General features: G+C 46.5%; 5 protein-coding genes and 6 long non-coding RNA genes across 31 annotated transcripts; 7 read left to right on the top strand and 4 right to left on the bottom strand.

Moving 5' to 3' along the window:
- Window positions 1-3,487: 3,487 nt before the first annotated feature.
- Window positions 3,488-16,685, bottom strand: EPCAM (epithelial cell adhesion molecule). 2 transcript variants are annotated; one of them, XM_077915306.1, is made up of 9 exons: window positions 16,536-16,685; window positions 14,087-14,194; window positions 13,561-13,801; window positions 12,406-12,471; window positions 10,884-10,947; window positions 9,268-9,369; window positions 8,273-8,473; window positions 5,654-5,698; window positions 3,488-3,926 (listed from the first exon to the last, which is right to left on the bottom strand). In XM_077915306.1, the coding sequence occupies exons 1-9, from the start codon at window positions 16,609-16,611 to the stop codon at window positions 3,885-3,887; spliced, it is 945 nt and encodes a 314-aa protein (XP_077771432.1). In that variant the 5' UTR covers window positions 16,612-16,685; the 3' UTR covers window positions 3,488-3,884. The 2 variants fall into 2 exon arrangements, with proteins under 2 accessions (XP_077771432.1, XP_077771433.1); XM_077915307.1 differs by lacking the exon at window positions 16,536-16,685 and adding an exon at window positions 15,433-15,538.
- A 47,416-nt stretch (window positions 16,686-64,101) lies between these two features.
- On the bottom strand, window positions 64,102-191,018 carry LOC144324097 (uncharacterized). Of its 7 annotated transcripts, XR_013389492.1 has the most exons (8): window positions 190,177-190,500; window positions 189,379-189,604; window positions 188,817-188,915; window positions 179,145-179,274; window positions 151,160-151,628; window positions 114,689-114,804; window positions 66,817-67,381; window positions 64,113-64,480 (listed from the first exon to the last, which is right to left on the bottom strand). It is a non-coding gene; the product is annotated as an uncharacterized LOC144324097 (long non-coding RNA). The 7 variants fall into 7 exon arrangements; XR_013389494.1 differs by having other exon boundaries at window positions 64,102-67,381; window positions 151,160-151,644; window positions 190,177-190,499; XR_013389491.1 differs by having other exon boundaries at window positions 64,103-67,381; window positions 190,177-190,498.
- Window positions 64,600-110,087, top strand: LOC144324098 (uncharacterized). 3 transcript variants are annotated; one of them, XR_013389499.1, is made up of 3 exons: window positions 64,600-64,805; window positions 91,141-91,258; window positions 109,673-110,087. It is a non-coding gene; the product is annotated as an uncharacterized LOC144324098 (long non-coding RNA). The 3 variants fall into 3 exon arrangements; XR_013389498.1 differs by lacking the exon at window positions 109,673-110,087 and adding an exon at window positions 103,935-105,486 and having other exon boundaries at window positions 64,608-64,805; XR_013389497.1 differs by lacking the exon at window positions 109,673-110,087 and adding an exon at window positions 91,480-92,642 and having other exon boundaries at window positions 64,612-64,805.
- LOC144324094 (uncharacterized) lies at window positions 116,882-133,627 on the top strand. 2 transcript variants are annotated; one of them, XR_013389488.1, is made up of 3 exons: window positions 116,882-117,060; window positions 132,016-132,087; window positions 132,232-133,627. It is a non-coding gene; the product is annotated as an uncharacterized LOC144324094 (long non-coding RNA). The 2 variants fall into 2 exon arrangements; XR_013389489.1 differs by having other exon boundaries at window positions 132,195-133,627.
- On the top strand, window positions 142,980-148,443 carry LOC144324099 (uncharacterized). The gene is made up of 3 exons (XR_013389500.1): window positions 142,980-143,115; window positions 144,194-144,284; window positions 147,447-148,443. It is a non-coding gene; the product is annotated as an uncharacterized LOC144324099 (long non-coding RNA).
- Window positions 190,780-205,677, top strand: CALM2 (calmodulin 2). Of its 2 annotated transcripts, none has more exons than XM_077915304.1 (6): window positions 190,780-190,929; window positions 197,200-197,230; window positions 203,507-203,650; window positions 203,740-203,846; window positions 204,125-204,260; window positions 205,033-205,677. In XM_077915304.1, the coding sequence occupies exons 1-6, from the start codon at window positions 190,927-190,929 to the stop codon at window positions 205,059-205,061; spliced, it is 450 nt and encodes a 149-aa protein (XP_077771430.1). In that variant the 5' UTR covers window positions 190,780-190,926; the 3' UTR covers window positions 205,062-205,677. The 2 variants fall into 2 exon arrangements, with proteins under 2 accessions (XP_077771430.1, XP_077771429.1); XM_077915303.1 differs by lacking the exon at window positions 190,780-190,929 and adding an exon at window positions 191,203-191,305.
- Window positions 198,330-199,300, bottom strand: LOC144324100 (uncharacterized). The gene is made up of 2 exons (XR_013389501.1): window positions 198,986-199,300; window positions 198,330-198,681 (listed from the first exon to the last, which is right to left on the bottom strand). It is a non-coding gene; the product is annotated as an uncharacterized LOC144324100 (long non-coding RNA).
- A 4,545-nt stretch (window positions 205,678-210,222) lies between the features above and the next one.
- On the top strand, window positions 210,223-249,189 carry STPG4 (sperm-tail PG-rich repeat containing 4). Of its 2 annotated transcripts, none has more exons than XM_077915301.1 (7): window positions 210,223-210,370; window positions 212,282-212,341; window positions 213,443-213,700; window positions 225,399-225,463; window positions 225,850-225,904; window positions 245,986-246,090; window positions 249,047-249,189. In XM_077915301.1, exons 1-7 carry the CDS (start codon window positions 210,293-210,295, stop codon window positions 249,161-249,163), a joined length of 738 nt encoding a protein of 245 aa, XP_077771427.1. In that variant the 5' UTR covers window positions 210,223-210,292; the 3' UTR covers window positions 249,164-249,189. The 2 variants fall into 2 exon arrangements, with proteins under 2 accessions (XP_077771427.1, XP_077771426.1); XM_077915300.1 differs by lacking the exon at window positions 249,047-249,189 and adding an exon at window positions 248,171-248,311.
- Window positions 249,190-258,240: 9,051 nt separating this feature from the next.
- Window positions 258,241-402,309, bottom strand: TTC7A (tetratricopeptide repeat domain 7A). Of its 7 annotated transcripts, none has more exons than XM_077915291.1 (21): window positions 401,990-402,309; window positions 364,761-364,924; window positions 360,509-360,677; window positions 344,313-344,443; window positions 341,638-341,753; window positions 330,593-330,671; window positions 329,655-329,812; window positions 328,986-329,049; window positions 319,265-319,402; window positions 317,584-317,667; window positions 313,416-313,520; window positions 303,331-303,448; window positions 302,051-302,108; window positions 300,952-301,024; window positions 298,975-299,135; window positions 283,708-283,824; window positions 280,235-280,332; window positions 278,711-278,845; window positions 271,045-271,247; window positions 261,332-261,436; window positions 258,241-260,362 (listed from the first exon to the last, which is right to left on the bottom strand). In XM_077915291.1, exons 1-21 carry the CDS (start codon window positions 402,192-402,194, stop codon window positions 260,141-260,143), a joined length of 2,703 nt encoding a protein of 900 aa, XP_077771417.1. In that variant the 5' UTR covers window positions 402,195-402,309; the 3' UTR covers window positions 258,241-260,140. The 7 variants fall into 7 exon arrangements, with proteins under 7 accessions (XP_077771417.1, XP_077771418.1, XP_077771421.1 ...); XM_077915292.1 differs by lacking the exon at window positions 401,990-402,309 and adding an exon at window positions 373,508-373,763; XM_077915295.1 differs by lacking the exon at window positions 401,990-402,309 and adding an exon at window positions 372,033-372,119.
- LOC144324092 (uncharacterized) lies at window positions 374,463-379,621 on the top strand. 2 transcript variants are annotated; one of them, XR_013389486.1, is made up of 4 exons: window positions 374,463-374,650; window positions 375,398-375,509; window positions 378,848-379,353; window positions 379,544-379,621. It is a non-coding gene; the product is annotated as an uncharacterized LOC144324092 (long non-coding RNA). The 2 variants fall into 2 exon arrangements; XR_013389487.1 differs by lacking the exon at window positions 375,398-375,509 and having other exon boundaries at window positions 374,468-374,650.
- A 148-nt stretch (window positions 402,310-402,457) lies between the features above and the next one.
- MCFD2 (multiple coagulation factor deficiency 2, ER cargo receptor complex subunit) lies at window positions 402,458-412,626 on the top strand. Of its 2 annotated transcripts, none has more exons than XM_077915298.1 (4): window positions 402,458-402,604; window positions 408,309-408,469; window positions 409,251-409,410; window positions 410,873-412,626. In XM_077915298.1, the coding sequence occupies exons 2-4, from the start codon at window positions 408,321-408,323 to the stop codon at window positions 410,999-411,001; spliced, it is 438 nt and encodes a 145-aa protein (XP_077771424.1). In that variant the 5' UTR covers window positions 402,458-402,604; window positions 408,309-408,320; the 3' UTR covers window positions 411,002-412,626. The 2 variants fall into 2 exon arrangements, with proteins under 2 accessions (XP_077771424.1, XP_077771425.1); XM_077915299.1 differs by lacking the exon at window positions 402,458-402,604 and adding an exon at window positions 402,655-402,944.
- Window positions 412,627-432,739: the final 20,113 nt, after the last annotated feature.

The raw sequence follows: 432,739 nt of genomic DNA, 5'->3' as shown, positions 1-432,739 counted from the left end.
ACCAAACAATCCGATTTTAAAATGGGCAGAACACACAAACACACATTTGTCCAAAGACATAGTTGGCCAACAAACACAGGAAATGATGCTCAGTGTCACTCAACAGAGAAATGCAAATCAAAACGACGAGATATATCCTCACACCTGTCAGAATGGCTAAAATAAAAAACCCAAGAAATGGGGCACCTGGCCTGCTCAGTCAGAAGAGTGTGTGACTCTTGATCTCAGAGCTGCATGTTTGAGCCTCACGTTCGGTGTGGAGATTACATAAAAATAAAGAGTTTGCTTATCATGATGAGCTCTGAGTAATGTATTGAATTTTAGTACATCTGAAACTAATATAACACTGCATTTCAACTACACTGGAATTAATTTTTTTTAAATTAAGTTTGATAAAAAGGAAGAAAGGAATGGTAGCCTGTTAGGGAGGTCAGTGGGAGTTTTTAGAGGTGTTGGGGGGTGTTTTAGGTTGACAGACAAGAGTTGTGAAATTATGTTGTATCTAACAGAAGAATATTTGTTGAGTAGAAACTAGTCTTAGGTTCAGTTCCTGAGAGTATGTGAATTAAACTGACAGAATGCAGATTAACAGGAGAAAAGGCACAGTTTTTAATAATATTGTTATATCCAAAGGAGTGGAAAATACTAATAAGGCTAAAAATCTTGGGAACATTGGTATTTCAGAGTCAGTAGAAGAGGAAAACAACCAGGGGAGACTAATGCCAGTTATGCCAAAGAAGAAAATCTGTCAGCAACATACTGGGGTAGGAAACGGGAAAGTCATGGTGGTAAGCTGTGGACAGATCACATGATTATACACTGGGGACAAAGGGCCATTGGCAATTAGTAGATCAGTGTTGTCTTTTGAACAAGTAGCTTCAAAAAAAAAAATAAGAGTAGCTTCAGAAGAGCTAGAACAGAAACTTGAGGGCATGGGGTTGAAGACGAGCCATTATCGTTTTATTGCCTGTTAGCTGCAAATTCACCCTTTTCACCTGTTCTGTCAAAGTGCACCTGAAGCTGTGTCAGTAGAGGGCGCAGGAGACCGTGCAAGAGGAAAAGGTAGTTCGTTCTTGCAACATCTCCTATTTCCCCAGTGCTACATACCCAGGGCTGCTCCAGCACGCTGCTGCTCTGCCGTGGACAGCAGCCAGCAGCTTCCCTGAGCACCTGCTCCCACACCCAAATTACAAAAGGCAGCTTTATGGAATGCCTTTGGTGTCTGGCACGCCACCTCCTTATGAATAGCTTTTCCCCAGCACCCTAGAGCAAAGGTCATTAAATGTTTTCCTATAAAGCACCAGAAAGAATATTTTAGGTTGTACCAGCCATTGGGTCCAACACTATTCAATTCTTTTTGCTGTAGTGCAAAATAGCCACATACAATAAATGGACAAAGCTGTGCTCCAACAGAACTTTATAGATACTGACATTTTTATTTCATGTGACTTTCACATACCAGGGAATATTATTTTCAAACATTTAAAAACGCCAAAAACCATTCTTACCTCCCAGACTATGTAAAAACAGGCAGTGGCCCAGGCTGTAGGCTGTAGTTTGAGGGCTTCTGTCCTAGAGGGCAGGTTTTCACCTGGAAAGCCTCACAGCAACTTCTCAGCTCTTCGGGGAGCCACACTGCCCTCTCCCACAAGGTCTGGGATCTCAGCCCAGTGAATGGGGCTTAGCAGAAAATAGAGCTCTTCTTTGTGTGCCCTCCCAGCCCTGGGGGTAATGGCTGCTCCATATTATCTGCTATTTCCATTTTTTTTTTTTGAGATTTTATTTATTTATTCATGAGAGAGAGAGAGAGAGAATTAAGAGGCAGAGACACAGGCAGAGGGAGAAGCAGGCTCCATGCAGGGAGCCTGACATGGGACTGGATCCCAGGACTCCAGGATCACACCCTGGGCCAAAGCGCTTAACCGCTGAGCCACCCAGGGATCCCCCTATTCCCATTCTCTTTAACGTTCTCATTACTTTCTGCTGGCTCTATCAATTTCTTTTGCTGCATAACAAATTACCAGAAATTTAGCATCTGAAGACAAACATTTATTTTTTTTAATTTTATTTATTTTTTTAAGTGTTTTTTTTTTTTTAAGATTTTATTTATTTATTCATAGAGACAGAGAGAGAGAGGCAGAGACACAGGCAGAGGGAGAAGCAGGCATCATACAGAGAGCCTGAGGTGGGACTCGATCCAGGGTCTCCAGGATCACGCCCTGGGCTGCAGGCGGCACTAAACCGCTGCGCCACCAGGGCTGCCCGACAAACATTTATTATCTCAGTTTCCATGAGTCAGGAGTATAGGCATCACCTAAGTGGATCCTTTTCTCAGGGTCTCAGGACTGCAGTGATGACGGGCAGGATTGTGATCTCCTCGAGCTGGGTCCTCTTCCAAGCTTACTGGTCAGCAGAATTCAGTTCTTGAGGTTATGGGACTGAGGTCCTTCCACCCCACCCCACCCCCAACCACCTGGCCTCCTGCTGTTTCCTGATAGGTAACCGTCTCTACAACATGGCAGTTTGCTTTAAGGCTAAAGGGAGAGCAAATCTATAGTTTGTATTTCTTGTCTCCTCTCTCCAGGGGCTGTTAAAATTTCTCTCTTAATTCAGTCAAATTGGGATCCCTGGGTGGCGCAGCGGTTTGGCGCCTGCCTTTGGCCCAGGGCGTGATCCTGGAGACCCGGGATCGAATCCCACGTCGGGCTCCCGGTGCATGGAGCCTGCTTCTCCCTCTGCCTGTGTCTCTGCCTCTCTCTCTCTCTGTGTGACTATCATAAATAATAAATAAAATTAAAAAAAAAAATTCAGTCAAATTATTAGGGATCTTAATCACATCAATACCTAAAATCCCCTGGCCTTTGCCATAAAATGGAACAACTTTGGAGTGGCAGTCCATCATCTTCACAGGCCCTATCCACAGTCTTGGGGAAAGGAATATATAAAGCATATACACCAGAGATAAGAAATCTTGGGGCCATCCTAGAGTTCGGCCTGCTACAGAAGGGACAAAAATCTTCAGTAAATGTTCAATCTAGCTTTTATATTTTAATGTTGTTCTTTTCATAGCGTTTGAAGAAATTTCCTATTGAAAGCAAAATACTTCAGGATAGTTTAATTTCATATAAAATGTATTTGCACTATGATTACTCATTATGTAAGATGTTGAATAACTGGTGCTTTAACTCAACCAACCACAGCACTCATGGTTCACAACGTTCTCCATCAATTCTGCCCCAGGACATGAGTGTTTGCCAAAATGCCAATTTGTTTAAAACAAACGTAGATTCATTCAGAATAAAACTGTTTGATTTTCCTGTCAGAAGTTACACATTCTAGGTTATACATTTTATATTAAATACACAGGACTGTAAGTACTCATACAAAACTGTAATTTGTAGTTGGATTCAGAGCATTTCTCAACCTGTTACCTTATGTATATACTACGAAATTTGATTCAATAGGAGTCAAATGAAGAGTTAGGAAATTCAGTTTTAAAATGTTTTATTTCACAGGTTGTAAAAAAATGTTTATATGTACAAGACTCAAAGTAAATAGAAAGGCAGCTCTCAATCACAAATGGATGAGACAGGAGTCATTCAAACTCTACTGTGGAAGCCTATTTAAGGCACACACCTCATAAATAATTTTAACTATGCCAAGTTCTGGTTTTTATATCAGATCTGCAAAATAGGACACTGTGGTCAAATTTTAAGATTGGTAAAGTCAATTTGAAGCTGCTCATATACAGAGTACAGGTTTCACTACTACAAAGAGAAGATGTTAACTAACAAAATAATAGTCCTCAAAGATCTCTTTGTCCCCATGCTCATACATTTGTAATCTAATTTTCCTTCTTGTAGTTACTCCTCAAATTATAGTCATTATGCATTGAGTTCCCTATGCATCTCACCCATCTCCTTTATCTGAAATAGAAAAAGAGAAAAAAATTAAAATAATTTTCCAACCTTTTGTTCATCCTGAAAATAGTTTAAAAAAAAAAAAGGTGGGGGGAATCAAGACAATTCTCTCCCACATTTATGAACCTTATTTGGAACAGGTAAAATGTACTACAAGGAAGCACACACTGAATGCATGACCCACCCTGCTATTTGGAGGTAAGCTAGCCAAAGTGATGGGGGTGGAGGGGAGTAGTAGGTGAGCTGTATCTTTAACAATGGATAAGGATTTTATTAAATGTATGCCACTTTTACATCTAGTAAGAATCAATATATTTTCTATTATCAATCTTTTAACTTTACAGATGAGGAAATTAAAGTTCAGGGGTATGTGATTTGTCCCAGATCACACAATTAGTTATAGGCAGAGCTGAGACCAGATAATGGAAACTACTACTGCTGGCAAACATTGTGCTATGTGGCATGTATGAGACCAACTGCCTTCTACAGACTACTTTGTTTAATTCTTGCAACAAGTCTGTAATATTATATCCCAATTATAGATAAGGAAACATGGAAGCTTGAAGTTAAATAACTTGCCTACTCAGCTAATAAGTAGTCAAACCCACGTCTACATTGCTCTTAATCAAAACACTACATTGTTATTCCAACTTTCTGTTATGTTTCAGTTCAGGGAGAGTCTGTCCATCCCCTAGATCTGTAGTCACCAAACTTGGTAAGCCAGATGATCAACTATGATATGGGGGGAAAAGAAAATCTTACAACTTTCTACTTCTATTAGATTGTTTTCAATACTTTTTTACATTTCTATGTTTCTTGGTAAAACATTACTAAGAAGCACATATACAATTACAGATAAACGCACAAAAATGTAAAAATTGGTTGGTATACTGAAAATGGTATTGAGAGGGTTCAGGAACAAGTGTGTTTCACATCTGATTCCAAGTGACTGACATGCTAATCATCTGTTTCCACACTAATGTACATGACTAGTTAGCATGTAACAAATTCACTAGAATATAAATTAAGGTCTTTTTCAAAATGATTACTTCACTGGGACAGAGACAGTAAACAGGTCATCAGTCACACTGAGTTTCTCTAATGTGAATCCAGAGTATGCCTCTAAAAGATTCCACAAAGTTGACACTTTGTCAAACAAAAATTGTAGGCTTCCTATCCCACTATTCTTTGAGACAGAATTCAATATTAGCTAGTCTACCATGGAACTCATGCAAGAGAAAGGAAGGGGCACATGGATGGCTCATTTGGTCCAGTGTCTGACTTCAGCCCAGGTCATGATCCCAGGGGCCTGGGATTGAACCCTGCATCCTATCATCCCCTCAGCGGGGAGTCTTCTTGTGTACACACACATGTACTCTTTCTAATAAATAAAATCTTAAAAAGGGGCGGGGGGTGCACCTGGGTGGCTGGCTCAGGTCATGATCTCAAGGTCCTGGGTTTAAAGCCCTCACTGGGCTCCCTGCTCAGCAGGGAGTCTGCTTCTCCCTCTCCCTCCGACTTATGCTCGTTCCCTGTCTCAAATAAATAAAATCTTAAAAAAAAAAAAAGGGAATGTAAGTTAAGAGCAATGAAAGGCAATCCCTAAGACTCTAAGGACTATACACTATAAAGGGGCTCCAGTATAATTGAGTCCTATCAGTATCTAGGAAGGTACAGTGATTATCAGGAGTAAAGATTAAAAACGGATTTTTAAAATAAAGTAATTCATTTACCTCAGCCTTCTCATACTTTGCCATTCTGTTCTTTCTGGAAATAACCTGAATGGAAGAAAAATGATTATTATTTTAGGACTGGTATCCAAAGAAAAAGTTGATCTAAACTGACACACAAATGCTTTTAATGGACATAATTCCTATCTGAATTTAAAAATCTATTCACAGACGTTATTTCTTAAATTAAAATTTTCCTAGTAGGGCAGCCTGGGTGGCTCAGCGGTTTAGCGCTGCCTTAAGCCCAGGGTGTGACCCTAGAGACCCAGGATCGAGTCCCATGTCAGACTCCCTACATGGAGCCTGCTTCTCCCTCTGCCTGTGTCTCTGCCTTTCTGTGTGTCTCTCATGAATAAATAAACAAAATCTTAAAAAAATAAAAATAAAATTTTCCTACTATAAAGAAAAAAAAAAGCCTATACTTATCATGATGCCCACTGAGTCATGTATAGAATTGTATATCATTGCATCGTATACTTGAAAGTAATATAACACTGCATATTTCAAAAAAAGAGAAGAAGGGTGGGGGTACAGGATAACTGGGGTGATGATCATTAAGGAGGGCATGTGATGTAATGGGCACTGGGTGTTATATCCACATGATGAATCATGGAACTCTACCTCTGAAACCAGTAATATACTATATGCTAATAGAATTTAAATAAAATACCATTTAAAAAAATTAAGAACACTTTTGAGACCCTTTCCCCCCCAACCCAAAATCTTTTGGAACAACAAAAAGCCTACTACAAAAAAAAAAAAAAAAAAAAAAAAAAAACCTACTACAACCAGTGAAACAAACAACAACAACAAATTGTACTAAGAAATCCACGAACAATCTTTAATAAAATCTAACAGCTTGGTATGCCATTTTGTTCTATCCTAACAAAAATATACACACACACAAAAAATACACAGAAACTTATGTGTATGAGTTTTGGGGAAGGGGGGGCAGTCTAAAAAAGTGGGATCATACAATATCATTTCTCTCCTTGCACAGCCTGTATTAACAGCACAGGAACCTTTCCAGATTAAAAGATACAGATTGTACTCATTCTTTTTAATAACTTTACTCCATATCACGTATATTCCACAATCTACTCCTCTGTTCTCCCACAGATGTACACTCAGGTTATTTCCAGATTCATCCTTACTAGCAACAACACAATACATAACCTTGACCATGCTTCCTATGTACCTGTGCTTTTTTTTTTTTTAATAATAAATTTATTTTTTATTGGCGTTCAATTTGCCAACATACAGAATAACACCCAGGGCTCATCCCGTCAAGTGCTCCCCTCAGTGCCCGTCACCCATTCACCCCCACCCCCCGCCCTCCTCCCCTTCCACCTGTGCTTTCATTTCTATAGGACAGTTTGTTTTCTATCATTCTCTCATGTGTTTATTTTCCATCTGGATTTCTTCTGTAAATCATATATCCATGACTTCTGCTATGCTTTATTTAATGTTCTCATCAATTTGTAAGAACTTGTTTTATATTATGTATAACAGTCTTTCTGGCTTTATGCATTACATTTTCTCCTAACCGACTGTTGATATTTTTACTTTATAGTATCTTTGCCATACAAAATGTTTAATTTCAATTTACTGAAATATGTGTATTTTCATTCATGGATTCTAGATTTCTTGCTTTATTTGGTTACCACAAGATTGTACAAACATTTCCTAAATTAATTTTAAGACTGGTTCTAATTTTTTAAACATTTTAACCATAATCCAATTGGAATATGTGTTTGAATATGGTGTGCTATGCATAATGTGCCATTCATACTGTTGAGCAATATAGCTCGCCCTGATGAGGTGAAATGGGAATTCAACTTTTGTTTTCTTCCAGTAGACAGCTGAGTATAATTCCATTGAGCTGAAAACATAAGTTCCCACATACTCTCACTTCTATTTCTGAATTCTGCTATATTGTTAAGATTTTCTAATGCTGGAGCACCTTTACATTTCTAGAATAAACCCTGTCTGTTCAGGTGGTACCTTCTCCATCTGAAGCACTGCTACATTCGATTTGCTAATCTTTTGTTTACAACTGCTTTTCATAGTTACCACTTTTAATCCTTTCCAAACTAACTTTAGTTGGTGTTCTGTTGTTTCATTAAATGGTTTGGGAGTTCGGGTATTTTGCACCAACGCTAGCAGGACTGTCAGGACTATCTGCAGTGAGAGCTAAAGGACATCTGCTGCTTGATAGCAACATAAGTGACCTATGAGGTGCTCGGCTACAAGCTTTTCTCCGGCTAGTATCCTTTCTTGCTTCATAAAGTGACTGTTTTATAAAAAAGGACCAGATGTTGGGCAGCCCGGGTGGCTCAGCAGTTTAGCGCCACCTTCAGTCCAGGGCATGATCCTGGAGACCAGGATCGAGTCCCATGTCTGGCTCCCTGCATGGAGCCTGCTTCTCCCTCTGCATGTGTCTCTGCCTCTCTCTCTCTGGGTCTCTCATGAATAAAGAAATAAAATCTTAAAAAAAAAAAAAAAAAAAAAGACCAGATGCAAGAGATTCATTCACTACACAGAATTATAAAAAATGAAGATGTTTCATTAATATGTTCTGGAAAATGCCCTTAAGTGAAAGTTGACTTGTTCTATACTCACCAGCACAACGATTCCAGCAATAACTGCTAGTGTCACAACCACAATGACAGCGATAATACCAGCTTGTAGACCCTGCATTGAAAATTCAGGTGGTTTTTCATCAACATAGTAAATTGCAGTTCGACCAGGATCCAGATCCAATTGTTCCCCGTTTACTCTTAGGTCCATTTTACTGGAATGGAACAAGGATTCGTCTTTAACCTGTATGGAGAAGGAGAAAAGCAATTTAAAATACTTAAGGAAACCGACCATGGCCACATAGAATTACTTGCCAATTATACACAGAAAGAACTGCTACCAAGGATCTTTGTGGTTTCAGTGGTAACAATCTCATATGCTGAAACTCTAAAAAAAGCCTTTTTACCGCGGGAAATTGCCAAACATATACGAAAGTAAAAAGAATAGTATAACGAATTTCTGTTATCCCTATCATCCTGGATTCAACAATAGCAACATTCGGCCAACTTGTTCAATCCATTCTTCTATCCTTCTGCTTCTCCTCCTCCCCCCTGGGCCAGTTAGTTATTTGAGGTAAATCTCAGGTTTCATCAGACGATGGCTCACTAGAATATATTAAAGTATATTCATTTTTTTGTAATATATTAAAGTAGAAACAAACTATTTTCATCACACTGGTTGATTAATCACATACAGCATTTCTAACATAACTTCTTGTTCATGGACATTATAATGGAAGGCTACACACACACAAACGAAGTAACTATCAAGGACGTGATAGGTAAGAATTATGAGAAAATAATGTAGGTAAAAGAATTTGAAAAAAAGCCATAAATATATAACAAACAGGTCAGAAAGGTGAGGAATGTACATGGGAGGGATGAGGACTAAGTTAACTGCAGCACAAGAACCACTAGGAGAACAGAGGTGTGGCTGATGTGGAGAAAAAGATGATGAAAGATCTTGAATCCACGAAGCATGCCAGACATTATAGTCATTTCTAAACACAGGAATAAAATAAAGGAGATTATACTCACATCTTTTTCAAAATAATAAGCCACATCAGCTATGTCCACATCATTCTGAGCTTTCTGAGATGAATTTTGCATCAGATCAATAGTGATAAGATCATTCTCATACTGGGGGGAAAAATGAAAAATACTAAATTAATATTGGTACAACCAAAATCATGTAAAAATATGGTTCAATTATCAGAATATTCAGTTTTTGATGTTCTGTAATCTACATATGTCAGTGTTCCTTTCCATTAGTGGGTAACTCTTATTTAAAAATCTTTGGGAAAAAAAAAAAAAAATCTTTGGGAAGGGGTGCCTGGGTGACTCAGTGATTGAGCATCTGTCTTTGGCTCACAGCGGCGTGATCCTGGGGGTGATCCTGGGGTCGTGGGATCAAGTCCCACATCGAGCTCCCTGCAGGGAGCTTGCTTCTTCCTCTGCCTGTGTCTATGTCTCTCTCTCATGATTAAATAAATAAAATCTTTAAAAAAAATAAATAAAAAATCCGTGGGAAGTTTTAAAATCTATCCAAGAGAAACAAGACAGCAATGCAACTAAAGGTTAGGATGATGCAAATTTTCTTTTCAAAAGATAATTTTCTCCCCTTGAAAAAAATTTTTTTTTCCCTTGAAAAAAATTTAAAACAAGATATTAAAATATCTTATTTGAAAAACAAAAGAGGGATCCCTGGGTGGCGCAGTGGTTTAGCGCCTGCCTTTGGCCCAGGGCGCGATCCTGGAGACCCGGGATCGAATCCCACATCGGGCTCCCGGTGCATGGAGCCTGCTTCTCCCTCTGCCTATGTCTCTGCTTCTCTCTCTCTCTCTCTCTCTGTGTGACTATCATAAATAAAAAAAAAAAAAAAAAAAAAAGAAAAACAAAAGAATCTTATTTAGAGGGTGCCTGGCTGGCTCAGTCTGTATAGCATGTGACTCTTTTTTTTTTTTTTTTAAAGATTTTATTTATTTATTCATAGAGTCAGAGAGAGAAAGAGGCAGAGACACAGGCAGAGGGAGAAGCAGGCATCATACAGAGAGCCTGATGTAGGACTCGATCCAGGGTCTCTAGGATCACGCTCTGGGCTGCAGGTGGCGCTAAACCGCTGTGCCACTGGGGCTGCCCAGCATGTGACTCTGGATCTCAAGGTCCTGAGTTCAAGCCTTACATTGGTTATAGACCTTATTTTAAAAAAAACAAAACATTCAAAAAATAAAAAAATAAAACAAAAAAAAACAAAACAAAACAAACAAAAAATAAACCATCTTATTTGGTTAGAAGTACTTTAAAAATAAAATGCTAAAGAAATGCAGTCCAAAATGCACTATACATTTACCATGTTCTGCTTTAAATAGGCAAAAAGGCATATTCCTTCCTATCCTTAAAAATGACATCAATTTTCTGCCTTGAAGAAATTTCATCACATTATTCAAGTATTTTTCAACCAGGATATTTTCCTTAAGGGTAAAACTGAGGTTTTTAAAGGTTAGGGAAGGAAAACAACAATAGGAAATTGAGTTAAGTGTCCAGGGTTTAAAGTGTTAGTCAAATGCAGTTTGACCACTACCAGAAGTCATACCCAAACCATACTATCACCCACCAACTTTCTGAAGCTCATTTACTAAAAACAAAAATCTTACCAGAATATTTGTGATGTATTTTGGATCCAGTTGATAACGGTTTTTGAGTGTCTCCTTAAGTGCACTGTAAATAATTAAAAATCTTTGTCTTAGAAAAAAGCATACTACACAACATTAAGCAGCACTATTTTTTTTAAGAAGCACTACTTTTTATTTTTATTTATTTTTTAAAGATTTTACTTATTTATTCATGAGAGACACAGAGAAAGGCAGAGACATAGGCAGAGGGAGAAGGAGACTCCCTGTGGGGAGCCCAATGTGGGACTCCATCCCAGGACCCCAGGATCATGCCTTGAGCCCAAGGCAGACCCTCAACCACTGAGCCACCCAGGCATCCAAGCACTAGTTTTTATCTAAGCAGGTAGTTCAAGCTCTAGAATTATCATTAACCAACCTTGTTTTAAAATAGTTATGCCAGTACTCCTGGGTGGCTCAGTGGTTGTGCGTCTGCCTTTGGCTCAGGGTATGATCCCGGAATTCTGGGATCTAGTCCCACATCAGGCTCCCTGCAAGGAGCCTGCTTCTCCCTCTCTCTTTGTCTCTGCCTTCTGTGTCCCTCTGTGTCTGCATTTATTTATTTATTTATTTATTTATTTATTTATTTATTTATTTATTTATATTCATTCAAATAAATAAATATTTATTCAAATAAAATCTTAAAAAAAAGTTATGCCATTCTGCAACTATCATAATAATAACTGATTCAGGCTAGAATCATTTACTGATGCTTGATTAGAAACAGGGTATTTATACAGGATCCTAGTATCTGTCCACATATTATATTTATTAATTACAAAAAGGTGGGGTGCCTACGTGGCTCAGTATGCTAAGCATTGGCCTTCAGCTCAGGTCAGGATCCTAGGGTCCTGAGATCAAGCCCCACAACAGGCTCCCTGCTCAGTGCAGAAACTTTCTCCCTCTGCCTCTGCCGCTACCCCCCTCTGCTTGTGCTCTCTCTCTCAAATAAATGAATAAAATCTTTAAAAAAATTTTTTTAATTAAAAAAATTACAGAGGTAAACAGTAACTGTATATTACAAACCTGATATCCCCTTAACCACAGTTATCACTAATAAAGGACAAGAATACATCATGTACTTCCTGACATGAAGTACTAAGAAGGACACAAAATCACTTAAGTAGTTTTTCTGTCAAAAATGCTTAACTTGGATTTAAGGAAATTTCATATAAATCCAAATCTGAGAGACATTCTATGAAATAATTTGCCTATATTCTTCAAAAATATCTATACGTGTTTAGGTAGATATAGAAAGTACACATACATGTACCTATATAAAAAGAAAATGGGGTAAAACATTCATTGGTGAATCTGAGTGAAGAGTACTATAGGAATCTGTACTATTCTTGCAACTCTATTTCAAAATAAGATTAAAATATTACTGATGGTATTTTATGTTTCATAAATATAAAAAAGCATTAAGACTTGTACAAGTTTTTCTAATGGTGTAGAAGGAAGATCTGAGTATCAACTGTGCAAATATAATGCACTTAACAATACGTACTTTTGCAAACTTTGTGTATCATAAGGTGTTTCTCTTGTTTTGTGTTTTAATTCAATGATGATCCAGCTGTAAAGCAAAAAAACAGTATTTATTTATTAACTGACCATACCAACTCAACCTTTTATAGTATTTTCCTGATAAGCTAATAGCAAAATTCCCAAGTGGAACCACAGTATAATCAACAGGAAAAAATTTATGCAATAGGTTTGCCCTTAATTTCTTCCTTGGCCCCCACACACATTGCTTATAAAGCACTCATCCAGGAGAAAACATCTCTCTATCTCTCTCTCTTCCTTCCTTCCCTTCCTTTTTCCTTTTCTTTCTTTTTCTTTTCTTTCTTAAGAAAACACCTTTCAAACAAGTCAACCTCTGGCTTTGGGTCACAATACCCAAGGTCATGTAAAGCCAAGGCTTAGCTGGTCATGCCAGGCCATGTTCAAGGGAAGAGACCTAAAGGCACTGAGAGAAACAGAGAAAAGTGACCTTGAGGCTCCAGAACACCAAAGGAGAGAGTGTCTGCCTTGGTCTGGATAACTTTCCAGCTCTAGTCACCTTTAATAAAATCTTTTTTGCTTAAGCTACCTCGAGTGTTTCTATTCCTTTTCAATGCATAAATCCGAGACAAACATACCTCGTTTTTTTTTTTTTATTTTTATTTAAATTCTAGTTAGTTAACATGTAGTCCAATACTAGTTTCAGCACTAACCGTATCTGGTTTTAAAACACAATAAATGAACAAATATATAAACAGGTTACAGTTTTCACTACATTTAACCGCAATCCAACTTTAAGATCTGAACTTTAAGAACTTTAAATCTGAACACTAATCCAACTTTAAGATCTGAAGTGTTAAATAAAAATAGAAGAGGGGAAAAAACATAGAAGAGGAAAATCATGTTTAGTATGCTGCCACAAGAAAAAATTGTTAAAATAAGAACAACATATTGCTAGTGAATTCATAAAATATCTCTGGAGGGTTATATAACAAACTGGGTAGCTGGGGGGTAGAGATAAAATGGAAGCTTTCACTGTATATATATTCTTTCCTCTCCTTTTGAATTCTAAACCACCAAATCATATTACATATTCAAAAATAACTTTACTTAAATGAATCTGAAAAGCATGAAAACAAGGAATATGAGCAGCCAAACTCACTAGGTCCTCACTCGTTCAGTGCAGGATATTTCAGTGTCCTTATCAGTTCTTCGGACCCCAGCAGTGTTCACACACCAGCACGTGGTGGTGCCATTGCACTGCTTGGCTTTAAAGAGCCCCTTCTCATCACAGTCGGGATCATAGAGCCCGTCGTTATTCTGGAAAGCTCCCTCAGGTCTCGCTCTTCTCCCAGACTTTGTGCGGGTCATTTCTGCCTTCATAACCAAACATTTGGTTGCCACTGAAAGGTAAGCTTAATGTTACACTGCAAAGTAACTACAGTTTTATGCTTAAGGAAAAAAAATTTTTAATTTAACTCCAAACTCCCAGAGCCAAAGATCACAGCAGACTGACATGCTCCCATGTTCACTTTATAAATTTTAAGAAGATTCAGCAAGGAGATAATTTTGACAAAATAACACGATTCAAATTTGAGCCAAAAAAATGCTTCTGATTCCAGACACATCAATTAAAGAAGGCTAAGTCAAAATACAATTTTTAAGGGCAATGAGAATATTCTACTCACGTTTTGAGCAAATGACAGAATTTTGTGCACCAATTGAAGTACATTCGCACTGATTATTTATGTTCAAAGAGCAGTTTGTGGTCAGTTTGTAGTTTTCACAGATACATGCTAGATAAATGAAAAAAACAAAATCCCACTTTAAAATGTGAGTTTTTTTAAAAAATAAATAAAATAAAATGTGAGTCCAACTATGAGCTCTGGTGTCTCAGCTAAATTATACTCTAACAACAATGCCTAAGTTACAGGGCCACAAAGTCTTTAAAAATGGTCCCAAGTGCACCCCTGGTGGCGCAGCGGTTTAGCGCCGCCTGCAGCCTGGGGTGTGATCCTGGAGACCCAGGATCTAGTCCCACATCAGGCTCCCTGCATGGAGCCTGCTTCTCCCTCTGCCTGTGTCTCTGCCTCTCTCTCTCTCCCTCTGAATAAATAAATTAAAAAAAAAAAATGGTCCCAAGTGTTTTCTTTTTCAGCTCTAATTTGAATGGCTCATAGTATGGTGAATAGTTTGTATATATTTTACAGACACATAGTCTAATTTGCATGTATTCCCAATTTGATTTTGTTAAGCCAATAACAGCCATGCAAACATCGTATTCAGCTTTGCCTCCATGATTCTCCCAGTCTCAGATCCTTTTCTCCCCAGGTACTGCTGAACAAACCCTTGCTTGTTAGCTACGGACTCTTTTCCGGAGAAACTCAACAATTCCAATCCTAGGATCTGTGAATAACTCACATTTCCGCCCTCCTCCCAAGGCCATTTTCTTAAAAAGAGATGCTTGCTTTTAAGCTTAATGGTAACATAACCCTTGGAAAAAATTATACTTTCAAATGAACTTGGGGTACTTTTGTTTGTGGCCTTCCTAACCAAATGAAATCCTAGTACCCAACTTTTAAAGTGATATGGCAAAGCTTATCCTGGATATCAATGCCAGTTTAACAGTTATATCTTTGACTATCTCAAAAGTTCGTTGTAACTTCAAATTGGCAAGCCCCTCTAGTTCCTTTTAATTGTCCAGCTAAGAAAATGCGATCATTAACAACAAAAACCACTGTGACAAACCAAATTTTTATATAGCTCCTTCATATCTCAAGTTGGCTTTAACCATTCCCTGTTTAAATTATGATTAGGGCACATGGGTGGCTCAAGGGCTGAGCAGCTGCCTTCGGCTCAGGTCATGATCCCGGGTCTGGGATTGAGTCCCGCACTGGGCCCCCTGCATGGAGTTGGCTTCTCCCTCTGCCTGTGTCTGCCTCTGTGGGTCTCTCATGAATGAATGAATGAATGAATGAATGAATGAATGAATAAATAAAATCTTTTTAGAAAAATTATGATTAATATGAACCACCTGAATAATCCATCCAGCACTAAACTGTGTTGGGATCACAAAAGGAGACAGTGGCTGCCCTCAAGGAGCTAAAGCCTTATGCAGCACTCTTGCTCTTTTCGGCTCAAAAGCACCTTTGCGTGGCCAGGGGATGTGAAATTTAAAAGAGAACCAATCAGGTACAGACTTTCTGACCATACAACTAGAGCAACTAGCATCACTTTAAAGCAATTTAAGTACTTAGCCTTATCCTGAGCTAGAAAAACTGCCATTCTTGTGAAAGTATAACGCATCAGGCCCATGCCCCGTTGACGCATAGAGACGGTTCGGGGCAGCTCTGGCCAACTGCCGCTTCACTCCCGGCCTCCATCTTACAGACTAGCAGGAGGCGGCAGACAAGTTGTTTATTCCGAACGAAGAAAACGAAAACTGTAATCAAATCACACGTCCAATACGTGGACAATGGCGCTACCTTCCTCCCCGAGATTGTTTCGTCACCCCTTTGAAACCGCGGTTTCCAGGCCCGAAAGAAATGGACAACTCTGCACGTTCTGCGGGAGTAAAAACACTTTCGCTCACAAGATGTGAAACCGGGTTTCGGTTTAGGGCAAGGTTCACAGCAAACGTCTAGGAGACAGACGTCCTGGTCATCGACCGAGGGATTCTCTCGGGGGGCGGGCGGGATCGCGGGGGTTTGTTTCCACCCTGTACAGTCATCGGGGCTTCTGGGGTCGCCGCAGCGCACTCGGCCTTACCCCCACGAGCCTTACACGAGGGGGCAACGCGCCAGGCGCTGCGGCCCAGGACCTGCTCCCGCGCAGGTGCGCGCGGCCCGGCCTCCCCGCAGCCACCTGTGCCCGCGCGAGGCGCACATCCGGGGCCAGCGGCCCGCGCCCGGGGGGGGGAGGGGGGCGGCCGCCAACTCCGCGCGGAGGCCCCTCGGCCCCGGCCCCGCTCCCCCCCCTCCCCGGCCGCGGGCCAGCTTCCCGGGGAGCCGCGCAGAGCGGCGGGGAGGGGCGGGGTGGGGCGTCTCCCCGGCGGCCGCCTCCCGCGCCCTCCCCACCGGGTCGGCCTCGGACGCGGGGCCCGGCCGCGCCGCCCGAGCCCGCGACTCCGCTCCTTACCTCTCTGAGCCACCGCCACCGCCGCGGTGGCCGCCGCGAGCAGCAGCCCGCACGCGAGGACCTGGGGCCGCGCCATGCCGCGCGCGTCGTCGTCGAGGGGCCGCGGGGCGCGGGGGGCGCGGGGGGCGCGGGGCGGCGGGAGCCCGGGGCCGGCCGGGGCGGGGGCCTGGGAGGCGCGGGGCGGCGGGAGCTCGGCGGCGGGGCGCGGGCGGGCGGGCGGGCGGGCGGTGCGAGCTCGCCGAGGGACTGCGCGCTCTGCGGCCGCGGCGGGGCGGAGCGGACCTGCCGGACCTGCCGGCCCCGCCCCCGGCCCCGCCCCGGGCCGCTCACCTCTGCCCGCGGGGCCCCGCGTGAGTCACCGCCTGCGGGGGGCGGGGGGGGGCAGGTGCTCGCGGGCGGCGCCGCGGCAGGTGCTCCGCCCTGGGCCCGCGGGAGCTGGAGGGCGGTGGGCTGCGGCCGCGACAGCCGGCGGGACTCTTGGTGGCCACCGAGAAAGTCGGGAAAAAACGGAGTCTTCCTTCTGCCGGAGGCAGCACGACTCCGAACCTGGGACCTGGGAGAGATGGGGCCTGAAACAAAGAGGGAGAAGTTGGGAACAGGAAGCTGGAAGCTAAAATGGAATACAAGGGAAGCCGGAGTACGGTCGGAACCACAATAAAAAAAAAAAAAAAGAAAAAAGAAAAAAAAAAAAAAGTCGACCTTTGAGCCGCACCTGGCAGTCACACTCCTTTGAAACTAGAAAAGAAAAGAAAGAAAGAAAGAAAGAAAGAAAGAAAGAAAGAAAGAAAGAAAGAAAGAAAAGAAAGAAACTAGAAAAGAGAACTCTCCCTGGTTCTGTGGTTGAGAAATTCTTGTTCTTTACAGTTTCATTCTTTTCCCTTTGTTATAAGCATTTTTAGTACTTGAAGGTGTAACAAAAGATGTCCTCAGAGAGCCAAACGCTGAGAATTGAGGTGATTCCAGCTTTAATATTGCAGAACGTTGTTGAGTCCTTTGAAAATACAGAGAAGTAGAAACAAAGAATAAGTGCAAATGAATTCAATCAAATACTTGTTTAAGTTCAAGTTCTTGAACGTTAAGTAAGATGATTGACTTCATAAGAAAATCTTATCAGTTTTTTTTCTTTTTAAGATTTTATTTATTTATTCGTGAGAGACAGAGAAAGAGAGAGGCAGAGACACAGGCAGAGGGAGAAGCAGGCTCCATGCAGGGAGCCCGACGTAGGACTCGATCCGGGGACTCCAGGATCATGCCCTGGGCCGAAGGCAAGGGGTTCAACCACTGAACCAACCAGGCGTCCCTCAAGCAAATAAATCTTTTTAAAAAATGACAAGATTAAAAATGAAACTTTTCTGACCAAACTCCTGCAGTCTATCAAATAAGAACTAAATTGAAAAACCAATATCAAAAAAGAAAAGAAAAGAAAAACCAGTATCAAAAACAAAGAATGGATAGAAATGAAGAGAAACGAGTTAATAAAAATATAATGGGAGGGGCACCTGGGTGGCTCAGTGGGTTAAGCCTCTTAGTCTCAAATCATAATCCCAGGGTCCTGGGATTGAGCTCCATGTTGGGCTCCCTGCTCTTTGAGGAACCTGCTTCTCTCTCTGCTCCTTCTTCCTCCTCTGTTCTCTCACTCTTTCTCTCTCAAAATCTTTTAAAAAAAATAAGAAAATAATGGGTAGTATAGGGGCACCTGGTTGGCTCAGTTGGTTAAGCATCTGACTCTTGATAGCAGCTCAGGTCTTGATCTCAGGGTCATGTGGGGCACACCTGTTGAGTCCCCTCAAAAAATATATATATATATAAATATATTATGGGTAGTACAAAATATTGATTGAATAGGGATTTTGGTTATGACTTCCTTTTCCCTTCCTATGTAAGGGATAGTTTTTTTTTCCTTTTAAGTAGACACCACACTTAGCATGAAGCCCAACTCTGGGCTTGAACTCACAAGACCTGAACTGAGATCAAGAGTCTGACTTTTTTTTTTTTTTTTAAGATTTATTTATTTATTTATTTATTTATTTATTTATTTATTTATTTATTCATGAGAGAAGAGTCTGACCCTTAACCAACTGAGCCACCCAGGCACCTCAAGGATACTTTTATTTATTTATTTATTTATTTTTTAATGAATTTATTTTTTATTGGTGTTCAATTTACCAACATACAGAATAACACCCAGTGCTCATCCCGTCAAGTGCCCCCCTCAGTGCCTGTCACCCATTCACCCCACCCCCCGCCCTCCTCCCCTTCCACCACCCCTAGTTCATTTTATTTACTTATTTATTTTAAGGTTTTATTTATTCATGAGAGAGAGAGGCAGAGACACAGGCAGAGGGAGAAGCAGGCTCCATGCAAGGAGCCCGACGTGGGACTCGATCCCGGGACTCCAGGATCATGCCCTGGGCAGAAGGCAGGTGCTAAACCGCTAAGCCACCCAGGGATCCCCTCAAGGATACTTTTAAAGTAAAACTATGTCAGGCAGCCTGGGTGGCTTAGCAGTTTAGCGCTGCCTTCAACCCAGGGCCTGATCCTGGAGACCTGGGATGGAGTCCCACAGCAGGCTCCCTGCATGGAGCCTGCGTCTCCCTCTGCTTGTGTCTCTGTGTCTCTCATGAATAAATAAAATATTTTTTAAAAAATAAAGTAAAACTATATCATATTAAATATAATCAGCATTGGAGAAAATAAAATAATCATGTTCCTTAAAAAAACAACTCGAAATTTTTAAAAAATTGCCTAGTTGCCTACCTACTACCTATTTTTCTTTGAGAAAATTACCTAGTTCATATCCTACAGTAGTTTCTTCACATAGATTTTAGAATGTGTGTATGTGCACATATTTATGTGAATTTAATGAAACCTTAAATGGGATAAATGTTATTCTTGCAGATGGCTAAGGGAAAGTATAATGTGTAAACATTTAATATAAAGGATTGCTAGTTCTTAAAATTTTTGTTATTTTGGAGTTCTTGGGTGGCTCAGTTGGTTAGGTGTCAGACTCTTGATTTCAGATCAGGTCATGATCTTAAGGTTGTGAGACTGAGTCTGGCTTCTGGCTTGCATTAGATGTGGAAGCTGCTTAAGATTCTCTCTCTCTCTCCCTCTCCCTCTGCCCCTCACCTGCCTCTCTTAATTTTTTTGTTATTTCATGAGTAATATATTAGTAAAAAACAAAAGTAAATAGAATGAAGAATGAGGGGCACCTGCCTGGCTCAATTGGTAGAACATGCAACTCTTGATCTGGGAATTATAAATTCCAGCCCCAGGTTGGGTGTAGAGACTAAAAAAATAAAATATTTAAGGAAAGATAAAAAGAATGAAGAATGAAAGTTCTTCTTGACCACTACCCAGCAAATCCTTTTTTCTCCTAGATAATCATTGTTAATGGTTTGATATTTATGCTACTATTCGTTAATTCTACTCACATATCCTAAAGAATCAGGTTTCATAGGATTTACTATTTGTTAAATGAGGGATATTACCATTATTCTGGTTTAGCTTTATAAAACAAGCTTGCATTTGTATATTTAGAGCCCACCTTAATATATTGTATGATTTTTATCGTCATTTTATCTGTCATTAAAAAAATGAACTTTATCTCCAAAGCAAAACTTCTAACTCCTAACCATGAAAAAAACCCTTTTTCATATCTTTGGACCCTTGAAATTCTTTTATAAAATATAAAGCGCTATATAATAAGTACTTAGTACACTGTTCAGTACATTAATATAGAGATGCTTGTTAGGTGATATCTATTATAATTAAAAATAATACAGTGGATTTTTACTTTTATCAAAGAAATGCATGTACATAGTGTAAGAGTCAAATAGGGATGCCTGGGTGGCTCAGTGGTTGACCATCTGCCTTTGGCTCAGGGCATGATCATAAGATGAATAAAATCATTAAAAAAATTAAAAAAATCAAATAGTACTACAAAAATTTTTTTAAGATTTTATTTATTTATTCATAAGAGACACAGAGAGAGAGAATGAGAGAGGGGGGCAGAGACACAGGCAGAGGGAAAAGCAGGCTCCATGCAGGGAGCCCGATGTGGGACTCAATCCCGGGACTCTAGGATCACGCCCTGGGCTGAAGGCGGCGCTAAACCACTGAGCCACCTGGGCTGCCCAGTACTACAAAATTTAAAACAAAAAAATAGACACTCCCTTTCCCATCCTGATTCTTGTTCCACTAGACACAACCACTTTGTTTAGCTGCTTTTTCTCCCCTTTCACACGGTATCAGCTCATATCCCACTGTAGAAGATAATTATTTCTCTCTTCTGAAGGTCCCTTACCCACATCTTCCCATATTATTTATGTGGAAATCATCCCACTCTGTTGTCTTATCATCATTTTCTTGTAGAACTTTCATAGTTTTAGCTTTTAATTTTTTAAGATTTTAGTTATTTATTTATTTATTCTTGCCTTATTCCTGATCCTAGAGAGAAAGCATTCAATTGTTTACTATGAAGTACTATATTGGGGTGCCTGGGTGGTACAGTCGGTTGAGCATCCAACTCTTGGTTTTGGCTCAGGTTGTGATCTCAGTGTCATGAGATTGGGCTCTGCACTCAGTGAAGAGTCTGCTTGAGATTCTCTCTCCCTCTCCTGCCTCCAGCTCCTGTGCACCTGCTCGTGAGCTTGTGCTCTCTCTCAAATAAATAAATAAATAAATAAATAAATAAATAAATAAATAAATCTTTAAAAATATAAGTATTATATTAGCTGCAGGTTCTTTGTTATGGATACCCTTTTTAAGGTTGAAAAACATTTTTAAAACATTCTAGTTTCCTGGGAGTATCATAAATAGGTGTTAAAATTTTTAAAAGATTTTATTTTTAAGTAATCCTTATGCCCAATAGGGACCCTGAACTCATGACCCTGAGATCAAAAATTGCACATTCCACCAACTGAGCCAGCCAGGCATCCCATATTTTTGTGTGTGGGGGTTAAATTTTGTCAAATGGTTTTTCTACCTCTGTTGACATAATCCTTTGATTTTTCTTCTGTTTTCTATTATTTGGCAAATTACGTTGCTTTAAACAATTTTTTCTTCCAAATTTTTATTTAAATTCTAGTTAGTTAACATTATACTTAATAGTGGTTTCAGGAGTAGAATTTGGTGATTCATCACTTACATGTAATACCCAGTGCTCATCACAAGTGCCCTCCTTAATACCCACCACCCATTTAGCCCATCCTCTGCCCACCCACCTCCCTCCATTAACTCTGTTCTCTATCGTTGAGTCTCTTATGGTTTGTGTCCCTGTCTCTCCTCGTTTTTACCCCTTTCCACATGTTCTTCTGTTTTGTTTCCTAAATTCTACATATGAGTGAAATCATATGGTATTTGTGTTTCTCTGACTAGCTTATTTAACTGTAGCTACACTGTAGCTCCATCCAACATTTATTTTTTTTAATTACATTGATTTTTGAATGTTAATCTAACCCGGCATTCCTGGGATAAACCTCACCTGATCATAATGTACTATTTTTGTTATAAATTAGAATTCTATTTGCTAATATTTTGTTAAAGAGTTTTGTAGGGCAGCCCTGGTGGTGCAGCAGTTTGGTGCTGCCTGCAGCCCAGGGTGTGATCCTGGAGACCCGGGATCGAGTCCCACATCGGGCTCCTTGTATGGAGCCTGCTTCTCCCTCTGCCTCTCTCTCTCTCTCTCTCTCTCTGTGTCTCTCATGAATAAATAAGTAAAATCTTTAAAAAAAAAAAAAAAAGAGGGATCCCTGGGTGGCGCAGCGGTTTGGCGCCTGCCTTTGGCCCAGGGCGCGATCCTGGAGACCCGGGATCGAATCCCACGTCGGGCCCCCGGTGCATGGAGCCTGCTTCTCCCTCTGCCTGTGTCTCTGCCTCTCTCTCTCTCTCTGTGACTATCATGAATAAATAAATAAAAATCTTTAAAAAAAAAGAAAGGGGGTTTTGTAATAATGTTCATCAAGGATGAAGTTTTCCTGTCACTTTGGTTAATGCTGGCTTCTTTTTTAAAAAATATTTTTTTTATTTTTTACTTTTTTAAAATATTTCTTTATTTGAGACAGAGAGTCTGCACACAAGTGGGAGGAGGGGCAGAGGGAGAGAGAATCTCAAGCAGAATCCCTGCTGAGTGCAGATCCTGATGCAGGGCTTATATGATCTCATAACCCTGAGATCATGGCTGGATCCTAAATCAAGAATGGGATGCATAACTGACTAAGCTACCCAGGTGCCCTTTAAATACTTTATTTTTAAGTAATCTCCACATCCAATGTGCGTCTCAAACTCACAATTCCGAAATCAAGAGTTACAGGCTCTACCAACTGAGCCACCCAGGTATCCCAACGCTGACCTCTTAAAATGAGTTGGAAAGTATTCTTTCCTCCTCTAATTTCTGAAAGCGTTTTTATAGATTTTACATATTTCTTTCTTGAATGTTTGTTAGTATTCACCAGTAAAGCCATCTGGGCCTGGAGGTTCTTTTTTTTTTTTTTTTTTTTTTTTTCTCAAAGAGTCTATTTATTCATGAGAGACACAGAGAGAAAGAGAGAGAGAGAGAGAGAGAGAGAGAGAGAGAAAGAGGCAGAGACACAGGCAGAGGGAGAAACAGGCTCCATGCAGGGAGCCTGATGTGGGACTCAATCCCGGGACTCCAGGATCATGCCCTGGGCCAAAGGCAGGCATTAAATCACTGAGCCACCCAGGGATCCCCCTGGAGATTCTTTGTAGCAAAAATTTTAATGACAAAAAAAAATTAATGACAAATTCAGTGTTTTAATAAATGGAAGGCAATTCAGATTTTCTAATTTTTGTGTGTCTGTTTTAATACTTGTGTCTTTTCAGAAATTTTTATCCTTTTCATCTAAGTTATCCCATTTATTGGCATAAAATTATTTATAATATTTCCTTATATCTTTTTTAAATAAAAGACTTTATTTATTCATGAGAGACAGGGAGAGAGGCAGAGACCTAGGCAGAAGGAGAAGCAGGCTCCCTGTGGAGAGCCCAATGTGGGACTTGATTCCAGAACCCTGGGATCACAACCTGAGTCAAAGGCAGATGCTCAACCACTGAACCATCCAGGTGCCCTCTCCTTATATCTTTTTAATATTTGTAGAATATGTAGAGACGTCTTTCATTTATCCCTGTTATGGGTAATTTGTCTCTCTTTAAAATTACAATCTAGGGGCGCCTGGGTGGCTCAGTCAGTTGAATGTCTGCCTTTAGCTGGGTCATGATCCTGGCATCCTGAGATCAAGCCCTGCATGGGCTTCCCTGCTCAGAGGGGAACTTGCTTCTTCCTCTCCCTCTGCCACTTCACCTGCTTGTGCTCTCTCTCTTTCTCTGTCAAATAAATAAAATCTTGTTTAAAAGTTAAGAAAAATAAAATTACCAATTTAGCTAGAGATTTATTAATTGTATTGCTTTTTTCAAAAAGCCAAATTTTGTTTTTATTGATGTTGCTTTATTGCTGTCTGTTTTGTTTCATTGGAATTCTCTCTTCTTTTTATAATTTCCTTTCTTCTACTTATTTTGGATTTAATTTGCTCTCCTTTTTCTAACTTCCTAATATTAAAGCTTAGATCAGTGATTTTAGACTTTTCTTCTCTTATAACATAAGCATTTAAACCTATAATATCCCTTCTAAGCATAGCTTTAGCTGCAGCTCACACATTTTGTTGTGTTATAATCCCACACATTATGTTCTGTTATAATTATCATTCAATTAAAAATATTTTCTAGTTTCCCTCAAGATTTTTTATCAGCTTATAGATTATTTAGCAGTGTGTTGTTTAATTTCCAAATATTTAAAGATTTCCTAGATACCTTTTTGTTATTGATTTCTAATTTAATTTCAGTGGGTTCAAAGAATAAATTCTGGGTTATTTCAATCCTAAATTTATCAAGACTTGTTTCAAAACCCAGCATATGGTCTATTTTGGTGAATGTTCTATGTGCTCTTAAAAAGAACTTTGTGGGGGAAAAAAAAAAAGAACTTTGTGGGTAGCCCTGGTGGCTCAGAGGTTTAGTGCCACCTTCAGCCCAGGGCGTGATCCTGGAGCCTCAGGATCGGGTCCCGCGTGGGGCTCCCTGCATGGAGCCTGCTTTTCCCCCCTGCCTGTGTCTCTGCCTTTCTCACTCTGTGTCTCTCATGAATAAATAAAATCTTAAAAAAAAAAAAAAAAGAACTTTGTTAGAAGGAGTGTTCAAGTTCATTGACGGTATTTTTCAGTTGTTGTCTATTCCTTCTGACTTTGTGTCTACTTCTCTCAATTTTTAAAAAAGATTTTATTTATTTATTCATGAGAGACACACACACACAGAGAGAGAGAGAGAGAGAGGCAGAGACACAGGCAGAGGGAGAAGCAGGCTTCACGCAGGGAGCCCGATGTGGGACTGGATTCTAGAACCCCAGGATCATGCCTTGGGCCAAAGGCAGGCGCTAAGTCGCTGAGCCACCCAGGGATCCCCAACTTCTCTCAATAATTGAGAGAAGAGTATTGAAATAGCCAAACTAAAATTATACCATTAATGTTTTACCATACTTGATTTATCACATACATATCCATCTATCTTCCCATCATTATTTTGATGCATTTCCAAGTTAACTGAAGACTTCATACACATTTTTCTCTAACTACTTCAGTATGTGTACCGTTAATTGAAGATCAATGTTAGCTTGGAAATTTTTTTTTCAGTAAAACAATAAGAAGAAAAAAAATTTAAGTGCAAAGTTAAATGAGTTTGACAAATATATACACTTGTGATACAGACTTTTGTCAAGACAACTGTAACTGGGGCGCCTGGGGCGCTCAGTCAGTTAAGCACCCAACTCTTGATCTTACTCAGCTCAGGTCATGATCTCAGAGTTGTGAGTTCAAGCCCTCCACTGGGCTCCACACTGGGTGTGTACCTACTTAAAAAAAAAAAAAAAAAGATAAATATAACCATCATTTCCAAAAAGTTTTATTTTTTCTTTTCTAGTCAGTCCCTACTCCCTCAAGATGCAATTCCAATTTTCATTTGTTTTCCAGCATACATAAATTTGCCTACTCCAGCACTTGACAAACTTCATGGGCATGCAACCCATACATTCACACAGGACCCCATGCTTTGAAGGATACACACTTGGTATAATACAAGCTGTAACAGTCTTGAAATTCTCAGTATTCTAACAAGAAATCTACATTTTCATTTTGTACTAGAACCTGGAACTTATGTAGTTGGTCCCACTAGAATTGTCATATAAATGGAATCAACCCATATGTAGTTTTTTGTATAAAGCTTCTTTTGCTCGGCATAACATTTTTAAAAAAGATTTTATTTATTTATTCATGAGAAACACAGAATGGGAAAGAGGCAGAGACACAGGCAGAGGGAGAAGCAAGCTCCCTGCCAGGAGCCCATGTGGGACTGGATCCTGGATCCCGGGATCGGGACCCGAGCCAAAGGCAGAAGCTCAACCACTGAGCCATCCAGGTGTCCCTCAGCATAACATTTTTGAAATTCATCATGTTGCATGTGTTGACAATTCTCTTTAATTGCTGAGAAGTTTAGAACTGTATGGATATGCCACAATTTATTTAATCTATTCTACTATGGATGGAGAGGTGGGATGTTTCAGTTTGGTGCTATTATGAATAAAGTTGCTATAAACATTATTGTTATAAGTCTTTTATGGACACAAGAATGCGTCAGACTAGGTGTCTTATCATGGGGCACTACATTGGAATTTTGGATAGGATATTCCTCGAAATATTTCAAGGAGATTAGCCTCCACTCAATCTACTCAGTCATTTAAACAACTCAAAAGAGGTGTCTATACATTTCCAGAACTTTGGGCAAGGCAGTATCACTTCTGATTAAAAGTTATGGCCTTGGGGCAGCCTGGGTGGCTCAGTGGTTTAACGCTGCCTTCAGCCCAGAGTGTGATCCTGGGGGCCCAGGATCAAGTCCCGTGTCGGGCTCCCTGCATGGAGCCTGCTTCTCTCTCTGTCTGTGTCTGTGCCTCTCTCAATCTGTGTCTCTCATGAATAAATAAATAAAATCTTTAAAAAAAAAAAAAGAGGGATCCCTGGGTGGCGCAGCGGTTTAGCGCCTGCCTTTGGCCCAGGGCGCGATCCTGGAGACCCGGGATCGAATCCCACATCAGGCTCCCGGTGCATGGAGCCTGCTTCTCCCTCTGCCTGTGTCTCTGCCTCTCTCTCTCTCTCTCTGTGACTATCATAAATAAATTTTAAAAAAAAATTAAAAATAAAAAAATAAAAAATAAAAATAAAAAGAGCTATGGCCTTAAATAATAGCATACCTTGATTTCAGCAACATATTTTATCTAACTCAGTATTGCTATAAGATAGAAAAAGTGGACTACACAAAAGGTATGCTGGAAGAACAGAAACGAGGTCAATGGGACTAGAATTTTGTGAATGAGAAAGGAAGGGATTGAGGCCAGGAGTCAGCTCATGCAAAGCCTTGAGGAATGGTAAAGATTTTATTGTAAGGATAGAAGCAGGGGACAGACATGAGTTATACTGTAGAAAGTCACTTCTGAATGCTTTTTAGAGAATGCATTGTAAGTGTGCAGAGTGTAAGAAGGAAGATGAACTTAGAAGCCATTGTATTAATCTTGGTGAGAAATGATGTTAACCTAGACAAGAGTAGTGGCAGTGAAGATGGAGAGAAGTACCAATACATAAGAGATGCAGTTTTGGAGTTAGAGCAGATAGGATTTACTAATTCCAATCCAGGATATGAGGGTAAGTGAGGAATCAAAGATCACTCTGAGATTCTTAGCTTCAGCAGCTGAGGGGATAATGGTGCCATTTGCTGATAAGGCAAAAACTGGGGGAGAAAGGGAGTGGGGGGCATATGTCTGAGTGGTCCATTAGTCATCCAAGCAGAGATGTCAAGTGGAATGTGGCATATGTGAGTCTAAATTCATACAGAGTCATCTGTATAAAGATAGTATCTAAAGCTAAGGGAGTATATGAAGTAAGTAGGCAGAGAATGTGGATAGAAAAAAAAGGAGTTCAGAAAGGAACCCTAAGGTATCCCATATTTAGAAGTTGAGCTGAAGAGTAGGAGTCAGGAAAGAATATTGAGGGGCAGTGGTCAATGAAGTAGGAATAAACTAGAAGGAGTGTCACAGAAGCCAAGAGAAAAGGGTTTTCAAAATACAGTTAATGACTAACTGTACTGAGTGCCACTGAGAAGTTGATAAGATGACAGAACAGTCCACTGGATTTTGATAATTTTGGTGGAATCACAGTGCTCATGGAGAGAAACTCACAGGAAGTAGAGATCAAGAAGAGAACACATGCAGATAAGTCTTGCAAAATGTTTTCCAAGGGGACAAAGAAAATGAGGTAGCACAGTGGGAGGCAAAGACGCAAGGAAGGGTCTTCTTAATCTGAGATAGCACAGCACGTGTACACGGGAGATGGGGAGTGACCCAGGAGGGAGTGGGTCGCTGACAGAAAAGGAGTAGCTGAGGAGGGGCATCCTTAAGAAAGGGGGAAAGAGGAGAGAGAATGGGATCTGGTAAAGAGCAGAGACAGCTTTGCTCTTCTACCAGAAGGATGGAGGCAGATGCAGGTACACCAGCTAATGTAGTCATGGGAGAAGGAAAGTTCCAGTCCCACACTTCTAATTTATCACGGATGCATGAGGCAAGGTCACTAGATGAAAGAAGGGTTTAGGGACGCCTGGGTGGCTCAGTGGTTGAGCGTCTGCCTTTGGCTCAGGGCATGATCCTGGAGTCCTGGGATAGAGTTCCACATTGGGCTCCCTGCATGGAGCCTGCTTCTCTCTCTGCCTGTGTCTCTGCCTTTCTCTCTGTGTCTCTCATGAATAAATAAATAAAATCTTAAAAAAAAAAAGAAAAGAAAGAAAGAAAGAAGGGTTTGAAGATGAGATGTGAGAGTTATTAGTTTAAATTTTTATTTTATTTTAAAGATATTTATTTATTTATTTATTTATTTATTTATTTATTTATTTATTTATTCATGAGACACACACACATACAGAGAGAGGCAGAGACACAGGCAGAGGGAGAAGCAGGCTCCATGCAGGGAGCCTGACGTGGGACTCGATCCTGGGTCTCCAAGATCACACCCCGGGCAGCAGGCTGCACTAAACCACTGCGCCACCAGGGCTGCCCTAGTTTAAATTTTTATTTTGTGGGGATCCCTGGGTGGCGCAGCGGTTTGGCGCCTGCCTTTGGCCCAGGGCGCGATCCTGGAGACCCAGGATCGAATCCCACATCGGGCTCCCGGTGCATGGAGCCTGCTTCTCCCTCTGCCTGTGTCTCTGCCTCTCTCTCTCTCACTGTGTGCCTATCATAAATAAATTTAAAAAAAAAAAATAGAAATAAATTTTTATTTTGATATAATTTTAGATTTACAGAAGAGTTGAAGATATGGTACAGAGTCCCCAGTGCCCCGTACCTAGTTTCCCTAGGGTCAACATCTTACAGGTCCATAAGAACTAAATGTTGGTATAATATTATTAGCTAAGCTATAGACTTTATTCAGGATTTCCCAGTTTTTCCACTAATATTCTTTTACCATTCCAGGTTCTGATCTAAGATCCCATATTGCATTTAATCATCATATGTCCTTAGTCTCTGTGACCACTTCTCAGTCTTTCCTTTTCTCTCAGGACCTTGACACTTTTTAAAAAGTACTACTAGTCAGGGGCACCTGGGTGGCTCACTCACCAAGCTTCTGACTCTTGGTTTCAGCTCAGGTCATGATCTCAGAGTCATGATCCCAAGGTGGTGAGATCAAACCCCACATCGAGCTCCGCATGGAGCCCTGCGTCGGCCCCAGTCTCAGTGAGGAGCCTGCCCAAGATTCTCTTTCTGCCTCTTCTCTTACCCCCATTCTCTCTCTCAAAATAAATACATAAAATCATTTTTAAAAAGTCTATTGTCAGTACTCTTGGGTATAGTAGAATTTTGTGCAATATCCCTCAGTTGGGGTTTGTCTGATATTTTCTCATGAGAAGAAGGAGGTCATGGGTTTGGGGAAGCATGTTACAGAGGTGTAAAGCCCCCCTCATTAAATCATCTCCAGGATAGACAATATTAACCTGGTTTGTTACTTCTATGCTTTATTACTTGCATCACTTGAATCACTTGTATAAGGTAGTGTCTGCTGGGTTTCCCCACTGTAGAAATGACATGTTTCCCCTTCCACTCCATTCATTTGGAGCCAGTCACTGTGTCTAGCCCACATTCAAGGGGAGGGAAATTAAGCACCACCTTCCACATGGAGGAATATAAAAGAATTTGTGGACATGTTAAAACCATTAGAGTTATGAAAAAAAAACCCATCAGAGTTATGACAAACATTCTGGGGGGAGATGCTTTGCAGCTATGTTAACATTCTATCTTTCAAAACAAAAAAACATTCTATCTTTCTTTAAAGCTTTGTAATGTGGAGGATATTGAGGGGGAAAAAGTGAGGATGTCATTTTATTTTTAAAAAAATTTTTAGGGTGCCTGACTGGCTCAGTCAGAGGAGGATTCACATCCTCTTGATCTCAGAGTTGTGAGTTTGAGCCCCATGTTGGTTGTAGAGATTACTTGAGTAAATAAAACTTAAAAAAAAAAGATGGTTAAAATAATTTCTTAAAGCACAATATCTCTGACAAATTTATTTATTTATTTATTTTACTAATCTCTACACCAATGTGGGGCTTGAACCCGCAGATTCAAGATTAAGAGTCACAAATTCTCCAGACTGAGCCATTCAAGCACCCCTGAGAATGCCATTTTAGAGTGGGACAGTGAACTTTCCTAGAAAATGTGATAGTATTTGCTTGGCAGTGCAAGAGTTCCTTTGAGGTTTAAAGTCACAATTCAAAGTGAAATCCATCAGTTGTGTTGTGCAATTTCCTCTAGCAATAACCAGGTGCTTGAGTACAAGCTCTGAGAACCAGGGAGTTGGGGTAAACAGAATGGAATATTCCAGGATGGACAAGAGAAAGATGAGATTAGTGTGGAGGGTGTTTGCAGAAGTGTGATGATGATGCTGGGTCATGGCACCTAAGCAGGGCTTTACTTCTTTACTCAGAAGTAAAGAAGATGAGACAGGAATATCTGTCAGATAGGGTAAAGAACAGCGACAACGCAGCTCATAAGTGAGAAGCTGAAAGGACCGGGGTGACGGCAGGGGATTTGAAGGAGCTGGATGTTTAGAAGGACGAAAGTAAAGAAATAGTTTGGAAATGACAAGTAGAACACCTAGGACACCCCCTGGCCCTGAGGCCTTTTCCCTGAGGGGAAAAGTAAAAGCAATTTCTTTCATCTGAGAGGGAAGCCAAGGTCACTCACTGCTGGGAGGTGGAAGGGATGTTCAAAGAAGAGGAGGCTACCAGGATGTTTGATGGTGACGGAGAAAGAGTCAGTGAGAGTGCAGTGGGAGAGTTTGTGGGAGGACGGAGAGGAACTGGATAAGACTAGGTGATGAGCTCACAGGTACTGGGATGAATGGCCAATGTGATGTTGGGTGACCTAGAAGGCTTGTTCTTCTGGCGGTGACCCAGGCAAATAGGATATAAAGCATGGTCTGACTAGCCTGACAGGCTCTTGGAGGGAGATGGGAAATCAGCCTGATGTGCAGATTTTGAATATTAATACAAAGGTCGAGGGACTTCAGGATGACTGTCTTGCCCTGCAGAATGTAGTGGTGGGTGGTGGCAATCTTTGTAGGGAGGGGTGGAAATGCTCTCTCAGGGAGGATATGGTGAGGTAGGGGTGGTGGGATGACCGGTGTTAGCTTAATAACCACCTGAATGATTGAGTCATGATCATTAATAAGTATCGAACATTTACTTTATGGATGACTTAACCATTCAACACTGACACTGCTCTTGGAGCTGGTTGGTTCCGGAAATTGTGTTGTGGCCTAGACAGAAGGAACTAGAGTGTGGCAAACAGAGATGGACCTTTACCCTTGCCTTATGCCTTATCAGGATCAGAGAGGGGTGGGATCTTTATGATGGGTCATTTACAGTGTATGCGACAGCCCTGATGAACCTGAGAGCTTATTTCAAGTTTAATAACATCTCCGAAGCAACCAAATACACACTCGCAATTCTGAGGAAGTTCCCTTTCCTGGTAACTGGACAGGATCAAACAGGACTGTCACCTGGGTTCTCATATTGCTGGTTGAGAAGGAACACATTGGCAGCTTGCAAGGCACGAGAAAAAAACAACAAAGGAAAAATACACACTTATGTGGCTTTCCTTTCTGGAATTTTCTGTATGTCCCCATAGGGCTTCCTAAGATGTCCCTAGAAAATGAAGGTGTATGATAAGAATGAACTAAATACCATAAACATAATTTTATTGGCACTCCTACTCAGGATGAGTGAGTTATCAAGTGTCATGGCCCAGCTGAACCATATATAACACACATCACTGTGTACAGTACTGACTCAGAATGTACCCAGTTTGATAATGATCCTGGGAGTTCTAGGCTGTCCCCCATCGTAGTGCTAAGGATTAGCAGTCATTGAGGACTGAGCGCATTAGAGGGAGAATTATGGCCATGAATTGTAGAAGGGAAGTGAAAGAAGAAATAAAGGAATGTGAGCAGGGGAGGGAGGAAGGAGGATATGTCATATCTTTGTTGGTTCCCTATTTGTAAAAAAAAAAAAAAAAAAAAAAAGGCACTTCTAGAAGCCTGTAGTGAAGTCTGTGAACCAATGACCACATTTCCATTTCCATGCAGGGTTTATTAGGTCAAAAAGATAGCCAGGAAAAAGAGAGGGGGTGGGGGGAGAGGGAGAGAGAGAAAAGAAAAAGAAAAAGCCCAGGAAAAATAGCACGTGGATCTAAATGCTACAAATAGCTCATAAAGGGGGATCCCTGGGTGGCTCAGTGGTTTGGCACCTGCCTTCGGATCCCGGAGACTCAGGATCAAGTCCCACATCAGGTTTCCCGCATGGGGCCTGCTTCTCCTGTGCCTCTGCCTCTCTCTCTCTCTCTCTGTGTGTGTCTCTCATGAAGAAATAAATAAAACCTTAAAAAAAAAAACCACACAAATAGCTCATAGAATATCTCAGACCAGGAATGCCTGGGTGGCTTAGCGGTTGAGTGTCTGCCTTTGGCTCAAGGCATGATCCTGGGGTCCTGGGATGGAGTCCCACATCAGGCTCCCTGCAGGGAGTCTGCTTCTCCCTCTGCCTGGGTCTCTGCCTCTCTCTCTCTCTCTCTCTTTCTGTGTGTCTCTCATGAATAAATAAATAAATAAATAAATAAATGTTTTTTAAAAATACAGATTTTATTTATTTATTCATGAGAGACAGAGAGAGAGAGAGAGAGGCAGAGACCCAGGCAGAGGGAGAAGCAGGCTCCAAGCAGGAAGCCCACTGCAGGACTCGATCCCAGAACTCTGAGATCATGCTCTGAGCCAAAGGTAGATGCTCAACCACTGAGCCACCCAGGTGTCCCAATAAATAAAATCTTAAAAAAAAAAAAAAAAAAAAGAATATCTCAGACCAGTGAAGAGTTACTAAGCCATCTCAACATGGGGGACATCACACTTTGCTTCTATCCTTGGGTGCAAAAGCCTTTGTAGGACAAAGCAGTGGACCCATTGAATGGTAATAACTAACCAGTGGGATTATAGGAGTATAGAGAACACAGGCATAGCTTGGCTTCTACATGGCCCAAGCTGACTCACTCCTATAGAAATCACCTGTTGAAAAGCATAGGTAAATTTATTTGATGCATGTTATCGGGCATCAAATGAGGGAAAAAATTTGAAAGCTGGCCTGTAAGTAAGCCTTAAGGGATTCCAATATTATCCAAGGAGAATTGTATTTCGGAACCAACTGGGAGAGAGGGGAGATAAAATGAGTCAGCTTTAATCAGCAATCAAACTAGGAGGCTCCTCACTAGTTTGTGGAGATTCAGGTTTAACAAGACAGAGCTTTTAGGGTTCTAGGTCCTCATGCATTCCCTCAGGAGTTTGTAGCTTCGGAAGTGAGACAGACACCCATACAGAGAACTCAGGGCTCAGGATTGGTCTGGCTACTCTCTGGTTCTAAATTATTATAAGTGTTAATGAAACAGATCGCTTTCTTTCTTACAGCTTATTTTTTAGATTCTTCTTACCCTTGAGGGTTTTCAGAACCTTATTTGGCTACTGATTAGAGATCTTCCTCACCAGTTATTTCATTCAGCCAACCATTTAGAAAGGAAAAGAAGGGAAAACAAGTATTTGGTAAGCACTCACAATGTGCTTTTTTCACATTATCTTATTTAATCTTTACAGAGACTCTATCTCCTATTTCCGTTTTACAGATGGGAGTACTGGTTAAGCACAGCGAGGTAACACCCAAGATGGGCTGAAAGATGGATTAGTGAACCGGTGGTGCTAAGGCTTAACCCCAAGGCTGTACAACTCCAAAAACTATTCTCTTTCTCCACACCACAGTTTCAGTGCTATCAACCCTAAGGGTTATGTCTTTCTTAAGAGTCATAAACCTAGAGAAATATTTATTTGTGTAGCAGATAAACTCTAGTACTTAATCATGTCTGATTGATTCCCAAAGAAGCTTGTAGTTAGGTGCTCACCTTTATAGGGGCCTTCATTTTTTGAAATGGAATATCTTATTTTCTAGCCAAAGGGTTATAAAATATTTGTACTTTGCTTTCTTCTTATAAAAGCGCCCAGAAGAATGAGAGCAATAAAGGAGCCAAGCCCTTGTAACCATAGGAACCTTCCCTGTCTGCTTCCTCCTGGGGGTTGGTAGAGGAGAGGGGACCCTGCCCTGTATCCATGATCCCTTGCTCACTTTGGGATGCTGCCTAGTTCTAACTCCTAGTAAACAATTCATAGGAAAAAAAAAAAAAAAAACCAACCTGGATTTATATACGTGGAAGCACTGAAGTGTAGGTATGTCGTGTTTGGGTGTAGGTATGCTTACGTAAAGATTGCTCAGAATTTAGAAGCCATATTGGTTGTAGGTCAAGAGCCATACCACATTGACCCATCCTCCTATCATTCATTCATTCATTCATTCATTTGAGAGAGAGAGAGAAAGAGAGGGATGGGGGGAGAGAAACCCACGCAGTCTCTGTCCTGAGCACAGAGCCTGACACGGAACTCCATTTCCCAACCCTGAGATCAGAATCTCAGCTGAGGGGTCCCTGGGTGGCACAGCGGTTTAGCGCCTGCCTTTGGCCCAGGGCGTGATCCTGGAGACCCGGGATCGAATCCCACGTCGGGCTCCCGGTGCATGGAGCCTGCTTCTCCCTCTGCCTATGTCTCTGCCTCTCTCTCTCTCTTTCTCTCTATGACTCATAAATAAATAAAAATTAAAAAAAAAAGAAACTCTTTCAAAAAAAAAAAAAAAAGAATCTCAGCTGAAACAGAGAAACAGAGGCGTGACTGACTGCACCATCCAGGCACCCCTCCTCCCATCATTTTTGAGGGTAATTTCAGATGGAAACTTGAGTAAATAAAACCTTCTGGTTTTGCCAGAAATTCTTTCTCCTCTGTTGCCCCACTTTGGTTTTCATTGAAGGCTTTCTACTACAGATCAGTTCTGGTTGTGTGGAGACACACTACAGCCCAGTTGGGCATTCCCTGCCTCACCCCACAGAGTCCCAGCCCAGTGGACCTCTGCTCTATGCTCCCTCCCTCATCTCTCACTGGTGTCCTTGAGCTGCTCCACCTAATTCACACCCCAAAATGTTACCTTAGGTTCTCAGGCCTCTTCCCTGGACTCAATCCTAGGCCCAAGCTCCCTGCTGGGAAACTATACAGACAATATACTAGTGATGGATACCATCCAGGTTAGATATTTTCATTTTAATACAGGGCTCTCGGAGACAGTGTTTTATCCAAAAAAGGCAAGTGATGGTGGGATTCTTAGGCACTGAAGCTGGTTTTGAGGGAGGTGTTTTGGGCAGCAGGGGCCTTTGGTACCTGTTAGATCACTCCACTGAAGCACAGGGCTGACTAGGGATTAATTTGTGACTTGTTTACTTAATACATATTTACCAAGCACTTAATTTAGGTTATGAAACTCCATGGTAAGCATTATTTCTGTCTAGGAAGTAAAAGATATAGGTCCTGTTCTCAAGAACCTCCAGCTCAGTTGGGAGAGATTAGAAACATATATGAAATTAAAAAATAAGCAGCTACATATTAACAACAGACAATAAAACTAGGGCACAGCACTGAGCTTTCCAGAAGAAAGATACATCATGGTGCCCAAATCCATCATGACACTGGGGTCTAAAGAGTCCATAAACTAATCTCCAAAAGAATCTTTCAGGGATGTTAATTGCTTTTCTTTAGGCTCCAAAATAAGGTCTGAATATTGATCTGAACACCAAGGAAAATGATTATTTTTTTTTAATTATTTATTTATTTATGATAGTCACAGAGAGAGAGAGAGAGAGGCAGAGACACAGGCAGAGGGAGAAGCAGGCTCCATGCACCGGGAGCCCGATGTGGGATTTGATCCTGGGTCTCCAGAATTGCGCCCTGGGCCAAAGGCAGGCGCCAAACCGCTGCGCCACCCAGGGATCCCGGAAAATGATTATTATTTGAACCCATTTATGGCAGACCAACAAGAAAGTATTTATTTATTTATTTTTAAATTTTTATTTATTTATTCATGGGAGACAGAGAGAGAGAGAGAGAGAGGCAGGGACACAGGCAGAGGGAGAAGCAGGCTCTGTTGCAGGGAACCTGATGTAGGGCTCGATTCTGGGACTCTGGGATCACACCATTAGCCAAAGGCAAATGTTCAACCACTGAGCCACCCAGGCATCCCACAAGAAAGTATTTAGCTAAGAGAGCACTCTGGCTAAAAATTAAGCATCGTTATTATTATATTTAATTTCTTTTTAAAAATATTTTATTTATTTAGGGGATCCCTGGGTGGATCAGCGGTTTAGTGCCTGCCATTGGCTCAAGGCATGATCCTGGAGTCCCGGGATCGAGTCCTACATGGGGCTCCCTGCATAGAGCCTGCTTCTCCCTCTGCCTGTGTCTCTGCTCCAATCTGTCTCTCTCTCTCTGTGTATGTCTTTCATGAATAAATAAATAAATAAATAAATAAATAAATAAATAAATAAATAAAATCTTTTTTAAAAATATCTTATTTATTCATAAGATACGCAAAGAGAAAGGCAGAGACAGGCAGAGGCAGGGGCAGGCTCCCCGCAGGGAGCCCCATGCGGGACGATCTCAGGACCCCTAGATCCCGACCTGAGCCAAGTGTTTGCTTCGGCAGCACACATACCACCTGAGCTAGAGGCAGATGCTCAACGGCTGAGCCACCCAAGTGTCCCTATATTTTAATTTCTCATGCAAGTCCAGTTTTAACAAATGGTAACAAATTGGACCTTAAGCTACAGTAAATTTCAATAATTTGTGAAATCAGGGCAGCCGGAGTGGCTGAGCGGTTTAGCACCGCCTTCAGCCCAGGGTATGATACTGGAGACCCAGGATCAAGTCCCAGGTCGGGCTCCCCGCATGGAGCCTGCTTCTCCTTCTGCCTGTGTCTCTGCCTCTCTCTCTCCCTCCCTCTCTGTGTCTCTCATGAATAAATTAAAAATTAATTAATTAATTAAAATGTTTTAAAAATTTGTGAAATCATAACTAGCATATATGCATGAACTCATCAAATGCTGTTGTCAGCCCTAAAGTGTATGTCTTAGTCACGAAAACAGAGAGAAATGTTTGTGTATCAGATAAACTCCGGCACTTAATAACTTCCAATTGATTCCAAAAGGAGCTTGTAATTGGGTGCTCATCTTTACAGAGGACCTTTGTTCTTTGAAATGAGTGTAAGCATTATTGCCTCTATTTTATAAATACCTGGAGGGTAGTCAGGTAGTTTCCCAAAAGTGGAGGCAGTGGGTGGAAAGCTACCACTTCCCCAAAAGCTAGCTCTGCCCAAGATCCTGGTTGGTGGAAGCACAGTTTCCTTTTCTTTCTTTCTTTCTTTCTTTCTTTCTTTCTTTCTTTCTTTCTGTGTGTAAGACAGAGAGAATGTGCTGGAGCAGGGGGTGGGGCAGAAGGAGAGCGGGAAGTAGATTCGCTATGAAGTGACGCTGGGAGCCCGGCTCCATCCCAGGACCTAGGACCTGAGCAAGAGCAGATGGCTAACTGACGGAGCCACCCAGGTGTCCCGGAAGCACAGTTTTCTGAGGCTGGTTAAGTTATAAATCTCCACTGGATAGGAAGGCTAGAGGTGAACATAGCATCATCTGCAAACACCTGCAGGGCGGTCAGCTTTACTTGATGGATCTCATCTCTACATGGACTTCAGGTTCCCCTCAAACCTACATGTGTCCAAAAAACCCTAACGTTGATTTGTAATTATAAAAATTATACCTGCTTGGAAGAATAACTAGAAGCATAAAGAAGAAAACCATAATCGGGGCACCTGGGTGGCTCAGCTGGTTAAGCGTCTGCCTTTGGCTCAGGTCACAGTCTCAGGGTCCTGGAATCGAACCCTGCATTGGGCTCCCGGCTCAACAAGGAGTCTGCTTCTTCCTCTCCCTCTGCCTGCTGCTCCCCTTCTTGTGCTTATGCTCTCTCTCTGTCATATTAATAAATAAAATCTTTGGGACGCCTGGGTGGCTCAGCGGTTAAGCATCTGCCTTCGGCTTGGGTCATGATCCCGGATCCCCGGATCGAGTCCCACATCGGGCTCCCTGCATGGAGTCTGCTTCTCCCTCTGCCTGTGTCTCCGCCTCTCTCTCTCTGTCTCTTATGAATAAATAAATAAAATCTTAAAAACATTTTAAAAAATAAAAAAATAAATAAATAAAATCTTTTTAAAAATTAAGATTTCAATAGAAAGTAAAGCAAAGGACACCTATACATAATTTAAAGAAAAGAATGTGTAATGGTTAATAAAAAAATTAAGGGGATCCCTGAGTGGCGCAGCGGTTTGGCGCCTGCCTTTGGCCCAGGGAGCGATCCTGGAGACCCGGGATCGAATCCCACGTCGGGCTCCCGGTGCATGGAGCCTGCTTCTCCCTCTGCCTGTGTCTCTGCCTCTCTCTCTCTCTCTCTCTCTCTCTATGTGTGTGTGACTATCATAAAAAAAAAATTATCATTAATTATTAAGGACATACAAATTATTACTATTATTATTTTAAAGATTTTATTTATTTATTCATGAGAGACACACACACACACACACACACACACACACACACAGGCAGAGGAGAAGCAGGCTCTGTGCAGGGAGCCCAGTGTGGGACTTGATTCTGGGACTCCGGGATCACACTCTGAGCTGAAGGCAGCGCTCAACTGAGCCACCCAGGCATCCCTCAAGGACATACAAGTTAAAACAATGGTCAGATTTTTTTTTTTCCTATCACATTGACAAAGATTTACAAAATGATGATAGTCAATGGAAACATGGGTCCAAGAGCCACACACTCATGACAAGCAAGGGGAGGCTTAAACAAAATCACTTTCAGAAGAGCAAAAAGCATAACTAACAAACAAAAAGCTAAAAATGCTCACATCCTGGGGTGCCTGGCTGTGAGCACGTAACTCTTGATCTCGGGGTCATGAGTTTGAATCCCATGATGGATATAGAGATTACTGAAAAAAAGTAAATAAACTTAAAAAAAAAATGCTCACATCCTTTTACCTATTAATTTCCTTTCAAGAATCCATCCCCTAAAGAAAAAAGAAATATAAGTAAAGGCTTTTTTTTTTTTTTTAAGATTTTATTTATCTATTTGAGAGGGAAAGAAAGAGAGAGAGCATGAGCGGGGCCTAGAGAGGCAGAGGCAGAGGCAGAGAGAGCAGCAGACTCTCCACTGACCAGGGAGCCCAATGTGGGACTTGATCTTAGGACCATGAGATCATGACCTGAGCCAAAGTCAGATGCTTAACCGACTGAGCCATCCTGACACCCCCAAGTAAAGGTTTATATGCAAATACATTTACCTAGACATCTCATATAATAGAACATAGAAGAAACTAAATGTTCAAGGATAAGGAAATTATTGCTTAATTATAAGATATCCATATAATGAAATGCTATGTGATAATTTTTAAAAATTGAGTTTTTAAAGAATAATTAATAACATAAAAATATTTATGTTAACTACGTAATCAACATATTAAACTATATAGCGTGTAATCCAAATTTTCTTAAAAATAAATATTCTATAACATTCTAAATTTGAATATAAACAAATACCCTACAAAAATAAATACATGTGGGTTACAGGTGATTATGGAGTTCTTCTTTTTTTAAAGATTTTATTTATTTATTTATTTATCTGAGAGCGAGGGAGAGGTGAGAGTGGGAGTGGGAGAAGGTGCAGAAGGAGAGAGAGAAGCAGAGTCCCCACGGAGCAGGGAGATTGATGGAGGCTTGATCCCAGGACCCAGGCATCACGACCCTAGCCAAGGAAGACGCTTAACTGACTGAGACACTAGGTGCCCCGAAGTCTTACTGGTTTTTAAAAAATTAATTTTTATAAGTAGTTATGTGATTATATTTTGTCATATTATAGATAAGTATTTTTCCCAGTTTGTTGTTTGACTTGTAATTTTATTTTTGGATTTATAGAAAATTTACATTTTCCTATGGTCACATCTTTTTTTTTTTAAGATTTTATTTTTTTATTCATGAGAGACACAGAAACAAAGACAGAGGAGGAGCAGGCTTCATGCAGGAAGCCCGATGCGGGACTTGATCTGGGACTCCAGAATCACGCCCTGGGCAGAAGGCAGGCACCAAACCACTGAGCCACCCAGGAATCCCCATGGTCACATCTTTTGTAGGTTTTTTTGAGGTTTTTTTTTTTTTTTTTTTTTTCTTTCATGACCATTATGCTTTGGAAGAGATTTCTCATCCAAAAAGCACATAACTATTTGATAAAATTTTCTTCTAGTTCTTAAAAATGATATTCTATTTGCAGTAACTCTTTAATTCATATGGGCTTAATTCTGGGACATGGCATGAAGTCAGGATTTAAAGTAATACACTAAAAAAGTAACCCATTTTCCCAATATCATTTAATGAGTTATCCATCTCTTGGCAATAGACTCATGAATCTTGTCTTGTCAGTAAGTTCTGGTCTTAGTCTAATGGCCTTTTATTAATTTCCATTTACCTGTACATAGCTATATATTCTTTTCCCTTTTTTATTTATGCTTTAGTTTTATTTACACAACAGTGAATTTCTTGACGAAGGAGGGTTTCTTTTTCCTCAATCATTGGCTTTTCTAATCACTGTTTACCTGATTATCTGCAGTGCTGGGCACTGGGGATCTTCAGATGGACAAGACAGGGTCAATCTGCTCAGGGAACTCACAGCCCAGAACTCGGGCAGGTTGAGCTGACTGCAGTAAAGATAAGGGGTGTGGTGTAGAAATGTCAGGGTGCTAGCAGAGCAGAGAGGGCTTTGCAGAGAAGGGGCTGCTCCAATGGTGCTGGAGGCCCCTGGGAATTTGCTAGGCCAGCAAGTGGGGAAAGGACATGTGGAACAGAGGGAACAGTTTACACAAAGGGTGAAAGATGGGAAAGCTGTGTGACAAGTCTGGGAACCTGGAAGTAGTTGCAGAGAGCTTATCACGGGGTACAGCCAGGAAGATGGGGGGATGGGCTGAAGATAAAGGCCAGGTGATTGGGGAGTTTGGATTTTACCAAGTGATGACTCATCCAGGGAGTGATGCAGTCAGAGGCTTAGAGAAATTCCTTTGGTAGCGATACAGAAGACTGATTGGAGGGGCAGAGGCCTGAGCCGGGAGAGATCATGTAGGAGGAGAGAGCAAACAGGCGCCTGAACTGACGTTGGCAGGGAGGAGGTACTGGAGAAGAGGGTGCAAACCTGTGATTCGACAGGATGTAGGAGATAAAGAAAGGAGGAATGATTTAGGATGACTCTTTACAGAGCCATGGAGTGAAGGGGAGGGATCAGGCATGTCAGTAGATTCCAAAGAGAGAATGAGTACATATTTGAGTCTGAGGTACTCATTGTACATTCAGGTACCGATATCTAGTATATTGGAAAACACATGTCTGGGGCTAAGAAGAAAGTTTGGGGGGTAGGTATGTGGATAGATATTAGATACCTATAGATAGATACTTTCAGCATCTGAGGTCAAAATTGGAATCGTAAGTGTGTATGAATTAATCAGTCAGGAAGAGAAGAAAAGAAAGCTGACGGTGGATCTCTGGGCACACTGATATGTGAGGGCGAGATGGAGGCACTAGAGCCCTTAAGGAATCTTGAGAAGAAACAATGTGAGGGCTAACCTAGCAGAAGACAGTGGGGCTATGGAAACTAGGGTGGAGAAAGTTTCACAAGGAAGGGAACTGTTAAAAGAAACTGATGGGCAGAGGTCAAGCTAAGGAAAGAACAAAAGTCCATTTTTAACAGAGAGCCAGTGAACACAAGCAAGGGGAGCACAAGCAGAGGGAGAGGGGCCAGCAGACTCCCTGCTGAGCAGGGAGCCTGATGCAGGGCTCCATCCCAGGACCTTGGGATCATGACCTGAGCAGACGCTTACCCAGCTGAGCCACCCAGACGTCCCAAGTTGTCCATTGTGTTTGGCCACCAAGAGGTTGTGGTGATCTTAGCAAGAGAAGTTTCAGTGGGGTGTTGGGGGCAGAATATGGAGTAGGTGGGAATGAATGGGGCATGGAGAGGCGGAGGCAGAGAGTACAGCCTCTCCCCGACCCTGGAGTGAAAACTGGGGGAAGATACTCTTCAGGTCTACATTTATTTGATAAACTACTATGCGTCAATCATCAAGCTGAAGACACTGGAGGGTGAGGAAAGGAGAAGAATGAAGGAGACTGCCATTGAGAAGTGTTCAAAAAAATAAAATAAAATAAAAATAAAAGAGAAGTGTTCACACTAATGAAACACAGCAATAGTACACTAAAATAAGCGCTGGGGTAGGGGTGAGACCACTAAGTAGGAACAGAGGAAGGACGAAAGTGTATAGGAATGAATGGTGTGAGATGAAGATGCATTTATTTTTTTAATTTTTAAAAAATAGTTTATTTATTTATTCATGAGAGACACAGAGAGAAAGGCAGAGACATAGACAGCGGGAGAAGCAGGCTGCATGCAGGGAGCCAGAGGAGGAACTCGATCCCAGGACCCTGGGATCACACCCTGAGCCAAAGGCAGATCCTCAACCAATGAGCCATCCAGGTACCCTTGAAGATGCATTTAACCAGGGCACCCAGCAATACCTGCATCTTGGTCCCAACGAGTGACCCCTTTCTACATCCACTCATGTACCCCTCCAACTCATTCTTTACACAACCACCCAAGGAATTTTCCAAACCCAAATCTGATGACCCCATTCCCATTCCAGCAGCTTCCTGCTGTTCTAAGGACAAAACTCTGATTCCTAATATCACCAAGGCCCTTGTAGTGTGGACCCTGTCTCCCTGTCCAGCCTCCCTGGGCCCTTGCTGCTCTAGTCCTATTCTTCCTTCTACTCCTCCAGCACGCCAGTTATATCTAATTTAGCAAATGTATTCCAACATTCCTTTTTTTGCCTATAAATGCCTAATTTCCCAATGTTCTTGGAACATTGTAAGATAGTAAAGCTTACTGGTTCACTCATTAATTAATGAATCTTTAACACATGTTCATTTCATATTTGTATCAGAATCACATTTTTTTTAAAGATTTTATTTATAGGGATCCCTGGATGGCGCAGTGGTTTGGCGCCTGCCTTTGGCCCAGGGCGCGATCCTGGAGACCCGGGATCGAATCCCACATCGGGCTCCCGGTGCATGGAGCCTGCTTCTCCCTCTGTCTGTGTCTCTGCCTCTCTCTCTCTCTCTGTGACTATCATAAATAAATAAAAATTTAAAAAAATGCTTGGATTTAAAAAAATAAATAAATAAAGATTTTATTTATATATGGGACGCCTGTGTGGCTCAGTGGTTGAGCATCTGCCTTTGGCTCAGGGTGTGATCCTGGAGTCCTGGGATCCAGTCCCGTGTCAGGCTCCCTGCGTGGAGCCTGCTTCTCCCTCTGCCTGTGTCTCTGTCTCTGTCTCTCTCTCTTTCTCTGTTTCTCATGTTTTTTAAAAACAAGATTTTATTTATTTATTTGACAGAGAGAGTATAAGCAGAGGGAGTGGCAGACAGAGGGAGAGGGAGAAGCAGGCTCCCTGCTATGGGGTAGAATCACAATTTCAGACTTTTGAAAATTCTACTTTTTAAAAAGATTTTATTTATTTTGGTGGAGGGGCAGAGGGAGAGGGAGAGAGAATCTCAAGCAGACTCCACGCTGGGTGTGGAGAGCAACGTGGGGCTCAATCTCACAATGCTGAGACCATGACCTGAGCTAAAATCAAGAGTCGGTGGCTCAACTGACTGAGCCATCCAGGCACCCCCAAAATTTTACTTTGACAGTACGTGCACCCCTGTCCCTTTGGAGCTCTATGAACCACCAACCCTATGTGCATGCAGCCATTTGTACCAGGCTATTCTGTGATGTCATTTTCCTCCAACAGGGTCCAGCACAGCCAGGTATGGGCGAGGCTAATGATGGTTGCTCTGCAGGAGCTTCATCAACTAGGCCTCATTCCTAGATCTTCACCTTTTTACTGACTCCAGCTTCCCCTCAGCTGACAAATGGGCTCAAATTTTGGCCACCTTGAAAAAAATACCACTCTAGGGACACCTGGGTGGCTCAGCTGGTTAAGCATCTGCCTTCAGCTCAGGTCATGATCCCAGCGTCCTGGGATGGAGCCCCTGCATCCAGCTCCCTGCTCAGTCCTCCCCTGACACTTATGCATGTGTGTGTGTGTGTGTGTGTGTGTGTGTGTGCACGCGCTCTCTCTCTCTCTTTCTCTCAAATAAGTAAATAAAATATTTAATTTATATTTTAAAAAGATTTTATTTATTTACTCATGAGGGACAGAGAGAGAGAGAGAAACATAGGTAGAGGGAGAAGCAGGCTCCATGCAGGGAGCCCGATGTGAGACTTGATCCTGGGACTCCAGGATAATGCCCTGACCCAAAGGCAGATATTCAACCACTGAGCCACCCAGGGATCCCGATAACTAAATAATCTTAAGTGAGCCTGTTAAACGGTGCTAAACACTGAAAGGACAGGCAGTCATTGTCTTGCTTTATATGTTTGGATAATTTTTCTTAATAGCACTGAAGCTGCTGGCAAGAAAGTGGTTCAGGTGGTTCTTTGTGGTGTAGAATGGAGCAGTGAGAGATGCCTGGGTGGCTCAGTAGGTTAAGCACCCGCCTTAGGCTCAGGTCATAATCCCAGGGTCCTGGGATGGAGCCCTGCTTTGGGCTCCCTGCTCGGTGGGGACTCTGCTTCTCCCTCTCCCTCCTTATGCTCTCTCTCTGTCACTCACTCTCTCTAGAATGGATAAATAAAATCTTAAAAACATAAAAAAAAAAAAAAAAGAATGGAAGCAGTGAAAAGGGGAAACCAGAAGGAAGCCGAGGGACTGAGATAAAAGAAAGAGAGCAGTCGAGAGCTGATTGACTAGATGAGGTCCAGGAGCAGGTGCAGAGAGGGAAAGGGAGTAAGAAGACACGAAGAACAGGAATGTGCGCCAGGAGCTGTAGAGGTGGAGCATTCCAGGGGCTCTCAGAACCCAGGGTCTGTGGCAGAAGACTGTTGAAGGGGACCATGGGGTTCCAAATCCGAGGAGCTGGGAGCTGCGGTTTCATGGTGGATGGATTGTCCACACAGATCCTGACTTCTAGTCCTTCCTGAATCGGTTGGGCTTTGACCAGAGAAGCAGAAACGTCATGAATGGTATAGAATAAAGGATCTAGGGATCCCTGGGTGGCGCAGCGGTTTAGCGCCTGCCTTTGGCCCAGGGTGTGATCCTGGAGACCTGGGATCGAATCCCATGTCGGGCTCCTGGAGCATGGAGCCTGCTTCTCCCTCTGCCTATGTCTCTGCCTCTCTCTCTCTCTGTGTGACTATCATAAATAAATAAAAATTAAAAAAAAAAGAAACAGTTAAAAAAAAAAGGATCTATTACGGATTATTTAGAATGACACAATCATGGAAACTGGTAGAAGACAGCAAGGCTGCTGCTTCTGGATCTGAGGTTTGGCTTGAAGTCACTATAGGTCAGTCACTGTACTGGCCGTCAGAAAAGAAAGCTGGGTTTGATTGAGAGTGAGGACAGATGGGAACTCAGGAGGACAAATTGAAACCCAGGTCTGATTTTTAGCCTAGATGCTATGGGTGCCCTCCAGGAGGGGCTGGCACCTTTCCTTGTAGCCACACTTGACCCAGCCGGTGGAGAAGCTAAAGGGGTCCTGGTAGGAGTGGGAAGTGCTGTGGGTCCTGGTGCTGCTTCTTGCCCATGAACTTGCTGAGCACATAAGCTACCTCAGTGCCTGGTGCCCTGCACTTGCCTTTAGACCCATAAAATCATGACTGATGTGCATCTTCCAAAGATCACACACATTTCTCTTGTAGCCAATACTTTCCTGGAATAAACAGGGAGAGGAATTCTGAAAAATGTAGTTTCTGCTTGGCTAAAAGAACACAGAACAAAGCCACCACACTGAGCCACCCAGGTGCCCAAGACTAGGCTCTGTAGAGAGGGGGCCTCATAAATCGTGGGGGCTTGCTATCAAAAATATCTTGAACATAAATTACAGGTACCTGCAACAACATGGATGCATCTCAAGAACATTATGCCACACAATAAAGGCCAGATAAAAAGAGTACATATTGTATGATTCCACTTATGTGGAATTCCAGAACAAGCAAAGCTAACCTAAGGTGATAGAAATCAGAACAAAGTTGCCTGGGACTGGGGTGATGTAGGGAGAGACTGATAAAGGGCATAAGGAAATTTTTTTGAGGGGGGCATTTAGGAAGTAATGGAAATGTTTGCATTTTGTTAGAGGTGTGAGTTACACAAACGTATGCACTTGTCAAAACTCTCTGAACTACAACCCAACATCTGTGCATTTTATGACACGTAAGTTATGTCTCAATTTTTTACAAAATGAAAGTAAAGAAACATGGTGCCCTTAGAGCTAATGACAGACTGATAAACAACAAAGGAAAACATATATGCTGTTTCCTTATATCTGTGCCCGGGGCCACTTTCAAGAGACTACTCCCAGCAAAACACATCCTCGCCCTATGATCAGAAAAGGGTCAGCAGAGCCTGAGATCTCAGGATTCCTCACCTTCAGCCAGGAGAGAAACAAGCAGGAGCCCAAAGGCAAAACTCCCGATAAAGAGACCAGGCAGATACACTCAAAACTCAGATTCATAGTCCGTTCAACAGGGATCTGATTTCCAAACTCCAATCTAGCTCTCGGTGTGGGTGACTCACACAATCCCAAGTAACGGAGATTATGGTGAACAGTGAAGCTGGAAGGAACCCAGAGGACGTGGATGGCACAGCCACGCAGGCACCCGCATCGGATCTGGCCTGCTTTCCCCGGGTCTTTTTTTTTTTTTTTTTTTTTTAAGATTTTATTATTTATTTATGAGAGACACACACAGACAGGGGGGCAGAGACACGGGCAGAGGGAGAAGCAGGCTGCACGCAGGGAGCCCCGGGGAGAACTGGAACCCGGGAGTCCGGGATCACGCCCTGGGCCAGGCGTCCCTCCCCCCTTCCCCGGGTCCTCTAGACCCGCCTCCCTGCCGTGCTGTTCGCGTTTCTCGGGACATCATCAAGTGGCACCAACAAAAGTCCCTATCACACACCTGGCTGTGCGGTGCTGCTCGCTCACTGGGGAGCAGTGTCCCCTCCCGCGGGGAAGGCGGCTCAGGCACCGGCCCCAGGGGCACAGCTGCGGAGATGGAGGCAGAGCCAGGAGGCTCGCTCGGGGAACCCGGCAGGGGTGGGGGTGGGGTGGGAGGGGAGGACCTGATGAGAGGAGTTGGGGGCTGGGATGGGGCGGGGGGGGGGGGTCTGTCCCAAAAGCCCTCCCCTCCCGCGCTCTGGCCTCAGCCCAGCAGCCCGGACTTGCAGGTATCCTTAGAGGTCCCCACGGGCACCTTTACTTAGAGAGTCCTTTTACAAGCTCAGGTGAATTTTTAACTTCCCTTGGGTGAGATAAAAAAAAGGAAAAAAAAAAAAAAAACAAAGGCAGAAACTCCGACCCATAGCATCCTCACCCCAGGCCTGGTTTCTACAGCTCTGCTCTTTGTCCCCGAGTCTCCTCCCATCCTGTGTCCCCAGGCCCCAGGGGCCAGCAAAGACAGTGATCACGTGGCTCCGATGGGGCCGAGTTCCTGGCCCGCCCCTGGGCTCCCTGCCGGGACCAGGTCGCCTAGTATTTCAGGCGGCTGCCCCATTTTTCACTTTTCTCTTTTGCTTTTGTTGTTGAATGTGATTGTGTGCCCACCACCCTGGGATTCCCCCAACCTCAAGTTGCAGTTTCTTAGATTTCAATGCTTTTAACGTCAGTGAAAACTTAAGAAAAAGAAAGAAGAAAGAAAGAAAGAGAAAGAAAGAAAGAGAGAAAGAGAGAAAGAGAGAAAGAAAGAAGAAAGAGAGAAAGAAAGAAAGAAAGAAAGAAAGAAAAGAAAGAAAGAAAAGAAAGAAAGAAAAAGAAAGAAAGAAAGAAAGAAAGAAAGAAAGAAAGAAAGAAAGAAAGAAAGAAAGAAAGAAAGAAGAAAAGCAACATTAGGCTAATATATTCTTACTGCACAGAGGAAGCTCGGTTGTTTTATTTCTCCCTAAAACTGATGCTCACCAGTACTTCTTAGATCTTGAAAGATATGCATGCTATTTATTTGTAGGAAAAGTACCAGACCAAGTGAAGGTGCTTTTAAAAACTACCAGTCTCTCAGAAAGTTCTCTCCCTTGTCTCTCTCCGATACCACCTCTTTTAAAGCCTCCTTTATGGCTTTAAAATAACTCACTCAAATAACTGAAGTATCACTCAGTTATTTCACTCAAATAACTGAAGTATCAGGAATGATTTCAGGATTAATTAAGTAATAATACGTATCGGGAATTTATTCTGGTGAAATTGCATGGCAAATACATCATTAAGCACTTTTCTTTCTTTCCAGGCTGCGATGGCAAACTGGGGAGTCAGCCTGTGTGATATTATACAGGAAAATGGCTCTTCACCACCGCACACAAGCATGCCAAGGGGCGGGCTATCTAGGAGATGCCCCCTAAAGATGACCAAAGGGATGAGTGAAGAACAGTCTGGGAGAAAAGAAGAAGCAGGGGACTTCTCACATAGCAGAATTCCTCCCAGAATCAAGAGTTGACTGAGTCAACAAAAATACACATTTGACTTTTTGCTTAGCTAATTGTTGGGGAAATTTTTCGAGAAAAACATTGTTGGAAATTACTGGAAAACGTTATTGGAAAGGTTAGGAGCCTAAAAAGCCTTTAGATACCGGAACTGCTGGGATCCCAAGGCCTTCTGAAGACAGAGGGGGTGGTCTTGGACTTGGCCCTGCCCGCTCATGGGCTCAGAATGGACATGGCTACTGATTATTTTATGTTTAGAAGAATTAATTGAGGGCAGCCCCAGTGGCCCAGAGGTTTAGCGCCACCTTCGGCGTGGGGTGTGATCCTGGAGACCTGGGATCGAGTCCCAAGTCTGGCTCCCTGCATGGGGCCTGCTTTTCCCTCTGCCTGTGTCTCTGCCTCTCTCTCTGTGTCTGTCATGAATAAATAAAAGTAAAATAAAATAAAAATATGTTTTTAAAAAAGAAGAATTAATTGATTGCAGTATGCTCGGCTTAAAAAGTTGTCATGAACCTGGGGCGGGAGTAGAAGGCGTGTTGTTGTCCATGTCCTGACCGCCCCTTCCTGCTGTGGGCTAGAGGGAGGCCAAAAACATTTGGCATCCTTCCCAGACCCCTGGCTGCTTGAGGGAAGTAGTACTGGTTGCTCAGTTGACCACACAGACTTAAGTCCAAATTCTGCCTGGGTCCTGAGTTACATAACCTGATAGAAGTAGACCCTGTGAGGCATGGTATTAAGGTGCAAAGAAAACTCAATTAGTTTAAGCATCGGAGATATAGTTGAATGGAGAGCTGCCTCTGTGAAGACCAAAGACAAGGAGACAGTGGAGGTGATGTGGGTGGTGGGTGGCAAGGTGCATAAGGAAAAGCTGGCTCAGGACTGGTTGGTGTTATGGGATCTTGGCATAGCCTGTAAGTCCATTTGTTGAGGCTAAAAGTACAGCCCTAAGTTCACCATCAAGTTATTTTTCTGTTCATATTGACTCATTTTTCTGGAAGCAGTTACTCTGGGTCCTTTCTAGGTTCATCATCTTAGAGCACGCAAGTCCACATACTCAAGATACTGAAAATTCATGTACCAAACCATGCACTATTGATATTTGGGGCTGGATCATGGCTTATTGTGGGGGGCTTATTGTAGGACACTATTGTAGGATATTTTGCAACCTCCCTGGCTTCTATCCATGAGATGTGAGTAGCACTCTCCTGTCGTGACAACTAAAAATGCCTGCAGACACGGGAAATGTCCCCGGATGGCAAAACTGCCCCCAGTTGAAAACCACTGCTTCTGACACATACCCTCCATGAAATTCTTTACATAGGCTGCTGTGATGATTGGTATTAGCTTGTCCAGCTACCAGAAAAAAAACAAGAAACTCAGTATCAGCTCATGTTGAGTTTAAGAGTGCTCCTACTCAATTCTATGTTAGACTCAGAGAAATCTAAGGGTCAGCCAGCTCAGGTTCCAGGCTTTAGAGGGTCCTGCTCCAGGCCTGTTCCAGCCATGTCTCTTCTCGTGGGTTAAGGGTCAAGAGGGCCACAAGAATATGCTGACTACATTCTAGACCACATTCTGGGTACTCAGGACACCAAAGTTCCTTGCTTGAAAAGGGTCATGTTTGCTTTCAGGGTTCACACAGCCTCTTCATGGGGTCCCTTTTCCAGACTGTGGGCCATGCTACTAGGGAGGCCCAAGTGGGGCTAAGGTGTGCCACCTCTTGGCAATGTGGATGGAGCTGGGACATGCAGGCTCTACTCTTATCCTGACTCCTGCAAATTTTAGACAAGGGTCTGCCCTCTCCTTACACCACCAGCTCTCCAACAAAATGTAGTTGATAAGAGATCATTAACAGTTCCCCATCACTCTGTACCTCCTCCAGCTTCGCCACCATCCTCAACCTCTGCAGAGTGTGGAGAAGAACACCGGCCCCATGTGGAGAATCAAAATGGAAAAGAAGAGACTCTGAGAGCCCAGAGAATTGCCCCCCGCTCAAGTCAGGGCTAGACAGCTTTAGACCTCTCCACTAAGCAGAGAGCACTACTACCTAATTATTGTGAAACATCCCCTGGAAGAACACCAGCGTTCCTGGTAATTTGTTTTCCTCCATTTGTATCTATTTGACACAGAGGATCAGCTTGTCCGTGGGACAGCAGACTCCACTGTCAGGCATCATTTGGTGCTGTGTCTCCTCTTCCTCCTGAAGCAATCTGGGTGATCCTCCTCTAGCTGGAATGAATCACTCTTGGTTTTGAGCCCCTGCAGCTGGTTACTCATTTTCCTGACTAATTCCATTGACCTGTTCCATTACACCTGTCACTGAGGTGAGTCCTCCTAGAAATAGCTTCTCAAGATCGAGGGCATCTGATTCACCCGGCTTTCCCCTGTGGGCCTAACACGGGGCCACCAGATGGACACACACACACACACACACACACACACACTCACACACACACACAGAACAAACTATGGAAGGAAGCATTACTTGTTCCTCGCTGAGGCAATTAACTTTAAAATTCAACCTGGTTGGGATTAAAGTCACCGAGTTTTATGAGAAAACCAGCCCAACCAGTTCCCTCCTTCATGGCTCTTGGCTCTTCGATCTTGAAGCTGGTTTGTTTTTTTAACTTGGAGCCTTGCTGTCCACATTCACTTCCTACATGAGCCCCCAGAGCTTTTCCACCTTGCAAACACTGGGAACATAGGGAACAGCAAGTTTTCAGGATTATATTGGTTCCTTATTTTTGTTTTAAAGATTTTATTTTGATGGGCATTAAGGAGGACACAAGATGAGATGAGCACTGAGTGTTATACTATATGTTGGCAAGTTGAATTTAAATAAAATTTTATTTTATTTTATTTTTATTTAAAAGTTAAGTTAAGGGAATTTTTTTAAAGTTAAGGGAATTTTTTTTAAGATTGTATTTATTTATTCTTGAGACAGAGAGAGAGAGAGAGAGAGAGAGAGGCAGAGACACAGGCAGAGGGAGAAGCAGGCTCCATGTAGGGAGCCTGATGTGAGACTGGATCCCTGGTCTCCAGGATCAGGCCCCAGGCTGAAGGCGGCGCTAAACCGCTAAGCTACTGGAGCTGCCCTAAATAAAATTTAAAAAAATAAAAGGTTTTATTTATTTATTTGAGAGAGATAGAGAGAGCACAAGCAGGGGGAGGGGCAGAGGGAGAAGGAGCTTCCCCGCTGAGGAGGGAGCCCAAAGTGGGGCTCGATCCCAAGACCCTGGGATCATGACCTAAGCCAAAGGCAGCCACTTAACTGACTGAGCTACCCAGGTGCCCCTGTATTAGTTTCTTAGAACTTCTGTAACAATGTACTACAAACTTGGTGACTTAAAACAATAGAAATTTATTCTCTCATGGTTCTGGAGGCCAGAAGTCCAATATTAAGGTGTTGACAGGACCATGCTTCCTCTGAGGACCCTAGGGAAGGATCCTTCCTTGTCTCTTCCAGTTTCTAGTGGCTGTGTCAATCCCGAGTGCTCCTAGACTGGTAGAAGTATCATTCTAGTCTATGCCTCTCCATTGCCACATGGCACTTTCCCTGTGTCTCTTTCTTCTCTGTGTCCAAATTTCTCTCTTTTCAAAAGGACACCAGTCTTTCCATTAGGGCTGACCCTAATCCAGTAGGACCTCCTATTTTTTTTTTTTTTAAGATTTTATTTATTTGAGAGAGAGAGAGAGAGCACAAGCAGAGGAAAGAGTGAGGAGAGGGAGAAACAGGCTGCCCTCTGAGCAGGGAGCCCAATGTGGGACTTGATCCCAGGGTCCTGGGATCATGACCTGAGCTGAAGGCAGACATTAAACTGACTAAGACACCCAGGTGCCCCTAACCTCCTCTTAACTTGACATCTGCAAACCCTCTATTTCCATAGAAGGCCACATTCACAAGTACAGAGGCTCAGGACTTGGACATGTCTTTTTAGAAGACACAATTCTACTCACTACAGGGATGAAAGGGCTTAATTCCTATAGCTTTTGTACAACTCTGTCTTGGAGCAATCTAAGATTCGACAGCTGTGCAAGCCTGTATTCCCATCATCCCTTCTATATAAGGCTTTGCAATTGGCAATATTTGATTTGCTCCTAGCTCCACCGTATGTGTAACCTTGGATAAAATACATAACCCAGAATACCTTTAACTGTTATTATACCCCTTCACATAAAATATAACAACCTTACAACAATATACTTCTAATTCTTCTCTCTCATCCACATTTTGGAATATTGTGATCATGTTTTACTTTTTTTTTTAAGATTTATTTATTTTAGAGAGAGAATGAGAGAGCGAGTAGGAGGAGGGGCAGAGGGAGAGAGAGAGTGCTCAAGCAGACTTCCTGCTAAGTGCAGAGCCAGATGCAGAGCTTGATCCTTGGACCTCACAATCATGACCTGAGCAGAAATCCAGAGTTGGCTGCCTAACTGACTGAGCCACCCAGGTGCCCCTGTTCATTTTTTTAGTGTTTTTTCCTCCTGCTTCATTTTGGTTGATTTCTATTGTTATGTCACAAGTTCAGTAATTTTTTCTCTTGCTGGATGTTCTCTTGCTAATTCCATCTCTAGAAATTCCATTTGTTCCCCAGACCTTCCATTTCTCTTTTCACCTGTATTCATGTTTTCATGGAGTTTCACTCTTTTTACTATTGAGCAAAGATTCAAGGAGACCTTCAAGCTCTTTGTCTCTTGTAACTCCATCCTCTCTGGAATTCTGTCCTACAAATTCCAGCTCCTATCCACCCTCTACCCCGGCACTGTGATCTCTCTCTCAACTCAGCAAGTCCCCTGGGCAATCCCTGTGCCACGGTCTAGAACATGTCTCCAGGCAGAAAACCAGGGGAATCACTTCATGTGTTTCCCTTCTCTTAGGGATCACAGACTTGTGCTGCCTGTTGTCCAACATCTAATCACATTTATTTTATGCATTTTTGTCTAGTTTTCTGGTTGTTTATGACGAGAAGGTAAATTTGATTCCTGTTACTCCATTATGACCAGAGGTAAACATGGTGAGTAAATTACTTAACCTCTCCCCACTTTACCCATTCTGCCCATTCCCCCTACCCTGAATGAAAACCCATATAACTCCATTATATAGATGAAAAAGTTTATGTAAATTGTCCAATGTTAAATAGCTGATAAATGCAGAGCTGGAATCCTTATTCCAAAGCCCTTATTATCCTATAGATTATAAGAGCTTAAGGCAGTGCCTGGCACATAGTAGGAGTTTGAGAATTCAAGTATTAGACTCTCCTTTTATTCTACTACCCTCCCTTATACCCGGCAGTACAAAGGATATAAAATTATATTAGATACCAGAGTTTGCACTGGGAAATCCAATTTCTGCTATTGGGTCCTTTCTCTACACATCCTCCTTGGGATTTCTCTCTTAAATAGCTCTCAGATCCACTGACTTTCTTTGCCTTCACTGCCACCCTTCTAGTCTAGATGACTGGCACTGCCTGACTCCCATGGGAGACTCCAGCTCGATTCCCTGCACCTACTCTGGCCTCTCTAACTTCTCTTCATCACAGCCCTGGCAATTCTTTCAAAATGCAAATCTGATCAGGCCACTGTCTTGTTTAAGCTGGTCAGAGAACCATCAGAATAAAGTCTACAAATCTTGTTAGAGTCTACAGGATCTGCCTGGCTTGGCCACTAGCCTGGCTCTCTAGCTGCTTCTCACACTATACTTGTACTCACTTTCCCACCCACACTCATTACCCTGTTGTCATTTCCCCAAATATGCTGTCACACGTCTGCATTTTCACCTTTTCTCATGTTTCTATACAATAATGAATCGCCATTTGAATGAAAGTGTCTAGGTTCTTCTAACATCTCATTTTACCTGAGACCCTATGCTTATCCTCTGGGACTTGCCAAGGCCTGGCTCTGGTTGGCCATCCAGGCAGGCTCTTAAGCCTCAGTCCCTATGCTGATCTTTGTCACAGAATCTGCAATGTTTCAGTTTGCCTTATAAACTCAATAGGAAAATACTGGCCCTTAAATGATTATCATCCTGCAAGATGCAAGTTTCACAAGATGGCCCTAGGATTATCAACTCAAAATGTTGATAAAGGACAGATTGGTGACCATGACTAACCTTGGAGGAGTCTTTTCGAATATCGGAAAAGGCGTGGAAGTTTCTTCCGCTCTCTTTATTCCCAGATAGGATGAGCCCCTCTAACTTCAGGACTCCTGTGGGAGCAAATGAGACAGGATCCATAAGTGGCTTTGAGTTCCTTGGTGAGAGCCAGTGTGTATGTAAATATTACATGCCGAAGTTTGTAATGGGAGTGTGCAATAAAGCCTGACATCATCTTTCTAAGCATGTAATATTGCTCAATGGAGTGAGACTATTGAAACAACCTATTAAGAGTCCATGAGAAAAATATGGAGAGGGAAGGTAGCTTCTGGGAGGAGGTGGGTGTCAGGCTTCAGAGCTCAGCCCCATATGGAATATATAGGAGTTGCTCAGGCTAGACTACCACCTGCAGAGGTTATCAGAGGTGATTCTGTGCTTGGGACGGGTAATAGAGAACCCAGCTGCTGTGATGAGATCACCTCTGGCACTGTGAAATCAACAGTGTTTGGCAAAAGTGCTTGCTTACCAGACCTGGCTGTGTGTGTTTGGCCCTGTATCAGCTGGTTAGGTTCATGGATGGCTTCAGTGATAGGTGAAGAGGCAGCTCCTTACATGTTGGCTAAGTCTTCTAACATTTACATATCTCTCTCCCCAAACCAGGAATCTCACCTCTGGAATTCAATTCTGTTGGCTTATTGTCCCCCTGTTAAAACATAAATACCTTGTGAGGGCACCTGGCTGGCTCAGTCAGTAAGGCATGTGACTTTTCATCTTGGAGTTTTTTTAAAAAATATTCTCTACAGGGGATCCCTGGGTGGCACAGCAGTTTGGCGCCTGCCTTTGGCCCAGGGCGCGATCCTGGAGACCCAGGATCGAATCCCACATCGGGCTCCCGGTGCATGGAGCCTGCTTCTCCCTCTGCCTGTGTCTCTGCCTCTCTCTCTCTGTGACTATCATAAATTAAAAAATTAAAAAAAAAATCTCTATAGCCAACATGAGGCTTGAACTTAAAAAAAAAAGTTTTTAAGAAAATGTGAAGGGTGAATGCTTTCTTTTTCCCCAGTAGGACTTCTAATGGAGAACCACACACCACCAGACAAAAGATGCAGAGGTAAAACTCGAGAACAGCATGGGCGGAAATCCTCCTCTAGATTCCCTCGGAGCTGAGAAAGGGTACTGGCTCCCAGAAGGAGCCCAGAAGGCAGAGGAAAAGGCAAGGAGGGGTCTCACAAGCAAACACCAGCCTGCAGCTTGGGCCAAGATTTGGCTCATTGTGGATTGAGACAGGGTAAAGGAAAACATGTCTCACAAAGGAAATTCTCTGGCGCTCAGAAGGCACATTTACACAGGCTCAGTCCTGACGAGCACTGCCAAGGAGAGCTGGGTCCAGAGCTCAGAAGCAGGACCTCACGTTAGGGGCGTTTCTGGGTGTTTCTGGGGCCAGAGATTCAGACTCCCACACTACTGGTTCAACCTGTTTTACCTCCTCAAATGTTTTCCTCGCCTGTTCACTGAGGCTTGATATTTATATTAATGGGCAGCAAATTCTGTATTTAGGGGGAGAGTGTGAGAGAGGGTGGGGGGAAGGAGAGAGAAAGAAAGAAAGAAAAAAGAAAGAAAGAAAGAAAGAAAGAAAGAAAGAAAGAAAGAAAGAAAGAAAAAAGAAAATGAGAGTTCATTCATGGCATTGAAGGAGGCAAAGAAAGTCCAGCTGGGCTTGCCTGGGTTGGGGGTCTGGGGTCTACTCTGGTCTAATTTTGCTCAAGTCCATCCCAAAGAGGAAATCCATTTTTTCTCCTCAAAACAGCAACGGAATAATTTCAGATGACTTTCAGGTTCCCCAGAAGAGGAAACAGGAAAAAAAAAAAAAAACAAGACCTGAACGAAAAATATGAAGGGGGTGGGCAGTGACAGGTAGAGGGCTCAAATTCTTTGTTTTTTAAAAGCTCTCGAACGACCATTCTGAAATGCCGTGCTGCCCTCTGCTGGCCGAAGTGTGGTATAGCGCCCAGAACCGAGGATGACTCCGAAGTCCTTTCCCACCTTTGGGAAAGACAGAGGGACAGACTCCTGGCCCCTCAACCCTTCCTGGCCACAAGGCCCTTGGATGGAATTTTGTGTCTACACCGCCAACCTTGGCCCTGGCCCTGGCCCTACTGGTTCTCGACTCCGCCACCATTGCCAGGCCCGCAGGTGCCAGCTTCTGTGCAGACAGAAGACAAGGGCCCAACAGAGATTTGGGATTTATTCACATAGGTTTGTAGGACCAAGTACCTCAAGTCTCATGCTCTCAGTTGCCTGGTAATGCGGCTGGGTATTAAAACAAATTAGTATGCTTAGGGGCTTTTCTTTATTCTTGTAAAGCAAGATCTCCACAAATGGATTCTGAAATCAAAATTGAAAAGTTTCCTAGTATTTCCTCTCTATTCCCTTTTTTAAGGCTTAACTCAAAGTCTCCTTTCATTTTCTTCTGAGGCTTTTGAAATCTTCCATAGTGAAGTGTGGGTGCATATTCATCCAGTCCCCCAGGATTAGAAATGGAGCCTAAAAGAGAAGGTATTCTCTGCACAGCTCCTCGGTAATCAGTGGTATTAAGTATTAGGATTAAACTGCTCCTTGGAGGGAAAAAAAGAAAGTGTTTATGGGCTTATGGACTTTTCTCAAAGGCACACTGGGAAACATGAAACATGGGCCTGATTTCAGAGGCTGGCAGATGGAAGCATAGCCAGTTTTTAAAAGCAACTATCAGGTGAGTTATTATATCTGACACAAACAAACCAGGCCCCCGAGACCCAGAGGTGCTTTTTGCATCTGGAAGAAGTTGATGAGGTAGATCTGGATCTGAGGATGCTCAGGCGATACTCCTTAGGCCTTGGTGGATGTTCTCTTGATGTAGTGGGGAGCTTCACGCCTCTGCTAATGCCAGTCTGAGGACCCACCTCAGCTCTGAGAGGAGCTACTGGGAGCAACAGACTTGGCAGAGGACCTAAACCATAACACTTGTGTGTTGAAAGTTGTTGCCTAGATGGTTTCACGGGTGTACAACCAGTGTGGTCACACGGGCTCCATGCTCAGAAGGGTTCTGTACTCGGGATTAATGCTCTGTGGCCACTGTCTTGCTACTTTGACCTTTAAACAGTTTAAGAATTTTTTTAAAAAGATTTTATTTATTCATTCATGAAAGACAGAGAGAGAGAGAGAGAGAGAGAGGCAGAGGGAGAAACAGGTTCCATGAAGGAAGCCCGATGTGGGACTCGATTCCAGGACCCTGAGATCATGACCTGAGCCAAAGACAGATGCTTAACCAACTGAGCCACCCAGACGCCCCTTACCATTCTTAATGATGTTCTCTTTGATTTTACATTTTCAAAGTAAAGCCTGATGGAACGAAGCAGCATGCACTGGGGCTTGGAGGTCTGTCTGCCTCTCACTGCCTCCTTGGGACTGGTCTTGGCTGTCTGTCTCCTGCTCCTTGGTTCCCATGCCCCCCCCCCAGATCCCCGCTTCCTGCCCTTGCCCCTTGATGCTGTCACCATCTCTGCCCCCCCCCCCCCCGCCCCCAGGGTACAGAGAGAATGACAGTTGAGCATGTGTGCCCTCTGGTGTCTGGAGGAGAGGCATGATGGCAGCTGTCCCTCGCCTGGGCTGCCAGTGTCATGGTGCATTTGGCGGGCACAGCAGGACTTAGCCTCTCACCCACTGCTGGTCCCGGGACTGAGCATGTGCTGGCATAGACGTTTCATCCTTTAAGGCTGTGCCATCCAATGTGGGTTGTGCCTGGAACGTGGCACGTCGGTCTGGTGGCTGGTCAAAGGAGGAATCCCAGAGCTGCTGCACTGTGTGCATATGCACCCAGCACACAGCCTACCTCCAGTGTCTGCAAGGGCTTGCACTCATTCTACAATCATCCCTGTGCCCAAGAAAGCTTAACATTAAAGAGCAGGTAAGAAACACCATGAGAGGGGCACCTGGATGGCTCAGTGGTTGAGCATCTGCCTTTAGCTCGGGTTGTGATCCCGGAGTCCTGGGATCTCTGTGTCTCCCTCTGAGTCTGAATAAATAAATTAAATCTTTTTTTAAAAAAAGTAACACTATGAGAGAGCAAGAGAGTCAATGGAAGAAAAAAAATCATATTTTAATGCCTTTAATGGCATGTTTTCCTTTGCAGGTTTTGTTTTAAGTAAGCTCTCTGCTTGACATGGGGCTTGAACTGAGATCCTGAGATCAAGAGTCACATGCTCTACCAACTGAGCCAGCCAGGCACCCCTTTCCTTGCCTTTGGAACAAAACAGCCTGTATTTTTTTTCTTCATGGGACTCATGCATTAGGGAGCTTGTCCTGGCTGCAGTGGAGGGCGGGGATCCTCTTCTGGTGCTGTCTACATGGCATCTTCAGTTACTGGACTCTTTTTTTTTTTTTTTTTACTGGACTCTTGTTAAAGGTGATTTGTCAAGTTTTCAGATGAGCTTATGGAGTGGGAGTAGCTAGCCACTGACAACCTCAGAGTAAGGAGGATAAAATTTGGTTGAATGAATTGGTAACTAAACAAATGAATAAAGCAGCAAACTAAGGAAAGCAGCAGGGCATAAATGTGTGATGGGCTCAAAATAGGAATCTTCCAGGGTTATTTGCCTTTGGTCAGGAGGCAAAGATGAAGCAGGAAGAATGTGTGTCATAGAAAGCCCTTGAGGGGACGCCTGGGTGGCTCCTGCCTTTGGCTCAGGGCGTGATCCCGGGATCCTGGGATTGAGTCCTGCATCAGGCTCCCCCACAGGGAGCCTGCTTCTCCCTCTGCCTGTGTCTCTGCCTGCCTCTCTCTGTGTGTCTCTCATGAATAAATAGATAAAATCTAAAAAAAAAAAAAAAAAAAAAAAAAAAGCCCTTGAGGGCTCTGGGCAGTCCAGCCTCCTTTGCTGGTCGTCTCCCCTTCCACTCCAATCCTCATTCACTGCTTTCATGCTGATGCCTAGAAGACATTCATACTGTATAGCAATAGGACTTTTGTGATGAGAAATGACAGAGGCCTTGATACAGAATGCCTCTTCCTGGGAGAAAATATGTGCACATTACCAACCTCTGTTGATCTGTCTCCCCAAATCCCAAGCTGCAATAATTCCAGAGACTCATTCACAGGGAACATGGCTGATAGTTGATCAGAATGTCCCATGGCGTGCACTGTGCCCACACCACCTTCCTCCCTACCTGTCCAATGCCCACCCAGCTGGCCTCCACTGTCCCATGAAGCGCTCTCTGCCTGCTCCAGCGCCCCGAGCTTTCTCTTCTGAACTCTCACAGTATAGACTGGGACTCGCTCTTTTCTACGTGTGCTATTATTTTAGCATTTGCTGTGTAGGCTTTAGAGGCTCTTTGCTTCTTTGAAGTCAAGGACTGTGTTGTTTCCTTACCTTGAATTGCTCTGAACACCAAGCCCAGGCCTGAACATCAAGTACTTTGACTCTGCTGTAGCTGCTCAGCCTTCCACACTTTCCCTCCATCACCCTGGACCTGTCCCCACCACAGGGCCTTTGCACTTGTTCTCCCCCTGTCTGGAAAGCCTCAGCTCTCTGCAGGGCTTGATCCCACCTCTCCTTTAGGCCTTTGCTCAAATGTCACTTCATCAATAAATCACTCTCTGATTACCCTGTTGAATATTCCAAACCTTCTCATACTCCCTTTGTCTCTTTTCTCATTCCCCGACTATTTTCCTCCAAACTACTTTCACCATCAGGCATACTAGATATTGCACTTTATTTATTTATTGCTTTATTATTTATTGATTTATTTATTGCTTACCTTTCTTCTCTAGGATATTCTTTAAAAAAAGAGATTTTATTTATTTATTCATGAGAGACACAGAGAGAGGGAGGCAGAGACACAGGCAGAGGGAGAAGCAGGCTCCATGCAGGGATCCCTATGAAGGACTTGATCTCGGGTCTCCAGGATCACGCCCTGGACTGAAGGGGGCACTAAACCACTGAGCCCCCCCCTCTCCCGGGCTGCCCTAGGAAGGACATTTTAGAAGGATGGTGATTTTGTCTGTTTGTTCGCTGACATATCCTTACTATCTAGACCAATTACAGGCACATAGGAGATGCTCTAACAAAATGTGTGGAGTTAAACAAAGAACACGTTCAACAGGTTCCTATTTATTCCAGTTGAAATCCCACTGCATGGTCTGTGGTTCTTGGAGACTACAGGCCTGCCAGGGTCAGAGACAATAAGGGAGTAGCTTGGGGATAAGGAATCATTTCTCTCTAATAATTAATTTGCTCCTTCTCTGAGCCCCTGGATAGTCATAGACTCAAAGTCAGTGTAACCAGTGCAAATTCATGCCCCGGGCCCTGTTGGCTCAGCTATTTAGGTAGGGCCTGAGCTGGGGAGGCCAGAGTCACATGTCCCCTCCCTGAGTGAGTCATAGCACCTGGTACAGTGCCATAGTCCAGCCAGGGTGTGGGGGAAACAGAATGAGAAAACAAGCTGCGAAAAGGCAGAGCTGTGTAGATGCAGACCTTCGCTGGGCTGTGCCCTCCTTCAGTGACTGATGTTCAGTTGGGGTGAAAAAGGCATCTGGAAACAAGGAGGCCTGTTCTGCTGTTGAGCAAGTTAGAGATCCTTCTGTTTTTTTTGTTTGTTTGTTTGTTTGTTTTTTTTTAAAGATTTTATTTATTTATTCATAGAGACACAGAGAGAGAGAGAAGCAGAGACAGGCTCCATGCAGGGAGCCTGACATGGGACTTGATCCTGGGTCTCCAGGATCACACCCCAGGCTGCAGGCGGCGCCAAACCGCTGCGCCTGGGGGCTGCCCAAGATCCTTCTGTTCTATGGGCCAGTTGACCACCAGAGCGCGTGTCCCACAGGAGCCACGGGGGAAGGAGCTGCTGACTTCAGATGAGGCTGAGCTTCGTGGGGTTCTCTGGGTGGGCTCAGCTTGTAGGGTAGCATTTGTTTAGGAGGAGAATGCAGGCAGAACAATCCAGGGGGGGTGAGTGGCAGGTTCAAAGGCTGCATGCAGGAAGCCTCCAGAGCAGTGGCTCTTGTTAGGGGGCGATAGAACCTGGATGGAGGGGACGTGGGCCACCACCAGTGTGTGTGTGTGTGTGGGGAGTTCAGGTAATAAGAGGGGACACCGGCAGGTTTCTGAGGGGGAGTGGGACAGAAAGGTGTGAGCTCTTCCAAGGCAGCATGTAGCAGCTGTTCAAATATGACAGTGGAGGGGTTCTTGGCCCCCCAGAGATGGATACAAACCCTCTAAATTTGTAGGCACAATTTTATGTCAGCAGTTTTCAAAGCTCAGGAATGAATGTGACATGGGCATTGTTGGTGGTCCATCCAGGCTTCGTGTCCACCTCTCTTCACACAGCCCAGATACAGCAGGGGAAAGGGGCCCCAGTCTGAGCTCCTGGGGTCCCTGGTCAGCACAGCCAGTTGTCATGTTCCATTCTTCTGAGCACCGTCACTGCTTTCATGGGGGCAGCTGCGCCCCGAGCTGTCCAATTAGGGTGACTCTCACGTTGAGCTTGACCTGTTGCCTCTTTTCCTGGGGACGTTTATGGCCTACCTGAGCCAACTGGCCACCAGGCTGGGGGTGTGGGCAGAGCAGGGAGAGAAGGGAAAGCCCAGCGAACCACAGATAAAGGGAGTCAGACCTGGATTAAAGCAACTCTAAAAGGCAAAACCCTCTGCAAGCTTGTTAGGGCACTTACGGACAAAACCAGTAGGGAGTCTAACAAAAAACCCTGCGGTGTCCATTATTTATATTATTCAAAGTATGAAAAAAATAGGGAAATGCCATTGTTTGCAAACCTCCAACTGCCAGTTACGCAGATACCACAAGCTATTAGCAAGAGCAAAAGCACGTGGCCTCTGTGGGCTCCAAGGTGGCATCAGTGGCTGACTCTCAAGAGTGTGGAGTTGGGTACGAGTTGGTGTTTTCAGCTTGTTCTAGAAGTCCCAGACCAAATGTCTTGTCTTCTTATGCTCAAATCTGGAAGGGCTGGCCCCAACCCAGGGCCGGCTGTGAGTTCTCTCTTATGGGAACAGGAGTACATGCTCCAACTCCGCACACGTTTGTATGCACAAGGAAGACACGCCCTGCACTGTCTTCTTAGCAAATGACCAATAGCACACACATCTGCCACGAGCAGAAGGGATTGTGAGTCTGTGTCCTCAGAAAAGGAAACTGAAGTAGAAGAGGATGCCCTTAAAACAAACAAACCAAAACACCTGGCTTCTGCCAAGCAGGTGTTCCTCTCGGGTCTTCAGCTTCCAAGTTCCCTTCCTGGCTTAACTGTGGCAAAAGGTAGCTGAAAACCCAAAAGCAGTTCCTCCTTTGCAAGTCAATGGGCAGAGTCTCAGAAGTAAAGGGGGAAAGAAAAAGGACAGTTAAAACTCTTCTTCTGGGATCCCTGGGTGGCGCAGCGGTTTGGTGCCTGCCTTTGGCCCAGGGCGCGATCCTGGAGACCCGGGATCAAATCCCACGTCGGGCTCCCAGTGCATGGAGCCTGCTTCTCCCTCTGTCTATGTCTCTGCCTCTCTCTTCCTCTCTGTGACTATCATAAATAAATAAAAATTAAAAAAAAAAGATTTAATAAAAAAAAACTCTTCTTCTTTCTGCTTATTGGAAACAGTCCTGATTGCCACATTTTCCTTCCCAGAACTTTCCAGGGGAAGCCAGTGGCTTCTTAGCCCCTAAAGGCAGATCTGGAAAGGCTTTGGAGATGGAGACAGAGAGCAGAGGGCATAATGGTTTAAGGCTTGGCACAGGCAGCTGTGACCTGGGGAGCTGGGGAGCTGGGAGGAAAAATCATTATATAATCACCTCTCACATAGACTGAGTGCCCATATGTGCCACGCGCTATTTTATGTGCCTTACTTTTATCTCTGCTATAGATATGGAAACTCTGGCATAAGCAGCGTGTCCATGATCATGCACAGCTAGAAAGTGCATAAGTGCGTAACTAGTGTTGAAGCCCTCATGGCCAGATTCCAGAATCTTTGCTTTGAATGCCAGGAAGAGAAGGCAACCACCAAGGACACAGGCTGTGGCCAGGAGTCCTGGAGGTGGGGCAGCAAGAGCAGTACCTGTGGTTTGCAGAGGGCTTTCTGGTTCACTTACTTGGGTGGGTTTGCGGTTTCACGGAGCAGTAAGTTTTCCCAAAATTGAATACTTACCCTTTTATTTTGTTGAGTGAAAACATTAAAAAAAGTTCTAACTTCATTTCAGAAAATAAAGTTCTAACATAAATTCTTTTTTTTTTAAATGTATTTATTTGAGGGCGGGAGGGGCAGAGGGAGGGGGAACTCCAGCAGACTCTATGCTGAGCATGCAGGGCTCCATCTCAGGACCCTGAGATCATAACCTGAGCCTGAGCTGAAGCCAAAAGTCTGACGCTTAACTGCTTAACCAACTGTGCTCCCAAGTGCCCAAATAAATGCAGTTTCAATGCAAAGAAGGACACAGTCTGGGAATAAAGGCCAGTTCTTCCAGTTGAATGAACCTGCCTTTGTGAATGCCTCCCTCTGCTGTCCTCATTTTCCTCAGCTCACTGTAGGGTGCTGAAAATGTCCTCAGGGGTCGCACCCGTCTCAGGAGCCTCATCCGGGGACCACTGCCGTGCCTCATCCGATCCTCATGAACCCTCTGCAAGGCAGGCAGAGAAAGCCTTGTTATTCCCCACTTCATTAATGAAGAAACCAGAGCCCAGAGAAGTCGAAAAGTCTAAGGACACAATTTTAAAAAAAATAGCAGGGCTGAGACTCCAGATGCTCACTCTTTCCTCGTGTACCTCAAGCCACTCGCCAGATGAGCTGACTGGCCACCAGGCTGACTCCTGTGGGTGGATCTGAATGTTCAGAAAGAGAGGGAGCATGTATACGTGTTGTTTCCTCAGCAGGGCTCAGAATGAAATAGTACGTAGCTGAGAGGCTGTCTCTGGACTCGGGACATGATGAGAAGCCACAGACGGGTAAGGAAGGACCGTATTTTCTGTTTCATCTTTGGCCCTGCCTAGTACAGGGCTGGGCACATGGGGTGGGCAAGAAATCGTTGCAGCTTAGGCATGGGAGTGTGGTTTTGAGGGCCAGTTTTTACTTAGGATTTTCTGTGGAAAGAAAGGAGAAAGGGGAAACATTCTCTGACACAGTTGATAGGATGCTATAAAGAAAAGGGGAAAAAAGGCTGGAGTCCAGAAAAGACTTGATAGAAGTACCCTGGGCAGCGAAGGGAGGTGGGTGGGTGGATGGCAGGGAGGCAGAAGCACTAGAGGTGGCCTCTACATTCCTGGTCACCACCCCCTGCCTGATGCTCTAGCGATACTGTCCCTGTCCTTGGTTTCTGTGCACCAAGATGCCCCGTGGTATCCCACCCCAGCACCTTTGAACTGCTTCTGGGAATGTTCTTTTTAAAACCCAGTGCTTAGTAATGCCTATTCATCCTCTGGTGACTTCCCTGACTGTGTGTACCAGCTGGAGGGGTGGACAGCCCAGAGCGCCATCAGCCCACCTCCAAAGAGTAATGAACATGTAAATGTATGCTCAGTGCACCCAGCCTGGGGGCAGCACCATAACCAGTGTGCTCAGGAGGCCAATGGGAGCAGTAAAGAGTACACCTTATCTGGTCCTGGATGAACCTTTCCTTCATAACCTTATTATGGTCTGCAATTATGTATCCAGGTGATTATTCGGCCCATGTCCTTATCTCACTAAATAGTCAGCTACCTGAGGGCAGGGCTTTGTGTGTGCTGGCTGTGGTATCTGCAGCCTAGTGGGAACCAGGGGCCGGGGTGGGTGTCCAGTGTTTGCTGAATGGCTTCCCTCCTTGTTCTGCTGGGGAACGCCTGGCTGTGCAGCTGGCATTTTGCTTTCCACTCACACTATTCTCGGGGGTAGGGTAGGAGGGGTTGGAGGTCATGGCCATCCCTAGAAAGCTGTTCCCTGACTACTACAGATTGTGTTTTCTTCTTAGCCCAAGGCTCAGAACCCACTGGGTGTGAGGTCCTTCAGTACGGGGACAGTGGAGCCTGTCACCTGCTGACCGCAGTGGGGTTCGGGCTCTTCTGAGAGGTGCATGCTGGCTGGGGTCTGAGAGGTTGTCAGCTCTGACTGTGGAGGACAAAGGAGACTTCTAACCTATGGGTGGTGGGGTGGTGGGGCAGGAGCGGGGCCGGGAGCCTGGAAGACCTGTCACTCCCTGTTCGGCCACTAAAGGGCGCTGTTGCTCTACAGGGCAGAGCCAGGCTGGTGACAGCCATCACTGTGAGCAACCAGGCCCAGGGGTGACACGCTCTAGCTACGTTCACCGAGTGCCAACCGTGTGCTAGGCACTTTGAATACTCTTAATTCCATAATCACGCAAGAGAAGAACGATGAAACCTATTTTACAGGTGAGGGAAAGGGGATCAGAGAGATTAAATGACATTTTCAAGGTCTTATGGCTAGTAAATGGCTGCCGAGTCAGATTTCAAACTCAAGTCTGCCTAAATCCACAATTGGCACCTTCCCCCTGGGCACCCCCTCAGCATTAGTGCCAAATCTTCTCACTCTTGTCCTCATAGCAGCCTCCTACCAAGGCGGTTGCCCACGGCACAAGCTCCCCTCATGGACTTTAGCTAATTTTGATTATCCAAATTAATACAGAGGCTACTGACTTCGGTATAAAATTTAAAACTGGGTTATTAAGATGATTCATTTGAGTCCAGAGACCATTCTTCTGTGTGTGGGGAGGAGGGGAGGGACAAGAGATTTGCCCTTCCAGAGCCCTCTTTTCTGGTCGTTGGCAATCCCACCCCCTCGCCCTGCCAGCCCTCATGCAGATGCTACTGTGCTTCCCTGCAGACTTGATCAGATCAGTCCTGCCCTTGAGCAGCTCCTGCAGCTCCCAGGAAAGTCCCCCTCCTTAGCCAGCACCCAAGGCCCTTCATGAGCTGGAACCTGCTGTGCCACATTATCGCCCACGCCTACAACACATAGCTCACAAACCCGCACTCGCAGCTCCAGCCCCGTGAGCACTGCACTCCCACCCCTCAGAGCTGCCGGCTCCCTCTGCACCGCAGAATCCTGAAGCTTCCCACCGGGTGATGTAAGAATGAATAACCCCAGCGAGGCTGCTGGGACCGTGCTGACCCACAGGGGGAGCCCAGGAATCTTCCTTGCGGCCCCTTTCTCTGCCCGTGGAAATGTACAAGGACAATAACAACCACAAAAGCAGCTGCATGCGGTGTAAGGCTCCATACAGTGCAATCCCCGGTAAACATTTCCGGAATAGGCAAATGTCCTCAGGCTGACACCAAGGAAGGCATTTACTGTACTGTTTTTTTTTTTTCCTGTGCCCATGGTGAGCTCCAAGGTGACTCAAACACCATCTGGAGGCTAACCTCCTCGAGGCCAGCGGCAGGATTGTGAACCTCTGGGTAACCTCCCCGGTGTGACACAAGCACTGGGCCTTTAGCAATGTCCTTTCTAAGAGTGTTAGTTGGTCAATTAATTATTGACTGGGTGCGTGAGCAGCAGTCTGGATGGGCAGGTCATTTCAGGGTAGCATTATCTGAAACAGAAACAGCATTGTTTTAAGAGCCTGTTGAAGCCCTGAAGAAATACGGTAGTTTCTCCTTCCTGTTGCAGGAGAGGGCTATTTAAAACCACAGGGCATTAGATCCAGAAGGCCATGAGGCCGCAAGTGAGCAGCTTGATCTGAGCACTCTCGGCTGGGGGGGCTGACATGCTTAGGTGTGGAAATCAGAAGGACTCACCCTCTGGTTTGGACAGCCACTCCTTGGCCCACTCTCTTCTCTTATTTCTGTTTAGTCTTTTTTTTTTTTTTTTTTTTAAGATTTTACTTATTTATTTATTTAACAGAAAGAGAGAAAGAGCACAAGCAAGGGGTAGTAGCAGAGGGAGAGGGAGAAGTAGATTTCTTGTTGAGCAGGGAGCCCGACGATGTGGGGCTCCATCCCAGGACCTGAGCTGAAGGCAGATGCTTAGCCACCCAAGCATCCCTCAGTTTAGTCTTCTTATTCTGAGATTCAAAGAGACAAAGTCCATAGGGTGTTTCTCCAGGTTCCAAAAAGTCCAAAATAGACAGGCTGGAATTATGGGACTCAGGCTCTTCCAGGAAGGGTTGCCTCAGAGCAGATGAGAGATCAGGATTCTGTTCTCAGTGCAGGCTCCCCTGACTCTAGCCCAATCTCACTCTCACCCGTAGGGTTCCAGCTTCCCCCCATCCAATGTCACGGGGAACTTACCTACTCTGGGTTGGCATGTCAGGTAAATTTTCTGTCAATATGCATTGCCTTTCCCTGTTCTGCAGCTTTAGTATCAGTTGGTCAGCCTCATAATCTCGAGTTATCAAATGCCCTTTGAACTTGTAAATATGTTATATACAACTTTCTCTTGCCTTCTTAGTAACTGTCTATTATTTTTTTATTTTATTATTTTTTTTAGTAACTGTCTATTATATGACATTTAGACTATCTGGGTGGTCTTAGGGCACCTGGGTGGCTCAGTTGGTTAAGTGTCTGACTCTTGATTTCAGCTGAGGTCATGATGATCTCAGAGTCCTGAGATGGAGCCCTGTGTCAGGCTTTGTGCTCCACAATGAGTCCGCTTGAGATTCTCTCTTTCTTCCTCTCCTTCTGCCCCCACCTGCCTTGGCCCCGCTTGTGGGCACTCTCTCCTCTCTAAAATAAATAAATCTTTAAACTATCTGGCTGGTCTCGTATACTTTATCTCCTTTAGAACCACAGGAAAAAACTGATTGCTATCATTCCCATGAGAGATAGGGACTCCCTAGGATCTTGTCCAAGGTCACCTTGCAAGGTAGTGATAAGCAGGCCCTCTGGCTCCTGTATCAGTGGCCCTACCAGCAAGAGTTCTGTCCAGGCTGTGTAGAAGCCCCAAAGATCACATGCAAATGTGTTGCTATGGCAGCTGGCAAAGACAAAGCAACTGCAGAAGCTGGCACAGGTGGGCAGGTGGGTGTGGACAGTGGTGTCCAACCAGGCAGAGGATTCTAGAGACAGAGGCTGCTAAGGGATTGGAATTTTGGGGCTGGAAAGGGCTCCCAGCTCCCAAATATCATCTCTGCTGCTTGAAGGTCCCTTAACAGAGAATAAAGTCTTATAGTCCAAGTTGAGAGGCATGGGTGCTTCTTATTGGCTATACACTTACCCTGAAACTGTTTAATCATTTGTTAGAGATTTAAATAGTACTTGTTGTATAGTGTTGTGTGGATTTAATTTAAAATTGCACATAATAGGCTTAGCACTGTGCCTAGCTTATACTGTTCAACAATTGGCTGTTAATGTAAACATGCAGACTGTGGGGGGGGAGGTTGTGGTGTTTTTTATGTTTCCTTTTTGCTTCTCTGGGTTTTCAGCAAATTAACACTTTTGTAGTAAAAAAGATTTTTGATAATTAAAGTGTTAATACCAACATATGCTTTTGATCTATTACAAAGATGACTTATTGACAGACCAGAGAAAGACATCTAAACTCTTCTTTTATTATTATTATTATTACTACTACTATTATCTTTTTTTAAATTTTATTTTTATTTATTCATGAGAGATACACAGAGAGAGGCAGAGACACAGGCAGAGGGAGAAGCAGGCTCCATGCAGGGAGCCCGATGTGGACTCCATCTTGAGACTCCAGGATCACGCCCTGAGCTGAAGGCAGAGGCTAAACCGCTGAGCCATCCAGGCGTCCCTACTATTATTCTTATCATCTTAAGTAGGCCGCATGCCCAGCATGGAGCCCATCATGGGGCTTGAGCTCACAACCCTGAGATCAAGACCTGAGCTGAGATCAAAAGTCCAATGCTTAATCAACTGAGCCACCCAGGTGCCCCTGGATTCTTTTAGGAACTGTCTTTCCCTCCCGGGGAGGGCTAGCTTTCAAATATTTTAACCACTGTCCCCAGCACAAGACCAGACACCCCCACCTCCCGCCATAGCATTGAACAGGCTCTGACCTACACACTCTGAGCTTCAAAGGCTGGACTGGTTGATTGTGAAAGGTTGCAAAAGTTGGTGAGGGAGGTGCCACAGGGACGAGGCTTCACAGTCATGGTCCGTTGTGTGATATAAAGAAGTGAGCTCTCTGTTGGTTGGGACTCCGCTCTGTTGCTTCAAAATGCACAGAGATTTCACACTTTCTTTCCAAACAAAGGCTAAGAAGTTAAGAGGTTCTGCCTCAGAGTGTGGGGTTTTAGAGGAGTAGACAACGGAGACACAGAAGAGGTTGCCCTCGGAATGGTGCAAGTGTTCACATGGACCTGGGAGCCACCCCTGCCCAAGAGGAGAGCCAGTGTCACCTGAGCGGCACTTCTTTGCCATTTCAGTGGGCGTCTGGCTGTCCAAGAGGCTGCTGTTCCCTTTAGCAAAGCGCTCACCATATTGAGGTCTGTGACAGCAGCCAGAGGGAAACGGATGACCCAAGCTTTTCAGGAAAGAACAGAATGTGGAAGAATAATGAGGAGATTCAATGTTGGGCAGGGCAGGAGACCCTGGCTCTCTAGGCTCAAGGGCAGGTGGCTGCATCCTGTTGTGTCTTTGATGTCAATGAGGCATCGATACATGTGTCCCCAGAACTCACTACCATTTGTCCCAGCAGGCTACCCATCAAACATGCATAAAGCCAGGGCACCCTGCTCTCTTTCACACAGCTTGGCCTCCCTGCTGCCTGCCCCTCCAAGACTGAGCATTTTCTAAGATCAGTGGGTTCAGGAAACAAACCCTCCTGGGGACTGCTCAAGATATAGCAATGCTCTGCAACAACAACAACAAAAGTGTTAATACTCAGACATATAGAAAAAGAAAGATATGATTCAAATGTGTACTAGGATTTAAATAAATGGAAGCAGCACTTTCCAGAGAGAAAAATGGTAGGATCTGCATCTATTGAAACCTACTAGATGCGTGATACTCTGTGCAAATTTTTGTTTAATTATTACAGCAACCCTATCAGCTAAGTGCTATTATTTCAGTTAGGTCTCATTTTTATCCCCATTTTATAGATAAAGAAGCTGAGGCTCAAATGGGTTTTGTAACTGGCCCAAGTGCACATAATTAGTTGGGAATTGAATCCAGATCTGATTGCAAAGTCTGTAGTCTTTCCAATAGCTCTTTTAAAAAAAAAGATTTGAGAGAGAGAGAGAGAGAGAGCAGGGGAAGGGGCAGAGGGAGAGATTTTTTTCAAGCAGACTCCTTGCTCAGTGCAGAGCTCAATGTGGGGGTCCATCCCATGACCACCAAGATAACAACCTGAGATCATGACCTGAGATCATGACCCAAGCCAAAATGAAGAGCTGGATGCCCAACTGATTGAACCACCCATCTGCCCCTCCAATAACTTTTCAAGTTAACTGGAAGGGTAAAATGGGAATGGAATGAGGGTGAGGGGATTAAGGAAGATAAGCAGGGAGCTGGGGACACTGGACACAAAAAGTTAAGTGGGCAGAGGCACCTGGGTGGCTCAGTCAGTTGGGCATCCAACTCTTGGTTTTGGCTCAGGTCATGATCTTAGTGTCATGAGACTGAGCCACACATTGGACTCCCCACTCAGCAGGGAGTCTGCTTGAAATTCTCTCTCTCTCTCTCTCTCTCCCTTTGCCTCTCTGCCCCTGCATGCTCTCTTTGTCTCTCCCTCTCTCAAATAAAAATAAATAAATAAATAATAAATCTTAAAAAAAATTTAAGTGGGCACATAAAAGGGAAGTGAAAAGCAGAGTGGGGAGGATGGCAGTATCTTAGAGCAAAGTTGCCCAATTTCACAAATGTTCAGATGGAAGATTAACATGTACAGCTCCAGTGATTCTGTTTAATCTTCATTTAAATTTTTTTTTTTAATTTTACAGCTTCTTTTTGCAGAGTGTGACTGTGGGCACACAAGCATGTATTACTAGGTTTGCAAACCAGCTTTCAGCCATCCAGTGGGGCTGAGAACATGCACACTGAGTGGTCTGCTGGTTGTCTGCCCCAGCCCTGCATGGGGCCATTTGATGCTGCAAAAGATTCCACAGCAGCTCTCAGAGCCTCCTCTCTCCCTCATTCTTTCCCATTTGTAGACTCTACATTTTATCTCAGGTGAGGGTACCAGTCCAGTGTTTCCTCGGCCAGTTAAATTTCCTGTAAGATGTGTTTCATTTAGCCCAGGTATAATTGTTCAGGTTATTCATTGCATAAGAGTAGGCAGCTGAGGAATTATTAAAATCCAGAATTCACTTTGATTTGTACAGTCATGGTAGGGACCAGTGGCATCTTCATAAATTTATGAATTTCCCTGAAACTCAGAACTGAGCCATCTGATTATAGGTATTGAACGGATCTGACAAGGCCAGGGTTGCGTGGGCTCCAAGAGAGGACTGAAGTCCAGGCCTTCTGATTCCCAGACCTGTGATGTTGTTCCTGAACAACTTATTAATATCCTGCCCTATTCTCCATCTAAAGGCATAGACAGAAGACCTGAGAGAACAGAACCAGAACCGTCCATGGGGCAGGAGGCCCTTGAGGATGTTGCTGCTGAAGTCAGCAAGGCAGAAATGCAGAACCTGCAGGGTTAATCCACCCTCCAGAGACTTCTGTGATCTGGCCAACCCTTGGGCCAGGAGGCAGGAAAGCGGCAAGAGAGAACAGGTGTTAGCATATGTGATGGGATCCTAGGTCCCCTACCCTGAGGTCCCAACCCTGACTGGACGCTGAAATCACCTGGAGGAGCTTTAAAAATGCTATGCCTAGGCCCACGCTCCAGGGTATTGGAAGTAGTTGGTCTGAGGTGGGGTAGCTGGCTGTATTTTTTTTTTTAATTTTTATTTATTTATGATAGTCACAGAGAGAGAGAGAGAGGCGCAGAGACACAGGCAGAGGGAAAAGCAGGCTCCATGCACCAGGAGCCCGACGTGGGATTCGATCCCGGGTCTCCAGGATCGCGCCCTGGGCCAAAGGCAGGCACCAAACCGTTGCGCCACCCAGGGATCCCTGTATTTTTTTTTAAAATAAATTTATTTATACATGAGAGACACACACAGAGAGAGGCAGAGACACAGGCAGAGGGAGAAGCAGGCTCCATGCAGGGAGCCCAACATGGGACTCGATCCCAGGACTGCAGGATCACGCCCTGAGCTGAAGGCAGACGCTCAACCGCTGAGCCACCCAGGCGTCCCACTAGCTGTATTTTAAAAGCTCCTCCTCAGGAGTGCCTGGGTGTCTCAGTTGAGCGTCCCACTCTTGATATCAGCTCAGGTCATGATCTCAAGGTCAGGAGATCGAGCCCTGCCTCAGGGTCTGCACTCAGCATGGAGTTTGCTGGAGAGTCTCTCCCTCTGCTTCTGCCCCTCCTGCTGGTGCTCTCCCTCCCACTGAAATAAATTTTTTAAATCTAAAAAAAAAAAAAAAAAAAGAGCTCCTCAGATGATTCTAGTACACAGCCAGCCTTGAGAATCAGACACTAGCCAATAAGCTCCTGAAAGAAAGAGACCTGGCTTCTTCCTCTCTCTTCCCTAACACAGAAGCAGTTTGCACATAAGAAGGCTGCATATGGGGCACCTGGGTGGCTCGGTGGGTTAAGCATCTGCTTTTGGCTCAGGTCATGATCCCAGGGTCCTGGGATCAAGCCCTGCATTGGGCTCTGTGTTCAGTGGGAGTCTGCTTCTTCCTCTGCCATTCCTCCTGCTTGTGCTCCCTCTCTCTCAAATAAATAAATAAAATCTTAAAAAAAAAAAAAAAGAAGGCTGCATACAAGTGTTCTAGACTAATGAAACAGAGTGATGGACATCCACATGATGAACAATGGCGACCAAAAACCTGGGCTGAACAGTATATAGGGAAATGGAAGCAGGATCACCCTTACTCTACAAAAATAAATATACATGTAGGAGAAGAGGACTGGACGTTTACACATCAAAGGGTTATTGTGGGTTATCTCTTGAACCACCAAGTTGTGGGGGCGGGTTTCTGGAGCAGACTGCCTGTGAGAATTCATGAAATTCCCACAGCATTCTACATCTCTGGGCTCCAGTTCCCTCATCTCTAAATCGGGGGAATAGGAGCACCTGGGTGGCCCAGTGGTTGGGCGTCTGTCTTTGGCTCAGGTTGTGATCCTGGGTCCTGGGATAGAGTCCCACATCAGGCTCCCTGCAGGGTGCCTGTTTCTCCCTCTGCCTATGTCTCTGCCTCTCTCAGCATGTCTCTTATAAACAGAAAAAGAAAAGAAAAGAAAAGAAGAAGATAAATCAGGGAGAATAACAGAGAGAACTTACATTGTAGTTTGTCAAAGGAAAACTGGGAAGCTTTAAAAACTGAAAGAAGAAAAAAAATAAAAAAATAAAAAAATAAAATAAAATAAAAACCGAACGAAGAAATTTACTTGTAGAGAGTGCAAGGGAATCAGATTTCAGAGATGGCTCTCCAAATATGAAAGCCAAACAATAGTATTTAAGTGGCAAGTGAACACACATATGCACAGAATTACCAAGGCTACTGGAGAGTGTTGGATGGCAACCTCCCAAAAGACACGTCCATGTCCTCACCCCAGACCCTGTGAATGTGATCTTATTTGGTAAAGGGGTCTTTGCAGATGTAATTATTTAAGCATCTCAAGGTAAGATCATCCTGGATTATCCTGGTAGGCCCTAAATCCAATGACAAGTGTCCTCGTAAGAGACAGAAAAGAAGACAAGGCAGAAAAAAAGGCCGTGTGAGGACCCAGGAAGAGACTGTGGGGATGCAGCCACAAGCCAGGGATGTCTGGAACCACCTGACACCAGCAGAGGCAAGGAAGAATTCTCTCCTAGTGCCTTCAGAGGGAGCATGGACGTGCTGATCCCTCAATATTGGACACCATGGAGGCTCATTATGATAGAAGAGCCACAAGTGTCTGAATCAGTTTCTCTGGGTTGGAATGCAGGAAACCTCAGTTAAAATTCCCTGCTTAGGGCAGCCTGGGTGGCTCAGCAGTTTAGTGCTGCCTTCGGCCCAGGGTATGATCCTGGGGACCCCGGATCAAGTCCCACGTCGGGCTCCCTGTATGGAGCCTGTTTCTCCCTCTGCCTGTGTCTCTGCCTCTCTCTCTGTGTGTCTCTCATGAATAAATAAATAAAGTATTAAAAAAAATTCCCTGCTTAATTTCACTTCCCTTATAGTCCTGTGACACTGTTTCATCCCTCTGGGTGGGAGATGGATCCTGGCATCTGCTACTTCCCCTCTTTTTAACGAGAAAATTTTGTTTTTAGAGAAAAGTTCAGGAGTGTGGCTGGGAGTTGAACAATCCCAGCATGAAGTAAAAGTAACCAAGGTCTAGTAGGTAGGTCCTAGTGGAAAAGGAGAGGAAAAAAAGGGACGGTGTCAAAGGACATCAAGGAGTAAGCTGTGAGCAGGGGAGGATGGGGGCCCTGGAGATTTGTGTGCCCTGTGGCCAATCCCACAGGAGCAAGGCAGGAATGAGTAATTCCACTGGACAGGAGTCTTTTTTTTTTTTTTTTAAGCTTTTATTTATTTATTCATGAGAGACACAGAGAGAGGGGCAAAGACAAAGGCAGAGGGAGAAGCAGGCTCCACACAGGGAGCCTGATGCGGGGCCGGATCCCGGGACCCCAGGATCACGCCCCAGGCCAAAGGCAGGTGCCAAACTGCTGAGCCACCCGGGGATCCCCAGGACAGAAGTCTTAATCATGGGAATCCTATGTGACCAGTGTGTGCAAGAGCAAGTGGCTGGGATCAAAGTTGCAAGAAGCCTGGAGCCTGGCATGGCTGTAAAATGGCTGTTCCTGGGCAGCCCCAGTGGCTTAGTGGTTTAGCGCTGCCTTCAGCCCAGGGCATGATCCTGGAGACCTGGGATCAAGTCCCACATCAGGCTCCCTGCACGGAGCTTGCTTATCCCTCTGCCTGTGTCTCTGCCTCTCTCTCTCTCTCTCTAATAAATAAATAAAATCTTAAAAAAAGAATGGCTGTTCCTTGGAGTCAAACATCTGGACATTTTCTGGAAGTCCATCCACCGATCCATCCATCCATTCTGTAAGCATTTCATTGATTGATTAAAGAAATATTGATTGAATAACTACTATGTCCCAGCCTAGGTGCTGAAGCTATAGCAAGGAAAAAAACAGACAAAAATCCCTGCCTTAAGGAGCTTGTTTTCTAGTGGGGAAGACAGATGACAAATAAGATAAATAATTGAAAATTCAGTAGGTTAGACAGTGATGAGTGCTAAGGAGAAAAACAAAGTGGGGAAGGAGGATACGAAGTGAAGAGGGAGCTATGATATTAGCTCCATGGAAGGCCTCATTGAAAAATTACATTTGAGTAAGCACCCCAGCCAAGGTGGCAAGGTAAAGAGTTATGCAAATGTCCGGGGGAAACGTTGAAATCCTAAGGAAGTGCAGTCTCCATGGGCAGGAGCAAGGAGGGCATGAGCCTCATGAATTTCCAACTGCATGAGGACCCAGCACTGGAGTGGGGGTGTTTATTTTTTTTTATGTTTTTAAAAAGATTTTTATTTATTTATTAATGAGAGACAGAGAGAGACACAGAGAGAGAGAGAGAAAGAGAGGCAGAGACAAAGGCAGAGGGAGAAGCAGGCTCCATGCAGGGAGCCCGATGTGGGACTCGATCTGATCCCTGGTCTCCAGGATCAGGCCCTGGGCTGAAGGTGGCGCTAAACCGCTGAGCCACCCGGGCTGCCCTGGAGTGGGGGTGTTTATTCTGCAAAGGGAAATACAAAGCGTGCCCCTCATGTGTTTATAAATGAAAACTGAGGATCATAATGAACTTTATTCAATAAATACAAAACATACAGTTTCAAAATCATCATCCTATTGCATCTTCTTTCTAAAAGATTATTTATATAAATTACAGAGCATAGTGCAGAACAAGACCTTAACAACCATCTGGTGTTAGTGTTTTTCAAACCTCCTGGAAGGTAAGAATCCACGGGGCCGTGTGGTTTTAAAGATACAGATTCCAGCCATCCATACATTCCCTCCGCCATCCAGGCAAGAGGTTTGGGGTTCTGTACGGTTAACCAGAGCCCCTGGAGATGCTGTGACAGGCAGGCTCAGACACAGACGGCTCAGTCTTGTGTTTCACAAATTAGGAAATCAAGGTCTAGAGAGAGGAGATGTCTTGCTCAAGGTAGAACCGATCAGACAAGCAGAGCCAGAAATAGTACTCAGATTTCCCAACTCTTCCAGGTTAACAAAAATTTCTGCACAGCACAAAGATTGCTTATGATGGTTAAACTTGGGATGCAACAAGACACAATTCAAAAACAAACACCAGAGCAGACACCTGCTGGGGGAAGCAGATGTACCTAGGATGAATAAGCGGCTATAACAGATCCACCAAACTCAGCACTGAGCATTCAGGCAGCCAGATCTGCCGGGGAAGTGGGCTGCATTATTCCGTTCACAGGGTGCATTGAAATGATCCACAAGAATTTCATTTGATAAGAAGTTTTTCCCTTTAACAAAAAATTTTAAAACCCTTCAAACCTTCAGTCTCCTATTATGAAAATTACGGGAGAAAAGGGCAAAAGGAGAGATCTAGCCTCCCCCAGTGAGAGGTAGTTCTTCCACGCAATGGGCCGTATGTGGGCGGTCTGGAGCTCACACCCAGAACGCAGTGTGTTTGAAGGGACCCCAGGACAGACTTCCTGTAAACAGGTCTTTCTCTGAGGCTGCCCAGTGTTCTTCACGGGAATGGGCTGTGGGCCCTGAAGCGAACGATGTGACCATGTGATCTGTGACCTTTGTGTCCCCATCAGAAAAGAAGAATAATAAAGTGATGGCTCCTAAAGGAGCGGGCCAGACAACTTCACTTCTTGAGGCCCCTTGCCCTTGTGGCATGTGACTCAGAGCCCCGCTGGGCCAGGCAGGAGCAGTTTGTTAGGGGAGGGGTGTGTGTGTGTGTGAGAGAGAGAGAGAGACAGAGAGAGACAGAGAGAGAGTATGTGTGTGTACCCTGTGTATGTTCCTGCCACACACACGGGAACTCCAACACCACACTGCTCCTACGTTGTGTGGCTGTGTGATTACATCTGTGATTGCAGCCGCTCAGGCAAACAGGCCTCTTGGGGAAAGAAGTTTCTCTTTCCAAACCTGCTATACAGGCCTACAAGGAGACACACAATTGCCTTTGTCATTTGTTCTTCCTGTTGGGGACAAAAGCCCTTTCAGCTGCTGTGGAATGTACAGAAAGTTCTGTGCCGAAGGGCTGCTGGCCCTGGCCTGGAACTCTGTAAAAGGGGATCGGTGTGGGGAGCTGGCTGCTTCTACCTGAAGCTTCTGTACCCTGCCCAGCATGCCAGCCTGCCAGGTGCCTGTGTGACAGCAAAGTGCCCCCACAGTGGCCTGCAACAACCCACCCTGACTGTGGGGCCCTGACATTCTGATGGCCTGTCAGCAGGCAGGTGTGGTGCCAGGCATGGGGCTTTGCTAGCTCTTAAGGCTGCTGTGGTGTTACCGCCACTGTGGAGCTAAAGGGACTGGTCTTCAGACAGGGAGGATAGGGGAGGACAGAGCTGAAACAGAGGAGCCAGGTCCCTACAAGGAGGGGAAGAAATAGAAAAGCAGGACAAGTAAATACCTCATGGTGTTTACACTTTCATCCAAAATTTAAACGGAACAACAACCAAAAAATGCAACTCAGGCTTTGTTGGGGGGAAAAATGAACCAGCCACTACAAAACCTAATAGTGGCACAAGTGGCCTTTTTTCATTGCTATTTACATCCCTGGGTGTTTCCTCTGTTGCGGAGCCGGGAGACTCCGCGCAGGGAGACCTGTTGCCAAAATGCTGTGGGCCTAGGCTATTTCAGGAGGGCAGTTTTCCCAGGTTGCTATTGTCTGCATTTTTCTAACCAGGGTTGGGCAATTCACTGGGTGCTGAAGCCAATGGGTGTTGAACTTTGCTCTAGTTTCAAAATGTAAACGAGCAAGTGCCAGTGGGAAGTGCCCAGGAACTGGTCTGAGCAATCTGCCCTGCGGGAGCCCCAAACACAGGCTCCTGGAGAGGGCTGGCGAACAGGCTTGAGTGTTTGAAAGCAATGGGCATTAGGTCTGTCAGAGCCTGCGTCCCTGGGGTGGATCGCACAATCCCGTAATCTTCAAGCAAGGGAGGAAGAAAGCAGAGAGGGAAGCGGAGGGGAGAAGGGTGTGGGGAGCAGACCAGCTTTTATATGAGATCTTGTTTAAACAAGACTCTTATCAAGGAGTAATCCTAAACTTTGGTCTTTCTTATTACCTTGGCTCCTTGGGGAATGGGTGTGTGACTTTTGGGTTCCAGGAGGGGGATTAAATTGCCTCTTAGTGATAAGAGCCACGAGAAGCAGATAAGGTTGACAATGGGGGAGGAATTCACTTGTGTCCCAGGGGCATGTTCTTTGCTCCCCAGTATCTGGATTCATGTTGTCTACCGCACTTGGTGTGCACCAAGTCTGAGAACCAAGCTGACATCAAGTTATAGAGCAGCATTTGATGGCCCCGTCATGCTGTAGGTGCTAGGGATGGCGTTAGTAGGGTGGAATGAGCCGCACTATGGATGTGCAAGGAATGTCCAGTCCCATGGTGACCATGTGGGTGCCATGTGGGTGCAGGGCATTAATTTTAAAATCCCTATTACATTGCTATGATGTGCCTAACACACTGTTAGATGCTCTGGGCAAAACCTCAAGTGGTTGACACATAATTAAATGTGTCTCTCTGTGTGTCTCTCATGAATAAATAAATAAAATCTTAAAAAAAAAATAAGACTCTGAGCCTTGCCTTGCCCTTCAGGTGCTTATAACCTAAAAAGTAAATAAGAGAGTTCCTAAAATATGACATCACTGGACCTGGTTATTTCTGATAAATGTGTTACAGATGTCAGAGAAGGGCAAAAACCCTTCAGGCTGAAGTCATTAAAGAAGTCTTCAGGGAAGAGGGGGAAGACCTAGGCCTTAGGGATGCACCTGGAATTTAGTAGGTGATGACTTTCTAGCTGGGAACAAATAGCAGACACAAGGACATGCAGGCAGGAAGGTGGCAGGCATGTTTGTGGGGTGCCAGGTTGCTCTGGCTTGGCTTTAGCTAAGGTTCCACTGGGGAGTCGTGAGAAAAGCGGCTGGAGAGAAGGTAAATCAGTGCTGGGTGGCAGCCTGTGGAGTCTAAACCTTACTGTGTATGCAGTGGGGAGCTAGAGAGGGGTTTAAGAAGGGAGCGGGATGTGCTCCTCTGCCTTCCAGGAAGGTGATCAGGGCTCACATATTTAATGATGTAGAAACCTACCATCACCAGAAAACCTACCATCACCAGATCGGCAGAGACTCTCCTTAGTTTCAGCTTCTTGCCATCCAGTATGCTGGAGGGCAGGGCTGTCCAGGGTGCAAAAAAGACCCTTTCTCCATTTTGCCTACTCTTGGAGCATTCAGAATTGGCTGGGGAATGACCTGAGATTGGGGATATGGCTAGGGAGGCTGCTGCAGGTCACTGAATAGAGCTAAAATGGGTCTGGAACTGCTCTGCTCCATATGGCAGCCACTGGTCACATGTGGCTATAGAGCACTTGAAATGTGGCTGCTCCAAATTGAGGTGTGCTAAAAGGGTAAAATATATACTGATATCAAAGACTTAGCACAAAAAAGATGTAAAATATCAATAATATTTTTAATATCTTGGGGTAAAAATGTTTTCAAAATTAATTTCACTTGTTCCTTTTTACTTTATGTAGTGACTAGAAATTTATTTTTTGCAACTAGAAAATTTATAATACACATGCAGCTCACATTATATTTCTATTGAACAGTCTAGAAAGATAGGGACTAGGTGATTTATGACTTGGTTAATTACTAGGGCCATAACTGTACACCCCATATTAGCCTGTGTGGAGTGTGGGGCTTCTGAAAAAGCCACACTTAGCGTGCCTGGGTGACTCAGTTGGTTAAGTATCTGCCTTCAGCTCAGGTCATGGTCTTTGGGTCCTGGGATCGAGCCCTGCATTGGGCTCCCTGCTCAGTGAGGAGTCTGCTTCTCCCTCTCTCTCTGTGCACACATGCTCTCTCTCCCTCTCCCTCTAATAAATAAATAAAATATATTTTTTTAAATAAATAAAATCTTAGAAAAATAAAATCTTAGAAAAAAAAAAAAAAAGCATCCAGGCTTGGATTTGAACCAAATCAGCATTATGCTCAGGATAAGACGTTAAGGGAGGAAATGGTGTATGATTGTGTGGTCAATTCTCCAGATTTCTCCAAAAGCTGGTTTCAAAATTCTGACTTTCTCCTGAGGTGGGAAGATTGTAGGACACTACAATTGGGGCCACTTTGAAGAGCAAGTCTTTACCCATGAGAGTAAAGGGAGAAGCTTCTAGGACATAGGGGGTGCTAGGTCATGGTTTCCTGGACCTTCTGTGGGTGTCATCTTGGATGGGCCTGCCTGTGAACACTACCAATGCTGGACGGTTAGCAACTGGTAGAGAGTCTGAGGTCAAGAGGCCTCTGAAAAACAAATTGTACGTGAAGGAAATGCATCAAGCTGTTTTAAAAGCTTGTCTCAAGATTTTGGATAATTTTTTTCCTGTTCTTTAACTTTCTACAGGGAATACATAGGCAAAAGAAACCTTTTTTTTTTTTTTTTTTTTTTTTTAAGAATGAGAGGGGAACTGTCATAGGTTTTCCAGGTGGCAGCTGGTCAAGAAGGGGACACAGACAAGACAGCTGCAAGTCCCTTGGCTTGATATAAAGCAAATCCTGATGGAGACAGGATTTTTTTGTAAAAGACAGGATCTTTTTGTAAAGGCTGGAGAGGCTCCATCAGTAGCCCACATGGGCAGGTCTGACTGTTCAAGTTAAGGGGACTCAGGAGACATACAGAACTCCATTCAACCTCTTGTGTCCAAGGTACCGTCCCTGTGTCCTTGGCAGGTTATCTGCATTTCCAAGTGTTAAATTCCTCATACCCCACTGGTAACACGTTTAAGGACAGTAAATACTAGATAAATGCTAGCTGTCATTGCAATGGAATTCAGCTTCTCAAATATTCATTCTAACAGTAACAGAATGACATTTTTAAAGTTTCCTAGGCTTCAAGGTGTATTTCACCAGCCCTTCTTCCCAGGTAACACTGGAAGGGAGCAGGTTGCAGGAAGGCAGCCTAGGAGACGAGAAGCTCCATGGTCACCTAACCGCACACAGCTCTGTTCCAATGCCCGACATTCCATTCCCCATGTCAGAAGCCCTGAGGAAAGTCTGTGGTTCTGGAATCTCTAATTAGGAAAAGCCAGAATAATGGTAAACATTTTCACAGGGTTTTTATATCAACAACCTGCCAGTCACAGAGGGCAAGAAAACAATACATCAGCCTCTAAACATCCCAGCTGTTGTTAATCAGGGGCTCGAGTTGGCTTGATGCCAGGTCTAATTGGACCGCATTTCACTGTTCAACTTTGGGACACAGTTGTCGTTTTACTGGTAATGGGTTCAATGTTCAGAAGGAAATAGGGCACTTTCCCACCATTCTTGGTGTGGTTTTTTTTTTCCCCACTTTTTTTATGGTGCTAAAATACACATAACACAGAATTTACCAACTTCATAATTTTCAAATATACAGTTCATTGGTCTTAAATTCATTCTACTTCCTGTCTCTATGGTTTTGATGACTCTAAGTATCTTAAAAAGTGGAATCATATAGCATTTGTCTTTTTAGCTTATTTCACTTGCCATAACATCCTCAGGATTCATCCACATTGTAGCATGTTGTAGAATTTCCTTCCTTTTTATTTTTATTTTTTTATTTTTATTTTTTAAAGATTTTGTTTATTTATTCATGACAGACACAGAGAGAGAGAGAGGCAGAGACACAGGCAGAGGGAGAAGCAGGCTCCATGCAGGGAGCCCGACGTGGGACTCGATCCTGGGTCTCCAGGATCAGGCCCTGGGCTGAAGGCGGTGGTAAACCGCTGAGCCACCCGGGTTGCCCCTTCCTTCCTTTTTAAAGCTGAATAATATTCCATTGTATGTATGTACCATAATTTGCTTATCTATTCACTGGTCGATGGACGCCTGGGTTGCTTCCACATTCTAGTTACTGGGAATAATGCTGCTTTGAACATGGATATACAAGTATCTCTCTGAGACCCTGTTTTCAATTTTTTGGGTAGTGGAATTTCTGGATCGTATGGTAGTTCTAGTTTTAATTTTTGGGGGAACCTCCATACTGGTTGCCATAGAGCCTGTACCATTTTACATTCCCTCTGACAGTGCACAAGGGTTCCAATTTCTCCCTATCCTCACCAACACTTGTTTTCTGTTTTGTCAATAGTAGCCATCCTAATGGGTTTGATGTTAACACTAAACTGCTTGAAATCTTCCCATGTGTTTTTGTTTAATATTTTTATTTAGGTGGTTCATCTCCATTCCAATGGCAGGCTCTTGTTAATTCTTGGCTTGATGCACTTTACCTGTTTTTTCTCCCCTAGTGTCATGTTCTAGGCATGCTGTAGTAGGGGCTGGTGAATAAAGACCCCACCCACAACTGGACCAACAGGAGTCTCATAGGAAGATGGATTCTCTATGGGCTGTGTAGGTCACTGCCACAGGGGCATGAGCATGGGAACCCTGATGGCACATGGAAGAATGAAGCGAATTCAGGACAGACCTGTTGACCCTGAGAAAAATTACACACAGATCGCACACACTATCACCATGCCTTAACCCAGTAGTTCTCAGGCCACTGAACAATTCTGATTGATCCCCAGAGACAGTTGGCAATGTCAGAAGACATTTTTTTGGTTCATAACTAAGTGAAGAAGACAACTGGCAGTAAGGATACTTTTGGCATCTAGTGAGTAGAAACCAGGGATGTTGCTAACTAACCCCAACTATAAGAAAGCCCCATCTTCCCACCTTTACTTCCAACAGAGAAAGAATGATCTAGGTCAAATGTCGATAGTGCCAGGGTCCCTGAGTTAAGCTGACTCAGTGGTCAATGCCCTCCATCATATGCCCCAAACCCACATGTCTAACCGTCACTCCCCAAATGCATTTCTGCTTCTCACAGGCAGACCCTGTCCCTATTTCTAAACTTGCCTTTCTTAGTTTTGACCTCTGTGTCTCCCTCTGCTTGGAATGCTCTCCTGTGTACCTCTCGGAACCCTGTCTTTTCTTCAAAACTCAAGCAGCTCCTTTGCTGTGAATGTGTCTTCAACCTCCCTAGTTGTGATAATCTCTCTGACCTTCCTCTGAGGCAAGAGCAGCTATTTCTCACTTGCAAGGCCCAGGAGGATAGCTGTTAGATGATATCTGGAGTGTAAGCTCCTTGAGGGCAGGAACTGGGGCTTAGTGTGTGTATATACATATATTTGTCCTCCATAGAGTTTAGGGTTCTCACTACAGACCTGTTAAATAACTACACAGCTACACTGTCCAAAGTTTTTCCTTGCTGTTCTATTGAGAGGTGTTTCTGTGCTATAAGAAATATGGAAGAATGGTAGAAAACTGGTAGGCTGAGGTTTGGAAATACTTTTGATGAAGTAGGATTTGATCTGCATACCTAGAGATGGTAATTTTATAAATTTCCAGCTCATTAAATTAGATAAACAGCTACTAATTCTTCACATAAAATCTGTGATGACATACATGAATAAATAATAATGTAACACTGCCAAACTACATGCCCAGCAGTAGAACAGCAGGGATCAAGGCTGACATTCTTCATTTCCCCAGTGTCAGGACAAGAGATTTACCAGTCTGGAGGAGTCTGGAGGAGTGGCCCAGCCCAATCTTTATGACCTTATAGCATTCTATTCCCTTTGATTGTACTGCAGATTTGAGCTGAAAAATCTGTGTGTGCGTGTGTGTGTGTGAGTGTGTGTGTGTTTGTGAGAGAGAGTGGGGTTGCAGAGTTGGAGAAAAAGAACTTCAAAAAGGAAAAGAATGAGCTGCAGTGTCAGGAGTGAGTGTGAATTGCAGTTCTATTATGTCCTAGCCATGAAACTTCAGGCAATCTCTTCAACTTGCTGAGCCTTAGTTCGGTTTCTCATCTGTAAAGTTCGGTTTCTCATCTGTAAAGTGGTGCTACTGAGGATTACTTAATGCAGACTGGCTGGCCCAGTGTGGTAAACTGGTAAATTTACAATGTTATTTTTCTCTGTATCACTTCCCTTCCCAGCCAACAATGATATATGATAATAATAACACCAGCAATAACAGCAAAAATATCAATATTATGATACTTTGAATTTATTTATTTATTTATTTATTTATTTATTTATTTATTTTTGATACTTTGAATTTAAAAGAATCTTCATATTCATTTGAGTTGCATCAGTCTCTTTTTAAGTAGCTGAAGTAAAGTAAATCCCATTTGTCAGATGAAGGGACAACTCCAAGGGCAGAGTTGCAGGTAACAGAAATAATAGTTACAATTTCACATCTGCAAATCTAGAAATGGGTTGTTTCCCTGCAAACTAGCTTTCCTTCCCTACAACTTTTTTTTTTCCTTTTTCCTTTTTCCTTTTTTCCCTTATTCTTTTCATTTTAAAAAATATTTTTCTTTAAAATTTTATTTATTTATTTATTTATTTATTTATTTATTTATTTATTTTAGAGAGAGAGTGTGCTGAGGGGAGGGCAGGGGAAGAAGGAGAGAATCTCAAGCAGACTACACAGAGCACAGAACCAGACACAGGGCTCGATCCCACAACCTGAGCTGAAATCAAGTCAGATGCTTAACTGACTGAGCCACCAGGTGCCTTCTTTTCTGTTCTTTTCTTTTCCTTTCTTCCCTTTTTTTCCTCCCACCCTCCTTCCCTCCCTTCCTTCCGTTTACAGGTGAGTGGGAAGGAGCATCATGTTCCTTCCTATACGTTCTTTCCTTAGGCAATCTCAACCACACACTGGTCTATAATTACCATCTATATGTAGATGACTCATAAAAAGATTTTTAGAGCTTCCCTCTGAGTTCCAAGCTGGTATAATCCAGCTAGCTCCCTCTCTATTCACCATCAACTCTTAGAGTTCTCAAATGCACCCCAAGTTCAAGTTTGAATCATTAGATGCAAATCTAATCCTATAGTTCTCTTACTTCAAACCCTTCGATTCTTCCCATTGTCCTAAAGAAAAGGATCAAACCAACACAGCCTAGTATAATGTTGTGTGCCATCTTGCCCGTCACCCCTCTGGCATCACCTTGCGCAAGCCACCTATGAAAATTGACATAGAACCCCAGAAATGGTATGAGATTATTTTATTTTATTTATTTTTATTTTTTTTTAATTTATTTATGATAGTCACACACAGAGAGAGAGAGAGAGAGGCAGAGACATAGTAGGCAGAGGGAGAAGCAGGCTCCACGCACCGGGAGCCCGACATGGGATTCAATCCCGGGTCTCCAGGATCGCGCCCTGGGCCAAAGGCAGGCGCTAAACCACTGCGCCACCCAGGGATCTCTGAAGATTATTTTATACTGAAGACATTTGAGATTCAAGATGCAGAAATAAGGCTTCTTAGAGCTCGCCTTATCTGACTACATGCAGAAACTTTTGGGAGATGGAGATGCCACAAATTCCCTTTTCAGGGTGGCTTTTGTTCCTAGGAAGGAGATCCAGAGTTAACCTACCATGAACTCCTTCTCTAGGGGAGTTTTACGACCATGAAGAAGTCAGAAAGCCTACTTGTAAATGCATGGATATTATCACAAACTTCCTTATTTCCCATTTGTTCTTCCAGAAATCCACTTGTTTCTTCAAAAGAAACTTATTGTTCTCTCATAGAGGCCTTCTAACTCTTTTCTCTACTAAATGAGGTTTATGAGCCTCTGACTTTAATCATTAATCAAGCTACTTCTTTTGTAAGCTCCCATATATATATGTGAATAATTTCTTCTGTTAAGCTTTCTTTTGTTAATTTAATTCACAAGCCCCTAGTACTGAACCTAAGAGGGTAGAGGAAAATATTTTCTTTTTTTTTTCTTTTTTTCTTTTTTTTTTTAAAGACTTTATTTATTTATTCATGAGAGGGGTGGGGAGGCTCCATGCAGGAAGCCCAATGTGGGACTCGATCCTGGGACTCCAGGATCACACCCTGGGCCGAAGGCAAGTGCTAAACCACTTGAGCCACCCAGGGATCCCCCCCCCCTTTTTTTTAGGAAAAGATTTTCCACCCTGACATGTCCCTTGATCTCTGTGCTCAACTGCATTGGTTTTCTTTTAGTCCCATGTTTCTTCCTTTTATAGACTTCTGTCTATACATTTTCCTCTTCTAGGAATGCTTTTCCCTTTCCTTGGCACCTATTTAATTATTCTCATCTTTCAGAACTCAGTTCAAATAGCACCTCCCTAAGGACCTTCTCTGAGATTCCAATCTTAAGTTCTCAGGGCACCTTGCAATTGTTCTTTGTAGCACTTCTTACAATCATAATGAAAATTTGTAGGCTTATTTAATTAATGTCTTCTCCCCCAGTGGAAGCTTCTTGGTGGTAGAGATCCTATTATTGCTCACATCATATTCTAAGTTCCTAGTACAGAGTGGGCTCTCCAGAAAAATTAATTACTGAATGAATGAATGCATGAGACTCTATGTATGACAGACAGAACCTCCAAGATACCCCTTTCTTTCTTTCTTTTCTTTATTTTTTTTTTTAAGATTTTATTTATTTATTCATGAGAGACACAGGCAGAGGGAGAAGCAGGCTCCATGCAGGGAGCCCGACGTAGGACTTGATCATGGGTGTCCAGGAGCAGGCCCTGGACTGAAGGCAGCACTAAACCGCTGAGCCACCCGGGCTGCCCTCTTTTTTTTTTTTTTTTTTTTTTAAGATTTTAATTTATTTATTCATGAGAGACATAGAGAGGGAGAGACGGAGAGACAGAAGCAGACTCCCTGTGGAAAGCCCTATTGGGAGGGGGGGGGAGGTGAAGGGAGAAGGGGGACTCCATCCTGACCTGAGCCAAAGGCAGACACTCAACCACTGAGCCACCCAAGATACCCCTTTCAAACAAAGACATGTGGAGCCCCCACATCACAGTTCTTTGAAGGCCATTCAGATAATTGGGGCAAAGCAATTTCAAAATAGCCAATGCTAGTGTGGGCAAAGTTGTTATTCTATAGGGACAAATGTCCTCGTCATGGATTAGATGACAGTTTATCTGAGAAAGGTTGACCCAGAAAACCATCCTGTAACATGCAACATGCATGAGGGAATCAGATCAAATCTAAAAATAGCTTTATCATTAGAATTGAAAACACTTTAGTGAGGACTCAGTCTCTTTTCTTGCAACCTCAACCCCCATGGAGCTTTTTACCCTTTTTATTGAACTACAGAATCCCAGGATGGTAGTGCTAAGACATGATCTGGTCCACTGCTCTCATTTTAAAATGAGAAAATTAGGTCCAAAGAGGCTTAGCAACTTCTCCCATATTATGCAGGTAATCATTTGCAGAACCAGGGCTCAGACAGGGACTACCTGCTTCTCCTCCACTGTGGTGTTTGGGTTCAACACCTCCTAGATTTTAGACATCTTGGGTGCTGAAGACCCTGCAGGATTTATGTTTTTGTGGGTCACCCAAATGGGAGGCAGTAAAGCTGGATTTATTTTCCATTTCTTTGGCCCACTGTCAAAATAAGCAAAAGTTTGGGTAGGGGGAATTTTAGCCAACCACTCAAAGTCCAGGGGAAGGATACCAGGGGAAGGAGTGGAGCCTGACTATAGCAGCATGGAGGGCAGGAGCTTGGATTCTAAGGTTTGGTCTTAGCTTTACCACCTGATAGCCTGGGCTGTCTCCTGGACAACACATGCATCTCTCTTAATATTTGTTAAATGGGTTAATAATACTTGGGCTTCAGACTATTGTGAGACCCAAATATAATGTGTTAAAGATGTTTAGCCCAACATCTGGCATCTGGTGGTCAATAAATGGGGTTATTGTTCATTGCCATCTTAGTTCAAACTCATAAACAGTTATGGGAGGTCTGCTTTAAAGGCCAGCAGTTGGGAGAGTAATTACTTGGGAGGGGAAAACTCAACCCTCGCTCTAAATGACATAGTCTCTTTAGATATGTTAATACATTTAATCAGGTTGCAGTCAAGCCCTGCTGGGCAGCTGAGCCTCTTTCATTGACTTTGCATATCTACTCTCTGATCCATTAGTCACAGGGTTTACAATTCACCATCTGGAGCAATCCTACTTCCTTCATTCCCAAATTCTCAAGTAGCTTATCTGTGTAACACTGAGCACTGACAAAGAGTACTCAGGGTTAGGAGAAGATTGAAAGAGTCCTCTTTTAAGTCTCTGTGACCATGGTATAAAAATTATTTCTAGTTGGAATGGAAATATTTTGAGTTCCTGAAATCCCTTATCTACGTAAATGCAGAGCCTCCCAAAAGAACTCAAATGTCATAAATCTTCTCCCCAGGAGCCACTCTAATCTTCCCAGAGAAGTCAGCACCATGCCCAAACACACTGTCACAAAACTATCCTGTCTCCCCATTCATTCCCTTAAGGTCCCATTTATTTTTCCCATACCATGCCCTTCTCCCTGTCCCCGGCTTCACCTCTTAGGATAGTATATAAGCCCCAATTTCTAATCGCCCCTTTGAATAATACTGCTCTGTGAACTCCCATACATACGTGATGAAGATCTTTTCTTTTGCTAATCTCTCCTGTCAGTTTAATTCACAGGTCTCAAGCTTTAAATTTAAGAAGATAGAGGTAAAGTTTTCTCTCCTAACAAGATCATGGTGGTACCATGCTGTTCATAAACTAAAACCCAAAACAAACAAAAAGCATAAAATAAGCATAAGAAAGTATACTTTATTCTATTTTTTTCTATCAAACATTAGATTCCTTCAAAAGCATTTTCTTTTGTAAAGATTTTATTTATTTATTCATGAGAGACACATGGGGTTGGGGGGGCGGTCAAAGACATAGGCAGAAGGTGAAGCAGGCTCAATCCCAGGCCCAGGACTCAATCCTCTGGACTCCAGGATCATGCCCTGGGCCAAAGGCAGGCGCTAAACTGCTGAGCCACCCAGGGATCCCCTCAAAAACATTTTCTTTGGTGCCCCTGATTTACTAGTTCCTAAACACATCTGCTATCGGGGAATCCAGCCCTGAGCATTGTTGTTAGTCCTAATTTTACAGACTCAGGAGGGACAGGCTAGGAGTTCCCAGCACATGACTGGTAAGGAGTGGAGTGAGGAAATTCGCAGCCTGTTGAAGGAATCAAAGCTTCTACTACATGCCATTAATGAACCTGTTGGACTGTTTCCAGGTCTCTGTGATCAAGGGCACTGAGACAAACATCTGGCATGAAGCTTTGGGCACACGCACCTCTGAATACTTCTGTACAATAGGTTTTTAGCAGCAGAATGTTGAATTCAAAGCTCATGAACACTTTCAACATCTGACTGTATTTTAAAATTATCTGGTAATTTCTCATTTCTTAGGAATCAGAAAATCTAGCACTTGAAGTTGCTTTTACTTGTGGTTGTTGCTTCTACTTTCCAGAAATGAAACTTTGTTCAGGGAAAATGATATAAAACTTGGAAACAAGGCAGAGATGTGATGTTTTAATATCATCTGAGAATGTGTCCTAATAGGTCAAACTAGCTCAGCTGATTAGCTGAGGAATATAACTTCATTTAATGGACAATTGACTATTATTGTAATTTTAACAATTTCACAGTTTCAGAGGTCCTGCCCCCTCACAAGGACTCCCTAAAACAGAGCAGTCCTTAGATCAAGAACCTCATAGAAAACATAAATTTAAGATACTTTGTATTTCCCCGACCTTCCGATTGCTTCAACCAAACAGTGAATTTTTGCCAAGATATGGCAAATTTGGATCATTTTCAGAGCTCCTATGTGTCAAAATCTGGTGATACCTACCTGTTGTGGATAAAATGTCTTTGTCTTTCAAAAATTAGAAACAGAAAATGTGGTTCTCTAAGTCATGCCTGTCTGCCTGTTAGAAACTGCTAGGACCTGGGGCTGCCTTTCAAAAGGCCTAGTCTGGGCCCCAGAAGCACTGACCAGAGAGAAGACCTGTTAGACAAAGTTGGAAGTTAAATGCTCATCTTCTAGCTTAAAGGCTGGGAGCCTGGGGAAGGCTCTGTGGTACCACTATTGTGCTGGGAAGTCTGTGAAGTTTCCAAAGGAGAAGTCCAGACCCAGACTTGCAGGCTTCTGTCAACATTTCTTTGTGTAAGGAATTCCATGGGAAGGAACCATGAAAGGGTGGATGGGGAGAAAGAAATGTCCCATATCTTCTGCTGGTCCAGTTCTTCACTGTCAGAGGTGTTTACCTACAGAGGTTTATTTTTGTTTTTTGTTTACTGTAGGCACATGTGTTGGTGTCTGTATTTTTGTCTGACCCGTGGCTACAGTTGGAGCACTGGAACTTGTGATTCTTCTCTGTGCATCTAGATGTGAGGAAAACTTTTGCCCTTCCCCACACAGGTAAAGTAACTGGCCACATATGATGATCTATCTGTGTATCTGTGATTGGCTTTGTTGAGGGAAACTGGGTTAACAGATCACATGAATCTGTCGCTTGTACTTGTTATGGGGCATCTCAGGAGAAGTAAAAGAAACACAAGTAGGCATCGAGCGAACAATTAGCAGTCTGTTCTAAAAATGAATCTGGGATTTTAATTTTTTTTTTTAATTTTATTTTTAAGGGGATCCCTGGGTAGCGCAGCGGTTTAGAGCCTGCCTTCGTCCCGAGGCGTGATCCTGGAGTCCCGGGATCGAGTCCCACATCGGGCTCCCTGCATGGAGCCTGCTTCTCCCTCTGTCTGTGTCTCTGCCTCTCTCTCTCTCTCTCTCTCTCTCTCTGTGTGTGCCTCATGAATGAATAAATAAAATCTTTTAAAAAAATTTATTTTTAAGTAATCTCTATACCCAAAGTGGGGCTTGGACTCACAACCCTGAGATCAAGAGCCACAGGCTCTACTGACAGAGCCAGCCAGGTGCCTGAAAGCCAGGATTTTTTAAAAATCAGGTATGGTAAGTCATGTAAAAATGGAAACAATTGTCATGAGAAGTTCACACTCACAGATCTCTAGAAACGAGGCTAGGCATGCTATACAGGGCTACATGAGGAAGCACTAGGACTGACCAGATTTGACCAGGACAGACAGAAGCAGGGAGTATGACCCAAAGCCTTTATCCTGGTTTTCATTGGAAGGAATGGGTAAGGCAGGGTAGATATATTGAGTAAACTTAGCATCAGGGGGTTTGAGTAATTTTGGTGAGCTTGGGGCTATAGTCAGTCCCTAGTTCTCTGATACCTAGCCCTGAGGTGGTTTTGGACTGGGTAAATACTGATATGGTATGTGAGAATTTGATAAGAGATGTCAGGCTCTGACCTGGTTGGCTTGTATATCAAAGACATTCTTATAGAGGAATGTTTGCTTTCTAGGAATTACTAGCCTGGAGAGGGCCAGTCTGTCCAGGATCAAGGCCTCAAATGCCAAAATATTTTGAATATGACTACAGAAAATAAGAAAATATAGTCAATACACAGTTGTAAAAAAGTACTAAGATGAACTGCCAGAAGCATTTTTAATATTTGACAAATGGACGCAGAATTATATTTGGATCCACATTCACCAATACTCTTAGGAGAGGTGAATCCTTGAACAAATAAGACTACTCTAATATTGGGTGCTTGGGTGGCTCAGTCAGTTAAACATCTGCCTTCAGCTCAGGTCATGCTCCCAGGGTCCTGGGATGGAGTCCAGCATTGGGACCCTGCTCAGGAGAAAGCCTGCTTCTCCCTCTCCCTCTATTGCTCCCCTTTCTTGTTCTCTTGCATGCTCTCTCTATTAAATAAATAAAATCTTTTTAAAGAAAAGACTGATTAGATAATTTTGGTTTAATAACAATGCTATGGCTTCATCTTCATTTTATCACGGTGTGGGGTATAATATAATGTACATCTCATCTTAGCAAGATTCAGGGTTTTTTTGTTTTGTTTTGTTTTGTTTGGAAAGCTTAATTAATTTAAACTCTACAATTTTTTGATACTGGTTTTATGGGTTAGACAAATTATCATTGCTTCCAGAAAATATTTAAGATTATGAGAATATAATTATTTTTAAGTTATATTTTAAAGCTAAGATTGTCATTTAACTTTATACATAACTGTATATGTTTAAATAAATATATATACATACGTATGAATATTAAAATGAATAAGCAAGATAAATTATGAGTGACAAAGAGAAGATGTGTTGTTCAAAATTGATCTGCTTTTCACCAAAGGTAGTAAGAAATTATTTACCATCTGTGTTATTTTCCTAGAAAGCACAGATCACTTATGTCAACTGAATATTCCTCCTCAGAAGCCCATTGATTTTTGGGACTACGACCCAAGCCAAAGGCAGACCCTTAACTGACTGAGCCACCCAAGTGCCCTGCAAATATATAAAATCTTAAAAAAAAGTTTCTCACTTCTGAAAGAGTATATTACACGATGATGATGATGATAATGATGATACTTTTTGCTGTTTATTTTAAAATACTACATTGTTACTTTTAGTATCCAGCTATCCAAGCTCCAACTACCTTTTTCTCAAGTACCTATGCTTCCATTTAAAATGAGGACTCAATCTCCTCTGATAATTATTCCCCTAAAATTCAAAAGAAAGCCAACAAGGTGTTTTTTGCACATGAATCTTATTTGGCACTTTTTTAGATGCTCTTTGGTAGCTACCAAAAAGTCTACTTTCCTGCTTTATAAAAGGAAAGGTGCTAGAAATAATTAGGTATGTTTGATAATCTCCATGTTTTTATTTTATTTTTTAAATATTTTATTTATTTATTCATAATAGACATAGAGACAGAGAGAGGAAGAGACACAGGTGAGGGGGAAGCAGGCTCCACGCAGGGAGCCCGACGCAGGACTCGATCCCAAGTCTCCAGGATCTGGCCCTGGGCTGAAGGCAGGCGCTAAACCACTGTGCCACTCGGGCTGCCCTGTTTTTTTTTTTTTTTTTTTTTTTAAAGATTTTATTTATTTATTCATGAGAGGCACACACACACACACACACACACACACAGACACACAGACACACAGACACACACACACACACACACAGGCAGAGGGAGAAGCAGGCTCCATGCAGGGAGCCCCAGGTGGAACTCCATCCCAGGTCTCTAGCATCAGGCCCTGGACTGAAGGTGGCGCTAAACCACTGGGCCACCCGGGTTGCCCAATCTCCATGTTTTTATGACTCAACTGATAGTGAGAGCTGTTGTGTTTATTAAGCTCATCACATGGGAAGAAGTGTCAACAAAAAGGAGAAGACTCTCTTGAGTCAGTTAGGAACAGGTAAAGTGCAACTTCAGTAATTGTTGACCTTCCAGGATGAAAAGCAACTACAGTGTTCAGGTACATAGACATACAGTAACTGTCAACAAACTAATTAAAAATTTTTTTTCCTATGTTTAAAATAGCCCTGCTAAACTAGTAGCAATTGTAACACACACTTTACCAGATGGATTAGAAAGACCTTGAGATTTGTCAATGTGTCAAAGATCACGATACATATAATATAATATAATATAATATAATATAATATAATATAATATTACTACTTCATTATATATATATTATATATATTATATAACTACTTCATTATAATATATAACTACTTCATTGAAGTAGTTATATATTATACCCAGTGGAGAAATCTACTCTTCATTCTGGGATCTTCGGTTGGTCACTGTAATAAACTAAGCAGTCATTCAGTTTTGTCATTAGCACCTGGTTTCTACTATCCCTTCACTTTGTCTAAAGACCTTTGCTATGAGCTATAGGTCAGAAATGGAGTCTTTTGAAAGAAACATTAAAAGGATATGTAAAGAACTCTACCAGGTACTCTTAACAACTGACACACACATACACACACACACACACACACACACACAAAACTTACGCTATGAGGAACAGACTTTCCAGTATGACATCTGGGAATCTGAAGTGTTATCTGGATACACATGAACAGGGTGTATATGCAAAGATGCTGTGGTAGGGGCACCTGGCTGGCACAGTTGGTGAAACATGCAACTCTTAATCTTGGAGTTGTGAATTCAAGCCCCATGTTGGGTGTTGACACTACTTAAAAATAAAACATAAAAAAATACAAAAGGACGCCTGAGTGCCTCTGCAGTTGAGCATCTGCCTTCAGCCCAGGGTGTGATCCTGGAGCCCTGGGATCGAGTCCCACATTGGGCCCCTGCGTAGAGCCTGCTTCTCCCTCTGCCTGTGTCTCTGCCTCTTTCTCTCTGTATCTCTCATGAATAAATAAATAAAATCTTTAAAAAAAAATGATGCTGTAATAGACTATACAAAGTTCACTCAGTTTCATTCAACGCTTATTCCTTCCTAAGACATATAACTAGGAAACTGGATTTATCTATTGAGTGAAAAGTCTTCCTAACTGGCTCACAAGGCATGGTTGGAGGCATCCCTAAGGCTGAGGGAAAAAGGAAAGAGTTTGGAACTGCTAAAACTTAGAACTTGGACGAGGGGTTCTGTGGAACTGAAACTTAACCTCTGAGGAGGGGCTGCTGCCTGAACACTCCTGGTGTCTCTGAGGGGGGTACGGTGAAGGTGATTCTGCTGCTCCCTGGAAGGAGCTGCCACTGTCAGGTGCAGATACATTGCTGGTGTGACATTGTCAGGAACAGGTAGCAAATAGGAAGAAGCAAGCCCTATGTCCCTATCCAGCCTTGCAGGCTCCCACAGTAAAGCTTATCAGGGAGTAGCTAGCAAAAGAGAAAAGTGTATATAGTCCCAGTCAGCAGCTAAGAGCTATTAGCTTAATAATGTGCACATCTAGCTTTTCCTATTTTCTAATTTTCTAATAAATGAACTAGAGGGTCATTTCTTTACATTTCTCCTATTTGCAGTTATTTTCCCCTTCAAGGGTTCAAGCTTTTGGTTTTGATAATATTTGATTATCTTCTCTATGCAAGGCAACCTTCCTGTCCATATTATAGAAGCTGGGGCTTTTCAATCATCGGGTTCTGTGATACATCATAGCCTCCTTATTAAGGCCCTAAGGTTGTTAAGAGGAAGTGATGTGTACCATCCCCTACAGTGCTGCTACAGGGGCTAGGACCACAGAAGGGCTGAAAACTTACAGAGTGACTGGTTGATGGATGAGTAATGTGGTTTTACTTAAAAGGATTACTTCCCAGTCATCGTCTTTGCTCTCCTGCTCACACACAACTTGGCTTCCACTCCATACTCCACATGCGGCCAGTCGAGAATGATCATCCACTTCATCTCTAGGCTGGGACAGGGTGATCATCTGCTCATATGACTAGGTAAAAGCACATCTGCTGTCATTAAGCTTGGAAACAGGAGTGCTGCAATGGGAATGGAATTCTAGCAAGTTCACTGGGGTAGGCTTGCAATAATGGTTACATTGCCTAAATACCAAGAAAAATACCCAGGGGGGAATTCCATGACCTGGGACTCCTTGTGGTCAATCCAGAGCTATGTAGCTGATTTCATCCTTACAGAACACAGTATCTACTTTTTGACTGTACTCCAACAGCAGGGTACACCACTTCCTGGGGGAATTCTATGGTGACAAGATGGGGGGACGGGAAACATCACTTACAATCACTTTGAACACAGCAAGATTAGGTTTCCTCAAAAAATTCTCAATGCAAACAACCCAAGTGTCCATCAATGATGAATTGATAAACAAAATGTAGTATAACCATATTATGGAAACTTGTTGAGCAACAAAAATAAATAAAATATTGATTCCTGCTTTACAACATGGATGAACCTTGAAAACATTATGCTATGATAAAGAAATTAGTCACAAAAGATCAGATGTTGTATGATTCCATTTATATAAAATGTCTGGAATAGACAAATCTTTTGAGATAGAAGTTATATTAGTGGTTGCCAGGGGCTGGGGGAAGGGAGGAATGGGAGAAAAAAAAACCTGCTAACAAGACTGTGGTTTTTTTTTTTTTTTAAAGATTTTTATTTATTTATTCATGAGAGACACAGAGAGAGAGAGGCAGAGACACAGGCAGAGGGAGAAGCAGACTCCATGCAGGGAGGGAGCCTGACGTGGGACTCAATCCCGGGTCTCCAGGATCACACCTCGGGGCTGCAGGCTGCACTAAACCACTGCGCCTCCAGGGTTGCCCAAGACTGGGGTTTTTTGGGGGTGATGAGAATGTTCTGGAATTTGATAGTGGTGATGGTTGCCCAACCTTGTACTAAAACTCACTGAAGTACTCTAAATGGTGAATTTTATGGTACATAAATTATGTCTCAGTATTGTTTTTTGAAGATTTTATTTATTTATTCATGAGAACACAGAAAGAGAGGCAGAGACACAGGCAGAGGGAGAAGCAGGCTCCATGCAGGGAGCCCGACGTGGGACTTGATTCCTGGTCTCCAGGATCACACCCTGGGCTGAAGGCGGCGCTAAACTGCTGAGCCACCTGGGCTGCCCTATGTCTCAGTATTTTTATTTTTATTATTATTTTTTTAAATTTATTTATTCGTGAAAGACACAGAGAGAGAGAGAGAGAGAAAGAGAGAGAGGCAGAGACACAGGCAGAGGGAGAAGCAGGCTCCATGCAGGGAGCCCGATGTGGGACTCGATCCTGGGACTCCAGGATCATGCCCTGGGCCGAAGGCAGGCGCTAAACTGCTAAGCCACCTAGGGATCCCCTGTCTCAGTACTTTTAAAGGAAAAAAATGATTCTGTAAAAAAAAAAAAAAAAAAAATCAAAGCCATTCCCTATTGCCATGAGTTTCCCAGATGACTCAGTGAGTAAATGGTATGATGGCTTTCAACATTGAGCATTTTATAAAATGTGGCAATGGCAACAGATTTAAGAAGCTGACAGCAAATATGGGTTTTGCAGTGCTCTTCCCATAGAAGTCTGCAAGCAGAGTTGATTTCATCTTCAAATTGGAAGGTCTATTCAGATGATTTCAGAAGTTGTGACAGTATGTGCCCTGTCCCCTAGCTAATTGTGATATTTCTTCCCAGTAGAGATGATCATCTATTTAGACTATAAGTTACTGAAAGACACATCGTGTTTTCTCCATCTCTCTTATATGTTACATATGTAGGAAATGTAGACAAATTTCTTTCCCTTTCCTCTAATTATATAGGAGGGAAAAAATCCGTTTATTTTTAAAGATTTTATTTGTTTGCTTGTTTATTTATTTACTTACCTACCTAGAGGGTGCATGAGCTGAGGGAGGGGCAGAGGGATGGAATCCCAAGCAAACTCTGTGCTCAGGGCAGAGCCTGATGCAGGGCTTGCTCCCATGACCCAGAGATCATGACCTGAACTGAAATCAAGAGTTGGCTGCTCAACTGAGCCACCCACATGCCCCTGATTGCTTATTTTCTTTAAAAAAATTTATTGACTCATTTGGGAGAGAGAGAGAGAGAGAGGGAGAGTGGGAGCATGCGTGTGCGCAAGAGCAAGGAGGGGCAGAGGGAGAGCATCTCAAGACTCCTTGTTGAGCATTGATCTCATGACCCATGAGATCATGATCTGAGCAGAAATCAAGAGTCAGCTGCCTAACTGACCGAGCCACCCAAGTGCCCCTCCACTTATTTTTAAATAGATGGAAGCAACTGCTGCTTCCATCTCCTTTCAAAAGAGCAGGGTACAGGAATTCATATCAAACATAGTTAGGAAATTCGCAGTCCAGCATCCAGGACCTTTTTCTTTTATATTCTTTGATTGGGCTGAAGTACAGAGCACTTGAACTTTTCCTCCTTGTCTTTCTACTTTTTGCTGCCTCTGAATTCAATTTAGACTTCTAGAAGCTCCAGTTAGAGAGGAGACGAGGAGATGGAGAGGCATATGTGCCAAACAGAGATCATGTGCCCATCACTGGGACTATGGATGCCTGGGCATTCCATCCCACAAGAATTAGAATAATCTGGCAGGGCTCCAAACAGTTCTCTATGCTCTGTCCCATTTTGCTTTGACGATTGGCTATCTAATGCTGTGTAACAAATCATCCCTAAACTTACTACCTTACAACAGCACCTATTTACTGTCTCTAGCTTAGCTGAGTGGTCTGGCTCTGTCTCTTGAAAGGTGGCAGAATCAGATGTCAATCAGGGCTGCCTTTGCATGACTTGGGTGGAGGATTGACTTCCAGGCTGGCTCCCTCACTTGGTGGCAAGTTCATGTTAGCTGTTAGCTGAAAGCCTCTATTCATCACCACAGGGACTTCTCCATAGGGTTGCTTGGGCATCTTCACATGATAGCTGGCTTCTTCTAGGGCCAGTGATCCATGACAGAGCACAGGGCAGAAACCATAATATCTTTTATGATTTTATGACTTTGCCTCAGAAGTCTCATTCCATCATTTCCATGACATCCTATTGATCAGATGGACAGGTCAGTTCATGGTAGGGTGGGGACTATCCAAGAGTATGAGTATCAAGAAGCAGAATCATGTTGCCATTGTGGAGGCTGGCTGTTACATAAGCCCTAAGATAAAGGGCAGTTTCAATTAAATTAAGTGGGAATTCCTCTCTATACCCCCAACACAAACCCCAAATCCTGACTGGGATACCTCCAAAGAGGCATATTGTACCTCTCTGCAGAGGTTCCAGGGTGATGAGGAGGGATTAGACAGAGGGAGGAAAAACCACTGAAGACAGTCGAAGAGGATTCAGATTTATTCATCAAAAACAAACAAACAAGCAAACAAACAAACAGAAAGGACTTCATTAGAGTCTATAAATCAGGAAAGGGCTGGAAGAAAGCCTATTTTTCCAAATTACAGGAGCATAGAGGTGGGCTCCCTTTTTAAAGCCAGAAAGTTGTAGGAATAGTCAAAGTTTCCTTGCAATGAATCTCACTCAGTACCCTGCAGTGATTCAGATTGAGAATGTAGACATCACCTTCTGAGAAGAGGTCAAAAAGTTTAACATGTTTCCTCCCAACTGCTCCTTGGTAGTCTCTCTAGGTTTGAAAACCTGCCCTGGAGGTGCTATACACACAGTATCTCAAGTGGCCATGAGACTTGGTCCTATTTATGCTGGGGTCCCAGGTGGCCTTGTTAGCATAGAACAACTGAAGGTAGGTTGGCAGGGCCACTCTGCAGCTGTTTTCTTTCTCTGTTGTTTTAGTTGGTAGGTTTGGTCCTGAGGTTTCCTGGGTGGGGTTATCTCCCTAGGCCAAACCAGCTCTACAGATCTGGCTCAGATTTGAGGTGGGGGCTGGATCTCCCTCTTCTACATAGTTGTGTCTTTGAGAGACCAGAGTTGTTACAGGGAGGGGGGTGTGTGTGTGTGTTGAGCCCCTAAAACTCCGGTTGTTGTTTCCAGTCTGGATATTACGGAGAAATTATTGCCAATTGAATTATACTTTGGTTGAGTATTTGTGTTTATATTTAATATAAATACAGTTGATTAAAATGACTTGTGTCATGAGTAGGAATGCAGAGTTTGGGGAGAAATTAGGGGAAAATGGAAAAACTCCTTCCTTCCCAAAGTTCTTGGGCTTTTTTATCCCTATGATTCTGAATTATGTTTTGTGATTTATGTCCACTTGTGCTTTCTTTGTTCCCAGGACCAGGATGGAGGCGCTTGTGCTCTCAGCAGCCACTTGGTGCCTCTCTAGGTGCAGAAGGATGAATCTCTTTATGCTACGCTTTGGAATGACTGTGTTTGGTCCTGAATAGGAGAACTTAAGAGTTGTGGGCTGGTCATAAGAAAGTTCTGGGCTTAGCCCTGCTCTGTCCTCAGCCAGCCTTGTAAACCAGAACAGGTCTCTCAGCTTCTCCGAGTGTCAGTTTCATCATTTAGCTCAGGGGTGATAAGACCTGTCCTGCTCATCTCACAGGCTTAAGGAAAAGGACTGACTGGGATAATGAAGGTGAAAGTGGAGTAGGTATGCATGCTATTATTCAAATGAATAATAAGTACATGTCAAGCCACCGAGCCACCACAGTACAGTTGCCTGCTGTTTGTCACTGAGCCTTGGTCATCTGATCAGAATGGGTGTTTGTGTTATCTCCCACCTGACTTAATAATGGTTCCAAATTACAGGCCATCTAGCAGGCCTAGGGCCAGGTTTTGTGGGGTTTGAACAGATAGAGTTTGGGAATATCCTCTTTAAGGAAAAAATGTGAACACAGGGCTTGAGCTCTCCAAGGTCTTGGAAGGGACTCATGCAAGTAGGGAACCCTGAACCTTCTTTAGCTTCAAGATAATTCTCCCCTCTGGCTTTCTGGTCTTTTTTTTTTTTTTTTTTTTTTTTTAAGAACTATGTTCTTGGCACTACCATGCCAAGTTTAGTTCTTTTTTTTTTCTTTTTAAGATTTTATTTATTTATTCATGAGAGAGACAGAGAGAGAGAGGCAGAGACACAGGCAGAGGGAGAAGCAGGCTCCATGCAGGGAGCCCAACGTGGGACTCCATCCTGGGTCTCCAGGATCAGGCCCTGGGCTGAAGGCAGCGTTAAACCACTGAGCCACCAGGGCTGCCCGCCTCTGGCTTTCTGGTCTTGATGCAAGTTTGACATCTGAGCATCTTTGCAAGAAGACCACCTCTCCTCCATTGCATTTTCTGGGCTGGGAAGTTCAGGAGTCTTCCCAGATGCTGAAGCTAAATTCTACTGTGATACACTCTGAGCAGCCTCTGCCTGGCTGTTCCCTGGTTCATTCAGGAATGGCTCTTCCTCTGGTCATGATCTCTACCTCAGAGATTCTTGCCAGGTCTCCAGCCCTCATTTCACAGGTGGATAAAATGTGGCCTAGAGATGGGCAGTGACTCATCTGAGGTCATATAGCCTTTTAACAGCAGAGCTTAGAGAGGAAACTGGAGCTCCTAAGTCCCACTTAGATCCTCTTTCCACCATGTCCCCCTGAATACTAGCCTTCCTGAAGCTACTCTTGACTGTTATCTAATTGTCCATTAGGAATCTGTTGTCAGTGAACCAGTTTGGTAGTCATTTATGCTTCTAACTGGGACAGCCTGTGTTTACTCATCAGTGACAGACAGGCTTGCCTTTGACTTGGCCAGTGTGGACTTTTTGCAGCCTCATCCTAACTGTCCCCAGGGGTCTGGCAGCACTGACAAAAGGTCCCCCCAAATCAGTTCCTCACTTAAGACCTGCCTGTAGGGTTTGCACCTGACACATCATAGGAGGTTCTCAGGCCCTGGGACCTGTCCCTTGGTATTGGTTCTGACCCACATTTCCTGTATGTGCTCTTCACCTTTTCCCTAGAAATTGACCCTTTGGGTGGATCTTGACTTTTATTTTGACCTTTGGTTGCCTCTAGCTCATTTTTCTCTGGCAAGTAACAGTTCCAAGTACACCAGCACCTGCCCCTATGCCCAAGCCAGAGCACTGATTCAGCCAAAACAGAAATTCTAAAGGTCCACTCAGGACCCCTACACTGAGGAGTCCACTGGGATGTAGGGAGAGTACGTACGTAGCTGTGTCTAAGGAGTCCACTATTCCCTCAGCAGGCTCAGCTCTGACCCAGTCTATCACAATGATTCTAGACTGTAGGAAAGTCAGGGGCCTCAAACCACATTTGTCCCCCTGGGCCTAGGGCCAACACCCAGACACTAACAAACAGCTTCAGTTGTACTAGTGGTTAGGATACTGAAGTACCTCCATATGAGTGGGTAAATGGTTGTAGCTCCATGTCCCTTAAGGACCCTCTGCTGATGCAGGCCCCTTGGCCCCTTTGCCACATTCCCCAGGATCTTCTCAGGATCCACAAAATAAAAGGTTGGCCCTTGGCCTAGTGGGAGGTCTCTAGGACCCAGCCCTAGTTCTTACGCCCGTGTCTGTCCTGATGTGGGGGGTCTGGCCATAGTGATGATTCAATATTCTGAATACTCTACCCACTTGAGCTAACCCTGAGCCCACTCTTCTGCTAGTAAATGGCAGATATGTTTTCTGATATGAAGTTCCAGCTCCTGCTTTACTCCTTTCCTGGCAGTGTGTGCCTAATGATACCTTATCACAAGGACAAGGATCTAGACAGTCTTCCCAGGAAGGACTTTTGCAATCAGAAATATTGTTCTAGAGCTGACTGCTGAGTGACACCAGGTCTCTGGAACCATGCTGAAGACCCCTACCTGGGCTTGGCTACATTTCTGACACTCTTGGTTCTATGGCGTCTCCACCCCACAAGTGGTTCCAGTTCAGATTCCAGGCCTTCCAGCCTGCCCTGTTTCATTGCAGTTAACTGGACTGTGCCTGATAGTGTGTCCAAGTAGGTTAGGGAGGAACATGGAGGGGCAGAGCATGTCTCCCACCACCTTTAAATGCCCCTACCCTCACAATGGCAGCCAACCAGCCCCCTTTCTGTACTCTCCATCTTCAATGAGGTGCACGCTCAGCCTGCCCTCTCTGGTTTGTGTGAGTCCCTTCCCTCCTGATGTCCAATCCCTGGGGGCCTGGATCCCAGCCAGCAGCTGGGCAAAAGAGCATCCAATGACTGTGGCTGAGGGTGGCTGAGTGTGTGGTTTCTAAAGTCTATCTATTCCCCTCCTACCTCATTCCTTTGGGTTGAAAATGAGGCCTAAGAGAGAAACAGAGGCTTGGAGCCCTAATGGTGTATTTGAGGCATTGGTGTGGAAGACATTTAGGAGGCAATTTTCGCCTTTGAAGTCCATATATGACATCATGCAGAGAACTGTCTGTTCCCCTAGGTATAGAAACAGGCCTATCTGAGACCAGAGAGTTTTAAAAAAATAAAAACCAAAAAAACTAGAGAGAGAGAGAGAGAATTTTTTTTTTTAAGTACACAACCTGAGCAAGGCATTTATCTAAGCACTTGGCAACCATATTCTCATTTTTTTTCTCAAAGAGACAGATTGCCACAGAGTTTCAGATGTGTAGGCACTCAAGGCAGAGCTATCTGGGCCAGCATTCCTTTTGCCCTTCCTCCTTGGTGAGAGTGTTCTGATTTCATTTGGGATGGTAATGTACCTAGGGGAAAATCTATGTTTCCCAGACTTCTTTGCACTGTGACTAAGGTCTGGCTAACAAGATTTAAGTGGAAGTGTTTAGGAGTTAGGCTGCTTCATAGGAGTGGCATTCTTTTATCCTTCCTGCTTCTTCTCTTGCTGCTTGGAATTCACAGATATTACTGGCTGGAGTTCCAACAGCCATAGTGGACCTAGAATAGAAGCCATGCGTGGCAGAGGAGAAAAACAGAAGGAGCTCAGATCCTCATGAAGCCTTCACAGCAGCTGATAATGATCTACCTTTGGACTTATTTTATGTGAAACAATACAAACTTGTGTGTTTAAGTCATTGCAGTTTCTATTTCTTGAAGATGAACAAAATTCTTAACTGACAGAAGATAATAAATCAGTGACTTAACAGATGATGCCAGGAAAACTCAATATCCACTTGCAAAAGAATGAACTGGACCCTATATAAAAGTTAACTCAAAATGAGTCAAATGAAACACAAGAGCTAAAACTATAAAAGTCTTAAAAGAAAACACAAATGAAAACTTCATGACATTGGATTTGGCAATAACTACTGGGCTATGGCAGGTATAGACAACAAAAGAAAAAGTAAACAAATTGGACATCACCAAAATTAAACTTTTGTGGATCAAAGGGAACTGTCAACAGAGGAAAAAGGCAACCTGAAGAATGGGAGAAAACACCTGCAAATCACCTATATGCTAAGAATTAACATTAAGAATATACAGAACTCCTAAAAGTCAATAGCAAACACCAAGCAACTCAATTAAAAAATGGGCAAAGGACCTGAACAGGCATTTCTCCAATGAAGATACAGAAATGGCCAATAAGCACACAGAAGGATGCTCAACATTGTTAATCACAGGGGAAATACAAATCATAATCACAACAAGATACCACTTTACACACAGTAGGATGGCTGCTTTTGGAAAAACAAACAAGTGTTGATGTGGATATGGAGAACCTGGAACTTTTGTGCATTACTGGTGGGAATGTAGCAATGGAGCAGCCACTAAGGAAAATAATATGGTGCCAGGAAAACTGGATATCCACATGCAAAAGAAACATTAACAAAACAAAAAAATTAAATATACCATTTGGTTCCATAATTCCACTTCTGGCTATCTATACAAAAGAACTGAAAGAAGGACTGGCAGAGGTATTTGTACAAGCCATGTTTGCAATAGCATTATTCACAATAGCCAAAAGATATAAACAACCCAAATTCAATCAATGGATGAAAGGATAAATAAAATGTGGCATGTCCGTACAATGGAATATCATTTAGTCTTACAAAACAATGACATTTGAACAGATGCAACAACATGGAAAAATATTGAAGGCCTCATGCTAAGTGAAATAAGCCAAATGCTGTAGAAGTTCACTTGTATGCAGTATCTAGAGTAGCAAATTTGTTGAGACAGAGGAGAGTGGTTGGGTACCAGGGAGTCGGGGGGAAGGGAGTAATGGGGAGGTATTGTTTAAATGGCTATAGAGTTTCAGTTGAGGAGGATAAAAAAATGAGATGAATAGTGGTGATGTTTGCACAACAGTGTAAAAGTACTTAAAGCCACAAACTGTATACTTAAAAATGGTTAAAATGGTAAATGTTATATTGTAGATATTTTGCCACAATAAAAAATATTAAGTTTAAATAAATCAATAAACCCTGAGTCCAAATCCCATATTGACGGATGAACTGAGAACTTGTTTGGTCTGAATCACACAGCTCCAGGAGCAGCTAGAGGAAACAAACTTGAATATCCTCTGCCTGCTCCTCAGCCCCGCCTAAAGGCTCTTTGGTGGAACAGGTTTCATCACCTGCCCTACCTCTGCATCCTAGATACCATTTTATTTTATTTTATTTTATTTTATTTTATTTTATTTTATTTTTTTAAAGATTTATTTATTTATTTATTCATGATAGAGAGAGAGAGAGAAAGGCAGAGACACATGAAGCAGGCTCCATGCCGGGAGCCTGACGCAGGACTCAACCCCGGGACTCCAAGATTGCACCCTGGGCCAAAGGCAGGTGCCAAACCACTGAGCCACCCAGGGATCCCCCTAGATACCCCTTTAATTCTACTATTACCCATCTGAAGTTTCCACCTTGGAAATGGTTCTCCCTTCTGCAGGAGTGGCAATAAAAAGGGGGGTTGGGGGCTGAGATCCAGCCTGAGGCTCTCTCCATAGGAAGATAAAGTTCAAGACACCTGCTCTATGTAGGTGATTAAGGGAGCTGCCCTTTCTTTTGAGGGGATGAGGGATTTTGTAGAGCTCCACTGGTGGTGAATGGTCACCTTGTTCTCCTCTAGAGTTGGTTACCTCGCTTTCCTGCCCCTAACACTCCTCTCTCCTCATACACTACATCTGACACCAGCTGCTGGGGCCTCTTGGGTATTTGGCCTCCCTAGCTAGATTAGAAATTCTCTGAAAGCAGGAATTACATCTTTGTAAATACCATCTTCTCTTGCCCCATCCCTATCTGTCCCTCCAGCATCTGCCAAATGTGTCACCTAAGGGCCACAGCTCAGTAGTCCCCAGGGAACTCTGGCTGCTTCATACTTCCAAACTCACATATATCATCAAAAGGTGACTTTAGAAACATGCCTGGTTGTTCTCAGTTTACTTTGGAGGTCCAGTTTACTTTGGGATAGTTGGGGAAAACTTGGGTGGAGGCTAGAGTGGGCAACATGTCAGTGCAGAGGGTCCATGCCATTGGTAATGAGTGCCTGCCACAGACTCCGGGAGATGGGCTTTAAAGCCTGGTGAGATGGTCTTGAAAGCTGTCATCTCTCATAGGGAATGAGCCAAATGTTGGGGATAGGTTAGCAGGATCAACTGTGAGGAGGCCTATGGCCAACTTCAGGCCCAGAACTGTCTCCACTGGTCTGGTCACATGTGGGGTGGATTTCCTCCAACTTTGCCCTGCCCTTCCCTGTCTCCAAGGCTGGAGGATGATGGCAGCAGGAGGAGAACAAGGGTTTATGGAGAGCTGACCAAGCCCAATCACCTACTGCTTCAAACAGAGCCAGGCAACCATTCTTTTCCTCCACTTTCTGCCCTGGGACTGAGCCTCTAGGCCAGAATCAGTTTCCACCTTTAAACAGAGACCCGTTTAGAGACTTATAAAAATTACCCGGCTCCCACCTTTCCTCCCTGTACTCTTCTAAGGTCTTATCAAGAAAAACTCAGAAAGACTGTGAGATGGGCAAAGATCCTTGGGCGTCCTTTCAACAGAATGTCAGGCATTGTCTAGACTGTTGCTGGACTACAGGACCCTTCCCGAGTCCTCTGATTCTACAAGGATCCATGCCTTTTATTGTTGATGATCCTGCATCTCTGTAGCGATACAAGTTAACTTGCACATGACTGATGCTAAGACACAGATTCCTGTTCTAGGAATGCAAAGGAAGATGCCAGTTCTGCATCTCTCAGCAAATCCCCCACCCCTGGCATCTCTGATGGCCTATATATATGTCTGCATTTTGGATTCTCCTGTGAACTGGCTGTAACATATTACTGGTTCCCTCATTAACTAATGAGTTAAATGAAGTTGAAGACTTGTGTTCATTTTACATTTGTATAGGAGTCATGATGCTACTTAAAAAAAAAAAAAAAAAAAAAAAGATCCTTTAACGGTTTCAAATATCCAGTCTTGTGCTTAAGCTGAAGGAATAGAGAGAAGGAGGGACAAAGAGGATTGTAAGGAAATGGGCAGGGTGGAAGGAGAACAGGGAAAGGAGAAAAAGCCAAGAGGGACAGGATAGAGGGCAGAGCTGGGCAGGAGGAGGAGGGGAGGGAAGAGCAACATAACAAGGAGGAGGTGAAAGAAAAGAATCTTCCTGTCCTCCAAACACATGCTCTTCTGTCTGCTAGAAGGAAAAGTCTTTATTTTGAGTCAGCTGTGACAGGCCCTCTCAGTCTCTTAGTCTGAGAGGCAAATTATTTTCTGCCTGTTGTTTCCCAGGTCACCAGTTATATTAAGCCACGGTCCCTTGGTGGCTGCTGTCTATAAATTTTCCACTCTCTACCCTTTGAGTCAGATCGCAAAATAAGGACATTTTGAAACTTGGACTCTTGGTGATCAGAATATGGAGATGTGGTCCAGGATACTCTCGGGTCTCGTGGAGCTAAGTGGGTCCTTAACTGAGGGTCCTGCTTAGATCAGCAACAGGAAGGCAAGCAGAGCTGCTAGATTGCTCCCCCGAGTGTTCAGACTCTAGCCTGGCCCACTGAGGAGACCACACAGTTCCCAGGCCTTAACAAGGCAGCAGGTCATAGCTTTGCCAGGGGGTTAGAAGCAGGCTCTTTGTCCTGAAATGCCTCCACTGGCCTGGCGTGGATCAGAAATTTAGACAGTCAACTGTCATCATTCTAATAAGCCCATTCATAATAGGTCTTTCATCTATCTTTCCAAACTTATGTCCTGCCACACCTACCACACATCCTGCATGCCAGCCAGGCCAGCCTCCTTGGTACTCCTGGAACAAGTCAAATATTTTCACGCCTCCATGTCTTTGCTCTTGCTGTTTTCCCTGCTTGGAATGCCTTTTCCCTTTCTCCTCTACCTGGTGATGTCATACCCATGCTTTCCTCTTATTTCCAGGCAGAGTGAATGATTTTTTTCCCTTGAGTCTTCATGTGTACATTATATACATCTGTACTTAGACACAACACTCATCACTCTGGTTTGTAATTATTTGCCTGTCTGCCAGTCTGTTCTTCAAGGACAAGAACCCAGGCTTATTCATGGGCTGCCCTGGTACTTGGTTCACATTCATTCAGTCACTTCACAAATTTATTGAGCACTGACTATGTGCCAGGCTAGATAGTGAACATGACTGAAAACATATCTAGGTGCTAGATAGTGAACATGACTGAAAAAGATCTCAGTTCTCATGGAACTGACATTTTTTTTTTAAGATTTTATTTATTTATTCATGAGAGACACACAGAGAGAAAGGCAGAGACACAGGCAGAGGGAGAAGCAAGCTTCATGCAGGGAGCCTGATGCGGGACTGGGTCTCCAGGATCTCCAGGATCACGCCCTGGGTCTCCAGGATCTCGCCCTGGGCTGAAGGTGGTGCTAAACCGCTGAGCCACCCAGGCTGCCCTAGAACTGACATTCTTGCTGGGGAGGCAGACAACATACAAATAAACAAATAATGTCAAGTAGTAATAGGTGCTAGGAGAAAATCAAGGGGGCTAAGGGTACAGGGAATGGTGGAGGGCATTATTTTAGCCAGGGCAGTCAGGGAAAGCCCCTCTTGATAAAGTGGCATTTAAATAGACTCTTGAAGGAAATAAGAGAGTGTGTCATGTGGGTATCTGGGAAACAGCATTCCAGGCAGAAGGAAAAGCAAGTGCAAAAGTCCTCAGATGGGCGTGTGTCTGTGTGTTCAAGGACAGCAGCAAGGGCTAGAGTACACCAGACTAGTGAGTGCTGGGAAGAGCTGTAGGAGAGTGGCTCCAAGAAATAAGAACCAGGGGACCAGAGAACTTAGAGTCTTCAGGCCAATGTAGAAACTTCAGCTTTTATTCCAGGTGAGCTGGGGAGCCATTGCATTCTTGTCCCAATCTGCATACATACAGAGCACACTCTTCTGCTTGAATCGGCTCTCCAACTACGCTAAATCTACTTAAATCTTTGTCTTTAGGGAGAGAAGAGACTATTTAACTTATATTTTAGACCATTCATGATCATATATGACCTCCTGGCTACTTTTTGGAGAACAGACTGTCCAGGGTGGGCACTCAAGAAGGTTATTGGTAATGTGGGACCAGATGCAAGTGGCCTTGGAAGGACCATGTGAGCATGTCCCTGATTGGACAGGAAATGCGAGCTAGTATCTGCTCCCTTTAATCTATGTTCTCCTCCTAGTTCCTCCTTAGGGAAGTGTCCCTGCTGATGTGGATTTTCTGCCCCTGGCACCGAATGAACCTGGAGAAACCAGGCAAAACTCATGCCCCAGCCTGCTGAACTGAGATATGAATCTTGTCTGTAAACAATTCACCAGAAAAGTCAAGGCTAATTTCTTCAAGGAAGGAGGCCCATCATAGGGATTAATAAAAGGCAAAGCATGGCAAGAGAAACTAGCCTTTCCCAACTCCAGCTTGCCAGCAGTAGGACTGTTGGCTCCGAGTCACCTTCAGGACACCCTGGCAAACAAGCACCAATAGAAGCTTCTCTGAGAGAAGGAATGAGACTTTGACCACCTACTCCTTCCAGGCCTTTTCCCAGGTACATGTGGAATATCCTTAATGCTAAAGTAGCCAATAAAAGTTGAAGTCCCCTCTCTACCCCTCCACGCTCTCTCTCCAAAGAGTGATATCTCTAATGGTGGAATTTCAGGTACCAAGGAAAGCCTTAGGGAGGGGGTTTCCAGGAGCACCTCTATTCTTATTACAACAAAGGCTTCTATTCCCTCCCTTCTCCCAGGGAGGAACGGGGGACCTCGGAGGGGCAGAAAGGAGCCCACGAGGACGAGGACGGCGGGTTCCAGGGCGCAGGGGCGGGCGCGCCGCGTGCAGTGGAGGCCGGCGCCCGGCAGAGGGCGCAGAGGGCCCGCTGGGTCTGTCCAGAGTCCCGGCCCCGGCCCCGGCCCCGGCCCCGGCCCCGGCCCCGGCGCGCTGCTCCTGCTCCCGCCCCGCCGCCTCCGCGCCGCACACCCGGATCGCTGGCCCGCCTCCGCGCAGTGTGGGCGCCGTCAGGAAGCGCCTAGCTAGGCACCCCTGCAGCCAGCGTCTGCCCCCTTCCCGGGAGGCAGGTCATTTTCCGGTCAACCTGGTCCCGGGTCTCTAGGTCGTCGGGGACGCGCCACGCCCTCCGCGGGCCAACCTTCCCCTCCCGCGGTGCTTTCCCTTCCCGGAGTGGCTGGCGGGCAGGGCGGTGGTCGCGAGGGCGCGGGCCTGGGCCCCGGACCCTGAAGGGTAGCAGTTTCGTAGGGAGAAGCTGCGGGTGCGAGGTCAGAGCCGATTCCACCCCAGGCGCGGGCCCTCGGGCCACCGGCGCTTGGGTGGGGGCCCAGAGCCCAGGGCCCCAGGAAAGGAGGGAAGGCATCTGCAGTGTTCACTTCCGCAGGGCCTGGCATGTGGCAGGGGACATCGTTATTGAATGAGTGAACGAACTGGAATGGAATGGAATGTGAAATGGAGAGTGGTCTGAGATCTGGGTCTGGCGGCCCTGTGCTGGCACAATACTGCCCAGTAGGGTTTGCCACACTCTCCTTGCTCCTCACCTGTCTCTCCCAAGACCATTCTTCCCATCTCACAGCTTTCCTTTCACTTTCTGTCAGAAAAGCACTTTCTGAGCTTCTGCTCAGAAGCTTTCACTAGCTCCCTGATCCATATCCCTCCTCCCCCTAGCTTTCAAAACTCTGGGCAGACTTACATGGCACACTCTTCTGCTTGAATCTGCTCTCCAGCTACACTAGATCTACCCAAATCTTATGAATATAACTTGAACTAGCCTTCCTCTCGGGAGCTGCCCATCTCCTTTTTCCTTATCAGCAACACCTGCTCCCTTGCCGCCAGATCTTTCTCTTCCTGCAAGGGCCAGCTTCAGATACCATTTCCTTCCTTCAGGAAGCATTCTCCAGACTTTTTCAGTCCAGAGTAAGTTTTCTCAGCTCTGAGCTCCTATAGCATACACTCCCTGACACTTTTTTGGTACCAGTTACCTATAGGTGCTTTGTTATGTAGTACACACCTATCTTTTCTCTCCCACTACACTGTAAACATTTGGAAGGCAGGGCCCAAGTCTTACTTATCTTGGTATCTCCTCTTGCAGTTTATCACATATTTATTGAGCATCTACTACACACCAGGTGTAGAGTCTAGCATATAGACTATGGTCCCAAAAGAGGACCCAAAGGAGTCTAGGACACAGTGGCCCATGATGATGCTGGGGAGAAAAGAAGACACTTGGGGCTTGAGGGAAAGTAGAGGGTGTGGCTCCAAAATGGAGCACTCACTAGGAAAGTCCCAATGACTTTCTTTGAGAGCACTCAGCATCCTGAATTAGGAAGCAGTCTCATTCTCTAAGGGAGTATCTGCCCATTTATGGAACCATTTACTCATCTATTCCCTCATTCATTCATTCATTCATTCATTTTATAAATATTTGTTGAGTCCTTACTTTATCCTGGTGACTCATACGATTGGTCATACTTCAACCCCAAAAGGGTTGGCTGGAGTGTGTGTGTGTGTGTGTGTGTGTATGTGTGCGTGCGCACGGTAGGGAGTACTACGAGCCTGGGAAGCTTTTGGTGTGAGTTGGTTCTTTGTCAGTTCCTGTACAGAAGCATAAGCCCCCCTGGAAATGGTCTTGGGAAATCCTAGGTTTTCATGGAGGGAAGCGAGGCCTCAACCCTCCCTTGAAGGTAAGGTACCCAGACTTTGCCTCATAGTTCACTTTGGAAGAGCTTACTCTGCCAGAGAATGTTCACTTCAAAGTCCTTTTCTTCTGTGATCATTCAGGGTTTTCCAAACAGCCCTCTGAGGTTAGATCCATTTGCCAGTTGAAAAAGCTGAGGCTAGGATATTTAAGGTTTTCCCAAAGTCACTGGGTTGTGGCAGGGCTGGGCCCAGAGCAGGTCATTCACATCGTGGTCACCTCAATTTCATTGTAGGGGGCTTTGTCTTAGACACCTTTGGGATCCTATATGCTAGACTTTACAACACCTGGTATGTGTAGATGCTCAACCTCCTCCATCTGTAGGTTATACCCAAGACTTTTGAGGAGGCAATCAGAGGACAGGAATCTCTGGCTCTCTGTAATGAAAGAAGCAGGTCTCTGGAATAGGACATTTTAAATTTCAAATCAAAGTGGTAGCCCCTATCCTATCTGGCCACTAGTTCTGTTTTCTCAGAAATTCAGTAGTAACTGATTACTGAATCCTAACTCCAGGTGATTTCCAAACTCCAATCTCAATGCCTCAGTTCTTTTTTTTTTTTTTAATTTTTTTTATTTATTTATGATAGTCACACAGAGAGAGAGAGAGAGAGAGAGAGAGAGGCAGAGACACAGGCAGAGGGAGAAGCAGGCTCCATGCACCAGGAGCCCGACATGGGATTCGATCCCGGGTCTCCAGGATCGTACCCTGGGCCAAAGGCAGGCGCCAAACCGCTGCGCCACCCAGGGATCCCATCAATGCCTCAGTTCTAACCACTCTTTTAAATCATTCATTCCTTAATTCTAATCATTATACACCTCTAAGGATCACTCAGTCCCTCCAAGATCCTGGTGGCTGATGCTATCATTAATACCATCTTCCATATAGTCAGTCCACAGTGTGGTGAAGCCTGCTGCCCTAGTATTCAGAAGCAAGAAGGTACAAAATGAGAATGCGAGCAGCTGAGGGCGGTGGTCCTGGTAACACCATGAATTTGTCTTCATTATGAAAGTGGCACTTTTCCTCCCCCAGCATCCAGGCCTTCATGTTTTCCCCAGGCCCTTCTAGAAGAGGAGAAAAGAAATTGGGTGTTCACCGTTTTAGAAATCCCTTTTAGGAAGACCTCCTTTAGAGAGGCCTACAACAGGCTAGGCTAACCAGAAGAGATGAAGCGTTAATGGATTCCAGCCATTCAGGCCCTCATTCATTCAACAAGTATACTAACAGCTGAATGTGCCCGAGCACCGTGGCAAGCTGTGATTCAGGTATAGTTCCTGCCTTCAGGCCGACTGCTATCTCGAGGTAGCCGATTTCCTTTGAGCACTGGCCCTGTGTTATAGGTGCCTGTGTTACACGCTTTTTCATGCCCTATTTTGTTTAATTGCTACAACCCCAATGAAAAGAAACTACTGTTTTGTAGGTAAAGGAACTGAGGCTCAGCGCTGGTAAAGGGTGAAGCCTTTAGACTCAAATGCTAAATACCTTTTCCTGCATTGCCTCTGGGTGCGGCAGGGGAGGGAAGTTTTCCAGTAACTGACATCTGTTCCCGAGTCTAGTGGCCTCCAGCACCACCTAGGCCCCGGCGGCGGAGGGGGTGCCAGGGGATTGGTGCAGATTCTCTCCCAGGCCCGCCCACCCCTGCTACGCTCAGCCTCCCCGGTCGCAGGCTCCGGGGGCGGGGCCAGAAGCTGTTAGAGCGGTAACCTGCAGTCGGCAGTGCGCCGCAGCCGGGCCTCTGATCTCTGCGCTGGTTGCTGTCTTTTCCTTCGTGTCTGGCTCTACCCGTTTCCCTGTTGACCACCTGGATTCCAAGCCACTGGAGAGTCATGGCCTACTCTCACTTCCCGTTAAAGTCACGGTCAGACCAGCTTTGTCCCCAAAGCCCTCCCTTACAGGAAGCACCTCTGCTTCCACTTTACGATCACCATAAAAATAATGCTATTTAGTTAATCGATATTTCAGGCCACTACTCGGTCTGGCCTTGTAGAGAATGACCCCTGCCCTTAAGATGTTTACAACGTGGTTATAAAAAAAAATATATGAACTAATACATAGAGTATTATAATAGATCACATTTGTAGAACACTAACTGCGTGCCAGGTGCTGTAGCTTTTAATAAAGATTAGCTCATTTAGTGTAGGGCAACATCAACACATCACAGCAACTTTTCCCCTGCAACATATAGCAGAGGTGGGAAGAGCTAGGGGAATGTCGTCAGAAGAACTTACAGTTAAATTTAAATCAGGCCCAATGCTAGCTGAACAATGCTTGGAAGTTACCTAACCAGTCTGAGCCTCGGTTTTCATATCTGTGAACTGGTAGTGTTTTATACCCTCCGGTAAAGAGCTATTTGTAAGGGCTAAGTGGAATAATGCTTATGAAGCACCTAGCACGGGACAGAGTAAGTGCTTCTGGGTATATTTGGTCATTTTACAAATATTTAATGAGTGCCAGGCACAGTTCTAGACACCAGTGATATAACAGCACAACACAAAGCCACTCACCTGTTACAGCTTATTGAATCTTGGTTTCTTCTTTTCTACTTGTGTATTCCCATACAGTTTCATGTTGATTAATTCATTTAAGTAGATACATTTATTTACTTCATGTTTTCATCATCCTGGTCAAGTAGGGATAAAAGGATTAACTCCATGTGATGGATGGAGAAACAGAGGCCTAGAGAGATTAGATGATTTACACAATACATCTGTAACAAAAGTATCACCACAGATTGGTCTCCTGTTTCCAAGCCTGGTCTCCTTTAGGAATTCTCTCTTTTAACATATATTCCCTATAAATTTGAGGTGGGTGTACTGCAAGCTTTCCAGAGAAAGTTCCTGCAGAGAGATCACTGCTGGAGGTTCTAGCCTCTCCCTCCTTCAGTCTCTGTCTACACTGGAAAAGTAGAGTGCTGAGCTTTAGGGCACAGCCCTCCAGCAGCACAGATGGATTCATCCATTGTGATGGGGAGGATAAGATAGAGAAGGAGGTAAGTGGTGATGGAGTACTCCTTACTCCCAGCCTATCTAGCACCTAGCCCACTTTGGTTCTTTGCTGCTGTGACTCCTCCCATCCCTTCTTCCAAACTCACTGAGTTGATGCAGCAGAATTCTATGCAGAGTGGGTAAAGCACTATGTCTTGTTTGGATGTACAGGGTCAGCAGGTAAGAAGACTAGTGTTTAGTAAAGCTGACCCTCACATTTATTAGTATGTAGCAAAATTTATCCTGAGCAAAAGTCAAAGGAGTGGGCAAAGATGATATACAATCCTGTTTGTTCATGGAAGAACTACTTAGGGTTGCAAAACATTGTCCATAAGTTCAACAATAGGGTGCTTATTGAGTGAAACTGTGGCTTTCTCTACTCTGGAATGTTAGGTAGCCATTAACAATTTTACTGCAAAATAATATTTCCTGACCTGGGCAAATAGCTGTGATAGATTGCTAAAAGGTAAAAAGCATGTCAGAATATCAGGGAAAGCCTCCAGGAAGAGGAGGCCAGGTCCAGCTCTCTGTTACCAAAGAAAACCCAGTCTGATTTGTATGTTTGTAGAGCCATGTCTCAACCACCTATGATAAGTCCATCTTCTACAGAGGGTTTCAGACACTGGTTTCAGATTCTCCTTCCTCCACCCTTCCTTTTTATCTTATAACTAAAATCCTTGATGTTTCCTAAAGCCCAGTAGGAGAAAATCGTGTTATTTCCCTCATCCTCAACCAGGGCCTTTGCACAAGCCAATCCAGCTGAAGGAGCCAATCATCAAGCATATATTCCACCCCTCCCTCACCAACGAACACACTCCCCCCAGCTCTGAGCTTAGTTCATTTCATCTGGGCCACCTTCCTTGCCTTGACTTCCCTAACAGTTCAAGGGTACATCCTCTCTGATGTATCCTCACAGCACCATGTACTTCCTTCTCCTTTGTTTACATTTATTTCTGTAATGATCTGGTGAGTGTCTTTTTCCATCTATGCTGTCTCCCTCCATGACAACAAGGATGGTGACTGTGGATGTTCTCTACCCTCTTTCCCACTCAGCACAATTCTTGCCAGAGAGACTCTCAATGGATGTTGGATGCATAGACAGATGAACAACCAAAGAAATGGAGGGATAGATGAGGCTGTAGGATCTAACCAGCGGGAAGGAAGGGGAGTGATTACAACAGATGCCACCAGGGTGGGGTAGGCTAGCTCTGTACTTAGAGAAGTAGGTGGCAGTCTGTAGTGCAATTTCAGGATCACTAGGAAGATGCTCCCCGACCTGTACTCCAATGCTTGATATCCTTTTTACAAAAGGAGACAAAGCCTTTTGTACCCTACAGTGTACAGAGCTCAGGCATGAATCCCACATTCCTGGAGAAGTGAGAGGTGCTCAGTGGCTTTCTTATATTCGTGCTAAGAGGTAAATGACTAATAGAGTCTTTCCTAAGAGCAAATTGTGATGGGAGGTGGTGGGAGGAGGAGGGGAGAGGAAATTAGGGAGCCGGGTTGGGACCCAAAATGGGGAGAGGACACAGAAAAAGGAGTCTTAGGGCCTGACACCAACCTTGACCCACAGAGTCATTTTGCCTTTGCTACACGCAGCCTGGTCCTACTGGGTATTAACAGCCTTTTTGGTAAATCGGGTTCTACAAATATTTGATGCCTGGAAAACTTTCAACAAAGATGGCGTTCGGAAGCCTGGCTCGGAGGCCCCAGGATGACAACCTAATTACGTTCCTTTTAATAGCTTCTTCCCAAGTGCTCAGTCAGGGACATCTGCTCTGCCGCGGTTGCACCTTCAGGGAGGAATATTTTTAACACCGTGATGCCACAAAAGGAAACTTCTGAAGGCTGGATGAAAATGGCCTCTGTGTTTGGAGTGCCTCAGGGCCCAGGTAGGTAGGGCCTAATGCTCTCCCCCTACCCCACTTCCACCCCCCCCCCCCCAAAACAAGGCCAGGCTCCTTTTCGCAAGCAGAGGAGGTGTTGGATTACTAGGAAGTGGTTGTTGTTGTTGTGTGTGTGTGTGTTTTAAATATTCCTTTTTCAGCTTTCACAGAGGTACATTTGATGTGCCAGGCCGCCTCACCCAGCTTCCATATAAGTGGGGTGTCAAAAATAACAACCAAGAACACAGCAGATCCTCTGACGCCAGCCTTCTCTGCATGGTGCTGGGCCCTGTCACTGCTTCTACCAGTTAACTGTTCTAACTCCACACCCCAGCTGAGGAACCCCCAACACAGATGCTGGTTATGTCAGAGGAAGGAAAGGGGGAGAAAAATAAGAAAGAGCAGGATTTCTGTGGTTTGTTTATCAGGAGACTAGCTTGCTGGGAAGGCCAAAGGCTGGCAGGCTAAAGATGACATGGCTCAAGGGTCCCTGGGATCAATGAGAAAAGTGCAAGGAGTCCAAGAGATGATCAAATCTGAATTCTCTCCTCCTTTTCTACAGACAAATTACCTGAGGTCCAGAAAGATAAACAGACTTGCTCAAGGAGTTAGCTTTTTTTTTTTTTCAATTTTTATTTATTTATGATAGTCACAGCGAGAGAGAGAGAGAGAGAGAGAGAGAGGCAGAGACATAGTAGGCAGAGGGAGAAGCAGGCTCCATGCACCGGGAGTCCGATGTGGGATTCAATCCCAGGTCTCCAGGATCACGCCCTGGGCCAAAGGCAGGCGCCAAACCGCTGCGCCACCCAGGAATCCCAAGGAGTTAGCTTTGATGCCTGGGTTGGCTCTCCTGTGTTTAGCCCAGAGTTTATTTTGGTGAGAGCTGCTCTATTAGTTCATCAAATCACATTGGCAGACTCTTGATTAAAGTGTGGCCTCTTTGTCTAGGAAGCTAGTTCTCTTTGACAGAGGGACTACATGGATCAAAGAGGAGAAAGGGGTTGTCCTTCTGCCAGCCAGATCACCTGATCTGTCCTGGCCCAGACACTCATAGGCGTACCAGGAAGGAGCTACTGGGCATCTGAGGGGTGTACTATGGTGTGTTTGCACTAATATGTTCATCCCACAAATTGTTTGTTTTAATGGGGACTGTTTTTCATTAGAAGTGCAAGCGCATCATAAAAGTGTTTATGGAGATTTTGTGTTTATACTTCCTTCAAGCCCCTTCTAAGCTTCTAGGGAAGACAGAGAAGCAGTATTTCCACATAAGCAGCAAGGAAAGGCAAGTGGTAAAAGGTGCTGCTCTCCTACTTCCTTAGCAAGAGATCTTCAGCTCAGGGCAATTCTTTCACTGTACACTGAAGTTTCGTTGCCTCTTCCCTTCAGCTCTCACTTGACCATCATGGGCTTCTCTGGTTCCCTCATCTTTCAATTTCAGCCTGGTATGCTAACCAGCTGCCTATTCTTTGGGTCTTCCTTTATTCAAATTCTGGAGAAGGAATCTGATGGACTCAACTTACCTGTGGCTCCAAATGGTCTCCCTTTGGGGTGCCATTGTCTGGATGCACTGGTCTTGCGTCAAGTGGAGCTTCAGGGCTAATCCTTGTGCCCTTGGCATAAGGAGGAGCCTTGCTGCTTGCCTGAGGGAGCTCTGGGGCCTGGTGGACAGCCCACTGCTTGGCCTGGCCCGTATTTACCAGGCTGGAGATGTGGTGTTGGAAAGACTGGGGGATCTCTATGATGTGGCAAAGGCAAGACAAGACCTTGGTGATGGGGCCAAGCAGTGGCTCTTAAAACCAGAGAAACAATTAAGTGCTCAACAGTCATCATGATGGAAAAAAATCTAGGGGGTATGTAAGGGGTGTGGGGGAAGAGCCAGTGCACAGTATGCAATAAGGTTGGTAAGTATGGTAAACTTGCCTTATTCAAGGCCTTGACAAATAAACACTGCTGCTCCTCCTCCTCCTCTTCCTACTAGCTAACACTTATTCCACACCAGACTCTGTTCTAAGTGCCTTCCAGCCATTAACTCATCTAATTCTTATAATGCCCTCTGAGTAAGTACCTTTCCCATATTACCTATGAAGAAACTAAGACTTAGAACAACTATGTGAAGCCAAGGTTATACAGCTAATAAGTAGAAGAGCTGGGATTCCAACCCAGGAAGCATGTGTTCTTAATGACTTGGCTATGCTGCCTCCCTGATAAAAGCAGGTAGCCACCTCTTCTATGCTGTTTGAAGGGTACCATTTGGTCCTATCTACCCCAGGATGTCTCCCTTGATTCTATCATGCTTGCCATCTCCTTTTGGGCTCAGAAATTCTTACTTTCAGTTACTAATATAGTGGAAGATATGATAACCTCGGGAGAGCCCTTTGTTCTCTCCCATTTGACCTTTGGTCCTGAGCGGATGCACAATGAGCATGGTGGTTTCACTATGAGGAGTTAGTGAGTTATCAAAGCCTGGTGGTGAAAGGAAGTGGCAAAAGTGGAAGAGATCACTTAGGCAGAGAAAGAAGCTTATACATGGTGTATTGCCTTTTGAGAAGCCTCAGGGAAGAAACCCTCTACCCTAATACCTATCATTCTACCATTATAGGCCTAGAGCAGCACTGACCCACACAACTTACTATGATGATGAAAATGTTCTATATTTGTGCTGTCCAGCTTGGTGGCCCCTAGCCACAATGTGGCTATTGAGCACTTGAAATTTGGCTAGTGTATCTGAAGAACTAAATTTTTAATTTTAAGTAATTTAGATCTAAATTTAAATGCTACATGTGGCTGGTGGCTATCATAATGGACAGGGTAGTTTTTGATGCCTCCTTGAGAATATATATATATATATCCTCCTGGGAGGCTCAGACCTTAAGCATTTCTCTGCCAAACCTTAGTTCAGGGAGTACAGGCTAGGGATAAGGGTGCGAGGCAGATGCATTTCATTTGGCCAACATGAGGCTCTGGAATCTTTAATTCAAATGTCTTCAGCCAGACAGACATCTCCAGCCTCCATTCCCCCTGGTTTTACTCCAGGGCCCAAGTCACATACTTTGCCACTTCTGAAGGAGCTTAGTTGTGACCTCAACCTTGGTAAAAGCCTTCAGTGATTCTCAACTTGATTTCATTTGCTGCTTACAGCAGCCCCGAATAGAAGTAGAGTTGAGGTTGTTATGTCCATTTTAGGGGTAAGAGAACGAAGGTTTCCAGAAAGGGCTATTCTCCAAAGCCAGCTCCACCTTTCCTGTCTCATTTGAATAGACAGACACTGGAAGTCCCGGTTTATGGCTTACATCTGGGGTTGACGTGGCCCTTGCTGAGGAACCTTGCCCCGCCCTGGCTGCTGGCACTCGCAGTCCTCAGAATGCTTCTTCCCCAGCACTCCATTCTTGTTTTCATTCAAACATCATCTTGATTCATTTTTAATGCAACCCAGCTGCTGTCCTAAGCCTTACTTAATACACTGCTTCTACTCACCCCTGTGCCTGCCTGCCTGTCTGGACTTCCAGCCTCCTGTAGTTCTTCCAGAGCTAAGCATACTTGGGATCTATCAGCAGATTCATCTGGGTAAACTGGGAGGGAAAGAATTCAACCCTCCAACTACCACCAGCCCAAGTCTGCACCCTAGGCCTTCTCTCTACATGGAACCTGATCCTAGCCCCATCCCAGTTTTCCATCAGCAGGACACTGCTTATCTACAGGATTCTGGAATTTAACACCTGCTTGACCTATGCCCTGTTCCTGAATGACCGCCTCTGCTCCTCTCAGCCACCTATCAGGGCCCCCACTCAAGTTTCCTGTCTCCCTGAGTAACCCACACTGAATTCTATCTGCCCCTCTGGCTTTCCCACCACTTACTTTCCCTTTCTGGTACTTCATGTTTACACTACTGTATGACAGTGGCCAAGGAAAGAGCCCTGCCTGCAATTAGGAGGTGCAGGTTGTGGCCTTCGGCAAGTATTTTGACCTCTTGGGATCTCAATTTCCAAAACTGGGATTTTTCAGGGATTGGACCAGATTAAAACAGATTTTTTTAAAAAAAGATTTTATTTATTTATTCATGAATGACATAGAGAGGCAGAGACACAGGCAGAGACACAGGCTGAGACACAGGCAGAGGGAGAAGGAGGCTCTCCGCGGGATCACAACCGAAGCCAAAGGCAGAAGCTCAACCACTGACCCACCCAGGTGCTCCTAAAACAGATTTTTTTGAACTGTTTTTCTTAGGAGGATTCCTCAGAGACTGCTTTGCTAGATGGGAGCAGGGAAGGGAGGGGAGTCAAGTGGATAGGAACTTCAGGATTTCTTCTATCCTCTTCAACCAGAGAACACACTTTGAAATGATTAATGGACAAATTCTAAAATGCTGCAGACAGAGAGAGAGACAGAGACAGAGAGGGACAGAGAGATTGAAAACTCCAGATTATTCATAATTAGATGATCCAAAAGCCTTTTACAGCTCTAACAAGGGGTTGAGGCAAAGTCTTCTCCCCAGTGAGTTATAGGCCCCTTGGGGGCAGTCTGTGGGTAGACCACACAACAGGAGTCTGATCAATGCCTGTGAAATGAAGGAAGCAACACCAGATCCTCTCTTGTCCTCTTCTGTGGTGTGCCACCTGTATCTCATCAGTCAGACTGAAAGGCCTTATTCCTACACTTTCTTTTTTAAAAAGACTTTATTCATTCATGAGAGACACACACAGAGAGAGGCAGAGACACAGGCAGAGGGAGAAATAGGTAGAGGGAGAAGCAGGCTCCATGCAGGGAGCCTGACGCAGGACTTGTCCCGGGTCTCCAGGATCACGCCCTGGGCTGAAGGCGGTGCCAAACCGCTGAGCCACCTGGGCTGCCCTATTCCTACACTTTTTTTTTTTTTTTTTTTTTTTATTCCTACACTTCTTGAGCCTTCTTCAGAGAGCTCTAGCATAGGGCCTGCAGTCTGGCCTCAAACCTTTTTCCTAATTGAAAAATGGGGACATGGGGTGAGGGAAGGACCAAAGCTCTGGGTGTGAGCCCCTCCTCCTTCACTGTCTCCATGGTTTATGACTGGGGACCTCAGTCCCTTTGAGCCTCAAGTTTCTTAGCAAGGTAATACTGCCTATGATTTGTTTATTATTTTGAAGTCAGACCTTATATCTAGACCCCTCCCTCCCTCTTGCCCTGAGGTGTTGTACTGTCCCCTGTGTGGGAGGGTGGAAGGATATATTAATTGCTTCTTCGGAGTCCACTGGCCCAAGGTGGAAACCACAACTGAAAGGTTCAGAGTTGAGTTGTGAGAAGCAATAGCTTGCTAATAAAACCCACACAGTAAGATGAGTCTTATAAAAACTACCACAGAGAGATAGAGGCTAGAAGAGCTGCTGGGGGGCGGGGGGAGGGAAAAGAAGGAGTTGGTTCCCAGAGAGAAGCCATGACCCTTCTCGGTCACCAGCCCTTAGCCCTTAGCACATGGAACCGAGCCATGGGACCTGCCTGGCCTCAGAGCTGTCTTCCTGTCTCCCAGAACCTGTGTCTATAGATAACGACTGGCGGAGACCAGGCATACAGCATGTACTGGGCACAAAATAATGAAGTCAGTGAGGTTTGTCCTCAATATTACTCCTCTGCTTTCTGTGCTCTTTCCCATTTTTCCATCTTCAGAAGCCTGAGCCTCTGGGACAAGAAATAAAGAGTGTGTTGGAGTAGCACTCTCCCCTGGAGATGTTAGGGACCCAATGTGAGACCTCTCTCAGAGGGAGATGCATTTCCAGGGGATCTTGGAGAGAGAAATTCCCAAGCCAGAGGCCACGTAGGACCCATAGATGCTTGTGGGTTTGGTCAACATCATGATAACCTCAAGAGTTTTATTTAAAAAAAAAAGGGGGGCGGATCCCTGGGTGGCGCAGCAGTTTAGCGCCTGCCTTTGGCCCGGGACGTGATCCTGGAGACCCGGGATCAAATCCCACGTCGGGCTCCTGGTGCATGGAGCCTGCTTCTCCCTCTGGCTATGTCTCTGCCTCTCTCTCTCTCTGTGTGTGACTATCATAAATAAAAAATAAAAAAAAAACAGAAAAATTTACATAAAAATTTAGATTTCTGGCTTCTTCTAGAAAATGGGAAGAACTGAAAGTACCGGCTGCACATTCCTACCGGGTAAGAACTGGCTGAGCTGAGCAGTTGTTGCCCTCTTTAAAGGAAACCTTTGCTCCCTGGCTTGCTGCAGTTCTTACCAGTCCCTTTCTCTCCCTATCTGGCCTCCTTCTCCCATTTATGCCACTGTCTGGCTCCTGTAACATCTGAGCTCGTGACCTTTGACTTCATCCCAAGAAATTACACAGTAATAGCAGAAGCATAGAGACCCATAAAGGCAATATTTCTGGGCAAAAGAACATCTCCTTGTTCATAACACCATTCCACTTGGGAACTGCCTCTCCAGGAAGAGGTGAATCCTGCTACACAGCCTTGTGCGGAGCATTAGGCTACCAAAGGATTTGGGAAAAAAGTTCCTATAGATCTGCCAGCGCCCTGCCCCCATGGTCTGCCCCCTCCAGCATCAATAGCTGCCTGTTTCATCCTCATCCCCAGCGAGTGTAGGCCCAGACTGCTCATTCTCCATGACCAAGGATAGAAGCAGCTTTGTGCCTGAGCCCAGCCTGAACCTGTGGCCCATCCCATCATCACAGACCTTTGGTTTGTGCCTTCTGACCACCGGTCTGGGGTCACCCTTCGCCAGAATGTCTGCCTTGTCTTCTTACCAGCCCTGAAGTGCTCTGGGAACTGAGTTCTGTCCTGTCTTCCCAGGCAAGGTCTTCACATCTGAGTCCCTAGAACACCAGCCACCAGGGTCCTTGAGCTGCAGGACTTCCTTCCTTCTTCCACCTGTGCCTATCCCCGAAGCTGACCTGCCTGGACCCCTTAGGAAGGTGGCTATGCTAACCACTATACCACCAACGCTGCAGCTGCCCTGACCCCTCAGGACAGGCCCCATCCTATTGCCTGCCCAACCCTGTGCACAATTTGCCAACACAGGCAAAGGTTTCCAGGGAGTGGGGTTCAGGTGGGATTTCCACTCCCACTGGCCCCCTCAGGCAGGCAGCTTTGTGCACAACTACACATTGATTCTGAATGGGTTCCCTGGCTCCTGAGTCCTGCCATTGCTGTTTGACTTCATCCTCTCACTGGTCCAGCTTCATTTCTGATACATATCCTTCAGTTTCTCAGCACTTCCTCTCCCTCCCTATCTGACACCTAGTCTTCCAGAAAGAAGTGATATATATATAATGTCAATATAATGACAATGTACATATTGAGATTCTGAGAATGGCAATGTGTTCTTATATTGGATTCTCACAACCACCGTGCTATCCCCATTTACTGGATGAGGAAACTGAAGCATAGAGAGATTGAGGAGTTTCCCCAAGGCCCAGCAATAATAGGTGACAAAACCAGGAGTCAAACCTTGGTCTGTCTGTTACCACAGCTTAAGCTTCTAAACCATTCAACTTGGCTCCCCAAATCAAAGAAAGCTAGAAGGGAGGCTCAGAGAAGCCAATAATTTGTCTAAGATTACACAGTTCAGTGGTGGAGCTTGAACTCACACCCACGTAGATCTTTTGTCTCCCAAGTCCAGAGTCTTCCACCTGTTGCTGGTATTCTTAGGCTGCCTCTTTCAGTGCTCAGTTTGCCTCTCAGCTCCTGGCAAACGATGGTGGGAGGTGTTCAGTAAACAACTGCAAATTGAAGGACTTGCCTCATTTCATTTGATATGCCTTATTGGAGTTGTTCTCTCATAGATTCCAAATTGCTTTGATATCAGCCAGGATGGCTTTGTCCACAGACCAGTTTGATCTTAGCTCTAACCCTATCCCCTCAAAACCAGAGGGCCTGGATTTCCACCAAGGAATATAATTTTCCTAGAAAGGGGATAGAAGGTTTTAACAGTTGGATGTAAGGTCCTGACATCTCAGAATAAATGAGGTTTTCACAAAGTTTTCTAAGAGAACCTGGGGCGTATGAGAAACTAAAGTTCTGACTGAGGGTAGGTTGGGAGAGGACTCGGGCGAATTTGGTACAGCAGCATATGAAGACAAATTCTACTTAAAGTGATTTTCCAGAGATCAAAGCCTCTTGATCCTGTTTCCTTGAACCCTGTATCTCGGTCTGACTTTGTCTTTGGGCCCCATGGAGCCCTGGTCCAGGCTCCTTTTCCTAGCTGGGAAGGTTAGCTCAGATACCCCTGGTGAGAACCTGGGCAGGCAGATCCCTAAGAGAGGGCCAGCAGAAATGCCACCTTCACAAAGCAAGGCTTCGCACCTGTCCCCTTCTAGTAGTCCTAGGCCTGGCCATCGCCCCTGGAAATAGTTTTGCCAAGCAGCTGGGCTTGTTAGCAGCTCTAATGGACAGTAAACTTTGTGCAAGGCTGTAAGAGCTTTGGATTCCCAGGCTGCCTGGTGAAAATAGGTTTCTTAGAGGCTTGTGCCAAACTTAGCTCTTGATAACCCAGTCTGGATTAAGGACTTGCCAGAGCCTTCACTCAATTCAATTTAAATGAGCAAGGATTTACTCAGCCTGTCTGAGTGCCAGCACTGATTCTGGACACCGGTGTAGGAGACCCCACTAACCCTTCTCCTATCCCAACCCCCTTTTTAAAAAAGTCTGATAGTAGCTGAATTTTCTTCGAGCCAGTGTTTTGAAGTAAGACAGACTTGGGTTCAAATTCCTCTGCCACCCACTAATTGCTTGCCACTTGCCATCATTGAACTTCAGTTCTCCACCTGTAAAGCATCAACCTCATAGGGCTGTACATAAGAATTAAATGAGACTATGCATGAGCAGGACACCTGGGTGACTGAGTCGGTTAAGCATCTGCCTTCAGCTCAGGTCATTATCTGGGGTTCTGGGAGCCAGCCCCGCATCAGGCTCTCTGCTCAGCGGGAAGCCTGCTTCTCCCTCTCCCTCTGCCGCTCCCCCTGCTTGTGCTCTCTCACTTGCTGTCTCTCTCTCTCTCAAATAAATAAATAAAAATCTTTTAAAAAAATTGTGCATGAGCTTAGAACGAGGGCCCATTATCCAGAAGGACATGATCAGTCAATGGTAGCAATCAAACCAATAAGCAAATAAAAGCATAAAGTCTTGCTGCTCTTATCAAACCTTCCTTCGCTCAGACACCTCCCATAATTCACTACTACCCATAGGACAAAGTCCTACCTTCTTTTCCTGGCACTCAAGGCCTTCCACATAGGGTCACATTTCAAGTGCTTAATAACTAACTGTATGTGGCCTGTGGCTGCCATACCGGACAGCACAGAACAGAACATCTGATGGTTGTAGAATGTCTACTGGGAAGCTCTGCTGTAGGTGATATTATAGCTGGGGGTGGGGGAAGCAAGTGCAGAGGGGCAAGGGGCAGCAGGTGACTGTTCATCCTGGATGTTTCCATCCTGGTATCTCTTTATTTTACAGGGAACCTGAGCCTGTGGCCTCTCAGGTGTCGGTTCTGATTCCTGATGAAAGGATCTGAGGTGGGGGCCCTGGTGTCCTGGCCCTGGTCAGGTTTTCCAGTTGCTTTGAGGTCTCAACCTCAGCTCGGTTGGGCTGAGAGCATCGGCCTCATGGGCTGGGGAGCCATCTAGTCCCTCCTGGGCTCTCTGTTTTCTACCTGCCCAGCCTATACCTTCTTTCCTTTCTCCTGGCTGGAGCTGCTCCTGCTCTCACCCTCCTGCAGTACCTTGATTTTCTCATCCCTCAGGGCTCTTTGGCTTCCCTAGGCCCTTCTCACCACCTGGGCCACAGGGTGACCTTCTGCTGTACTATATTTTGCTCTAGTTGTTTCAGAGGCAGTCTGGTCCCTCTGGCTACAATGCCAGTCCCAGGGAGCGAGCTGTTATCTTCTATTGATTTCCCATAGCACCAGATTAAGAATGAATGAATGAATGAATGAATAAATGAATGGGTCTGATAGGCAGTGAACCCTTCCTGTTTCTACCTGCCACCCTCTAACCCCACCAAGGACTCTGAGGCAAGGTAAGAACTGTGAGGGATGGTCTTCCATCCCAATTTAGGCCAGCCCCTCCAGGCAAGAGTCAGCCACAGTGACACTATCATTCTGTCTGTCTGTCTGCCCATGCTGGGAGAGCTTTGGAGACTGAATAATTTCTGTCTGGGAAGGGTAATGGGCATTCAGGAATTCTGGAGGTTGGGGTGGATATTGAGAGAGAACTGGAAGAGAAAGAGAGGGAAGTGGGGGCACAGTAGAAACAAGGAGGTGGGGGGTGGGGAGGCACAGAAAAGAGGGTGGGAGAGAGGGAGAGTGGGGCACAAAGAGAAGGAGAGATCCTTGCCCTGCACATCTCCTGCCCCCTGACATGGCTGTGCTGATATCCCAGCACTAATTGCTTCAATTAATAATACTGCTCTATAAAATTTCAGCAGCTGAGAGCAAGTGCAAGGAAAGATGACATAATGCATTAATAATGCAGGCAGCCAATGGAGCTGGACTCCTGGGGAGCTCCATTAAGGAGCCACTGCTGTAGTCCTCCTCCTTGTACCAGCTAACACTCCAGGAGGAGCAGTGAGTGTCCTTGGGACTCGGCAGACTGCTGGAGCTTCTGGGCTTCAGAGCTGGGGCCACAGGGGCAGCGCCAATGGACAGGAGGCTGGGGCTGCTTTAGCCTTCCCATAAACTCTGGAAAGCACTCCTCCCCCATTCTTTGATCTGGACAATTGATGCTTTCTCAATCTTATGTAAGTGCTGCACACATTTTCAAGATTGCTGCCCTAAATCACCCACAACTGCCCCTTCTCAACCTGTTCAGTTTAGCAGCCCTTCCCCACCTCCACCAATGGCTGAAGTTCCTGGGGCAGCTCTCCTGATTGTTTGTTATCTCATTCTCATCTTTCTCTCTGCATCTAGATCTCTGTCTTTTTGTCTCTTTGTCCCTGGATTCCTAAGACCTCTTAGGGAAGTAATCCTCTGTTTCAGGACAAAGAACCTGTCATCCTAAACATGTTCAGCTGGTTTCTTTATAATCAGCATCACCCAAAGCCCTTTGAAAGTGTCTGCATGTGCACACAGTCTGTGCCCAGGCCAAGGGCTGAGTGTGGAGCCGGGAACAAATGAGCCAGCAGATGACCAGATCCGAAAACTGTAGCTCAATACATGGTTTTATACCTGTGCAAAGTTAGCTCTTTTCCCACTTGCCTGCAATAACCAGTCCTGGGCCATCCCAAACAAACCCTCTATGTCAGAGCTTCTCATTCTCTGGCTTCTCTAAGAAGCTGTTTCAGAGTGTTGCAGAATCCCTGGTAATTATATGCAATAATCTTTATACATATGTGCATTTCCCTGATAAAAATGTCTACAACATTCTCCTATTCTCTAATGGGTCCTGAATCCCATGAACCTCAAGAATCCCAAAGCATAGTTCTAAACTCCTTGGGGAATCAGGCCCTTAGATGGGCCTTTAGATAAGGGAGGTATTTATTTATTTTCTCATTTATTTATTTATTTATGAAGGTTTTATTTATTTATTTGACAGAGAGATAGAGAGAGAGCAGCAGGCAGAGGGAGAAGAAACAGGTTCCCTGTGGAGCAGGAAGCCCAATGCAGGGCTCTATCCCAGGACCCTGGAATCATGATCTGAGCTGAAGGAAGACGCTTAACTGACTGAGTCACCCAGGTGCCCCAATAACAGAGGTATTTAGATGGATGGATCTTTCATTCCATCTTGCATCTATGGCTCTAGATAAGGCCTCTGGAACATCTCACTTGGATTGCTATAGTCAAAGTTGATGTCAAAAGGGCCAAGGGTTAGAAGTAAAGAAGGCAAAAAGAGGCCCAATATTCATCTAAGACTCAAGTGAGAAGGAAAACTCATGCTTCAAGTCTTGGCATGGAAGCATAGCCTGGTGCCTCTCTTTCACAGTAGGGTTGAAGTTTGTGTTGGCAACTCAAAGTGTTCTCCAGAACAGGCTTCCTTTCCAAGGAAGAAAGGTAGGAGACAAACATGTGTTGGGCACTTTTTATGTGCAAGGTTCTGTCCCAAACAGTCTGGTGTGATCCTGATCACATTCCAGGAAAGCAGATCCTCCAGTCCCACTTCAGTGAGGAAGAAACTGAGATTCCAAGAGGTTAAGAAACTTGAGTAGTGGAGTCAAGATGTAAACCCAGGCCTTTTTGCCATTTAAGTCTAGCACCTTCTATTATATATAGCTCTTAGGGGGCATTTTCTGGGAACCAGCCTGGCTAATTTTCACCTCCATGTCCCCATTTCTCACTGCCTGTTCTCCAGGTGTGTAAATCCTACCTTCTTTTTTTAAAAAAATTATTTATATATCAGAGAGAGAAAAAGAGAGAGAGTGCATGCTTGGATGGTGGTAGAGGGGCAGAGAATGAGGGAGAGAGAATCCCAAGCAGACTCCATGTCACTGAGTGTTAGCCTGAGGTGGGACTCGATCTCACAACCCTGAGAGAACAACCTGAGTCAAAACCAAGAGTTGGATGCCTAACCAACTGTGCCACCCAGGCATCCCAAGTCCTACTCTCTTAAAAGAGACTTCCACCATCAAGCTTTTTCTAGATCGTTTTGACACAGAGTGACCTCTTTGTATGGGATGAATGGTTTGAGTAGATGTTTACAAAGGGTGGGCTGCAGTGGACATGTTGATTTTTAGTCAACAACCATTTTCCCACTTATTCATGTCTAACATCCTGATTTCTATGGGATATTTACTCCTTTTTCACGCAGTGGATAGTGACCCATCTTAGCCTCAGGAGGGAGTTGCAGTTGGTTTAAGCCAGTCACAGAAATCCTACTCCCTCACCAGTGGTCAGCCTGGAAAGGGGCACGTGACCCAGTTCTGGATGGTGAGATGATGAGAGAGATTGCTGGGAAGCTCCTAGGAAAGAGACATGGGACAAGAACAGTATCTCACTCTCTGGTGGGATATTTCCATGCCTTTAACATACAGTATTTGTACTGTTTGTCTGACACATATCACATCAATTGTCTTGTCATCTCTATTGCGTTGTTGTCTTATGTTGTTATTTAATTTTTTCTGTGTCATATCTTGTCTGTGTAGACTATACCAGCTCTTCCAGCCCACATAGATGTTCTCTGAATTCTTTTTTTTTTTTTAAATTTTTATTTATTTATGATAGTCACACAGAGAGAGCGAGAGAGGCAGAGACACAGGCAGAGGGAGAAGCAGGCTCCATGCAACGGGAGCCCGATGTGGGATTCGATCCCGGGTCTCCAGGATCGTGCCCTGGGCCAAAGGCAGGCGCTAAACAGCTGCGCCACCCAGGGATCCCGATGTTCTCTGAATTCTTATAGAGCTTTCACATAGCAGCCAAATCTGTCATCCATTCACTCCAGAAATATTTATCGAGCCCCTATTATGTGCCAGATTCTGGATAAGAGCTGAGGATACAGTAGGGAACAAGGCATGGTCTCCATCCCTAGCGATCTTATAGTCTGTTATGGACTGAATGTACCCCCCCCCCCCAAAAAAATTCATATATTGAAATCCTAACCCCTAATGTGGTGGCATTTAGAGGTTGGGCCTTTGGGAGGTAATTACATCATGAGAGTGTAGCCCTCTCAAATGGAATTAGTGCCCTTATAAAAGGACCCTAGCCACCATGTGAGGACACAGTGAGAAGACTGCCACCTATGAACCAGTTAACAGGTCCTCAACAGACATTGAATCTGCTGGTACTTTGATCTTGAACCTTCTAGACTCTAGAACTATGAGAAATAAATATTTGTTGTTTTAAACTACCTCATCTATGGTATTTTTGTTCTAGCAGCCTGGATGGGCTAAGACAGTTTTATTGGTCACCTTAGATGTTAATCAGATAACCTCAGGAATAAATCTAGAATGACAGTTGGGAAGATGACTGGAGTTACCCAGAGCTATGCTGTGGTACAGTATGGGCACTCGCACTAGCCTGGAGGTAGGTAAGACAACTCAGAGAAACTGAGGTCTGAAGGATCCAGGGACCAAATTGGGTAAAAAATAAATGGGGAAATACATTCCAGGCTATGAAAACAGTAAAACCTGTCCTCTCTTCTCCATCCTGACTCCCATTGACCTAATGCAGGCCCCCATCACTTTTCACATGGACTACTGTTATTGCTTCCTAACTGGGTTCCCAGCCTGCAGCTGTGTTCCTCTCAAGTACATCTTCCTCCCAGCCATGAGAGTTAGCTGTTAAGAACCCTTTAGTGGCCTCTACCAAGACAAGGCTGATTTTCTTTTTTTTTTTTTTTTTTAATTTTTATTTATTTATGATAGTCATACAGAGAGAGAGAGAGAGAGGCAGAGACACAGGCAGAGGGAGAAGCAGGCTCCATGCACCGGGAGCCCGACGTGGGATTCGATCCCGGGTCTCCAGGATCGCGCCCTGGGCCAAAGGCAGGCGCTAAACCGCTGCGCCACCCAGGGATCCCGACAAGGCTGATTTTGTTAATTTCCTTCATAAGGCTCTGCATGATCTGACCTCTTTTAGCCTCTCTATCTTCATTTTCTGCCTTTCCCTACTTCTGAGAACTTCTTAGCTGTAGTTTTCAATCATACCAGACCACCAGAGTTTCCTATACCATTCTCTGTGCCTATAGCATTCTTCCAACCTTCCTTTGGGTGCCTGCCCTCACTTATCAGGTGTTGTATCACCTGGATTGGGCTCAGTGGCTCTCCTCTGTATTTCCACAGCACTCTCTGCATATCAAAGTTGTCTACTAACATGTGTCCCCTCAACTAGAACTGAGGGTTCTCAGTCTAGGAACCATGTCTCAGCTATCTCCATACCTCTTAGAACTTAGCGAAGCCTGGCAAAGCATTTTCTCAGGAAACATTTACTAAACTCCACTTTAGCACTTACTGTCTTACCACACAATGTAGCACTGATCATATTATATTCCACTTGACTGTATTGTAATCCATCAATTGTTTCATTTGTACTAATTTTGACTCTATATCTAGATTTCAAGGTCCTGGAGGCCAGACCTTGTCTTATATTTCTCAGAAGTACTCACAGAACCTAACCTAACCCAGGTAATCACAAAATAAGCATTCAAAAAGTGCTAAATTAATGAAGGGATGAATGTATAATTGGACAGAGTTAAATAAATAGTTAAGTATTTTTCCTTCCACTTCTCCAGTTGGGAAATTACACATGAATCCTTGTCTTATTGCCAGCATCCTTGCAGGAAGGCCTCAGGAGGAAAGGCTTCCTAGACAAGTGAATGTCCATGGGGAATTCCCTGAGTCTCTACCTTCCCAGCAGTGCCCTGACACCTTTACTGCCAAAGCTGGCTTCGCTCATCCTGGCTGAAGGGACTAAGGAGGAAGATCTCGAAGTTTCCAAGCACACATGGCTCTGAGCTTTCCTGACCGGAGCCCTACCACTCCCTCCTCCCTGACTGCACCGCTTGGTGGCCAAGTAACTCTTACGGATTAAGGCCCAGAAGGTCAACCCTTCTCTTCTCCTGGCATGGTGACTTCCTCTGGCCAGGAGACCGGATGTGCTCCTGCTAATAATGGTCTGGAAGTGCTCTCCCTTGCTGGCCCAGACTCCCAGGAAGTCTTGAGAGAGGCAATCATCTGGAGAAGTTGGGAAACACTGAGCAGGCCTATGCGTGAGGTAGTCCAGATGACAGTCAACAAGTTGTGCTGAGGATTCTCTAAGTGGGCTGTTATAGCCCAGACCCCAGGACACAAGCTGAGAAAAGGAACAAAGGAAGCAAGCACTGAGTCCCCTGTGATGTGTCTCCTTAAAAATTGATCATCCAGGCCTATTTGCCAGGTGGGAGTGAGGCTTTGCCTGCTGCTGGATACAGAGTTTACTGAAGGGCCAGCTTTGTCCCCAGACTTACATCCAGTATTTGAATGTCAGCCAACTCTGAGAGTGACTTGGACTGTTCCTATCTCTGAGCTTTCAACTGTTACAGAGAACAGGATTGGCTATGTAACTTGTGGGGCCTAGTGCAAAATGAAACTGTGGGGTTCCTTGTTTGAAAGTATTGAGAATTTCAAGATGGTGATAAGAAAGCATTAAACCCAGCATATATAGTATCCATCTATGCACTAGGATGTGTGTGACTGTATGACTGCCCCTGTGAAGCCGGCCTTGCAAATGGGTTACTTGAGAAAAGTGTGAGTGGGCTTTAGCCAGGAGGATCTGTACCAGCAACTCCTCTCGTTAACCTACTAATCTCGGGTCTTGAAGGCAGGGACTTTATATTCCTTGGGTGTCCTCCCTGGGACCCAGAGGTGCTCACCACTGACTAGGTGAGAGTTGGCCATGGGGTAGAGACTGCCTTCCTGTGTGTAGTGTGGATCTAGAATGAGGGAGGCTTCAGGACCTGGAGCCTAGGTTGGAGGTTACAAGGCCAAGAAACCTCAAGGTGGCTGTTAGTCCCAGTGCCTTTCAATTTAAATTAAGGCAGTTTAACTTATATTCTAAAGGGGCTCCCTCACTACCAAGAAAGAGGGAGCTCATTACCCCCTTAGTAAGAGTCTACAAAATCTTTGGCAAATGAGCCATCAGAGGAGGTGGTTCAGAGCCAATATAGAAATTTTAAAAGTACTTGAACATCAGGGCTTTATTTAAATGTAAAAAATAGTCTAACTTGAATAGAAGGACTCAATCTTGCAAGAATGAAAAATTTTCCCTAAATAAATCTGTTAATTTAATGTGAGCCCAATCAAATATCAACAGGATAATCTTTTTTAAACTTAGCAAAAAAAGGGATACCTGGGTGGCTCAGGGGTTGAATGTCTGGTTTCAGCTCAAGGCGTGATCCTGGGGTCCTGGGATCGAGTCCTGCATCAAGCTGTCTGGGAGGAACCTGCTTCTCCCTCTGCCTAGGTCTCTGCTCCTCTCTCTGTGTCTCTCATGAATTAAAAAAAAAAAAAAAATCTTATTAAATAAACTTGGCAAAAATTGTACTAAGATTTATTTGGAAAATAAACATGGGAGGAGAACCAGGAAAATTTTTTAAAAAATTAAAATAAGAGGACAGGACCTCAGACATTAAAATACATTTTTAAGAGCACATTAAGGGGCCCCTAGGCCCCTTTTCAGCTCAAGCAGTTCCAGTGCATGTTCCTCTCTGCTCCTGTAGCCCTGGCTGCCAAATCCTGGGCCAAGCCTTGAAGGCTGTTCCTCAGATCCCAGGCCACTCAGGGTGCTCTGCTTAGGGGCTGGTCAGGCACAACAGGAAGGTAGTGGAGTTGCCCACTGCCCATTGCCTCCGGTTGCATACACACAGGTGGCTTTAACTTCTTGAGGGGACTTGTTGCAAAACCCTCCTCCTGCAGATTAGACTCATAAAGAGTTCCCAGTGCCTGCCCTCACTTGTCACTCTTAAGAGTAGGTGAGTCATCGGGCCAAGAAAGGTCTTAAACAGGAAGGCAGCCTACTAGCTCCTCTCAGTTATCAGGGGTGGTATATGCACACAGAACTGTCCAGAACCCTAGTATGGCATTGCTTCTTTCTACTGGTTATTACCTGGGTCCTTGTGCTTTGTCTTCCTCGAGTGTTTCCACCAATATTCAAAGCATTAATTAAAGGATAAGGAAAAATTAAGATCAACACTTGGTTTAGAAGAAAGCTGAACTGACTGAAATTGGGTGTGATGTTTCTCTGGGTGTTGGGGGCTTGCCCTCCTTCATCACTCTCCCCAGCTCCCCTTCATTCCCAGGGATAACTGAGAGTGGAGGACTATTCCAGAAAGCAGGGGGATCCAGACATGTGGACATTTTTAATCCCTCCCAGAGCATTCTTGGTAGCCCTGGGCTCTGTTCCCACAGGGACACTTGCTTCTCTGTGAATTTGCTTTGGGGGCAGATGGTTTGGAGTGAGCGGAAAAAAAATCCCATGGCAGCAGTTTTTCCCCTTCCGGAAACCATTGTTTGTTTTTGCCAAACACTGGGCATTCAAAGCAAGTTACCTTTTGTCTAAGCAGGGAGCATGGATCTTATGGGGCCAGAACTGGATTTTTCTTTTCTTTTTTAAAAATATGTTATTTATTTGACAGAGAGACAGAGCTTAAGCACAAGCAGGGGGAGTGGGAGAGGGAGAAGCAGGTTCCCCACAGAGCAGGGAGTCCTGTGTGGGACTTGATCCCAGGACCCAGGGATCATGACCTGAGCCAAACGCAGACACTTAACGGACCGAGCCACCCAGGTGCTCCAGAGGTTGATTTCTAATCTTCCTCTGCATCTGACTCAGGATTAGTGGTCCTTTTCCTGATTAGAGTCATTGCAGAGGTCTGGGAGAGAAAAAGCAAATTTGTCAGGAGCCTGAATGGGGTCTAGTGTGTTGACATTCACTGGCTGAGACTTAGATCAGCTGTCACTGCAGACAGACCTGTTTCTTATTTTAATACTGCGGCATAAACTGAGAAGCTGCAAGTACAGCTTCCAGCAGGAGCTGGAGCTCAGGGCACATCGGGTTCTTAAAAGGTCCTTAGAACAGTCTTGCAGAGGCCAGCTTCCTGGGGGCAGGACAGGCTGAGGGCCTGGGGCCCAGCACCTCACCCCTCCTCCCATTCTGTCTGCTGCATTGCGCCACCGATTCAGTGAAGACATCATCCTCACCCCCTTCAGAGAGCTGCTTGCTGCTCTGCTCTGACAATTAGACTGGCTGCCGCAGAGAAGTGCTCATCCTCACCGACATATGGCTTTTTAAAGTGATAAATTGCATTAGCAAATTTCTTATTAGCTCTGCTGTCAGGAGGGAGCTCCTGCCATGTTAGGTTGCAGAGGCTGATGCATAACTTCCCGGCCATTAATTACCATGCCAAGGGCTAAAGAGACTCAGAGGCTAGTGGGTGGAGGCCCTCATTCCCTCTTCTCTCTCCTCCCTCCCATGGGAGGTCAGGGGAACTGGTCTTGGTGTTCAGCTATCTTAGGTCTGACTCAACAGTAGGCTCTGCTCTTTGGGCTCCTGATCTTGGTAGGTAGGGTACAGGATGCCCAGACACCATCTGGGTTGGTTTGGGCTGGGTTCTCCCTTAGGACCTCCAGGATCTGGCAGCTTGGAATCTGCACAGCATCTCTTTTAGAGCTGTATACACAAGGCAGAGCCTGGACTGTGTCCCAGAAAGGTGTTCTGGGGCTCTCCCTCGGGGTTCAAGGCCACTGATTTCTCCTCCTACTTCCTCCCCTCACTCCAGACAGCTGAAGAGTCTCCTCCCTAAAGGTGACATCATGTCTCCTGCTCAGATCTTCTCTTGGTGACTATCCAAGGAACTGCATATTCAGGATGTTCAACCCCTGCTTTCTATGGGCCGAGGCTTCCACTTTACATGAGGAATTGCATAAAACACATTGATTGGGGAGCGAAATGAGAGAAGGAACATTTCAATTTTTTTTTGTTTTATCTATTGGCCCACTAGTAACCATTTGAGTGGAGTCTCTAAATCTTCTGAGAATCAGACAAAACATATTCTCATCCCCAGGAAAACACACATATTTACACTTGCGCATTCAGTTTCAGGGCCTTCCCAGACCCTCAGCAGCCCATTAATAACCCATATTTTATAAGTGCCCTTCCCAAGTCCCTCAGTGCTGCTGATCCCTGGGAAGGGACCATATCAGCAGTCTCCTGCAACAGGAAGTGAATTAGCCTTCTCCTAGAACAACAGCAGAGATGGCTCCCCAGGGCAACCCTGGGCACCCTTTGGTGAAGACCACTACATGCAATTGCTTCATTTCTTGGGTTATATTAGACAGGGTGAGTCTGAGAAATGGGCTCAGGACAGCAATGATTCTGGTCAGATCTGTATTAACTCTTTCTGAGAAACCAGTTCTGCGGCTGGGAGGCTCATATAGTAACATTTTTTTGTCCTGGTGTGCTCCTGCTAAGAAAAGAGATGGGGAAAAAAAAAAAAAAAAAAAAAAAGAAAAGAGATGGGGGGGGGGAGGAGGCAGAGACTGGCAGAAAAGGGGAAGATTCTGAAATGGGTGTGGGGGAGGGTGTGTGTGTGTGTGTATGTGTATATATAGAGAGAGGCAGAGGGAAGGGAGGGGAAGAGTGCAGAATTTCCCATTATTTAGCTTTAGGATGCTTTTGAGATGGATATTGGATGGATTTGCCTTCTTCACACACATGGCCTCAAATTCTGCATTGTCTTGAGCTCTGATTGGCAATAATGCTCTGCTCTGTGAAATTTTAAAAAACACACTACTTTCTTGTTACCTCTCAAAAGGCTGGGCTTGGGATGCCTGGATGTCTCAGCGGTTAAGCTCTGCTTTTGGCTGAGGGCCTGATCCTGGAGTTCAGGGATCCAGTCCCACATCCAGCTCCCTGCATGGAGCCTGCTTCTCCCTCTGCCTATGTCTTTGTCTCTCTCATGAATAAATAAATAAAATCTTAAAAAAAAAAAAAAAAAAAAGGCTGGGCTTTAGGAAATGCCCAAAGGAGGGTAGAAAGGTGAAAAAGGTCCTCTAAGCGAGGAAGGTGGCTACCAAATCATTCTCCAGGGTCTTCAGTTGTTACCATGACTCCCTGAGGGAAGCAAGAAGGCAAAGGTGTTGTAATAAAACCGGACCCAGCCAGGGTTCCTCGGAGGGATGGAAGGCACAGATAAGCAGCCCAACAAGAATTGCTCCCTCCTCTGCACTTGGGATAGGAAGTCCAGATCCCAATATAGCCTCTGGCCTGTAGCTGGTCAAGGCCTATACTCACCTTCCCCTTCCCACTTCCTTTAGGTTGGTGCAGGCATGAGCTGGACTCTTACTCCTACCCTTCCTAGCATCTGCCTACTTTCTTAAGAATCCTTTTAGGATGGCACAGCTTGGGATCTGGCCCCACTGGTTTGACCTGCTCACAATCCTCTTTGGGTGTGCCCAGGCCCCAGCAGGTTGGCTCGTATCCAAGGAGCCACTCATTGGGCTCCAGCTCTATACCACAACTTATCCAGTTTGACCTGGTGGATCTTCATGATCCAGAAACCAGGGCATGACAAGCCATCCTACCAGCATCCCATTTGCTCCTCCCTGACTCTTAGGACGAACACCAATTTGGCCACTGAGGTGGGAAAACATATGCTGAAAGGGCCCAAGACTATGTGAACTGGGGAGACTACTCAGGGTGACTTGGTTCCTCTGAGGACTATTGGGCCTGGAATTAAATAGGTCTTCTGCATAACCAAAGGCCAAGAAAGGGTAATGAAGCAGAGGGGTCATTCCAGAGAAAGGACACTGTTGGCTGCTAAGAGGATGATATTCTGTAATGACTCATGGGTGAAGGGAAAGAAACCCATCCCTGAAAATTATCTCCAAACTGTGTGTCCTGTACGGCCGTGGCATTTTAGCCTTTCCAGCTCTGGAATACAAAGTGGGCTCTGCACTTTGGGCTCCTGATCCTGGAAGGGAGGGCACAGGATGCTTCATACCATGCCTCTCACTTAATCCCCACTGGAATCAGGTTAGGCTGAGTCCAAAGTTAGGGGTCTTTCCCTTGGTCTTGGCCAGGAGCAGCATCAGTGGCCCAAGAATGTTGGAAGCAAGGGATATGTTTTTCTAGGAAGTCAACTTACTTTCAGGAAAGGATTTGAAATGCAGGAAATTGAAAAAGCTCCTAACTCTGTGTCCTGAGACCCCTGCACCCCTACAACCCAGAGGTCCATGGAGAAGGGAGAAAACAACTAACTAAAGCAGCCTCTCCACTCCTCCCCATCTCTTTCTTTCCCATTTATGTGTTTGATTTTTGTCACAGCACCTATCACAATTTTGCATTTTTTGATGTATTTGTGTCCTAGATAGTGTCTCTTTCTACTACTCCCTCTTCCGTTACTCCATGAGAGTAGGCCTTTGTCCATGCCCACTTTCTCAGTGCCTAGGAGAGTGTGTGGCTCACAGTAAAGGTGTGCTATTTGTTTTTTTTTTTTTTTTTTTTTTTTTAAAGGTGTGCTATTTGTTAATAGGGTGGAATGGTTAGGATGTGGAGAGGAGGCCAGGACCCAAAAGGCCATCAAGGTAGGAGTAAAAGGGACATTTGCCACTATCCTTTTCATTACCCTTCAAAGGTAGGTGGCTAGGTAGGTAAAGTCCAAGTTTGTCATCCTGACAATCCATCTTCCTAGGCTCATTTCCTGCCAGCTTCCCACCTCCCACCGCAGTAAGCCTCCAATGCTTCAGCTTCTCTAAACTGCTAAGTGTCCTCGCATTCCAAAGTTCCCTCCATGTATTCTTTTGCATATGTGCCTACCTGGAATGCCTTTTGTCTATGCAGTTAGGAACTACGATACCTACTTCTTACAGTGACTATGAAGTTTAAGGGTTGTGGTATAGAACAAGTTCCTAGCTCATGTTTTGCTGAGTCCTCACTAAATATTTCTAGCATCCTTCTCCTTCCTCTCTGTCTGAGGAATGTATCAGCACAGGCAGCCCCTCTTCTGAGATGCCTCAGGCCACAGTGCTTTGTTCTTCCCAGTTAGAGGACTGTTAGGGGGTCTGTGTCTCCAAGCTGATCCACAGACTGATCCCCAGGGCTATAATAGTAGGTGCTAAATGTATGTTCCTGAATAACTGGAACTGAGGGCCTGTGAGGCAATGCATTGCTCATCTTTCCAGAGCCAGAGCATGCACACTCATTGATATTGCTGAGCAGGAAGTTTGGGATCTGTGCTCTGCTGGGCTGAGAAGCCTGGGGTGGGGCCTCAGTCACCCTCTTGCAGCCTAATCAGCCATCTAGTCCACCCAGCCCTGAAATCAGAATCCACATCCCAAGCACCAGAGCCACATCCAGTTTTCCATCAATAAAATATTCAGCTGCTCCACAGCCACTATCTGCTCTGTGTTGGGAGGGCCCTGCCCTCTCAGTGCGTGGATCCTACTCTTCCTGGCACACATTGTCCCTTAATCCCTGGATCAGCCCTTCATTATCCTAGCTCTGTGCATTTACTAATGCTCTCTACCCCCATCACCCCAAAATCAGAACTGCTCTTCCTCCTCCTCCTCCTTATCCAACTCCAATCCACCCCTCCCCAAGGCCCACCAGCTCTGTGAAGTCTTCATTGGAAGTGATTTTTGCCTGCCTTAAATCCCAGATGTGCATCTAAACAGCAAACCCACATTTCACAATCCCAGACGGATGGGATTAGTTCTTGAGTGGATTCATCCTAGTTCATATGAGATAAAGACCCTTGACTCAAAATGATGATTTACTGCTGCTGTGGATTCCCTTCCACAGATTGGGGTTGGGGTACTTAGTTGAAAGCAGGGATGGGAATTTCCAATGAAAACCCATGGGAGCTCTCAGGGACCTCCACCTGACCTGGAACCCTAAAGTTTCCCTACTTCAACCAAGGCTTATTCTCTGGTCTTGTCCTTATTCTAGGATATGTGCTGCTGAAATGAGCACATGGTCTTGTCCTTATTCTAGACCAATTACTCTGTATAGGGTGAAGGACAGAGTGCTCTCTGGCCACAATATGTTGTTTCTGGGTGCACAATGACTGCTGTTTAATGTGGTGAGTTTGGGATGTTGTGAGATTGCCAACAGAGCAGTGAGCTGAAAGCAGTGCACTAACTAGCAGATTCTGGGAAGAAAGGGCATAGGTGTGGGGACCCACAGCCAACCTTGTATAATCAGAGCAGTTGGGTCCTGCTTTATGCATCTTGAAATTAGGTGTAAATAAGATATTTGTAATCAACTCTAATTTTAATTTTAATTTTTTTATTTTTATAATTTATTTTTATTTTTTTATTTTTTTAAAATTTTATTTATGATAGTCACACACAGAGAGAGAGAGGCAGAGACACAGGCAGAGGGAGAAGCAGGCTCCGTGCACCGGGAGCCCGACGTGGGATTCGATCCTGGGTCTCCAGGATCGCACCCTGGGCCAAAGGCAGGCGCCAAACCGCTGCGCCACCCAGGGATCCCAACTCTAATTTTTATAACAATACTCAGATGATTTAGATCAAATGTTTCTTATAAGGGGATAAGGGTTGACCTATTGCCTGCAGAATGGGCATAAGATTTGGATTTGGAGTCAGGCAGATGGGGCTTGAACTGGGTTCTGTTCATTGTTTGGCCAGAACTTTACCTTCCTGGGCATGCATATATACATATATGCATTTTGAGTATATGTGTGAGTGTGAGTGTATGTATGTGTGCAATATGTTTAGCTCTATACACACACTTTTTTTTTTTTGAGAATTTTAAAAAAGATTTTATTTATTTATTTGAGAGAGAGAGCACACAAGCAGGGGGAATGGCAGGCAGAGGGAGATGGAGAAGCAGGCTCCCCAAATAGCAGGCAGCTGATGTGGGGCTCAATGCAAGGCTCTGTCCCAGGACTTGGGGATTATGACCTGAGCCAAAGGCGGATGCTCAAATTGACTGAGCCACCCAGGCACCCCTTTGGAGCATTCTTTATGTGCTAAGCACTATGTCAAGCATTTTATTTTCAATGCCCCATTTAGCCCTTATAACAGCTCTGGGAAGAGTCATGCAAGAGTCAGGGAAGAGGCAGAAGGACAGGGAGATATGTATATATATGATAGGATATCGTATATATATCTTCGTATATACAGAGATATGTATATATACATAATATGTATCTATAATATAGAAATATAGGTATACTTCTAAATCTATGTAAAAAGAGGAAAAGAAAACAAATGGCAAAATGTTAACACTTGGTAAATCTACGTGAAAGATTTATAGGTTTTTCTGTACAATCCTTTCAACTTTTTTCTGTTTGAAAATTTCCCAGTAAAAATTGAGACTTGAGCAAACAGGTTTAAAAGAGAGGGCAAGTAACTCACCATTAAGCACATTTATTAAATGGCAGATCCAGGAGTCAATGTATGTCACATTAACTAAGGAGAGATAGCTGTTTAAAGGAACCTAAAGCTGAACACTTTGTATTTAGTTTATTATTATTTATTATTTTATTTATTTAAAGAGTGTGCATGTGCGAGTAGGGGATGGGGGTAGAGGGAGAGGGAGAGAATCCTAAGCAGACTCTGTGCTGAGCATGGAACCTGATGTGGGCTCATCCTACAACCCTAAGATCATGACCAGAGCCAAAATAAAGTCAGATGCCAGGCCGACTAAGCCACCCAGGCACCCCGAACACTTTTATAATATACAAGTATCTCCAGCAAATGTATTTCTTCATTGATTCCACTTTTAATCACTGGGGTAGCTAGTTCCATATAGTCCCAGGATCTAAAGCAGCTTCTTCATTCTTGTGCAAGAAGGACTCTTGTAGTTGAGTTGTTGTTGAAAGCTGCTTTTCTTTTGGCTATAGTGAAGTCAAAACAGTTCCCTGTCCCAACCTCCAGGTTTCTAGGAGACAAGGCTCAATGTCCTTGCAGAAGCTGGGAACCCTTTTTGGCTCCATGGTTTCCATGATGCAAACAAAGCCCAGGTTTACTCATTGGAGGGACAAAGCTGGTGAGAAAAGAGCCTTTAGTAAATGTGCCAGTGGGCCACCATCAGGGTCACCTGAGGTGCTTATTTAAAATGCTCTGCCTCCTGAGGCTGGGGCCTGGGAACCTTCATTTTAACTAGTACCCCAGGTAATGCTGCAGCACACCAAGGTTTGAGAATTCACAACCTAGCTTAAAATCCAGGCCTCTATAGCTGGCATTCAAGGCTTGCAAAGCTTGGCTTCTCTTACTCCCCAGCATAACCTTCCCCTCTAGCCTGGCTAGAGGTTAGGTTAGTCCTCTAACCTGCCCTCCAGCCTGAGCCCTTTGCTGTCTCACCCTTCCCTGGAATCTTTTCTTTCTCCCCGCAATCCTTATGATGCCAACTGAGCCTCAAGAATGAATTCAAGTCTCACCTATTCCCTGGAATCTTTCTAATCACCCCAGCCCATGTCCCAGGAGTTGCTCCCTTTCTGTCTTCACTCAATGTTAAATTGGTGGCACTTGATGTAATAAGTTATGACATACTATCTATTATGATTTTTCACTTGCTTTTTTTTTTTTTTTTTTTCACTTGCTTTGGTTGAGTTCATGTCATTCTCTTGACCACCTGTGAAATTCCTGAGAGCAGAGTTCACATCTTTTTCTCTTGCATCCTTTTTAGTACCAAGGATAAAGTTAAAGTCCTGGGTAGGTCATTAGAACTAGGTTGCTAATAACCGAATTGAGGGAGAGATGAGAGAAGAACAGCATAAAGACAGGGTGGAGTGGACAAGAGGGAGAGGATTAGTTATGGCCATGGTAGTCATTGTGCAGGGCACAGGATCTTTTGATTGGATCTGGGATTCCAGGCTCTGTGGATGGGTGTTGTTAGGATGACCATCCTTCCCTCCCCCATAAGTATTTGCATTTGGGGCTGGGCTGCTTTGGGGTCTCTGCCTCCTCATGACAATTTGCATCCACAAATTTACATAGAAGTGAAGGAGCTTCCTGAGAGGGGAGACAGGGCCTTGCCATATTCCTTATTTGTTGTTCAAAGTCAGGTATGGTGAGCCTGGGGCTGTAGGTATGAGCAGTGGAGCCAGGCTATAGGGTAGTATGGCTCTCCCTGAGATAGTGTTTGGATTTCTCCCTGAGGCTTTCAGTAATAACCCTCTGATGACTTTTTGGTGGCCTGCCCTGCATTCTTCCAATGATATCTGCCCAGCTATGCTTGAGGCAGTTAGAAACCAGTAAGCAGTGTCATAGGGCGGCGGGGGGGGGGGGGACGACATCATGGATATTTTGTCATAAATGTAAATGACACCTCCCTTGTTGGCCCAGGAAGGTGAAGCCTGATACATACATGCTGTTCCCAGATCCCCTTACATTGCCCCCTCTGCCTAGAATGCCCTCTCCCCAGGTCACTGCTTGATAAATTCCTCAGGGGGACCTGGCTAGAGACCCAAGGTGGAATTAGATTCTGTTTGGAGGCCTCTGTGAACACCTCTGCCTCCCAAGTAAAATGGGACCATGACTACCTCCCAGGGTGGCAAAGAGAAAAGATCATATTCAGGCTAAACAAAGGGCTTGAAATTGCTTCTTTACTTCTCCTCACATCTCCTCACATTTCACTGAATAAAAGCTGGCAACTCTGGGTACCCCCCACCTCAGAGCACCTTGATTAGGGGGTCCCATAGATGGTGTTGAGTGGTTGCATACTGCACAGAAGGACAGCTTAGAGCCCTGTGTGATGCTTCTGAGCCATGAGTTGCCTTTCCCCACCCAGACAAAGGATGTACTCAACCACGGGACAAAAAACAAGGCAGCAGATGGAAGAAGAGCCACAAAGATAGCAGTCCTTGGAGGATCAAGGAAAGGTCAGTGACCCTGTGAAACATAAACACAGTTTGGATGAGGAGAGCCAGGAACCACAGAGCGGGCTCCTAATGGAGGGAAAATGAAAAGAGAAAAATCAGTGATGCAGGAAGCTTCTCCTCACTCACATCCTTTAAATGGCTGTGGGGGGGTGGGGGGGGAGGTGGGGAGAGGTGGGGGGGGAACAAGCTGGAGCTGGGAATATATTAGCTGCCTGATCGTGTTACCGAGGGAGTTGTGGAGTTCCAGTGCCCAGAGGCCTCTCAGGAGATGGTAGATAATTATGGATGGGTCTCTGGTTTAATACAGCTCTGCCACAGGGTAAGGGATGGAATATATGACCCCTTCAAGGTCCCCTTATCTGTACCAGAGCAGGTTACTGCAAAACAAAGACAATTCAGGAGGCTGTCACATAATCATTTGTGTTGCATGCTTCCTTCAGAGATTTTTTGAGAAATCTCCTGATGAAAGTTCTAAGTGCTCAAAACCAGAATGAATTCAGGGATTTCGTTACCCCCGCTCCAAATCCCTGCCCTGTCTTTTATTTAAAATAATAATTAAAACTCCAATCTCCTGAAATCCTTAATACAGAGGTTTTACAGTCAACTGAACAAGATCTTTAGCTTTCATTAGAAATGTCTGCATTTCTCTTTGGTTTTAAGGGAGGTGGGGTATATTGGAATATTAATGCGGAGCATTTACATGAGGCTCTTAATTTGAAAAGAATGTGAGAATTAATGCTTGAGTTTAATCGCAGAGCCTGAATCATCACAGATAGATTTTTACCCTCTTTTCCTTAATCAATTTCACCCTAATTAATTCTTCTGTGGCTAAGTCTTGTTACATTAGATAGTCTGCTGATTATTTCCACAATCAAGAGACTGTATATTCATGCATTTTTAATAAGGAACGACTGCATCCTTTTTCATAAGTGATCCTGCTGGTTGGCAGTTGCAGCCGCTAAAATAATTATAGAGCAGATTACTTACTTTTAAAGCATTGTTTGCTGTCATATTCATCCTAGGTGACAATTTGGAAGAGCTCCGAGGCTGCTGTAATCGGGCAGAGGAGCAGGGTATTTAGTGTGGCAATTTTCAATGTCAAGTGCTGTTTATGCATAGGTCAATGCCTTTAAAAAAATAATAAACACAGGAGTAATTTGGTCCTGCTGGCTGATGAAGCCATGTGCTATATACTCAAAGGCCATTCTGTGCTTAGTTTAAAACCCTGGCTTGTAGAAGAACTTACCTGAAGGCTGCCCAGCACCTTCTGCCTTCAACTATGACTGGTCCAGATATGGTCATTGGTGTCTGATTATTACTTATACGATGGGGTGCTCTCATATCAGACCCTGATACCGCTGCAACCTTCAAGAGGGCTTGAAGCAGGGGATGCAGTAATTCCAAAGCCTCAGCTGTTTTCTGGTTAGCAAAGAAAGAAGGAAAACCTACCTACAGGAAAAGACTGTTTTTGTTTTGGGAAAAATACTAGGCTTTTTGGTTATGCAGAGGAAAACTCAAGAGCTGATTCTAGAATGGACATATTGAGATAAGGGGAAATAAATGGCTGTGCATACTAATATGGAAGGCTGTCTTTTCAGTGGGCAAAGCTACTACTCACTGCAGAAGTTCTTCCAGTGTTCACTTGGTGGAGGAGTTTTCCCTTCTCTCTTAGGGAAAACAAAGAGTTGGGGCCTGGACTCCAGGTAGGGCAGTTAGGCCAAGGGCCGTCCTGTCTGTGAATTAGGTTAGCTCTACAGTCAGAGCATGTCTGAAGGCTGTGGAAGGAGAAGGCAAGCAGGGCACGCAGGCCATGGGGCAGTGGGCTCCAGGAGAGTCTATAGGCAGCTTCCAGCTTAACAGTTTTTATTCTATAATTGTAACTCTCTTTTGCCAACCCCAAGCTTTTAGCAGTTTTGTTAACCCTACAGCCTTAGGAAAATAAGCTATAGCCACACTTGCAACTTAGTAGGACAAAGGAGTGTGATCTTCCCTTAGACTCCCTCCCCTATAGTCTGTTCAAGGAAGCCTGGTGGTCTTGGAGCCCATGTGAGGTGCCACTGATTGGCCCTGGGGAAGGAAGAGACTCATGACAATCCATACGAAGAAAGAGACTCAAGTTAAGGTCTTGCTCAGGTGGACAGGTATAGAAGGAGAACGAAACAAACATCCTTCACCATATACTAGAGAGAGACACCTTCAGAAGGAGAAACTACAGTGTGCAAATTAGACGGGCCTGGGTTGTTGGCTAGCAGCCATCTGGGTTGCCCTTAATATACGCTGCAGTTGGCCAGAGTCTCAGAGGTTGTCCTGCCCTCCCTACTCTCCACACCAGCTGTTCAGGGAAACAGCCAAACTGTAGCAGCCTCCAGCTCATTTCCCAGGAACATCACTGCCAGCTGCTCTGCAGAGCCCTGAGCCAATAACTGGAGGTGGCACTAAACCTTAGGTCACTGCTCCCACCCCTGGTGCAGATGAGGAAACTGAGCAGTTCTGGGGCACTTACTGTCTATAGTGAAATGATAAAAAGAGGTGTCCTTAGACTATTGAAGTCATGGAGGAAACTGGAAGGACAAGACCTGAACAGGTATTTGACAACACAGTATATAAATGGCAAGCTGGCTGGGTGTCTTGAGGCAGCCCTCCAACCTCTGTTACACTGAGTGGGAACTTAGGCTTAGAGAAGTAATGTGACTTGTTCAAGGTCACTCTATTGATAAGGAACAGGTTCAGGGTCTCAGGTAACCCAGCTCCCAATTTAATGCTCCTTTTGGACAGCCCAATCCTCAGGTGAATTTCTTTTTAGCTAGAGACAGGGTGGGGGCTGGCTCTCATCCCTTCAGGGTATGCATGTCTAAAACACATTTAATCTTCATGGATATTTCTAAGACCTGTTTTCAGTTTTGTCTGAGATCTGTATCCCTGAAGTAAGATAAATGGTATTCACTGGAAGGTCAGCTGCTGGGGATATTGGGTTCAAGGAGCTAAGGAAGTAAATCATTTGGTGAGTGAACTTAGAAAGGCCAAGATGTTAAACTCCAAGCCAACCAGGATTTAATTTATTTGTTACTGAGGTCAATGCCATTTTTACTGCACACTAAAGAAGTCTGAGCTCTGTTGCCAAGATTCAAGAGAAATCTTAGTTGTCATTTTCCCCTCTACTAGAAAGAAAATGGAGACTGTGTCAAATCTGGGAAGCCTGGAAGAAAGAGAATAAAGGGAAAATACAAAACATTTCTCCCCTCTTCTTGTGTGCACTCTCTGTTGCCAGGACAGATAGAGCCATCTCATCTTTTTCATCAATGTCTGCTCTAGGAACAGAGATCCCTCCCTGGGGCCAACTTCCTTCCTTGGATAGCCAGTGCTTTGGGCCAGAAGGTGGGCAGCTCAGTGTTCTGGCAGATGTAGAGCTCAATACAGGAGGCTTCCCCTATGTCTAGAGCCTTGACTTCCCTATCCTCACTCATCTTAGCCATCTCTTGCCCATCCTCCTTTCATAGAAAAACCACTACCAGCTCCACATGTGCTCAGTTCACATTAGTAAGTCATTAAAAAAGCTTTTCTCCTCCTGGAATTTCCTCTCTAGTTCTCACTGTACTTGCCTGAGATTACACAGATTGTGTGCCCTAAGACCATACTTTATAGGCTATTCCTATGCTCCATTAAAGAACTGACAAAGCTCACAGACTGGTGAAAAATAGCCAAAATAATATGAATAACAGCAATAAACCTAACCATATATTGAACAGCGACTATTTTTGGGCAAGGGGCTTCACACAGCTTCATTACCTCACAGATTCCTCATCGCTACCCTGGAGCCCTGCAAGGTAACTTTTATTATCCTCATTTTGTAGATGAGGAAAGATATAGAAAGGATGAGTAGTTTGAACACCTTGCCCAAATAAGATTAACAGTAGCCAAACACATTGTGTTAGCCAACCTGGAGAAAAGACATGTGGATGGCAGAGGCAATGGGGCAGACTCTTCAGCACTACCTCTGGGGAGCAGCCTCGATTCACAAACATCCTGGACTGGCAAGCAGCCACTGTAGCCTTTTGTGGGGTCACTACTTGGGATCACTTCGTCCCTTGCTCTGGCTCCTTATTTACCATGCAGTCTTTTGACCATAGCTCACTTCCCTGTACAGTGTGCCTGCCGGGAAAAGGTGTGCAGGGCCGCACAAGCAGGAGGATCCCAATCTGTTAGGCAGTTGTTACCCAGGACTACGCCCACTTGCTGGTCTCTTGTCTTGGAATGCCTTCCTTGCCGCCTCACCTTGGCTCTGTGGAGATGGCTTCACCTTGGCTAAGTGGCCCCCTGCTCCTCATATTCCCCACATCTAACCCTAAGTTTCTTTCATGATGTCTATCATTCTCTGCTATTAATTATTTACATAGATTTTTTTAAATGCATACTTTATTTTTTTAGAGCAGCTTTGGGTTCCTAGAAAAATGGAGCAGACTGTACAGAGTTCTCCCATAAGCCCTCCTCCTCCCCCAACCTCTTCCACGCACTACCACCAACCAAGGTCCACAGTTTACGCAAGTTGTTCCTTTTTGTTGTACATTCTATGGATTTGGATAAAAGTATAATGACATGTTAGCCATCATTATGGCATCATGCAGAGTTTCACTGCCCCCCAATCCTCTGTGCTCTGTCTATTCAGCCCTCTCTCCCCACTAACTTCTGGAAACCACTGATCTTTTTGCCGTTTTCATAGCTTTGCCTTTCCTACAATGTCAGGTAGTTGGACTTACACAGTATGGAGCCCTTTCAGATTGGCTTCTTTCACTTAATAATATACATTTAAATTTCCTTCACATTTTCCATGGTTTAACAGCTCATTTCTTTTTACTGCTGAATAATATCCCACTGTATGGATGTACCACAGTTTATCTCTATCCATTTACCTGCTGAAGGACAACTTGGTTGCTTCCAAGTTTGGGCAGTTATGAATGAGGCTGCTATAAACACCTGTGTACAGGTTTTTATGTGAACATAAGTTTTCAACTCCTCTGAGTAAATATCAAAGAGCACAATTGCTGGGTTGTATGGCAAGAATATGTTTAGTTTTGTAAGAAACTGCCAAACTGTCTTCCAAAGTGGCTGCACCATTTTGCATTCCCAGCAGCAATGAATGAAAATTCCTATTGCCTCACATCCTTGCCAACATTTAGTGTTGTCATGTTTTGGATTCTGGCCATTCTAATAGGTATGCAGTATAATTTTGTTGTTTTAATTTGCAATTCCCTAATGACACACTGTGTGGGGCATTTTCTCATATGCTTACTTGCCATCTGTATTTTCTGTGGTGAGGTATCTCTCTGTTTAGATCTTATGCCCAGTTTTTAAGTTGTTTGTTTTCTTATTGTTGGGTTTTCGGAGTTCTTTGTATATTTTGCTTAACATTCCTTTTCAGATAGATCTTTTATAAATATTTTCTCCAGTCTGTGGCTTGTCTTTTGATTCTCTTGAAAGATGTTTACTTTTTATCTTCCCAATGAGAATGCATACTCTATGAGACTGGAGACTGTGTTTTATTTATAGCTATCTGGCACATGGTAGGCATTCATTAAATATTAGGAAGAAAGAGACAGAGATAGAATTAGCATTCTGGTCTATATATCAGTGTTTTATTACTTTGGTTGATGTTAGTCTGTTCCTAAAAGACAAATCCACCCTCACTCAGCCTGTTGACCATATTGAGTTTGGGAGCCTGATGGGGGAACAGCCCCAGACCTTGGAAAATTTATCAAGGTATGCTATGGCCTTGGGAATCCTCTTGGGAATTAGCTGGCACCTCTCTCTTGCTATGCATCTTCTTCCTGATTGTATTTCCTGTAAGTGATGGTGAGTTTTTGAAACTGAGACCCTCTCCCAAGTATTTTGCCTTTTACAAAGGGGTGTGAAGTCATGTCCAGCTTTGGCAGTCCTGTGTCAGAGCACCTGTGGTACTGCCCTGAGGAGACTACTAGCCACTGGCACTACTCTGTGGACCATTTGCATGCAGTTCACTTGGTGCCAGCCACTCAGCTTTCCCAGCTTCTGCCCTTTCCCCTCAGCAGCCTCTGAGCTCCAATGGCCTGTGAGAGTTGATCTGGGTCTGGAATTTGTTACTCTAACACTTTCCCAGAAGTAGGTGTCAGTTATTACTGTTAATCCCCCAGGGACCCTTATTCTCTTTGCAGCTGGGAGAAAGGGTGGTTAGATGCAACGAGATGAGTATGGTGGTAACATTCTTGATAATGGCTAATTTCTTGAGCAGTTAACATCCGCCAAGCCCCATGCTAAGCACATTACATATATGATCTCACTTAGTCCTCACAAAGTTCTGCAAGGCAGATATCTTATTACTGTTATCCCTGTCTTTCAGATGACCAAACTGACTCAGAAAGGGTAAGTACATTTGTCAGAGTCAGAAAATAAACGGCAGAGCCAGGATTCAAACTCAGGACTCCATGTCATGCTTTTGACCATCACAATAGCCCTCCCTTCTCCTGCCCTCCACAAAATATTATGTATCTCTTTTTTACAACTCTTCTTTACAAAATTGGCCCTTGGGCAGCCCGGGTGGCTCAGCGGTTTAGCACCTGCCTTCAGCCCAGGGCCTGATCCTGGAGACCAGGGATCAAGCCCCACATTGGGCTCCCTGCATGAAGCCTGTTTCTCCCTCTGCCTGTGTCTCTGCCTCTCTCTCTCTCTCTCTCTCTGTCTGTCATGAACAAATAAATTAAAAAAAAAATAAAAATAAAAATAAATAAATAAATAAATAAATAAATAAATAAAATCTTAAAAAACAAACAAACAAAATTGGCCCTTAGTATCTGTGATTCAGGCTGCCCTGCCTGCACCCTTGCATTTTCCCCAGGGCCACTCACCTCCTGGCAATCTTTCCAGGGCTGGTGCTCCCAGCCCTCTTCTTCCTCCAAAGGAAACCTGTAGCTTTGAGGCAAAGGTGCTCTAGCCTCATGCTTCAGTCCTCCAGTCCTCTGAGACTCTTATTAGCAGTATCTTCCCATAAACCATTCAAGGAGACTTTGTGGGTTCCAAAATAGAGTCATTTTAATGGTTTATTGCTTCATAAACACTGTTCTGCAAGGACGCTGTAGGCCCATGTTGATTGAAACAGTCAGTTCCTGTATTTTCGGGTTCGGATTTACCTTTCCCGGCTGCGGGTACTTCCTTATTCCGGGCAGGCTGACCTTTGGAGGAGCTTGGAGGTGGGGGTGGGGAGAAGGTTGATGTGCTAGGTTGGCTGAATGCCCCTCCTGCTTTCCCAGGCCTACGTGATGAAGAGCCAGTGAAACATTCTTCCTCTCTCCTTCAGTCTGAGCAAGCAGGGTTTATCTGAGGGGAAGAAAGTCTGAGGGAAGTGGGAGAACAGACAGGGAGACCTACAGAGTCTGCAAGTCTCCATCCTGACAGCCCTAGGGTGGAGCGTCACCCAGGATAGTAGCAATGGGAAACCGTATGCATTATCCTAATACTCACAGTTTCTAGTATCCTGTCCCTGCGATGAGGAAGTGGAGCCCAGACATGGACTACCCTGGGTTTTTATGCAGCTAACAAGTGACTATATCAGGCAGGTCCCAGTAGGGAGTAGGATCTGCTGAATATGTTTCAAATGAAGGGCTGCATTTAGAGAGGTTAGGCAGGATTCAGGGATAAGCAAAAGCTGGTGAGGAACCCAGAGAGGAGCAACAGCAGGAAGCTCTGATTACCCGCAAGCCTAAAAGATCAAGGAGTGGAAAGAGTGAGACCAGAGATGGGTGAGAGAACTGAACCCATGGGGGCGGACCTAGAGTCACAGAGGAACACCGCCACCGCCAAGCAAGAGGCAACAGGGGAGAAATACCTTGGCTTTTCTTCTTTCCTGCTTTCCCATCTTTTCCATGCCTCCCATCGGCTGAACCCAGCTAAAACCCAGGTGATGCAGTCTAAAGAGGTCAGTCATGTGGGCACAGAGCAGGAGAGAAAGAGAGGGGACAGGTTGGTAGGCAAGGGGCACAAATGAACCACAACCAGCATAGAGGTACAGCTAGATTTTGAGCCATGTTTTTTTTTTTTTTAAGATTTATTTATTTATTATTTATGAGAGAGAGAGAGAGAGAGAGAGAGAGAGAGGCAGACACACACAGAGAGAGGGAGAGGGGCAGAGACACAGGAGGAGGGGGCAGTCTCCATGCTGGGAGCCCGACACGGGACTCGATCCCAGGACTCCAGGATCGCGCCCTGGGCCAAAGGCAGGCCCCAAACCGCCAAGCCACCCAGGGATCCCCTGAGCCATGGGTTCTTAAGAGTGCTTATCCCTTGCCGAGGTTCTTTTTAGCTGAGATGACTTTCCATCATGCAGCACCCTTGACATCTGACACAAGCTCACTCAGAGACTAAGGCTTGGGCACGGCTCATCTATTTATTAATTTGAATGATCATTTCCTCACTTTTTTCCTCCTCCCTGTTCCTGTAGGAACCTCTCCCAGGGAATGAAATTGCCTGGACCCAGGCTTCTGGCCAATTGGATCCCACCACTGGTTCTGTTTCATTTCATTTTGTTTGCTTTCTTTCTCTCTTCCTTCCCTCCTTTTCCTTTTCCTTTTCCTTTTCCTTTTCCTTTCCCTTTCCCTTTCCCTTTTCCTTTCCTTTCCTTTCCTTTCCTTTCCTTTCCTTTCCTTTCCTTTCCTTTCCTTTCCTTTCCTTTCCTTTCCTTTCCTTTCCTTTCCTTTCCTTCCTCCCCCTCCTTCTCCTTCTCCTTCTTCTCCTCTCTTTCTTTTGAAGGAGGAGAGCGCTGTGATTATTTGGGCTAGTAATTGTCCCTAGAGAAATCTTCAATTTTTTACCAGGCATCTCCCCTCCCCATCCTCTACCTCTACCAGTTCAGTGTTTCTACCTAAGCCTTTTGCATTATTCTCTACAGATGGTGCTGCCCTTAGCAGCCTTTGGTAGCATTACCAACACCCTGTCACCATTTTTCTGGGCAGGGACTGATTGCTCTGATCAACCAGACCAGAAAGAAGCTCAGGCTGTATTGATTCTCTCCGATGGCACCCAGATCTAGTGTGAGCTGTGACTAAGCCACGAGGGGTGATTGACTGCAAAGTGTTGGAAGGTTGAAAGGTGGCCTCTGTGATATATCAGGGAACCACCTTGAGAGATGGAGGGATGGGGAAGAGTTTATCTTCCAATGTGTCTAAGGGGTACCAGCAAGGTATTGGATAGAAACGTGGGAACTTCTGGAAGGGTCACCATATAGCCTGTCAAACTGTGTATTTTCCATCCACATACTTTCATCCAGGTTCATCTAGTTGTTTTTCCCCTGCAGCTATGAGACTGGCTAAAGGTGGGGTCTGGGCTCAGGATGGTCAAAAGTTTCCTTCACAACACTGTTCCTTGGGGTAGTGGAACTTCTGGGCATTCCAGTCAGACTTGAATTCCTGACTTCTCACTTATGCCCCTCCATCTACCCAGAGGGATGCGGATCTCTACTATCTGTCTGCCTCAAATGATGATGATGATGATAATGATAGCTAACATTTCCCACTCTTTAGCTACTGTTCCTAATACTTTACAAACTCCAGATGATTTTGTCTTCACAACATTATTATTATCCCCATTGCACAGATGAAAAAGCAAGGCTTAGAGAGATTTTATGACTTGGCCAAAGTCACACAGCTAGTAAGTCATACTTAGAGCCTAAGTCCAAACCTGGTAAAGTCTTCAGAGCCCACATTGTACCCATGAGCCTGTATTGCCTATTGATGGGAGTGGTGGGTGTGTGTTTTTCTTCTCCTTTTTCAGGAAAGGCTTTGCTGAATTATAACTGATATACAATTAACTATATACTTAAGAATACAATTTGATGAGTTCTGACATATGTATACAACCATGAAACTGTTGCTGAAATCAAGATAATGAATAAGTCTATCACTCCCCAAAGCTTCCTTGTGCATCCCTCACTTCTCCCACTGCCACCTGTTCCTAGGCAACCAATGATCTGCTTTCTGTCCCTATAGATTAATTTGCATTTTCTAGAATTTTATATATGGAAACAGAGAGTAAGTAGCCTTTTTTTGCCTGACTTCATTTGGCATAATTATTTTGAGGTTCATCCATGTTGTTGTATGTAACAATAGTTCATTCCTTTTTACTGCTGAACAGTATTTGATTGTACAGATTCACTAAATTTATTTATCCATTCACCTCTTGATGGACATTTGACTTATTTCCAGTTTTGGGCTATTACAAATAAAATTACTCTGAACATTCAAGTACAAGTCTTTTTGTGGACATAGGCTTACATTTACTTAGGGTAAATACCTAGGTGTGGAATGACTGGATCACATAGTAGGTGTATGTTTAATATTACAAAAAATGACCGAGCCATTTCCAAAATGGTGGTGCCATTTTATATCCCTGCCAGCAATGTATGAGGAGTTCTAGTTGCTCCCCTTTCTTGCCAACATTTGGTATAATTAGTCTTTTTAATTTTAGTCATTCTAGTAGGTATATAGCTTTCTTTTTTAAAAAATATTTTAGTTATTTGAGAAAGAGAGAGAGAGCCACTGTGGGGAGGAGCAGAGGGAGAGGGAGCAGACTCTTCCCTGAGCCCAGAGCCTGACACAGGGCTCGGTATCACAACCCTGAGATCATGACCTGAGCTGAAATTGAGAGTTGGATGCTTAACTGACTGAGCCACCCAGGCCCGCTTATGGTAGTTTTTCATGGTGGTTTTAATTTGCATTGACTAATGACTAATCATGTTAAGCATCTTTTCATGTGCTCATTTGCCATCTATCGACACTGGTGAACTGTTTGCTTGAATTATTTGCCCATTTAAAAAAAAGATTGGATTGTTTATATTATTATTATTGAGTTGTAAGAGGTTTCTGTGGTTTTTTAAGATTTATTTATTTGAGAGACAGAGAGAGCATGTGGGGTGGAGGGGTGGAGGGAGACAGAGACCTAAGCAGACTCTACACTGAGCACAGAGCCTGTCGTGGGCTCAATTTCACGACTCTGAGAGCACCACATGAGTCAAAACCAAGAGTCAGACACTTAACCAACTGCACCACTCAGGCACCAAAGTTATGAGAGTTCTTTATATAACCTAGAACATGTTCTTTGTCAGATAAGGTTTTGCAACTTTTCAGATGTCTCACCTTTTCATTTTTGTAACAATGTCTTTTTAAGTACAGAAGTTTTATATTTTGAATTTTCTTTATAGTGTGGGTTTTTTTCCCCTAGCAATTGCCTGGAGGGAAAATATTTCCTTTCTATTATTGTAGTAAAATATACATAACATAAAAGTTACCATTTTGGCTATTTTTAAGTGTATAGTTTAGTCACATTAAGTATATCCACACTATTATAGTTCATACTTTTTGAATCCTTTTGAGGGATTTTTGGCAAACTCAAGGTCGCTAAGATTTTCTCCTGTATTTTCCGTTAAAGGCTTTATAGTTTTAGCCTTATGCAGACCAATTTCAAGTCAAATTTGGTGTATGGAATGATCAAGGCTCATTTTTGCATATGGTTAAAAATTTGTTTCTGCATCAGTTGTTGAAAAAAAATTATCCTTTCCATGGGATCCCTGGGTGGCTCAGCGGTTTAGCACCTGCCACTGGCCCAGGGCGTGATCCTGGAGTCCGGGGATTGAGTCCCATATCAGGCATGGAGCCTGCTGTTCTCTCTGCCTGTGTCTCTGCCTCCCTCTCTCTTTGTGTCTTTCCCATTAATAAATAAATAAAATCTTTAAAAAAAATTATCCTTTCCCATTAAGTTACACTGACAGTTTGGTAAAAAAAAAAAAAAAAAAAAAATCTATTGGTTGTTTTTTGACTATTTCCCTGGTTTGTTTTCAATTCTTAACTCTTGACAAATTACCTTCTAATGTTCATTTGCTGTCTTCGGGGATAAGATCCCCACACTCATCACTGCACTGATCTGGATCCTGACCTTTCCTGGTTGGCTGATAGATTTTTAGTGACATTTTCCAGGTCTAACCTAATCCCTTGCCAATCCCATAATCTGCAATCAGCCTTGCTTCCACCCTCCTTGTCTGGGCTCTGTGCCTGGGACCCAGGACCTGCTGCTGCCCATAGTCTTGATACTGTCAGAGTCCTGGAGGGCAAGAGCTATAGATGCATCCTTCTCTAGAACATAGGATTTCCCAGCCAGTTACTAAGGAAATCCTTGCATGGGAGACTAGAGACACAGCCTTCACAGCAATGACATGGCTACCAGACCTTCTCAAGACCTCACTGGTTATTGGCATCAACCCAGTTGTGAACCCTAGTTAGATCAGAAATAAGATTTAAAGAAAAATATTGATGGATAAAACTGAACAAGGGAAATGCAGAGCCTTGCAGATCAGTGCTCTTCCACAAGGAAAGAAAATCCTTTTAAGGATAGAACTATTGGAGTCTGTGTATCCATGTATGACCTAGAGGCAGAAGGACCACAATGCCTCATCAGTCATAATCTCTGGTTAACAAAACCTGGGAGACCCCTTGGAATGACTTTCTTACATTCTGTGGACTTCTCTACCAATATGGATGATGGGAAATGGCTCAAGTTTGCTGGGAGACATCACTCTGTACCTATCTGGGTGGACCCAGGGAACGTTAATCTCAGCAGGGGCTGTGCAGCTTGCCTCCCAGACTGGTTCATGTTAAGTAGCCTGCATGAGTGGAATATTTTTTGGAAGAATTTTATTTCTAATTCAGCTGAAAAGGGTTACTGCACAGAACATTCAAATCAAAGATGAAGCTTTATTATGTAGCAAAAACATTTTCCACAAGGACTAAAGAATCCCTTTAGTTAGCACATCCTCAGGGGAGCACCTGAGAGAAACCGTTCCTAGCACAATATCCCTCCGTTCCCAAGAGGCTGAAAGGGCAGGCACCATGAATACACATGTTGTTTTACATGGGCACTGGGCCCTGTGTTGTTTTTCCAGCCACTACATTTATGAGCCAATAGCTCTAATCTGGGAGGTGGTCAGACATGGGGGCAGAGAGTTTTATTTTAGGGTTGTTCATCTCAGTTCATTCATTCATTCATTCATTCATTCATTCATTCATACTGAGTCCTAACCAAAGTCCCTATGATCCCTGGCAGGAAGTCACACACCTACTTTCCTGGAAATGCACACAGTCTGCCTCCCTTGTGGGCTGTGTCCAATGGATAGACTGCATGGGTATAATTGTTGGGGAAATATAGGGAAGGGGGGAGGCATGGATTAGCATCATCACAGACTCATGAGACACTTAGCCACAGGATTTATCCTAGAAGAAAGTAGACTAAGACTCATCCCTTTCCCAGGTCTGCTTGGGAACAGAAGTGAATCAAAGAGGCTTATGGCTGAGGCTCGACTGTGACATTACAGGACTTTAGGGACTTTTATGGCTTCTCAGGCTGTCACTTCCCTGACATAAGGTGCTGTGAGTACCATGTGGGAAACATAACCTCTGCTGCTCTGGAAAATGATGAGGGTAAGAAAACAGGAAAGTTTCTCATAGTAAATAAAGTCTTATTTAAAATGAAGACTTTGGGACGCCTGGGTGGCTCAGCGGTTGAGCATATGCCTGTGGCTCAGGGTGTGATCCCTGTTGGGGGATCAAGACCTGGTGGGGGGAATCAAGTCCTGGTGGGGGGATCAAGTCCTGCATCAGGCTCCCTGCAAGGAGCCTGCTTCTCCCTCTACCTGTGTCTCTGCCTCTCTCTGTGTGTCTCTCATGAATAAATTAAAATCTTAAAAAAAAATGAAATAAAATGAAGACTTTTAGGACATACTTCCCTATATGCCCAAGTTTCTGGCCAAACTCAGCAGATTAAGCTGAGGCTTTTGTGTTTTGAAATACAAATCATGTTATGAGAAGAGCACATCTTTAGAGTTAGACATATCTGAATTTAAGTCCTAGCCTTGCAGGTATCATTTGAGTGAGTCTGAGAAGTCCCTTACCTTTGTTTATTCATCTATAGAATAGAATATTACCTATCTCATTGTATTGTTATGAGGGTTACTATTTTAATAATACCTACTTTAAATCAATTATTTATTATGTGCAAACTACTATGTTAAACTATTTAATCTGAACTCATTATTTAAATAGTATAATGTTTGCAAAGTACCCAGTACAGTGTAAAACACAAAGTTGATGCTCAGGAAATGGTAGTTGCTGCTACTGCATTATTTCAGTGATACTGTTGTTCCTCTTGCTTCCCTCCTTCCCAAACTATTGATGCCTAAACTTGAGAAATGTGGCTGAAAACAGAGTCATCTCTGGAAAAGAGGAAACACTGGCATTGAAATGAATCCCAAAGTATAAATGACTAATGATGGAACCTTTTCTGAGAAAGGGAAAGGATGCAAGGAACGGTAATGGGACAGGAGTGGGTAAATAAGATAAACTATGCTGGCCCTGCCTAATTCACCCACCTGCAAGGGAGCTAGGGAGATTCAAAATGAGTTTTCACAGGCCAACAGGGGACTTTCTGTACATTTGCTTTTAAGCTTGGTTGAGTGGAGATGAAAGGGCGTGTCACAGAGAGCCCAGAAGAATTCTGCATTATTGAATTTTGAGGAGCATCTGGGATGAGGGAGATGGAAGTCCCTGAATCCAAGTGAACCTCTGTAAGGGCTGTTGGGGCAATGAGCATAATCTATCTCAGAGAGGTCTCTGGCCATTTTAGTTCAGACTCACATCCTTCCACCCTGGGTGACTCCACAGTTTGGGGGACGCTGAAATGGACAGAATTATCCAGTAGTGGAGTCCTGAAGAGATTCCAGTGGGTATACAGCTGGTTGGGCTGTCCCTCAGGTGCTTGCCACAGGCCACAAAGGCTGAGCTTCTCATAAAAGTATTCCGGTAGTCTGTTTCCATAACTTATAGCAGCAGCTTCTAGGAAGCAAACATCTTTGAGGGCAATTATAGAAAGCCTGTAGAATTCTCCATTGTAAGGCAGTATTGAAGCAAAGTGAAACACTTCTGAGAAAGAGTTCTAGGAAGTTTGTGTATACATCCCCCAAAGATCTTATATTAAAATAAACTTCTTCCTGTCAGCCCATATGCCTAAGAATGCAGGCCCCACAAAGGTTCTAATGTTTGAGCTTCTATCACTTTAGGAAGATAGATCCATATGCTTATGCATTTTTATTTTGTTTTGTTTTTGATTGTAAAATTACTATTTTTTTTTTTTTTATTTATTTATGATAGTCAGAGAGAGAGAGAGAGAGGCAGAGACACAGGCAGAGGGAGAAGCAGGCTCCATGCACCGGAAGCCCGATGTGGGACTCGATCCCAGGTCTCCAGGATCGCGCCCTGGGCCAAAGGCAGGCGCCAAACCGCTGTGCCACCCAGGGATCCCTAAAATTACTATTTTTTATATAAATCTCAATACACTCTTTGTGCCACTTTCAGAAATGAATATAAAGAATCATGACCTATCAAATAGTCAAAATCCGGCACACAGACAACACCAAATACTGGCAAGGACATGGAGCAACAGGGCCCCTGATTCATTGCTCGTGGGAATATAAAATGGTACAGCCACTTTGGGAGACCATTTGGCAGTTTCTTTAAAAACTAAACATACTCTTATCATACAATTCAGCAATCATACTCCTTGATATTTATCCAAAGGAGTAAAAAATGTATATCCACAAAAACTTATATATGCATATTTACAGCAATTTTATTCCTTACTGCCAAAACTTGGAAGCAACCAAGATTTCCTTTGGTAGGTGGAGAGATAAGTAAATTGTGGTACCTCCAAACAATGGAATACGATTCAGCATTTAAATTTAACATTAAACCACAAAAGATGTGGAGGAAACTTAAGTATATATTACTAAGTGAATAAAGCTAATCTGTAAAAGCTACATACTGCACAATTCCAACTATATGACATCTGGGAAAAGATAAAACTATGATGACAAAAAGGTAAAAAGTAAAAAGATAAGTGGTTTCAGGGGTTAGAGAAAGAGAGGAATGAATGGGTGGAACACAGAGGTTGTGGCAATTAAACTACAGAGTAGGATACCCTAATGGGAGCTACATGTCATTATACATTTGTCCGAACCCATAAAATTTAAAACACCAGGAATACACCCTAATGTAAACTATGGACTTTGGGTGATTATAATATGCCAATGTAGGTTCATCAATTGTAACAAATGTACCACTCTGCTGGGAGAGACTGATAATGAGGGAAGCTATGCAGGTGTGGCGGTAGAGAGTATACAGAAAATTTTTTTTAAAGATTTTATTTATTTATTCATGAGAGAGAGAGAGAGAGAGAGAGGCAGAGACACAGGCAGAGGGAGAAGCAGGCTCCATGCAGGGAGCCCAATGTGGGACTCGATCCCGGGACTCCAGGATCAGACCCTGGGCTGAAGGCGGCGCTAAACCACTGAGCCACCCGGGCTGCCTGAAAATTTCTGTGTCTTCCTCTCCGTTTTGCTGTGAACCCGAAACTGCTCTAAAATATAAAGTCTCTTTAAAAAAAGTGATTGTGGTCTTCATGGTTACAATAGTAATAATAAAAAATAACAGACCCCTTCAGTGTTAAAACCATCTGCCCAAAGTTCCACAAGTTGCCAGAAGATCTGTAGGAAGGGGGTAGCATTGCTGAGGAAGGAGGAAAGATCACCAGGCTGCCCAGTTCATATCTGATGGTTCATTTCCTCCTTTCCTCTCTCCCTCATTCATTCCTTCATTCATCAAATCCTTAGTGAGCAGCTACTTTGTGCCATGCATTCGGCCAGGTACTAGGGATACAGTAATGAATAAAACAGAAATCCCTGCGTTCTTGTGGCTTAATTTCTTGTGAGGGAGACAGCATGGGCAGAGGGCCTAAGGTGGGAATGTGCCCTGGATGTTGCAGCAACCGTGAGGATGTCGTGTGGCTGGGCCAGAAGGGTCACTGGGAGAATTGGGGAGTGACAGGAATGAACCATGTGGGCCTGGCAGGTCACTATCAGAGCTTGGCTTTACTCTGAGTGAGGTGGGGGAGCCACTAGGAGGATGTGCATGGGGAGTGACTTGGTCCATCCTGCATGATAAAAGAGTGCCTCTGGCTGCTGTGTGGAGAATAGATTTGGGGGGGGGTGGCATGAGTGGGAGCAGTGCCTCCAGTGAGTCTGGGCCAAAAATGGCATTGGCTGGACCAGGATGAAGGGCAGTGAAGGGACTAAAAATGTTCCAGTTCAGGACATGTGTTTTGTTTTGAAGATGTATTTATTTTAGAGACAGAGACAAAGACAGAGTGGGGGGAGGGGCAGAGAGAATATTCCAGCAGACTCCCCACTGAGCATGGAGCCCGATGCAGAGCTTGATCCCACCACCCATGAGACCATGATCTGAGCTGAAACCGAGAGTTGGACACTCAACCAACTAAGCTACCCAGGGGCTCCAGTTCAGGACATGCTTTGAAGGTAGTGCTGTTAAAATTTGCTGACAGATGGAATGTATGGTGCTACCAGGACCCAACTTGGTTGAACTGAGTTTTCATTTAATGGAGAAGACTGGCCCTCTAGATTTTTGGACAGCAAGCACCAAATCCCACGTACACAAAACTACAAATTGGTATTTTTCTGGAAGTGTGTGCAGACCAGAAGGAACTGCTGTATAACTGGGTTTTGAAAGCATGGGGGCTGGGATCTCAGTATAAGAAGCTATCCTTCAGATCAGGACCTATTCATGGGTAAAGAGCTCCAGCAGTCTCAACTCAGGACTCAAATTTTAGTGACATAGCAAAGAATAGGCCTACCTTGGGCCACAAGGTCAACTGTGGACAGCGCCCCTCAGACGAATGGTGGGGGTAGATACTTCACTAGAGTCAAATTGGGTTTTGAGATCAAAGAAACAGGGGGAAATGGGTGTTCAACAGGGAAACACCTGAGTGGAATCAATCCAATGCTTACACCTGATTCTAGCATAGAGTTTATGAGGTGAAAGGAATAGAAGCTCAGGTTTTGACTGACCTAGCAGTGGGCAGGGAAGGATCAGGTGGCTTCAGAGTGCTGACCTAATCTGGGCTCTGCTGTTCCCTAGCTGTGCTGTTCAGGCCAGTGATTAACCTCCTTCGGCGCAGCCTCATGTGGACTACAACAAAGACTGTAAACCTTGTCTTTACCACTTAGGTAGTTTCTTCTACTACCTCTTCCCCCCAAAACCCACATAAATTCATAGCCTTATTCGTAAAGGTGTATAATGTGCTTTAGGTTTCTTGAAATTTTGAAACGAGCTGAGGATGGGAAATGCAGATGTGGTGTCAGAGGGGGCTGGAAGTGAGGAGTGACTGAAGCAGACAAAGTATGAGGAAGAACATAAATTGCAGGGCACAGAGAGAATGCAACAGCATTTTATAGGCAGGATTAAGAGAATCTTAACATTCTCTCCTATTGTTCACTTTCTGCCTTTATTAAGTCCAAAGAATCTGCGTCCTCTGGAAGGTTTGATCCACCTGGTATTTTTTAAGCTTCCAGATACAGTACCAGTTTCTACACTGTCACCTTGAATTCCCCATTGGGGGTGCTGCGCAGGCAGCAAATTGCATTGGATTTCTCCCGAATCCACACTGAGCACTCGGTTCCTGGAGCGCCCCCCTCCTCCCCAGCACTTATGCCCACTTACATTTCATACCATCCTATTTAGCACTTGATTACATATTGCCTTGAATTGTTCTCCAGCCCACTTTGATCAGAGCCTCCCACCTCCCAGCCCGCCTACTCCTACCTCCCAGTATGCTGGGTTTTCAACCTTCTCAAAACCTAGTCTCTCCCTTGCCATTTTCTGTCATTGCATCAAATCACCTTTCTTCATTTCCCTCTCCTTTTAGCCCAAGCTTCCTGAAGCATCTCCTGTCAGCCCAATCCTGCTGCTGCTCCTGTCTGGCTGTACCCTAGCCTGATCAGGCCGGCTCTTCCTTCTCTGACATCTGGGCTCCTGGGCTCTTGAGCTCCGCTGGAAAAAATCACAGCCCACGCAAACTGGCGCTACTACAAAGTCATCATCTGCAGCCTCAGCAGGCTGCTGAGCTGCCTGGAAACCCTTCTTAGCATCCCCAGCAGCAAACTCTTCCTTTCCTCAGAGTGGCTTTTCTAAGCATCTCCCACCCCTTGAGCTTTGCTGAGAAAATACAGGCCATCAGGTAGGAATTTCCTCATCTTCACATACCCACACTTCTGCCCCAGCAGGAAAAATATCTTTCCCTCCTTCATCGTCCTTGCTTCCCCCTGTCTTGGAGGCTTTGGGATCTCCTCATCTGGGCCAAGGGAAGCCCTCCCAAATGCTCTGTTGCCTTGGCACCACCTTGGCTTCCCCAGATCCCCCAAGCCTGCCTTCTGTCCCCATATCATCCTGTCTTTCTCCTGAGCACACAAACATGTTCCCTCTCCACCATGCTGAGATTCTTCTCCTTCCCAGCCAAAGTCCACAGAAAAGTATGCTCGTTCAGGCCATAGTCCAACATGACTGCAATCATGTGCAAAGGACATGAAGGACCTTCTCATTGTGAAGTCCATGGCCACTACTGCAGCCCATCTTACTTGACCTTGCTGAAGCTATGACACTATTGATGCTTCTACTCTTCTTATTTTTTTCCCTTCTCTGGATTATCAGCTCTGGGCTAATACTCTGTTCTCCTGCTTCACACCCCTCCCCCCATTTCAATATTGTTAGACTCTGCTTCTCCTTGCGGCTGCTCACCTGCAGATGATCCTTCAGGCACTGGCCATGAACTGTGGTATGAAATTCAGGTTCCTCTGGACAGCAGCCAAGGGCTTTCACCATTTGGCTCCTGCCTCCTCTCCTTCTCCCTATCACATGATTTATCTCCTCCTCCACTGGCCACATTCTCCAATCTCTGTACCTTTAGTGCATTTCTTTTCTCCTTTCTTTTTGCCTCACCAGCAGAACTTCTATTTATCTTTTAGGGATCAGCTCAGGTGTTGTCTCATTTCTTATGTCCTTCTTTCATGATCACACCTCATCTAAATTTCCAGAACACTCTGAGCATGTCTTAGTCTTAGCAGTTATCACATAATATGGAAATGATCTGTGTCTGCTCCACTAATCTGTCAGGGCCTTAAGGCTGGAGACTGGATCTCTTAGCCCCCATATGCTTTGGCATATCTTGGCATATAATGAATGCTCAATTCATTTATGTTTGTTGAATGAGTGAATGAGTGAATGTATTAGTTATTATTCTCAACAGGCTACTATAGGGTAGTGAATGTGATCAGTCTTCTCAGAGCAATTGACAAATATATAAGAAACACAGACATACACACATCCCATGTATAAATACAGTTGTAGTAAAACACCTATAACATAAACATTTAAAGTGTGAAATTTAGGGACATTTAGTACCTTCACAATGTTGTGCAACCATCATCACCTTCTAGTTCCAGAACATTTTTATCACCCCCAAAAAGGGTTCCTGTACTTATTAAGCATCATTTTCCATTCCTATGTCCCTCTAGCTCCTGGCAACCACTAACCTGCTTTCTGTCTCCAAGGATTTGTCTAGTCTGGATATTTCATATAAAGTAAAATCATAAAATAAGTAGAATCATTTCATATAAGTAGAGTCATATAAGTATCTTTTGTGTCTGGCTTCTTTCACTTAGTGTAATTTTTTTAAGGTTCATTCACATTGTAACATGTATCAGCACTTCATCCCTTTTTGTGACTAAATAATATTTCATTGCACGGCTTTACCACATTTTGTTTATTCACTCATCAACTGATGACATGTGGGTTGTTTCCACCTCTTGGCTATGGTGAACAGTGCCGCTATGAAGATTTATGTACATGTTTTTTGTTTGAACACCTGTTTCCAATTCTTTTGGGTATATACCCAGGAGTAGAATTGTTGGGTCATATGGTAATTCTATGTTTAAATTTATTGAGGAACCACCAAACTGTTTTCCATAGCAACTGCACCATTTTACATTTATATTTATATTACCATTTACATTACATGAGGGTTCCAATTTCTCCACATTCTAGCCAACATTTGTTACTTTCCATTTGTTTTTTTGTTTTGTTTTGTTTTGTTTTGTTTTTAGCATAGCCATCCTAGTGGGTGTGAGTGGTGGATATATTTTGAGGTATATGCTCAGCTTAAATGATTTCTATCTATAAATGCCTTATTGCCATCTGTAGAGGGTGGCTTTCAACAGCTGCTCATGACTAATGGGACCCTGACCCCTGGTCATAGTTGACTGGATCAGGGATGGATTCCTGAGCCAATTTAAGCTGAAAGAGCTCCTTCCATGGGAGTTTGTGTTTGAGAAAGAGGAATGGGGAGAGAGAGTTGGTTCATATGGCTGGAATATGAACTTGGGAGCTGTGGGTATCTGCTTTTGATCTCACATGGGGACAGAGCAGAAGAGGGAACTCTTCAGAAAAATATGGGCAAAACACTCAGGAAGGAGAGATCATGGAGAGAACGCACATCTTCTGAGTTTCTGAAGGTCTGCAAGTTCCCAGTTCTAGTTTTTCCTTAAGCCAGATGTGATTTTTACCCATAGGACCTATAAGACACCTTCCTATTGTAGATAAGCCAATGCCAGTGAATTTCTATTTCTTGCAAGCAAAGCATCCACCAGGGCAACAACCACTCACTGGCTCTTTCGCAATCTACTTGACTTAAAAGAGGCCCTCAAACTGTACGCTAAAGTAGCTGTAAGGCTACTTCTATTTTTTTAGGCCTCAAAAATCATTGCTTGTGACCTCAATGACCTTACTCCTGCCCCCCAACCCAATGGAACTTTGGAGGCAAATCCAGTGTATTAATATCATCAAATATTCATGAGGCATCCTCAAGGGCAGGGTGTCCAGCACTTTGCTACCACCTTGATGTGTCTTTTGGCATCTGTTCTAGATTTTTTTCCCCTAATGGGAGAACTCTTTTTTTCAACTCTCCAGGTGTCATGTTTTCTTGTTTTAGTTATCACTGTAAATTTTCCCACTCTTACAGAGTTTTTCAAGGGCAGAAAGGCAACATGGGTGGAGGAAAGGACATTCAACTGGGAGTTTTGAAGAATGAAATCCTAGTCCTACTCCTGCCATTAGCTTTGCTCTGTAATGCTGAGTCAGTTGTGAGACTCTCTTGATCTGTTTTCCCATCTGTGGAAGTGGGAGAGAAAAATAATACTTTCTCTGCCTACTTCACAGAGATGCAAGCTAAAATTAGGTCATGGATGTGAACATTTTATGAGGCAAAAATATATAAATCGCTATAACCATAATGGTAATGAACTCTCTTGATTTCTATCCCACTCCCAGACAACAAGTTCAAGTTCTTCACTCAATAATTACTTGAATTTAACTCTTGCTTGCTTATTTCCTTCTTAAAATGTGGCTTTGTGGGGCACGTGGGTGGCTCAGTTAAGTGCCTAACTCCTGATTTCAGCTCAGGTCACGATCACAGTGTCGAGCGATCAAATTCCAAGTCGGGCTCCATGCTGGGTGTGGAGCTTGCTTAAGATTCTCTCCCTCTAAAAAAACAAACAAATAAACAAACAAAAGATTCTCTCCCTCTGCCTGTCTCCCCCCGCCAAAAAAAGTGGCTTTGTATCTTCATTCATTTTTCTTTTCTTAAAAGATTATATTAACGGGATCCCTGGGTGGCGCAGCGGTTTGGCGCCTGCCTTTGGCCCAGGGCGCGATCCTGGGGACCTGGGATCGAATCCCACGTCGGGCTCCCGGTGCATGGAGCCTGCTTCTCCCTCCGCCTGTGTCTCTGCCTCTCTCTCTTTCTCTCTCTCTGACTATCATAAATAAATAAAAATTTAAAAAAAAGTAAATAAAAGTTTATATTAATTTAAAAAAGATTTTATTTATTTATTTATTTATTTATTTATTTATTTATTTACTTATTTATTTATGAGAGACACAGAGAGAGAGAGAGGCAGAGATACAGGCAGAGGGAGAAGCAGGCTCCATGCAGGGAGCCTGACCTGGGACTCTGGGTCTCTAGGATCAGGCTCTGGGCTGAAGGCAGCGCTAAACCACTGAGGCACCCAGGCCGCCTTCATTTTTCTTGAACACTTATGATAAATATTTTTTTTTTTAATATTTTATTTATTTACTCATGAGAGACACAGAGAGAGGCAGAAGGAGAAGCAGACTCCCTGCAGGGAGCCTGATGTGGGACTCGATCCCGGGATCCCGGGATCCTGGGACCCCGGGGTCATGCCCTGGGCTGCAGGCAGGCGCTAAACTGCTGAGCCACCCGGGCTGCCCAATAAATACTTTTTAAAATGTGGCTGGTGCAGTCAGCTAAGCGTTCAACTCTTGGTTTCAGCTCAGGTCATGGTCTCAAGGTCCTGAGATCCAGCCCTGCATGTGGCTCCACACTAAGCACAAGTCTGGAGTCTGTTTGCCCTCCCACCTCCCTCACCTCACTAGTGCACACACACACACTCTCTCTCTCTTTCTAAAATAAATAAATAAATCTTTTTAAAAAATTACAAATAAAGGAAACACAAGATGTGCATCTTATACTTTTTAAGGCAGGCTAATTTATTGCCATTTCTTAATGACTATACTTATTTTCCTTTAACTAACATGCCTAACATGTCTCCACTGTGCATCCTGCTCATTACATAGTTATTCCCAATCTTGTCTGTTCCTTGGAATCAATGAGGAACACTGGAAATTTCTAATTCCTGTGTCCCACCTTAGAGATTGTGATGTAATTGGTCTGCAGTGTGGCCTCGGGCTTTGGAAGTTTTAAAAGATCCCTAAATGATTCAAATGTGTAGCCAAGTTTGGGATCCACTGCCTTTCGGGTTCTTCTTTTTTTTCTTAAAAAAAAATCTTATTCTAATCATTTGAGGATTAATTCCAAGCTAGGCTCTCACCTGAAACATTTCCTTTATAAATTGCTATAGGAAACAACAGGGGATTAATCCTAAATCCAGCTCTTCTTCCTACTGAGACTGCCTTGAACCTCATCAGGCTTATTGAAACCCCTTCTGATAAATGCAGTGAAGCCATTAATGGAGGCTTCACTTATCCACATGCACATTTCCTGTTCTGCTGCAGTTTCCTCCAATAATTTAGTTATAATTTGCATGACACCTTCCGCCTCTCCTCACTTTCCCCCATTCAAATGGCTTTTCATTGTCCCTCAGTAGCTGGCTGGGTCTGTCTACCTGCTGTCTTCACTTCTGGATAGACAAATTTTTCCTCTTTCCAGTTACATTATCTCCATCTTCTGCATCTAGCCAGCCAACTCAGTGAGATTATTTCACGGGTTGCTTGGCTATACCTTAGACTGAGATATTTCACAATTTGTAGTCAAACTTGGTAAAGCAATTATGCACTTCTATGTTTATCTAATCCTGCCTGACTGGGGGTTAGATCGAATCTGTTGATTCTGTAATCTAAGCAAACTCTATTTGAGACCCTCTGATGATGATGACTGATACTGTATCAGCTTTTGTAAGGAGCTAGAGCAGATTCAAACCTGAACACAAATTTTCTTAGGCCTTTTGGGCCACTCCCTGACCCAAAGTAGAATATGAGTTTCATCTCAACATGGATCTGAATTCTAAAGTAAAAGCTATGATTACTTTTTTCACCATGGCATTTTCCCCACTCAGGAGTAACTGTCTTTTATCTGCCTTGGCCCTCAGGTCCATCTGATTCCAGTTTGTAGGGGTGACAGAAGAATGGACACTTTCAGTCAAACAAGCATTACTGAGTCCTGATCTGTGTTAGTCCATGTGGTGCCAAAGCTTGTGGATGGTCCTCATTTCCCTTTCTTCTTTTTGTTGTTTACTACTCCTCAACAGGATAGAGCCAGCATTCAATCCTGACCAAGGGTGAGAGTTCAAACTCACCGATGTCATCAATGGAGGGCCAAACATCACTCTCTCTCAAGTTTAAGAACTTACTTATTTTAGTTGTTTAAATTATTGTATTCTGTCTTTCAGAAGAAAATAATTTTTATATTAAAATATAATTGGAGGCATTTCAAAGAAATTTACCATTACTTTCAATGACTAAAACATAATGGCATTTCCCCTCTTTACCTTGCTTCAGGAACCCATAAGAAGTCCAGGGATCCCTGGGTGGCGCAGCGGTTTGGCGCCTGCCTTTGGCCCAGGGCGCGATCCTGGAGACCCGGGATCGAGTCCCACGTCGGGCTCCTGATGCATGGAGCCTGCTTCTCCCTCTGCCTGTGTCTCCGCCTCTCTCTCTCTCTCAATGTGTGACTATCATAAATAAATAAAAAATTAAAAAAAAAAAAAAAAGAAGTCCAGAAAGGTGTATGATGCCTAAGGCCATAGTTGCTTCTCTAGATTAGGGCAACAAGGATGACTTGACTTATGTATTATTAATAGAGTATCATTCTTAATAATAACTGACTCTATTGAGTATTTATTGTGTGCCAGATACTATGCTAAGTCCTTTCCATAATTTATTTAAATTACTCCTTGTCCCATTTTATGAAATAGGCATTATTTATTACCTCCATTTCATATCTGAGAGTACAGAAGCTTAGGGAATTTAAAGCTTATGCAGCTAGTAGGTGGTGGGACCTTCTAGAACTTGAACCTACTCTAACGAGTCAGAGTCCCTGCTCTTAACCTCTAAGTCTTCTGAGGTGGTCTCCTTTTAAGGAAATATACTTAAGTCCTATGAACACAGCTTTTTCTGATTTTAAAAGCTAAGGCCTGTATGACTGTTGGGATTGTAACTATGAAGGATCAATAGTTGAATGCACACGACAGTCACTTGAAAAATAATTATCAATAGGTTGACTGACAAATAGCATTTTATTTGCCCAGATTCTGCAGAGGAGTCTGGATGGTATTACAAAAGGATGGGAGGGGAGCTGATTTGTACAGCAAACCTGGGGGAGGTTTGTGCAGATGGCCTCTTCAACCATGCCTGTGTCCTGTCATTGCTCCTTTCATGTCTACTCTAAAAAGCTCCTTATTTCAAGACCTAATATAAAAGTGATAGAGCTGGTTGACAAGGCTGAAGACTTTGAAGGGTCTTTTGAAGGAAAAGACAGCTATTTCAGAAAATGAATTCTGTGATTCAGAAAGAAATCAGCTGAATTTAGGATCATTTTGTTCTGTTCTATTTTTTTTTTTTTTAAAGAGAAGAGAAAAAAATTTTGTTCTCATCACAAAGAAAACAATTTCCTTAAGCCTGGAGAATTACAGTTTATCCATGAAAACTTCAGCCTTCTGAGATACCTAGATTTTTTAGAGCCAAAAGGGACCTTTAAAGATAGCTTTTGCTGAGTGAAGTCAGTCGGAGAAGGACAAACATTATATGTTCTCATTCATATGGGAATATAAATAATAGTGAAAGGGAATATAAGGGAAGGGAGAAGAAATGTGTGGGAAATATCAGAAAGGGAGACATAACGTAAAGACTGCTAACTCTGGGAAATGAACTAGGGGTGGTAGAAGGGGAGGAGGGCGGGGGGTGGGAGTGATTGGGTGACGGGCACTGGGGGTTATTCTGTATGTTGGTAAATTGAACACCAATAAAAAAAAGAAATTATAAAAAAAAAAGAAACAATTGTTAATCCAAAAAAAATAAATAAATAAAAATAAAGATAGCTTTTTCATCTGAGTCCTGAATTTCACAGAAAGGAAACTGAGGCCTGAGACACTGAGGCACACAACTAGTTAGTGAAAGCTGACTCTCAGTTTTCCTCCCTTCTCTATCCCATACCTTCAGGGATCCCTGGGTGGCTCAGCGGTTTGGCGCCTGCCTTTGGCCCAGGGCGCGATCCTGGAGTCCCGGGGTTGAGTCCCATGTCGGGCTCCCGGCGTGGAGCCTGCTTCTCCCTCCTCCTGAGTCTCTGCATCTCTCTCTCTCTCTCTCTCTCTCCCTCTCTCTCTGTGTGTCTATCATAAATAAATCTTAAAAAAATTATATATATATATATATAAAAGAAGGTATGGGATATATATATATATCCCATACCTTCTTTTTTATTTTTTATTTTTGAATGACAGGATACTCAAAGACCACTGAGAGAGAAAAAAACAAGATAATTTCTGCCTCTTTAAGAAAGGTCAGAAGAGCTCCAAAACTTCTAGAAAGAAGAGAGCCAATTATTTAATCTAATTTCAGGAATAGTCTTGATCTTATTAGCTTAGGGACTGAATAAGGAGGCAGAGGCCCCACAAAGCAAGATTTATTACTGCTTTCCATGAAAGCAGAGGGAAAATGAAAATTGGCTTAATGGGGATTTGGGCCTATAATGTAATTCTTGTCTCAGTTTAGAAAAACAATCCACAGACAAAAGGTCAATAGATCCTAGTAGTGATCTCCTGAGCGAGTGAAGAAAGGGGTCACCTACTATTTCTCCTGAGGCCCCTAGGATTAGAAGTTGCCTCTGTGGTAGGGAAGCCTAGAAAGGAAGAAATCCACTGAACTCACATTGGCCTAGAACATGTGTTTATAGTGCCACTGCTTCACCAGACCAGTGAAGCAATGAATAAGATTTTCCTAGAGGGAAAATCTCTAGCTAAGATATGGCCAGTGATACTAATATTAGCTCCTAGGGGAAGAATTTTGGAGTTGAAAATGGAGAAAAGGAAGGCAGGTGAGGGCAATATCAATTCAAAAAGCATCTACTGAATGCTAACTATGTAGTAGACACCAAGAGATAAATTAAACCTTCTCTGTTCCTGGAAATGCTTGCAGATGAGTAGGAACTAGCAACCACAGAAGAACTTGTTCCCAGGATTGAGACACCAATATTCAAAACTGCCCAGCATCCCACAATTCATTTCCATTCTGAGATTCTTTTTCTGTTACAATTATTAGGCAATACAGCTCACTCCTATGGGCTACAAAACTCTCCAACTAATTAGCAGCTCACAGATGTTACCCAAGCAGTTGGGTGCTGGATGAGGCACACATATCCAGTCAAAATCTGACGGTGCTTAAAAGAAGAAACAGAAATTCAGAGTCAACTGAAGCACCCAGTTCCCTTCCTCAGATGTCATCAGTGCAGATACCCAGCAGACCCTGCCCTAGTCCAACTCAGAAATTCAGCTCTCAGGGGCCACCTTACTCCATCAAGTCCTAAGTTATTGAGGAAAGGGACTGCTTGCTTGTGCTTAAAAAAAAAAAAAGCATTATCCATCATGGGATCTGATCCAGGCCAATGCCAGTTGGATCAATCAACCTTTTAAAAATCTTTTTAGGATAAATATTCAGCTACAGTCATGAATTAAAGATGTGAGGGAGAGAAAAATAGTACACAGCTTACAGTGGTTAACACTGGGTTTAAAACCAAAGTGTGATGCTGCATTAATCTTTTTTTGAGGCCTCATACAAACTGAGTAAAATTTGTTTTAACCATTCCTATTCTGGTAAACATTAAAGATGCTTGAATTCTGTGGAAAGTAAGAACGGGAATGATTTCCATAGGAAAAGGGGAGGTAGGTCATGGCTAAACCAATCTCCAAACAATAGAATTTTCTATCAAAACTGTGTAGCTGGTAGCTAAACATTAAATAAGTGCTTTACTGGCCAATTTTATTCATCTTCTTAGAGATCTGTTTCCAAGTCATGAATCCTTATGCACATACAAAATAGTAGATGAGGTAAGTGGTAGTATCCACAGCCATTAGGGTAACTCTATGAATCTCTAAGAGATTACCCATTGTTCCTCTGTATTTTTACAAGTCAAGTTATGCCAAAGGTTTTAGGACACAGGAGGCCTGGCTTCATGTGTTACTTAGGTCCTCTTACTCATAAGGGCCCCATACTTGGGGTTTGATGCTCAGCATTTGCCATCTTGAAACTGTCAGTAATTTAATTTTCAATCTGTGTTGTGTAAATGAAGTCTAATGGAACAATGGAGCATGTGCCCAGGGGCTTAGAACCTTGACTCTCCTGCAGTCCTATCTTCCTACGTCTTCCTGCCTCCTGGCAGAGGGGGGGGATGGGGGGATGGGGATGGGATCTTGATGGTCTGTTCCCTGTCCCTCAGTGACCCATTTCCCCACCCCTGCCTCATGATTGCTGCCACCCTTCACCTGGGATGGTGACCCATTTGCATCAGTGGGGGGAGGCCTATATGCCACTGTTGCCCTCTGTTCACGGCATGGTCCTGGGCGCAGGTATGAGGAAGATCAGGTTAAATGGAATGCTCTACCGGGGCATCTCATGGTAGAGCAAGGTGGTAGCAATTCCTGTCTTGGGCTGGCAGTGCCATTGTGCATCTGGTCAGTAATTTAGAAGCATCCTCTGGTCTAGGTACTGAGTGCCACCAGCATAGAGGTTATAATCTCCCAGGGAGTCACCTATTGATCATGGGTTGGTGCAGAGGGCCTATGGGAAGGAGATTAATTTCTTCCCCACTCCCAGATGGGGTCCTATATTTTCATTTTGCAATGGATCCTGTTGGCAAATGGTCAACTTCAAAGACTGAGGGAGTAGGGAGAAGCCTACTTCTTAATTAATATAGTTTTTTATTTGGCATCTAGCTTGGTACAAAACCTGTTGGTAAATACGTTACAAGAAGAAAAAAATAAGGGGCCCCTGGGTGGCTCAATTGGTTAAGCGTCTAACTATGGCTCAGGTCATGATCCTGGAGTCCTGGGATGGAGACCCACATCAGGCTCCCTGCTCAGTGGGGAGTCTGCTTCTCTCTTTCCCTTTGCCCCTCCCTCTGGTCACATTCTCTCTCTCTCTCTCTCAAATAAATAAAATCGTTAATAAAAAAATAAAAAAAAAGAAAAGAGGGGCACCTGGGTGGCTCAGTGGTTGAGTGTCTGCCTTTGGCTCAGGTCATGATCATGGGGTCCTGGGATTGAGTCCTGCATCAAGGCTCCTTGCAGGAAACCTGCTTCTCCCTCTGCCTATGTCTCTGCCTCTCTCTGTGTCTCTCATCAATCAACACATAAAATCTTGAAGAAGAAGAAGAAGAAAGAAGAAAGAAGAAAGAAAGAAGAAGTTGTTCCTACCCTCAAGGAGCTTATTATCTAGTTGAAAATAGATGAAACTGACATAGATAAAATAACAAGGTTCCACAAAGGATGTGGAATTGGAGAGGGATCCTGAAAGTAGCATTTAAGTCTGGAGGGGAGGGAAGGGGATACTTGGTAAATGTGCTCCAAAATGTAGGGAGTCTAGTGCAATCGTACAATGGACCTTGACTTGATGATTCTTGTATGTTTCTAGTTCTAGGTCACTCACTCACAGTGTCCTAGGGGCAGCACCATCCTGGTATGAGGGGAAGATGTTGGAATAGGCATGGTTAATGTGGACGATAGAGGAGAGGATCCCAGAGGAAAGAAGAGAAAATGGGTTCAAGGCTCCCAGCTGTGTACACTGAGGTACACAAAGCGGCTGCTACTACTTAACATGCCAGGCCACGGAAAGTTCTTCCTAGACCAGCAAAGACAGAATAAAGGGAGCTGACCTTATGTTTAAGCAAATGACGGAGCGAAGTCAGGTTTCACAGTGAGCTCTGTTTTGATGGAAAAGCAAATATTCTCTGGTGAAGGTTGACTTAATTAGCTATTTTAATAATTCATGAGTCTTTAAAATGTTTGCCAGAAGATTCAGAGCTCAGATTCTGCTTCTGGTATTTAGTTCTGGGTTTTCTCTCTCACAAATTGTGCTGCCTCACAGAGCAATGGCAGGAACAAGTCTAGGAATGTGAGGTTTGGTTTGGCCAGGCTGTGTACAGTTCTTAACCTTACCCTTTTGAGACTTAGAACCTGTTTGAGAATCTGGTGAGAGTTATAGACCCTTGGCCTAGGAAAATGTATGTAAATTCAGAGTCTTACAGACTTCTTGAGGTCCTCCCTTGAACTCCAGCTTAAGAATTAGTTTAGATGATCTCTAAAGACTCTAGCATTCTTTTTAACTTACTTATAAGCTAGCTTGTCAATATGTCACCTGGAAATGTGACTCTTTGGGCTTGCAGGCAAGCAGCCTCATGTGGATATTTGCAAAGTGAGAAATGCATAATGCAACATTTGTTCATTAGGCTGCAGCAATGCTAATGCAGAAAAGAGGACCGAATGAATCAAAAGCCATGAGTCAGCTCCCTCCCCACCACCTGCCAGCAAAGCAGCCTGCTGAAGCTGAGGGGGGAGTGAGCCTGGAGTCAGACAGCCTGGGGCCCTCAAATCCTGGCCCAAGCACTTTCTGGCTACGACTTGGGGGACCAAACTAACCTCTCTTATCCTCAGTCTCTTCATTTCTAAAATGGGGCTAATAAGATGTCCATGTTCTGAGGAAGAACTGAGCCGACTTTGTTAATTAGGTAAGTTCTGGGCCACTGTAATGCTCAGTAAAGGTAGTTCATTCCTCTAATCTCACCCACGAGGAGGAGGGGTGCTGTGAATTTAATGCTGTGGGAGGGAACAGGCTGAGGAGTGCCTGGGAGCTCTGTGAACACTGTGGATATGTGGTCCTCCTCCTCGTCCTCCTTCGTTCCCCTTAGGTCTCCCCTAAAAGAATGTGGGCTGGGTTCAGCTCAGGAGGTTGGGGAGGGACCCTGTGTCACAGCACTGGTCTGGAGCAGCTCCCCGTCTTCTCCTCTCTGCTGCTGCTCAGGAGTGTGGAGGCTGCAGGAAATGATGGGGGAGATCCTGGGCTTTTTCTGGCTGCAGGCCTGACTGCAGCAGAGAAGAGAAAGAGGCGGGTGGGGGAAGTAGTCTCGCTTCTGAGCAGACAGTCTGTGTGTTATTCAGGAGCCCACAGTGAATCTGGGGCTGGTCCTGGGGAGCATTGGAGCTGGGCAAGATACAGCTCCTCCTCTCAAAGACTGTACAACTTTGACATAAAATAAGACAAGCCTCAGGAAGGAGAGTGGAAGGCCTGCATCACTGGATACAGAACATCCTATCCAATGCGGGGTCCAGAAGGGAGGGGGCATGAAGGCAGGATGGTGGCAAGAATGTTTGGGCAGTGCCCACCACCTGATGTACACTGGGTCTCACTCTCACATCACCCTCCAGGGTATGTGCTCTAATCCTCTACTGTATGATGAGGAAACTGAAGCTCATAGAGGTAGTGACTCATGGAGGCAACAGCTGTGATGCGGTGCCAGGGCATTCAAACCAGGTCTGCTGCCTCTGAAATTCTTTCTCCCCATTCCCCATCCTGGCCAACCAGGTGAAGTGAGAGGCCTCCAGAGCCCTCACTCTGAGGCTTGCAAAGCCATTACCAGTTGTGTATGATGCTATGCGCAGAATCCAGGCTCGGTAAATATTTGCCCTGTGAATGGGCAGGAGAGAATGCTCTAGGCAGCTCTAGGCCGTTCACGTGCACTGTTTACCTTTCTTCTCACATTCTCCCATGAGGAATCATCCCTTTCCTCAACTGAAAACAAACGCAGAGTGGAATGAGTGAAGTGCCTGGATTAAACAGAATCTGTCCTAGACACAGTGGATCTGCGAGAAGTAGGTCTGCAGTGGGCAGCAGTGGGGAAGCTTCAGCTCAGCCTGGGCCTCTGACGAGGAGGAACCCTGTCATCCTAGGGAATTTTCTGAGCAGAGTCTCCTAACCTGATTTGTAACTAGTGATGTGACTATTACCTAAAGCTGGGTGCCAAGGAGAGAACAAAATGAGACCACCTCTCCATTCATTTCCAGCCACTGATTCGATGATGTTGATAAACTCTGAGTTTCAAATGGAAAGGGCTTTGTCATCACGATTTTTCAATAAAATTCTAGCATAGCTCTTTATTTCCTGACCAAAGCTCTAGGGATCCGTTTTAACATGCTGGATATGACATAATCCCCGGGGTCGACTTTTCATTTCATTGCCCTTTTAAGAGTATCAGAGCATGTGGCTAGAATTTACCTTAAATAATAGATTTTTAGCTGGTAAGAGCCTATATTATTACTTACACTTAGTAAAGTCCCTTTGGACAGTAAGAACCAACATAATATTAATTTTCCTTGCTGTCATTTGACAATATGAATTGGTTTTGTGTAAGAACCAGGAGCTCATTGGATTGAATTTAGGAAATTGGAAAAACAAATTTGACTTCAGTAGGTTTGAATGATTACAATGTAATAAACATATAAAGGCTTGGAAGCTAATTTATCATTGCTTTCAGTTTTATTTATTTGAAACTCCTTCATGGTTGGTATAAACAGGCTTTATTAAAGATTATGAATTCAATTTCCAAATGAGTTGTAAATGGCTTTCTATAGAGAGATTACTTGATTTGTTATTTTCCTGAATAAAACATGTTTTTGCCCAGTGGGGTTATATAGCCCACATATTAATATTGGAACATCATTCTATTGAGCTTGGCATCTATGATATGCAATGTTTGATTTGTTGTCTTATCTATTTGTCTTCACTTTCTTTAATAAACACTGAGACCAAATACATAACCTCTTATGACCTGCACTTCTATGAATCACAAGAGAATGTCTGTCTGTGTAGCAGTTTATCATTTGAATGATAATTCTGGTTCCCTTTAAAAATGTTAAAGTGTCTGCTCTTCAAAATAGACTGCTGTGAAAGACATGAGGGATGCTGTGGGTCACTGATGGGGTTCATAATTGACCCTAGCTTTTGTTGCATGGTAACAGACTCTCTGGGTATTAGATCATTGTATACTGCAGAACTACCAACACACTGCCCTCAAAGGGGAAAAAATCTGCATTTACAATTTAGAAAACTAGACATAGCAGACTCTTGTAGAAAGGCAGCCTGTCAGTAGAGCTGGAACCTCTGTGAAGATGGCCCTCCAGGGCCTGCCATACTGTAAAAGCCTGTTCAATTTCAATACTTACACAAAAGGACTATGACTTTTATAGCCCAGTGCCCACCGAAATAATGCACCGCACAAATGAAAACAATGAGAAGGGAATTAGTATCCATGTGAAGTATCTCAGAATGCTGAGCCTGGGGAGAACCTTGGGAGGCCATTCATTTTCATTGTCTCAAGGCCAGTTGGCGTATTTTCCTATATTAAAGCTATTGTCTAAAGAGCTAGGAAAGCTAATTGCCTAAACAGAATAGATTCTACCTCTCCCCAGGAAATCCTGCTTGTTATTGTTATTTTACTACATCATAAAACTCCAGATAGAAAGATACAGAGTTCTGGTAGAGAGTAAGCCATTACCCAATGTCATTTTTTTTTTTTTTTTTTTTTTTAGAATTTTTTTATTTATTTATGATAGTCACACACAGAGAGAGAGAGAGAGAGGCAGAGACATAGGCAGAGGGAGAAGCAGGCTCCATGCACTGGGAGCCTGACGTGGGATTCAATCCCGGGTCTCCAGGATCGCGCCCTGGGCCAAAGACAGGCGCCAAACCGCTGCGCCACCCAGGGATCCCCAATGTCATTTTTGAAAGAAATGATTCCACTGTTAATGACATTAGTATGTTCACATCAGAATTCAAACTTTCAGGAGTCTCCAACTTTCAGGCTTGAGTATCTCAGATCAAACTAAGGTGTTTCACAGACCAAACTGATTTTAAATTTATTGTTTTTAAGACTTGAAGTCAACTCGATAATTCTGAAGTCTAGCAAAGATATATAAATAGTTAGACTATTCACTCATAAATGTGTAGCAACCTCAAGAGTGAGTCAGTCTAGCAAAAGCAGTACAATAAAAACAAATCAAATTCTCATCTTGAGGGAGTCTGCCCCTTGATGTGGAGGGTGGTGAGAAGGCTCGAAGACCACTGGTCTACTAAGTTCCTACTTAAACTCCAAACTTCCTCTCCTCTTTTAAACTACCCCAACATCCAAGTTTGTCATTTTCCACCTCCCATTGGAAGAGAATTCTCTTTTCCCAAGATGCTTCAAATAATCCTAAAGCCCAGCGCCTTCCAATCACATCAGCAATAAGGCACTGTATGGATCCCAAAACAGCCTTACCTCTGATGGGTCTGAATGTCCTGGTTGTCTTCCTTGTCTCTGATTCTTCCAGGTGTCCCTCACTGCACCTAGCATATAGTAAATACTCAACTCTTCTTGTTGCTGACAGTTAACATTATCTTAGTGGGACCTGCAAATTTGATATAAATTTATGACTGGGTATTATACTATATGTTGGCAAATCAAACTTCAATTAAAATTTTTTTAAAATAAATTTATGAAAAAAAAATAAAAATAAAAATAAAAAATAAATAAAATAAAATAAATTTATGACTTTAGCTTGACTCTCAGCATAAACCTACTTTCTCAACTCCAACTATCTTTTTGTCTGACAGGAGATTATTTCTATTATCTATCTGGAGTCCACTGTATTCTAGAAACCATGGATTGAACTCTGCCTTTGGAAAGTTTTTAGTCTATTGACATAAAAAATAATGATTTGGAATTCTTGTAACATACATGTTGCCTTGAATTGCACTCTAGTTGTTTCATGTTTATAGATTTTTTGCACCTCTAGTTAAGACAGGGACTTCTGTTTCTTTTTATTTCATATACTGTCTAGAATGGTGCTGGGTACAAGCAGGTACTCAGGGAGCAATAATGAATGGACGAGTGACTATATTCACAGGCAGAAATGTGCTGTGGATGTGTGGAAGTCAGATGAGTTAGAAATCTAATTCTGAGAGCTACTAGTTGTGACTGGGCAAATTATGTAAATCCTTTAAGCCTCAGCTATTCCATCTGTAAACTTGGATGATTGTAGAACAGGCTCTGTTAAGTCCGCTGTGAGGATTAAATGCGATACTAAATGTAAAATGGTTAGCACAGAAACTAGAATTGAATGTTTGAAAAGTGTTAGTTACTATTATTATAATCAGAAGTGATAAAAACACATACAAAGAGGTGAGAAGGGTGAGAGATAGGGGTTATTAGGTTACTTATTGGCTGGGTTAGGTTAGCAGAATTTTAAAGAGGGTGGGGGTGGAAGTCAGTTGTGTATAATATAGAAAGGACTGGTTTGGTAGTCAGGGAAACCTGGCTCTTCCTTCAACTACATGCAGGACTTTGGGCAATCCTCTCATCTTGAGGAACTAAATTTCCTCATTAGACAGTTATATTAAATGACCTGTAAAATCCCTTCCCACTCAAAGCAATCTATAATTTGAGGAAATAGATTCTAAGGATGTTTCTTCCCCTCTAATCCTTACTAAAAGGGGCCTTAAAATCAAGAGATCATGTGACTGACTTGCAGTCTGAGGTCCAGAGAGGTTATAAAACTTACCCCAACATCACAGAGCAGTTGGTGATCATTTGGATAAAAATTCCTACTTTGGAGTCCCTGTACAGTGATGGGTCCTCTATATAATGACAAATGACTGGGGGATAGGGGATGGTATGGCTCAAGAGACACTTGCTGGGGTTGGGAAGTATAATGCTTGTGGGAGATAATGCCACCAGATACAGAAGGATACAGCTGAAGAAGACCTCTGGTCCATGACTAAGAGTTTTAATATGATAAAAATAATTAGAAATCACTGGTAAGTAAAATTATTCCAATTTTATCTATCTCTAAAAGACATAGTAAATCCAGACAAAATATATTCAAATAAAGAAACTTAAACATGAACACAAGAGGTAAATTAACATGGGAATTTCCCTATGGGTTCATACAATATTGGAAAGGTCTTTGGGGACCTAGGGCCATAGCTACCTCCTTTTTTCTCTTCTGACCTTGAGATGAGGTCATACTGAACTCTGATTAAAGCAAAGCTCCTGCTCTGGCCCAAGTCCTCTTTGCCTTCAGGGAAGTAAGCAGGGGTGAGGATGAAAGGGTTTCTGTGGGAAGCTGTGTCCTCTCTGCAGAGGGCAGTTGCACTGCATCCTGCTGGCTGAAGGTCTTGCTTCATGGTCTTGTCCTGGCCATGCGTTTTCTAGGCCTTTTACCTGCAGCTTCTAAACAAGCTTTGTGATATTATCCATTTTCCCGTCTGATCCAGTACTCACAATTTACACCTTAGGAAATATGACACAAGTATGACCCCTTTGGAAAGGACTGAAGGAAATGCTAAGAGCTACACAGAGACAACACAAAGAACCAAGTACTGAGAGCAAGGGTCCAGAATAAAGGCACTGAGAAGAAAAACTTCTGAATATCTAGGAAAGCCACTGAAGTGCTTATGGATAGGTGGAGTACAGCAAATACAGAATGATGGAATGCCTGGGTGGCTAAGTGACTGAGCATCTGCCTTTGGCTCAGGCCATGATTCCAGGGTACTGGGATAGAGTTCCGCATCAAGTTCTCCACATGGAGCCTGCTTCTCCCTCTGCCTCTCTCTCTCTGTGTCTCATGAATAAATAAATAAAATCTTTTTAAAAACTCCACAAATACAGAATGATGACTTTTTACGTTTGGAATGAGATTTGCTGAACATCTCTTGAATAAAATGGCTGATTCCAGATCCAGGCAGAGAGAGTAAAGTAGAAGGTAAGCTGGGAATATTTTGTGTCAGAAAGCAACAAACTACTCAAAAACTAATGGAGATCGATCAAAGAAATATAAGAACTGGACTGAACAGGAAATACTGGCTAAGTTTGGGACAACCTGAGCACCTAAACCTAAAATAAATGTAATTGATTATAGTACACTGAAATTAAAAAAAAAAACAACCCACAATTAATAGTAATGCTCAGAAAAAGAGAGAAGAGGGGAGGAAGGGAGCCTTTTTTTGTTTTTGTTTTTTTTTGCAAAAAAGAGTATGGCTAATACATATGGAAGGGATCACAGAATTTGAAAAACCATTTGCAACCCTCAATGTAATTTATTATCAGACAATGATTATTGATGCATGATAAAATTGCTAGGTGAAGAGCTGCTAGAGAAAGGATACTTACATGCTAGCAGAGTATTGTTCCACAGGTTACTTACCAATTAAACATGGAAAACACACCTTAAAATGGTGAGGTCTGGTAGATGGCATCTTAACTAAGTGATCGAATTTATCATCACTAAGAATGGAATAATGGCTCTTGAGATGATACAGTATAAAATACACAACATTGGCTGTGAATTATTTTTTTAAGATTTTATTTATTTTACACAGAGAGATAGAGAGAGGGATAGAGTACAAGCAGGGGAAGTGGCAGGCAGAGGGAGAAGCAGGCTCCCCACTGAGCAGAGAGCCCAATGTGGGGCTCTATCCCAGGACCCTGGGATCATGACCCAAGCAGAAGGCAGATGCTTAACCAACTGAGTCACACAGGTGCCCCTGCCTATGCAATATTTTTGCTAAAAGTCTTCAACCAGAATCTTGTCTTTAGTCCTAAATTCTAGTTTATAGGAAATACAGGGTATAGAGCATCACGTCAAATAATACTATGAGAAAGCAATCAGACAAATCCAGAATATGGACATTGTAAAAGAAAATTGTTCTAGATCCTTCAAAATATCAATGTCATGAACAACAAAGATAGGGGAACTATCTAAATTAAAATTAGAAGTCTAAAGAGATGTAATCCTGCAAAGATTGTAATCTTGTAATCTGATAACCCCTGTCAGATCCCAGTTAGAAAAAATAAAACAACTATAAAATCATTTTGGAGACAGAAATTTAAGTATATGCTGGATCAAAGATAGTACAGAATTTTTTAAGTGTGGTAACAGTGTTGTGGGTTTTTAGGAGAATATCCTTATTCATAGGAGAGATATGCTGAAATTCAGGGCTGAAGTATGATGCCTGTAACTTTCTTTCAAATGTTTCATCCAAAAATAATTTGTATTTATGAGCCTAGGTGGCTCAGTCATTAAGCATCTGCCTTCGGCTCAGGTCATGATCCTGGGGTCCTGGAATCGAGTCCCACATTGGGCTCCCTGCTCAGTGGGTAGTCTGCTTCTCTCTCTCCCTTTGGCCCTCCCCCTACATGCTCTCTCACTCTTTCACTATCAAATAAATAAGTAAAATCTTAAAAAAAATAATTTGTAGATTAGTGTGTGTGTGTATGTGTGGAGAGGGAGAAAGAGCAAATGTGGCAAACGCTAGACATTGTTGACTCAAACTGGATAGTATATGAATAGTTTGTACCATTCTTTCAACTTTTCTGTACATTTGAAAATTTTCAAGATAGAGAACTAAATTTCTGAGGAAATGTTTGGCAGTTAAAAAAAAAAAAAGCAGTTCTTTTATGCTTAATCAGTCTTGTAATTGAAACAGGGGCACATCTAGGTCTCCCCCAGCCCCCACATGAATAGCAGGGGTTGTGACTCTTATTACTTTGGAACCAGTGAAAGTGGGAATGTAGCAGTAAAATAAAGAAGATATTTTCCCTAACGCAACTCCCATTTTCTCATGCAGAGGGGAAGCTAACCTCCTTCCTTCCAGGAAAGACCTTGGAAAGTCACAAGAGGTGACTATTTCCCCACAAAGTATACTTTCATTATTAATATGATTTCAGGGCACAACAAATAACATGAAGAATTTAGCAAATCCAGATACTAATCCATAACTTTCTAATCAAGTTCTCATAGGGTGCATCTGATCCCATAGCCACATAGAGCTGCGAATCTTCTTTACAGACCGGCCCCTGGTTTCTGATTTCTCTACAGAAGAGAGGTCAGTGAATCGCAAACAGAGAGCAAAATGGCAGATGGGCTTCCAAACTGAAGTTGTTACCAAGAATTTCATGGAAGATATAGCAGACAGTATGATTCAGAGCACACCATAAAGAAAACTGATATGTAGGAAATGAAGGAAAGAAAGAAGGCAGGTAGCTAGTTAAGTTTAGAACATTTGGAAATATTTTTTCAAAGCAGACAATGGTTTACTCCAAGTTCTATGAGCAGAACCTAGAATTATTGGCTAGATAATTAGGTGGGGAATTGGACACTGTGAAGAAGGGAAGAGAGGACCCCAATAGTGCCCACTTTAGAGTCTTGAGGCTGGGGAATCCTGATTTTATAAGCCAAAAGATAATCACAAACCAAGCCAGGATGAAGAAAATGAAATTAAAACTTGAGGTTAAAATTTTGAGGTTGCAGAGAATTCATACCCTCATGTTGCCACTACAGTACCAACCATGACATAAATCACCCATTTTCTGTGAAACCATTCACAGTTGAAAGCATAATTTTTTTTAGCTTTATTATGTGGTGGTTAATTGCTTTAATTTATATTTCATCAAGCCTAATGTAGAGTGAACAACAAATTCCTTAAATAAGATGCGAAGAAATGCAATTTAAAAATTGTATAAACAATTATTATACAATGACACAAAAAAATCTCAAGGAAGATGAAAATTACATTTGCTTAAATATATATTTAGTATTTTCAAATTGATTTAAATAATGACTTACATTAGAAGATGAGAATTGTCCTGCTGGCCACTTTCTCCCTTTTTATAATTTATAAGACAACTCACGCTTTGTAATAGTCTTGTTTAAAAATGTGTGAAGAAGGCATGTGCAAAATGATAATATCCTTGTCCATTCATCCACTTATTCATTTGACAAAATTTACTGGGCATCAACTGTGTCACCAAGTAAGGTAAGGGTGAAAACATAATTACAGTCCCTCAAGGGACTCAGTGTAGTTGGTGCCACTAACCTATAAGGATATAGTACCATAAGGTGTTATAAGGATATTTTGAGTGAGAGTGATTATTTCTCCATGGACCAAGGGGAGAGGGTAAGTGGGCTAGGAAGACATCACAGGGAATATGATGTTTGGGCCAAGGATAAGTGGATGTGCAATAGGCAGTGGGAAAGGGAAGAAGAATGTTCTAGGCAGAGGGAGCAGCAAGAGGAATGACAAGGACTGGAAAAACAGTGTAGTACACGCAGATATCTGCAAGTTGTTCAGCGTGGCTTGGGTGACATCATGAAGGGAGGTGCTTTTCAATGAAGCCAGAATAGAGAGCAGATTGGGGTGAAAATATGAGAAGTTCAGTTTTGATGTGCTTTTAGCACCTAAGGACTTCCAGAGGAGTTGCCAGTAAGCATTTTCAGGACTTCAGGACAGGGCCCTGACCTAGCCTCACTTTAGATAGGCTGGTTGTGGCCTTCTTTCAGATGTACGTCTACACAAAGGGCCATGGGGATGTCCTACCTAGAGCCCACATCCCCCCACTCTTTTAAGACTACTCTATGTCCCTTGCTCATATAGCACTGAGGCTGCTTCCAGGGCATATGTAGGCTTCTCTCTCAGATCCACTCTCCAGAGAACTCTGTCTCTAAGGGTGCATGTCTCTAGGTCCTGAGAGATGGACAACAGTGGGGCTGTTGATGGAGCCTACTCACTACTATGCTTGTGTACACACAGGTGAATGTAAGACCTCTCAACAGTGCAGATGGAGCTGGGGTTGAGAAGAGAAATGGGTGGGCTGTGGGTTTGAGGATGGCTTCCTTATACTTCCACAATTTGGTGTGTAAGTTCAAGGTTATAAAATTGGCCATGGCCATCCAGGTTGTTATGAAAGTTTGTCAAGTTATGAAAGTTTATCTGTCAAGATAACAGAAGATATTTGTTTGTTAGCTTGATTCACAACTTTTACATATATAACATATGCTATATAATTCTCAGTTTATACTCTTGACTGAACCCACAGGTGGCCTGAGTGGCTGGAAATACAGACCAGGAGTTTAGGAAGACTTTACATCTTGCCATCCATATTTAGAGGTCATTGGCACAGAGCCAATGCTATGGGAGTGGGGAGTTTGTTCAGGGCAGGTGTCAAAAGTCACAAGCAAGAGAGCCATGGCTTAATCCTGAGGCATTCCAGCAACAGGCGAAGGAGCCAGCCAAGGAGCTTGAAAGAAACTGCCAGAGAGGTAGGAGAAGTACTTGCAAGGGGTTGTTCCCAAAGCCAAGTGAGAAGAGTGTTTCAAGAGGAATGGAATGGTCAACAATATGGACAATATATGTAAAGTGATCAGCACGGTGCCTAGCCCATGGTGAGCACCCACTCACCAGTGGCTGTGAATGTGCTAATAATGATGTTGATGATAGAGGTGACAATGATATTTCTGTTCCTCTGTGCTTCTTTTCTCTGCCTCAAACACCTTTTCCTTATTCTCCAACTCTACTCAAATTGCTATGGATCACATTCTCTAGGAAGTCCTCCCTTTGCCTATTAGGTTGTCCTCCTACATGCTCCCATGGTCTCCTATGCTCATTCTTATCATTGCACATTAGCAAATAATAGGCTACTGGTATTTATTGACTGAGTGGTAACAGCTTCTTAGGTGCCCAATCGCCCTGGTTTGCCTGGGACTGTATGGTTTAGCACTGAAAGTCCTGGGTCCCAGGAAACCTTTCAGTTTTGGACAAATGTGGATGGTCACCCTAAAATGGCATCTCAATTTTTTTGAGTGAATAAATGAATAAAAGGCAGAATGTCAATATCAAAGCTAATGACCCTCAATCTTTCCCGTGTTTATATGAGTGTAAGCCCATGCAGGATGTTCTTTCCATATTCTCTTCACCCCTTATTGAGAATACTGTGGGCAAAACATTCTCATGACCTGGTTGGATTCCTGTCCCAGCTCTGTTTTGCCCCATAATAGCACTGAGGCTGAAGGGAGGTGCTAGAAAAGGAAAGCTTCACTTTCTCAACTAGGGCTCCTTACCTGATCCACAGAACAAGAAAATGATTTGAGCACTGGTTTCTCCATTCTCTCAAAATTGACACACAACAAATTGCCATCCGAGTAAGAGAGAGGTTAAGCAAATTGTTGATGCCTTAGGGTATTTAGGGCTTAATTCTTTCACCTGTCAAGAGTCACACAGGCCCTACAATCAAGAATGCCAGTCTGATCGTCCTCTGTCCTTGTTGGTTAGGACAGCTGGCTAGAGGAAAGAAGCTATGGGAAGGAAGTCTCAAAGGATAGGACTTGTGTTATCTGTATTCTGCAAAATGAGGAACTGAGGCCTGGAGAGGAAGCACATTCTCATTTTCCCAAAGTGGACAAAGGTAGAAACCTGTGAGACCTCACTAGTCAAGAGAGGGAAACAAAGACAACCAACCACCTCCTAGGCTGTGGTGTGGTGCCTGTCATCAACTTTGCTTCTCAGCTGGCAATTGCCAAAGTTCAGGCTGCACTGTATGTCATCTTGTTGAAGACAAATGCTCTATAAATAAATTGACTTGGAACAGTCTCAAATACACATAAACCACAATGGCTTTAAATGTAAGTCTTGACTTTTTTCTCATTTTTTCTCATCTTGGAGAGGTCAGCAAGGAAGTTTCTACAAGAGAGGCTTACTGAAATTCAGCCTAGAAACCAAGAACTTTCCTGTAGTCTCTTTAACAGGCATATTTCATTACCAAATATTTGTTTAAAAGCTTGATCCAATACATACAATGCTAAGCACGCACTTGTATGTTAGACTTAAGCTTGTGCTTGTTATACGTTACACATCAATCATTTTAAAAATTCATTTTCTAGAAGAGGTGATTATTCATTTTGTCATTCAATTTCCTATCATTAAAAATTTTATATGTAAAATTATGCATACTGATGGGGTACTGTGTGAAGAGAGAATATTTTTAGTGATTGAGAGAAAAGATTGTTGATGGCTCTTCCATCAGAGGAGGAATCATAGATAAATTTCTGAGAAATACCTTGGAAAGACTTGGGAGCTACCAGAACACAGAGTAGTGGAACTATGGCCTTAGGGCTCTTGTCTCCAGCTTAGATTCTGAAGCAGAGGTACCTACAATTAAGTAATATTCTAAATGGTATTTCATTTGTGAGATAAAGCTAATTACCTCCCCTGACCCTGCCTCATTACAGTATTAAGTTAGTAAGGATAATAGAAGCATGAGGGTCCTGAGTTCTTCCCCTTCCCCCCTCCCCCTCCCCCTCCTCCTCTCCTCTCCCTCTCCTCTCCTTTCCTTTCCTTCTTTCTTTCTTTCTTTTCTAAGATTTTATTTATTTATTCATGAGAGACACAGAGAGAGAGGCAGAGGGAGAAGCAGGCTCCATGCAGGGAGACCAATGCAGGACCCAATCCCAGGACCCCAGGATCATGCACTGAGTCAAAGGCAAACACCCAACCACTGAGCCACCCAGGCATCCAGGGTCCTGAGTTTTCATTAAAGAGTCATTCAACTGAAAGGAAGGTCACAGTGCTGCCAATACTAATTGAAAGAGTACTCACTTTATGTCTGGTTTGCATGACTGAAAGAAAGAGGATCCATCCCTGGCCTAGTAAATACTTTCAATGGTATGAAGAAATGTCTAAATAGGCTAAAAGAGGTTAAATTCCACTGAAGCTTTCCAAGTATGTGCAGATAGCAGTTACAGAATGTCTTGGTCTTGCTGGGCAACCTTCTCCTCAGCAGGCAAGATTTCACCTTGGCCTGCTAAAAATCCTGCTCGCTTACATTTCAAGGCTCCACAAGCCAATGCTTTTCACTGAGAAATTTTAAGGCTTACTGTAGCCTAAGATGATTCTTTCTGGACACTAGTTCTACCAACAACCTTCTTGAGGAACCGCAGTTTGAGCATTAAACCCTAGCTCCTTTCTAACTTCCCAGCAACCCTCGCCTGTGTTTGGCTGGCTCTAGTAATGCCTAAAATCACTGACAGCTCCTCCATCATGACATGCAATCGCATGTCTTTGGGCCTCTGCTCTGTTCTTCCTTCCACCTGGAATTTGCTTCTCTCTTCCTCCTTACCTTTTGCTTGTTTCCTAGGTCATTTATTGTATCAGATTCAGTTTAGGAGTGATCTTCTTTAGAAATCCTTCTGGAACTTCTGTGGCTTGTAAGCTCCCTCTATGGTAACAATTACATTATAGTCAACATCAAATTCATACAGTAGGTGTTCACAATCTGCTTGTTAAGTATTTCAAGTTATGCATACCCTTGCTTATTTGGGGTGGGACCAAAGAGCTAATTAAAAAAAAATGCATATGTGTGATAAAGTACACATAAAACTGACCATCTTAGCCATTTTGAAGTGCACAGTTCAGTGATATTAAGCACATTCAAAATGTGTAAACATCTCCACCACCCACCCTCCTAAGTCTTTTCATCTGTAGATCTGAAACTCCATACCCTCTAAACAGTAACTCCCCATTCCCCCCTGCTCCACCCTCTGGTAACCACTATCTTATCTAATAATCTACTGGAAAATCCCTGGTAAACTGCTGTCTCTGATTTTAATTACTCTAAGTACCCCACATAAATGGAATTCTACAATATCTTTATCTTTTTGTGACTAGTTTATGTCACTTACCACACGTCCTCAAGGTTCATCCATGTTGCAACACCCTGTAGAATTTCCTTTTTTGAGGCTGAATGATATTCTTAAGTATGTATATGCCACATTTTGCTCATCCATTTATCTACTGACGGACATTTGGGTTGCTTCCAAGTTTTAGCTATATCGAATAACACAGCCTTGAGAATAGGTGTATCAACATCTCTTCAAGATCTTGCTTTCAGTTCTTCTGGGTACATACCTAGAATTGGAATTATTGCATGATATGGCAATTGTCTTTTAATTTTTCACTTTCGTAGTGGTTGTACCATTTCACATTCCCACCAACAGCGCACACGGGCTCCAGTTCCAAGGAGCTGACTCTTAAACATGTCTTTTAAACGTCCACTTAAATCTGAGCGGTCAGAGACCCGAAAGGGCCAATTGATTACAGGGTCCCTCGCTTGTTGGGTACCTACCTTGAGCCAGATACTTGAACGTTTCACATTAACTCTAAAATTCCTATCATTTTAATCCTTACAAAAACCTTTTCAGAGAAGTATTATCACCTCCTCCATTTTATGAGGCTCGAGAGGACTCATCCAAGGTCACACGTCTAAGAAAGTGGACCAACCAACACTTGCACCCAGGTCTGACTCCAACCGAGGACCCTGTTATATTCCACGACACCAAAAGGCTATCGGGGCGGGAACTGATCCCACGGGATCCCTGATGCCGTGGTTTCTGAGGGACTTTTCCGGGAAAGCACCCCTCGTAAGGTAAGGAGAACCCTTTTGGATTAGGCTCGCAGCTAAGCAGCTGCATTTTCCTTACCTAGGTTTTTATAGGGTTTTGTGAGGGAGTAAAATTGAAAAATGTGTGGCCTCCACGAGGCGGGGAGGCTGGGCGCGGGGTACAGGTTTCCGGGGTCTTTCGGCGTCGTTCTCTCTCCGCCTGAGGTGTTTTCGCCTCCGCCTGTACCGGGGAGAGGCGGGAAAGCGTGTGTGTGTGAGTGTGGGAGGGCAGCATGGGTGGGGGAGAAAGGTTCTCCGGCCAGGCGCAGGGGAAGCGACTCTGCCGCCTGGCGCAGTTGCCAGGGCAGCGCGGCCCGAGCAGCAACGGCAGAAGCCGCACCGCGTCCCGGCGGCGGCTGCGAGCCCCGAGTGACGCATTGCAGGTACGAACCAGCCAATCAGAGTCCGACTCAACGATCCTCGGCCGCGAGCCGCCACCATGATGCTCCTCCGCGCCGCAAAGTAGCGCCCCGCGGGCGCGACTCCACCGGCCGGTACCCGGGCTCGCTGAGCAGTGAAACCCACTTACGTCATCCGCTCGCCCACTTCCCTTTCTCTTTTGCTTCGTCGAGTCCGTAACAGTGGAGACAGGAGTCCGAGCCGAGCTGGAGAGGAGGGGGCTTAGCCGGGACTCGTTTGCGCTGTTCCGTTATCTGGCGTGCGGCGGAGGGATCTGGCGGAGGGAGGTGTTTATGAGGCGCTGGGGGCGGAGGAGGAGAATTAGTCCGAGCGGGGCGAGCGAGCTGACTGGTTGTGTGGCCGCTTCTCGGAGACCGGTAGCGCTTGCAGCATGGTGAGTGCGCCGCTGAGCTGCCGGCGCTCGGCCTGAGGGGGGACGAGGCTGAAGGAAACTTGTCTAGGGGGGTACGTTGCTCCCCCCACCCCCTTCCGGAGTGGTCTTCGCCGGAAGGTTGGCGCGAAAGAGCCTGGGGCCGCCGCGGCGGCTGCGTCGCAGGTGCTCCCCATCGCCGTCCTCCTCCGGGAGGAGCGCTCTAGCGCTGTGGGGGCCGGGAGCGTTGCCCGCGAGGCGGCGGAGCTCCTCAGGGGCTCGGCGGGGTGAGGCGGCGGGCGGTTCCGGGCGGGGGGCGGCCCAGCACATGGTGCAGACGAGAGAGTGGAAGGGCGCGGGGAGCGGGCGGGCAGGCGCCTCGGGTCGGGCATCTCGGAAGGTCAGTGCCGGGGCCGGATTCAAAAGCCCAACGGACGGTTAGTGCTGGCGCCAGGAAGCGCCTTTGTCCGCTCGCGGCCGCCATGCGCCGAGGGGGCGGGAGGGAGCGCGAGGCCCGGGGCGAGCGCCAGCGCCGCCGTTAGCCCGCATCCCCCGCGTGCCGGGCGGGGGGCGGGGGGCGCGCGGGCGGGCGCGGCGCGCTGTGTGGGCCGAGCCCGCGCGGCGCGGGGAGCGGCCGGGGGGGGGGGGGCGGGGCGGCGTGGCCGGGGCCGCCGCCCGCTCGGCTCGCGCCCCAGCTGCTGCGCTGGCACCTGCAGGGCTGCGGAGGTCGCGGCGGCGCGGCGGGGCCGGCCGGTTGGGGATGGGTGGGGGGGGAGGGCGGCCTGGCAGGTTCCCATCCCCCTTCCCCCCCTCCCCCGCTCCGGGTGGCGAGAAGGAAGCTCGGTTGATCCTGAATCTTCCCCACTCCATCTGGGGCCTTTTCCTGCTCCCCGGGCTGGACATTGAACAACAAATTTATCTTAAGTGGCTCCGTCGTTGGTTGAAGGGAATGAGCTTTTTATACCTGAAGTCTGGCGCATCCTCTGCGCGTCTCGTTACAGCCCTCTGCTCCGGCTTGGGTCTGAAAGGCTCTCTAGTCGCTCACCGAAGGCAGGCTTCGGCGCGACTGGCTTTTATCCTCCCGTAAGCAGCGTCTGTATTCTATGGAGGACCCACGTGCACTCCTGATGTTAACCACAGCCTTGCCCCCGCTCCAGCTCCAGCTCCGTGGAAAAGGAGTCGTATTTCCGTATAGAAAATGCTAGACCACGGTTACATGCCGTCCAATGCATTTGCACAGTAGTGGCTGTCAAATACTGTGGTGAAGGAAGGGTGTACCGGGGGCAGGGGGAGCAGGGGATTTTTCAAAAGCATTTTCCTGTCATCAGTTGAGACCGGAACTCCTGGTTTTTTTTCCTGCTTAAAAAAAAAAAAAATCTAATGAGGGCGGTAATTTGCAATACCTATTTTGTGTTTCCGTCTGCCAAGTGGTTACAGCGATGGGTGTGTCTAGAAGGCAAGGTGACATCTTAAACAGGAGTTGGGAGTCCTTGCCAACTGAAACCTCCAGCTTGTATGGGTGTGGGGAGAGGAGTTCACCTTGGTTAAAACTAGTGTTCATTCAAGTTTGATGCATTCATTCTATTTTGATTTTTTAAATTATTTTTTCCTGACTTCAAACATACTGGTTGGATTTACTTTCAGATTACATTATAAGCATGGAATCAAGGTTCTAAATTGTGCAATAAGTTTTTAAAAATGTTTTTAAATGAACGGTAAAATTTTTACCTAATCAGTCTCATACTTGAATCAGGAACTCGAATAGATTTTCTGGGTGATGTATACAGTTTTTAATCTTGCTTTCATGGTCCTTGCCAGTGATAAGCTTTTCTAGTTACTGTTTACATCATTGGTGCTTTGGGGGTTTTGAGTTAGTTAGATTGACAGTCATTATTAAGTAAAATTAATTTGGAAGTTGTCTTAAAGCAACATAATAATTATAAGACCTGGAGAAGATTTAAAATTAGGGCTCTTATCAAGTTTAAAGAATAAGAATTTGTCTTGGGTTTACATGTAGTTGATACTGAAAGGGCTGGGGATTGCTTCAAGAAGACTTTGGGGCCTGCCTAATAAGTAGAAGACAGGAAGAGGTAGAAAGTTTTGTGCTTGTCTAAATAATGTTTATTGTGTCAAATTGTAAGGAGATCAGTTGGTGTTACACTCAAGTATGGCCCTGTTAAATACATAGAAAGTTCTAGATTTAGGTACAGCAATCGAATTAGGCCTTTAGTAAAGGTCCTAATTTCTCTGAAGTAATTTGTCTTAATGGTTTTTCTTGGTGTAAGATGCTATGTAGTAAGTGCTATTCTGTCAGAATTAAGGTATCTGTTAACTCTACTGAAATATTCTAAAGACTGCTTTTGATAAAGGTAAAACAATTACCCTGACTTCTGAAATTGTAGAAAAAATTTTACTTAATGAAGCCTTTGTTGTATCCAAGTAGAACTTGGAATAAAAATGAATGAATGAATGAAAGCTAAAAGTTTGTATCTGTTTTAAACCTGTGGATTCAAAAAAATAAATAAACCTGTGGATTCATACATTTATTCAGATAAGACTTTTGGATTATTTTTAAACTGCTGTTCACTAGATAAACTCCCAAGAGTATCCATATCCACTTTGAACGCTGTTTAGGAAATGTTTGATAGGTATATATAATGTATTGACTTTTCAGATCACCCATTAGTCTAGATTACTGTTTCCAGTGTTTACAAATCACCTGTGGTTCTTAAAAATGCAGATTCTGTTCTAGTTCAGTAGGTCTGGTGTGGAACCTGAGAGTGTCCTAGTGCCCGGAAGCTTTTCTCTCCAGTGATGAACCGGAGGAGGAATTCCATCAATTGTTAGAGAAATAAAGGAGTAAGAACTAGTTACCTCTCCAGTGGATTATTATTTACTTTACCGAGATAAACACACATGTTAATGAGCTTGAGTTTTCCCAAAAGTATAATTCTTATAGTTCTTCTAACTAAGAAAATGGCACTCTCCATAGACAGAAATAAGAACCAAATTTATTTGCATGTAGTTGGAAATGGCTTACAAATTAGTGTGCTAGGGAGTGGTGTGTTTTGCTTTTAGTAGGCCTTAATCTGAATGTTGCTGGTAAAGTTTATTTTAAAACCTTGGATCTTGGATTAGTAGTAAATATAAAAACTGCTTTAAGTTTTTTGAAACATTGCAAGTAAAATCAAGGAGCGCTTTTAAGGCTATATGAGTAACAGCATTCTGTTTGATAGTTCATTCCTTAAAGTACATTTGTGACTTTTTCTGTTTCTTTTCCTTTTTGGGGGGTGGGAGGCAGGGAGAAAGGAGGGAGAGGGAGAGAGAATCTAAAGAAATCTCCATGCCAAGTGGGAAACGCAAAGCAGGGCTTAATATCTCAACCTTCAGGTCAGATCTTGACCTGAGCTGAAATCAAGAGTGATTTCGCTTAACTGGGCTACGCAGGCACCCCTCATTTGTGAATTTTTCTGAGATTGTGTCTGCCTAGAGATGAATGAAGAGCTGGACAAGATGTGGGACCATTGAGTTTTGGCTTTTCCAAGCAAAATTGGATGATTTTAAAGTTTTGTTTTATAGCTAACTTCCTTTTCTTCTTTCCTTCTTTCTTAGCTTTAATATAAATGCACCTTCCCAAAATCCACCCCTTCCTCCCTGCTGAGAGAACAAACCCTGTTTACCTTTCTGCACATAGCTTTCACATATACTGTGCCTTCCATACATTTAGCTTAACTAAGTCTGTAGTCCTAAACTGATTTCATCAGCTGCATCTCTCCCCAGGCTGCACCTTGTGCTTTCAGTTTATGGAAATTTATTTTCTCAGATTAAATCAAACAAAAATAACATGGAACAATGGTAGGATTGGTGTTTTAAAAGACGGTTAACAAATATTTATTGTTTTTCATGGTCTCAATTTTATATTCTGATACCTAGAAAAGACACTAGACAATGTTATGCAATGCTTGGTTGTAAATGGATGAGAATAGTAAAATTAAATTTCTATGTTGCAGTAATACATTTTAAACTTAATAACTTCCTAGAAAGGGTAAGTTTTAAATAGGCATCTCCATAATATATGATAAAAAGCACACATGTGCATATGTGTATTTTGGTCATTTTTAAGTATATCATAAGTGATCTGGTGGACAGAATGGGGTGAAGATAACTAGGATAAAAGATAAAATATGGCAAGAAGAAAATAAACTTCAAAATGCCTGCATATAATACAGTCAATATGAGATTTATAATGGGGCCCTGCTACTCTGAAGCAAGAGGTGATAATGCTATGCATGTTTGTCTTCTGTGTGGAAGTTGAACTTGTCAGGTTCATATTTAACATTGTAGGTTCTTTAATTAGTTAATATATAAAATAATTATCACTGAACTCTTTGGGTTGGCCCTTTACACAGCTTCTCACTCTGCACAATAACTTTATAAGGTAGATACTAATATTGTATGGATGAAATTGACTGAGTGGTTGAGTAACCTGTCCAGTCACATGGCTTTTAAGTGGCAGAGCTAGGATACTAGTCCAGCAATGATTCAAAGCCCTATGCTTTTTTTTTTTTTTTTTTTTTTTTTTTTACCTCCGCCCTGCCATGTTGCCCTTTTTTTTCTGAAAAGTTAGAAGTCCTTCAAAATGGAATCAGAGTAGAAGTAAATCTTTATAGTCTCAAACAAAGTGAACATCAAGTCAGTGGATTTACTGTGTTTCAAATCTTACTCCTTAGGGAAAACAGTGTATGACTGATTTTATATCAGATACTTGGTGGAGATTTGAGATTTGAAAGGATAAAAGTAGATTTTTTTTTTTAACTCCTGCATTTGAATTTAATTATTGCCTTTTCAATTTTAAGTTACAAGGCCTTTTGCTTTCTCAGAATAGAAACAAGTTGGGTTTACATGGAGGTCAAGTCAAAATTGTTGAGCAGGGAAAGAAATTTAGGCTTTCTGGGTTCCTTCCCAAATTTTCTCATGCTGACCCCTAGAGAAATATGATGCTATTCTACATTAAGGTATTCTTTAAGAAGAATGAAACCAGGCAGTGTTACTCTTTCATACTAATAAGTGAATGGGTTAATCACAATTTGCTTGATTCCGAATAGGTAAGAATACTAGAAGCCTGTGTCTAGTTAGTACCATGTAAACGTTGATTTGTGGGTTCATGTATTTTAAGTGATGAAATATCCAAATCAAAGGCCACATGAAAAAAAAGGAGCCTTGGTATTTTGCAGATGTGTTTATTATATATTATGGTACTCTGCATTTAAAACTTAAAGGCAATAATGAATACATCTAATACCTTTGTGTTTTAATTCTGACTCCGCTAGTTACTAATTTTGTAGTTCTCCCTGAAATGTAACCTAAACCTCTTTCCCTATTTGTATGATAAGGAGGGTTATTGAGAAGATGAATAAAAGCATCTATAAAGGGCTTTAGCAATGTCTGGGCTTTTTTGGTTTTTGGTTTTTTTTTTTTTTTTTTTTTTTTTTTTTTTTTAGCAAAAACAACTTCTCTATGCTACAAACCTCACAACATTAGGCACGCTTTGGGATTTCAAAAGTCAGGAGAAAATGGATGGTTAGACTTAACATTTAGTAAATAATGTAGTTCAAATGTTGAGAATCCTGGATTCTCTGCAGTTGCCTGGCAGGTGAGAAGTAAAAACTGATAGCTTTATGTTGCCCCAACTAGGACAGCTTGGATTTTTATATATAATGGGATTTTTACTTAGTGTTATGGGGTTTTTTGTTTTGTTTTTTAGGTTTGGAAAATCATTTTCATGTCAAAATAATGTATTTAATCATTAATAGGGGTAATTTTGAATGTAGTCATTGGATATTATGTTTGGTTCAGTGGAGATTTCTGATAATCGTGTGTGTTTTATCCACCAGAGGAAGTGGACTTAAGTTTAGGTATCCTAACTTTGAGAAAGGAAACTTTTTGTTGGATTCTCCCTTGCTTTAGAAGAATAACAGCTCCATTTAAATTTTCTAGTATGTCAGATTGCTTTTTTTTCCCCCAATTTGTTTGAAATTTAACTTTTATATGTATTCTGAAATAATATTTGAGGTATAAGTATTAAACTTGGTCAGGACGGCTTAGCTTTGAAGCTAAACCTGTCTACTTAAGGAGTAAAAAAATGCATACATTTTGTTTGTTCCTCATACTAAGGAATGTTACACTAAATGTTGTTTATGGTACAAGGGGAGCCTTGAAAGTCTTTAAACTTGGTTCTTAATTTAACTGCTCATCTACATACTCTGAACTCAACTATCTCTGATCTCTTTGTAGGCTGACCAACTGACTGAGGAGCAGATTGCAGGTAAGAAATACTTAGCTAAGTGGTACACATTGGATTTTATTATAAATTGAATAGCCAACCTCAAAATAAGATACCTGTAAAAAGAATTGACTTTGATCTATGTAGTAGATAGTAACAAATGGGTGTAATGTAATCTAGTAATTGAATCTGCTTTGGCAGATGAGAAGGTACAGTTGCCTGTGAAAGATGTATGGGGCTAACTAATTAAAGGCAAGTTTTTAGGCTGTGTGAAGATATACTTTGGAAACTTGGTGGTGGTGGTGGTCTTTTGTTTTTCTTGAAGATTATCTTTAAAACATGAATTCTGGGCAATTTTTAACACTGCAACTCCAAATACTCCTCATAAAAAAAAGAGCCAGGTAGTAATTAATAGGTAACTTGAAATGTTGAATTGGAAAGGGAACATTGAATTTACCCCAGTTTATAGTAGCTAATATTTTGACCTTAGAATTGTATGTAGAATCAACCAGGGATAATCATTATCTCTAGAGAAAACTTAGATCAAGAAGTTACCATTCTATTTTATAAATGTGTAGTAAGTTGAATTTTGTCTTAAAGAACAGTAACAGCTGTTACTGAGCTTTTTAAGTCTTCTTTTGTTTGCCGTGGAAATTTGTGAAATTGTTATGTAAAACTTGATGTCATGTTGTCTTTATGTCATAACATTAAACATTGGTACTTTTGATGTTATTCTAACAACTTTGAGATGGTGGGTTAACATCAACTGTAGGGTAAACCTGCTGAAGGATTTTTTTTTTTTCCTTTCTAGTTCATTGTAATGTTGAAATGCTTTGCAGAATCTTCCTTTACTCTCCTTAGGCTTATTAACACAAGCATCAAGTAGTGTTAACTATCACAGTTTTCCTGGAAGGCAAGAAGTTTGAAGTGTTCAAAAGCACTAAAGCATTTTTTTTTTTTTTTATGCTAGAAAAAATTGAGAAAGCCCAATTGGAACTCAGCTATTTATAGCCCATTTAAAGTAAGCCCCTTGCCCGCTCCACATAAACAAATTTGGAGGACTCAGCAATCACTAGTCATCTCAGATATTCATCACAAATATTATTTAATAGGACTATATAAAGTTAGGAAGCTATTAGCATGAAGGACCAAATGTAAGCAGGTTTTATTTTTTATGTGAATTTGAGTTGAATCTGGGATTTGCTTTCAAGGGTTGATACATTGCATGTATTGAGTGTTGAAGTAGTCAACCAAAACTTTGGACCTAATTTCTTTGTTCATTTATATTATTTTAAGTTTTTCAGTGAAATGTGAATTATCCTAAAACAGTTTTTTAAAAATAACATGTCCTTTAGGAAGTGATGGGCTAATTAATATATTCAGCCTTAACTTCTTAACTTCTCTAATACATTTGCCTCCCCTCTCTCTACCTTTCATTTCTTGGTATTCCCAGTCAGGTAGTTGTCACTGCTGAACACGGCATAGCATTTTCACTGTAGGATAGAAAATGTATTATTTAAAGTATCTGTCAGAGTTCATGCTCATTATTGCCCTCCCAAACACACATACAACTATGAAAAAAAAAACAAAAAACAAAAAACCAGCTTGTGTCTTTTAAATATAAAAGGGCAAAAGAAGCCAAAGCTTTTATACTATTAAAATAAAACTCTGCAAGAACAGGGGACCTTTTTGTTGCCTCTTGTATCCCCTTTGCCTCCCACATAGTAAGGACTGAAGAATCGATAAACTTCTTTTCAGAGGTGTGTGACATGAAAAATGTTCCAGAACACTACCTACCCTATCCTAAGAATTGTGCCTCCCTCCAAAATCCCTTCCTTCTAAATAGGATTATTTCAGTGTCCACCTTTGAGGTGGAGGCAAATTTTCTTTATCCTGTTGAGCTGTAAGTGGTAGTCATCAGTGACATCTCAGAGTCCTTACCAAAAAAATAAAATGTCAACAGACTTAATATAACTCAACATTGAGTATAAAGTTCTTTTAAAGCTATTTTAGCTTCATATGATAATCATTACTACTTCAGATTTGTTTAGAAATAACAGCAAATAACTTGGTCTAGAAAGAATGTTTGTTTATATGAAGTTAGTAGAATTGTTTACCTAGTCTTAAAGAGCAATCTGGAAGAGTCCATTGTGACATCACTAGTAATTTTGTTGATGATTCTGCCAGTTGCTTGACACTGAAGGGGATTAATAGGAAAAACCTACAAGGATTTTTTTTTTTAAGTCAAGTGTAGGAGTAAAACTTTCTTGATAAAAGATCATAACCTTACTCGTTTAAATAGTGACAGCAAAAGTCTGATACATGCCCTTTAAGACATAATTTAGAATTTTCTAAATAAATGGAAGTTGGTAAACATACATTAGATTCAGGTAATTCCTGGGAATTACAGTTTAGAATGGAATGCATCTGTACATAAAGATTATACTAGTTCTAAAGTACAGGTAGTGAGATGTAAGGGCAGGGGAATTTAAATTGTACTTTGAGTTTATTTTTATTTCAAGGAGTTTTAACAGGTATTTCTGGCTCTATTTAAAAATACAAATAAGAAATTTGGAATAAATCTTGACATTTGTTCCTTTCTTATATCCATAAACTAATAGTTACAGCATAGATATGGTCTTATTTTCTGCTTTTCACTTACTCCAGCAAGCATTTTAAAAGTTGATGTATTTTAGGGGCATCTGGGTGGTTCAGTTGGTTAAGCATCTGACTCTGGATTTCAGCTCAGGTTTTGATATCAGGGTCATGAGTTCAAGCCCTGTGTTGGGCCCCATGCTGGGTGTAGAGGTTTTTTTGTTTTTTGTTTTTTTAAGTTAATGTATTTTAAAACTCCTTGAAATTAAGAATACATATATAAACTTACCATGCATCTTAATAATTAAGTCATATAGTAAAATGGTTATATAGTTACACATTGGAAGCTTTTGCACATGATGGTGGTGTTAAATAATACCTTTAGCTAAGTATTATAGCAGTGAATGTAATATAAGCAAAATCATGTTTCTAAGTGCTTTAATTTTCTCGTACCCTAAGATATTAGGTGATAGATGCCATGCGTTCATACCCTAATAGTTTATGCATTTCTAGACAGTATTTTTCCATCCTGTTGAAAAGAAAAAAAAAAAAAACCCACCTGAGTAAAATGGAAATATCTTCATCAAATTCTGTTTGTGGGATTTATTGATCTGTTTTTGTCATTGGATCAATCTAATTAATCTACTGTAGGCTAATTTCATATAAAATCCATCAGTAGTTTGCTACTAAGCTTCTGATACCAGAGGAGTTCCTCTGAAAACAAGTAATTCTAAATGAAATGGAATTATGTTAACTAATGAATGTAGTAATTAACTACCCAACCAGTTAGTGATAACCTGGTCTAAAGCTAAGCAGTTAAAAGATTTTAAACTGAAGAAAGTAATGTGGTAATCTAAAGAGGTAATATAACTCAAGTAGTTGTGTGGATAATTTTAAAGAACCCAGTTAAAACGCTATTTTAGGGACGCCTGGGTGGCTCAATGGTTGAGCATCTGCCTTTGGCTCAGGGCGTGATCCCGGAGTTCTGGGATCGAGTCCCACATTAGGCTTCCTGCATGGAGCCTGCTTCTCCCTCTGTCTCTCTCTCTCTCTCATGAATAAATAAATAATTTTTTAAAAGGTTATTGTAATAGTCTAGGTAAAAGATGATATGGTCATGAAACAAGATACTGTGTGTAGAGTTGAAGAAAGAAACAGGCAATATTGAAATGGGAGAATTCAACAGGACTTGACAGGTTTCACGGAGAAAGAATTAAATTTAGTGTCTTTTGCTTGCATTCCTAGGGTTGCTGGGGAATATAGAATTCATTTTCATAAGTCTTGCTTGGGGTCAGCCAGGGAACATGTCCTGTAGGAAGTCAGAAATAAAGGTACAGTAGCCCACCATTTATCTGTGTGAGGAGGATACATTCTAAGACCCCAGTGGATGCCTGAAACCACTGACAGTTCCAAACTCTGGTTTTTCCTATATACACACATACACAGTTTAATTGATAAGTTAAGTGCAATAAAAGATGAGCAACAATAACTATTGTTACAATTGTTTATTATACTGCAATGTAAGTTCCGTGAGTGTGATCTCTCTTACTGTACTCTTTTTGTGAGATGATAAAATGCCTGTGTGATGAGATGAAGTGAGTTGAAGGACATAGGCATTGTGATGTAGGGTTAGGCTGCTAGTGACAGGACAGTATGCCAGAAGGATCATTTGCTTCTGGACTGCAGTTGACTGGGTAACTGAAATGGCAGAAAGCAAAACTGGGTAAGAGTGGGGGGACTACTGTATTATGTTGAGAGAGACGAGTAGACTAAAGTCTTCATTATAAGTGGGGATAGATGAGATGGGCAAAAAGAGAAAAAGATAAGAAAATTGGTCACATCTACGTGGGAGAGATAAATGGGAATAAGAGAGCCTTTGGCAGTATAAGGTAGGAGGTAAACTGATGTGCTGTTGTGAAAACCAAGAGAAATTTAAGAGTTTTTTGGTGTAATTTTGGATGCTGAAGGAAAATGAGATCTTTTTCTTGACACTAAGTATGTATTTGCCAGACATAGTTCTGAGTGCTTTGTGCTTAGTAATTAAATTCGTAAACTTAGGTGGGGATCCCTGGGTGGCTCAGCTTTTAGTGCCTGCTTTTGGCCCAGGGCATGATCCTGGAGACTGGATGGAGTCCCGCTCGGGCTCCCTGCATGGGGCCTGCTTCTAACCTCTGCCTGTGTCTCTGCCTCTCTCTCTGTGTCTCTCATGAATAAATCAATCTTAAAAAAAAAAAAAATCATAAACTTAGGAAAGTAGGTATAGTTACTCCTATTGAACAAAAATGAGGAAACTGAGGTAGTAAAGGTTGAGTAACTTAACTTGCTGAAGGTTACAATACTAGTAAGTAGCAGAGCTGGGATTATTTAACCCAAGCAGTTGAATTCCAAAGTCTACTTTTAGTTTCTATGCTATATGGCCTCACATACTTAACACACACTTGTTTGAGCAACTAGGTTGTTACTGGTAAACTTGCCATTTTCAACTGATGAGTTGGAGCTGGAAGTAATTTTAATAGTAGATGGTAGAGAAAGGAGTATGAGTAATGGTGCTTCCCAGGATTTTGAGAGATAAGGGCAAGCATGTAAGAAGATCCAAGGTTTGAATTTCATTTTAAGCTAAGAGGTATGATATATGTTAATGGCAGATCAGTAGAGGAGTAGTTGAGTCCAGAGAAGAGATTATGGTGGATTGAAACTGGGATGTATATGAATTGGAACAAGGATAGAAAGGCACGAATAGCCTTGGACTATATAAGAGGAAGGAAACTATTTCTTAAACATGTCAGGTATACATTTTCAAATGTATAAATACATTGAGGGAATTTAGCCTGGGAAACTTGCTTTTGGATTTGCATGGTGACAGGGTCTGATACCTTTTAAAAAGTACCTTACCAGAAAATACTAGCTTTGTGTTACTAGCTCATTTATATGACCTTGCACTACCAAATTTAATCTCTGCATTAGTTTATGAAAAAATGGGGAAGCCAGGTATTCTAGACTGTTGCTCCAATAGCTTTCCATGTAATCTAGTGGTGAGTTAAACATAGTATCATAAGACAACTTTTAAGATGTTAGATAATACATTTCAACTCCATTAAAAGTTTGGGATTTTATGTTTTCAAGAAAGGTCTAAATTATCTTTGTTCGCAGTGGTAACAATACTTAGCTAAAACTGGCCATTCATATCTTGATCATCCCGTTGTTAATATCATTTTTGATTTTTGGTGATAGTTCCTTGTATCTCATTGTTCTAAAGTTTAAGGTTTTTGTTGTTCTTAAGTTTTAGTAAGTTTTTAAAGAGACTTAGTTTTAATTTTCAAGGATTACTTTGGACATAATGCATATAGTCCTATAGAAACACGTCTTGGGTTTTTCTACTCTGAGCTTCAGTAGTAAATAGAGAAGCCAGTCGTTTAGGGCTTTGATTCTTTGCCTTTTCATTGCAGAATAATTTCGACTTTTACCTGGTCTAGATATTGGAGTTCTTTGTAAGATTTTAGGTGAAAAAACTTTGCTGATAGGTCAATATGAGCAGATATTAGTATGATTAAAGATGTTTGAAATGTAAGGTTTTCCCACCTAATTCTTCAGGAATCAAAAACTGATTTCAGGTGTTATCTCCATGTATATCTTTGCTTTAAGAGTTGATTAGTACATTTCATTTAGGAGGTTATTTTTTATTGTTAATCTGTATGTTTGGATTGTGGTCTCTCTTTAAAACAGAATTCAAAGAAGCCTTTTCACTATTTGACAAGGATGGTGATGGAACTATAACAACAAAGGAATTGGGAACTGTAATGAGGTCTCTTGGGCAGAATCCCACAGAAGCAGAGTTACAGGACATGATTAATGAAGTAGATGCTGATGGTAAGTGTTTTTTAATTGGGGGTTTGGAAAAGGGGAGTTGAAGAGGGGCATTTAAATTCTCTTATAATATTTCAACTATACCATTTCAGGAAATGGCACAATTGACTTCCCGGAATTTCTGACAATGATGGCAAGAAAAATGAAAGACACAGACAGTGAAGAAGAAATTAGAGAAGCATTCCGTGTGTTTGATAAGGTAGGTATCAGGGATTGTATTAAATTTTGAGAATAAATCTTGGCAAAGGAGATGTCACTGACTTTGGGACTAGAAACAGTGATTTTTAATTAACGTATGATGTCCTGCCTTGTTCTCAATGGCAATTTATTGGCCAACTATAGATTGTTCTTGGTTGGTATGTATTTTTAAAAGTATATTTTTCTCCCTCTGTGAAGCTTGGTGTAAACTTCCTAAACTTTCATTTCAACTCTTGAGTCTATAATTTTACTTAAATATTTTACTAAATTTTCTTCTAGGATGGCAATGGCTATATTAGTGCAGCAGAGCTTCGCCATGTGATGACAAACCTGGGAGAGAAGTTAACAGATGAAGAGGTTGATGAAATGATCAGGGAAGCAGATATTGATGGTGATGGTCAAGTAAACTATGAAGGTAAGTCTTTCACTACCTCATTCTGTGCTTTGGTTTTTAAGTTAACACAGGTATTTGTTACATATTTCAAAAGTAGTGACACCACCCCACCCCCACCCCCACAAGATGAAGATGCTAATTCAGTTTTTATGTTTACAAAATTTCTGCTCTTCTGAGGGGTTTTTCTACACTAGGCCAAAATCACAATCATCTGAGGACTTTTTAGAGCTGTTTATTTTAAGGTCCTACCTGTATACCTAGAATTCTTTGCATTTTAACAAGATTGCTGGACAATTTCATGTGCATGTTAAAAGTTTGAGAAGCACTGTACTCCAAACTGCGCTAAAATGATCTTTGATCATTTGATCAACTGAAACAGTTTTAAAAGCTTTATAAACTTTTCAGGATCCTCAAAATGAAATTAAGGCGACTTACCCTCCTTCATTGGATTTATTTTCCCTCTAATTAGCTTTAATCTGAAATTATTTACTTAATGCTTCAACTAAAAATTATTCCTGTTATACTAAACTTAAGAGCAAGAATGCTTCTATTTGTAATAACTTGTCTAAAGAATTAATTTGGTTTATTGATTAATAATCCTAAATAATTTTGGTTTATGAAGATCTAGGCTTGACAAAGCTTGATAGAGCTAGCCTAAACCAGTTCTCCTGTGTACTGTATATTTTTGAGGAAAGAAAGGGGAATTGGAAACTACTCCGAGATTGAGTAATATGATTGGTTTTGTCAGTCTTTTGTCATTGACGCAACTTTTTGTGTACTTCTTCTTTTTCAGAGTTTGTACAAATGATGACAGCAAAGTGAAGACATTGTACAGAATGTGTTAAATTTCTTGTACAAAATTGTTTATTTGCCTTTTCTTTGTTTGTAACTTATCTGTAAAAGGTTTCCCCCTGCTGTCAAAAAATATGCATGTATAGTAATTAGGACTTCATTCCTCCATGTTTTCTTCCCTTATCTTACTGTCATTGTCCTGAAACCTTATTTTAGAAAATTGATCAAGTAACATGTTGCATGTGGCTTACTCTGGATATATCTAAGCCCTTCTGCACATCTAAACTTAGATGGAGTTGGTCAAATGAGGGAACATCTGGGTTATGCCTTTTTTTTAAGTAGTTTTCTTTAGGAACTGTCAGCATGTTGTTGTTGAAGTGTGGAGTTGTAACTCTGCGTGGACTATGGACAGTCAACAATATGTACTTAAAAGTTGCACTATTGCAAAACGGGTGTATTATCCAGGTACTCGTACACTATTTTTTTGTACTGCTGGTCCTGTACCAGAAACATTTTCTTTTATTGTTACTTGCTTTTTAAACTTTGTTTTAGCCACTTAAAGAAAATCTGCTTATGGCACAATTTGCCTCAAATCCATTCCAAGTTGTATATTTGTTTTCCAATAAAAAAATTACAATTTACCCAACTGTTGCTCTGAATCTGAGTCCTTTAATTAACTTGAGGTTGAACAATTTTGAGAATCCGTTATGGGGGTGATTTTTACTTGATGGATTTTGGATACATTTTTGTTGTTTTACTATCTAGATTGTGTGTGTGTGTGTGTGTGTGTGTTTTAAGATTTTTATTTATTCATGATAGACCTAGAGAGAGAGAGAGAGAAGCAGAGGCACAGGCAGAGGGAGAAGTGGGCTCCATGCTGGGAGCCCAACGGGGGACTTGATCCAGGGACTCCGGAGTCCCGACTCGGGCCGAAGGCAGGTGCCAAACTGCTGAGCCACCCAGGGATCCCCATGTGTTTAGTTTTTAAATTATACTTCAGAAGGCTTAAATGAAAGATTAGAAAACCTTGTTTTTACTTCTATTTGCTAATGTTTTTCATAGTGATTTTTCTTTTTCATAAGGCAAGGGAGAATTTTCAGTTGTCCTGTCTATTCAGGACATGTTTTACCAAAAAAAGGTATCTTTAGGAGTGGATTGGCAGTAACTATACCTTGTTTTAGTTCTTCTAAACCATTGCTTTCTCTATAATTTTAAGCTACTCAAAAAGTAGTTATTAGGGTTTGTTTTGTTAGCTACCTTTTAAAAACTTAGATTCCATAGCAAACCAGAGCCAAGATTAAAACATTAAGTATAATTGTTACCTGATTATTGTAGCCACAAGATATATCTTCCTAGAGAGCAGTCCATTTTAATACCATTGTTACTAGTTTCACCAGAAAATAAAAAACTGATTAGTGAAGGACGAGAGAGAGAAATGGGTTTTACAGGGAAGTTACAGGCGTTGATAATCCTGATATGATGGGGTATTATTACATATTAGGCAGGCAATCATTAAATAGAAAAACCTTCATTAGTTGTAACCTTTCAGTCAAAAGGAAGGCCAGCAAGGTATCTGGTGGGAGATTAATGTGTCTGGCTGTTGAGACACAATAGTTATCAGAGTATTAAACCTGGGCTTTGGAGTTTTATTTACTTCAACAGTGTTAATTAAGATCACTGCTCTGTGTAAACTTTAAGTGGTTAATATTATCTAAACTCCAGTTGTTTTACTTGCAAGATGGATATAATTTACCCAATTGTTTATGTTTTTGTTTTTTACTTGGCTTTTACAATATGAAGGTAAAGCACTTAGCATAGTCTGTGGCATTTTTGCAGTAAGTGCTCAGTCGATAATACTATGCTGTAAAACCCCCCAGTTCCGACTGTAAAATGAGGGGATTGGTCAAAGTCCATCTTTCCCAGTTCCGTAGTTCTTCCAGTTCCTACATTTTCAAGTTTAAGTTAACAAGGTAGAAGGGGGCACACTATTTTGGGGTATATCATTAATTGCTGATTTTTATATTCACAAAAGTCACAAAGTCAGTATTGATTTTTATAGGAAATTCAAAGTATACAGCAGGTTTTGGGGTGTTTTTAAAGGTTTGTTTTTGGGAGGGGGGTGGTGTTGGGAGAAGAGGGGCAGAGGGGAGATTGAGAAACTAAAATCTTGCTGAGTGCACACCAGACTTGGGCCTTAATTTCATGACCTGTATCACAATAGCTGAAACCAAGAGTCAGATGCTTAACCAACTGCACCGCTCAGGAGCCCCCTTGAAGTATAGAACAGTTTATGTAATTTAACTGGTCATATTGGGCACATAATGAGCTGGATTCAAATCTCAGTTCTGCCTTCTACAACGATCTTTTTTTTTTTTTTTTTTAAGATTTATTTATTCATGAGAGACCTAGGCAGAGGGAAAAGCAGGCTCCTCACAGGGAGCCTGATGTAGGACTCGATCTCAGATTCTGGGGTCACACTCTGAGTCAAAAGCAGATGCTCAACCTCTGAGCCACCCAGGCGTCCCTTCTACAACAATCTTAATGGAACTCTGGACTAATTTTAAAACCTATCTTTAAATCTTAACCATACTGCCTGTTTTATTTTAGCAGGATCACGGTAATTGGTAATTATTACCTCAACTGCTATCTGTAGCACATTTGCTCTCAGGTTATTCTAACAAAAATTGTTAGAATGCTGCAGTTAGAAATGATCCATGCTTTAGGATGTATTTTACAGAATTTTTATTAAAGATCTGATGCATAGCATAGATACTGTTGACCTCTACTTAGTGTAGTCTTAGAAATACTTTTCCCCCCTTTTAAAACTGCTGTTATAACCTGAAAATTCTAAATTTTTCTCAGTGATACTGTACAAGACTATGTTTTCTTAGGACATTTTGTTTATCCTACATGCTTAATCTGTCTTATTGGTGAAGTCCTTGAAGTCTTTGACCTATGCTGTTTCTATTTTTGAGATTCTCAAAACTATTTTCTCATCTAGATGTTCTTTTCTATTTCACACCTTGTATGGGTTTCTAGACTTCTCTGTACCTTTCATCATATTCCTTTAGTCTCTAGAGTACCAGTCCCTAGTCTGCTGAGCCAGTTTTACAGGCTCAGCCAAAATAAGAAAGTGAAATTAGGAACAGTGATGGACTTGATTTAAATCTCTTATATTTATGAAAACTCTGGCTATTAGCCTCTTTGTCAGTTGTGATTTCAAACTTGGTGCCTGCTTGGCCTCCCCTCCCCCACATTTTTTTAAAGGTTATGTTGAATTTAGAATCCCATTAAGAGAAATTTAAATGGAGTCTCACTACTCAAAAAGTCACCTACAGAATTTTAGGCCCTTGCCTCAGAATTGAATCGAATCTGTTTTCATAAGATCCCAAGTGTTTTGTATGCACACTTTTGAAAAGCACTGTGCTAGTTTATCCTCTAAAGTGGTCATTTGTTGAAATATTTTAATCCTTCTGGTTGTTCAGAAGACTCAGAATTAAGACAAAAACTTGTGTTTGGAATGTGTTTAAAAATTAGGGGAGAAACAGTTTGTCAAAATGAATCCTCCAGCAGATAGGCACAGGGTCCTTTGAGGTACAAGGATTAGGCCAAGGAGGACTTCTCAAGGCAACTCGAGGTTTGCCAGGCTGTTGAGGAAGGGGAGCATTGTAGCATGTACAATAGCATTGTAGCATAAAGGGAGACCAAAGTGTGAAGATGCATGGGGTTTCCATGAATTACATCAGTGTGAGGTTCTAATGAGGAAAAAGGAAAGGAAATTGGATTGTGAATTTTGCTTTTGTCCCAAAGGCAATGATTTGTCGGTATTTACTGAATACACTGTGCCAGACATGGTTCCAAACATTTCACTCAAGTTAGTCTTAATCACTCTGTGTGGGTAGGTACCAATTTATTATCACCTTTATAGAAGACAAGTCACAGAAGAGAGTGGTCAAATCCTAATAATCACGGGAGGAAAGATAATTCAAGAATGACGGAGTGGGGTAATAAAAATGCAGCAGTGACCAACGGGATCAGGTTTGATAGTTGAAAAGTCCCCATTGGATTTGGTGATTGGATCACTGGCTAGTTGAACAAGTGCAGTTTTGGTGGGGTTTTTTTGTTTTGTTTTTTAAGATTTTATTTATCCATGAGAGAGAGAGGCAGAGACACAGGCAGAGGGAGAAGCAGGCTCTAAACAGGGAGCCCGATGCGGGATCCCGAGCAAGTGCAGTTTTAAAAGAAAGGTGTGTACACGTGTCAGATTAAGATGGCTTTAGGGAAGTAGGAGAGGTGAAAGACCGGAGTCTCCTCTAGAAATTTGTGAAAGGGAGGAGAGACTTCATGGTATAGTGGACAGTGGGGTGCTGGAACAAGATCTGGATTTGAACTCTGCCTCTGCCACTTGTGATGCCCAGTCAACTATGTATGCTAAACTGTCCAAGTAAGCCTGTTTGCTTACTCCTAAAATGGAATTAGTATTTACCTCACAGGGTTGTTGTGAGGATTGAATTAGATTAATGTGTATGAAGTTTTTAGAACCCCGCGGGTGCTCCATAAAACGGAATTACTAAAGTTGGGGGGAGGGTTTGTTTCTGAAGATGAGAATGTTTGTAAGGCTGAGAAGCTACAGCGAAGAGAGACTGGAAGGGAAAAGGGTCTATCAGAAGGAAGGGTGGTCCGTGGTTTCACAGCTAGGGAAGCCTGCTTTGGCGAGTGCGCACTCCTAAAATCAGGCAAGAGAAGAAAACACCCCCAGAATTTCCATCCAGAGGAGCTTAGAAGCCACGTTAGAAAGTGGGTGCTAAGGCTGATTTTTGCGCTGAAGTGAAGCATGCCTACGAAGCCTACTGTCTCCCTGCTTTGGGATGTGGGGCGGGGTTCTTCTCTGTGAAAAGGCCGGTGGGGATTACGGTGCGCTCAGGCTCGCCCAAACCGTCTTCGGAAGCCTCCCTCGGCGCAGCTCCCCGCCCCAGGTTCTGCAGCGCCTCCAGGGCCCTCTAGCCTTTCCCTGCGAGGGAGCGGCCGCGCCTTGAGCCATTTCCTGTGCGCACCGGGTGGCGCGGGCCTCAGTGCGCCCGCCTCCCTCCCCCACCCCACCCCACCCCACCCCTACCTCCACCCCCCAGCTGGACACGACGCCCGGCGGTCCCCTGCGGTCCCCTGCGGTCCCCTGCGCGCGCTCCCGAGCTCGCGGGCCCCAGGCGCCTCCTGGCAACCGGACGCCAGGCTTGGCGGAGGGAGGGAGCGAGGAGGCCGCCATGGACCAGCCAGTCGCCATCACCTCCAACAGCCTCAGGGATGACCTGGGGCCTGGCAGTTCGATGGTCACCGCCTCGGTACAGACGTCCTCCCCGTCCCCCCACCCGGCCCCCCTGCCCGCAGCCATCCCCCGCCCGGCGGGCTCCTGCCCGAACTCCCACGTCTCTAATGCTGGGCCCTTGTGCTCCCCGGTTTGCCCTTCCTCCCTAACCCTGCCCTCCTACCTATCCTGCAGTCCAGTCCTGATCTTTATCTGAGGTCTACTTGGTCTTATTTCCTCTTCCCTTGCTCTCCCTCATCCTTCCATTTGCCCTTTGTCCTCCGTTTTTTCTTTCCTCCTCCTGTACTACCAGCTGCGCCGCACAGCTGCTTTGACGTCTCCCTCTGCCGAGAGGATGGGTTTTCCCTTAGTCCGAAGTGCAGGGTTTTGTGCCTGCCTCTTGCTTTCGTATTTATAAACTATTTTAAACTACCTTAGTTTACTTTTTAAATATATTTGGGCGAGGGATGTTTAGCCTATCTTTTGTAAAAAGTGATTCACCCCCTAATATGAATTTGAAGTGATAGGTGGGTGGAGTTTAGATCCCTGGCCTTGGGCAAAACAAAACAGCAGCTGCCAATTACCTTCCTTTAGAAGCAGGGTGTTTACTTCTCTCTTCTTTCCACTTCATTTGCCTGGTCCTAGGGAGAGGTGGGAGACTTGTCTTGACCTGCCTGAGAAAGTTTGATTTCTGTGACTATAAATGTGCAACAGAGAAGATCCAACGTGAATCTAATAAAGGGAACGTATAGGAAGAAATACAGACTTTGCAGTGTGTATGAAACTGTTTTGTTTTGTTTTGTTTTGTTAGATGCACATTTCATAGTGAAATTAAAGCCCAGGGGCACTCTAAGTAGAGTGGATATAAGTTGCTAAAAAGGAAGAATGAATTATATCAGTTTTACTCTAAGATTATTATTTCTAATGCATTGTTGCTTGAAATAACCTATATTTTATAGTAGTAACAAAATCATTATAAATGGAAGTACCATTCAGTGTTTTAATGACTTCATGTAGTGAAAATAGCACAAAAGGAAAAAGCTAAACAACCATGCTCTGTTGGTGGTGAGGCTGAAACAAATGTGGAATAATAATAAATGGGTATAGAGTACCTACTGTGGAAGCCAAGAGCATCCTTGGAAACTAGGGAATACCAAAATCATCTCCTTTTTAACTTGGCAGATGAGATGTTAAAAAATAAAAGCTATCATTTATTGACCACTGGTTGTGTGTTTAAGTCTTTAAATGTAGAATGCCTTATTTTTATACTCCCAAGAGGGAGTTGAGACTCATAAGGGTTCAGTGACTGGCCTAGTGCTCCTAACTGGTAAGCGGCAGAGGTGGAGTTCAAGCCCTCCTGTATCATTCTGCCTCTGTAGTGTCACAGCTGGCTGGACAAGCTGAGAAAAGTAGCTGTATCATATTTGTATGATACATATTTGATAGTATATATAAATCCAGGGAATGGTAGTTTTAAGCATTTGCCAAGTCACTGAGAATTTGTATCCCAATATCACATTAATTTGATGACTATCTTCCACCTTGAACTCCCAGCGCAATCACCTGAACCATAAACCTATTATAATAATACAATTTTGGATTTACACAACTCTTTGCTTCCTAAGAACACCAAATTTTGCCACATCTAATTTTCCTTATGACATCTCCCTGAGATGAGGATGTTTATTACTCTCATTTTTCCAAAGGGAATTTAAATGGCTAAAAAGCACATCAAGTCATAAAATAGTAATTTAAGGAAATATGACAGGCAAAATTGATCGTTACGTAGCTTTTATTTTGATTCAGGGTGACCAATTGGATACAGGTATTAATCTTTTCAAGCCAATGTTTTAGAAAATACATTAAAAAAAAAGAAAGAAAAGAAAATACATTTGACTTCTACAGATCACCTCTCAAATGAATAAGCACATTTTATGTTTGTTAATAGAAACCAACCCGGAAGACATCATCTTTTGAAAGAGAAGGATGGTGGAGAATAGCATTAACAGTATGTGTTTTCATTCTTTCTATTCAAGTAATTTGTATTCTTATTGATATTTTAATCAGCCTTACATTTTAAGTCACTAACAATTGTAAGAAAACAGTGGACCTCATTTCCTATTTATAATTTTAGTCTCAGCATCAGACTGAGAACTAAATTTTGGATGCAGTAAAAAGTGAAACAACTCTAGGAGTCTAAGTGCTTTACAGGATAGCTAGATAAGGTCAATCTAGTTTGTGATCTGGGTGAGATTAGACAAGAACAAGCCCCCAGTCTAAAAAAGGGGGTTGGGTTTCAGTTTTTATCTTGGTTAGATGGGATTTAGGGCCTGTGATAGTTCAGTTAACATGGGCAATGTAGGAAAGCAAGGTGGTAATATATGAAAGAACAATGACCAGAAGATCCCCCTTTCAAAAGACATCATTTCTATATTGTAGAAATATTTTCTATCCACATTCTTCAATAATAGAGGGGCCATGGGCCAAAGCCTTCTTGAAACTGAACTAATTTTAATGGTGGCACCAGGCTGCGTGCTCAGTAGTAAGTCAGCCATAAAAGCAACATTGACTAAACTTACAGGTCGAGCCATTCAGCCACACTGTGGTGATTTGAAAGTACCAAAGCTCTTATGGACTGATTAGACCACATGCTTTCTCAGTTCATCCCCAGCCTCATGTTCTTATTTTTTTAGCTTCTCACTTGAGGGCTAGAAAGAAATGTGTAGTGTCTGCCAAGCAGAAGTAGGCTAACTTTTTTTTTTTTTTTTTTAAGTCAGGAAACTAACCTGAGTGGTCTCAAGGGAGACCTGACATTTATAGTTCACCTGCATTTCAAGTGTTAGTATCTCTGAAGTCACTTTTTAAAAAGTTAAAACTTCAACAATGGCCACAACCCATTTGCTATAATTCAGCAATTGTCTCAGAAAGGAAATAATCATGATTCTCTTGAAATATTGTCAAGAGCATTTACTTTATTCGATAAAATTTTATTAAACTTTAAAACAGAAAGAAATGTTCCTTAAGAGTGACTGACCCTTCTACAAATGATGCTTTAGGGGATGTTACCAGTTTACACACTGATCTGAAAAATGGTATCAACTTTCCACAGAATACTCCTATCCCTGGCACTTACCACTTGAAAACTTTCATTGAAGAATCCTTATTAAATCCAGTAATAGCAACCTACAATTTTAAAAACGAAGGAAGGAAAAAACCACCTCTTGTGCAAAGAAATGATCCAGTCCTAAATGACCTTCCCCTGTACACACCTCCTGACTTCTTGGACTTGTTAAAGAAGCAAGTGGCCACTTACTCATTTAAAGACAAACCTCGGTCGAGCCCCAGCAGGCTGGTTTACAAAGATCAGGTAAAGTGCTACTAAGTCTCTGGGTTTTTGTGGGAAAGCTACCAAGAGCCTTTGAGGAAAATATTCTATGTACTTTGAATGCATCTTCCCCAGGAGAAATTGAAATCCTTTAGGATGCCTTATTGCCTATAGAAGTCAAACAAGGGCTGCCTGATTTGCAAGTGAGGCCTTTTCCCTGTGAGGCCTCCTTTTATATATATATATATATATATATATATATATATTTTTTTTTTTTTTTTTTAATTTATGATAGTCACACACACAGAGAGAGAGAGAGAGAGAGAGAGGCAGAGACACAGGCAGAGGGAGAAGCAGGCTCCATGCACCGGGAGCCCGATGTGGGATTCGATCCTGGGTCTCCAGGATCGCGCCCCGGGCCAAAGGCAGGTGCCAAACCGCTGCGCCACCCAGGGATCCCCCTGTGAGGCCTCCTTAACCTTAGGAGAGTAACGTGGGGAAAAATTATTCCCTCTCCAGGCACTCTTGGCAGGATTCCTCTGACTTGGGGAGCTTCTGGGATCTTACCTGTGATTGGGCCATACTTCTGTTCCCTCAAGCAGTTTAGACCCAGTACCCTCATCTTTTAAAGAGAACATTTTTCCAGTGAATAGTGCCCTTTAATGAGAATATGACTATAACTGAATATCCTAGGGAAAGTCTTTAAAAAATTTTGTTGTAGAGGGGCACCTGGGTGGCTTAGGGGTTGAGTGTCTGCCTTTGGCTCAGGTCATGATCCTGGGGTCCTGGGATCAAATCCTGCATTGGGCTCCCGGTAGGGAGCCTGCTTTTCCCTCTGCCTATGTCTCTGCCTCTCTCTTTGTGTCTCTCATGAATGAATAAATAAAATCTTAAAAAAAAAAATCTTTAAAAAAAATTTCTTGTAAAAAAAAAAATTTCTTGTAGAAATGAGCACTGTGGTACCAAGAAGGTCAAATTCTACTCTCTGTTTCCTCCAGTTCATTCATGACACTAAGGATAGAGAGAGCACTGCTGTGCTTATGATCCTGTGCTAGGTTCCGCGTAGGGAGATGTGCCTGACTGAGGGAATCTTTGAGTAACAATGCAAGAGCAAATATATCAAGTGCTAAGATAAATAGCATGGCAGGAAATGCCAGGGGGAATTCAGTGTAGGCTAGATTGAAAAGCTGGAAGGCTCCCTGGATTAAGAAGGACCCAAGCTGGACCTTGTATAATACATGACATTTATGTGGCTCTTAATAGCTTACTGTGAGTTTCCACACGTATTCTCTTAGTTGTTCTTCCCTAAAATAGGCGGAACAGTTGTTATCCCCTTTTTATACATGAAAACCAAGGTGAGTAGATACTAAGTCACTTGTTCACAGGCACATAGCTGATAAATAGATGAGGCAGTACTTTTAACTGAGGGTTTCTGAGTTCAAATTCAGTGCTTTTTCCAGTGTGCCTCTGGCTGTGAACCCGACTTTGGATGTGTGGATCCAGAGTAGATAAAGGAAGGGCATAACATTGTCCAAGGCCTGTTCCAGGCTGGCAAATACAGAATTGGGACTTGGCCTTTAGCACTTGGGACTTTGGGCCTCCTACTTATTAAAGATTTTTTTTCTTTTTTTTAATTCATGGGAGAGAGAGAGCAAGAGCACAAGCAGCAGGAAGGATCAGAGAGAGAAGGAGAAGCAAACTCCTGACTGAGTAAGGCACCCAACTCGGGGCTCGATCTCAGTACCCCAGGGTTATGACCTGAGCCAAAGGCAGATGCTTAACTGAGCCACCCAGGTGCCCCTGAGCTTCTCATTTTTAAAGAAGCCAGTAATAGTATTAACCCCTACAACTTTATTAGAATATCGTTGTGATAACCTGAGAAGAAACGCATTGCAACTGGAAGCTGAATTAAGTACAGGGGCTGTGGTTATAAAGATGGGCAAGAAATTTTCAGCAGGGTGAGCACGTCATAGCCAGCATGTAAACCCTTCCTACTGCTTTGCAAATTATAGCTTTGAAACAGGACAGAATGATAAATGCTCATTGGGTAAATCTTACCCTGTTTGCTTCAGTGGATGAATACAAACACTAAATTATACTTAGACATTTATGGCTTGGTATCGGGTAACCATGCTACATGTGAAATCATTCTGGCCACCTCAAGTGCAAAACCATTCTTCCTCATTCTGCACCACCACTTACTGCCCTTCTACTTCCTCTCTTCTTGCTTTTAGGGGTTTTTGAGGGTAGGCCAAGGCCCACTGCTGAAAGGAGAAAACAGAGAGGGTTAGTATTAGGCAAAATTTAAAGCTTTAAAGGGTCATAAGAATTTGGCTTACCCAGAGGGGTGGATAAAACCTGAAAACATACTCTGTTGCTTTCTTTTTCTTCTCTCTCCCCACCTCCCCAAAAGGATAATGCTGTAAAAACTGGAAGAATTAAATGTTTTCCTAATTTTCTGTTTCAAAAATATATGATAATCTTCTCAGGAAGAGAGAGATTCAGGTGTAACTTTGTTTACTCACAAATAAAATTCATGATTCTGGTTTTTTAAAAGCAGAACCCGGCATCTGGGTGGCTCAGTGGTTGAGTGTCTGCCTTCAGCTCAGGGCATGATCCTGAAGTTTCAGGATCGAGTCTGCATGGGGCAAAGGGAGCCTGCTTTTCTCCCTCTGCCTGTCTCTCGTGAATAAATAAATAAAATCTTTTTTTAAAAAAAGCAGAACTCAGTAAAATAATAATTTGAATCTGAGGTAGATAGAGTATACATTGCTGTTATTTACTAACACAGAACAGCATTCTCCAGCTTCACAATTTTTAATAGAATATTCACTTTGTACTGCTGCTTTTTGTGTGTAAGAGTTTTTCCTATTTTCAACGCCTTTAATCTGAAGCATGCAACTCGTAGAATCTAAATCAAAGACTCCTATCAGGTATATAGATGTGTCTGTGTGTTTGTGTGTGTTTGCACATGCATACATGAGTGTGTACGTGTACTCACCTGTCTGGCTCTTTCCAAAGACTGTTTGAGATGGTCCTACGATTTTATAATACTTTTTGGAATTATTTTTTGAGAAGTAATAGGTTTTTATTATAGAACATGTGAACTGAAGTGAGGCTATGTTTCTCCCCTATCTGCAGTGTTATAACCTGCTCTGCCTGGCTGCCATTCTCCACTAGCGCCTGGGTTCCAACCCCGTCCCTTCTGGATGATTTTAACTCCCTTTTGCTCCGACTCTCTCCACCGCTCATGTGATTTCAGTGTGCCCCATACATGATCTTCCAACAATCTTGCTTTTCAGTTTCTTGAATTCTCCTCTGCCTTAGCCATTCACTCTTTAGAGTTGTTTGTGGCTTTTTGTTTTTTTGTTTGTTTTACTCCTTAGAGGTTTTCAAGACCAAACATTTCAATCCTCCACAATCTCAACTGCATACAACCCACTCTTATCACCCTCTCCTAATCTCACCCTAGGGCACTAACCCCAACAATTTTTCCATCCTCCCGATCTAGAATCCATGCATCTTACCTCCTTTTCACTGCCTCTGACTTTTTGATGTTTTCCTTCCTTGCAGAGCCTCAGTTCCTAGTTACTCATTAGAGCTTCTCCCCCCTTACACTCTCAGTCCCTTGCCCTGGTGGCTCATCTTACTCGTCTGGCAAGGCAACCACACTGTTTAAGTCCAAGTCTCTGGGAACTCTGTACCTGCATCCACGTAGCTGAATGACTGATCTTATTTTAAGTTCTTAACCATGGGACAATTGGGTGGCTCCATGGTTAAGCATCTGCCTTTGGCTCAGGTGTAATCCCGGTCCTGGGATGGAGTCTCACATCAGGCTCCCCATAGGGAGCCTTTTCTCCCTCTGCCTATGTCTCTGCCTCTCTCTGTGTCTCTCATGAATAAATAAATAAAATCTTAAAAAAAAAAAAAAGAAATCCTTCACCTTGCCTGACACTGAATGGACTTCCCTGGTTGTTTTCTCTGCCCCTCTTGTAGGCGGCTTTATCTCACATCTCCCCTCTTTCCAGAGCTCCACCTCCTCCTCCTCAGTCCTTCCTGTTCTCTCTTCTCACCTTCTTCAGCACCCCCCCCCTTTTTTTTAAGATTTTATTTATTCATGAGAGATACAAAGAGAGAGGAGGCAGAGACATAGGCAGAGGGAGAAGCAGGCTCCCAGCAAGGAACCCGATGCAGGACTCAATCCTAGGACCCCAGGACCACACGCTGAGCCGAGGGCAGATGCTCAACTACGGAGCCACTCAGGCGTCCCTCCCGCCCGTTCTCCCTGACCTCTTCATGTTGGAGTGCCCCTGGCACTCATACCTCTTCCTCTTCTACACTCACTCCATCAGTGATCTCATTCAGTTCCAAGGCTTTGGACACCATCTATTTGTTTGAGAGTTCCAAATTTATACCTCCTTTGGACTTCTCTCTTGAATTCCAGACTTGTATATCCATCTATATTTTGACTTCTGCACTTATATGTCTAATTCAGGGTTTCTTAACCTTGGCACTATTGACATTTTGGACAGGATAATTCTTTGTTGTGGAGGCTGTTCTGAGCTTTGTAGGATGTTCAGCAGCATTCCTGGAAAATTAGATGCCATTAACTAATTAAATGCCATTAGCAGTCCCCCTCCCAGTTACAGCACCAAAACTATCTCCAGACATTGCCAAATGTTCCCTGAGGGTGAGGAGAGGGGGCTAATAAAACCAACCAACCAACCAACCAACCAACCAACCAACAAACCCACCTCCTTGCTTGAGAACTTTAGTGACAACGGGTGTGATCTCTGAGTGGTTCTTCTCAGGGTCAACAGGTTTATTGTGAACTGGCTTCATCTTACTATCCCACTCACCCCCTTCCTGCCCCTGGCCTCCTGGCTACTTCTTGAGCTCACCACTGCACCACAGTGTCTTTGCATTGGATTCTCCTTCTTCTTGAGTGCTCTCATTCCAGATATCTGCATGACTCACTCCGTTTCCTTCAGTTCTTCAAGTGTCACCTTCTCAATGAGCCCCATTTAAATTGGCCACCTGACACTTCAGACCTTCCCTACACTGCCCTTATTTTTTTCTTTAGCACCTGTAGCCATCAATATACTCTGTAATTTACTTTTACTTTACACTTACTATTTGTTTTCTGTTTTCCCCCATGAGCATGAAGCTACATGAGGACATGAATATTTAACTATTTTGCTCACTGTTACATCTTTGCCCCTAGAACAGTGTCTGTTGATTCATATGTGTTGAATGTGGAACAAATGAATGATTACCCAACTATCTGATATCTGACTGGGCCTTATTCTATTTGTTTCCTTTGATGTGTCTTTGTGTGTGTATTGTTCACTGTTCCTCAAAACTTATTTTCATGAACCCTAAGACCTAAGAGAAAAGTGTTCTCCTTCAGAGAAGGTTTGCTTTTGGTTCTCCTGATACTTGGGGGAGCTACTAATCTGATGCCACTTGAAATGCATTGTCTATGTATTCTTAGATTGCTCCAGTGTTGGGAATTTGGACTGGAATCCATGAAAGGGACTAGCCCATGGTTATACTCTCTTAAAGATGGATTTCTGCCCCCCTTTCCAATTCTGCTCAGCACCAAGGCAACTCTGTCTATAGACGTTTAGCACTGAGTGATAAGGGTGGGTTTACTTTCCAAAAGTGTTCTTTTAGGGTCTCTAATTCCTGTGGGTAGGACTCCCATTAGATCACCTTCATTGATGGGCCTAGGCTTTGACCTCTGGATCCTCATAAGACTCTGAAGTTGCCTCAAATGCAGCCCTGTTCTTCTGCTGAGCTTAGTCTGGACCAGCAAACATCCTCTGGGCAAACGCTGGCCACATACCTCTTTGGCTTCTTGCTATGTCTCACTATAGTGTTCTTATGATTCCTTGTTATCCAGTTAGCAATTTCAAATCATTTTAAAAACTCTTGTTTGTTAGCTTTTAATATTTTATTCCTCATTTGTAGTAATTGTCTGTGGTAGGAAAGTTCATCAACCAGATAACATAGCTTGCCATTAATAGGAACCAGAACTTTTTTTCCCTTAGAAATATACTGTGAATCTTTTCCTCACCATTATATATTCTCTATATCATTTTAGATAGCTGCATAATATTCTACTATATGCACATATCCTAATGTAGTCACCATTTTCTGCTGTTAAGTCATAGAGTGGAATTGTTGGGGAAAGCTATGTAGATGTCTAAGTCTTTGGAGATGCATTGCCAAAATACTCTTACAAAGTGTGCTATCCTGCAACTCTATCTTGCAGAGTGGAATAAATCCAGTACCATTTTACATCCACTGTTTATGTTTTCAACTAAAAACACGGATCAAAGGACTTACATAGGAAATTTTAAAGTATAAACTTGAAATCAGTATGCCAGGGGAACTTCGAACAACCCCAAGTCAGCTAAGCAGAGTTTCCCTACAATGAACAGGAAAGGGAGAAGATAGTGACTCTGCTCCAGTCTAAAGCCAGTGAGTCAGTCACTGTGTGGCTTCAACACTTTTGCATCAAAGGGTAAAAATGAGTTATGTTCTCTCTCTTTTTTTAATTTAAATTTTAGATAGTTAACATACAGTGCAACATTGGTTTCTGGAATAGTCATGTTCTCTTATAATCCAATTGAAATAGATAATCTAAGAATGAACAAAAGATATGAATTAGCAGTTCAGTTTACCAGAGACATACTAGTTACTAAAAAAAAAAAAAAAAAAAAAAACACAAAGTGATGCTTGGCTTCAACTAATAATTAAACAATGAGAAAGGAACAAAAGTGACTAGACATAATTTTTTTTGCTTGTCAGATGATCAACAATTTAAGTTTGATGATACCCATTATTGGAAAAGCGAGTACAGAAACAGATATTCTCACATAATGTTTGTATAATACACATTGTTGCAAATATTGTGGAAGGTAATTTGGTAATTCCTAGCAGTTTTGTTTTTATTTTTTAAAAGATTTTGTTTATTTATTCATGAGAGACCCAGAAAGAGAGGCAGAGACACAGGCAGAGGGAGAAGCAGGCTCCATCCGGGAAGCCCAATGTGGGACTCCATCCTGGGACCCCAGGATCACACCCTGAACCGAAGGCAGATCCTGAACTGCTGAGCCACCCAGGTGTCCCTATTTTTATTTTAAAGAGAGGGAGAGCTAGTGGGGCGGAGATGGCAGAGGGAGAAGGAGAGAGAGAATCCCGGGCAGACTCCCTGCTGAACGTGGAGCCCAATGTAGGACTTAGTCTCACAACCCTAAGATCATGACCTGAGCTGAAATCAAGAGTTGGATGCTCAAGCCACTGAACCACCTAGCACCCCAAAGGATCCATTTTAATGTATTCAAAAGACGTCCTTGAGAGTCTAAGATTGAGAAAATCTGGCCAATCCATTGATCATTGTCAACTGTGTTGAAAAATGAATTCAGAGAATTTGTCTCAGGGACTGGGACCCACTTATAGTTCTTAGTTCGTTTGGAGCTGATGAAAAGTACAGGGTACTTGCAATTTTAGTATACATGCTGTCAAAGTGAGCACTATAGGGTACTTGCAAAATTAAGGACAATGTCATTGCTAGCATGAGGAAGGCTTCTTTTTGAAAAAGTTCTATGTCATCTGTTCCTCAGACCCAAGTCTGAGCAGTGAATCAATGATACTTTCATATGACATAAGAGACTTTACTTCTCAGAGAGAAGGTGTATTTGATGACATTTCTACTAGTAGGGCCTAAAAATATTACACCTACCAGCCCATTGGTTGAATTCACCTTATGATTATTCTGCTAGGGCTTCTAAACGGATGAACAATCTATTCTCTTCCATCCCACCTACTTATGGATCCAGATTTTCAAAATATTGTCATACCAAGGACCTAAGAAGTTTTTTTTTTTTTTTTTTTTTTACTTTTTCCAGTTTTCTGACATTGATGGTGCTGGTACAACACAACTGAATTAAGTATCCACACTAATATCATCTTGCCATATTTGATGACTCTAAGGTATTGTAAGATTTCTGAGTGCCTAATCAACATGGATTGAAACAATTAGCTAGAGTCGGGTATTATCGTGGGCACATTGTCCAGATTCTCTGAGCCTTACATTACAAATGAAGAACTGAGAAGCATATATAGGAATTAGGAAAGTGCGTGTGTATGTGTGTGCACCCGTGTGCACATGTGCATGCACATATGCATATACATACATACACATGCACATACACATCCTTTTTTAAAAAGATTTTATTTATTTATGCATGAGAGACACAGAGAGAGAGGCAGAGACATAGGCAAGAGGGAGAAGCAGGCTCTACGCAGGGAGCGTGATGGGGGACTCTATCCCAGGACCCTCGGATCACAACCTGAGCCAAAGGCAGATGCTCAACCGCTGAGCCACCCAGGTGCCCTACATTCTTTTTTTTTCATATACATTCTTTTTGGTGTATATGTATATTCCGTTAGACCCAAGGATAATGGAACCACCCAGATAGCTTGCAACAAGGTCAGCAATGCGCGGAGTAATACTTTCTTATAAGAGGCAGCTGGATATTTAAGACTTTATGGAAAAAAATAGCCCTCTCTCAGCTATATTAAATAGCAAAGAATGGCCAATGCCAAGAAAGTAGGACAAGTATAGAAGCAATAGGTTACCAGTATTCCTTTCTAGATTAATGCTGTTTAAGACTTTTTCTATGAGTACTTTTATTACGTAACTCTTTTGTGGTTGCTGAGTATAGAGCAAACAGCAGCTTAAGGGTCGTTTTTTTCCCCCCACTTTTCACTTCTTTCTTATTTCTTCTCCTGTATATGTGGGTATATGTGCATGAGAGAGAGAGAGAGAGAGAGAGAGCACAAAAACAGTGAGCATAAAGCATATATGGACAGTTTAAACAGAAAGCAAATATCCATGTAACCATCATCAATATCAAGAAATAAAATGCTGTGGCCCCTAAGAAAGCATCTGTTTAAAATTCATTCCTGTGCTCCCATGGCATGATTAAACAAACAAACTCATGTCTCTTTGGTGTTTACTATGTCGAATAAGCAATTAACAAGGCACAGGTGCATCAGGACAATGTATGTATTTCATCATAAAATCTATATTTACTGTTCTTATCACTGTATCCACAAAAAGCTGCCTCTGCAATCAAAAGTGTATTAATATGCGAAAGAGGGCAGCCCGGGTGGCTCAGCGGTTTAGCACCGCCTTCAGCCCAGGGCATGATCCTGGAGACCTGGGATCGAGTCTCACGTTGGGCTTCCTGCATGGAGCCTGCTTCTCCCTCTGCCTGTGTCTCTGCCTCTCTCATGAATAAATAAATAAAATCTTTGAAAAAAAAATGTGAAAGACAGCTGTGGGGTTAAATACGATAGCTGAACTTCCTTGTGGCAGATAATGCCAGGACATGGATGCCTCATTTTCAGCAAAGGCAGTATTGTATTTTTAAACCTGATTTTAAAATAAAAGGGGTGGGGGAGATTGTTCCCTTGAAAGAAGGAATCTTCCCAGGATTTTGTAATACAACTCCTCCCTGCCAGCTCCTTCAGCATAAGAAGTTCTAGAGGTCTAGAGGTCCAGTGAGTCTTCGTTCCTCTGGCTTCCAGTTCTCTTCCTTCTTTTTCTCCCCTCTCACATATCCCACTCTCTGTCTGTTTAGGTTCCTCATGCTCCTTATGTCATGAACTTCTGGACTACTATCTATAGATAGAGAGACAGTGGAGTCCCCCAGGTAGTTTGCAACAAGCTTGGCAATGGGCAAAGAGACGGTCTCTTCTGCAACATTCTTCTCCATAAAATGACCTTCCTTGGCCCCCTTGAGGAAGTCCTGCTTTCCCTAAAGCCCCACTCAAATCTCACTGTCTTTGCCATCTTTAGACCACTCAGGTGGATTTATTTAATTATTTCCCCCTGGCTTTACTGAGGTATAATTGAAAAAATTGTGTATATTTAAGGTGTATATGATGATTTTATATTGTTATGCATTATGTGGGAGCACCTGGGTGGCTCAGTTGGTTAAGCATCCAACTCTTGATTTCGGCTCAGGTCATGATCTCAGGGTCATGAGATCGAGCCCTGCATTGGGCTCTCCTTCTCTCTCTCTTTGTCCCTTGTGCCCCTCAAAAGAAAAAGAATCTATATTTTGTATGTATCATGAAATGATTATGACATCAGGTTAATTAACACATCCATCACTTCACATAGTTACTATTTTGTGTGTGTGTGTGATGAGAACACATAAGATCTACTCTCTTAGCAGTTTTCAAGCATACAATACAGTCTTAACTAGAGTCACCATGCTGTACATGATAGCCCTAGAACTTATAATAACTGAAAGTTTGTACCCTTTGACAATCATCTCCCCATTTCCCCACCCCCAGCCTCTGGCAACCACCATTTATTCTGTTTCTATGAGTACCCTTTTCTTTTTTAAGATTTTATTTTTAAGCAATCTCAATAGCTAACGTGGGGCTCGAATTCACAACCAGGAGATCAAGAGTCACATGCTCCACCAGCTGAGCCAGTCAGGTGTCCTTATGAGTACTCTTTTAGATTTTACATATGACAGATACAAAACAGTATTTGTCTTTCTCTGGCTTATTTCACTTAGCATAATGTGCTCCAGATTCATCCATGTTGTTGCAAATGGCAGGATTTCTTTTCACATTGGAATTATATTCCTGTGAGATATGTATATGTACACACATACATATGATTCATGTACATATATATAGCATTTATATCATATACTCATATATCATATATATATAGATTTATTCATTATCATATATATACTCATTATCCACTCATCCATCAGTGGACACTTAGGTTTTTTCCAGAGGTTGGCTATTTGTAAATAATGCTACAGTGAACATGGGAATGTGTAGATATCTCTTTTAGATATGGATTTTGTTTCCTTTGGATATATACCCAGAAATAGGATTACTAGATCTTATAGTAGTTCTATTTTTTACTTTTTGAGGAACCTCCATCTTATTTTCCATGATAGTTGCACCACTTTACATTCCTACCAACAGTGCTCAAGGGTTTCCTTTTTCCCATATCCTGACCAACGTTTATCTCTTATCTTTTTTTTAAAAAAGATTTTATTTATTTATTTATTTGAGAGAGAGAGACAGAGGTAGCAACAGAGAGCATGAGCGGTGAGGAGAGAGAAAGTGGGCACTCTTGTCCTCTTCCTGACCTTAGAGGAAAAGCTTTTAGCTTTTCACCATTGAGTATGTGAGGTTACCTATAGGTCACTTAGTTGGATTTAATTCATCTCTCCCAACCCCCAAGTCTCCAACTTATAATTTTTTAAAATAGTATTTTATATTAGAATTGTTTGTGTATGTGCTTCTCACTCCTGCTGGTCAGGGACCGTATCTCTCTTACCATGTGTTTCTCCCCATCACACCTAGCAGTGCTTTACCCACAGAGAAGCCTCACTAAATGGTACTTAAATGGATTTGTTGAATCTAGCACTTTAAAATACGGTCAATTGTTCAGCACTTTTCTATGCATCAGCATCACCTCAGGCACATTATCATAAAATTTACCATGAAAAGTGGTGTTTTGAAGCTCCATCTTTGAAAATGTACTTTTTCCACTGTTAAGATAGAGAATAAATTATATAATGCTGTATAGTCATAAAATAAAGGATTATGAATGACAGGTAATAAAATAAAGTGAGCTTAAGACCTGTATTAATCTATTTTTGGTGTCCTTGTCCATTCTATGTAGTCAGTTAAGCTTTCACCAGGGCAATACGATCTACTTCCTGCACCAGTTCCCAAGCACGCTTCCAGGTAATTATATACTTATCAAGTTGCTTTTACTAATTTCACTCATGCCTTTTTATTTACATTCTTAACCAATACTAATGGCTTTTAAAACTTATTTATGTTCATCATATCTAGATTAGCATTTTTATTTTATATTTTTAAGATTTTATTTATTTATTTGACAGAGAGTACAAGCAAGGGGAGCAGGATAGGGAGAAGCAGGCTCCCCACTGGGCAGGGAGCCTGACTTGGGGCTTGATCCCAGAACCTTGGAATCATGACCTGAGCCACCCAGGCACCCCTAGATTAGCATTTTTAAGTGCTTAGTGAGAGACAGGAAATAAGTTAACAAAGTTCTCACGTTAAAAAATAGATTTAGAAAATCATCTTTTTTTTTTTTTTAAATATAGAAGCTTCGTATTTCGTTCTACAGTTCAAAGATTTCCAACAAGCTACTTCACTCCTGTAAGTATATTATAGACAATTAACTCATGATGAATTTGATGTTTAAGATATGCAGTGGTTCTTTCTGATATATCAAGATTAATATTTTGTTATCTGTAGTAGATAAGCAGAGAATGATTAATGTAATTGACTTGAGATATACTTCAAGTGTATCTGAAGCTATACTAGGGATTTCAATATAAGTAACCCATTTGTGTCAAGTTACAGAGGAAAAGTAAAATCTCCTTTCCTTTCTGTAGGTCTTGACTCATATCACAGGCTCAGTGAGGTCATCCCTAGTCACCTGTTCAGAATTTCCTGTGCTCTCTTTCTTGCTTTATTTTCCTCCATACTGCTCATCACTGTCTGATACACTACACTCAGACATTAATCTGTCCTATTTTTTTTTTTTTTTTTTTTTTTTTATTTATGATAGTCACAGAGAGAGAGAGAGAGGCAGAGACACAGGCAGAGGGAGAAGCAGGCTCCATGCACTGGGAGCCTGATGTGGGATTCGATCCCGGGTCTCCAGGATCACGCCCTGGGCCAAAGGCAGGCGCCAAACCGCTGCGCCACCCAGGGATCCCAATCTGTCCTATTTTATCTGTCTTCCCCACTGGAATGTAAGCTTCATGAAGGTGGGGATTTTTGTCTGTTTTTGTCCTGCATACATAACACCTGGAAAAATGCCTGGCACATGGTATTATTGACTTAATGAATTAATAAAATCATCAGAGATATTTGATAGATCATTGTATTAACAAAAAGGAAAAGTATCTCTGGGTTCTTTAAAAAATGTGAAAATGCCTTCCTGCATCCACAGATTTCCAAATATATGTTCATGTGTCATGATAAAAATGAACTTTAGATAATTAACTATTAGGATGCCAAAAAACAATTATATAAACATTTTGAAGGATTAAAGCAATATGAAATTATTCTGGGGTGGTTTCATGGACTTGAGTTACCTATTTGTAACTAGAAACCCAAGGGGAGAAAGATATACAGTGAACATCTGAAAGAGGAATTTAGATAACAGAGTTCAGAAACAGACCCTGGACTTATATAAGATTTTTATATTTGATAAAGATGGTATGACAAATCAGTAGACAAAGGAAGAGATATTTTATGCTGGGCAGTTGATTAAATAACTTAGAAATTAAGTTAGAGCCTTCCTACCACATATTGAAATAAATTCCATGTTGATAAAAGAATTAAATAAACCATAAAACCAGATGAAAATATATTAGCCCATATCTAATTTTAGAATAAGGTAGATTTTTCTGAGATAAGAGCAGTGGTTGAACTGCAAAGAAGTATTTGGTTTGGTCACATAACACTTAACATTTTTTGTATATCAGAAGACAAACTGTAAACAAAGTTAACAGGCAAATGCAAATTAGGAAAAATATTTTCAACAGATGTGGTAGATAAAGGGCTAATGGCCTTATCTAACAATCTCAAGGGAAAACATCAATAGAAAAGTAAAATAGATGAAGACCATGAGTGGACCCTTCATAAAACAAGAAGTTCAGATATCCACTAAAGGTAAAAAAAATTGTGATCCCACGAACAAATGTGAGAAGTGAAAAGGCTGATTGAAAACTTTCTGTATGTGGGTGGTGTGCTGGGCTGACTAATGGTCCCACAGATGTGTTCATGTCCTAATTCTTAGAACCTGTGAATGTTACCTTGTGTGACAGAAACTGCCCTGCCCATATGATTATGTGAAGGATTTTGAGATTAGGATTGTCCTGGATTCTCCAGTGGGCCCTAAATGCGGTCACATTATTAGAGAGAGGCAGGAAGAGATTTGAGAAGGAGCAGAAGACAATGTGGCCACAAAGGCAGAAGTTGGATTGATGTGACCACAAGCCAAGGAAGGTGACCATCACCAGAAGCTGGAAGAGGCAAAGACAGACTCTCCCCTAGAGTCTCCAGAGGGAGCAGCACCCTGCCAACACCTTGAGTTTAGCCCAGTGACCCTGATTTCACACTCTGGCCTCTAGAATTATGAATCAAATTCTGCTTTTTTTTTTTTTTTAAGATTTTATTTATTTATTTATTTACGAGACACACACACACACACACACACACACAGGCCGGGGGCAGAGGGAGAAGCAGGCTCCATGCAGGGAGCCGATGTGGGACTTGATCCCAGGACTTCAGGATCACACCCTAGGCCGAAGGCAGGTGCTAAACCGCTGAGCCACCCAGTCCCCAAAATCTGTTGTTTTAAGCTACCAAATTTATAGTAATTTGTCACACCAGGCACAGGACAGCAAGATAGATGGGGAGTATGTCCCTTGGATTTCACAACGGATTGATGGGAGGAGGACATGGGAAATTCTTCCTTTGGGTAGTCCTAGACCTTTTTTCTCTTGGACATGACAGTAGCTTCAAAATGACTCCTCAGCCTCCAGCTTAGAGTATAGGCCAGTTGCCAGTGTTCTGGGGGCTAAGTCTGGGAAGAGGCTGGGGGGGTCTCACCGCTTGATGTGTGGAGAATTTCATTTAATTCCTGTTTTGGGTAAAAGCTCCTGTCCTCAGAGTGCCTGGGGCTCCTGTGTCCAGTTCCCTGGTGCAGTCTCCCAGAAATGAACCGCGTGCCCTGCCTGCAATGTAGGAAGGGAGTGAGGAGGAGATACCTGGAGAGAAGAGGTCTACCAGTTTCTTCTACTTTCAACCACCACCTGCCCATTCCCACCTGACAGGGGCCTCATTGCCTAAAATTCCTGACCTTCTCCTGGGGTCTGTGAAGCAAATCAGCCTGTCCCCCTGGAAGGCCCTCTCCAGGCATGTGGGCCTTGGCTCTCTCTCCGCTCTACTACATAAGGTACCATTCCTCCAGGGTGCTTCATGTTTTCCCCCAGTATGTACTCTCTGTTGGCTATTCTCTCTCTCTCTCTCTCTCTCTCTCTCTCACTCTCTCTTTCTCCCCCCCCTTCTATGTGTGTGTGTGTGTGTGTGTGTGTGTGTGTGGAATGGGAGGCGGATAGTTACACCTTTCTTATTTGATGGGAGGAAAGGAAATAGATGCATATGTACAGATGGCTTTGGCAGCAAGCAGTCAAGACACCTGGATTTTTTTTTGCTGGGTAATGACTCTGTTCCCCTTGAAATATATGCTTTAAATGAATGCTGTGAGCTAATAATGATTTGCTTACTATTAGTGAGAAGAGACTCAATAGTTCTCAATAGACTCAATAGTCCTGTCCAGGTTAGGCGTCCTGGACAAGCAGCTGGGGATGTGAAATGGCTCAAGCCAGTTGATTCTGATAGTTTTTGCCTTTGTTCTCATTGCTTTTACGGAGAGATTTTTCGAGCTCCTTATTCTGCCATTTTCATTGATGTCACCTCATCCATTCTATTTCATAAATAAAAGTGATTCACTGATTTGGAACATCCTGTCCTTCAACAAAGTGAAAAGAATACTTTCATGGAAAATGTTTTAAGACAAAGAAATAGCCCAGGGCTGTGATTCATGTCTGTCCTAAACATGCATTCCCAGAGCAGAATGTGGGTTTGGTTTAGATCCACAAACTTGTAAACTGCAGAAAGCAAACTCCTTTGATCCCAACAGTGGGAGATGACGGTGTGCTCTGTGAGTATGGTATAGAAATGCTGCTTACCATTCTTAAACCTTTTTGAGATAAATGCAGTAATCTTCAGGCCATTATAGAATGCTACTTAACCTTTATCCAAAAAACTCATTTGATTGATTTTGTCATTCAGTTTAATTGTTCTAGAAATTGACAATACAATCATAGAATTGTTAAAGACCCTTATTTTTTTTTAAGATTTTATTTATTCATGAGAGTCAGAGAGAGAGAGGCAGAGACACAGGCAGAGGGAGAAGCAGGCTCCATGCAGGGAGCCCGATGCGGGACTCGATCCTGGAGCCCCAGGATCATGCCCTGAGATGAAGGTAGATGCTCAACCACTGAGCCACTTAGGTGTTCCCTATTAAAGACTCTTAGAACTGGAAGGAACTTTATAAATAAGCTACTGTTGACCCTTGAAGAACATGGATTTGAACTGTGCGGGCCCACTCATGTAGGTTTTTTTCAGTAAACTCAGTATATTCGGTAAATACATTATAGTCCTATAAATGTATTTTATTTTCTTTATGATCTTAATATTTTTTCTTTAGCTTACTTTATTGTAAGAATACAGTATATAATCCATACAACATACAAAATATGTGCTGACAGTATATTACTGGTAAGGCTTTTAGCCAACAGTAAGCTATTAGTAGTTAAGTTTTGGGGGAGCGTGAAGTTATACATACATGGATTTTCCATGTGTAACCGGTGCCCCAGCCCCCACGCTGTGCAAGGGTCAACTGTATTTCATTAGCATTGATGATGATAGCCACCATCACTCATTGAAGTGTTTTCTGGTGCAGATGCATTTAATCCTTGCAGCAACTCGGTGGGTTAAGTATTGTGTGTGTGTGTGTTTTTTTTTTAAGATTTTATTTATTTATTCATGAGAGACAGAGACACAGGCAGAGGGAGAAGCAGGCTCCATGCAGGGATCCTGACCTGGGACTCGATCCCAGGTCTCCAGGATCATGCCAAAGGCAGGCACTAAACCGCTGAGCCACCCAGGGATCCCAACTCGGTGGGTTAATATTTCACCTCTACTTCACAGGTCAGGAAATGGAAGTTAGTTAACAGAGGTCACACGGTTATTTAGAAAGTAGAGCTGTGACTTAGACCCTGTCTATGGTGACCTCAAAACCTGGGCTCTAAGCTGTGCTGCCTAGTGCGTGAGCATGATCAAGTGACTTGCTTAGTGCCTTTGGACATTTAGAGCTGGTCTGGGGTCAAATCCAAGTGGCAGACGTTGTGTTGTCTCTGGCGTCACCATTCCTCACTGATGACTAAGGCTTGTTCATGGGCCCAGGTTGGCCTGCTTGACCCTTTTTGCAGTAGGATGAGTTCACAGGCAGAAGGCTTCTCTCTCCTAAGAGGTCCATCTGCCAGCCTGCCTGCTCGGCCCTGAGTATCTAAGATCCTTAAAATGAATGGATGCAGCTTAGATGCCAGCTGGGAGCCTTGCTACATTGCCTTTTCTTCATTTGCCATATTTTTTTCCCAGAGACACCTTTAGGATGTTAGAACTTCCAGTCTTTTCTCAGCAAAGTTTCTTTGGACTCACCTGAGTCTAGCTAACTCCAACAGAGGTTCTTTCATCTATTCTACACATCTCTTTTCGGTGGCTGTGTATGGGAGGCCCTATGCTAGGTAAGTATTGCTGAGTATTCAATGGCAAATGACACGTTTTACCAGGGCTCTCCTTCTCTCTTGAAGGGCAAGGACATCGTTAAGTCAATAACCAAACCAAGGTGTACCCATACAAGCACACAGAAACCTACGCAGATTAAATGAAAGTCCAGGGTTCACAATGCGTGTGTCTGACTGGTGTAGGACCAAATAGCTTGGCATGCACCACTTGAAACGTGGAACCCAAAATTAGACACTTGTGACTCAAGTTTAATATTATCTGTTGATAGAAGCACACATGTACCTCCTTCCTCCCAAGAGCCATCTCCAGAACTTTCTGATACACTCAGCAGGTGCTGACTCCAGGCTGAGGAAGGAAATAAGGGCAGGAGTGAAGAAAAGGCTTGAAGGAGGAAAGAGACACCCATACTTATCCCTTCAGAGCCTGTATCCTAAGCCAAATTCAAAAGAACCAAAGTGCTAGTTGTCCTCTTAGGCTTTGGATCTAAAGGCTTTTCCACAAGCCATTTATTAGTTGACAGGCCCAGAAGGGAAATTTGTGTTTTTATGTCCCCACCCACTGCAGCAATGCCTGAAACTCCATAGGTAGAGATTTTTAAAAATTTAATTTCTAGGGATCCCTGGGTGACGCAGCGGTTTGGTGCCTGCCTTTGGCCCAGGGCGCGATCCTGGAGACCCAGGATCGAATCCCACGTCGGGCTCCCTGCATGGAGCCTGCTTCTCCCTCTGCCTGTGTCTCTGCCCGTCTCTCTCTCTCTCTCTGTGACTATCATAAATAAATAAAAATTAAAAAAAAATTAATTTCTAAGTAATCTCTACATGCAGTGTGGGGTTCGAACTCATAACCCCTGAATTCAAGTGTCGAATGCTCCACCAACTAAGCCAGTCAGGTCCGCCCCCCCCACCCCATAGTAAGGATTTTGATATGGCAGCCTAAGATCTGAAATGAGACATGTGCCACTCTCGATTTAACTGTAGAAAAATCTTTTGGGGGGATTTCTCCTTTTCACATGTCCTCTTTTAAATGCAAAAGCTCTTAGAAGGAGAAATATATTGATCCAATTCATACTGAGGAATTAGTGACTTATTAGATCCCCCACCTCCACCCCCATCCTCCAGGAATATAGATGAGATGACAAGAATTAGGATACTGGGATATCCCCATATCCTGGGTGAATTAGGATATGGGGATATCCCAGTATCCTGGGTGGCCCAGTGGTTCAGTGTCTGCTTTTGGCTCAGGTCATGATCCCGGGGTCCGGGGTCCTGGGATCGAGTCCCTCATCGGGCTCCCCTCGAGTCTGCTTCTTCTTTTGCCTATGTCTCTCTCTCTCTGTGTCTCTCATGAATATATAAATAAAATCCTCAAAAAAAAAAAAAAAAGAAAAGAAAAGATATCTGGGATAAAGGAAAGGCAGTGAAAAGAGGAAGAATTATAAGAAGGGGATTCCAGTTTTTAGATTTTTATATCATTAGCTGTTTGTTCTGTGCACAAAACATATGTTACAGTTTCTGACATTAACCTAAAGATAATTCCATAACAGACTCTACAAAATGAAGAAAAATAAAATTCACAAAGACTTGCTCTGTTGGGAATTTTAGTATATGTGCTGCTGAAGCAAGCACTCTGTTGGGAATTTTTACGGATATTTTCCTTATCAAATAGAAAAGTCTGTTGATTCTTATGGGAGAATCCAATTTTGACATAATTGAAGATGCAGAGTCAGAAAAAAATCTACAAGAATGAATGTTAAATAAATGGATTTCCTGCATATGTAGAATATTTGAGTATCAATTTGAGTATCCTTGCTTCATTATAATCATGGTCATAATAGCTACTTGAATTTAAAGTTTATATTTTCTATTCTAAAAGTAATAGATGATTTCCTTCTCAGGATTGCCAATTGGCCATACGATCCCTTCTCACTCTCAAATCCCAATAAAAATGGTAGAAAAAGAATAAATAAATCCACGTGGACAAAGAGAAAAAAAGGGAAACGTTGGCAGACAAAAGATTTCAACAATTTTTGGACAAAGTAGAGGAAGCCACCAGCTAAAAAGCAGGCAGGGGGTGGTCCAGAAGAGATGGCAGCCTGTTTGTCTCTTAGAACTGCAGAGAGGCTCAGGACTTGGGGTGGGGAAGATAAGGTGAGGCATAGGGAATTAGTTGAACCCCAGGGAATTAATTGAAATGGTACATACAGAGTAATCTAAGCCTGGTGCTCCCTTTCTTCTCCTAATGTAAAATGCTGGACTTTGGACATTTGACCCCAAGCAAAAAATTAGTAGAATTTATCCTCTAGAAAAACTCAGTGTGGGGCACCTGGGTGGCTAAGTCGTTGAATGTCTGTCTTTGGCTCAGGTTGTGATCCCTGGGTCCTGGGATTGAGTCCCCATCAGGCTCCCCGCAGGGAGCCTGCTTCTCTCTCTGCCTATATCTCTGCCTCTCTGTGTGTGTGTCTCTCATGAATAAATAAATAAAATCTTGAAAAGAAAAGAAAAGAAAGAAAAGAAAAGAAAGAAAAGAAAAGAAAAGAGAAAAGAAAAGAAAAGAAAAGAAAAGAAAAGAAAAGAAAAGAAAAAAGAAAAGAAAAACTCAGTGAGCTTAGAGGAAAGAGAACCACATCCTGATATTTAGGGAACCCCAGGAAAAAGACTGGCTCACCGTTCAGTTGCCTGATCTTCACATATCCCAGCCACATAACCAAGCCTCCACCAGGCAACTGTGAAAAGCCTGTAACATGAATGAGAGATGGAAGTATAAGACAGACAGAACAATGGAAATCTGGCTGAAAACAGAATGCATTAAATAGAGGGAAGATTTTTTTTTAAAATCCACTTAGTATCCACAAAGAGAGGAAGAAGGGAAAATTATTTTCAACTCAGAAGTCTGTGTTCAATCAATCGTGAAGACAAAAATAAAGGCATTTTCCAACATGCAAAAATTAATAAAAATTGCCTTTCTAATACCCTTTTCAAAGAAGCCGCTGATGGTAAAATACAGCAAAACAAAGGAGTAAATCCAGAAAGAGGGAGGCATGGGATCCAGGATAAAGTGGGTCCACACTGGGAGAACAGTTAAAGATGTCCCAGGTGGACCACTGTGCAACAGGTTGAGAGGAAAACTAATCCACTTTGAGAAAGAAATTAAAGATTTCAACTTCATGAAATCTTGCATTTTGGGGTAAAATTTGCAATTTCACTTTGAATTGGATTTGCATTTTATGTGCAATGTACTATTAAACATCATTTAATAATGACAGAAAAACTGACTTACAAAGACACTGTCTGTCTGCAATGGTGGATGCCAGTATTAAGTAGGGAGAAATGTTTGAATAGGATATGATTTTGTAAGAGGTCAGTTTATTGGAGAAGTCTGACAACTTTGTTTACATTCACAACTTAGTTATACAAGCACAAAGTGCTGTATACTTTGCTGGTGCTGAATACTCAGATCAAGAGACTAATGCTAACATAAGACTCAATGCATAAAATCTTTTCTAAATTTGGGCATCATTTTTTATGGATTATCACAAATCGTATTTATTAGTGTAGAGGTGATATACAGCTTCTTCATCTAGATTGCCAACCCTTTTTATTTTTTATTTTTTTATTTTATTTTTTTTTTATTTATTTATGATAGTCACAGAGAGAGAGAGAGAGAAAGAGAGAGGCGCAGAGACACAGGCAGAGGGAGAAGCAGGCTCCATGCACCAGGAGCCCGATATGGGATTCGATCCCGGGTCTCCAGGATCGCGCCCTGGGCCAAAGGCAGGCGCTAAACCACTGCGCCACCCAGGGATCCCGCCAACCCTTTTTAAAACGTATTACATTCATTTACATCTTTGCCAGCAATCAAGGGAGTGCCCATCTCATAAGATTTGTATAAATTTTATCATTAATTTTTAAAATACGTTAATTTGATAGTAAAAGAATGGTATCTCATTATTTTAATTTAATCTGTAGGATCTGAAACTACACATTCTAATTTTTTGTTAATCAGTTATTTGTGGTCCTTCCTGAATACTTTCTAGTCATGGGTGGAGTTTTAACATTCTTTTCTGTCAATTTGTATAAACACTATAGTGAAAAGATATTAGCACTTGTATTTGCTGAAGCTTTTCAGGGATTTTGCCTTTTACTTTCGTGTTTTTATAGAGAGAGACATTTAAAGTGTAAAATGTTGATGTCGTCAAATTAGAGTTTGTCATCATCTTCTGGAATGTAAGTTCCATGAAAGGGGGGCCATCTTATTCATCAATGCCCAGAGCCTAGTACAGTGCTTGAAAAATGTGTTGAATGAATGAAAGAAATTTATGTATATTTTCTTATTTTTTCCACCACTTAAAAAATTCCCTTCAAAGACACGTTCACTTTACTTTTCTTTCATGTATTTGGTGTTTTGATTTTTTAAAAAACAATTCTTTGATTCTCCCAAAATGTGTTTGTGTACAATTGCATGGTAAGGTTGTGCTGTCATTTGAGCCCTACTGACTTAGGACAGGTTGCCTTATTGTTGGTATACCTGAAGCCTACAATCACCAGAATTCACCAGAAATCTGACCTGTATGACCCATAGACATCTACGGAGTCACTCTAAACCCTTTTGAGAATGAGGCAAGTTAAAAAAGATGGATACATATAGGTGTGGATCTCCTCTTCCTTTCTTTCCATAATCTGTGAAAAGTGGCCCATTGAAATTTGTTGATCATTCATGCATAAAATCTTCAGGAGCAGTCAGTTAAAAGATGAGTAAATCACCATATGAATGCAGAGCAGATTCATGAGAGACACACAGAGAGGGAGTTAGAGACACAGGCAGAGAGAGAAGCAGGCTCTCTGCAAGGAGCCCGATGCGGGACTCGATCCCGGATCCCAGGATCACGCCCTGAGCTGAAGGCAGACCCTCAACCGCTGAGCCACCCAGGCATCCCTGCATGATTTTTTAGTTCTAAAAAGTACATTAACTTTGGATTTGAAGATCCTCTAGGATCATAAGTGTCTGAAGGCCTCTCAGTGTGGAGAAGCTGTTCTCACTTGTTAAAAAACACAGTCTTCTTGGGAGCTCAGTGGGTGGCTCAGTGGGTTAAGTGTCTGGCTTTTGATTTCAGCTCAGACCATGATCTCCAGGTCATGAGATGGAGCCCTGTGTCAGGCTCCACGGCTCAGCAGGGAGTCTGCTTGGGATTTTGCTCTCTCTCCCTCTCCCTCCACTGTGTGCACTCTTTCTCTCTCTCAAATAAATCTTGCAAAAATAAATAAAAAGCCAAACCAAAACAACAACAACAAAAATCCCCAGTCTTGTTTGTGCCAGGGATTCAGTTGGTGAATTACATTTTGCCCCAAAGTATAGGTAGCTCTTAAGAGAAGCCATTGGAAAGGGATTTGTTGGGTTGAAAAATGGTTTTTAATCTTCAGATTACCAAGGTGAGGTTGTATACTCATTGGCTATTTCAGTTATTATTGAAGTAATAATAATTGGTTATGGATCAGTACAACTGTTTTTTCCATAGTAAAGACTGTGAGGAGGATATTTATGTGAACATTTTGGGATAGAAGCCGGGAGACATGGTCTCCCTTAAATAAAAAGGGCCTTTTTGCATGCATAAAAAAAATTGTATTGGCAACTGCTGCCACCTTTTAGCACCTTGATAATAATGGCCAAGCCTTGTAAATCCCAAGACCTAAAGGTATAGTTGCTTCATAGCAGGATTTTTCTAAAGAGGAGAATACTGCAACAAATCCTGGGCATTCTTATCCAAGGGAGTTGAACAAAGTAAAACTTGTCATTTGTGGGTTTTCCTCCCCTTGCCCTTCCCTTTAATTGATTCTATTGCTTTCATAAATGACCCACATAAATCTCTCGACCTGCCAAAAAATTGCGTGGATTTTGTTTCCTCTTGGATGTGTTTCCAAGGGTGGGCATTAAAGATATCAGAGATTCTGCACAACCTCTTTGAACATACTGGGGCCACTGATAACTCTTTTTTATGCCCATTAGGGTAAAGAGGACTAAGGAAGATTCTATTTTTCCAAGTCTTTTTCCCCTGCATCTACTTGGCATGTGGACCATACAGACCCAGTGCTTCTCTTGTCTGTTGCTGGTGGTAACTGATACAACACCTTGAAAAGCAGTTGGGCATTATGTTATCTTGTGCTGATTCCATTTTGAGAAAATCCTCCTAAAGTAATAATTTATAGACAGAAATATTCATCTATACAAAGATGTCATGAAGGGATTACTTATAATAGCAAGATGACAACAGCAGCAATGTAAGAAAAATTATGAAAATGCAGGAAATGCATCAAATCCATTTAGTGACTATGTGGAGGTGCTGTGATTAAGGGTGATTATTTACCTCCTTTCTTTTCCATTACTTTTATAGTTTTTCAAAATACGATTTTTAGAATTCAGAAAAGAGGCGGGGTGTGCCTGTTTGGATCAGGTGGTTGAATGACTCTTGATTTCAGCTCTGGTCTCAATCTTAGGGTGGCATTGGGCTGGCACTCACCTCCTTGGGATTCTCTCTCTCCCTCTCCCTCTGCCCTTCCTCCCACTCTTATGTGCACCCTTTCTCTCTAAAAAAATAAAAATAAAAAAGATATAAAAAGTCAGAAAAGAGGTAGTGTTTAAAAAAAAGAAAAAATAAAAAAAAGGAAAGAGCCATTTGAAGTGTTTGAAGAAAAGAGCCGTCAAAATAGTGTTTGAAGAAAAGAGCCATCAAAATGGTCAACATAAAAATATTTTGTTACTTAAAAAAATAGCGCCACTTACTACTATTTAATTAGGACTCAGTCATCCACATGATTTGGGGCTTCCAGTGATTTGCTGAGCAGATTCTTTACAGTTATTAATTCTCACAGCTGTATATAAAGTGAAAAACAAGACATGCACATCTTTCCTGACAATAGGAATAAAATCTTACAATGTCAAATGAAATTGAGTTTCTTTTATTTGATGACAGAAATATTTCAAGATGTTTCTGTATTTCTTAAAACCTGACAAGCCTATAAAGAATAAGGAAAGGATTAGATAAACAGGAAAGAGTCTGTACAGATAGGAATGAGCGTTATATGATTTGTCTGTTTTAGTCACATTTAACAGCAGTTTGAAAAGGGGATAGCAGATCTGTGCCATACTCTCTGCATTAAAACTAGCACTATGAAAGAATGCTGAATCATTCCAGCTGTTTTTTGCTTTTATGAAATTAGTTCAATTAAGAACTAAGTTGATAGTTGGAAATTCCACAAGGAACAGAAAAATAATTAGTAAACATGGTCAGATTGAGTCAAGCCAAACAGATTGATTTCTGCATGAATGAAATCTGAAAAATGATTAAAGCAGGTCCCAGTCTCAAATCTCCTCAAAGGTGAGTTCACTTGTAGGTAACATTTTTGGAAAAATACAACCTTTTAAATACAGCGACAGATGTACTAGGATTTTTTATTAAAAGATATCCTGGCAGTTTTTCTTTTTAAAAAGTTTGTGCAACTTTTCCAGTGATATTAACACCAGCAGAGTCACATATCCCTGTTTGGCTGTGGGTGTAAAGAATTTCCTGCTCTCTTTTCTTATAACAATATCTTGAGTGGGAACAGGAAAAAGAATCTAATCGGTAGGATTTTTTTCAGTTGCATGTGATAGAGAAGCCCATCCTGACTTGGCGTAAGCAAAAACATAAAACATAAAAGTGGGATGGAATTTATTGGTGCACACAGCGTCTGGGACTTTTGCCACTAATTGACCTTTACAACCTTTCGGGCATGCTGTTTATGGGCTGGGATGACGGCCCACCAGCAGCCCCAGGTGCAGCACCTGCCTGCCCAGCGAGGAGAGTGTGAACATGCAGGCTCTTTTTTTGTTTTGTTTTGTTTTGTTTTTTTAAAGATTATTTATTTGTTTGTTCATGAGAGACAGAGAGGCAGAGACACAGGCAGAGGGAGAAGCAGGCTCCATGCAGGGAGCCTGAGGCAAGACTCGATCCCAGGTCTCCAGGATCCGGCCGTGGGCTGAAGGCGGCGCTAAACCGCTGAGCCACCCGGGCTGCCCATATGCAGGCTCTTTGGATTGGCCAGGTGGCAGTCATGTGCCTGCCCTGGGCCTGTCGCTGTGATGGGGAGCTGCCTAAGGTCCTGCGTCCAAGTGCGGCCTTGGATCTCTAACCCCGGTGCAGCTCTGCGGTCCTCTAGAAAAGCGAGGGTGGGCCGGTGAGCGCTTGCAGCAATGCTGAACTGCCTGGGGGTCCCCGGCAGGTGCATTCCTGTAAAAGCTGCATTTCTAGGGTGGGCAGGTTTGCGATCGCTCAGTGTTGCCAGCCCCCTCGGCCCCTACCAGGAACCCCGACTGCCCTGGTTTCCCTCTCTAGGCAGAAATAAACGGTATGGAGCTACACCTAAGAGGTATGATCAGTTCACCATTTCGCAAATGTGAATAACTTTTGGTCTGATAGTTTTGCTTCTACCCTAGGCGACAGCACTCATGGCTCCCTGAACTTGTAGACCAATGGTTAACAGAATTTTAGAGTTTTGTGAGTTGAGTATCCTCAGCCACAGGCCTCCTCTTGAATTCCCAGAGAAGCAGTTGCAGGTTCTCCTGGCACTCACCGCCCTACAGCCCTTGCAGGGACCCCTGTTTCCTTTTCTGGGGCCACATATTCCAGCTATTACAGGCATGCGGCCACATTTTGGGGGAGATCCTTTTTACCACCCCATCTAATAATTTCAGTTATTGCTGCTCACTACTTGTGTTTTACATGTGTCTGGATAGATCTTTGAGGCCACAAATTTTATTTCTGACCTTTTCTCCAGGTATGATTCATTGAAAGTTGTGCCTAGAATCAATGGGGACAGATCGTGTGCTTTTTCTTAGGTTCCCTCTAGCTTTGTGATTTTAAAGAAAAAGAGCTTAGAACTAAGCAGTGATACCTCTCAGCAATAGGAAGCAAGGACAGAAACTGGCTCTGATTCCCACAAGTGAGGGGCTAAAGCATTTGTTGGTAGCCCACCCAGCCTCACTTCTCATGGGCCGCATGGAGGTGATGGCGTTTCCCACCTGAGGCTGCAGTGAGCACTGGGTGAGAGTGGGTTCTGAGCTAGAGATGGCACAGGATTGGGCAGCTGCCCGGGCAGTGGCGAGGGTCCCGAGGAGGTCGCGGTGGGCAGCTGAGCCTGCTCCAGACAAGGCAGGAGAGGCCAGGGGCCCTGAAACCTGCAAACCAAAGGGGGCGACTTGCAGAGATTGGAAATACAAAGGTGACACTTAACATTTTACACCATTTAAAACCATTCTTAGTGTTAAGACACATGTAAAACATAACGAGGTGGTAACTGTCTTGAGAAAGTTGAATTTCAGGTCCCTTTTTTTTTTTTTTTTTTTGGACTGGAGCCTAGGCACATTTTATTTCTGTGATGCAGTGAATTTGTCTGAATGGTTAACATGAATGGCATGTTCCTCCCTGGGTGGCTTTCCTAGTAATGCTTCTGTACAAACCCTTCGTCCAGCTTCTTTGTCTGCAAACTCCACCCTCTCCTTACTCTTTAGGTCTTAGATCCTTTGTAATTCCTCAGTGGCGTCTCAGGCCCCTCAGACCAGACAGTTTACCCTCCTACATGCTCTCCTATAGCATCCTATCTGCCCCTTTGTGTCATATGCCACACATTTGTCATAGTTTTTATATGGCTAAATGTAAGCCTGCTAGAATGTAAGCTCCGTGAGGGTAGCAACATGTCTATCTTGTCAATTTATGACTCTGCCAGAAGCTGAGACCTCAAATAACAATATCATAAGTGAGAGGACATATATCTGCCTTGTATAAATGTCCTGCAGTAGGCAGTTTAGAGCTGGTGAGATAATTCAGCAGCATCACGTTTCTGCGTGCTGCTCTGCTGAGCGTGGCTTCCATTCGCATGGCCCCAGAGAGCTAAGCACATAATGTGGGATCAACCAAACGGGGTGGGGGAGTTGGGGGGAGATGGAGAAGCTGCCCTCTCCATAAGGATGCTCTGGGGTTTGTACACACCTCTTCACCTCTGGCCTATTGGCCAAGAAATTAGTCATGTGGTCACACCTAGCTTCAGGGGAAGCTGGGAAATGTTGCCTTTATGCTGTGTAGACATGTGCCCGTTTAAAAATTGCTCTTGTACTAAGGGATAGAATGGATATCAGGAGACAATCACATACCACTGTATTCCCACTTCCAACGCACTGTGTACTGGCTGAATGAAGAAATGGGCTGAGCACCTACGAATTCATTTGCTAGGGCCTCCCTAACAGAGTACTACCAACTGAGTGGCTTATACAACAGAGACTTATGGTCTCACAGTTCTAGAGGAAGTCCAAGATCAAGGAGCCAGCCAGCAGTGTTGGTTCTTTCTGAGGGCTGTGAAGAAAAATCTGTTCCGTTCCTCTCTCCTAGCTTCTGGTGGTACGCTGACAATCTTTGGCCTCCTCTGGTTTGTAGACTTCTGCCTTCATCTTTGTGTGGTGTTTTCCTTGTGTGCGTGTCTGGGTGTCCAGAATCCTCCTTTTTATAAAGGATAACATTCATCTAGGATTAGGGCCCATCTTAATAACCTCATCTTAACTAATTATAGCTGCAAGAACTCTAGATCCATAGAGGCTCACATTCTGAGGTACTAGTAATTCAAAACTCACAGGAGCTATGAATTGCGGGGGACACTATTTGACACAATTCAACACAATAAAAATTTGTAGAGTTTGTGAATTTTAAGGGGATCGCAATTGAACACATAGTAATTTGGGATAATCTCATCTACCCTCACACAGTCTTTCAGAGGTACCTGGCATTTTGCTGCTCTGGGATGCCCCAGAGTGATACATCTTTTAGTTCCAGAGCAGAGGGGCAGAGATTAGCTAGTCCCACTCTCCCAGCCCTGGAGGAGAAGTGTGTTCGGTGGCGGCATGGCAGGGCTTTCCAAAGGCCTATAATGGTACTGAGAGTTATTGCCCACTGGGAAGCTCTTTCATGGTATGACATGGTCCCAGGAGCACTCCAGAAAAGTCAGTGGGGTCTGTGTACTCTGAGCCCTTGGTAGTAAGTGGAAAGTGGCTTCCCTTGGTACCATCCTGTGGCCCACTGCAGTCACAGTTAGCACAGGCTGGTCACAGCAGGGCCTAGTGTAGAGTCTTGAAGCCAGGCAGTTAGCTCAGCCCTCACTCAGCACCATCCTAGCTCCTCACATGTTTTGGGATAAAAAGAATCCCTCCCTGGACTGTAAACTCCTCTGAGGTTGAAGATAGTATTTTATTCATTTGTGCTATCCTGTTAGTTAAAGTTGCTCTTGAGTAGAAACTCAATTACTTTTTCAAAGGGAAAGAAAGATAATATCACCTTGTCAGGAGTAATCATGCCCCAAAGCAGAAGAATGGGTAACGATGAAAGATTTCCTGTAGTTACTTTTGGCAGCAGGTCCTGGGACCCTAGGAAGGTGACAGTTCTCTCCGCTTTTGGCACCAAATGTCAGTGGCCTTTGAAAGGTGTACTTTTGGGAAACCCAGGGTTGCCAAATTGTGATGCTAATTAAAACAAGGGTTAAGAGATGGCTCATCTGATTTGTGAGAGAGGTGCTTGGTACTGTCTGATGAACCTGGGTGCCACCCTCCACCCATGCACCCTACATAAGGTAAATCCAAGCTCTGGGTCATGCTCAGTCCCCAGTCAATGAGGGAGCAGCCTTCCTAACCATTCAAATGTTCTTCATCTTTGAAACATCCTCCCGTTGAACTGGATCCAGTTGCTCAAGCCACATTCTAAGCCACCCTGGACTGTGTTCCCTTCCCTCTACTCCTGCTCTGCTCTCTCACATTGTCCTCAGAATCAGGGACTCTGCTGGAGCTGCCGCCCACCCATTGCAGGATCTTGGCCCAATCAGTACTTCTCACATAGAACAACATGCCTGTGGCCTCTGAAATATGAATTTGGGCCTGTATCCACTTCCCTAATGTTGTCTCTTAAAAGATTCCATCTGACGCAAGTGGGGCAAAGAGTATGCAGTCATTTCTTTTCTGCCCCAAGTCTTGGGTTCTTTGATTTAGATGATCAAGCCCATATAGGGAGGCTACTGGGTGGCACTGGCACACATCAGCACTTTGCCAGGCCTGGCACCTGGACTCCCAAGAAGCTCATGATATGGAAACTTAGGAAGGGAAGCCATGTCAGGCTTGAGGGGAAGGGGACACGTGGCAGCATTTCTTAGCCATCCTGCAAGTGGTTGCTGTAGGCGTTTAGTCAACAGTAGCGCACTTAGCTGGATCTTTTGTCCCAGTACCATTCTGACTTGAAAATACTGCATATATTATGGCCAAACCAATTGGGGGGAGGTGTTGGTTGCATAGACTATTCCTGACAGATCCCCCTGAATTTCTGTGCCTTGGTTTTTATGGCAGCTCACATTTCTCCAGTGGGAGTGCAGAGGTCACTCCACTCACGCTTGTAGCAATCTCTGTCCCACGTATGTATCAGTTTCAAAGTGTTACTGTGTTCATCTCTCTAACATGAGTTGTAAAATTATGAGAGGCATCCATCTCTTGATTATCAGACTTGTGTTTGACCTTTAATAACTCCATTCATGGAAGAGTAATTGAGATGGCAGCCCAAACTACACGGCTTTGCCACCCACAGGAATGAAAGGGAAAGCTTTGCTCTTAAATCCCTTGGAAGGTCTGCAGTCGAACACTTGTTCTGCTGAATCTGATGGGCTAATTTGCAGCCCAGCCTTAGTGATGATAAAGATCTTACAGGACACATTTCTCTGTTCTAACCCTATTGTTACTTTTATCTTTTTCTCCTTTGCTCATTTTTCATGTTCGTTTATCTGTAAAGTAGATATATATATATATATATATATATATATATATATATATATATATTTTCATGTCTCAAGAGCACTCAAGTCTATTGTAGAAAATTTAGAAAATGCAGGTAAGAAAAACAAAATTCTTTTTACACTACATGCTGCCACCTGGGGAAAACAGCCGGTGAACATTCCATTCCTGGTTTTTATGCACATTTTTTTAAAGCTTGCATTTTCACTGAAAAGTATTTGGAAGTAGCTTTATGTCTGTAAAAATCCATCACTCGACAGCTGAATGGAAGTATCACAGTGTACTTAGCCAGCCACGCATTATCAGTCATTTAGTTTGTTCCAACTTTCTTTTTTTTTTAAAGATTTTATTTATTCATAAGAGACACAGAGAGAGGCAGAGATACAGGCTGAGGGAGAAGTAGGCCCCCCATGGGGAGCCTGATGTGGGACTCGAGCCCAGGACCCCAGGATCACCACCTGAGCCAAAGGCAGATGCTCAACCACTGAGCCACCAGGTGCCCCTCAATTTTCAATTTTTAGAAAAAACATTTGTGGCCAAATACTTGCACACGTTGTCAATTGTTTTCTTAGGATGAATTTCTAAAAGTGGAATTGCTGGGTCAGTATAATAAACATACATCATTTCTAACTTTGTATTGTAAAAACTTCGGAAATACATACTACATAGACACAATACTCTATCAAACACCCATGCATCCATTCAACAATTGTAGCTCCTGATCAGTGTGTATCCCACCCACTTCCACTAGTCCCTGCATTATTTAGGAACAGATCCTAGACATCATGTCAGAAAGATTCATTTCTACCAAATAGCACAAGTAATTAAAAATGGGAGAGAAAAAGTGAACTGCCAGAAAAAAAATAAGAGGTTAACGTCTTGTCCACATCATCCACTGCGATGTTTGGGCTCTTTCCATTTCCCCTGCTGTATCTGGCCTAGGACTCTTCATGTGTCTTCAGATTTCTGCAACAGTCTGGTAACCAGACTCCTTTCTCCCCCTCTGGATAGGTATAGATGTTTACAGGCCCTTTTGTATCTTGCCAAATTGCCCTCCAGAAGGACTAATCAAATTTATACTTGCACCAGAGTCATAGAGGAGTGTCCATGCTGGTGGTTAAAATTTGGGGTCTTCCTTCTTTAATTTTTCCCCTCTTTCCATCTCCCTTCTTCCTTTCTTCTTTTTTCATGAATTTTGAAGACCCTGAAACAAGAATCATATCCTTGGTTTTTGTTTTTTTTTTTTTAAGATTTTGTTTATTTATGAGAGATGGAGAGAGAGAGAGAGAGGGGCAGAGACACAGGCAAAAGGAGAAGCAGGCTCCATGCAGGGAGCGCAATGCAGGACTCGATCCCGGGACTTCAGGATCATGCCCTGGGATTGCTGGGTGCACCGCTGAGCCACCCAGGATCCTCCATATACTTGTTTTAATGAGAACTTATTCAGTTATTCATAGAGGTTAAAATTACTCCCAGCCACCTGCCATTTCCTCAGTGAACAATTGTATTTCCTCCTTGTGAATTGCCTTTTAGTAATTTTTCCATTAGGATGATCGTTTTATGTTAATGTCACAGCATTGTGCTGATGTCAGTGAATTGCTGTGAAGACTTGTTTGGACTAAGATAACACATACTACACTCAGGAAAGAATATGTATGTTTTATAAAGCTTAACAGCTCAAAGCAGCAAGTCGTTAACAGTCCGAAGGGCAGGTATGGAGTGAGGCGTGCCAGTGTGGGGCAAGACGGAGGGGGACTTTTACAGGTCACTTAATCTTCAGTCTCAGACACCCACAAGGCAGGTAAAGCAGGTAAAGCAGGTATTATTCCCACTTCCCAATGGCTTGAGCCAGGGCACACCTTAATAAGATCCTCCAAACCCCAGTCTAGAGATTTTTCTACCATATTACAGTGATCCATATGTTTATTTGTGGAAGGCAAATAAAGCATTATAATATAACAAATATTAATAATTATAAAACACTCTTTTTCCCCCCCTTCCTATAGCATGAAGGCCCAGGACCAGGTCATTATGACTTGAAAATACCTCCAGCAAATTCTGTTACTTCTTGTTTTCAGTCCAGAGTACCTCGATTTCTGCCCTCTTGTTCTGTAAGTACTCTGAAAGATGATTGTAGGTTCTGCAACTGGGGTTGGCGGGGGGGTGGGGGAAGCAGTGGGGGTTGGGCTAGAGTTCTCTAAAATCTAGTGTGTATATGGTATCTGATTGCTTGTCCAGGTGGGAAAGAGCACAGAGCTCAAAAATCTGGCAAGTTCCCAGTCTGTCTCGGGCTCAGAGTGGCTCCAGATCCAAAGACCATGGTGGAATTTCGGGTCCAGTTGACAACCTGCAGCATAGTAATTAGCTGTCAGCGTGTTCTGATCTGGATGCTCTGTGGGAAAACATGTTTAATGAACTGAGGCAAGCAGTGGGCAGCGGCTGGCCCCATCCACCCAGAACCGTTTTGTGTGTCTTCTGGGAGCAGGAACATTATTATTGAACCAAAGGGACCATTAAGGCACAAGCAGTCATCCTGCCCCCAAGAACTCAGGATAGAGAGTGAAGAGGGTCAAGTCCATGGAGAGACACAGATACGTTGGAGGGGGAGGTGTTTTGAGCCTCAGAGGCCTAGAGAAGACCAAGAGAAATTGCAAAACATAACATGGAGCTGATGAACAATGGCTATTTTTATTAAAAAAAAAAAAAAAAAAGCTGATAGTTTTAATTCCCCTGGGCTTGTTCCCAGTCTTCTCCCCAGTTTAAAAGTCCCCAGAACTCACTGGTATGTTGCCTTATTTGAGGTGGTTTGAGGAGACAGAAATACAAATTCTGCCAGTAAGATAATGGGCCCATCCCAGGGGTTTAAGGAAGGGTGGGTGTCCCAAGGTGGCGTCTTTAGGATCTTGCTCCAGAGCTACCAACTCTGGCACAGGGTAGTGTGTGGTCTTTACCTGGAGGACTACTGGGGAGTCCCTGTTGGTAAAATTAAAAATGGACCAAAGCAGGAAGTGGTGGATCCCTTCCACAGATCCTCATACCCTAGTGGCATTAGCATGATCCAGACACAGATTTTTGTCCCAGCTCACAGGGCTGAGCATCCTCAGGAAGCTGGAGTTTTGTGAACCAAACTCCCAGGAAGCTGATAGAGAAGTCAGAAGGTGTAGCGTTCATTTACAAGGGTCCACCAAGGGGGCTGGGGCCCAGAGGCACTGCTTTGTGGGATGTCTCCCTTTATAAGAAACTCTTCATCGAAGCCAAGGACAATCAGAAGTTTGCTCAGTGACAGGGCTGGGATGTGGAGCCGGATGTTCTCAAGGTCTGAGAACCATAACCGGTAGCCTCCTGAGGGGTAGCCTTTGAGACCGAGGCCCACAGGCCTCCTGTTCTGTGGGCTGGCTTTCCAGAACTTCACATGCATGTTGCTTCCTCATTAATAGCACTAATGAAGGCTTCAGCTTCCTTTGACGTCTGGCCAGGGCTTGATTAGATTTCCAGGCTGCTCCTCTGCTTTTGGCAGGGGAAACATCCTGTCATTTACAGCAGCTTCTGCATGCAGCTGACTTCATCCACTCTAGGCTGACCATTCTGTCCCACTCTCAGGGTAATCCTATTTCCACCCTCTCTGTCTCCTGGAGAGATAATAAACTGCAAAGAAGGATGGGAATGACTAGCACATGATAATAGGGAATAATAATAGTGCTGGTAGCTAATGTGCAGCACTCTCACTGCCAGCCTGGCATGGTGCTCTCTGTCCTGGAGGGCCTCCAGCCAGCCTCATTACCTCATCTGATGGGTGAGTCTGGGGAAGCACATGGCCCAGGGTCACAACGAGCCATTGGTGGTGGAACTAGGACTCAAACTCAAGCCTGCCCGATGTTGAGACCCTTCCCTTAGCCACACACAGAGACACAGATGCTTCTTCAACAGACCCAAGAGAAAATTCCCTGGGACTTCAAGAATATGTACATGCACCCCGACATGGGAAATGCTGACCCCAAAAATCAAAGTCTTTCTGTCAATGAAGATGACATTCATTTACATTTTATCACCATAGAAGAGAAGCTTCATGTAAATCATTGGCAAAATAATTTTTTCAAGAATTTCATCCAAACGAAAACATGATTATTTATTTATTTATTTACTTATTTATTTATTTATTTATTAAAGATTTTATTTATTTATTCATGACAGAGAGAGAGAGAAAGGCAGAGACACAGACAGAGGAGAAGCAGGCTGCATCCAGGAAGCCCGATGTGGGACTCGATCCCGGGACTCCAGGATCACACCCTGGGCCGAAGGCAGGCGCCAAACCGCTGAGCCACCCAGGGATCCCCTTTTTATTTTATCTAAAAAATTTTTTAAAAAGATGTTATATATTTATTCATGAGAGACACACAGAGAGAGGCAGAAATACAGGCAGAGGGAGAAGCAGGCTCCCCGAAGGGAGCTTGATGGGGGACTTGATCCCAGGACTCTGGAATCATGACCTGAGCCAAAGGCAGACGCTCAACCACTGAGCCACCCAGGCGTCCCCAAAAACATGACTTTTAAAAATTAGAACTCACAGATCTCTTGAAAGTACTCTGGACCCTGGGATCCACAGAGCTTGAGCTACAGAAAGCTGAGTTTGGGCTTTTGCGGTCAATCACCCAGGTTCAGAATCCATTTTCTCCAACTGCTTACCATTAGGCTAAGGTAGAGGGGAGGACAGTGGCATTCCTGGGGACAGGAGCAGTCTGGGCAGAGTGCCCTCTGGGAGGAAGTGTGCCTTGGGGTGCAGGAGGGATATGAGCCAAACCTGCCCCGCAGGTCTAGGCCGGCACTTGCGTGTCCTCCCTCTTCTCGGCATCTCTGGAGCCCTGGGGAAAGCCACTGATGGGAGCGGTCCTCAGCTCTAAGGACACGCTCCAACTAAAGGGTGCCCCAGGCCACAGCACAGTCAGAAATGGCCCTCATCTTCCCCAGTGGGGATTTGCCAGTCACGTCTGAGCCCACAGCCCGGCTCAGGGGGCTCCAGGGTATTGGTGTCACTGTCTCATCAGTCCCTGTTTTCTTTTCTGTTTTCAGAAAACCCCAGGCCCAGGAGCATACAAGTCTTCAGTGCAATACCCCAAGCAGCCCCCAACCATAGCCAAAATGGGCCGAGAACATAGCCTTTTCTTCAACAACACAATTGGCTTTTAAAATAAAGCCATGTTGGCCCTAAGCTACTTTGAGTTTAGCAAGTTTTATGTTTAAAAAACTCTATTTTATCTGTTCTTTAGGAGTCTTTTGGAGTCTTTTAGTCAAAAGACTGGAACATAACCGATTGCCCAGGTGACCATCCTGGCCACTTATCTGGAATACTCCTAGCATAATTTCTAGTTCACTCTCAAAAGTGTCCTGGCTTGAATCATAAAATGTGCTCTCTCCGATTTTTATCGAAGGGTATATTCCAAGACACTGCCCCTGGGTGGCTCCTTTGGCAGCTTGGACAAGCCCTGATATGTCCAGGCCGTGCTCTGCATGGCCTCAGGCTCTCCAGCTGGGTCCAACTGCATCAGGGCTGGATACCTCACAGCCTCACGGAGGCTTCCTTGGGGGTCAGCATTCAGCCAAGGCCACGCTGAGTGTGCCGGGATCCCAGCAGGTGGTTCTTTCTCTCTCTCAATTCCCTGAAAAGAACAATATTGATTCAACACAATGAGTGTTTGTGGTTTTAAGTCAACAAAAATATTTGAGTATCTGCTCTGCACCAGGTGTGTGCTGCGGTTGGAGAACAGGGGCTTCACAGAAAGGTGAACCAGGCATGTGAGTTTGGGGAGATAAGGTCAGCAAGGCAATTTGGGGCAGTCAGTCCCTGGCTCAAGGGAGGCTTTGAAAGCTGTGCCACGGGGCTCCTTCTGGTCACCGTGTGTCTGAAGCTCACATGATGGCAGTTCCACTGGGAAGGCAGGCCCAAGAGTCAGGGCATCATAGGGTCACTGCATCTGGTACACAGAGGAGCGATTTGGACAATGAAGGCCATGGGCACACAGAGCAGGGACCGGGCAGCGTGGCCACAAGTGGTGAAGGGCAGCCGGGCAAGGGACCTGGAGCCTAAGGCAGAAAGGAGAATGAAGGTTGGGTCCAAGGACCCGGTTTGGATGAAAGGCGGGAATAAACATTTGCTGGATGGGGACAGGGGGAGTCTGGCCCAACTAGAGGGGGTTTGGGGGGTCGCCAAGAGGGTGGGGCTCAGTCAGAAGCTCGGGGCACCTGCAGCCCTAGATGCCAGAAGACCTGCTCAGGGAGCCCCAGCTAGACAGACCCCCATGAACGACAGTGGATATCTGGTTGGACAGATTCCAGAGTCATTAATAAATGGAGAGGATCTTTTTTTTTTAATAATAAAAAAAACTAACTTAAAAAAACAAATATAAATGCATATATATATTTTTTAATTTTATTTTTACTTTTTTAAAAAAGATTTTATTTATTTATTCATGAGAGACACAGAGAGATAGAGAGAGTCAGAGACACAGGCAGAGGGAGAAGCAGGCTCCGTGCAGGGAGCCCAATGCAGGACTCGATCCCAGGACTCCAGGATCAGACCCTGGGCTGAAGGCGGCACTAAGCCACTGAGCCTATAAACCGCTGCCCTATATATATATTTGAAAGGTTTTATTTATTTATTTATGAGAGACCCAGAGAGATAGAGAGGCAGAAACACAGAAACACAGGGAGAAGCAGGCTCCCTGCAGGGAGTGTGATGTGGGACTCCATGCGGATCCCGGGCTCACCCCTGAGCCAAAGGCGGTTGCTCAACCGCTAAGCTACCCAGGTGCCCCATAAATACGAGGAAAGCAAGGGGGTCCTGTCTGGCTGGGCCTCGTGGATGGAAAGCTAGAGGAGCCTCTCGTACCAGCAAGGGGAGAGGGAGATTGTGTCGTGAGTGTGTAGGGGCGCCTCCCTGACGGGAGTGGGGGCCAGCGGCAGGACGGCCTCCCCTCAGGCCTGCGTCTCCCGCTCAGGAGGCCGCCTTCACGGCCTCTTCACCGCACCCGATCTGCCAGCTACCGGGGCCACTCAGCCTCTCCTCAGTCATTGCCCCCGCCAACACCCGGAAAGGATGGAAGCAGCCCCTCTTGTCTCCAGCATCAGATTCCCAGGGCAGAGGCTCCAGTTGGCCAGCTTGGACCAGGTGTCCATCCCGGGCCCCCCTGCTGTGGCCAAGAGGGTCGGGGACCCCCGGTCCCCAGCTGTGTGGTGTGGGTGTCATTGGGGTGGAGCGCAGTTCCTTGGATTCTATTTTTTTTTATTTATTTTATTTTATTTTATGATAGTCACAGAGAGAGAGAGAGAGAGAGGGAGGCAGAGACACAGGCAGAGGGAGAAGCAGGCTCCATGCAGGGAGCCCTACGTGGGACTCGATCCCGGGTCTCCAGGATCACGCCCTGGGCCAAAGGCAGGCGCTAAACCGCTGCGCCACCCAGGGATCCCTCCTTGGATTCTAGAAAGGAGTGAAGACCCTTTGGGAATAAGGAGGGAAGGATGTCTTCACCTGCCTGCAGGAAGGGACTGGAGAGGCTTACAGAGACTTCCCCTGGAGGTAAAACCAGTGGAGAACATACTGCAGGGCCATCCCGACACCCTTGTGTTTCGTTTCTATTTGCCAAGCTTTGCCTTTGGCTCCCATGACTCTGTCTGTCTGTCTGGAGCTGGAGCTACCTCAGCCCGGCCTTCCTTACAGCTCTTGCCCTCCGGGGTGATTTGGGGGGGATGGCACAGTGACTCTGCCCGTGGATATTAGCTGAGGGCCCGGCGGGAACGAGGCGGTGAGAAGAGCAATGATTGACTTCTTTGGCGTGTTCCAGTATTTTTTTTTTTTTTTGTATTTCCTACAAATAGGGACAGGCTTTCCCAAAGAGACCAGAGAAATTCTGGTTGGCTTTCTCCTGCCACAAGCTCAAAACTGAGACAGTATTTGGAGAACAGGGCTGCCTCCTGTCCTTTGCAAGAGAGAGAGACTGGACAGACCTGGGTTGACTTTGGGCTTGAGCTCTGAGATTGGGATATTAACACCTAGCAGTGAGGGCTGTTATGTGCATCAAATGACATGTCCAGAAGCACTTAGAAAAGCCATAGAGCGCTGCAGTTGGAAGGGATCATGGTGTTTATCCTGAGTCCCCCCTTCCTCCGTCCCCCATGGACTGCTGTGACACTGCTTCTCGAGGCCCCTGTCCTGGCTTGCCCGACCCTCCTCCGTCCCTCTCCCATCCCACCCAGCCACCCCCAACTGCCCTCTGAATCTGGCGTCAACCAGAGGGCATGGCTCTTCTTGGCTGCAAATATCTTCTGCTGTTTTCATGTGAGATTCTCTCTCCATTAAGTCAGAGCATGTCAGAAGTCACAGCACTGGTGGGGACAGCTTGTCCTCCTCCTCCCTCTGCTCTCTTTCCCTTCTTCCTCACCCCCTCCCACCCTGGCTCGCTGGACCTATGGGGGACATCTTACAGACCTGGAAGCCAAGGGCCACAGGTTGCTTGGGAGCCAGGCCCTGCCTCCAGCATCATCTCCCACCTGCTGGATGCCACTGACCTCCCTGCAGCAGAGCTGCCCGGACTCAGGTCCCCAGGCCTGAGTTTTGAAAGCCCTACTTTCTTGAAAACAGAGTTCAAAATTTCCAAGTTCAGAATCAGTGGTTCTAAGCTGCATTTTAGAATCCCCTGGGGAACCTTTAAAAAATCTCGGTGCCGGGCAGCTCCCAGACAGATCACATTAAACTCTCTGGGGGTAGGGCTCAGACCCAGTAATTTTTTTTTTTTTTTTTTAAACACTGCCCTCACCCACCTCAGGTGACTCTGATGAGCGGCCAAGGTTGAGGGCTACTGCTAAGATGGTATGAAGGCACCAATCACCAATAATTCTGTGTGGGACAAGGCAGTTTGCCTAGCCCTAGAGGTTAAAGAGGAAGGCAGGGCCCGTGTGCTAGGGTCACTTTCCAGCTACAAAGAAGAGATCGACCTATGCTAGCATCTGGCTGAGGCTGGAAGGAAGAGAACGGCACAGGGCTGGTTTGTCCGGGTGAAGCTAGAACCTGGAGTGTCATTAGGTAGAGGTTATTCTGGGTAGAAAGGATCATAGGAGCCTTGAACCCGGGCACCTGTCACCAGGCTGACTCTTTACCAGGCTTCTCACAGACCTTTGGTTTTGCTCCAGGACACAGCTGCAGGCATGCAGACCCAGCAGGGCCCAAAGGCCAGGGTTTGGGCTCTAGGTTCAGGGCTGCAGGGATGGGGTGGGCTTGCGGGGACCAGCACCAGAGACGCAGAGCCTGGTTGGCCTTATCTGCAGCCTCCCCAGAGAAGAGACAACCCTGGATGGCAGGAGGAGCCAAGTCTGCACCCGCAGAGGCTGGGAGATTAGGGAAGCAAGGGCGGGAGAGAGATGGGACACTGAGATAGGGGAGGCCCGGGGGTAGACACAAGGAGAATCATCTCCCAGGGGGCACTCCTCGTGGCACTATTGGCCCAATCAGGACCCAGAAAAAGGTGTTACCCAGGCAGGGTCATGTCTGTTTAGGCTTCTAATCCCCACCCCCTCCCAGGGTGGACATGGGAGCCTGCTGCAGAGCACCCCTGAGCCCATGTGCCCATCCCTGTGCCTGGGGTGGCTTTAACCAAACTGTCTGCATTAGTTTCCTGGGACTTTTCCTACAGACTTTGTTGCTTCCAACAACACAGACTTACTGTCTTAGAGTTCTCACTGGGCTCAAGTCAGGGTGTGTGCAGGGTTGGTTCCAGAAGAAGCCTCCTTTGAGAGGCTCTGGGCGAGGGGGGGGGTAGGACTGTCTCCTTGTCTTTTTCAGCTTCTAGAAACCACCCACCTTCCTCTGCTCATGGCTTCTTCCTTCAAATCACTCCTGTTCCCAGCACACCTACTCCTGACTCTGACCCTCCTGCTTTCCTCTTGTGAGGATCCTTGTGATTATATTGGGTTCACCCAATCCAGAAATTCTCCCCTTCTCAGGAGTCTTAATAATCATGTTTGCAAACTCCCTTTACCACATAGGCCAACAGGGTGCCTGGCTGGCTCAGTCAATAGAACATGCAGCTCTTGATCTTAGGGCCATGAGTTCAAGCCCCATGTTTGGTGTAGAGGTCACTTAAATAAATAAACTTTAAAAAGAAAATCTTTAAAAACCATGTAGGAGAATGTATTCACAGGTCCTGGGGATTAGGACATGGACACCTTTGGTGGTGGGGGCATTATTCATACCTTCACTCTATCTAACCTGTAGCTGCGTAGCGAGTGAGGCATCCTTCTGCCGGAAATACTTTCCCCACCCTACCCTTGGCGTGCTAACGCCAAGCACCCTCCCCTCATCTTCCTGAGGCGGGTTGGGTGCTTCTCATAAATGCCCCGGCAGTCCCCAATGCTGGCCTGAGGCCAAAGTTGTACTGTGGGCTCCAGGATCATAGAGTTGGGGCCTACTGGGGCATCAGTGAATTTCCCAGTGCCTGGCACAGTGTTAGCACATAGTAGATGCTCACTGAATACTGTATGTGCTCCAAGGTACACAATTATCCTTTAGGGAATGGATAAGCCTTGTATAAAATATGTTATGGAAGCTCCGTGGATTATTTTGGACCATGAAGAATTATTTAGGGAATGGCTATTAGCCTGAATAGCCTGAGTCGTTGCTGGCATTGTGTGCGGACAGAAATCATCTGAAGAAATAAGTTTTGAAAAAGAGGAGGTAAACTGAGTACTGATTTAGAAATCATTCCTGGAGGGTTGATCTTAAGGTTGCAGGTGTTACACATTATAAACCAGCTCTCTCTAGATCACTTAAGAGGCAACTGTGTTAAAAATTGCATAATGAGAAGTGGGGTTGGGCAGAGGGGGATCTCCCCTAATGTTTTACAAATGGTACTTATAGCCACAGATAAAATCTCCAGTGGCCACATTATTCTAGGATTTTAAAAGTGCCCTCTTTTTTATTATTATTGTTCTAAATATTTTATTTATTTATTCATGAGAGACACACATAGAGAGAGGCAGAGACATGGGCAAGCAATGTGGAACTCGATCCCAGGACCCCGGATCATGACCTGAGCCAAAGGCAGGTGCTCAACCTCTGAGCCACCCAAGTGCCCGCCCCCCTTAGACTTTAATTCACCCGAAATCAGAGCCATGGCGGCTTCTCACTCTACAATTTTTGGTCAAATATCAGAAAGGTATCTGATCAAGAGCGCTGCCCATGCCAGTGGCTTCATGCTGTGCTGGGCCCCATGGGGCCGGAGGAGGAGGACACGTACCTCCTGTCCAGGAGAGGAGAGAGGACAGAAGGTTACATAGAAGCCATCAAAGGCCAACAGATGGGGTGAGGGGCAGTTCTCTCATCCCTGTGGCTTCGGTCTTTTCAGCTACTGCCACCCCACCATCTGCTTCTCCCTTCCTCGACCCCCCAGTCGTAGGGCAGCGGCCAGACCCTCTGCAGGCATTCACAGCGGCAGTGCCACGAAGGGCAAAGAGAGGCAAAAGGAAGCTAAGGAGACGTGACAACCAAGTGTAGTATATGGTTCGGGGCTGGACAAAAACAACGCTACACAGGACACGAGTGACAAACTGGCATATGGCCGGGATGGGGGTAAAAGAGCGTGTCAGTGTTAAATCTCATTTGTCCACCGTGCTGTGCTTATGTAGGACAGTGGCCTTCTTCCTTCACAAGCACACTGAAGTATTAAGGGGTAAAGGTGCATGATGTAGGCAACCGATGCTCAGATGGTTCAGAAAAAAGTAAGTGACAGTACATGGTTTTGAGAGAAGTCCACAGTGACAGGGGAGGAAGAGAATAAGAGTGGGAGAGAGTGAGTGAGAACAGGAGAACTGTGACAGCCAGCACCAGTCTGGGACCCCCTGCCATGTCACAGGCTGTGGGCCAGTCCACGGAGGAGGAGCCCACCCGTGGTCCAGGCAGCTGGCAGGAGGGCAGTGGCATCACGTGGCCCAGCACGCAGCTCCTGTGGTGAGCCTGTCACGTTTCCGGGCTGCCTGGCATCTTCTGAACCCCCTTGCTAGTTGGGGACCTTCCAACCTTTTGAGTGACCTCCGCTTAAGGAGTGTCCTCCCCGGCCTCAGAAGGGGCGAGAGCAGCAGGCAGCACTGGGCATCACTCGTCCCTCCTCCCCGAAGCCGGCCTCCAGCCCCTGGGGCCTGTGCGTGGTCCCCCGTGACCCTGCGGTGGAGGACCCCCAGCGATGCACGTTTCCATGGATCCCAGAGGGGCCATCCCTCTGCTGCGGTGGTGGCACTTCTGTGGCTCTCTCTCAAGGTCCAGTGAGCTGGTGCCGTGCCGAGTCCTCGGAGGGGAGGCGGTGGGAGGAAGGCGGGGTCTGAAGGCCAGGGCCTAGGTTCCCAGGCACCATAACCTCTCCCCCTTTCATGCGGACAAAAGCCACCTCCCTGGGTGGTTGACCATCAAGGGAGCGACGTGACAGGTGTATATACATTGAATAGTCCTAGTGGCTGCCACCTTCATTGCCAGAGATGGGCAGTTAGTGGAGCTGTGCCTCTGGACCCGGGCTGGGTGCCGCCTCCGTCCTAGACCCCGGATTGTGGCCTCAGGTCTGTGCAGGCAGTTCCCGCACTAGGGCCCGGAGACGGCCCCCTGGTCTCTCTCCTGCTGCTACCTCCAGGGCTCTCTGTCCCTCGCGACTGGAAGAGTCTGATAAAAATTCCAAGGACCTGCTGGCAGGGGACAGGGAGCAGGATGCTGTCCCCATGGCGGTCTTCCTGGCCTCCGCAGTCCTAGGATCAGCAGCACGGGGGTGGCCCCACACGCCGCTTGTGTGTGAGGCTCCCTGATGATGGGCTGCCATCAAGGCTGGCAGCACGGGCTGGGGGAGGTTTGTTTCCTTGGAAGCTTCCCAAGGCCGAGAAATATTTGCATGGTGATGACATCCGAGCGCCCAGTGGGGGGAGCGAACGCAACAATGAGGACTTTGCTATCGGAAAGGAGTCTGGGTGTTGGTGGCTGAAATTCCATTCATATTTATGCCTGTAGATAAACACTATTAATACTGAGGGGCTGTGTCCCAGAGTGTGCCGGGGGTGCCGGAGGTCCCGACTCCAGCCCTTGTTCTGGCACCGCGGATGGGACACGGGGTGTGTGTACGAACAAGGGGTCTGCAGATGGGAACTGGGGGTCAGGAAGCAGCCTGGGTCTCCCCTACTGCCCGGCTCTCCTTCATCTGACCAACTGAGGTCAGCTGGCATCAGGAGTAGGAAGGCCTCCCCTCCCTCCTTGCTCTTCTTTGTAGGATGAGCTTTCTAGACCTTTCTCCAGGGCTGGCAGACAAGGCGACACCACCTCTGACCTCAGGCAGTCTTTAATTGTCACTGCAAGCTTGGGTCCTGGTGCTGGGGGTGAGGGTGTGAAAGTCGTCATTTGATACTGATGGTTAAATCACTGTGAAAGAAGCTGGGCACCCAGCAGCTCCCCCAAAGGCCCTTCCTCTCAGGAGCAGCAGGACCATCCCCCCAAGAATAGGGCTGAGGGTGGGGGTGGAGGAGGCCAGACTTCTGTGAGGCCACCGGAGTGGGGCGTTCTCGTGTAGGCCAGGCCAAGCTCTGGGGGAGCCTCTAGGGCAGCTCTCCTCCACGGGGGTGGCTGCAGTCCTGGGGGCGCACCCCACGATCCTGTGGGGCACACGAAGAAAGCCGAGCTTCTACGCAAACTTCAGTCATCCTTCAAAACTTTGTCGCACGTTTGTGTTCCATGTAGTGTGCCGAACGGGTGTGACCTGCTTAGGAGCGTGTTGGTGTGGAGGGCACAGCGCAGGCAGCTGCTGAGGACGCGTGTGGCCGGGAGCCTCACCACGCGGCTGTCTCCTGGTGCTTCTCCCCACGGGCTGAAGATGCTCCACCAGCAGCGCCCGCAGGACATGCTCTGTTCAGGTCATGGGTCTGGCCCTGGCCTCCCCCCGCGGGGCACTAGAGGCAGCAGGCGGCTCAGGCCCACCTGAGCTACAGGTGCCAGGCCGGGAGGCTTGCTCCAGCAGCCTGCCTGGCCCCCTGCCTCCGTCCACCCCCACCCAAGCTTCGGCGCCTGCCTGGCCCTCTCGGCTCTCCCCTGCTCCAAGCAGTCTCTTGCTGGACCCCGGCCCCGTTTGTGTGACCTGCTGGGGTGACTGCTCAGGCCTCTCCTCCTGCAACACTCCCTCCTCACTAGGCGCTCAGGGCCTGTTCGGGGGTCCCCGTTGGATGGAATGAACACGCTGTATCCCTCTCAAGCGTCTCTTTATTCCAGACCTTTATTTCAAACCGCCAGCAAGGTGGCCCAGCCCCCCGAGGCTTCCTCCGGAGGAACGCTGCAAGCCGAAATGCACTTGGGGCCCTTCCTATTACCAACCACCAGTCTTGGGCACCCCGAGGCAAATCAGTACCATTTGCTCTTCTCATTCAGTTTTTATTTTTTTCTCACAGAATTTCAGAATAAAAATAGATCTCTATCATATATATATCTCTATACCTATATTTATACACACACATGGAGACAGAGATCCTTCAGCAGAGCGAGGGATCTGGTGTCCTCTGCAGTGCCGGTCGCCGTGCAGGAGGGCCAGGAGGGGGCAGGCCCTCTCGGGGGAGGCACCCAGGGGTGTGCAGTGCTGAGCCAGTGTGGCGGGGGGGGGGGGGGATCTCCAGAGGCCACCCCCCCCCCACCGAGGAGCAGACTGGGCAATGAGGAGCTAGGGCAGCCCTCGCCCAGCCTTTCCACACACCCTAAGAGGAGACAGCCGTACCAGATGGAGCTTTAAAACTAAAACCCAAAGTGCAGATAGAAAAGGAATTCCCTGATGAGCATCCCCCCCAACCCCCAGGGACGGGGAATAACTTCTTGGGGAGTATCCCAGCAGGGCTGGGGGAGCCAGCAGGGTTCCACCACCCACCAGCCCCCCCCCCGCCCCCTGCTGACGCTCTGTCCCCTCCTCTGGTGTTCAGTCCCCACTGGACCTCAGGCAGGGGAAACTGAATGGCCTGATGCAGAGACGGGCTGTGGGTGGTGAGAGGTGCTGGGGTCAGCCCTGGAGACACCCATCTCCATATTATTATCCCCAGAGGGTTCTGCGTGGTACCCATTGCCCAGAAACATGAGGCCTGAAGGGGTACGTTGATGCACGGTGTGAGGAAGAACGGGTCCAGCTGCCATGTTCGTATCCTGGGGTCTACGGCCTAGGCCTAAGGAGACCACTTGGGCAGGGGCAGGTTTCCAGAAAGGTGAGCATGGCAGAGATGGGAGAGGAGTTAGGGCTGGTGCTCAGTGCCCCTGGCCAGGCACCAGAGGCCCAAAAGGCACTTGGCAGCAGAGGGGAAGAGCAGTGGAGCTCCATGGGCAAAGAGGGGCATCCCCCAATAGCCCAAACCTGGTGGGGGGGAACCCGGAGATCTCACCCTCTTCCCATTTGCCAGCAGAATCTTCCAGCCCTGATGGCCCTGGGCAAGACCTGAGAGTTATCTGAAACCCTGTCCTGAGGCTGGGGCTGAGACCAGGGCCCTGGGGCTCACCCGCTACAGAGGCGCAGGTGGAGGTGAAGTGTGCTGGGACGCTCCCCCACCCATACCTCCAGGGAGCGAGTCTGGTCACCATGACTCGAGGTCACTTGGGGTTCAAGCAGACCGTCTCCCGAGGCACTGGGTTAGGAAGTGGGGAAAACCCTCTTGACCTAGTCAGAGGGCAGTTGGTGGCGTTCATCTTTGGTGTGGGAGAACAGGGAGCTGAAGTTCTAGGCTAGCACCTGTGCAGTCGCCGGGATCCCAGGGTGGGGGATGTGGAGAGTGGCAGGTGTCGAATGGGGGGGTTCTAGACGCTGGGGGGTGGTACCGAGGAGGCACAGACCCTCCGGGGCAGATGCTCCCAGGCTGCTGTGGCTTCCCAGCCCCTTCCTTACTCATAAATGCCACCATGTCTGTCTGAATCCCAGGGAGCAAGGCATTTGCTTTTGATGCAAATCTGCTCCCCCCCCCCCCCCCCCCCGCCCCCCAGCCCCAGATGAGCAGCTCCCAGACCCAGCTGGCCCTGGAGGGAAAGCAGGGCTGGAGCGGGGGAGGCGAGGAGACCCGGCCCAGAAGTGTTCCCTAGGCGTGTATTTCCCTGAGCCCCGCCCTGGGGGGCAGCCCTGTCCCCGCCGGCCGTCACAGCTCTCTGGGGATGATGGAGAAGGGCAGCACGGGGCTGCTGGCCTCCAGCTCCAGGGCGGTGAGGAAGCAGTCGACGGCGGCCTCGCTCTGGCCCTGGGCCTGCAGCACCTCGCCCAGGCCCCGCCACGCCTCGTGGCACGTGCTCTGCCTCTCCACGGCGTCCCGCAGCACCTTCTGGGCCAGACTCTTGTGGCCCAGCCGGCTCAGCATCAGACCCTGCGGGGAGAGCACGGGAGAGGTCAGTGCGGGTGTCCTGGCACCCCCCTTCCCGCCCGGCCTCCCCGTCCCGGCTCCCCCGTGGGGAGAGCTCTGTCCCTCCTGGCCCCAAGGACAGGCTGGCAAGTCAGCAGATCCCATTACAGCTGGGGCGGGGTGGGGGGGGGGAGGCTCCTGGCAAGTCCCCTCTCTCCGGCCTTCACTTTCCTCAGCTGTAAGTGGGAAGGGCCCAGTGCCCACCCGCAGGGCTGTCAGGGTTACAGGAGTTAGCATTGGGGCAAGCACTGGAATAATGCCTGGCATGCCCGAGCTCTCAGCGGGACAGTCTGTTACCCAGAGGCCTGGCCACCCTGCCGTGGAGCGGCCCTTGTCCCCAGGGAGGTGGGGGCGGCTTCCTGGCCTGCCTCAGCCGCGCTCTTCCTGGGGACATCGGGGTCCTGGCACCCACCGCCCATCCCAGCCTGGCCTGGCTGGCGAAGGTCCCAGGAGGGTGGGTGCTGGGCAGAAGGACGGGCTCTGGTAAGAGGGGTCAGGGGTGGCTGGGAAGCTTGGCGCTGCTGTTGGTCTCTAACAGCCCTGCTGGCAGGGAGAGGTGACAGGAATCATCACAAAATCCTGGGAAGTGAAATTGGGACTGTGTCCCTTCTACATCCTCTTCCACTCGTATTGAGGAGAGTGCAGGGAGGTGGGAGGACAGGGTGGTGAGTGAGGCGGGGGACCAGGACACCCCCTTCGGCCTCCCGTCCCAGAAAGGCTGCTTGGCTCCATCCCACTGATCTGTGTTGCGGCCCTGAAAGGAGGCATGGGGTGGCTGCATGGGGGAGGGGGGCCCCTCTCATTCAAAGATTCGAGGTAGAGCCTAACACCACCTTCCTGGACGGGCAGGGGCTGGGGTGCGGGAGAAGAGCCTCCCGGTGCCCGCCCACTGACGGCCCTGAACATTTTTAGCTGGAACATTTTCCTCCTCACCACGCTCCTGGGACTTGGCCCCTCTGTTGCTATGGCGACCCACTGGGGAAGGTGCACATGCCCGCTCATTTCATAAAGTCCTCGGAGAGCCTGGAACACGACCAGCTAGGCGAGGGCGAGAGCTGGCGCTCAGGAAGCGCTAGGAAAAGCCTCACCCTCTCCGGAGGTGGCGGCCAGGGGTCCTGGGCCCCGGGCAGGAAAGGAAGGGGGCGCCGTCTTCAGGCAGCCAGGGCGAAGCCGTGCAAGGGAGCCGGATGGGGTGCAGGGCAGGGGAGCGTGGGCCCAGGGCTGCCCAGGACCGGGGTGCAGTGTCCAGCCTGGCCAGCAGGGCCTAGGTCACGGGGCTGCCCTCAAGGCCCTGGAGCTGCACCCTGGGCAGCTCCCCATGCACCGGGGCCCACAGGGAGGAGGGAAGGTGGGGGGGGGGGACCACAGGCCACCACACACCAAAATTAAGCACCAAAAATGGAAGGTTTGGGCCGCGTGAGTGCAGGAGCAGCGGGGGACAGATGGGGAGGCCGGCAGGGTCCCCCGGGGACGGGCGGGGCCCCAGTACGGTTCTGTACGAGCTCCCGAGCTCCCCAGGACAGCCTGTTTGCACAGGGAGCTCCACCACTCAAGGAGCTCGAAAACCCCTGATCTTGAGGAGAGTGTGCATGTTTGGGAGGGGGCCAGATGTGTCCGCAGGCTGAGCGGGGTGTGTGTGTGTGTGTGTCTGCTGGTTTTACTCTCAGGAAGCTTTGCAGTAGGCTCCTCTGCATGTTTCACATGGAGAGAAAAGCCAGGGCTCCGGGGCTCCGGGGCCAGACCTTGGCTGGGCTGGAATCCCAGCTTCGCTACTGACGCGCGCAGGAACCGTGGGCAAGTGGCCCGTTCTCTCTGAGCTGTGGTTTCCTCGTCTGCAAAGCAGGGAACGGAATGCTACCTCCTGGGGGGCACTGCTGCAGAGTCTGCAGGGATGATGTGGAATCATGTAGTCAGGGCACCTGGTGGGCAGACAGCAAAGGGACGCGTCCCCAGGATGAGCAGAGGGTCCTGCTGGAGGGAGGAGTGGGAGGAGCTGCCCTCTCCAGAGGGCAAGGCTCCCTCTGTGGGCCGAGACTGGGGCCCGGGGTGGGGTTGGATCACGTCCCCCATACCCTGGGGTGCTGACCTCAGAGCCTGAAAGGAGACACCGGGCTGGGGTCAGGCTGGGGCCCCAAAGCCCGGGGCCTGTAACAGGATCTGCTGCCACCTGCCTGACACACCAGTCTGTTCGTGTTTGGTAGCAACTCGGAGCTGTTTGCTCCCTGACAACTGGGCAGGGCCCGCCTCGGGAAGACGGGAGGTCTCACCTACTCTGCCCCCGCCAGGCGCTCTGCCAAGGGCCCGCCATCACCCCTTCCCCCGGCGCCCCCACCCTAGCGGCCCACAAAATAGGTCTCCAGGGACATGGTGGAAACGTGGTTCCATCCAAACGTCCCTGATGACTCTGCCCTACTCTGGCCACGGGGCACCCTGAGCCAAGAGAAACCAGACCTGCTGGTGACTCAGCCTCTGACCCTCACCTGGGAGATGCCACAGCCATGCTGCCACCCGCAGCAGCTGGAAAGTGATGTGCAAGTTGCTCATGGCAGTTGAGCAATGCACCTTTGAGAGGGGGCGAGATTACTGCCACTCAGGGAGGGCAGGGCTGGGGCGGAAGGCCCCAGAAGTTCCCAACTTCATCCATCCCTTCTTCCCTCCCTCCCTGGATCTTGGGGAGGGGGGAGCATCTGGCCTCATCTCAACGACCCAGGACCTGCTCCCCACCCAGGAAGCCCCCCAGGATCACACCTGCCGGCTACACCATCCCCTTGAGGTTGTGCTCCGTTACTGTGGGCTCTGGTGTGCGATCCCTGTCCTGTCCCTTCCCAGGCTGAGAGGGACAGGGTCCTCGGCTCCTGCCTGCTTTGTTATTCCCCATGGGAGTCAGCTCTACAGAGCTGGGGTGGGGGGGCAAAGGGGGGGTCCTGGGTCCCAAGCCAGGCACACAGGCACTTACGTGTATGCTTACCGACCGGCTTAGGGCCACAGGACACGCAGCCTAAGGGGGACCCTCCTTGTTGGAAGACGTGGCTCTCTGCGGCCTGGGATGGGGAGGAAGGAGAAGGCCCCCTGCCTTCCTTTTTCAGAACCGCTACTGCACACCACGTCACCTCATGAATTCAGTGCCCAACACTGTCCCCCAGAGGGAAGCGGCAGTGGAAGGTCTCGGCTGCGTCTGTCTTGTCTTCTTCTGGGGGGAGGCCTGCCCTGGGAAGCAGCCCCTTGCTGTAGGCCAGCTGCAGGCCAGCCGACAGCTCCCTCCCTATCCCTACTCTCAAGTATTTATAGAAGTTATTTTGGGGCACATTCCTGGGATTCTGTAACAGCCTTTCCAGCTGGGAAGCAGGGAATCAGCTGGAGGCTGCTGGAGCCTCCTGGTCCCAGGAGCCCTCAGCGTGGGGACCCTGGGGCTGCAGGGAGGAGCCTGGGGTGGGGCCCCCTCTGAGGTCCTCACCCACCCGGGGGCTGACACACCCTGCGGGGGAGGCCCACATTCCAGCCCAAGCTCAGGAGCTCAGGCCTCTCTGGATGCCAGGTTCTCCCAGGTGTGTCAGCCTCAACCTGTCCAACCTGACTGAGAATGAGGCGTCTTCTCCAGGCTGAGAACAGAGCCCACAGATCACCACATCCGTCCTGGAGCGGGGCGCAAATCCTCCTAGACCCCGCCCAACACCTGGTTGACAAGCTCTCCTAGGCTTTCACAGGAAGAGCCCCTGCTGCCAGAGCCCACACACTCACCTGGAGCTCAGCTAGGTGGGGGGCTTCTGGGGCAACAGAGGTGGCTGTGCCCATGCCTCTCTTCCTCCTGCCCCTTCTCCCCCCACCAGTGGGCCTCTTGGCTGTGGTGGGGGTTGTCTGTCCTTGGAGGGCCATGGCCAGGCTCAAAGATAAACACTGGTTTGAGAAGGAAGCACAACACCTCCTGGGGGGCTCCCTTGCCAGCTCCCTTGCCAGGCTGGTTTCAGGTTCTGGGCCTCCGGAGGCTCTGCTCACTCTGGAGCACAGGTAGGCCCTCAGGGCTAGGTCAGGAGCCTGGACTTGGGGTGCTCAAAGTGAACACCCTGTGATGGGCAGTGAGAGGGGGCGCCATGGCAGCAGCTCTCCTCTCTGGGCAGAAGGCAGAGCTGAGGGGAGGGGGTGCCGGCCCACTGGGCAAGGGGAAGGCTGGACTCCGCTGCACCCTCTAGACATGGGGAGTCTTTACGACCAATGATTTTGGAGCTAAATTAAGCGAACGGTGCTGCACTATTGTTCTGATCCGAGTCTATGACAGGCTGACAGGAGGCTTCCCTTCCACATCAGGGGGCTGAGGCCTTCAGGAGCCCACAGGTAAGCCCGAGGCTTTCCAAAAGTCCTGAGCCAGAGCCCAGGGAGCCCGCCCTTCACCTTCTCGCGGGTGTCTGAGCCTGAGGGCAGGTGGTGTGGGCTGGGGCTGTGCCAGCCCAGGAAGGCCGGTGGACTAGGGGTACCCCACACAGTGAGCCTGCAGAGCTCCCTCCTGCCTCCCACTCCGCTCTCCCACCAGGGAGTGCAGACCTCAGGCAGAACTGGGCAGGGATGAGGGAGCTAAGGCAGGATAAAACCCACAGCACTAGGTCGTCAAATGGCCAACAAGACGTTCTTGCCAAACAGAGTGAAGCTCCCCGTCTATAGGAGCTGGTGGGGCGGCACGACTGTGGAGCGGGCTGTGTGCGTGTGTGCGTGTGTGCGCGCGCGTGTGAACTCAGGGTCCCTGCGCAGACAGTACAACACAGCACAAGACTTCTGGGCTTCCTGTGGCTTCCGGCCGCCTGCACCCCCTAGGCCACCTGCCGTAGCGCAGGAAGCCGACAGGAGGGAGCAGGTGCGGAGCCCGAGACCCTGGCACGTCGGGCCCCGGGAACCAGAAGCCCTGCTGCAACGTGTGCTCGCAGGGAAGCTTCTGAGGGCCAAGCACTGGGTTTCACTCTTCAGCTGCTCAGGACACCTTTTGTCCTTAAGGTCAGGAAGCAGAGGCTGAACCAGCCTGGCCTGACAGAGGCCAGAGTGGAAGGCCGTGTGGGGCCTCCCCAGAACCTGGCCTTCCCTCCTCTTCCCCAGCAGCCTCAGATCCCCAGCAGGGCCCTTTGGCTGAAGAGACCAGCCGTGAAATGGCTCTGGCTCTCACCTCAGACTCCAGCCTCCTGAACAGGCTTCCCCTGCACCCAGCTCAGGTTGGCCTGGCCTTGCCCTGGGGATGCTCTTGTCCCAGCCACAGGGTGCCTGGGGCCGGTGTCCAGCACATCTCTGCCTTGGCCGGAGTCGCCTGATGGGCTCGGTGAGGACCGGGAGGCTCTGCTGTACTGAATCTCTGGGGCTTGGCTCTGGGCCTCTGCCTCCTTCTGCAAACCAAGAGCGTCCAAGCCTGGCCTGGGAGCTCAGCTTCCAAATGGAAAGGTAAAAGTAACCCCAACTACTGGCCGTTAACTTACAGAACTGGTTAACCTCATTTTAACCCGAGATCTAGGGCTTGGCATGGTGACTACCATTTCCCAGATGAGGACGCTGAGGTGCCAAGAGATTGAGGGGTTTGGTCAAGGTGGAGCAGTGAGTATAGGCAAAGCAGGGTTCAGGTCCAGCTCAGTTAGAACCAAAGGCTGTGACACAACCTCCAGACACAAGCTGGCTCTGATACTGGGGCTCAAAAACCATCCCAGCCAACCAGCCCCAGAGGCAACCTATAGGCAGCCCTGGAGCCCCTGGTCCCTGCCCAGCACTCTTCCCCTCCCTCCCTCCCTAGTACCCTGCTGGCACCCTGGACCACCAGGCAGCCTGGGGAAATTTGGGCCAGTGACCCCTGCCCCACAGCACGAGTAGCCTGGCCAAAGGTGGGGCTCAGGTTTAGGCCACGTGCCACCACGTCTTCCACATGAATGCTGACAAAAATGCCGGGTATTGATTTATCTTTTCACGGCGCTGAGATCATCTGAGCACTAAGATCCTCCCCTTGAGGTCACAAGGGCCGAAATTATTATGCCCATTAGACAGAAGTGAAAACTGAGCCAGTGAAGGGAAGTAATCTCTAAGAACCCCAGAACACTCAGGCTGGCAGGGCTGGCGGTCCTAGTCCTGCCCTCCAGGGTGGGGGATGGGGCCTGTCAGGGGAGGGGAACTTCGGGAGCTCCCTGCCACCAGAGTTGACCTGTTTGGCCTTAGAGAGCAGAGCCTGCGGTTAGATTCCTGGAGCACCTGCAAAAGGCCCAACCCAGAGCCTCAGGGCTGGGTGGTGCAAAGCCCTGGTCCTGGCTGACTCGGGCCCCACCTTGGGGAGAGGCAGGGATGGTGATGGGGAGCTGGTGGGACGTGGAGGATGCTGTGGCAAGCCCCAGCCTGGGGAAAGAGGGACCAGAGGTTCTGGGGACAATTTGGGCTGGCCACATGCTATGGCTGTGCCCCCGAAACCCCAAACCTACTTGAGGGATGAGACAGCAAGCCCCACGCTGGGAGTGAAAGGGAATGAATGCAGGGAACTCATTCATTGCCATTCTCTCACCAGGACCACGGATGACAGAAACACACTGTCTTCCTGTCCTTCCCAGAGCATCTGGAGAAAGAAGAGGTGAGGTCACAAGGCCAGGACTGCCTCAGACATTACAACTCCAGAAATTACATCACAGGAGTCAAAGTTCATTTAGGGCAGTTTCCCTCTTCTGCTGGGGTGCCCATGGAGGAGGAGAGGGTTCTGGGGGACCAGGGCAATAGAAGCCTGGAACTCTGTCCCAAGAAGGAAGCATGACCACAGGCAGGGGCCAGTGAGGACCAGGAAAGCCTGGCCAGAGGGGTGCCAGGAAACCCCAGAGTCTGTCTTGGGAGAGCAGGGTGGGGTACTGCCCACAAACGCAGGTGGCAGGGAGGCAGCGTGCCTGTCCACTCATGGCTCAGCCAAAGGATGGGCGGGAGGAACGAGTCTGTCCATGGCCAGGGCTAGGGGCCCTCCTACCATTAAAGTCAGGTGACCTCACAGCCCTCCTGGGTTCCTGCCTTCCCCAGGCACCCCTGTTCCCTCGGAGATGCAGAGAGCCTCCTGGCGAGTGGCGGGGCAGAGACAGGCTCAGAGAGAGATGGGGTGCAGGCTGCCTCTGACTCTTCTCCACCAAGCCCATGGAGCCCTCTCTGACAAAGTGTCACCTGGGGGCCAACTCCTCTGCTGATCTCGGGAAGGGCCCTGCTTCCTTTCTCTTGTTTCCTCAGGGGAGGCAAGTAGAGTTCAGGGTCCCCCTCTTAACGAGATTCTTTAGCGCATAGATTAAGTGCTGAGCACCCAGGCTGAGTGCACAGGGTTTCTGGCCACTGGAAGGGAGGCCAAGACCGAGCTGGCAAAGACGGTCAGGACCTGCTCCTGAGATTTCACTGGGAATTTCCATCTGCAGAGAGCACGGCCTTTTCTTTCTGCACCTGGCCGTCTCCTGAAGCAAGCTGGCTGTCCCAGAGGGGGCAGCCGCCGGGCCAGGGCTTGATGGCACGGACTCCTCTGGGGGCACTGCGGTGGCACAGTGGAGAGACTCTTCCCTGGCAGAGCACGACTAAGCTGGTGTCTCCTGCCTGCCTGCTGGGTGGAAAAGCCTGAGCTGAGCCCAGGATGGAGCCTGAAGCATGGAAACGCCTCCCCTCACAGCCAGGGCAGGGAGGACAGTAGGACCAGGAGAGGAGAGAACCTGCTTCTGGGCCAGAGTTCATTTTCTTAGAAATGCCTGAACACAGCCTCCTAAAAGCAGTAGCTTTTCACTCCCAGAGGCTTTCTTTCTCTGGCCTCTCCCTAAATCTCCCATCCCATGCACACAGTTCCTGGCCTTCTGGTGTTTGATGATCCTGCCCTAAGGATTGTAAGGCTGATCTTGGCACCCACACAGCTCCCTGAGGGATCCATAGCTCTCCTAGCACAGGCTGGGTGGCCGTGCTCTCAGGGGAGGGGTACCTCTTCTCTCCTGGCACCTATCAGAGGCCAATGTCTTCACAGAACTGCAGTGGTGTGGCATGGCCAGGATGTCCTCCTTGGGAACCTGCCTTGGCAATGACCGCATGGCAGGGGTGGGGACGGATACTCCACGTTCCTTTCTCTGGATAACTCTCCAAGGATGCACCAACCTCCAGAGTTGACAAAGGCTGAGACAACTAATGTATCTCATTCTTTACCATTTTTACAATGAATCCCTTACATAAATGCCAAGTTGACTTAGACAGCCAGGTCGTGGCTCCCCTCATGTTGTACCATCGTGGAAAAGAGCCCAAGGTCACAGAGGCACTCAGTGAGAAGTGCTCTGATGGATTAGCAACGTCTGTCATGGGTGAGGGCCTGGAGAGTAGGGGCGTATATGCTGTTTTGCCTTCTCTCATGTTGCACTGCAGACCTCTAGAAGCACCTTCACGTGCGTCACCTCATTTGATTAGAACTGGTCTAGGAATGATGAAGATTATTATTCATCTACCGAAGGAGATGTCAGGAACGTGGAAGTTATGCGTGCCTTTTCCTAAATCACCTGAGTGAATTAGAGCCAGAGCCAGGATGAGATCCCAGATGTCCTGAGCCTAAAGCCAGCCCAGGGAAGGCACTTACATTAGGGAATACTGGAGAACAACGTGCCAAAGTGTTCCTGTGTCTTTGGGAGAAGAGTGCTTCGTAAATCTTCTCCAGACTTGAAATTTGCTATTCCTCATGCATATGTGTGGGATGCTGGCAGGAACAGAGCATGTGGAAAGCGAACGGGCTGCCCACGCCAGAGCAGACTGCCCCTCTGCTGGCCTGTAACTTTAACAGTGGGCAGGCCTGGCTCTGACTCGCTCTCATTCCATCACATCGGCAGGGCACCCCAGGGAAGAGAAAAGGGACCATTTCAGAAACATCTGTAGGGAGCCACTCTGGGCCGCTCTTCGGTTACCATGGAAACCCACCCTTGGAACTGGCTTCAATTTCAGGAAAAGAGCTACAAACAATAACGAGCGTAAATGAAAAATGGTACACTGTGACTTCAAAGTTGTACCTGTTATTGGACTTCATCGGGTTTTAGGGACTGAGACAGCAGACCCCGAGCCCCGAGCGCAGAAGGCAGACATCTCTGCCTGGCTGCAGGCCTAACGACACAGCCCACTTCCTCCCTCCCAGCCACCCTAATCAAGTTTCTGGATGTGACCTCCAGGGAGGCATTTATCACAGGAGCTAATGTCTGAATTGCGGGAGGAAGGAGGATGTGCCTTGCAAAAAACAAACATTTGCTGAGCAGACTGCAAGGCAACACAGAGCCATGTGGAGGGGAACGTGGGCCAGGGTGTGACGTCACCGCGTGGGCTGTCTTCAGCTGGCGCAGAACATTCACATGGGCCCAAGGGAGAAATCCTTTTAGGGATCGGGCAGCAGGAATAATAGCTGGGAGGCTCTCATTTGTTTTGGGGGGCTCTCGGGAGGACCTTATAAAGATGACCTGGTCCAGCTCCTCCCCCCAAGTAGTGTTTCCATTCTCTTGGCAGCGTCCTCACCAGACGACTCCTGGGTTTGTACTATTCTGAGAGCTATACAGTTTTTCCTGACACTGAGCAGAAATCGAACTCCCGGTGGCTTCTCCTTATGAAGGAATCAGACCCCTTTTGGCAATGATAACCCTCCAGCCATCTGGAGTCATTCTGATCCCTCTGGGTTCTACATGTGGCAGATGTCAGTGACGCCCTCGTGGCCACTCCCCTCAAAGAACTCTCAAAAGGGGAAGTCTGAGGTGGAACCTGCACCCTGACAGGGGAAGACCGTGTTGCTGATGGTGTGCTAAATTATACTTCAAAAACCACTGTGCCTATGCAGGCCTGTACACTTTCAGATCATTACATTTCTCCTGATGACTTGCTCTCTGAAAGTAGCTAGGGAAAAAAATAAAAAAGTAAAAGTAGCTAAGGAAGGAAGGGAAAAAATGGTTATCCCTACGGGTCTACTACGCCAGCTGTCAGAGCAGGTACTCAATAAATGTTTCCTGCGCCAGAGGATCCCCATTGCACAGATAAGTAAAACCAAGGTTCAGAGAAAAGCACCGACTTGCGCACGATCGCCCAGAAAGAGAATGGCAAGGCCAAGCCAAGAACACCAGCATCCTGCTCCCAGCCTCCAGACATTCCCATAGAAAGCTGCTGAGCCCTGGGCACCTACCTGAGTGCCATGTTCCTGGACTGGGGGCTGCCGGGCCCTCTTCCCCTCCACCGCCCCCAGGGGCCATTTTCCATGTGTGCTCGAGTCAGGCCTGACATGACAGCCCAGCTCCAGACATCCCCAGAATGCCACCAAAGAGGCATGGAGCTCCTCCGAAGTGGGAGAGGTAGCCCGGTGATCACGGAGGGCCTGGGGACTCCCAGAAAGCAGAGCATTTTGCCTAGAGTGTCCAGGGCAAGGATCTGATGAGGATTCCCTTTGGGGTTATACTGCTTTATAGAAGTTTAGAGCAAAAAGGAAGTCACAAAGAATTATCAACTCATCCTAGATTTTTTCATCAACTCAGGCAGGCTCTGATTGAAGGAGAGTGGCCAGCCAGTTGTGTCTCCCAACAGAGCAGGGAGGAAGCCACCTCCCCCCCAACACCAGGGGACGCAGACAGTGGAGGGGGAGAGGGGAGGAGGGCCCTGAGGCCTTTTCCAAGGGTGGGGGACTGACTCACCAGGCTGTGCATGATGCGTACACCGTCGGGGTTCACTGTGAGCGCCTCCTTGTACAGCTGCTTGGCCTCCTCCAGACTGCCCTTCATCTCGGCCAGCCGGCCCCGCATGTAGAGTACCGAGTGCGAGGTGGGAAAGAGGCCTGCCGCCTCCTGGATGCAGAAACCTGCTTCCTTGAGGTGTCGCTGCTCCATGAACAGCTCAGCTGCGAAACCAGAAGGACAGAGGGAGGTGACAGTGGCAGGAAAAGTCAAAGGCAGAGGTCCTGTCCCCGTATCTGACCATCAGCCCCCAGAGTTCGAGGGTCTTAGGTGACGGGCCGGGCTGGCCCTGGACCGTGGGGGCAACAGCAGGGAATGGTTTCTGAGCGCTCACTCGGGGTCAGGCACCGTGCTACCCGCCCCACACAGACCGCCTCCGCCGACACTCACTAAAGCCTATAGAACAAGCACTTTTATTACCCCCCTTCAGGAAGGACGACACTGGGCACAGAGAGGGTAGGGAAGTTGCCTAAGGCCACGGGGAGAAGCGGTTGTGGAGTGGGGGTGTGCATCTGGCTGTCTGACTTCCAAGCCTGGCAGTGGGGGCACGGGCGGTGTCCGGCAAGGTCAGGTGGCTTTGTGCAGTGTCTCTCCACACGAAGACCACGAGTCTGGGGGCTCGGGTGGAGGCTGATCAGGGTGAGGCAGGTGTGCACTCCCGCACGGCCCACGCTCCTGGGACTGACCGTGGGCCAAGGCCTGCTTCTGCCAAGTGTCTTCTCTCACTTACTCCTCCCAGCAGGTGCTCTCGTGCGCACTGCTGCTAACAGACCAGTCCCTCCGTGGCAAGGGGCAAGGCCGCACTGGGCTCCCAGCAGCTCCGGCCTCCCTCCGAAGCCCAGGGCTTTTGCTGCACTGATGGAATACGGGATGCCCACACCTTTCACCAACAAGCTGGAAAGATCTGTCCCACAACCAGTTTGCCTTCTCCCCCAGATCAGTGGAAAACGGGGCCATCTCCGATCCCAGGCCAGTCCACATAAAGACACATTTCAGGGAGCCCGGGTGGCTCAGTGGTTAGGCCCCTGCCCTCAGCCCAGGGTGTGATCCTGGAGACCCGGGATCGAGTCCCACATCAGGCTCCCTGCATGGAGCCTGCTTTTCCCTCTGCCTGTGTCTCTGCCTCTCTCCCTGTCTCATGAATAAATAAGTAAAATCTTAAAAAAAAAAAAAAAAAAAGGCACATTTCAGATCCACGATGCACGGGTACACACCCCCAGCAAGTACTTTTAGAAGTAGGTTGGCTGGGCTCGAGGCTCGGCCCCATGGCCCACTCAGCCTCCCGCTCCTGGCAGCCCCGGGCTCGGCTGCCCCTCCCTGGTGCCCGCGCACAGATGGGAGCACAGAAGGGCACGCAGAGCCTGGCTTGTGACTCTGCCAAGAGCTGTTCCTAGCACAGGCCAAGGGCTGAGGTTACACTAATTCAGGTTAGGTCTAGGGCGGGGTGGATGACAGACATCCCAAAAGAAGCTCCCAGAAAGAGATGGAAAACCCGGACCCAGGCATCATGTCTTCGTCTTCCTGTTCCAACAGGCAGCAGGAAGGAAGCCCAAGGCCTTGCCTGCAGCACTCGGCGCCTGGGGTAGTCCGCATGAATGTTGCCTAAGGTTCATTGTGTAATCAAGTAGCTTGCCACATCCTTTTAATACTACCGAGGCCTTTTAGAGCAAGGGAACTCTTTTTCTCTAGAGGAGACCAGAATTTGAAAGAATTAAGTAAACAGAGGAGCCAGGCCCCCATGATAGGCTAGAGAGAAATGCAGGCACTTGCCCCATAGACAGCCTGAACGGCACAGTCCCAAGGCAGAAAGCTCGGGAAGGTGAGGCCAGGAAGGGCGGGCTTGGAGCCAGGGTCTTGCAGGGAGGGCTGGCCCGAGCTCAGGGGTTTGTCTAGCTTGGCCTAGGCTCTCCTCTGCTCTGCTGTTGTGTTCCCTTCTGGAACTGCTGCCAGGGGCTCTGAGCAGGCTGCCTTCATAACTGAGCATCCGGTGTGCAACGACTGAGTACTGACCATGTGCCTGGCCCTCCCAGGAGGAGAAAGAGCAGAGGTGGGGGAAAGAAGGGGGATCTGGGACAGCTGAGCAACCAAACTGCTGGAGGGCGCCGAGGCAATGGAGGGACAGGCGCTAATTTTGAAAGCTCGGAGCACTTAGAAGGGGTCGGGTCAGCTGTGCTGGTGTGGTCAGGGAAGACTTCCTGGAGGAGGCAACATTTGAGCCGGGGCCTGAAGGTGCAGGGACGGCTGGACTGACAGAGAAGGGAGGCTGTGGCGACCTGGAAGGCTGGACTCCACTGAGATCCTACTCCCCAGGGTCACCGGAGGTGAGGGGAGAAGCAGAAGGAAGTGTGTGGTGTGAGTGCTGGGGGCCCGGCAGGGCTGCTTCCTCTACTACATCTGAGCACAGGCCCTCCACTCCCCGGGCCCTTGCCCAGCAGGCCTGCCCCAGGCCTGGCCCACCGGCCTGCCTGCTCCTGCCGTGGCTCATTAAGCTGTTTACAGCTTGCCGGCCTGTCTTCTGAGTCCCTGTCTCTGGAGGCTGATTTTGGTCTCTCCCTTGGGGACTCCTCCCAGTGCTTTCATATCAACAGATTTCAATTACAGGGATCCCCACCTCTCTCTTGCCTTGGGGCCCCGGGCCCTGTCGGGCTGGCCACACACCAGAGAACATGCCCTGAAAAATAGGTAGGGCTGCTTTGGTCCGATGGACTTCATTACCAGTTAGGCAGGAAACCAGATGACACAGAACAGAGCCAGAGAAGTGAGGTCCCCTGAGGGCTCCTGGCCGCCTCGCACACAGTCCCTGGCATGCTCGGCCTCCAGGGCAGGGCCTTTGACCTGCAGACCGGCCCACAGGTCTGGGGGCTGCGGGGCACCCCTTCTTCCCAGCCTTGGCGTCCCTGGGCAACTGCTTTACCAAACATGGTGCTCCCCAGCTGGCCAGCCTCGGCTGCCGCAGGAGCTGCCGGTGGCACCATGCCCGTCCACTGCCCTGATTTCTCAACCTCCCGGCCTTGACTGCCAGGGCCCTGAGGCACCCACCCATCCCGGCCTCCCCGGCCTCCCCTGGCCTCCCTGGAGGAACACTCGCTGTTACTGGTCTTTGCCTCAATTCTCACTCCAGGCCACCACCCCAGCAAACAGCTTGCTGTCCCCAGTGTCGAGGGCCCCTCTACCATCCCCTCAGCTGTTTCTCCCTCTCCCTCTTCATTTCCCCACTTCTCTCATCTTCCTCTCTGCCTACCCCTGACCTCCCCTCCTGCCTCCCTATCTCAGCTTTTCTCCCTCTTCTGTCCATCTCTCTCCACCCGCCCCCCTCTGTGCTTCTCTCGGCAGGCTCCAAATGGAAAACATCTGTTCCCTGGAGCTTTGCAACAGTCCCTTTTATTATTTTTTTCTGAGGCATCCTGATCTAACCCTGCACCCAGAGCTGGTTCCAGTCTCTCTGCTGGAGCCAAGCCCCACCCGCCCCCAGGTTGGGGGATGAACTCACTCTTCGCGGGCTATTTGCACACCCTCTTTGCAGGGAGGGCCTGGTCCCGGGGCTCCTCCTGAGTTGATGAACAGGGTGAGGGTGGCTCAGGGTCGAGTCTAAGGCCTTTCAGGGGCCTCCTCACGTGAGAGGTGCTTCCCAGAGACTCACTGTGAGACCAAGGAAAGGAGGGCCACCCAGGCTAAAGGCAGAGATGCCTCGAGGAGCAGCTCAGGAAAGAAGCTAAGGTTAGGCCCTTAGCTAGCTTTGAACCCCAGAGGGGATCACCAAAGCTGCCCCTAAAGGAAACCAGCGTCCTCCCCATGGAGCAGGCCTTCAGGACCTATGGATACCCAGGATAAAGGGGAAGGGAGGGAGGCAGACAAGGGACGGGTGAGAGAGCCAGCCAAGGATCCCAGAGAGTAATGAAAGGAATCCAAAGGTCTAATGGCGTTGTGCAGGTGGTCTGAGACCCTCCACCCCAGGGACCTGGCACGAGTCAGGGAGGGCATGGCTGCAGGGCCTGGCTGGCTCCCACTTCCTGTCCCTGAGTGCTCTCCTCACTGACTCGGCAGCAGGGAGGAGGGGGTGCCGGCACAGGAGGGAAGAAGAAAAAGCCAGAGCAAGGGAAGAGGGGACGTGGGAAGAAGGCACAGAAGGCAGGAGGGAGAACAGTGGGGAGCTGGGAAGAGGGGAGCATGAGAGAAGATAAAGAAAGAAAGGGATGAGAAATGAGGGAACCGAAGCAGAAGAGAAACATGCGGGACCACCAGTAGGGCAGAGCTTCCCCTTTGACTGACATTTTGGGGAGGGGGAAGCAGAGGGAGACAGAGAACCCTAAGCAGGCTCCACGCCCAGCACGGAGCCCATAGGAGCTCGATCTCAAGACCCTGAGATCAGGACCTGATCAAGAGTCAGATGCTTTAACTCACTGAGTCACGCAGGCGCCCCTCCCTTGACTGTAACTTTATAACGAAGATGATCTTCAGATAGAGCCTGGCCACCTCGCCCCAGCCCTGGGTCTGCCCAGCTCACAGCTGGGGTAGCTTGTACCTCCGGGTGCCCAGGGCCTCCTGAGGACGGTCCCCCTGCTGAGAAGCCTTGGGCAAGTTCTGCTCTGCCCATCGCACCAGGGGCTCTGGGCATAGATTCAGCCTGGACCAGTGGGGGCACTGGCTCTTGCTTGACGCATCCATCCATCTAGCAGCTGGAGCTCCGTGCCCAGTGCCCAGACACTGTGAATCTGCTGTTTGGGAGCTGAGACTCGGGCCAACTTTCCCTGACCAAGGGAAAGCCCACGGCCGCCTGTGAGTCCCCGGGAGGGGAACTGTCCCCTACATCCATGTCCCTCCATCTAGCACAACATTAGCTCCCAGAGACAGGAGCTGCAGTGAGGGAGGGAGGTGGGCCATCCTGCTCTTCCAAAAGGCACCTCCGACACGCATGCAGGATCCAGGAGCATCTGTGAGGCCCTGTGCCTCTCCCACTGTCACACGGACCCGCTGCCCAAGAGGCCACATTTCTGTAACTCATCTCTCAAGTGGAAGCTACCCCCCACCCCCGATACTTGTCACATCTGACTGAAATGGGACGGAGGCCTGAAGAGGGCAGGGAGGAGGACAAGAGTTGGGAGGGGAAGGATACCATCCCCCAACCAAAGGGGGGGGGGATGTTGATGGAGCCTTACTGCCCCAACAGCCTGGGATGCAGTTTATCCTGAACGAACGCAGGGGGATGAGCTCCTTTCAAAATAATAAAAGACGACGTTCTTCCCTCCCTGCACATTTGCTGCAGCTGCTGGCATCGTCAGGCGGTATGGGGTGGGTGAGGGTGGGGATGCCGGTGAGATACACTCAGCCCAACCCCGTCAGGTTGGGGGTGAGGTCAGGGAGATGTTTTTGACTCGGTGATTTGGTCCCAGCAGCCCTTTATTCGGTAAGTGCTCGGCACATGCTTGCTGGTGATGCCAACGGCTTACGGAGGGCAGACTGCTCCAGAATCCTCCCCTGCTCAGAAGGGAAAACCTGGGACACTCTTACGTCCCTTTCTGGCTGTGGCAGCTGTTGCCCACTCTCTTTTCCTTTTCTGCGATAACGACAGAGCCTCTGATTTTTAATGGGGCATACGGACAACCAGGACAGGGACATTTCCCAGGGACCTTTGCAGCTAGGTGTGGCCATGTGCCTACGTTCTGGCCAATGGATCATGAGGGGGACTGATGTATGCAAATTTCAAAAATATGTCCCTAGAGGGAGGGGGTGCCCCCTTCTCCCACTCTTCCTGGTTATGCCCTGGAAGGTGAACGTGATGAAGAGCCGTCATGGATCACAGGGGTGAGTGTGACAACCCTATGGAGAGCAGGGCCCTCAGAATGGAAGGAACCTGGGTCCCTGGGCCAGGAGAGCAGAACTGTCATCCCGGTCAAGGGCGCCATCTCTGAACTGTTATAGAAGGACAACAAAGCGTCTATCTTGCAGAAGTCACTGCCACTTTGGATTGGTCACATACACCCAAACCTGTCTCCTAAAGCCACCCCACCCTGCCCTTACCTGGCACCCCATTCAAAGCATTCACAATTTGTTCTCAGAGTTGTCTGGGGGCTTACTATCTAGGATAATGTCCAGAGAAGAAAGGCCAATGTGCAAATTACTGAAAGGCATGTATTTATACTGATAATTCCCAAGCCTGATTACAAGCTTCAGGAAGGCCATGATTTAAGTTTTCCTAGAGTAAGTTACCAGAACATACCAGCACCCTGAGCGTAAAGCAGCATACCTGAGCAACGGAAAGCAGGCTTGTAAAATGCAAACATGTGTTCATTTGCTGATGGAGTAGACAACGCATCATTACAATAAAGGCCTTGGGAGCTCCAGGGGAGGCAACACCCAACCCCGGGATCTGATGGATCACTGCATTACTGCTACACTCCTTGAGGCTAGTGGAGGCCCAGGGTGGGTGCAGCCTTCTCCCCCAGGCAGGTGGAGGGGCGGGGGCTCCAGTGCACCCTTCAGGAGCCATGCTCCCTCTGTTCTTAGAAGGAGATGGGGGTGGGGGGTGCAGCCCGGGTGGCTCAGCGGTTTAGTGCCTGCCTTCAGCCCAGGGTGTGATCCTGGAGACCCGGGATCGGGTCCCATATCGGGCTCCCTGCATGGAGCCTGCTTCTAACCTCTGCCTGGGTCTCTGCCTCTCTCTTTCTCTGTGTGTATTCTCATGGAAAAAAAAAAAAAAATCTTAAAAAAAAAAAAAAAAGAAGAAGACAGGGGCCCCTGGCCTCAGGGGAGGCTTGTTTAATATTCTTCTTCCTACTTAGGATGCAACAAGCTGGCCGGGGAGCCCAGCCCTCACACATCCCCAGCATCCTGAGGGGCCCTGGAATGCTAACTGTAGCAATGTTTGCATTATTAAAACGCTTCCCTGTTTAGCCTAGGCATCCTGGTCCAATTTCTTCTCCCCAGATTCAGAACCTATGGGAGAGAGGATAAGGGAGTACTGCATGCTAATGGGGCCCTCTGTGAAATCCAGACAGTGGGAAGCTTTGGATTCTCAGGTAACCACATTCTGCCTCTGACTTGCACCGTCCGCTTGCTCATCTCAGGAGCTCTCTGCCTCCCCAACAGTAACTGACTCCCAAACTCCATGGTGGCAACGGGGCCAGCTGCCCAACAAGAGGGACCGTCACCTGAATGGCCACCTCAGTGTTACCAGCCCTCTGCCATCACTGAACTACACCACCAGATTTCACTTCTGCTCTAGCTATGTTCTGAGCTCTGAGGTTTGAGCTAGTTTTACTAGGAGAAGGGGAGCAAGGAAGGATGGGGCCTGCTTTTGGGACTGAGAAGGCTATGCATCTGTGTGGTCTTTCCTCAAAGCTTCTTACATTAGTCTTTGCTGCCAGAGCCTTCCCCCAGGTAGGCAGGCAGGCCCTGTCCCCATTTGATGGAGAAGGAAACCCACAGCCAAACAGATTGAACGACTTTTCTTGGGCCAAGCAAAGAACAGCTAGAATTAGAGCTCCAGGTTCCTGATCCCCAGGCCTTTCCACGAGTACTGCAGTCTACGCAGCCCTTGTCAGGGGTCTTCACACCCCCACACTCCCTCCTCGAGGGCAGGATATGGCTCTGCAGGTGGGTGGGTGTCACTGGGCCCGGGGACACTCACCAGCCTGGAGCCAGATCTGTTCCAGTGTGGTCCACAGCTGCATGGGGCCTTGTTTCAGAACTGAGCTGGGTACAGTGAGCTCTGACATGGCTTCCTCCAGCCGGGAGGCCGCAATGGATGATGCTCGCCGAGAGCCTGCAGAGCAAGAGGGAAGGGTGCTGAGCAACACAGCTGGAGCGGTGACTGTACAGCCCCACTCTGGGCAGCTGTGAAACAGCTCACAGATGCCCTAGGAAGGGCCCTCCTCGTACCCTCACCCACGCTGGGATGAGGAGCTTGGGAGGGGCAACCGGGCAGCCAGCTCACTTCTAGGAACCTATCACTAAAGAGGACAGTCCTAAACATTGGCAAAGGTGCCTGTAATCCTGAAAACAGAAATAACCCGAATGTCCAACAATAGGGAGTGATTCAAAAGATCCAAAATAAGTGAGTTATCGTACAAGACCTTGCAGTTGTCATACTAATGACACAGAACCACGGATATGGATGCAGAAGGATGTTCACGGTATACAGTTAGGTGAACAGAAGCAAGCTGAAAAGGTGTTTGATCACATTTTTCTAAGAAAGAAATACAGGCCTGGAAAAAAGGCCTGAAAGGCCACAATTAAGGTCTGGATGGTGAAACTGGAGGGTTTTTCTCTTCTCCCTTCTGCGCTCTGTTTTCACAGGTGCCTATTATTATTTCCTCTCTACGAAGGTCCCACTTGAGATTGTGCTGTGACGGATGCTTGGGTGACGGCTCAGGCCAGACCCTGTGCCCTCTGGAGAACCCCCACCCCTCCATCCATGGCAGTGCTGGTTGACATGGGCCCCTGCTCAGGAAATGTAAGCCATTGACATTTATAACTCACAGGCAGGTGAAACACGAGCACTACCCCCCCCCCCCCGGGGCAATAAAGGTGCCAATAAACTCAGGAGACCTACGGGCAAACCACAGATGGTTTCAGTTTAGTGACAACCAAGGTGGAACCTGGTTCACGTCCACAGAAGCGGACAGAAGGAGCCATGCCACTAAATACAACTCCCTCACGCTCCATTCCCGTGACTGGTTCTTGTGCCTTTGCCACCATTCCGCTTTAATGAGGTGTTCATCTGAAACAGTCCGCTTTGGGCTTAGAGCTGTAAGGTGAAGCTCAGCTCCTTCCTTTCTACTTGACTCCATCTAGTAAGGACGCTTTGGTGGGAGACCCTGGCTTCGGGCTTAGCCTAATGGGAGGCGGTTTGTGGGCTCCACAGCCAGGCTCTCCACCCTGGCTCTTCTCTCGGCACCCCTGCCCAGGAGGCAGGGCCCCTCCCTTGCCTGCTCCCGCTGCTCGCTTCCCACCCCAGAGCCAGATGGGCCCAGAAAGATGCCCAACGGCAGCTCCTCAGCTCCTCAGCACCAAGGCTCGGGAGCTGCAGCTGGCTGGCAAGGAGCAGGGTGGGTTTGGCCAGGCGGGCAGGTGCCACCCTCCCCATTCGTGCTCAGGCTGGGGGAGTGAGCTCCAGGCCCACATGGACGGCTGCCCGTGGGCATGATCTTACCGGAGTCTGCATCATGTGCGTCGGGCAGAGTCAGGTGCATTCCGCTCTGCTTCTTCAGTGTGACACCCTCGCTGAGGCTCCCGTCCTTTTCCAGGCCTCTGAAAGGCAAGGGGAGGCCAGGCCCCAGTGAGGTGGAGGGCTGGCAGGAAGAAGAAGGGGGCCTTGTGCCAGGCAGGCAGGCTCTGGGGCTGAGAGTTTAGGCCTGGGAACTGAGCCAAAGCTGGGACTACCAGGAAGGATGGAGACCCCCAGAGTGGCAGGACAGACCAGACCTCAGGCTTGGGGTTCTAGAATTCTGGCTTACCCTAGCAGCTACACTGACATGCTGTTAATGTGCAGCACGTATGTGCTGTGCACACATACATGCTGCCACCGTGTGCCTGCGGGGTCATCGGTCTCCCCGCTATTCCTTATTGCCACCACATTTTGTTCCCACAGCTAATAATTGCTCTTGCTGCTGCCACCAACATCGTTCCTGTTGTTCTTTTGGTCCAGCCAGACCCTCCATCCTTTAGAACTCAGCCCAGTGCCCTTCATCCGTCCAGAAAGCCTCCCATGGCCCCTGTGCCCTTCATCGCTGCCTCCTCCCTTGCCCTCCATCAGCATGGATCCAGCAGTATGTGGGTTAGAAACTCTCCCTCCTCTGACGTGCATGATGCTAGAAGCTTCCCCAGGCCAACAGGAGGTCTTTGCTACCTTTTGCTGCCCTCACTATGTCTAGCAGAGGCCAGGCACATAGTAGGCACCAAAGTCTGGCTTCCAAGGAAAGCTTGGTCTTCACGGGCCACCAGAAATGCTCCCAGCCCACTCCTCAGGGAAGGAAGCCCCAGAAGAGCCAGAAAGGGGGGGGGGCTGGTAAACAAATATGGTCATCTCCCCTGCCCCAATTCCCCAGGTCCCTGTGGCTCCCACACTGCTGGGGAGGTTCCTCTTTTCTCAGAGTGCGAGGTAGAGGAGCTACCAGCCCAGAAAGGCAGCACAGCCTGTTATGCCCATCTTGGGGCACACACACCCCCAGACAGCCCTGCCTACTTCTGGGTTGCCCTTGAACCTGCTGACTTGAAGAAGCTTAGAGGAAGGCCAAAGTGGAAATGGCAGGAGAGCAGGCAAGCCCAGCCTGGGGCCAGAGGCTTCTTCCCTTCACAGGAGTGCCAAGACAATGGTCCTACCAAGAAGGCCAGGGCCCAGTCCTTTCCATTTGAACTTAGGCTCACACTGGCCTGAGCTTGGGCATGTGGGTGCATGGCCATCATGTAGACATTTATAGGATGCCATCCACAAAACAGTGGGTCCAGGTTGGTGCTCTTCCTCCCCATCCTCTTCTACTCCTGGGGGGCACCTGAGTGTGGTACGCCGAAGAGCCAGAGGCATGGGCCACCCCTCCTCAGCTGTGTGACCCTCAGCAAAGTTCCTTAGTCATTCTTAGTTTTCTCATCTTGAAATGAGCATGCTTATTGTGTGCAGTGATAAGCAGGAGAGGTCGATCTCACGAGGTTTCTGTGAGGAGTACAGGAGGCAACATGGGCAGGCACAAGCAGCGTCTTGTCTTACCTCCCCTCCCAGCCCGATGGGGACATTCTTAGGGCTCCAGAAACAGCCCATCTCAGGAACCTTCTGCCACTTGGGTCTGGGCCAGCACATAGCACGGCTCCTGCCCTGAAGAAATTGGTGGCCAGGTGGGGAGGAGAGTCCACGATGAGCGCTTAGACCAAGTTCAAGAGGGCTGAGCTGAAGCACCAGTGGCTGGGTGACACTAGGCTCCATGAAGGATGGCATCTGCACGGGTGGGTGTGGGCTGGCCCAGGTGGAGCAGAGGAAGGGGGGTGCCTGGGTGGGGCCAGTAGGCCCGACCTTCAGGCTGTGGATTCTGGCCCCTGTCCTTAGCTGCCCCAAACCAGATTTCACAAGTCCTAGTTTCTGCTCTGTGGCTCCAGGTTCAGAAGGAATGCCCCCTCTTCTGGGGAAAAGCTAGGTGGGTATTGGATTGCGCCCTCTGGTCCTAGCAATTTGACTCCAGATAGCCGGCCTGGCTGAGCCCCACCCTGGGTGGGGAGCTATGGGAGGCTCCCCAAGAGAGGTACCTAGGGAACCCAGGAGGAGCTCCACTGGGCCCCCGTATCAGAGATGAGTGTGTGGGTGGTGACTTAAAACAACCCCAGCGTGAACCTACAGCCCCAGCCCCTTCGAAAACATGGGGAAGCCCCACAGATCTGGTGCCTGGAGGGGAGGCACAGGGCTGCAGCCCAGGGGGGCCCCGCCAAGACCGTCTGAAGGAGCAGGCAACCAGCCATCCAGCAAGAGGAAGTCCCTGCCACCTCCAAGGACAGCTCCTCTCTGGAAGGGGAGCCAGACTGTGTACCTGGCCCAAGTGGCTGCAGCCAGTGAGTGGCAAGGGGCATCTCGGTGCAGGTCCCCCTCACACAGTCTGTCTGGTTCTCATCCACATACCATCCAGCTGCCAGACAGCTTCCCATTCCCTTTCTGAAAAGTCCCTCACCTCAGAGCCTCCTTCTGGCAGTTTCTACTCACTGGGTCCTGCTCTGCCCTGGAAACTTCCAGGCCTTTCAAAGGCCTTCAAAGAGGCAAGCTCTACTTTGCCCAAGGGTTTTAACCCCATTTTACCCTGGGGCCCTCTCTGTAAATTCCGCCATTAGAGAGACATGCCTCTGGAGACCCTGAAAGCCTTCTGGGCTCCTAGAGTCCTGGTGAAAATGCAAACACGTCTACCAGGGTGGGGTCCCCTAAGGCCAATAATTTCAGGGAAGGGGAGGGAATGAGCACCAGAGGACCAGGAAGACATGGTGCACCTGCCTGGCACAAGGCACTCTTCTGCTTTGGGCTACACAGTGTCAACGGGATTTGAGCAAAGACTTTCAGCAGCTCTAACTTGGACCAGAGGGCCTATCTGGCCTAGGCAAAACCTGGAGCCCAGGCTGGGGACGGTGGTAGGAGACAGGTTGTGTGGAGATGGTGGGTGAGAGAATTCAGCTTCTTTCCCCCTCTTCTAGCTTCCAAATGGAGCTAGGAAGAAGCAACGGGCTCAGGAGGGCTGGGACTCAGGGGACAGAGGTTCAAGTCCCAGCACTACCATTTACCAGGTGAGCGACTCTGGCAAATTCTGTAAGGTCTCAGAGTCTTAGTTTCCTTTCTGGGCTGAGAATAAAATCTGACAGTGTTTGAGATATAAGCAGCAATCCCCATGCCTGGCCCAGATGCTCAATAATGACTTCCTTTTGTACTCCTCTGAACTTCTGCTTCCTAAGCAGATCCTTTGTGTCCTCACAGAGGATGGTCAAAGGTGAAAATGAGCCTGCCTATGTAAAAGGCCCCAGAAGCAGTTAGTAGCGCAGTGGGACTCAAATACTGTCACCACCCCCAGGCCTCACGGCCACTCAGAGGTGGGCTGCTGCCTTGGCAACCACCACCCACCAGTGCTGCCAGGCCACCCCCTGGGGACGATGACAAGCACTCACCCCAGCTGGGAGAAGCTGTACAGGGTCTGCCACAGTCGCAGCATCTGCCTGCAGGTCACCAGGGCTTCCTCCGGGCCTTTCAGGACCTGTTCCAGCTTTACCTTGCTGAACATGAGGCTGCAGGGAAGGATGGTAGTGGTCAGTGTGCCCCTGCAGAGGGCCCCCCTGCCCCTGGCTTTCCTCCCAGGCTAGCATTCGGCCCCGCCATTCAGCAGGTTCACCTCGGCCACTTGGCCCCTCTCGTGGACCCTGCCTCACCCGCCGAAGCACGGTCAAAGTGTGGCTACTGCCCTTGCTTTGTTCACCCCTCCTACCCACGCCCACAGTACGCTCCGTCCCCAACGAACACATGGCTTTATATTTACATGCCCCACAGGCCCCCAATGGGCCTTGTATACGAGAAGCAGACCCAGAAAGCAACTCTTAGTCAAGGAATGAAGCTAGGCCAGGAACTGGCAAAGAAAGGTCCCCTAAAGGGCAGAGTTCTGCTTTCGACCTTGCCGGCACACAATAGATGCTCAATTAACATCTCCTAAATTGAACTGCAAACCGTTTCCTGACCCTGGATACACGAGGACAGTCATCAGTCATGTGTTACTTTATCAAAGAAGTCTTCCCTGGATTTCCTAAAATAGCCAGCTCCCCTTATATGTGCAATAGGATTTAAGTGCCACCAGGTCCTATCTGGTCACCATTTAGAACAGTCACTTTGTAAAGGGAGAGAGCAACCTCAGAATCTCTTTCAATCTATAAACTGGAGTCCTCTGAGGTCAGGATGGTGTGGGATGTGGGGATGTGGCCCTGATGGGGGCTGAAGGAGAGGAAACCACCACGAGGCAGGACGACAGGAGGGGGCCGACTGCTTTCTCCCTCTGCCCTGGACACAGCAGAGACCATCAGAACACTGCTCATCAGATCCAGGGCGTGTGTTCCGCCGTCCCAGATGTTGGCCCTTCAGTTTTTGGGGAGTACTGGGGTCCTAGGGAGGGTCACGGCAGCTGGGGACACTTAGGAAATTCAAGGCAGTGGCAATTTACTAGCAGCTACTGAAGTACTGCATTCTTTACACGGTGGTACTGCCAGCCGCACTGATGCACACCAGCTGCCCCGGCAGCATGTGAACTTGGCTGAGCCACTGAGGCCCAAACAAGGCTGTGACTCCGGTTCTCACTGGGTGGTGAGCAGTGAGGCCCTTTTAATCCTGGCATCGCCGTTGGACAAACCCACCTGACAGTCAGGCCCTGTACTTAATCGCTGCCCAGTGGTTCTGCTGGCCCATCCGGGGTTGGCACACGGGCCCTCACAGAGGTGGAGTCCTGCAGCGAGGCAGGGTGCATCCTGTGATCTGAGGCTGCAGGCACCGTTTGAGGAGGCCAGCGTTCCCCTCTGACCTCCCTCCCTCGGAGCCCTGGCCCCTCACCTAGTACGGAGACTGGGCCTCCCACTGTCATGAAGGACTTCGAGGGCCTCACTCAGCTCCTTGCTTCTCACACCCTGTTTTTCTTAGACTGTGACTGGCTGCTGGAGAATGAGGGTCAGGGTACAATCTGTTCCGATTCTCTTTTCAGGGGAGGAGGTTTGGGTTCTAGGCAAGTATTCCTTTTTCTTCCTCACTTTTCATAAAAAATGCATGAGCCTTTTCTGCCCGTCCACAGGACAGTCAGCACCCTTTTCTTCCATCCAGCCTCACCTCTCCATATTCATCCCCTCTTAAGTCTGACCTTAATTAAATTCCATCTTCCCTGGGTAGCCTTCCCCAGACCCTCAGGTGCCTCGTGCCCTTCTTGGAACATCTGCTAATGTGGCTGGCCTACAAGGTCCCTAGAGCAGAAACCATGGTCCCCACAGTGTGGACTGCATAGGCCTTGGCAGAAATGTGGTCTTTGCATCCTGGTGGGCAGCTGCTGGGGGAAACTGGCCCTGCCAGCCTCACTCTGCCTTCCTGGATTCCCAAAGGGTCCATCATTCTGCAAGTATTAGGAACCTCTGCTTTAGGAATCTGGAGTAGAAGACCCAACTTCCACCTTAGAGGTAACAATTAAGTGCTCAAATGACAAACTACCCAGATAATCAGGTGCTGATTATCAAGTGACAAGTTGATCAGACTCAGTGCAAGGAAGAAAGAGATAAGGGATCCTGCTGGGGCTGGTGTTTGATGAAAAGAAGGGTTGGGGGGCATAGGTGGGAGCTGAGGGAGAGAGGTGAAGTGCGGGGAAGGGGGTAACCAGAGGCTGGAGCAGCTGCTGAGAAGTGAAAACCCCTTCCCACAGGCATGGGGAACATCCAGGCTCGAGTCCATCCCAAGGCTGCCCCTCCCCTCAGGCAGCTGGTTCCCAGGACAGTTCCCTGAAGCACTCCCCTGGCACCCCATCTCCTCCCACATGTCACCTCTTCAGCTCCCCTCTGCTGGACCCCTTCCTCACCTCCACCCCCTGTCTGGTTCCCCCCACCCCCCAGTCCCTGAGCGTCAGGATGAGTGACAGACCCGACCACACCATGTGCCTAGAACAGAAGTGGCTGCAAGCGGAGCTGGCATACGGTGACTTCTACCAACACAGGCTGTTATCCTCGCGGCTGCTGACATTCCATTAGCGTGAGTGACCCAGCGCGGAATTTCTCAACCAAACCACATCCTTTCTGGGCTGGGGCAAGCACTCCAGCAGTCACCCTCTGGTCGGATCCTCCACTCCCAGATCTTGGATCCTGGGAGGCTCTAGATTACCTCCTGAGATTTCCTGTCTCACAGCAGAGCACTGCCAAGAGGGATCTTCCTCAGCAAAGAACTCTGCCCGGACTGTCTGTTACATCAACTCAAATGGCTTTGTGCAGCGACCTTCTATTCCTATCACGCCTCCCCACGCCCTTGGGTGCCCCGGTGCTGCTCATATGGGTATTATTGGCAACCTGAACTGGGGGATAGGCTCTTGGACTCATCTGTGCCCTGCTGCATGTCATCGCCCTTGCTGGGACGCACCCTTCTCCTCGAACATCAGGCCAACTCCTAACCAGATGTCACCCTCTGACTTCCTGTGTGTCCTCATGGGGGCTGTATTCCCCTCCAGGATACCCTTCACTATGTTGGACTTGGTCATTCACACACCTGATGGCAGGCCTCTGGTGCACTGCTGAGCCCCCTCCCCTCCTTCCCTCTCTTCTGTCGCAGCACAGGGCCTCTCTCTATCCTGAGTGCCAGGATGGATGGCTTGGTTCTTCCCACAACAGCATGAGAAGGCTGGCTGAGCGCTGGCATGCCACTGCAGCTGGTGGGCGACACTTCCCAGAGCCATGCAACAGGCCGGAGCCTCACCGGAACACGGTGCTTCCGGGCAGGGCTTTGGGGAACCTGCTGGGCGTGAGGGCTGGGGGATGCAGGGGGCAAGCCTGGCCTCCCCACCCCTTCAACCAGCTCAGTCCCTGGCATGCCTGTTTTATATACTGAAAGAATTCTATTTTACTATTTTAATTTAGTGGTTTTAGTCCTCAGAGAAGCCCCAGCATGACCACCCCTGCCCTTCTCTAAGTATTCAGTAGTCTTTGCTTAGCATTTAATTACATAATCTATATCTCTAGATATTAGCCATCTATAAATCTATATATTTATATACTTATCTTTTTGTCACATAGGCTTATGAGTTTAATAATGAAGATAAATTCGTATCAAGCATTTTTAAATTCAAATAATTTAGAAACACCTCGTGGCCGGTCCTACCTACAGGTGGGAAAGACACCATCTACCTCGTCCTGTGTCCTGTCATGCATCCCCACCTGGATGGCAAGTACTTGTCGGCCAGGGCCCTGTTTCCCGCCAAGTCAGGGTCCTCCTCGACTCTCCAGAGCCCAGCACAAGCTGAGCACACAGTGCCTGCTCAGTTCTGCGGAAATATGTGTTTTTACAACCATCTGGCCACATTCAGGGTCTCGCAATCCGCATTAAATCAGAACTGATTTCTGACACCATCACTTCCCCTGCTGGGTCCCAGTTAGGACGGAGGGGAGGAATCTGCTCATGTGATGCTTCATAACTGCAGAGTGGGTTATGGTGCCACACAGCAAGCAAAGTGTTGGCCGAGTCCACTTGGAGCTGCCTGGAAGCAAGTTTTACAGGGCCTGGGGAGGAGCAGGGGGTGTTCTGGGCAGGACATGACAGCGTCTGGCTCCTTACGATTTGGGGGTCTTCATCCCAGAGGACAGTCACCCAGGCAGAGCCAGAAGTACAACCACGGAGTGTCCCTGAGGCAGCGGCCCTCCCGGGAGCAGAACGGCCACACCGCTGACCCTGTACTGTGAAGTTGTTTCAGAGTGGACAGACGCTGGCCCAGGAGGGAGAAACCCAAGCCAAAGTCCCAGCTCCATTGTCACCCAGCAGGGCATGTCACAGGCTCCAGTGCAACAGGAGTGACGTCTCCCACCAGGTGAACTGCCATGACCTATATGCAGCCACTGAGAAACGCACAGCTGCACTTAGTCCTCCGGCGCAGGCCTGCCCCGCGGCTGGGGGAAGGGAGTCCTGCTCCCAAACTGTAGGCCTAGTGGACCCAGCAATGCAGTCTCTAGGCTTGTGCCTCTGAGGGCTCTCAGAAAGCCCTCGACCTCTGTGGCCTGTCTGGGAAGGCAGGCGGTCCTCCTTGTAGTTCCTGGGGCTTAAAGAAGGGTGTAGGAAAGGAAGGGGATAGGAGGGGGTGGATGGAGGCCCAGCCCGTTAGGTTCAGGTGAAGCAACCGTGGCCATAACCCCCTCTTGTAAGCACTTTCCTATTTGTTCCACTGGGGAAGCCCATGTGGAATAAACACCGAGGTCTTACGAGACTGAATGCCCTTCCCACGCCTTGCATCTGAAGGCAGATGTGAAAGTGAGTGTTTTCTCTGGGGAAGAAGAAGGAGCAAGAGTCCACATAAACACACCATGAGCTCTGTCCCACACCAGGGGTGAGGCTGCCTGGGTTATGGGAAGGAGTCCTGGGTCCTGGACTCCACACTCCGGTCCAATCCAAGTGGCATGTGTGCCCTGGTCCTTGTAGGCCACCTCATGCCCAGGCTTGGTGATCCCTCAGCCACCATCCTCACCATGCGCTCATCTATTGCCATGCTCTGGTCAAGGCCTCCCGTGTCACCCGCACAGTCCAGCACCCCAGGGACACACACACACACACACACACACACAGCCAGTGCTTGGCCAATAAACAGGCCCAGCCTCTGCTGGGCCACGAAACACTTCAGCCTTGTGTGAGTCTGCATCTGGGCCAGCCCTCTTCCTGGGGGTGTGGGAAGATGCAGATTAGCGAGACCAGCATCTCTGGGTGTTCCCACCGGGTACCTTTGCCCATCTGCCCAGCTGCTCAGGCTGGGGGGTGATGGAGGAAGTTCCTGAGAGATGTGCAGTCAGCCTGGCATCTGCCTCCTTCTCCTCCCCCCTCTCTTCCTGGGCCCTGCCTGGCCCATGTTCCCGGGGCAGGATCAGCCTACTAATTATTTGTCAAAAGGATTAAGATTTGGAGCTGTTCCCATCTGAGGCAAAGACAACTCATTTTTCCCCACTGCCAGAAAGAGGAGATATCTTAGGGTGAGCTTCCCTAGAACTGAGTGAACATGAATCCTTCCAAAAAATGTTTTCTTAGGAAAAAAATATTTAGTAAATAGGGGATATTTTTGTAAAGATGGCTTGAGCTAAGCAAGCACTGTCCTGGGGTCAGAGGTCATCTTGTCCACTCTCCCTTCCCTGGAGCCTCGGATCATTCTCTCCTGTGTCCCCTCCCCGGCCTCTCCCTGCAGCACCCCGCTCCTGGTGGTAGAGCAGAAGGTGCAGAGCAGAGGCGGCTGCAGGAAAGGACATGGGCTGTGTAGGGCACGAGCACCAGGAGTCCACATCTTCCCTTTCCTGTTCCTGAAAACGGCTCCCTATAAAATCACTCAGCACACGCAATCAACGCCTGAGTGTACCCACTGCTGCCTACCTGAAGGGGCCACCTTGGGCCTGTGGCTGTCCCCCAGTTAAACGGGAGCACATTGTGCTGCAACAGCCGCCCACCCCATCGCCGCCAGTCTTCCCTAGCAGACCCTGTGCCCGGCAGGGACCATGGCTTTCCTATCTGTACCCCCAGTGACTGACCTAACGTTGCTCAACAGATCTTTGTGGAATAACAAGAGTCTGAGCCACAAGGACTCACTGAGGCCTCGGAGAGCTGTGGGCGGTTCTCGGGATGACAGACGTCCAAGGAAGGGGGCTGCTGTGTCCTGCACAACGGTCCACTCTCCCCTAGTCCCACCAGCCCCATCCCTCCGGCTCCTGGCCCTCGTGGGAGCCCCGCCACGGTGGGGGAGGGGGTGGTGGCAGGTGTGGCAAATGCACAGAAGGGGGAATTATCTCTTTAAAGGACAGTAATTAGTAATTCCGGCTGATGGCTGTGCCGTGCTGTTTTAATGAAGAGTTCTATTTTTACAGAAAACACATAATTGAGTGAAAAAGCAGGCTATTCTTTGAGTCAGGCGGCCACGCCTCTGGAAAGTCTAACTCTTGGGCCAGGAGGCCAGAGCCTGCCCCCCGTGCAGAGTTACACAGGAAGAGGGCCCCATCCCACGTGCCCCAGGCCCGACTCGGTGCTGAGAAGCAGCTCCTCATCTGATGACCCAAGTTCAAACCCCAGCTTCCCTTTCTTCCAGCCATGTGACCTCTGGGGCAAGTCATTTTAAATTCTCTAGAACTTGGGACGCCTGGGTGGCTCAGCAGTTAAGTGTCTACCTTCGGCCCAGGGCCTGATCCTGGAGACCCGGAATCGAGTCTCACATCAGGCTCCCTGCATGGAGCCTGCTTCTCCCTCTGCCTGTGTCTCTGCCTCTCTATCTCTCATGAATAAATAAATAAAATCTTAAAAAAATACCAAACAAAACTCAGAACTGGAGTTTTGTGTCCGTAAAATGGGAATGATGGTATCTATACCGCCGGGGTGGGGAGGGGGGACTATTATATATAGAAAAATCTGTACAGAAAAGCCTAGCAGGCCTCTAGGAAATACAAGAATGGTTAGCAAGGAAAGGCTGGCTCATGTTTCTTTCCCACAGTGAGGCCCGCGGCACCCCGTGGAAAATTGGCCAAGGTCTCTCCCCTTGTCTTCCAGTACTCCCGGTTTACCTTCTCGTCCTACTGCTCATTGCTTTATACCTCCTCGACCTCCGAGTTTCATAGTTGCTATGCCTATTGCTTTTGCTCCACCCCCAATATTTGGTCCTGCATTGCCTTCTTATTTGGTCAATTTTCCTTCCTGGGGTATGCCTGCTCCTGCACCCTCAAACAGAGAGAACAACTGAGGACAGTAAATGGAGGGAGAAAAAAGGGTTGGGGGGAAGAGGTGAAAATTACTCATTTACGTTTTTATATTTGAAATCCCATTAGTTTAGCACTAATGTGCCTTACATGATTGAAGATTCAATAAAAATTCTAAAGTTTGGAAAAAAAAAAAAAAAAGAAAAGCCTAGCAGGGGGCTCGCACTTCCTAAAGCACTTGATCCAGGCTTGCCCTACCCATCGTTACCCAGCCCCTGGCACACCTCGCTTATGCCCTCACTGGTAAAGTGGGAGTAACGGCGGTTGCTGTACAGGTCCCCAAGGAGATCAGGGACTTAACACACGTGAAGCGCTCGGAGCAGCGCCTGGCACAGAGCAAGCACTGGGTACGCTGCTGTTTTACTATTACTGACGCTCATGGGGTTCAAGCATCTCAGGGCTGTTCAGCCTGCCACCTGGCTTGGGTTCTAGCCCCTGCTCTGCCCTGTACCAGCTGTCTGACCTTGAGATATCCTCTAGCTTTCCCATTAGTTGTTTCAAGTAGGAGGGCTATAAGGAGCGAAAAATAAACACATCCAAATAAAACAACAGGGTAAGTGGAATGAGGGTTGTAGGATGCCAACATCCCTATGGGCTCCATCCTTCCCTCCTGGGCAACGAACAAAACAACTCCCCCAGTCTGCCCATCGGAGGGTCTACTGGGGTGTGCTGGGTGTCTAGCCATGGGTCCCCCACAGTGAGGAGGTGGAGCAGGCCTCTAGGAAATACAGGGCACAGGCCTCTCAGTCTCTGCTCCAAAGGTGCTTCCACCCATGAGGGGAAATTCAAACAAACCATAAGAGAATCCAGTACTCAATCGAGTAGTTCAGTTTTCAGTTTTGACCAATAGAGGTGAGCGATGGGGGGCTTCCAGGCCCAGTGGTGCAGGCAGGGTGGCCCAGCAAGGATGACAACGACCCAAAGGTGGGGTGGGAGACCCAGCTGACCAGGCACAGAGGCCCCACTCCTAGAACAGGATGGGGGGCAGGGGAAGGGAAGGAACAGGCCCTCTGGTAGGAGTCAGCCCACCCCTTCACCCTCATTCAGGTTGGAGTCACCTGGCTCCAACACCTGGCTCTAACCTGTGGCCTAGGGTGCAGGGCAACACGTGTTGCACACACTCCTCCAAATTCCATGCCTCTGGGAGACTCCACCAGGGAAACTAACTAGTTAAACTCACACACATGCTTTTTGAGGGTATTATTTTGAAATAACTCTAACAGGGAGTGACTTCCCCCTAAGGTGGAGGGTCAGAGTGAAGCCCAGCTTTCTTACCTTCCTCTAGACTAACCCCTAACAGGAAAGGGATCCTGTCAGCAGCTCGTAGCCCTAAAAACCAATAACTTTCCCTTGGGTCTGGAGCATTAACTGACCCACATACCCTCATCTTTTGAGGCTCACACTGACCCACACCGCCTCTTACCAAATTCATTCAAAATGAAGTGACCTTGAAGTATTAAAAACATACAGCCAACAAACTTCTGCTTCTTGAAATGAGTCCCTCTTTGCTTCAAGGGCCCTGCCCTGAGAACAGCCTCAGGGCCTTTCTGAGAGCAACCGCACCTAAGCAGGCCTGTGGCTAGCTGGACGGCAAGGCCTTCTTATCTATGCTGACCCACAGGCCTCAGGCCCTGCTTCCCTTAGCTGCTGGCTACCTCCTGTTGTTTCCAGATGAAGCTCCAAACACAAACACATGATCTTGACAGATAAGAACACAAACCAAGCAGAGCCTTTCTATGACCAGTCAGGAGTGAAAGAACTTCCAGAAAAAAGGTCCCTAGGTGGAACAAAGGGAGGGTACGAGATACCAAGAAGCTAACACCTTGGTCTTGGTCTCTAATCTCTGCTCAGTGAGAAGATCCTTGGGACTCGAAGACCACCCACTGCAGAGGGGAGGCCAGCCCCGCCTCATGGGCAAGAATGCCCGCTCTCCTAGGGGCAGACAGGCTCGGTCTTGGGGCTGGGCCACAATGCTTGCATCCAGCAAAAGTTGTCAGCTGGGAGCTCGGGGAGTGAGGATCAGCAAACCAAGGGCTCGAATCACTTTTGCAAAAAAAAAAAAAAAAAAGACAAACAAGAAAACCCTGCAAAGGATACCTTCCTTCGCTTCCTCTCTACCCCAAACAAACCAAACAACCTGGGTCATGGACCCTCCTGTGGAGCACAAGCAGACCGGCGTGGGGAGACCGAGTCCCCTGACTGCAGCGTCACATGGAGCAAGATCATAGGAGGCTCCACAGAATAACCAGCAAGGGGAAATGCTGAATGTCAAACCAGCTTAGCTGATGAGGAACTGACCTTTGGGGAAGAAAGTGCTGGTGCCAGTGATTATGCCTGGCTTAACACTTCCCTCAGCCACACGGCCTGCAAGTTTAACCCCTGGCTCTTTCCTCCCCGGGGGCTGTGCTAGCCAGAGATGTTTAATGAATCCAGCAAAGTGACAAACTATGTTTGTGCTAATACCTTTGATCCCAGCCCCCTCACTGGAGTGTTGGTATTTTAAGTGTCTTTTTGATCTACCATGAGTCCTTAATAAGAGCCGTCCAATACACACACCGGGGTTAAGTCAGAAATGGTAACGCAGGCCCTGGACTCCGATCCCTCTGCCCGAGTGGAATGCACCAAGGGAAATAACCTGAGAAAAAGGTGAGGCGGGCCAGGTAGATCAGAGAGGTGCCCTTGAGGCCACAGTCAGCCTCAACCAGAACCAGCCAAGGTCTGGCCCCAGCTCATGCCTAGTTATCAGCTCAAACATTTTCCAAAACAGCCTAGGTTTCCTGGGGGAGATGGCTGCGCCGCTAGTTTGTTTACACACGGCAAGCTCCGGCTTGCTGAGAGGCCCGTATGATTCCCGCACTGGGGGAGTGCCCCCCAGGATCTTCCAGGTCCCCCTGGGGGCCTGGGCCGGGCCAGGCGGAACCTCCCCGAAGGGCCTAGCGCCCCCACAGGGTGGGGTGGGAGGAGGTGGTCTTGTCAGTCGCCATCCACCCACGGTCTGGCTTTGCAAAACCAGTCTGGCGGGCTGCCAGGTCTGGGTGGGGGCCGTGACTGACAGGCTGGTTATTGGAAAGCTCCCATCATCAAGCCTAGGAATTTTGTTTGGTTGCCATGGTGACTTTCACTACAAGCGCCCTGACTAAAGCACAAGGAATCTGTTACCTAAAACCAGTGCCCCCGGAGCCCCAGCCTCAGGAACCTGCTTATCGGTGGCCTGTTCCCCTTGACCCCATATTCCGTCCCGCCCCAGCTGAGCCTCCCAGCTGCCTCCCTCCGGGGCCAGGGGAGCACAGGCAGCTCCGAGCTCACCCAGGACCCGACCACTCACATCCCTGGCCCCGGCCCCGGTGTACGGCGGGAGTCTGCTGCCCCCCTGAGGCCCCCTGCAGGCTGGCCGGGGCACATGTGTCGGGGCTTAGTCGGGAGCCCTCAGGATTTCAGGAAGCTGCTGGGGTGTCTGGTTGCCCCCGGGGCCAGGTTCACACTGTCCCCGCGGGGCCATCGGTCTCCGCCTCATCACGTTTCTGCCTTTTAAACCCAAGCCCCGTTAACTAAAGGTCAGCCCACAGCTCAGCAATCAAGGTTCTCTGCTTTCTTTCTAATCCCTGAATTCGGGGGTGGATTTCCAGAAGTTCAGCTCCACAAGAGCTGGGTTTTTCTCCAGGAGTCCTGAGCCTTGTCTGTAGGAATGGGGGCCTCCTGGGCCGCTGAGGAGCTTCCACCTCTCCCAGGGCCTCTGCCCTCTGCCTACACCTCCGGGCGCCCTCCTCTCGCTCTGCACCCACCGCGCACCCCACCCTCAGGTCCCACCTGCTGTCTCACTGTCGGAGCTGCCTGCCAGGCCCCTTCACACTGCTGCCCTGAACATGCTTCTAAACCGACTGCAAGACCTTCTTTTATCGGAGTCCTCCAACAGGCCTTAGGAGGCAGCGGGAGGCAGGGCAGGTGGCAGTGTCTGGCACGTGAGCAAGCTGCTGGGAGCGGTGCAGGTAAGAGACGCACGACCTGGCAAGGGCGGGAGCCTCCCTGTGACCCTCATGTGGGGCTAAGCTCCTGTGGAGAGGGCTGCGTCCCACCCACTAGCCTGCCCCCCTGTGCCAGGCCTGCTCCACCCTCCACACTGGCCTGTCAGCCGCTTGCTTCACTAAGACAGCCTTTGGGAGCCGATGCATGGGCAGGTTCTGCAGAAAAGAGGAGCCTCTGAAAAGCCTCAGCCCCTCAGAGCAGCCTTCGGGGGACTCTCGGTGGCATACAGACCTCCGGTCCTTAAGTGCCCTCAAATGGAGACCCCGCTGGGGATGCGGAGGCCAGGGTGAAGGAGGTTTGACTTTTTCTTGTTTTGTTTTGTTTTGCTGCAATGGTATTTACTGGACCGGCTGTTGAATTATCTGCCGTGGCAACAGCTGGAGCCACGCGCAGCTTGTTACCAGTGCAGGGAGCAGCTGGAGAAGCAGGGTGCAGTCTCAGTTGAAGAGCAATGACATTTTTCAGTGATCCCTGGCCGGTAATGGGCTCAATGACATTTCCTGCTAATCCATGGGTTTCTGTACTCTGCTGTTCCATCTGTGGGGAAGAGTGTTGCCTCATTCGCAAAAAGCCATGGTCATGCTCTATGGTCACTCCAGAGCTGTGTGGTAGGTGAATTTTCCACAACCCCTCCCAACCTCCTATCATATGTATTTTTTTAAGAGTTGATTTTTTTCTTTCTCTCTTTCTTTCTTTTTTCTTTTTTTTTTTAAGATAACAGAAATGTATTGTCTCAATAGTTCAGGACCCCAGATATACTCTATATTTTTTTTTCAGTTAGTTTTGCAGCCTTTTAGGGCTGGCTCCAATCAAGACGGAGGTCCTCATGGTCTTGGAGGGGAGGGACTCACAGTGGCTTAGAGATGAAGAATCTGCTACTGGTCCTTGGATGGGCAGGCTTTGTAGAATGAGGCATCATAGAGAATGGGATGCTCTGGTCCCCAGGCCTCTCTACTGTGACCCAAAAGAGAAGAACCCTAGGGATGGGACTCAAAACACTTTACCTCCTTAGGCTCAGACCCCAGAGAGGTCTCCCTGCTGTCAGCCCCATGGCCCGAGCTCCTGATACCCCAGCAGGATGGGGCAGCTGTATTCTCATGCAGAACCTGCCCCTTCAGAAGGCTCCTGCCTACAGAGGTAGGGACACAGTTGACAGAGGGGCACGATTATGCTACAAATTAACCAAGAACACAGTCTGCACTGGGGAGAGGCTTGTCACTTTTTCTGCGTCCCATAGAGGATATGCTGAAAGCCATCTCCCTGGATACACGCACATAGGCACAAATGTTACGGTTCAGATCTAGGCATTCTTGGAGGCCCAGAAGCCCATCCATGGGCCTCACAAGGAGGAGTCACCAACCACGCCAAGGACCACCTCTCCCCTACCCCCCATGAAGACACCTGCAGTGAGTGAAGCATTCCCTGATGAAGGAGTCAGCACCTGAGTGCTGGTGAGGACGGTGGGGGTGGGGAGCACCCTTGGGGGAAGGGCACACATGCTACCAACAAGAGGGGAGGGACTGGGGACAAGGGGGCTTCCTCACCCAGCCCAGGAGCCACCTTCCCTGAGGCGGGTCGGAGGTTAAGGGAGAGCCAGAGTGCTGCCTTCCAAACCCAACACCAACCCCTCATGCCATGGGCTTCCAGCAGATTTTCCAAAAATGCCATTAGGCTCTCCACATGAGGCCAGGGGACAAGATTTTACCAGCAGAAGGCATTCAGCCCAAAAGTTAGGAGGAGACACTGCAGTAAGATGTCAAGACACTGGAATGGGAGGCTCCCTGCTGGGACGCAGAGCCCGTGGAAGGGCCAGGTGGCAGCACGAGAATCCCTTGCCCTGTTTCCATCAGGACAGCTCTGTTCCCCTTGCTCCCAGAGAGTCTCCAATGCATGTAAGATTTCATTCAGGAAAAGGACTTGCTGGTCAAACAATGTCTGATGCCAGGCCCAGCCTCTCTTTCTTGTGCCACACACTCTGACCTGGGGGCAGGGCAAGGAGCCCTCCCCACTCTAGGATTCTAAGGTTTCCTTAAGGACAGTTTTTGTTTCCATCAAAGCCTAACTGACCACAGAGTAAACACACACACACACACACACACACACACACGGCTAGCAGCAGACAGTGGGTCAGACTGCCTGATAATCGTGAGAATGGAGCTTGAAAAAAGCGAGGTAAACAGGTATTAGAAGAGGAGGACCTTTGTCCTTAGTGTATTTTCACTAAAAGTAAAAAATAAACTTCTACACGTAGGTAGGCCTTGCTGTATTGTGCTTGGGATTAATGAGACAAGGTAACTAATCTCTTGTACACACACGCTGTTTTATCTGTGTTTTAGTATTCCCTAAGCTACCTGCCTTTTCAAGTGAACTGATTTCAATTTTAGTAACCTCTCAAATGCAGGGTTGAGGCCAAGAGTCAGGGCCATCTCCTGAACACAAAGAATGGGCTATGTCAAGTTCATGCATCATCTCTACCTACACCTGGCTACAGGCGGCTGAGACCCACCTGGGACAGGAAAGGTCAGGAGTCAGGGTGCTGTGGGCAGGGAGTCAGGGTGGCCTAGGAAAAGCAGGGCTGACCTGCGGGGTGAACGCCCACCCTTGGCTTTATTCACTGGGGCTTGCTCTTCAGTGGGGCACACTGGAAAGCTTACCCTAAAGGCACTCTGCTGCTCCCAAAACACCTTTCTTGAGCCTTGGTGAGGACAAAGCCTTCTCGCAAAAATCACACGCAAAGCTACCCATGGCATCCTCTGAAGGAGGCCAAAGGTTCAGGAAAGCCAGCTCTGTCCCTCTTCGGCTAGGGATGGACAGAGGCAGATGCCCAGGCTCCTCACACAAAGGGAGACTCGGACTGGGACAATTGCACCTTCCCTTTATCACTTAACACAGCGGTGGCACCCACCAATTTCACCTAATTCTTTGTGTATCTGTTTTCATTGCCAGTGTGAGTCACCCCTCAAGGTAGCCAAGACCATGCTTCTTCCTGCTGTCTGAAGCGGACAGCCCCTGGCTGGTCTTAAATAGCCCTCCTTCAGACCTGAAGGTGTAATATGGTAGGAATGGGGGTGTTCAGGGACCCCTTATCCTGGGTTCACGGGATTCAGAGAAAACGATCTATTATACCCAGTGTCACAGGCCTTGGGGGAGGGGGGCAGAAATAAAAGATGACTGACTTCTTTGTTCCCTCCTGCAGAGCAACACACCCTACTGCCTCAGCTGGCCCAGCATGGCTCTTGTTCCCATGCCCTGGTTGGGTGGCAGTGGGTCCTCTGTGTATAGGTGGGGGCAGAAAAGTCTAGTTCTGCCACACCTACCATGGCCTGGGCCAAATGCAGCATAAATCTTATTTCAAAGAGGGGAATCTAGGCAGTGTGGCACACGGGGGGTGAGGAGTTGTCAAGGATGGAGGGAGAGGCCAGGACTGCTCTGGAAGGAGAGAACCCATTCCCCCCAATACCTGTGGCTTGCCTAGAGGCAGGGAGATGGCTCACTTGGCCTCCCCAGTCCAGGTCCAGTCAGTGTTAGAATCTCATCCTTGGCTGGCTATGCCAGGGTTATGATTAAGTTACATGAGTCAGTGTCCCATGAGGCTCCAATGCAGAGCCCGGGGTGGGGTGGAAGCAGCTCAAGCACATGCATTTGAACACCGTCTCCTCTGTGACCCACGTAGTCCCTGTGAGCCTGCAGCTGCTGCACAGAGCTTGCCACTCCCCACCTGACGCCTCCTGGCATGGAACGCCAGAGCTATTCTCTGACCCTACAGGTCTTCGCCCCACCTTGCCCCTCCAGCCAGCAGGTGTGCATGCAGCAGGCACTTAATCAGTGTGTGCTGGCTGACTACGTGGCAGGGTGGAGGTGTGAACAGGCACCTGTGTCTGAGGCAGGCCAGCCCCCAGGCCCTGGCAGTGTTGACAGGGAACTCACTTGAAGTTCTCAGGATACTCTGTGATGGCCATGTTGATGACGTCCAGGGCATGCTGGTAGTGCTTCTGGGCAGAGAAGAGGAGCGCCAGCAGGTGGAGGGCGTTGGCATCATCCCGGCACACTTTCAGGGCCTCCTGCAGCTGCTCGATGGCACTGGATATCTGCCAGAGAAAAGTGCCAGCTTAGCAACCTTCTCCAAGGCCCGCCTCCCCCAGGACTCTGGTGCCAGAGCTGGCCAATGAAGGCACAGCAGACTTGAGCGAGACCCTGGGCCCTTGGGGGCGGGGTGGGTGCTCTGATGAGAAACCCCATCCCTAAATACCATGGCGAGAAGGACTCACTGTCCCAAGTCAGGCTCGGGAAGCCACTGCTGCTTGGGGGTAAAGGGGAGCAGGTTCATGGCATAGCATAGAGGTTCTAGGTGAATGTAGGGGCTGCAAGGAGGCCCCTCAGGTCCCTGGGTGCAGACCCAGAGGTGGCCTCTCCTCTGCACCTGTTCATGCAGTGACGGAGGCCTCATCTTGCTCAGGAGCCCACAGTGGCAAGAGCTTCAGCTCTGGGGTCAGGTGGAGGCACGGATGCCAGCCCTGCCACTTCCCAGCTGGAGCCTTCAGGTGACCTCTCTGAGCTGCAGTTCTTAGCTACAACGTGAGGGTGATGGTCATGCCTGTGCCGGTGGCTGAGAGGGTCAGACAACGTAAGGGAATGTCCTGCACCGTACCACATGTGTAAGATGTGCCCTTCCCTCCCCAACCCCTCAGAGCCCAGGCAGCTACCAAGCAGGTAAGATGTCTCCTCCTCATCCTGACGGGTGTGTTCTCTTACGCCCTTGGGGCTGGTGACTACATTGGCTCTTGCGCCTCTGTCCATATCAGAGACCTATTCTCCCAGGAACCTTGGGAGTCTTTTCTAGAAAGTCTTGCTCCTTACCAAACCTTAAACAGGAGACTCCCATGCTCCCCAAAGGGTCTACGGTGCAGCCAGCTGGGGCGTTCGGTTCCCTGGTGTACCTGGCCCCAGCCGGGTCTCCACCCAGCCTCTGTGCACGCACACACACCCTGAGTGTTAGTGCCAGGCCCAGACTCCTTCCACGGGAACTTCCTTTCATGGAAAGTTCAAAGAAAGTGAAGGAGGCTAGGTTACTGTGGTCACCTTTCAGTTTGTTTGTGCCTCCCCAAGGCCATTCCTCCCTGCTGATTCTCCAGGGTGAAGCCCATTATCCTGGGCTGAGTATCCAAATCCACAGCTGTCACTGCTCATGCAGCCACATGTGTTCTGAGCAGGATGGGCTGCAAGGTATCAGAGACCCAGGTGGGCCAGGTCTAGCCTAGAGTCCATGCAAGAGTCCTCAACTCCCTTAAGCTCCCCAAGATCTGAGGTCCCCAAGGGAGCTGGGTGCCAGGCTCCACTGGCCTGGCCCAGCCACCATTCTCTCTGGGTAGACAGACCCCATTCATCAGAGGTGGCTGAATAATTAAAGATCATGAACTTGACTGGCAAGACAAGCACTGGTGCCTTGACAGAGAACTAAAAATAAAGTGGCTCCAGGTATTTCCGACTGTGTTCCTTAGAACGCCAGAGCAGAGTGACGTTTCTTGGTGAACAGTCGCAGAGAGGTACCAAGTGCTTCGCCCAGGACTTGGAAGTCAGGAGCCCCGTGGAGAAAGCCTGGTGGAAGGTGAGTACAGAAATCCTTCCTGTGGTCACTCAACAAGTTCTCAGGAGACCGCACTGTTCAAGGGGGTGTGAGGGCAGAGAACAATCCCTTCCTCTGTGCCCACCATGTGCTTTACCACATTTTCTGACTTAATCCTTACTAGGTCCCTCGGAGGTGGGTACAAAGGTGCTCACGTAATAGACAACAGAGACTCAGACAGGTCACGTGACTTGCAAAGGGCCACATGGCTGGTAAAAGTGGTACCAGTAGCAGATCAGCAGCACTTAGGGACCTGGGAGTTAGGAAATGTGACAACCCACCTGGCGGACGAGGGCCAGCTGCAGGGAGACATAGAGGATGACCTGGGGGTCACCGGGCGCCAGCTGCTGGGCTCTGTGTGGGGAAAGGCAGTGACAGGTCAGTTAGCAAGGACTGAGCACCCAGTGTGTGACGACAGCCTCCAGCAGGCCAGCCCTGTGCTGGGTGCTGCAGGGCAAGAGGTCGGACATTCTCAGGGGGGTGCCCGATGGGAGATGATGGTGGCAGCCCACAGGCAAGCAAGCTCCAAGAGGGGACCATCCGAGAGGGGAGGACTGGGCAGTGGGGAATGCTCCTCGCCTCTAGGCAACTGTTGGCCTAGCTGAGGCCCTGTGGTGGCCTTGTATAGAGCCTGGAGCCTGACCTCTCCACCACAGGACAGAAAGGAACGCTCCTGTATGTGGAGGGACTGGGAATGGCTTCGCTGGGAGAGAAGCCTTGGGAATGAAGAGCTGACCCTGGTAGCTCCATGGGGATTGGCTGGAATGGAACTCTTTCACCTTGAGGGGCTGGATGTCCTATGTGTTCCCACAAAGATGGCATAAGGAGTCTAGGGCAGGCCCCAAGCCAGCAGCTTCCACAGCAGTACTTGGGGGGAGTACTCCACAGGGGAGGGGCTTCTCTGGCATCCCCCTCCCTCCTTCTCTCCAGGATCTTGGCTGCCAGGACATCTCTGTGAGGAAGGCTTGGGGGGTTTGGGGGGTTGGGAGGGTCCTCACAGCCCTCAAGTTGAAGAGGGGCTAGGAGGAGGCAAACACCAATTCTGAGCCCTTGCTACACCTAAGGCACATATGCAAGGTGCTCTTCTAACTTCATTTCACATAATTATCCCAACAGTCATGGGCTATGATTCCCATGTTAGAACCCCGAGCCCCAGGGGGTAGGGGCTGAGCCTGAAGGGCATTCCACCATCAAAGGGCTTGGCCTGCCTACCCAACCCCACAGGTCTGTCCCTGCGTCCCCTGGGGGCTCTCAGCCTTGGGTTCCTGGTCAATAAAATGGGGATAGAAACTTTTATTCCGTCTATACCTGAGGGTCTACTGAGAGAAAGCATGTGAATGTGCCACCCCGCGTCTCTGCTCTGACGGGGGCCCTCCTTACCTCTGCAGCGTCTGCAGTGCTTTCCGGTGCAATTCATCTTGCTTGGACTTCAGAGTTGCTGCAGGAAGACAGGATGGAGACAGAGCCATGAAGGCTTGCTGCAGGGGTGCCGACCCAGCCCTGCCCCATCCCAGGGCACATGGGCTCTGCAGGGTGGAGCCCGATTAGGGTCCCATCCAGCAAATGCTTACACTCAAGCAGCTGTGGACTGATGCCACCTACCACCCTAGTGACTGGGGGAGGGTGTGGGATGTCCACTTGGCCCAGCTTCCCAGCATGCCTCTTGGCATACCAGGTCCTTCCACTCCTTTGCCTTCTTTGCCACATGAGCCTTGAGAGACAGGCTCCATGGCCTGATGCCTGCCTCCTTGGGCTTCCTTACCCATAGGCCTCTTCTTTTATTTTTTAACCATTTTAACAAATTTTGAGTGTTTTGAGTATTAAATTTTAAAGGCAGGCGTTGTTTTTTTTTTTAATTTTTATTTATTTATGATAGTCACACAGAGAGAGAGAGAGAGAGAGGCAGAGACATAGGCAGAGGGAGAAGCAGGCTCCATGCACCTGGAGCCTGATGTGGGACTCGATCCCGGGTCTCCAGGATCGCGCCCTGGGCCAAAGGCAGGCGCCAAACCGCTGTGCCACCCAGGGATCCCAAAGGCAGGCGTTTGAAGCCTTAGCTGCACACAGAACCACTCAGTAAGCTTTAAAATGACTGGTCATCCAGGTCCTAGCCCAGCCCTGGTCAGATTACTCTTCTAGGTTTAGGCTGCATGGGACCCCACTACTCCCCCTCTTGCAAGCAGACAGATGTAGGTGGCTGCCTGACTGATGGGGGGACACACGACTGAGGTGGCAGGGTTCAGGAGAGAATGCCAGGCTTGAATGGAATCCATCCTTCAAGTACAAGTATTTATCAAGCACTAACTGTGTATCCAGCACTATGCCATGTGTCAAGGGATGTTTAAAAGGCCCCAGAAGGTCACAGCAGGGCTAAGGGTAAGACCAAAACAGAATAAAGACACTGTGGGGTCCGACTGCGAGCCCCACAGAGGTTCCAGGGGCAGGTATCAGCTCTGCTGAGGACCTGGGGCCAGGTCACAAAGGGTGGGAAGCTCCACAAAGAGGGCATGTGTGAGAGTGATGGAGTCTGGGTCAAAGAGTGGAAATGAGATGGAGGAGTGTGTGAGTGTGTGTGTGTGTGTGTCCTCAATGGAGATGTGCTGGGGACAGGGCACAGGTGGGACAAGATGCCTGGGAGGCACTGGGGCCCTGGCACTCACCGTCAGTGGCCTGCAGGCTGTATGTGAGGCCCAGTGCCAGGTAGCCCTTGGAAAGGAACTCCCCGGCTTCCTCCCTGAGGTCGATCACCATCATGGCAAAGCGCTCTGCTTCCTCCAGCTGCAGAGAGAAGAGGTACAGGTCACGGGGAGGGGAGGGCTTTCCTGGCCTCAGTACGCAGGCCGCTCCATCACCAGCCTGGGACACTCAGAACAGCAATTCCTCATGTGTGGGCAGCACAACCAGAGGCCAGGTGGCTTGTCTGAGACCACATGACCACTAAGTGGAAGAAAAAGGCTGTTTCCTCTCTCAGCAGTTCCCTGCAACCCAAGGGCCTGTGCGCAGGGTCACAGGGTGCTACCTCTCACAGGAGAAACCTTCCCTTTCCCCAGACAGCTTAGCTCCCTGAAGCTTACTCTGCCAAGAGCACAGACCCAGGACCAGGCCCGTCTGTGACAGCCCCTTTCATCATCTGGCCTCTGTTCGTCTGTCCCTGCCCTGTGCAGCAAAGAGAGAGAAGCCAGGGCCGGCGGGTGGGGGGTGGGGGGGCAGGCAAGGCTCTAGGACTGGGTCTTGGGGACACTGCCAACCCTGCAGAATGGGCAAGGTGCCACTCTGGCTCTGTCTGTAAGCTCGCTCCCGGACACAGGGAGCTCAAACTTTTCAGAGGAAAAAGGCCTGAGGCTGTTTTTGTCCTGGGAGAAGGAAGAACCATTCCAGTTGGAAAGGGACCAACTGGCGCAGGTCATGTGTGCACATACCATCACACATGTCATGTGACATGAAGAGGGGCACCCACAGCGGTCAGGCCAGTCAGGGGACAGCTGGGGGGTCTTAGCCATGCCCACTCATGGCCACAGACCTCCTCCTCAGCCCAGGAACATCATCTGTCCCTGTGCCTGGCACACAGTGTGCTAGTGTTAGTGTCAGTGAGAACAAAGATTGGCACCGCCCCACAGCTAGGGGGATCATACCCAAAGCCCCACTACCAGCCAGATGTCAAGGCCTCTGAGTGAGGCATCTTGCCCCAAGCAGAGGCCCATAAAGTTAGTCAACCAGGGAGCTAGATTCAAACCCAAGTTGGCTTCTGGCCCTCAGGCCAGTGTTGCTCCTGCTGTTCTTATCCTTGCAACCCTACCCTGGCTGGAGAGGGGGAGCTCTGTGCATCTTGTGAGCTGACCACTGGCCACGGCCAGAGTGCTGCTGGACCCTCCCTCCCTAGAAGCTGGAGCCGAGACCCTGAGACAGAGGCCATCAGCAGAGGGGAGGTGAGCTCGGTAAGCCTGCCCTTTGCACACGGCCAGGTAAGCTCTGTGCAGGGAAAGGGCTGAAGGAGCAGAGAGCACATTGTGCGGGGAGAGAAACAACAGAACCAAAATACAAGGAAGCGGAGCATGTGAGCTGACAGCCCAGACAGAGCGGGCAGGAGGGGATGCTGAATCCCTCTGTGGCCTGTCCACCGTCCCCGATGCATGCTGGCCTGGGCAATGCTCCAGCCCCCTCGTGGTGGTGCTCTGGCTGCTGGCCTGGGTTGCCAGCCGGCCACCTCCAGGTTGGTGGGCTGGTCACTGCGAAAGCAGGGAGTCTAAAGACCTAAGCTCTGACACTATCAGGCCCCAGGACTCAAGGTTTGGGGGAGACTGTAGCTCAGCTCAGGAAAGCCCTCAGCTGCCTGCCGCCCAGCCTCAGCCGGCCAGGTGGACCCAAGCTATAGCAAGATCGGTGTCCTATAGCACCTGGCCCACGACCTGAGGCAGTGGGGTGGGTGGGTTTTGGGGGGGCCCTAAAGTCAGTCAGGTGGAGAGAAAAGCACTGAAAGATGAGTTCCCAGACACAGGTTCTGATCCTGGCCCAGCACCTGACAGCTGTGGGGCCTGGAGCAGACCATTTCTATGCCCCAAAGGTCCTCTTCTGCAGAATGGAGACTTGGACTCCTCCTCCAAGGGCTCTTCTGCACAAACCTCCACCCAGGCTTCTGCAGTAGCAGGCTATGTGATGGGCGCAGCTGGGGAGCCCCAGCGACGAGGGGGTGGGATGCCTGGGTGAACTGGCACACAATCCCCACAAGCTCACCCCACACGACAGGGTGGCTCTTAGTTAAGGCTCCATGATGTGATGCTGGCCTGGGGGTAGTAGAGCTCCAAGAGAAGGGAATTTGTGTGACTGTGGTTGTCCAAGGAGGACTCACGGCAGAGGGGGGACAGGAGGCACAAAAAAAAAAGGGTTAGGTGAGCAAACTGCATCAATATCCCATTGCTGATGCAGCTCAGCTCATACACTGTCTTTAGGCATCAATATGCCCCATTCAAACAGGAACAAGCTGGCTTATAAACCACCATGTACAAGTTACAGAATCTAGAAAGCGACTACATCCGCGTATATACACTCTTCCCATGACCATGCCCTTCTGCTCAGCAAATGGTAGCTTGGCTCTCTTGTAACTCATGTAGGGAAGGTACTGGGATCAAGGCACAACAGTTACTAGCCAACAGGGAAAAGTCACTCTCCAGTTCATACACATATTCTGGGTTAGCAGAGCTTACCATACTTTAGCTTTAAAAAGTGCAAACAGGAGCGCCTGGGTGGCTCAGTCAGTTGAGCCTCTGACTATTGGTTTCAGCTCAGGTCATGATCTCAGGGTTGTGGGATTGAACCCTGCATGGGGGGGGGGGGGTTCCTGCTCATCGGGGAGTCTGCTAAAGATTCTCTCCCTCTGGTCCTCCCCCTACTTGCATTCTCTCTCTTTCAAATAAATAAATAAATCTTTTTTATTTTTATTTTTTTTAAAGATTTTTTTAAATGTTTATTTATTTATGATAGTCATAGAGAGAGAAAGAGAGAGAGGCAGAGACACAGGCAGAGGGAGAAGCAGGCTCCATGCAGGGAGCCCGACGTGGGACTCGATCCCGGGTCTCCGGGATCGCGCCCTGGGCCAAAGGCAGGCGCCAAACCCCTGTGCCACCCAGGGATCCCTTTTTTAAAGATTTTATTTATTTATTCATGAGAGACACAGAGAGAAAGAGAGGCAGAGACAGAGGGAGAAGCAGGCTCCTCACAGGGAGCCCGATGTGGGACTCGATCCTGAGGCCCTAGGGTCACACCCTGGGCTGAAGGAGGCACTAAACCTCTGAGCCACCCGGGCTGCCCAATAAATCTTTTTTAAAAAGGTGAAAACATACATGCTTAGCTTGTCCAACCTGTGGTCCAGTCCGACCCCCAGGTCAGAAACCTTCCTCAGCCAGTATTTGCCAGCCTTGTCCATGTAGTTTAGGCCCAGTGTCCGCATTTGTCTCAAATCAAACTCAAAGCTTGAATGTACCGTCCTCACTTCAGCAGCATGTACACAAAGTTTGAATGAACCATGTCCCTATACGGCCAACACCGTTTTGGTTTCTGTTACCTACTACAAAGCAGTCTTTTTACATGTGGAGTCACTGCAGGGATTATGAAGGAAAAACACTGTCAATTCTCATAAGTATGACAATATACAATATGATAACATCCAGTATCTACATACACAGGTGCTCTAACTGCTCTGTGGAAGGGAAAAAATGCTATCCTAGGAAAAAACAACAACAAAAACCCCCCAAACAAAAACAAACCCCAAATTTACATTTATTTTAAATATATTTTAAAAACAAGAAATAAGTATTTTAAGTGTATATATGCATATAATACCTACACGTACACACACATACAACTACATACACAATGCACCATTCCCCTTCATCTAAGACACGAGGGGCAATCCTCCAGCCTTGAGTATGTGGCTTTGTTATTTTTGTTCACAAGCACTAAAAGCCCAGCCAAGTCCAGAATCAGCTCCACACTCAGGAATAAGCTCTCCATGCAGACAGCAGGGCAGCCCTGAAGCTAAGAACGAGCACAAGCACTGGGAACAGACTTCCTGAGCTCAACCCTGGTTTGGCTACTTACCAACTGTGTGACCTCAGGCAACTCACCTCGCTTTGCTATGCCTCAGTCCCCTCTTCTGTAAAATGGGGCAACAAGTGTCTGCCTCATAGACAGACCTCCAGTTGCTGGGAGGACTGAATGAGGTTAAGACACAGTAAATGCACAGAGCAGTGCTTGAATAAATGTAAACCATTATTATTAGTTAGTTAATTCCTATCAAAAATTAGTTGGGGGCAGCCCGGGTGGCTCAGCAGTTTAGTGCCACCTTCAGCCCAGGGCGTGATCCTGGAGACCTGGGATCGAATCCCGTGTGTCAGGTTTCCTTCATGGAGCCTGCTTCTCCCTCTGTCTGTGTCTCTGCTTCTCTCCTTTTCTCTGTGTCTCTCATGAATAAATAAATAAATAATCTTAAAAAAAAATTAGTTGGAAGCTTCCAGGATTTCCTTAGGTCTCAGCCTGACAGATGCGGCAAGTTCCATCTGAGAAGAGTTCTTGTGACCCTTGTATGTGACCTCGCCGACAAATCGGGAAGTAGTGTCAAAGACCATCCCAGGATCCAGAGTGGGGTATGTACGATTGCCTGCCTTTTGTCTCTTGCTAACTTTTAGTTAGGAAAGGAGACTCTACACAAGGAGAAGCTGGGTCTCCACAGCCCTGCGCGGCCCACTGTGCTAGGTGGTCCAACCCTCTCTCTGCCCATGGTCCAGGACACATGTACACACACCCACTCACCTTCTCTTTGTCATAGTACTCACCCCTGCTGTGAGTAACACACTGGGATATTTCTGTCCTATTTTCTGATAGTCTATTCCAATTTTTTTCTTATCTTTTTTTTTAAAGATTTTATTTATTTATTCATGAGAGACACAGAGAGAGAGTGGCAGAGACACAGGCAGAGGGAGAAGCAGGCTCCATGCAGGGAGCCCGACATGGGACTCGATCCCCGGTCTCCAGGATCACACCCTGGGCTGAAGGCGGTGCTAAAACCGCTGAGCCACCTGGGGTTGCCCCCAATTTTTTTCTTAAGAAAGAATTCTAGGGGCGCCTGGGTGACTCGGTCAGTTAAGCATCTGACTTGATTTTGGCTCAGGTCACCATCTCAGGGTTGTGAGATCGAGTCCTACATCAGGCTCTGTGCTCAGTGTGGAGTCTGCTTGAAATTCTCTCTTCTTCTCCCTCTGCCCTTCCCCCTGCTCATATGCTCTAAATAAATAAATAAAAATAAAAATTTTTTTTTAAAAAAGAAAGAGTTCTATTTCACAACCCACTAATAGGTCTCAACTTCTGATGTGAACGCTGCAGCTCTAAGCCAGGGTACGCCCATCTTCGGCCACCCCTGTCCTCTTTCTCCCAGGGACTACCTTACTTGGCCTTTCTAATCTCCAGACACTTCCTCTGGTGACCTCAGAAGTCAACAGCTGGTGGCTCTGTAGTTTGGGGCTGATGTCTCTGCAAGATTAGCTCAGGTTATAGTGCTGGGCCTTCCTTGCTCATCAAAATACCTCCAAGGTGATGGGTTTTTTAAGTTCTTTTCAACCACTCTCCTTCCAGTGATATACAGCTCTTTAATACCTCCTCTACCTATGGTAGCCCTGTAACTTCACCACGAACCCCATGTAGAGACTGCACCCCCCCCTCTCCTGCTATTCTAGAGCAGTTTAGTGCTGCCCTGATGGCACAGGTGGTAGAGAGCTGAAGGTTCTGGGGCACAGGTTGCTTAGAGGACCTGTCCAAGGCCACCTGGCTGCTGAGCGACAGGACTAAGTATCCAATCTAGGTCTCCTGAGCCTACATCTGGGTCTTTCGGAGCTTCATGATTCATGACTGCCCTCTGCAGTTGTTCACTTTCTTCCTCTCTGACCACATGGGAAAAGGATGCACTGAAGGCTGTAACACTTGGACCCTTTGCTTTGGCTTTCCAGAAGTAAGAGAAGTGTTCCCATGACTTCACAAGCTCCGACGGCTCTCTAGTCTTCCTAATTTGGTCCCCACATCGACAGGCCTCTGGCCTGCACACTTGGCTCTTGCTCGGCTGCCTTCCTCTTCAGGGGCTGCCTCATCCACCCGGCACTGAGCCAAAGACGTGATACCCCTGGCATTTTACCCTTTCTCCCTTCTTGTGAACCGGAGAAAGTTCCTTTCTGAGCCTGCAGTGCCTGTTTCAACAGTGCCTCTGGTTCTCCTTAGGTCCTTCCCCGGGGGGCCCAGGACCTGTTGCGAACTGGTCCACTGAAAATTCACTCTTCCCTTCCTGAGAGAAACAGGACAAAATCTCCTTATTTCCACATCCAGTGGCAGGACTGCTGGCATTCTTTCTTCCCTGCCTCATAAACCCTCAACTTGTCTTCCTGGCTCTGGCCATCCCTGAATCTGAAAAATGAAGGTAAAAACCACAAAAGCACCTCCCTTCTGAGAACTCACTATTTTGAAGGGGCTTTCGCAGGGATGGTGGCTATTCACCATGTACCTGCAATGCACTTGCCAGCAACGCTCCTCGGCTCTGGTGTTCAGAGCCTCCTGTAGAGGGCAGATGTGGCTACCTCCGGGGTTTAGACGAGGCACAGTCTTTACTCCCCTAAAACCAACAGCTACTGGGGGTGGGGTGGGCAGGGATTGAACACTATCCTCTCTGCCTCCAAAGCCTCCACAGTTCCTACCACTTCATCCCGCCCCCACGGGGAGCAGGCCTAGAGACAGCACCACAGACCTTTCCAAAGAGGATCATGGCCTGTTCCCCTCTTCTGTGTGACACACAGCACACAGGCACATCCCCATCTCCCATCTTCCTAGGGAACTTTCAACTTTTTAAATTAAATAAATTTTAAATAATTATGTTTGGAGAGATACTAAGAAATATTTACAACTCTTTCCTTCCTCCCCCAAATAGCTGGCTGGGGACCTTGGCAAGACATCGGCTGTGTCAAGGCAGGAAGCTGCCACATGCTGCTGTCACCAGGATGCCTTCCCCTACCTAGGGGAGCTTCGGGCTAAGCCTTGGGCCCGGTGCTCTCCCATCTGACTCCATGCCTGCCTCCAGTTCAATCACCTTGCAGCAAACCCCATGTCACCAGCTTATGACCATGCAGGTCCCTCTGCCTGGTGCCCTCCATCCCCCATCACGCCTGAGGGCCACTTTACTCTCAGAACTCAGCCTAGGGCGTCCCATGCTGGCTCTGGGCATGAGGACAGGACTTGGGGACAGCAGGTGCTCCACCTCTGGGCACACGGCCACCCAGGCCGGTTTCACCCAGCACAGCTCGTTTTTCAGATGTCCCAGTTTCAGCCTCCCTTCCTGCAACTTGGGCCAAGTTGTCCACCCCCAGATTTTAGTCCCCTGCTCATGGAGCTTGGCAGGGCAATGTCTGGGCCTGCTGGAGCTGCTGTGAGCCTGAAAAGCTACAATGGCAAGAGGCAGACAGAGGTGGCATCCCGTGCCTTTCAGGAGCTGTGCTCTGTCCCAAGCACCAGCACACTTCACTCATTGAAGTCAGGCCCATTCTTCCCGCTTATGGCCCTGCAGATAGAGTGCTGGGCCATCTCTCTCCTGGCATCCTTGGAGAACAGGCTGCCCTTAGCTACCCACGGTCTGCTCTCTGCCCAATGCCAACTCAGGAACTTGAGAACTGCTGAACCAGAGGCAGACTTCCTGCACCCATCCCGCCCAGCCAGCTGGGGTGGGAGTCATTCTATTAAGATATGAGTGGACATCTAACCACATGCAGGGTTCTTTGTTGGGGAGGGAGGCTCAGGGTGCAGACACGGTAAGTAAAGAAGCTCCCCAACTAGTTGGGAAGAAAAGCACCATACAAGGCAGAATTTGGTTGTCAAATGATTATGCTCATTGGCAAGTAGCACCGGACTTTAACTCTGGGCTGCAGTTTCATCAAGGGAGAGAGTTTCCGCCCTCAAGAAACACTGGTGATTATAATGTAATGTGCTAGATGTCCAAGGCACATATAAACAGGGCTTTAGGGAGGTCTGGAGGTTCCAGGTTAGGGATGGCTGCCAAGACCCACCCCCTGTCCCTCCAGCGGGACCTGGATCCAGCCTGGACTCAGTGTTAAACCCTGGCTTAAACCAGCCCCCAAAGCCATGCATGCTTCCTAGCGGAGGTTAAACAGCTTGCCCTCCTCCCCGATTCTGATGACAAGTCTGCATGTTTAAGTTTCCTTTTGGACTTTTCTATTTACGTTGTCATTGATGACTTTGCTCCTAACTCATCTGATTTCAATTTGGACTGATTTGATCCTAATTTTATTACCATGTAATCTGAATGCACGTAATGACTGTAATTATGCCGCCAAGGGAAACAGCTCCTCCACGGCGGGAAGGCCTAAATTTAGGCTTCCTGGCAAGGGTGGCTGCTGGCTGGGTGGACATCCATAGCCACCTCAGGGCTGGCGGCTTTTGGGAGGACATGGGCCCTCCCCTGCCCCAGCTTGGTGAGGCGGGCACCTGGGGCGCTGTCCCAGTGGAGGACTTGAGGCTCCTCTGAGGAGTGCCAGGAGCATGCAGGAGTATGAGCGAGGGGTCGGTGAGCCCACCCTCTCTGCATTCCCTGGCTCACACCACAGCCCTCTGTTGCTGTGTGCAGCCTGGGTGTCTGCTGGCACCTGCATACCACCCACATCCCCACAGCTCCCCACTTTTAAGATGCAGAGTACCAACAGTTACTCTGGAAAGATCTGTGGAGCAAGGAGTTTCCCCATTAATCATGGGGTACGGAAAGCAAGCAGTGATGGAAGAACTGACCACTGGCCTGAACCCTCCACAGTCCAAAGGCCTCCTCCTCTGTGAATCTCCTGCCCCGTCCAGCCTTATACATACTTTATGTCATTTACGCCACATCTGAGGAACAGACTGTTACTATTTCCACTTTACAAATGAGGAAACAGAGGCATGGCACGGGTATGTACCAAGACCGCCCAGGGGTGGCACGGAAACTAATCCACCTCATGGTGTAGCCGTTTCCTAATGCTTGGAGCCTATAAGAGATCATTCTACTGGATTTCCTCCTCACTAAAACCACATTCTAAGAGCAAGGGCACCGGTGCCATGCTTCTGCCTCCCTGCACCATTCACAGCGAATGGGGCCCACCGGGCCTTGCAGGCACTCCAGCTATAAGAATCTGAGAAGCAGGAGACAGAGGGGAAGGTGATCTTTCCCCCCTGCCCCTCATGCTAGGGAGTCAGTCCTCTCTGCAGCAGAGAGAGGACAAGGCTCACTGGGGCGGCGAGGTAGGGACCCAGGGGAGGGTCAGGCCAGTTTCCAGTCCCTGGGAGACTTGGCAGGAATGGTTAGAACACGAAGTCTCCCTTCCCAGGGCTGGATGCCTAAAGAGGGGGAGTGGCAGTGGGTCAGGCAGGCTGCTAATTCTGAAGCCTGGCCCCTGCTGGCTGGGACAAGCTGGGCCCTCAACCATGGTGAGAGTGGGCTTTGGGGTTGGGAAAACAGGCAGGGGTGGACCGTGTATGAGAGCAGCTCCCTTTAGGGAGACAATGGACCTGGAGGGCAGATAGAGGAACTGGGCTATTTTGCCCAAAGAGAGGAGAAGTGGGTGGAGTAGACGACCAAAGTATAGGAGAGGATGCATTTGTTCTAGGACGGCCCCTCACATCAGGAGGCTTGTGTGGGCTCAAGGAAGCCAGGCCCTGAGGGGAGAGGGTGTATCTGACCCTTCAGCCGCAGAGCCCTCGGCAGGCAGCTGAGCACAGGGCACGGACCCATAGGCTAGAGCCAAAAGGAACAAAGGAGCCAACGGAGGAGGCCACCTTCTAGTCCTGCCCACGCAGAACTGTACGCTGTAGTCATGTGAAGCCTCCATCCAAATGATGGCTGGCCCAGGTGTTCCAAGTCCTGCCCACTCCTGCACTGCTGGGCAGGTGGGGCCCCACTTTACTTTTGACTCTACATTTTGGTTCTCTAGAGACCACAACTCAAGGCTGAACCATAAACCTGATACTAGCCTGAGTTGGGGGAGCTGCTGTTGCGGACAGAGGCTGGTTTTCTCAGATTTTCCTTCCAGGCCTGTCTGCCTCCCAGCTCCCCATGTCCCCCTCCACCCCCACCCCTTATACACACAGCAAGATGTGCATGCCCTGATCTCATGCCCATTGCCACTCTTCCGAGGTAGCTGCTGGGATCTGGGCCTTGCCCCCGTAGCTCACTCACCCAATGCAGGGACCCGATGCAGACCTTGGCAGCCATCAGGGGCACGGTGGGGTCTGACGGTCGAAGCTTCATGCACTCCCGCAGCAGTGACACAGCATAGGCCGACTGCAAAAGAAAGGGCAAGTGATACCATCACTGGCAGCCCTGGGTCTTGACAGACTGGGCGCCTCGTGCCTACAGCGGGGGGTATTCCCAAATAGCCAGTCCCTGCTCTTCGTCCCTCCACTCCAAGAGCCAGGAAGAAGGCCCAGCAGGGGAAGAAGCCCAGGTCATGTTGGCAGACAAATCTCTCCCCGGCCTCAGAGTCTTATCTGGAAAATGGAGACTATGACCCTTGCCTGGGTGAGGCGCCAACAGCTAAGGTAACAACAGGTGGAAACTCTTCAAAGGAATTCAAATGTGACCCGCAGAAATTTTAGAGGCAAAAGGGGGCTCTCTCAAACATCTGAGTTTAACAGCCTTGGTTTATAGGTGACAAGATGAGGCCGAAGCTCCACAGGACTTGGAAGAAGGGCCGTCGTGGAGAGTTCAGGGGAGGCATAAAGGCTGGCAGAGGAGGAGAGAAGCTAAGCGGGCAGAGGCAGAGAGAACCTCCAGGCAGGAGTCTGAGGTCCCTCAAGGCTCCAGGACTGGGCCACAGAGATGGGGACAGAACGGACCTACTGAGGATGGCCAGGAGAGACCATCCACAGGCAGGCAGCAATAGCATTCACAGTAATGAGAAAAAGAACACCAGGTAACACGTATTTAGGTCTTACTAGGCACTACCCGTTGCTATGAATCAGAGCTCAGCAAAACACAGTCCACCGGCCAAATGTGGCCCTCCACCTTCCGCGAATAAAGTTTTATTGGAACCCAGGCACACCCATTCATGTGTGTACTGCCCATGGCTGTTTTTATGACAGAGTGGAGGAGTTCCCACAGAGGCTGCTCAGCCTGGAAAGTCAAAAACGTGCACTATCTGACCCTGTACAGAAAGTCTGCCGTCTCCTGTTCTAAGTGCTTTATAAATTTAACTTTCACAACTCTCCTATGAGGGAGGTGTGCTATGTCCCTATTTACAGATGAGGAAACTGAAACAGAGAAGTAGCTTGTTCAAAGCCACAGTGCCCATACATGGCTGAGCTGGGGTTTGAACAGCCTGGCTTAAGCCCATAACCACTGCCCTATCCTCCCTCTGTGGTGACTGCCTTGGCAGGAGAAACAGCCTCGGTCTCCCTGCTACACACACACACACACACACACACACACACACACAGGCGCGCAACATACTCAGGGCTTCTGACCAAATCCAACACTTTTCCAAGAAAACTCAACAGTGACACCCCCCTGCCCCTCAAATGTGTACACTCCACACTTGTGTGATCCCCAGTAGGCAGGGGCAGGTGTGTAACCAGAGTCTCCATATACTAAGCTCTACTCTGAGCCAAGCTTCCTCACCATTAAGGAGCTTTCATCCATCCCAGCAACTGAGGAAACGGCTCTGGAAGGCTTACCTGTCCATAGTTCAGTGTGAGGCACGGACAGAGAGAGAGCTGGACCCCCAGCCTTTTTCTAGCTACCCTTCTTCTCCCACCAGCTAATGAAAAGCTTTTCTCAGCCCAGACATGACAGATGGTGGCCCTGCGCTCAGTAGGCCAGTTCCACGTGTCTCAGCCAAGGGCTAGCTCTGTGCCCAGTACTGCGCTGGGGTTGTGGGGTCACTGCGAGAAGAGGGAAGAGGCCATGGCTCTTGCCTATCAGGTGCCTGTAGAAAGGCCAGAGGGGAGAAGACAAAAGCTACCTTTCCCCACCGCTCACTCAGGAAATGGAGGTGTGAGACCCAGCACCGGCGGGTGTCAGCAGATGACCTATTCCGGCAGGCTGTGGGGAGGGGGCCAGGCCATCGGCTCTCCTGTGAAGGTCACTCCCAGCTTCCCGGGCCACGGCCCCCTGTCCACACACCACAGCAACCCTCGAGCTCCCCTCCCCTTCCCTGGCTGCTGACCTCTGCAGGCTTGAAGGGTTCTCTAACACTGAAATAAAGGTCTACAACCCCAACCGTCCATGTTCACCACAGACCACAAAGTGTTGCTATTTCAGAAGCCATGGGAGGACTCCGCAGTCAGGGCAGGCAGCTTTTTTTTTTTTGTCATGCTGGTTACCTAGCAACACAACCAATGTGACTGCTGAAGAGACCAAGAGAAGGAGCGACCTAAATCATGTCATGGACCTCATCTTTTCTTCCCACGGGCTGCGGTGTCAGATGTATTTATATCCGGCCGGCCACACCTTTAGCAGAAGTGCAGGTACAGAACCTTACGCTGGGGCAAAGGCCAGCTCTGGCCACTCTGCTGGAGGGCTGCCTGGGCCAACCAGGCACACTGAGCTGGTGTGCAGGGTTCCTGCAGGGGTGGAGAGTACGCTTCCAGAACAATCTCTTACTGTACCAAATGCAGGCATGGGTATCACCTACTGTCTCCAGCCTGTAGAGCCTCAAGTGTGAGGTACTCACCGATTGCCCCAACTCCCTGCCTGTTAAGCCCATTCTCGTGCCCATCTTGCTGGTCTGTAAAGAAGCCAGACTGGGACACCAAACCCCCTGGATCCTGGGTCGTGCTGGACTGCGTGTGGACCTCTCTGAGCCTGGCTCTTCTCAGTAGGGAGGCTGATGATCCCATACCTCCTAGGCTAACACCTTCCCCTGGGAATGGTGGGGGGCCGGGGAGAGTGGTTTCCTGGACCACCACCAGAGATTAAACCCAAAGCTAACTCCTGAGTGTGCTGCATTCTTCTGAGGAGGGGTCCTCAGCTTTTCTTGGCATCTCAAAGGGTCCATGACCCCCAGAAGGGTGAGGACCACTGCCCTGGCCCTGGGCCTCTCCTCCTGCTCTGTGCTCACTATTCCAAGACTAGAGGTTCTTTGTTTCCCAGAAGCAGGAAGAAGCTGTCACATGCCACTGTGAGCTGTCTGCCCAGGCTCCGTGGAAGCTCCAGCCCCACCTCCTCCCCTCCCTCAGGACTCACTCTATCTGTGGCCTGAATGCTCCCTGAGCCTTGACAAGACCCTGCTGAGCACAGAGTCAGGGTGGACCATGTCTGTGCATTCAGGATGCTCTGGGAGGTGGTTAACATGATGGGAGTGGGGAAGACAAATGCCTGGTGGGGGCTGAGGGGGGTGGGAAGCTCCCTACTTGATTCTCACTACACATACTTCCCTGGCTCCTTCCCACCTATGAGGCTGCAGCACCTGCTCCTCTTCCTCTTCCTTGTCTAACCTTTGTGGGGGAGATGCTGGCAAGCCGCAGAGGGCCCTCCTCTGAGCGGAGCTGAAGGCTAGAAATGGCAGGTGGCACAGATGGGCGGAGGAGGGGGCAGGAATCCCCTCAGCCCCACAAAAGGGCTCTGGGTGTTTACAGCTCTTGGAACAATCTGCAAGCTCCTGCCACCTTATTTCCTGCATTTGTAGCATCCTTGGCTCTAACACCCTTAGCACCCAGCCCCGGAAAGGTTTTCCTTTCATGTTACTGCTGAAAATAGAGGCTTATGTAAGTGGAATTCTCATCAGAGGAGAAACCAGGGGGTGCTAGAACAGGGCTTGGTGGGTAGAGAGTGAAGGTGGCCCTGGTGACCCGGAATAAGGACAGTCCCCTCACACTGGGCAGAGTTCCCCTTACCCCTGTCCTGCCACATCCATGGGCACAATTCTCCCTCCAAACTCCCTTGTGGGTGCCACTTCTCTGCTCCACTCTTCAACCCCTCCCTCCTAAACAGGTCCTTTCACAGGAAGGTCCTTTCCTGACACCATACTTGATGTGCAGGAAGAGGGCTATGGCCCAAATGAACATGTCCCTCGCTCAGAACCCTTGTCCCATGCCTGTTTTGTGCAGTTGTACTCATTGAGTCACACATGGAAATTCTGATGCCCCATGTGTGCACATGTACCTGAAGAGCATCCACAGACTCACAGTTGCACACCTGTAGGTCACAGATGGACACCAGAGTCACACAGGGGTCTGTGTATGACACTCTGGCACCCCTCACTCTCCTAGAGATTAAAACCCGATGCTGGAGGACATTTCTGAATCATCGCCATGCCCTCTGCCTGCCCCTGGAAGAAGCCAGAGGAGAGCAGAGGCCCCAAAGGTGGTGTGCAACCTCCCCCACCCAACACACACCCTGGTCTTACCTTCCCACAAGCCACCATAGAGAGGGCCACTTGGTACCAAAGGTGAAATTCTTCAAACGCAAACTTCATGGCTCGCTCTAGGCACTGAGGAGAGGGTTCTGGTCAGCACTTTCTCCCCAAGAGATCCTCCAACCCCCAGCCGATCCTATACCCCCCAGGGTAATCACTGCCCAAATCACTTCCTGTAGGAGGCTGCAGGAGGTCCATACTTGGTTCCTGTCAGGAAACTCCGGGCATATCCTGGCCCTGGCACTGGACAGGTTATGCTGTGTGATGTTGCCCATGTCTCTGACTGTCTCTGGCCCTCGGTTCCTACCTCTGTAACATGTGAATGTCTCACAGGGCGATGGTGAAAAGTGAATGAGATTGGGTAGGAGCTTTTAAAATGTAAACATCCCATAAAAATGATAACTGTCATTTATTATTATTGTGCATGGTACCACTCTCAGCTTTTTACATGTACTCACACTTACTGTCCCCAACAACTCTGGGAGGTGGGTTCTCCATTACCCCCATTTCACAGATCTGGAGGCTGAGGTTTGAATGACTTGCCAGAGTCACAGGGCCAGTAAGTGGCAGAGCAGGCCAACTACAAAGTTGCCCAAATGGAAAGACTTTTCTCGGTTCTGCTATTCTCTATGACCAGAGACAACTGACTGCCCCGCTGGCCTGTCCGATCCTGGGCAACCCAAAATCAGGAGTGGCCTGGTGGGGTCCGGCAGACGATACAAGTGCTTCCATTCAATGGAGGCAGCAGCCCGCATGTGAGGCCAGGGTTCACCCTGTGGCCATGGTCAGGCAGGGTGGGGGACAGAGGTGCGTTCTGAAACCAGACAGCATGGACTTTAAGAGCTCAATAGCGTGGGTTCACGTCCTGGCTCAAATGCACTCCCCTCCACCATCTAGGGCAAGAAGCAACCCCTCTGGTTGCTTCATCGGTAAACTCAAGAGAACATGACTTAAAGATGTTATCATCTAAAAGCACCTTGCCGGGTGCAAGCAGGGGCTCAGTGGATGTCACCACCTCTCCTCTCAGGAGCCGTCCTAAACACATGGAGAGAATCTACTGCCAAGAGGCCCACTCTTGCACAAGGAGACACGAGCCCTAGAGCTACCTCTGATCCCAGCCCAGATCTGAAAGCTTAAAAATGTGTGTATGCCATTCGCATCATGGGGGATAGAGAGGGGGCAGCGTGGTGTCCTGGTTCCCCTGCCTCCACCCCAGATGGGTGCCACCCCGGGAGTGTTGCCCACGAGGGTTTGCTCAATAGAATGGAGGTGCTCTGTCTAGCTTGAGTGGGAAGGGGTTGCAGGTTCCCAACACACACCAAGCTCAGAGCCCTGCCAGGAGATGGAGTCACAAAATACCAGTGTCATCTACAGCATAAACTGGGGGATGGATTAATTTCCCCCTTGTGCTTCTCTTTACGATCCCATGTGTTCTTTCAAAAGAAAATATACAAAAACACTAGTAGAACAACCCAAATCCAAACCACCCCTCCTACCAGTGAAGGGAAGCTCTCCCAGCACTGGAAATGGAACAGCTCCAAGCCTGGTCTCCCCAAGGACTGAGCTGTACCCCGCGGAGGCAGGGAAAGGATGGTGGAGGAGGTCAAAGGGTGGCTCCACCCGACTGCCTTGGTGAGCCGCCTGACTTCGGGGGCGGAGGTGGGAGCCATACCTCGGAGAGCATGACGTACTGGCCCCTCCTGCCCAGCGTGATGCTCAGGAGGTCATAGATGGCCGCAGCGTTCCGCAGGCTCACCGCCCGGTCCTCCTCCTGCTCTGGCGCCCGGCTCAGCACCACATCCCGGGTAGCCTGAAGAGGGATGTGGTTTAGGAAAGAATAAGGACATAAAATAAGCAGCTGCCTGCCTCCAAGGCCCAGTGACTGTGATCCTTGCGCTGTTACCCCAGGCCATGCTCCCAAAATGTGCCAGAGCGTTTCCACACCCCCAAAATGACTCCCATGTAAGACAGAAAACCTGCACCCGCAGCCTAGGTTGGGGTGAGGCAGTAGTTTGGAGGGCTTCTGGTGTTCAATGGTTCAGACTACGAATCTCAAACCCACAGAAAGGTTGCAAGGATAATGGCACCGCCCACGTCCGCTTTCTCTCTCTCCAGTATACAATAATGACAGAGTCATTGGGGTAAGATGACCCTTGACCCCTGAGGACCAGAGGACATTCTCTTTACAGCCACACAAGGAATGCCAGTATCTCAGGAAATGTAAAATTGCTACCTCCAAACACCAGTTCAGTCACAGCTCACCACCTGCCCACCGATGGCCTTACTAGAAGTTGTCTCATTCCAGAACCCAACCCAGGACCATGCCCACATTCAGGGGCCACGTCTGTTCAGTCTCCAATCATTCAGAAGGACCCCTCAGCCCCCATCTCTTGGACACTAGCATTTTTGAGGATACAGGTGAGCTGTTTCATGGAAGAGCTGCTTGCATGCTTGTAGCTTCAAGTTATATCTGAAATTGTCTAGATCAGGTGGGTGGCTCTGCTGCCTCACTCACAGGATGGGAGCTTGGGCTGTGGCCCCTTGGTGCCACAAGTCCCTCTGATAAGGATGCCCCCCCCGCACCCCCTACTCCTTCCCATCACTCCTGTGTTCACCCCAGACCTGATCCTTGACTCCTTCTGACCATAGAGCTCTCCTCTCTGAGCTCCCTAAGAAACCTCTCCCATAACATGGGGTCTGTGTTCCTGTTCTCCAGCACTTATGCATTCAGTAGTTCAGAGTTGCCAGGTGGCTGCTGAGCAAGGGGATTGGGGGATCCTGGGGGGGGGCGGGGCGGGCGGCAGCAGTGGACAATGGGGAAATGTGCTTTAGGAGTAGGCAATTCGGGGATCCCTGGGGTGCTCAGCGGTTTGGCGCCTGCCTTTGGCCCAGGGCACGATCCTGGAGTCCCGGGATCGAGTCCCACGTCGGGCTCCCGGCATGGGGCCCGCTTCTCCCTCCTCCTGTGTCTCTGCCTCTCTCTCAATCTCTGTGTCTATCATGAATAAATAAATAAATAAATCTTTAAAAAAAAAAAAAAAAAAGGAGTAGGCAATTCTGTACAATCTGAAGCAAGAGGCTCTGTATCACCAAGCCTGAAGCCTCCCCAATGGGGATTCACGACCCTCTTGTTCTGTGGCCTATGGTCCCAAGCCCTTGCAAACCCATACTCTGGTGACAACACTCAGGCCTGGGAGTAATTCAACAAGAATCATGGAGTCTCCGAGCTGAACAGCAACAGGGCAGGGACCAGGTTAAGGATGATCTGGGACCCCGGCATCTCCTACACACATATCCCCTGAGGGCTCTATCTGAGCTGAAGCAAAGCTTGGTTCCAGCCAGATGCTCCTGCTGGGTACTCCCAGTATCCCTCTCCCTCTGTAGTTGGGGCTGAACCCCCTTTTGTGTGTTGGGACTCCCCCTCTTCTACTTCCCCACATAGGACCTCAGAATCGAGGATGCTGGGATAAAAGGGAGCTACTGGCCCTTAAAACCAAGTTCCCATTGTCAGATCCAGACAATCCTTTGTATTCACAGATGGTCCTCAAAACCTCCCTCTGGGCAAAATTACGAACCCCTTCTCCAGGTTAGGGGCTGAGGCTCCCACGGGTGAGTGGCTATAGAGGGAGAAGGAGCCCAGTGGCCTTATCACTGCAGGCTCTGAATGTGCCCTATTGTGTAGGCCTGAAGTGCATTCTCAGAGGGTTCTGGAAGCCAAAATGCCTCTAAGATGTAAGGAAGTGACTCACCCAAGGGGGCACTTTAGGAAGACAGGCCAGTGGCCAGGGGTCCTGATGGGTGCCCCTCTGGCCACAATAGGTGAGGACTGTGACCATTCCCATGTACATGGGCCAGCCCCCAGAGAAGGTGCAGGGATGCCAAGCGATCCCCAGAAAGGATGAGCACTGCTGCCAGCCCAATAAACAAGAGCTGGTCAGGAACATCAAAGGGTTAAGGGGAGAGGAGTAGAGAGGGAAAGTGCCAGAGAAATCCCCCTCCCTCCCGGTGAAATCCACCCACACAGGCACCATCAGGAAGGCAGAAGAAATTCTCAGAGGCTTGGCAGGAGCTCTTTGACAAAGCAGAGGAGGAGCACAAACCTGGCCATGGACCACCCCTCATCTCCTCTTCTGGCAACTCCCCAGCTCTGGCCCCTGAGAGTACTCCCCCCACCCTCCAGAGGTGGCCTTGCTAGGCAGCAATGACAAGGGTGGAGGCAATGAGAGGATGTGAGGTATAGTCCTGCCCTCAGAGAGGGGGCCATGGAACCCCCATAGCAGCAGTACTCATGCCCAGTGGAACCTGCCCTAGAAACCCAGTGGGAGAGAGGGGCCCTGATGGAAGGGGGGCAGTGCAGGCAGCCTGCAGCTGGGCGGCTTTGCTGTGGGGCCTGGGGCGAAGCCTGGCTGGGCACATGGGCTGTATGTGCAGACCAGTCTCATTCTGGGCATGGTCTGTCCATCCTCAGCTCTGGTCGGCCTGTCCTTGAAGAGTAACCCCTGTGGACCCCGACTCCCACCCCCCTCCACACGGTCCCAGCACAAAGTCAAACTTCCTTTTCTGTGGCTGCCATACAAGGTCCTTCACCACGAGGCCCTGTCCACCTGGCAAGTTTCTCCCCCAGTCAGCTCCCAGTCTCCCCCTGCCCCCACAGAACTCCCTGTAGCTCCCCCTAAGCATCATGGACTGTCTATGCCCTCCATCAACCTGGATGTCTCCTGGCCCCTCAGACCTCAGTGCAGGTACCTGGCCACCTGACTCATCCTGCCAGGCAAGACCACCCCCTCTTGTCCTCTCCTGGCATGGGGCACACACCCCAGCACCTGTATGCGCAACAGTTCATTGGTTCTTAGGCCAGGGACGTGCCTTGCTGTCTCCACCACCTTCTGTGGTCCACATCTGTAATCATGAGTGATGTCAAGAAAGACTTCTGGGCCTTTCTTCTCTTGACCTTTAAGACAGAGTGCATGCCTGGGGGGCAGAAGGGGCGGATTTCCAGCCCTGGGCTAGGGTTAAGTCAGAGGACTGGGTGGTTCTCAGCCTGGGGCTGGGCCTCCCCAGCAGGCAGACAGCAGGGAAGAGGTCTCAGGGCGCCTGTGTCAAGCGGGAAGCATGGTTCCACAAAGGAAAACCAAAAACAGAAGTTTGCCCTGGTTGCTATGGCTTTAGGGTGGGGCTGCGGTAAAATGCTGTGGTGCTGCTCGCTGGGTGGGGGAGACATGGCAAAAGGAAGGAAGCTGTGGGGGCTGGTAGCAGGGCAGGAACTCTGGGGGCTTCGGGGGTCCTGTTCCCTCCTTGCCTGAGCTCACCGCCCTCGGGCCAGCGATGCTCCGATTCACCCCCAGCAGCCTGCTCTGAACTAGTCCCAGCCACTCTTTCCTCCACTATTCAAGTGGCCTTGCTAGGAAATCCTTCAGATCACAGACACAGATGTGCATGCGCCTACGGCCTAGAAGGCAACATGTAGACAATGAACAGTCTTGTCACCACCATCATCCTTACTCGTCTGGGGCCATGAAGACGATTCTCCCCTTGTTCCTCCCTGCACAAACTCCAAGCCCTCACCTCTGGGAGTGCCTTGCCTTTCCTTGTCTGGTCCCCACATTTTGTCCCAGGCAGGGCTCCTGAGCTGTACCTGTTCCTAACCTGTCTCCCCCAAGGCAGCCTCCTCCAAATGGAGAACATTCACCCCAGGCCCACTGCAGGTCAAGAGGAAACGCCAAAGCATGCTCCTCCCTACTCCCTATTCTCCAACAGCTCATCATTGCCAGTGTGACCCACATCTTTCGAGAAGGATCCACGAAGCAAATCTAGGGTCTTATGGGAGGGCCGGCAAGGGATCTGCCATGGGTCCAGGCTGGCCAGCCCACGTGAAAGCCAAGGCAGGTAACCCTTCTTCCAACACTGAGTCCCAGAAGATGAAACCTCCAAAGGCCAGTCCAGGACAGCTTCTGGCCTCATGGGCCTCCCCTGTCAGCCCTGGTCCTGACCTTGTGCTAATTGCAGAGCCTCAGACCACACTGACCTTCATTTCCATCCAGCCCTGTTTCTCCTTTCTAATCCTTGACACAAACAGGGTAAGAGAAGGAAAGGGAATTGACTTGTGGGGTACTTTGTAAGTGGCATCTCACAGTGACCTCCTGTACTATTGTCCTATTTCACACATGAGAAGACCGAGGCCCAGGAAAGCTCCCCAAAGCATACAGATAGGTGGGACCCAGATTAGAACCTAGACATTCTGACTTCACCCCCAGAGGCCTCTGAAGAAGTATCCAGTAGCCCGTCCATGCCATCAGAGGCCCCAGGATGGCCCTGCTTATGGAGGAACCGAAGCAAAACACAAGGCTGGGCCTTCCCAATCAGGGATAAAGCCCCTTGGGCAACATGTCCAGGCCCTGCTCCACCCGGTTCTCAGACACAGCTGCTCCATCCTGGCCACAGACCCAGCCTCAGGGCCCGCTGCTGGCACCCCACAGAAGCACCCCGGAAAGGAGTCTCCCAGCAGCCTCTGTGACTGGCACCTGCCCCTCCCTGGAGGACACTGTCATGTTCCGCTCGTGCTGTCATCCCCCACCAGCAGACATAATTACCATGGCTCTCAAGCTGCCAGTCCACGGAGCCAAGAAATAGCATGCTCTGTGACGTGTCCCATCTACCCCGAGCCCCGGGCCAGGCCCACGCCGGCCCCCACTCTCCTGCCGCGTCAGGCTTCTGCGGCAGAAATCACAGCTCCTCCTGCCAGCGAGGGCGAGAGGCTCTCCCACCTCTACTGAACCGCCTGTTCCGAGCTGGCAGCGTTACCAGACCCTTTACCAAGGCAGCCTGCAGCAGAGCGAACCGGGTGCCAAAATCTGTGCTCATCTGCTGAGTCCCAAATGGAATCAAGCCCGAGAAGCACTTTTTTTTTTTAAACTGAATGGTATCCTCAAACCAATTTTTCTTCCAACTAGATCTGAGCCTAAATGTTTTCTGAAATGACTGAATCAGAACCAAGTATTTATCAGGACAAAACAAACACGTGTCAAACATCTACAATGTACCAGGCACCTGTGTGTTCGCTGTCTTGCCTTTTCTGTGCAAGAAAGGCCTCATTAGGCACATTTTACAGATGAGAAAACTAAGGATCAGGGAGGGAAGAGCCTTGACCAGGCCGCACAGATGGTGAATGGCCAATTCAAGACTGGATTGACATGGGGCGTGGCACAGTGAGTTAACCTGCAGGGTCCCCAGAAGCTTACCCCTCTCCCCAATCTCACTCAACACCAGGCCTTTGTGACCTTTTAGTTCCCAAGCACCTGATACTAGCAGCAGCTTCTCCACCAGCTGAATGAAACAGGGGCCCACGGATTCAGTCTGCTTTCGTGTATATTTTTATGCCTAGATGAGTATTTTAGAAAGGATCAAGACTTGCATACTTCCTGATTCTCCAACTGTTTGAGAAAAATCAGACTAGTTTTGATATGATTCTTTTAAAAACTAGAATATACACTTGGGGTTCAGGAGACTGGGGTGATTCCTTCTGATAGGAAGACCAGGATTTCCTCCAGGTCCCTGGTTACATTCTCCCGTAGCTGGGAGTACATACGGGACGGAGGCCATGACTGAACTCCCCATCACTGTGTCTGCAGTGCCAAGTATGGTTTGGCATGCTGTAGCTGCTCAAACAAGACTGGATGGATGGATGGACAGATAGATAGAAGGACAGATGAGCAAACCAGTGGGTAGATGGATAGATTTTAAATATCCTTTTGGCCCCAAAGACTCAAAATTAGGTCCAAAACACAAATCTTCTTCAACCAGTTATTACTCGAATACCTTGCATTTCTGTGATGACATTTGTAAGGTTTCTATTTACCTTTTGAAAGACAAGGGGTGGGGTTCCCTATTCATTCTGATCACGCTCGGTTAGCCTGTAACAAAAACCATATCCAAGGTAACAGCGCCACACTCAAGACTGCATGCAGGCTACTCCTCTGAGTTCCAAACCACAAAATAGGGGCTGACGTGCTCAAGAAACCTGCAAACACCCTTTCCCAGAGCAGCTGCTCCGATGATCCTGGAGGTGGAAAGCTTTGATGATTATGTCTCCTGGGTTGCCTGTGCTGGCGTGGCTTTTACCACAGCATAATGAATTCTGCAGGTATTAGTAAAACCGGAGTAACAGCCAAGGCAGCCAGCTGCAGTTCTAGAGGCTTCTCCCTGTTATCTGCAGCCAAACCCAGGCAGCATCACAGGGAGATGAGGAAAACCCTGCAGGTACCTGGAGGCCAGGCTGAGCCTCGGGGTTCAGCTAAGGGATCAGAGCCTGGGAGGCTGGCACGGTGGTGCCCATACCTGCCTGAGAATGTGACCTGCAGGGAAGGAGAGTATGAAACAGGAGCAAGAGAGAAGTCAGAGCCCAGGCCCAGATCCCAAGAGGAAAGCCCTCTGTAGAGGACATGCTAAAGCTCCCCACCAAATTTCTGGTTTCTGAATGTGTGACAAGGCTGGGTGTGAGCAAGAGGAAACAAATCAGCAGGCCTTGGAGGAGAGCCTCCTCCCCGCCCAGTGTACAACTTCCTCTGCTGTGCATGCTAGAGGGAATTCCCAGGACCCCGCCTGGCAAGCTGGCCTGCACCCCGGATCTCTTGGGCAGGCCAGCAAGTCATACAGCCTCTTACAAAAGGGCAGGAGCTGCAAAGATGGAAAGCAAGTATTTAGGAAAATTCACCTTGGCTCCAAATGTGGGCCACCTTGTAGTAAAAGGCCATCTTCCACTTTGAGATATAGGGCAGCTTAGGGTTTTGGGGTGGGGTGAGGGGATAACCTCATGGAAAGGGATCTGAACTCCATCTGGTCCTGGCACACAGATAAGGCAGGGGCCAGAGAATATGGCTGGGGGAGACAGACTCCAGCCTCCGCCCCTGCTGTCTCACACCCACAGGCATGTCCCTGTTGACAAAGCCCTCCCTGAGCCTTGTTTCACTTAATCCTCAAAATTACCCCCTTGGCCTTTTTACAGATGAAGAAACTGAGAATCAAAGCGGCTCATAAGTGGCAGATCAGGACTGCAGGCCAGAGCTTGGGCTCCATGGGGCCCAAGCTCTGTGCTTTGGAAGCTATCTAGGCAGGCGGACATGATTTGTATCACGGCTGCGAGGATCATTACTGAGTGACCTTCACCAAGACACACACACCTGCCCTGAACCTTACTTTTGTCATCTGTAAGTTGGAGACATATTCGTTCTAGACTGAAGTACGAAATTGTTATTTTTCATACGGTTCAACGTAATGCCTCCCTCTAGGAGATAATCAGTTTGGAATCTGGCAGAGAAAGGGCCTAAGGAACATTCCTGCTTTCACCTTTTTACCTCCCACCTGTAATCCTCAGCACAGGGAGGGGAGTTTCCTGAGACAGGAGACTTTAGTGCAGTCTCATCTGAGGGTGTGGGTGGGGAGATGGCTCAGGTGTGTGTGTGGGGGAGGGGCAGACAGAGTACCGGTCTATGTCTGCAGTTCCATCATTAGAAACCAGGCTCAGGGATCCCTGGGTGGCGCAGTGGTTTGGCGCCTGCCTTTGGCCCAGGGCGCGATCCTGGAGACCCGGGATCGAATCCCACATCGGGCTCTCGGTGCGTGGAGCCTGCTTCTCCCTCTGCCTGTGTCTCTGCCTCTCTCTCTCTCTCTCTCTCTTTGTGACTATCATAAATAAATAAAAATTAAAAAAAAAAAAAAAAAAAAAGAAACCAGGCTCAGGGGCACCTGGGTGGCTCAATAGGTTAAGCGTCTACCTTTAGCTCAGGTCGTGATCTCAGGGTCCTGGGACCAAGCTCCGTGTTGGGCTCCCCACTCAGCAGGGAATCTGTTTCTACATCTCCCTCTACCCCTCTCCAACATTTGTGCTTCCTCTTGCCCTCAAATATATAAAAATCTTTAAAAAGATAAAAAAGAAATCAAGGTGCAGTCTGTGGTCAGAGTGAGAGCCCATTTTCTTTGGAAAGTGCACTGTTCACCCATGAAAATCAAATCTGTCATTTGGATTTCTATCCCTACCTTGGGCTAACCAGCTAGATGCCCCTCCTTGGAGCAACCACTGACCCGCTCACCAGCATGACCCTGTCAACCTTTCAGGACCATGGCCTAGCCAAGGAAGGATAACCTCTATCCTACCCCAGCCCAGTGTCCCTCCTCCTGCCTACCTGCTGATGGACCCACTGAGGCAGAGGAAACCCACTGACCAAAGCTCTCTGAACAAGTCTGGCACTCATGGTCCCAGGTATTCAGGGGAACATTAGCTTTCTAGTCTGTTCAGGGACCCAGCTCATGGGGTCTTGGTTTCTTAAACTCCTATTTCCACCCACTGCTCTCAGATGTGCCAATTCAGCAAAGTTAGTTCTCAACCTGCGGGGGGGGGGGGCTCCCCCAGCTCACAAGCTCAGAGAGACCCCTCAGTCAGAGGGCTCAGACCCAGCCTTGGACTCCTCCTGAGCACGCATGTGGACGGCATCACCACCCGACTTCTGCCCAGTGGAACCTGGACCTCCCTCAGCCCAGTCCAGGCCATCCTTCCCACCACTCCCCGGACCACACCTCTCTCCTTCCCTGGAGCTCCATGCGTGCATGAGTGTGCACATGTATAGACATGTGTGCGTGTTTGGCTCATCTCCCTGCCTGGGGCAGGGGAAACGGCTCTTGTGAAAACAGCCAAAGAGCACTTCATGTGTGCTTTATCCAGCACACTTTTTCCCTCCTCTGCTTTACTTTTCCATAGCACTCAGACACCAGTACCCTGGATATTGTAGTAGTGAATTAATTTACTGTCCACCTCTCTCACTAGAATGTAGGCTCCAGGAGGGCAGAGACTTTTCTCCATCTGTTTGCTGCTGTGTTTCTGGCTTCTAGAACAGGGCCAGGCACAAAGATGCTAATAATAAATAGTTGCCTGAACGAGTAAATTCCTGGTACAGGCACACTTACCCCTGTGCACTACCATCATTTTACAGGTGAAGAAACTGAGGCTCAGAGGTACTAGATTTGCCCGTGGCCCTCAGCTAACAGTGGCAGAGCTGGGAGCTGAATCCAGGCCTTATGCCTTGAGAGTACATGCTCCTTCGACTCCCTCACACCAGTCCCAGCACCAGCACAGGGCTGCTCAGTGCATACTGATGACTCACTGATAATCATCTCTTATGATCCAAGAAGAGGTACTGGGGACTCATAACTTGGTCCCTACTCAAGTGCCAAATACAGCCTCGTGCACCAGACCCAAACCTGGTAAGTGAGCCTTAGCCCCATGCAGGGGGTAGATCCAAGAATCTCACTTCAGGGATGTCTGTGGGAGGCTGAGCTGGATCAGGACCTGAGCCCTGCAGTCTTACCCCACAGGGGCAGAGAAGGAAAGCCTTGGAGCTTACCATGGACTCACTGATGAGGAGCAGCAGGAGGGCTTCCTCAATATTATCCTTCGGGCAGTAGAGGCTGAAAGACACAAACGGCAACCCCGGCTTCAGCAGAAGCCTGTCAAAGCAGCACGGCTGGCCTGTCATGCAGGCCCCTCTGCCCCAGAGTCAACAGCTGCCCTGGTAAGGTGACCCCCTCCTGCATAATTCATAGACACCAGATGCCACCTGAAGCTCCTTCTCAAGCCCCAGATGCCACCTGCAGCTCCTTCTCAAGCCCCAGAGTTATGGAACTGAAAGGCTCGGGTGGGCAGTGGGCCCAGAAATGCTACAGATGCTCTGGGAGAAGAGACGTAGCTTCCAGCACCCGGTGCTGCATTAGGCAGCCAGGGCAAGGAGCAGGGGAGGGCCACTCAGATCCCACCTTCAATAATTAATCAAATGAGAGAGAGGTAGGAAGGCAGGTAACCTTCAAATAATTCGACCTTTGGATGCCTTAAAGAATTCTCCTCCCAATCTCCATCCCCAGACCATCTTCCCTGGTCTATTTGGCTCTTGCGGATGCTGAAGAGCCTGCCTGGCAGTGAGCTGGGTGGCTGCTGGAGGAAAGTGCCAGGCAGAGAGAGGGGACATCGGAGCCCCAGGTGGGGAGCACAAGACTGGCGTGGTCTGGGCAGGGCTTACTTGTCTCCTTCATAGAGGTGAGGTTTCCGCAGGGCCTGTGTGATGAAGGAGTTCTCTTCCTTGCTCATGAACTCGGGCAGCGGGTGGGACAGGGGGCTCCAGTAGCACTCCTCACTCAAGGAATGTAGCAGGACCCCTGCCAGATGCTTGGCCGCCATCTGGCAGAAAGGGAGGCGCTCAGACCCAGAATGGCCTCCGCCAAATCCGCCAGCCCTGCCCATGCTGCTGTATGCTGCCCCCCACCCCTAGGAGGCCCACCACTCCACTCCCGAGGAGCCTTTTCTCTCTGTTTCCAGCACTGAGGCCACCCCACCCCTTCTGTTGGCCTTTGATGGCTTCTACTTAATCTTCTGTCTTCTCTCCTCTCCTAGACAGGAGGTATGTGTCCTCCTCCTCCAGGCCCATGGGGCCCAGCACAGCTCTGAGGACTCAGCAGGCCCCGGCAGAGCGTGAAGCCACTGGCACGGGCAGCGCTCTTGATCAGATACCTTTCTGATATTTGACCAAAAATAGTAGAGTGAGAAGCCACCGTGGCTCTGATTTCGGGTAAATTAAAGCCTAAGAAGGTAGGCCTGACTTGGGGTCAGGGAAAGGAGTCTAGGTTATTTATTAAGATCATAAACAATCTCTAAGAGTTAGCACACCATCCCACTAGGAAGGAATGACACTGGGTTTTAACCCTGATCTAACGCTAGAGGCTACGTGTGGTGCTGTGATAAGGATGCTGAGGGTGCTTCCCAGGCTCGGTGGGAGGGAACGCTGAGATGGAGTAACAATGTCTGCCAAGAGCACAGACAGGGCGAGTAGAAGCACGCATGTGACATACTGTCATCCCTGATTCAGAGGCTGCCTGCTAGCGTCTGTTATCTCCCACTGAAAGTGACCCCCGAATAAGCCAGCTACAGCCAGCACCCAGCCCCAAGGCCCCGCCACGTTACCACTTTGAAGTTCTGAGTTGCTTTGGTCTCCACAGTGCGTAGGACCTCCCGGAGCTCTCTCATCCCTTTCACGATGTTCCTGGGGGAAACAGTAGAAGCAGGGCCATTACCAGCCTAGTTCCCACAGGATTATCATCAAGCCTGCACACACGAGCAGGAGCCCGCCCATTTGAGTGTTGCTTGAAAACACCCAAATGGAATGAAAGGTCAGAGTTGTAGTACCAGGATCCTAGAAGTCCAGGACATTGTCAATCCAAGAACGGGTGTCCCCCACACCCCCCGGCAACCCTGGCTTCCAGTTCACCACCAGAAGGGGACCAAGATTGAGTACCTCAAATATGATGTCAAGTTACCCCAAAGCCCTGGCTAGTGTCAGACTTCCCCAAATTCTCCATCTTCACCCACAACATCACCCACCACATCTGGTCAACACCGGGGTCCATCCTCTCACGTCTCAGTCCCCATCTCCAGGTCCCAGTTCAGCCCGGCTCACTTGGGGTCTGGATAACCACAAGAGCCAGTTTCACCTCCCCCAAGCCCTGCCAGCCCTCTGGATCCTGAAATCATTTGCAAGCTTTTTAAAGCATGACCGAGGGCAAAAAAATACATTTAAAATTGTAACCCAGGGGCACCTGGGTGGCTCAGTGGTTGAGCCTCTGCCTTTGGCTCAGGTTGTGATCCCTGGGGTCCTGGGGATTAAGTCCTGCATCAGGCTCCCCACAGGGAGCCTGCTTCTCCCCCTGCCTATGTCTCTGCCTGTCTCTCATGAATAAATAAAATCTTTTAAAAAAAATTAAAAAAGAGGGCAGCCCCGGTGGCGCAGCGGTTTAGCGCCGCCTGCAGCCCGGGGCATGATCTGGAGACCCTGGATCGAGTCCCACGTCAGGCTCTCTGCATGGAGCCTGCTTCTCCGTCTGCCTGTGTCTCTGCCCCTCTTTCTCTCTCTGTGTCTCTATGAATAAATAAATAAAATCTTTAAAAAAATAAAAAAATTAAAAAAGAAATAAAATTGCAACCCAGCATGCATGAGACTTTCTTTATATAAAATGGAAGCAAGTTTCTTGATGCACTACTTAGCTCTCTTGTGTGCAGGCCACCCTGCTATTTCCAATTTTACGTCTTGCTCTATTCCTCTTTGTTATAATGTTGGCTGCAGCCCACTAAACAGATCTTGCGACCCACTAATGGGTTGTGGCCTGCAGTTTGAAACACTGCCCCCTGGTCCCTGGAGGGGTCTGTATGCCTGACGTACAAACATCATCTTGTATCCCCTGCCCCCTCCCAAGGCTGGCCCTTTTGTCAGCATCCTCAGGGCTCACTGAATCTTATCTGGGTCTTCACCATGGCATTGGGGGCTGGTGGGTCTGCCCTTCACCTCTTACTAATCTCCTGCCACTCATCTCCTCTTTGGACAACTGACCAGATGATCTATGTCAAGTCTCAGTACAGACGCCTCCCACTGCCTTCAACAGCCCTTCCACATTCATTCTCAGAACGCCCTTCCAACATCACTTCCTCCCTGCAGCCTTTCCAGACCCCTACCCACACTTGCCCCTCCTGCCTGCATCCCTCTTGCACCCCATCAATTCCTCTTCTGAAGTGTGACCTCCCGTGCTCATTTTCCATTACGGGCTGACCCCTCAGGCACTGTGTGCTCCGAGGGCAGGGCTCCTGTCTCGCTCCTGAAGCTCAGCACCAGCACAGCTCCTGGCACACAGCAGGTGCTCAGCCAATGTTTGAGCCCTGCCCTTCTCATTTGCTCTGGGGGTGCCCTGGATCACAGCTCACAAGGGAGAAAGCAGAGGCCACCAGGTCGGCAAATTGAGAAATGAAAGGCCACAGAGAGGTGAAAAGCCAACGGTGGCAGCCCAGGAAGGTCATGGGAGCCCGTCTTCCATCTTCCATGCACGGAACAGATTCCTGGGGGCTCTGGGGCCTGGAGCCATAAAAGGCCAAACAGGCAGATCAAGTAAATAAATCCCTGCCTTCTGGGAACCTCTGGTTTCACAGAAGACAGCAAAGATGTACAAACTACCAACATTATAAACACAGACCCTTGTTTGTAAGGCTGAGAGGGAAGACAGAGACCACTGGGATAAAGAGTTAGAGTCATAGTAACCTTTCTAGTCTGTCCAGAGCTTCAGAAGAACCAGGAGGGGCTAACAGGACTGGAAACACATGTGCCCTTAGAAATGATTCAAGTTTGGGCGCTGCTACTGATGCCACACAGCCCACGGAGGGGCTTGCCTCCCTGCGCGGTGCTGTCCCCAACTCTACAAATCAGGACTTCAGCTTGAACAGTGTCTCCCAGTCTTCTGCCATCTGCAGACCACACTCACAATTCTTGCTCCCAGTGGCACACCATCCATTTTTTTAAAAAATATATGTGATACTTTTCTTTACATCTTTTTTTACTTAAGTACATGTGTCTTAATAAAAAAATACCTGGAATCCTAGATTTGGTGTGCTATTTTTTGGGGGGAGGGGGTTGTTTGTTTGTTGCCAATAGATATTAAATATAGAAACACTTCCAAGAAGTTAGTCTGTGTATCACTTAAAACCACCTCATATATCACTAGAGGTCCAGTCTGAGAAACAGATTAGACCACAGGTTCTCGAAGTGTGGTCTCTGGACCAGCAGCATCAGCATCCCAGGAACTTATTAACAATGCAAAGTCAGACCCCACTCCAGACCCGCTGAATCAGAAACTCTGGGGTGAGCCCAGCAATCTGGGTTGTATCAAGTTTTCAGGGGGTTCTGATGGACATTCAATGTTGAAAACTACTGGTCTGGATAATCCTCAGTGTCTTCCAGGTCTCCTATGCTAAGAAGCCAAGTTCCAGAAGGGACAACCATGTTTTTAATTTGCTACGTTATCTTGCTTGGAAGTTCGGGAGTGAATGAGTAGGGGACAGAGAACAGAAGGACCAGAAGGGATCTTCCAGCTTTGTGTCCCAGCCCTGCCCTCACAGGGGACAGAAAGACAGGATTTTCCTGGTAGGCGAACTACACCCAGGGACAGACAGGGAGTCCTCAAGAGCCCACATAGGAGGGGTCTGCAGCAGAGGCCCTTCATTCCCCCTGGAGGCCTTTGCCTGGAAAGGAATCCAGAATTGGACAGAAGGCCAGAGGTCAGGCCAGCTAAGGAGAGAGCCCAGCACCAGCCATCACCAGGAGAGAGAAAAAAGACAGACCGCATGAGCTCCCAGAAAAGACAAGAAATGGCTGGCTCTGGAGAAGCCTGCAGGAGACCAATGCCCTGGCAGCTGGGCCAATGGCCATAGGCCGGGGCGAGGCTGAACCCAGGCGCTGGATGCTGGGACTGCCCCAGAGCCTTATGGCCCAGAGACAGCCAGTGGCTCCTGAGACCTGTGGGTGATTTTCCACTCTGTGGGCTCCCTGCCAGCTTCCTCCCTGGCAGCCCAGCTCAGGCTGCTACCAGGAGCCCAGAGCCAAGAGGGACTACGGCCTCTTTTTCCCACTCCAGCTCAAGGACTGTCCTCTCTCTGCCCTTAATCTCCACATCATCAACACTAGAAGACAGCTCCCAGACCAGCGGCACTGGCATCGCCTAGCAGATGCAGAGAAACGCAGACTCTCAGGGATCCTGCCCCCTGCCCCCAATACACACACAATTAAGGAAATCAGAGCTGTGTTTTCACAAGATCCCATGGCCCAACAGTTTTGTAATTTTACTATTTTCAAATCTGTAAGTGATTCTGGCATCTAAATAAGTTCCCAGGAATTCTTTAGCAAAGCAAGTCGTCACCCTCAGGCATCTTTTGGGTAAATCCCAATTTTATTTTATTTTATTTTAAAGATTTTATTTATTTATTCATGAGAGACACAGAGAGAGAGAGAGGCAGAGACAAAGGCAGAGGAAGAAGCAGGCTCCATGCAGGGAGCCCGACATGGGACTCGATCCCAGGTCTCCAGGATCACACCCTGAGCTACAGGCGGCGCTAAACTGCTGCGCCACCAGGGCTGCCCCTAAATCCCAATTTTAATTGAATGCTCATAAAGAGAGAAACCAACACGGAGGCTCCAGTGGCCAGGGCTGTCTGGGGGAGATTTGGGCTCCCAGCTGGCCCTGACCTGTTCTATCATGTTGGGAACACCCTCTGGCTCAGCTTATCCCTCTGGGAAATGGGAAATCAGATGGGGTTTCTCCCACCAGCCTGAGCTAAAGCTGCCTGTGCCAGGTAGAGCTGGGGCTTTTCCCCGGCTCCATGAGAGGGCAGCTTGAAAGATCTCTTTGTTCTAGTCTCTCAAGCTGACCTTTCTGAGCAGAGCTGCCACTTTTAACAATATCCAAACAGGGCCTCAAACAAACCCTGGCCCAGAATCAGGCTACGTGTGGAGAAGCCAGGAAGCCACTGATCCCACCTCAAGTAAAGCTTGGCTGGCCAGGAACAGAAAGACAGAGTTGTGCAGGCAGCGATGGGTCACTGAGGGAGGGCTCCAGGTGGGACGCGCCAGGAGGTGGCAAGTTCCCCAGGGGCCCCTCGTCAGCAGCAGGCAGCAGGCAGATTTTCCAAAGTGCTTGGTCAGAGCTTCTGAGGAGGCTGGTAAGGCAGGCTTTGTTCTCACAGCTACCAGCACAACGCTTGGCACATAGGAGGCACTCAAGAAATCACTGTGGAATAAATCAACTCCCATTTTCCAAGGGAAAATTAAAGGCTGGTAGATACCTGCCTTTCCAGGCCATCGCTTACTGAGGGCGCTTATCACAGGCACCAAAGCTTCAGATTTTACTCCCTTTAAACTAAAAAGATTCCCAAGAAAAACAATGCTTGTCTTTTGACCCAGGATGGTCACACTCTCCTTTCCTGGCTGTGGGATCTCTAGGATTCCTGAAAGTCAGCCCACTGACTAGTCTTTACAAAGTACCTACTGTATACTCAGTGCCTGGTCACCAGCCCTGTTGATGAGAGGCATTCAACAAACCCTGGCGGAATGGACCGAGAGACAGAATGGGTGAATGAGTATCTCATTCGTGGCTCTGCAGGTAAGGAGCTCATGGTCTGTTAAATTAACCACACTCCTGCTTTACCAGAGTTTAGCAAAGTGTTTTGCATAAAGTAGACACTCAACAAATTATTTTTGGTTTTGGTTTGGTTTGATTTGAAACAGAGAATAAGCTGCATGGCATTTATGGTTAAATGGAATCTAAACAAGACGCTGGGTGCACGTGACCCTGACCAGAAGTCCCCATTTCAGGACTGGCACTAATTGCAGAGGAGAGGTTTCTAGTCAAAGACCCAGAAGAGCACAGCCAGTTGGCAGATGCCGACAGCTGGAGGGTTGAGTCAGGAGACAAAGTCAGGTGAAGTTCAAATACTTATCAAGCTGTTCACTCCTGCCTTAGACCCATATCATCAGTTTCAAAAGCTAAAGCTCTCCTGGTCACCCCAAGTCCCAGAAAAAAGGCAGCAATGCTTCCCTTGCAGGGCCCTAACGACGTCCAGGCAAAGAGATCTTTCCTCTCTAGGGAGGTTTGGGATGGGTAGTGAGTGGGTACTAACAGTAAATACAAGCTGTGCACTAAGAGAGCTTAGAAGAGTATGATCTCTCCAATGGGCCTCAGAGGTCTCCCTGTGTCCCCCAAAGAGTAACACAGGTCACGAGGAGGCACCCCGGGGCCTCCCAGTTGGATGATTCTGGCCCCTGAATCCCCCTTAGAGCCATCTGTCTTCTGTGCTCCCCAGTGCTGCACACAGCAGCTGGCTACTGAGAATGAGACAAAATCGCTGCTGACTGAACCCACCTGTCACAGGGTCACACCACACAGCAGGCCGGGCCTTCTAAGTCACCTCGCCATTGGGCAGAGTCCTCCCCTGCAGCCGTGGGCAGCCCAGGCAGCTTTAGCTGCCTCTCAACTCCCCACCTAGTTGGCAGGGTGAAGCGTATGCACAGTTGCACACCCACACACACTCACAGCCACCCATACGCACACCCCTCAGCAAGGGAGAGTGCTTTTATAAGGCTGAACAATCTGCCCCAGGAAACTCCTGCAGAAAGCGCGTGCGCACACACACACACACACACACACACACACACTCCCTTCTTTTGTTTGGTTTTGGTTACAGTGAGCACGTACTGCTTTAGTAATTAAAAAAAAATTTTTTTTAACATGCACAAAACATACAGCCCACTGGTTCAATATGCATGGCTCAAGCTCACTCCCAGCCCAGAGCCAAGAAGCGGCTCTGCAGGTCTAGGCAGAAGAAAGGGGAAAAAAAACCACTCCAAAGAGAATGGCCCTTTGCCCACTCTGGGGGAAGAAGCCTACAGTTCACATTGTTTCCTGTTATTGCATCGCCCTTAGCTCCCTTGCTGCCTCACCCCTGGAGCTGCTTCATGCAAAGGAGAACCAGAGCTAGGACTTGGGGCCCCGCTGCCAGGGTCGGCAGCCACAAGAACGTGTCAGAAAGGTGCCCTCTCCTGGCGGCCGGCGCCTGCGGAACTACCTGGGAGGAAGCTCCCATCAGAGTCCACGGCTGCCCCCTGGTGGCCTCGAGGGGAACGAGCTGCAGGGTCTCAGGCCCTCGCTCTCTGGAAGAGGGCCTCTCAATTCACGACTGTCCTTTCAGGTCAGTACTTTCAGTTCCAGGTCAGTTAGGAACACTGTCATCAGCTACAGGGCAAGTGGCAGGAGTCATTGGTGGGAACTGATAATGGATCCACAGGGCCAGGCCCCTGGGAACAAATGTCCCTCAAACATACTAAGTCTAAAATACTTAGGCCTGGGCTTAACCCACGCCCAGCATAAAAGAAGAGATGTCGAAGGTCTAGCAAACGTTTGCACAGTGGAGAATACCACACTCTTTGGGTTATGTCAAATCCTCACATGGAAGGACAAAGTGGGACCCTGGGAGCAGGCTCTGCTTGTGGCCATCTGTCGTCGAGAACAGAGTACTCCCAGTCTACCCGGGGCCCACATGGGAATGAGCGCCAGTTCTCAGGTTCCACCCAGAAGCAGGTCCCACCATCTCTCCCTGCTCCTTGGGCCCCAAGAGAAGTCTTCTAACACCGGGAAGCTCCCTGGCCCGAGAGCCCACCCTATCCCAGCAGCACCCCCACCTCCTTGCCTCTTCCCTCCCTAGCACAGAGCAATATGTGACAGCTACATTTGGCTCTGTGACTGCTCTGTGCTGGGGTGGAAGCTCCCTAAGGAGGGGAGCTCATCCTGTTCCCAGCTTCAACCTCATGAGTAAGGTGGGTGCCCAGTGCGTGGTGTGCTCTCAAAGGCTATCTGTGAAATGAATGCTTGGGCTGTTCTCGGGGGTTTTTTCCTTAGCCCCTCCCCTCTACTGGGCTGTGACCTCTCTTTATGTGGCAAAGGGTTTCACCACCTTCCTAAACACCCCAAGAGCCCCGGGTGAGGAAGGGGAGGATTCAACCAACAGGAAATGGCTCTGGAGACCCTTAAACGACTTTTCAGAGCTGTCTGGAAGAGAAGATCCAGTATCAGGCATCGAGGTCCCAATCTAAGCCTGAACCTATGGTTCTTGCACCTTAAGCTAAGGCAGTGGGGATTCCTGGGTGGCGCAGTGGTTTGGCGCCTGCCTTTGGCCCAGGGCGCGATCCTGGAGACCCGGGATCAAATCCCATGTCGGGCTCCCGGTGCATGGAGCCTGCTTCTCCCTCTGCCTATGTCTCTGCCTCTCTCTCTCTCTCTCTCTCTCTCTCTGTGTGTGACTATCATAAATAAATAAATTAATTAATTAAAAAATATATTAAAAAAAAAAAGCTAAGGCAGTGGTTCTTAACTAGATGTCATTTTTGTCCTCCACCATCCAAGACACTTGTCAACATCTAGACACATTTTTGGTTGTCACGTTCGGGGCAGGAAGAGCTATTGGCATCTAGTGGGTGGAGGCCAGGCACGTCGCTAAAGCCTATAAGGTACTGGTATCTGGCTCACAAGGTCAATAAATCAGTACCTGAGAAACCCTGGGTTAAAGTGATGATTTTTTTTTAAGTTAATAACAACAAATATATTTTAAAAACCACTGGAACTCTTAATTGGCCTAGGAAGATGTAACTGTGACCTGAAGACCATAATGAGTAATTACAGAAGCTCATACCACCATGGGTAGTGGCAGGCAAAGCCAGGGACTGAGCGGGGACAGACTCCCTTCAGTACCAGGCGTGCTGGCTCTATCACCTATTAGCTCTGTGACTTTGGGCAAGTGACCTCTCCTCTCCTTTCTTCAGTAAATGGAGATGTTATCAGTTCTTCATAGGATCCTGCCTGGCATGCACTAGGTATTCAACAAGTATTAGCTACTATTAAAAGAAAAGGGGTAAAGAAACTATTTCAAGTCCAGCCAGGCACACGGGGCCACAGCCCTGCTTTAAATATCTGTCACATTCCCAGGCCACCTCTGGGCTGGACGTGGCCACAGGAAATGGATGGAGGGGCTGGGCTGTTGCCACATGTCCCAGGGACTGCTGCTCCCACTCAAGTTTTCGAATGTTTGGGCTGTTTGCTTGGAAAGAAATGACTCAGTTTCCATTGCTCTTTATTTGGGAGGCCCGGCGGGGCGGGGGGGTGCAGGGGGAGAAGAGTCAGCATCCTGTCTTTCAGGGCTATGATTTGCACTTTAGGAAAAGAGGACGAAGGGTGGAGAGCAGAGCGACAGGAATGGAACAGTAACTGGAATTACTTGGGCTGTCCTGGAGGGATGAGCGTTGGTTACTGCTCTGTCCACTGCTGGCCGCACCACCACCATCCCACCACACACACACACACACACACAGCCAGAGTGTGCGGAACACGGACAAGGAGGAAGAGGCCTGCTCAGGGACGGGTGGGACCAGCTTCAGGAAGAGGAGCCACCCACTGAGAATGGTGACTCAGTATCCCAGAGAGAGTCCTGAGTCAGCAAAGCGAGGATCAGCCCAACCACCACCAGGCCCTGCTTTCTCCCACACCCCTCCAAGCTGGAAGCTACATGGGTTTTGAGGCTACTCAGATCTGAAGCCAGAATCCCAGTGGGTGAGGTTGGGCAAGTTACTCAACCTTGCTGAGGCTCTGCCCCCTGTCGAGTGACCTGGGGTCACCTGACTCCCTTCACAGGACACTGTACGCTGAGCACATGGTCCAGCCCAGCACACAGCAGGTGCTGGATCACCGCCGGCGCTCTCCCGCCTTCCCTCCTGGCTGTCCTTGATGGTCACCTGAACCCGGTCACAAGTGCAGCAAGTGCGGTGTGGGCAAGGGGAACGGGCAGCCCTGAGGGGACTGCAGCAGAGAGGGGGTTCATTGCAACACTCCCTGTGCTCTGAACTCAGTACTCAAGGTGCTTTTCAGTCCTGCCTCTCCTTGGACCCTCACCCATCTAGATGCAGGACAAACAGAAGCCCCCGGTTGGAGGAAGGAAGTGGAGCTGGGGGGAAAGGGGGTGGAAGAGGAACTCGCCTGGGGTTGCTAGGTAGCCTCCCACTCCTGGGCCCAACTTTGGCGACTTCCAGATGGCCAGGGTACCCCACCTCCAACTCTTCAAACCGGAAGCTGAGGCCACATCTACCAAGCTGAGCACACTCAAAGCACACATGCGTGCGAGGCGGGAGCACCTGGGGGCAGCGGCAGGGTCTCATTACTCCTGCTGCAGGCAGGGGAGCCCAACGGGAAGGAGCACCAGCTGGGTCCTGCATTCATCATCCTGGCTCTGCCCAGGGCAGGTCATTTATGTTCTCTGTGCCTCCACTGCCCCCCACATAATGGGGATGCAACAACAGCCCTACCACAGGGCTGCCAGGAGGACCAAATACACATGAAGCAAAGCACTTAGCAAGTACCTCACACAGACTCGGCACGTATGCAGACAAACACAAGAATGAAGGGGACACTGGAATCACAAAGAGGTGCAGACGAGCACCTCCACGCTTTGTGCCTACAGGAGGCCTTGGGAGGGAGGGCCTCTTAAACACAGCAGGCGTCAGCACACTTTTCTATAAAGGGTCAGAGAGTAAATATTTTAGGATTTGCTATTTACTCCACTCCGGGTGAGAGACAATAGGTAAACAGTAGGTATGGCTATGTTCCAATAAAACTTTATTTGCAAAAACAGGCAGCAGCAGACCCATACTGCGAAGGTTCAGCTGAGGGGCCATCTCTCCACACCCCCCATTCATCCTGCAGACCGAAGGGGGTCCCAGGGGTGGGGGCAGAGCCAGGGCAGGGGCTGCCTGCAGCTAGGGAGAAGTGGCCAGGTGGCAGCTGCCTGGGCAGCAAAAACAGGAACTGGCCCACCGGGCCACTGTGTCTACGAAACTGAAGCTCAGCAACCATAAAAGGAAAGAAAAGCCCAGATGGTAGAGGTAGAACAGAGGCAGCATGCTTCCCAGGGTCCCTGTGATGTCCTTCAGCCCGTACCCTGCCAGCCACAGGGTGGTCTGAGGAGCCCAGGGTCTGGGCTAGCTCCATCCTTGGGGGCCAAGCCGCCTTGGCTCTCTGGGCCTCCCGGTCTGCATGTCCCAAATGGCGACACACCGCCTCCCTGGCCTGGCACTAGGAAAATTTAAAGAACAGAAACAAAAGGTATGAAGTTCAGGCTTGGGCCATCAGCCTACCCAGCTGGGGCCTGCCACAAAAATAATACAAATAAATGATAATAATACCTCTGGTTTTCTAAGCAGCTGGGATGGGTCAAGAGCTCTGGCAGGTATTCTCACCTGAGAGCAGAGTGACAGCCTGCCTCCTGGTGGGAACCCTTCCACCCTGTTTTTACCATTCAGAAGACAGGGACTTGAGCAGTATCCCCTTGTCTAATACTGAGGGTAGAGTGGAGAGAGAGGAGGAGAATGCAGGCCTCCTGGAGGCCAGGGGTCCACAACTGCCCTCCTCCCCAGGTGTGTGCCTCTGCACAGCTCAGCCTGACAAGATGGGAACACACCAGCCCCCACCGATCCTCTCAAGAGCGCACACACGTACACACACCCAGATCAGAGAGGCCAGACTTAACGCGACCAGCATCAGGAGCACCCACAACCCAGAAAGAAACATCCAGGGCCCACTCAGCTGCAAGCGACCTACCCCTTCTTCAGGTTTGTCACATAAGCACTCTGGAGGGCAGCTTCCAGGAAGTAGGTGAGCTCGTAGTCAACCGGGTGAGAGCCTTTCAGATGCCGTGATGTGGTGTTATTTGTGATCTGGGAAGGGGAACACAGAGAGAGCCATGTCTCAGAACTCTGAGTCAGAGGGGTTGGGGCGAGAGTCAGCCCTGGCGGATACAGCAGCCCCATCACTAGCCCACATCCCGAGCCGCCGCAGAGTAGTACGTGGTGCCATTCTCAGACTGAACCCCACCTCACTTGCTTTTGTTTTAAAGACGTCTAAATCATGCGCTTCTCATTCAAATGCTGGATGCCCACGATGGCATGCAAAGCTGATTTTGTCTGCATTTCACAGATGTGGAAACTGAGGCTCAGAATGTGCCTAAGTTCACAAAGCTGACATGCACCTAGGTCTCAAAATTCAGTCTGGCCAGTTACAGGCTCAGGCTGTTTCTACTACTTCTTGGTTCACTCATTCAAAAAAGACTCAAGTGCCTACGATATACCAGGTACTGTCCCTGTCATATAACCATGGAATGTCAGGACAGCCCAACAGCTAAGACCTCAGATTCTAGGAAAACCTGAGGAACAATTGTGTTATTAACAGAGGTGGCCTCAAGCCTCAGCTCTAAGGGGATCATCCAGCCCCACCGAGACAGGCCTGCCTTTCCTATGCCACCTCCCTTCCCTCACCCAAGAAACACATCAATGAGCCGTCCACCTTATCTTTCAGAAATTGAAGTAGATTTAAGAAAGGTTCTTAGTTCCTTGGAGCTTGGGGCTGGGTCTTAGGAGGGACACACAGCATTTCTGAGCATGCACAGTGTTCTGTGGCCTGCCCTTCCCTGACCCGAGATAACCAGCTCCTGGGGCCCATTTGTCCCCCCAACTGCCACAGGGCACTGATTCCAGTCCTGCCCACCATTACAGCCCCTCACCGCAACCCCCTTTAAAAGTCGAAAGCCTAGGGGATCCCTGGGTGGCTCAGCAGTTTAGTGCCTGCCTTCGGTCCAGGGTGTGATCCTGGGGTCCAGGGATCGAGTCCCACATCGGGCTCCCTGCATGGAGCCTGCTTCTCCCTCTGCCTGTGTCTCTGCCTCTCTCTCTGTCTGTGTCTCTCATGAATAAATAAATAAAATATTAAAAAAAAAAGAAAAAGTCGAAAGCCTAGGCTTCTGGCTGAATGGGAGACTATCTTTCTCATGAAAGTTTCTCCAAACCACATGCAATTCCAATGTGAAGAGCTCCAAAAATACTGCTGTCTAGCAGTGATCCACGTGACCTCAGCAGAGGTCACCTCAACCACGCCAAGTCTCTGAGTAGGTCTCTGCCAGGGAATGCACTCGAGTCCTGTTTTTGCTAAGTCTCTCAATCACCTCTCCTTTCCTCCTGAAATCTAAATCAAGCAGGAGGACTCTTGGGTAGTGACACTCACCAGGGATGTGATTTTACCCTCCAGGGACATTTGACACATCCGGAGACAGTTTTGGTTGTCACAACATTTTGGTTGAGAGGCAGGGAGCTGTCTGAAGAAGCCAGGGATGCTGCTGAACATTTTATAATACACAGGGCACCCCACACAGCAAAGAATGGTCTGACCCCAGTGTCCGTGCTGAGGCTAAGAAACCTCCCTCTGGGAGAACTGGCCTGGCCTGAGGATGACTCCTCTAGCAAGGCTGTCACAAGACAGGTGCTGGGGTGATCAGAGCCACATTCCCAGGGTTCCAATCCTGCCAACACTTGGACAGTGTCTGAACTCCAGGAAGCCACTGAACACCTCCCCAAACCTGAGTTTCTCACTTAGGAAATAGGAGCAACGGGACCTATCTCAAGCCAGTGGGTGTGTGGGTTAAATTCGAGAATGACTGTCAAGTACTCAGAGTACTGCCTGACACAAAAGCAGGAACTCAGTAACCATGAGCAGTATCTTTGCTAAATATAGCTGTCTATCCTTCCCCCCCATCACGTCGGGAGCTCCCCAGATGGGAAGAATCGGGGTAACATCACGGGATACTGCTAACACCAGAACTGCTGTCCTGCAAACAGGTCCCCCAGGGGGCAGGGGGGAGAAGGGGAGACTCGAGGCCTTCCAGAGCCTGGCTGGCTGGCTTCTGCTGGCCTCTGAAAGGCTTGGACAGTGAGCCCCAAGGCCTGCCCTCCCCTAGGGGATCCAATAGGGAGCTTCCCAGCCACCTGAGGGCGGGGAAGGGTGCCTAACTGCAAGGATCAGCCAACTGCACCTCTTCCAAAGGGACTGTGGTAAACAAATGGTTTCATCTCTCTAAACCTCACCTAGTAGATGGGGATAAATACAATACCTACGTCACAGAGAGTTGCAGTGAAGATTACACAGGTTTGATGGGTGCAGATAAGGCTGTCACACTTGCTCATCAGGATTGAGCTCACCAGGGAGGCTCTGAGCTCCCCAGTGCAGTCTCGTTTATTAAATCTATTTGCTGGAGGCGAAGGGTCTCATTCTGACAGACTAGATATACTGTGATGAGCTTTCCAACCACTGAGGCAGATTGATACTGGAGGGGTAGAGGGTGCCTTTTTCCAATATGCACAAGGGCGATCCACAGGCTTAGTGGGGGGCTGTTGTGACAGGTGCTCAATGGAGGCAGCTAGAAGCAGAGTGCCATATTCCCAGCTCACCTTCTCCAACTCCTGCAGGAACACCTGAGCGATCCAGGAGGCCCTCTCGAAGCAGGTGATCACTTCCTCCTCCCTCTCTGTCAGGCGGTGGCGGGAAGCGATGGAGTTGGGCAGGCGTTCCAGGGAGAGTCCTGCGGGAGGAAGACAGCATCTCAGACCTCCCTGCCCTGACCCCTAAGCCCCCGGCCCTGCCTATGGGCCTGGGGGTGGGCTCACCCGGGGAAACCCAGACTCAGGAGCAGCCAGTGGGGGTAAGGTCTGCGGTGGGGAAGGAGGAGGCTAAAGCAGTGGTATTGGCAGCGGCCGGGGTCAAGCTGCGGGCTAATGGCAGGCACACCTAGGCCTCACACGGGGAACCACACTACGGCACCCCCATGTCCAACTCCTGCCTACCCTTCCGGCCCAAATCCTACAGGAACCATTCCTGACCCTCCTTCCAGGTCGCTGGACGAAAACACCCACCCTCCAGGCACTCACCATTTCTATGCTGTGCGGTGGTTACTGACACCCAGCTCTTCTCTCCCGAGTGAGGCAAAATGTAATCCTTTCTGTACCCCCGCTACAGTCCCTAAGTATGGGCACGTACAGATACAGGAGCTGGACAGCACCGTACAGGTACCCTTCCACACACTCAGTCTCTCCCTCAGGTAAGTTATTCTCGAGCAGATCAACCTGCTGGAAGTAGACAGCTGCTGCCATTGCCCTGGAGGCACCCACTTCTGTTCTCCAGCCCCAGCACCTCGCCTTCCCTATGAGCAGCCCTCCTGCAGTCTCTGAGCATCAGGACCCCAGTCCACCTCCTGGGCAGACCCATCCACCCGGGCCACAGTGACTGGCAATGGATGAGCACAGGGCCCAGAACTGGGGCTGAGAAGCTGTGAAGAGGTCAGCCTGCAGACGTTAGGGAAAGCCTGCCTTAAAATGAAGCCGCACAGCGTGAATAGAGTTCACAGGACTGAGCTATACACCTGCCAAAGCTTACAATGGTTAAGTGTTATCTTTTTTTTTTAAACCATAATTAAAAAATTTTTTATAAAATAAAGTAAAATCATTGCTCTAAAGCAAATATAAAAAACAACAAAACACACCTAAACAAGAATACACTGAAGCAAAGAAATGGTCAGAACCCAAGAAGGGAAAGCACTGTGATGCTTACTAGCAGTGAATGCCATAAAGGAAAACATGTTTGTGTCAGTTTGGGTTGGTTTTTTGTTTATTTTTGTGGTTTTGATTTTTTTTTTTTATTGGAGTTCAATTTGCCAACATACAGCATATCACCCAGGGCTCATCCCGTCAAGTGCCCCCCTCGGTGTGTGTGTTTTTTTTTTTTTTAAGACAAGAAAAAGACTGAATAAATTAAATTCACAGCCATTGTGGGGGGGAAATCTACAGAGTATAGAAGAGACAAGACTGAAGAGGGCAGATTCCTCACGACACCATCTGAGCACACTGCCTGAAGCTCTACCCCCTGAAACTTCCCAGTGTATGATGAGCCCATGACACCCCACCCCGTTTTGGGTCAAGTCAGTTGAAATTGTGTTTCTGTCACATGTGACTAACACATAGACCTGCAGTAGGTGCTGTCCTGGACTGTTGCTTCCTCATGGACAGAATCCAGGTCTCTCTCACCTTCGTGTCCCACGTAGTGCTTTCTATGCAACAGGTGCTTGGGATGAACTTACTGGAGGAGCTATAGGAATAGAACCCCCAACTCTCTCCTGCCCTCCACCCCAACAGCCAACTGAGGACCATGCCCTTAAAACTTCCCCTTTCCTTCTCTGCCTCCCTTGTTTTAGGCTTTACCTCTTGAGTGGATGATCACATCAGCCTGATTGGCCTCCCTGCCTCCAGTTTTTGTTGTTTTTTAAGATTTTATTTATTTATTTGAGAGACAGAGTGAGCAAGAGAGAGAGAGAAAGAACAAATGGGAGAAGGAGGAGAGGGAGAGGGAGAAACTGACTCCTCGCTGAGCAGGAAGCCTAACCTAGGGCTCGATCTTAGGACTCCGGGATCATGACCTGAGCTGAAGGCAGACACTTTATCAACTGAGCCACGCAGGCACCGTTCCCTGCCTCTGCTCTGGTTCTAATCCATCCTGCACACTGCTCCCAGGGTGAACCTTCCAGAACTCCACTGTTTCAACCCTTCAGGGGTCCCCAGTGCTATACAGTGAGGTCCAAACACCTGGTGCCCATACCAGGCCCTGCAAGATTCCATCCTCATCACCAGGCCACCCTTGGCGCTCACCACATGCTATAGGCTGAATGTCTGTGCCTCCAGCTCCCAGGTCATATGTTGAAAACCTAGTATCCAAGGTGATGGCAGTGGAGGCAGGGGTCTTTGGGAGGTGATGAATGGGATGCAAAGCCTTATAAAAGAGACCCCCGAGAGCTGCCTCACCCCTTCTGATACGTGATCACAGCAGGAAGTCAGCAGCCTACAACCCATAACCTAACCATCTCTAGCCTCCAGAGCTGTGAGAAATAAGTGTGTGTTGTGCATAAGCCACCCAGTCTGTACTTAGTTATAGCAGCCCGAGCTAAGACATCATAGCTGCTGTATCTACACCCAACCTTCTGTTTCCGACTGCTGACTTTATTCAAATTGTTCCTTCTGCCTGGTAAACACTCCTCCTAACCACCACCCCTCCCCCCCGGAGTCTACCCCAAATTACCACTTACCTTCTGGCCTCCTGAGTGCTTCCTTCTCTAGGGAACCCCTACTAAAATACCCTGGTATAACCAGCCATTCCCTCCTGGGGCCCCAGTCCATACTTTACATAACTCCTGCCCCACCTTTTCTTAAGCTTATTTATTCACAAGCTCACCCAAACAGACTGTATGCTTTTAGAGGCATCAACCATATCGTGTTCATCTTTCTACCGACTGGCACACAGTAGGCACTCAGCAAGCACTGGCTGGCTGGCTGAAGGAATGGCAAGTCTGATCATGTCTGACAAAGTACAAAGTGCCCTGCAAATTCGAGGTAAAGAATTATTGTTGGTCTTGGCTAGATCCCAACTTATATGGATTTAGTGACCTTGCCCTCTGCCAGGCTGGGGCGTGAACAGGTCCAAAGGTTGGGGTGACTCTGCCTGGGGGAAGGCAGGCACAGAATGTGAAGGCCCTTGCTCAACACAAAGACTCAGTTACCAGGGTCACCGAGTGTCAACGTGCCTCCTGCCAAATGACTCATGACCAGGAGGGAAAAGCTCCTCACTCGAGAGCACTAAACAGGATGGAGAAATAGTAGGAGTCCTGGAGGAGACACGGAAAGAAGGCAGAAGGCAGGCTCAGTGCTGGGGCTGGCCCTGTCCCTCCTCCCTAGCTGTGTGGCCTGTCCACCCTGCAGGAAGGTGGGATTAACCAACTATTCAGAGCCTGGCCTGGGAGACCAACTGCAGATGACAGGAGGACGCAGATACTCCAGAAGCCCCACGGTAGATCTGTTTCAACACAGCCACCCTGTGGCTCACCTGAGAGACATGCTGCTCGCTGGGATCCTTCCTGCCTCACAGCTGGGCTCAGACCTGAGAGGGATGATGTTAGCCGCGTGCTGGCTCAGGCTGCCAGTCCCAAGCCTCTAGTGGGCTGGCCACTGCAAAGTGGTAAATTCAGTAACATCTGTCTGTCGGGCCACCACTGTCCATTGCTTCATTTGTCCTCTCTGTTCCAGTATGGGCCTCCCCACATGCTCTCTGGAAATTCTAAGTTCCATCCTCCTGGACAACTCACAGCAAAACCACTTCCTCCTGACACCACCTCCTGAAAGCCTTCTTAAGCCTTTTCCTGACCTCAGAACCAGCAGAACATTTCCCCCCACATCTCTTTTGCATATGCCTTTTTCCTGCCCTGTATCTATCCTCTCTGCCCATTCCTGACTGCTCTTGGCACCCAGTAAGAGCAGGGCTTGGTGTCTGGGGAGGGGATGGATACAGAGCTGAATGCACCCATTCACTGACGCTGAGGATAGAGCCCACAGGCTTTCTCTTGCTCCATTTACAAAATGGCTTTTGCTGAATTCATAAACAAATTGTGGCATAGTTACACAATGGAACACCACTCAGACATAAACAAAAGGACAAACTCCTGATATACATACAATAAGGCTGAATCTCCAAAAAAAAATTAGGTTTGGCACAAGAAGCCAGATATCAAAAAAAGTATATGCTACAGGATTTCAGTTACATGACATTCAAAAAAGAGCAAAATTATAATCCATATTAATAGAAACTAATCACCAGTCACTGCTGGGAGTGGGGATGGGGGTGGAGAAAGAACCAACTGGAAAAGGGTCTGCAGGAAACTTTTGGGGTGATGGCAATGTTCTTTGTCTTTCCTGGGTTATTGGTTACATGGGTATTTACCCTTGTCCAACTCACCAAATCATACAGTTAAGATCGGTGTACCTCACTGTATGAAAATTCATCAGAAATGATGGACACGAAGCCTTTTCTGAAGGAAGCAGTTGTGAAAGCAGAGAAGTAAAGTAAAAGAGCTACAGTCACTTAGGTGATTCTTTGGGGATAATTTCCAATATACGTTAAGACCAAAAGGCTTCCTGGAGCTGGCAATGGCTTTTCCTAATGAAGGTCATGGTCCAGTCATCCAATTCTGCCCATAAGAAGGGGCTTCTTTACCTTACATTTGCTCTTTGACTCCCATGAAGATCTACTTTCCTGTCTACAAATATGTGATCGGAAATCCACAGGTGACTCCAGCTCTTGGATCCCTTCACCCTCTGCCCCATGAGTGTTTCTGTACAAGTGGCCAAACAACAACACTAGATCCAAGATGAGAGTGGGCTGCTCCTGAGCCAGGACCCCAGTCATCACGCAGCCCTGTGAGTGGGCAGGAAGCTAGAGGCTGCCAGGAAGCACAGGGCACTGCATCTCAATTCCCACTGGCAAAGGGGGCTTGTTGTGAAAACACCCAGCTGTACTAGGTAAGGGAAGAGGGACCCTTTCAAGAAGTGGGCTCGTTTTTTGATTAAGTCCAAACTTTCGGTTTTGAGGCAAGTTGATCATGGTTAAGCCCTGGGCTCAACACCCAGGCTGGTCCCTGCCTCTTCAGCCTAAGATGACTCATCACATCACAGATGGGCATCTTTCCAAGAAGCCCCACCCTTGGAGCCTTGGGCCCTAGATGCAGAGGTGGAGAGCACAAGGTTTCCTCTGCAATGGGACTTTCCAGTTGGGTGGACCCCTCCCACCCAGTTGGTCCAAGGCACTCGGCATCCACAGAAGGCTAAGGCCGGAGTTAGGTACCCTGGGTTGGAGGGAGGGAGAGGAAGAAATGCAAGTCATTGCTTCAGTCCTCAGGGAGGAAGCCTCATGCCACGTAGGGAAGAATGCTTATAAATCACACTCGAAAGCAGGCAATTGCGGGAACCTAAAATGACACAGCTACTATGGCAGACAGTGACAGTTCCTCAAAAAATTACAAATAGAATTACTTATGAACCCAGCAACTCCACTCCTGGTTGTATACACAAAAGAATCGAAAGGAGTGTCTTAAAAAGATAATTTGTACACCCATGTTCATGGCAGCTTTAGTCACAATAAGCTAAAGGTAGGAACATCCCAAGAATCCATTGATAGATGAATAAAGAAAATGTAATATATGCACACAATGCAATACTATTCAGCTTTTAAAAAGAAGGAAATCCTGTCATATGCCACCTAGATAAACCTTAAGGCCATTATGCTAAGTGAAAACAGGCCAGTCACAAAAAGACAAATTAGTACATGATTCCACTTCTATGGGGAACCTAAAGTAGCCAATTCATAGAGACAGAAAGTAGAACAGCAGTTGCCAGGGGCAGCAGACAGAGGCAAATAGGGAGATGTATAGTGGGTAGAGAGTTGAGGTTTTGCAAGATAGAGTTCTGGAGACTGGCTGCATAACAATGTGAATGTACATAACACTACTGTACTGTATGTAGACTTAGAAGTGGCTAAGATAGTGAATTTTATGTGTTTTGACCACAATTAAAAATACCACATCTTCTTGGGCTGCTCCACATCTTGACTATTGTAAATAATGCTGCTATAAACATAAGGGTGCATGTATCCCTTTGAATTAGTGTTTTTGTATTTTCTGGGTAAATACCCAGTAGTGCGATTACTGAATCCTAGGGTAGTTTTGCTTTTTAACTTTCTGAGGAAACCTCCATATTTTTTTCTACAGTGGCTGCACCAATTTGCATCCCCCCTCCCCACCAGTATGAGAGGGTTCTTTCTTCTCCACATCCTTGCCAACACCTGTTGGTTCTTGTGTTGTTGATTTTAGCCATTCTGACAAGCGTGAAGTGATACCTCATCGTGGTTTTGATTTGTGTTTTCCTGATGAGGAGTGATGTTGAGCATCTTTTAACGTGTCTGTATATTTCACCAACTTAAAAAAATGAAAAAGAGTGCCTGGGTGGCTCAGTCAGTTAAGCATCTACCTTTGGTTCAGTCATGATTCCCAACCTGGGATTGAGCCCCATGTCAGGCTCCCTGCTCAGCGAGGAGCCTGCTTCTCCCTATTCCTCTGTCCCTCTGTCCCACTCGTGCTCCCATTCTCTCTCTCAAATAAATAAATAAAATCTTCTAAAAAAAATTTTTAAATAAAAAAAATGAAACAAAAGGGAAAGTATAGACAATTTGATTCCTTGTGCCAATCTCCAAAAAGTGAATACTCTTTGATCCAGTAACTCTACTTCTAGGAATTTATCACTAAAAAAGTTAATGAGATATGTGAAAATTTAGTTTCAAAGATATCTATGGTAGCACTATGTTTGCACTGGCAAAAAGACGAGATTCAACCTTCAGGTCCAATAACAGGGGACAAGTCTGCTAAATTACAACAGATTCTTACACTGCAATGCTATGAAGCTTGAAACAGTGATACAAACATGTATTGGAAAATGACAATAAAGTGCTCACTTTAGAAAATGTATTATAGGGCAGCCCGGGTGGCTCAGCGGTTTGGCGCCTGCCTTCAGCCCAGGGCATGATCCTGGTGACCCGCGATCGAGTCCCACGTCGGGCTCCCTGCATGGAGCCTGCTTCTCCCTCTGCCTGTGTCTCTGCCTCTCTCTCTCTCTGTGTCTCTCATGAATAAATTAAAAAAAATATTTAAAAAAAAGAAAATGTATTATAAAATATGATTGTATGAACTTATTTTTGTTTAAAAAAAAAACTAAATATAAATCTAAAGGGGAAAAGACTGGAAGTATATAGCCCAAAATGTTTATAGAGATATAAGTCTCAGTTTCCTGAAACACAAAATGGGATTGCAACCAATGGCCAACTCATGGGGGACCATGAAACTGAAATTAGATGGTATTAGACAGATTAGAAAGCACACTCTCAGAGAATGGTAAGTGAGACCCATGGTGACCTCTCTGGAAGGGGGTCTGGTCCACAGACCCTAGAATCCCTAGGGTCTGTCTTCCCTAGAATGACAAATGAAACCTCTAATTCAAGGAGAAGAGATTCCTTCCAACAGCCCATAGAGTCCAAACTAGATCCAGGTCTTCTGGCTTCAACACTGTCTGCTGACTCAGACTGCTGACCAGTCTCCCTGTGTCTCCTTCTACCTGCTGGGACCCCCAGGGATTCCCAAATCTCAGACTTTCGGCCAGCCTCTGGTGGCCCACCTTTTCACATACAAACCTGATGGCTGAGTTATAGCCATCCACCCTGCCAGGTGCTGGTGCCTCAAATGCACCCCTCAAAGCCCTGCCTGCATTCCATACCCCCTAGCCCAGGAAGGCACTCAGTGCAGGCCAGGTATGCACACATAAAACATGCCCTGCCTCTTTTAAGAGGCTCTCCATCCATTCTTCTCTCCCTGGAGGCCAGCCAGGCCCTCGCTCCGTAGACTGCAGTCTGGGCGCAGGACAGTAGTACCAAGAGTGCTGACGTGCTTCACCACAAGGCGAGCAACCCACGCCCCTTTGCAAAAGAAGCCAAAATCAACAGCTAATTCCTGCCATACCAGGACTTAAAAAACAAAACAAAACAAAACCCCGAAACCAAATATGCCACTATGCCCTGCCCTAGGAGAAGCCTGGTGTCTTTATTTTCAAAGATTCTAATAAAGCCACAAGTTCTCAGGTAAGAGCAGAATAGTGTGGGGTTGCACTAACCGAAAAAGAACAGAAAAACAAAAACTCGAGGGGTGAGAAGAGAATTTGTGGATCATAATTCTTAGAGCTGCTAAATGGTTTTTGTTTTGTGTTAACATTGTTACTTTCCATGGCCCCTTCACCATTTAGCACCTAGCTGGGGTATTTTGGGAGAAATGAGGCGATTTTTCTTAACAGCCAGGCCTGTCTTCCACTGGTCAGCCAGCGGGCCTGTCCACAGCATGGACTGCAGCTTCCCTGGTGCTGGGCTGTGAGCCAGAGGGAAAAAGGGCAGGACTCGTAGCTGGAGACATGGGGGGTCATTCCTCTCTCACATGTGACCACACTGAGCTGGCGCCAGAGAAACGGAAATGACACAACCCCAAGGGGAGAGGCAGCTGTTGGCCGTAAAACAGCCCTCTGAGAGGTGGCTGAAGATACTGTGGCTGGTGGGACTGAGCTGGGTGAGCCTGAGATGTCCATAGTGCAGGCCCTAAAGCTCCTGCATGCCCATCAAAGCACGGCTACCTGGGTGAAAGTTCTAGAACACCAGTAAAGAGACATCTTGAGCTTTATTGCAAGACTCTCAATCCCCCCTTCATTTCCCAGTCAGTCCCACACCCGCTCCCCCTTTTGCTCCAAGAAGGTGTGATCACACCCCACTCTCAACAAGTCACCTCCATGTCTCCTGGGGCTTCACTCTGGGCTTTTCCATCACCTGGAAGGCACCTCATCTGCAGATGATTCCTTAAGTTCAGCTTCACTTCCAGGCTAACCTAGAAACGCTCCACAGCTAGCTTAGGGCTCATTCCCCTCCCTCTCTGCTGAAACAAAGTGGTTCAATCTGACTAGTACTTTTTGGGCAACAGGGATGACCCCACACACTGAAGTCAGAGAGAGCCGAGTTCAAATCCTGATTTAGTCACTACCGGTATAACTCGAGGGGAGTCACTGCTGACTAAGTGCTGGGATTCTGTCCTCCGTACTTTCACCTACTTGGTCACAGCACACTGATTTGCCTTCGAGGAACCATTCCTTCAATCCAGTCCCCAAGATTCAGGTGGAGAAACCCCACCCCTGGGACTAACCCAGAAACCTAGATGCTAGTCAGTGTAATTCGTTCTAGGGTAGGCATGAGACCAAGCCAGGTCAATGAGGCCCTCTCTCCTCCTGCAGTTCTAAGTGCTATGCACAGAACCATGTAAATCTGGAGCTACTGAGAAAGACATCAACATAAGGAGCCCCCAGATCCAGCTATGCCTGATGCTACCTACCCCCAATGACTTTCTAGTTACATGGGTGCACACGTTCCCAATGCCTCCCTCCATTTTTTGTTGCTTTTCCAGCTAGCTGGAGCAGCATTTTTGGCATTATAATCCTAAGTCTGATTATATGGAAACTGATCCCCAGAAGCATGATGTCACAGAGGGGACAATTTCTGAAGTGTAAGACTTGGTTGAGTTAATGTCAGATATGAGAGATCTCTCATCTCCCAACTAAGAAACAGGAATTCTACATACACAGCAGCAGTAGTACCCATTGAAACACAGCCTATTTTGTCTTAAGGTGAAGGCTAGAGTTTTAGGGCATCTGGTAAGAACACTTCAGGATATTAGCCTATGTTGGATACTTCTTAGGGTTCACAATAAGGCCTACAAAAAGGGCAAACCTCACTCCTGACAATCCCTCTGGAAAATGCAGCTTTGCTAAGGGACTGTTTTGCTTGCAGACAACAATCTGAGGTGGCTGAGGGTCAAATGAGATAATCAGGTTGGAAATTCTTTCCCTTTTTAAGTAGGCTCCATGTCCAGCACAGGGCTTGAACTTACAACCCTGAGATCAAGACCTGTGCTGTTATAAGAGTCAGACGCTTAATGATTGAGCCACCCTGGCACCCCAGGATTGGAAATTCTCTGCTCCTGCTGAAGGCAGTGCCAAAGAAGACAGGAAGACCAGAACCTATCAAGAGCTAAGGTTGGGGCCTGGGAAAGGCCTGATGCCCCAGGATCTCACAAGAACCCTATGCTGTAGCTCTCATGTGCTGCTACGGAGCCAGATGCAGCTTGGGGATAAAGGTGTGAGTACCGTCTAGCCCAGTCCACTGCCTACCCACCAAACTGAGGGCTGGGGGCTGAGAGGGGACCTGAGGCTTCCTGCAGAGACAGAAACTTCTAGAGCCAACTGTTTTGAGTCAATAAAATCTCTGGCACTAGTTTCTTATCCATGGAGTCCAAAGGCTTATTATTAGTAGGTTTGTTCTGGAGAGCATTAGAGCCAGACAGACCCCAAACCTGGAAAACAAGGCCTCATACTGCTCAACTCTTGTGGTGATCCCAGGTTACCCCCATTTGGAAGTGGGCTAAGATGCTACAGCCCTAGTAGGGACTTTGCAAATGCCCCTCTCAGGTGTCAAGGCAGAGCTCCCCACAGAACAGAACTGGGGGCAGCCGCATGGCTGGGGCACTATGGCCAGGCAGGAAGTTCACTGTCCTGCCCCCAGCAGGCCACAGAAATAAGCTACAGACCGGCCACCTCTGGGGTGTTTCCATTTCCCGATTTTTCCAAATGGTAGACTCCACTGACACTATAACCTGTCTGTTCAGGGACTGGACAGAAAAGAGTGGCACCAGGTAGCTTGTGACTCATCACCAGTCTGGCCATAGCTACTGCAGGCTTAACTCCTCCTCCAGAGCAGCTGCTTCTCCCAGAGCCACATCACACCAGCAGAAGGCTTTGCTCACCTGACTGCCACTCCCTAAAGGGAAAGGACCCTAACTGTTCATCTTGCCATTGCTGGCAGGTGCTTGCTGAATCAACTGCTAGCAAATTTTACTTTCTCCTGGAAGACATGGGCCGGGGACCTGGAGAGGTATAAGGACCAGAGGCTAGATGCCTAGCAGGAAGAACATACTGACTTCTAACTGGGGAGACTGGGTCAAGGTCCAAATGAGCTGGAAAGAGGAAGAGGATGCTATAGGCTGCAGCTATAACCAAAGGAAGGCTCCTGGTGGAGGAAGCACCTGAACTGCACCTGCAAGGAGTGTTAGGGCTATCTCTGTGCATAGTCAATAAAAAAAGACATGTTGGGCAAGAGTAATGGCTCAGGAAAAGGCAAAGGGACAGAACTGTAGATCACATTGGATGCCAGGAGCAGACCTCATCCAGCTGGATTGTGAATGGCTCCAGAAAGGGAGAACAGGGAGAGAAGACTAGGGGTGCAGAAGAAATGACCACCTGTTCCCCACGGGCATCAAGTTCAGTGGGGAGACAGGGCTGGCAGCCATGAGCACACAGAATCAAACACGTAGGCTCTGTAAGGGCTTCAGGAGGGTGGGCGGCACTGCAAACAGACTTTCTGAGAAGGGCCTCGAAACCATATCATTCTTGATTACTTTTTAATATGAAGTAAATGGGGCAGCCCCAGTAGCACAGGGGTTTAGTGCCACCTGCAGCCTGGGGTAGGATCCTGGGGACCTGGGATCGAGTCCCACGTCAGGCTCCCTGCATGGAGCCTGCTTCTCCCTCTGCCTGTGTCTCTGCCTCTCTCTCTCTCTCAATAAATATATAAATAAATCTTAAAAAAAAAATGAAGTAAATGGAAGATGTTCCCTCACACAAACCATGATGGTAAGGAGGCAACACCATGAAAAATTGGTATCTGGATGGCATTCGACTCATGGTTTCACTTCAGGTCTTGATTTCAGGGTCCTGAGATCAAGCCCCACATTGGGCGCCTCAGGCCTTGATCTCAAGGTCATGAGATTGAGCCCCACGTCAGGGTCCTCGCTCAGCATGGAGTCTCCTTGAGTGTCTCTTGCCCCATCCCTCTGCCTCCCCACCATCCCATGCTCACCTTTGTGTGATCATGCTCTCTCTCTCAAATAAATAAATAAATCTTAAAAATAAAACAGGTATCTACTAACTGTACTTGGAACGGGCTGGGAATATTTATTCCCCAAGGCTCTCTCTCCCCTGGTCTGCCATCCTTGGTCAGGGGCGAGGGAAGGGGGCTGCCGGTAGAAGTCACAGGGGAGCCACTGTGGGGTCTGGGGACAAGGGTGGGAGAGCGGCAGAGCTGCCACCCCAGACCAAGGAAACTGCTGTCGATGTATAAGAGGAAGTTTTCTGAACACCACTGCCCAGGGTTGCATCTACACTAAGTGGACCCGTGGGACAGTGGTACAAGGCTTCACCGCTGGCTGCAGCTCCTAGTCAACCCAAGGCGAACAGAGGCCAGGAGAGGCTGAAGCCCCCTATCTAACCAAGGCCCGGTTAGGTCCCCTTGTGGGCAACCCTCATGGACAGAAGGACAGAAGGATGATGCCCATTAAGCATCGTCCCTCCTGGTTGGGGCCTGGTTTCTGCAGTGACTGCCTCCTGTCCTCTTCCCCTTTCTTGGGGCTCCTACACCACCCGCACTCTCCTTTTCTCCGTGAACCCATCTTGGTGCTAACTGTAATCTGCTCCTCAGGTGGGGTCCTCTGTCACAGGTAGGACACAAGCTGGAGAGCTAACCACCTGGCCATCAACCTCAACCCTGCTACTTAGAGGTGGCACAGCCTTGGGCAAGCCTCAGTTTCTTCATCCATAGAGTGGGCATAACAACTGCCTCCCACCTTACAGAGTAGGGATGAAGAGGAAACACCTTTCACAAGGTGGAGGGTGGTGTAAGCCCCATGCAGTACACACACATGTGCAAATATCATTTCTGTAGTCCAGGCAAAAGAGACCCAGGACTGCTGCAAGTGCTCCTTCTCTCAAGTTCCTCCACGGGTGTCTAGGGCCCTCCCTGAGAATCAGAAAGCATCTTCTGGTCTAATCCACATCCCCCTGACTTCAGAGGAAGGCCTAGTCCTTGTAAATGATGCCTTGGAAGGACTCATTGACAGGTCCCTCTGCCCTGACGGGGAAAGTAGGTGAATTGAATGTATTTTTATGTCTTTTGGGGGCTAGGGAGTAAAGAGACCTCAAGCCTCCTCCCAACTCCCCTAAGAAGAACCAGATCTCCACGCTGGAGATACCCACACACACGTACTCCCACTGAGCTCCCAGGCCTGGCCAGCTCAGGCTCACCCATGACACATGGCCCTATCCTCCTCCATCCCACCAGGTATGCCCAGGAAACCCTCTGCCCCACTGGATGGTAGCAAGGTGGAACCAGGAAGCACAACCCATTGCAAAATAGTAAATATACTGTATGATGGCCCAGCAGGCAGTGCTTAGGAGTAGGCGCGGCAAGCTCCTGGGGGAGGTCACCTGGAGACAGACAGAGCCTGTAGAGGCTGCCTCTGGTGGAGCATTCTAGTTCAAATCCAAGCTGACTGCCATCCTGGGTAAGTTCCAGTCTTGGCTTCCACGTCTGGAACACGAGGGACTGGTCTAAACTGCTTTTATGATTTACCTCAGTCTAGGGTTCAGAGCAGCACTACCATGGGGTGTGATGAGCTCTGGCTGCCCAGGTTCAAATCCCAGCTCTGCCATTTCCAGTGAAATCCAGAGTCCCTTCACCTCATCAACTGTAACTCCCCATTGGGGACGCCTGGGTGGTTCAGCGGTTGAGCATCTGCCTTCAGCCCAGGGCGTGATCCTGGAGACCTGGGATCGAGTCCCAGGTCAGGCTCCCTGCATGGAGCCTGCTTCTCCCTCTGCCTGTGTCTCTGCCTCTCTCTTGTATCTCTCGTGAATAAATAAATAAAATCTTAACTCCTCATCTTATAACAAAGGAATGAAGAGAATACCTACTCAGGGTTATTGTGTAGATTCATTGAGGTCAGGTTATATCTGGTCCAGAGCAAGAGACTAATAACTATTAATATTCTGTGAATTCCATGGCCTTCACACACCACCATCCTTTCCATGCACTGAACGTTTGCATCCACCCACCCCACCCCCCGACTCACATGTGGTACATAGCCCTAACCCTCAATGTCTAGAGACGGTGCCTTCAGGAAGTAATTCAGGTTAGATGAGGTCATGAGGGAGGGGGCTTTGTGATGAGATTGGTGGCTTTATAAGAAGAGGACAGAGAGAGATGGAGGAAAGACACGTGAGGTCACAGCGAGAAGGTGGCCATGTGCAACCCACGAAGAGAGCCCTCACAGACACCGAACCTGCTGGGACCTCAATCCTGGACTTCCCAGGCTCCAGAACTCTGAGAAATAAATCTCTGCTGTTTGCGTCGCCCTGTCTGCAGTATTTTGTTATGGCAGCCCAGTAGATTAAGACAACCCCACGACCAGCCATCCCCATCCCCGACTCTCCACATGGGGAGACCCACTGGGTCCCCCCAAACCCAGGAGAATCAACATCATGCACACCCTGGAGGCCACATGCATGATCTCAAGCACACACAGGGTCAGGTGAAATTCAACATGCCAAGCAGCAGGGCACCGTCGCTGCAACAGGACAGTGAGGACAAGCAGACAGGAGGCAGGCAAGTGGGAGCCACGAGCAGTCAGTGAGAGGCGGGGAGCTAGCGCAGGCTACGAGCGAGCAGCGCACACCGGCGGCTCTTGGCTCCTTACCTCCCCTGCAGGACCTCTGACCACCAGGACTGTGTTCCCCCAAGCCGGAGGCGTGCTGGAAAGAGTAGAGAGCAGGAGACAGGGAGCAGGAGGTAGAGCCAGGGCTATAGGAGAAAGTGCTGGAAAGGGCCCCCAAAGAAGGGTGTTAGGTTTGGGGAGTCCATGGCAGAGTGGCTTTCAAGAGGCCCAAAAGACCCAAAAGCTAAATGAAGAACACCCCTAAAACTGGCCTAGGCTGGGGCACAGAAAAAGGGACCAGAGGGCAAAGGGAGAAGACCCTACATACTGGATCATCCCCGATGGCCACCTCCCTCCCACACTCTGGTGTGGCATCTGTCCAGGGTGACAATCTTGGCAGACTTCCTGGAATGACATGGACAGTCTCTCAAAAGGGAAAGAGACCCAGGGGTGGACAAATAGCCCTTGAGTAAGAGCCACGGTCAAAGGAGGCCATGCTCTGTACAGATGTCAGTCAATCCCCTAAGAAGACAGAGTGGAGTTTCCAATCCTGGTTTCACCACAAATCTCTGAGCAACTCTGGGCAAGGCCTCTATAGGCCTCAGTTTACCCATATATAGGATGGAAAGAATGTCCCCATCTACAATAGAGAAGGTGACAAACACTCTACCATCTCAGGCACCCAATCCCCATATGGCCATAAGCCTGTCTAGACTTTTCTCTGGGAACTGGCTGGTGCTGGAATAAGGAAATGACCAATCATCTAAGACTCCTGACAAAAATCTGGGCAGAGGTTCTCCTGGGACACCTCACTGCCACCAAGGGCCGCTCCTCAGGCTCTATGATCCCAGGGTTCATAGATCTGGGGAAGGAGGAGCCTAAAAGCACAAGGTCTGGGGTCAGGCTTTTACTAACATGTATTCAATGGCAGCTCAATGGCAGCTCAATTCAGCTCAATGGCAGTACATAGTATCCCAAGGGAGCCACCATCCACAGCCCCGTTATCATGACCCTGTATGCCTGGGGCCTCACTAGAACACCACTCACTCTGGGAACTGGTGCTGACCTGCCCATCACTGGATGCCAGCACTGCCTCCCTGTGCCACCTGTAGGTGCCCACAAATACCTGGGGAGTGACAGGCTGTTCTATCCCAGGAAGCACCCGACTGGTAGCCAACGCCAGTCACCAGCACCAATCTGACAACAGGACAGCAGATTTTTCAAGTCTTTCTCAACCTTGTTACCCAACTGATTCCTCTTGGTTGGGGTAACCCTGTGAGGGCAGCTATTTCAACTCTGTTTCACACATTAAGTCAACTGAGGCCAGGAAAGGTGATGTGGTAACTTGCCCAAGGACGTGCAGTTGGGTGATTAGTTACTGACAGAGCCAAGGTGAGAACCTGAGTCTTCTGATATCTACCTGGAGGGTCAGCACCCTGAGCACTATTAGGGGCTACATATCTGGGACCTTGGCCTGTAGGCCAACTGTCAACACAGCATCTACTCCCCTACAGTTGCCACCTGTTCCTGGCTCATGGGAGCCAGAGTGGAAGGAGCTGAACATGGTGATGGGGAGCCATGGCTGGTGCCCATACCTACCTTTGATGACAAAGGCCTCCGCCAACAGCCTCATCTGATAGAGTGGCTTGTTCTCCATGGACATGTCATCAATCCCAGCCCGAGCGTACATGCTGATGGCATCTCGGTACGAGCCCTCCACATAATGCAGCTTGCCCTGGATCAGCATGGCTTCACACAGGTACTGTGGCTAAAAAGACAAAAAACACATTAGCAGGCTCCTGCCGCAAAGCCTCCACCCCATCTCTGCCTCTGGAATGAACCCCGCCACCCCCCCCAGGCTCACGGAGCCATGACCACTTGCCTAAGACCCTCTTCCGGGAAGCCTTCCCTGACCCTCAAGTGCTTGTGACATCTCCTTGCTCCCCAAACCTACAGCCTGTGGTCTATACCACGGCTCTCACTGAAATTCTCTCATGAGTGCCTACCGGTTCCATGTGTGTGCACTGGTATTTTTGGTCATTGTAAATACATATTTTCCCCTTGCTTTTGCTCAAAGACAGCTCCCTATCTGGAATAATCTCCCCCTTCCCCTTGGTCTATCCAGATCCTCTTCCATCCTTTGGGAACATGCTCGGGCCCACCTCTTCCTAGAAGTAAGCACCCCTTGAGTACCAGGGGGCTCTTTCTGTTGCTGAACTCCTATAATGCCTCTACCAAGTGGACCCACTCAGCCCCTGTAGGCCTGACCTGCTCTGACTATTGGTTAACCTTCAAAGGCTGAATTTTTCGAGTGCATTTTCTAGTCTCCCCAAAGAGGCCACCTATGCCCTCCGCCATGGCTATAGATTACACACTCCCAGAGCCTGGTGGTCCACGGGTCTCCTCTAACTGGGCAAAGACTCTGCTGTTCCCCATATTGGTTTCAAGCCACAGGCACATTTTCTTACTGCTCAGGTTCATTTTCACTATTGGTGAGGGCGGGAGAGTGACACCCACCCCTCCCGCTCCCCTCACAGCAATGCCAAAAGCATCAGAGTTATACAGGTCCAGAGGAGAGCTTTTAACTTTTCTTTAGAAAGGAGTCAGATAAATACAGGGCATGAGTCATTATTATTATTATTATTATTATTATCATCCTGATCCACTATAAATGTGGAGAAGGCCAGCTAGGCTCAAAAGGACACACTTCAGGGTGTGATGACATAGTGTAGCTCGTAGAGGTTCCTGCTGGACCAATGGCCACTCACAACAGAGCTTCCATCAAGCTGGGGAAAAAATTAAGGACAATGTGAATGCTTCAGATGCTAAATTTAACTACTTAACGAGCTTCCCTTAATCCTGAAAGCATATCTGTCTTGCTTTTGGGTGTCGAGATGTTTTCTCTTTTATGGAGCGATAATAAAAGATGGTACAGTCTTCTTGCTGTTGGATTTTTGGTTGTTGTTGGGTTTTGTGGTTTGTTTTTGCTTTTGTTTTGTTTTAATGTCCTTACGGGGCAGAATTGGCAGGGTGTTGGCTGAGTGACTAACCTTTCCTAGGTCTGTTTCTTCACCTGGAAAATGTAGATAGCAGTAACTCCCCCAGCAGGTTACTGAGAGGACCAATGAGATGTTACAATGCCTGGTACTCGGGCTGGGGGAAGGGGTAGAGCTGATGTTACAGCAAAAGTTTAGAAATGAGCTAGATAGGATCTTAGAGATCATGGGGAGGAGATTCCAAACTGCCCTGAGGATGGGCCTCAGGACCCACCTTGCCCACATCTCCTCCCTATCTCATCAGAGCTACACAGTATACTAGGCACTGCAGCTGGGGCTTCATCTGAGGCCAGGAGAGACCATCCCCCCAGCCACACTCTGGCCTTTGGGGTAAGATAGAGAATCCCACAAACTACTTTTAATATTTTATTGTGCCTAATCAGCATCAAGTTTTTGGCTTTGGCCTGAATAATCGTGACTATCTCAGAGTTATTGGTGCCCGTGTAAGGTCTTCTGATTAATAAAACATGGTAAAATGTGTAATTTGTAAATGTGATTTGACATACAAACAGTTTTCATGATAATATATGTGGATGCTATTCAGCCCATGCAAAGAATGAAGTACTGGCATGGGGAGAGCTCCAAGTGAAAGTTCTCATCAAACATGGATCCTCCTACTCTAATGAGAAAAGAAAGCCCTATATGTATGTTCATTAACGCACACACAAAAGCATGTGGGACACATACCAAATGGTGACCAGCACCGAACTCTGGGGGTGAGGGTGGCAAACAAGAACTTCTATTTATTATTCAAACTACTTGTTTACTTAATGACTTTTTAACAATAAGCCTGAGTCGTTTTACTGTAAAAAATTTTTTTAAAAAATATTTAATGGAGTCTGGAAAAGAAAGAAAATTAAAAGGGGTTTTGGCAGGAAAAGCTTGGGACCTAATGATCAAGTCTAGCCCTTCTGATTGGCAGATGAGAGACTGGAGGACCTAAGAGGTCAGGGGACATGCTCCAGGTCAAATGGCTGGTTTAAGGTAACACAAAACCTCTCAGGGCTACAATAATCCCTGTTAAAGAGTCTGAAGGGGATATCCTTAAATTTTCCGTACATTTCCTCCACAGAAAAAGCCCCACATCTCTTGGTATTTCAGTCCTTGCTTATTGGCCCCAAGGTACCTCTATAATCTAATTTCTCACCATTCCCTTTTGCTCTTGCTGATTGACATACTTTAATGAAAATCTTATAAGAGGAACCATTAAATGATATATTCCTTCCTTCCTGGAATGTCCTAGCCTATCTCTATATGTCAATTACCCCCCACCTCCTGCCTGGAAAGAATCCAATTCTAGTACTACCAGTACCCTGGGTTGACTCCCCACCTCACCCTAGGGAGTAGCCCCCTGAACTTGCTTCCTCATGTAGACTACTCCTGTGGCAATGGTCACAGTCCACCTAGGACAATTTGCCAATAGGACTTCTTTTCTCAGTAAACCTGCAACCAACTGGGGGCAGGGTCCAGGTGAGATTTATCTTTAGTGCCCTCAGAGTACAGTGCCTTGGGCATTTGGTCACCACAAATGTTTAAGTCAGTAAATATATTACTTTGGAACATCCCTTGAAAAAATCACATCCTCTTTAGGTCTCTGACGATATACCCACACCTCTATTATAGCTCAGGATAATAATCCAGATCAGTCTCAACTTTAATGTGCACATAAATCACTGGAGAGCATCTTAAAATGATGATTCTGATCCAGATTTTACATTCCCCAGAGGATGCCCATACTGCAGGTGGTAGACCACGGTCGGAGTAGCAAAGGTGTGGAGAGAGCTGACTATACTTCCCTCCATATCTCTCCTTGGTGCCTTCTGTACAGTAGGGGCTCAATAAATGCACATAGATTTAAACTAGCTTGCCCTGTTACTGAGCTCTTTTGTCAACTTCACATGTTTGCCTGTTTCCAACTAGATCATAGGCCCACTGCAGTCTTATTTCCCTCAGACTCCCCCAAAGGGCCCAGAACCAAGCACATGCTAGGTCAACCAAGCACTGTCTAATAAAACTTAAACTACATGTATAATTTACATTTTTTTGGTAAAATTCTCTAGTCACCTTAAAAAAGGCAAAAGTAGGTAAAATTAGTGTCAATAAATATTTTTAAAGATTTATTTAGGGATCCCTGGGTGGCGCAGCGGTTTGGCGCCTGCCTTTGGCCCAGGGCGCGATCCTGGAGACCCGGGATCGAATCCCACATCGGGCTCCTGGTGCATGGAGCCTGCTTCTCCCTCTGCCTGTGTCTCTGCCTCTCTTTGTCTCTCTCTGTGACTATCATGAATAAATAAAATCTTTAAAAAAAAAAAGATTTATTTAAAAAAAAGATTTATTTATTTATCTGAGAAAGAGAGCGCACACACACAGAGGGAGGGAGGGAGAGGGAGAGGGAGCAGCAGATGCTCCACTGAGCAGGGAGCCCAATGACCTGAGCCCAAGGCAGATGCTTATAAGAGGCAACTGAGCCACCCACGCGCCCCTAAGATATGTTATTTAACCCAATTTATCCAAAATATTATCATCTTAACACATACTCAATATAAAGAATTACTCATCTTAAACTCCTTCATTTTGTGCTAAGTCGTTGGATTCCAGCGTATGTTTTATACTTATAGCACATCTCAGGTTGGACTGGCCCCATTTCAAGGGCTCAAGCACCATATGTGGCTAGTGGCTACTGTACTGAACCCTTAAGGGAGACTTCTGCTCAGATGACCGCATGACTCAGGGAAGAACTGATAGCAGGCAGAGAGGAGAGAGGAGGCACCAGGCGCAGGGGGCTGACCACTTACAGACAGCCTCCCGTGGTTAAGGATACTACTCAGATGGTTTCTGGCTTCATTCATCTTTGGCTCATTCTTCTCAGGCAAAGGGATGGAGTCTTTTATCTTGGCATGGTTCTCCTTCAAACACTGCTCCAGGAGGGCCTCGGCCAGGAGCAATTTCCCAAAGTCATCTGAAAAACAGGGCAGTGATGATCCAGTGAACGTAGTAGACCCTCTGAAACCGGTACACATGGCCTTGTACTCACCCAGCCACCCCTGCCCCAGCACAGGAGTGGTCCAAGTCTAAGAAAATAAATAGCGACACGGGTCTCATAAAGTTAAACAGCCTTTGGAGAAAAGACACAGGCATTCTATCATCGTCACAGTATGAATTGCCCCTTTGGTTTTATTTTCTGTAGTTTAGTGGTCGGGGAGGCAAAGCTCCCAAGACTTGGGACAAATTCCCAGAATTTCAGAATTTAAAATGAGGGACAAAGTCACACCCATGCCCCATTGTGAGTAATGAGTTCTTAGATCAAGAAGGAATTCCCTGCCAAACGACCCAAGAGGAAAAATATATGAGGTGGCTTAAAGCGTTTTCATGAGCTCCTAATTTCTGTGTATCCATAATTGGTTTTCTCCATTTTGATGGTATTTTTAACAGAATCAGGGATAACCTAGCAACGAAAGCAAAGAGTTAAGGTGGGAAGCAGATGTATTGGTGCAGCAGGGCAAATCCTTGGACGTGTCTAGTCCTGGCATCTTCTGGAGTTCTCTCACCTATGTCAGCCTATCTCCAGACCTCACCACTTGGCAGGGGAACCTGTACTATTTGGTTCTACTTGCCACCTCCCCACATAGCACACAGCACTGAAAACTCCAGGCTTGTGACCACCACATTCCTGCTACCTACAGCAGAGGCAACCCAGGGAACGGGTGGGATGCCAGTGCTCAGTGCCAGTGTCGTGGTTTCACGACAGCCTTGGGTGGCAGTGCTCAGTGTGACTGGTTTGCTGCCCGTCCCCCGCAACCAGGGTGAGGACCTGGCCCACCACTCTGCTTAAGTGCCCAACAAACAGCTGCCAAGTAAACTGGATCCCCTCCACCATGGGGTGAGGAAGCCAAGAGGCTCAGGGAGTCACGTGCCAACCCAAAATGCCTCCAGGAAAGTCTGCTTGGTCCCAAGTCTTCCCAGAGCCCTTTCTACTGCCAGGGTGGCATTCTTAGACCTACCCAGGAATGCCACTCACTCCTCACTCTCAGGACCACTGCAGTTTGCTCACAACTCAAAGCCATGGACCCAAAATTGTGTGCCTCTGAAGAGTCCCCAGAAAGGGCATTCCTCACAGAGAACACCTTGGAAAGCCCAGATCCCAGAAAACAGCCCCCAAAGATTTTCCCTGAGGATGCCACAGCCTGATAGTGATCTTTCGCAGTCTACCTCATGATTTCGAAAATTAACATTCGGAGGAAATGGCCGAAAAAGTACCTGTTCAAGCTATCATCCACCACTGGTAGAGGAGAGGCTGATGGAAGCTCTAGAAGGGGCAATTTGATGACATACATCAAAATTATTTTTGTGCACCCCCGTTGACTCCGCCATCCCACTGCCGCAGAGATCTTGGCACATGTGTAAAATGACTGACATATAAGGTCAGTCCAGCAGCATTTTTTATAATAGCAGGAAATTAGAGACAACTTTTATGTCCATCAACAGGAGGCTGATTAAGTAAAGCACAGGGCTTCCATAAAAAGGGACACCACGCTGTCATAAAAAAGGAATGAGGAGCTCTGTCTAGGCTGTTAAAGAATGAACTCCAAGATACACCAGTAAGAAAGCAGAGTGTACACAGTGGACTCAGACGTGTGTTTATAGATAAACACGTGACAGCATTCATACATATCTGATGGCCTTTCTGGCTTACAGGGAAAGTGGCAGAGACGGAGGGAGGCTTTTCACTCTTTATCTCTTGGTCCCTTTGGAAGGTTGACCACGTGAATATATTATCTAGTAAAAAAAAAAAATCTGGGGCGCCTGGGTGGCTCAGTGGCTGTGTGTCTGCCCTTGGCTTGGGCCGTGATCCTGGGGTCCTGGGATCGAGTCCCACATTAGGCTCCCCACAGAGGCCCTACTTCTCCCTCTGGCTATGGGCTCTGCCTCTATATCCATGTCTCTCATGAATGAATGAGTAAAATCTTAGAAAAAAATCTACGTCAACTCAAGAACAAAAGGCAATCTCCATTTCCAGGTGCCAGCTAGGAGGAAAGGTGGGCTGCTTAGAGGTGGGTGCCTAAGCAGCATTCTTGAGCTATGGGCCACTGGGCACATGGCTCTCCCTCTCTCCAACCTGTTTTGCACCTGTTCACCCAGAGGCAGAGTTCAGAACCTGCTCTTTCTGAGGGAACAGGGTCCCTCCCTCCCTAGTCCCTCCTGGACTGGCTCCGGGTGGGGGTGCACCAGCAGCTCCCCACTAGGCTCCGGCTCCACTACCCATCTGCTGTCTTTATTGTTCCTTTCATGCCCAGAGAAGCCAGCTTCCTTCTCAGCAACCCTGAACCTGGAAACACTGCCCAGGCACACGCCTCTCTTCAAAACAATGGGAGTGTCCTCTGAACTCGTGCTGCTCAGAGGATGGTCAGTGGACCAGGGTGGGTCTGTGTCTGTCACCCAATCCCACGGAGATGAGTTCAGCTTAGAGTACACATTTAGAAACATTGATGATAACCTGGCAAAATAAATTTGAATCTGTTGAATTGAATGATAAAAAAAAAAATGGGGGGCAGTGGTTTGTGTATCTTATGAAAATATCAGAGCACGACAAATTGGGAACTAAAAAAAACCCTCCGAAACATCAAAAGAATCCACCACAGATCACTTGAGCAGCACTGCTCTGAACCATGAGTATCTTTTACTACAAAAGGAAGGCCAATTTTTGTTGATCCTACGAAGTGCCAAGGGCTTTATTACACAGTATCCTTTAATCTGCATGGCCTAAAAGGTAGATATTACTCCCATTTTATAGACACTAATAAAGATATGCTATGGTCCCAGCCCACAACATCAACAACATAATATCACATTCTGCAACACAGCCACAGGACAGTCTGTCCCTGTGTCCCATGCAGAGCAGAGCTTCTGGCAGCTTAGAAATAAAGAAGTCTACAAGGCTGTTAACAGTACGTTCAAAGGTAATAGTAATTCCAAGTAACAGGATTTCCAAACAGGAGTGCCAATTTCAAAGGCAGGGATAAGACTTGTTCCTACTGTCACATACCCTTGAGTGTCAGGCTGTTCTGTAAACTAATGCTTCAGGTTCTTCTCCAGCCTTTTCGCCCCCACCTTTCATTCCCCCTAGACAGGGTCTGTGTTCGGTAAGTGTGGGGAATTGAACTGACTTTTTCTTCCTGGTCCAACATCTCTTCCCTCTCCACTCTGCCTTCCTTCCCCTTCTTCTGTCCATCCCACCATTCCCAACTGGCCAATCTCTGCATAGGACTAAAGAATATTTTAGATTCAAAGTTCTAGATTTCCAGTTGTTTAATAAGAATCCAGGTGGATTCGAGGCTTTCCCATTCTTCCTTCTCTGAAGGTAAAGCATGGCTTTTTATCATCTTGTCTGAAACCTCCACCCTGTGGAGGTTTGGGTCAAGTGTTCCAGCTTCTCCCCTCCCGGAGGCATTAGAAACTCCTTCCTGACAGTGAAATCGATTCTGGGAACCTGGGTATGGATTCTGGGAGCCCAGCCCAGCCTCCAGCCCTCCACCCTGGGCAGAGGCCCAGAGGAGGCCCCCACTTAATGGCCCCTCAGACTCCCCATGCCTCTGGCAGCTAACTTCCCCTGTGCTCCCAGCCCTCTCCAGGCCTCTCTCAAGGTGCCAGGTCACAGGGACCCACTTCAAAGATACCTGCCCCTTCCCCCAGGAACCACATTGGCAGGGCGGTGCCCCCTCTCCACAGCCTGCCAATCCACAGTCAGAAACCTGGGTCCAGCCAGGTGCACTCTTCCCCCAAGAAGTCAAATGGGGACATAGTGGTCTCTGCAGCTGCTTACCTTACCACACAGGGCCTCAGAGGGCTGGGAACTTCTAACCACAGTGAGAGGAGGAAGAGGCCAAAACTAGTAGGGGGCCACCTGCCTCAAACACACCCTCCCTAACTCCAACTGAAGACATGCTCAGAACAAACTCCAGTTGGGGGCGGGGGGGATCATATAGTTAAGAAAAAAAAAAAAAGATGGGGATGACTACAGATTAACAGTCTCTAGATGGATGGATAGAGGTGCAGACATGTGATAAAGTAAGTACAGCTTAATTTTGCTGAATGTTGAAATTTTCATAAAAAAAAAAATACTGGGGGAGGAGCACCTGGGTAGCTCAGTGGTTGAGCATCTGCCTTCAGCTCAGGGCGTGATCCTGGGGTCCTGGGATCAAGTCCCCTATCGGGCTCCCCACAGAGCTTCTTCCTCTGCCTATGTCTCTCCCTCTGTGTGTCTTTCATGAATAAATAAATAAGGTCTTAAAAAAAAAAAAAAAAACTGGGCAGCCCAGGAGGCTCAGCAGTTTAGTGCCACCTTCAGTCCAGGGCTGGATCCTGGAGACCTGGGATTGAGTCCCATGTCGGGCTCCCTGCGCGGAGCCTGCTTCTGTCTCTCCCTCTCTTTCTCTCTCTCTCTCTCTGTCATTCTCTCTGTGTGTCTCTCATGAATAAATAAAATCTTAAAAAAAATATTGGAGGAAAAAATATTGGGGGAGAAAAGAGACACCTAAACTATTAAGCAAATGCAATGTGTAGCCTTACTTGGATCCTGATTGTAGCAAATGACCTGTAAAATTAAATCATTAGATTTGGGGTGTGTGTGTGTGTGTATGTGTGTGATAATGGTATGGTGGTTTTGCTTTTTTCAAAAGAGCTCTTATTTAGCCAAAAATAAAGGATTATACAACTGATTACATGAAAACAGAAAACTGCAAAAAAAAAAAAAAAAAAAAGAAAGAAAGAAAGAAAGGAAGAAAGAAAAAGAAATTTCAACCCACCATCTAAACTGTCATCCTATCTCACACCAAGTCATCTTGCCCATGACATTCTAAGAGACTTATTGAAATCCTAATTCCTCTTTAGAACTCCTTTGGTATAACAGAACTCTGATCTTAATTTTTTTTTAAGGATTCCACACTGGCTCCCAGTGGTCACCACTTCATTATGTATGTGTTTACACACCACTGTAAATAAATCTCTTTGCAACTGCAAGAAAAAGAGTTCTTTTTAATAAGTACCTACTACGGTACTCAGTGTGGGAAAAAAATAGGTTGGGGTGTAGCTCAAACAAGGTAATTCATAAGTTCATAATCACTAACGCTGGTTAATGGATACATGGGATTCATTCTGCTTTTGAGGTTTTGGAAATTTTTCATAATTTCATTTCTTTTTTCTTTAATCACTTGGATGGGTTCTTTGTTTTTATATGAACAAGCTCCATCACAGCGAGCCACACTCTGGGATTCCCCTTCTCCATCCTGACCAAATCTAAACCGGATGTGAGTTTGAAAGAAAACGTACAAATAGTGGCAACCATCTTCCCCCTGGGCAGGTGGTGGGGAGCAGCCTCCCCAGATAAGAGGGGGTAGGGGCCTCAGTGCCTGAGCACCTCCTTAACCCTTTATTCTCACCAGACCCCAAGGAGGACTCCCCTCCCCATCTTAGGAGTCCTCCTCTCCTGACCCCTGACTGAAATAGATGGCCTGGGAGTGGTTTTTAGTTTCTGTAGGAAACTAGATACAGCAGGACTCAGGGCCTCGGTTTCTTTTCTTTTCTTTTTTTAAGATTTTATTCATTTATTCATGAGAGAACACACAGAGAGAAAGAGAGATAGATAGAGAGAGATAGAGAGACAGAGACAGAGACAGAGAGAGACACAGGCAGAGGGAAAAGCAGGCTCCATGCAAGGAACCCGATGTGGGACTCAATCCCGGGACTCCAGGATCACGCTCTGGGCCAAAGGCAGGCGCCAAACTGCTGAGCCACCCAGGGATCCCCGGGCCTTAGTTTCTAAAATGGGGTTCACCTGGGGCTTGGCTACCCTCTCAATATGATCCCTTTCCCCTCGGTTGAAGGAGAGAACTGTCGAAGCTGCTGGTCACTGACTGTAAGACTCTAATAGGCCAAATGGTACAGTAAGAATCTCCCTCCTGGGTTGAAAGGGCTCAGCGCTATACTGCTCCAAAATAACAGGGCCTCAAGTGATCAAGGAACCTTGGAGAGAGAATCAAAATAACAGACCATCCAAAAAATACTCTATGCATAGGTTTGGGAGTCCTTTGTTTTCCTTCCTCGTGTGAGTCCGCATGTGCGCCTGCGTGTGTGTTGGGACAGTATATCCAGATTTAGCAGTGGGAGAAAAATCACTCCCAGAACCAAACCCAAAAGTTGGCAGGAGAGACCCCACTGGTCCCCCTTGTGCCAGGCGGTCCCCACAGTGAAGCCAAGCCAGGCTCCTTGTGCCCTGACCCCACCTTCACTCAGAGTGGATTCGGTGGCTGGAACTGAGGCTCGCATACAGGCTCTGTCACATACGCATTATGTGACCTCTCTGGGCCTTGGTGTCCCTGTGTCTAGAATGGAGACAATAGCTCCTGCTCTCCCCACCAGGTTGTTTACAAGAATTAAAAAAAAAAAAAAATAGGGAAAGCACTTTATAATCATACCATACCATTTATAAACCACACCATACCAGTGTTTCCCAATAATGCTTCCTAGAATATGGTCAAGGCAGGTTTGAGAAATATGCTATTTATACTCCAACCTTGACTTGTACATCACAGCAGGTGAACATATTAAAGGCTCTGAAGGGGTGGCTGGGTGGCTCAGTTGGTTAAGCGTCTGCCTTCACCTTGGGTTGTGATCCCCAGGGACCTGGGATCCAGCCCTGCATGGGGCTCCCCACTCCAGGAGTCTGCTTTTCTCTCTCCCTCTGCCCCTTCTTCTGCTCATGCTCTCTCTCTCTCTCTAATAGATAAATACAATCTTAAAAAATAAACAAATAAAAATAAAGGCTCTGAAAAGTCCTGCAGTTAGAAAAAGTCTGTTTAACAATACTGAATCCATTAGGTCCAGTTTCTTTAGTTTTTGGGCTCCCTAAGCTCTTTCTTCTTGGGATACCAACTAACTATGTAACCTCCTTGAGACCTCTAAAAAGCAGTTTGGAAAATACAGACCCATTTGAACTCGAGGGGGGCAGGTTCCTGTTTTGGCTCAGCACATTTTGCTGTGGGACCAACATTACTCAGATTCCCATAACTTACCCAGGGCCCAGTGCTCTCTGTGTGGGTCCTTTCCATATCCACCCTGGAAGCCCCACCCCACTACAATCACTACATCGCCCCACAGGGGGGGACAGAGGGCACCTGCAATTTCTCTATCCTGCCCTGGAAGAGGAGGGCTCACCAGCTTCTGCCTTTAGCTCTGGTCACTCCTCCACACTGCCATACTCAGACCCACCTCAAAGTCTCAACTCAATCGTCCTTCTGTCCCTGTCACCTAGCCCGCTCAGTGTCCTTCTCTCCTTCCTCCTCATTGGGCAAACACCCTCTGCCCTTCCCAATACCAGCCTGACGCCAGCACACATTCTGCTGCTTCCCCAAAACCCCTTCTCCTCTGACCTCCGCCATCTACCCCACGACTGCCCTCTGGTCACTGCTCTACCTCCCCATCCCTTCTGGCAACTCCTCAGGCTGGGATTTTGTGCTACACGTCATTAAGAGGTAACAGTGCAAGTGGTTAAAAGGATATACTCAGACGCCTGGGCTCAAATCCTGCCTCTACCACTACTGACCTGATGATCAAGTTAGTTAACTTCTCAGGGCCTCTGTTTCCATATCTGCAAATGGGGCAAACAAAAGTGTCTCTACTTTAAGGGGTTGTTGCGAGGAATTAATGAGTTGGCTCAAGGGCTTGGTAGGACGGTGCCCCCCACATGGTGAAGGCTGGATAAGTGTTAGCTATGGTCACTACCATTATTGTTGCACAGGCTGCACAGTCTTTAAAATCTGCATTCGTTGACTCCCCGCCTCCTTCCACAAGGCTCTAAACTGGTGGTGCACAGAGAGGGCTCCGGGAGGGCTCCCCAGGCCGAGCTGGGGCGGGGTGTTGCCCCGGCTGCCACATCAGGGTGCTTTCCCGCCCCAGCCTAAGAGCCCAGCCCAGCCAAACCAGCCCTCCTGCCAACGCCGCCCAGTGCCGGGGCTGGATGGGTCCCGAGTCCGACCACAGATGAGGAAACTGAGGCTTACGAGGCCTCTTTCCCTCTTCTCCGGCCCGCCCCGGCGCTCTGGCCACCCCCCACCCCTGTCTGCTGCGGATGGGGCACCGCGGTCCACTGGACGGCCTGCACCTGGCGGGACCCGGACGGGGCGCGGGGTGGAGGGGGCGTGCAAGGGTCCAGCAGCCCTTGGCCCGAGCCATCCGTGCCGATACCGCCAGTTCCCGGGGGACGGACCCGCCCACATGATCCCACAGGGCAGAGAGCCAGGGCCCTTTCTCTCTGCCCCCCCCCCCCCCGCCACCCCGGCCCGCTCAAGCCTCGTGGGGTCTTTCTCCCGGGGCGTAAGTGCCCTCCGAGTAACCACCCGGTGGCCGCCAGGAGCAGCGCCGCGGCAGGCGTAATCCCGAAGGCGGCCGCGGCGGCCGGGGGGCAGTCGGGGCCCGCTTCCCGGAGGCGGCGGCGCGCGGGGTGCGCGGGGTGCGCGGGGCGCCCGGGGCCGGCCCCTGCCCTACTCACCCGCGTCCGGAGCGGGGACCGCGGCGCCGGGGCTGGGTCGCCGGCCGCCTCCGCCGCCGGGCCCGAGCAGCGCCTGCAGCTGCCGGACCAGCTCGGGCATGCGGTCCCAGTGGCCCTCGGCGCGGCAGCGCTCCAGCTCGCTCTCCATCTTCAGGTGGGGGCCGTGCGCGCCCTTCGCAGCCATCTTCGCGCGGGCGCTGTCATGGGCGGCGCGGCCGAGAAGTGGAGACCCGGCCGGGGGCGGCGTCCGGGCTGCGGCACACACGCGGCCGGGGGGGGCGGCGGCGGGGGCGCGGGCGGCGGCGGGGGGGGCCCGGGCGGCGGGCGGGCGGCGGCGGCGGCGGCAGCACCCAGAGCACCGCCCGGCGCCTCGGGGCTGGGGCTCCGGCTGCGCGGCCCGGGCGCGTCCAGGAGCAGCCTCCGCCTCTGCAGCAGCAGCTCCTGGCGCTGCCGCCGCCGCCGCCGCTGCAGCTGCTGCCACAGCCCCCGCCCCGGGCCCGGGCGCCGCCAGCCGCCGGCCCGCCCCCGCCCCCGCCCCCGGCCGCCGCTCCACCTCCGCGGGGGCGTGGCGCGGCCTCGGCGAGCGGGGCGCCCGGGCGGCCAGCGCGGCCACAGCAGCCAGGCGCGCGACGAGCGCTCGCGGCCCCCCCGCCGGCCACGCGGGGCTCCCCCGGCCCCCCCGGGCCCCCCGCCGCCCCCCGCCGCCCCCGCCGCCCCCGCCGACTCGGCGCTCACTCTAATGCCGCGCGGGGCCGCGGCGCCCCGGGGCGCCTCGCTGCCCGCCCCCTCCCCATCCCATCGGGGCTCTCGGCCTGCGGGTGGGCGTCCCCCGGCCCCGACGCCCCGGCTTTGTGTGCTGCCCCCGACACGTCACAAATCCGGGGAGAGGCCTGCCGCGACCCCGGCCTCCCCGGAGCCGGCCGGCGGGCACGCGCGGGCCCTGCGCGCCCCCCTGCCGGGACCGGGGCTGGGGCGGGGGGCGAGGGGGGGGGTGGGGGGGGGCGCCCCGACCCCTGGCGCCTGCGCGGAGCCCCGTTCTCTCCGGCAGCCGCGGGGTTCCTCTTTCCAACCTGACTCCCCCGCAAGACCTGGCCGGCCCGGCCCGCCCCGCGCCCGAGCCCGTTACCCGGGACTTCTTTAAAGGTGTTAAGCTGTGTCCCAGCTTGGTCCTTCCTCCCTAATTCCTGGCGTCTGGAGACGGTGACCAAGACTCGCGGAAGGGCTTAGCCTGGCGCTGTGGGGCACCAAGAGGTTCAAGGGATTACAGGGTGGCCCGAAGCAGGAGGGACTGGTTAGGCCCTCGCGGCGGGAACCACAGCGACCCCAGAACACCCCCCGCCCCCCACCCCCACCCCCACCCCCGTGTGTAAGTGACATCTTGCACGGGGCAGATCGAAGACTCCAGAACACAGAAGTCAGGGCCGGCTTTGACGTATAGTATCCAGACTCCCAAGACGTAGGCGTCCACCTTCCTCCCGGAGGCTGAGGGCTCTGCCCCTGCCTGACATGTGACTGTGGGAGCAGCTTGACCGCTTTGAGTGTCAGGACACTCCACTGCTTCGTGCTTCTGGACGACTGTAACTGTGGCCAGGTTTTTTGTCAGGCAGAGAGAGCCCAGGCTCCTGGCGCTTAGTCCCATAGGAGTTATCTACCTGTTGGGGGCTAACCTTCCTGCTCCCCATCCCCACAGCGCCCAGGGTGGATACCCTCCAATCCGGGTTCCAAATGTACCCTCCGTTCCTTGCTTGGGGCAGCACTTACTGACCTTAGCTGCTGCTCTGAGCACCCGGGGTCTGTTCCGAACTCCCAGGGACCAGGAAATAGGATGGAAAACAGGGTCATCTCTGGCAGTTGGAATTTAGAATCAGTTTACTCCATTTACACAAACAGGGCGCCTGCTCCTGTCACCTCCTCTAATAGACTGGCATTTGTTAGCCTTTGGCTGCCCTTGCTGGTCACCAGAATCGGCTTGCAGTTGGAGAGAGCTGTGCAAGTCCTTTGGGTGAGGGTGCCCTGAGAATACCCTGTGACCTGCCCCAGAGTCAGCCCTGAGGCAGGCAGGGGGCAGCAGAGTTGAGGAGCGGAAGGGGAAGGCAACGCAGATAGAAATTAGGGAACCTCCCCTCCTCCTTCCCGCCCCCCCCCCTCCGGAATCCTTTGCCAACCCTGCCCCCAGGTTGCAGGACTCCCGGGAACTAACTGAAGAAAGCTGCTCGTGATTCGTGCACCAGGATTTGTGTGGGTCTGGAGCACGGGAGAGAGGAACACAATATTGAGATTAGAACTTATAATGCATGGCAGCCACGTTCCTGACCCCTTGGTAGTTCTTTTCCAGCAGAGATAAGCCCCCAGCCTGCTAGTGACCAGCATTTTTCAGGGGAGTAAGAGTCTGTAGGAGTGAGAGCAAAGAGCAACCATGATTGTATTAGTGACATTTGCTGAAATAAAAGATGTGTAGAAAGTGTGGTGGTTTTTATTTTTTAATAACCCGAAATCTCTCAGATGGGGGTTTAGGACAAAATCTGATAAAGATGGTTGTCATTTGCTGGCTGGGAAATGCCATCAAAATTAACTTGCAGATCAGGAGAAGCTGGGTTGATTGCTTACTAGAGTGAGGGAGAGAGCACTGCCTGGCAGTCTTAGCATCTCAGAGAAAGTACTGGAGTTCACGGGAGGTAAACCGGCCTGCTAAGAAAGGTGTACCTTTAGGAAGCAACAAAGATGGTACCGAATGAAGGACCAACAAGCTCACAGAAGACTGCACTAGTTTAGATGCTCTGCCTTGACGAGATGGGGAGGCTTTTATTGCTGGATCACAAGAGAAGCCATAGTAAGCTGTCTGTCCCAGTTCTTGGGAAGTTAAGGACTTGGAGAGATGTCTCATGTACTTAGAGGTTGAAGGTTTATGATATTTGGTTAGGCCCAGAATGGGAGGGTACCGAAGAGCTGATCTGAACTCAGAAAAAGTATTTTCATGTTTGGGTTCCTAGAGAAAAGGTTTGGCTAGCAAGGGCTTGGGTAGGTCAAATTAACGGCGTGCAGATTTCAGAAAAGTTGAGAATGTACTGCCTTGTAGAGGCCAATGAGACCCTCGAGGATCCTCATAACTGCCTTAGTTATTGGCCAGAAACCCTTTGCACAGCTTGTTGTCTGGAGTAAGGAATTTTCCTCCATAGGATGTCTTGCCTTGGGTAGTTACTTCCTTTGACAAACTGTCAGCTTTTCTGTGGAACCCTTAATGCCGTCTCTGAGCTAAAAGAGTGAGCAGTAGATGACTGAGCCTTGGAACTCACCTCCTCTTTGAACAGAACAAAAGATTGTTCATGTATTGACTAAGTAGAACTACAGGGCAGTGTAAGGCTCACAAGGCTGAGGACTTGTGAAATGTAGGAGGGCACCTTGGTAAACTGAGGCATATGGTCCAGGTACTATTGTTGAGTTTCCCTGGAGAAGACAAGCAAGTATTAACTTTTTTTTTTTTTAAGATTTTATTTATTCATGAGAGACAGAGAGAGAGAGGCAGGGACATAGGTAGAGGGAGAAGCAGGCTCCATGCTGGAGGCCCGATGTGGGACTCGCTCCTGGGACTCTGGGATCACGCCCTGAGCCAAAGGCAGACGCTCAACCGCTAAACCACCCAGGAGTCCTGCAAGTATTAACTTTTAATTTAACCAGACACCAAAGAGGGGCACCTGGCTGGCTTAGTCAGTGGAGCATGCAACTCTTAATCTTGGGGTTGTGAGTTCGAGCGCCATGTTAAATATAGATCTTACTTAAAAATAAGATCTTTAGAAAAAATAAAATGGGGTTACCTGGGTGGCTCAATAGGTTGAGCATCTGCTCAGGGACTCAGGTCATGATTCTGGTCCTGGGATCATCAGGCTCCCTGTAACCAGACACCAAAGAGGGGCACCTGGCTGGCTTAGTCAGTGGAGCATGCAACTCTTAATCTTGGGGTTGTGAGTTCGAGCGCCATGTTAAATATAGATCTTACTTAAAAATAAGATCTTTAGAAAAAATAAAATGGGGTTACCTGGGTGGCTTAATAGGTTGAGCATCTGCTCAGGGACTCAGGTCATGATTCTGGTCCTGGGATCATCAGGCTCCCTGCTGAGCAGGAAGCCTGCTTCTTCCTCTTCTCTCCCCTCCTCCCCTTCTCCCTCTCCTGTCTTGCTTTCTCTTACTATCTCTGCCTCTCTCAAATAAACTTACAGTCTTTAAATAAAAGACACCAAAGAAAGCACAACATAAATTTGCAACTGTAAAACATATAATCTCTATAGGCCTTGAAGATAGAATAGTATTTGAGTTTGATTCTAAAGGGAAGCAGCGAGTGACTAATTTATTTGTGGCCCTGGGGTCCTAAATGAATCCACTGGGTTTTTTTTAATTTATTTTTACTTATTTATGATAGTCACACAGAGAGAGAGAGGCAGAGACATAGGCAAAGGGAGAAGCAGGCTCCATGCACCAGGAGCCCGACGTGGGATTCGATCCTGGGTCTCTAGGATCACACCCTGGGCCAAAGGCAGGTGCTAAACCGCTGTGCCACCCAAGGATCCCACCACTGGGTTTTTCAACAGAGAGAATAAGAGTTACAAAGACAGGGACAAGGTATGAGACTTCTGTCTTTTTTAAGGCTTTTAATTATCAATTTTATTCCTTCTTTATCGCCTTGTTTTAGAGGCTTTTATGCAAGTTTAGGTAGAGATTGAACCTTGATGGATTTAGCTCTAGGAGAATACCAGTAGAATTTTTGCTGATAAAAGAGCTTCAATCTGCTTGATTTACACACAGAAGTACTGGTAAATCATTATCAGAATGAGCCAGGATCTTATTACAAATAGGAAAGTCCTCTGGGACCAGACCGGAAGGAAGGGACCATCAGGGAAAGCATTTAATGTGGCAGTTCCATTCACACAGTAAATCCCTTGCTATTAATTTAATGAGTGTGGTGTTCCTTGGTTAAAGGTTTGAGGCTGATGGTTATGGGCTGGGGCCTTGGGAAGGCATGGAAAGGATAAATGTGTGACTGGAGTAGTTTAAAAACTGCGAAGGAAAAGGTTGTGTAGTAGCGGTAAGGTTTAGGATTGATATTATTGTGCCCATATCAGTAAAACATTTGTAAGGTTGTCCTTTAATTTTTAGAGAAATGTTTCCTTGTGGGTTTAAGAGTTGAATGAGAAACTGAACACCTTCCTTGGTATCTTTGTTGTTGATAGAAGATACTCAGCAGGGTTTGGGAGGTCTGGCCTTGGGGCTATTCCCATTCTACTTTTTTGCTTGCCCAAAAATCGATTGATCTGATCACTGCATTGCTCCTCTCTTTCCGGTTTCAAGGCCTTTCACAGAAAGATAAGAGAGCCAACCAGGGTCTTCAGGATCCACTCCTGCTTGCTGTCGCTAAGGTGTTAACCAGTCCCTGAAGTCTCCATCAGACTTCTCTCTTTCCGGCTTGAAGAACTGAACCAGAGCACAATCTATTTTTACAGGAAAGAGAGAGGATAGCCCCCACAAGACCCTGACCAGCTCTATGCTTTTCTCAACCCCTCCGATTTCCTGTGCAATTGAAGGCCTTTTTAAGTCACCACTGGGGGTCTTCCTATTCTGAGTTTTCATTGAACTTGGATCTGAAGCTCCTACTCACAAAAGGATGAATTGGAATATATGTGGCTACTCTGGGCTATAAGATCCTCAAAGGATTCTAAGTTCTTCTGCAATATTTTCACTCTGTCGCCCAGGCCCTGCAGAGTCTCTGTTGATGGCTTTCAGCCAAAAATGAAATGAGAGATTCAAATCCACCATCAGAGGTTTTCTCTGATCTGCAGGGGGTTTACTTTAAAGAGGTAAGTGAGCTATGGGGTACCTGGCAGGCCAGGAAGGAGGGGGCAGTGGGTCAGAGGAAGGGATAGAGGGGTAGCTGGAGATGGAGGAGCATAGCATGGGGAAAGAGGATAGTAGGCTTGAGTTGCGGTTTTGGGGGGAATCTAAAAGATAGTTTCAACTTGTTCGCATTTTTCTTTTTCTTTGGCCAAGCAATCCATTAAGGAAGTAATTTTGAAATCCAGTTTCTTTTGGATGCTTCCTCGTGCTAATAAAAAATAATGAAGACTATTGGATGCTCTGAGTGGTGTTGCCTTTACCTTCTAAGGCACCTCTCAAGTGAGTAACTTTGTTCATATCAAAACTTTCGGGATCCCTGGGTGGCGCAGCAGGTTAGCGCCTGCCTTTGGCCCAGGGCGCGATCCTGGAGACCCGGGATCGAATCCCACATCAGGCTCCCGGTGCATGGAGCCTGCTTCTCCCTCTGCCTATGTCTCTGCCTCTCTCTCTCTCTGTGTGACTATCATAAATAAATAAAAATTAAACAACAACAACAACAAAAAAAAAAACAAAAAAAACTTCCTCGTGGTGGCCACTGTAATTCTAAATTATCCTTGGTGGGATGATGCTGTGTGGAAAGATAAGTGCACAAATTTGGGTATACCATAAATACAGGTAAGAAGCAAAAGTCGGGCTCGAGGAAGGCATGGATTGAGGTTTATACTGAGACAGAGCCACGAGAGCCTGGGAATGGTCGGTCAGGAGTTGCTCCTGCACCCTGGGCTCAGGGACTCCCAACCTCACAGCTAGACCTTATCCAACTGCAACTCCATTGAAGTGTATACTTCCTAGAAGATAGAATGTTCAGAGTGATCTTGGCTGAACCTCAAAGAGGTCTGAGTAAAGGTCACATAAGTGGCCCAAGATAAAATGTGTCCCTGGGCCAGGTTAGGGACCCATATCTGTCATCACCACAGTCAACTTTGCTCTTACAGATAGATGCACAACCCAAAATGAGCACGATGGAAATAGACAAGTAGTAGTGTTGTTCATCATGAGGCAGATATCTACCAAGGAGAAAAGATTTTCAAATATGTCAGATAGGGGTGCCTGGGTGGCTTAGTTGGTTAGGCATTTGCGTTCAGCACGGATCATGCTGGGGTCCTGGGATGGAGCTCCACGTCTGCAGCTCCCCCTGCTTGTGCTCTCTTGCTCTCTCTCAAATAAATAAATAATCTAAAAAAATTAAACAAACAACTATAGTCAGATAATCAAAGGATTCCTGAAGGGGGTTCCTTATTACTGGGGACAAAGAGACTCTGAATTTGGGGTTGTCAGGCCCAATGCAAGACTGATGTCTCTCACTGCCAGGGTCTAAAGGACTCCTGAGGGGCTTGAAGGCCTCGGAGGAGTATGCTTTCTGAGTCCTGGTCTTGACCACAGTGGCAACAGGGTCTTAGTGGGCCTCATAACTGAATGCTGCTCCCTGAAAATAGCATCAAAACAACTTTGTGAGGGTGCAAAGCTGAGTTTGTTCTGATCGCAGGAAGGGAAAACAAGACTCTGCAGGGTTATAGTATAGTACCTGTATTGGGCAGGGGTGGGGAGGGGGTGGACACATTGGGACATTCCGTGAAGCGTTGGGTCTGGTTTGAGGTAACTTTTCCAATGAGGGGTTTGATTAGGACTGGGCAAAAATCACCATACAATAGTTGAGTATTGGTGGACAGGGCAAGGTGACGGTTTTGAGACAAGGGTTTCAAAGGGTGTTAGAGAATAAACTGTGGTAGGATGCAATCAATTGAAAAGTTGCAAAGTTTGTTGAAAAGGTTACTTCTTGAGGGGTGCCTGGCTGGCTCAGTTGATAAAGTGTGTGACTCTTGATCTTGGTGTCGTGAGTTTGAGCCCCATATTGAGTGTAGAGATTACTGAAACAAAATAAAACTTAGAAGGTTACTTCTTGAAATTTCTGCAAAAAAAAAAAAAACAAAAAAAACCAAAAAACAATAGTTGTTTACAACTCTCATCATCCCAGGCAGTTTCCTACACTCAAAAGGTCATTTCAACTTCAACAGTAAGCTGAGTGCAGGTGGTTTTGATTCTTCCTAGGTACTAATGCAGAGAGGTATTATGCAGGATTATTACCACAGCCCCTTGTCCCATCAAATCACTCTTATTTATACTAGTTGTCACAGTGCTAGGAGTAATTAGAGCATCCAGAGGTGAAGACATCGCCGCTCCACTTCTATTCCTCTCTTCTTTCATACTCTTGTATTTGCTATTTGGGGGACACAGAGCCCTGTGTTCCCAACAGGAACCCTGAAAATCCTAAATTTGAATACAATTAAACCTTTTCTTCATAGCCAACAGCCTTTTGTGCACTCAGATCATCAGTGTGTATGATACACAGAGCCTATCCAATCTTCTTTAGTCTCATGGCCATAGTCCTTACGTTTGGAAATTAACTTTGACTTATGACGGTGTTTGTTATCTCATAGCATTTCTGGCCCATGGTGTCTCATGTCTTACTTAATGATTTGTACTGTAGACAGGCCAGCTGAGCCAGCCCTCCTGGAATGTTGCCATGAAAACTCTGCAGGCTATATGGTGAGTCTTTCCCTTTGACAGCTGCCAAAAAAAACTGCAGGTAATCATTAGGCGAGGGATAAGGCCCTACAAAGGCAAGCTTTAAAACCATGAGTTCTTTATGCTTGTGCATGGTGGGCAGTCAGTAATTATTTATTACATTAATTTTAGAATCCTAGAATCCTCCGACCTGGGAGATGATGAGAGCTGTGGGATGTCTTCTGTCCCTACCACTTCTCCATTTCATGATTGAGATACTAGCACCTTCTCTGTGTACTGACTTCCCTCTCATCACCTGGGTCCCTTCTGTTCCCTGGGGTCAGAGGTGACTCCTGCTTCTGCCTATGGTTTCTGTGTCATCTTGCAGGACTGCCACAACAGTGCCTACCCCCAGAGTGGGGCTCCAGACTTTATCCTGACCTTTGCTAGTGCTGGTTCTCTGCCCAGATACTGCTATCCTGGAGGAGAGAAGTCAAGCCCAACCTAGGACTGCTCAGAGCCCTTCAGCTTATGTTAGCTGATCTGATTTTTTTTTTTTTTTTTTTTTGCTGATCTGATTTTAAGCTCCACCACTCCTAAGGCCAACCTGAGTGTCTACCCTTCAACGATTGTAGCAGTTTTAGGGCTTTTTTTTTTTCTAATTTTTTTTTTTTTTTTTTTTTAGTTTTAGGGCTTAAAATGTAGCTTTGCTCTATCTGCTTTTCAAATCTTCCTTCCTTCCTTCTTTTCTTCTTTTTTAAGTTGTTTTTTTGGGGGGAGGGGGCGGGTAATCTCTATGCCCAAACTGGGTTTCAAATTTACAACCCTGACATCTGGAGTCATATGCTCTGCTGACTGAGCCAGCCATCCAGGCTCCCCCTTTCTCTCGTTTCTGCCTTTTTTCAAAAACATTTTTGTTGTGAAAAGTAACACAATTAAAGGAAAGTGCAGAAAGCCAAATTATTATGAAGCGTTTTCAATAACTACCACTTAGAAGTAGGGTTTTCGCAGCATCCCAGAAGCCCCCAGTATATCCCTTCCCAAATACAACCCTGCTCTTCCTCAATTTAACTGCTGGCTTTTTATGGTAATTACTTGGTTGCTTTCTTTGGTAATTACTTTCATTTGTTTATGGCAATTACTTTCATTGCTTACTCCCAACTTCCTTCTTTCCTTCCTCCCTCCTTCCCTCTCTCTCTTTCTTATTGAAGTAGAATGACATACAACGTTATACTAGTTTTGTGGTACAACATGTTAGTTTTACTCCAGCCTCTAACAAAGGATGTCCAATTTAGAAAGATCCCTTTAATCTTAGTTTGTTAAAAGTCTTTTTTTTTTTAAGAGATTGGAGTTGAATTTTATGATTTTTGTTTGTATTTATTGAGCAGCCATATGATTTTTCTCCTTCGACTTTACTTATATAGTGAACTATTTTGATTTTCTTTTTTTTTTTTTTTTTATGATAGGCACACAGTGAGAGAGAGAGAGAGGCAGAGACACAGGCAGAGGGAGAAGCAGGCTCCATGCACCGGGAGCCTGACGTGGGATTCGATCCCGGGTCTCCAGGATCGCGCCCTGGGCCAAAGGCAGGTGCTAAACCTCTGCGCCACCCAGGGATCCCCTATTTTGATTTTCAATGCTAATGCATCCTTGTACATCTAGAATAAGATCAACTTATTTGTATCTGTTTTCTGTTGCTTCTGTAACTAATTTCCAAATACATAGTGGCTTAAAATACCACTGCTTTATTAATTTACAGTTGTTGAGGTCAGAAGTCCAAAGTGGGTCTTGGGGGCTAAATCACGGTGTTGGCAGAGCTACATTTCTTCTCCAGGCCCTCGGGGAGAATGTGTTTTCTTGCCCTTTTCTGTTTCTAGAAGCTAGCTGCTTTCATTAGCGGGTGGTCCCTTTCTCCATCTTCAAAGCGCATTCCCCAATCTCTGCTTCCATGATCACATCATCTCTCTGACCCTCCCACTTCTCTCTTATGATGACTCCTGTGATTACTTTGGGCTCACAGGATAATCCAGGATAATCTGCCCATAGGGGCCTGAATTCAGTTACCTTTGCAAAGTCCCTTTTGCCACATAAAATGGCATATTCACAGGTTTTGAGGATTAGGATGTAAACATCTTTAGGAGCCATTATACTATCTACCACGGTGGTTATAAAGTATTTTCTTTTTTTATATACTGCTTGATACAATATCTTATTTAGAATTTTTGTATCCGTGTTCATAAGTGAGATTTGGCTAAATTTTCTCTTTTGCAACTATCTTCATTGGCTTTTGGTATCATAGTTAAGCTAGTCTTATAAATGAATTGGAAGGTATACCATTTTTTTTCTATTCTCCAAAGTGTTCATATACAGTAAGCATTATTTTCCCCTTAGCCATTCAAAGTTTTGTTTTTGTCTTTAAGATTTTATTTATTAAAAAAATAAAAAAAATTAAAAAAAGATTTTATTTATTTATTCATGAGAGACACAGAGAAAGAGAGGCAGAGACACAGAGGGAGAAGCAGGTTCCATGCAGGGAACCTGATGTGGGACTCGATCCTGGGACTCCAGGATCACGCCCTGGGCCAAAGGCAGGCCCCAAACCGCTGAGCCATCCAGGGATCCCAATTTTTTAAAGTACTGATTCAACTTATTTTAAAATGATAGGACTTGAAATTCTATTTCTTCCTTGATCAATTTTTAGTAAGTTGTATTTTTCAGGAATATATTTATTTCATCTAATTTCTCACATTTTAAGCAAATTAACCGGGGATCCCTGGGTGGCTTAGTGGTTTAGCGCCTGCCTTGGGCCCAGGGCGTGATCCTGGAGTCCCGGGATCCAGTCCCACATCAGGTTCCTTGCATAGAGCCTGCTTCGCCCTCTGCCTGTATCTCTGCCTCTCTCTCTCTCTCTCTCTCTGTGTGTCTCTCGTGAGTGAATAAATAAAATCTTTAAAAAAACAAAATAGAACAAATTAACCATAAAACCCTCTTATTATCTGTTTAATGTTTATAGAATGCATAGTGATATCTGCTTTTTTCATTTCTAGCATTGGTTATTTGTTCATTCTCTCTTAATTTTTTTTTTGATTTTTATTTATCTTTCATGAGAGATACACAGAGAGAAGCAGATACATAGGCAGAGGGAGAAGCAGGCTCCCCGTAGGGAGCCCCATGTGGACTCCATCCCAGGACCCCAGGATCGTGACTTGAGCTCAACCACTGAGCCAACCAGGTGCCCTCCTTTTTAATTTTCTTGATAATTTCTAAGGGTTTATCAGTTTTATTCATCTTTTCAAAGACCCAACTTTTGGTTTTGTTGATATTCTCTATGGCACATTCTTTTCCATTTCTTTTTTTTTTTTTTAATGATAGTCACAGAGAGAGAGAGAGGCAGAGACACAGGCAGAGGGAGAAGCAGGCTCCACGCACCGGGAGCCCGACGTGGGACTCGATCCCGGGTCCCCAGGATCGCGCCCTGGGCCAAAGGCAGGCGCCAAACCGCTGTGCCACCCAGGGATCCCCTTTTCCATTTCTTTAATGCTATTATCATTATTTTACTATATTTGGGTTTCTTTTGTACTTATTTTTTAAAAATTATTTATTAGACAGAGTATGTGTGTGGTTGCACATGTGTGCACAGGGTTGGGGGTAGGAGCAAAGAGAGAGGGGAGAGAGAATCCTAAGCCCACTCCACACTGAGCATGGAGCCCAAGGCAGGCTCAATCCTATGACTCCGAGATCAAAACCTGAGCTAAAATCAAGAGTGAGACACTCAACTAATTGAGGCATCTAGGGTGCCCCATCCTCTGCCATATTTTCTAATTCATTGACTCTCTCTTCTCATGCATCTAAGTGTTGAAGCCATATCTTGAGTTTTTAACATCTTTTACTGTATTTCTCTGTTCTCAAAATCTATTTAATTCTTTAAATAATCTGACATTTAATCACAGAGGGAAGTCTTCCTTAACTTCCCACATCCTCACCATAGGCCTGTTTACATATCCTGTACCACCACCATGTGCTCCCATGGCAACCTGGGCTCTAACAGGCATTTACCATATTCTCTTACATTCTCTCCCCAACTCGACTATAAGTATCTTGAGGATGGTGGATATCATTTACTCTGTGCCTCTAGCATTTAACGCTGTACCTGAATAATAGCAGAAGTGTGGAGAACTTTAACTAAAACAACCTCCCTGACCACCTAACACTGCCCCACTCTGAGAAATGGAAAACCTTCAGGAAAGTCTCCACAACTCAGAACTGTTCTCTGTGTGAGGAGATTTTTCTATAGAGGGAATGCTAAGAGATGTTCATGTCTGCATCCAGGCTGAAGAAGAAGCAGAAAGCAAAACAGATTCAGAAACAAGAGGCTAGGGAGACCTTAGGTGGGCAAGTCTCTGAGAATGAGCACAAGTTATTGGGCATGCTCAACTTTTCTAGGCTGGGGAATTGGCTGGGTCTAATCCCATTATACCCAGACCTCCAAGGAATGAGGGGCTCCTAGCCAACATCTAGGTGCACTGCTGTAGTGTATCTAGAAACTCAAGGCAGAGTGGCTCTTAAGAAAGGAATGTTGTACAACCAGTATGCTGAACTTGCAAGACTTATGGGTTGTATCCACCAAAGCCACTTTATTTTTGTCTTCCACTGCTTTTAATCCCTAACAATGGGGGTTAGGTTGGTCTTTTCCATGACCATATATAAAAATCCTGCCAAGCTCGTAAATTTTTCTTGGCACTCTTAGGTAAAAGTCCAGGGGTCACTTTATGTCATAAATGCAGGCTTAATTAAATAATTAAAAGGGTCCAGCCCAATATACTAATCAATATTTAAATCTTCATTCAAAGATAAGATTTCTCTCCTACTTCCCCAAAGCTAGGGCCCATGGCAGGTGGGCTGCGGGCAGCCTGGGAGGGAGTTATATTTAGCTCCTTCTCTTTATTATTTACTTCTTATTGCTGCTGTTTCTGCCCCGCCCCCCTTTAAAGATTTAAAAAAAAATTTTTTTTAATTTTTTAAAGATTTTATTTGAAAGAGGGAGAGTAAGGGGAGTGAGAGAGAGAATGGAGCAAGAGCAAAACGAGAGGGAGAGGGAGAGGGAGAAGCAGACTCCCTGCCAAGCAGGGAACCTGATGCAGGGCTCAATCCCAGGATCCTGGGGATCATGACCTGAGCCGAAAGCAGACATTTAACCAGTTAAGCCACCCAGGCACCCCAGTTTCTGGCCTTTAATTTTGAAATGGGGAAAAAAGGAGAGAGAAGGGAGATAGTCCTGGTAAAATGACTTTATAGGTGCTATAGCTGGGGACCCATAGGCCATAGTTCCCCTGGGAGATATTTAAAGCTGATCTTGGGAGGTTTCCTGAGATCCTGGGAGACTCATCTGCTGGTCTTCTTTGACTCAATTTCTTCTCCTTCAGCATTGTCCTCCTGTTCCCTGCTCCCTACAGCCTCAGCTGGTAGCACTTGTCACCCAGTCTTTAACTGCTGGGATCCCCTTGCCCTCACTGGCCACTCTTGTTTGGGCTCCACCCAGGGAGACTTAGCTTTGCCTCCTCCTTACCTGGTCCCTGATGAGGGAACTGAAGGCTAGCTGAGGACAAAGCAGAAGCTGACACCCTGCAACCCCTCCGCCCCATAAGGTGGGATATGTGGGACATTCCTCAGGCACTCCTGGCTGCCCTAAAGCTAAAGAAAGGAAAAACAAATCGTTAAGGTACAGAGATCACAATCCTGCAAGACTTCTGTCTCATTTGACCCTCACCTAGAAGGCTGAGCAGTTTTCACCCAGGTCCTTTTCTCTCAGCCAGGACTGGATAGCCTTCCAGAGCCAGCCCACACCGTGCCATTGTCTCTGCCCTATCTTGGAGACCACACCTCAAGCTGTGTAAGTGGTCCCTCCCTTTGAAGCTTCTCTCTCCTAGACTGGAGGGGAGGGACCAGGTGATCCCTCACATTTTCCCAGGGAAGTCCTCCCTGAGTCACCACCCCTCAGCTGACTCTCTTATTTCCTCTCTCTGGGTGAGAGATTCCCTAGGCCCTAGGCTGAGGACCGAGACACAGCTAACCAGATTTTGAAGATTGCTTTTGAAATCTTTGTGGTTTGCTAACACCTTACTTTGATGCTCAATAACTAGCATATCTTGGCATTTCAATCAAAATCCAACTCAACATCCTGTTGGACTTGTTTTTTATCAGAATGAAACACCATTGTTGTTTGTTTTCTGATTATGAAATTAATGCATGCTTCTTATAACATTAAACCAAAACATAAATGTAAAAGACAGTAGTAGCTCAATGAAATTCTATCTCCCAGAGATAACTCAAAGATAAGACTTTGCTTTATACCTTTCCAGACTTTTTTTCTTTGACACACTTTTATTTTATTTTATTTTATTTTATTTTATTTTATTTTTAAATATTTTATTTATGTATTCATGAGAGACACAGACTGAGAGAGGGAGAGAGAGAGAGGCAGAGACACAGGCAGAGGGAGAAGCAGGCTCCATGCATGGAGCCTGATGTGGGACTCGATCCCGGGACTCCAGGATCACACCCCGGACCAAAGGCAGGCGCCAAACCGCTGAGCCACCCAGGGATCCCCTGGACTTTTATTTTAATAGTGGAAAGGGGATTGTACCATACATGAACTCCAAAGAGCCTTTTCCCTACTGCCTTAGGATATGTAAGCCCTCCCATCCCTGTGTACCTGTACCTATGTTGAAGTAGAAGAATTGATGAGAGACTAGGCAATTACCTTGATAGATTGAGTATCTAAATGGTCAATTTATGGGGCAACTGGGTGGCTCAGCCGGTTAAGTGTCTGCCTTTGGTTCAGGTCATAGTCACAGGGTCCTGGAGGAGTCCTGCTTAGCAGGGAACCCACTCTTCCCTCTCCCTCTGCCTGCCACTCCCCCTGCTTGTGCTTGTTCTCTCTCTCTCTCTCTCTCTCTGTCAAATAAGTAAATAAAATCTTAAAAAAAAAATAAATGGTCAGCTTATGTTTTGAATTAAATTGGGTTTTAGTCGGGTGGACTAAATTTAGTTTTCTCTCACTTCCTATCAAGATGGGTGCTTTGGAGGAAATAAGATCAGTTATAGAAGATGAAAGGGCTGTATTTGTTTCACACCAGGAGTACTGTGTACATTTTCAACTCTACACTTCAAATGAAATTGATAGGTTGCAAAGTTTGTATCTTTTCAAGGCTTTTGATCTGCATTTCCACTGTGCATCAGAGGACATTTTTCCCTATGTGTATTTTCATAACACTGGATACTTACATTTTTGCCAGTTTCATAGGCCAGAAATAATAATTTAGTCTTTCCTTGTTTTTTAATAAGGTTGAGCAAATTTTGCATTAGGAAAGGACACTTACTAGTCACCAGGGCTCCCTTTGCCCAACTGTCCATTTTGATATCCCAATAAGATCTTAGTAAGTTTGGCCCAGCCTAAAACAAATGGGTTCCAGAGTAGACTAAAAGAGGCCTATCCCTTCCCCACACCCCAGGGCATAAATTGGCCCTTGAGAAGTATAAAGGGGAAGGAGATACTTCCCAAGGGACTCCTGGAGGCCACCATCAGGGCTGCTTTAGGCTTGATCTGTCACTTTCCCATGTTCCCAGAATCTAGATCACTCATTCATATCCCCAAAGCCTCATTACTGCCCTTTCCCTTTAGATACTAGTGACCACAGGCCAGAGCTCTTGCCCCAAGGGAGGCCAGGCTACCCATGGACCAATTAATTAGCTATCACAGGTGACTTGGCACTAAAAGATGGGCTCAACCAGAGTCTTCTTTCTGGGGATTTCGACTAAGAAACTTGGAAAGAATTTGCTTGTAAGCAGTGGGAATAAAGTTGTAAAGATAATAAGATAATGAATTGAGCCCTAGGCAAGCCCAAACCAGGCTGAGTCAGCAGGGAGAGAAAGATGTACAGAGTCAAGGAGCTGTTCCCCTCGACACAGGGACCTCTCCCAGGTCAGCGCTGCTGGCCTCCTGCAACTAGGGCTCCTCCATGCCTGGCTCCAAGAGTCTGCTGCGGTCCAGCCCTCTGCTGCTCTGCCCCCTGGAAGACTGCGGTGCCTTCCAGCTCTGCTTCGTACCCACCTCAGTGTGTAGGTATGGTTAGAAGATGTTCCTGATAGACTCTGGATTGGGCTTTCCAAGCTACTCCTAACATCAGGAAAGGTTTTGATTATAAAGAATAAAGGGTATGTGAGCTGTTTCAGAAACATGTTGAGCAGATACAGAGCAAGTTTATATGGACCTTACAAGAAAAAGAAGACCAAGTGTTTTACACTGAATTCTCTCATTGAACTTGGATGAAGAGGGTTATTTGCTTAAGGCCTGACCTTGGCAATCCTGGTAGTATACCCCCAGGGTGGCATCTAAAATGACCCACTTTATCCTCAACATCCTCCCTTCTACTGCCATATAGTAGAGGATGAGTCATCAGTCAGTACAGAGAGGTTCATTTAAATACTCTGGAAGGAGGATGCCTGGGTGGTTCAGTGTTTGAGCGGCTGCCTTTGGCTCAGGTCATGATCCCGGGGTCCTGGAATTGAGTCTCACATCAGGCTCCCTACAGGGAGCCTGCTTCTCCCTCTGCCTAAGTCTCTGCCTCTCTCTCTGTGTGTCTCATGAATAAATATATAAAATCTTAAAAAAAATACTCTGGAATGTTCTGTGACTATATGGCAGTTACTAAAATAAAATATTTTTCCAGAAGGATCCATTTCTATCATTAAAAGTTTACCCTTTTTTGAACAAAGGATGCTTTGTCAAAAGAAGTCCCTTTTCATTTTAATTTTCTCCATGTCAGGCATGGTCCTTGAATGTACTGTAGACCCCGAGAACCCTTCTCCTAATCACTTACAAAGGATAATGAACCACTTGATGACTAAGCAGAGGATTTGAGCTAATTCTTGGAGTAAACAGGGGCTGAAAAAACTCCAAGAGGATTAACTACCTCTGTTCCTACAATTACTATGACACTGAAAAGTAACATTCCTGTTGAAGTTTTATAAATTAAATCTTACTAGGAGGGCCGAAATGATGCTGTAGAAAATGTCCTCTATATGAAGAGACTTTTGTAATGTGAGTAGCCAGACTGAAATAGTTTATTGTATGTGTTTAGCTAATGTCCTGTATGGATCCCAGTGTCATGAGTCAAGCTCCCACCCATGAGTCAAGCTCAGTCCAGCTCCCACCTACGCTGTAGAGCCTTCCCCTACTGGTCAAGTTCATATTCATTCATCTGCCAACTACGTTTTAACATGGTCTGTGTCTTACAATTCAACTCTGTTCACTTTCAGTATTTAATTACTGCAAGGCTTTTTTTTTTTTTTTTCCTTAAAGAGGTGCGGTACTCAGTGTAATACATTTTAAAACTCTTCTCTTGCCTCTTCCGTTTTCTGGTTTTGTTTTTTGTTTTTTTTTTTAAAGATTTTATTTATTTACTCATGAGAGACACAGAGAGGCAGAAGACATAGGCAGAGGGAGAAGCAGGCTCCCTATGGGGAGCCTGATGCAGGACTGGATCCCAGAACTCTAGGATCACGCCCTGAGCCAAAGGCAGTTGCTCAACCATTGAGCCACCCAAGTGTCCCTGTTTTCTGTTTGTTATTGCAATCTTCAGTATATTTGTAATAATCGGAATTCCAGATATAGACACTCAGTAGGTGTCACTGATGGTTGTGGGAACAAATTGTTTAACTGATTCATTCACTTATCCATCCTTCATTTATTGTTATTAAAACTGTGGTTAGATGTTGGATAGAGAAGGGAAAACAGTTATTAATGTTGCTTAGAGAAGAACAAAACATGCAAAACATAATGGTGGAGACTCGGGGGAAGATGAGAGAGAAGTCCAGACAAGTTTGTGAATTGTCTTTTCCTACCATTCACACTACACTTTATATATGAATATATTCCGTATGTATTCTCTTTCTTTGAAAACATCTTGAAATCATGGTAAAATAAATTAAGCTTTTTTTTTCCTTTTTTTAAATTAAGCTTTCAGTTGATTGGAGACTTAAGCTCACAGAAGGTAGGGAAAATTCTCTGTGATCAAAAATTAAGAGGGAGGGCAGCCCCGGTGGCTCAGCGGTTTAGTGCCACCTTCGGCCTAGGGCCTGATCCTGGGGACCTGGGATCGAGTCCCACATCAGGCTCCCTGCATGGAGCCTGCTTCTCCCTCTGCCTCTGTCTCTGCCTCTCTCTCACTCTCTCTGTGTCTTTCATGAATAAATAAATAAAATCTTAAAAAAAAAAAAATTAAGAGGGAGCTCAGTTGAGGGGAGGAGCAATGAGAATGTTGCATGAAAAAAAAAAAGAGAATGTTGCATGAGCTGATGTGGAGCCCCCCATCCCCTGCCCCCAGGAGTTTACTAGTCTCAAGAATCAAGGTGCTTTTTTTTTTTTTTTTTTTAAGATTTTATTTATTTATTCATGAGAGACACACACAGAGAGAGGCAGAGACACAGGCAGAGGGAGAAGCAGGCTCTCCATAGGGAGCCCAGTGCGGGATCACGAACTGAGCCAAATGCAGACAGACACACAACCACTGAGCCACCCAGGTGCCCCAAACCAAGGCATTTTTTAATGGACCTGTAGTAACAAAAGAAGAGACCTTGCATTAACAAAAGCACAAAAATAGACATGTACTTCCTCATAAAACTAGGACCCTCAAACGGCTGTACCTTTGGTGAAAGTATGAACCAAAGATGAAATATGCAGAGACACACAGAGAAACAGTGAAGCTGTCTCTCTTAGCCTAGCATCTTGATTGAGTTAAAAAATGTTCCCCTGAGAAATTATAATACCAGTCTGTTCTTACTCAGGTCTAAAGTACAATCTTACACTACCTATGGAAAGTGGGTGCCTGTGCGTTGAAAAATTAACGCAAAAATGGATACCAAACAGAAGCAAACATAAAATATCTCTGAAGAAACACACCATCCAGGCCACACAAGGTTCCCATATAAAAGGCCCACTGAAGATGAGCTCATCATCTAAAATTACAAAATACAGGAGGATAAATCACCATGAGTGAGAGCTAAGAAATTCTCAAGAGGGAAATGGTATAGACCTGATCTAACATAGCGTCAGCCTGGCATGACTATTCTACAATTAAAATCTCCAACTCCTCAGAAGAATCTGTCAGTAGCTAAAACTGTTATCTTTTGTTTTCCCCCAGACAGCTTGTTCAAGAGCACATGTCACAGACTAGACTCTGCCAGATATCAGCTGAACGATTAGCCTCCCTCTACCCAAATAGCAAACCAAAAGATCTAAACACTTCCTGTTCCTTGAGTGTCTTTAGTTTTTTTCTCTTTTAAATTCCTTCTTGTTAACAGAATAGTGACTAACCCCCCCCCCTTTTTTTTAAAAGATTTTATCTATTTATTCATGAGAGACAACACAGAGAGAGGCAGAGGGAGAAGCAGGCTCCCTGTGGGAAGGTAGACACTCAGCCACTTAGCCATTCAGGGATCCTGAAAAGAGAATGTTTATCCAGAAGAACTAATGTCGAAAACTCCAAACAAGAACAACATGATGAGAGAGGAGAGGAGATAAAAGCGATATTAAGAAATGCTAATGTGTTTGACCTAGTAGAAGGAAGACCTATCTACTTAGAAGTTTAAAAAAATCAACAGTTGGATTTTTCACCAAAAGTCATGAGTTTTTTGATAATAGTCAGCAATGGAAGAAGCAGAGTCATTAAATGCAGATGACCATCATTTCCACCACCCCCAAGTATAGTAGGTCTGAATTCAGATCATCCAACAGAATCCAAAACTCTGCTGTGTTTCACTCTTATCATAAATAAGAGTAAGAGGAGAAATACAAAGCCCTACCCCATATCTTGATTAAAGCAGACTTCAGTGACATCAGTAGTTGGAATTGCCCCTTTTGTGGTTATCTTGAGCTTTGTGTATCCTAGGACAATGCTTCTTGGTAAGATGTAGGGTGGTGTTTTCATTGTTTAAAGCATGATGGCTCTAGCAGCCCCCGTGGTGCAGCAGTTTACGCCGCCTGCAGCCTGAGGTGTGATCCTGGAGACCCTGGATCGAGTCCCAGGTCGGGCTCCCTGCCTGGAGTCGGCTTCTCCCTCTGCCTGTGTCTCTGCCTCTCTCTCTCTCTCTCACTCTCTCTGTATGTCTCTATGAATAAATAAAATCTTAAAAAAAAAAAATCTTCTCTTAAAAAAATAATTAAAGCATGATGGCTCTGAAAAAAAAAAAAAAAAAAAGCATGATAGCTAAAGGGGAGGCTGTGGGGCAGCCTGGGTGGCTCAGCAGTTTACTGCCTGCCTTCAGCCCAGGGCGTGATCCTGGAGACCTGGGATTGAGTTCCACATCCGGCTCCCTTTATGGAGCCTGCTTCTCCCTCTGCCTGTGTCTCTGCCTCTCTCTGTGTGTCTCCCATGAAGAAATAAATAAAATCTTTAAAAACATTTTTTTTTTAAAATAAAGGGGAGGCTGGAAAAGAGAAGTGGCTTCATGTTCCAAGGCAGGTCCTCCTCAGGCAGGTCAGTTTTAGCAAAAAGTGTGTGTATGAAAACAGAGAGTCAGAAAGTAAACTCTAAAACTACCCATGCCTGGGCACCCTTGGAATGTCTGCATGTACTCTTGGAGGTACTCATGCTTCTTGGGAAGAGTGAGGGGTCATTGTAATGGAATGAGGAGCACAAAGAATGTCAGAACTAGGCAGCTGCTTACTGTAAGCAGCTGCCTAGTTCTGATGGCTTTAAGCATAAGAAAGCTTTATTTATTTATTTATTTATGATAGTCACACAGAGAGAGAGAGAGGGGCAGAGACACCCGCAGAGGGAGAAGCAGGCTCCATGTACCGGGAGCCCGACGTGGGTTTGGATCCCGGGTCTCCAGGATCGCGCCCTGGGCCAAAGGCAGGCGCCAAACCGCTGCGCCACCCAGGGATCCCATAAGAGAACTTTAAAAAATTAAATTAAAGGGCACCTGGTTAGCTCAGTCAATAAATGTGACTCTTGATTTCAGGGTCATGAGTTCAAGTCCCATATTAGGTGTGGAGTGTACTTTTTTTTTTTTTTTTTTTTTTTTTTTTTAGGGGGATCCCCAGGTGGCTCAGTGGTTTAGCACCTGCCTTCAGCCCAAGGTGTGATCCTGGAGTTCCGGGATCGAGTCCCACATCAGGCTCCCTGCATGGAGCCTGCTTCTCCCTCTGCCTGTGTCTCTGCCTCTGTGTGTGTGTGTGTCTCTCATGAATAAATAAATAAAATCTTAAAAAATAAATATATATATATTTTTAATATTCTATTTCAGGATGCCTGGGTGGCTTCAGTTCAGGGCATGATCTTGAGATCCAGGATCTAGTCCCACATCAGGCTCCCTACAAGGAGCCTGCTTCTCCCTCTGCATATGTCTCTGCCTCTCTCTGTGTCTCTCATGAATAAATAAATAAATCTTTAAAAAAAATAAAGATTCAATTTCTATTTATTCATGAGAGATACACAGAGAGAGACAGAGACTTAGTCGGTTGGAGAAGCAGGCTCCCTGCAGGGAGCCCGATGCAGTACTCAATACAGGACCCCGGGATCACGACCTTAGCCAAATGCAGATACTTAACCACTGACCTTAGCCAAATGCAGCCACTTAACCACTGAACCACCCAGGCACCCCTGTGGAGTGTACTTTAAAAAAAAAAAAAAAGAAAAGAAAAAAAGGTTAAATTGAAAAAAATCACAAACTCAGAATTTTAGATTCTTAGCTCAGAACACAATCAAAGCCTCTAGGAGTATCTTTTTTAAAAAGTCTCTTTGCGGGGACTGAAATGTATAATACCAATGTATTTATTCAAATAAGTATGAAGACTATATCATTAGAAATGAACAACTTCCAATTTCAACTAGACCTTCAAGTCAGGCCAGAAAGCCTTTGGTTTCCTCTAGGCAGTTGGCTTTCCCAGTTACACCATGATGATTTCAAACTTTGACCCACTCAGTCTCTCCTCCTTCAATCACAGCACTGTTAGAAAATAGCCATGCTTCCCAAATCCAAGGCCAGTCCCCATCTGGGCTTTAGATCCATTGTCTCCTGCCTCCTTAGAAATCTTATCCTTTCAATTTTGCTCACTCTGCTATGTCTTTAGTCTGATCTTTACCGGCTCCTTTCCAAAAGGGTGTAAGACATACACATGGCACTCCATTTTAAAGACAACCCTTCCTGGATCCTGTGTCCCCCTCTACCTCCTTTTCTTTCCCTTCACAGTCAGTGCTTGGAAGACTTGCTCATATTTGTTGTACCTGGGGGCTTACCTACCAGCTGCTCATCAGGCACTGCAATCTGGCTACTGTCCAGCACTCCACATCAGCTGCTTCCTGAGCCCCCAGTGACCTCCCCTTGATCAATTCAGTTGAGTCCATATCTCACTTGGCCTCTGTATCACTTAGGAATGCTTTGGAATGCAAGTGACAGTCTTAGAGTAAGTAGCTCAAGCAGGAGTTCTCTACACCTAACAGGATATCCAAAGGCAGGCAGCTGTTGGTGCTGGTTCAGCAGCTCCAGAGCATTTGAGTAGTCCTTCTGAAATTCTCCCTGATTTCCCTTCACAGTTGCACATGACTGCTAAGGGGGTACATCCCCACTCAGGACTGGAAGGGGAAAGGTCTGAACCAGTCACTTAGCTCTTTTATCAGAAATGCAGAAGATTTCCCAGGTTTCCCTGCATCTCACTGCCAGAACCATATCACATGGCCATTTAGCTACAAAAAAGACAGAAAAGTAAGTATTTAATGTTTTTTAGCCTTTATTGTGGCAACAGACAGGAGGAAGAGGGTGGACATTTGAAACTGGGCTACCACCACCCAGTCTAACTCACCGGAATCAGCATGGTGCAGCTCTTTGGTTACCTACAACCTACTCACACCCCTCTTTCCCGTATGCACATTTTGCACAGAACATACTCACTCCTCCATAAAGGAGATAATCCTAAAGTTTCAGCCAGCTCTACAGACAGCATGGGGTCCAGGTACTCTGTGTGCAGGCCACTCGTTCAGGTACAGATATGGTTTCTCATGGCCTGATGACTTACACTAAAGTTTAAGTTCTCTGCCAAAATGAAAAAGACAGTACCAAGTGTTGGGAGAATGGGGAACAACAGAACTGTCACATGCTCTTGCTGGTGTATAAATTGTCACAGCCACTTGGGGAAACTCTTGGCAGTATCTAATAACACCGAACATCTGTGTTCCCTATGAGCTAGCAGTTTCTGTTCCAAGGTAGATACCTGACGGAGATGTGAACAGATGTATAACAAAAGAAATGTTCTGCAACATTCAAAGAAGCATTATTTGTAATAGCCTCAAACCCAAATGTGCATAGAATAGCACGCAGAAATGAGAATGATCTAAAACTGTACATGCTATAGAGGAATCTCAATGTTGAGTCAAAGAAGCCAGACACAAAAGAGTATGTACCATGTGATTACATCTATAGAAAATACAAAAACAGGTAAAATGCCTCTGTGCCATAGAAGTCAGGATAGCAGTTACCCTTTGGGGAGAGGGTGGTACTTGGAAGGGAGGGCAGGGGGGATGCCAGGGTGTTGGTAATGTTCTTTTTTTTTTTAATTTTTTTAAAGATTTTATTTATTGGGCATGAATAAATAAATAAATGAGATTTTATTCATGAGAGACACAGAAAGAGAGAGGCAGAGACACAGGCAGAGGGAGAAGCAGGCTCCACTCAGGGAGCCCGACGTGGGACTCGAACCTGGGTCCCCAGGATCACACCCCGGGCCGTAGGTAGCACTAAACCGCCGCACCACTGGGGCTGCCCTAATGTTTTCTTTCTTGATCTGGGTGCTGGTTATATGGGTGTGTTCGGTTTCTGAAGATTTGTTGAGTTGTATGCTTTTCTATATGTATACTTTCCTTTGTTTATACTATTGTGAATTAATAAAAAATACATATGGTGGTCTCTGCCCCTGGTTCAGGAGTTATAGAGCTCCAAAAACCTCTATAATTTCCCAAGTGACAAGAACACTAGGAACACATCTTTTGTTCTAATATTTGATCTTTGACCCTGGTTCCTGACACAGTTCCTAAATCCCTTGGAATTTCCTGGGTAATGGGAGTGTTTTGTTTTAATGAGGTGACTCTTGGTGGGCTCCTGGATCACTTCAGCATGGGGCCTGGTCACCAGAAAGACCAAGCCATGATTAGAAGTTTGGAACTTTCAGCTCCACATCCCATCCTCCAGGAAGGGGAGAGGGACTGGAGATTGATATCAATAATAATCAGTCATGCTTATGTCAGGAAGTGATCATAAAAATCCCAGTAGTACAGATTTTGGAGAGCCTCTGGGTTGGTGAATATGACAATGTTTTGGGAGGATGGTGCACCCAAACTTGGCAGGGACAGGAGCTCCTACACTTGGGACCCTTCCAGACTCTTTATTTCCAAATCTGGCTATTCATTTGTATCTTTTAAGATATAATAAACTGGGAAGCATAAGTAAGCATTTCCCTGAGTTTTAGAAGCTATTCTAGCAAATGATCAAGTCCAAGGAGGGAGTCTTAGAAACCTCCAATTTATAGCCAAATTGGACAGTAGTTGTAGGTAACCTGTGGACCTACTATTGTGATTGTCATCTGAAGTGGGGGGGGGGCAGTCTTATGGGACTGAGCCTTTAAACTGTGGGGTCTGCACCAACCCCACTTAGTGTCAGAATTGAATTGCATTGTAGTACACTCAGCTGGTGTTGCAGAGAATTGCTTGGTGTGGGGGGAAAATCCACATACCTGGAATCAGAGGTATTGTGTTTCTGAGTAAAAGAAAATAGGAGTGTGTCTTTCCTCTACACTCTACAACAATAAAACGTATAAAAACACTTCCAGTGCACAATGTGAAGAAACCATGAAAGCTTCCTTTTAGGGAAAAAAAAAAAAAAAGAAGAAGAAGAATGGAGAGCATAATATACTCCCTTCAGTAAAACATAGCCATTCCTGCTAGAAAGCTATAGCAAGGGATCCCTTCCATGGCAGTGCATTAAGTTTTTTATTGGGGAACCTGGTGGCCCCTCATGTCTTCTGTCCCCTAGTTGTGTGGAATGCACAGTGTTTGCATCCTACTCCCTGTTGGAGGGAATTCAGGAATCCAGGGATTGCCCTAAGGGTTAAACAGTAACAGAACAGTGTTGACCAGGCTTGATTTTAAGGACACAAATGATTCCCTCAGTCATTTGTTAGGCTTCTGGTCAATTCCATGGATAAGTAATCCCTTATATAGGGAGTCTTTAAATGGTTTTCTAAATTAAAGATATAAATTTTTTTTTCTGAATAGGTAATGTTTTTCTTGTTTAAAAAAAAAATCAAAACAATACCAAAAGAAATAATAAATTAAGGCCTTATTCTCACCTTTGTTCTCTTTTATTAGTTTCTTGTGACTACCTCAAGTGTTTATTTTTGCAAAACAAGCAAACCAAGTATTAGAGTATTTAAGTCTTTGAGGGACTGCTTTTGTATGTGCTCACTTACAGTTGAGGCAATTCAATACAAAGCTGCAGGGAGAGATGCCACCTCAAGCCCATTTTTGCTACCTTGGCCTCAGTCTTACCTCCTGATAAAGCTGCCTCTCCAGTTGTGCTGGCTTCACCTTGGCTATACAAAGAAAAGTATTTGTTTCAAACCAGTGAGGCTCCAAGTTGTGGGATGTGACCAATTTAGGTTGTAAGCTGCCAGTAAGGTATTCCTCTCTTACCAAAGTCTTATTTTAATCTCTGCCTTCAAATCAGATACTTCTAATCTAGATTTGTCACTCTCTTAAAGAACTTTACTGAAAGCTACTAAAGGGGGGAGAAAAGCCAACACCGATAATGTTTTGTCTTGTTCTTAAGATCGCTCCTACAATACAGCGTTGGTTGGCACAGCAAGTGACAGCAGTTTGACAGTTTCACTATGGCTTAACAAGTTGGTCACCAGCTTTCCAATTTGGAATAGAAAGTCTTCAACTCTGGTTACCTTAATATTCAGTAGCTTATTCCACATTTTAATGTCTGTTTTTAGTGTCTTTCTAGTGACACCAAATTACTTACCTGTGAGGAACGGTACAAGTTACAGGACATTCACTATAAATGGCTTAAATTAATGTGTGTTCTCATTCATGGGCTAGAATGGGGACAAGAAGGTGTGCAGGGAAGTCAGTTAGGAAGCTCTCCCTGTAAGTCAGGTGGCAGGTGATGGTTTCATGGATATCAATTATACTTCAGTAGAGCTGGGGGTGAAATAAGAGTAGCTCCTGGGGATCCCTGGGTGGCGCAGTGGTTTGGCGCCTGCCTTTGGCCCAGGGCGCGATCCTGGAGACCCGGGATCGAATCCCATGTCGGGCTCCCGGTGCATGGAGCCTGCTTCTCCCTCTGCCTATGTCTCTGCCTCTCTCTCTCTCTCTGTGACTATCATAAATAAATAAAAAAAATAAAAAAAATAAGAGTAGCTCCTGGAATTTTGGCTTGAACAACAGAATGGATGGCAATGATATTCACTAACATGGACAAAACAGAGACGTACATGTTTGGGGATGAAAATTAACTTGGGGGTAGGCAGGTTTTGAGATGCCAATTAGGCATTCACGTAAAGATGTCAAGTATGCAGTTTTTTTTTTGTTGTTTTTTTTTTTAAGCATTAGGAATTACAGGAGAAGGTCATTGTTAGAGAAAATTTGGGAGTCACCTGCTTATAAATGGTACCTAAATCCACAGGACTAGATGAAATCACATGAGAAGAGTGGGTAGATAGAGAAGGGGACTCAGGATTGAACCCTGGGCACTTTGATATTTATAGGTTGAGCAGAAGATAAACCAGTGAAAAGAACCCAAGAAAGAATAGCCAGTGAGGTAGGAGGACTAACTGAGAGGGCATGATGTCAGAAAACCAGAGAAGAAAGTGTTTCAAAGTGGGAGTGGTTGACTGTTGAATAGTACTGAGAGGGCAAGCAAAAACAGAAGGGGCCACTGGATTTGCATGGAGATAGCAGTTGCAGTAGCATGGTGGCGAAGAAACCAGAGAACAAGCTTCAATGATGATGGGAATCATCTATAGAAAGCAATTGTAACTCGAGAGAGAGATAGAGGGTAAGATCCACAGAAAAAGCGGGAGTATTGGCAAACAGAATCAGAGCACAGGGCCATGTCTTGTGTATCCAGTAGCTGCTAGAGCAGTCTAGGACATAGGAAGTACTCAAGAAATGTTACCGGATCAATAAATAAATGAGCAAATGAAAGAATGGATGGATGGCAGATGCAGGGCTGAAGAACGAGCTAGGTCCAACTTCAGAGTAAGGAAAGAAGAAGGGGGCCTTGAATTAAGAGTTTCTTCAGGGACTTTGGGATCCTGGGATTTTTCTCTGGGCGGAGGGTTGACATTTCATTCTCAGATGAAGATGGGAGAAAGAATGAGGCACTGCCAATGGCGGTTACCTTGGCCAACTTTCAAGGCCCTGATCTGCTAAATAACGCAGAATGCAGGGAGGGTTCTGGGTTCATCCACTTACTTAACCTTTCTTTCTCTCCCAGTCTCTCCCTTTCTGGATCCAGACTCACGAAAAAATGATTTTGTATCTTTAGGAAAAGAAGTGGGAAGAGGAGATTTAAAAAAAAAAAAGACAGTCTCGGGGCAGCCTGGTGGCTCAGCGGTTTAGCACCGCCTGCAGCCCGGGATGTGATCCTGGAGACCCGGGATCGAGTCCCACGTCGGGCTCCCTGCATGGAGCCTGCTTCTCCCTCTGCCCGTGTCTCTGCCCCTCTCTCTCTCTGTGTCTCTCATGAATAAATAAATAAAATCTTTAAAAAAAAAAGACAGTCTCACATTCCTTTACCCATCTGGCCAGTAGATATTCACGGAACAACAAGTCTTGGGTGGGGGGGTAGTTGGAAGAGGAGGATTATGCGGGGTTTATGGTTTCTTTTGTCTGTGCGTCTGTTGTGGTTTTGCAGTGCTTTGTCTTCTACTAAGAGCAGGTGATGCCGCGAACTGCACAAGGAAGGTGGTGTTTGAACGGGGCTGCCCCTAAAATCTTGGCGGGCCTCGTATAATAAATAGGACGTAAAGGTTACCGATGATGCGGCTGGTGGAATACAGCAAGCAGGGGCTGGAGGTAGAGGCCGTGGAGTCCCAGCATCTCCGAGGCGGCTCATCAGCGGAGTAATTCGGGCTCCCATGATGTTTCGTCCCAACCTGCAGTCGGGGGCACCGAGGAACCTGTCCAGGTGGGGGCCCACTGCGCGCCGGCCGCAGCCTCCGACCATCCGCGTTAGCCATCCGGGCCCCACGCAGGACCGCGTTCCCAGCAACCCTGGAGGCGCCGGGGGCCCGCCAGCCCGAGCCGCCTGTGGCCGGGGAGGGCAGGCAGAGGAACGGCCTCCGCTGGACTCGAGCCCGCGACACGTGGACCCTCGCGAGCGGTCCGCGGCCGGGCGCCGGGCGGGGCGGGGGCGGGGGCGGGGCTCCGCGGCGCCGACGGGCGGGCAGAGGGGGCGCGCGTGCGCACGGCGGGGCGGGGGCGGGGCGGGGGCGGGGCGGGGGCGGGGCCGGGGGGCCGCGGTCCGCCGACGGGGGCTGGCGAGGCTCACGCCGGAAGGCTTCGCGTCTGGAGACCTGCCTGGAACCCCGGGCGCAGCGGAGGCCGGGCTTCGGCGTCTGAGGCTCGCGACCCGAGCCTGGGGAAGGAGGTCGGTGGGGCCCGCTGCGGGGCGGGATGCCAGCCGGGGTGGGGGTCGGCCGCCGGGAGCAGAGCCCCCTGTGCTGGGACTGGCCGGCGGGGGCTCTGCAGCCGGGGCGGGGCTCTGCCCTCCTGGAGCACCTGCCCGGGGGCCCGACAGCACACAGGTCCCGGGGGAAGGCGGGGAAGCGCCCCTCTCCCGCGCGCCCTTCGCGGGCACGACAGCCGCAGGCTCCGCTGCGCAGCCCAGAGACCTGAGCGCCCTCCCCCCGCCCAGCGGCGCCCCTGGCGACTCCCACGTCGCCCCTGAGCGTCGCCGCGATCGCCCGACCGTCCCTCCGCCGAGCGAGGTCAGTCCACCGTCTGAGCTCCCGCAGGCAGCCTCCCGGCTGGTCCCCTGCGCCTCTTGATCTTCTGCAGTTTGCTGCGTACTGCAAAGCCACAGTGATGGTTTTATTTTTTATTTTTAAGATTTTGTTTATTTATTCATGATAGACACAGAGAGGGAGAGAGAGAGACGCAGACACAGGCAGAGGGAGAAGCAGGCTCCACGCGGGGAGCCCGACGCGGGACTCGAACCCAGGTCTCCAGGATCAGGCCCCGGGCCGAAGGCGGCGCCAAACCGCTGAGCCACCCGGGCTGCCCTCTTTTTTTTTTTTTTTTTTTAATTTTTTTTTTATTTATTTATGATAGTCACAGAGAGAGAGAGAGAGAGAGGCAGAGACATAGGCAGAGGGAGAAGCAGGCTCCATGCACCGGGAGCCCGACGTGGGATTCGATCCCGGGTCTCCAGGATCGCGCCCTGGGCCAAAGGCAGGCGCCAAACCGCTGCGCCACCCAGGGATCCCCCGGGCTGCCCTCTTTTCGCTGTTTTTGCCTCAGTTCTCTTCCCCACCCTGCTTCCATGGATCAGGTCCTCTGGCCAAGCAACCTCCCCCCACCCCCACCCCCCCCTTATCAAGTGGACCAGGTGTTCTTCCTGCTTATCCTAGGATACAAGGTGTCCGTTCCCTGCCAGTCTGCAGAATTATTCAGAGAAGCTAATCATATCCTTCCATCTGCCTCTACTGTGTCTTCAACCTTATTGAGCCTTTTTTGAGTTCCTGGACTGGACCGAGTTTCTTACAGGCTTAGGTGTTGGTTACATTATTTTCGTTCTACCTGAAGTACTGTGTACTTTGAAAAAGATCCTTCTTGTCCTTCCTGTGTTACTCCAGGTGTGTGTCGGCGTACCTGCGGTACTCCATGGGTGTCTGTTTACTGGTCTCTCTTTTCCACCAGGCTGTGATCAGTGTGAGGGGAGCCCATCTGAATCACAGTTCTGTCCTCAGCGCCTTGTGTGGCACCAAGCTGTTAGTAAAAAGTGTGTTGGTTGAATGCATAAATGAAGCCTGGTGCTCTGTGGGCTCCCCGAACAAACCTGTAGATCAAGTTATTAAAAATACCCTGCTTTTCAGAACCAATTCTCAACCCCAAGCCCATGTAGCAATTTCTTTGGCCCAGGAACCTGGTTCTATTCTTGCCTTCAGTCCAGGACCATAGCAGTGGTAAATGGGAAGTAGTGTTGGGAGTTTTTCTTTGGCACTGACTTTGGGTGCAGGATGTCTGGATATTGGTGAGTGTGGCTGCTTTGAGTTTGAATTGACTGAGGGCCCCAGCATGAGAGAAAAGCTGCTAACAGCTGCTGCAGTCTTTATGGGAGGAAGGCTGGCTCCAAACTCTTACATGCCGATAGGGCCAGCGACACAATGAGAGGAGAGGGTGGGCCAAGCTGGCCAGGCCAGCCCTAGTGGGAGAGCTCCAAAGAAAAGTTATTTTTCCAACTTAGGCCAGGTCTGTGATAGGGAAACATATCTAGGTGCCAAAACCCACTGCCCTGAATCAGACTTGAAGGTGTGCCATTCTTGGGTCAGCTTTGTACTTTATGATTGGTAGAGTCAGGGAGAGACAGATAAGATAGGCTCCTGGCCTTCACAGAGGGAGGGAAAGAGAACAGTACGTCGTGAGAGGCTGCATACTGAGGCTGGAGGAGAGAATGATTGGTGTGGCTGGAACAATCCCGAGATGCCTGTGAATGGGACCTGGAAGTGAAAGGGAGGCTGGATGAATGGAACGGTGGGAGCAAAGGCTCTGGGCCTGGAAGAGGCTGCTGCATCAACGAGGGGAGCCCCGTCACACTCCAGGCACTGCAAAACACCAACCTCTGAGCATCATCAGGCACCAAACTCCTGGGACTGAGGCTTCTCCTTGTGAAGGATGTCTCAAAGCATGGGTTGGGTTCTGAAGTCACCTTCAAAAGTCTCTCCTTTAGATTTTTTTTTTTTTCCAGTCTGGCCTTCACAATTTCCCAAAGAAGGCGATGAACTTGGGAACTGCTGGGGCTTATCTACCAGGCTGTTTGCTCATGGCCTTGAACTAAGTCATTGAAGCATGGGTGATACATCATGTTCTTCAGGCAAAGGGGAGTTGCTTATATTTCTTTTTGTTTTTTTTTATTTTTATTTTTTTAAGTATTTTTTTAAATTTTTATTTATTTATGATAGTCACAGAGAGAGAGAGAGAGAGGCAGAGACACAGGCAGAGGGAGAAGCAGGCTCCATGCACCAGGAGCCCGACGTGGGATTCGATCCCGGGTCTCCAGGATCGCGCCCTGGGCCAAAGACAGGCGCTAAACCGCTGCGCCACCCAGGGATCCCGCTTATATTTCTTTTTGAATGTGACCCGTTAATTTGTTGCTCCTCTGTGTTTGTAGATTGGGCTTTTGTTGTATTCTGTTAGAAACCTGCTACAGTAGACCGAGATGAATCATGTTCCAAACCAGTGGTACTTGGCCTTTATTCTGCTTCCCTTGAAGAAGGGATAATGTGGACTCCTAGTTACTGTATTAATTATCACTTGGTTGCTTTTTGGTGCCATTTAAATAGAGCCTATCCCTCCTCCATATACTCAATTTGATATATTAAGCTTCCAACCACATAGTTATAGGAAATGGTTCATTGATCACTCAACTGTCAGATCTTCAAAAAAAGGTTTTATGCTCAGTTACATTGACATCAAAACTTGGCAGCATATCTGTGAAGGTGGAAATCCCCCTTTAGCCTCTAAGGACTATTGCCCCATGGGCTGAGAACTGCCAGCCCCTGTGCCAGGCACTGTACCTGATGCTAGGAATGTGGATTCAGTCCCTGCCCTCGTAGAGCACAGTCCAACAGGGAGCACTGACAAGTAATCAGGCAGTTCTCAAGGATGCATTCACAGCAGTTGTCAGGCAGGACTCTTCTGAAGGGAGGTACTGGGGAGCATATGGGAAGAACGCCTAAACCAGACTCGGAATGTTTTTTTTAAGATTTTATTATTTATTTTTTCTCAAGAGACACAGGGAGAGACAGAGACAGAGGCAGAGACACAGGCAGAGGGAGAAGCAGGCTCCATGCAGGGAGCCTGATGTGGGACTCAATCCTGGGGCTTCAGGATCACGCCCTGGGCTAAAGGCAGGGGCTAAACTGCTGAGCCACCCAGGGATCCCCAGCAGACTCAGAATTGAAGAGGGGTTGCTGGAGAAAGAGATGTATACTGTGCATGAGTCTAGGATGCTTGGGAGAAAGTGGCTTCCCTCTCTGGTCTCTCCTACCCCAGAACTGTAAAGGTGCATACTAAGACCAAGCTGCGCTACTCTGGCCTGGCAGTCACTTGCTGGGAGTAACTTGAGACCTTGTTTTCGGGTACCGGGTACAATGGCAGTGGCCTTGTCACGTTCTGTACACTTTTATTTGGTAAAACTGGGAATGTAGTTTCTGTTCCTGAATTATTTTCCAGAGATAGGAATTAAATGAAAGCCCCCCCTTTAAAAAATTCCATCCATACCTATTGGAACAAAATGATGGGATACATTAAAATACATATTTGTAAAGAAAAAAAACATGTTTTTAGTAGAAACTTTAGAATTCATAGAAAAGTAAAAAAGAAAAATCAGAATCACACCTCATAATTCAAAAGATAATCTTTAACAGTTTTTAGTCATTGTTCTGTGTATGGAATACAAAATTATTCTTTACAGTCTTGTGCAGTCTGCTCTTTATTAAATGCGTATTAAAGATCTCTTATTGTTAAGTATGACATTGCATTATGATGTCCCTATACAGTGGTAAGATTAGATGCTGCTTTTTGGCACCCTGGAAGTTTCTTCCCAGTGATGGTCATTTCTTTAGGGAGAGGACTGTGGGAGTGGATACTGCTGATAGGTAAAAGGGGTTTGGGAAATATTCCTGACGATTGTAGGAATGGCATTCTCCCAGAGTCTCACCCTTTGGGATGGTGATGGATTATAGCACAGCTACTTCTCAGTCCCTGGTGCAGGGCTTGGAGGTAGCAGCCACTTTGGAGTGAGCTCTGTGGGTGGTGGGTGCGAGGGAATGAGCAGCACCTGGAGCTTTCTCTTTCCTGCTGTCGGTTTGGGGGGATGGCTCTAGTTGGCCCGTTAGAAATCACTGGCCCTTGTTACCCACAGAATCTGCCACTGCCTTTTGGAAGGTGGATGTGTAGACTTGGTGTTGGTGTGGAGGACTCTTGGTGGTCCTTCATCTTCCTTTTTGAGGTTGGTCTATAAGCCCCCAAAAGGACTGGGAATTTTAGTCTAACAGTTAATAGAGGCCTGCCTGCGCCTTGGTGAGGAATTCTGGGAACAAAGTACTCCTGCCCTCAGGAGCTGGCAGGGGAGCTGACTATGCCTGGTTGGCCACAGTTCCAGGTCTAGCCAAACTCCGGGAGTACTTGATGGCATCCTAATGTCTCTGTAATTCTTCTTTCCATTGCTCTTTCACAGCGGTTAGTTTACCTGTCTCTGTCACCGTCCTGGGAGGCGGACAAGGCAGGGTTAATGTGGTCTTCTCTGTCCCCAACTGTAGGCCTTGATGTGACCCGCTTCTTTGCTTTCCTCAACTATCACATTCCTGCCTCTGGTCTTGCTCCCCTAAATACCTTGCTCCCAGTGTGCTGCTGGATGAGCCATTCTGAAACTAAGCTCTGGTCTCCTGCACCATGCACAAATGCGCAGTGGCGTCTATTCATCCTCCAGCAACTACAGCCTCCTTGGCCTGGTGTGCAAAGCCGTATCCCAAAATGGCTGGTCAGTCTCTGTGTCCTGTTTTCCTCTGTTCTGCCGGCTTCATGGCCTCTAGGCTCCCCCCTCAACTAAGCCGCTTGGAGTTTCTTTCCCACTCATCTGACCTGATTCTGTGCTCACACCATTGCCTTAGTCCTTCAGTCCCCACACATCCAGTGCGTATTTGTCTGTCCAGGCCCAACTGAAGTGTCCCAGGTCTGTCAGCCTTCCCTGACCCTCACCCACAGGAAATTTCTTCTTCTGAACTTTCAGTTTTATTTTTCTTTAGGACACTTCACTTTCTGCCTTATTAGTTCTTTCCATAGGAAGTATTTTACCAGACTGTAAGCTTCTTGTAGGCAGGAATACTCTTCACGTCCCTTTAAGCTCTCATTGAGTTACTTGGCACTTTGAAGGAACTTCAGAAAATGTGGAGCCTTCCCAACCCCCTTGATTCAACTGATGGGGACTTGGAGGGCCCAGTTGGACAATCTGTTCCCCAGTCTTGTTCCTTTTACAGATCCTTCCCCAGGAGCACACTGTGTCGTCACATTTTGAAAGAACCTTAGCTCTGGTGTTTTCACCTGTACCTTCTATGTTCCCCACCTCCCAGGTACCGGCGACCATGAGATCCCTGTGGCTGCTCAGAACCCCCTTCCTGTGTGGCCTGCTCTGGGCCTTCCGTGCTCCAGGGGCTGGGGCCGAGGAACCTGGGGCCAGCTTCTCCCATCCCGGCAGCGTGGGCCTGGATAAGAATACAGTGCACGACCAAGAGTACGTATCCAGCCAGGGCTGGGGGCCCAGGGCCTCCCCCTGCAGCTGCAGCTTATGGCCAGCTGTAATGGCTCCCTCCATGCGCTCTCCCTTCTATTTCTACAACTCCTTGACATTTTTCAAGGATGATGCTTACTCCTTAGAGCCACCTGTAAATCAGGCAGTCTTTTTTCCATCATTTCATAGACGGAGGATCTTGAGGCCTAGATGGGATAAATGACTTGCCTGAATTCATTTTGTCTCTCTCTTTCACCACAAGCAGACATACAGACAAACCCCCACCACACGCACATTCATACTCGTGTGTGTATGTGTACGCACATGTTCTCACACACGTATACACCAGTAGTAGTGGCAGGATAGAACTGAAGTTTCTTGACTGACCAGACAGTTTTCTTTTCTTATTGGCCCATTTAAACATGAATTATTTGTTGCAACTTTTGTCGTGGGCCAGTTAGCCTCACACATTATTTATTATCTTAAAATTGGTTCAAAAAAACTTATTTTAGTTGTTAGCCCCTGAAAGTGTTAGAACAGCATTCTAATAATGGAGAGGGAAGAACACCCATAGTCTTGCCAGCTTAACAGGTGAACTGTTTGATTCTTTCCCTGCCCCTTTTATGGCCTTGCCTGTATCTATCATCCTTGAGTGTGCTCTGTCTCTCTTGTTTGTTTTTCTGGGATGGGTGAACTTTCCGATCTTGAATTTTTCAGTCCTTAAGGTTTGGGGATGATCCCGGGGTTGCTGCTGAAAGGTCTGAGTCTAACTATTGGTTTTTAGGCATATCATGGAGCATCTAGAAGGTGTCATCAACAAACCAGAAGCAGAGATGTCCCCACAAGAACTGCAGCTCCATTATTTCAAAATGCATGATTATGATGGCAATAATTTGCTTGACGGCCTAGAACTCTCCACAGCCATCACTCATGTCCATAAGGAGGTAGGTCAGCTGTGGCTTAGTGGATAGTCTTGGAAAGCCTTCTTCCTGCACCCCACCCCCTAACCCAGCCCTGGCCGTTCAGTCCCTAGCCTTGATGACTGTGCTGTCCTTGCATCTTCTTTTTCTGCTCGCCACTTCCTATTCGTAGCCCCTTCTCACAAAGGGTGACCTCTGAGGCTGAATTCCCCCAGGGCCTTGTTTCTCTGACAAGTGCTATAGGCATTTCTGCCATGCACTGGAGTCTGAGAACCAGCACCTAAAGGACAGATCACATTGAAATTCAGAGCAGGGGAGAAGTTTTGTTTGTTTTTTTTTGGGGGGGGGGGGAGAAGTTTTTTTGAGAAGAGTGGCGAACCAAGGGACCAAGGGATCGAGGGACTCAGCAGAAATTGAGGGTTCGTGTGATATTATACGTGCTCCATATGAGACGGTTTCCAGAGCACTTTCAAGTGGGTTAGAGAGCTTGATTGATCTTTGCCACAGCCTGTGAGTAGCCAGGGCAGGTGCATATGTTACCCCCATGTTACTGGTGAGGGCACTGAAGTCGAGATGGTGCATCTCCTGGTCTAGTGTCTGTCCTGCTCTGCCACACTGCAGTCCATAGAGAGGAAGAGGGGCAGAGCTGACGATGTGTGTGCTCCCGTTGTCTGCCGGAAGAGCAGGTGTGGGTTTGCTTTGAAGGTGGCAGGGAGTACCGATGGCTTTGTGCAGGAGAATAGGCACTATCACGGGAAGATCATTTGCTGTGGGAGGCAGAGTGATGGGCATGGGAAGACTTGCATCAGGGGGAGAAATTGTGATTCAGCAGTCCTGGCAGGCGAGGCTGGTGGTGGCGGTAGGAGAGCAAAGGGTGCACGTGGGAGAGGTGCCATAGGAAGAATCAGCCTAGATGGACAGTGTTAGCACTCAGCACAGCCAGCTCCACTCTATCTGCTTCTGGAGCAGGGCACCTTCACCCCCAAGAGGGTACCCTCACCTCCAAGATTATATCCACTTCCTCTGGTCGGCAGCTCTTTCCTCTTGTTCTGACCCCAAGATGCTGTCTGGTACAGACTGCTTGCGCTTTACAAGGGCACATTGCGTCCAGAGCTGACCCTCTGGAGAGCCTGGGTTGTGAGCTTTTCTCTAAGACCACTTTGTGGGTTTGTGGGAATTAGGAACCTCATCATTCTGTGTGAGCCAGACCTACCTTTCTGCAGTGAACATATGTTACATTTGTAATTAGAAAAGAATGAAAAGCAACTTTTAAAACTAATAAGCAAGGGCCTACTTTGATTGCATCTTTCTTTTTAACTTGAGTTGTTGTGAATTGACTATCTGATAGGTGATTTGTGGATTCTTAGAAGTAGCTATGTACTACACCAAAGGAGCTTGTGGACATATAAGCACGGACATTTTGGACATTAACTAAGCACTTCTGGTAAAATGTGTGACTCATCATTGTCTGCTTTGTATTTTGTAGGAAGGGAAACAGGCCCCACCAGTGAGTGAAGCTGAACTGATTAACTTAATAGATGGTGTTCTGAGAGACGATGACAAGAACAATGATGGATACATTGACTATGCTGAATTTGCAAAATCACTGCAGTAGACATTGTTTGGCCATTAGTTATATGCAAATGTGACCCGTTATAATGTGATTGAATACTTTTGGTAATTCAAAATAACTCCTTTCCAAAAAAAACAAAAAAAACAAAAAAACAACAAAACAAACAAACAAAAAAACAAAGCAAAAAAACCCAGAAAAACTCCTTTCCAATTACTGCTACCGTATTTTGGTAAAAACCTGTAGCAGTTTATTACACTGGGGTGAGAAAGAAATCAAGAGAAATAGAAATGGGACATATTGCAGTCCCAAAGTACTGTTAAATCTCTTACTGGACAAGGGCTTGATTAAAGAATCCTTTTAAAATATTGGATAATTAGAGCGTAGTACTCAGGAACTTGGCTGTAGAATACTGCTAGTCTCTTGGTTTTCATTCATGCTACCTGAAAAGTAAGACAAGCTTTGCCGAGTGGACACACTTCAGTAACAATGAATAGCATAAATGCCAAATGTTTCCCCTGGTGGATCCTGTCTTTTCGGGTAAACGTGCTCAGTATTCTGAAAAGTTCCCCTGCAGCCTGAATGGTGACGTGCCCCCGAGCAGGGGACTATTAGGCTACTCAAAGCCACTGCATAAGAAGGATGCCAGATCCTGAGTTCAGCTAGCCGTAGAGTCTAAAATTCCATCTCTTATGGCACTTTGGAAATAACACACCATTGACCTAAGTGATTGACATTTTTTCGCTTTTCAGTATTTTATAGAACTACTGCCACATCCTTTCTTTTAGGTTTTCTTCAACTTAGAAGAGACCTTGAATTTAAAAGTGTCTTTATTCTAATCATTAGCAAATGTTTTAGCTTTCTTAATATTTGTATTTAACCCTTATTTCTGGGGTTTGTTTTTGCAGTTTAGAAACTATTAGGAATGCAAGGACTATATCCCTTCTGCTTGGTGCAGTGGTGGGGTAAAACTACTTACCTGGACTTGTGTAAGTGAGGAGTGAGATCACCAGGCACCAACTGCCGCCAACTACATTAGAAGGAATGGTGTTTAAATTACCTCTTCTAGCTTAATTATGTGAATTCTTTCCAATCAGGAAAGATGAGAAAAAGAAACCTAAAAACTCTTTAACAGAATGAATTTCAATAATGGTTGAAAATGAGAAACAACAGCAAATTATAATTTGATTTATTGAATGGGATGGATGTGCTGGGATGGAAAACCCAAAACGAGGGTTGAATGGGGAAAAAACTGCATAGAATTTGCTGTAAGATGTATACAGACTTATTTTCTTTATTAAAGTATTCTTATAAGGGGATCCCTGGGTGGCTCAGCGGTTTAGCACCTGCCTTCGGCCCAGGGTGTGATCTTGGAATCCCGGAATCGAGTTCCACATCAGGCTCCCTGCGTGGGGCCTGCTTCTCCCTCTGCCTGTGTCTCTGCCTCTCTCTCTCTCTCTCTCTCTCTCTCTCATGAATAAATAAATAAAATCTTTAAAAAAAGTATTCTTATAAGAAAACATACGTATTTGTAAAAATGTTTTCCTGTATCAAGTATTTGTGCAATGAGAGCTGAATTGTAAACTATTCTTGTAATATCTAGTTATTTTGAAAGATTTATATAATGAATCATGGATATATGACCAATAAAACTGATGAAACAAAATAAAGAGCAGTTGATTTTGTCCATGTAGGGGTCTTTTCCTCCCACATGAAGGTTTTGCTTATTTAACACAGATATACCTACTTCACCACAGGTCCTACGACTCTCCCTGGCTATGCCCTGTTCCTTTGGGCAGGGGTAGGTTCCCAGTAATCAGTCACTTTCCTCTTTTTCTGCATTTCTTCTTCTGAATGAAATCACTTTTTTGGACCTTTCTTTCCTGGCCACGTTCAGATTATGATAGCCTTGTCTAGCTTAGGAAAATACAGTGTTTTCTCTTGGAGTCTGGTGACTGTTTTTCCTTTGCCAGAGAGTTTAATTAGGTAGCATTTTTGGAAGCCTCCCAGGCCCAAACAAAAAGCACAGTCTCCCCTGGTGTTTTGGGAATAACATTTTGTTCTACTATTTGAAAAGGAAAGAAGGAAGGAAAGAGGGAAGGAAGGAGGAATAATGGGAATGAAGGAAGTTAACCATTGCCTTCAGTCTCCCCTGCACCCGCCACCAGATCATTGGATCTTGTGCTGGCTCTTCTTCATCCAGAGCTGCCCCTCTGGATGGATCTAATGAATGGCCCACAGTTGGAAGAGCCTCATACTGTTGGCTGCTGGGGAGGGACTGAGATCTGGAGAGGGAGAGAAGCGGATCCTCAGAAGGTAGAACCACCCCATTAAATAGACAAGACGGACACCTTCCTCCTCCACAGCTGGCATCTCATTGTAATTATTTCATGCTAGCATTGTGGGCCTGTTTAGCAAATGTCCCTAGTGGGAGGAGCTTGTGATTTTTAGGGACACAGAGACATTCCTTGCATACCCCCCTTGACCTCCTATCTCCTACACAAAAATACCGTGGCCTTCTCATAGCTCACCTCAAGGATTTTTCAGAATGTACAAGGAACATCTCTGTACTTCAGTTTCCGTATCTCTAAAATGAAGATAAATCTACCCAAGAGAGGCAGCCTTATATGAGCATAAGCTTTGGACTTGGGCAGACCCAAATCAGAATCCTAGGCCTGCTACTTCTCAGCCATGAACTTAAAATTTTGTTTCTCATATAAAACAACAACAATAACAAAGCAAACTACAATAAAACCTACTGAGAGGATAAGAGGATTAACAAAATGAGAGAAAATGTAGAAAGCATCTAGTAAGTGCCTAACACGGAGTCACCCATTCCTCAGTCTGGCTGGAGAGTCTTAGTCCCTTCATTGCTGTGGGGCAGGAGGAGCTGTAAAGGGACTCGATGACTCCTCAGGGGCAGGAGTCGAAAGATCTCTGTTTAGGTTATTCCATTGAATGGGTAGATTGGGTGTCAATCTTATTTGCTGAGAAACTATGGAACAAGTTAGGATGTTCTACTATGTGGTGTTATAGTTACATTGTGATATCTGTGTGGGCATAAAGTCTTTTCTATGCTCTCACTTCTTGAGGAAATTGAATTACTGAGGTTTGAATCATCTTAAGCCTTAGTAAGTGTGGCTAAATTGCTATCCAGAAGAGTGGTACTAATGAATATTTCATCTCTATTGTATATGAAGAACCCATTTCCTTTAGCTGGACCCGTAGCATAACCCGACAAGTTTCCCTAAGCACAGAGCAATGAGACAGAGTTTTAGTTTTTGGCTAGTCCTGCATTTGTTCATTTGTTGATTCATTCACTGAGTGTTCATTTTATCTTTGCCATATAACCTCTCTAATCTAGATTCTGGATTCCACTTCCTTCTAGAGAGGAGAAAAAAAAAAAGCCTTTTTTGTCATATTCCTGACTTCTCCTGAAGGTGTTATCATCTGAGGACATGGAAAGATTCTTACACAGCATCCTCAGTAAAAACAAGAGCTAAATCACATTTCTACCTCAGAGGAAATCCATTTTGTCAAGGACCCAACCAAAGAACTAACATTTCAACTAGGGAATTAGTAGCAGAAACTATAAACATGATGTCTGAACTTATGGATATTAAAAACAAAACCCAGGACCTCTCCTTTTGGGAGAGGTGAGTTCCATATGGTGGTGAGTTCCATTTTGTGGTTTTTGTTCTGTTTTTTGGCCAAATATATCCCAGACTTGGAGCTAAGGAAGCTGGCAAACTAGAAATTCCAAAAGGAACACAAAAAAGCCCCAAGAAAAACCTGCTCCCTCTAGCCAGGGAATGAAGAAAAGGGCAATCTAATAAGACAGCAAACCTTCAGACAATAACTACTCTATTCCAGACAAACACTGCGGGGAAAACTGTGGCCCTGCCAGCAAAGGCTGAGTGGGGAGCCTGGGCTTCCATCCTTGCCAGGCTGTAATGAAGAGTTGTCCTCCTTCCTGTATTTGAAGTGATGCCAGAGGAGACCAAGTAGGGAGCTGGGACTTTCATTCCTCCCACTCCGGGACAGTAAGAAGGACCCTCCCCTGCCCACAGGGTAAGTGCAGAACACATGGGGAACCTGGACCTGGAGTGCCATCTCCAACCAGCTGTTGTGAGACCCCACCCCCTTCCTGCTGAGGGAGGAGACCTGGTGAAGGGTCAGGACCTTCACAACCCAGTGATAACACTACCACCTCTACCATAGTGTCAGTGGAGACCTCGTGGGGAATCCCAACTCCCAACTCCACCCAGCAGTAAGGAGGAGCTGCTGGCCTGGGGTATTGATGGAGGCTGAGTGGGGAGTAGACTTCTCCCTTCACTTGTCAGGAAGGATACAGCGCCTGCCTTTCCCCTGCCACAGTGGTGTCATGGAAAACCAGTTAAAAGAGATTTTTTTAAAAATATTTTTTTAAGATTTTATTTATTCACGAGAGACACGGGGGGGGGGGGTGCAGAAACACAGACAGGGAGAAGCAGGCTCCCCACAAGGAGCCCTATGTGGGACTTGATCCCAGATCCCAGGATCAGGACCTGAGCCGAAGGCAGACACTCAACCGCTGAGCCACCCAGGCATCCCTAAAAGAGATTTAAATAAAATCCAGTCTCATTATATCACACAAAAAAGTCCAGGTGTCGATCAAAAAATCACTCATCATACCAACATAGCCAGGAAGATCTCAAACCGAAGGAGAAAAGATGTCAGCACTCAAAGCAGGTGTTAGAATTATCTGAAGCTAGTTTATTTTTTTTTAACAATTTTATTTATTTGAGAGAATGAGCAAGAGAGCACAAGTGAGGAGAGGGAGAGGGACAAGCAGACTCTCCACTGAGCAGGGAACCCAATGTGGGGCTTTATCCCAGGACCCCAGGATCATGACCCAAGCTGAAGGCAGATATCTAACGGGAGTGAGCCACCCAGGTGCCCTGACGAGGGTTTTAAAGCAGCCATGATAAAGTACTTAAACGAGGGGCCCTGGGTGGCTAAGTTGCTTAAGCAACTGCCTTCAGCTCAGGTATGATCCCAGGGTCTTGGGATTGAGCCCCACATCTTGCTCAGCAGGGAATCTGCTTGTCCCTCTCCCTCCCCCTGCTCATAATCATGCTCTTGCCCTTTCCCTCTCAAGTAAATAAATAAAAATTTAAGAACTTTAAAAAAAATAATACTTAAATGAACAATTAGGAACATGAAACCAATGGAAAAAAAAAACAAGTCTTAGCAAGGATATAGAAGATGTAAAGGGTAGCCAAATGGAATTGGGAATTAAAAAATATAATAACTAAAATAAAAAAGCTCAACAGCGGGGCACCTGGGTCTTCCTTTGGCTCAGGGCATGATCCCAGGGTGCTGGGATCGAGTCCCGCATTAGGCTGCCTGCAGGGAGCTGGCTTCTCCCTCTGCCTATGTCTTTGCCTCTCTCTGTGTGTTTCTCGTGAAGAAATAAATAAAATCTTAAAAACAACAACAACAAATCCTCAACAGCAGAGTGGAGGGTATAGAAGAAAGAACCAGTGGACCAGAAGATAGAACAATCTGTGTTACCCAATCTGACCAACACAGAGAAAAGAGACTCAAAAAAAAAAAAAAAATTTGCATGGACTTCAGGGACCCATGGAAACATAACGAAAGACCTATGTTCTTCCTGTCATCAGAGCCCCAGAAGAAGAAGAAAAAGTAGATCTAAAGAAGTACTCAGAGAAATAATAGCTGAAAAGTTTGTAGATTTGACAAAAGATATGAATCTAGAGGTGCATGAGCTGAGCTAACCCCAAAGAAACTTACTGAGACACATCATAGTCAAACTTCTGAAAAATAAAGACAAAGAAAAAAAACATCTCAAAAGCGGTGAGAGAGAAGGACGCCTGGGTGGCTCAGCGGTTTAGCACCTCCCTTCAGCCCAGTGCATGATCCTGGGGTCTCAGGATCAAGTCCCGCATCGGGCTCCCTGCATGGAACCTGCTTCTCCCTCTGCCTGTATCTGCCTCTCTCTCTGCGTTTCTCATGAATAAATAAATAAATACCTTAAAAAAAAAAAAAAACAGTGAGAGAGAACAGCTGATCTTCAAAGGAAAGTGACTTGAATGATGGCATATTGGCTAGAACCAATACATCAGAACAATACATCAGAACCCACAGGAGCCACAAAGAGAGGCGCAATAATTTTGAAGTACCAAAAGGAAAGGACCCTCCATCCAGTATTCTAGATCTTGTGAAAATATCCTTTAAGAATGAAGGGAAAATCAAGATAATTCTCAAAGGAAAACAAAGAGCATTGTCATTAGCAGACCTGCCTTGAAAGAATGGCTAAGGGAAGTTTTTTAAACAGAACACAATAAAAAATCAGGGGGGAAGAAAGATCATGGAAAACAAAAATATGGGTAAATACATTAGACTATCCTCTCAAATTTTGTCAATTATGTTTAATAGTTGAAGCAAAAATTACAACACAGTCTGATGTGTTTTGAAATGTATGTAGAGGAGATATTTAAGGCAATTATATTGCAAACGGAGGAGCATAGAATAATATAAAGAAAAGCAAGTTTTCTATATTTCACTTGAACTGGTAAACTGTGAAATGGTACAGCCACCCTGGAAAAGTTTGGCAGCTTCTTAAAGAAAGAAGCGTACAACTCCCATATGACTCAGCAGTTGCATTCCTGGGCATTTCTGTTTGCACAAAACTCTGCCCACAGAGGTTCACAACAGGGGTGTTTAGAATAGCCAAAAATCAGAAACAACCCAGATACCCTTCGACAGGTGAATACGTAAACAAGCTGTGGTGGATCCATCCCACCACCCAGCAATCCAAAGGAATGAACTGATGATAATGAACAACACCTGGAACACTGCAGAGAGTTATGCTGGGTGAGGATTCCTGAAGTGACAAAAATCATAGGAATGGATTAGGGAGGGAGTGAGAGCAGGAGAGAAGTAGGCATGGCTAAAAAGAGCAACGGGAGACATCCTTGTGGTGAAATGCTCTGTACCTTGACTAAACCAGCAGTGTTGATATCCTGGTTAGGAGAGCATCTCAAACCCTGTTTTGGGAAGATGCTCCCATTGGGGGGAAACAGTCAAGAGTGCACAGGATCTCTCTTATTTTTCTTACAAGTGCACGTGAATTATCTACAATGATCTCAAGAGGAAAGCTTAAATAGTATGAAAAGACATGGTCTTCTGGACACCACAGTGGCCATTCTAAACTTGGGGACCCTGCGACGCATCAAGAACAGGCCTGTTGCTTAGTGTCTGAGCCCCGGGGCTGTGCTGGCAGTGCTCACAATTATGCTCTTCTGTTGAGAGCTTTCATAGAATTTGCTTAGCTCTGCCAGAGTTGAAAGGAAACACTGCACATTTTCTGTCCATGAATTTCTAATTGCCTTCCCACTGGGTGGCTGGGGAAGGATGTGCAGGTCATGCTTGCCAAGGCTAAAAGGCCCTGTTGCCCAGAGAGGAGAAAGTGTGAAGAGGTCCTGTGTGGCCTGGCGGGGGTGTAGTAGAGGGGCTCGCCTTAGTGGAGGCTGGAGGACTAAAGCAGGCTGAGCACCCCTGTCCCTGGTTGTGACTACAACCAAAGATAGTGGAGTGAGGGGAGGTGTGGCCATAGTTGTGAACCTGAGAGAAGAGATCCAGCAGGTGTCCACATTGAGATCTAGGGGAGAATCCTTGAACTTCAAGGATGTTGGAGAATCAGAGTGCGGGAAATAGGGAGGGCTTCTCCAAGGAGACAGGCTTTGGTGTTCATAGCTAATTTCTGTGGGCTCTGTGGGGCAAGAGATGGGAATGAGGTAACCATATCTGAAGGGACAAGAGTGCTAAGCCAGGTGTCCTTGGACTTGCTTGGAAGGGTTTTTGCCAGTGCCCATTCTGGTAGATTTTGGGTTAATGGGAACCCAGGACCTCATCCATAACAACCTCATCAAAACCAGCCTTGGGTTGTTGGAGCAAGTCTCTGAGTGGGAAGAAGATGGTGGAGATGGAGCAGAGCAAGGAGCAGAGGCAGATGGAGAAGTCATAGGGCCACAGTTAACCTGTGCCTCAAGGTAGAACCACCACCCTACAGTTTGGGCATACATATGCCTCCCTTTTGACTGTTCTCAAAATACTCCTTCCCCTCCAAGAACGAAATTAGCCTTCACATTAGGTCAACACATCCTCTTACCCAAGGATCTGGGACCAAAGGACACAGCAGCTGGGAAGCATGGTGGTGGAGGCATGTGAGTGCTGTATGCCCTTGCTACTCAATGTGTGGTCCCTGGACCAGCAACAGCACCTGGGGAAAAGGGGTATGAAAGTCGCCCCAGACCAGCTGAGTCAGAACCTGCTCTTTAATAGAACCCCAGTGAATTGTGTGCCATTCAAATTGGAGAAGCACTGCTCTGGAGAGGGTCCCAGACACCTATTGCCACAAGGCCTGAGCTGTCCAGTTCCTACTGCTCTGAGAAGGGTGGCTTTACTCTTTTTGGGATTCCAGTGGCCTCCCATTGAATTGCCTTTTTAAAAGTCTGGCCAACTTGGTTTTTATATCATTTATAACCAAGAGAATCTTACTAATGCATAGGAGCAAGCTGGGGGTACAGTGTGACTCAGTGGCAAGCTGACCCCTCCCAAAGGATCAACCGGTTTGCCTTGCCAGCTGAATTCTGTCGACGTAGCGTCAGTCCTCTGTGTTTGTAGATGCTTTGAGTCTTGTTAAATGAAAATCCTCCTGAAATTAAAATGTTTTCAGTCATTTCTCTCTTAGTATCAAGTATTTTCTCAGGTTCTTTCCAAAGGGAGCATTTGCTGGGCTGAACATAGAAGTCGTAGAAAACTTCCCATGTTTACACTTTGGCAGAGTCTGGCTCTGTTTCCCCAGATAGGGTGAGTATCTGTGGGGTCCTCTTTAGTAAAATGTAAAGAAGACATCCATCCCTTGTCCCCTGAGAAGTCCTTTCTGGCTAGTCCAGCTCATGGTCACCTCTCCCTTCTCTAAGCCTCCACAGCAGTGACCCTTGACATTTTGTGTGTCATGGACTCCTTTACAGAATAATGTTTTCATGTACATAAAATAAAAAAACAAAGCAATTTTTAAAAAAAAAAGTTTATATTTTAATCAACCAGGGCTCATCACAACAAGTGCCTAGTCCCTATTACCTGCTTCACCCATCCCCTTGCCCACCTCCTTTCTTGTAACCCTCACTTTGTTCTCTATAGTTAAGGGTCTGTTTATTGGTTTCTCCTTTTTCCCTTTTCTGGTTTGTTTTGTTTCTTAAATTCCACATATGACTGAAATCATACAGTATTTGTCTTTCTCTGACACATTTCCCTTAGCTTTATATTCTCTAGTTCCATCCACGTTGTTGCAAATGGCAAGGTTTCATTCTTTTTTATGGCTGAATAATGTTCCATTGTATCTATTTACCACATCTTTATCCATTCATCTCTTGACGGGCACTTGGGCTGCTTCTCTATCTTGACTATTGTAAATAATGCAGCTATAAACACAGGGGTGCACGTATCCCTTTGAATTAGTGGTTTTTTGTTCTCTGTGTTTATACCCAGTAATGGGATTGCTGGATCATAGAGTAGTTCTATTTTTAGCTTTTTGAGGAACATGCATTCTGTTTTCCACAGTGGTTGCACCTGTTTGCGTTCCTACCCACAGTGTAAGAGGACTCCTTTTTCTCCACATTGTCACCAACACCTTTTATTTCTTGTGTTGTTGATTTTAGCCATTCTGACAGATGAGAGGTGATAGCTCATTGTAGTTTTGACAATTCCCTGTGATGAGTGAGTGATGTTGAACAAACATCCTTTCATGTGTCTGTGGGCCATCTGGATGTCTTCTTTGGAAAAAATGTCTATTTATGTCCTCTGCCCATTTTTAAGAGGATTATTTGGGTTTTTTTGGGTGTTGAGTTTTATAAGTTCTTCATATATTTTGGGTACTAATCTTTTATCAGATGTTGTTTGCAAATATCTTCTCCCATTCCGGAAGCTGCCTTTTAGTTTTGTTGATGGCTTCCTTCACTGTGCAGCAGCTTTTCATTTTGAAGGAGTCCCAATAGGTTTTGTTTTTGCTTTTGGTTTTGTTTTTTTTTTTGGGGGGGGGTGTTGCTTCACATATCCAGAAAACAGTTGTTATTGCCAGTGTCAGAGAAATTATTGCCTGTGTTCTCTTCTAAGATTTTTATGGTTTCAAGTCTCACATTTAGGTCTTTAACCCATTTTTAATTTATTTTTGTGTATGGTGTAATAAGGTGATGCAGTTTCATTCTTTTGCATGTGGCTCTTTAGTTTTCCCAACACTATTTACTGAAGAGACTGTCTTTTTCCTACTGGATATTCTTTCCTGCCTTGTTAAAGATTAACTGACCATGTAACAGGGGGTTTATTCCTGGATTTTTTATTCTGTTCCATTGATCTGTGTGTCTGTGTTTGTGCCAGTACCATCCTGTCTTGATGGCTACAGCTTTGTAATATAACTTGAAGCCCAGAATTGTGATGCCTCCAGCTTTTCTTTTCTTTTTCGAGATTGCTTTGCCTGTTTGGGGTCTTTTGTGGTTCCATACAAATTTTAAGATTGTTTGTTCTAGTTTTGTGGAAAATGCTGTTGGTATTTTGTTAGGGATTGCAATAACATGTAGGTAGCTTTGCATAGTAGAGACATTTAAACAGTAGTTGTTCTTCCAATCCATGAGCATAGAATGTCTTTCCATTTTTTGTGTAATCTTTAATTTCTTTCATCAGTGAAAAAATAAAGTGTTTTATAGAAGCCAGTTAATACAAATACCAAAATATTTTAAAAGGTGAATTATTTAGTCATTATATGCTTTTTATTTTATTTATTTTAAAGGTGTAGGTAGGTATCTTTCTCTTTAAAATATTTTATTTATTTGTTCGAGAGAGAGAGAGAGGCAGAGTGCAAAGCAGGCTCCATGCAGGGAGCTCGAGGTGGGACTCGATCCCGGGTCTCCAGGATCATGCCCTGAGCTGAAGGCAGGACTAAACCGCTGAGCCACCTGGGCTGCCCTAATTATATGCTTTTTAATTAAGATCTAGCAGCAGGTCTAATAATCACCATAATTTCAAAGTACTGATGAATAAATCATTTGAGATATCTGCAACAATTGTACTGTGATAGGAAAATATTTAACAATTTCTGTGAATAATGAAGTCACAGGTTCTGCTAATAACTGTCCCAGTTTGTTGTTTAATTCATAATTAAAGAAAATACTAAATTTCAGTTCAAGGTTCATGAAAATAAAGCTGTAATTTTTTCCCACTCAAGTTCATGGATCCTCTGAAGTGTATCTAGGAAGGGGTAGGTGGACTTGAGGTTGAGAATCCTTGCCCTAGGGAGTATGTGGCCAGTGATATGCAATAAATTCATTATAAGCACTGAAGTAAGAAGTGTTTTTTGAAACACAGCCCAAATAGATATATAGAGAGTGAGATTCCAATTCCCTGCCCTCCACCAGAGTCTGCTCCTCTTCCTCAGGATACTATTTGGGCTGTGTCCTGTGCTTAGTGGACCAGAGTCTGTCTTCGCTTGTTCCCTGGACTACCAGCCCCACTCCAGTGTATGGCAGGGGCTGGTCCCAGAAAGAACACTCAATCACCATTTGTTGGCTCTGTCTGTGATGACTTTGAATGCCAATATTTGAAGATTCTGAGATTTTTATTATTCTGTTGAACCCGTTGGGTCTCTTCATAAAAATTTGTCATTTGCGCTTACACCACTAGATGGCAGCAGCGTTCCACAGACCATCCTTATCCTGCCCTTAGTATCTCATCCAGGGGCTGTTTATTTTTTAAAGACTCAGTTTGGTTTCAGTACTGGAAAATTCAAGCTCACTCCCCTTCCTGCCCCCTCCCCATGGATTTCCCAGACAGAATTATCACTGTAATTTGTTTGTTTGTTTGTTTGTTTGTTTGTTCCTCCAGTGGAAGAGCATGGGTGGTTATGTAGACCATCCAAGGTCATGTACAAAAATGAGCTGACTGGTCTACATGGGATTTGATTCCTCCAGGCATTTCCAGAGCACCCACTATGTGTCAGACCTAATACTACACTTCACTTACATGGATACGCTGTTCCTGTCACAGGTGTGTGACCACATACTGCCAGTGGAGGGAAAGAGTAGCTGGGTCTTTGGAGGGATTGGAACGGTTTAGGGCCGCAACAGAGAAGCACTGCTGGTGTGAGCAGTAATGCGCTCACTGAGCTGTTCACTCCACCTGGAGCGTTTACATTATAACAGACTCTGTGACTTCAATGAAGCTAAAATTTATATGCGGATGAAACCCCAAGGCAGCACACAAACATGAAATCAGAAGTTGGGGTGCAATTGAAGAGTGATGATCTATAGGAAATGTTCTTTATACAAACTGCCCTGTCATACTGCCATTACATAATTTTAAAAATAAAAACACTAAGAAACATATAGTTAATGATGCCAGTAGACCTTAAGTTAGCCCTTATACTTACTGCCCAAGCTCTCAGTAGACGAATCAGGTTTGGTGAGACATTAGAACAGGTCATGTTTGGGTCGCTGAAATTGGAAGGAACACACAGAGCTTCCATGTGGAGTCGACCACTTTGCCTCAAGGTGGAACAACAGCCTTTTCATCTTCAAATTCAAGAGGCAGGCTGAGACACCAGAGGCCTCCGTGTATTCCAGAGCGACAACGACAATCACATGGTCCCTTTGATTGGATAGTGCCGTCCCTCCCTTCCATAGGATCCTCCACATGGGCAGAAAGATGGGGTGGCCCCTCTTCAAATCTCCCTGTATCAAATGGCCCCCAGAAAACCCCCACGGAACACCCCACACCCATGAACAACAGTTAACACAAACACATGGGTGCACATGCTATCAACAGCAGCAAAACTGGTCAAAAGAAATAAGAACTTAAAAAGAATAAAACCCTGGGATCCATGGGTGGCTCAGCGGTTGAGTATCTGCCTTTGGCTCAGGGCATGATCCTAGAGTCCCAGGATCAAGTCCCACATTGGGCTCCCTGCGTGGGGCCTGCTTCTCTCTCTGCCTGTGTCTCTGCCTCTCTCTCTCTCTCTCTCATGAAAAAATAAATAAAATCTTAAAAAAAAAAAGAAAAGAATAAAACCCTGTAGACTGAATTACTTTGGGCAAAGGCATTATTAAGCTGGCCCCAAACAGTAGAAGTGATGCCTGGGAAGAGGAGGGGTGGTGGTAGCACGATGGACCCAGTAAACTCGGAAGCGGCCAAAGCAGTGTGTGCCTACACCTCGGTGAAGCCATCTAGGCTTTTTTGACTTCTGTCCTACTGTGCTTTCTTCTAATACAAATACCTTCTGGAAAATCCCCACCTGGTTGCAGCTGAGCACAGCAGCACGGGGATTTTCCCACACTGTCACTAGGAGGGCTCTCCACGGAGGCAAGGCCGCCCTGAGGTTGTAGCCGTGTGGGGGCGGAGAGGCCTGGGAGTGGATGAGACACAACGGGGTTTGGAAAACAGGGGGGATTGCAGAACCCCAAGGGAGGGGTGGGCGGAGTTCTGTCAGTACCTTGCACCCTGGAGTTTACATCTTCACATCAATCCTAAAGTTTTGATTCCAGCAAGCCCTCCAGATGTTACCAAAGCTCGGGGACAGAGAGTGCCTGACATGGGGGCTCCATCTCAGGACTCTAAGATCATGACCTGAGTTGAAATCAGGAGTCAGATGCTTAACTGACGGAGTCACCCCGGCACCCCTCAGAGAATATTTTTTAGCATCTTCAAGGGGCCAGTATTTTTTTTCCAGTTTCATTGAGATATAATTGATATATAATACTGTGTAAAATGTAGGCATAATGACTTGAGATATGCACATGTTATAAAATGATTACAGCAATGTACAGTTAACATCATCCCATCATATAATTACAAACTTTTTTTCCTTATGATGAGAATTTTTAGGATCTGCTCTTTTAGCAAATTTCAAAAATGCCATATAGCAATGTTAACTATAGTCATCATGCACATACATCCCCAATACTTAATTATCTTACACCTGGAAGTTTACACATTTGACTCCTTACACCCAATTCCCCACGCCTCCTCCTTTACGTAAAATACATATTATGATTATGTGATGAACAGAAATTACAGAGATTATTTTTTACTGTATTTAATAGATAATTTGTATTTATTTAAACAGGTGTCCAACACTCACAGCCTTCCAGTGATTCTTTGGTTTTGGCAGTAGTGAAACAAGTAAAAGTTAACAGTATGGAGGAAGCTAAATTAGACCTTCCTGAAGAAGACCTAGCAGCCAGAGTAAATATGTATGTATAAGTATTTGAAAGATTTAAAAATTATTTTGTTCTGAAAAATGGGATTATAAAATTGTGGAAGATATTTGATTGTAATCCTAAGAACACCGAACCTTGAATGATAAAGGTTGGAACTGCATGGGTCCACTTATATATAATTTTTTTCAGACAGTAATATACTGTAAATATATATATATTTTTCTTCCAAATAGTTTTCTTAAAAACATTTTCTTTTCTCTAGCTTACTTTAAAGGAGCCAGTATTGTGAATGGAGTCAGGTGGGAGTCTCAAACCTGGGGTTTCAGTCGTAGGCGGGATTCTTAGGAGTTCTGTGGCCTCTCAGAGCCTCAGCTTTACTGCCCCTCTGGTGCCTCTTTCCCAGGATTGGTGTGGAGATTCAACGTAACACGCTTGGTACAGAGCCTGGGGCATTTATTGATAACTGGTCAATAAATTGTGTGTAATGACATGCTGCTCAGCATGTATTCATTCAACCAAGCCTGATGGAACTCAGAGGACAAAAATACAGGTGACTGAGACCTGACCTTGTGTCAAAGAACAGACTATTGAATGAGCTGTTGTGAAGTGGAATGTGTATGTGAATGTACGTACACTGCATAGGTCATATTTCATTGATTCTAAAATGTACTTTTTTGAGGTGCCTGGGTGACTCACTCGGTTAAGCATCTGCCTTTGGCTCAGGTCATGGTCCTGGGTTCCTGGAATGGAGCCCCCTGTCAGGCTCTCTGCTCAGGAGGGAACCTTCTTCTCCCTCTCCCTCTGCCCCTCTCCCTGCTTGTGCTTGCTCTCTCTCTCTCTCAAATAAATAAAATCTTTTTTTAAAAGATATACTTTTTCATATTTTAAAGTAATTTGGCAACACTTTTTCTTTCTTGGTGGTAAATGAAATAATGGTGTGGCTTGCAATCAGTGGAATCTCAGATTTGGTGAAAACAGATCATCACAAAGACAGAGCTGTGAGCTCACCACTATGATCCAGCCCCTGCACAGACACCCAGGCCAAAATCCTAGTCAAGGTTACAGGAGATGCTCTGGTCTCTCTCCTCAGATACAGGGCTCCCACTGCCTTTGGGAGACAGGTGTGGAAGGAAGGTTTTGGGGTGACCTTCTTAGCAGCTGAGGGCTGGGCAGTTTCCAAACTCCAGGGCATACATCGGTCCGTGTTTAGAATGCGGGTTTTCAGGCCCTGCCCCCGAGGGTCTGGTTGGTGGGGGGAGCTCCAGCTGACTCAGCCAGCCCTGGTCCCTACCCCGTGCCTGGGGATTCTCTGCTAATGGGCAGCATGTCTGTAGTGGCTTCAGGAAATGATCTTTACCTGAAACTGGGAAATCTGAGTGTGCTTCTGGATGCTATTGGTCAAGAGTGTCCTGAAGCTGGCTAACACTGGTTCTTGTGAAATTAGCCACCGGGGCCGCATCTATACCACAGTCCTAAGCAAGCCTTACAAGTCAAGGCTTCTTTTTTTTTTTTTTTCCTTCAGAGGGTCAGTTCACCAGCACACCAGTGTGACTTCTCCTTAGCTGGGTGACCTCAGGGTGACCTTGAAGAAGGATATCACTGAAAGTCATTCTGAACCTCTGTCTTCCCATCTGAAAGGGGACAATGATATTTCTCACCTCGCAGCATTGTAGTGGAATGAATGGGTCTTCACGAGAAAACTTCTAGCCCAGTGCTACGCTCGCTCTATCATTTAGAAGTTTATTCTTATGCTCCAGAAGTTCCCTAAAATGTTTTCTCTTTGGGAACTTGCCAGGAAGAGAATGAAATAAAATGAACGTTCTTCGTGATACAATTCAAGTCTCCATGTAGAAAATTAGCATTTAACAGTAAGGATAATATTTAAAAAAAATTTTTTTTTTTAATTTATTTATGATAGGCACACAGTGAGAGAGAGAGAGGCAGAGACACAGGCAGAGGGAGAAGCAGGCTCCATGCACCGGGAGCCCGATGTGGGATTCGATTCCGGGTCTCCAGGATCGCGCCCTGGGCCAAAGGCAGGCGCCAAACCTCTGCGCCACCCAGGGATCCCAGTAAGGATAATATTAAGTAACTTCATATAACCCTCTAATATAATCTCGCAAGGCAGACACTGCCATGCCCTTTTTTCAGATGGGGAAACCAAGACTCAGAGAAGCAAAATGGCTTGCTCCATGTCACGAGGCTTATAAGTGAAGCAGGAACCACAGCATTTGATACCCATTCCCCCCCAACCCCATCACAGCAGAGGCTGTGTGAAGAGCCCTGGGTGGGTGGGTGGTATTGAAACAACCCAAACTCCCAAGTCCCACAAGTTTCCTGCCCAAATCTTAAAGTTTACTTGGAAAACTTAAAACTCTCTCAAGGGAATCACTTGGGAATGATGACCAAGCAATGTCACAGAGGGCGCCATCAGCAGATGGTTGAGTGAATTCACTTACACAAACACATGGAAGGCAATGCTCACCTCGGAACCTTCAAACTAGCAAAGCCACCCAGATGTTTCCCCTGTGTTTCTTGACTGCATTATGATTCCTCTACCATCCTTCCTGTGTGTGCAGGGGAAACGGAGCTCAGGGCTGAGGTGGCATTTCTCTCTCTTTCCCTTGGCTGCAGTGAGGCTCTCGGTTTTCTCCAAGACAAACACTAAATTCTTGAAAGCTGAGACCGTCCGCCCTGGGTGTGAATGCGGATGGTGATTTAGTCTTTGGTTTCTCCAAGTATGAACTTTATTGCCCACGCTGCTTATTGACTTACGAGCTGATTAAAAAGAAGGAAAAAAGAAAAAAAGCCTTCTCCCAACTGAAGACATGCACCAGACTTTCCCAAAGTTTAAAGAAAGTGAAATTCAGCAGCAGTTTGGCTGCAGTTGAGAGAACAGGGTTTGAGCCAAATTCAGTGTTCGAATTAAGAAGGTGTTAAAAGGTCCAGCCTTGCAGCTCCAAGGAGTACAATGTTTTCCCTTAAAAAAAGGGAAAAGTTAGCTTCCAAAGTTCATTCCCTCAAGCTTGGGTTTTGCTGAAAAGATAGAAGCAATTATTCATATAATTCAGGGATCCAGAGGGAGCAGGGGAGACCTGGCCGAGGCAGGTTTCTGGAGATGGTGCAGCATGATGGTCACTATCAACCATCCTGATCATGTCTCCCACGGGCCACCTGGGCATGCAAGCCCTCTAGGTCTCCGAGCTTCCAGCTGTCAGTGCGGGGGCAGGGGGCTGTTTCACGTGGAGAGCTGGGACTGACTCTTGCACAGATGTGCCTAGCCAGCACAGGGTTTTTGACTCCCCTCCCCTCTCCTCCCCTTCCTCTCTCTTCCCTTCCCCTTCCCTTCCCACAGTGTGCATGCCTTCAGGAGGACTGTGCCTCTGCAATTCATCATTTCATTCCTACCATTTCCTGATCTTATACCCATTTCACACACCCACAGAATAGGAGCCTGTTACTGAGTCTTTCAGCTCTAAAGATTCTATGACTAAGATATTTGTGATTCATTCACATTTTGAAATACTAAAATCATCTGGCTGAAAAATATTCATAGATACGGAGGGGTATTCACAATGTAATGCTATGTATAATAATAATAATGCTGAAACCAGAAAGTCATGTGCTTAAATGGGAACAGTGGAAATCTCTGGGCTTTGAGATGGTGGATGACTTGTGTTTTTCAATCTTTCTGCATCAAGTGACATCATAATTATTAGTTTCTATCTGACACTCTGGTGAACTGTAAGTTCTCTGAGTGCAGGGTCTGTGTCTAATGTGTTTCTTGATGTATCTTCAGTACCAAGAACCATGTTAGGTATGTATGCAGAAGGCCCTGGACAAATATTTGTTGAATCAATTAATGCATGCTTTTCTGGGTTGTATGAGTTGTTGTCCAAGGAGCGTGTATTACTTAAAAAAAAAAGATTTTTTTAAAATTTTTATTTATTTATGATAGTCACACAGTGAGAGAGAGAGAGAGAGGCAGAGACATAGGCAGAGGGAGAAGCAAGCTCCATGCACTGGGAGCCCGATGTGGGATTCGATCCCGGGTCTCCAGGATCGTACCCTGGGCCAAAGGCAGGCGCTAAACCACTGCGCCACCCAGGGATCCCCCCCAAAAAAAGATTTTATATTTATTTATTTAGAGAGAGAGCATGAGTGGGAGGAGGGGCAGAGGGAGAGAGAGAATGTTAAGCAGGGCTCGATCTCATGATCCTGAGATCACGACCTGAGTCGATATCGAGACTTGGATGCTTGACTGACTGAGCCCCAAGTGTATATTACTTTTGTCCTTATTGAAGGGCAGGGAAAGCAATAAATATTAACGTAAAAAATAAGTTGTCCTCTGATGAAAATTCATATCCTTAAAACAAATAACATCAACAACTCAGAAATTTGAATATCGAGTCAGCAGCCAAATGTTGAACAGGGCTTATGCTGTTGTGTTATTTTAGGAGACATTGTCAATTCCAGGGACCCCTAGCCATGGGGAGTCTCTCGGAGCGTGGAATCTTCCCTGAGAGTCAGTGTTGAATACTAGGCATACCTGAGGACCCTGAGCCACCCGCCAGAGGGGAGGATAGATGTTTAAATTGGATGAGAGTTTGGGGTTTTAATATTCAATTGAACTAGACTTTTTAAAAAAAAATATTTTATTTATTTATTCATGAGAGACACAGAGAGAGGCAGAGACTTAGGCAGAGGGAGAGAATCAGGCTCCTCACAGGGATCCTGATGTGGGACTCAATCCCCTCACTCCAGGATCATGCCCTGAGCCAAAGGCAAACGCTCAACCACTGAGCCACCCAGGCATCCCTGAACTAGACTTTTTATTATGGAATATGGGATTATTTATTAATACTCAAGAATAAATAGAAAGCTATGGAATCTGCGTGATTTTGTTGAAAGAACCTGAGTGGTTAGAGGCTCTTCTGAGCCTCTGCTCACACCCACCTGAGGTAGCTCGTCAAATGCACGGATTCCACCCGTTAAGTACTGTTGGGTCCTTGGGGAGCCTTGTTGACTCCTGTGTCCCCGCCCAGCGCAGCCCTGGTGCTCGTTCTGTGCGTAAGGTGCTCGGCAAATGTTTGTAAGGAGAATGAAAGGGGATCTTTGGGCAGCTGGGGTGCGGTGGAAGGCAGAGGAGAAAGAAAGCGGGGCCAAGAGGATATGTGTATGTGTGTGACAACAGCACGGGAGGGCAGTAGTTGAGTGCACTGGTGGGAGCCCCAAAATGGGTCCAGCCCCAAGGTACCCTATCTTGCCCTGGGGCTTCCTCTCAGGACATCTATTGCCCATGGGGGTGGAGGGTCAGCAATATGGCTTCCCGGAAATGAGCCTGGGCGGAAACCGTGTTCTATTTCTGATTCCTCCACCAGCTCGCACTAGCTGGAAGCTTGCGGGTTGGATTCATTGATTGGCGAGGCAGGGCAAGGTCTGTTTGGCTCTCGACCTCGGCTGCACAGCAGAGTCGCCTAGAGGGCTTCTAAAACTCCCAGCGCCCAGGCCCCACCCCGACCAATTACATCGGAATCTCTGGGGGTGCCCTGGGCAGCAGGACCTTATAAAGCCCCCTTCCCTTCCTCACCAGAACCCAAGGCTGGGAGCCAGAGACGCACCTGAGCTCTGGCCCTTCGGCTACCTGCCCGGCCTTATACTGGCTGACCCCTCAGGCCTCCCCCAGAACACTGTTCTGGGGCTTAATGAGCAGGTGAGAGACTCGGGGTGATCCCCCCCCACCTCTGAGAGGCTCCTCTGCCTGTGGCTCTGACTGTAACCATGGTCACCAGCAGCTCAGCTGAGATTTACGAGGCAAAGATTTCTTTCTTCATAAAAATGTCCTATGTCCCTGTCATGAAGGGTAATTGAGGCTTTTAGCTTCTGTGGCACAGTCATCTCCCATCTCCTCGTGTGCCTGGTGGCCTCGCCCACGGGGAATTAAGTCATCGTCTCCGGCGGTGAGTAGGAGGCTGTGAAGTGGACCCCCAGGCCCAGTGAGTCAGCGGGGACCCGGGTCCCCGGAGAACTCCTCCCACCCCGGCCCTGGCGTCCCCCGACCGTGCCCAGCCCAGCGGGCCCGCGTCGAGCCAGAGGTTTGGACAGGCTTCTGCTTCCTCGTCTGTGAAAGGAGGCGACTGCATTGACTCCTTGGGGTCACAGATATGAAAACGTGGAGCCCGCTGGGCGGTGGTTCATCCGAGCCACCTTCCGCTTTACTGTCCCTTCCCCGCCAGGCCCCAAACACTCGCACGAACACAATTTTATCTGCAGCAGGAGCCAAATAGATCCCGGGCACTGAATTCCAGGCAGTGTGAGTTGGGGCCGGGCCGATACTCTTGCATTATAGGCCCATCCCCGGTACCTGCCAGCAGGCCCTGTCCACTCTGAGCACACAGTCCAGACCAGGGCTGCGGCCACCTTCACGTCCAGGAGGCCGCCAGCGCTCGCAGGTACTCCGCACTCAGTGAATTTGGATTCTGGATTTCTCGGTCCCTGTCCAGGGTGTGGGGGACCGTAGAGCCCTCTGCCTCCAGATGCCCCTCGTGCAATTCCACTTTCTGTGCCCCTGGCCCAGCTCTGCTTGATCAAGCAGGGCAACCGAGATAGGGTTCAGGCTTAACCTCATCAGGTGCTGAGGACATTCTGCGTGTACTTTTCGTATATTTGTTTGGTGAAATCTTATATGGATGAAGTATTGTTTTATTTTTGTTCTAATTTACATTTGTTCCAGTTCTGACCTCCCCCACCATGATATTTATTTTGTTTTCTTTCTAATCTCAACCCAGAGGCATGCATAATTTTGACTAGCATGTGACGAGCTTTACAGTTCACAAAGCCCCCTCGCATATAAGAGCTAATGCAGTCCTCCCAACCAGAGGATGAGGTCTGCTTCTTGTTCCCACCTTAGGGATTTAGAAAGTGGGGCTAAAGGTGTTAAATGACCTGCCTGAGATGCAAGTGGGCTGGAATATGGATTTAACGTCTCAGCCTATGCTATTCTAGCCACCAAATTCCTCCTGACTTTTAAGAAAATATTTATTTATTTATTTGGGGGCGGGGGGCAGAAAGGGAGGGAGAGAGAATCCCTGAGTAGGCTCTCCACTAGTGCAGAGCCCGACATGGGGCTCCATCCTAGCACCCTTACATCATGAGCTGAGCCAAAAATCAAGAGTCAGCCACTTAACTGACTGAACCACCCAGGCGCCCCCCTCCTGACTGCAAGTATGGCTCTGCAAACATACATCTTAAGTTCTTACTTAATACTACTTCAAGAAAATGGTTACCTTTTTTTACAGTGTCATTCTGGTTATCATTTGAATAGCTGCACAATATAACATTTTACCATTAATTTACTCATTAGTCTCGGGTCATCGCTCACTTAGGCCATTCTGCTTCTGTTAGAAGCAATGCTGCTGCAAACTTTTAAAGAGCAATTTTCTTCCTCCGAATTATTTCCTTAGAGCAAATTCTCAAAAACGGGATTAAGGACTAGATGAGTTTGAACATC

This window comes from Canis aureus, chromosome 11 (genome assembly GCF_053574225.1).
Source record: "Canis aureus isolate CA01 chromosome 11, VMU_Caureus_v.1.0, whole genome shotgun sequence".
NCBI lineage: Eukaryota > Metazoa > Chordata > Mammalia > Carnivora > Canidae > Canis > Canis aureus.
This window is presented reverse-complemented; position numbering and strand designations above follow the sequence as displayed.

Bases quoted from the DNA above. Each gene is read 5' to 3' on its own strand.
- CALM2 (XM_077915303.1), top strand. From the start codon at position 191,234: ATGGTGCAGACGAGAGAGTGGAAGGGCGCGGGGAGCGGGCGGGCAGGC. The intron at 203,651-203,739 runs GTAAGTGTTTTT...ATACCATTTCAG, and splicing joins TAATGAAGTAGATGCTGATG to GAAATGGCACAATTGACTTC. The intron at 204,261-205,032 runs GTAAGTCTTTCA...CTTCTTTTTCAG, and splicing joins TGGTCAAGTAAACTATGAAG to AGTTTGTACAAATGATGACA.
- EPCAM (XM_077915306.1), bottom strand. From the start codon at position 16,611: ATGGCGCGGCCCCAGGTCCTCGCGTGCGGGCTGCTGCTCGCGGCGGCC. The intron at 10,948-12,405 runs GTACGTATTGTT...AATTATTTACAG, and splicing joins GATACACAAAGTTTGCAAAA to TGCACTTAAGGAGACACTCA. The intron at 8,474-9,267 runs GTGAGTATAATC...TTCTCCATACAG, and splicing joins CTTATTATTTTGAAAAAGAT to GTTAAAGACGAATCCTTGTT.
- MCFD2 (XM_077915298.1), top strand. From the start codon at position 408,321: ATGAGATCCCTGTGGCTGCTCAGAACCCCCTTCCTGTGTGGCCTGCTC. The intron at 408,470-409,250 runs GTACGTATCCAG...ATTGGTTTTTAG, and splicing joins AATACAGTGCACGACCAAGA to GCATATCATGGAGCATCTAG. The intron at 409,411-410,872 runs GTAGGTCAGCTG...TGTATTTTGTAG, and splicing joins TCACTCATGTCCATAAGGAG to GAAGGGAAACAGGCCCCACC.
- TTC7A (XM_077915291.1), bottom strand. From the start codon at position 402,194: ATGGCTAACGCGGATGGTCGGAGGCTGCGGCCGGCGCGCAGTGGGCCC. The intron at 330,672-341,637 runs GTAGGTCGCTTG...TGTTTCCCCCAG, and splicing joins GTGACAAACCTGAAGAAGGG to GAACATCGTGAAAGGGATGA. The intron at 283,825-298,974 runs GTGAGTTCCCTG...CCTTCCCTGCAG, and splicing joins GAGTATCCTGAGAACTTCAA to CCTCATGTTCAGCAAGGTAA.
- STPG4 (XM_077915300.1), top strand. From the start codon at position 210,293: ATGGACCAGCCAGTCGCCATCACCTCCAACAGCCTCAGGGATGACCTG. The intron at 225,905-245,985 runs GTAAGTATATTA...CCCTTCCTATAG, and splicing joins CAACAAGCTACTTCACTCCT to CATGAAGGCCCAGGACCAGG. The intron at 246,091-248,170 runs GTAAGTACTCTG...TATTCATGACAG, and splicing joins GATTTCTGCCCTCTTGTTCT to AGAGAGAGAGAAAGGCAGAG.